Source organism: Anticarsia gemmatalis, chromosome 12, assembly GCF_050436995.1.
Source record: "Anticarsia gemmatalis isolate Benzon Research Colony breed Stoneville strain chromosome 12, ilAntGemm2 primary, whole genome shotgun sequence".
Classification (NCBI taxonomy): domain Eukaryota; kingdom Metazoa; phylum Arthropoda; class Insecta; order Lepidoptera; family Erebidae; genus Anticarsia; species Anticarsia gemmatalis.
Genome location: NC_134756.1, coordinates 8,835,487 through 9,412,202, shown reverse-complemented (window position 1 = coordinate 9,412,202; position 576,716 = coordinate 8,835,487). Strand labels below are relative to the sequence as shown.

The 576,716-nt window shown below is 35.0% G+C and overlaps 22 protein-coding genes across 49 annotated transcripts; 11 read left to right on the top strand and 11 right to left on the bottom strand.

Moving 5' to 3' along the window:
- Positions 1 to 19,422: 19,422 nt before the first annotated feature.
- LOC142976877 (uncharacterized) lies at positions 19,423 to 86,652 on the bottom strand. 3 transcript variants are annotated; one of them, XM_076120447.1, is made up of 2 exons: positions 86,439 to 86,652; positions 19,423 to 25,550 (listed from the first exon to the last, which is right to left on the bottom strand). In XM_076120447.1, exon 2 carries the CDS (start codon positions 25,547 to 25,549, stop codon positions 25,061 to 25,063), a length of 489 nt encoding a protein of 162 aa, XP_075976562.1. In that variant the 5' UTR covers position 25,550; positions 86,439 to 86,652; the 3' UTR covers positions 19,423 to 25,060. The 3 variants fall into 3 exon arrangements, with proteins under 3 accessions (XP_075976562.1, XP_075976561.1, XP_075976560.1); XM_076120446.1 differs by lacking the exon at positions 86,439 to 86,652 and adding an exon at positions 32,213 to 32,495; XM_076120445.1 differs by lacking the exon at positions 86,439 to 86,652 and adding an exon at positions 25,980 to 26,235.
- A 104,702-nt stretch (positions 86,653 to 191,354) lies between these two features.
- Positions 191,355 to 195,543, bottom strand: LOC142977083 (V-type proton ATPase subunit D). Its single transcript, XM_076120779.1, has 6 exons — positions 195,385 to 195,543; positions 195,166 to 195,283; positions 194,806 to 194,953; positions 193,910 to 194,125; positions 192,318 to 192,448; positions 191,355 to 191,949 (listed from the first exon to the last, which is right to left on the bottom strand). Exons 1-6 carry the CDS (start codon positions 195,423 to 195,425, stop codon positions 191,863 to 191,865), a joined length of 741 nt encoding a protein of 246 aa, XP_075976894.1. The 5' UTR covers positions 195,426 to 195,543; the 3' UTR covers positions 191,355 to 191,862.
- Positions 195,544 to 195,974: 431 nt separating this feature from the next.
- LOC142977123 (uncharacterized) lies at positions 195,975 to 197,856 on the top strand. Of its 2 annotated transcripts, none has more exons than XM_076120849.1 (4): positions 195,975 to 196,287; positions 196,362 to 196,771; positions 196,906 to 197,357; positions 197,592 to 197,856. In XM_076120849.1, exons 1-4 carry the CDS (start codon positions 196,129 to 196,131, stop codon positions 197,825 to 197,827), a joined length of 1,257 nt encoding a protein of 418 aa, XP_075976964.1. In that variant the 5' UTR covers positions 195,975 to 196,128; the 3' UTR covers positions 197,828 to 197,856. The 2 variants fall into 2 exon arrangements, with proteins under 2 accessions (XP_075976964.1, XP_075976963.1); XM_076120848.1 differs by having other exon boundaries at positions 196,362 to 196,774.
- A 4,280-nt stretch (positions 197,857 to 202,136) lies between these two features.
- LOC142977124 (uncharacterized) lies at positions 202,137 to 204,233 on the bottom strand. 4 transcript variants are annotated; one of them, XM_076120853.1, is made up of 5 exons: positions 203,831 to 204,233; positions 203,469 to 203,646; positions 203,073 to 203,247; positions 202,550 to 202,844; positions 202,137 to 202,399 (listed from the first exon to the last, which is right to left on the bottom strand). In XM_076120853.1, the coding sequence occupies exons 2-5, from the start codon at positions 203,469 to 203,471 to the stop codon at positions 202,348 to 202,350; spliced, it is 525 nt and encodes a 174-aa protein (XP_075976968.1). In that variant the 5' UTR covers positions 203,472 to 203,646; positions 203,831 to 204,233; the 3' UTR covers positions 202,137 to 202,347. The 4 variants fall into 4 exon arrangements, with proteins under 4 accessions (XP_075976968.1, XP_075976967.1, XP_075976966.1 ...); XM_076120852.1 differs by having other exon boundaries at positions 203,476 to 203,656; positions 203,734 to 204,229; XM_076120851.1 differs by having other exon boundaries at positions 203,476 to 203,646; positions 203,734 to 204,229.
- A 167-nt stretch (positions 204,234 to 204,400) lies between these two features.
- Positions 204,401 to 208,821, top strand: LOC142977161 (heme transporter hrg1-A-like). Of its 2 annotated transcripts, XM_076120900.1 has the most exons (4): positions 204,401 to 204,660; positions 205,534 to 205,707; positions 206,768 to 206,921; positions 207,299 to 208,821. In XM_076120900.1, the coding sequence occupies exons 1-4, from the start codon at positions 204,537 to 204,539 to the stop codon at positions 207,357 to 207,359; spliced, it is 513 nt and encodes a 170-aa protein (XP_075977015.1). In that variant the 5' UTR covers positions 204,401 to 204,536; the 3' UTR covers positions 207,360 to 208,821. The 2 variants fall into 2 exon arrangements, with proteins under 2 accessions (XP_075977015.1, XP_075977016.1); XM_076120901.1 differs by having other exon boundaries at positions 204,404 to 204,660; positions 206,768 to 208,821.
- Positions 208,822 to 208,941: 120 nt separating this feature from the next.
- Positions 208,942 to 251,895, top strand: cyr (cypher). The gene is made up of 7 exons (XM_076120909.1): positions 208,942 to 209,170; positions 245,322 to 245,516; positions 246,713 to 246,893; positions 248,123 to 248,227; positions 248,779 to 248,951; positions 249,788 to 250,318; positions 250,680 to 251,895. The coding sequence occupies exons 2-7, from the start codon at positions 245,333 to 245,335 to the stop codon at positions 251,030 to 251,032; spliced, it is 1,527 nt and encodes a 508-aa protein (XP_075977024.1). The 5' UTR covers positions 208,942 to 209,170; positions 245,322 to 245,332; the 3' UTR covers positions 251,033 to 251,895.
- A 1,318-nt stretch (positions 251,896 to 253,213) lies between these two features.
- Positions 253,214 to 307,827, top strand: beta-Spec (spectrin beta chain). 11 transcript variants are annotated; one of them, XM_076121213.1, is made up of 38 exons: positions 253,214 to 253,523; positions 273,402 to 273,576; positions 276,749 to 276,900; positions 285,303 to 285,476; positions 285,967 to 286,255; positions 286,651 to 286,822; positions 287,133 to 287,261; positions 287,494 to 287,706; positions 288,309 to 288,506; positions 289,014 to 289,143; positions 289,447 to 289,596; positions 289,854 to 289,993; positions 290,324 to 290,448; positions 290,779 to 290,909; positions 291,127 to 291,272; positions 291,579 to 291,702; positions 291,788 to 292,038; positions 292,328 to 292,487; positions 292,762 to 292,900; positions 293,777 to 293,958; positions 294,063 to 294,177; positions 294,364 to 294,488; positions 294,788 to 296,141; positions 296,257 to 296,518; positions 296,783 to 296,987; positions 297,219 to 297,413; positions 297,680 to 297,859; positions 298,231 to 298,475; positions 298,707 to 298,930; positions 299,288 to 299,484; positions 301,211 to 301,367; positions 302,250 to 302,312; positions 303,900 to 304,025; positions 305,186 to 305,329; positions 306,239 to 306,332; positions 306,589 to 306,768; positions 307,047 to 307,217; positions 307,687 to 307,827. In XM_076121213.1, the coding sequence occupies exons 2-38, from the start codon at positions 273,441 to 273,443 to the stop codon at positions 307,688 to 307,690; spliced, it is 7,182 nt and encodes a 2,393-aa protein (XP_075977328.1). In that variant the 5' UTR covers positions 253,214 to 253,523; positions 273,402 to 273,440; the 3' UTR covers positions 307,691 to 307,827. The 11 variants fall into 11 exon arrangements, with proteins under 11 accessions (XP_075977328.1, XP_075977332.1, XP_075977333.1 ...); XM_076121214.1 differs by lacking the exon at positions 253,214 to 253,523 and adding an exon at positions 257,365 to 257,531; XM_076121215.1 differs by lacking the exon at positions 253,214 to 253,523 and adding an exon at positions 259,585 to 259,603.
- LOC142977348 (uncharacterized) lies at positions 276,907 to 285,295 on the top strand. Of its 2 annotated transcripts, none has more exons than XM_076121225.1 (2): positions 276,907 to 279,017; positions 279,104 to 285,295. In XM_076121225.1, the coding sequence occupies exon 2, from the start codon at positions 280,052 to 280,054 to the stop codon at positions 282,869 to 282,871; it is 2,820 nt and encodes a 939-aa protein (XP_075977340.1). In that variant the 5' UTR covers positions 276,907 to 279,017; positions 279,104 to 280,051; the 3' UTR covers positions 282,872 to 285,295. The 2 variants fall into 2 exon arrangements, with proteins under 2 accessions (XP_075977340.1, XP_075977342.1); XM_076121227.1 differs by having other exon boundaries at positions 279,104 to 280,051.
- On the top strand, positions 299,503 to 301,177 carry LOC142977349 (uncharacterized). The gene has a single exon (XM_076121228.1). It carries the CDS (start codon positions 300,035 to 300,037, stop codon positions 300,839 to 300,841), a length of 807 nt encoding a protein of 268 aa, XP_075977343.1. The 5' UTR covers positions 299,503 to 300,034; the 3' UTR covers positions 300,842 to 301,177.
- A 1,523-nt stretch (positions 307,828 to 309,350) lies between the features above and the next one.
- Positions 309,351 to 314,321, top strand: LOC142977152 (brachyurin-like). Its single transcript, XM_076120891.1, has 7 exons — positions 309,351 to 309,521; positions 309,984 to 310,115; positions 310,507 to 310,660; positions 311,480 to 311,578; positions 311,912 to 312,048; positions 313,501 to 313,563; positions 314,132 to 314,321. Exons 1-7 carry the CDS (start codon positions 309,387 to 309,389, stop codon positions 314,249 to 314,251), a joined length of 840 nt encoding a protein of 279 aa, XP_075977006.1. The 5' UTR covers positions 309,351 to 309,386; the 3' UTR covers positions 314,252 to 314,321.
- Positions 314,322 to 315,297: 976 nt separating this feature from the next.
- LOC142977237 (brachyurin-like) lies at positions 315,298 to 317,962 on the top strand. The gene is made up of 5 exons (XM_076121013.1): positions 315,298 to 315,499; positions 315,820 to 316,093; positions 316,784 to 316,882; positions 317,247 to 317,440; positions 317,796 to 317,962. The coding sequence occupies exons 1-5, from the start codon at positions 315,311 to 315,313 to the stop codon at positions 317,898 to 317,900; spliced, it is 861 nt and encodes a 286-aa protein (XP_075977128.1). The 5' UTR covers positions 315,298 to 315,310; the 3' UTR covers positions 317,901 to 317,962.
- A 717-nt stretch (positions 317,963 to 318,679) lies between these two features.
- On the bottom strand, positions 318,680 to 324,052 carry LOC142977389 (transmembrane protease serine 9-like). The gene is made up of 10 exons (XM_076121267.1): positions 323,816 to 324,052; positions 323,218 to 323,491; positions 322,890 to 322,988; positions 322,365 to 322,558; positions 322,024 to 322,124; positions 320,759 to 321,002; positions 320,311 to 320,584; positions 319,861 to 319,959; positions 319,340 to 319,530; positions 318,680 to 318,845 (listed from the first exon to the last, which is right to left on the bottom strand). The coding sequence occupies exons 1-10, from the start codon at positions 324,017 to 324,019 to the stop codon at positions 318,741 to 318,743; spliced, it is 1,785 nt and encodes a 594-aa protein (XP_075977382.1). The 5' UTR covers positions 324,020 to 324,052; the 3' UTR covers positions 318,680 to 318,740.
- A 1,311-nt stretch (positions 324,053 to 325,363) lies between these two features.
- Positions 325,364 to 327,360, bottom strand: LOC142976981 (collagenase-like). Its single transcript, XM_076120633.1, has 5 exons — positions 327,154 to 327,360; positions 326,510 to 326,783; positions 326,323 to 326,421; positions 325,802 to 325,995; positions 325,364 to 325,505 (listed from the first exon to the last, which is right to left on the bottom strand). The coding sequence occupies exons 1-5, from the start codon at positions 327,358 to 327,360 to the stop codon at positions 325,401 to 325,403; spliced, it is 879 nt and encodes a 292-aa protein (XP_075976748.1). The 3' UTR covers positions 325,364 to 325,400.
- A 1,077-nt stretch (positions 327,361 to 328,437) lies between these two features.
- On the bottom strand, positions 328,438 to 330,349 carry LOC142976993 (brachyurin-like). The gene is made up of 5 exons (XM_076120647.1): positions 330,121 to 330,349; positions 329,610 to 329,883; positions 329,423 to 329,521; positions 328,941 to 329,134; positions 328,438 to 328,675 (listed from the first exon to the last, which is right to left on the bottom strand). Exons 1-5 carry the CDS (start codon positions 330,328 to 330,330, stop codon positions 328,571 to 328,573), a joined length of 882 nt encoding a protein of 293 aa, XP_075976762.1. The 5' UTR covers positions 330,331 to 330,349; the 3' UTR covers positions 328,438 to 328,570.
- A 1,433-nt stretch (positions 330,350 to 331,782) lies between these two features.
- On the bottom strand, positions 331,783 to 367,686 carry Unc-76 (fasciculation and elongation protein Unc-76). Its single transcript, XM_076120474.1, has 7 exons — positions 367,094 to 367,686; positions 340,442 to 340,550; positions 339,571 to 339,702; positions 339,077 to 339,197; positions 336,022 to 336,278; positions 335,495 to 335,570; positions 331,783 to 335,008 (listed from the first exon to the last, which is right to left on the bottom strand). Exons 1-7 carry the CDS (start codon positions 367,501 to 367,503, stop codon positions 334,926 to 334,928), a joined length of 1,188 nt encoding a protein of 395 aa, XP_075976589.1. The 5' UTR covers positions 367,504 to 367,686; the 3' UTR covers positions 331,783 to 334,925.
- Positions 367,687 to 369,032: 1,346 nt separating this feature from the next.
- LOC142977239 (uncharacterized) lies at positions 369,033 to 374,075 on the top strand. Its single transcript, XM_076121014.1, has 7 exons — positions 369,033 to 369,220; positions 369,316 to 369,409; positions 369,757 to 369,917; positions 370,277 to 370,456; positions 371,330 to 371,432; positions 371,841 to 371,935; positions 373,509 to 374,075. Exons 1-7 carry the CDS (start codon positions 369,159 to 369,161, stop codon positions 373,648 to 373,650), a joined length of 837 nt encoding a protein of 278 aa, XP_075977129.1. The 5' UTR covers positions 369,033 to 369,158; the 3' UTR covers positions 373,651 to 374,075.
- A 431-nt stretch (positions 374,076 to 374,506) lies between these two features.
- LOC142976962 (arylalkylamine N-acetyltransferase 1-like) lies at positions 374,507 to 380,665 on the bottom strand. 7 transcript variants are annotated; one of them, XM_076120597.1, is made up of 6 exons: positions 380,500 to 380,638; positions 380,061 to 380,173; positions 378,324 to 378,409; positions 377,731 to 377,908; positions 376,303 to 376,514; positions 374,507 to 375,959 (listed from the first exon to the last, which is right to left on the bottom strand). In XM_076120597.1, exons 2-6 carry the CDS (start codon positions 380,091 to 380,093, stop codon positions 375,758 to 375,760), a joined length of 711 nt encoding a protein of 236 aa, XP_075976712.1. In that variant the 5' UTR covers positions 380,094 to 380,173; positions 380,500 to 380,638; the 3' UTR covers positions 374,507 to 375,757. The 7 variants fall into 7 exon arrangements, with proteins under 7 accessions (XP_075976712.1, XP_075976710.1, XP_075976711.1 ...); XM_076120595.1 differs by lacking the exons at positions 380,061 to 380,173; positions 380,500 to 380,638 and adding exons at positions 378,735 to 378,860; positions 379,159 to 379,527; XM_076120596.1 differs by lacking the exons at positions 380,061 to 380,173; positions 380,500 to 380,638 and adding exons at positions 378,735 to 378,860; positions 379,159 to 379,527 and having other exon boundaries at positions 378,324 to 378,406.
- A 1,796-nt stretch (positions 380,666 to 382,461) lies between these two features.
- On the bottom strand, positions 382,462 to 415,883 carry LOC142976961 (arylalkylamine N-acetyltransferase 1-like). 2 transcript variants are annotated; one of them, XM_076120593.1, is made up of 6 exons: positions 415,660 to 415,883; positions 396,081 to 396,202; positions 394,880 to 395,060; positions 390,940 to 391,142; positions 383,861 to 384,045; positions 382,462 to 383,551 (listed from the first exon to the last, which is right to left on the bottom strand). In XM_076120593.1, exons 1-5 carry the CDS (start codon positions 415,744 to 415,746, stop codon positions 383,862 to 383,864), a joined length of 777 nt encoding a protein of 258 aa, XP_075976708.1. In that variant the 5' UTR covers positions 415,747 to 415,883; the 3' UTR covers positions 382,462 to 383,551; position 383,861. The 2 variants fall into 2 exon arrangements, with proteins under 2 accessions (XP_075976708.1, XP_075976709.1); XM_076120594.1 differs by lacking the exon at positions 415,660 to 415,883 and adding an exon at positions 411,886 to 412,042.
- Positions 415,884 to 443,351: 27,468 nt separating this feature from the next.
- Nab2 (Nuclear polyadenosine RNA-binding 2) lies at positions 443,352 to 451,403 on the bottom strand. Of its 2 annotated transcripts, none has more exons than XM_076120882.1 (12): positions 451,142 to 451,403; positions 450,898 to 450,940; positions 449,480 to 449,650; positions 448,546 to 449,165; positions 447,903 to 448,150; positions 447,293 to 447,442; positions 446,693 to 446,831; positions 445,890 to 446,071; positions 445,347 to 445,487; positions 444,413 to 444,915; positions 443,905 to 444,093; positions 443,352 to 443,573 (listed from the first exon to the last, which is right to left on the bottom strand). In XM_076120882.1, the coding sequence occupies exons 1-12, from the start codon at positions 451,178 to 451,180 to the stop codon at positions 443,371 to 443,373; spliced, it is 2,628 nt and encodes an 875-aa protein (XP_075976997.1). In that variant the 5' UTR covers positions 451,181 to 451,403; the 3' UTR covers positions 443,352 to 443,370. The 2 variants fall into 2 exon arrangements, with proteins under 2 accessions (XP_075976997.1, XP_075976996.1); XM_076120881.1 differs by having other exon boundaries at positions 448,546 to 449,168; positions 451,142 to 451,402.
- Positions 451,404 to 452,289: 886 nt separating this feature from the next.
- On the bottom strand, positions 452,290 to 506,168 carry moody (G-protein coupled receptor moody). 2 transcript variants are annotated; one of them, XM_076120846.1, is made up of 9 exons: positions 505,854 to 506,168; positions 466,498 to 466,575; positions 461,013 to 461,153; positions 458,536 to 458,706; positions 456,410 to 456,537; positions 455,699 to 455,852; positions 454,535 to 454,758; positions 454,146 to 454,289; positions 452,290 to 453,601 (listed from the first exon to the last, which is right to left on the bottom strand). In XM_076120846.1, the coding sequence occupies exons 2-9, from the start codon at positions 466,563 to 466,565 to the stop codon at positions 453,183 to 453,185; spliced, it is 1,449 nt and encodes a 482-aa protein (XP_075976961.1). In that variant the 5' UTR covers positions 466,566 to 466,575; positions 505,854 to 506,168; the 3' UTR covers positions 452,290 to 453,182. The 2 variants fall into 2 exon arrangements, with proteins under 2 accessions (XP_075976961.1, XP_075976962.1); XM_076120847.1 differs by having other exon boundaries at positions 453,462 to 453,601; positions 454,058 to 454,289.
- Positions 506,169 to 527,706: 21,538 nt separating this feature from the next.
- Positions 527,707 to 533,816, top strand: LOC142977388 (uncharacterized). Its single transcript, XM_076121266.1, has 4 exons — positions 527,707 to 528,689; positions 528,835 to 529,336; positions 529,411 to 530,176; positions 533,687 to 533,816. The coding sequence occupies exons 1-4, from the start codon at positions 528,210 to 528,212 to the stop codon at positions 533,814 to 533,816; spliced, it is 1,878 nt and encodes a 625-aa protein (XP_075977381.1). The 5' UTR covers positions 527,707 to 528,209.
- Positions 533,817 to 544,993: 11,177 nt separating this feature from the next.
- On the top strand, positions 544,994 to 549,087 carry LOC142977128 (trans-1,2-dihydrobenzene-1,2-diol dehydrogenase-like). Its single transcript, XM_076120857.1, has 6 exons — positions 544,994 to 545,120; positions 545,611 to 545,815; positions 546,912 to 547,200; positions 547,580 to 547,826; positions 548,165 to 548,318; positions 548,693 to 549,087. The coding sequence occupies exons 1-6, from the start codon at positions 545,106 to 545,108 to the stop codon at positions 548,824 to 548,826; spliced, it is 1,044 nt and encodes a 347-aa protein (XP_075976972.1). The 5' UTR covers positions 544,994 to 545,105; the 3' UTR covers positions 548,827 to 549,087.
- The last annotated feature ends 27,629 nt before the right edge of the window (positions 549,088 to 576,716 follow it).

Here is a 576,716-nt window from a genome sequence, read left to right as displayed (position 1 = left end):
ATTTTATTTCTAAAACAAACGGTGACTAGTTGAAACACATGATTTGATTTTGTACATATCATAAATGCGTTTAGGTTAATCCATTTGTTGTATTTTACTGATAACTGTCCCAGTCTAAGATTCTTAGAATTTCAAAATCTCTACTGAACTACTCTCTCTATTGAACCTAAAAATCAATCATTATTCAGACTTAAAATACAATAATATAAATATTAGGATAGGTTGAATAACCTACTGAAGTTTAGGCAAATTTATTAATACAATATGTAATTTATTTGTAAAACGGTACTAGCAACACCGCAAGATAATCCTACCTATTAGTTAAATAAACTTCTATAGACAAGTTAATTAAATAACAAATAAAATTCAGGTCATTAGTATTCTAATGAAACATAGATAACATCGCTAGAGTTTTTCAACACTTACAAATTAACAAAAGAGTGTATAGGTAACTGTAAAGTGAAGTCGTAGAGCCAATTTTATAATTATATGTATTATTATGGTCTTAAAAAAAAACTTCTTGCTGCAATAGGCACGTTGACCAGTCAAATCAGACACTTTTTGTAAAATGTCAAGAACCTTTTCAGCAAAGAAGTCTTGGGAAGAAAGCGTAATTGTATGTATTATGGATGTATGTAAAACTACAGTATTTTCGTTGGAATTAAAGGATTGATTAATGTGTGGTTTCTGTCAATACTAATTTAATTTTTCCACAATAATTTTTAATTCGAAAATTTTACCAAAAGATTCCATTTTCATATACTTGCATGGATGCAGCATAGTGAGAGGTGCATAAAGGCAAAGTAGTCCATATGATTCCTGTTACGCACTGCGTTATACTTTAGCAAACCGGTAAGCGAACCTGGGGCAGTATCGCCGATCGAGAATGATGGCTTTATACTTGATTACAATCTACAAGGTTTAATAAAAAAAAATCTTGAATTCAACACATTTACGAAATCACTAGCAATCCCGCATGGATTCGCTTGTAATTTAAGAAATAAGATTCATTTTTTTAGTTTTATTTGATCCTGCGTCTTCAAAAAATCTTAATACAAAACTGGTTCAGTGGTTTAGTCGTGAAATCATAACAAACCGAATTTCGCATTAATAACATTATAATAAATTGCTGTAGAACTGCAAAAACCCAAAACAGAATTCGCAAACAAAAAATACATTTCAAATACACGCATTTGCATGCAAATTATTAAATGTACAATGTACATAGTATGAACACCTATCGCGTTCATTTGCATGTGTTATCCGCCGAATAAACCTTATTACGATGACCTAGAGAGGCCGAGAGCCCGAGATTATCTCGAGCCGAGCGTAGAGTTACGAATCGAGAGTAGTCTCTTACGCAACTTGGCGAGAAAGTTCGTTGCAGATACAATTTACGGGAAATAATATTCCTTTTAATTTAAACTGTCTTTACTCTTAAGTCTAGTGATTATGAGACTTAAAGCTGGTCGTAACGTTTGAAAACGAATATAAACTATATTCAAACACAATATTTAGTTTCGTTTTTTATTGGAAATGTTCAGTTTCCGCGAGACATATCGTGTTTGTAAACAAAAAGTATCAGCAACCGGTTTTTGCCCACGATTTCTATGAAATGTTGTAAAAAAAAAGAATTTTGAATTTCTAAAAGTAACTACTACCGAAATATTTGTATTTGTAACATTTGTAATTTTATTTTCCCGATTGAATCAACAGGTACTTAAATAGATCACTCCCTAAGTCTTTATAAGTCTACCTCTATACTATTATTATAAAGCTGAAGAGTTTGTTTGTTTGTTTGAACGCGCTAATCTCAAGAACTGCTGGTTCGAATTGAAAAAATATTTTTGTGTTGAATAAACCATTTATCGAGAAGGGCTTTTTAGGCTATATAACATCACGCTACGGCTGTTAGGAGCGGATTAGCTACGAAAAATGTTACAAAAACGGGGAAAATTCACCATTTCTCTCTTATGTGACGCAAGCGAAGTTGCGCGGATCAGCTAGTCAATAATACGTGTCTACAATATTTTATGTAGAAGTAAAACAAACCAATGAGAAGTTGAACCTAAATATAGCCATGATATTATTGTAAGTGTGTTTTAAACTACTTTTATATTCACGGAAATACCGTTAATCGTTTTACATTAAGCGTTTTAGCTATGTTGTGATGATTTTTAAGATTATAAACAGCCTATTTTAAATCAAAGCATAGGTTTTTCCTGGTTGCATTGAGATTTTATATCTAAGACTAGCTGACCCGGGAAACGTTGTTTTGCCCTATAAATTAAAAAAAATGTGAGTGTGACAACCGTTATCGCTTAGGGTTAAGAAAAATAGACGTTGGCCGGTTCTCAGACCTACTCAATATGCTCACAAAATTTCATGAGAATCGGTCTAGCCGTTTTGGAGGAGTACGATAACTAACATTGAGACATGGAGATTTTATGTAGGTATGAGATAAAAAAATAATGAGTAGAAAACATTATGACGGTGATTATTACGTTTACTTCAGAGAGTATAAACTTTAAAGAGTCTTCCCTAATCCTGCTTGCCTGTCACGAGCATTTTTCATCTTTAAATTTGCGAAAAACATCTTAAAGTTGTTATAAATTCAATACTATGGGTTCAATACCCCCTATTTTTTATTTGTTTTGAAGATAAAGCTCGAATTCGTCAAAAAACAATAATTAACTTATAATTATGAGTTTCTTTGTAACATTCGAACATCTGCCAACAGTGTTTTAACAAGTATTAACTTTGAACATTTTACGATAAATTAAAGGATATTTAATCTCCTTAAAGAATTCTACTTTCTTTTCGTTTAATTCATTACTTTCCTTCACACGTCCAATCCAATCTAATTAGTTATCCATACTCTCATTCAATCAGTATCCTTAGAACACATCCATATTAGTTTAATAGCTTCTGCCCGCGACTTTGTTCGCCTGAAAAGATTTCTTACAACATAAAGTATCCTATTAAGATCCAGACAATAAACTCTGTATGAACCAAATTTCATAAAAATCGGTTTAGTAATTTTCACGTGAACGAGTAGCAAACAGACATACAAACAAACAAACACACAGACATAAAGCATTCTTATTTATAATATTAGAAGGATTAGTTCATATTACAAGTTAGTGCTTTCTACTTAAGCACTACTGTCAAATCTTTGAACGTTCAAGCGAGTTAAGAAACTGGCCGGTCTAGATAGCGACTGGCGACCTTTGCATATTTTAATCTGTGTTCACACACTACAAATATGACTTAAATGTAGCTTTACATTCTACAGTCAAAAGTAATAATATTATCATCATATACTCATGTTTTCTATCTCATTTGTTAATGAAAATGGGAAAATTACAACGGGTCGTTGACTTTAAAATGTTTATTTAATTACCGTATATTTAAAGTTAAATAACGAACAATATATTGATTCAATAGTCTTACAATCGTTATGTATTCGCAGATAAAAACAGGAATTGTATTTATATTTTCAAATAGAAAAACACATAATATTTGAACATGTGACTTTGTTTAACATATTTTTACTCGTAACAGTACATACATGTATTAAATAAAATTTAAAATACGTAGAGCTATGATTCAACTTGGATTTCGATATTTATAACCTAAACGTTGCTAAGCGCAAAAAATGTGAAAAGCGGAAATGATTTATTTCCACAAAACCACTCATTATAATTGCTAATAAGATGAGGGCAACGTATTATGTCATCTGACGTAACTGGATTAAAAAAACCAGTTTGCGAGAAAGAGACGGCACACCGCCATAAAAATCAATAAAAAAAAAGATTTAACTAAAGCTTTTAAATACGAAAAAAATGAGACGTAGTTAACCAAAAGTAGAGTGAACTTGGAAAATATCGACCGCGACGAAATAACCAAATCGCCCCACCTCGAAACCGGTTTGACTCGAAACATTTTCGCGTCGTTATCGCCCAGAGTTCATTGATGTCACAGCTGTTTTTGCGTCACTGATTAACAAACAATCTATAAGACTTTGGTTTATCTTTGAGATAAGCTGCTCAACTAAATGTACGAGTACCGAAACTAGAATTGAGTGTAATGGGTCAGACAGACTGGTTTCTGCAGGCTGATTGATGTTGGCAGATTAATGCACTTGCTGCATTGTAAAAAATCAAATCTGTTCTATTACTTACTTATATTTATCATCGTTATCGCATTCAAGGTCGGTCATAACGATCACAGTCACCGCTTCAATTTTAATACAATTTCAGAATTTATATTCAAAAATATAACACCTATCTGGCCTTCAATGACCTCCAGTTTATTACTTGCAAGAGAAACAAAACAAGCAGTAACCTTGCCACACCTTTCAATCGTACCTTACTACATTTTCTTTGCAAAAATTCGACTATCGATCAGTTGGTGAAGGTGATATACAATGGCGTTGAGCCCCCTGCTGGGTGCCCGAGTATGCAATACTTGTCGAGTTACTATAGCTAGGAAGTGTTACAATGGAAACTAGCAGTTATTTCAACCTCATTAACACTCATTACGCATATTAATGGTACCAACGCGCTTCGTTGGCATTAAATTCGAACGTCTGTTTAACTTTTATACTATTGTGTTACATGAGTGTTATCTAATAATACGAATTGACTGTTCAGCCAGAAGTTAGCTTATAACAACGGACTTATGACTATGTGCCGAAACGCCAAGAAATTTGACTTAAAACTCGTAAATTAAATCTAGTGGAATTTAAAATAAAAGATTACTATTCTCAACTTTCCAACACAAAATGAATTCATGCGCTAGGTCTTATTCAAAAGTGTAATCATATGCGGTTTAACCTCAAATGCATCCTTACAATACCTCGCAATACTTCTTCAATAAAGAAACGAGATGCGTTTAAAAATAAAACTTCTTCAGCATAAAGAGAATCCTTACATCTCTAACATGAACTACTTTCACTATTCAGTTCGCAAAAGTTTGAAAGAAACATAATCCCACGTAAATACTTCTATCTCGAAGTAAGGAAGAAAACACGAATATAATATAATCGTTGAAAACATTCAAAGAAACACTTTTTAAGGCCTACGGCTTTTAGCACACGTGTCATTTTAATTTGAGGCCAAGAGAGCCAGAGCGGCCTTACTTCTAAAATAATAGTTTACAGTACTAAGGAAAAATAATGAGCCCTAATTTGTAACAATTATTACTTCAGTAAATAAATATATTGCATCATTATTTGATGTCTTCCTATCTTATTATGGAATATTCCTTAGCTTTTATTGATTGTATTTTGAAATAAAAATCAATATTGAAAAAATGACAGTTAGGCCGCTCTGGTTCTCATGGCCTCATTTGTGAACGGAGTTGATAGAATTCTTAGCAGTATTTTTTATAAAAAATCATGCTGCATCGAGCAATAATCTAAAACTAATTAACAACGTCTTTCTGGCTATTTGCTGACGGCTAGGCTTCAACCAGTGGTCTATGAGCCCACAATAGTATCTATCTATATCTACACAGCTGCATAGTTTTCGTTGATGTGTCAGAATACGTTAGATTTACAGTGAAGTAAAGGACAATACGGTGATGATATGAGATAGCGATTCAATTCACGTTTATATGTGTACTACAAGCTTAAAAAGAGGCGTCTGTTATAATAATTTTCTTCAAACTCTCCTCACTTACCTGTGTCGAGCTGTTTCTAAAACGGAAACCGTACAAAGTTACTTCCAACGAAATTACTCAACCGATCGGGTCGGGAATGTTCCTTGTATTATTAGTTGCAGAATTCGAGAAATGTACCAAGTTCAAGTCCTGGGTTTGATTCCTGCGGTTGTTTGTGATAGAAGGGTGATTACTTGTTTGTTGTAGGGGTGTTTTGATCAAACACTTTTGTATGAAGGCAGATACTGCCTGTGGTAAGATTTGCACAACGCTTTTGTGAGTACAGTCTTAGGACTGTGTGAAAGTGGCATACTTAGTATAAGGAATTTTAGACTATAATACTTTTACATGTATACCGTTTCTCGATTCCATTGTACTCTATTGAAATTATTAGGTACATCATATTTTTTATTATTATTTTAAGCTTTTCTTGCGATTCCGTCCACATGGAAAAATGCTGTGATATTACAACAAAAAAACTATAAGTAATAGTGATATTTTGATAAAAATGAGCGTTCGTGAAAAGCCGCAATCTTCAAAATCGGGAAAATATTTCCAGAGATCACATTTTATATACAAATCTATAAATTATCGACATAAAATTTTACAAGAGGTCAGATTCCATAATAATTTCTCAATTACAGTAAGTACGATTAGATAATTCAACATTTTGTTCCCGTAACTGTATATCCTTTGAAGTAGGGAGCGGCCTCGGCAAGGTCATTTCATAATCGATTACGACTGTAATACAAAGAAAGCTTTCTCATACAAACTTGGTAATGTTACGATTAAACAACTAATACAATTTGGATGACTGACAGTGAATTAAAAACATGAATTCGATTATAACTACTATTTTAATAGTATCTAGTAGAAATATTTGCAAAGTTTTGAATAAATTGTAGTTCATGTTCATTGTAATCCACAAATATAAGAACCAATTATTTTTTGGTAAATTTATTATTTTAATAATTGTTTTAAAACTTGTGATGTTAAAGCATGTAAAGGCTCTAAAATCTTTAAGCTGGATCTCTAATTTATTTATGTTTTTTTTAATAGTATTGGAGCATAAAATCACCCTCTATGTATTTAGTAACTAGTTTTTGCCGTTTCTTTGTAAAAGATTTCCCGTCATTTAGCTCAGGCTTTTCTTAGGTAAAAAATAACCTATACTTTTGAAATAAGGGAACCAGAATTGCAATTTGTAAAAATTACACTCTACTGAAAAAAGTCTTTACATTATCATAGAAGAAATACACAGTTAATCAGGTGACACTACAATACAAAAAAATATACTCCCTTTCCGAATTAACTCAGAACGAAGTAAAAGCCAAGGTTCGGTACCCGCACAGTGCACAGTGTCGGACTGGCACTGACTGGCGGTAAACTACATAAATGTAAAAGTAGCGCTACATTACGGTGCAGGTCGCCGGCCACGCGCGTCGTCTGTCCTACGCTGAGCTCGAGACGTTCGAGTATTGGGACGACGCGACGCGAACGGGCGTGGAGTCGATTCGTTGTTTATACGAAGGGCTGATGTCACGGCCTATGAATATCTGGCTGATAACCTATCCGATAGAGTAAAAATTCAGGATGAACAATTTCTAATTCCACCTAAGTTATTCTATACTTATTCCGAGCTAGCGAAATGCTTGTTTGTTTTCTCGAATTGCAAGACTCGTTTTGAATTCATTTGTTTTCATTAACCACGGCATAATAGAAAATTGACGTTATATTTGAGGAAAAGAAAGAAGTTCCTTCTGCAAGCCCACACATAAAAATAAAAAAAAAGCTAACTTAAACTCATCGATTATGTCCTACAAAGTGTAAAGGCTCGACCCTTGTAAAATTATTGCAATCCTCAAAAATCTGATAGGTACTAAAGCGGTATGAAATATAGAACTTAAAGAAACGCAACTACATTAAATAAAGTCTAGTTCAACTAATACTCTCAAAGTTATATTCTAGTGAGCTTAGAAAACCCATCAAATTTGCGTCTAAGCTTCAGAGCTTCCAGCAGACATCAGGAAGTAGCATGCTCTCGAGCGTGAGCTTATAGACTATTTATCTGCGTAATAAAGGGGTGCGAACGAGGGGGCGCCGAGGGGGAGCGGGGGGAGCGGGGGGAGGTTCAAGCTTTATCCCCAATTCTTGTTCTTCATCACAATTCAAAACATTTGCTTTATCCATACTTTTATTTGTTTATTAATATTAGAATTGGAAAGGTATTCTGTACGTACGATTTTTTTCTTCACGGCAAATAATTTAAATTCGTAATATTTTTTATTTTTTTTCTGTTTCCTAGTGGTACTAGTACATTATTGGGATGCAAAACTACCTTTAAATCGTCAATGACACACTTAATTTGTCCAAAACTGCCATCAGTTTATGCAATATTAAATTTTACTCCACGGCTCCAAATGTTCCCGAGCGCAATCGTATAAAAAACTAAATTCGTTATGAAAAACTGAACTACATTTCGAAGAAATAGTGCCATAGGTTTGCTTTTCTAGGCCAGTGCGAGTGACATTCACCTTGACCCAATGGTAAAACCTCAAGTCGCGGAGGCAATTCCCTAGCTATACAAATTATAAAGTGACCTCAATCCACTGGCTTGCTGAAGACCTCCCCTTGGTCAGTGCAGGGTTCGAAGCCGCCTTGGATCTCTTGCCCTAGATACTGGGATAATTACTCATTAAACTTTTTCTTTTGTTTACAGACTTCATAGAGAAGAAACAAGAATTGAATGAAGCAAAGAAAGAAGAATAATAGAAGATAAATAATTATTAAAACAAACAAGTGGCATTATTTTCACCCATCTACTTACGGACAAAGTGTGATATTTAGTAAGAAATATTAAACAGAACCGGAGTCGTACTTTTCTTCTGAAGGACACTATAAGGTCCGTGTGTTTATTATTCAAATAAGTAAAATAACTGAAATTATTTGATAATTCACATTTAAATGGTACAAGCAGACTACTTGAAACAAAGAATTGCATAAAAATTGTTTCCTATAATGTAAGTTATTTCATTTATTTGCATTACTGTCCCCCTTGTATAAACAAAAGCGCAAGTCCAAATGCTATGTAGTCCAAATGTTCCATCAACCTTTAAAATATTTTTTCTTACCTTCTGTGATTACGGACAACATCACCTGCATCGAAATCGAACGTATAATATTAGATCGGGGAAAAAGTCTTTTCGCATTATAGTATATATGAACTTGTAGTAAAATCTTTTCTATACACAAAAAAGCTCGATATTTGAATACCTCACGAGCACACTGAAAGAAACCTAATGAACCGTGTACTCATTTGTGATTCTTAAAGCCAAAGAGATTTTATTACAAGTTCATACATACTATAATGCGAAAAGACTTTTTCTCCGACCTAATATTTGATAATAAATAGTTATCGCGAATGTTTAAACACCTTACTTAGGCAAGTGATACCTGAACTTATCAATAAACATATTCCTCTCAATCTTTCACAAGATCTTGTTATCAAACACAAACGTTAAGAGATTAAGCCCCTCGTATTTTTCTTGTACGTATAAAGTACCCTCGGCTCCTTGCTCCCATTCACAATTAGACGCGACCGAGGCAGCTGTTAATATACCTGTCTCGCTCTACGCTAGTAATACGATACTTCATTGTTACCACTCTTGAAGAAAATACACGGATTTTGTTTGACGACATTGCATTTTTCTGTGATTCTCAGGCTTTGTGCTTTTAAAGATAGATTTACGTCTTTAAGGGTTAGTTGCTTATGGATATCTATCAGTAAATGAAAAACATTTTTAAATACTATAAACTATTTTATACTTACCCAGCAGCGAAGAAGTCCTAAGGCACATGGAATTTTGACAGTTGTTGCCATACAATTTCTGTCACTATATCTAGCAGATAGCACTTAATCAAAAGCAAAACTAGCCATAAGTGCAGGTTTAAGAATTCGGTAACTGTTAATACACAGTAATGTTAAAGGTGGAATGTTGGTATGCATAAAAAATCTGTCATTTTTACTCTTATTGAAATCTACCCGGTACTTCTCCCGGTGATTAACTAGCTTTAATTAGCGGTAAGCGCTAACCGGAAAATGTTGTACATATGGCAATGTTCTGCTTTAGCGCTTTATTTTTATTGCTTAGAGTTTATGAGTGAATAAAGTCCAATGTTCACAATTCACAATGTGTATTGTTTAAATAGTGCAATGGGTAAAACTTCAACGCACTACAAGTTCATAAATCAATCCTGTTTTCTCAAAATTCGATCCCTACGATTTTTGAAAGTGCTAGTGGAACTCCGTTTGGTTGTATTAGTAAATATTTCATTTGTTATTCAATAAAAGAAGGAATTAACCGATTAATCGTTAGCAGTTGGCTGTCCTTGTCTAATTGTATTTGTAAGAAAGAGATGTAGTAACATTACATTGTTTAGTGTCAGGAAAATATTTCAAATTACATGCAGGTGTAAATACGGCGTACGTTTCTTTTCCCAATCTTGTTTTTTTCACTCAGATATCATCAGGTAGGAACTGATTAAAAGATCAATATTCATAGCAGTGAGTTCTCTCAGTACAATGCGCTCGCCGTGTTTACGTTCAAAACGAAAAGCATAGAGGATAACAGGAAAAATAATAAGTGTATTACTTCCTATGAAGTAAAAATAGAAATGGATTATTTTTGTTTGTACGCTGATCCTGTAGGCAAATGTTTTGTTTCCTGCTTCAGGTTAAGAGATTGGGTTGTTTCAATGTTTGGAAGACAGAAATCGATAAGTAATTATTGATTCACCATCATCATATCAGCCTGTAGACGTTTACTGCTGGACATAGGCCTACCCCAACGATGTCCACAACGTCCGTTCTAGCGCCGCCCGCTTCCCGCGGTTCTTTTTTCTAATTAGTACTGTGTGATACTGCATAATATTCGCGTTTTCATATTTCATATTTTTTTCATATTTTTGCAACAGATAATTAAAATAATAAATATTCTCATAATAATAAAAATATGACCTATTAAAATAAATGTAAGCGGTGTACAAAAGCATGTGGGTATTTATTACAATATGCAAGTGAATTGTTTGTTTCGTAGTGAGCTGTTTGTGGTGGGAGCGTGATAGCATCGAATTTTTGCAATTATAATCCCCCTGGCTCGCAATATAGCTGGGGTCATTTAACGCAACTAGTTGATAGGGGACGAATGTTCAGCTATATTGAGTATTGTCAAATGTTAATTTCTTGATTAAACAAATTAATGGCTTTTGATATTTGCTAGCTAGTTACGCTCACCGGTTGGTTATCGGTCAAATGGGTTAAGTTAACTTATCGCGAACATTCTATAGATGGGTGGCCGCATAGTGATATTGAAGTAAAGGGTCTATGCACCTAAAAATTCGGTCTCGATAGTTCTCAATTTCAATTACCGTTGTTAGGCTATGTTAAGGTCTTTCGGCGGCTTGAACAACTTTGGCATCAGGTTGTCCACTAATACGATGATTGATTGTTTATTTGGTTGAAATGTGTATTTCAACCAAATAAACCTTTGTATACGAAACCAAAGTATTTAAATTGGTGCAACCAAAGTGTATTTGTGGAGGAGGTCTTGTCCACACTTAAGATGTTCTTGAGATTAATACTTGAACTTACTTGAGTTGAACTTAAGTACTACCAACTTAATAGTTGTAATGACAGATGAATTTATTTACTTTAGACAGTCACTTTTTATTTAAACACATTCTTCATTTAATCCACTGCTAGGACGGCCACATTGGCCACATCGATAACTCAGGAAGAGACAATAACTAAAAATACTGAAAATACAATCAGAAAACCATTGCATCCAGAGCGACTCTCTGTCGTCCCTTATTGTAAAACACCCATATAGTTTTTTTGCATTGAATCTTTAGAGGGGTAGCCCAGTGCCGCACGTCAAAATGCCGCATGCGTTATTCGCAAAAGTGGTCCAGTAGCGCGATTCTCTACAGTCGGCACTATCGTGTATCGGAAGTTTGGAATTAAAAATATTCTGTGATAATAGTTTGTACGGCATCCACTAGAGGCGCTGATCAGTTATTTATATAAAATTTATCGAAAGCTAGCCGGTTGTCGATAGTCGATAGTAGTAACGAATCGCACTACAGTAATAGTAGCGTTACTTTCTGAACAATGGATGAACCCATAAAGATTTTTGGCATGAGAAAATAATCTTTCAGAGCATAGCGTAATACCGCACGTCAAAATGTCGTAGGTACCTACTTACATTTTTTGTCGCGCGACATTTTTTTTTTATAAGGTCTAATCCCGGACTAAGAATTGTTCTTGTGTCGCAGGGACTTTTACAAACATACAAACAATGGACACAAAGTACAACCAGACCTGAAACAATCATTTGCGAACACACAAATAATTGTTCCATGTGGGAATCGAACCCACGACCTCTTGACGCAATGGTAATGGCGTGGCGACCTAAACCACAGTGCCACGGAGCCTGTAATGTGCCTATCTTTACGAATCGCTCCACGGACCATCGCTATAATACCCACTACTTTCTGCACTACGGAAGCACAATGCCAATATGTCAAACAGTTATGTACATATAGTGTGTAGATAATTATGTATTTAATTACGTCGCGAACGTCAGACGTCTGTCGTGACTGCTTAGTAATTAAACGGGACCCGACGCTCTGGGCGGAGTTGAATGTGGTCTTACCTATGAATTGGGTTAGTGACGCTAGTGTCTGATGCGTTGTTACTGGCCACTCAAATTTAGGCCCAGAGACGTTCTTAAACCTTAAAGAATGCGTAATTCAGTTAGGAATAAAATACATATTTTAGTTTATTGTATATTAGCGCAACTAATTAACGTAAATTATTGAGTTGAGTTTTGGCATGTAAATATATATGATTATCTTTATAATTTGTTTGGTTTTTAATTAATAGCGAAGGAGCACGTTTCAATATTGTTGTACGAAACTGTAGTGGATACCGCCAAACGTTTCAAAATTTCGAGATACAGTCGAAAAAAACAAAGCAGAAAGTAGAACTACCGTACAATTCTTATCGCAAAAATCGCAAACATATTTTCATTCAAATAAGTACTCTTATAATCCAACAAACGTAACAATCATTCACAATTATAAAAGCAATAAAATTATAAATACATTCGCTTTGATAAGAATTGCATCGAGTTTTAAAACAATTCACAATCTATATCGAACATAAATAGTAATTAATCAAGTACTTGTTTTTCCTACATCCTACAAACATCGTGAATACAAACAAGACAGTTTTAATGTTTGTTACTCTTTTACGGAAAAAATCTGAACGTGTTTTAGTAATAAATGGAAATATTGATCGTTTATAAACTAGATTACCATAAGGTACACTTTTTACCCCGGGGAAGTCTTTCACCGCAGATCTAGTGGCGAGTAGTAGCAGTAGACTAGGTATGCGGTCCCTAGGCTAGTCGTAGGTAGGCTACTTAATTAAATAAATCAATCAAATAGTCCTTAAATGTAATACAATTTTTAAAGGACCATTTAATTTACCATTAACTTATCATTAATTTACTATTATTGTAAAGAAGGAGTAATTCCGTAATTAACCAGGAACTTATGTACATATTTAACAGATGAACAGAATCCTTCACAATTTCAAAAGTTTATTATAAAAAAAGTAAATGATATACATGCTAGTACCTCTATTAAAACAACAATAATAATATAGTTATACAATATTCTTACAAACCTGGACGAAGCCGGGGCAAGCCGCTGTGTAATAAACAGTCGGCAATGAAATCGGTAGACAGTGAACTGAGCGCGCTAAGATTGCACAACAACAGCGTACAACAGACTTCAACATAATGCAACGCATCTAGTTTCATACTTTGAATTTATATCTTTGACTGCATTTTGTTTTATGGATTTGGTAGACTCTCAGATATTTTTATACAGTACAATAGTACTAAATTTTTTGCAAATAGGGAATAACTTTTGTCAGCCGTTTATTTGAAAAATTAGTTTTTTATTTATTTATTAATACACAAGACACAACCGATAAGGCATGTATTTATTTTTTCTATATTATAAAACAGTTTCTTAGCCCATTTGAAAGGACAAATAAATGTATTCGATACTAATAGTCCAAGAGTAGTTAATCAATAAATGCATCCAACAATGTGTTCATAAAATACATATTCAATATTTTTTTATATTATATTAGTACTTATTGAATTTAATGAACATTTACAATTTGTTATAATCTCGAACTTGAAGTTTAAAGGCAAAATGTTAAAACAACACTATCTCTGAAAAAAATACTATTCATTAGTAATATTTAGTTTACACACATATTATCATTGCAAAATTACGAGTTGGGTTTTACAGCCGGGAAAATCTCAGTACCTACTTAATTACTTAGACTTACTATAATGACCGATAGATGGCAGTAGTGGCATCGCAGGAGTAAGCGTTTGCCAAACAAAATATGAGGAAAGTATGTTGTATAGATAATGTTAAAATGCATTAAATATGCTTGTGAATTGTATGAAATAGAACTTTATTTATTGTCTCTTTTTTAATATCTATGTTAGAGTGAGAAAGCTATAGTCATAGTGATTGAAAATACTGTACGGGGGTTACCGGGGTAATATATTTCATTCCACTTTGTTTGATATTTGAAGCATTGTAAATTAAATTGGATAAAATACTTGGAAAAGCCTATAGTATTTCGATTACGGAGAGAATATGCAGATAATAAAACTGTAATAATGTCCTCCTAGCCGATAACCATCTATGGCGCCAATAGACAGTTGCGCTCACCGGTCGGTAAACGATCTGTGGGTTAAGCTAATCTTGGCGTGGTCTTTCCATAGATGGGTGACCATATAGTGGTATTTGAACTGGGCTTCTCGGTGCTTTGGAGGGCAAGTAAAAATTGGTCGATCGGTTTTAAAGGTCTTCGGGCGGCTTGAACAACTTTGACAATAGGACGACGACTAAACGACAAGAAGAAGAACTAGTTACCGTGACCAATTTCATTGAAACTGGCCAAAGGTGCAAAATATTGATTGACTAAGTATGTGCATAATACACAGGCAGACTCGATTCCTTCACTCTCATTGCCTGATGGGACGGATAACACGACCAATGAGAGGTCAGGTGCAGGACCGACGGCTTTACGTGCTCTACAATAAAACTGTAAAACCATACAAAAGACATTATTACTTGTTAACATAAGAAAAGTACATAAATAATAAATAATATGTTTCCTGTCATTTGTGTCATATTTCCGAGAAATAGTTCTTTCAATTTGCTTTATAAAGCCTGGATTCGCATGCAGAGCTCACAAGCTCTTCAAGTTACGCTGAAACAAATTATCTTCTTTGTATAGAGTATAGGGTTACATTTTTATTTACGGAAGCGTGTCAATACTACCTATATAACTACATACATTGTTTTTTAATATCACGCCTGATATGCCCGAAGTGTAAGCAGAGGTGTATGTAATACGGCCACGGTTCGCTGTTTACAGTGTTAGTCTAATGTAATAGAGGCTCTGTATATTGTCATTTTACCAGGCATGTTGCCATACTCCGGACTCCTATTGAGAATACTGTAATATAAATTAGAAAAGACCAATTAATACTACTTTGTCCTACCCGGGAACGAACCAGAAACCTGATGATCAGCCTTGTATTCTATGTTTAAGTATCAAAAGAAAACACTAAATAAAATAATTTAAAAAATATCTGTCAGTACATAGCACATTATTTAGTAAGTATCTGAGTAGCGAATGAGTAATGAGAGTAAAACGAGTGCGGCTCGTCACTTGCGCCATATTACGAATGCACTCATAATACACGCATTCCTACAACTAATGCTTTATAAAACTATGATGAACTAGAACTGTGGGTAACGGTCTCTAATTACTCGACTTACCCCCAGTTTCTGATGTACATTCAGCTGTTGTTTATCTATTCAATAGCGTTTATGTTCATATAAAAATGACAGTCTGAATTGATAAACTACCTCTAAACGTGCCTCAGAAACCGGGCTATAGAAATTAATGCAGTTGTATTAAGTAAAAATATGATTCTTTGTGTTGAAAAGTGCATGTCGTGACTGCTGAGCACTTAGTTTTGGTTACGATTCCTAGGTGAGGTTCTTAATTGCCATTGACTAGACGTATTTTGGGATGCATGTAGATTTGTACGTATTTGTAAGAAACTCATACACTTACGTTACCTTTAGGCTACTTTCGTAAGTCGTTGAAGTCCTAGACGCTTGAATAAAATCACAAACACATTTTTTTTAACATTCTTACATAATAGTACATACATACATAAAATCTCGCCTGTTTCCCAGAAGGTACGCAGATACTAAAGAACGCCAATTGCACTCCCTGTAAAATACCTACTTTTGCTTTTTAAATCTTCCTGAAAAAATAAAAAACATCAAGAATTATTATAATTCGTGTCATCACTTCAACACCGACAATACCTTATTTTGAAGATGTATCTCTGCTCATACCGTTGAAATAGCAAGCGTTTACTTATCTCGGTAAGTGGTATTGGGCAAACGAGGAAACTGGGCTACTTAATAGGCAATGAGCTATCCACCCTCGGTGCGGAAGTGAGCGTTGTAGCAGCCCCGAGTGCTTGCTGTTTCATCACATACATACATTGTTTTAGTATTACCAAATGTTTTTAGAAACTAATTGAAGAAGTATCGTGGATTGATACTGGTGCATTAAATTACACTGTACTCCTATTTTCTTTGAAATAAAAAACATCTTCGAATAACTAATCACATTTTTTTCCTTACCCTGTTCGAGTGTCCCACTGCTAGGCAAAAACCTCTTACTCCATTTTTCTAAATAGGTGTATTTTTGATTTATACGATTTACGAAAATATCAAAACGAAAACATTGTTGCCAATTTAATTCAGCAAAAAAGCAGAAACAATCTTTTAGGGAGCCTAGTTTTTCATTGACAGTGAAAAATATGCATAAAATATTACGTAGATAAGACAGGAATACATAGAAAATGCACAGAACTAAACCAACTCGTACTTAAATACAACCGAGTATATACCTATAATGACCTATATGTTTCTGAAGCCTATACAAATGCTTACTCGTTTCATCATCGTACATCAAATGTTGTTCATTAAACTTTGTAGAAAAGCAATGTGTTTACAAGTATTCGTGTGAAGCGGCCGTCTGACCCCGCACCCGACCACGTCGCCTATTTAAGGCTAGACCAACTTGTCAGAATTATTCAGACCTGCAATTACTCTTAATGAATATTTTATGCGTTTACATGACAATAGATCAAGAAATCGACTTAACTTTAAAGTATATTAATAAATGTCCGAAATGTTATGCTATGAGTAACTTTTGCTTCCGACTATGCCCGCGTTGAGGATTCCCCGAGGTTATCCAATGTGTTTATCTAGGCTATAAACTATTTGTATGCAAAATTTCATCAAATTCCCTTCAGTGGTTTTGGCGTGATCGAGTGTCAAATATCTATACAAAAACCAAACTTTCGCATTTCAAATATTTAATGACTTGATTTAAGTTTATTTACCCGTTTCATGCTAAATGATAATTAAATTCATTGATTTATTAGTTTATAATTTTTTGAAGTGAATCACATAAATATACATTGGTATTCCCATAAATGGTCAACATCGTTATCAGCGGACCATCAACCATATAATCCAGCTGTCAATGTATAAATTACAAAATAATTACAACCATATTATTTTCTATTATTTCATAAAATAGATAGAAATTGCGAGAATCATACACATTATTTACTTCTTGCTTGAAAACAATCATTTATTTATTAATTACTACAATACAACACAAGTCTTTACCTTATGAATGAAATACATATTCATATAAATTACTATTAGGTATAATACCTGGTTCTTTGCGGTTGAGTCCTTAACCTCGGCTCCTTTCGATATAAACTACAATTCACTGTTGATCGTAAGGAAAACATAATAAATTGATATCCAAAAAAGACATGCATGAGGTTTTGCGTTTGGCAGTCACACATTGACGTCATAAACAAGTGTTTGACGATCAAACTCTAGCTAATAGGTAATATTACGCGTTTTCCTCCTAATTAATATGATTGTAATAATAATGGTGAAATAGTCACGTAGCACTTTCAAAAAGTAGTAGAAGGAAAAGATAGAAACAAATGTGACTTAAAAAGGAAAGGTCTTTAGAAAATATGCTTTAAATTGAGCTGTTTTTTGCAGAAATACGCCAACTCTCGCACAAGAATAAAAACATGATTGTGTAGCGCGAGATTTCACACATGCAAATCAATGACATAAATGAGTGAGTTTCTGACTGGCTTCCATTTCGGGATTTAGTTATTGGGTATTTCTAACAGGAAACAACAGTTTACAACATGATACATAATTTAACCATCACAAATCACAAATAAAAAGAGTAATTCTGAACAATATGATACTGAAATGTACTTAGCCCTTTTATTAGGTACAAGAGTGATTATTATCATGACAGTGTTCGTTCGTCACACCTACAGACAATATACAATTCATGTCATGTTGTTCTATGCAATAGACCAGTGCAACCTGGTCCGTTTCATCATTAAAAGCAGATCAATTTGCACAAAGGACATAGGCTGCGACAAGGTTCAACTCTGGGACCACAATAATTACGATTGGCAGGTGACTTGTAGTCTTGTATTCACTATGATGACACAACACAATACATTACTTCTGTAATAATCCCCGATAATAGTATTATCTGTAGAAACTTGTACACTTTCAACATCGAATGAAATAGATAAAATTAATTACATGAATTATGTAGATTTTCGTATTTTTAAATTGTTGTTGTTGTTGTTTCGGAAATAAAAATAATTGATGACTAGACTTTTGAGATTAAACTTAAGTCACCAATTTTATTCATATTTCATGAGTAATACTAACTCTAAGTAATATTTCCTCTAGCTATCATCAATGAACATATTCTTGGGTTCTTCTTACAATCACACTGCTCAACTCGACTTCAAGTCTTCCAGTCAGTCAACTAACTTGCAAGTTACAGCGCTAAAGATTGCAATCCTATTAATCCGTAGTGATCTGTTAGCGCAACTGGCTTTGAACGATAAGTCTAATCTAGCAATAATCTCAGCAGGTGATGAATGTCCTAAGGCTTCAAACAAGTTACGCACTTGGTATTAGAGACATTCTTATTAATAAATCACTTTATTATTCTATTTCTTAACGGATGTGACACATCATATGATTTGCTCTTTTAAGGGTCCGCCTATTCGGCGATAATCATTACTTGCAATTTTCTTGTGTGTTTATATTTATTTGCGAAATATTGCGCCACATTAAAGTTGCTTTGATGATGACAATAAATTCAGTTTTCTATAGTAATATCCCCAATTTCAATTTTTCATATTTTTATGTGCAACTGATGCTTTTTGATGTAAGGTTAATTACACTGTATTCCGTATCATATTTGTTAAAGTACATATAAGTACCTACTTGGTTTTGTACTGAGCAGTCATTCATGAGCTAACAACGCATTGACACATCAAATATGTGGTTATCCTCGATGTCAATATTTTGCCAATTTGAAGACATTTTAATGCAATTTTCCTTGTGCCTCTACACTGAATTTCATCTTACCGAGGTCTCAACATTTGTTTCAATTTCCATGAGGTAAAGGAGAAATCATAGAATAAAATGGCGTAATGCTGTTTAAATTTAATATTTATTTATTGACCATCTCTTAGCTTAAGACAGGAAACATTTATAAAATAGCAGCTAGTCACAATAATAAAATTATGATAACATTTACAAAACGTTGTCTTAATTTACTATTTTAAGAACAATTACCTCGCCTCCTGACAACCGCAAGCCTACACAACTCACATTCATATAAATACTCCTTAAAATTCAGTACAAAATTAAAAACAATTTCAAATCTCACGCAGTCTATGACCTACATAATTGTAACGAAAATATTTTTACGGATTATCAATCGAATTAGAGCCAGTTTTTTGTTAACTAATTCATTTTTATATCGTTTATATACTTTTGGACATATCCAAGCCTTTACGTAATCCGTAGAAACATTTCTATAAATGCAGGTTTTCCTGGAAGCATTTTCTGCGTATTTCGGTTTGTGTAAGTTTGATATCTAAATTCAGTCGTATATTAGAGTAACACTCACGTCATCATTTTATAATATTGCACAATCTATTGTCTCATTAGCTGCACGTAGATTGCCTACATTACTTGCTTCCATTCTCAATGTGGGATAATAACTACAAACATTAACCTTTGTTTGCATAAAACGACCAAAAAACCCATTAGCCCGTTATATTTTAACGTTCTATTAAAATTGTGTATGTTCTATGCACAAGTAACGTTAATTCAATGCAAAGTTTTGGTCTGGACGCCGATGACTCAATCATTTCAACTGATTCTGACTCACCGAGCTCTGATATTGAAAAACAACTCAGGGATTCTATTATTATATTAGGCAGGAGTGCCAAGTTGTAAATAAAATGCCAAATAAGCAGAACTATTAACTTTATTTAGATCTCAAGCTCACACGGAACCAATAAAATAATTCAATTGCTTTGGAGTATTATCAATACAATATTACAATTCTTTCAACACATCGTCTCGCATTTTGTTCTCCGTCTCGCTCTGGCCTGGGGCGGGCGAGCGAGACGGCCACGAGTTTGATTCAATAATCTGATAGTCTGCAACATCCTCTTCTTTTTCTTACATTTTCCGATCAACACGATTGAATGACTAAAGCTAGAGGCTCGGTATTAAATTATTTATTCTCTAAGAATCTCACATCGTTCAAGGAGAAGCCACGTTCAAACTGACTCTACATTATTATAAAAATTATCTAGTTTTGGTCGTGTTGATGTTAATGGCAAAGAGATATCATAGTCTCAAAGTTCATCATTGAATATAACTCTATCTATTAGATAAACTATCAAAAACCATTGTATAACAGCAGAGTTGATTGTTTGAAACTTCATTTACATCTGAGAACTTTTCAACATGACTAACTCTTGGAGCGACTTGAGTCTGTGCGTTCAAACGTGGCAGTATTACAGTACAATGAAAAATCTACTTATTTTATAATATGTGCGTTTTATTTATGTTCAATTTATATAAAGTACGTTCTGCTTGCAAATCCAATGTTAACAACTAGTGAACATAAATTGATCGAGAACACTATTTTGTATGAATTTCATTTGTTGTAGACTTACACGATTTCATGATCCCCTAATAAGGGTAACAGCTAAGTGTACAAGCGCCTAACTTTATAAATTTTATAATACAATAATGATTATTCAACATTACATACAACGTGGTACCAAATGATCGAAAGAAAAACATCTAATCGTCACAAATGGTGATCGAAAATTCTAAATGCGATCCTACAGTCGGGTAAACGACATTAAAATCCGGTTAATCCGTATAAAATGGCCGATATAGAAAAGGAATTAATTTTTTTCAAGCTTTTTACAAGCACAATATCCAAACTAGTCGGTTGGGGAAACTAGCACAAATACGACACACAGGCTAGGCTAATATCACAGGAGTGCTGGGAACGGTGCAGAGACCCCACCCGCCGAGCCACCCGCCGCGCCCGCCCCGCCCCGCGCCGCCGCGCCACCGCGCCACCGCGCTACCCGCGCCACCCGCGCCACGCTCCCCGCGCGGCGCACCCCCGCTATACTCCCCGTACCTATTTACTATTCAGAGGGGGCGAAACGGGCTACTAGCGATATGTTTTGCGACAATTAAGATTTCAAAAGAAAAGGAACTCACTTGTTCCGCGGATCAATTGCACAATCGAACGATTGATTGCCTTCAACATATTGCACAACCGTTTGATAAGTAACGCTTTTTATTACACACAATCCCCCAACTTATAAACGTTATATAAAATTAAGCAATGCTGCCAGTAATTATTCAAATATCTATAAATTGTTAATTTTTGTACGTCGAACAAAGTTTACAAGTGGGGAGACGTGGCATCTATGCTGCATTAAAATAAGTCAACAATGCACAATAGTTCTCTTAGACCCAGAAACAACCCAATTAAATATCAAAATAATGGTAACAAAGCTTAAATGGTGACATAAGCTATAGGTTAACATAAAAATGTACAAAACAAAAAACGTTTAAATAAAACTTAAAGCGATAAAGTACAACAAAACTCGTCCGAAGTAAAACTCTCGGACTTGTTAGTCAAATGTGAGGCGCGAGCAAACGTTGGACATTGGCCGCCAACGTTGGCCGAACATTACCTCCGCGCTGACACGCGCGCCACTTTGATAAGGAAACTAAAAACCCGTCAAGTGTCGCCGATGACACACACACATTAACGTCACTCGTTTTCCCTTTATATCATACTTACTGACTATTAGTAATGTAAGCAGACAGTATTTGATCGAAAACATTGCATCTGGTCCATCTGGACTTAATTTGTAGCTTGCTAACCGCAAATATCTTATTTACTGTACAAAATGAAACGTGTATGGTGTGTGCATCAGAAACAACCGTTTTCACTCTATTCAGTAACATATAACTGATCTCACAAAAGGCAGCACGAAAATAATAATACTATTCAAATAAATCTAATGTTTAAGCGTGGAAGTTTTGTTACCGCTCGTCTACGCATCCGTTCCCAGTCGTTTTGCACTATCTCTTAATCACTATTTACTTTACAATACAATAATATAACATAATAATTATCGCTTACAACTATGCCTCCATATGAACCGTTAAACTTCCTCACTACGTGTGACGTCACGTAGCGGATAGCGTACACTCAGAGTCCTCTGTTCGATAAAAATTAATCGTTGAACACTAATTGGACCGCGCCCGTCGGCAGCGCCTGAGCAACTTTCACTAAATAATAAAAAAACACGCTAACAAAGTAAGTACTCTTCTTAAACAACAAAGAATTGGCTAAACGTCGTCGACAGTCCGTTCCGGGTAACGTAAATTACAAACACGAATCAATAGTCCAGTGATTCTCGAGCCGCCGCACTGTGGATCGAAAATCGGCTGTAGAAGACATAGGATCTCGATGTCGTGAATGTTATTTTTTTTGATGGAAATGTATTCTGCTGATCATTACTGTTCTATAAAATGTCATATGACGTAATTGTGTGCACAAATGGAAGAGTTATAATTTTTTAAAGAAAATTTTGTATGGAGCTGACATGAAAAATGAGAATATCTCTGGAATCGCAAGGTTGGCCGTTATATCCTTACACACTGATATAGTACTATTTATTTGTTAATTTTTGACATACTTTATATCGCGGCATCACTTGCGATTTTTTTTCTAAAAATCGTCAAAATTTTCAAAAAAAATATTTTGTTTATTATACATTTTAATGCTTAAGTATGACTATAACAAGTGTAATTTACAATATTTTTTATGCTTAGACCAAAACATTCTAAAAAATCACAAAATCGTACTACTCCTCCTAGAATGGTGTTCTCTGAACCTCGTATAATCTTTGTTTCGGGCCTCTGAAGCTTCTTCCGAAAGACTTCCAATTGGTACAATAGCATTTACTGCAATTATGTCCCCTCCGTGAAACAACAATTTGTGGACGGTTGGCGACATTTAGTACCCATCATATAGTTCCATGTATTTTACAGTGGTTGTTATAGCGTATTCGTTAAATTATGGCATGTCTACAACTCTCCAGATGTGATAGCTCTCAGAATCAAAGCAAATCTGCGTATTCGGTCTTCATCTAATGCAATGATCATCTTTGAATCATCTTGGACGAGTTTCTTTTTGTGGATGCAATAACTCTTGATGGCCTTCTCCTCTAGCAGACCACTTTTTGGAGTCGAGACGATACAGTATGTGTAAAAATTATTCCATCACATTTATGCGGGCATGAAATGATGATAAACCGAACTCATACACACCAGAAGAAATGGTTTTTGACGCAATGGCATCTAACTTATTCATTTATGTGGTCTTAGCCAAACACATGTAGCAGGCCGCATTGACTTCGCTTCTTTGTACATATCTATACAAATTTTGCCATCAATCATCGTCATCATTAATTGGTGACTAATTTCATGTCCCTGACATTTTGAGGGAACAAGGGCTTCAATTTTTTTATCCGTAACGAGAGCTTCAATTTTGTTATCCATAGCCGTTTTTTCCTTTATGACAACTTCTTTGGATGCTTTCGAAAAACTAAACTGGACTGGAGGGTAATACATAGGTATGTAGGGTTTTGGATTCACCCATACGGTATCACCGTCAGCTATCAACCATAATGGAACCAAAGAGGTCATAAATATGCTGGAATCATCTTGAACATTCTCTATGTTTTGGTTATATCTACTTTGATTAGATGCACCGTCTAATCCCCAGTATGATATTTATATCAATTTTTTATCCTGTCGTTACAAGTTCGGTATTTGCATTAGATGAAGACCGAATACGCAGATTTGCTTTGATTCTGAGAGCTATCACATCTGGAGAGTTGTAGACATGCCATAATTTAACGAATACGCTATAACAACCACTGTAAAATACATGGAACTATATGATGGGTACTAAATGTCGCCAACCGTCCACAAATTGTTGTTTCACGGAGGGGACATAATTGCAGTAAATGCTATTTTGCCAATTGGAAGTCTTTCGGAAGAAGCTTCAGAGGCCCGAAACAAAGATTATACGAGGTTCAGAGAACACCATTCTAGGAGGAGTAGTACGATTTTGTGATTTTTTAGAATGTTTTGGTCTAAGCATAAAAAATATTGTAAATTACACTTGTTATAGTCATACTTAAGCATTAAAATGTATCATAAACAAAATATTTTTTTTGAAAATTTTGACGATTTTTAGAAAAAAAATCGCAAGTGATGCCGCGATATAAAGTATGTCAAAAATTCACAAATAAATAGTACTATATCAGTGTGTAAGGATATAACGGCCAACCTTGCGATTCCAGAGATATTCTCATTTTTCATGTCAGTTCCATACAAAATTTTCTTTAAAAAATTATAACTCTTTCATTTGTGCACACAATTACGTCATATGACATTTTATAGAACAGTAATGATCAGCAGAATACATTTCCATCAAAAAAAATAACATTCACGACATCGAGATCCTATGTCTTCTACAGCCGATTTTCGATCCACCGTGCGCCGTAATGGAGCGCGTGCCGCGAGCTCCGGAGCGGTGGCGCGCGGGCCCGCTGTCCTCGCGGCGCGCGGCATCGCGGTCAGCGACTCGCGTCAGGAGCACGCGAGCGCGTCAGTCGCGCCCGGCTCACAGGGGGGAGTGGAGGTGCGCGGCCCGGCGCGGTCATGAGTCCAGCACCGTCAGGAGCCCGGGCGGCAGCAGCGGCACGTCCTGCCGCGGCATCTGTCGCACCAGCTGTGCGCACCCCAGGTTCGCATCTCCCAGCTCGGGGATGGCGTCCAGCAGCGCTAGGCACTCGTCTTCCACGGCCCGTCGCGCCTTCTTTCCGACCCAGGAGTCGTCGCACTCTTCCCTCGCGCGCCTCCGCCTGGCCTCCTTCTCCCTGCGAGCCTCCTCGCTCAGGCGGCAGTAGGTGTTGTTAATGCATACTGAGCGACGAAGGTCTCGCGCATGGTCTTCGATATTCTCCAGCTTTTGTGAGCAGATCTCGATGACCCGCTTGCGCTCTTCGTTGGCGCGGAGCCGCGCCGAGATCATGGACAGCTTGGGCCTGGCGGCGGGCTCGGTGCGCGGTGGGCCGAACATGTCGTCCTCGAAGGCGTCGGCGATCTCCGCGCCGCGTGAGCTCTCGCGCTCCTCTTGCGGCGTCATTCTGCAACAATAACGCGGACACATTAACACCTATTAGCGATACGTAAATTTTTGTAATGGGAACAAAATTAGAACGACCGGAAAGTAACAGCCAGCCGTTTAAGAAAGTATATATTGGATAATATACAATAGATAGCAGATTTTATTTAAATATACGCGCAGCATTTCACTCATTAATTCAAAAAGACATTATTGATACTTTAACTGCGACGGAATGTGAGCGAGTCAAGGAGAAGCCCTAATTATTTCATAATAACAAGTACTAGGTCAATCCGAGAACAATGCATCGACGTCCGAACGGGCCAATCAGGTTCACAACTCGTTATAATCCACTCTCTATTCGCAATCACACCAAAACGCACAACAGATATTAGCGGACAAGTTCCTAAGATACAAAGCACCTTGAAATTATTTTTTCGTCATCACCTACCTAAACGATAAGTCGGGGGAAATGATGAAGAACCCTGACATAAGCATGATCGACGATCCACAGGGCCCTGATCACTATTAAAAATGTTCCTCCAATGTCACAAAGTTCAAAACACTGGCACAATACAGGCGCGCAATTCGTCACTTTGTCCTCGACGACTATAAAAAAGCAAAAAGACACAAGTGAAACAAAAATAAACCGCGCGGTGAGCGGCGTGCGCGCAGCTCGGCGACCACTCGGCGAATGACAACATACCTCACTGTAGATAAGACATTGAAAAAGCCAATTGCGTCATGTACTGCTACGTACGTATGGAGAGGAAACGGGTGACGTAGACCGAGCCGTCATTTTAGACGATATTGCTTGACTAGTCATGACTCGACGTACTAATTTGTTTACGGGACAAAAGAAGCAAGTAGTTTCCTTTGCTGCAACCGAATAGATGAAAATATTCGGCTATACTGAAACTATTTGTAATTGATTACCAAACATGAGGAAAATACATGTTTCCTGTTCGATAAAAACTGTTATATCTTAACAAAATTAATGGGCACTGAATACTAATGAAATTGAAAAAACCCACATGGCTAACTACAATGGAATAACCAGTGAAACGGTAACTCGCTGCTGTATGCAGATAATACGTTTACAGTATTGATGTATGATTCATAATGGAAATCTTTTCAAGTAGAGACAAGTCAAAATCTGGGGAATAACTCATTTTAGTTTCTAACCCAGACATATACAGAAAACACCGAAAACCACAGAATTAACCATCATCTTCTACCCTCTATGCAAAAGAGAAACATCATCAGATTTGTGAGACACAAATACCTTTCAAGCAGGTGAAACTGTTACAAAAGATATTGCTTTAAAATGTTGTATAATGCGTGATGCAAGCAGTAGCTTGTAACCTATGTAATTGAAAAAATGAGCATTTTGTAGAATCAAGCCAACCGAGAACAAAGTCATATAAAACTGTTGCAGAAGAAATGGTATCTGTTGAAATTTAACTTCATGAAAAGTACAAGACGATATTTTATACAAAATTACAAGGCGTGTTTACTAGCCAACATTTCATAAAAACTGGACTAGTAGGAGGGTAGAACACGTTCCTTCACAATCTTATTATCGAAAAGTCGTTACACGCGACGTGTTTTTGATCCAAAATTGCCACTTGTCTAGGTGTGAATCCAAAGCTCTCGTTCTCAAACCTAATTCTTAATAATATGTATCATTGCTACAGTACTTTGAATACTAGAGTCGAGTTGTTTCAGCGATGTAGTTCCGTTGTTTATTCAAGGTAACTGGCGAACAACAAGATTTGCGAGTACCGTATAAATAACAACTTTTTTATTTTCCCGACAAATTTGCTAGCATAATATAAACTGGCTGCAGTGGAGTAAATCAGTAACCTTGTCATGAAACCCATCGTGATCTTTAAAACGTCCTTGAAATTGTAGAAAGTCGTTTATGCTTAACCAGTATCGATATCAGTTGAAAAGAAATTCAACACTTATTAAAATTCCACGTTACTTGAACGGGCAGACCGCGTAATGAGCGAAATATTAATTTCAGCATTAAAATAATATGACGTAACACGAGTTGAAACAGCTAATATCAATGTTGCTAACTGTTATTGCAGATATCGCCAACACAATTACTTTAATATGATGTAATAAAACTGCAGTAAACGACTTGACACCACAACCGTTCTGTTAAACATTTATTAATTTAAATACTTTAAACGTTTTATAGCTAGTTATTTGTACCATTTGTTTTTAAATAAACGCTACTTGACCACCTAGGCATTGAGTCACATCAATTAAGATTCTATCAGTGATTTTAACAATAACTGAAATTTTCCATTCCTAATAAACGATGACACTGACGGGAGGTAAAATTTATTCAAAGGCGGCTACATCATAGACAATGTATTCTGGCGACTCCTTCCTTTTGTCTAAAAATACATAAACGGATATTAATTCGGAACATTGTGTTTCGTCGCTGACATTTTATTTGTTAACGACCATCAAGATTTGGCAGAATTTGTATTAAGGCAGTAAGATAGTTCCAACAGTTTTTTTTTCAATTGGAATATAGGATGACTGTTTCGATTTTAAATTAAAAGTGATTAATAAAGATTAATACATGTGAAGCACACGGTTGGGTCATGGTTTTATTTTTTTTCGTGTGGCGAATGCGCGACGACAGTGCACCGGGTGTTGCCGACCCCACCAATTACGATCTAATAAATCTCACCCGAGTCGACCGACGCTACTGCCTACCTGCGCTTTCTTTTCTCTGTCCCACACGAGCCGGGGGCAACAATCCACTGATATGTTGAATGCCACCATAATATAGGGGACTTTTTTGTAACATTTGACATCGTAGGCGACGCTCATCGACTCCTATTCCGTTTTCTTGTACATATTAATGTAAATGTATACAGATCGCTGTTTTAAATTTATGTAGGACATCGTTTAAAACAAAACAATGAAACATTTGAATAATATTTACGTTATCAATTCTCCTCGCTTTCCACGAATAAGTCACGTCATGACACGAGTAACGTGAACGTATGGTTAACTTTTTAATGTGAAAACTTTTTTCTTGGCCAAAATTGTACGATGATTTATTTACGAAGTTGTGTGCAATACTCTCTAAACCGATAGATAACACGTTCCCGTTTTTAATTTTCCTGTTGGAGCACATGATAATGTAGCAAGCAGCCGACGAACGATTTAATAATATTGAAACGTATTTCTTTCAAAGTATTTTTTGCTAAATCACTATCGTCACGTAGGCGTTTCGTCGGAGAACCTTTTACGGAGTATGTGTGATACGATGAATTATCGCATGTAGGTGGGTTCATAACAATCGAATCGAAATAATAGTTTAACAATCTCCGACGTTTTTCTCTAATTCCCCATCGCACACTTTCACAACAATCTTCAATGCCCTTAATTGCATGAGTTATTATAACTGGTGACCGAATCTATGTGAACACAATACAGTTTTCTTTACAAAACAATGTGAGTACAAGCGATTGCACTTAAGTTTTTCTGTAGTTAGTCGACAATTTATCGTTCATTTCACGGTTATCGGTGAAACTGCATTTGATGATACGCCACCGATAGGTCTATCCTTAAATCTGGCACACATTTTGGGACTTTTGACTGATAGTACTTTGCACGATTTCAATCAAAACAGGTTTGGATATTTGCCAAATATTATATATCGGCAAAAAATCACGTGTAAGACGTAGATGTGTCGTAATTAGCGACAATAACCAAAATTGTGTGGCGTCCATGTCAGTTACGTCATCAACTATGCCGTGGGTATTACATAAATAGCTTTTGTTCTGTACTCATACAATCAATTCCTACGTACATTTTACGTTTTCATATTAAATAAGTATACCTATTCATTATTAGTTTTATTTTCCTGCTTACTGACTTATATCCTTTTGTCTTTGCAATTCTCGATTCTTTTGATTTACAAACCTTGTGGATTTATTGCGAAATTATTTCGCATGTCAGAATATTTTTTTCAGCCTAATCATAAATCATCACCACATTGAGCACTAAAGATTTTTTCTTTTAAATGTAATGGATCATATTTTTTAAAACAATTAATGGCACAAAGACAGCTTATGTAATGATACCACAATGGCCAGTACCTTTCTAGGTCACAAGTTACGAATAATTAATTCAGTTTCTACTGTAAGTGGGTACCTATTGTGGAGCGACCCAACTTCCTCTGTCCAAGATTTTTCTCTCTGGTGTTAGTAAAAGATTGTTCGGATAACCTTTCAGATTTTAGATAAACGTTTGTTGACTGATATACATAGTTTAGTACTCTCGCTTCTTGTTTTATGTGACCTTAAGTTTTTTATCATAGTCCTTATGAATTTCATGAAGATAATTTTAAATGAATTATACTTGTTCTATGTAGTCGTACAAGTTAAAACCATGAAGAAAACTTAAAAAAGACTATGAAATAAAAAAAAAATCACTTCTAATTGTGTATTTATCAATTTGGGTATTTTTGCTTAATAATCACGGGCAACGGAAAGTTATTATAATTAAGCCTTTATGCCTTCTCATGGGAAATTTTACAAAGTTTAACAACAGCTAAGTAATAAAATGATTGATCTTCTAACAGCTATGTGTCATAGGTATGAGGTCACTTTGTAAACAGAATTGTTGCAACGCAAATTTCCTTTAAAACACATGTCGTCGAAAAGTATTTAAATTGCTATAATATTATAAACGTTAAACACAGTATGGCCTTTAAACCGGAGACAGTTAGCGACCGTAAAAGTCTGATACCAAGTGTAGACTAATCAAAATGACTGTGTAATATCCATTGCGTGTTTATTTCCAGCGGTATATTACGTTAATAGTGCACAGCAGACAATGGACGCGGCTCACTGCGAATAAATCAGGGGTAATGGCTCCGTAGTTGACGCGCTTTTTAAACTTATCGACTCTGTTATAGATAGTTTGTTTTAAAATTTATACGCATCGAAATTGGCGGTAAATTTTGCCGATTTTTGTTTTATTTTCCATTGTTTTGAAATCTTTAACAAATTTGTGTGGAACAAATATATTTTCATTCTTTTGGCATTAGGTTAACGATTAGTAAGTAAACATAAAATTACCTAGTTCGGTAACTTTATTAAGCTCTATTCTTCCACTTGACTAACAAAACTAGGAGTTCTTGGCACGTTTCCCACGACAGTAAAGTTTATAATATTCCGTGGCTGAGACGCAAACATATCGCCGTCTCTCTCCCACGCGGCGACACCTGCAAATGATCATGATCTTCTATTGATGCCTTTGTGAAGACAAGCTGAGGAATTCTCTTTTATCACTAATTTGTTTACTTCTTTCAGTAACTTTACAAAGATCATTATCTAATTGCGAATGTTCAATTAGTATCCGTAACTTTTTTTACTAATGAAAAAAAATAAACATCAATAAAAATGATAATTTCCGATGATATTTATTTGTATGCGCATAGAGTTCAAATTAATGTGCCTCAGTCGTGTCGATGTGAACTTGGGTGGGGTCAAGTAACGACTTGATTAAGACCCTATTTGTAATTATCGTGCCGATAAGCCTTATGAACAGTGGGTATATCAACAAAAACATATAATTTTTGCAAATATACGCGAAGTATGTCAGTTGCCACGCAATAGCGACGGTGCAGGGGAAGGGGAAGTCATAGCATAATCATAGTATAACAATGTTGAGTAAATTACAAAATAATACATTTTTAACTACACTAAGATTAAAAGCTAAGTTTAAATTGAGGAAGCGAATCAGTTAGTTAATTAAAAATACGTGTCTAATTACTACGCGTAAAATGTGAAAAATTGAAATAAAACTCTTATGCAATTCAAAAATTTCTAATCAAAATTAAAAAGTAATAAAGTCACGAATCCCTATTCTGAAAATCTCGCTAGTCGCATTCGAGTACCGTTTGTCACGCTCTTACGCGCGAAAGAGACAACTATAGGCTATCGAACAAAAGGAACCGTTTATACAGACATTGAAAATAATAAACATACCGCAACCACTAATAATAAATATTGTAATGATGTTATTGATAAACGAGTATTTATTAATATGCCTCCCTAAATTAGTCGAGTTACGTTGCACCGCCCTTCGTCTAATGTTTAGTCGATAACGAGTTAATAACACACAAATATTACTGCTTACACAATTTTACGCGCACAAAAACATCCGACGTGCATTAATTATGAACTACTTTACTGCATTACTGTTGCTAGATAATACAAAACTTTTATAAATATACACCCTCCTTTGTCTACTATCTATTTCAAGTTAACACTTTCTTGTTTTACACATCCGACCAAATTACTCATCTCTAAATCTTTCAATATTCCACTTTTAACTACTATTATTTTCTTTGTAGTTGTGAATTCATTGTCGCTTCATTATTATTCAATCTTCGTAGACTTACTCGAATAATAACATACTTTCAAACAGTTAGTAAATTTACTAAAGAAAGTGGCGGTTACGACTGATAAATTCAACTAACAATTAAACTATTACGTGCAAACAAAAATATTTGTACACAACATTACGTAAGGAATATCCAATTAAATAATTCGCTCCTTAGTTACACATAGAGAAAGTTAAATTAATAAAATAATAACGAAAAATAACTTGTATCTAAAATAAAGGATAAAAAATATTTACCTTAAAAATCCAAGAAATCAACAGTCCAAAAAGTATTCAACACTTCAGTTTATTAAAATAACAACGATATCAATAACCATAATATGCCACGAAACAATTAAAAAATCGAACGGTTAAATTAAACATAATGTTGGCGAGGTGTATCACATAAAACGATTAAGTTAGCACTTGTCCAAACAGGCGAGCGACGAGCTGTGCGCGCCGCTACTACATAACTAAATCGAAAGCGAGTCGCGCTCAACGTGTGCGAGTGACGGCTTCGCACGCCGAACTGCGTCTGTTCTCTCGTACATAAGTTGTGGTGATTTACAGAGGGCGCGCAGGCGGGCGCCGAGACCCAACCATGGATGCTCCCCTAGCGAAGGATACCTCATTATCCTCACTGTAATCCGTGTGCCTTTTTGATAATTTTTATTTATAGGGTGTCACTGCTGGTGACCCCTTTTTCTAAATATCTCGTTGCGATTACAGACTAGTACTTAAGCGCCACTAGTTTCTAGATTCAGCTACTTTTAAAAAGTTTAAAAAACGCGATTTAATAAAACTTAATTTTGTTGCCCCAAATTGCATTCCATCACTTCCAAAGGTTATTTCTAATAAACACAAGTTAAAACAAAAACCCAATCCATTTGTATAAAGGCGCTTCTAAACGGGCCATATTTTCCTGCAATATGTGGCTGCAACATAGTGGCCGGACATATTGCGAGCAACTCCAGCCATACTACGCAATATTGCAGCAATATTGCAGCAATGTTTCAGACATATAGCCACACATTTTTGATATTGCAGCGAATGGCCGATATTGTTTTGATAGGTTGCCGGACGATCGCTGAGCTACCGATTTTACTGCAATGTTGCCCGGCCAGCTTTATTGTTGTTTCAGTCGCTCACTCTTGTTATGATATAGTGCATCCTTTTCTACGCGATTTATATTTATTTTATCATTTATTATTCAATTTTTTATCAAGCATTAATTCTTGACATAAATTGTCTAATGTTTTACGCCTATTGGCGTAAGGTCGAATCCACTGTCTCTGCTTTTTCCTTTTTGATTTTTCTCGTAAAACGATATAGGCTGCTGCGACGAGTGTCGCAGAAGCCTATATACCTACATGGAAGATTTCGCCGCCTATTTAAGTAAGGTCGAATCCACTGTCTCTGCTTTTGCCTTTTTGATTTTTCTTGTAAAACAATATAGGCTGCTGCGACGAGTGTGATTTCGTCAGCCATTATTGCCGGTTTGTGTGGCCCGTTTAGGAGTCTGCATCATGCTCCATACTATTGACAGACATATTGCAACACATGGCTCGGCCATAGATTGCTCGGCCATCGTTGCAATAAAATATTTTTGTGATGGCCGAGCAATAAGTTGCCAATAGTGCAGCCACATATTGCAGGAAAATATGGCCCGTTTAGAAGCGCCTTAACGCACGATCACAAAAAATATTGCCCAATTGGTATTCAAGGCTACAAACAGCCACGATAGTAATTGTTGTACATTTGCTCTACTGTATCTTGCTAATGTAGTGTACACAATCAAATTTTGAGACCATCCGAAGCGCTGCACTGAAATATTTTGATAATTCGTAATTGGCACTTAAGTATTTGGGTCTAGGTGATCTTATCGCAGATAAGCCGGTAACTGCTACGCCTATTTAGACAAACACAAAAGGTGATAATTTGGAAGTCAACATTATTTCTCTTCATTTCGATAAACAAAGACTTTAGAATATAACAGCCACGTTAAAATTTAAGTGTCAGTGTTTTCTGTTCATCTTTAAATCGAACAAAATGTGCAGGAAAAAAAATGTGGTTTAACGTAATTCCCTTGTTGCTTATATTCTAGATTACTGTGACATTATGGGTAATTCCCTTTTTTTTAAATTATTAACGTCAATTTCAGTTAAATTAAAAACAGTCTTTAATTGAAGCTACACAGATAGTAGTGAGTCATTTGTCAATTTTTAGTCAGCATTTGTCCTAGCATCATCGTGTGCAATAACATCAGATCAATTAAAGGTATAAAAAGATTGAACAACATCGACCTTCACCGAGGTGGGAGCATGCACGATATTATAAACATTGGCAGTCGGTTCTATCGCAAACATTTGCATTATTTGCATTTCGTTTCAACGATTCATTTTAATCAAGATGGAAGACAGCTTGAGATTTGTTGTCAATTTTTAACGTTACTTTGCGGTACGATGTTCAAAAACAATAGTGTTCAGAATGTCGAAACTAGTGATTACGATCACCCTCAATGTGCAAAAAACGAAGGCTGTCATCAAACTTGCGCCGTTAAAACTTACTACCTGAGAAGTCGATCCGTCCTTGGCCTCAACCATACTGCCAATACAACCAATGTTTTGTCATAGTTTACTTAAAAAGTTTCCGGCCATTTGTCTTAAATTTTTAAACAGACTTTCTTTGTGTTCGACTTAGAAATTCAGTTATGAATTCGGTATTTTTTAAATGTCGTTGAAATAACAGATGACGTAACGGTGTTTTATATTAGCATCAAGGTACGAAATGAAATCACTCTATTGAGCAGTGATCATCGGAATTATCAAGTTTAATATCTTTTTTGGAGGCTAAAGTTGAAAATAAGCACTTAACAGAGTAACATTAGCCGGAACAAACGATATTAACGCGCTCTCATTATCTAAGAATCAAAAGTTTATCACTATTACACGTCAAGTCTCGCCTTCTCGAGCACTCAACAATACGTTTCTACTGAATAATTTAGTAGATTTAAATTTGAATGAGAGCCAAGCAGTGATACAAGCAGATGTCAGATCGACCCTCAAACTGCCGTATTCAATCAACCATGAAGGTGCAGCCCAACGCTTCGAGCTGTATAAAAATAATTGTCCCAATACTGATTTATCGTTATCATCTAGTCTCTATCACATCTATTTTTAATATTGGTCACAAAATGAAAACTCCTTGAAAAAGTATCGGTAGCTGAGCAATAAAATTAGGGTCGGAAATATTCGGTCGGGCTAGAGAATGCGGAAGTCGGGAGCGAACCGGAACGCACCGTGGTCGGTAACCGCTCGGCGGGTTGGTGTAACCCGAATATAGGAGGATGGCAGGTCGAGGTTCAATAATTGCGGACCGTCAAGACTTTCACCTTCGGCGCGCGGCCGCCGCGCCGCCAAGGCCACCGAGGCACCGTTCACCGTAACTTCCGCCCGCAGCCCGTGGCACGGGCCGCAGCCCGCGACACCGGCCGCCCGCGATACCGACGTCTCGCGCTTTTGCAATCAGAATTTCGGAAAGCGGTACCGGTGCAACGGCCTCACCGCCTTACCTCGCCGCCATCGCCAGAATAACGGTTGGACGACAGACTCGTTCGCTCTTACGTAACACTCTCAAGGAAATGACAATCGCACTTTTTTTGCGAAGTGGAACGATTGATAGAGTCTAGAAACTCTGCGGAGGCAACCAATACTCTGGGTACCAGAACGTCGCCCAATGTAACAACCAGCAATAGCAGGCATAAGAGTCTTGTAATATGGTGACTACAGACGATTGCGACACTCGGATTCTGAGAGCGACGAGTTTAATAAAGGCTCATTTATAATAACACAAAAACAGTTTATCGAAGCGTGGCGTTACACCTTTTGTTATTTCATTAGCGTGTGTGAGGCTGGTGGCCGGTGCGTACTGTGTGGTAGTATGTGGTAGTGGTGAGCGGCGACCGGTCGCAGCGAGTTTACATGCGAGCGGGCGGTGCGCGCTGCCCGACGCAACCGACCCATATTTACAGTGTACGTACGCTGAGTGTACCATCTCATTCCGCTCGTTAAATCGATGCTTTTAATAGAGATGATGGCTCAAGACTCCATTATATTTAAATAAACGGGAGCGCAGGCACGTGCAAAATGTTAACCTGACATTTTGAACATCTCGCACCGGCGATATTGATGTCGTCCCACTGATACAATTCCGATAGGTATATTTTTATCCAGGCGGAAAATTAAATGTCATAGGTCGGGGTAATTTAAGCAGAAGTAAATATGGTCGCCCTGACCCTGCAAGTGAAATATTGATCGGCTGTAATGGGTTGTCGGAAAACATTGAATGAGAATGTAACTAGAGGCAGTAGTGACATCATCATCGGCGGGTAAACTTAACACGTAACAGTAGCACGACAAAAACCTCCGTAAACATTAAGACAACGACCGATAAATTTTCGAGGTCACGGAACACCGCCGGTGGACAGCGTACCCTTAAATTTTCCTTATCATCGCACTATTGTGGTGACGCGAGAGATAACGATACACGCGAATAACGCTATTACATATTAATATTGATAAAATATGAACCGCCATTGGACAATAGATAGAGCGACATAGATAATGAATATTTTGATAAATTATTCGCAAAGTGTAGACTGCTGAAAGATATCAACAAATAGGTTAAAATCAATGCCCTATATAAAATGAAGTGTAAAAGGAAATTAGACTCGGACAGGACAAGATAAATGATAAGAAGAAGAAAATATGGACTACATGTACAGACCTACACAATAGAACATGTACGAAATCGTGGTATTAGTTCCGCCGGGTGTTAGAATAAAATTTATACGTTCGCCTTTGTAAGATTATCAGAAAGACATAAGATCAGTCGCACTTCCTCTGCCAATAATACGAGCTGGGTACAAAACAAAAACGACAGGAAATGAACAGAATTACCTTTTGTAGTCACAAACCTGAGGAAAAACACTCGAAGCGTTTGGATCGAAATGTTTAATTTTGTTCCGTTACAATTCCGAGAAGAATAAAATGGATAATCTGACTGGTGGAATACTAGTGTCGTTATTATAATCGTCAAAACTTTGTTGTATACGGTCGAGTGTGTGTTGTTTGGAAATTTCCACAAGACAAACAATACTCATGATCTCGATATGTTTTTCAACATCGCTCGTTGCGTTCAAGATGTGTGACGTGAAAGTTATCAGGTCATAAAATAATGTGAGAAAGATTCACCGGTGGCAAAAGATGTCAGGTTCTTAAAGAATTAGGTGTTATTCAGGGAAATGTTTTAGGGCCTGTCTTATTTAGGTCATTAGTGTGACAATGATGACAAAAATATATTACTCAAGTTGTAATAAAATAGTACAGGATTAAAAATACAATGCAATAAGTATCCCTAAAAAGACAAAGCCAAATACCACCGCAAACAAAACTACAGCATTCCATAAAATACATTTAACTAGACTACGAAGACACTAAGAAACCTATACAAAGGGATTAAATCCAATCGGTTCAGTGAACATTCACCGACTTACATGAATGCTACATAACAATCAGGGCTAGAAGCCTCCGATAAACGACAGCTCTACAAATATGATTGTTATCTCTCAATGCGATATTTTTTTCTACATTCAAGAACTGCGGCGAGTTTGAAGCGGATTTTTTACCTGAAATTTGTGGTATTGTAGTACAATATTGTTAGAAATAATCTTGTCTTTAGTGTTATAATTTATAAATCATAGTTAAAACTTTTGTTTTGTGAAAACTATGTTACTACTATTGTTCAACTACTTATAAGAGAGCCTTGGCATACACGATTATCAAGATTATTATTTATAATTTTCTATATTTTCTAAATTAAGTAGCTGTAAAAATAGGTCACCCTAAACTGTACGAAACTGCGAGTCACTGATGGCCTAAATTCACAATATTGTAGATGTTCTTTACCCGAGAGCCTTGCAGTCTCTACTAAGTTTTTCGACTACAGATGTTTGGCAGAAGATAAGCCTTTGAACCACCAAACCAAATAAAGCAAATATACAAATCAGTGAAATTAACCGATGATTTGACTTAATGAATATGTTATAAGGTTTAAATAATAAATACATCAATCATATTCGTAATAATTGGGTCAAAATGCGGAAATAAAGATTATCATTTATTACCGACGTATGTAACGTGGTGCATAACATTTTATCATAACAAATACGATAGTTTATAGCGGTTGTGTAATATCTAATCGTAACGTTATCTACTGAAGAAAATCAACATTGTAGCAGTTAATAAAACTGTTTTATTTACTTGCAATACAGGAGTGGATTGATACTAATCTGAGGACTTTTAATTCTGGGTTATGGACGCGAATATTTATTTTCTGTTTTCTTAGATTTTTTATTAATAATAAACATTTTAGTACCAACAGAACAAGAACATTTGAGAGAAGAAAATGGCGGATCTACTCAATTTCAATTTTGTAACTCAATCAGTTATAATCACGACATTCTCATTTTAAAATATTCAAATGATCTCATCAAATAGGTGTGTTCATAGCCGCAATATAATTTTTAGTTATGGCAAGCTCAGTAGTTTGCGACTGGAGCGAGTGCGCCGAGTGCGCCGAGTACGGCGAGTACGGCTGGTTAATTAATGCGCTACTACGAGCTCGCAAATCACTACGATCACTATCGTTAACTTTCTGTTTCAACAGAATTATTGAAACCCAGAATAAAGAATACTGACACCTAATTTCTGTTGCGCAGACTGCATTTTATGTTGCATGATTACAGTACACCCTACGCCGTTGTGTAATTTTGTTAGAAAGTTTTTCATTAATAAGTTTTACACTTTCACTTGTCTTTGCACGTATGCCATTGATCAGAATTTGATGTTTCGGCGCACTATTCTGATGTCAGTCAATCAACCTCGTGACCCACTTAATATTATAATTGATAAATAATCTTCTGTCTGTAGAATTCCTCGCAGATTAGTAACCTTGTACAAGTGTTTATCTAATTCCACATTAAACGTACGTACATAGCTAATAAAACACTAATTTTCGTCGGTAGAAGTGGTCTAACTTGGGTATGGTAACGGTTGTCCGCTCCGAAAATTTTGTAATTTAAATACGTTTACGTAATGTTCAAATTAACTCTCAGTAGGTGTTTGTTATAATGTAATTTATGAATATGCATATACATAATACATAATGAATCATTGTGAGTAAATAATGTGACGTACATACCGATTGTAAATAAGTTATCGTATTTTCTTTGTAATTATCTAATAGCATGTAGTGATAGTGTAAAAACGGTTGCAAACGCGAACTAGGAGCACTGGCGTATGTTATAAGTAATGATATATTGCAAAGTATGCATTGTATTAACGTTCACATTAATAGTGTGGTGATTACGCTCGATTCTCCAAGTCGAATGAAAACAAAAAGTCTTGCTACGTGGTGGCCGACGACGCCCGAAGTGAACACGAAAATACTCGAGTAGTCGAGTTGGTCGAGCCGTGGCAGTGTGGCACCGATACGCTATGAGGCTGAATGACGTCGACGCGACGCCCGAGTCCTTGATTATTAAAAAAGCAAGTGACAGTCGAGCACTGCGGCTATCGGTGTGATTAGTTTTATTTGGGTCATTAACTCCTTTTGTTTATGACTAATCCGTAACGTAATCGTTGGATAATCTTTGTAGAAACAGTTTCAGTTTATTTTTTGGTTAAAAGTTTACTCTTTGTTTAAATGAGTAACTTTTTCATGGAATTTTGTACAATATAGAAACAGCGTAAAAATATTAAATGAAATTTAACAAGCCAGTTAACGATTTAATATTCATAGATAAAGCAGTAATGTACAAATGCGTACATAATTTATTATTTTAGTACGAGCGGGCGGGAGCGTCCTGCGACACCCGAGCATTTTCATTACACCTCATTTTATAGGCACCTTCAATTTTGCCTATGGCATAGTAAAAAAATGTTCAAGTACACGTAGCCGTAGAAAAAAACTCTTAAATCATAAAAATATAAAGTGTTATTCAAAAAGCGATGTTTGGAATATTTTCACATATTTACCTCAACGTATTTTTGTATGAAAAGTAATTCAGAACCGCTGATCCAGTCAGTAATCGTTTGAAATTCCGAAACAACTACATTATTTGATTTCACAGCGCTTATTTCGTGAAAGACTCGCAGCCTATTCATGTAACTTCAATGGTAACCGGAATTGGTTTCATTTGACGTTTTCGCTATATCGCGAAATATCCATCACGGCGCATTTCGATTACCGTTAACGTTACCGAACGATTCGGTACACAGTACAAACAGTGTACCAATCAGATAAATAGACATAACCCCTAGTATCATTTTGATCCAATATTTGAGTGGTATTCCCAATTTTCCAATGACATGTCCGAAATTTTCGAACGTTTATTCGACCTATTTGTTCATTGAGTTATTGCAATCACAGCTACAACTTACAAGACTAATTCCTATTGCGGTTTTCTGTCTCTTTTTATCGGTTCATATAAATCGGATCTCTCGCTTTTACACGAAGAGTATCACAAAGGACGGCAGCAGGATACAGCTTGATGTTGTTATGGCCGAGTTAAGTGGGTTCATTAAATTACTTTGTAGTTTGGTTTTTCTGTTACATGTATGAGTTGCAGTTTTATCTTATCATATTTTATTTACATTGACCTTTCGTACCTAGAATAAAATGTCGGGAGTAATTTGTTGAAACTTTATTTACTTATTGTTCATTATTTACAATTACTTTTATAATTTATTTGGATTAGATAGCTGAGGTATTTCAGTCACAATGACTATGATTTTACTCAAGTAGTTCTAATTATGTATTGTTTTAATTGTATAATGTTGGATTATATCGACATTACCGTCAGTATAAATCACGCCAGTTTTTTTATGATGTAAATGACAATTACATCGTAAAAAAAAAACCTTAATTACTTACTGGATAACTACTCTTACTTTGCATCAAATAATACAAAAATGTGCTAGGAAAATATGAAAATAGTAAAGATTATAGTTTTCATTCTATCACTGCATAGTACGAAACAAAGTCGTTGTCTGTCCTTATGTATGCTTATCTATAAAACTACGCAACAGATTTTGACGGGATGTTTTTAATACATAAAGTGATCCAAAAGAAAGGTTTAAGTGCAAAAATTAAAAAAGGTTATTAGTAAAAATACTTTTAAATTAGTAAACCGGGCGAAGACGGTGCGAGCTAGTGTTTTATCAAAATCAAAAACACGAATCGCTTTATCATAATAAACAATAACAAAAAAAAACCTCATTTAATAAATTCGTTCACAGATTTCCATAGTTCACATTAAGTATTTAACAGTATCAGCAAAACTTCACAGTACATGTTAATGACACTTTCTATGCGTCGTAGGCAGTACACTATAGTACAGTAATACTCGGTACACGGCTGTAACTCAACACTCGACTCGATATGTAGCCACTGTGAATAACAGTAGAACGTTATGACACACATATGTAGGAATTACTTTCTTGCATATTATTCTTAGTACTTACTAAAGCATAAAGTTCTAGGCTATAAGTTTAGTTGATGTTATTACGGTTAGTATAGATCGGTCGTAAGTTAGTACTTTTATTTTGAGCGATTTGTCAAAACCTGGAAGTCTATGATACTGTTGACTAAATATTTAATTAAAGGCATATGTAATTTGTATTTTAAAATAATTAGCACACGCTTTATAGTTCATAGTTTGAAGAAGACTGTAACCGTGTACAGATTTGTTTGTTTTTGTTATTATGGATTGACCTAGGCGCATAGAATTAAAAGCCCTAATTAGAGAAAGATAAAAAATAACAAATGCTTATTTAATAGAAACCTATATTCCTCCAGGGATGTAATATGTCACCCTCAAAATTTTTATTCAAATCGCTTTAACTGTTTTGGTGTGAAAAAAGGATAAACAAACACACATAATGATTATTATTTAAAGGAAGTTTACCAGTCATCTATTCCACTAGTTCTCAGGTTAAACCCTTACTCCAATACTCACAAAACAATTTTCAAGAATATTGTTAACAAACCGAAACCAGAAATGAAAATTACGTCGACAGAATCCCATTTATCATAAAGAATAACCTACGACAATCAAAACAGAATAGATAGCGGATTAAAAATGCTTTTTGGAATGGGTCCAGTAGTTTTCGGTGTTGCTCGTGACATATAAACAAACTAACGCTATCTCTTTATTATGATAACGCAATGGGAATGAGGTTTGGCTGTGCCAAACCAGGTGCCATTGCGACCTCGATCACTATGTCGCGAAGAAGGATACTACGTTTCAAAAATATTAAACTTGGACTTAAATTTTATGGTAACGAGTAAAAAGTAAATAATAAAATAAATCAATGCTCACATATACCCGGTTTTTGAGTACATATAGGGGTAGTTTAAACGCTATTGCATAGATAAACTACCGCTTAATGTACCTCGGAAACCGGGGGCTAGTAAGCTAGTTATAGAACAAAACAGGGTGTCAATCATTTCCTTGTGCCGACCGGCCAAATGCGACCACACAAATATTTGCCCCTACAATGCTTTAAGAAAACTGAATCAAATTACAAAGAAACTTCGTATCGTTAAACAAAATTCATTTCGTCCTCATTGTTTGAAGAGAAAATCTGTTCTTAACTGGTTTGGCACTGATACGTCCACCTTACATTAGGTATATTGAGTACATGATTAAGTGCAATAAACTCTGTAGACGACGCGAGTTCGCGACTAAAACAATTTAAGTATTCAAACCATGTCCTAAAAACAATGCATCATTTTTTATAGTCCAACGATAAATTATACCAAAAAGGTAATCTGTAAATGACTGATTTTACATACTAAACACCGGTCATTCACATTTAGACAACGAGGTTTAATTGGGCATAGACAAATAATGAGCCGAGGATGACATAAACACTGGCCGTAGAGTATTTTAATTACCTCTGTGGTTAGTCCAAGTGAAAGAATAAAGAGTAAAATACGTGAAGGAATGAAACTATGTATGCTTTAGCAGGATTTAAACTAATTAATTACAAACAAGTAGAACGAGGTAGCGAGTAGATATAGGTATCCGCTAGTCAGTGCTCGTGAATTACATTTAAAGCAAACATTTAGGAACCACAAAGAACTGTATGTAATGTTTTTAATACGACTAGATTCCGCCAGACAAGACATTATGTTTCTGTAAACTGTGTGTTAAAGGGCCACTCTGGTAATCGATTTTGGTGACGCGTCGAATGTGTTACTCCTCATTAGGAGAAAGGTCGTTCAACTTTCACGTAAGAAAATCAAAGATTCGTTCATAGATAATAATAGTAGTGACGTAAGAACCTTAGTAAAGTGACTGATATGCGGCCCACAGCCATGAAAACATTATTAGTGATATTTTTAGATATCAATGTCACTTTGAGTGATATTTGCCAAGTGTCAGTGACTCGATTGCGTATTATACATAATGTTAAAATAAATAAACTTAATATTTAAGCATTCGCTCTTATTACGTCTCACTTTATTGGTATAAAAAATAACTTATCCATCTGTTTGAACTAGTTCCCCTTTAGAACGGAGTTGTAAACAGATTTTGATAGAGTTCTCAACATTATTGCGTAGTTATTCTGAAACATTTTGCTCTATGAAACGTTACAGAAGTCGAGCGATGCCATCAAAACTTATCCGTCAGGTATAAAATAAAAACGAATAAAGTTCTCTACAATCCTGTCTAAATACTTGGAACTAGTTTGTTCTAAATGACGTCTATCTAAACTCTACCTACGTACAATGAAACATTTAGAATCTTACGTATCTTGATGTTTGAATTACCTCCCTATTTAGTATTTAAAAACTTATTTTAAATTTCATGACAGAATTGAATACATTTAACGAGAGAGGTCCAAATTAAAATACAATAAGATATTGAATATAAAGTGTGTTCGTGCCTCTGTTTTGGAGGACACGAATGATACGACACTAAATTTCACCTAAATGAACCTCACTTGATAACCAATTTATCACTTGATAGGAATAATACCGCATTAATAAAGCAAATGTTACGTGTAATGAATTGTATGCTTCATCACATACATTTGTTTACGAAAACAAGCCATCGCACAAAATTCGTCCCATCCCAAAGGTAATTTCACGTTTTCGGATAATAACGCGGGCGTACGGAAAGTCAATTAGACATACAATATTAGTGTTATGTATAACCATGTAGGTCCATGTATTCCCACGAGGATAACCCCAGCACATCCGACACTATTAGTCAAGTTTTCACTGTAATCATTCATTCTTACAGGAAACAATACACTATGATAAAAATAAAACAACAATTTTAATATATTTAACGGTCAATATTGACTAAATTAGACTATAAAATCCATTACACACGTTTGTTCTGGTTTCCAACAAACCCGCCATTTTTCAACTAGAAATTGACATTTAAATTTATGCAATTCGAATTTCAAATTAGCTGCTTACTTATAGACAATATTGTTTATTTTATTAAAAATGCAATTAGGGAAGTCCGAATTACAAATTTTGAAACAGATAACAAAAAAGCAAGGAATGGATGACTGTCGATGTTCTTATACTAAGAGGTAAGTTTGCTAGAAAGTGCTAGAAATTGAAAATACTTGATGCGTAGCGACCACATTCTTACAAGAAAATTTACTTGGTATCTAACGAATTTGCGTAAAGTGTCTGGAGTCTGGGTGGGAGTGATCTAGACCCAGACAGTAGACAGTTGGCGCACACCGTACAGGGTTCAGTGCACTAGTCGATGGACCGCGTCAGTCTGGACACGAGAAACTTTCAACTTCCAATGTTTTTATACCCGCCGTTAATTAGATGCCGTTTTAACTCTTAGTGTGCGTCAACAAATGAACTGATAACCATGAATATGTATGCTCGACGTTCGCGCAATTTAAAATTATTTCTGTCCGGTTTTGATTGTTGTAACAATAACTATCGCAATCATTTTACTTTAGCTACTTTAAAACAACGCAATTTTCCTGTTAACGTTATTTTTATCTGAAATAAAACTGTAAAAATAACCGACACGGTAGACAATTAACAAAATTGAACTCTACTAATCATCACAGAGAAATATTGTCAAAAAGACGGCGTTTTAACACTACCTATTATCTTCTCTTCAACACCGTAAATTAAACTGGTAGGTAGGTAGGAAAGACCGGACGAATCGGTCGACTAGTGGCGCAACGTCGCTGATTTCCAATCTGTCGGCGCACCGGTCGAGCGACGCGTTGCTCGATTACAATCTGTTTTCTTTGTCCGGAACGCAGTACTCGAACCGATCCGCGGACGAGTCGCGCCTCCCGCTAGTGACATCTGTGAATCGGTTCGCTAGAGAATCTTTATGAAGACTGCCATAGCGGCAAAGATACTTGTGGCAACCCTATGGGGCTCGGAAAGACAGGTGCGTGTGTAAATGTATGTGACTAAATAGGGTCTCTACCTAATTCTAGACGCATTAATTTACACAGACAAATAATTGAACCAAAATCAATAAAATGATCTTTATTACATAAGGCATTTATCGTACTCGGGTCATTTGCGTTACAATTATAATAATATGTTAGAGTGGCCATTACAAAACTGATAAATCGAGCTTCATATTTAGCAGTGAAGCGTAAGTAATTAGCGGGTAATATAATTAAAATATAACAGTGTGTGAATGAATACATTATCATTGTAGATCAAAGCGTAATATGAGATAGAAACTAAAGCGGAATTACGTACACTCAAATGTTTAACCGATTCCGTCCTTTGATAAATGCCACGTTATTTTGTTAACGTTTTCCCCATTTAATAGGTACTTGAGTACTGAAGTTACAAAGAAGTATTTTTGTGAATAAAAAGTGCCTGAACGACTTGTACAAAATTATTAACACTAATTCTATTTATGAATATTAAGATTTAAATTATACGAGATACCTACTTCAGATAATTCAAAGATTTTCATCAACTAAGCGCTCTTTGTCTGTAAATGACGGTGGGTGATGAGATTTAGAATGAACCTTCATATTTTGATGTAACGTTTCATTAGAATCGATGTTTAGTTGGATTTAATGATTATTAAAATTTCACCGAAAAACCGATGCTCACTAACTAGGGCGCCATATTCTATTCAGACAGATTACGCGAAAGTAGTTCGAATTCCGAACGCTCGGTGGTGTCGTAAGTTTACGCGACCACGCAAACTAGAGCCGCGGCAAATTAGTCGGCGTCCTCTCCTCGGCACATTTCCCTCAGCGCGGAGAGGGACGACGCGGGTCCGCGCCGACCGGTGATCGACTAAGTACCTTTCACGATCTTGAGGCGCGTCACTTTCCCCGCTCTAGTGAGTTTTTTCGAACGTAACAACATCACGATTACATCAATATCGCATGCGGATCGTTCCGCGTGTAAACTGCACCTGTGAATCGGAACGCATCGAGCTCGCTGGCTGTGCGTCGTCGCCTTTGCTTATTGTTTATTTATTGAGGTTGACATTACAATCAAGATTAATAGGCATCTTCGTGCACTAATGGCAACGTTCATTATGACATGATGACTTGATAAAGGATGTTATTTCTGTTTCCTGCTCTGCAATTAGTTAGGTAAAGCAACACTGTTGATGTAACGGGCCCGAGGGACAGGTAGCGATTATTTTTTTTCAAGGCTTTTGCTTTAAAACTGTCATTGAATTAATGAGTGCATAGTTAACTAAAGGTTGGAACGTTAAACTGTTTAAACTCACACGATGAGTAGTTTGTAAGTGGTCGAGGGCACCGTACCTGAAATGAAAGAAAAAATGTAATTAATAACATCGTTCTCGCAGTCATGTTTGAAACAAACATTTTTCCTCTATGGTCGCTGCTCGCTCAGCTTTGAGGTGCAGTAATAAACCTGTAGTAACATATTTCCCGGTGCCATTAAATGTAACATGCAAATATGAAAGACATTTTGAAAAGCAAATATAGAGTAATTTTTGCAGTATTCACAACTGCTACTCTTTTATAATATTTAAGATGATTTTCCTTGAAAATGGACGGAAATTACATCACTCTGTTAAGATATTATTATATCGTCTTAAAATTATCAATTCACTACGATATTGTTATCAACAGACTGCTTACATAGAGGTATGACTAATTATATTACCTGATATTTTATCTTTCGTGTAGGTACTTTACATTCAACAAAAACTCTATAATTAGCTCTACATTCATCTATTCAGGGGGCCTGATTTGTACGTGCAAGGAAAATGATGCTTTCTCTTTCTATTACTTGGTAGGCACAGCTAGACATAGAGACAGCAGATAAATATATCTGTTTAATCACAATAGAGATAAGAAGGGACTTAAACAAAATGAAGTACGGTAGTTTAGTTTCTATATTACTAATATAACAATAATCAAATTTCATACAAAAGTTAACCAACAAAACCTTTTTTCTTTTTCCCACAGAAATCTGGTCTCGTAACCTCAACAAAAGAGTCGCAAACATGTAAATTACGATTAAAGAGGTCAATAGTCAGTGTGGTCGTTCTATGTACTATGTTGAAACTGTCATGGTGTAAGTAAAGAAAGCATCGTGACGCGTTACGTGGTGGGCCGCAGTTAGCGTCACAGATGATGGATTGCATACGGCACGCCCGCGACTGCCCGCGATATACCGACCCGCACTTGATAACCGCTTTCCAAACTATAATCACACAACTGTGGATACGACAGGGAATCGTCTTCACGATCTAATTAATTTGACAAAATGGCGGACGACGCCATCTTGAATTTGAATCTGACATTTCATTTTTTTTCTATTTATTGCCAAATCATTACTTGTATCTATTTATATAAACGTAAAATTAACATGTGCTTAATAAACAGCGTATGTGTAAAGCGACCTTCAATTAAAATTATACGGGTTTTACTTAAATCGATTTACGTTTGCTTATTCCTGTTAACTACTAACGACCTTTAATGTACATACTTAAGTAACTAATAGCTTTTATAATAATGTACTTAATTCATTATATGATCGAAACAAGTCACAATATTGGACTAGCTTTAAATAAATATCATTGAATACAAACACGAAACACTTGTATTTTCCGTTCACAAAATAATTTCTGGTCATATTACCTGAACTAACCGGCTTCCAGGGATTTAATCCATAAAGCATAAAACAAGGTACAATATCCACGATATCCGTGGCCGGCCGATCGACTGTCGGAACCAATAATCGAGCGATCAAAAAGCGCCATAACAATCGACCGCTTTATAGAATACGCCCCTCTAAACTATTTATGAACATGATTCTGGCAACTTTGAGATTTAGTGAATTAATTACATAATCTGTGCCCGTTCCTTAGAGCGGGAATTTCACTTCATTCTCCTTGTTTTTTTTTTCTAGAAATGTAGAGTAATTGAATACAGTTTGAATTCCGAACACTTTATTTTTAATAACAACGTTTGTTTAGTTTCCTGTATGGTGCTTAATTTGAATATTTAGAGGTCTTTTATTTGTTTTTAATAAACGATGAGTAATGTACAGTAACACCTTCGGCTTCCTATAAAGGTATGCGAGGCAAATGTTTTATATGAACAGAGTGAACAAGTACGTCGATAAATAGGTGAAAGCTCGCCGTAATCAATAAATGAACCCGATAGTTATTAGGCACGGTTGGCAAGCTGGCTTATTAATTTTTAAATCAACCTTCCTACGCTACACCATATTGTGCCTCTTCTGAACAAGAATTATACTCAACTCAGTTATTCGTTATAAATAACTCTAGCAACTCTACAAAGCAATTTTCTTTTTGTGTCACGCTAGACAGGCCCGTAATGGCCACCATTTAGCAAAAAGAACGTACCTCTCAATATTGGCGTTTCATAAATCAAAACGTTATGCAAATAAAGGTCGCATATTATTTACATTATTCATTATTCGTTTCAAGGATAAAAAAATTGAAGGCTAATTAATTAGGATACAATGTAAAACGAAACGCCAAAATCGATTCACAAACGTTGGATCCGATTCACAATATTCATCGCGTAAATCGAGCATTCTATTTGTTTGAACCCGAGTTTCAACGTAGGAGAGCATATCGTACGAATTCCATTCAGCCGAGCGCGCTGACGAAATAATGTAATAACATATGAATTAAAACACGCACGATAATGCACTCTATACGCTTGTAATAAAAGTGTTACACTGTTTGTATAGTTTATCGCAGTACGGCCGTATATCGAAAACGCACCAAGCGTCTATTTTTAAAATCGATGCGGTGACCGAAGTGGGACATTTGTATAGGTTTTTCAATTAGGGAACAGTTAGAAACGTCGCAATAACATAACGTCGTAAGTCGCACGTATTTTTACCAACTCCCCGCTCTATTTAGATAATGATTTATTAAAAGTTTGCTTATCTCAACTAATTTGGCTGGATTCGTTGGAATTACACCAAATGAGCATATTAAATCTTTATGAAACGTTTAAAACATCTTGGACTATACAGAGTGGGTATAAAAATACCGTGTAAACTGTAAAATATAGGTTGATTTAAAAACGAAGTGGTTTTATTTAAATGAGTTTCACGATCGCACTTTTAAAACACCAATGATCATGTTAATTTAAACGATATTGCCGCGTTATGCGAAAAAGATGGCCGCTTGCCAAAGGGATTTACCGTAACCGCGCTGTGTGGAGATTTGCGCTAGCTTTGGTCACAATGTGTGCCTATGTACTAGTTAAATAACTGCATTAGATTAGTTCATACAAATCCTGCTTATTATAAACATGAAAGTTTGGGTGGTTTATAACTTAATGGTGTTAGGGCTGGCAGCTGCTCCCTGGGGAAAGATTGAACAAAAGACTTACGTACATTTAACACTTACTTAATATAATAACTGGAATAATAGTTTACAAACTTATTGAAAGAATACAATACTTATAGAAAGAACACGAAACTATGTAGTCATTCATTCGTAAAGTTGTGTCCTTCGAAGCACGACACTCAGTTTAGATACCACTATGCGGCCACCCATCCATGCTTTATCCTCGCCGAGGTTTCTTATCCCACACAACTAACCACGAGTGCTTATTTATAAATAGCTAAAGAAATGTATTTATATCTAACTAAAATTATATTAATACAGTGTTTTTTCCCTTTACTCGTAACCCGGATAAGAGTCCTTTAAACCTGAAGACTTTGGGGCGTGGCGTCCCTAATCACGATCCGTAACAGTTGAACTCTATGCTCCAGATTGTGTGTTAACGTTATTTCGAAGAGAATATAGACAAAAAAGATTTACTAAAGATTAGTCCTATTAATATTATTGATACGAAAGTTTGTTAGAATGAATGTACGTATCGATACCTCCTAAGTATAATGCTGACATTATAGTAATTTAAAAAAAGTAACGCCAACTTTAACATGATGGTTTATTGAGTACGTTTATATAAAAATAATAAAATACTTTAATTTATTAGATGGTATGCAGGTTATATACGATATTATATTAACATATAATATACTTTTATCCAGGAAAACCTTTTCACGGACGAATATGCAAACAGAAATAAGTTGACCAAACAAAAACAATGATTTTTTATTTGATATAAAATGTACAAAGCCAAATTCTTACGTAACGCTAAGTAGATCAAACCTATTTGTAATCTGTGAAGTAAAGATACCAAACCACCGTTAGTTTGGTACAAATATCGTTTTGTACAATAGAAGAGGCCCTTTGCGTGGCATGACATACCTGTTCAGTATCTACGAACGCTTTCACCTCTGGGTGCGTCGAAGCGTGGGTAATATTGATGCCTACACTCTATTGTTTCTCTATAAGATTTTTTTGTGTTTTACAATTTGCAATAGTTTTGTATGACTGATGTATTGAATGAATGTGTTGATCTTCTTTAAAGTTATTAGGCAGGTTAAATAAAATTGGTGAATACTCTATCTGATACAGAAGTCAATTAACTTAAAAAAAGGGATATACAACTTCGTATATTTTTGCTCTAAAATACAGCCTAGAATCTAAGTAAAGACAATTACGTAGAAGTATAAGACGATTTGTCATTTATAAAAATTTTATTAACCAGGATCAAAGTCCCTTACCCGGACATGGACTCCCTCGTTATGGGGGGAGACCATTGCCCAGAAATGGGACATTAATAGGTTAAATTTATTTAATTAAACACGATCAAAAGAAATAACTTACTAAGACAACATACTAATAGGAAAAGAAAACTAAACTATGAATGACTATGATATATCCCTAATGAATATAATCTCAAACATTCAAGGAAGCCAATATCTCAAGTTAAAATAAAGCAAAAACAATAATTAAAGGCGTTATGTAAGAAAGAAGGCACACTGCAACAATGTATCCAGTTCATTCAACTCCTCATCTTTAATTGGTACCAATGAAAGAAATGGTAGAATCGCAAAAAGGTAAACTTCAATATGCAATTCTAATTCAAAAATGTCTGTAATGTCATTGTTTTTTGTTTGAAATATATGATTTATAAAGCATTTGTAAGCGTTAAAATCTGTTTAACCTTTACTTCTGAAACTACTGGACCGAAATTGAAAATTATTTCAATAAGAAAAAGTTGAATCAGCTCCAGATTAGCTTAACTTCGCACCACGCATAAGACTGTGCATTTTAGTATTAGTAGTAGTAGTAGTATACAAGTCGCGATAGTTTAAAAACATTAACAAAGTGCTTCATTAACCCTGATTAATGAAAATATGTTATTACATGGAACCCAGATTTCTTCACTTTTGAATAAGTTAGAATAAATGTTAATCTCAGAGTTGTTTCCATACGATTATCACTCTATTTCTTTGATAGATAGGTAATCTGTGATTAAATCATAAGCTAACATTGTAAATAGTAAGAAGATTTCAAAAAATAGTTCTCAAATAACAAAGAGAATACAAAACGTAATTATTGAACAACAGACTGCTATGAAATGCAAGTTCCGTATATTCGGTCTCTATTTCAGGTGCGGTTGCGTTAATATTGTATAGGAATTTAGGGGTCGCGCCACAAAATACTCCATGATTAAAAAGGCATGTGAATGCGTGACCGGTAGATATTCGGCTATTAAATGAGTTTTTATTAAAATATTACATAATAACATTACGATTTGTTACCAATGTACTCTTTATAGGTAATCCTGAAGTAGAAAAGGCAAGATGCATATTAAAAATGGTTAATTTTATGTGCGTGTTATTTCAAGAACAGGGTAAGAACTGATGTTAATCAATCAATTCTATTAATCCCGAAAGATTAAGTAGAGACGAGAAATGCCTCTATTATTATACACTTAAAAAGGAAATAAAATAAGATTTTAAAACCGTTTATTCGCTTCGTAAGTAAGCCATGGTATGACGTCAAAAATTAAAACGCGAAAATCGTTACAATACTAGGTACACTTAAATATAACTATATGTTGTATGCGACAGTAAAGTCTTCAGTCCCAACATTACAAGTCATTAAGCAATAGATGATATCACTGCCGTAACCATGATATTGAACTCAAAACCCCATCACAATGAACCGGAAAATAAAACTACATTTCAAGATAAAAGTAGAAAAATAACGATGAATTTTCCCCATGAATAATCTCTTGTACGGGTATCGTACACAGAGCCAATCAATTTACCTTATTGACACCTACAGATAACGCTATCAGGGAGATAATGAGCGGTCAATTTCACTCCACAAGTAAACCTAATTATGTAGTCATATGTACTGTATTATTAAGAATAGTGTTAACGTTATATTGTGGGTATGTCTTTATTTAAAAAATACTTTATATAGTGTAAATTACTTAATACAAAAGTGAAGCCGCAATAAATAATTTTACGATACTATAAGAATATTATTTATCTTAAGCTGTGTCGTGTGTATGTGTAAACAAAACAATGTAATAAACGTAGTGTAAGTTCTGATTAGTTACATAGTGTTCTGTCACTTTCTATCAATTTTGAAACTGCATATGAATGATAAAGACAAAGCATTGTACCACCAATAGAAGCGTTTATAAGTAAAACGTTAATGTTTATGAGTAAAACAGTAAGAAAACAATTTTCTATATAAAAACGATGTGACATTTTTAATCATATCAAACAAGTTGCCGCTCTGCTAATCATAAAACTAAATTAGCGACGTAAAGACGTCCACTAATTTACATCCACGACAAAGTAGTAAACTAATTTGGCAACTATCAAGCTTCTGTCCCGTTCCTTTGTATGATGATAGAAAGAGACGGGGCATGAGATATTTAAGAAACGTTTGAGCTAATGTCATGTGTTATATCACCTCTTTCAGGTAGACGTTAGTAAGCTTGCGAATTTCTATAATAATATTTTGTTTAGGCTCTTTGTCTCTTAGATAGACTCTCCTCCACTTGCCCGTAAGTAATGAAAACGGCCCTAAAACTTCAGGGCAACGATCCTTAGTCACAGCGAATTCGACTAAAAGCGAGACACAGTTATACATGTAACCCTAAGTATATAATGTCATTGACAGGCTGGTCAATCAACTTGATACTGTATACGCTGACTGACTCATTACCTACCTACAGCCATTGTTATTGGTACCTAGTTGCATTCAATAAGTTCCAGTACAAAGTACTAGGGGTGACCCGATTCGTTCCTTGCCTACGATTGATCGTAGCGTGATCACTCGCAATCGACTGATTGCCGTAATTCCAAACAGATCGAATGGTTACCATTTTTCCATGGATATTGTATGTCCTTTTAAAAATAATCGAATCTATTTGTTCGTTTTATTGTATTTCCTAAGGCCTATTCTCGTAATTGAAAGTCATAAAACATATTAACAGTAATGTAAGAAAAAGTAAAAAGCATTTTAGCTTTATATAAAAAATATGTCGAAAAAATTAAATCCTGTGTCTTTGTAAGATAGGAGTCGCGTGCAAAGGCATAAGAGCGGTATCACGTCCCCGACTCCCACATAGAAGCCATTTAATTTAAGACGCGGCCAAAATGTTTTCACGCATCAGCCCTGACATATGGGTAACGTGGAGTGACGTGTGAATGTACGCGAACTCACCGCTTTTTCATTCATTCTTTGAATATTTAACTAAAGTAACTGGCTGACCGGGTCCCGTGAGATTATTTTTTTATCAAACTTCAGCCACAACTGAAAATACGTTGCCGAAATAAGCGACCGATATTCCAATGCTAAATCAAAATAGAGCTCAAAGAACGACCTTTCGTATTTCCAATTATAATTAAAACCGGTTACTCGACCGTAAATCGGTAGAAGGAATCTAAAAACTAGTCATGAAAATGGCATCGAAAAACTGTGAAAAGTTAATCTTAAAACGTCCTTACACGTTTTTGTTCCGATATCGACGGTATCTAATCAAGATAATGTGATGAATAAGGCGGTAAGAGGTTGTATAATAAGGTAGTGGATCAAAAAGAGTGTATAGCTGGCAGCGCAGTGCAGGCGAGCGCGAGGCCGGGACCGTTACTCGAACATATCCACCGGCGACTGCGAACCAAGTTTAATGACTGACTGCACAACCGAACGACGAGAATTTCGCCGCCGCTATTTCATTATTCTCCTTGCGTCCTTTTTGGGTTTTTTAAACTACTTAGGGCGGAAATTTCTGCGAGTGGAGTTTATTATTCATACATCGAATATCAGGAAATGTTAACCATTCAACTATAACGATAGGTTGTTGTACGTAACATTCGATTATTAGATAGATTATTTAGTTTTTCAACAACACACTGACTAGTAGTAATCTTGAACGTGATATGAATTAAATCCTATACTGTATATCACGTACATATATGTCTATCATAAAATCATACTGTATTAGCAGAATACATAATAAAGTTCATAAAGTAAACAGAAGTAGGTACATATAACTAGTACCGTTAGCTTTGGCTGAACACACACGGCGCAGGATGTAGGCGCTGTATGGTTACTCTTGGATTCCCTTCGGACCTTTGTTTCCCACTTTCCCACACGATACAATAAAACTATGTAAAATAGTCCAACCTCTATTTCACGAGATAATTAAACGCAAAAACTACTTACATAACAGTACGAGAGCAGTTTTTATCAAAGCTTGGTACATTTAACTGTTGAAGTGAGTTTATAATAAATACAGTTTATCAACAGCCTTGAAACACTCTGTATCTGTACATTCTGTACTGATAGTAATTGTTCATTTACTCTCTGTTTTCATTCGGAAGCTATTACACCACATAATACAGTAATATGACAATAACGATCAATCGATTAAGACAGACAATCGCGTCGTTATCGATACGCTTTGTTTGAACTGCGCTAGGAGCGTTGACTGGCGCTTATCTTATCACAACTAGATAACGAGCCACGAAAACGTTGTGTGTATCGTTACAATGATATTTTTCTCAAAAACCTGTTCCATTTAACCACGGCTTTACTGAGATTGTCAAACGTATTTACCTATTGGCTTCTTTAGTCGATTATCTCGCAAGGCCGTTAAGTTAAATTAAAAATAAATGTAGAATTAATGTAAACTAGCTAATTACACGCTTATAAAATTATTTTCTGTTCCTGGTAGCGACAAGTGACTTCCATTCGCAGTTTTCCAAGCGTTCCCTCTACTAAATTAGTAAATGAAAAAAAAATCTTTCATGAAACGAGAAAAGTAGCGGCGTGGTATGGACTTTAATTTCTTGCAGCTAAATATAACATATCTACTGCTTTCCGTTTGTACAATGTTGATTAGATTTTCAAATATTTTCTCTTTTCTTACGTCATCGCGTCAGTCAGGAAGTTGTGTCATTTTCATTAAAATATGTAACTATGTTGAATTGTAGATAATCATTTTGGTCGTAACTGAGAACGAGTACTTGGATTTCTTATAACGAGAGAGAGTTTTGGCCGTTCATATTTTAGGCAGTAACTCAAAAACTACTGAACCGATTCAAGAGATTCTAACACCATTAGAAAGACATAATTCTAGACTTACTGTATCATCTTTTAGTTATTCAGGTTAGCTCGGAATGAGATGTAAAAACAGTGTACAAGACTCGTGTATAATCATATTAATTGAGTAGATCACACCGACAAGGTTGATCTAGATAAAAGTAATGGTTTTATCCCGACACCAGGCGTAATAATCTGCCATCAGGTAAAACGGGAAACCGTTTAGCCTACTGGGGAAAAATCTCGGCCGACGATAATTACGACACTTAAGGAATTAAATCAATAACAACCTGTTTATTTGTGGAGATGTCGCGGCATCGTCAGTGCTTCATACTGAAGATAAATAGAGGCGCCATAGCCAGTTGCGCTCTCTGGTCGGTAAACGATCCGTGGGTTAAGCAAACCTTGGCGCGGTCATTCCATAGATGGGTGACCGCAAAGTGGTATTTGAACTGGGCGTCTCCGTGCTTCGTGCTCGAACAACTTTGACACTAAGTTGACCACTAACTATACGATAAGAAGAAGACTGAATATGAACACGTTTTAGTTGCACTTCTGTCTATTTGACTTATATTGTATGTATTAGAAATGTTCTAAGATTTGGGTTATCATACTCTGGATATGTTTGCTTAACATAGATTGTTATCTATAGGAGCTTACGCAGCTTGTCTCAAATAGGTTATCGTTCTTTTAAAAAAAAGAAAGAATAGCTTAACGAAATTGTTACGGATTTTTTTGTCATTAATTTTCTGTTACTCTGTCTAGCGGATAGTATATCTGTCTATCATCTGTAAATGGTAAATGCTTTAAATACTTTGGGACTGAATTTTCTATATCAGTCTCAATTATGCTCTGAATCGTTATCACAAAACATTTTTGTTTAAGTGACTTAAACACTTACAGAGATGAACCTTTCCATAATTTCTGATCCGTCTTATTACAAAAAGCAATATTAAAATAATCGAATGCACGTAGAGACATAACAGAGCACTGATTGACGTATTTCCTATACAATATGGAAACAATTGACAAACGCATCTATTGTGATCACTAACGTTGATACAACGAGATAGATGCTCGATATAACATGATAATTACTCAAGAATTCAGAATACAAGCTAAAAAAATATTTGATAATAATATATTGCTTTATATAAAATTTATACGACTACGACTAGCGTCTTCTCACAACTTCGCTCACCTAATTTTCTGGGATAAAATCCAATATAAAAAAAAATCTGCTGCTTAGGTGTTAAAACGGGTCATAAACTCGGAGTGCTAGATTTCAACAAAATCCGTTATGCAGTTTTTGAGTGAAAAAGTAACAAACATTCGCCCATCCTTGCAAACCTTCAAATTAGAAAATAATCATTAAATCGGTCTATCCAATAAAAAGCTGTTTTGTAACAAACTTCCTTTTTTGGAGTCGGTTAAAAAGGAGATAATCATGCTCAACAATTTTACACTTTTCTTTATAAAAGTAGGTTGTACACTAAAGTGAGACTTGTTATTAATCAGCTAGAATGTTCGGTGTCAATCTTAATTTCACACTTTATAGGTTATTTAGTTTGTAATTCAAAAGCTCAAATAAATCCTTTCAATAATTGTCAAGGACTGAAACTGGGCCAGACGGAGGCCTTGAAAGAACGTTAGAACCTAGTTTTCAGTAACAGATATCGATGCGAAATCGACTCAAATAACTTTAGTATCAATACATCTGCTTGCTTGATAATTGGAAACAAACAAATACACGTGAAAGTAAATTTTGAACAAATATAAAAAATATAGACCTTCTTTTAGGTTACGAATCTAGTCCTTTATTTCATTAATTTTTTATCCATAACTGTTGCGCTAAAGGGCAAGGGTCTCTTGCCGAACTAGGATGGGGTTAGGCTTTGTGTGCATCACGCTGGCCAAGTGCAGGTTGGGTACTTTTCATGCCCTTATTTGGGCTAATTAATTTAATTACTTGTTATGTCATTTAGCTATCACCTAGTATTGTAAATAGTATAGAACTATCGTGTACAAAATTATTATACATCGTTATAGGGACCATACGAGAGACTTCATAGTTTATGCTCTGACTACAAATAAATTAAGAAATAAATATCGTTACATAAATAAAGATTGAAAAAAATATAGTTTTCTACGTAATTCTCACAGTCTTCATTTAAGACCAGAAATAAAGACATATATTTTTAACGACCATAGAGTTATGTGTTATAACTACATAGTTATTCGCCATTATGTAACGATATAATAACCTTGTTTTAACCCATTCAAAACTAACACTGCAGTAACTGTTAGATAATCAAATAATGTATACAGTAATAATATTATCTATGTGAAGTTTTGTTACTCAATGGTATTCTAAACAAAATGTATAAGACGCGCAGGCTCCTGCATTTTGTATGAGAATGATTTTAACAATACGCCTATTCAGTTTTTTCGTATGGAAGCACACCTGCTCTTTTTACACCCAACTTTGAGATGTAGGGCCAGTGAATGAAATGGGTGTTAGATAATCTATTTGCTTAATAAAGTAATGACGTAAAACAACCGATAGGTTTATTTTATTTGGTTCTTCAACAATGAGTACACTGTCACAAGAACAATAAAAGAACTTTAGATCTTAATGCGCTATTAGCTACAAAAGACCTCAATATGCACATTTTTTCAATTTCATTTGGTTTGCTATCCGATAGTTAAGTATCCAGGAGTGATGACACACCCTGTAATATGTTTGTATTTTATATCTATTCTATAAGATATCATCCAACGTGAAAATGATAGAGCCTCCCATTTAGTTCTGAGACGTTGTTAGAAACTTAGGTGTTTTGACGTTATAGACCCTCGCTGATTTAATATTCATGCAACGAGACGGCTCTCAGTAATTCTTAATAAGTCCACGAACTTACGCACTTGATAAATGTAACCTTATTAAAAACGAAAATGACACTTTTTATATTCGTTTTCATAAAAATACTGTGTGGTTCAAAATGAAGAGAATAAATTTCGTTTGACATGTGTTTCTGTCATTCTTTTATAACATAAACATACCTACATTAACATTAAAATAGCGTAGAATTGTTAGGCACATACAAAAACATAAGTCACGTGTCATCGGGGCATGTGTTTGTTTGACGCGAGAATCACTGAACCTACACACTCAGAACTGCGTAAAATCAATACAATACACCATAATTCGATTGTAGATGGTTAACAACCACAATCCCTAACAATTATTTATTTGAAAAATCTACCCTTTGCATTATTCGTATCTGGCAAGCGGTGCACGGTAATATGGAACATAATAAGCGATATATAAAGAGTTTTATTGCGGGACGAGGAAGTAATTTCGCGCCAAAATTAGGGGCACATTTTACTGGCCCCTGCGTAACTTGGAAGTTCAGCTTCAAGGGGAAAGCGCCACCTAGTGACAGAAGTTGCTCGATTAATTACATCTTTCGCCCCTTACCGAAATCGAATGCGAGACCAAATTACAGAATAGGGGCGTTTAACAAAATCATTTTGTTTATAATAAATTGAGATTTATAATTGAAAGGGAATGCGGAGAAGTGAGATTTCAAAGTAAAGATATTGATGTGTTGCAATAAAGTATAATCGTTACTAAGTTACGTTTTTTCCACAAAGTAGAATCTTTATTCCACGGGTTGTTAAATATTGTAGCTGCGAGCGACCATTTTTAGCTCGAGCGTAGCTAAAATATTCAGTGCTAGCTATCTGCAATGAAGAGCTATCCGAAATTAAGTTTGTCTACATCATTACGTGTTATTATATTATTCTAATAGAAATACATAGTAGCATACTGTTCAGACAAGTTTCAAACATGGTTGTTATTTGTGTGTTAATGAACTGTCGTAATATTTAAACAATTAAACCAGTAATATAAGTAACTTGAGCGTGTAAGAGAAACTCAGAAACGACTCATTATAATGTTAATTGAAACAGTGTTTGTTAGTAATGTCTAATGTAACTTTATTTAGAAAATTTACACCGCACCCCGGGGGGAATCTAATGTATCGAATAGGCCTAAAATATATTCCCTCGGCTAGACGCGTTTAGACTATTCGAATTAATCTAAATAGGCGTAAAGGCCTGAGGTTGTGTTAAGGTGCAAATAATATCATTAAATATGCAAAGCCACATGTAATATATCCTCGTACAAATGTGTCAAAAAATTAGCAACACTATTACATCGAAATACATCAAGAAAAACACACCTAAGATAAGTTCGAAGGGAACACCTATTTGCTTTTGATTTTGTTATTCATTTCGTGGGCCGAGGTCGCGGGGGGCGGAGAACACCCCGCCACCCCTAGCGTGTAGGTTTACCAACAATTTTCGTGTGAAAATTCGTATTTCAACCCCACGATGTTTTTGGCCGCGTCCCTGTTAGGATTATGCCTCTGTCTTGAAACATTATGGCACTTATGTACCACTTTTATGTTATTGTGCATTTTTGTACGCAAACGTATTGTTATGAGATCATTGTGACGCGTCGTAAGTGCAGTCGAGCGAGAGAGGAACGCGTTCAGACGTTACGTTTTACACATATTGATTTACTGCGAAACAATTTTCTTTCGCGTTTTCATTGTCTGCATTTAACCGAAGTGGTTATCGACTCTACAACAGTTGCAAGTAAAAGTGTATTAATGCGGTGAAGTAGTGAGCATTATCTGTATGTAAACGACCGAAATCCGGAGCTGTCCGCGCGCGTCCGGTTCTTTGGTTACTGCACAGTCCCCTCCCGCGCCTCGAGCCGCGCCGAGGAGCGCCGTGATCGGCGATACAAGCCCGCTCTGCCCGTCGGCGAGCCCGTAGTGCGTTACCCGTTGCCCGTAAGCCCGTCAAAATACCGCAACATTCTCGCAGGCCACCTAATTCTGCGGTAAATCGACGCGCACTAGTCGCCTCGCAACGTTCGTGACAAATGTCAACAAGATAATGACCGCCAATAACGAAGGAAAGTGAATGAGTATTCGTTTATTTTTACACGACAACTAATGCTCTTTGCGAAGTTTAAATAATGCGAGCAGCGTCGTAGTTTTGAGTTATTTTCATCATCAATACGCCAAATGGGTAGCTAATTTAGTAGGCCTTTGAATGCGCAAAGTGAATTGAAAGCCACGGGGTGAACGAAAGTAACGTGGGGTATGAAATAGAAGGTCGTTAACAGTTTGTTACGCCACGCCACTAGCTGTGACGTCGCAGTGACGCGGCTTACATTTTCGTTAGAACTTCTTTGTAGAACATAATGAGAAATAACTATGGGAAGAGCGGCGTGCCAGTGTCCTTCACCTTCTTTAGGTACAAGTACCGATTCTACGTAGAGTTTCGAAAGAAACTGAACTAACGTGTGGTTAGTTACCATCGCTGTCTGATTCACTTGATGGCCTTGGGTTAGGTTTGACGGCTATTGTTCGATTACATCAACATATTATACATGTTTACTAAACATCTGCTATGAGGTCTCAGCCTCAACAGATAATATTGGCTATGAAACGCATCAAGCATAAATTGAGGCAAAAGAGCACCGCACTTTGTGTAGATTGTACAAGATATAAATGTACCTACACGACCGTTTCTAAATAATGTATTCATGGAACATAATATAGAGCAGATTCCCGCGTAGGCAGGTCTGTTCTATCGCTAACAAGCTCACAATAAAATTCTCTCGAACACAACATTGTAGATTACTTATTGCGAGAATAAAAAATTCATTTAACGATGAACGTCGACGCCGATTGTCGCTAGAGGTCGACCCACTTTTAAGTAAGCATTTTGTAGGTCGTTTATCGTGGTCATTTCCCCGGCGTCAGATAACTATGTAAACAAAACACAGAAGTATTACTTCATACAACAATGGACGCTTCACTCACGCACTATCGCCGTCTCGCTCCCTTTCTGTCTATTTTGTTACGCGTGGGGTGAAAAGGAAGTGGGGACGAAACAGTAAACAACTCGCAAAGGTTAATGTCACCAAACCAGATTGTCATTGAAACATTTGCTCTAGTATAATATCATGTGGAGTATGACAAGGTTTGATGTAAAATTATCAGTAGTTATAATCTTCATGTTTGTAATCATTTAAATAAGAACGACCTCGCGCTTGACTAGCGCGTCACATTTCCTGTGATAAATACTCCTCTGCCAAACTCATAAGGGGAAAACTGGCGTGATATTGTACAACTGAGGTAAAAATAAACTGTCTGTTGTCAGTGTTATCAGATGTATAATAATGAACGTACTTAATACAAATCTGTATTCACTAAGTAACGAGATGTTGGAGATAACGAATACGCTAGCAGAATAAAAGAGCACTAATAGACCGAATGAAAATTAAAAGTTTCACCTTTCCTTGATAGTCCGTGTTGAATTAATTCGTACTATTTTGTACAGTTGACGTTCCAACTTGTAACTTAGTTTTCAACTTCAGATTTGATAGTTTTACGACATCGCCGTTTCGAGAAATTTAATTTGCTGTAGGTTTTCTTTGTAGCTGTAATAATTATTTTTTTTGTTTTAATATTTATCAGCGTTTGTTTTGTTAAATAACAATTATAAATCGTGTTATGTACTCAAGTAGTTTTTGGTTTCTAGTTTCTTATTCCTATAGTAGTTTTTAGCATTATTATTCATATTTTTTATACTTTTAACATAGGTGAAAGAAGTTTACGTTAGTATAAGAAAAGGGGCGCATAGGCGTGTATAAATACATCTTAATTTGCATGCACGAACCTAAATATCGGTATAGAAAGGAATAAAAAAGCTAAATGCATGAATTTTCGGAGGCCGTTTGCTATAGCTTAGTGGTTTTACTGTTAATCTACTTTACAATGACAAAACGTAACGTACCAAACGACCTACGCAGTACGCACCCAGCCTTCGCAATACGACACTCCGCCCAAAACGATATCCAATACTTGTTCGTCATTTCCTCCTAACAATTGCTCGGTAATTGGAGCAGCAATGTATATGATTCATATTTAAGACATTTGAAGTAAACTGCCTAATCGTCAATAATTTGCAAGTGATTATTATTTTTGATATAGAGAACTTCAAGGATAATCTTTGTTGCAAACTTTTAAAATTATCTCCCGGACCCGAATAAAAGTTTATTTTTTACCAGTGTTATACCATGGATAGATAATACTGCATATTATTATAGAAGATATTATGTGTAGTATGGATGTGAATGAGGCAAGGGAAGTCTGCAAGGATCGTATCAAGTGGCGTTCTGTGGTCTCCGCCTACCCCTATGGTATGGGAAAAAGGCGTGACATTGATGTATGAATTATGGATAATTATCTTTGCATGTATGGAAGGATAGATAATCCTTTCAGACTGGGATGAGTAAGTTGAAACATAAGATTAAGTGCTGTTGGTCAAGTGTAGGTAGAGAAATAGCAGACAACGTCTGTACCAATACGATTGTCAAATTGCTTCATAGCATGTCAACGATTGTGTGTTATTCAAGGTTGAAAGTAAAGAAATATGTCATTAACAGTGTTAATTGTGGGCGAATATTGTCAACTTTGTCAAGGCAGAAACAATGCCCTAAATCGAGTGTGTATAAATAGATCCGATATACAGTAGTGGGGGAATTTATACAATAGACTTTATTTAATTGGGTACCGTTTTAAATGTAATGTTTAATCAGTATGTTGACTACAATTTGACTGGTTAGTGATTAGGTTAAGTGATATTTGGCAAGGTTGATTTAAAGATGGGTGAGCAATTTGGTTAGTAATTTTTAAGTTCAAGGTAGTAAACATGTAAATGTAGAGGTATTTTGGATGGGTGAGCATTTCTGCTGATAAGTATTTAGGGTAAAATATAAATGCAATGGTTTAATAAGATAAGTGATGAAGTAAGGTATTCTTAACCGAGGACGATTAATGGAAGGGTGAGCGTTCCTTTGTTTATAAAATAGTTCCCAGAACTGTACTACAAAGTCATTAGCTGAAGAGAATGTATGCTACGTGACGTCATAAGGCGGCCAAATTCCAACGATTCAGTATGCATTGTAACATCACAATAAAGTTATCGCACTAACTTTCTTTTCTTTAAAGAATACCTTCGGCTTAGAAACCGGATTATCGTACAGCTATAGAAAATTGGTTATGACGTCACAATTAGGATTTACCGTGCGAATAATATATTTTATAAATGCCTTTAATTATTGTAACTGTACCTATATTTTTTTGTAAATTTATATTTTTTTGGTATAATCATTCGCCTCCTACGCAAGGCAATGACTTTTCGAAATAAGTGTGTGTATTAGAAATAATAATCATTAGTTTTATTAGTGAAAAAAAAAAACAACGTGATGAAACCTTTCATGCCAAAGAGTTCTTTAAGAACAGTTCTTAAAGGGAGGGACGCAAAGTCCCCAACTCGTAGTCGGCCAGCGTGGTGGACTCAAAGTCCACTTCTCTTCTTCATTATGAGGGGAAACCCTTGCCTGGTAGGGAAACTTGCCCAGCAGTAAGTCAGGAATGGGTCTTATAAAATAATATAGTCCAAAAAAATGTGGACTCTTGCTTTATTTAATCGTACATTTTTATAAAAATAAGTGATAAACTTATCAGTTTTTAACTCTTATCAGCTACGTGAATACATAACATTGTTTCTGTTGAGTAAGAATAGGTTTTTATATTAATAACTTTATAACATCATTATCTATTTAATGACAAACATGATGATACCTTTTTAAAGTAGAGAATTTAGGTAAACAATAATAATAATATTACTATATATTATATAGTATAGTAATTTAATCGATTGCATAATCAAATCGAGTAAAAGTTATGAGTTTATGACTGATAACAGGTTGACAGAGTTATGTCGACTAGGTATTAGTTATTTCTGAACACAAAACTCAAGCGTTGCAATTCATATTTTTCACTGAATATCACAAATATTGTTTTCTTAACCTGATGTTTTGGTCACGTGGCTTAAGTTGTGTTCTCAAGCCGAAAAAAGTATTTATTTTAGTTAAGGAACGAAACAATTACAATAACTTTCTTATGTGTATCTACCTCTCACTATTATAGAAAGATGGAGATCTCGCTCTCAAAGATAGAGTTTTATTCCTCTGGGAATAAAATAACAGGATTAAAACTGAATTTTAAAAATAACTTAATTTAATAACACATTTCCATCCAAACCTGTATGTGGTTTTATAACATTATTTATATTATACGTTTCAAACTTTTATTTTCAACCAGCAACTAATTCCGAACTATCATGTACCTACGTACATTCGTGGACAATGCTAATTCAACTGCGTACGGTATGTGAATGTAAGCGATACTCTGAACTACAAGCCCGCTATGTTATTACGTTATTTACGACTATGTCCACCGATCACGTGGCGATGTGATAAACATCATGAACAAACCGTTTTATATACGTATGTCTTAACACACGCATTTTAGACTTATTTTGTTAGTAAGGAAAACGTTCTGGGAAGAGTTCATAGAGCGAAATACAAATCGTTGATTTCTATAAAAACGCTCGTAATAGGAATCTGTATTTCCTAGTAGTAAGATTCTTTTGTTTTATTTCTAGTGTAGTGTCGAGTCTTTCGCGGAATGGCAGTAGTATTTGTACTTAGAATTATGAGTAACTAGAGGCCGCCCGCGACTTCGTCTGAGTGTTTCGTCTTCCCTTCCCGTGTTAATCCCGATCCTACTGGAACTCTGGGATAAAAAGTAGCCTATATGTTGTTTTGGGTCTTCAGCTACTACGTATAAAATTTCATCGTAATCGATTTAGGGGGAATTGCCTGAAAGAGTAACAAACATCCATACATACTCACAAAATCAAGATAAGATTGAGATCAAGAGAAGACAAGAGAAGATGAGATCAAAAAGATAAGATTCTCTAATGATTGAGAATCTTTATAAATATTGTATGCAGCTACAAAATTTGTCAGAACATCAGCAGCTTAGACAGGGGGACGGGCAATAACCTTCCCTTCAGACAGAGTTCTAAACAAGAACAAATAGACCAAAAGATTCGACGTTATACCACCTTCCCCAAGACGGGTGAGGTGTAAAAGATGGTGTCAAGTAGCTGCTGAGACAGTCTTATATGCTTTTTTGGCAAACCAAGCCGGTGGAAGAGGCAATGCTTTTGTGATTCTTATTTGGAGGTCTGAAACTGTCTATAATGATGAACGTTGATGAAGCTCATTTTAAAGCGCTGGTTGTCTGGTTTTGAGCAGATTTTCTTTATAGTAAAACTATAATTAGAAAACAGTATTCCAATCGAAATTCCAATAATTCATTGAAACAGCTAATGCATAACTAACGCGAGAAGTGATAAAATAACGCTCAATTTTTTGTTAAACGGACTACAACTGATGTTCTTTTCTTTTAGTAAAATCCAGACATTACTCACAAACGGTTAATTCCTATTTCCTTCAAGCGATCTTCCGGCAAAGCCTTTAAAAGTATCATATTGCAAAACGTGACAAATTCAAACTAACTTGCAATATTCATATCCGTTCTCATACATCATTTGCGATAAATACATTATTACTTGTATATTTTTTTCATGTGTAATGGCTCGTTCAACACTATTATGAAAGCTTAATAAAGCTAACCAAATAGTGACGTTGTTAAAATCAACGAGAGACCGCGTAGTCTTTCTTCTTTTAAGTTCAAAACATGTATATGTCTAACTATTTCGAACTACTTTTTTTAATGTAGCGTCCCGTTTTTGCTGTTAGAAAAAAACAATATGATATTTGACATAAGAAATTGCGTATCGTTAATAAATGTTAAAATAAATTACCTTAAGCATTGAATAATTTCCTTTTACTCAAAAAGACGAGATCCCAATTATAGTGGACTACATGATACCATTACTCTAATTTTCGAAATATTTAACTCATGAATAGTCCATTCAATGAATAAGCATTAGTTTTAAGTATGTACTTAGAGTGGCGTAATGTACACTCAATCGGCTCTAAATTACTCATAAATTCATTAATAGCTTCATTAGTCAATACTACTGGCTGGCACGTGAGGGATCTCATGACACGAGACCGACGTTTTCCCTGAATGTATATGTAATACTTGACTTCAGTAGCTCGATTCTCTACCACTATCGACTACCGACAACCGGCTAATCATCGAGAAATTTTGTATGAAAATTGGATTAGCGCCTCTAACGGGCGTTGTAGGAACTATATTGGCAGTGCATTTTAAATGTCAAACTTTTGATACTCGACAGTATCAATTCTCTACCGATGTAGGATCGTGGTACAGTAACAAAATATGCAAAATGATAATTTAGAAAAAATATCTCGATGAAATCATAAGAGTTCAGACTGAGTCTGCTTTTTTCTACATTTTAAATTCAAATTATAAAGTCATGAATAAAAAAACAAAATGAAGATTGATGCTGGCTGCTTATGTAAAAAAACAAGAGAAATAACTACTGTATTTTTTAGATCGAAACAGTTGTAAACATTAGGTAGACAGCCTACTTACCGCGTTCAATTGTTTTGTAGCATTTTGACAGATAAAAACAAAATTCCCGAATCGTGCGTCATCAACTCATTTCTAAAGTTAGAACTGATTCATTTGTAATAAATTAAACAACTACAAGCAATATTAACAACACACTTTGATCAATTCTACTTGTAATAGGTAAATAAGCTCTGAAAATCTATAAAAACTCCCTCTTCTGGTCGCGGCTGGTTACACGGCCAGCCTTACCTGTGCCGAAATGTCAAGCATTCCATGGTAAAATTCGTGTTCGCGTTAATTCCCGTATCCTATTATATAATAGACATGCAACTTTTAAAGTTATAAAGTCAACAATTACTATAAAAAATAGTCAAAATGTGACAGTTACACTGTCGGCTCTATCCCTAGACTAACTTGGCTAATCAAATAAATGTCATAGTACACCTACATGGGTACAAATACCTAGCTAGCGTATTTCAACAAGTGAAATTCACACACCGCTGTCAAGTGACTGAGATATGAATTGACAGCTAGTCTCATGGGCTTATGTTTAACGAAGCTAAATAATTAAACTAAATCCAAAATCGTTTTGTGGGAAAAATGAGATTTAAATAATGGAAGCCTTCAATCTATACTTTTATACGGGGTAAATACAAATTCCGGGTAACTCCTAAAAATACTCCTAAATTTGAATAGACTAATAGCAATTGGCCAGCAGTCGTAACATAGAGATAGATAGTCATAATACATAAATAAAAATAACACTTAACAATGTATTTATATTCAAGATTTTCTTGCTTTATTTCATGTTTCATATAAACTTTCGCCAACATCGTAAAGACACAATTTTGGCGGTGATTTGCCCTTTACATTTTCAGTAAGAGGTTTTCCTGAAAGAGGTTTCGGAGGGTCCTGAAAATATGGCTTTAGGCTCCCCGTACACCGCTCCAATAAACGAGCACGGATGATTATTGGCGTAAACATTACGATGTCCGCCACCCCTGCGATGCACAATACTATAAAGGATAATATAAAAGACACGCCCGTTTTTATCAGAATTAGGAAGGAATTAATCAACTTAATAAAAAAATATGAAGCTTTGCATGCCTATAAATTTGTTTAATACATTTATTGAGGGCATATAAAGTCCCCAACCCGCACTTGGTCAGCGTGGTGGACTCAAGGCCTAACCCCTCCCACTCGTTTGGGAGGAGACCCTTTCCCTGCAGTGGGACAAGAACAAGTAAAAAAATAACAAAAAATAAGATTCTGTAAAATTAAGTAACAATTGTAAGAAAGAATTAAAAAATGTATTCAAAGTGTACAGGTCCTATTCTCAAAATTTTCATTTTCGTACGATCGTAATATTCGTAATTCGAATGTCGAGCGATGTTGTGTTCCATTTGTATAGAACAGTTGCATTCTGTAATTGACTTTACTGATAAACGCAGGCAAGGCCGTCCTGTGTATTGTGGGCGATAACACATACGTACTGTCTACCATATGACTTGCAGCTAATGGAATTTTTGTTTCTTTTGTTGCATATACAGTAAATAATGTCAATATTATGAATATTTTTCTTTGTATTTTTAACATCTTTACGCTAATAGACTGTGACGCCCAACTTTAATATACAAATTGCTTCGTGTCTACGTCAGAGATAAGATTGGTAAGTAGGTGTCAATGACGGAAGATTTTGGTATTTTCCCTTTTTACCCCGCAAAAATGTATTTTATTTTTTCCCCTAATATTTTAAACCACGTTGCAATAATTCCCACTGCTAAAATGTAACAAGGGCTATATTTAAACGTGTTTATAAATTTTCCAAACCGTTTATTCTATACAGTTTTCACACAGAAGAGGACCGTAACCGTTCTATACAAAAAGTCAATTGCGTATTTGGTAACTGAATTGGTCAACGCTTTCAGTCCATATCAAATCCGTTCACGTTTTTGTCGTTGACTGTCTTTTCAATACGTTTATTTCAACACGAATGAATTTGATAATTGACTGCTTATACCTATGACATACCATAAAACCACCATAAACCTTAAGAAAACGATTTTATTTTCTCTCTATGAGATCCTTTACATGAAACTCGTTCTGCGAATAAGTTTCATTTCTCTCGCAAATTGTTGTGCTTGTCCATTTATGTATAGTTTAAATGTCAATAAACTTTATTTCATTGACCAGCCGAGTCATCAGACAAAACAAACAAGAGTTGACATGCGCCATAAAATTACCTACACTTGCTCAAAGCGGAGTGTAATCATTAAACATAAACGTAACCTCTCATACGGTTAATGCTTGTTGAACAATGAAGGCCAGAGAAAAACCTTTATGTCTGTAATATATTTAATCGCAAGTTTGTATAATGTGTTACTTGCCTATGTATCGAGTTCTCGTAATGAATAAATAACGTTACTCGAGAACGTCTCCGCAATAAGCGGATAGATTACAGCGATGAAGTGATTAATATCAAATAAACATTACGAGAGTGGCCATTTCGGGTGATGTGTACTAAATTATTCGATCGCAAGCCCGCACCTGTGTTGTGCTTATGACCTAGATCTTGCATGCTCCGCGACAGATAAGTTTTTAATATTCAAGGACTTTTTAAAGGTCGTACCGTAACCTTCGAAAAAATCGTGTGTAGTTTCTACATTAAAAAATGGCTGGTTATTATATCAGTGGCCTAGATTGCGCAGCCACCACCTTATGTTGCTCTAAATACTTTCAGTTACATAAATTACACATTTGTAATACATTCATGTTTTCCCCGTACAATACGTATAATGAGTCAAATGAATTAAACACCTAACGCGATCATCATTCAAAACAACAATAAGCAAAAAGTGGAGCGTCGTCGAGGCAAATTCAATAAATAAATAATGAGCAATATAGTTCGGTCGGCAACACGCGGTAGGGCCGACTGAGGCGCAGAGAGAGCGGCGCGGCCTCCGTCGTGGTGTGACGTCACAGAGGTCGCGAGCGCGCTTCCTACATGTCAAAATCGCTCGCTACTCGCTATCGAACGATCGAATTTCGAATTCGATTATGAGAATAACGTACTTCTTACCCAAATAAGTTAGTTGGCGCCTAAAGTTAATGGGCAAGTGATGTTTATGTATTTATGTATGTGTGTGAGGACTAGCACATTATCAGTTTACTGTAATATTACTTAAACACCTGGCTTTTAACCTTCGATAACGTTTTGTAAATGCAGTTAATTTTAACATACACAACATTTTATACAAACAGTACCACATAAACAAAAATTCTTTATCTTACTTAATTAGCTACAACATGGGAATTATTGACACGCTTTAATGATAAGCAGCACATTTTCACACTACATAAATGGACAATTAGGTAATGAGCAAAACATAATACAAATGACTAAATTACGACGATTTTTCACGAGTACTCGAGTGAAGTTAATATATTGAAATAACAGGATGTTTTTGAAGCAGCTCAATCACATCGATTGCAATAAAGAGCCGCAATGCATTCTCGATCCATTAATTGATACGGCACGTATGAATATTGATGAGAATTCGGTTCGTTTAGCGGAGACGATTCGTTTTCTGTACGCTACCGGAATTTTTAATCACAATCACTAGATTACAATATTATGTATAACAATTTGATAGACAGATACAACCGCTTCATAAACTCCCTTAAAAGTCAAGGAATCTTGGCAAGGTCAGTCATTGGATGGATGGCTGATATGATCTAAAAAGAAAGATAAATACATATTATAGAATTCTCATTAAGTAAATATTTCCCATGATAAGCGAGTGTTCCGCGAATCCTCACTCGATACGCTTAGAGATACCTTGATGCATCCATCTCTTTCTAATAAACGTATGATGACAAGGACAGAACATATCTATGGCTGTTCTTTCAATCAAGATACAAATAATTTTAACAACTTGATAGTTAACATCTTTTATATCATCATAATCACATTAATTAATTAATTCTATTGCCTGTGAATGCTAAGAGAAATATATGGCCTTACTACGAAAAAAGGTAAATATAAACTCTGCTAAAGACACGCATTGAACTTTTTACCCGACTGCGCCACAGGAAGAAGAGTAATGTTTTTTTTATTAAGACTTGTTCACAGAGGGTCGTCGCTATCGCGACAGACCCTAGATGTGCTAAATGGCTTTGATAGCCATTAGACACGCATATCAGGCAAGAGGCATGTTTGAAAAAAAATGGGGAACGTCTTTGCCCAGCAGTGGGACAAAAAAGGCTTGTCCAACATTATACCCAATCGCCCAACAGGAAGAAATTATTTAAAAAGGTATTATTTACTGAGAAAATATCTTAAAAAGTTCGTAACAAAACATATTAAACATCAAATAACGTTATTATAAAGACACAAAAGTTTAACTTCAGACACAAGGTCGAGTTACGAGTGTAAAAAGTTGTTCACTGTCCATCGCAAACTCATAACTTAATGCCACTTTGTTGATCTACTGAGACAGCAATGTAATCTGTTTGTAAGAAACGCATTAATGTATTCGCCAATGCCACGTTTAATTGTGGACTAGGGTTTGCAACTACACATCTCATGTTAGTTGAATAGGTACTATAAATAAAATGAAATAATAAATTAATATTAAGTATACTATTGTATTCAGTGTTAATTAATGAACTAGGCACTAATTATAAATACAATTTAATCAAGATTGACTCTACCTAAAACGATTTGCTTTAATGCAAAAGCATTAGGTAGAGATATCTCTTGAAGTGTCGTAAAGTCAATATTTTTTGTTCAGTAAAAGTCTTGGTAGGTATGCCAGCCCTAACGCAAGCACTCACTAGAGCTGTACCTAGCTATACACTTGTACAGACACGAGTCTGTTTTGCTTTGAAACAACACGTTCTGAAACCGACTAGAAATAATTGAGCCGCATCCTCTCTCCATGTTAATTCATATATCTGTGATAGTTGACACACTGACTATTTCATTGCACGCTAGTGACGTCACACGCCCTGATTGACAACAAACGACACGACTCAATGAAACGTGATTCGTCTACTTATTAACCAATTATGAATCTCCCAATTATTTATTTGAAACGGAATATGTTTTTGCGGAAAATTGCTATAACAAAAATAGTGTATAATATCAACGTATGTAATATGACACTATCATAATATTTACTTATTTACGATCTATTGACGTCGTCATCAAATCTTCTGTGATAACAAAAATCATGTCTAAACAGATTGCCGACGTGAAATTCAAATAATGTATCAAAACTACTTTAAAGTTTTAAGTTGGTGAACGGCGTTAAATGTGGAACGAATGCGAGTTGCTACGGTATGCAGAATGCAACATACCGTATAATAAAGACACATATACCCTCGTATACGTTACACACACACGCCAACCTAATCTCATTTGTGGCTCATTGGTCCAACTCGCTCTGAAATCACTAAAATAATACGCGCGCTCGATGTGCGACGGCCGACGAGCAGGCGGGAATCGAGAACTGCGAGAAATCGCGAGAAGTGATACATTAACGAGAGGTTGCGAGAATTACGAGATCGGCCGCTCGCACTCTTTGATAATGTACATTCTACATGTCGATGAGTTGTATTATAATTGGTGCGGTTTTATAATATTACACACGGCATTGTAAAAGAAACGTTGTGGTGGATTCAATTGGATCCGACTGAGCCCTGAAATCTGTCCGTAATTGAAAATAAGACAAAGCTTCCTAACAATCTTTTTTCAACTTTTTCGCTTTGCTACTTGAATAAAGGCTACATTATGTGGTTTCTTTTAAGTAAATTAAAGAAATTATATTACTTCCGAGTCGTTTGTATTCATTAATGTACGATTTTATCTTTTATATTTATTTGCGACAAATATAACTTTTCCGCACTTCGTAGCAAGTTGCCTACATAAATAGAAAATCAATCTTTAGCCCTTGCGGTTATATTACAGAGTCGAATAAAAACTTTATTCAGATTGCATAAATAAAGCTAGTAGAGAAAAATGCTTCTATCCGCCGTCATTCATTACGTTTCCATGCTATTAATAAACATTTTACTAAGTATGCAGTATCTACTGCGTAGTATGTAATATTTATACATATGCCCTTTATAACAACAGATAATATTTTCTATCAAGGCTTCGTCAGTTTATCGTACAATTTCCTCTATACCACGTTGAGGATATTTTGTTGTTCAGTGTGACATTGATCTAATGATAAGTAAATTATCTTCCTGTCGTATGAACCGGTTTATCACGCCTGACAACAACTCATTTAAGACTGAATTTATTTTCTCACGGTGGACAGTATCATTGTTGGGAAATAGAAAAGAAAAAATATAGTCTACTACTAACTACAAAGTGGGTTTAGCAAATGTTATAAAATAAATTATTAGTATTTATGATTTTCAAACTTAACTTTAGATTTGGCGCAGTGGTTAACATAGTCACCTCGCCGCAATAACCATAGAGCTGAGTGTGGTGGGCTTTAATCCCACCAGGGACAAATATTTGTCTGATGAGCGCGAGTACCTCTTCTGAGTTAGGTTGTAAATTTATCTATATAAGTATGTATTTAGAACTATAAAAGTATGTTTATCAGTTATTTTGTTACCGTAGGACACACTCTGTTTAGTTAGGAATCAAAGTACCGTGTGTGAGTTATCTAATAATATAAACATTTCTTAATATGTTATTATCTTCATAATTGCAAATAAATTATCTAAATTAAGATTTACTTCCGGGAAACGTTTCAAGGCCGTAAATAGCCTATCCCAACATTACGTAGGCTTCACTCTAACCTAGTTACATTCAAAAGAGGTTTAGAGCAGGTTTGATAACAGCTAATGATTTCACCTTGACAGCGGCGGTAGATGTATCTGTATGGCCCCGAAACATTAAAATATAATCACGAGAGACTCATTTTGTAATGGTGAATCGTGGTACGGATCTGTGACGTCATCTGCTTTGCAACATCTTCGGTGTTCTATACAAGCACGGCCCACTATAATTACTGACTGCTGAATAGACGGTTGTGCAATTTGAGAGAAATATTTGATAAAGTGAAATGAGTATTATACATACTTAATATATGAAGTCTTGAAACGGACAATGTAACGCAGTAGCGTATATTATGTATGTTCCAATATCTACATTCATTAGATACATAATATCACGCATTTTGTACCCGAAGAGGGCACGATGTATGAAATACAGCCACGTTTCACCATTAACAATCGTAGCCCCATGTAATAACGACTGAGCCTATAGCCATTTACCGAGCACCGGGCATAAATTAAAAGAGCCATAGGTTTGTCCTACCCGAGAATTGAAGTCAAGACCTCCTGATCATCAGTCGGATTACATATTCAGTTAATACGTTACTACGATTAGATAATCATCAATGACTCTACATAACTCCACTATAAACTGTATTACGTAACAATCAATAAAACATAGCGGCATACCCTTAATCCACTAGAGTTTTATGTAAATATCGGACTAGTAGTTACTCGAACGTAAAAGAGCGGAACTTTCATCAAAAGATCTCGAAGCTCGGCTACGCCCCCGCCAAAAGTCACTGACATCCTTTACACGATGTTATTTGAAATACTTTTAAATATCAAACATTAATTTTAATATGAAACGTTTAATGTAACTTGTCTCTTTTTAAGATTTTGTAGTCTTTTTACGTAGGGCCTTGAAATTAGACTAGTAACAGTTTTGAATTATTATTGAAATTATGTTGTTCATAGACGTCCTAGAAAGACATAAGTAGATCGTAGTACTCGTAACCGGCGATCCTGTATGACAAGATGTATGGATGTGAATGAGTCAAGGGAAGTTTTTAAGGATCGTCCCAAGTGGCGTTATTTGGCTTACCTCTATGGGAAAAAGGCGTGATATTATGTATGTGTGTATATTTGTAGTAGTTTTTAAAAAGAGTGATATTTTTTGCACTAAAGTAAGCTAGGTATAGGCGCTATGTATTTCTATGATGCCTATTTAAAGTGTTATAGGTTTTCTAAGCCATTATAACATTCTAATTACAAACAAGTTCGCAGAACTATCTAGAAAAGTATACGTAAATAGAACAGTTTCAACTTGTATATCAAAGTTAATTACTTATCTAGCTCTTTCCAAGACTGAAACATGACTACGGTTTCATTTTTCATTGCATCGCTTCGTTTCTAAGGTGATTTCGATTAATTATTTACCAGTTACGTCGATGAAGCGCAATGGATTGTAACAGAAACTATTATTTTATTTCTGTAACAGAGTGGTTTCAATGTACCTCTAACCCCCGGAGTTTAAACGCTATTGAATAGATAAACTACCGCTAAATGTACCTTAGAAACCAGGGGTAATAGGAGTAGGCTTTAGCCTTGTGAATTAGCGTCGTAAGTAAACATACGGACTTCAGACCTAAAGATAAATAGGAACCCTTAAAAGGGGGGAGAGTGGATATTTTTTTTGTGTTTCCCCCTACTCTTTTTATTAAGTTCTTTGCGAGCTCTCAACGTAACTTTGTGTGGAATATTCCGAGCGTTATTGTTTAGCTGGCCCATTGTTCCCGCGGATTCTGACTGGAAGAGTCACACCAGTGAAAGAACCGAGAACTTTAAATGCGAATTTGCTAATTATTTAACAACTTTTGATTTAAGGTGTCAACATATCTTTTATCTTGACACTACCCCGACAGCGCAACTTCGCTCAAGATTTTTTTTAAGATTACGACTCAATTGATTCGTAATTCGAAAAATATTCACATAGCCTATAGCTGTCCTCCAAAAACATTTTTGAATAGAATTAAAAGTCTGGCTTTTAGTTTCAGCGATTACCGCGTTTAAGCAAATTAACTTTTCCGCTTACATTACGAGAAAGACAACTGATGAAAACTTGATTTAATCGTTGTGATAATGTTTGTTGGTGGATGTCTGTTCGTCTTTTTTGTATCATTACAGGGAACTTTATGTAATCGCTTACAAGTCAACCGTGACGGCTACTGTCAGTCGATAATGGCCCGGATTACCGCTTTTTAGCCACCGATCAAATTATGTACTAAAACTACCGATCTATATCAAGTTAGAGGCTTATTTAGTTCAAAGATTACAGCCAATCTATTGTACGGTGGCGGAAGTTGGACGTTGGTTATCGCTGTTTTGCACAAACATTTGTTCCAATGTTTTTAGTATCACACGAGCATTAACGCTTGAATTGCACGTTCATAACCCTTCATCGATAAATGTTACTGTATTATTTATTAACAAGAAATGATAATAAGTAGATAGTATATTTAGAAAATCAATAACAATAAGCGAAAAGGTTTTAGTTTAATTAAAGTAAAGCGTCAAACTTGGATTTCAAATATTGAAAAGGTAGCTTTTAGTATTTCACAAATTAAAATTTCTCACTTCGATTCAACGTTACGTAAAAAGCAACACTAATACTCAGCATTATTGAAAAGCAGAAAATCTATTCTTTGGACATCTATTTGTCCCTAAGGTTGAAGGTTCAATGCCTACTTGAGTTTTTTAATAAAAAAGCGTTGGTGCTATTGTCACGATTAACACGTCTTGTCGGGGCCGGTCGGAATACAGATAACATGCTTGGTACTGCGTCTAGACTAGGGAATAGGGTTCCCAACCATATAGTATTTTACTGTTTTTCACTATATTATACTTTTTACTGTTGAACAAAAATAAAGTATACGGAATACTGTTTTCAGCATCAACATGTCGAATGACTGTAAATTGGCAAGTTGCGCGAGAAGCACTAAAAAATTTATATCTTTAAATAATTATAAAATAAAATACTGTTCATTTTCGTAAAACACTGTTTATTTTCCTTCTCAGACCTAAATAAACATTATTTCTTGTAAAAAAACGTTGGTAGCCCTACTAAGGAATATGGATTCTCCGCGTCACGCTACGAACTTGCTTGTACGAAGTTTTTATATTAAGCGCGGCTCTATCATACTTAAACGATATGCACGGATTTTACATTTACGGTGTTTGAATTGTTATATGTCTGTTTGTAAACAAGTCTATGACTGCAATAGTCTATATAGAATAATAGGCTGATAGAAACTAAAACCATTTTATAAACAATGATATTTCAGTTGAGATTAGTCACATACGTGAGTTCTAGTTAAACTTAATAAAAAAAATCATGGCTGTTATACACGAAGGTGTAGGCAGAGGTATAACAGGGTATATTATATGTACACCGAAGTTTCGCTATTAAAAATATGTGTCTCATTGGCGAGCCTATTGATAAAATGAATGTTTTAGTTACTTTTAAAAGTATATTTCGTCAGTTTTTCCTCAAGTTTTGGTAAGTTAACCAAAGTAACTTATTAAATCATAAAAATATATTTTTTGTTTTAATTCCATTACCTTTGGAATGTTACTCATCCGGTTGAAAAGAACGCAATATTCGCTCTCGATTTTGTTTTATTACAGGTCATACAAACATATTGCGAAGGTCGTAGTGGCTCTGACATTGATCTCATGATGACGTTGTTACGAAAAAAACAATATCATCTTCCTCGTGTTCGAAGGTCAACAAAGATTTATATCAGAAATAAATGGCCCCGTTTTGTAACAAACATTGCAATTGCGAAGTTTGGAAAGAGTCGTATCTGGTCATTAGCGGAATAAAACAAAGTCCCCCGCCGCGTCTGTCTGGTTGCGATAAGCTCAAAAATTGCTGAACGGATTTTCATGAGGTTTTTACCAATAGACAGAGCGATTATGTGAACGATTTCATGTAAGTTTTTCTTTTAAATGGAGGGTGTAATTATACTGCACGATGATGTTGATGTAAAACAACAAGAATCTTTAAAAACCTATTGAAAGAAATAGTATTATCGTATATGAAAATTGATAGTCGGTTATACCTGTGTGGAAATTGAAATAAGTAATTTTCTTGATTCGAGTAAATCACCCAATCTATAAAGTTGTCAACATAATTACACCATTTCAATAACCAATCAATATCCCACTACATAAACTAACAAGACATTTATTAAACAGCGGGTAATAACATTAAATCACTAGGATACACTTTAGTAAGGCAACTTAGTAGAGATTCTTGTATGAGTGCGAGGCTGGCCCCGGTTTCTCAGTACATATAGCGGTAGTTTATCTATTCAATAGCGTTTTTTTATATGAGTTTTAACGCTATTGAATAAATAAACTACCTCTAACTGTACCTCAGAAACCGGGGGTGACAGAAGTAAAAACAAATATAGAATTTAGAACAGTAGTTACCCGTAAAATCATGCATCTGACGGTGGCCTACCCTATACAGTTTCTTAAATTTAGAAATACACATCATTCGAATTATAATATAAATTGTTTTCTCCGGTCTCTGCCTACCCCTATGGAAACAAGGCGCGATTATATATACGTATAAATTTTCCATGATGAAGTTCTCTATTAAGTTGTCAGACAATAAAATATGACGTAGCCAACGTCATTACGCTCAATACTCCTAATTGGTAATTTTATGTAAGTCACGGCCACCCCAAGACGTAACGACGAACAGTCAAACCGCGGTTAACCTCGTTCTCTTCACGTTTCAAAACAATTTAAAATCAAAGTCAAAACAAATATTAATCATCCTTTGTATTCTTTTAAGTGTATCAAGCTTTATTGTAGAGGATATGGAACTTTAAGCGATGTACGCAACGCCTTCCGTGTTTTTTGTACAATTAAAAGGACATCAACGGTAAGTAACGTGTGACTTTATCAATTAAACTAGCGCCTCTCCCCAGTTTCACCTCGGTTATATTGTGTTAACCTATCTATTTTTTTGTGAAAACCGTATGAAAATCGGTTCAATAGATTCTGAGTTCATCGGAAACAGAGAGACGCAGCAAGGGGACTTTGTTTAATTATTTGTAGTGTAACGAAAAAGTACTTTTGAATCTCGATATTGTAGAAAGAAAAGGTGACGTACGGACCATAACCCTAAAATCAATGAAAACTGCAACATTATCACGTTAAGTTTCCTCCACACAATTCTTTCAACCACTTTAGGGGCAAATAATATCAATTAATGACGATTTACTTTATAAAATACTGGGTCTTTAGTCATTTCGCACCACAAGCTATTCGCCCCGCGGTGCGAATCGCCCAAGTACTGTTTCTGAATGGGTCCTTTCGCACCGAAGTGGTTGGACTGGGGCGAATGGCCTAAGGTCTATTTTTGAATAGGTCGATTCGGACCGATGACAAAATGAATCAATATCCCTTAAGTAGCTCTGATTTGGACTCATAAAATTCCAATCGACAATTCATACAGGTGAGAAGAAAAGTGGTTGTTGAGAAAAAATCCAGTATAATGACTATGCCATGTTTAAACACAATTTAAACGTGGCATAGTCATTTTAATTTTATTAGATAATGATGATTTTAAATACTACAAAAAGGGAAATCAACACAAAAAAAACACAAGTTTTTGTAATATGGCTACTTTAAACTAACTTTTGATAATCACAGATTATGATGTACATTACAATTTTCTTATAACTAGTTTAATTTTCAAAATCACAGGAACTAACTCTAACATTTTATGTTGTTACGTTGAGTAATATTTTGTGTTCGGTTGTACCATAATACATGCATTCACCAACTCAGTAAAAAACTTGTGGTCCGAATCGACCCATTGTAAGAAGTTATTGGGCGATTCGCACCGCGGTATGAAACGACCCATTCAGAAATGAGACTTAGGCGATTCGCACCGCGGGGCGAATCACTTGCGGTGCGAAACGCCTAAAGACCCAAATACTTACCTACACAATTAATTATCGAACACAAGTATAAGTTCATGACTTTATTCCTATTTCTCTAGAATGCTTTATGAGCTATACTTTAAAGCACAAGGAGTATCAATTTTGCGTTTTTAATGAATGTTCAAAGGGTTTGTTTCCTATAACTAGTAAAGAGTAAAAAGACTTCTGTTTTCACCTGATACAGTTTTTAAAAACTAGCTTGTACCAGTTAAAAATCTACTTCACTTATTGACGTTGTAGTCAAAATCTGTTCGTCGGGAAAAAGTCTGTCTGCTTTTCAATCTAGATCCGTTCTACTTTTACAAAGCGATTGAGTAACACCGACTACTTTCACATTCTAAATTGATAATTTAAACTACCTATATTTAACAGAACCTTTGAGTTTTGAAAAAGAGTAAAATATTGCGATAGGTAGGTACTTAGCGCTAAGTAAGCGTTTTAATTAAAAGTTTTAACTTAATATTTCAGTTTAAGTGTGAAAAACGCTATTGTTAATTATGAAAACTGACGTGTTTTGCAACTAATACGACACCTTCTAACAACATGTACAAATTACTTTTTTTAACCCGACTATCCCAATTCTGGGCAAGGGTCTCCTCCCGAACGAGAGAGGGATAGGCCTTGAGTCTACCATGCTAGCCATGAGACGAAGAGACTATACATATACTTCCAATAATGTTATGTTCTAACATAACAAAAGGAGAACCTTAATATATTATTATCTGCGGCACATAAATATTTTTTCATCAGTTAAAAAAGTCAAAACTTTTAAATCCCAAAATCTTTAAGTTGAGTCTATCGTTAACAGCATAGTCATAAAATATGAGCTCCGATGCGAACACAGCGACATAAAAACCGAACACGTGTCTTTACACACACATGTTACAGACAAATGTTAAGAAATATAAGCTAGATAAGGAATAATTGCTTCGATGCAATGTGTATTTTGTTTCCTAGTAAACCATCATCCTGTAGAGGAGCTCGGATCGATTACTATAGGTTAAGCTACGCTTGCCGAGTTTGTTCTGTGGATGGGTGACCATAATATACATATCGAAAGTGTCTGTGTGTGGGGATCCTGGCTGTCATTCTTAAGGATCTTTGACAGTAGTGGTTGGAAGAAAGGCTAACCTAATATATAAAGCATCATCCAGTAATCACGTTACATTTGTATCCTCGTGATTTTAAAAGAAGTAAGAATAAAGATCTAATTACGAAAGAAGGTGTAGAATACTTCACGTGATTACTGGATGGCTTCTAAGTTTCTAGGCAATGTAATAGGCGTGAACTTTTATTGCTATTATAATCTTGTTTGTTTTATAGGTACTAAATGTATGCAAGATTGCATGATGCATTGAAGGTTGATTTTATGTTTTGTCGTGAATTTGTAGAAAAATCATAACTTGTAATAATACATAAATAAATTACTTAACTCATTAATATCCCACTGCAAAGAAGGGGTGTCCTAGGGAGAGGTCAGGCCTAGAGTTAGTCTTCTAATATTTATTGCATAGAACTTTAATTCCTTTATCACAGTTAAGTTTTTTAACCGACTTCCAAAAAGGAGGAGATTCTGTTGTAATTAAGCTAAAAACTACTTTAAACTTTACTGTTCCAATAGTTTTTAATCCAACCGATAGTATTTCAAGAAACATTTTCACGCAAGTAAGCTAAAGGCAGCCATCAATTTTTAAGTACAGAGCACACGGATGCAGGTTTGTACTATTACACATTCAGTGTTTACTACTCTTGTATACCTAGCTTTATAGCCTGCCTAGCGCTAAATCCGAGTAAAACATCGTACATTAAAAATGTACAAAGTTGCAACCATGACTTAAGTATCTAGTGTGTAATGATGTACTAAAACTGCTGAATGGTTACCCGTTTAGGCTTTCAAGTTTAATACGTAGTTAAGATTTAGATAGTTACTATGATACTAGCAGAATATACATATATCTTATTTAATTTCAAATACTACTTGATCAAATCAAAAACAGACCTACATTTCACATAGTTGTATATTGTACAGTCTTAAACAAAAATCGACAAACTAGCACATTTTTGTGTTGTTATTTATTGAAGAAAACACCAAATAAGTGTTGATTTTATTTGTTTATTATTGCACTTTAATTATATAATTCATCTAAAGTTATCTGTTTTTGTTTTTCATTGATAAATTTGAGTTTGTAACGCGTCAGTCTAACCATATTCGTGTTCTCTTTTGTATGTGTTTGTACAATGTTCACGCACACTAAAACAAGCGTTCGACAGTTCAGAGGGGCTTGAAAGGAAAGATGTATCATGCGGAGGGGAAATACGGAACATAATACATTTTCGTGGCAAGTTATTCACTAGGCAGTTACTTATGTGCATTTCTTTTAGAAATGAAATATTAGAAAGGTTTTAAATCCTAATAATATTATGAATGAGGAAGTTTGTAAGGATGAGTGTATGTTTGTTACTACATTGCTCAAAAACTACTGAACAGATTTTGATGGAATTTAGCGCAAAGGTATTTTAAAACATGCGATACATTTTTCACTAAGATATCTTTCCACACGGTCGCTGTCGCGAATAAAACCTAGTACTTCATAAAGAAGTATGTCTATGCAGTTCTAATAAATAAGTACTATATCTAAATAATAATTAACAGTATAGAAGCAAAACTAGCACAACGTTCAATCTTTATAGGAAATGTTAATCCTCAAAAAACGGCACTAAAAAGTCTCTGAACACTTTTCCCTCAGTATTTATTAGGCTATTGTCTCAAGAACCTGTATCTATGCACACTCGGCACTGGTCAGCTGGTAATCATAAGACACTACAGTTTTACAACCCTGAACAGAAATGCAGGTACACTATAAATCCGTCAGTGAGAGACCGCGCCGGCTTTTTATGCAGCAGTCAACTTGGTGCGATTCTCCTAAGAAATTATTTTGCAACTTGTTCTGTTGTGTACCTTTAAACTATCTTTTTCTACGAATATTATATTTGGTTTTATTATTTGTAATATATATAGCTGACAATGTTATTTAAACGCTAACATTATGATGAAACTACGTTATACAAATAGATAAAAAACAAAAACTATTTTAAATTATTTTTATTTCTGATCTGTTTTCTGAGCCTGGTTGTAAATTGATCTATATAAGTGTGTATTTAGAAGTAGATATATAAGTATGTTTATCAGTTATCTGGTTACCATAGTACAAGCTCTGCTAGTTTGGAATCAGATGACCGAATGTAAATTGTCCAATTATATTTATTTATTTAATGTTAAAAGTCGTTTCAGTAAATTATATGTCTAAATATTTTGGCATAGTCAGTGACTTTTTATTCTCGCTAAACGTTTATTATAATAAATAGTATTACAAATAAACTGCACATATTAGGTACCTGTTTGTTATATACTAGTCATAATCTTCAAACAATGCAAGTTTAAGGTCATGAAAACTATTAAATCGAATGACATTAATATATTTCTTGTTGAAGAAGTTATTATTTATCGATCTGTTCACCATATTTTTATTAAAGGAAAACCTTTATCTTAAATTATGGCTGTATTAAGTTTCGTTTATCTAATATTGATAAGGTTAATGTAAACCCGATATATTTTCCTGCAATGTTTAGCAAAAAATATAATTTCACTATAAACCATCAATTTAGTAGAGAGTTGTATTCAAGGTTCGCGACTGATATACAAAATGTTGGATTTAAAACATCATTGACCCGTCTTCTTACGCAGGTGACGATGATTTTTTTGAAACAGCAACTTTTTGCGATATACTTGGAACTATTTATTATAATTTTAATAAATTGTGCTTCCCAAGACTCTCTACTAAGTTATCGGTCCACAGTAAGTTACTTTGAAACGAGTTATTTCTTACGAGAATTCAAAGTTTCAGGATCCTTTTCTTTTCAAGTGTTGCACTTACATTTCTTTCAGTCATTCGGTCTCGTTGTCTACCATTGTTTGTGAACTTGAGTACTACCTACCTGTTTGTTTACTCATTTTTCCCTTTTATCTTAAGCCTTCACAGTAATCGTGTATTATGTCTCATGTTTATGTATTTTAAGGTCAAAAGATGACACGTTTTGTTTACCTATACAAAATTTATTACACGAACTAAATGATATAAATGCTGATTTTTTGTGGCACTATTTCTGCTCTACTATTATTTGTTTCTCTTTAGGGGGTGAAACGAGAGGGGTTGATTTAATAATTCAAGTATTTGAATACTATATTACGATGAGTTATTTTATTTAATCAGGTTCAATGACCTGTAATCATTCAAAGATATCGAAGTTGTTTATTTATTTTGTTTTTGATGCTTATCTGATTGGAACAGTTGTTTTTGTAGTACTACGTCTTTGTTTTTAGGTCATATTTTCCCCATAAAAAAATCTAGACATTACATAGACCTAACTAGATCATTAATGTAGATAATAAACTGATTATTTGAAAAGGAACTACTAATGCAAATAAACCAGCTGATTCTAAGAATCAACACGCGTTGCGATGACCTAGAAATTTAAAATTTTGGCAAGGAAGGAAGGTCTTAACGGTAGAAGGAAAACAACAAGAATTATTTTATTTCTATGTAGCATTTATTATAAAGAGGTCAAGTGCATAGCATTAGCGGATCGCGAACGTATACATACACCTACGTAAGACATACTATACGTATAAAAATAAACAGAAGACGAAGAATTTCTTAAATTTTCGACTACCCTCAAAAATAATGCACGATCTTTTTTTCCCTTATTCGTTTAAATTAATATATCTTATATAATAATATCTTTGGTTTAATATATTTCTAGGTCAGTTCCACCGGATACATGAACGGAAAAGGTACGAACTTATCAATTGTTTGTTCAACTTATAACAGCTGATTGCAGTGCAAAGATAACTTCACTATGTTCATTTACTCCAGTGATCTTTGAAATGATGATTGTCATGTTCATAGGTCAGGTTCAAAGATTCAAGTCAACGATCAATGTTCTAGTCAAAGACCTGGCAGGTTCCTTTCGTTAAGAAGGAAATGTAAATCTTTTTTTTATAGTTAAATCAAGAGTCAACTACTCTACATTACAAACTCCATAGTACTTGTACAAGCAAGCCGCTGCTGCAAGTTATATTGTTCCTTATTTTTTGTTTTGTTGCTGTCGCTACGTTTGAATGAGCAGCGCGACAACGTGGCAGGAACATCGCGGCCGCTCAGATACAGACTGCCTCATTACCGTCCGCAGGTAAGTGTATACTTACTTCTTACTTTCATCTATTTGTTGCATACATGTTTAAAAAACTTAACAGCCAGTGGCTCATGTTAATTTCTCGTCAACTCGATCGCATACCAATTCGTTACGTCATGGGCGTCTCTAGCCCCTCCCCTCGCCCCTGTCGTATTCCCCACTCCCCCCTCTCACGCCTCCCGCCGCTAAGTACTTTATCAATCACTTGCGAGATTACGAAAAAGTATTTATGTGCAATTTGGATGTTGCGTTGATTGCGATTTACTGAAGCCAGCTGCGTGTGTCATCTCTGAATGAGGTCAAAAAGGTTTGAATCAAACGGCCTTGCTCAGTACACAACCTACCAGCAAGGTCATCGATAGAAAAACTCTCGTTAATGACTTGTGTATGTTTGGTAAAAGTACGCATTCCGTACTTGCTATTGAAAACTTTGAGAAGTCATCAATTATAATAATGTTGTTAATGACGCCATTCTTTGTAATCGCATTAACAAATTGTAAGTGTTCGCCGCTCCACTTCGACACTCATAATTATAAACGTCAGTTGATGCTATATCAATTAGTGCGTGCCAGATGCCTTTCCACGGAAAACCAGTTTCGGCCCTTTTTATCGCCCCGTTCGAGCGCAACCTTTGTTTCTAACTAGCTACTCGTCCGCTTTACTTCTCGTATTTACTTACTTACTTATTCGTAGATAATGAACGACTCTCTCGATAATACGCATTAATAAACAATAAAAAGTGAGAACAATGAGTTACATAAAATTCAATTACGACTGAAAATAAACCGACATAAAAGTAACTCGATTGTGTCCGGCCGTCAGAAAAAAAGTTTAGTGAAGCATTTGCCTACCTGCTAATTAGACAAAGAGCTCGCGATCGCCGCGTCAGTGACAACACGATACACAAACATGCACACACTGACACATCGAGATACGATGCGGGAAACGAGCGAGAGTCGTGGGGCAAACGGGCGGGCTCGGGCGTCTGTCCGCGGGCGGCTATCGACGAACACTGGGTTCAGTGGCTGGCCGCACAATGCACGCGGCATTCATTCGAGCAACGGCAGAACGGGCACGAGCGAGCGCGTCGAACAGCTGATGGGCCGGCTGCCTCGGCGCACACCTGTGTGCCGCACTCTCTCTTTCCCGCACGCTAGCCGCCGGCGCAGCGTCTTGCCCTGATATCGGCGTGACGTTACTCCACGTTACCGACCACTTACCGCCGCGCGCCGCATGCGGCATCAACCCCGTGTGAACGACACTCATGTGCCACATTATCTCGACCAAATGTCGCTCGCTGCAATCTACACTACTCTACACTACAGTCGCTACAGTCGCTACCGAACATCCACTCGATGACGCTGTTGCTAGGTCAATGTGATCGTGTCAACACACCTAATGTCAATCTGCCACCGGTGAAATAATGCCCACGCTCATTACCATCTCATTATATCATAATACGGACATTAGCACAAGCTGTTGTTAATTAGTTGACAATATTGATCTACCCACATCGCTGATGATTTAGGATTTGTTTAGGGCGATACTGATAGAGATGCGAAATGCAATATGAGTTGCCTTGAAACACCTGGAGGAATTTCTGACGTATCATCTGAACTTAAACTACTTACGCACAAGTACTTACATTGAGTACGTAATTCAGTATACTGAGGCCATGAGGCCAACTAGTAAGAGTAATTTCGGCAACAATTAACTCGCCTCAGACAGCTGTGAAAAACAAATTCATACATTATTACCGTTTGTTTATTATGGTAATGTATTCAAAATATTTGAAAACTTTTTTTTTGTTTACACATTAAAATACATTATGTAGATGTTTACTTTATTTATAGTGATTTATTATGTCATAGGTGAGCTCTAGATTTTATGCGATGACTTTAGCTGAACGAAAATAAAAGTAGTTTAAGAAGATCGTAAAGAAAGTTGTCAACGAAGAGAAATTAACATAAAGCAAGTCCTAATTGTATTATTTTCTCACGACGACGGTAAACTTGGGTAGTATACACTTATCTCCAGTTGATCTGCGTCGGTCGGTAGATGGCATTATGAAATGAGCGAGTGGCTCAACTTGAAGTTAAATCCTACGTGATCGTAAGCACGCGGTGCGCGGTGCGGGACCGCTTTGTGTTTCTAATTTTGAATAGTGTTACCATAAACCGTTTATTAATAAAAATGGACAACTTTTTTTTTATTGTGTAAGATTATGTTTTTCGAGATTCGAAATTATCGAGATACATATCTAATTACTTTCTTTAAAAGTTTATGCTAATAGGTAGGTATTCTTAATTCTGAACCAGGTATGAATACTTATACCTAATTAGATTAATTTTTATTACGAATCATGATAGGTTTTCTTAATTTTTTCTCGGTGTTTGTACACGGTTTCTGGGTCAATTTGCATTACTGAGTTTTTCTGTTGGGAAATTCTCAATTCGTAGGTACCTTAAAATTATCTTTACATCTTTCATTAAATATGGTCATAAAACATATTAAATTATTTAGGGTTTAGTAATTATCGTAATTAACGCAGGCAATTGTTGGCGCATGTTCAAGGTAATAAAATATGTTGATATTCACTGTTTCTGCAATAAAGTGTACAAGAAATGCGTCACACATGGTCTTAAGACAAAATAAGTACAATCATAATAATACGCATATTTTTATGACGAAAATCACTCAATACCTAATCCTTACATCTCCTAAACCTGCTATTAAACTGTCAGTAACCTCAGTATTTAGATTGGTGACCCTGTTTGTAAATCGAAATTCCTCCGCGCCTCAAAGTGCACGTTAAACCATCGATCCCGACTGCCAACTAAATCATTCCTATGCAGTTACGCAGTCAAGCTTGATGGACTCTGACAAATGTGGACCAGTCTTAACAAGTGAGCATGACATTACTCTACAAACCGGACATACTTGAAAACAAGCTGGAACGTAATTATACCAATACGTACTTAAGAATAAATACTTTAATAGGCTACGCAAACAAATTAATTAGTAGCCATTAAAAACTAATGACATATGATCATTTATGCACTAAAACCATAAACACGTAAATTAGTGATGTGCACTTGACCGGACTCATTTTCCGGGATCACTCGAGCGAACGTGCCGAGTGTCGTTCGAAATTTAAAATTTGGTCGGTGGCCGGCCGCGCGCCCGCCACGCCATGACGACGACGCAAGGTTGGCGCGAACTCGCCGCCCGTCGAGGTCATTGTACACACAGATTTGATGTCCCAAATACCTAATACAGATTGTTAGAAAATACGTATTATAGAATAAACGCTTATTGTGCATGTTATTCGATATTCCCTACGGTGATGTCATTATTCAGTGATTCACTCCAATTGTTAGTAATATTCTGAATCTCAGAATTGCATCACACGTATAAATTAAAATTTAGTTATGCTAGTCATAAGTAAACACAGTGACAATTTAACTAATAGATCAGGTAATTAACGGCGGGTAAGCCCGAGATAACAGAATACGGTAGATATGGAAACTTCAGTAAATAGAATAATACTCGGTAAAAAGGATAATATAATTTGTTTGGAGCGATTGTTTGCATTATATTAAGTAAGAGCATTCAAAGCGGGCGAAATAACAGAATGGGCGCAATAAAATAGAGTTTTTACCATCGCACAGACAGAAGTGAATGTCGGTCTAGAAATATTAGTTATTTAGCCGAGCTCAGACGTTCGTACTGCAGTAAAACATGACAAAGGACGACGCGTACTGCGAATATGAATGTTTTTGTAATTTGGAAACAATGAACGCTGATTAATTTGTGTTATTCAGTGAGATACTGTTTATTAATTGAATTAACACTTTTAATTACACAATTGGTACAGACGATGTTAAAGTATTTACAAGCGTACTGCAATAATGAGTCTTATAGCAATGTTGTAATCAGTGTAACATCAGATTAAAAACTGTCTTCATTTCCAAGAACAGTTACATAGAATTACACCCACAACTCGCTAATTGTGTAAGAACGTAACAAAAGGAAAGTATCAACGCCATCTATCGGGCGAGAGACCAAAACTCTGACTCGATTACACATTTTACGGTTGTTATTTTGGCTGCCGTTTTAGATATTAAGTTGGTATACCCCCGGTTTCTGAGTACATTTAGCGGTAGTTTATCTATTCAATTGTGTTTTTTATATGAGTTTAAACGATATTGATTAGATAAACTACCGCTAAATGTGTCTCAGAAACTGGTTATTGAAGCAAAAACGGTTTTTCTCAATCTTTTCATGTTATTAAACAAAGAAACTCAAGTTCACAAAGTTATTATCATGTCCTGTATTTAAATTATATTCTGCAATGATCTTTCCTGTTCCGTGTATCGTTGACACTTTATGTGGGTGCTTATTAAAATTCTTATTGTGATACTTGATACCGGATTTGACACATGCGTAATTAGAACTAAATTTTAATGTTCTAGCTTTATTCATCGGAACTGAGGAAGTAAAATGTTCTAATTTTTATTTTATTATGCGCATTATAAATGAGGTTTGAAGTATAAATCAACAGTTTTTATAAGTCGACATTAATCACCGATTTAATTGTGCTATTCAACAATTTTTATTTAATAAATAGACTTAGTGATTAATGTAGAGTTTAAAATAACTAATAAATTAAATAATTCAATTAAATTAACTTACTTCATTCTAGCATTAATTGATATCGAGTATGATTTACTGAAATATAAAATTCACTTGTCTTTATTGCTAACAAACGTCTATGTTACAAAACTATTACAATTAGGTAATAGGACCCACGACCAATTAATATACAAATTTGGTATACTATACAAATAAGTATATATATTATATGCCTGTTTGCAATCGTCGTGGTATAAAAAAAAAGTAATATTTAATTAATCTATTTTTGACTAAAGATATTAGGTCGGGGAAAAAGTATTTTCGCATTATAGTATGTACGAACTTGTAATAAAATCTTTTCTCTACACGATACCTCACGGGCTCACTGAAAGAAACCTAATGAACCATGTACTCATTTGTGATTCTTGAAGCCAAAGAGATTTTATTACAAGTTCATACATACTATAATGCGAAAAGACTTTTTCCGCGACCTAATATTCAATTATATACTATTGCCATTATTACAAAGATTACACTTTAAAATAAATCTCGCGTTTGAATACAATTCGCTAAACAATTTCCATTTCTCCATTAACAATGGATTTCTTAATCAAACGTTAGTTGGCTATCGATATTTTCCGTTACGTGTGACGTGTAACAAGGCACATAGACGCTACTAACATTTTTTAGGCTTTGTTACAGTACATTTTGGGTACGGTAATCCTGTATCGATAGCTTTACTATTAACGAGTGTATATTTAGGTGTTTACTCCATGTATTTGAAGATATTGTTACTATTAAATACAATTCTCTATAGTATTATAAAAGTAAGCTACCAATTTTGTTGAAATAGTGGCTTATTGACATACAAAAAATAGTTTGTATTAAGCATGTAAGTAAGTATCTAAAACTACTGTTAATTAACGTTTAGAGCTATCACTAATTGTTCATATATTCTAATTAAATGGTTTTTCTTTTTATTAAATACTAGCTGACCCGCGCAACTTCGCTTGCGTCACATAAGAGAGAATGGGTCAAAATTTTCCCCGTTTTTGTAACATTTTTTACTGATACTCTTCTCCTATAGGTCGTAGCGTGATGATATATAGCCTATAACCTTCCTCGATAAATGGGCTATCTAACATTGAAAGAATTTTTCAAATCGGACCAGTAGTTCCTGAGATTAGCGCGTTCAAACAAACAAACAAACTCTTCAGCTTTATAATATTAGTATAGATTAAAACATAAGAAGTAAACGCAGGCAGATAAAAGGTCCCGAATGCGTATGATTTTATTTCCTCCTTCGGTTTTACAATTGCTCTAACAATATTTATTAATATCTTCAGCAGGTGGCTTCAAATAAAATATAACTCTTCACGTATTTAAATGCAAACTGCATCACGAACTAGAACACCAATCAGGAAACTTTCTCAGTACAAATTAACTTTGCAAATACAAACAACTAGTTTAAATAAATAGCAATATATTATATAAGAGATACATTACACAACTTACCTACAGATCTCGATATCTTAGGATTATTTTACTCACAGAATTTTTTCTTCTCATTTATTACAAAAGAATGTCACTGAAAGCATTTTCCGTTGAAGCTGTCAGTTTCATTCACCCTATTATCAGACTATTATCGTGTTTATTTTGTAACCACTGCCTTTATAATAAATGTTGTTTGCCGACTATCTATCAAAATATAACTAATGTCTATCCCTCTCGACAGTACATAGCTCGTGTTTGTATTTTGTGATTAATATTTGCCACGTTTAGTTAATCTTGGCTACAGAGATATCTCTAAACTCGTTTATAACCTTTAAGTTACAGGTTGAGATTATAAAAGTTAGATTAAAACGTTCAGGTTTCAAATCATAATTCACTAAGTTGATTCAAGTTCATTTTGCGCTGTAATAACTGTTTTGTATTTAGCCTCACTACAACAAGGTTAGATAAATGAGTATGAGTACAGCCCTAACATGCTTAATGAGCTGTCTTAGGAATTATCCCAGGATATTGTCCGGACCCTCACTAATTACCACTATAAAGAGACCATCTAAATCTAACACAGTCTTAAACGTCTAAAGAACTTCCAGAATTTAATAAGGAAAAGAAAGGATTACTTGAATAATTTATCATGAGCCATAGACTGAACAATAAGACTTTCCTCAACTTAAATATTTTATTAGCGAGCCTCGAACGTACAACTTTAAATGAGCAATTTCCTTAATATAGCTTGTGCAAGTACAAATACGAAATCATTGAATAGTTATTGACAGCACTACGGGGAGTTATGAGATTTGTTTAAAATTGGTGCAGCACTATCTGGGCCGTATGCCTCTGAGGGGCAATTAATTATTCTACCTGCCGGTCGGCCGGCGAGGTAGCCAGCCTGCCATTGTGCCGACTCGAACCCTTCCCGTCACTGCCTATTGTCTTTTTCTATAAAAGTATATTCACGCCTCCGACAAATCAACGACCGCCACGGATTTTTGGTCAGATTTTCAAAAGTCGGCTCCTATTTCTTTGATATAACGTTTCAGTAATGTTTACAAACGATTCTCGCCCCTATGGCATGGTGTTTCTTTGTTCATTTCACGTGCAGCTCGCTGCCTGTATTTAGTCACGTTCGTGTAGCAAACATGAGTACTACTAGGTACTTGTTGTCTAACTCTCTTAATAGGTTAATGGCTGAAATCATTTGTTACTATAGTTGTAAACGTGACTGACTAAAGACATTTGTTTATTGTTTTTGTAGATAACTATTCTGATTGCATACTTACGAAAACTTTTCTGGTAATGTCAAAAGTATCTAGGAACAAGACCATCTGCGAGAGGAATAAAAATACTTTAGTATTTTTCTTGTAATCAAATTTTGTGTCACGTCTGGCCGGTTTCAATGACAACAATCTCACTATTTATCTGAGCATTCGTTACATCAGTATGCCAACAATTCCGGGAAACTAAAATCTTCCAGCAATTTACTAATACAACGATAGCGATAAGTATATCGTAGTGATGTACACCGCAATCCTCGCTTCGTCGGCGCCCGGCCCCGTTTCCTCGGCCGTCGGCGGCGCGGGGCGGGGGTAGGGCGGGGGTGAGGCGCGCGGCGGGAGGGGCAGCCCCGCTAAACGGGATGCGCGCCTCCAATTTACATTTATGAAGTCCCGTAACAGATTCCGGGATGTTTACTTTCGATAATTAAAAACGTCTCAGGTGTTGTATGAAAGGCACAATAGCGCCGATACGCACGATATATCGTCGATTACGGGAACACTATTAGCTTTTGTATTTCTCACATAGAATTTACTAAAAGAAAAGTGAGTATTGCGCGTACTTATGTTAAATACTGTAAAAGTTGTACTGTAACTGAAAAACTATTACGGAAACTTTTTAATTCAATTTGATGAATAAAAATCATATTCTCCTTTGTCTCAGTATTATGTTAATTTAACAAATAGGTTTAAATGTGTGTTTGACAAACTCCATTTCAGATTTATGAGAAACACTGAATAGCTGCTGATTAGGGTATAATATATAATTCTGCTGAAACCTGAATTATTTACTCGGCACCCACGCACTCCGTCACGTTAGACAGATAAATAGACAACATTTCATGTTAACCGAATCCATCTCGCTACTTTTCAGATATACAATTTCTGTAAGTAGATTAAAAAGTAGGTTCGCGGAATTTTAAAATTGCGGTGCTTGAATCCGTACTGGATATGTTTAAGTAAATTTTACTAGTACTTGTACACGTGCATTAATCTTTAATTTCCTCTTATTCGAATTTTCATGAAGCCTTTGATATCGGGGAGAATTTTCTCGGTAAAATAAAAGTCATCTGGAAAATCTATAAACTTTAATAAGCATGTTTTTTTAAATAACTAGAGACCCGCCTCGGCTTCACGAGTTTAAAACAGTTATTTTACAAAAGAACCTTTACAACTCTGACATATAAACTTTCCTCTTAAATCACCCTATCTATTAAAAAAACACGCATCAGTATCTGTTGCGTAGTTTTAAACATCTAAGCATACATATGTACATACAGTCATGGGGACTGATGTGGGAACTGACTTTACCTTATGTCATAGTCTTTTATAAAATACGATCTTTTATAAAATTATGTCACAGTCATTTGGAAAATCAACCAACCGTAATAAGCATGATTTTATAAATGATCACCCATAGCTCTGAACTGTTACTTAAAACTATCAATGATATTTATAACATCTATTAGATAAATAGTTCTAAATTACCGTGTCGATTGGTCTGTACCTGGAAACGACGAGTTCGTTGAAATACCGCGATTATTACAGCATCAGATTGATTCGCAGAATGGCACGCGTACAGTTGCACTCGGTAAATGTTAAATATACAGCTCTAATTTTGCATTCCAATTAGTTAGTACTCAATTATGAGCTTCATTGAAATAAACGCTTTACACAGACTATGGTGTAAAACCGCTACAAATTTATACTAATATTATAAAGCTGAAGAGTTTGTTTGTTTGTTTGTTTGTTTGAACGCGCTAATCTCAGGAACTACTGGACCGATTTGAAAAATTCTTTAAGTGTTAGATAGTCCATTTATCGAGGAAGGCTATAGGGTATATATCATCACGCTACGACCAATAGGAGCAGAGTAGCAATAAAAAATGTTACAAAAACGGGGAAAATTTTGACCCATTCTCTCTTATGTGACGCAAGCGAAGTTGCGCGAGTCAGCTAGTAATAATTATAGCGTTAGTGAAATATTTGCTTACTTTTTCTTTAGAGGAAATTCTTTGACAGCAGGAAGGTAATATCATCGTTTAATGGTTCATGTTTAAGTGATATAATTTGATTTATAAAGAAAGTGAACATGGCACTGCTATCTATGACATATTTTATGCAATTAATATTAACATAACTGGTGGAAAACAGATCCCCGCCTATAATTTTGCTTTATAAACGATCTTCAAAACATGCATTAATAAATAAAATACTTAAGTACATAATATCACGCTTGTTTTACCCGAAGAGGTAGGCAAAGGTGTATGAAATACACCGACGTTTCGATATCAACATTAGTCCCATGTAAAAAGGAGTAAGGCTTTTTAAAAATAATATATTTATAAAAAATACTACCGTATTACTATATATTTTTCGCTTTTTCCACAGTGTTGCTAGTTGGCAGTGAATAGCGTCGCGTGTCACAAGACAGTTTACCTCAGGCATTGCGAACAGGACGACGGAAGTCATTGCTCCAAGGCTTCGCTGATGACCACTCCCGATTGCAACTTGAACTTCCACCGGAATGCCCACACTAGGGCTCTATACTTACTCTACTTAAGTCTACTAAAACAAAAAAAATTGCACCTATGTAATTTTGTGTGATTCTTGACACAACTATAATAAAATCTAAAGCAAATTTTAGACGATTTCTGCTCATTCAAACCTATCACTTCTTTATACAGAAGCTACCCCCGGGTAGGTAGTTTGGGTTCAGCTTTCTCACTTTATTCTTTGGGTTAGGACTTGTAGTTCATATTGCTCTGTCATGTCTATGTTTCAAATGAAAAATGTATTCTTCAGTGTTCTATACCTCACTGACAAATTACACACCCGATCTTACAAATAATGCTACGTCATAAATTGATGATCGTCTCATATCAGCAGACCTGCTGGTCTAGATATTAAAGTATTGTGAATAATTGTGATTTTTTCGCGTGTCTTCAGTAATATATTTACTCCACATTATAAGATTGCAGTGTAATTTTTATTCATATCCACTTTAATACGAACAAGTTATGAAGCACTTTACCTAAGTTAAACACGAATTAAAGCCTAAGTCTCACGAAAACCTAGATTTCTACTATAAATTAAATCAAATCAGTCACTTAAACCCGCTTATCAAGCGAAGAGTGATGTCTACAAGAACATACACTATACATACATTTATGTATAAGTTCGTGTATTGATAAATGGTGCGCTTGTTAGCTCCGAGCGATCTTTGAAAGCCTCAGAAGCCTTGATAAACAACTAGGCTTGATGTTTAACGAAACATAAATAGGTTTAGTTAAGGATAAGTTAACGGACGCTTCTATATTTGTAACCAAACATTTCTGCGTCTTAGTAGAGTATAGTAGGGTTAGTAATACAATGCTTTAGGTAGAGATGCCTTTCTAACATGTGGCCAAAAGAAACAGCGTAATGTTATCGGCCTTTTTCTATCTCATTACTGTCCCACTGCTGGGCAAGAGACTCCTCCCAAACGAGGGAGGGATTAAACCTTGAATCCCATATACTATCACAATTGAAATTCATATTCTCTTTCATAATATCGTGATCAGAAACTTTCAAAAAGTAAGAATAATTATAAAAGGCGGCGTTTAATTTATTTTATTTAGTAGATACTCTGTTGAAAGGTTGACAGTTGAGTCTGAACTAACCTCTCTCAGACTCTTAAAGCTCCTGCAATATCGTCAAGCAAAAATATTGAACAAATATGCTGCATTTTATTCCTTCTTTCTCTATATTCTAAAGCATTTTGAACAAGTACCTGTGTCACTATACCTTTGACAATGACAATGTAACTCATTTCATTCATGTGACGTCATTTGAACCTACTAAATGAGATAACATCTCAGCACCTTTCCGCGGAACATTTCTACCTCGCTATAATTGAGATTTGACTCTAGCAAAAACCTTCGACATTTTCCAACGAAAATATTTCACCAAGAATAGTAATTGTTAATTTATTTGAATGTCGTTTGTATAAATAAGTTAATGAATTTTGTTAAAATGTAAACGTTTTGTAGAATTATTTTAGTTACCTATATTTTTGTTGACTACCCACATTTATGTTCTCTATTTAATTTCAAATTTTCAGCTATTTTCCCATATCCTTGACAAAAAATATTGTCAATTATTCAAGTTAATTGATATATTGTAGGTTGTATCTTTGTCTCAAATTATTATGTAAGTACAGTCACGAGTTAAACAATGTATACACTCGCATATATCATTTTATTTTATTAGGGACCAATAAATACAGAGTGATTGTTAAAACACTATTAAGATATTTAACACACATATTTTTGCTCTATATTTCTTAGATAATAAAGAATTACTTTTAACAGGTAAATTAAATAACAAAAGTGCATATTGTCTATGGAAATCTGTAAAATTGATACTGTCAACATGCCTCCTTCGAATTACTAAGGGTGGTTAATGGTCCAGGAAAAATAGAAGTCGATGTAAGGGGTAGCACAAAAGACGGCGAGGGGGCGAGCCTACCCCCGGTACAATGAAAACAACCAACATTCAGATAGAACAAGTTTTAATAAAGAAAAATGTGTGTTTAGTTCTACCGGACGAGTTAAAGGTGTGATTGGATAAAACTAATTTAGTAGAACTTAAGTAAATTGTGAGTAAGATTGACAATGTCCTTTTATTAAACTTTCTTTTTTTATTTGGGTTTACAAGTTTATTTTGATGGGTAGATTATCTCGAAATAGATTATAAACAAAAAATAAAATCGACATAGAGAGCATTATAATCAAATCTTTCATCTTACCATACTTTTATTAAACCAAAAACTAAATCAAACACTTTTTATTCAGCACTTGTTCTGAATTTCTACACATTATATTCTTCTACTTCTTTTATCTTTCTTAAAGAACTACAAGAATATTACAAGTATACATCTCGAGCGTGGCCACACTACACGCCCTTCTAGCGCCGTAATCCCTTAGCAGCCGATCGTAAAATACTTTTAGCTTTAGATGTTTTGACACCCAGTTAATAAGGCCAAGTGCATAAGCTGAGCATTAGATCGATCATTCACACCAGTCTCCTTTGTTTTATTATTTTACTGGATTTTTTGTAATTATTTAGAAGCATATTATCAATATTGTTTGCTGTAAATTGTTGTTTTTGAACTGCTCTGTTTAACTATCGCTTCTTTTTATTAAAACTTTAGAATTATATATTAAGTTAAGCTTGCTGATTACACAACTTGTTAGAGTATTCAAACTATTTCACTTAGACATATGAAGTAGGATATAGAGACAAATCTGATATTTAGTAACCTATTCATTAAATTAAAATCAAATACTGACACTTCTGATAGTCTTTTCAATTACTAAATCTACCACTAGTTTGAAAAGGGAGGTAAAGCATTATGAAGAGAAGTAGAAAGAAAACTCACAACCGCTCTTTTTAATAGCCAACCTTTAACAATTAACAATGCAGTTTATACAATTATTTAATAGTGACAGAACTGACGGAAATCTCTTATGCCCGGTTTCTGAGTGCGTTTAGCGGTAGTTCATATAATCATTAGCGTTTTTTTTATATAACTTTAAACTTTAAACGCTATTCAGAAACCGGGGGTAAGTACTTATTTTTAGGTTCTTGCTCGTTATGATATCGACATCGAGGTACAAATTCACAACGAAGAATATTTCGTCCGGACAAAGTCACAGATAGCCAATAACATTCCAATACACCGTCCTTACGAATGCGCAATGTCCGATTTCATGTGCGTTTATAGAATGCAAGCGATGACGTCACGCTTTCACTTGGCAAGTGCCGACCCGTTAAACGATTCGATATTAAATCACATCATTTGGTAAGCAAACGCCGGCAACGCTTTCGGTCTTGTTGCGGGAGGATTGAGGTTGACTGGATGTGCCTTGTGTCTCGATTATAGGGCGTGGCAACAAAGGTGTGTGGAAATTTTAAACATAGTCAACATTTTTGATGCCTATTTCTTTGAATCAGCGTGTTTACTAGTTAATATAGTGACCACTCTGTCGATTCCATTGCTGCTACATCGTTTGATTTAGATTCAATTTCAATTTTTTAACTTCATGGCGATCTTTATTTTATGTCTAATTTCTTTATTTAATTCTCTAATAAAAATATATAAAAAATATTTTCAAATCACAATTTTGGACTGCTAAGCAAACACGTTGAAAAAGACACCAAAAACCTTAAATTATATTCGAAACAAATATCTGTATGATGCATAGAGCCCCTGTTTATAAAAATCTCAATGATATAAGACTTATTGTTGAAGGGAAGAAGTGAGTTGTCCCTTTGGCTTCTTTGATAAATTTAAAAAAAAACGAAGCTATAAGTCCGATGCGCAATAGTTATAGCAAAGTATTTATTAAGGTGTCACAGAATGTCACATATCATGTGTAGAGTTCTCAGGGAAATGACGATCTTTACTCTACATACGTACTTGTGGCCATTTAACATTGACATTAAGACTAAGGCATTATTAGTGAGTGTTACTATTACTTATCTAAATAGTAAATTATTCTCAAACCTAGATTTAACAATACAACAAGAATGTAAAATGCTTAGGAATCCATTTAATTTCCGGTTCATTTTCATTACTAACCCAACGTTGAATTATTTATAAATACAAATACATAATATGCTTGATTATTCATTCGTATTAATCAAAATAACATTACTATGACTGTTACGTCACAATAGCGCTATAAGACAATGTGAAACCGTCCTTATGGCATGGTCCATTCATGCTCCAATTAAATCGCTTTGAGCGTTCAACTAAGTTTAAAAAGAACTCCCATACCAACACGGTCGGTGTTTTACTTTAATTTTTCTTATTGTTATTTGATACTTAGTTTCGGGACCGGCTTCTGTACGAACGTGACAATGGGCCGGATTATAATGACCGTCTGAAGGCCTCGATGGATTCCGTTTGCGTCCTTTACAAGTAGCGCCATCTATGTACCGGCGCGGTAACAATATGCCTCGGCTTGTTCGCCTCGGGCCTGTTTTGTTCCGTTAAATTTGTTGTAAATTCCGGAACAATTCAACATTTTTGGCGTTTACTGTGAAGTTATTTTTAGTGTCGAATTGATATTTAATTGCATTTTTACTTCGGGTAGTCGAACGTAAAAATCTTTAATTATTCTTAGTTAACGATATAAAACGTAATGACGCGTAAAAGTGAGTATTACGTAAGTACAATGTAGCTAGCAATTTATGAGTAATTCCGAAAACTAGCAACCGGTTGGCATAATTAATCACTTTCGCTTCATTTCGTTGCTACTGACAAGAACAGTAAAACGTGGACCTAGACGAGTGTAATTTGGGCCTGTCGTCAACTCGACACTCTCGACACACTACACTTGCAATTTATTCATACCATTTAATAATGAATAGTATCGAATACAACTACACTTTCATTGTAGTTTTGTGGAAGACTGACTATAAATTTTATTAGAAATAATAAATTATAATATAAAACAATATCAATAAATCACCGCTAATTATTTAATTAATGATCAGTAAACGGCATAAGATTATATTCATCACATCACGTATACAAGCTATAATTGCGAATGTAGAAAAGCGATTATTCAGAAGACATACATACTGAAATCGCATGAAATGTCTGCAATCCAATAGCATTGTCGTCTGTACCATTTATCCACTTAACGTCAAAAGAAGTATACAATTTGGCCAACGTTTCATACCAAACGCGTTTCATATGACAAATAGTTAAGTTATTGCTTACTTATCATCGATCGTGAGGTTCAAATCTCAATAAGTCTGGCCCACATCCAATCATATCAATCAATCAGCCTAGCCTTTCTTCCAACTATGTTGGAGTCGGCTTCCAGTCTCACCCGATGCAGCTGAGTACCAGTATTTTACATGGAGCGACGGCCTATTGGACCTCTACAACCCAGTTACCAGTAATAACACGATACCTTCGGTAAGTCTGGTTGTCAGACTTTCAAGCTTCTGACTACTGGTAACGACTGTCAAAGATCTTTGAAATTGACAGCCGGGATATAACGTGCCTTCCGTCACGAAAATACTTACTAGTATAATTTATATTGGCGCGTAAATCGGCTTCTTTGATACTTTTTTACTATTTTGCCGGTACTTGACTGTGTAAAAACGAGGTGTAGGTGTGTTTTCTGATTAAACGCCTCCGCGATTCAAGTTTTTGTGTGTTGCCGCGGTGAGCATCAGATTATAATGTTATATTGACTATAAAAACTATTGATGTGCGCGGCAGAATGCTGTATCCGAATGCTGATGCTTATGCTCATGAGGTCTCGAGTTCGATTCCAGTATCGAGTAAAGTACTGTTGGTGTTTTCTAATTTATGTAAGAATATTTATCAACAGTACCATAGAGTTTGGTAACGTGTCTGGGAAATGGCAATTGCCTCCCCCCCCCCCCCCCCCTTTCGCATGAGAATAACATCGATATTGGCAAAAAATGGGTGTATTCCATACACCTCTGCCTATATAGGTAGTATAACAGTCGTGATATAATGTATGTCTGTATGTATTAAATAAAAAATGTTAAGTGTAAAAAATAGTAGGGTCGCTTGATCAATGAGGATATTTGAACAGAAGATAGACGTGTGATTTATGATCATCTGATTGATCCGTCGACGCTTCCTACTACAAAATATGTCTCCGCCTTCCGTCGAGGGAACTGAATACCTAGTACTACTTTATAATTTCGGTAATCGCGCCATGATTAATGTTTTGTTCGATCAGAAGGTTCGGAGCGGTCATAAATTTTAATACTGCGAAATTACGTGTAGCACTTCGCAATCTTAATTTTTCTTGATTTTTATAATAATAATGGTTTGCTACAAAAATATACAGCCAACATTTTTTAGTTTTGATTTCTGGATATAATAGAAAAGTTAGTTTATGTGAACATTTTGAGCACTTTCTTACTCTGCGAACATTGCGTGAATATAAATAAATTATTTAACCTATTAATGGCCCACTGCTGGGCAAGGGTTTCGTCCCGGAATGATGGAGGGGTTCAGCCTTGAGTCATAAGTTTTCAAAATGTGTTAACCATACGATTTCACCTCAAAAACATTCTAAAAATCTTGAGCGTAAGTTCGCAAAGCGTTAAAGATTTACGAGTATGCAGCTATACTTCATAGTTTTCATACGTTGAGCGTTATTTGAGGCGGAAAATCAGTCTAGTTTTAAACTTAAACAGTGTTACATAACCGGTAAAAGTTGGAGCTGAATCGATTCGCCGAAGGAGTTTCAACTCACAAACATAAACGTAGTGTTTCTCATAACTTATTTCTTTACACTAATCCAGTATTGGAATAGAGTTGGACAAACTACTAATAATTTAATTAATCCCAAGTTCTGAGTCCTGGCTCCGGCGGAACCTTTCACGTATTTGTTTGAAAGTTCTTCTGCTTATGATAAGAACTGTGAAATAGAGAAATAATGAGTTCACTAGACAACTATAACTTTATGCTTAGTTCTTCTTTTAGTATTTCAGAATGACTAGGTTCAAGTAAACTAATATAAGGAAACAAATTGAACCCAAGAAATATACCTCCATTTTTGACGCCTTATTTCGAAAATATACCACACTTTGTATTGAAATGTATGTACGTCATCAGGAAGTTTAACTCGTCTTATTTTAGTTCAAATAAGTTGCAACTGACTATAATACTAATCAGACCTATTGGCACCTATTGTTATCATCCAAATGAAGCTGATAACAAATCTATCAGTAATCGATAATAGAGTGTAAAACTACTGTTATTTACTTTAAAAGTAGATACCGTTATAGTGCTAGAACCGTTAGTAAATATGATACTGAAACCAAAACTGTCAGCAGGAGCACCCGAAAAAAGCCACACATCCATAATTTTGCCCCAGAATCGCTGCTTAACTTTACTTAAAGTTCAACCTGAATCACAGGCGTCACAACTACGTAAGCTCTGCGTAACGTGCTCAATAATAAACACTAAAATATACTTCTTTGTTCACTCACCGAGGTCATTGACACGAAACCAAAAAAAAATATTACAGGCTTAAATAATTTTATATAATACGTGCAGACGAAGGCTCTGAAACTCCATTTTCGAATCTTAAAACGGAGTTCGTAGACCCTTCGCGAACATTATTACAATGTAAATCAATATTTCTGTTGGTACGTCTCACTCGCTTTATGTATTAGTTTCGTATTAAAATGTCAAGTTAAGGCTTCTCTTCCTAAGTACCTACTGCGATACAAAATTATCGTTATCGCCCGGTTTTCCATTACCAGAAGTTTCTTTGATGTTTGTTTTCCTGCACCTTGTATCCAATTTTGTAGAGTCAATCTGACAAATCATTCCTTTCTGTTATTAATCTATAAATAAAGACTTCAGAAGTTCAAAAGAACTTCCTTAACACCACATTTTATGAGGACTTAGCCATTAAAAAGTCAGAAACCTAAACTAAACTGTAATAGGTACATTTCTGGAATCGTACAAATATCACACGTGTTGTCAGTTCTACCGTCATAATTCTATCTATTAGACCACCGGTGCAGTAAAATATATCACGCCCACTTATTGCATGTGGAATGAACAGCTAAATGTCACAGGGTAGGTTGAAACTTTCAGAATGGCAAAGGTGAGGGCGCCCGGCAACCGTCGAGAGTCGAGATCAATCGCCTGACGTAGTAACGATACCCTTCAACAATATGTATTCAATTGATTGACTACAACTTATAATTGTACCGTGTTATTTGAAAAATAACTTTTATTAATTAGTTTTCCACAGGATTGCAATCGGCATCGTAAGACCCTCAGTATAAATGATTATAATATAATCTATGTATCATTAGCAATGAGTTGTGAAATTGAATCTTAATTAATCCAAAAATAAGCCACGTCAAAGGCTTTCTGACAGCTTGAATATCTTTGACACTAGGCTGACCACCAACTATACGGTAGAATCTAAAAATCTTGAAACTGTAGAAACCTATATGTTCTAATATGCTACCTCAATCACAGACTATTGATGATAATGCTAAATATATTAACTTAAAGCATAGAGACTAGTAGGGCGGAAATCTCTAATCAGAAACAAGAGATCGAATTAAAACGACCAAGATGAGTTTGAATTCTGTTATTTTCGGAACGTGTACAAAAAAATGTAAACTCATCTTTATACTATTTTAATCTCTCTTATAATCCGACCTTTTAATACCCCTTATTCTATTTTTATCTAAAAATACGCATACTTGTAAATTCAACCGAGTCATCTTGCGTTTCGCATTAATCCTGGAAAAGCAAGCCAGGCTCTAAACTTACTTTTATCTAAAAGAAATATTATACGCAATAAACGTTTTACAAAAAGCAAAAAGGGTAGCAAATATGTTAAAATGCTAAGCGGACCGAATAGGAGAGGATTCGAGGAAGGAATGGGAAAAGTTTATACGTAAAGAGGCGGGGCTTGAATGCGGACATCAACGACAATTACCGATGAATGCCGACAATGGCCGAGCTTGATACACCGTGGACTCTATACCGCTATCCGTGAGTACGAAGTAAGGCGTTAAGTCACTGTTCAACACGTTAAAAGATAATGTGCGGTATTAAGTAAAGAGTGGTAAGTACTACACAAACTGGAAGGTAATTGAGACACACTTAACTAAAGTTAGGTTTTAACTTAAAATAAGAAGAATGGGCCGTATCTCGTTTTCTTAAGCGAAAAAGAGCTTAGTATTTTCGGATAACATTTCTACTATACTAGAAAAGCAGATACATTGTAGGTAAAAAGAAATTATCATGGCATTTGTCTGCTTAAGTATCTCCCGTATTATAGAGGGAATCCATCTTAAACCCGGTTGCGTAATACATCACTTAACTTTACTATACATTTGTTATAAGAATTACCTAAAAGCGCTTCATTGGAGAGTAAATTTAATAGATTACACTGTTATAAATAGCGAGCTTTACTTTGTTTATTTAGGATCATAAAGGGCTAATATAATTATGTCCGATAACTCACACACTTAAGATAATCGCTGTAAAATACACAAACGAGATGGAAAAGCTAAGTCGATTGTTTTAGCATTCATTAAAGTAATTTAGGCTTTGAAAAATGCTAAGCGTCAGTTTAGCCACTGCTGGATATGCCTAATCTTTCGGATTAATTTAAAGTTAGGACGAAATATGTATGAGTTATCTGACATATAAATATAACAGCCACTTTTCATACAGCGGTAAAACTGGAGGTAAGTTTACTAAAAGTATAGAGCCACCTTTACCGACGGCATAACATCAGCCTAGCCTACTAATAATTACTCAAGTATTCTAATCGTTTCCAAACTAAGTCTATAAAATGTATACCAAAACGATACCAAAAAACCCCTCTTCCCCAACCCGCACTTGGCCAGCGTGGTGGACTCAAAGCCTAACCCCTCCCTCATTACGGGAGGAGACCCTTGCCCAGCAGTGGGTCATTAATGGGTTAAATTTATTTATTATCCCTCGTACCTGATAAATTTATAAGGTGTTTTTCTATTAGAAATAAAACGAGTACTTACTAGTTGCCCTTAACTGTAGCCCATTTCTATCTCAGACAGGTTATTGAAAAGCTCAACAGAAGTGAGTGACCATAACATAGCAAATAAAGGCTTGTAGCCGATAATTTTCATACATTTTATTCGACGCAAACTGACCGTACAACTGGCCGCTTCCGAGCCATATAAAGTGTGTAAAAATATTGTCCTCCACTTGTGGCGACTAGTAGGCGTCGCCATCGGGGGCCTATTGTAGGGCAACGTAAATACTTTGCTTAGTACATTCAATATAGGTAGGAACACGAAACTTAAGTATAGCAAACATTTTAAGTGAAGAAAATCACATTATTAATTTTACTGTCTCATATTTTATTAAACAAAAAATGACACTATGGTGTCCTATTTGTTTGACCTTTCGATCATGACTGGCAAAAGTAACTCTTTTTATACATTGCGTCTAAACTGCTGAAGCGATTTTGATGTCAATAAGACAATCTTCAGCATCAATGATATCCAAATAAAGCACCTCCTTTATTTAACCGACTCAAAAACATTAGGAAGTTGTGTGAATTTTGAAATGCCGAAAAACCCTTGTGGTCCTAGTTGCGCGATAAGGTTAGTTCATTATGGTAAATATAAAGGTTAATAAAATCTCACATAGATATCTTAAACAGCTATTTGCTTAGTTGCGGTTGTCTCATACTTTAATATTACATTATACTGCTGAAAGGGATTCACTCGCTAAGTTCTTTAGAATTGATTAGAAGCCGTAGAGGTTATGTCGTCGCCATATTAGCTCGTTGTGCACGAATAATATTGTCGATCAACATGCTACTTTGCACATTATATTTATGAGAATTATATGTATAATGGCCTAAAATATATATAAAAACGAGATAATAGTGTAACGGAATTATTTTGTAAAAAAATAGATTTTGTAAATCCCTTTTTATAACACTGAAATAGGGCCATTTCAGAAGATTTGTGTACTGTCGTAGTACATTCATAATAGCTGGATTCCTTTATATCCTATTTATTACACATGCGATATATTGCTATCAATCGAATGCATATAGTATAGACTTAATTTATAATTTCGTTTTAATTATAATATAAAAGTTCAATAAGCTAAAATTCTCGCAATCAATGCAACCTTTAAGTGAAGACATTAGTTACACTACATACATCCCCAAAAATGGACAAGAGAGGTCTGCCAAACCCCAAATAGCACAGGTAAAAAACATTTTCCTAAAAGTGAAATGAACAAATAATGAATAGCCATCATTCAAACATATCGTGGAGTTAAAACGTACGTGTACATTAATATTGATAGCAAACTATTTGACTGTGTGCTCGCTTCCCACTGGCTGTGCAAATTGACTCGTTTATGACATACCTCTGTAAATAGTTTCACTGTTTTACACCGAGATGTATGAAGCGTTTATTTATATGTTACAAATGGGAGTACTAGAGTACGGTTAACTTTTTTTGTGCTTACCGTTTGACTTTTTGCTACTATGTGTTTTTTGTTTTGTGAAGGAAAGCTTGGTATTAATAACATTAAATTCTTACTCTTTTTATAAAGTGTTCCATGATTTATAAGGAGTACATTAAAGTTAAGTCCTATATCTCACACTATATTGCGATTAATAGAAAAAAATTCTTAAAATAATCATTATAATTTGTCAATTTGCAAAAAGAGGCAAGCCTATTTATTGCCTTATACCATGCATATAACCGAACTACGAGGTACGTTTAAATATAAATTATAAAATCCCCAACAATTGCCCGGTAGTCGAACCCGAGACTTCGTGCTCAGCAGTCAAATACCACTAAGACCAAAAAGACAGAAAATAAATGCTTAATAACTTAGAGTTAGATGTAAATGTATCACAGAATCGTTAAACTAATATTTGTGCTAATACTGAAAACTCAAACATTTATACTTCCTTTCACAGTATTCCGTGAAGACTTTATTAAACACTGGACATTGAACGAGAAATATTTTAGCACACGCCGAAGTTTACGTTTAACGAATGTTACATTCAAATGAATGTGGGAATATGTACAGTAAATATAAATACGTAAAACATATTTTTATTTGGCATTTATTAAAAAAAAATATATTTAAATTTTATGACCGGATCGTATATTCGCTCTACCTTTTCTCTACTTTTACTAATCTTTTCATTTTTTGTTAGCGTTTGACCTTTTTCTGTACTACTGTAATAGTGGATATAATTGAACTTAAATAAATAAATCACTTGTTTTACATAGGTACAAACATGCATTAATATGCTTCAACGCTGACAAACACAAAAACCAAACCTAACACAATACCTTAGCAAAATTTTGGTTGGAAATCTTCTAGTAAGCACAAAGAATTATATATTTTACTATAAAAAATAAAATTAAATAAACAGTCTCCATTTTGAAATTAACAGAGGCTCACAGAAGCACTTACAGGAAGAGAAGGTAGTAAACCTAGTACATAAACAATACTAACGAATTCTTAGAACAAATACAGGAGCAATGTAATATTAATAAGGTTTTGGCACACACGTAAAGTACTACAAGATGCCGCCAAACCGAAGTCAACCAAGTAACATGGCACGCGACCATAACATACACCTACGGATATACAGGGTGTAGGAGAAACACTCCCGAAATAAAAAACGAAGGATAATAGTTGGATTGTAAAATTGACGAAAGAATACACTAGTATACAGGGTGTAAGGAAACACTCCCAAAAACTAAAAAACTAGGAATAGAGGAATGTGAAATTTATTTTAAGAAATGCGAAATGAAATACATTCCTCATGATTTTTGGTCTGAAAATTCATAATTCATACACGTTGGATGCTTAAATCAATCTGTTTTGCAAAAAAACTGCGTCTCTATCCTTTTTTAAATCTGTCATGTTGTATGTTTAAGCATAAATATTTTTTTTTCTAAGTAACAGAAATCCATTTTCTCATGATATGGATCCAAATCCACTATTATCAGTTTGTGTTTCCCTTACAGCCTGTATACCACCATATATTATAAAGCACCTAGTTAATCCATTACCAACGAATAAGGCTTTAAATATTCATGTACAATTCGCTCATTATGAATTTTAATACCGTATGTAAGTTTTTTATATGAAAATTAGTTATTTCACTGACGTAGTTTGTTGAATGAAGTAATTTAGATGGTTGGACTCTGGTAGAGTGAGACGTGACACGCAAATCTTTTGATGTTTTAAACAATCATTTAAGATATATGTTTTTAATATGTACTTACTTCTTTTCTTATCTGAATTAACATTTCTACGCCACGGATAGGCATTTCTCCTCCTAGAATGACAGACGAAGATGGGCTTTGAGCCTGCAATTATAAGCTAAAAAAGAAAGTAGTAAATTAAATCTTATCCAAAAATTAGAATAAAATAATCCAAACTCGTCCCCTTTTTCTTCCCCTTCATAAACATAAATTATAATCTGTTCTCACGCATAATTTTATTGTAGAGCTCAATCCTAAAACATCCAACTTGTGAATTACCGCGTTCATCTATCCAACTTACTTGTATAAATAGACCCAGTAGTGAAATAAATTATTCTATCAATTGTTACGTTACTGGGCCGTCCTTCTATAGTTAACCTTGTGTCACCTTTGCACACGACGCCTGTGGTAGGCCTCCGATTACGTTTCAAATAACTGAGTAAATGCCCAACAATATATCCAGAATCTGAAACCAGTCTTAAAGGAATTAAACGCAAGAACTTAACGTAGAAATATTTATTTAATAAATTCTGCTATCAAAAAAGATTGTTTAAACCCCACTTATTCCGAGAACTGTTGTAAAGTAAGTTAAACTGTTGAACCGATTACAACGAGTGAGTAAACGGGACCCAAAGCAATCGATACACTAGTCTAGGAACGCACGTGGTTCCAACGAATTTGCCGCATTAACTTATTGAACTCTGAAATCAATCCTATTTTTAGAAAATCAGTTCATCGCCTACATCTACTAGAATCCTAAACGGATATTAATTCTCATCAGCTTTATTACTCAAACTCTTCTAAAGTTCATCTTCGAGTTATTACAACTTTTACTGCCAATCAAAGTACATTATTTAGTGTTTGTCTATAGTTTAGTATTATGTATAAAAGAGCGGGGATTGATATTAAGTTAATTACCTGCCGGCCCGAAACGTCCTTTGTCGGTCGACTCCAACTGAGTTCATTGATTCCATTTCTGCGCCCCCTTTGCTCCTATAACGCAAACCAATTTCAAAGAACCCTCTTTCTCCTCATTGCCCCCACGGCTTACCGACTTTTTTGTACAGACACGGGAGGCAGGGGAGCTCAGCTTACCTGGACGTGCAATGCCAACATGTGTTTGTGGCATTGGCCTCTACAATCTGTTGTTACAATTTGGACTTTAATGAAACGCTATAAAATTTATTTTGGATTGTTATGTCAATGTAGATTTTTAGAAAATAGTTTTTGCGTTAAGTTGACAAGAAAAAACTTCTGATATTAATTACATATACTTCATAAAGTTGTCGTTATATATTTAAAGACGATAAGTGTGCGGCTGAAGGAGGCGCGTCGCGTCGTGGGAGGTCGGCGCGCAGTGTTGCGTTGTTTGGCCTCTTAGCACCCCGAAACAAGATGAACAGTGTTCAATGCATCTCCATTTGCTCTCTATTGACACACTCATAAATCTAGATTCAAAGAAACTTCGGTTTCACACGGCGCGCCGCAAGTTTGTTCTTGTTTATCATTGAAGGAATTATTTTATCACTTTTGTTGGCAAGATTTTATCAGTTTAGATAAGAATGACCACATAATTATTAGTAGCTTATAAAAACATTCTGTTCATGGTTGCGAAGTATTTTAATCTTGTTCACACTAGACGCATTCCTTTGTTACGCTATGATTTATTTTAGATAGGAATTTTGGAGTAAACAACGAGATTTAAACACGAATCAATCATCTAGTAGTTCTACTCGACCAATATTAGAAAGAAGAGTCTCAATATTCGCAATTAGCAATCTAATTAACTATCAGTTCCACTTCAATACTTGAAAGTGTTCTTTGGAACTAAAATTCAAGTAAAACGTGATAATATGCGAGCGGTTCAAGTTGAAAATAAAATAAAATGAGTGCGGCAACACCTGCTTATCGCGGCATGCTACAGGCGTCGTCCGGGGGCAAGCTTCACTAGGGGCTGACAACCAATCACTATGTCATTTTACTACGCAACTACCCTCGCTGCATTTATAATGGAACGCGTTTTAAGAAACGTTTCCTTATTGATAGACATTGTGTTTAGGAATTGTTAGGATTCGTAGTGTAGTTTTTTAAGAAAGTAGAAAGAAACGTGTTTTCTGGTCAAACTCTCTTACAAATTGTTTAGTTTTGTGACTAGTTTCGCTTTTAAGTGAATTTTTTGATAATACCTTTGGTTTTTTTAATACTTAAGTACGCTTTTATTTCTTGTAAGCGTTAAGATAGTAATTTAGAATACAAACACCTACCACGGCTGCTACTTTTTTGCAGGTGTTACTTATTTTATTAAAAAAACATGATATTTTAAAGAATACTATTTTTATACGCAATTGGGAAACATTTCACGTGTAAACATTTCACGCACTTACTTTTTTATGGTCTATTTTTACCAGTAAGAAGTGCGAAGTGATAATTATCTTGAAACAAAATAAGTACTTAACTACTATCATTTTCTTACTTAAAATTACAAAATTAAAATGTATGAAAGACATGCAATACCTATAACATTTTAACAAAACGTTTATTAAAAAAAACACCACAATTTAGTTTAAAACTATGGTTCAACATGGTGCGTCATTACCAAAGACAACAACGTTTTTTTTATTTAAAACCCTTACTACACGAACAGAAAAAAAAATGTCGTATTTAAAACCCATATTACAAAACAGTTTTAAAAATATAAAAACTTGTAAAAGTTGATATTATTCCCCATAGGCAGGTCTTGCTGATAAGGATGCACATTGACATGATGTTTAGACAGATAATATAGCGCTTATCTCCAACACCATGTGTACAAACAATAACAGAGTTGTACTGTGAAAACCAGATAATATGGACATGGTTTATTTATACAACAATGTAGATATCAAGGGTCTGTTAAGGCACATAGAGATACAGAAGTCTGTAACTCTATGTGCCATAGACAAACCTATAACGACATAGACATACCCATGCGACATAGACAAACGAAAGCGCCTCTATAAATCCGGTATAGCACCTTATACCTACTCGTAAGTTTTAAAGGCTGTAATTCGAATTCCCGCCTTTGCCCAGCAGTGGGACTCAAAACAGAATATTATCAATAAAAAAAAACTAAATCACAAACTCCATGGCCTTGGCTTCTTTTCTAAATAATTCGCTGATTTATATTAGTATTTTACAATTTTTAAGTTATTTTATTCTTACCCATTGATGTAAAGGTATAAATATTAACCTGATATTTATTCAATCACTTGAAAATCTTGATTTTTTTACTCTCCATCTTCGTCCTTCAATAGTACAACCACATTCAGCACAAAAATAAACTAGAGTTTCTTTAATCATGACAAATTTTCTTCCTCAATTTCAATTACTTCCAGTCATTAACCTCGCTATTATCAACAATTTATACGTCTCGTACTACTTAGTAGTCTGATATAAGTGTCAAACCGAATTCCCCGTTAGCTGCATTGTCACTCGCGTGGAATGAAAAGCAGCTGTTTATAGGTTTAGGTTAACATACAATCGGTTGGAGGTGTCGCGTGCTCGCCCTAGATGGCCCTGGGCTTTTTGTTTACCACTAGTTTCTGCTTCTCCGTTCTTCATCGACGTATTGCAATGCGAACTAAGTAAAAAGAGAATAATATTCAAACGTTAACCTCTGTGGGATTTCTAATGTATAATTAAGGGTTAAAAACCGACACATTACTAATTGTATCCTTTAGTTGGGCCAAAAGATATTTTAGTTGGACAGTCCAATTAGGTATATTCTAAAAAGAATGTTATTGAAATACCTTTCAATAAATACTTTTAATGAAAACTTATAAAAGTGATGACGTAACGGTTTTTATATATACAACATGATAAATACAATTTTATTTTTATTGTTACGTGCATTTTATGCTAGTCTACAGTCAACTTAAATTAAAATCATAAACAAAAAACTGGAAGTGCTTTAACCTTGAAACGACTTACAATTTGTAACAGAGCTTCGACTGTAACACGAGCTTTTAATGTTGCGTATATTTTAATAAGAGTCCGTCCCTTTGGGACAGTTGTTATCGTATGTAAGAGTAAAATTGCAAAAATAGGAGCTTAAACCGAGAACACCAGTTTAATAACACGAACTTTTAATAGCAACATTTTAATAAAAATATAGCGATCGATGGTTTCGAAAGCGTTTACAGCTTGGCTTTGAATGTTACTTCATAAAATAATATTATAAACGGTAGTCTTGTGTCTGTTATGCTTTTACAGCTAAACGGCTACACCGATACTGACGAAATTTTCTATAGAGTTCGTTTTTAGCCCGAGTATAAACTTAAGCTATTTAGTTCTTCGACATCTCCGCGAACGATAGTAAAAAAATAAGATCCTAGGATCAACTATTCGTTAAATGTTTTTACAATTCGTCTAGTAGGTAATTAGTACAATTTGACCTTAGAGGGTTATCTTTTTTGTCGTCTGGAAGCTTTTTAATTGCGTCTGGACGTTAAATCCTTGTCCTAAGACCAAAAAACTAACATGTCTGTCTTCTTCGATCCGTTAAATTAGTACGATATAAGTTAGAGCGAAGTAAAAGCGTTTTGTGAGTAAATTTAAGTATTTTGCAAAATCCATGTTCATATAGGAAAAAAAAAATTGGTTTGTTATTTTTTATGTCAATAATCGTTTCATGATTTAACATTATATTAAATTCTAATAATTTGTTATAGCTTTAGATCATTAACTGGAAAGAGAAAATAGAACGCAAAAGGTTTTTAACAAACATCCAATCGAGTATAACTACCGGCAACATACACTTATACAACGCGAGCCTTAGGGACAGTCTCACAGCATATGAATATGTGTCATAAACTATCTGCTTAGTAAAGTGCCAGAAATGTATGAAACAACTGTTTAACCATCTGTAACAAGATTCTCTACAGTAGATAGATACTGTCGACTATCGAGTTTGACATTTAAAATGTACTGTCAAAATAGTTCCCACGGCGACCATTAAAGGCGCTGATCAGATTTTCATACAAAATTTCTCGAATTGAGCTACAGGAGTGGTGGAGGCCTTAAACTTTACCAAGTAGCGAATACGCAATATAACCCAACTATACATATTATTATCATTATATTTCATCAGCTGCATTACGTGTATCTGCGCGGTGAGCACACATCATACAAGACCGGATATCTACCTGAACTAAACAAAGGACAGTGCGGGCCATCGTCTAACTGTTTACAAATATCCTATTATTGTGCCGGTGACCTTGCATGACGGACCAAACCCTACCTGACGACTGCTTAAACATCTACCGAACATTGCATCATATAAACTTTACCTTTGATTATAATATAATACATACATACTTATCTATATCATATAAAGATCTTTATACATATAAGCTAAGTGTGGGTTGGATCAGTTATTGGAAACTTACTTGTTTTGAAATAGATGTAGAGAAATGGTTCGAATTCCATTGCTGTGGATTTTCGTCATATTAAATGTACATATATATATAATAAGTATGTAAAAAATGGTGGTTAGAATTCTTGTAATGCGTTCTTTAATCATAAAGATAGTTTTAAGGAAAAATTAAATGCTGTTCAGGGACCACATTCTACGCAAACGGACCACATTCTCGAAGAATTCAGGTAAAAATAAAATAAAAATCATATAGTGCATACCTAGTAAAGCAAGGTAAGTAGCCCAAATAAGGCCTATGGTCTAATATGGCATATTATTATTATTTTAAGTAAGATTTTAGCAATTCTACTTCTATTCTATTTAATATCTTGACTAAGGTATCAGTATTGTACATTTTACTGCGCTATATTTGCAGCTATAAGTCTTACCGTGCTTTGTGACTCCCTCTCCCTTGCAAAGCTACGGTTAGGGTGTCGTCAACATGCGGGCACTATAAACATTGTAACAGTGAACAATAATGTGAACGCGTGAGACCAATAACTCCCTACACGATATGTAAGCTAATACTCGTTTTCATGCAACGATGCAACTATCGTGGTAGTAGTTGAATTAGGCAATTAGCTAGTCTAGGATTGTTTCTATATCTACCTGATAAAATTGACATGTTTTAACGCCAAAAACCTATTTTTTTAATTTTTCGTTTTTGTTCGTCTGATACTTATTACTAATCATTTCGCAAGTTATTAAGCATTGCCTGAAATTATTACCTGAACTGATATTATTAATCCAACAGTTTTCTATTGGCTAAATAACTCTTAAATTTTAGAAACGAACCTATGAAAAACTTACCTACACATTAAACATCGAAGCGGAAGGTTTTAATCTTTTATTGAATCAAAACATCATCAAAACTTCATTCTTAAACTTAACTTACGCAAAAAACTCACAAATGTAAAGATTTGCATATATATTTCATTGCGGCAGTTCCTGAACGAGAACATTTAAGTGGCGTCTACAGTCTAGTCCACAAATTTCACTTGTAAGCCCTACCTTTATCGTAACTCGTAAGTCACTGCTATTCGGTTACTTACTACCTCCCTCACACTCTCTTCACAAACCTTTTATTTCAAAGTAATTGTTTTAGCTGTCTATTTTCAAGGCGGAATAGATAATGTCGTGTTTTCGTAGTTTTATTACTGGCAAGGTCAGTTCTGTTCCCAAAAAAGGATCTAGAAAAGCGTTCTTGAATGATTATGTTATTTTTATCTCATACGTAATTTACCTTTTTTATTTACTGGCTCTTATATGCTCCTTCGTCAACATGGACTATAGTTATGACACGGGCAAAACCACCGGCAAATATAAGGATTACCATAGCCTATGTGTTATTCAGACACATAAGCTACAACAACGCTACTAAGTTTCATCAAAATCCGTTTAGCAATTTTTGGTCTGATCGACGTACAAACATTTTGAACTTTCTCATTAATAACATTGTGAATATTTTTCATTTATTTCGTGATTCATTATACAATTTTTTAACGAATTCTTATCTTCAAGTTGTCATTTATTTATTTGACATGCAGTGCGTTGTCGTTTCGTTACAAAGTAATATGACATCTAAAATACGTTTGAGCTCAAAATAATTTTATTCTTATAATGAGATGTAATTTAAATACAAATGTTATGAAATTCTTATCTGATCTGATGCTATCGTAAAGTGGTAGAGTTTGTGACTTGTTCTTAACTAATCGTGCCAACTAAAAGAAAGATTCTAGATTATTTTTCACCGTCGTTTAGGTCACATTCTTCTTATTTGGCCCCATTGATACTTTAAACAGTTTACATAAATGTACTCTTTATCGAAAACTTCTGGACAAAAGTGTATACGATTCCGATACATCGATTCGATTATCGATCAGGCAGAATGCTATTGGGATGTTTAAAAATTCTCCTTAGTAACACGCAGTTTGGTATAGTGCCCGGTATATGATGGCAAAAGAAGAACTAAAATTGACAATATAGCGAAGCGAAAACATTCGTCGTGTTAAACTGGCGTGATATTATATGATTAATAATCTTAAATTATATTCGCAATTCTTAGTAATTTGATGCCAAAATTAGACTGCGTACAGTGCGTACGCATAATATAGGCCACAATAACAATTGATATTATATTAAACAACCTATTATTATACATAAATTGTTCAAAATAAGCAAATGTAAAATAAAACAATTTCTAAAAGGGCACATGTCTTATGTCTTTGTTACGTGAGTTGTGCCTTTTTGAATGTGAGCTAGAGCCCCAGCAGATTACTGTCTTTCTATCTATCGATACTTTAATCTGGTTTGTTAGCGCAAAGCCAGCTAATCAGTCGGATTAATGAGTAGTTCATAGATAGTTTAGATTAATTATTCATCAGCCGATGTCGAATCGCTGCAATAGTTGTTAGTACTATTGCGTACTGATTGAGAGATCGTCTAAACGAGTGGTTCCCAACCGGTGGTCCGCGGACCACCAGTGGTCCGTGGAAGGCAAAATATAGTTCGCGAATGATTTTAAAATTTTAAATTTTCAGGATGATTATTACACTTTGTTTTTAATATACTTACATAACAAGAATAATATAAAAGTGGTCCCGGACTAAGAGAAGGTTGGGAACCACTGGTCTAAACAATAGACCTAAAAGAAAGTCTGTGGTTAGTAAGAACTCGAGACGTGACGTATTATCACAAAGTATAGATATACACTTTTACACTTGTCTTTTCAATAATCAAATACCAACAATCAAGAGGACTTTAAATTGTCTTTTAGTGTACAAAGGACAAACAGATGAACTAAATCTCAGTTAGTTAAGCTCTTTTAGAACTGACCGGCCTACATGTCATGTTTGTGGACGAAATCAGAGATTTGTAATCCCCATTAGTGCAATAAGGTTGGATATATGAAGCGGTTTCATTACTTTGTGTCAGTCTCGCGCGTGCCTGCGTGCTTGTATGCGTTATAATATGTTACCTTGAACAGAAACCTGTGTGCCCTCTTTACTGTGCAACAAAAAATGCATCTTTATAATGAACAAAATTTGCATTAGATTAGCAGCATTACTGATATTACTAACTCTGTTGGGCAGTCGCTTGTTTTTACGTCTCAGATTCGAGTCAGGCTTTTTATGAGTTTTCTGCCAAGAAATAAGTACTTAGTGAATTACCCAGGTTTAGGAAATTGAGGTTTGTAAACCTCCGTGCTCCGGAGCGCACGAAAAGACAACTGCGTATAACCTCACTCTTGTGTCGGTTATCCATACCACCAGGCTATCAGAATGAGGGAATAGAGAGTGTACACTTGGACACAAGTAACAATCCTCCCCTTAGGTTGATGTCAATGAAACTGACCTCTCTGGTCAAAGACCGGCTAGGAGGACACTAATATTACTAGGTTTACAATCTCTTTCAACAAACAGTTAATAAGTATCAGCGATCGTCTAAACACAATTTATAAAAAAAAAACATAGTAGAGTATATAAATTTATGAGCGTTGTGCATCAATACAATGGCTAATGTCGGTCTGAACAGTACTAGGAAACAATCGTATCGTTGCCAACGGTATTCCTATATTTGTTACGAGTCATAGGTGTAAATGTCTTGAGGCAATAAACAGCAATTGACTTGAATAAGTAGTTTTTCTTCTTCCACATTTTGTCCTCGTATTGAATCTTTTATTACATTTATCACAACATTACTATACAATAAAGTCGCCGCATGCATATATATATAGTTTGCGATAAACTCTTAATCTACTGAGCGAATTTTCATGATGTTCTCAGCAATGAACAGTAATTTTCGGGGACAGTTTAGTGTCTAACTAGTTAACGTTTCGTGTAAAATAACTTTCTAACCAGGACAAAGCCGGAGGCACTCGTATTATATCTTTGACCAAAACCTTCTGATTATTGACAAACTATTATCTATCGAAATTCGCCAAGTTGGCGGCGCTATGTCAATAGCCATATTTATTCTTCTCAGTAAAAGATACTTTAAACAGAGTCCTGTTCAAGTAACTTTTATCTGCTCTAGCTTAATAACTAGCTTAAAAAGCTAGAGCAGATAAAAGTTTCTTGTCAGCTTTCGGAACCTTTAGAATGATAATGAAAAACACAACAAGCATTGGATAAATAAAGCATAATTACTAGACTACATACTAATAAAATCATTAAAGTTACATATTTAACATAAATTATCACGCATGCACATATATTTATCAATAGACCGTCAGATAGTGATGTCCTATTTCAATCATAATAATTGTAAACGCAACGATGTACATAATTGACATAATTTATTCATTTGGGGCACTTTACTTGGTATAATTAATTCTGTTTATCAATCGCCTTGACTGCTAATCTCAATGACATTACAAACTTGATATTGTACATTAAAAAATAATTGGATTCCTTAACATTTTACTTGATACTTACATTAATTATATCGCACTTGATATATCCGAAAGTGTAGGCAGAAGTCTATTATATACACCCGGGTTTAGTTATTTACAATGTGAGTCACATGTGATAGGAAGCGAGCCTATTGCCATCTACCGAGCACGTTACCAAACTCCGGACTACTATTAAGAAATAGTCTGATAAAAATTAGAAAAAGAACATAGAAATTTGTTTGGAAATCGAAACCACTCATGATCAGCAGTACACTCCAGTTTTGTTCTGTATATTTCATGATTTATAGAGAAATATCGTATCGAGGGGTGCAACCATCGACCCCTTTGCGCAAGGAGGGGTAACAGTCGACGCTACAATTTCTGTCGTGGCATCTTAGCGATGCATCTGAATTCCGGAATCAGGAAATCATTTTTATCACTCGCTTATAAAGTTTATTGGAAAAGGAGACTGAATATTCTTTGAAATAAAATAATAAATAGGATAAAAGGGTTTCAAGACACACGGATAATCACACACGCTTATCTAAGAGGTAAAGTGACAGCAAATGTATGATAAAATTTGTAACAATTCTAATTGCTAAGCTAGTCGATACATATCCAGGGGTTGTGAAATAGATTGTAATTTTATTAATTATATTGTATATGTATCTATGCTGTTTCTTCCTGTTTTTTTAAAAAAGACAACTCCTTTTTTTAACTTAAAAGATAAGACTTTTACAAACATACAAACAACGGGCACAAAGCACAACCTAACTAAAGTGGAAGTTGTATTATATCATACAGAATATATTAAAAAAGTATTCTAAATTGATGATATCACTCCCTTTTTTCTGTTGATTGGAATTTACTTAAAAACAATTTATTTAGTCCAATGACGCTTGTTTTTCTCACTTATGGCGCATTGCGAACATCGTTTTAATAAAGATGTACACGACTTCGCTCTGTTTATATCGCAATCAACATACTGTTTACAAACACTACGTTTTACTATAACATATTGTAAACAAAAACATATTATCTAATGGCGTTTTTAATTATTTTTTCGCCTACTACGTCAGATAATAAATAGTCGTCATCGTTAAGTAAAGCGATCCTTGTCGAAATAGCCTCTTTCTGTGTGAACTGTGGAAAGGCGTTCATTTGTGTGCGTAATTTTAACGGAATGTGTGCGTTTGACGACCTTTACCAATACATTTACGGTTCAACGACAGATTTTATCAACACAACTTACATTGCTGGCTTTGTTACCTTTACATAACTGAAGTTAAGTACAAAAGCCGTAATGTATGTTTTGTTATTGTGTTTGTTACAATATTATATCGAGTGCCGAGGACCAGCTGTGCGGTCGCGTTGATAATCATGTTCTGTTTCGTTTTCCTACCGTGAGCGTACCTACTTCTTGGCTCATTTCTACGTCACAGCCAACGTTTGATCCAACATTGGCCATTGTATGTGTATAGTCGCGTATTACAATGTAATAATAACAATTAAGTGGTTGTCAAGGATATCTATTAACTCGCTTATCTTATCGGTCAATGACATATTATATTGGTGCGCGTTTTCAAGACACTTTCCTTCTGTGTAAATAGATTTAGTAAACCATTTTCGAAATACAATAAATATATTCTTTTAATAATATGGCATTGGTTTTTATTATTAGAGTAGAAGAGCTAACATTGGCCGTGGGCTAGCGGTAGAAGAATGACTTCCGCTCGCAAACGTTTTCGACATCCTGTATTCGAATTCCATTGGGATGACTGAATGACATGGGGAGTTTGGGGCCAATCTATTTACGACAAATTGATGGTAATCATGGTCTTAATTAGTTTTATTTATTCATCTGGAACTCTGGACTTATTTCTCTAAAAAAGTATAATCGCGAATACTTAGAATACAATGACTGATAACTTATAGAAATACCTACAATGTTCTAAATGTATAGAGTTTAGAATAGCTCCCCAAGAAGTGATTCTTCACACTTTTGAGTTAAAGTGTGTTATTCTAGTCTTGAAATATCGCCAGGTTTACTCAAAATAATCGTTAACCTAAAACTTCCTTTCTATAATTTTCCATAATAACGCAATAAAATCAAATAATTCTACATAAAGTATAGTCTACCTAGAAGTTAGACAATGAGTTAAGAATAAAGAATATTCTAAGAATATATCAATCCATGGCTCTCACGTACACACCTATGTCGTGTTTGCGTAAGTGTGCAATACACAGTGCATTAGTGTGCATCAATAGAGCAGCCGTGTGATTGGTCGAGTGACGTCACGAACAGCTGACTGATTTTTTAGGGTACAAGGTTTTAGAAATGTTTCCACTCTTTCCGTCTCTTTCTCGCGAATGTGAGATGACAAAGACGTTTTAAAAATGTGTGTGGACTTATCGGTTAGGTTAAAAATCTGTGAAATAAGTAGTGTACGTTTTCAACGATAATACTAATTTTATTATAATTTATGCTGTGAGAAACTAAATTTAAGGAGGAGAGAGATAGAAAAAATTATCAAACGAGCTGCTAGACTTTTAAACGTTAGAATATGTAAATAAAATAAGAAAGAAAAAACAACATGTAAGAATATTACAATAGAATAAGAAATACGTAGATAATATAAGTAATCAGGAAATAAGCACTACATCAATTTACAAACATAACTTTATTAAACCAACAGACACAGAGTACACTCAACAAATAGCTGCAATAATCCTTGAAGTGCCCAATAATTGTCTAAAAGCTAGCAATGTTCTCACCATACCCACATGGACCTTCCCGGGGTCAAGAGAAGTGGTCATTGTTCTTCCCGGACAACTCGTGGCCATAAATACGGGCCGTACCCTATTGGGCACAATTTGTAAGGGAGCGTGTCCATACCACGTGGCAACCACCCTAGCAGGTAGACGTGATAAGAACCTGCTTTATGTGTCGTAAAATGATTATTTACTTGTATTTTTGGGCGAATTTCTTTAAGGTGAAAAGCTGTAGTTGAATATGAAGCAAGGAGCTGTGCGGTTATAAAGTAGATTATAATATAATAAAGTTTTCTGGTATTGAGATCCCTTAAAAAAGAGTACATACTGTTACGTTCGGAGTCTTGAATTCAGCTCCTCTATTCCTATCTTCATGTTTTCAACTGAACCGGCTAAGAGAGTTTTAAAATGTTGTATCCCTTCAAGTATACCTTCAAGTATAGTATAGTTTTACCTAAGATACTAAATAGATCTTTAGAAAAAAATATTTTTACTGTAACCTGTAATCTAAACCTTATTAGGTACGATGGGGTATAATAGTGTATTACGCTCATATTTAAAGCAGGCCCATGTTGTTAGGTGCGCCAGTAACGCATTCTTTGTTTAGGATTCAATCACTTTTCAAGACTACTACTAATGTGCCTAATGATTTTTTTTTCAACTTTATATCTGTGTGTGTCTAAATGTATTTTCTGTAAATTTAAATCAACGGGTCCTTGAGTATCCTTTCAAAGCAGCACAATATCTTTGTTATAAAGATATTTATCTCTTGTAAATTAAAAAGTGATAATATTTACACAGCATCTGATATGATTACAGCGCAATATACTCTATTAAGCGTATCCCAGGGAAGTCGCCTCGGGCCAAAAGCTTCGCTACAGATTCGTTCAACGTAGAAGCTATAAAACTGAAAGTGGGCGGACCAGTGCCAATAACGTTGATATTGAAACTTTTCCATCTGTAACTCTATGCGTAGGTTTACAAAGCAAAATTATGATTTATTTATCGGGAATAAAACGTCTTAAGTGACGCAGTCTGGGCCTGTTAAGTAAGTCCTTTTTGACTTCAATATAATCAAAGAGATATTTACAAGTCTATTTTTATTTATACTTCTGATAACTAGAATATTAAAACAGCTACCAGTTCCTTAAAATCAACATCAGTTTTCGATACCAAAAGGGTAAATGATTCAATTATATTGTCACTTACTTTTGGTCTGCGACAATTTGGTGCACATTAGCATTTATTGAATAGCGTAACGGTATCATGACATAAACAGGTCTTAAACAGGCACTGGATTCGATAATGAAGTCTGTTTACAAAGGACTTTATATTTGTAGTAGAAATATTTTAATCGGACAGTTTTTGAAGGGGTGCCAATATTGCCAAGTTGCACTTGTCCTATGGTCGTATTCCCCTCTCTCTGAGCAGCGACACGTGCCTAGTAAAGGGACAATGATAGCTTCAATTTTAATACTTTGTACAATATTTATTTGTGTATTTATTGTGTTACTTTATAATAAAACTAGCGGACCCGACAGACGTTGTCCTGTCTACACGTTACTAATAAATTAATTAAAAAAACATTGTCCAGCGGACAAAATTGTGAATCTAAACCATTCTCAGATTACCTTGAACACGCACAAAAAATTTCATCAAAATCGGTCCAGTCGTTTAAGAGAAGTTCAGTGACATACACACTTACAGAAGAATTATATATATAAAGATAGCCAACGTCATGCAGTCATAATTGTATGCTACCTTTTTTAAAAGTTTTTTCAAAAGTCTTGTTCATGATCATTAATAAATAATTCTTTACGACCAGTCTCTTTTCATTCCGTCAAAGTCAATCCATACGAAGCACATTTTAAAATTGTCCTTCACTTTCAACAATAAACAGATTACTGTATAGAACGTCTCAAAGGGAGCAGGGAGGGCCTCTAATATAAATATTCAGTGGAGGTTAACGTCGGTCGAGTGAGGTGAGCCACCCTTGATAAAAAGTTAAAATAGGCTTCACACTGACGCACTGCCAAGTGTTTGTTAACGGATTATATAAGCTACGTTTATGTACTGTATCCGACAATGCCCTGGCTCATATTTAAAATGTAACGATGCTTGCAAAATTAGCTTTAGCATTTATCACTTACCAACTTATGTCCGAGATTTCATCCGTATAGACTGTATAGAGTGTGATTATGTGCTACCTATCTTTAATATGTACTATAACTTATAATAATATGATACTCTGGTACATAAGCTTTAACGTTGCTAAATTTCATCAAAATCCGTGCCGTAATTTTAGCGTCATTGGCTAAAAAACATCCTAGCATCCCAACTTGCCCATTTATTGTAACTTCACGTGTTAGTATATTAAATTATTATTATATTATATTATTTATTATTCAATCATTTTAGACACTGACCAAGATGTTCCTTCTCTGTGGTATCCCTTTAACTGACTGCAACATGGATACAGGCCAATAGTGATAATTTGATTCATAATATTCATACAGTAATCATAAGGATCTAAAAAAATACTTCAACTACTATTAAACTTTAGTGTTTCTAAGTACACATTTGAACTGCTTACGTATGTTCATCCAAGTTAATTTATTACCAGTCTTCCCACACCTTTTCTCTACTCTTGTATACGTCATACCTTTTATAAATAAACTATATTTTCGTTGTTCTTTCAATTGTGATAACCGTGTCATAAATAGTACTTTCGATCAATATGATGACGTATAAAATCTACGTAACGCCACAGAGCTATGATGCCAAAAAATAGGCTTTGACGAGGAGAAATCATATCGTAATACTATTTTACTTACGTGTTATATCCGAAGGTGTGAGCAGAGGTGTACTACATACGTACGTTTTGCCATTAACAATGTTAGTATATGTAATAGAGACGAGCCTATTGCCATATACATACATGGCACGATACCAAGCTCCGGGCTACTTTTGAGGAAGAAAACCTACCAATGTTATAATTTTATAAATGCGAAAATTTGCGAATATTTAGGTGTCTGTTGTGTTACTCAATCACGGTAAATCAACTGAAATTATTAAAAATAAATTAGGTACACAGAAAAATATTCCTATATGTTAAAACTGTTTATAAACTACCATTAATGACAAATAGGATTATTAATACCCCAGGAAATCTTTTTCCTCGCTAGGCGCGGGTAAAAACTAGTTTATAATAAACTTGACTTTACCTCGTGCCATCCTTACCTGTTTCGTAATGCAGCTTTGAACACGTGCTAATACTTCCACAGGACATAGAACATCAATATTAATGGACTATTCTCGCTATTAAGTTCGTATTTCCGTTCCTTTAACGTCATATTCATTTCTAAGATATTAATACTATACAGAGGCGCTCATAGATAGTTGATCGGTAGGTATCGGTCATCGGTCATCATCGGTCGGTAGGCATCTTTAACGCGGACATTACATAGATGGGTGAGCACAGTATTTAAACTAAATGTTTCCGTGCTTTGAAGAACACGTAACGTTACGTTCGGGTGGCTTGAAAACCTTTGATACTAAGTTTACCACGAAACTAACTACTAACCATACGACAAAAAAAAAATCTTTACTACAGACTGCCTTTGTATTCTGGACTTCAGTATATACGACTGCTGATCACGATGTCTCGAGTTAAATTCCCGGGTTGAGGAAAGTGTGATTTTCTAATTCATATAAGAGCATTCTCAATAGTTGCCCGGAGTTTGGTACCGTGCCCGGTAGATGACATTCTGACAATAGGATGGTATAACATGTTTCTAATATTCTTTATAATTAATCGTGGGTGTATTTCATACACCAATGCCTGCCTCCTAGTACAACAAGCGTGATGTTATACCTAGTATCCTTTGATCTATGTCTGAGATGTATTGACATTCTGTTCGGAGTGAACTCTACCATAGTAAATGTTAGCAATCGGAGTGAAAATATTGCGTGGGACGATTGAACTAGCCAGGCTTTTATAAAGAATCATATATTAGTTACATTGTTGGTAAAATAAGTATAATTGGAGTAAATTAACTGGCGGTTCTTAGTGGGCGGACCTTTAGATGAATGAAATATGATTTAGGTATTTGCGAAGGTCGAGAAATATAGACTAGTAGCAAATATACTCGTATAATCTTTCTCAGGGTATTTCTTAGAATTAGAATATAATTCCAATCATAAAATTACGCTATGACCTCTATATAATAAATGTGTTGCACATATTATCTTGTCAATGATTTTATTCATTTTTATTTGACTAATGTTTTCGAAGACAGTAGAAAACTATGAAGGAGGCCTTTTTCTATTAGTGCGACGACGCAAGCTAGTAAAGATTTTTTTTCGTCACTGAATTGGAGATGAGATCGTTGCCCAGTAGTGGTACTATACAGTTATAATCTTTATCACTTTAACGTGTGGTGTTGAGACAAAAATCTTAAGCTCAATTCATAGTGATGTTTCAGTATTCAGTGCCTCACAATTATGTGAAATATTCAGTCACATAACAAAGTATAATTGTGAAGGAAACAGAAATACCATTTATAAATCAATAAAGTTGCAGGAAGTACGATATCGAAGGAATCGGTTCCGGCGTTTGATGGAATTCATCGATATTCTTGAAAGAAATCAGTTGCTTGTTAAAACGTTTTACGATAAAGTAAGTATGTAGGTAAAAATCGGTAACAGTAAAGTAGTTTCAGAGATTAACCCTTACAAACGGTGTTACTTTTATTGATATGTGTCCTTATATCTTTATAAACATGTTTAGCTTAGCGTAATTTTGTATTTAAATAGAGCTTATAATAATTAATATATATAACATAAATAAAATATTCATTCATAGATTTTGTCCGTGAGTTTTTTTATTCTTTTCTTGTACCAAAAATTCTCAATAGCGTTAAAAACATCAAAATCTGTCTAGCGGTTTAGCCGTAAAAGCTGACTAAAACTTTCGCATTTATAATGTTATAACAACCAAGTTCCACAGTTACCTCTTTAAATAGTTTAGTCGTGTACCTGTAATATAATTAATTCAACGACACATTTTGCCAATCACGGTTGAAATTAACTTAATGTAGAATGATATCACGGTGGCGTAGTCATTGCAGACATTGTGACGTCATTATGTGTCAATAACGGTTTTCTAAATATAACTATCACTAAAACACTTACCTATGGAGATATTGCGGTAAAAATGCTGTAATAGCAGTTTACAACGGAGAAAATAAACGAAGAAGTTGAAATCTGTAGTCTTCAAATGGCTTGATTTGTACAAGATGTATAAAATATAGTGAAGATGTATATTTTGTTGGCTGGATTAATTTTAAGACAAATTAAAGCATTAAGTAATAAACAGTTTTTGTTGTCCTATTCTTTTATGTGAGTTTTTTTCTTACCCTTCAGGTTACTTGTGATCTCTGCATATCTCTTGAAATTCTGGTGGGCATTATAGTACCACTATCAATTATTCATTAACGAGTGCCTACCAACAAAATGTATGAAAACCCGATCACTAGCCCTAGCACATTGATCAAAACTATTTTTAAGCAATTTTAAATATAGCTAGATACTCGATAGTAATGAATATAGAAAATCGCGCTACTGTTTCTACAGTTGGATGGATTAGATTCGGAATCCAAATTATTTCGTCTACAACCCCGACAAGGGAGGGAGACGTGAGGGAACACGAGGGGGAATAGCGTAAGACAGAAGTGATCGGCTATTCCAACGTAAAAAGACTGAAGCTTTTCAGTAAACATTATAAAACTGTGGGAAACCATTTAATCCTTGTTATAAAGGTTACAATGTGTTTATGTCTTTCTTGTATGTGAAAGCGGCTGAACCGATTTGGATGAAATTTTGCAGAGCGATAGTTGATAGATCCAAGGAGGAAATAGGTTACTTTATACAATCGTTAACCCACAAAAGGCTAAAATAGAGAATGAAAAATAAAATGCGTGAAAAGCCGGGCTTGTAAATACCTATATCTATTTAATAAATAACCTTAATATCTTACAGATGTACCGAAAATAAGCAATTTTTATTTGCAAATTGTTAAAAAATTTAATGTATTTTGACAAGGTTTCCCAAGTTAATTCAATCGAGTAGGCGTTAAAAATTATATCGTAGGCAGGTAAGAAAGTATAACATTACCTTTATTTAAATATCAGATTTCCAAGTGTTTAAGACTAAATAAAGTATGTACCTATGTTAGATCTTGATACAAGAGAACGCATTATACATAAAATAGTAGTGTATTGTAAATATTTAAACGGTAATGTAGGTGTATCAACGTGGTTATGATATTGTTACCTTAAACAACCTTCCTATTCTCTATTAGTTTAGTAATCGTTGATATACTTTTCTGCTTCAAATAGTGTACAAACAAAACCAGAAGTGTTATTTTTCTACGATATTTTAAGCTATTTCCCGCACATAACAAAAAACTGTAAGCAAATACTTTAACTGCAACGTCAGAAAAGAAAAGAAAGAAAGATAAAAAGTTTATCCATAATAATAGTTCTACTTCTTTGGTCTTCCATCTCCCAATCTGCTCTCACCCAATTAAACAGGACCCACGAGGTACTATCGAACCAACTGATTCATGACCCATTTTGCCGATAATTCGCTTGACACCGTCAAAACAGTAAGAATTTCGTCTCTATCGTCAAAGTTGCACTTAGGACATTTTAAACATGCATACGACTGTGTTATGATGTATCTACGACTACATACAACTTTGACCTTTGTTATTACAGTGCGTAGATACGTTTTCGATAAATCACTCTTAATTTGAATGTAGAATGTAAATAGTCTAAACTCTTTTCACTACGAAAAAACATATTTGTGTCAAATATCAAATAGCACGTCATTTAGAAATCTGTGAAACGATTAGGGTAACCATTATAGTCATTGCCCATCATACAGTGATTGCCAATGTTAAGGAATAATACGTTTATTTTAATTTCTAAAGTAACCAGTTCAAATTAATTGCGATATATGTCATTTTAAGAATATTGGTAACATTTTTAATTCATAGAACTCATGTCCGACGTTTGTGCGACAGGTGTGTAGTTCGAAAAGAAAAAGTAAAAGTTTGTTGCAATATTTGTTAAGGATAACACATTTGAATTAACAGTATTCGCTAGTATTTCTGGTTTTTAAGTGTTTTATATTGAATTAGTATAAAGTTATTTACCATTTAGTAATAAAGGACTGATGTTCTTTTAGAAAGAATAGGTATTTAAGTTGCGTTTATAATAGAGTTTATGTCAATGTTTTACTAAATAAAGATACTATTGACCAAAATTGTGTATCAATTCCTTAACCGGGTAATAACTATGCTGGTTACCCTATATTATTTAATTTTTATAGTTACATTATTTCCAATGGCCGAATAAACCATGCCCTGAGTGGGTATCGAACCCACCCCTGACGCGTCGCAGTCGTAACATCAACCCACTACGCCACGGAGCCTGTTGAAAACGGTAGCAAAGCATTATTGTATTGGCGCACAAAGATTTGTCGCAATAATGACAGATAACAAATTCATTACCAAGGAAACGTAGGTTCAAGCCAATTTCGACCGATTTGTTCCGCATTCGACCCGCGATGTTTTGCCCCACATGAAAAAATCCGTATTTGCCCTACATTTTATTCCTGTTTTGCCCCGAATGCCATATTTATTCTTAATTTAAGCTTTTATTCCTGTTTTGCCTCATTTTTCGTTCTTGATTCGCCTCGAATATTTATGAGTTCAAATTTATACTGTTTTAGTACAGACAGCCTAAAAAATCATAAATATTCATTGATATTTTATTACAGCTCTTTGCACACAAACTTATGAGCAGGTACAAAATAAGACAATAGATCGGATCGCAACCCTTTTTTTCAAGACCAGTCAAATGTGGTCAGCCAATCAGGGACATTATCAGTAAGGGTCGGGCGACACATAGCAAAATGTGGGTAATTAGAATTAGTACTCATTCGTTGTTTGTGTGTTTGAGTTAAAGTGCAAAGAGGTGTCTAATTCAAATTGAATTTAGTTAACGTTTATTATTTTATTTTAAGTATTAATTGAAAATGGAAGAACCTTTTCAATCTACATCCCTTACAAACCTATCGTTTATTAAATCAATACGGGGCGACCCTATGCTTCTTTTCGACGGATATGAACACGTAAAAAGGAGAAATAATAAAAATGGTCCTATTTCGTCGACATGTGTAAATAGAAAATGTAAAGGTGGAGTAGTTACCATTTACAATCATGTAAATAGAATAGTGCAACACAATTTTTGCAAACCTAATGTGGCAAAAAATTTGATCAAAGAAGAATTGTTTCGTTATAAACAAGAAGCTGCATCTGCGGATGGTAAACCCATCACATCAATTTATAATGAATGCTTAATAAGGATGAAAAACAGAGGTACAGATTTAGTTGAAGTTTTACCAGAATTATCGAAAATTAAAATTGGTCTCTACAATGCGAGAAACAAATCTCAAAATTTTAAAAAGTCAACGTTTAACGCCTCTGAGGTTCAAATACCTAAGGCTTATGAAGACTTTTTACTTTTTGACTACGGGTATAATAAAACAAGAATATTGGCATTTGCTGATCAAGAAATCAGAAAATATATACAAAATATAGAACACTAGCTGACCCGCGCAACTTCGCTTGCGTCACATAAGAGAATCATAATTTTCCCCGTTTTTGTAACATTTTTCACTGGTACTCTGCTCCTATTGGTCGTAGCGTGATGATATATAGCCTATAGCCTTCCTCGATAAACGGGCTATCTCACACTGAAAGAATTTTTCAAAACGGACCAGTAGTTCCCGAGATTAGCGCGTTCAAACAAACAAACAAACAAACAAACAAACAAACAAACTCTTCAGCTTTATAATATTATAGTATAGATTATCGGAGATGGCACTTTTAAATGTACTGTTAAACCATTCAAACAGTTATATATCATTTATGGAGACCTCGGCAGCACTCGGGAGAACATACATGTTGTACCATTAATTTACATCCTATTAATGGATAAAAAAGAAACAACATACCTACACAATTCCTTGATATTATTGATAAATTAAACCCAGACATAACAAACTGTCGCATTAGCCATAAGACAATTAGGTAGAATCAATTTGTGTGCCTACCATACTCTTTTCAAGTGGGGCAAAACAAGAATCAAATTTAACATGGGGCGAAAAAGGATTTTTTTGGAATGTGAGGCGAACGAGTGAGGCGAATGCGGAACAAATCTTTCGACCTACGCGTATATAGACGCGTTTTAGAAAATGATCACATGGTGGGTCATGATTCAGTTGGTTTGATAGTACATGAGGCTGTCAGACGACAGCCATGAAACGGTTATGTAAATAACTATCAAAGATGAAGATCTGCCTGTTGTAAACAAAGCCATATCATTTTCAAGCTTTCAGATTAATACTTCTGCCGAACTATCATCCGATATGAAACAATTTTCAATCAATTTCGATTCACTCCTTATACATTGAAAATACAACAACAGGTTGGCGACAGTCACTCATGATCGTCGTAGCAGTTCGCAGTAAGTGGTCACTAGCTGTCCGTGTTTATTACAAGACCAATGCAATTCTATTCATAGTCTACAACATATTATGTGCAGCTCCAAGATATTTCCTTGCACTTCCTACCTGACTGGAATATTCTTTGTTTGATAATTTTAATAAGAGGTACAATTATTTCATTGCCTGTTTTACGAGGTAGTGTACACGACTGCTGATCGCGAGGTATGGAGTAAGATACCTGAGTTGCTGCCCAATTTTTTCTGGGATTAAGGACCCTATTCCCTAAAATTTAAGGCGCTGAAACGCAATGAGCTATTCATTTTTTCAATTTTTTATTAGAATATTCTTAATGGTAAGGCAATCGTATGGCAAAAAATATTATATGAGGTTTTATTATGCTTTGTCAAATAAGTACATTGTTGCTTTTTGTCAATCTTTTATTCAAATCATTCAAAACCATTTTATACCTACATTAACTTTACTGTCCTAAAACTTTGTTTTACAAGTACATACGCAATCACACTGATATAAACAAAGAGGTACTGATAAGAAGACAATCTTAAATTCATTTAAAATAGATCCTACATAACATTTCACTAGTCTATGTTGCATCTGCATTGCAATCCGTCAACACATTAACTCCCCGACTATCCAGCTACTCCATAAATATACATATTTCACTAATAAAATCTAGTGCAAAAAAATCCAAGGTAGATATGGTTGTCAATAATAAAGGCAAGGTAAGGCTTTGATTTGTATAGGCAAGGCTGACGAGGCATCCCCAATTAGACGCTTACTTCGATACAGCTAGGAACAGGCATTGTGTTCAGTGAAGCAGTGTATATTACATCGTAACTACGACTTAGATATTAACAAGATGTTATTAACTCCTTGAAGGAATCTAGATAATACAGATATTTATTTAACAACTAGTAAAAATTGCATTCTGTAATAATATCACGCTTGTTATACCAGGTGGTGTAGGCAGGCGTGTAACTCGCTCACGTTTAGCCGTTTATTTTCAAGAAATAGGGTTGAATCTATTGCCATTTGCCAGGCTCGTTAAACAAATTTCGGGCTACTATTGAAAACTATTCTATTATAAATAGTACTTTGTCTAGAAATATCGGTCGTTCGGTCTTGGGCTCAACTCCCAGATTGGGTAAAGAAAGAGTTTAGTCCTTGAATAATGTCACTCAAGTGTTCAGTTAATATGTTCTTTTAATCACTTCCCACCTCTACTCTATTAGGTTATAGAAGACAGGACGAAAACACAAAAAAAATCTTAATTTTAATTTGGTTGCTCCTACGGGGATAATCGGTGTGCAGTTATAACATAGAAGGTACAACAGAACACAAATACCGTTTGTCGACTTTAAAATGTGTTTCGTGTTAGCAATAAGGAAATAGACAAGGCCGTGTTGAATATTTAATAAATAATTCCGCTTTTTCTTAACCTTTCATAAATCTAATGCATTACTGGAACTGACTTTAAGTCTAGAATTTTGAACATTTAAACAAAATAATCCATAAGTTACGTTTTAGTTCCAGACCAAAACCGATGGTTTAATTTCATCTTCAGTTTAGACATTGAGGGCAGATTTTACAGCTTTTGTGTAAGTGACAGATAACCTATCTGCTACATAAAGTGACAAAAAGTGTATAAAAACAACTGTCAAAATTCTATCCAAATTTTATTTAAAAGTAGTCGAATAAATGAAATTACTTACTCGCTTTCTGAGCACTTTTTGCTGTTTTTCTACAGTATTTCCATATTATTCTCAAAAAGCTATCAGATCGATATCATGCCACCGTCACAGGCCTCGTAATAAGCAGTTCATCCCCTCACTAAATATATCAATGAACTATATATAAATATTCAACACGCCCCGAAAGGTCCTCTACCTGTGGATCTTTACCGTTTTTCATTCAAAATCTCCGCAGTCAATGTAGCCATAAACTTATTCATTCTCTTAAATATTTTAACTTAAACTCAGTTCTATAATAACCGTATGAAATCGACTTACACGCGTATAAACATATAACTACACAGTATTACTAGGCATATGAAACACAACGACCAATGTAACATGACCTCTGGGTCTTTTAATTTCACTGCCTTTTATAGGTCTGGTTATTTGGTTTAACTGACACAAATAAAAATCCGCGGAATTCTTTAGTTACGTGAACAGTACAGTTTTAAGATATTCTGTTTAACTTACTTGATGAACGAGTTTTTAATACTATCTAGATTTGGGTAACGTTAAATCAAATTCTTTGAATAATTATGACGTCATTTCGTTTATAGTTAACTAAATGTAGGTTATGTTATTATAAACGATTAGGATGATTAAATGATCGCTGAATATCTCGTTATATCATCTTACGTAAGCCCTTTGTTCCCAAGTGGGCGTAAACCAACGCTTACGTTTTTAACATGATACGCAAATATCTAAGTATTATTCGAACTCTGTTAGAAAATTTGTAACAATCGGAATTTGCGGGAGACGCCGCAGGCAAAAGCTATTTAGCATATAAAATGGTCAGACCTTTTACTGGGAGTGAGGCCTTGAGTAGATTGATTCACCTCGGCTGTAAAGTCGGAGGTCGATACATACACGCCTTTGATGAATTGTTATTCGTACTACAAGCTGTACTTATATTACTAATCGTCTACTGACTCTACTGGATGAGTTCGACGCTTTATACACTTTTATAGTTCTCGGTCATCGTAAGGAGCGAGTGCGTTGGCCTTACAAAGTCAAACCAAAGCCGGGTTGAAATCCCAGCGCAAGATTTACGGCAAATAACCCATTCACTCGTGCCTGTAACAGAGAGATTCACTTAACATTTTTCTGTAAAAGTGATCAATATAAATTCCTCACTACAGCAATATGTAAAAATAATAAACATGAGATGAGTACAGACAACGGAAATTACGTTTCGTTATCAGAACGTATCGTTAAAAGATCGGTATGTGGTCGGCGGTGGCGCGGCGGCGAGGCGTCCTACACCCTTACGTTATATCGTACCCCTCGTCATCCGCACACAACCCTCGCTTACCTAAATATTGTTCTCGTATTAGAACGTCGCCGACGCTCCGCCGCGCGCCGCCAGGAGCAGCCGAGCGGCCGGAGCCACGCTGACGGCCACTCACACACGTATATTGACGCCTTGACGCCTCGCAGATGATCATACAACAATGCCCCAAACACGGGATTCAGTTTGTCCAAATATGTTAATTCCATGATCGTGTGTATATACCGCTCGTGTTCAAGCATCATAGCGTGCGTAGGTAACAAGTCGGCATGTTCCGAGAAATCTTAGGTTTATCTAAAATTTAGTAACAAAAACGTTTTGGGCGTAATCCCACACATCCTTATGTTAAGTTTTCTGACATAATTTATTCACTATATTATGTTCGAGCTTATTATTACAGCCCACGAACACAAAGAGAGAATGTAAGGTTGTTTTAACTTGTAAAAGGATGCCTTCAAACCGATGATACTATAAAAAATAACATAAATGCGTTATCTTTCAAGTATTCGGTTCAAAAAGAGCACACAAAGATGTCACGAGGGAGTAGGACAACATGTACCTTTTAATGTGAGCTAAAAAGAGACAAAAGTATTGAAATGGGTATCTAATAAACTTTGTTTTAAAAACTACTTACTACAGAAGCTCTACATTTTATTTAAATTGGGAAAATGCGTATTTCGGTGTATATTCAAGTTTAAAACTTAGCAAAAGAAAAGACGACTTAGTACAAGAATTACATAAGTACAGATTTTAATATTTATCTACTTGTCTAGACATTGCAATATTACGTAACAGTCTTATTTATTAAATGCGGTGTGTAGCAAAATATCCGATGTTTGAACAACCTTTCACAGCTTCGAGACATATGTTTGCCAACCCGGATTTACCCAACTAGGGTCATTTCGCCTGTTCGCGTCCATTTAGTGCAGTTAGCAAGTTTGAAGGAGAAAATAAAAATGTTGCAGCACTATTTTCAATGAAAAAATGTAAATGTATGTAATGTGGTGACTATATAGTCTAATTTAGTATTAGCTTTCAGTTTCGTTTGTAATATCATGAGTTTTTTTTAAGAAAAGGCAAACCACAGAATTAGGCTTTTCACCTACTTTGCGTCCACAAAATCCAAATTGCGTCCACCCTGAGACTATTTCGCGTCCACCAGCTTAGAAAAGGTATGAGGGGGTGATATTATTAAGGAAATATAAAGAAACACTAGATCTTATTAATTTATTTATTTAAGAATAATATAATTGTTAAAAAAATCTCTTGGACCTAAAACTTTTCCTGTTTTTGGACAGAAAGCCAAACCGCTTTCGTCTCCATTGAAAATTATTTTTGGATCACTTAAAATATCTTTCTGTTTCATACTTTCAATATTATTCAAGTTCTCTAAATCACAATCTGATTGATTCTTCTGTTTCTAGGGCTCTAGCTTTATTAATGCCTCCGCATTCTTAAGAGATATTTCTTTATTTCTGGCCAAAAAAAATTCAATCCACTTTAACCTGGGCGGTCATCTTTGAATTTATTTTTAATCTCCCCGTCTCAAATGATTTTCTGAACAGTAATTCCTGTTGTTTCACTGGGAATCCACATTTGTATATGTTGAGAAGCCATTCAACTACCTTTTTTCACCATCTACTTTCACCATCTACACTTAGCGTTGGTTCTGGTCCCGGTTTCTTTACTCCATCTGGTCAGCGCCCACTGATTTTATCCAATATTGTGGTCTTGGGAATTCCATAATCTTTACATATTTGTCTTACAGATTTCTTTTTCTCTCGAATGTCGCTTAGCGCTTTCTTCAAATCTTCTTCTGTATAAGTTTTCTTTTCCTTCTTCTTGTTTGACTCTAAAGAACTCATCTTAAACAGAAAAAAGAATCACAGAAACATTTTATTGGACCTACTAGATTTAAAATACTGAATAAAATAAAATATTTATATTCATCCTATTGCCAGTATTTTACAAAAAATAGAGCGATTATTTAATAAAAACGGACGCGATTTGTTACAAGACTATATAGCCTATAGGAATAGTTTGCGTCCACGTGTTCGATCTATCATTACTTTTTCTACAATCTTAATAATGTGGACGCAAATTGGGTATTACAATTGTGTAATTTTAATTACAAAATGAACGAAAACCCAATTTATTTAAATATTTTAATCACTTAAAAATAAACAACTAACTAAAACGTAAATGGACGAGTTCGCGTCCATTGTGGACGCAAAGTGGTAGTTTAATAAATTCAGTGTAGCATTTCGCGTCCACCATGTTTTAACTATTTAATAGATAAAAAAACGCAAATTAGTAATTAATATAATTAGTTTTTGTTATGATTCATGTCTCGGAACATCTATGTATCCTCAATTTCACATAAAACATAAAGAGACTTACCGTCAAACGCGCCGCTGCACACTATTTTTTTACTAAAATCCCACACGTGCGCACTCCGTTGTTGAACAACCAAACTTAATCTTTTTTTTTACACAGATTAAATAGGCACTCGGAACTTTTGTCTATATGTGCGTGCTTCGTACAAATTGAGCTATTGACAGTTATAACATTCACGTTCATCAGTGTGATATTATATTTATTTGCAAGTATTTTTATAGGCAGGTGCGAAAAATGGACGCGATTTAGGTGATGGACGCGATAGGGCGAACTTACCCTATGTAACCTTAATCTGTTGCATCAAAATTTTGCCTACATTTTCCTTTTAACAAGCGTTTTCTCCCAAACAAATTGTTTAGTAATGTAGTCATCGTTTCTAGAAAAATATGGTTTGCCCGCAACTTAAAATTGTTAAATTATTAGTCATTATTTCGCTTATATTATCCTGATAGATAAAAAGTACTTATTTGTTTTTTTAATCTTTGCTTGATATGAATAATCTTATCGTGATTGTTAATTTCAGCCATATTAAATCATCTCAAGTTACGAAATCTTTAACACTAAGTTTTATAGAGATTATATTCCACGTGCTACTATATTTGTAGACGTATTGAGAATAATGCAATAGTAAAACAAACTCCTAAAGTGGGCATAATAGATGTTGCGTCTCTTAACTCAATTGTCCATTAATTAGTGCCATGGTTTCTGCCATCACGTTCCGGCTAGGGACAGTTCAAGCGAACTCTTTGTGCGCGCCTAATCTTTTGATCAATATGCCCGCCATCGGCACGCTGACTCTCTCTCCTCCCTTCTATTAACGCTTAAACATCTACATCACTCAGTTTAACAACATTATTTTTTAATCTTCTTATTATCCAGTTCAATCTAGTTCCATTAAAGCGAATCCGCATTTCCGAGACTACACCAGTTTGTGGGCGGACAAAACAAATAAACTCCAGGAAACAAAAGAAATTCACCAAACAAGTTCTCCGCTTCAAAAAATAGTTTATCTATTTAAAAGAAAGATTCTCAACGCTGAATGAAGTCGTTACCGACTACCAGCCAAGGTTGTATGAATATAATAACGTACAAAGCGCCTTTCACAAAATAACGAATGAAATCATCACCGAAACCACAACTGTTGGCCCAAATGTACTAAATCTCAACGTTCTCATCAGATAACGTTGAAACAAAGATTGGACAAACATTGTCTTAAAATAATCAAACAATGTATGTACACGTGAAGCGTGATAGCCGGAAAATTCGCAATATTTAAATTTTATTGTGCCCGACATTGGATATTGAACGTTAATGAACTTTTAAACTTGTACGCCTTACGGACTGCGACTCACAAACATGGGCGCAATTGTTTACGAAAAACTCCAAAGGCGACGTTTTATAGTTGTGCGATACATTCTTTACAATAATTCACTAGGGATACTGTCCGCATGCAAACCTATTGTATAGATTCAAAACTTTTATCTCAGACATCAATTGAAACGATAAAATATCGTTGAAAGCCCAAAGCATTTTTCGAGGAACAAAATCGCGTTCTTTTATTAATTCCATTATATGTCTGCAAAGAATTTAAATCATAATATCAATATATTCATCTACATGATGAGCTGTTTACATGAGCATCAACATCAAGTATGCGGGAGTAAAAATAGTTGCTCCGAAGTAGTAAAACTAATTCTTTAGAAGTATAGTGGCGCGAGTAAAAAGATTACTTCGATATCGGAGATACTCGTACAAGGCAGCCCTACATTTAATGGAGTCCCATTCCCGCCGTGTGCACGTGCGCGACGACGGCACCCGAATGCGACCGATCCGCGTCGAACCTGTCGCGTCCTATTTCCATATAGACCTCAATTTTATACCGACACAATCTTATATCAACCCTCTCAATCTAGTTTAAGGACCATTTTTAAATAACGCTGTTTCTCGACATATGACTCTTTGCTCCAAAGCCACCGTATGCCCTCGAGACGACCGTAGCGCATGCGAAATCATATTGTCACCTCCCATTTGTGTTTCATACACTACACTTTGAGTTCAGGACTTTATTTCTGAGTTGCCTATCCAGCATTCGATGGATTGCAAAATTATAGACACTACCGTATCGCCTTAAATGGACTTACGGTATTTGTATATAGGTCGTTACTACTCGCTTTGCTTTGTATCGTGTTGATTTTCAAACCACTTTTGTTCGCGATATGTTTTTTGTATGAAAGATAGTTGGATAACGTGTTGTTAGGAATATTTTTATTGTTATCTAGCGACATCTGTGTGGAGAGGCGTAATGGCTAAACCGCTGGTTAATGAAGCACGTTTATCGGTCGAAAAATGATAATTTATTGGCTTATCGTTCACGAGCGAGGGAGTTCAGACAGCTATAAGTGGCGGTAATTAGCGATCAGTATAGTTTGGACATGATGCGATAACAGATGTGTGTCGTGGCCAAATATATACTTGTTTTATACATAAGGTTATATTTTCTGCTAGAGAACATATTCTGTACGAATGTTACTTCTGGTAAGTTTCACATACGACGTTATGGGTCGGTAAAGTATTCCGTGTTACACATTGCATAGTCAGACGTACAGTGAAGAATGGAGCCAATCCTATTGCACATCGTACAAATCTTATTTTAATCTCGCTCCGCATTCTTGCTGTCTTGGACGATTTTTAAGAACTGTAAACTTAATTGCTTTTTCTATGAATTTACAGAGAATCGTTTGCTATACCTATGTAATTGAATAAACAAATTTTAATGTAAGTAGAGAAAGATTTTCGGCTGTACATATCTTTCGTCCTTTTCATATGACCGATATTAAAAAGAGAAAGTGAGGATACAATTTGCGAGAGTGAAACAGGCACAATTATGTATTCAGCACAAACAGACATCTTTTAAATAATTTGGTATTTAGCCAAACTTATAATAAGCGTATATTTACACAGTGATACAATTTGTAATTAGATATTCGGTAACGTTACAAGGTTGTGTTATGTAAGTACTTATGTAAAGTGAAACATATTTTTCGCAACGTTCTGAATGCTTTCAATATCTGTTGAAGGCTAGGATATTTCTCTCAGTGGGTTGAAACAAGACGCTAGAGCTAAATTCTCTGTATTCATGGATGTAATACCGTGCTAATATTGCGGATAACCATGGCCTATATGCAAATCATGTATCCACAGCTTTTATTACTTCTAAGAGATTTAACTGCTAAAGATATTTTTATATGTGTAGACGTTTTTATAGGTGAAAGTGGGGTGAGGAATTGAGGATACGGTTAGGTAAATAATTGAAACGATCTACGAAACTCTTACTCATTTTTTTTGACGTTATCCGTACTTTGAATACTGAAACACACGTATTTAGAAAATATGTCCAATCAGACATCATAATACCGTCTTTTTTACCCGAATGAAAAACTTTATTAATGAATGATCCAGACTTTAAGTAAAATTTCTTCATTTCACTAGTACCTAGCTTCAAAACCTCCTATATATGCAAACTTACTCAACAAAACGCAACTGTATCCTACAATGTCCGTTATACATAAATGGGCTCGCGATAATGCGCGCTCGAAGCCAAGGATATTGAGTTGTTACTTGTTAACTGTGACTTTCGCGCCTCAACCGATAGAAGAACGATTACAACGTATAAGCAATGATTGTGTGAAAGTGCCACCAATACTTTACTTTGCCTTTATAGGACAGGTAGGGTTAGTGAAGTAAGATCTTTCGTTGCTGTACTAGTTTTTTTAAGGACTATCGGGTCAATAAATATAGAAGACTATTACGAAATAATGCCCGGTTTCTGTGTACATTTAGCGGTAGTTTATCTATTCAATAGCGTTTTTTTTATATGAGTTTAAACGTTATTGAATAGATAAGCTACCGCTAAATGTATCTCAGAAACCGGGGGTTAATAACCTAAAAGTCACTTCACTTTTTTTTCTTACCTGACTTGAATCTACAGATGTCCTGTAACAAGCACATTATTGCAAAAAGCGATAACAAAACCGTTTTATAAGCTGTTAAGTAAAATATCTGATGAAAAACAAAATTAATTTCTTCAAAGAAAAAATAGCACATGCATAAACCATATCATAATTGAAATCGAACGTTAATCAATCTAAAATGAAACACTTTATATAAAACATCAATTACAGAGCGATCGAAGTGTCGATCATGTCATGATCGGATAGTTAAGGGTGGTCGATCACGGAAGTGGGCGGAAACGTTGCGCGGGGTCGCATGCGCATCCGAGCGCGGTCAGTGACCCCGCCCCGCGGCCAAAGGAGCAAGCAACGTGCGCCCGCGCCTCATGGCTCGCGCCGCCGCACCGCACCGCACCAGCCGCACAGCTGCCACGCTTACTTCCACTACTTTTTATTCTTTTAGGATTATGTATGGGAGGATGTGAAAGTAATTGTTATTGGATTGGTGGTTGAAAGATTTTGTCGTATTATAATCGGATCAGATTAATAACCCGCTACTTAAAGAGAATTATTGGCTTCCTATCATTGGCTGCTTTATTGATTTAAATGTTTTTAATGCTATTGTGTGTCAGGTGGTTAAATGTGTATCAAAGCAATTGTTTAAGCGTTTTCTCTCTCTCTCCTATTGAGAGCCTCTTTTTTCTTTTGAATCTATAAATTAAAAAGAAAACAAAATAAGCACCGAACAAAGAAGGGAGTTAGCCACTTAGCATAAATAATAAATATTTAAACTTGTACAACTAGACGGCACTGAAATTTATATCAAGGCATATCAGCTTTTGAAAGGTTTAAGATTCTCTTTGAAATCCAGGACCAGAGACCACAGCTGTCTAAAGTATAATTTACGCTATTACAAATAACAACTCAACACACAGTATTAAGTCTAAACACTTTCCTAATTACTGGCAAGCCGTACAAACGGGAATAAAGGGAATTGTGTCGTATTTACGAGACCTTGAAACAAAAACGTGCGAAGTACAAACACCATATTTGTTCTGACGACTAGACTTCAAGCTGTAGTATTAAGTTGTGAAGTTTATTAGGCAACTAGCTGACCCGCGCAACTTCGCTTGCGTCACATAAGAGAGAATGAGTCAAAATTTTCCCTGTTTTTGTAACATTTTTTATTGATACTCTGCTCCTATTTTTCGTAGCGTGATGATATATACTTCCTCGCCTATAGCCTTCCTCGATAAATTGACTATCTAACACTGAGGTAATTTTTCAAATCGGACCAGTAGTTCCTGAGATTAGCGCGTTCAAACAAACAAACAATCAAACAAACACACTCTTCAGCTTTATAATATTATTACTATTACTATTACTATTGATGATAGATTTAAAATATTTCAGTTAAATGTACCAAGTTGTTGAACTGTGTGCGTAAAGTTTGTTTGTGTGTCGCGTGTGAAAATGTTTGTTTGAATGTTGTATTACTTTTATGGCAAGTTTTTATTGAAGTTTTATTGAGTTATTTCAACTAAGTGGTTATTTATCACTGCCTTATGATCTATCTTTGACTTACGATATTCGATAGTATACAATTTACCCCTGGTTTCTGAGGTACATTTAGCGGTAGTTTATCTATCCAATTGTGTTTTTTTTAATAAGTTTAAACGCTATTGAATAGAACTACTGCTAAACATACCTCAAAAACCGGGAGTTAAACTATTTTATTTAGGTCTAGGCAGTTCTTCTTCGCGGCTCTACTTTTTATGTAGGCACTGAATTGTAACACTAACTAAAGCAATATTTAATAGAGCTTTGCATTTAAGATATCAATAAATACAGCCACATTCAAACATTTAACACTTACACGAAGTACTAAAAGTATAATTATAACACATTTTTCTTTTAGATTCAAGAATAAAGATACAAAAGTGTCGGTTAGAACTCATTATTATCTCAGCGGTCGAACTCTTTCGCCGCGTCGGAACGTTTTATGACTGAGCAGGTAAAGGCAAGAATATCCTTTTACAAATCATCAACGGTCAATCACGGACGAGCTGCGGAGTATTTGTTACGATTTATTTAGGTACCCAGTTTGTAGGAGTTTGTTGGTAGTACAGGGTTTTGGTGCTACTGTTGCATTGCTTTTTGTTAAAAATTTTGCTCTAGTTTAATAGTAATAAAGTGATGTTTAAATTGTTTAATTATATTTTAGCAAGGATCTAAGATAGGTACATGATTAAGGCTAATGAAATGTAGACCTATAAACATAACTTTGATGCTTTTTAAAATAGTTTTTATATATTTTGTATGCAGTCAACATATGGAATAAATAAAAAAGTTAATGATGGCAGAGTCGCAAATCTGTTAAAATATGCACAATGAGTAAAAAAATACTCTACATGAAACGGTAAATAAACAAATTCAACTTCAGAATAGAGTTCGCGCAGCCTAACGCCATCTAGCGAAGTTTTCAGATTACACCTCATTGTGTTATGCGGCATGTAGAGACTATTTACGGGAAAAGTTGTATAGGTATGTTTGTACAACTTAGGATGGAATAGCGGGAAACAGTGGGAAATTGTGGGAATAGTGGAAAATAGAAGGAACTAGTATGAACATTCTTAGACAGTAATGTAACTAAAACGGTACAAAGCCGCAGGGAACGATACGGAAAATCTAATCGGCAGCACCACAATTGGGTAGGCATGCAATTCAAAAAGGGCGTATCTCACGTTACGAAGATATTAACATGTGCTGTTTTAGAAATAACATATTCGAGGATAATCTACATACTAAGATACTAACATCTGTAATGGATCATAAATACTGTAAAATAGTGTCGAAAGAGACATTTCAGTTCCTTCTCCTTCTTTTATTATGATTAGAAAAGGATAGCAGATGGCGTGATTGGTACCAATGTCACTTTAACTATTGTTTGTATATCTGCACCCTTAGTGACCTCTGTACCACAAAGGTCTTTAACATGACTAATGCTTAAAAAAGTGACCTTCAAATTACACCCTCAACCGACACAAAAAATAGTGTATTTAAGTAGCTCAATGCCGTATTATTCAAAAAGTGAATTGAACCTAAAACACGGGGCCTACATATCAGAATTTCTAAGAATAATAACCAAGCAACACATTTCTACTGACCACCCAAATTTTAAAATATTAGGGATGGATCTTTAAACTCACATAGGGTTATCTGATTTCGAACTAAGTAGAGCTTGTACTATGGTAAACCAGACTATTCGTAAACATACTAAATATAAATACGTCTTAATACCTACAAGGATAATTTAACATTTAATTAATAAACTTACCTAAATATAGATAGCATACAAAAGAATATACACATTTATAGACACAGCTATGTCTGTTATCTTCCTTATACCGTTACGGAACAAAGAAAGAACATTTATTCGCATGAAACATGGTTACATAGATGTTTTAAGAAAATTTTACACATACTGTTTTATTATATTAACTGAAATTTATTTATTTATTGCACTTTTACGGATAAACTTATAAAATAATTAAATGTGTGTGTCGAAGACCGTTAACGTTCCCATATTACGGGGGAAAACATGGGCTTCTCATTATTTAAAAAACGCAATATGTATAGCACAATAATTAAATAAAAAGGAATCTTTTACTAACTGTTTTTTTTGACAGGATTTCTATGTCACAAGCTTTCAGTTCAAACTTTTTTTTAACATTTTAATCTTCGAAACCTACTGCTACGAAAGTGCGATAGCAAAAACAGATTTAAACATACTTATTACGATAGTTAACCTGAAAATTGTGACATAACTTCTCATACTTATAAGAAACATTGAACTCCTGTTATTTAAAATTTACTTTTAAATTGGTAAAAAAAGTAAACATCGGCCAGCTGACTTAAAAACTAATATATTACGCGAATTAATTCGGTTATAATATGGTGTATTTAATAGGTGCGGTGCACCTGTACCTATAGCTGTGTGGAGCATGGTGTAGGGCGGGGCGTCGTCCCATCTGGCGCGAGGGAGCCGTGACAAACACCGCAGAGGGCTCCCACATCGGTATATTGATATTGTATCCGATAGTTTTAAAACGATACGCCATTCGGTTCAGTTTAGATTTTTTTAGAGAAATGTTCATGCGTACTGTGTTTATGTTAGCGCAAATATGTTACTGGTTTAAAAAAGCGCAAACGTATGCAAATGAAAATGGCACTTCGTATCGAAAAGTTGGTGGTTATGGTTAATATCCAGGACTAGTTATGCTTGACTTTATTATTGTTAAGGTCTATAACGGCATATCTGTTAATAGGTGTAATCATATATGATGCATATTAAATTCATCTCCGTTTCGCCTTTTATAATGTGAGTGTCAAGTAATAGAGCTCAAACAATAATTCAACGATTATCCTATACGGGGCGTTACAAAATTCCAAGTTATGCTCCTACCACAAAATTCGGACATTCAAAAAGCACTTTACCCGACTCTAGAATCAAACCCCAGCAGATCACCAGTGGCATATTAAAATTCGTAATTTACAATACATTGAATAACACGTTTCCCAATAGCAGGCAAGCGTAGAGTGGACAGTGATAAGAGACCCACCTGCTGAAGTTAGCAGCTGCCGGCACAAGTCTATAACGATAAGTATACCTTGAAACCGATACTACATGATATCTTTATCTTTTACTTTTAGTTATTATCTGTATTTGTATGATTTATAAGGTTTTTAAATGAGTTTTGCAACTTTTTTGTAGAGAAGGAATCTAACAGTTTTGTTTAATAGTCAAAATATCGTTTAGTGTGCTTATATTATCGAAGTAAAGTAAGTTATCAATGCTAACTTTCTACGTTCCAAATAAAATTAAAGCATCTTTTAGAAAAGCTTGCAAGAAACTTACAGCCATTTCTTTCGACACCCAAAAGTTTACGATACGATTAAATTAATACAATATTTAATATACCTTCCTATGTGTTTATAAGAATTGTTGAGTGTCCAGTTTGTCAGATTAAACTGATGACAGTTTTTATACGAAATAGCCGTATACAGATCTCTACAACCCGAATTAATCAATACTCTAAAGGTAGGTTTACGTATAGCTATAGGCTTAAAGCATCAACAGTTCAGTGTCACAACAATTTAAGGGATTGACATTTGCAAGTCAGCTAATGTCGACACATACTGTGTTACAGATTGACCGTAATCAAAGTATGCATAAAATCGATAACACTCTTACAACTGCTACAGTTTAATCCGTGCAGATTTGCATTTCCTTTTTTCTTTACCGTTAAATGAACTCTTAACTATAGGAAATGTAGTCGAACTAATTCCTTTCAAAATACAAATATAGGCATAAGACATAATGTAACGTTGTCTTACTTCGCACTAATTTTATTAACAGTTAAATATCTTCATTGCTAAGTTTGCTATTTGCTTAATATTTAACAATTTGGCAACGTCTTTTGATTTGCCTAGGAAAAAAGTCCCATTTCCAATCAAACAATACTTTAAAAAATATCAATTTAGTTCTTGCTATTAGTCGACAATAAATACACATTATTTGTAAAATTACCTTTAAGTTGTAGACAGTAGTATTTTTCATTCATAAAAGGTCTGTAGAAAAATGTGAGAGTGTGTACATATTTTGACTGTACACGAGTATCGCTTGAGGCCCTGCCATATTAGCCGCTACGTGTAACGTGTCACTGGGCCATTGACCTCCAGTTATCCTCCGTGATCTACAAATTATCAACCTCCATATACGAGCAAGCCTTATTTGAAAGAGTGGAAAAGTATGAAATCGAAATCTGACAAAGTGACGCGAATTTTCAATATTTTCCGTGACGATATACGTAGATTGGTTGAGAAAGATTTTAATGATTTCTTCGCCTTTGAAAGAAAGTATGATAATTTGTCGATAAATAGAAATTATTCTTTCATTTTCTTAAGTTCATTTTAAAGCTTCATGATTATTTGATGGTATTTAAGCGAATTAGTTACTCAGATCAGGTATTAAAGCACATCACATTAAAGTAGTTCAATGTCAAGATCAAACATTATGATAGAAATTACACCTTAATTCAATAAATCTTATCCATTGCTGTCCCACGACTGGGCAAGGGTTTCCTCCCAGAATAAAGAAAAGATCGGGTCTTGAGTCCATCACGCTACATGTAAACATCTACTATTGCATTATTAGATATCTTAAAAAAATATTTCCTTATAAATGCGGTTATATATAAAATGCTAACGAACCTACCATAGTCTCAGTATAATGACTAGATCCCGAATTACTCTGTTTTCTTTTAATTCATTCGAGTGTCGACCCAAAACTCCCGGCTGCCAGTATTTATGGCTGGCAACTACAGTTCCCTATTTTCCTTGTTTAACTCTTACACAAACAAATTATATTATTTCCTCCATTTCCGTATTTAATAAAAAGTAAAACTTTACTGTCTCTGTTATGCGGTAGTTAATGCGACTACTGATTGTGAAGCCTCGGTTTCAATTCCTGCCTGGAGTACTAGATATTGATCTTTTATATTTTTTATTAGATAATTTCACAATAGTGACCCGGAGTTTGGTAACTTGCTCGATGAATGGCTCCCTATTACATGGGACTAGCATTTTTAACGCGAAACGTTGGTGTATTCCATAAGCCTTTGCCTACACCTTCGGGTACAGACAGGCGCGATATTATAATATTTTAAATTATTAGTCTACAGCAAACGCATAAATACATTTAAAAATAGACATATTACAGTAAGTAAGTCTTAGACATATGCCATAATATGTATGTACCTAATATTTTACTTCGATAAACAATGCCCACTAATGTTCTAAGTTATAGACCGTATTCTGATTTGGTAATTGTTTAATGTAATCTACATAAAGGGACAGATTAGGACAAACTGAACGTCCCGCGGCAGTTATTATGTTCATATCGTAAGACATTACTATTAACATTTAGAATCATCATAATCTAATGCAGACATTTCCAATCCTTTCATTCTAACTGATTTTAATCCTACTTTTATCATCTTTAGTCTCTGCCCATACTTATGGGAAAAAGGCGTGATATTATAAATACGAAAATTGGTGAGGATGTATGTTTGTTTGTTATTCTTTCACGAAAAAACTACTGGACTGTATTGGATGACATTTTAAATGCAGATAGTTCATAAATAAAGTAAATTAACACACTTTTTACCCCGGGGTTTTTTCACTTAGAAAAAATCGCGGATGGAAATTAGTACTTAAATATATCAATTTATAAGTAATAATACGTATATTGTTGTTTTTCAAACAAGTTTACGTAAATGACACCTACGCGTTAACTCAACGTGAGGCGTTTCGCAGAATGGGCTCAGTAACGCCATCTAGTTTTGGCGCTGTGAGTTAGTCTTTAACAGCTTGTAAAAAAAACTGTTTGTTTTAACGACTAGAAGCGATTTTATGAGAGTGTTACGTTATTGTAAGGTAAAATATTGTATGTTAACGTAAACCTATGGCTAACTCTTCAGCTGTTATGTCCAGAATAGCTGAAGAGTTTCTTTGTTTTGTTTGAATGCGTTAATCGCCGAAAAATGTTGAAATAAAAGAAAAGTATACTTACTTATTCGGTAAGTTAATCTAATTTAACACTAGATTCCTCATTCAGTCTCTGTAGAAATGAGACTACAGGCTCAGATTACATATAGAGATTTGTTTAAATAATTTGCACTTATAATAATAGTCTTTACTTTATCCATCAAAACACTACAATTCTTATCCCTAAAAAAACCTCTAAAAATACTCAAACATTTACAAAAGACTTTACTTTTAAAAAAGAACTTTCTATCGTCCTCTACCTGAGGTGCCTGAGCCGTATGACGGACAGGTGCGTAACCAAATTACTTGAAAAACATGGCCTGTATTGAAACCATTCATATAAAGTGGTAGGTAGGCTATTGAAAATGAAAGTAATCCTTACATTTTTTGCTCGGTCCACTTGTGTTAATGTCGTAAAGGTTGCGAGGGCTTAGCCCGTTTTCATCGACCTCGGCCGATCAATCCTCTGTATTATACGAGATGACTTGTTCACCCTTATATTCTTTAAGATACGTAAAAACTTGGTTGTGGTAATTGAGTAAGGAATATAGGAAAATTTGTAGCCATAGTCATTTAAACCTAACCATAACTTTATTTGAATCAGATTCATTAGTATTCACGCAAAAAAGCAATAAGTGTATCTAATGCGTAAAATATGTATTTTATTTTTCGTTCTGAGAATTTAATTAATCTAACACTTTAATGACATTGTTTTAATTATTGCAATAGAAATAAGAGGAATTAGACAGTGATGATGTGATTCTTCGCTTCTTAAAAGCGAAACCTTACTTTTCAAAAGTTTTTAAGTTTAAATGTTAAGCGTAGAGCCAAAAATATAAAGGTAGAGCCAAAATGTGGCGCATAGGTACTACCTACTATGTTTACTGGGTGAAGGAAATTCCGGTGGTTTGGGAAATCATATTTTTAGGCGAAGCTGCTACGTAGTCAACAGTGTTATTATAAGTATGGATCGAACTCAGGTTGATTTTATAAACATTTTAAATATTTGTTTGTTAAACTTTTGGTGTAAGTTGAAGCATATTTATTAATGCTATTAAACTTATTTTAAGCTGTATTGAGCATACACCAAGATACTAGACAAAATAAAATATTTTTTCCGTAGTAATCTAAAATGACTTACGAACTTTACCCCACTATTTAACTTCTTGAAAAGGATACCTTTGTCATCATTGGAATATAAGTACCTTAAACTTGACATTAATCTAGTAATGACGCAGTTTTATACATTAATTTCCATTGTACCTATATGTTTAAAAATCACATTTCAGTACTACACCAATATTATTAGTCCATTGACACAAAGAGCCTAAAACGCGCATTGTTTGTGTGGAAATAAAAAAATACCTGGCTCAAAGCTCACTTGTTATTTACCAACTATATGTAAGTAATGCTTAAACAGCTGTTTTTAGTTTCTTTTGTCTGGTTGTTCAAAGACAGCGGTTCAACCGACACTAAAGATTTGACGGGCTTGCAGAAACCAACAATAGATATTATAAGACATTTCGTTCACAACAAGTATAGGTTTGGGAGTATAAAGAAACTTCACCAGTCACAGCTGATTACTAGATACAATAGTTTTACATTGCATTTCATTTGTGAGGAAGTTTAATTTTATTAATCGATATAGAAAATTTATTGGCCTCAGTAGATACAATGCGCATAACACGCGCACTTTAAAACTTAATCCTCTCTATTTAATCTCGAAATAGAGCAGCTTGATTCACGCATGGAACGCTGAAACAACCTCTGAATCAATTTGAAATAATAATTGAAAATCGTACGGTTTCAAAATTCAACAATGCCGTGATTTCATATTTGGGCGACGCGAACTCGATTCCATTCGATTCAATACCGCGGCCGCGGCGCCGAACACAAAGACGAACGAAACCACACGAATGACCAAAAGCCGCCTAATGTATACGCTTATGTGAAAACCCTAATCTCCTAAAGGTTTAGATTGAAGTGCCCCTTAAAGTTAATTTTCGTAAAATCTTACAGTAGGTTGTTTCTACAACCAGTGAAAGTAGATCCCTGGAGTTATTGCTGCGTTCCGCTTTCTAGAGGCGGATACTGAAGTGAGGCGAGGCAGGGGAGGTCTCGTTCGACTGGAAGATGTAGAACTAGCGGGGCGTAGGGTAAGCAGACTGGTTGACCGACTGCAGAGCTGACAAGTTGAACATTCTGCGGCGTACGAATAATCCCGAGCGTTTCGCACGAAATAAAATATGTTGGCAGAGCTCGACTTTATAATAAGAATTTTCATAGTGATATTTTTTGTACATAATTGATAAACTGAACACTCGTTTGTCGCGCTCGCGTTGTTCTGTAAAGCGTCGTTAAGTCGCTTTACGCCTTTGTAATTAGTACAAAAGAATTTTGAGAGTCAAATTTTAACGACGGACCGACAAGTGGTGTTTGTTGAATGTACCATAATAAATGATAATGAGTACATATTTAATATTATGTCGGTAGCATGGAGTAATTGCGAACGTTGAGGGAGTATAAATTATGTCTTTGTCTCCTCGAGAAGTGAGATTTGATTTAGCTCTCAGGAGCTCGACGATACGAACTAATTCGTAGAGCCAACGATTTATACCAGCTTGTTTAATAGACTATTCGATCAATTTATTGCTAGTAAAGTATTAAATGATATTAAATATATTAGAATAGATTAACAAAATCTATGGTTTGGCTATGGGATAGTGAAACTCATCTACATAACCCATTTGGGATTAAATGTTAGTAGTTTTAGTGCGTATTATTACGCTGCTCGAGTAACCATACATTACAATTAGCCTCAATAGTCAACGTTATACTGAAGCCTTTAAACCGTAACTACGTAAAGGAATACGTTCAATATGCACACACACACACACACACAGACACACACAGACACACACGCACACACACACACAACAGGCTGTAAACAAATCATTAAAGTAGAACAAAGCGATTGAAAACTAGGATTAAAGGATTTAAATACGAACACATTTTATAGTAATTCTCTTGCAAGATGACGTACAGAAGAATGTAGAAGATTTCTACACACCTATTCAAAATAAGCGCGATTCTTTACCACTATCGAATATCGACAACAGACTAACTATCCAGAATGTTAGTATGAAAAATTTATCACCGTCTCTAGCGGGTCTTCAAAACTATTCTAGTGCTACATTTTAACTCTGAAACTCCCGACACTTGATAGTTCTGATAGTAGAGAATTACACAGTAGGTATACAGGATCTTTAAAAAATGTAAAACAGTAGTTCGATGGATCAAAAGTCAATGTCAAAATAAAGTATATACGTATATATGTGGCGGCCCTAGAGTGCGAGGAGACGCCATATCCAAACTCAATATTATTAAGTTCGCCCTTGATGTTTTTATATTACGCCCGAAATCCAATAAAACCATACCTTTGACATGAAACGCGTTTTGCATGCTGATGTCACACGTGGATTGACGTAAAACATACATAAGTTACATGTTTAACTATATATTCATTCATATACTTTGAATACTAATATTTTTGTAGAGTATCTTACAAAAAAATCTTTTTCGAGACCGAAAATTTACATACTTATATTTTTTTATAACATGTCTTTTTTAAGGTGTTATTGAAGCACATTAAGACCTCTTTCACCAGTTCATAATTAAGTATCCATCAGCTTTTAACGTGGCATTTTTACACTGGTTTTCTTAAAACTGCTTACTTTATCTATCAATTAGGTTATGCGACACTTATCCGCAAGTCGTGTAACCGGCATTTATAGCAGTTATTAGTTAAAATGGTGCGTTGTTATAAAAACTAAGCATGCTATTGAAATATATTCGTTATTTTCTTTGTGTATGCGTCTCAGCTCGTATTACGCTCGTTGAATACGTTATGTAATCGACAGATTTACTATTGCCAGCTATTAGATTTGGCAGGTTTCCCTTTTCGGTTCATATAATTTATTTCTTTGCCTGATAGCTTACGATCTTAATATTGACAGTAGCCATCAGTTATTATAAAGCATTGCTTGACGATTCTGTTGTTTTTGTGCATTATGCGAAAGAATTGTTACAACTAGTTGAAAGCTACTATGCTGTACGTTGTTTTCTCCTTTAGATCATTGTCATTAACATGTTACATCAACGCAGCAATGTACCTACTCAAGCTCTAGTAGCCATCAATTTTACGTACACCAGTTGTCAACTGAGATACGTGATACGACTACTCGTATCTCCGACAAATTCGTAAATAATAAATTATATGCCAAAAATGACCAAATTATGTTTGCCTACGATGGAAAAAATTGCCGTAAATTTAAAAGCTATGACGATCTGCCACCTACTATTGAAATAGAATAACTTTGACCTTTACGCCTGCGCGAATGAATCTACAATTTTTATTAGTAAATATGAAAATTAATTCAAGCAGTCTTTCGGGAATTACACAGATAGTTGAAGTGTAGGTGATTTCAACTATCTTACAGGTAAAAAATAACACTGAATAATTTACACCGAGCATTTATAATTTCACTCCTACTTACTACTAAAATTAAAGAAGAAGGAATTAAAAATACCGCCTTACATAATAAACAAAATGTAAGCACAGATTATTTATTGCATGTTTTGTCACTTTCGATCAAGTTTGAAATTCTCTATGAGTGTACAGGACAAAACACAAATGACAAGCAGAAGCTTATGCGACCTTAAACTATACTAATTTCTACCCGCTAGTTCGTCCACATAAAAGTATTTCCCGGTGTTAAAATTATCCAGATTATGAACTATTACAGTGCTGAATTTCATCAAAAATGTACAGTAGTTTTCATGTTTGATGAAAGATTTACAAACATTCATACATCTATCCACACCAACAAATTTATAATACTAGTAGAAAATACCATTAGCATCAAAATCTGGCAGAAACTCGATATCAATAAAGTAATAATAGAAATACAAAGGGGTTCTCTATGGGGTTGATACGCACAGTTACACGATGACGGTGTTAGTTTCCAATAGGATCTCAATTATTGGCCGCCATTTTCTTGGAACTTACTAAGAAATTACCGAACGTAGAAGGCGGCAAATCGCAAAAGTTTACTGAGAACACAACCCGAATCTTCGACAGATTAACGAGAAACAATGACTAATAGCTGCTGTTGTTTTCTTAGTAACGTGTTTGTAATCAAACAATAGCTATATAACATGGCATAACAACATAATATAACATACATGCATAAAATCACGCCTTCTTCCCATAGGGCTAGACAGACCGAAAGAATGTAACAGGTTATTTTTTGCATTCGGATATGATTTAGAGTTTTTTTCAGTTGCTAAGTTCCATATTTGAAAAGTTCGCGATTGTCAAATTAAGTCCTTTTTTGGTAACGTTTCGCAGCTTACAACTGTAGGAACAATATTTAACTTTAATACGAACAATGATTTATCGTAACATTATAATATCAATGTGGAAGCACCATAATGTTTTTTGATCCTGTTGTAAAAACAAGCACACTTTCTTGAAATTGGACTGATCTAATCTTTGACCAGTATTCCCACGCTTTATTCCGTTTAAAGTAATGATAATAAACCGTAACAAGTTAGACCAGAAGCACACACTTTAAAAAGCATCAGCACACATTAAAAAAAGAACACCATTGAGTAAAAAAAATGGCGCTCAATTTATAACAGCTGACCAATACACTGCAATGTGTAAAAGCGTCCCGTCGCGTGAGGGTTTCAACTTTGGGGTTGTGACGTCACAAATTTATAATTAGGCCTCATTTCGTATTACATCACATTTACGTACATGTTAGCAATTTATTATCCCCTTACATACACAAATATAAAGTAAAGAGCATTTACGTGCGAACTGCGCACATACACTTAGCGACATCTATTTTTCATTTTTGGTACTAAATTTGTCCTTATGTTATTGGGTTGCCTTGAAACGCCTTGCTCGTGAATATCGAAGGTTAAGATTGCTCATAAATTTTAAATAAAGCTGCATTTGGCCACTTTAGCTGCAAATCTATAAAATAGAAAAATACATTTACTTAAAATAAAAATTTATTTTTTTGTATCAAAATTAAATTTATAGTAAATAGATAATTTTATTCAAATGACCAAATGAACAAGTACATGGTTATTTTCATTTCTTAATCGCAATAGGTAATTTGGTAGTTATATTTGTGATGCCATTGACCCAGCGTTGATAGGTTCGATATTGGCCCTCCCACGCATGTTCCTAGGTCGTAGTCGGTCAAGGCTTCACTCCCATCACTACGATTACCTGTCACTTTGAACTTCTATATTTGTTAGATTGATGAATTTTAATATCGAACGGAAATTGTCTTGGACCGCCAATGTAATAAAGTATTTTTTTTTAAATAGAATAGTAACGTTCCATGTCTACATTAATCGTAAAAACTTATTTTTTTCTTTATATTTGTATCTAGTGTCACATTGCCTTACTCAATCAATAACTAGCGTAAATATAAGTAAAATAAATAAACTACCCAAAAATAAATTGTGTCATGTCTTAAATATTACTGGCGCTAAGATCTATCTATCTCTATCTCTAACTGTTAATCTTAATTTAGCCAAATTATGCCTTATTTCAAGCTTAAACTTACAATAAATTGTTCCGTTTGATGTTTAATATCTGTCAATTACAAAAAAACATCTTCTGTATCTATGTATTAAAATAATTAAAATATTATAATCCATTTCTAATCTGACATCTAGTTATCCCTAGTGTAATTACTGACTTTTCAAACATAATCATCTGAAACTATTCGTATAATTAATATCACGGGGTTGTTATTAATAAAACATTTATATAATAAATCCATGAAATTAAAATAATATATGCAGTAAACTTTTCCAAAAGTTGTACAGCAAAAAATAAAATCATTTTATTGAAGTACAGCGCAAATACTGTGTGTTTTTCCTTAAACGGATTAGATCCTTATCTGAGACAAGTTTCATTGACGGAAATATAAACTTTAATAATGTTTGTCATATTAATAAATCCGAAAAAGAAGGCTGCCTTAGCTACGATTATCTCATTGACCAAAGTCACTCACTGGCTGAAACATGACTAAAAAGTCAGAAAAAAAGTAAATGTTTTTTAAATTACACACGTCACCCAAAAGAATATTCAGCGAGAATTAAAATAAATTGCTAATTGCTTTCATTTGTATGAACTATGTAGATAGCTCTGTAAAGGCAAAGTGTTTAAACATCTAATTTAATTTACTTGGAGAGCTAAGTGAAATCAGATATATTAAGACCTCACCTCATTGACCCACTGGAGTTTAATAAACTTAGCTAAAGCCTTCGCAAGTCTATTATTACATCATCATAGTAACATTCGTTTTAAAGTTATTTTACTTAATTCATTACGTTAAAATCGTGTTATACAACTAACACAAAAATAAAATCGTTATCTGTGGCGTGTCAGTCTGTCTGCACGCCTCTACGAGTGTCGACCCTTGTCATAGACACGCCTGTATTTATGGCCATTTGAAAATAGAATACAAATTGTTTTTTAATCTATCATAGCTAAAACAAAAATCTATTTTGACATTATACAGCTTTAAATAAAGAGCATTTTTAATCACTTTTAGTTTAATCAATTTTTGAGTTGAGTTAAGTCTAATTATATTTTTACAGATAGAGATAGGCATCAAATAGTTACGTTGCCGCAAAAAATAATCTATTTAAACTTCACAACTACCTGTTACTAGCTTTAATAAATCAAACGCTATGTAAGAAACAGATTTTCAGTTACATTTCAAACCTAAGTCTTTAAACTTTTTATTGCGCATTCACAAGTTAATGAAAACCTAAATAGCGCGATAACATCTATTAAATAAAGTTGGTCATACAAACTACGAACAGATAAAAGTATAAAGGAGTTTTTGCACAACAAAAAATGCGGCTTTAGTTTTTTTTTTCACAAGTAAGTTTGGAAATAAGTGGGAATGCCGGCTCGTAGGTGAGATCTGCGAGGGGAGCGGGCGGGGCGGCGCGGCGCGGGGCCCCGGGCGCGGGGAATAATCGATACCCCATAGAACCATAAGTAGGGTGGACATACGGGATGGATTATAGCTTTTTTGGCCTTAAACAAGAATTAGGAATGTCACACTACTCATTGTGCTATCAATTTATTGAATAGAAATATCTCAACTCTAAGTCTTCACAAATATTTAGTTTCCTTCTATGAAACTTGTAACAGTTTCCATCTCGAAGGTCTCATTTGAAGTAACGTTGGTCTCATTATTATCATATAATTTCAAATCTCAATTCTAGTTAAAAGGTTAGTACTGGGATCGCTTCCTTTACAAAGTTTGAAGCTCGAAATGTTATTATAAGTGAGATTAATTAATTCAACATTGCTTAACTTTCAGTCAAGGAAATTGTTTCAAATTAAATACACACTTAGTTACGGAGAATCCATTCCTTCAAATTAAAGTCTTATTGGTATAAAGTATTCTATTTCAAAAATATATTTCACTCTAACCATAAAGTATAAACGTTTAAAATTAATTACATTTTACAAGGAAACTTTACTTTAATTTAAGTCTAGACTATTATTTTGAAAACGCGTTTCATAGGAAAATTATAAACCAGTTGATAATGTTCTATCTATATACAAATTAAATACTAATACGAAGAAACCTCGCTTACCTTTAAATCAACTTTCAAGAACATTTAGAAACTTAAACATTAAGAAAATTATAAGTAAACATTTATCTTCAAGAAGGTTTCATTGACACTTAAGATCAAAAATCTTTGTCACCCGAGTTATAACAAAAACGTTCGTAAATAGTTTGACAATATTGTCCCCTACATGAACGGCTTCGTAGTGTTGCACCATGATGCACCGGGTCACTGACCCACACATGGGGGCGGATCATTCCACACCATGTGGCAAACCAATATACAACCCAACATTAAACACCAACCATCAGATAATCACATTTTAACTTTAAAGCCGATCTACTTAGGAAATATTTGCACAAGATTTTATGATGCTCTTAAGTCTTGTTTTTGGAAGCTTTTAACATTTTTTTATATTTATTTAACCTTGCTTATTAAAGAGAGCATTTTTTTTCTATGACCTATTCGTTTAAAAAGCTATGCAAGGACGTGGATTTGCATCATTACTTACAAAAACCAAATAAGCTCTACAAATCTTCAAAATCAAAAGTAAAGCTTTTCATTAAATAACTTAAAGCACCATTGACAAAATACTTTACATTTATTCAGCGCACTGCATTCATAATCCACAGCTATAAAATAAACGCTCGTTTAAAAAAACTCGTGTTTCTCTATTCCCCTCGGCGCAACGCAATGGTATCCGCGCATTCTGCCAAGTACTTTTCTTTCTCTTCTTGATTAGTATCGTTTCGCGGGTAGCCGCCATAAGATTTATTTACAATGTTCATTATTGCAAAGTTTTCACCGAGATATTGTTGTTGCGAACTTCTTTAGACAAAGGTCAGAGGCGGGCCCTAATCACAGTTCATTACGTTTTACTACGTAGGAGTTTAAATATTTTATAACGTGGGCAGCTCCGCTAAGCTTTATCCACAACTGACACTGTAAAAAGGCCACATGTTAAGAGCGAAATAATATGAGATTTCTGAAACAAATTGAAGTATTTCAAAGGTCAACGTTTTACCGCGATGATCTTTTGAAATTCGGCACCTTTTTGCCACACCCACTCTCTTTAGAAGTTTAATTAATGTGAGATATAAAACGAGCAATCCAACATTTAAATTAAAATGTCCGAATGATCTTGTCGTTCTCTAAGCTTAAATTGATCATCATGATTTGCAAGTAGTAAATCAAGATCACGTTGCATTTCAGTTTGCAAATCTAGCTTAGATAAATCTAGTTACTAACCAACTTTGTCTGACGTTTCGTCAAATGTTTATAAGCCTGTCTTGCAAACACCAGCAGTCATGCATAGATGCCAAATGTTTCCATCTTCATTATATAACACGAACATGATACAGACAGTCGTAAGATCCATCGCAAATAAGTTATGCGACAACTGAGCGGAGACAAAGGAGGTACGTGCAATAGGCTAACGGCTTGTTATGCTTACGTGCCATTGCAGTGTTAACCCTTCAATGTTATGCCGTATTATGGGCCCGGAGCGCTGCCAACCCCGCCGACTAGTGCCGACACACCTTGTGCTCATGGCATTTGAATACAACCTCATATTCGGGCTTTAATAATGTCATATCTGCTTATATAACGTACATTTGCAGTAACAGTTTTCCTCTAACGCGTTATCTATAACTTTGTCGTGATATCGCGGCAAATATTTTTATGACGAATCGAGATTTTTCTCGCGATTCCAGTATCACGAATTCAGCATAAAAGTAAATATTTTGTTGCCTTTGGATCATATTATTTAAATTCAATCGTATAAAATATCAACGTTATTGTTTGGAGTGAATATAAAAAGAAAGGTTTCTAGTTACTTGGCCTAAAAACTTCACTCAAATTCTCTGTGTTAATAGTTAGATTCAGTAGGTAAAGATATTTCATCTCGGCGAACTTAACAGACGGCATTTATCAGTCTGGCATCCAAAAAGGTCTTTCTTTGTCCACCAGCCCCGGCTTCAGATTACAAGCCTAAAGGTAATTTAATAATCCTTTTCACTATCAATAATACGAAATTATCCAAAGGTAAAACTCAGTGACAATCCGTGAAAAGAGGTTTTATTGCTCTTGTTTAATAAAAGGCAAATTTAATTTCCAAATACCTAGAAATTGTTGTCGTTTCGGCGAATATCGACATTAACTTTTAATTTAAAAGCTATAAACTTACTAAGAAATTTATATAATTTTTTTTCACAATAAGTTAAGATAAAACTTTCGTCGAACCACCCAGTTAGAGCGTTACAGATGAGTAGCTATCTGAAACCGTAATACCTACTTAGCCTCTAAACTTATAGTTCTTTTAACCTTAAGATCCACCGAATGATAAAGAGATACTCTATCTCTTTAATTCAAGCAGTGTGTTTAACATTTTGTATCAGGAATGATTTTGAAACCAAATCATAATTATTACTAGTTTCCATCCGCTCTTCGTCCGCGTAAAAATATTTCTCGGAGTAAACAGTGTCCTATGCATTAATTTAAGTTATAACTCATCACTGCACCAAATTTCTTTAAAATCCGTCCAGTAGTTTTCACCTCTGTAACAAACATACATCAATGCTTAGAAACTGTCGCATTTAAAGGATCCCGAAACCAGTTAAAGTTTTACTCGCTACAAACAAAGAAACAAAACGTATATCCACTTACAATATTGCAATATTCCACAGAATCTGCTTGAGATTGTGTTAAAAGCTAACACCGCCATTTACAGTTCACGTAATGAATAAAAAAGTATCAGTTTAAGTATGTTGTTAGTCTATTGATCTGTTGGCAGCGTCACGCGGTACAGCCGGTCGGTACAGCGGTGGAGCGTTATTATCCACTCCTCAGGGGTTTCTGAGGAACTTTGAACAGCCTGTTTTCGTTGACAATTTAACTTGTGATGAAAGTACTTAAATACTTGGTATGTAAGTACAGATTGATTGAAAAATTCTTTATTTTTCATTATCACGATTTAAATCGATGAATAGAAAATAAAGCATGGGTAGAGTATTCCTTTGTGTCTGTAAATTTTTGTTCTAGCTCGTTCGGCATATGTAAGATAGTGTATCTATTAAGTATAGTCTTAAAAGTCTGCGTAAACTCCAAATTTTTTATAGGAGTCTTTAATTCGATCTTTCCAGATTATATATAGCAGATGGTATGTTTAATAAAGATCGTAAACTATCCTGAAGCTAATCAGTACATAAATACACTAAGTGGTAGGTAATAATTTACTCATGATTAAAATAGTAATTCTTTTAGTTACATTCTGTTAGTTTGTGTCTTTCTTTGTTGTATGCAAAATAGGTAGGAAAGAGACAAAACACAGGGCACATAGAACTCTATTGATAAGTGTTCGGCCGCAGTATGCCGCATAACAATGTCCTTGAACGATAGCTTCAGAAATTAATCCTTGAACTTTGAATCTTTTACATTGTTACTATCAATGGAATATTGATCAGATTTACAATAAAATAAGCTGTCAAATACCACCAAATGTCTAAAATACCAGTATTATTGCTAGTTCAATGTTTATGTTTAATTTAGTATAAGTAACGGATAGATAAAGTGAGAAAAAAATTATAAAAACAACTGTCGAAATCCCATCAGATTAGCTCATCGATGCTTATTTAGGAGTGGGGAAACCGGGGCTGAATTTCAGCGTTAAACACATCGGAGAATTTTTTGGAGACAATTCCTTGTGAAAGGAAAAAAAGAGTCAAATAAACAATAAGCTACAAAACGAACCAAAGCACTTATACATATCTCTCTCACTCTCTCGCTCTTTCTCTCACTCTCTCTCTTTTCCATGCTATGAAACACATGTTGTAGTGAGATCAGTAGTCCTAAACCTTCTCCTCCACTTCACTCTACCACTTATTCACGTACCTAAAATATAACAACAAAAAACAATTAAACCAGTTAGAAACCTACATGAACACATTGACCGTGGTTACCTAAATCCTTTCAAAGGGTTATTTGTGCGTTATTGATGGGGTGAACACTGCACCCGAATGACGACGAGTGTGGCGACTAAATTGAAGGCGATTACAACCACCTCTGCTATGTATTGAGCGCACTGGAGACGCAACTGGTTGTAGCCATGTCTAATTATACACTTGTGAAGTAAAAGATTAGGATGCCTAGAGAGTAAGTGAATTGAAAGAAAGAGTGAAAAGTATTAAAATATGTTAAGCTTAGAAAAGGCTGTGATTGAGAACACTCTATATTTAATATACTTCATCTTCATCCGTGATCGGTGAAAAGCACGGGATATTATTGGTATTCAATAAAACATATTTATACTTCATAGTCATCAGTCATTTTAAGTAAAAATAAAGCACAGGTTATAAAAAAATTGTCCTCAAGTTTATTTCAATTCGGATCAATATAATTCTTCCGTCGGCCAAGTCAGGAATAATCAATTTCGCACTATATCTACCATCGCAGGTCTAAATGTCTTTTCTACCTCTCTATACAAAGCTCAAATTAAAACAATCCACCCTAAAAATAATCCACAATACTTTTAATATAAACGATTAAACACACTAAACAACAATTATTAATAATCATAAAACAGTATCGATGCACAAAGCAAGCACCGAAACGGATCGTGTACAAACTTGTGTACTATGTAAATGTATTGCACTATTAGTATTCGCTACATCGCTGCTTATGCACAAACTAGCTGTTAGCATAAGAATAGGTAAACGACGATGGAATATATTTATTGTTACTATTTATATCGGTAATGGGGAGCTTTGTGTGTGTTCTTCAAGGAGCCGTGACACCAACAAGTACTGTTAGTCAAGGGTACTTAGTTAAGGCCTTTGATTGCAGCTTTTTATTTGTTTATCAAGTACCTTTTTAAAGTATATAGAATAATAATAATGTTTAATATTCTTACAATGTAATTGTTTTATAAGTAAGTGTTGTTTAGTAATAAGTACAATAGAACGCAGTGATTGTATCTGCTATATTTTATATTTCTTCTTATTTTAGGTTGATATTAATGTACCGCTGAACGTTAATTATATGAAAAAATGTAATAGAATACCTACCTTATTGAGCTTTCAAAGATGTGGGGTGATAAAGTCACTTGCATTAGTCTACAAAAGCTGTCCCAGTTTCATACTATCTAACAAAGAATCGTCACTTTAAAGTAGTTCAAAGTGTACTTCGTAATCAGCCCTAATTTATAAACTGTCCCACTGTCGGACCCCGCCCTTCTCACAAAAACACTTCAAAGTTATGAAAAATCACAGAAATCAGCCAAGTAAATAATTTAGTAGATTACAAAGAATTTTACCCTCCTTAAACTTCGAGATCAGACAGGGATAAGAAAAAAATACGCTAGTTATAACTCGCTACTACGCTTTATGAACCGTTTACATTTTGTGAAAATAAAGTTTAAAAAATGACCTAAACGAACACGAGTTATCAACAAAAAGACATTTTCCCATTCACATTCGTAATACTAGTACAAAATAATTACATACAGAACAATTAAGCAGATGCTGTAACAAAAATAAATGTAGAGGAAAACGAAGGCACGAGTGGCGCGGGCTCTCCCACAATAAAATAAGCAAAAAGTCCTCTCATCTCGCTTTCACTACCCAACAATATCACCCGCCACAAAAAATTACAGCATCATAATTTTATTTCTTTTCAACATGACAAATCAAATAGCGTAAAAGCGAAATGCATTAAACAATTTACTGTCCTGCATTCTGTACAGTCAAGTTTAGTTAGTATATCTTTTTTCATGTTTTCCCGAACGAGGACAGCACGTGTAACAAGCAAAATTTTCATTGAAATTTCTCCCGAACATCACACAAGGCAGTTACGTGTTGTATCGCACAAGTGGGGAAATTGCTCCAGATATATGCACAAAGAAACTCTGTAACATAATAATTTAAATTAAAACCACTTTAAGTACGGTTTTAGGTTTATAAAACTCAAATACTTAGTTTTAGTCTAAAGTATACTTGTACTTTTGTTATTCTATATCTAAAGTAAGTAACTAACATTGATGGACTACTAGTAAAAGTATCCTTCATTTTACAACTGAAAAACACCCTCACAAGTAATTTTTCAACTCAAAAATTTGGCTTTGGGTTAGTCCATATTTTAGTAATTTCCAGTAATCCACTCTAGTAACTTGGCTATAAAAATGCAGATAAATATAAGAATAAAATGTTTAAATAAACTGTAAACTAGTGGAATTTGCATACAAACAAAATTGTATTTTTCATTACATCCAATAACCACGGCAAGTGAACATATAGGAGCTTTGCCTTGCCTCATAAACACATAACGGATCGCATCGATCCACGCGAGTACCATCCAGCAATATTTGTTCTCCCATAAAGCTCGATTAAAACACGCCGTTGATTTCAAATCGAAGGTTTTTCAAATCAATTCATAAGTTTTTCAGCCTATTTTCAGTTCAAAACGTCAAGCATATTTCTGTATGCATTATCACGAACGATCATTTCCATTTATAACGTATTCTCTATGCTGTAAGTCGAGTTTCTTTGTGTAAATACTACTAGGAACAAAACCTCTTTGATTTTAGTCAGATAAGTATTTCATTTTTGCCTTTATTTAAGCATTGTCAAATTCCTCCATCGGTCTCTATCCTCAGTCATTTCCTACCAACCTTCCAGATAAGTGTGCAAATAGTTTTCGGCAAGTTTTTAATCAACAATAATTATTTTAGAGTAACGATACAGAACTCTAAATTAGGATAAAAGAACGGATATTCTAATATGCCCTAAATACAAAATGTAAAAGAAAATTAAATCATTCCAACTGCTCAGTGCAAAAAACAACGCTGAACTATTTTTAAATCGATGCCAGCACTGAATCACTAATCCCTGTATCGGGAAAGGACTTTACAAACATTGAATTTGTCTACTACAGACAGCATAATGCGTATTAGATCTAAATTAATTAAAATAAACCTTGTTTGTCTATTACACTAGCATGTAGAATCTGGCAGGCTGTAGAGAGAAATAATTTGTTTACAAGTTTAATTAAAGGAGTGAATGTTGAAATGTTTTTAAATTTGGCGTCACGAAAACTGAACAATTAATTAATCAAATGAGAGGAATCTGTTTTTTTTCTTAAGTCCGTTACCTACGTTTACGTATATGTTTAGTAGTAATAGGTGCAACGCAGACGACAGACTATCCTTGACGCACTTTTTAGTCTGTGAAAATAGGACCAATGTAATTATAAGCAGTAACGCGCCGGACTTTTTGCGCGTTGTGTGCGCTGCACCATACTGAAACTAACAAAACAAAAATAATGTAGTTTCAAGAATTACACGTATTACATGTACATACGTAACACTATCCTTAAGTAACAAGAAACAAAGTTTTGATTTTCATAATAATAATTTAGAAAAACGGTAGAACGACCTCGTTCGGAGTCCGTAGAAAAAAACTAAAATGGATGTACGTCAATATTTGAAACATAATTAGACAGTACTACATATATTTAAATCCTTAACTACGTGATTATATTAGCTACGTGAGTGGGAACTAATCCTGTACAGCCCGTTCAGCCTGCAGTAGACAGAGGACAGGTCGTTCCATTCCAGTAATAACTAGCCGCTGTTACGAAGAATCAATTAGCCGAAATAGAATACGATGTCTGTCACAATCATTTGGTATTATAGTCCGACAAATTAGTTAGTAGCCTTGTACATTGATTTGCGGCTGCCAAAGTACAGAAAATCAGAAATTAAAGGCGGCGGAGCCCCTAGGCCTGTTTGATAAAGCAACTTTATCTTGAAAGTAGAATTATATATATATAGCTTATCTTATATGTTGGAGTCGGTTTCCAGTCTCACTGGATGCAGCTGAATATCTTTATTTTACATGGACTTTCACAACCCCGTTACTTGGGTTATAACACGATATCCTTCGGTAAGACTGGTTGTCAGACTTTCAAGCTTCTGACTACTGTTAACAAATGACAGCCGGGAGTAGAATGTAGAATCTTAAAAGTAGAATTACGATTACGAATTGTAATCTAGATAAATCATACATGCCAATACCTATAGTATAATTAGTATATAATTAGTGTCTTAGTATAATCTCTACAGTGTTCCAGAGTTTTCTAACGCAGCCGATATTATAGCAATAAGCTCGCCCCCTATTACGTGGGAGTATTGGTGTAAATGGCGAATCGTGGGTGTATTACACACGCTTCTGCCTACACCTACGGCTATAACACGCGTGCACTGTGCAGTCGTGGTATATTTCATACTGCTTTAGTCAATGACGAATATGTAGTTGTAGTTATCTATACTAATATTATAAAGCTGAAGAGTTTGTTTGTTTGTTTGTTTGAACGCGCTAATCTCAGGAACTACTGGTCCGATTTGAAAAAATCTTTCAGTGTTAGGTAGCCCATTTATCGAGGAAGGCTATAGGCTATATAACATCAAGCTACGGACATTAGGAGCGGAGTAGCAACGAAAAATGTTACAAAAACGGGGAAAATTTTGACCCATTCACTTAAGTGACGCAAGCGAAGTTGCGCGGGTCAGCTAGTCAGATATATTCCTCTAACACTTTTGTACCATTGTCCATGCGTATTTAAAAGTATACTGTAATTGGACATTTTGAATTAAATTCGCTACTTAACTCAAACATAGCAGCAGAGGATAACAAGTAGTATAGATAGTAGCCTATCCCACAAGTAAAGTAACAGATTTAACAACAACCTCAACAAGACCTAATTAACATTTATCTATTACCTAACACTTTAATTATCTAATAGTCGAGTAATAAGTAATAATACCTATACCTTATAGTAAGATAATCGATTACATAAGTAAGTCCTTGTTTCACTCTTTCTGGATAACTTTCAGATAGAATCTCGACAATAGTATAATATAGCTGATAATTTGTGATTATCCGCCGGTCCTGTACTACGAGAGTACTTGATGTATGGATTTGAATGAAGCTAGGAAGGTTTGAAGGGTTTCGTAGCTAATGGTGTTCATTTATCTTTTCCTATTTATGGGAAAAAGCGTGATTTTATATATGTTCGTATTAACTGATACTTATTCAAGAGAAACTGGCACTAAATCTACGGCAAGCGAGACACCTGGCACGGAACTGGATACGTTTCTCTAACACCGCACGAGGTACATTCATGTTAAGTTACGAGTGTCACGGCGAAGCGAGGAGCTTTTAGTAGATGACGCTCAATCAAAGGTTGGCATTGTGTGTGCAAGGGCGCAAGAAATTAGATTGTTACAAAATCTATACCAGTATTATATTTGTAGAATCTTTTAAATGTTATAAAAAGTATTAAATCTTGTTATAGAGTAGGGCTAAATACTGTTAAATGGTTTTGCATAAAAATGTAACCGATATTATTTATATTACTTTTAACATATTTAATTAAATGTGCCTGTTCGATTACGCCTTATATCTCTGTGGTTGATAAAAATGTTGGCAGAATATTTGTTTAATGTACTTTCAAGGAAAAACAAATGTTTCGACTATCGATTTCTGTGAAACTCCGTTGTTCAAAAAACATCAATGTTGCCTTTATATAATCGCTGTTGCTGAAAAATCAGATTATCTAAAATTATAAACTTCCGGGAAAACGGTATATTTATGGATTATCCGAGAAAATTTTCATTATGCTTACGACCAAGGGCGGACTCATAATCGTGAATTTCAAAGATTTTGATCACCATCTATTTTACATATGCAGGAAATTATAATTCTGAAGCGCATTTGGGGACATCCATAACTTTATTACCGCTGTGTTACTTATTTGACCTACTTAAAAATGTTAACACCTGATTTTCAATTCATCTCACACACATTGTTAAGAGACAAGATTTAAAGTATGGGGAAAAGGGAACGCCCGGGAAAGACAAACCGACTTGAAACTGCCAACCGGTAGTCCTGTATGACACAATGTATGAAAAAGAAGTAAAAGAAGTTGGTAGAGATTTTAGCAAATGACGGTCTTTGGTGTCTGCCTATTCCCATGAGAAAAAGACCTGAATATATGTACATATGTAGGAATTAAATGAATTTAACTGTTAATAGCATCTCGATAACAAGCTTCATAGTTCTTACAATAGCCAAATATTTAAAACGTTCATGAAAGGAAATGCGTTTCCAGACAATATCGAACTCTTAACACGCGGCGTGTTACCGAAGTTAAGAGTGGCCTTCTTAGTGGGTTGTGTGTGGATGTTAAATAAAATATTTATGTTGCCTTTAACTGTATAATAAAGGTTAAAATGTTACAATGTTAACTGTTGACTGTTTTGTACGGAACTAACTTAATTCTAGATTTGTTACAATAGGAAGACGCGGCCACCTAGTCAGCAGTTTAGCTAATCTAAGTTACCAGCGAATACTAATAAAATATGCTTATGTTAATTGCCCTCAATATATATTAACTATATAAATCAATATAATAAATGTACGTTTGTTCGTACAGTTCACTTCAAGTAGTTTAGAACATCCTACAACGCTTATGTTTCGGGTCCAACGCGTTTTCTCCAAGCTTCATCTGCATTTAAAAGACGTGAAAAGTACACCGGCTTGTTACTTACATAGCAGCAGAGGCACGAGGCAATTTGCGAAGGTCTAGCCACCTGCCGTACTGTTAAGCTGTGCTAACGTTCATTCTTAACACCGTGTTGAATTATTTATCTCGCATTTTTATCTAGCTGATTTAACTAGAGTTTTGGAATTACAATTAATGTACAACTTTGTACAACTGCAGAGATAATGCCAGGGCCCAGTCAGGTTAAAAAGTGGTTCTAAAGTCTTAAAGTCATATGCTCTAATTTCAAAAGGTTCACATAAACTGCCTTATTTTAGTTCAATAGACGTATTAAGAGGTAACAGGTTTTATTGTTTTTAACTTCTTTTGCTTTCAAATTAACATACGTTCTCGTGAATAGTTTTCGAACAAGGTACACTATCAACACTACAACTTGTAATGGTTCTTACCTACACTATAAAAATAATCAAGTAGTTAATCGAAAATATCACTCTCACTAAACTTACAAAACAAATAATCAAAAAGACAGGTTTTATATTTAATACGTTCAAGTGTATTATCTTCCATGTTAAAACACAATAACACGAGTAACAAGGTAGCTTACACTGCAGCCTCTCGGAACAGCGCGAGTCCGAGGAAATCGCGCTCAAAGCACTCCTATAACTAGTTGCGAGAAAAATATCACAACGCGTGGATTCTATTATTATCAAACGAATGTACACGTGTCTCTTTGTTACTAAGAACTCATTAGGTATGTTAAGCTTTTGAGAGTGTACAACATGACGTAAAGGAACAAAATAAATGTTTAATTTTTAACCCCCGACGCAAGAAGAGGTGTGTTATAAGTTTGACGTGTCTGTTTGTGGCATCATAACTCCCGAACGGATGCAGTGAATTCATGATTATTTTTTTTATTTATAGTTATTTATTTATTGTCTTTGTGGCCGCAGTAGCGCTGGTATAATACTAGCCATGTCTCAGGATCGATTCATTTTCCCCAGTTCTAGGGAGCCATTATTCGCTATTTTCCATTCCGAGTTGCTCCGTGTTTCGGAAGGTACGTTAAATTGAGGATCCCGAGGATCTTTGACAGTCGTTAAGAGCAATAACAAGCTTAAAAATCTGACAACCAGTCTTACCGAAGAGTATCGTGTTATAACCCAGGTAACTTGGTTGTGGAGGTCCGATAAGCAGTCGCTCCATGTAAAATACTGGTACCAAGCTGCACCCGGTGAGGCTGGAAGCCAACTCCAACATAGTTGGAAGAAAGGCCAGGCTGATGATGAGAGGGTTATCCTTTTACACGAAAAAGTCGCGAATAGAAGCTAGTATACTATCCCTCTTATTCATAAACACACTATAAACTTATTTAAGTTAAAACACTACTAAAAAAATGTTTTCTCTTCTTCATTTCGCTAAGGAGTGAAAGAAACAAAACACTTTGTAAGGCTTTCATAACTTCATATATTTTTATGAATAAGAGTATATCCTTTTACACCTAAGGCTGTATTTCAACTCGATGCATACGAACAGATAGCCATATCACTAAGTTTACAGTTGTAATCCGCTGTGGACTGTGCAAATACTGGTTTATCAACCGCATCGGTACGGTGTAAGCTTACCTCAACAAACACACCACTGAGATAATTATGTTCTATCTTCATGTGTGTACTTGATCGTATGTCTTACTAGAGATATCTTTGTCCGATCCTACTTATACAAGATGGATGTATGGATGTTCTTTCTCTTTAAAATCGACGGAATGCCTTGAAATCTTTCTATCCCGTATTAGTAAATCATAGTATACTTGTTGATACCGCATATCTCCACATATCAGCCTAGGAAGAAACGCCAGGCTGGCTAACATAGAATAATGATTGCCAGCAAAATATTTTAGAGCGAACGAATTTCTTGGTATATTATTATTAACGTAAAACATTGCAAGATATCAATACAGGATCGATAGAATGAGAAATAAAAGCTATTTCCTAGAAAAACGTCGGGCAATAAATAAGGTAGGTATCGTTTTTTAAAATTCTCATCTAGATTAACGCCAGTTTAGTAATTTAGTATTACGTATACAAACCGCAATTTATTTAATACAAATGTATTAGATTTTATACAAAAATAGGCTGCACCCAATTTCCCAAAAAAATATTAACCTTCATACTGAATCCTATAGTCTAGTTTCGCCTTAAACACTTAGCTGTAACTTAGGTCAAAAGATATAATATGTACTTATACGTTTATCACAATAGATTTAGGTTATGGTCTGGTGGACTATGTGACAAACGCTAACAGGCATGCCCTAGATATTACAGCTGAACATAAAGCCAATGTCCTTCGATTACACACCAGTGGTCGTACTTTGTCGGCAAATAACATGTAACTAATGTAATTTAACTGCACGTTTGGTGCAGTGGTTAAAGTGGACATCTCGCCGCAATAGCACCGCGTGTTAGGTTCAAATCCCGGGATACATCTTTGTGTGATGAGCATGAGTGTTTGTTCTGAGCCTGGTTGTTAATGTATCTATATAAGTATGTATTTAGAAGTATGTAGTTAGTTTATCAGTTATTTGGCTACCTTGGTAGAAGCTATGCTTAGTTATTTTTTAATTTTAACTGTTCAAGACTTTCTTGTAGAAGTAAAGCATTTATAAAAATTGGAAATATAGTTTTTTATCGTCTCCATGATGCTATCTATTACTATGGTAAAATGCGTAACAATCGGTTGAGTAGTTTAACTATAAAATCATTTTCCCGAAAGATATAGTAACTTATAGACTATAGAGTTACTTGTGTATCCGTGATAATGTTACGCACATTAACTAAGACTGAGACTTATTTAAACAACAAATGATTTAATTTCACAATTTTAATCTCAAAAAGAATCTTAAAATTGTGTTTAATTTCTACTATTACAGAACAAGTAAAATCTGCAATCAATTTCAAAAATCTTCTTTTAAAAGTGTCATACGTGTTTTTGCAACTTATTTGCAATTTGCATAACTGCACGAGTGTCGGTGAAAGTGATCTCCTTGTCACATACCAATGCACACCGTACCGGATTCAAATCCCGGTCGAGATTCAACACTTTTTGTGCAACACAAAATATATTTTAACTGGTTTGACACGGAGATTATTTCTAAAAAAATACTCTAATTAAAAAGCACTAATGCCGTACTCATCCACAATCAAATTCTTGTCAAACAGATTTATTTCAATAAAATATCATTTTAAAGTGGATTGCTTGTTCCAAGAATTCAGAGAAAATGATTAATTTTACTCTTCATTGGGTCTACTACTGTAATCTTTTCTATTGCATTTCACTTCGTCCGTGCTCACAGCTTCGAATCCTCATTTTTATAATAACGATGGCAAAAAACGTGCGATATGAAGGTGAATAATCTTTGACACCTGCCAGTAACGAGCATCCTTGAGTATAATATCATATTACTACGCCCTGCACTCCCTAAAACGTGTATAATTAATATAATTTATTCATAACGGGCGGTGGTAGCTATCCAAACGCTGTAGTGAGCCTAATTGTTGATTTATAAACGTTTAGAAACCACATTGTGAACAATACGCCACTGCTTACCATTACCCTCGGAATGTAGTCTAAACTTACGTTATGACAACGTTTTATAATCATGAAATAACTTCAACAAATTCTTTTATCGTCTTTACTAACTTCAAATAAAGGTTATTACACTTTGGAGTTCACACTAAATTGACTTTCGCGGCCGCAAATGTAATGTTGTAGTTGTCGAAACTCTAACTAGAGTTCATTGACTCGTCAGATGAACTTTGTGTCGTTATAATAGAGGTTATTTTTCTTTGTTTGAAGGACAGGTTATGGTGGTGGTGTCAGAACTTCGTGGTGGCCACTGATGGGATGACTCACGTCACTATCGCCGTGCATTCTTGGGACGTATCCGTTTCTAAGTTATTTTTTATTTGGTTTACATTTGAACTTGTGTCGACGCGTTTAATAGGTCATCATGAACCGCGTATCTTTACAACGCTTTAAATATTCTTTTCGATAACTTTGAACGCATTCTGTCACGTACGCTTGTTAGAAAAGAAAGCAAAAGTTGGTTTTAATCACATTTCAGAGATATTGTTACTCTTTTTTCTTTTTTAAATTGTCAATGAGACTTAGATGGTTTAGAAATAAGTAAATTATAAGCTAGCGATGTCTGGGTCACTCTGTAATGAAATGATCGTCCCACACAAATAGTAAAAGTGGAGTGAGGGAAAGAAAGTTAGTGTTGTAACTGCACTAGTTTAACTAGGCGACGAGATATAGCGACGCGCGGGCTACCTGTCACTACATAACTACATTAACTACAAAGCCTGGGTGTCGCGGCTTTGTCAGACTCAAACCTGTTTCGTACAGACATAAAATACAACTACCGTACAATAGAAGCTTATAATAAAACGCTACGACAATCATTCTACGTTTAACAACTAATCAAATATAGATTTACTCAAACATTCATTCATGTTGTTGGTATTTGATCGTTTGCTGTTCCATTCACAACAATATTGATTGTCACACCTAGTAATAGTTCTGAACGCTTAGGCAAAGGCGCGCAGCGTACAGCCAATGACGGTATAATCCCTATGCAATAGAGGGCGGGTCTATCGCATCGTGTATATGAATAACGAGGTGAATACAGCCTTCAATGGGACTCGAGGCAGCTATCGCGATTTGTAACACAATATGCTTCTAAGAATCACAAGAACTATGCACTATAATGAATGGTTAAAATTCGCTTTGGAATAAGTGTTGCACTGTTCTTTTGTCTCAAAACGTACAATATTCGGTTATTATTATGAGCGGGAAGTATAAAAAGAGAAGAAAAGTCGTTTGTTTAATGGCCAGTTATCTTCACTTAAGCAAAGCAAGTCGAAAAGACAAATCCCAGAAAACATTGGTGACATTTTGACACGATTTCAAACTTTGCACTGTTAAATAAAGATATGTAAATTAGCTGAAATCTTCACAGTTGCGTCTAATTTTGTTTTTAATCCTCTAATTTGTATGAAGTGTCCTAAATCATAATTATTATTCAAATGGAATTCATCTTCGTCAGAAGTCGGTACATAGAACATCTATTTTTGGGCGACAGTTTCCGAAATCATGGCAATTTTGCTGAAGAGAGTTTAATAATTGAGAACGGCTACATAATTCGTCCTGTTCGTTCGTTATTTTCTAATTTGAACGGTGAAAAGGATTCGTTGACTGCTCAGCTTAGTGTAACTGAATCAGAAATCAGTTTCATTTCAAAAATACGTTTTTAAATCGCGGTTTTATCAACTCTATTTAAAACAATTAACAAAATTGATTCAGCTGAAACCTTTTTTGCTGCAAGTAATTTAAGAAATTGCGATTGTATTTGTTTTTGCAGAATTTTTGTTTAATCAACTCCAAGACACCGAATTGGGTCATACTTATAATAAACTTGCAAGATTTGTGCCACAAACAATAGAAATAAAAACATCTTGTAACAAAGCAAGGACATTTAATTGAGTATACACCTATTTACAAGAAATGTAGATATCAAACACATGTTCATATGAATGAGGTCAACTCTCCTATTAGCTTATTACCGCGTGGTACATATACAATATGTTCAGTAATTCAGTATGTTGTGCTAAACACCACATGTACACGTATAATAGCTTACAAGCTGCAAGTGTTACATGCACGGTACAATGGTGACCTGCTTTTGTGTTAATTATACATATTAACATTCTAAGTGCAACAGAATCATAGTTAACAGGTGGCCGCCGCTGGTTAAACGGTTTTAAAACAACCGATTACCTATCACAGCAATCCAACTTTGTTATAATCAAATTTATTTATCTACAATTGAATTTGTACTTTATATGTTTATACTAAGGTCGGTTTTCGTGTGTAGCGTCGACCCTAGTAAAATAACAGGGAGCCCTATTGTTGCTTACGCAAAGATGTAATCTCTTATTTTATTATTACCTGACTGGAAAGGGACACCGAAGGCCCTATAATAAATATTGGACTTTATCTCCCATTGAATAAAGTACATAGTACGTTGTACCCGTTTTAATTATATGAGGTTAGCTTTAAATACTTAAACGTTGTAAAGCAGTCCAAACCGTGACATGTCAATTTTTCTCAGTTTCGTTGTTAATTCTGTGAAATATTACAACTGGCGACACTATTGATGGCGACACAGAGATAATAAAAAAATGACAGCATTTATGATTTTTTTATAGCAAAATGTGTTTGACGTCTGCTACTGTTTTTTAAACGCTATTGATTGACGTTGATTATCTTCATAAAATAATATAATGAAGTATTTTGTTTTGTAATTGCTAGTCATCATTATTCATATACATTTTATTGCAGTTTGATGTCTTTTTTATTAAATATGTAATATTCTATCACTATATATTATATTAATATTATTTAAATAATTTATAAGGCGTATTTAAGAGTGCAGGGCGTAGACTTATTGCCTACATACATTAGACGTTTATTTCTCTCGGGACCTCTGCGCCAAACTAGCGTAGTTCTTAATATCTAGTACTTGTACGAGTTCAAAGTCTTCTTTAGTAAATACTTAAAAGGTTACATAAATATCAATTAATTACGGATTATAATACCTTTTGATATCAGCTTTATGTAAATTAAATACTTCAAAGCTTTTGACAATTGATATTTCTGTAGTACCTCTCTTTTCTAGACCTTAGAAATAATAAAACAATATTAAAATCAATCCATATTACAGGTATTTTTATTTTTATTTTTATAGTGTTGTCCAAGTTTACCAATTGTTCAATCAAATTTAACTCTTGTAAACCTAAATAATAAAAGAAAATATCGACGTTAATAGGTATTCTAAAACAATCTTTAATTTAAATTTCAGTTACTAGAAACCAAACAAACCAAGCAAATGGCGATCGATAAGACAATCTGTCTTATCAAAGACAACCGATTTCTCATATAAATAAATAGCTATAATGTACCTTTATCTGCCAGTTACCAATTTCCCTGATAGGATTAGCAGAGCTTGAGCCGTCGAGTCGGTTACACCAAATACGATATTACTGTTATATGCCATTTCTGCAGAGATTTATAAACCGCATCGTAACTACAATGGTAGGTTACAATCATTCTTTATTTCACTTTTAGATTTGCGGGAAGATCGAAACGCGTTTATGGTAACACTAACACGGTCTATGGTTTGCTTTTTACTTTTAAAGTTTTTGGGAAGGTCTTACTTTTTTGGAAGCTTCTGTTTTTGAATTTATTGTTTGCTGTGTTAATTCATAAATTTAAAAAAAACTCAGTATCAGAAAATGATATTATTATAATACTTAAAAAGTCTCGACATCTTTTGCAAAAAATGCAGAGGCGATAGAGGTACATATTGCAATTAGGCTATTACTCAAGTATTTGTATTTTTCCTATTTATGATTCAAACCCTTTTGGTAATCTTCTCAGGTAGATTAAAGAAAGAAACATACCCATAATACAACTACATAACATTACCTAAGAACTATTGTATAATTTTACCACATTTTACCAAATTCATATTATCATTTTATTTCAGAAAGCGTAGGCGCCCTGGAGAGTAATTTGCTACCGTACCGATGAAAAATACACCCGATCCTAACACATTGGGACTATAAAAAACGGCGAAACATGGATAATGCCTGTGTCAAAGTTCACGAATATTGTTCAGCGTGGCTTCAAGGGAAACGAACCGTTTTGTACTCAACACCGATCCCTTAAGAATAGAGTAATACATCACAATAACACAATGGATTATTGTTATTTCAGTTAAATAATAAAGAGTCCAAACAATTACCTTTACAGTAGAAACAAATCGTATTGTACTAGTAACGCCATCTAGTGTTGAGTGGCGTAAATAAAAATATGGTGCAGTACAAAGAAATTTATTTTTAAACTGTAATCAAATGTTTTACTTACATCATTGCATTAAGGTTTATGTTTAATATCTTTTTGTCATTGGTTAACCTATATATACATAAGTTACTTAGTCTTAAAATATGTATCTGGGTACAAAATGTATCTACCTAGTTCCATAATAATTAATTACACCTCTAGCTACATAAAAGTTAAAAGCTGAAGACGGTATATGCTGTCTAGTTATTACGTAATAAGTAAACTATTACTGGTAATATCGACCCTCTAGATATCCCAACAACTATGATAAAGTTACTATTTAAAGTAAACAAGTAAGTATTTCTGATAATTTCGTCTCGTGGTAGAGTACTGATCATCAATAAAAGTTTATAGTAATCATATCCTGTATCAAGTTTATAGTAACGTTCTTTGTTCTCTGCCTACCCCTATAAAAACAAGGCGTAATTCGTAATAATCAATTTATTTTTATTATTCACGTCCTATACGTACTATAAAACCAAAGAAGCAACAAGCAAATCGACTTTATCACAACATATTACGAGAGCAAACACAACTTCACATAATCAAACAAATTAGTTCACCTAAAACCCTTACAAGATATTTCCACGAAACGCTGCGGTACGACAGTTTGCCCAACTGGTTGGCCGATAAGTTGCCCGACTGGTCGACCAACAAGCTTCATTTTCTCAACGTGTAGCAAACAGCGAGGGTACACGGCACAAAATGTATTGTCATTGGACCTAAACGCGTTGGTTTTTTATGACACCGGCGAAGATTTACGCCAAATTATCTTGTAATCTTGTGTGGAATCTGTTTTGAATACGATTTGTCGTGAAAATTGTGAAGAGAGCCGAGAGAGCAATATAATGATGTTGTAAACATGTATATCTTCATCTTGTGGACTGTATCAATTGTATAAGTTTAGTATCTGTGTTGTAATGCTATTAGGCCTAGTTCAAGCATCTGTTTAATGGATTATAGATATTGGATTGATGGAGAGCGTGACTCTAGACTTATATAATAAGTTTATCTGCTTTTGATAGTTGGAAATTGTGGTGAACCTAAACTCCACCTAAACTCCTTCTACTCTATGGTAGATGCCATATATTAATCATATAACGATTTGGCATTCTCTGTCAATATATATATCAAACACGTAATGCTTGTATTTTATTAATACATAATATTGGCGACGAGAAAAAAAAAAACTGAACCTAAATGGAAAAATTACGTAAAAAACGGAGCACCCTACGTGGGATGCTCACCAGACTCGATACCTACATCGAGCAGAGGGCGACGATGTCTGACGAGGACATCACCGCTCGCTCCGCAGCCTTGAAGGACACCATAACAGCACTGCGAGAGTTACAAGAGAAGATAGAAAACAAAACCATAGATGATAACGATGAAACAGCGTATTTACACGAACAAAATTACGGCTACGAATTCGAAGAACTTCACACTATTTTAGTATCAAAACTTTTAACAAAAAAAACATTATTCAAGGTCAGCGACAGGAAGACCAACATAGAATATACCAATACCATAAGATTATACCAAAAATACAATTTAATCCTTTACATGAATCAGAAACGTTCAATAACTTTAAAAAACGTCTGGAAGTGTACTTTAGACTTAATGAAATTACTGAGCCCCACATGAAGACAAATATTCTTCTGTCTACATTATCACCAGAACTCCATGAAAAATTATGTGATTTAATAGCACCAGACGAACCATTGAATAAGACATTTAACGAAATTACTGAAACACTTGACGACTACTTAGACCCAAAACCTAGCAAATGGGTTCTACAACATAAATTTATATCGAGAACTCAAAAATCGGATGAAACAGTAGCGCAATACGCCGCAGATTTAAAAAAGCTCACTACCAACTGCGAATTTAAATGTCAACACTGCCAGAAAAACATTTCAGAAAGCTTTTTATCTCTTCAACTCATAAGAGGATTGAAAGATAGCGACGCACGTACAAAAATTTTACAAGACCGAACAGTATGTACATTTAAACACCTGACACAGATTGCAACATCTATTGAAATGAGTAAAGCAGAAAATACATCAATGCTTCCGAATGAACAACCAAGTAGTGACAATATCAATAAAATTTCCACTGATTCCTACAATAATCCAAAAAAATCTCCTTTTAGAGGAATCACACCAAGAGATTTAAAAGGGAAATGTTTCCGCTGTGGTTTAAATCACGAAACCAAGAAATGTAGCGCTATAAACATAACATGCTATAAATGCAAGAAGGTCGGACACTTAGCTAGTGTGTGTCTACAATGGCGCTCAGATGCGAAGCCCAGTAAGACTACACCGGATATAAATCAATTAAACGACTCAGCGATAAGCGATGATGATGAATGGAATGATATTAATGTTATATCTGGTGAAACATCCGAAAAATACATGATAACGGTACACATTGAACATGCTAAGATGAAAATGGAATTTGACACTGGAGCCACACTTACTTCTATGTCATTACGAGACTACAGAAAATTGAAAATCGGCAAAAGAATCTGTAAAACTAATATAAAACTCAAAACCTACACCGGCGAAGTAATCGAACCTGCAGGTGTTGCATACGTTCAATGCAGATGCCAAGGAAAAGAATTCCACGGTAAATTATACCTCATCAACAACAACGTTGACCCCGTTTTTGGCCGGAGTTGGATGAAAGAACTCGAAACTCTAAATTTAGCAGACATAAAAACCTTACAGCAATCCGAAAATCTAGAATTAGACCAGCTTTTGGAACTTTACAAGACATCAGTATTTCGATCCGACTTAGGCGAAATACCCAATTACAGAGGACACTTAAATCTACAAGAAAACACAAGACCAATTTTTATCAAACCACGTAGAATACCGTACGCTTTAAAAACCAAAGTGGATGAAGAGATCGAGCGACTATGCAAACAGGGTGTCATCACGAAAGTCGACCACTCTGATTGGGGTACTCCAGTGGTACCAGTGGTCAAACCGAATGGGAGTATCCGATTGTGCGCTGATTATAAAGTTACACTAAATAAAGTCATACAAGATGAACAATATCCAATACCTATGATAGAAGATATATTTGCAGAGATGAACGGAGGTAAACTATTCTGTACACTCGACATCACCCAGGCATATCTCAACATGACAATGGATGAAGAAAGCGCAATGCTACAAACACTAAGTACGCATCGAGGCACTTTTAAGGTGAACCGCCTAATGTTCGGCGTTAAGGTCGCGCCGAGCCTTTGGCAGAAATTTATGGATAAACTCCTTCAAGATCTCGAAGGTGTAAAATGTTTCTTTGATGACATCATCATTCAAGGCATCAACAAAGAACAATTACTACAGAGACTTAAGCTCGTGTTAGACAAACTAAAAGAAAGTAACTTACGAGTAAACAAAAATAAGTGCCACTTTTTCAAAACAAGCATCGACTATTTGGGACACACTATCGACAAAGAAGGTCTACACAAAAACAGAGAAAAGATTAACGCAATAATTAAAACAGAACGCCCAGTCAACACCGCAGAATTGAGGACATTTCTTGGAATGGCAAATTTTTACAACAAATTTATACCCAACCTATCATCGATCACGAATCCACTGAACAACTTACTCAAGAAAGAATCTAGTTTTCGATGGTCTACAGAATGCGAACAGAGCTTTATACACATTAAAAAAGAAATTCTAAGCGAAAGAGTACTTATACATTTTGATCCCAAGAGGCCCTTGGTTCTTGCAACAGACGCATCTCCACTGGGAATCGGAGCAGTACTATCACATAGACTCCCAGATGGATCAGAAAGACCGATAGCATTCGCTTCCAGAACACTATCGGATAGCGAGAAGAAGTACAGCCAAATTGACAAAGAAGCTACTGCCATATACTGGGGATTGAAGAAGTTCTTTTATTATTGTTACGGTAGAAAATTTATCCTAGTGACAGACCATAAACCACTGACAATAATTTTCCACCCACATCAAACGTTACCAGCAATGAGTACAATGCGATTATTCCACTACGCTCATTTCTTATCTGGATTTGACTACAACATTGAATACAGAACTTCGCCTAACAACTCAAATGCAGATTACCTATCCAGGTTCCCAGTAGAAAACACAAAGGCAAACAAAATGGACCAGAATTACAGCTTTCAACTTCAACAAATACATACCATTGATGTCAACCCAAATATCATAGCGAAAGAGACAAGTATTGATTCCGATTATACACCATTAGTACTCGCATTACAAACTGGCCGATCACTTAAAACGCTCGGTTACAATGATAATGAATTTACTTTACAAGATGGATGTATACTAAGAGGAACGCGAGTCTTAATCCCAAAAACATTACGCGAACGAGTGCTGGACGAACTACACCTCGGTCACCCGGGCATTGTGAAAATGAAGCTACTGGCCCGCAGTTTTGTATACTGGAAAGGAATTGACAATGATATCGAAACAAAAGTTAAGTCCTGTAGAACATGTAGATTACAACAAAATGAACCAGAGAAAGCACCACTACACCACTGGGAACACCCAAAGGGCCCCTGGCAAAGGCTTCATATTGATTTTGCCGGACCTGTTTACGGATACTATCTTTTAATAGTTGTAGACGCATTTTCGAAATGGACAGAGATTATACCTACTAAATCAACGACAAGCTCTTGGTGCATCCAAAAATTGAAAGAACTATTTTGCACCTATGGAACACCTCTACTCCTTGTCTCAGACAATGGCCGACAATTCGTATCGGGAGAGTTCGAAAAATTTCTAAAAGACTGTATGATTTCGCACAAAACCTCTGCTCCATACCACCCTGCAACCAATGGACAAGCTGAACGATACGTACAAACAGTCAAGAGAATCTTACGAAGCTTAGAGGGAGAAAGGGGTAATCTTCAAGAGAAACTTGTCATGGTAAAAACTCGCCTCAGACGGACACCAAACTTGAATGGTCAGACACCTTATCAGTTAATGTTTGGAAGAGAAGTTCGAACAGCATTACACTGCATGTTTAGAAACACCCATAAAAAAACTACATCGAAACATCAAGAGATCAAGGTCAGACAGTTGGAAGTCGGCGAACGAGTACAGGCCCGTGACTACACGAGTGCTAAGCACCATTGGCAGTTTGGTACTATCACAAGACGTCTAGGCCGACTTCATTATGAGATCCGCACCGACAACGGCGATGTCTGGCGCCGACACCTCAACCAGGTGTTGGCTGCATCTTATATTCAGCAGAACAGCTAAGAGGTTAGGAGGGGAGAAATGTGGTGAACCTAAACTCCACCTAAACTCCTTCTACTCTATGGTAGATGCCATATATTAATCATATAACGATTTGGCATTCTCTGTCAATATATATATCAAACACGTAATGCTTGTATTTTATTAATACATAATAGAAATCAAGTCATGTCGAACCATTTTTTGAGATCTTAAAACGTTTATTGTTTAAGATTTTTCTATTTCCTACAGCTACATGTGATATAATATTATTCTTACTTAAATGACATATTTCTCTATCCCTTACAAAAATGTATAGATTAATCAGCATTTCTTTAATCTTATTAATTAAGTAATGAGTGTAATAGGTACCTACCTAATATTACACTTATAAGTAACTTATCGATCGCTCTACCCATCGAAAGCGTAACATAATGTTATAGAGTTCCAAACCATCAATCTATTAAAGGTCATTTATTCCAATAAATAGATTCAACACAGGTTAGAAATTTAGAACACACAAACACAAAGGGAGACACACATACAAGTGTATTATACAGTTTCACACAAACACACAACACTCTTACACCATTAGTCGTGTGTGAGACAAGAACAGAGTTTTTCGCGCAAACCCTCGTCATGCGAACGCTAACTTATTTATTTCATCCGGATAATCGGAGAATTATTTTCAGCTAGGCACCTATTCTTTTCATCCGGCTAAAACCCCGGTCAAACGCAATCGCGGGCCGGATGTTTATAAGTAAAATAAATCTGTAATGTATCCCATGTTTTTGGTCAGCAGGATTACATTTTAAATACGTTCTGTAATTCGCCACGGCAACTTTTTTCAAAGAACGAATATAGGTAGGGTAAAACACCCGGTAGTCGGCCCCCAACCAGTAGTCAGCCTTTACAGGCTTTATATCCATATAATTAGTGTCGAAAATAGTAAAGACCAATAAAATAATCATTAATCGAATCTGTATAATCTTATTGACTAATGTGCACAATTACGATTCGACAGCATGGCAGGTTAACGTGCTACACTCATTCTTATGAACTGCCATCAAAGACATGGCCAAAAACGTCGCCATTGCTATTTTTTTGTTAAGGATTCGTGTTTTAGTTTTTGGCATGTTTTTCAATGAATTTGATGCAATATGGAACGAATTGATATTTTATGCTAGTATATAATAGTTTATCTTCGATAAAATCATGCAATGCACGCGTTTTATTTGTCTTTTGTAGTATAAATGAACGTGGCCGACTATTGGGTTTCCAAATTATGAGGTTGATCTAGTAATCGGCCATGGGTGGCTGACTACTGGTTTTTTTGAAATTCTCATATATGTGGTTGAAATTAACAGGGCGAATAGTTCTCAATTTAACTATTGCGTTGAGCTAAACTCTTCTAAGACAAAGATTGTATTTTACCAGTAGTCGGCCGCATATAAAGTCAGTGAATTTCATGAGGCCGACCACTAGACCTACGTATCCCATAGTCGGCCGTCAGTTTTGCTAAATGAAATTGGGTCTTAAATCCTTTCATTAAGGTTTAAAGGAGATCATCCATTTTGGGCCTTTTTTCAAAGTGCCGGCCAACAAAAAAAAGTGGCATGTATCGATAGAGCTAGCCATTTGAAGCAATAGTTAGTATGGCACGAAACCGGTAGGATCGCTTTGAACCGAGTTATACAGGTTTGAAGATTCATAATATTCAAACATTAATTCATTTCTGAAAGTGCTGTGAAACGTAAAATAATGATTGATTTTGCTAGAATTAACTATCTAAAGCAAACGACCATTCTGAAGTTGATTTAAGGTCGTAAGCACACGTATCAACTCGGAAACGGGTCGTCACCGTATCAACTCGAGCTCATCAGTATTATTTGTATGTAATTCCCAACTGTAACACACTTATCGGAATCGTTATGTGATCGCCCCGGCTCACGACCATAGGAGTGGTTCGTATGCGCATTATGCATACACCAGCACCCACGGTGGAGTGCGGGGCTATGTGCAAATTCCGATAGATTTGTGGGCATACCTTCTAAACCGCAACATGGTTCCCTATAACAAGGGCCCTCATCACAAATCGTGCCCGAAGCACAAAATATTGTTCCACATGCCAATGAGTCGGACATAACAACCCAACGGCAACGCTCTAGATGACCTCTTACCTAGACGATGGTTTGTTAGTTGCACACAACCGAGGGTGCGGCCCCTTAGGTGCGAGTTTGATTCCCCCAGCACCTCAATGAGTCGCAACTGGACTGGTCACTGGCGACTATCGCAAGGTCAGCGCATCCTCCCATAGCGAACCCAAGGGGCCGCACCCTCGATTGTGTGCAACTAACAAACCATCGTCTAGGTAAGAGGTCACCTAGAGTGTTGCCGTTGGGTTGTTATGTCCGACTCATCGGCATGTGGAACAATATTTTGTGCTTCGGGCACCATTTGTGATGAGGGCCCTTGTTATGAGGACACATGTTGCGGTTTAGAAGGTATGCCCGCCCTTCTATCGGAATTTGCACATAGTCCTGCACTCCACCCTGGGTGCTGGTGTATGCGTAATGCGCATACGAACCACTCCTATGGTCGTGAGCCGGGGCGATCTCATAACGATTCCGATAAGTGTGTTACAGTAGGGAATTACATACAAATAATACTGATGAGCTCGAGTTGATACGGTGACGACCCATTTCCGAGTTGATACGTGTGCTTACGACCTTAAATCAACTTCAGAGTGGTCGTTTGCTTTAGATAGTTAATTCTAGCAAAATCAATTATTATTTTACGTTTCACAGCACTTTCAGAAATGAATTAATGTTTGAATATTATGAATCTTCAAACCTGTATAACTCCGTTCAAAGCGATCCTACCGGTTTTGTGCCATACTAACTATTGCTTCAAATGGCTAGCTCTATCGATACATGCCACTTTTTTTTGTTGGCCGGCACTTTGAAAAAAGGCCCAAAAATGTATGGAGCGTGGATGATCTCCTTTGTGGACGGCTATGTTGGCACAAAACTTAGTTACTTGTTTTCGAATAGTATCATATCAAAAAGACCAAAAGAATTGTATAAAGAGGAATAATTGTCATGTGCTATGGTGGCGATCAAAAATGTTATGAAAATCATGAAAACGAGTCGAGTACTTGGCATTTCACACATTATTATGACTCTACAAGTCCGAAATCGTTTAATAGTCTCACAAATGCCCCGTACCATTAAGCTAGACTAAGTGCACTCCCAAAAACAAATGACTGCCCTAAGGAACTGGTCACGATATGTTGGAATCAGCTTCCAGTTTCACTGGATGCAGTTGAAATCAGTGTTTTATATGGAGCAACTGCCTATATGACCTCCACAACCCAGTTACCTGGGCCACCAGTTACCACGACTACCATAAGACTGGTTATCAGATTTTCAAGCTTCTGACTAAAGGTAACGATTGCCAGAGATCCTTGAATGCCCGCTGGGACCTACAAATTACCATGCCTTCCGAAACACGAAGGATCTTTGGGAAATGAGAAAAGAAAGGAATGATACCAGTTACTTCTATCATCTACCTTCTATTTCCTCGCCTATCATTGACTTATGTATCAACACATCAAGATAGCTAAAACAGTTTTATAGAGGAGAGCATCTTTTGTAGAGTGGGGAGAGTTGAGAAACAGAAGGAATAAAGGAACAGAAAATAAACTTTTATCGCTGTGAACCGTGTGAAGAAAGATTGACTAGAAAACATTTAGAAATCAATTACCTAAGTGCTTATAACTATAAATTTAAATCTTGAAAACCCCCGATTTCACAATATATTTTTCTATTTCATACTTTTTATAGGTTGGTGGTTAGGTTAAACCATTCTAACTTTCCCACCACCAACTTTCTCAGCATGCGAAGCCATTTGAGACCCCGTCCGAGTAAATTTGCAGACATTCGGTTAATCTCCCCACTTTAACCCCCTACAACTTTTAAACGGCTCCACCGATTTTCATCAAACATGTCTAAAAACACTCGCACATATGTCACCTTTAATTAAAAAAAACTAAATTGAAATCACTGTATCCTTTCGGGAGTTATGATGCCATAGACAGACAGACACACAGACAGACACGTCGAACCTTATAACACCCCTCTTTTTGCGTCGGGGGTTAAAAATGAATGGATGTATAAATTGTACTGCATGGTATTATTGCAAATGTGCTTTATTTCCTGGAGATTTCAATAAAAATATATTTAAAATAGAATATTTGTATTGAGTAAATAAGAGGCTGACTACTGGGTAAGACATGGCTGACTAGTGGCGACATGGGGCTGACTACTGGTAAAAAGTGCCATATTTTGTTTAATGCGGATTTTTTCCATAATAATCTTATGAATATGATATTTTGTTAATTTTTTCTTAAAGTTTAATAAATTACCTTTCATACAATGACTAATGATTTTACATCTAGTTGTAAATGTTAAAAATGTGACTAAATGAAATTGACATTTTCACTAAAAGGCTGACTACTGGGTGCTTTACCCTAGTACCTATTTCGGTTTAATTTTTTTTAAGTTGACTGTGATATAAGAATTTCAAAACGTAATGTAGTAGGTAAATCATTATAGTGATGATTAACCTGTAATGAATCAATTGAATTAATTACATCGCATGAAACATAATACATAACTGTTATTTATAAACCTAATAAGTATTACAAATAGATCTTCGTGACCTTAAGAGTCATTACAATAATTTCTCACGCCAACATTGGAATCACACATTATTTTCCATAATAATCTATTTCCTGTTGTTCTACATTTGGATTACATTGCTTATGTTACGGAGTAATACCACAAGGTGATTTCCACCCACAATATCGTATCAAATCAACCTTTAAAAGGTCAGCGCTCATAAACCTCCCCCGTATGTGAACTATAGAAATGCGCAATAAAAGGGAATATTTTGCTTTAATCACTACTCAGAGCTAATCGACCGGTAATAGCAGGCTCTACGTCATAATTAGTAGACGTAGATACTACTTACTGACTATTGTAGATGCTTTTACTTAACATGTGTATAGAATACGTAAGAGATACGGAATACCCTGGGAAAATCCTTATTTACGATTGCAAATAAGAAATAAAAATTATAGTAATAGCAGTTTCCCTCGCGTATAACATTTACCTTACTTTAGTTATTCCTTCAATCATAAACATGCTAAAAAATATTGCATTGTGTACTTTATAATATAAAATATTTAATAGAACAACTCGCTTGTTTAAATATCTCCGTGTATCCTCTCCGTAGTTTAAATTTTAATCATTGAATTTTTAAATATGTACCACGTAGGTCGAATAAAAAATAATAAATATCACTGGCTATTATTCGTCGAAAAAATGTTACCGATGCCATTAAAGTATTTTTCTCTAATTTTCTTTTTCGACCCTAATGACGATACACTAAGTTTTTTGCGGCTTTCGGCCATATATGTATACTTACTTGAGATGTGGTTTTAAAATTGTTTAATTTTTTTATAATTATTTATGTATTTATTTATTTTTAGTGGGTACTATGGAGTAACATCAAGCTGCCCCTTAGAGGGGCCCCCAGGCAATGATAAACAAAAGCAAAAAGATCTCATAACCTCACAGAAAACCGCACTAAATTAATTTTTGATCAGGAGTCACGGGATTAAGGCTGGAAACTTTCAAAATTACGATGGATATTATTTTTTAAGACACCATTGTTTAGAAAAAAACGTGTTTCGTACGAACATTTCGGAATTGTACCTATTAGATGTAAGAACGTACGTAAGAATTCGTGTTACTCATTCTGGATATAAAAACACGAATGAGTATGTTAAGTCATATGTATATATTAACATTGTATAAGATTATGCACATTTTTTAAAAAGATCTAAAATGTAAGTCATTTTCGAATCAAAAATATAAAGGAAATATTTCGAATTTAAATTGATTTGTGTTTTTTATCCCACTTCAACGTATTAAAGTCTAAATTTAATGTCATTTATTCGCAATACTAACGAATCTGCCCTACTAGCCAACAGAGTTACAAAGTAAGCTGAATGTCAGTTCTAAATAAAATTATCGCCTGACAATTTACATGGTCCTCCATTTAAATAAACTCGAGATATTACACGGCTTTATTTGTAACATGTCCCTTTATTTATTGGAGAATTAGGTAATGTATATTGGTATAACCTAAATATCTCTCTCCCTAGCAACTCTCCCGCTATGACGATGAAATTTGCTGTTACTATCATAATAAATACACCTTAATAACTGCTTCCATAACATTAATCTGTTGAGCTACTGTTATTCAACATGTTACATTAGGTGTTCAAATAAATCAAATAATCACAATCCGCTAAGCATATGAAGATTTATGTAGCTGCGGCTGGCGGCGACAAAAAACCGGTTATTACCGATTATTTCTGGTTTTTACACCGGTTTTACCTCAAATCTATCTTCAGTTTCATTCCGACGGTGATCGCTCTTGACGTTTACAGGGAACAACACTCCAAACATCCACCCTCGGCGAGCCCGTGCCCCCTCCCGCCGCCGCCGCCCCGCACCCCGCACCGCGCACACCCACTCTACCTACTGGAAATTCCTTTACCACGAAACATCTTCGTTCACGAGAAATTTTCGCTATGACCTTACCATTACTTGTGGTTCTGAGTGTTTACTGTTTATGACTAGGTTTACGCCATTCGTATAATACCGGGACCCTTTTAGTGTGAGGGTTTTCTATGAAATGGCAACTTTTCATATGAATTCGGAGTACTAAGATATTGCAGTCTAGTTTTACTTACTGAAAATGCGACTGTATTTTACGCGATTAACTTTTTCTTACGAATCGTTTCAAGTCAGTTACATAAACATAATAAGACATATTACTTAACTCTATTGACTGTACGGACATATTTTGGGATAAAGTCATAAAGAACAAGTGCACTTTAAAAATATTTTGAGTAGAAACTTACCAAATTTACCAAAATTAAACCCGCACAAAAAGGTCATTATTGCATTCTGTAAGTAATTTATTGTCTAGCTAAACCATCGCTAAACGCTAATAAACCGTGCCAATGCCTGTTTGTGGTTTTTGAACCATACCAATAAAATATACGAACCACAAATGATTGCGATGCGCGTTTAGTTTTACAAAATAGCGCTATTTTGTCTATACATATCTAACCTACACTAATATTTAATTAGAAGCAATTTTGTGACGACTTAAAAAAACAAAAAAAAGAAGTAAACAGAAAATTATATAACTATATTTACAGTGTTTTTACAGTTTTTATAAAATTTGATTTGAATAAGAAACGTATACTTGGTTTATTTTCGTATAAACTATAAACGATTAGTCGTTCTCCATCGGCGCCGTGAGCGTCCCGACGCCCGCCATAAACTCCCATAGAGCCGTAGAGCGCCAAAATGAAATAACCTGGGTCCTTTGTCTATTCATTCCTTATTTTCTTTTTTATTGGAACGTTGGCCGACATTACGATGCTTCTCTTGTTTTCTCTTGTAACGAATACGGGTAAAAACAAACTTCTGTTTTACCCTAAAATTTTGAAGGGAAATGGTAAGTACCTACCTAACTATCTATTTTGAGAATCTATTTGTCTAATGACATTACAAAAACTTAACGGCTTAACGTTGACTGCACGTTTTTTTTTATTCTTTCAGCGTCATCAAAGAGTAAGTATCATCAAATGACGATAAACATAACTAATGCCTGCTTAACTTTTAGTTTAAAGTTTAAATACTTACGGTAAGTTTTAATGGTGCCCTTGGCATAACAAAATCCGTTGCAATTTAGTTAATTCATAACCCTATCTTTATCATCATCCATAAACCCATTCAATAAATTTCTAAACTGCGTTCAATGCTTTTGTTGTTGAAGTAGAGTACTTACTTAATCTACGAATCCTGAAAATAATATGACTAAAAAGTTTAGGTACTCAATCGGCATATTTCGCGGAAAAACGAAAACTTTCAATTACGATACAGAATCATGATTTATAAAATTAATAAATTCTGAAAATTAAACGTGAAGCGAGGAAAATACCATCCTGCTAGAGACACCATAGTTTTACGATCAATTAGAGATAAGTATCACAGGTTTATTATTACGATGGAGCTGCTATCTGTCTTTGAAATTCTAATATAAAGTTAATTCAGTTATGTTCAGTGAAATATTACAGGGAACAATCATAGCTTGCCTTAACCCCTCTATTTTATGTGCATTCCTTTTCAAACGAAATACATATAATTTGATTAAGTTTTCAACAAGCGTAGCGTTAGTTCAGGTTTCAGTAATGGGTAAAACTGAACGAGCGTGTGAATAGCGGAATCATTAACGCCTCAGAGTCACGTTTAATATCGAAATGTACCCATCTCGTAAAGGATTAAAGATCCAATCAGCAAAGGGCGGATTAAACCTCTCAACGACAATTACTTAAGTACTTTACATTTTATATGAATTTGGAAAGGCAATGTTTTTCTTTAGACAATCAGCACGTACGTATAAATTTTGAATTCATACCGTGTAGCCTCTGAGAGACTGGCGCAAATAAAGCCCGAGTACCTATGTTTTCTATTTGGAAATCAGCCGACTTTTAACTCGAAATTATGTTGATTCCATGAAAGAGATACCGATAAATAAAAGTCTAAATTACGTCTTCTGTATCGACCTACAATCAATATTTATCGAATTATTTAATTTTGTGGTTCCTCACCACGCCTAGATACAAGAAACGTTTGATCAATTCAAATCGATCATCAATCAATTGATCGATCAATTTCAAAACACTTTCAAAATTATTTAGTAATTTCACAGACATTTATGTGATTCAATTTAATCTTTTTCTACTTAAATCGCTCAATGAGATTCTACGAATAATTTATTATCCTACATAAAAATTATAAGGAAAGTATAACAAGAGAGTTTATTGGAAAAAGTCCTTTCAGTTAGCTACTTAGATACGTGGCTATAAAGTATAAACCTATACGGTGCATGTGTCTTGTAGACAAAGATTCTTTGCAAAACAAAGGAAGCAATCTCGACAAAGACTCCACAATATTAACTGTAAAAAAGTTACTCCGCTGCTAACTATTACAATACTTATATAACCTAAGTATTTAACTATGGGTAAGTAGGTTTCTTCTCTATGTTATGTTACATGATATCTGAACACGAACTTAAAGCCATTAGTACATATTTAATTACTTTTCTAACTTGTCGTCTCCTGTTTATTAATGCAAGATAATTATACACGACAGATGTGTATAGCACAAAAGCTTGTTCTACATTCATCGCGCAAAATACGCCCGGCGTCATAGTAAATGAAGTTGCAATAATTCACCCCCGGTTACCGGATATGTGCCTTTCGTAGCCCAACTGCGGAGGCTCGACTAGTCGCCCGACCGGTCCAGCGATCCGTTCGCACACAAAGCAAGGGCTCCTCTCAGTTGGGAATTAGATAATTTAGATGCTTAACTAATTGTTAATTACTTGCTGGCTTTTGTCAGTTTATGCTCACTTTTATTGCGTATAAAGATCATGATTGTTGAATATAAAAACCGAGTAATTCATAGTTTTTGCCTTGTTAAGTATACCTACATAGTTTTTAGTGTAATCTGTACTCTTATTTTTTGTTTCATAATAATCCATTAGGAAGGAACTTTACATGTGGATATAAGCACATCAGGTACCTACCGATTAATAGGCAAAAGTCCGTTAAAAACTATACATACTTTTTCAATGATATCATGACTTCGATGCAAACTTTTTACGTTTGTTTATCGACATGCGTGTCGATGGTAAAAATGAGCATCAAAATCACTTGACTTTTGATACATACGTCAATTAGGCGCAGAAAAGCCAACAAAAAAACTTGTAATAAAAAAAATCCAAAAAATGCGATATTATTGTGAACCTCGGAACGATGGGGTGTAGTCGATCGTACTGTTCATGTAGAACATCGCAGTCTTATTACACCACGTGCAGTTCGTGCCAGCGGGACAGGTGTATCAGACCATGGAGCTCCGAGCACCGCAGCAGCGACATGACTTACAACAGAATTAAGATGGGCCTTAGGAAATCAATCCCTGCCGCTATAGTGCTCTGGGCGTTTCACAAGATGCCATCTCGCCAAGGCCTGACTTCACGGCGAGTGATCGGCTTTCTAAAGAAACATTACAAAGTGTCAGATGATCCACAGAAGACGGGCAAGTCACTCGGTTCAATTTTAAGATGCGCAGTCGATTACGGCCTTTTATTGAGGAAGGGAAACAAGTACTTTCTAGCTAGCAATAAACATTAATTTAAGAAGATTCTACTACTGATGCTTTTGCTACAATAGCCTGTTTTGTTTTCTGTGAATATAGTGCGTGAAAAGTATTTTATTATTTTATTTTCTTCTGAATTTGGTTAGTTACAGTCGATGGTATGCCAATATACATACGTGTAATCTTATCTACATATGACATGATATATGAGACTGGACTCAAGATTTACGACCGTTTTCAATAAATAATCTATTCTCTGTTACGCGAACTTCATTGAAGTACATAGAAATTCCCACTAGGTAATCTAGGTAGGTATATTCATTATTCATATATTATTCAGCATTCAGGAACATTATAGGAAGCCCATACCACACTAGTTTTGAGTTACTTAGCAGATCTGCTAACAAGAGAATACTTAATTTTTCTAATAAATGTAGGTAGGTCGTAGTTAAATCATTTTTAAACTGTTTGACTCTATTTCTGCAACTAAACAGAAGCTTGAATGACAAACTTAAGTAGATTTAGATTGTACAAATGTCCAGTTTTGATTAGGGAATAACGAGATTGAGTAAGAAATAACACTCATTGATTCAATAATAATAATAATATATTTCGCTTCACAAACTTGTATTTACATGATTGCTTACTTAAAATATTAGTTAGTTATTCAACAACAATTCAAAAACCATAAATACTTAATAGGTGTACTTATACTGATTTTATGCTACAGCGTTTCAGAAAAGCTTTGAAAAATAAAAACATATTATAATGTGGTGGAATGCTTACGTAACGACTAAGCGAACGCAATGATCGTGACACCGCTTTCAGAGCACAATATTAGGATGGAAGTCGATCAACGCACAAAGATTATACATTTAACAGTGATACAACAATACTGTATTTACAACGTAATGAACACTGTAATATCATTTTTAAATGCAGTCAAGTTTGGAAAAAAGCCGAAATGGCATCAAAAACTCCCGTATTTAGGTATATTTTTGCGTGGCTCGCAGTGGAGCGGTGCCGGTGTTGCGGCGCACTTGACTGCACGACTACTAACAACTGTCTAGGTATATGAGTGTCTACGGAGCGAGCGCTTAGAACAGCAAGTCTTCATCACCCTCGTCCAACAAGTTCGCGGAGTCGCGTAAGTCCTGTCCCTGCGCCTTCAACAAGGCCTTTTTCTGTGAACACAAATTGTTTACATTAGTATTTCCTCAGATAATATAAATTACACATGTACGTCAAAACTAACCCGAATTTGATTTGACAGCAATATGATAATTAGAATCATGTATGAAGGATTATACGTTACTGAAGTCCAGACACTTCACTCAGTGTAAGTGTCCAGTCTTCAGCTGCGCTTAATCGTTGCGAACGCTGCTTTAGTGCGAGCTATTTGTGATGGTTATCGCAACATTTATCTGCGGCTCAAGATGTATACAGTTAGAAGTTTGACGCGAACATTAAAGACATTAAAGCCTTAAATCTTTTCTAAAAAAATATTATCCCAAAATACGAATGTTTCTTTTATTGTGAGATGGTAACTTACCGCTTCAGCTTTCTCCTTAAGAATCTTCTTCTTGTCCTGGATCTTCTTCAGCCGGTAGAACTCCTCACGCTCGAGCTCGTCCAGCTCGGAGATGATGTAGGCCAGGGTGCGCTCCAGCCGGGGAATAATTACTGACAAAATACAAGTCATATTAGTACTCCTAAAACATAATTTTAAACATGTAGTGATGACAGCGTAGTTGGTAGCAGTCACGCGATTTTCTTTTTTTTCTATAGAACTACAATTTTATTTTACAAATGAGCGTTGTAGTTGTTTGTTGTTTGTCGTATGGTTAGTGGTCAACCTAGTGGCAAAGTTGTTCAAGCCGCCCGAGAGGCCTTTGACGTGGCTTAACGACTGTTATTTTACTAGACAACAACCGGGACCGACTTTTAACGTGCCCTCCGAAGCACGGAGACGCCCAGTTCAAATACCACTATGCGGTCACCCATCTATGGAATGACCGCGCCAATGGTTGCTTAACCCACAGATCGTTTACCGACCGGAGAGCGCAACTGGGTATGGGCGCCTCAAATGAGCGTTGGAAACAATTTATAACTTGTCAATTGTCAAAAATAGAGCTTATCTAGGATATCTTAATCATAGTGTGCGCTACTTATTATTTACTCATACTTCAGTTACAATGAGAGTAAATACAATTTTACTGTACACTGAAATATGTAATAATATTATTGTGATAATCACAAACATATAAAAAGTCCTAAGAACGAATTGCTGACATTAATATAAATGTCCATGACGGAGACTACAAGACAAACGGGATTTTAGACACTGCAGTATGGTGTTGCGTAATTTTGGCCGACGCCCATGGGAACTGGGCGGAACGCTATATTGCATGTGTTAGAAAATATAACGTATTCACGTACGTAAATGATTAAGATCTTGTTTTACAGTTAATATTTATATATTTAAAAAGTCAAATCTCATAAACTGGGATTGTATATATTAGTTTAAATAATACTGACAATTGGTTACTCAATAAAGTTATATGTTTTAAGCCAAGGTATAAAATACTAGTTAAATAGATTAATTATACATCTGAAGTGTACTTTCTTGGTGTAATATAAATCTCATAAAATTCATCCACATCCCTAATAATTTATTAAGAATAAATTTGTACTATTAGTAGATAAAACCATAATAATATGAAGTTGACCATTACTTTTGTAGTTACAGTTCATTAATAAATATTCATTAATAATCATTACAATAGACCTGTTCATATAATATTAGTTGATTGACACTACTATTTGCCAGTCAGTCTCATCTATAACTATGCAAATACGAATTTCAGAACTAATATGAATATTGTAGAATATAGAGACACACAATTAGAAGAAAACTAATGTCTATTACCTAAAATCTGGTGTCTACCTGTTTATGATAATATCTATGAACAATTTGAAGAAATTTTGCAAGGTATAGCATTAATATATTTATGTTTCAATTCAAATTGAAGATTTTTTTTATATCTCTAAAACAGATGGATATAGGCTTCTTTAGGAGTAATAAATAGTTTTTAACAAAACCTACTATAATTAAATAAAAGAAACAAAGAAACATCTGCATACCGTGCTCAATAGCATTGACACGCCTGTTGGTGATCTTAATGACCTCATCGAGGGTCACGAACGAAGTCTGCAGAGAAGCCAACTCGACCAGTAGCTTGACGGCACTCTGGAAGTTCTTCTTCAGCTTGGAGAGCTGCTGACCACCACGGGCCAGACCCGCCAGCTCATATGTGTCAGTACCGTCTTGGTAAGACTCGAAGATTGGCAGTGTCACACCTGTAAGAAAATAAGGCTATGAGAGTGGTGGCATGGAAAATGTACATTTAATTGTGCATACATGTGGACATGATTCACAAACTTTTACAGTTAACTGGTAAGTTAGGTAGTGTAGCTCAATATTGGCTAAAAGACATTATAATAAAAAAATATATGATTATAGAAACCAAGTGTATCAATTATGTATGTGTTAGACATAATAGGGTCTTATTGGAACCATTGTATATTCATATAAGAATATGCCCTGTTACTTCATTAAAAGGAAAGTGCATAAGTATGTTCAAAATATGTAATCAATTTATGAACTAACCATTCCTACCTTGACAACAATCAGTCAAATTAAAAGTTCTCAAACAATCATTAGTTTATCAATGAGATAACATTTATTAAATGTTGACACAACTATTGGATATTTTGGAGATTTATTTTCCTAAACAGACTTTTAATTACAGATCAATGTACTCTGTCTAACCCTTTGGGAAAAGAACATTCAGTACAATTCTTTAGAACTTTTCTTGACTCATTGGCAACATCCATACATCTTGTCGTAAAGAACCTTGGCATTTAAAGTATGTATTCATAAGACATGAACTGAACTATCCATATCAGCTACAGTACAATCATGAAAAAACCTATGTACAGGTAACACTTGACCAGTCAATCAATATTTATACACATACCAGCTACGTTGTCTTTCTTGGAGCGAATCTTGATCTGAGCCTTGGTGACATTCTGCAGGACAACCTGGTTGAAGTCTCCAGTTGTGAACTTAGCTTCGGCCAGAGAGAAAGCAGCCTCTTTCATCACCTCTCCCATAAGAGTTTTCGTCTGTAATTACATTTTACATGATTATGTTATAACATGGGTGTGTATGTAATACCACGAAATTAATGAATACACTATTCTTTTCCATTAAAAAGGTAAAATCTGCTAAAATTTTATCATTTGAAAGATTCTTACACGTAAAAGAGGTCCATAAATAAAAAACATATGATTTTCTGTCTTATCAAATAGGCCATGAAAGAAAACGAAACACTTACCTCAATAATTTTGCTCAGGATCATACGGAACCTCACTTGGAGGGCGTCAGCTTTCTTCTTCAAGAGACCATGACCCTTTTGTGCTCCAGCCAGACGGCCCTTCATCAACATCTGAGCACTAAAACCAGGACAAATTATATGGTAGTCGCAACACAAATTCAACGCAAAAGTTTCATATTTATAAATAAAGCAAATAGTTATATTCCACGTAAAACTTACCCCCGAGAAGGGAAAATCGCTAATCTATCTTTTCCAGACATATTGATTTAGGAATATATTGGCGTTTTATCCCTTTTCAGGACTTTTTTACTCCCAAACCTAAATCACCTGATGACAGAAGACAAGTGATAAATATTGTCTATGATTGGTCTTGTGATCTCGCTCAAAGAAATTATCAAAATACTTGTATCGATTTTTATAATTTACCTATATTTTTAGAAATTATTTGTTTCATAAAGTAAATAATTATTATTATTTTGTAAGTTATGGAACACTGTAATAAACGTTAAATTAAAGAAAAATAATAATACTGAAAATTTACTAACATTATTAAAACTCGCTTTACACCAAAAATAGGTACATGTTTATCAGAAATGTATAGGTACCTACCTACATTTAAATATTTATATTGTTATCCAAAAGTTTCGATCATATACTTTTTTTTAGTAGGTAAAAAAGCATCAGTTTATAAAGTAGCCCGTAATAAAAGTGACAAATACTGTGAGTGTTGAATTAATCAATATAGGTACTGATTACAATTTTAAAGTTTTTTTTTAGAACAAGCAACAGTTAATTGTCAAAAATGACAAAACTGGAAAATGTCATCGATTTTGTTTTGATAGTGATGAAAATATTATTTTATTTTCAAAGTAAACAAAAATTCTTATTAGATCTGATTCCAATATCATAGCTGATCTAAAAAAATATAATGATATCTTTTAAAGTATTTTGTAGCTTTCCGATATGAATCTTCTTAGAAATAGTAAAACTATGGAAGATACAAATTCAACAAGTTTGTGTAGAATATGTCTTCAGAATGGAGCTAAATTTCCAATTTTTGAAAAGACAGAGAAAGGAAACAGTTTACGCAAAAAGTTAACGTCATGTCTTCAGTGTGCAAAAGTAATTATCTTGTTTACAAATACTATTATGAAAAAATGTTACTGTTGGTTAACACATTGATACTAAAATTACAGATTGAAGATGTCGATGGCTTTCCACGTCATATATGTGCAGCGTGCAATACAACTTTAGAGACTTTATGCAATTTTATTAATACTTATAAGCAGTCTTGTAAGATCCTAGAAAATGGTCATAAGATAGTTAAAAAAGAAAATGTTTACAATGATGAGAGTGATACCAATATTGTATCTGAAGTAGAAATAGAAATAAAAGGAGTTAAAGTTGAATCTGATGATCATTATGATGATGGCTTTGATGACATAGATGATGAGAAACCTTTGAAACTATTAAAGGAAGTAAAACTAGAGCCTGTGGTTAAAAAGGAACCAAAATGTCGAAAAACCAGCAGAAAAAACACCAGTAGAACTAATAAAATAGCATCTTCAATTTTAGAAGGCAACTTTTTATGGAATGGAGATAAATGGTGGTAATATGGCTTTCATCTTTATCTTTTAACTACCTACTAAGTTTTTTAAGGAGTATGTAGGTTCTAACTCCATTTACTAAAGATCCCAATCTCTATGATCTTGTCTAATTGCAACTCTGTTTTTGTTTAAGCATGAAGATTGGACAGACCACATTAACAAAAGTACATAAAACAGAACCAAAGCCTAGACCACAGACCAAGGTTTCAGTACCACATATAAGAAAAATACCTGAGCAGAAGCTATGTGACCTCTGTGGTGATGTATTCAAAAATCAAGACAAGCTCAATACCCACAAAAGATCTGTACACTATAAAAAGCCAGTACAGTGTCCCAAATGCCCTAGAATCTGCGTATCAGATTATTATTTAAAAAGACATATGAAAAGAAAACATGAGAATAGTAGAAATTTTATTTGTTCTTCATGTGGCCAAGCATTTACTTTTAAAGGCGAGCTGTCAAGCCACTTTAAGAATGTACATAATAAACATTTGAAACCCAAAAAAATATATGCATGTAAATTGTGTGATAAAGTGTATAAATGTCAGAAATCTGTTCTGATACATGAGCGAGCTGTACACACAGGTAATTATATGTATTGATTATAAATCTAATAAGTTTATCCTTAGTTGCATATCTATAAATCTCAATTTTTCTAATTTATAACTCACTTATATTAAATCATGCCTTTCTCCCATAGGAATAGGCAGAAACCACAGAACTCCACTTAGTACAAAGTGCAGTTGCGTCTTCCGTATCTATACTTCTTGTTATATAGGAACTTACTATGAACTAATTCTTAATTTCAACTAATTCCAGGTCAGCGGCCTGCTCAGTGCTGTGTATGTGGATCAAGCTTCTACCACGAGGACTACTTAAAAGAGCACATGAGACTGCACACAGGAGAAACACCTTTCAAATGCCCAATATGTGGTAGAGGCTATGCTCAAAGAGGCAATATGAAGAGCCACCTTAGAATACATAGGGTATCAGAATTAGATGCAGTCACTTTAAGCAAATTAAGGCCAAATTATTTGAAACTATTGAAAGTTTGATTTTTATTATTTTAATGTCTACTGGTAAATTTTATGTACGTCAGGCTGGCCCGGCCCCATGGAATTTAATAATGAGATTGTTATCAATCCAATGTACCCGGGTATACTAATATATGTAACACCTTCATTTTCAATGTAACTCTTTTTAAAAGAAATTACGTGCACTTCTTAGTGGCCGGGCCAGCCTGACGTTTTCAGCCCGGCCACCTTGTTTCCCACTAATCTACAAAAAATACTGGCAATATTGTGCTACAGATGATATGTACCCTATAATTTATGCATATGTAACACAAAATCGAATCCTAAAATGCAATAGCATACGAAATATTAGCGGTTGCAGGTGGCCGGGCTGAAATTATTTCGTTAATATAAAACAGTAAAACTGCAACACCTACCAAAAACTAATACCAGTACATAATGAGATATAGAGATATAGAATACATGTAACGCTTTCATTTTAAATTATAATACATATTTAGAAAGAATAATCACTTGAAATTATATTTCAGCCCGGCCACCTAAAAGCGGTAATATTCCCTAAAATCTTATGCCAATTTGTACAGTAAAACCTGATACAGCTATGAAATGAAAGTAACATTCGTTTCGTTTTAGTCGTATACCTTTAAGCCTTCTGTTTGACTAGATTATCAAAATCTGAGAAACTTGCCGAAGAGTGACTATCATTTATTAACTAATTTCAGGACATTTGGTTTGTTGAGTGAAACAAAATTGGTAATTGTCATATTTTTTTAATAATCATTTTTGAAATTAGTTAGACAACATTTGTACTTATATTAATTAGGTACTATAACAATTGTTAATTATAAATAATGTAAAAAAAGGTTTTTGTCATTGATAATAACACAGTTATCAAAAAATTATAGTAATATCAATATTACCTTAACATCGAACATTCATTCATTCAGAATATTAGAAGATAATTTTTGGTTAAATACTTATTATACCTTGGTAAAAAATCACAGATTTTCATAATGATTTTTACATCAACTTTGAATTTAAAGTTTTGAAAACTTTCAATTAAAATTATGCAAATTTGTTTGAACAAATGATTTTAGAATTATTTTATAGCGCTCTATTTACAAAAATATGTACCGAAGAAAAATGTGCATTTCAACTTCAAAGAACAGTACCATTTTTACCCATTAATATGAACGTAATTAAAACATTTGGAATATCAGCCCTAGAAGACTCAATTTGTATAGACGTTATTTCGAAGGATTATGAACACGATTGCCCGGGCACTGTTTTGTCCAGCTATAATGTAAAGAATATTATATCTTTTGATTTAAATGGAACAGATCAAATAATATTGAACGATATACCTTTATCTATCAAAGTTAGAACTAATATTTATGTGATTGTAGGTGCTATTGAATATGTAGTATTGGGGGAAAATCTAGGACATTATAAATGCCATTTATTTAATCAAGATCTGTGGATGTGTTATGACGATTTACAGTCTAGTGTTAAAAAAAGTAATTTGGATTTAATATTTTTACATTCCTTGACGTACATTTTAGCTTGATTAAATAACATAATCAAGTGATTAGTACGTTTTTAACGATTCTAATAAGCAATATATTTAAATTTGAATTAGTCAAAATACTTATAGTACAAATGCCAGATATAGGCTAGCAATGATTATTATATTAGCATACGTTTAATTATACAAGTTAACATTGTGATTTTTAGCTGTGATTTTAATATTAGGTATGTTAAATTATATATACTACATAGCTATATTTCCATTAGCTGCCACTGAAAGAACTATGGTTCTCTCTTTATTTAAGAATGGAGAATGTTACTAGGTATGTCAAATCGCTTCAAATTTTGACTCAGTAAAGCCGGTACATGTACATGCAAACTAGTTTTTGTTTTAGTCAAAAATACCAAGTAGTTTTTATTTTACAAGCATTCAAAGTTTCGAAAAATATCAAGTCCCGCTAACAGCGTGACGTCATATTACACCGTGCTGCGCGAGCCGCGTCCCGCTTAATATCAAGTCTCCAACCGTAGATGTAATAGCTTATGCAGTATTTTGTTGTGTATTTGTCCCCTTATTACATTTATAGTGTAATAATAGTAAATATTATTATTAAGGACCGTGTGAGCTAGACTGAGTGTGGTGTACAATGACGTCACACGCAAATTGACGGTTACAACTTGTTTTACTTATAAATCAGAAACTAATTGACGTATCGAAGTAATTCTTTCACTAGTATTTTTTATTTTTAACAGAGAATATGGAGTGCTAATTATCAAAATATGTTAACATTCTCCATTGTTGTAATAATTATATTAGCATAATTTTAATTGAAAGTTTTCAAAACTTTAAATTCAAAGTTGATGTAAAAATCATTATGAAAATCTGTGATTTTTTACCAAGGTATAATAAGTATTTAACCAAAAATTATCTTCTAATATTCTGAATGAATGAATGTTCGATGTTAAGGTAATATTGATATTACTATAATTTTTTGATAACTGTGTTATTATCAATGACAAAAACCTTTTTTTACATTATTTATAATTAACAATTGTTATAGTACCTAATTAATATAAGTACAAATGTTGTCTAACTAATTTCAAAAATGATTATTAAAAAAATATGACAATTACCAATTTTGTTTCACTCAACAAACCAAATGTCCTGAAATTAGTTAATAAATGATAGTCACTCTTCGGCAAGTTTCTCAGATTTTGATAATCTAGTCAAACAGAAGGCTTAAAGGTATACGACTAAAACGAAACGAATGTTACTTTCATTTCATAGCTGTATCAGGTTTTACTGTACAAATTGGCATAAGATTTTAGGGAATATTACCGCTTTTAGGTGGCCGGGCTGAAATATAATTTCAAGTGATTATTCTTTCTAAATATGTATTATAATTTAAAATGAAAGCGTTACATGTATTCTATATCTCTATATCTCATTATGTACTGGTATTAGTTTTTGGTAGGTGTTGCAGTTTTACTGTTTTATATTAACGAAATAATTTCAGCCCGGCCACCTGCAACCGCTAATATTTCGTATGCTATTGCATTTTAGGATTCGATTTTGTGTTACATATGCATAAATTATAGGGTACATATCATCTGTAGCACAATATTGCCAGTATTTTTTGTAGATTAGTGGGAAACAAGGTGGCCGGGCTGAAAACGTCAGGCTGGCCCGGCCACTAAGAAGTGCACGTAATTTCTTTTAAAAAGAGTTACATTGAAAATGAAGGTGTTACATATATTAGTATACCCGGGTACATTGGATTGATAACAATCTCATTATTAAATTCCATGGGGCCGGGCCAGCCTGACGTACATTAAATTTTTTATCTTGAATCTTATAAGAGTTTTTGTTTTGTGCAGCTAATTCATACTTTATAATGTGACTGACTGATGTCTGGAACATTATGCTCAATATCTATTGAATTCCAACATATTAGTTATTTTTATATTGAGTAAGGCTTAATACACACATATTCGTTACGGCATGAATCGGCCTAGAAGGCTGGCAAAACCGAATATGAGTAGAACCCATTCGGCTCAAGCCAAACAAGTGAGTTGATTACATGTTGTAGTTCGATAAATATTGCCAAACCGAATTGAATATGTGTGTAACAAGCCTAATTTGTGCAGTTACTGCTCATTAGTATGTGTGTCATGACTGTGCTTGATACAAATACTACCCAGCACCTATGCATCTCATGAGTAACCCCACAGAATTACTACAGTATTTCCATGGGTAGCCCTGATTAACTGTCAAAATATTACTTGTTTTATTTTAAAGCTATAAAAATGTTGTTAAATACCTTTGTCCCATGATGTGATGTTGTGATTAATATAATTAAGGGTATTATTGGTTATTATAAAGTCATATTTGAAAGAGAATTAGTGGCCTGTTAAAGGTGCTTATTATGTTGAGAAGATTGTATTGTTTAAGTTTTAATTATGTTATTGCATTTCAGTGGTTGCAAAGAAACCTTGATTATGCAAATCCTAATATTTTAGTTGCCTTACATTTATTAACTTGAAGAGGAAATATGATTCAGGAAGGCTGAGCCCACTACCATATACGATTCAGACCAAGGAAGAGAAAGGATTCACGATTCCTATAGCATGGAACTAATATTGTTAGTGGCGAAATATTGGTGTATAACACTTGCCTTCACCGGCCTATGCCTTCATGTATAACAGGCTTGATATTACGTTTGCATATGTGCAGGATTGAGAATACATTTTAACTTAGTTTCAGCAATATTATGTATTGATTAAAAATTATAAAATAAAATGGTTGATTACAATATTTCATTACTTTATGTGATATTTCTAATGTATGTTTTGATATTGATGTTAAAAATTTTAAAAGTGTTTCTATTTCATAAATAGTTTTTATAACTAATGTTAAGTGAAAAGGGGTTGTAATTGTTAAACTTTAAAGGAGACAAATAAATTAATGTTTCTTTTCATCCAACATTGTATTTCATTATTCTATTAACACTAAGTTATAATGAGTTATGAAATCTTAAGTTTCCAGTTCTAGATCGCTCCAGTATTCTGAAAGAAAATAAGTCAATTAGAATAGATACTGATTATACATTTAATGTAACACTTATTTATGGAGTAGCAATATTTTGACTAAACAGAACACAATGGTCGTATTTCTAAATTTAAGCTGGAGTAAGCTTAAATTATTTTAATACTTACTCTTTTAAAGATGCTGATATATCTCTAAAACATTTAAGTTTCTCTTCCTCAATATTAGTTAAATAATTTATTTTGTTCATCTCCATCTCTTTCAGTCTTAATTCTTCTCCTTTTAATTTTAATTCTAATGCTCTCAGTCTTAATTCTTCATTCTTCTGTTGAATTCTATCCTTCTCTAATTTTAATTTTGTTCTCTCTTTGTATTCTTGTAGGGGCATCTTTTTTTTCTTTGATAGTTTATCTTTTTCTCTTACTCTATGGTCCGCTTCTGATTCTTCTAATACTTTTGTTTCTTCTAAAACAAAGAAATATATTTTGATACACCAAGCAGGAACAAATTACATATAAATATGTAAATGTTTATACAATGTTTATAGGAACTTTATTGTTACTTTGAAAATGGTTTTGGCTCTGATCTAACACACAGAGTGAATACAGTATGGAGATTTTTATTTTGAGTAATCTTTCTTACAAAATAATTACTAATTAGCAGGACTTAAGTAGACTAGTATTTAAGTGTTACCTTTCAAAACTTCATCTACATCACAGAATTCACTGCCATTTCTGTCATAACTGTTTGAAGCATTATCTTCATCTTCTGATGATGTTCTGTCTTTTACACTTGATTCATTGAACTCCTCTTGCAGGAACTCCATGGAGAAGTCATCTGAATTATCTGTTGCCTCTACTTTGGCCACCTTAAAAAAAAACAATAGTTTGTGGTAAGAGATTATAATTTAAAAAACAGCCACAATCATTGGCATCTTTTACTTAGAAAAATAGAAAACAATCTGTAAAAAGATCATTTGTATCAATTTATTTTTCTCAAAGATAGTCTGCTTGGCAACACCTTTACATTTATTTTATATAGGTATAATAATACTAATAAGAATGAGATAAATTAGTAGTAAAATAATACCATTTACCGCTTCTAATCTGGCTGTGTCCATCTTATTATCCATTGGATAGTTGATTATTTTGAGGAGCCTTTTTTCTAGTGCAGATAGCCTAGGTGTTGGATGATCTAAGCCATAACACTTTTTTCTTAAAAGTATGTTAGCTTTCTTCTTGGTTTTATTCTTCCAATCTGCCCACATCTAAAAAAGCCTTTTTATTAGTCATGCAATAAATTTATTGTTAGAATAAAGTATTCTTATAAATGCTATCATATCATATCAACTCACTAAATATTTTAATTCGGTAATTTTACAGTGTTTCAAGGAAACAGGGAGAAAAGGATTGGTCTCAAAGCTAGCATTCAACAGTAAACAATGAGCTCACTTTACACCATTTCCAAGTGTTCTTGTATACCCCATTTTCTACAGAATTAAGCTGTAACGCCACTCGTTTCCAAAAGCTCTGTTTATTTGTGTTAGTATATACTACTCTTCCATTAACGAGTACCCCTTCTTCGCTTAATAAATCTAAAAGTTTTGTCATCTGTGCTTGACCTACTCGACTCATATTTGCAAACTATGAGTAGATCTCTGTTATATATCGATCTATATTGTTGTAGTTTCAAAAATTAGACTTAGAAACAAAATAAGTCGTGGATGCACTCATGTTTTGATTTTCGTTTGACACTTCTTTGAGTTCTTTGGCACTTCATTGACAGTTGCTCTTCGGGCAGAACAAACAATAAACTATGGACTCTATGTATTTGTAATTTTGGCTTTGGCTTGGTGTATAACTACGGCATCAAGTTTTTTTTATTATAGTCATGTTGTTTTATAATATCTAGTATTAATTAAATCTCTTAGACTGCAAATACCATGTAATAAAATGTTGATCAATTTATATTTCATGTCACGGAATCACATCATAGACATTGTTTGTTTGACATTTGACAGCTAAACAGTAGAATTCAATGACAGTAACATTTCCAGCTGTGTTCGTAAATAAATGTAACGACTGTTGCGACGTTTCTTTGTTTTCGGTCCGAATAATTAATTAATTTTGTAGGCTTCGGAGTACTAAGGAATTCAAAATGTTGCGCGTACATCTACACATAGTTTTTAGTGCTATCGGAGCAGTACTAGGATTGTCTGCATTTATATGTTTTTGCATTGTTTATGCAAACATTGAAGCCGGAATGTGGGCGCTTTTATCTGGTAAGTCAATTGAAGTGCAACAATTTACGCATGACAAACTCATAATAACACGGGTGAAAAGAAAGATGTGAACATTATGGAAACAATGCTTTCAATAAAATTTAAAATACAAATTTGATTAATGAGAGAAAGTTTAACTGACCTTGCAGAGTATATATTGTAATCTAGTTAGATTTATTAATATGACTCACTAGTATAATATATAATAATATTACCTACTTACCTAGTTGTTTAAAAATAGTACATAGTGTTACATTGTGCATACAAAGTGTGAACATGTAACTGATAGAAGGCACTTGTATTGATAACATTCCTGGTAATTTACACTGCTGTTATGACACATCTTGCAACATCAAGAGTTACATTATTGTTACCTACCCATTTTATCAGAGGCACAGGAAAATGGTGTTTGGCCTTAAACTTCCTCATTGAGGTGCATTAAGAGGATTAAACACAGAACAACTCACAGATTCACTGAGAGCAAAGATCTTCTGTGAGTCAAGTTTGTGCCATGAGTGGGATTAGAAATGCAGAACCTGCTATATGGCTGCACTTAATACTATGATAATGAGGAACATATAAATCAGCCTAATTACTAATTAGTCACTGTTTGTTATTTATCCCTGCGACAATCATCCCTCCATTGGCATGTATAATATCATGTTATGCCTGAAGGTGTTATAGCAGAGGTGTATGAATACACCCACATTTCTTCATTATCAATGGTAGTCCCGTGTAATACGAGTCAAGCCTGTTGCCATTTATAGAACTTTATACCTAACTCGAGGCTACTTTTAAAGAAATATTTTAATATAAATAAGAAAAGACCAATAATACCCTTCATTTATAAATTGTATAATGTCTTGCTTTCAGGTATACATGCATCACTGGCCCTGATGCTGCACTGCCACTACTTGAAGCAGTCTCTTCACGTAAACTTCTCAAGGAAGGCTCTGCAGTACATCGGAGATTTTGGCATGGTGGGCTGTGTGTCCGGACTGGCTCTGACATGCTTCTACCTGTTCCTTGAGTTTTATTACCAAGCTGGTTAGTATTATAGCTAAAGCATTGCTGTTGCGTTAAATTAAAATGGCTATGTCATGAAAAATCAAAGAAATTTTGCTTTAAAAATGGCTATTTCATGGAAAACCAAAGAAATTTTTATTTATTTTGAATTGTTTTTAAAGCAACCATGCTTTACTACATTGAGCCGTTGCGGATATTAATTAACTCTTGATAAAGATCATTTTCCTGTTGCATTTAAGTTCTGTTGTTTAATTTGGCATTGCAAATATGAATTAGTTCAAGTCACTCAGGACACTCTAGGAAATCTACAAGTTGATACAGCCATTGTTGATTGATTTAATAATAATAAATATTCTGAAAAAGTATTTATACAATAAATATATATAATTATTTGCCACTTCTTGATATTTTAACTATCTTTCAATCATTACAATCTAAAATATTATGTAGTATATTATTAAAAAAATATATATTTTGTAGGCCATTTGAGTATCAAAAGATTAATGATCTGATTGGAGCAATAAAAATACTAGTGTCATCATTATAATTAGTAATGGTTGTGAAATTTTTAGGCATTAAAATGATAATAATTATTAATAAACATGTTTATCTGTGATTTTTCTACATTGTATGTTTTATTACTCATTGAGTTTTGAATCATTTGGAGTCAATGTTAAAATGGTTATTGATAAATTACTTTGTCTTACTAAGGAGAACATTTCGGTTATATTCATGCCCTAGTAAAAATATGTGTAATTATATTACTTGATAAAATGTAACAGGAAATAACAAGAAACTATAATACTTATCTGTATGTAATGATTATGTATGTGGCCCAATGAGCTGTGCCCATTAGCAGTTACCATGGTTGTTGCTACTCTAGGGTAATTGCGACGGATATCGGATTCGAATCCAACGGCTAATATTTGCGTGATCTATATGGAACAACGATCTGTAGATCACACAAAATATTATTTTGTACCTAATTTTAGCTGAATGAAATGTTTTAAATACTTCTTTATTTTGTGTTAACGAATTTATGTTTTTTGAAATTATAATAAACCTTTTTATTTGTTACCAGATATAATGCCAATAAAGTCCAGCATCATTATCCGTCTCGTGTGGTCTTTCATGATGACCAAGTGGGGTCTGATGCTGTTCCTCTACACGAAGAAGTACCTCAGGACCTACAACGACCACCAGCTCTTCTCCGAAAACCCTCACATTGAGGAGACGTAATTATTCCATTTATTAGCCAAATAAAAATCTAAGTGGTTTTGTTGATACATTAGTTTGTAAAAATTGGTCACAAATGCACGAAATGAATTAACACTTAGGGACGGTTCACATCTGACGGAAGATGCGTCGGGCGTAGCCTAAATAGTATGGGATTCGCAACGACGCATCATCGGTTGAGTGTGAACAATCAAGTGTTTTTCTATACATTTGTCTGTTCTGGCGTTACGCGACCGATAATACGCGACGCATGTTCCGTCAGATATGAACCTTACCTGACTTGTTTACGCTTTGCTTTAACACGGAAATGTTGGGCATTTGGCGACAGCTTTTTAAGTTGTTTTAATAAAGTACCTGAGTTTTGACTTTTTGTCAGTGAAAACCTGATACAGCAGGGTGAGGTCGCCGACCACGAAGACGACGCGTCACCAGAATAAACTGCCTTACATTCCGTCTAACTTATGGAAATATGTATATCTTACATCTAAAAGAAGGGCTTCCACTTCGTAGTAGTTCTACAGTGCTTAACCGATTCATTGCCACCTTCATTTTCGTGATTTTTTAATGACTCAACTGTTGAGTCATTGGCCATGAATCGGTTAATTGATTTAAATAAAGTATTAATATAATGCTTATGAAATACTATGTTTTCGGAATATCTCCTAACTCATGCTCTGGAGTAAAAAAAAACAAACGCGCTGTAGACAAGTATATCTATAAGCTCGAAGCACCTTATTATTTAAGTTGCAGAAATGACCTAGTATCGGTATAATGCTGCATATTTATCTTAAAAATATATCTATTCATGCTAAGAAAATAACTTAACGCTGACAATTTTGTAAGTTGGCCAATGCATTGCATCGCTAATGTTTCATTTTATTAAGCAACAAAATGAATACATGCTTTGGCTAGTTAATAAGAGTAAGATAGTAACTTTACTACTAAGTTTAAAGTATAATATTACGTAAATCTCTCTCAGTAAACATATCAAACAATTTGTAATTCTATACGTGTAATGTACAAGAATTATTTACCACGAATTCCCTTCGTGAAGGCTCAAAATTGTATCAGTATTGGAAATAATCTCAAAAATTCAACAAAACCACTTAGATTTTATAAAACTATAACTACTTATTATTATACTTACTTATATTATTGTTCTTGTGTGATAACTAGTGACCTTTTATTGACTGATTGATTAAAACTAGAACGAATTTAGATTCTCACTCGACAAAAAACAACATTCATTTCGCATTTGTTAAAAAAATCCTCAAACTGTCTTATAAAGGTAATAGGCGATATATGTTCTAATTGCCGTTCTGTTTCCTAATTCGCCTTATGAATATTTTACGTAAGAGTTCCATATAACTATGTACGTAAATAAAACCGCTGGCGGACATGGATTATTTTTCTTATGAAAGAGGAGAAAGATATATTTTAAAGTTATTTATATTTTTTACTTTTGTTTTTGTTGATACGTCGCTCAGATTCGGGTATTGAATACTACTGCAAGGTACTGTTTTATAAAACAAACCTTCCTATGATAATTCCAAATCCAATACCTACAAATAGATGTCGTATCATCTCAACTCGACTGAATAACTTATGAAACAGGTCTGAAATATTCGTTTCGAGTTGCAATTTTCATCAATACGTAGTTAACAAATTTTTGGTGATGATTGAATAAATATTGTAAGCATTTAGTTTTATTTGACCAGTTAATGACATAAAAACCAAATTGTATAGTAGCATGTTGTTTAAAACTTTATTAGAGCCATTAACTAAGTCTTTTTAAGATAACTTCCTAGTGATATAATAAGTCATACGTTTATCTATGTCGAAGCTGTTATAATGATTATTGTCAAATGTAGTTAAGAAATAAATAAACAGTTTTATTAACGAAGTTGTTTTTATTGTAATAGTCCGGAGACCGCCCCTGATTGTTTGACAGGTGGCCGAGCTTATAAGCTGTGGCCGAAGACTCAAGATGGGGGGAGTAAGGAGTTCGAATTTGAAAGAAAACATTCAGTTCATAGATGAGCGCGCGCTGCGCTGGCCGTTGACGCACACACCGTTGCCGCGTTCGATTTAAAAACGCGCGCGCGTAAAATGAACGTTTAAAAAAATAAATCAGTGCACAGATGATATTTTTATTCAGATAAATATTAATAAATTAGAAAAATTGTGCTGTGCTGGAACAAGGGTCGATGTGGAAGGAAGGGATTCTGCTGTATTAATATCAGTAGTGGTAAGTGAAACGGGATTGTTATAACTTTACGCGTTAGATAGCACAAAAAATATGACTTGTATTAGTATTAGATGGCTCTGGAGATTTTTTTATTGCCGATAAATATCAGTTAAATTCCTAAGAATTCCATATTTTTAACTGTGTGAGTAAAACAATTAATATAAATTAAGACGTTTTGTTTAGTGCCTGTCAAAAATACGGCACCTCAAAGAGTTCAACGCGCTTAGTATTATGTTTAATTTGAGAATATTCTCAAGCAATTTCTTAACACAATTGACTTCCTCATTGCTACGTTAACAAAAATAAAAGGGACTGGGTACTAGATGTTGTTTAAATCGTACGTTTTGTTGCTCCTGTAAGCACGTTTGCATCGAACTAAATTATTTTACTAACAAAATTTTCCTAGGCGTTTCTTGATGAAATTGAGTTCTAGATGTGCAGAAATAAACTATTGTATGATAGCTAGGAATGTGTGACACATAAAACTTTATAATAAGTATCATAGAATGCCATGTACAATTAAGTCATTCAGTACGCAAACTCAGTTACTACCCAGATAATTGGCAGCGTTCCTGTACTATATTTTCTCTCGGCTATCACGATAAATCATATAGGGCTCCCGGCTCGTTAGCTTAATTAAGGCTGCAGTCCTGATGGCTCAGCTATTTCCAATTAGTGAACTACTAAACTTTTGTGCTTTTATTGCACCTCTAGCGCGATTTTACTGTCGACAGTCAGCAATAAAATTAACGAGAAAACAAATAACTGCTTAAAATATTTATGCAACACGATTGTTAGGTTAGGTACTTTTTCCTTTTACCAATGTCATAGATACATATTGTTAACGTTGTAAAAGAGTTTAATAAAAAAACCACATTGTGTTCGATGAAAACTCTATGATAAACAAACTTAAGCGAAAGTTACGCAGTGTTGTATTGTACGGTTTTTATTAGTGTATAATATAATAAGCTTTTCAAACTTATTTTGTGTTACGCTACAATGATTCGTGAGTTAAAAAGCGTTAGAAATGGTGTAAGTATGGGTTTGCGAATTGAAAGTAAGGTAGTGGATACAAGTAACTACCAATGTAACTGAACAAATTATCTATTACTAAAGGTGTCTAAACATAATCTAAAATCCAATATCAATCGTGAAACGATTAAAACTACAACTGGACGATAATTGCAATGAGTACCTAGTACAGTCATAGGTATTTCTGCGACCGTCTAATGATCAGTACTGAACATAAACTTTGGTCATAAAACTCCGCAAAGAAGATTCCCTGCGAAGTTATGCTTGCAAGGCTCATGCCTCCTAGTTTAATGCATGCAAAGCATTAGATGCGCAATTTGTTTTATACGGGCCAGTCATTTATGGCTCCCCTAGTATGGTAGCAGCTATCCTGTTTAATGACGTCATAAACTTAAACCATAGAATGCATGGCTTTGGCGTTGAAGTCGTTAGCAATTCCGCACCTATTCCGTACTTTTAGAGCAGGGGTTCCCTACCTTTTCTTAGTCCGGAACCACTTTCATAGTATTCTTGTTAGCAGGGACCACTATTCAAGTATATTATACTAAAATAACGAGTAATAATCGTTTTGAAATTTTTAAATTTTAAAATCATTCGCGGACCATATTTTAACTTCCACGGACCACTGGTTGGGAACCACTGTTTTAGAGCGTGCTGCGTGATACAGTCGTGTAGGTAAGCTAATAATGTCTAGACACACAGTATACATATTTGACACAGAGGTTATTCTGTATAGCGGTAAGAACGTGATTTGGTGATAGTAACTCAATATTAAGAACTATGCACGGGTTTAAACTACGTTAGTTAATAGGTACTCCTATCGTATTTTTTATATCGACGCCAAACCGTTTGTTGTTCCACAGTCTATACACGAGAAGAATTATCTGATAATACTCCAGGTTCCCTCAAATAACTTTGACCTAAATTTGAAAGCTGGAGCAGTACTATTAATTCCGGACTATAAATAACACCTGCCTTGGGAAGGAAATTATCGCTTTTTAATTGATCTATTTCTGTGTCCCACTGTTAAACAAAGGCTTCTCCCTTGGATTTTCAGTCTTGTGTGTCGTAAATAGCGTCTTACCGATTAGCTTAGCGTATGCTACCTATGATAGGAGCACCACTTTCTCATTACCTTAATAGTTTAATTGAGGATATAACAATATTTTAATACAGTGCCGATGTCGCACTGCGTGGTAATGTAACGACTTTCATTGCACTGAATAGTTAGGCGTGGGTTTAATTCCCACACAAAACTAATGTTTATGACTGAAAATTATTATAGTACGCCCGTTCAACTCCTCGCGATAACTAGGGTTATTATCCAAAGAAATTATACTTTGAAAAAAATACAGGTTTTGTTAAAACAACTGAAGCACTTACAGAAAAAAAAGAAAGCTTACATAATTATATCCTTTTCCTATCTTACTTATTAGAAAGAGAGGTAACAAGTTTCAAATTACCTAGTAACATCAGAATCCGCATCATCATCTAAGATCAATGACTGAAAATTATAGTTGCGTTCAGTTGTACTTGCACATGATAATTAAATGTAATTGTTACGTCAAATACGTAGAAATGTATGGTAGTAATATGTGTTTTAAATGGATAAGGACAGGATAAGTAAATAATTGGAGATACCGTTAATTACTTAATAGCAGGACCAATTATTATGACTTTGAGTTTTATATGGTAAAGTTCGTTTCTTTGCAGTCTGTCCAATTACATCAGGGACCATCCAGTATAAATAACGAGAGACGTCCTACTTCATTCAGAGCTATAAACGATACGCGCACTGCAGAGATAATCCTCTAATAAAAGCATGTGCTGACCGAGATAAAGAGGTAACAGAGAAAAATAATTAATAAGCAAAATAAATAAATATGTTGATTAGTTGTACACATTACTGCCGTTAAATTGATATATTTACATGGCACATTTTTTTGGATATGGATAAATATCCTAGTTTCTACCGGGCTAAGCTTAGATTATTTAATTTTGGCAGTGCAAACAGCGCCCAGACTTTCAGACCACACCAAGATCATCTTACACCTATCCTATTAAATAAAACCGTTATCAATGAAAAAATCTTCAACAAACATCTGGTAAACTTTTTATAACAATACAGGTGTATTATATTACAAAGTATCGGTCTGTTATCGGTTTGCAATCTAACGAAAAGGTTTCTGTTGTGGTAGACAATAGCATACAAAGTAATACAAACACAACGCCGTTTCTGTTAACCTTTCACCTCTATCTATGGCAAACAAGATTGTATCTGTGATACGGAATAACGAGTATAATACGGTAGTATAGTTATGAAATAACTGTCTTTGGCCAAGTTTGGTTCTTGAGGCGCCTTTTGAGACCCTGCTCTAGTCGCTATCCGATACCCACTAACCGAGATATGTTTCTTGGCTTTGTGTCTCCTTGCGGGCAGATTTATTGGGACCCGATAATACCTAGCTAAAGTATCTCTAATATTCTATCGTATACTTACTCTGTGGGACTGTATGGCTTTAGGCGCTACCAGTTTGCAGTTGCAATTTTTTTTAGACTACCCCCGCATTAAGAATTGCTCTTGTGTCGCGGGGACTTTTACAAATATACAAACAATGGACACAAAGTACAACCAGATCCGAAACAATTATTTGTGGATCGCATAAATAATTGTTCCGTGTGGGAATCGAACCCACGACCTTTCGACGTACCGGTAGTGGTGTGGTGACCAGTGCGCCACGAAATAATTCTACTACAGATTCATCAAGTTCTTTCTAATCATTAATCTTATTGTACGTTTACTTATCAATCTAAAAGAAATGCTTAGAATTGCGCTTCACACATTCAGGTGTGACTTTTAATCTAAATTAGATCTTTTGATTTTTAATTCTTAAACTTAAAATAGTGTTTCATTAATAGAGATTAAATGTTGTATACCTATTATCATGCTATCTGATTTGCTCTAAATTGACACTAGTTTCCGCCGCCCCAGATAAAAGTCAACAAATACCTATTCTATAACGGTTTGTTTCATCGACATCTAAATTTTAAGAAACAGCTTCACGTCTTCTAATGCAACAATTAATGCAAATGGCCACGAGTTTATTCCTTCTTGGTTTATTCACCCATTTATAACAGTTTTAAGCTGTAATCCCTTCGGCTAATGGTCGGCTATGGTCCGTGAACAGTCGACTGCCGACCACAAGTTTGTGATTCACATCTCCGAGCTTTTTATCGCTTAAACATTTCACGGAAATCCACTGAATCCCCGGCTCATTAGAAACGCTCTCGGATTACTGAACGAGATACACGATATTTTAAATGCAATTACCCCTGCAACGATTTGTAGATTGGAATAGGACACTGTACATGCTGTAAAACGGTTTTAATTGCTTAATTCAGAGATAACTGTATATACTTACGTTTATACGTGACATTGGCTTGCAGTTTTATATGTAGAGCTCTATCTCAGTATTTATATTTTAATCTTTACAATAAGATCTCTTATGAATGCACCATTTTACCGGTTCACATTCAGCCGAAAATTAATTAGGCTTGTTTAAATCTAGAAATAATACAATGAGGAGATATTTTAGATACTGAATTCTAGTCAAACTGCCATAATGGCTGTAAAACGCCTTACTAATTAGGCTATATGCTTAGATATTGAACGGTGAGAACGAGCCTGTGACGAAAACTTTTGACAATAAATACTTATTTAATTTTATTACGATTTCTTTATTCATACAGACTAACAATAAGCTTTGTTTCCGAGATTTTTATAATAGCACCCAGAATTTTAAACAAGCACCTATTTAGACTTGGTAATGCTCTTTAATAAAGTAAAAAAATATGGCCATGATTTACATATGCACAAGTACATACGTACTTAAACATTCTTTGTTACAAGCGAATGAAAAACTATCATGAACGAGTTATTTCCTTACGTTGAGTGTAATAAATAATACTGAAATAATTCAACTGTGAAGATATCTGCATTCAAAGGGGGAGGTACTGGCATGCGGTTCGCTTGTCCCGCATTTATTCTGGTTGAGGGACATAAAGGGAACCATTAGAAAAAGTAACTTGAAGCGTTATCGACGGGCTCTATGTCTAGAAACCTAATTTATTATTAAGTAGTGCAAAAATATTTACCTTTGTTTCAACATGGTAGCTTAGCAGCCCAAAAAACGTGACTTTAAAATATTTTTTGATTTATCTTATTTAATAGTCACAGCATTGGCGAAATTGGGCATAAAGCCAGGCTAGCCATGAAGCTAAATAAACCAAATATTATGTATTTAAATACCGATATAATATTCGCTGTAAAATAGTAAGTAAAAATATTTGTGAGCCAATATATTTTGCAATCTTCATCTTACATTGCTCGTAAATCGCCAACAGTCGTAGTTAGAAGCCATAGAAATTACTCTTAAGCTATCTAGATACGTAATACGGATAAGGTAGGAAGGTAGCTAGTCTATTCGTTCCGTTCCGCCAGAGAGGGTAATGGTTCATCATTTATTCACCACACCGCAAACAGATACAGGAAAGGGAAGCATACTAAACATACTAATGATTGTTTTTACACTGTCATCTATATACATAAGATTACGTACAGACCGACAACTTAGTTGAGAGTAGGCATGCGCAATTTATCTAGAATATCTAGATTATAACTTAAAGTTTAGTATATTTCCAAAACAAAATAGCCGTATCAAATAGTCCACAGTCAGCTATATAAGCCTGCGGGTCACTGATATACTAAAATCAGATTTTTTTATACCTACAAATCTTGTATACAGGTTCTCTACTAAGTGGTTGGACTATAATGTTCTACGCTGTCATCTATATACATAAGATTACATAGTAAATACACTCACGCGCAACGAAACTGCATCAAAATTTCGATTGGACCGTGCAGTAAATACATCGCGTCGATGGCCGCCATTTCCGCATTCTATTATTCTCAGTAAATGCGAGTTGAATTACTGGTTATAATCTGGACTATATTATTATATTACTCCTTTTTTTTATAAGGCACTGAGGCAATGAGATACTGCCTATTCATTTTTAATCTGTACGGATCTTGGGTAGTACTTATTAAGGCAGGATTAACTTTTTAAGGGAATTTAAACTCGTTCTAGCATACAATCGTAATGTCGCGCCACTAAAGAATATTTTTTTTATATTTTATATACTAGTGTATTGATAAGTATACAATTTATACCCCGTAAATTATATATTTATCTATACACTAGTTGTTTGTCCCGAACCCGCCTTCAATATTTTTTAGGACGTCTTATGTAAATATACAGGGGTTTAGAAACCAGATTTTGCTTCAAAACTTTTGCTTTACATTTAAACCTTAAGTATGCCAGGGTATTTTTTAATGTGAGATGAATAATATATTGTTTAGGAGAGGTTATCGCAGCTTCACTGCTCGGTCGGTTGATTGTGAAAACTTGCATCTTCTTCACAATACTAATGGTTCAGGAAACAGTGATTTATCTTGTCCGGCCTTCCGTTTTCAACTATTGTTTTATTTAATTGTAATATATTTAAAAGTATTCAATTAAATTCAAGTAAAAAAATATTCCTATTCTATTGTTGTAATATCTAGTACCCATTCTTTTATAGACTCTGTAGTTACAGCAAACTGAAATGTAGAGATAAATTATTTTTCGTAAAACTAGACTGACCATTTAAAGGGACAAATTAATGAATTAAGTAAGTAGAGACAACGTGCGAACAAGGGTAAGGTAGAAAAATCCTAATGATTTCATGTAACAACAGAAATTGAGCAAAGAAGTAAGTAATATCTCATTTTAAAATAAGTTATGGTGCTCATAAGCTCTAAGCCGCCCACTGCTGCGAGACTTATACGTTTCTTGTTTTCGTTGCGATAAATGAATACATACTTATCCAGGAATTATTAGAACTCGGCCTTATCGGCTGGTTTTCATCTTAACCGTTTTAAGATTAATCCTTGAAATATAACATGAAGCTTCCGTTTTAAAGCTTGAAAAACATCTGTGTAATTACACTCCTATCCAACTCTATCATAATATTATGAATAACTCATGAATTAATTTTTGCTACAACCTTAGAAGGAAGCTGCCATGTTAAACGGTAATATTACCCAGTAGCGATGTTGTTGAAGGACGAATCGCTATTTAGCGATTAATAAGCTCTATTACAACGCATTCAAATTAGGCTAAGAACGTTAAGTAATCAGGTCAAACGATGGTGCACGAACTGATAATAGCTTGCAAAAGATCCGGCGACTCGTCCACCTTCGTCTATTGTACCATCCGAGCTAACTAACGAATCCACCATTGTATCATGTGTACATTGTTTGTATTTCAACATCCACGGTTCTACCTCACTGATGTAAAGGATCGTGCCTCCAAGCTTAAAGAATACCCCCCACTAGGTCAACAAACTGAATCTTTTCATGTTTACATATTAAGTAATGAACAACAATGTATTGAAAGTGAAGACAAACAGTGTTTTACATGTAAGGCCGTCTGCGAGTGCAATATTTATGTTAATTAGGAAGAGATGTTGCGTTCACTTTTTTCGGCCGCGTCGAATTTTGCACAAAGACTGAAACGAGTTCAGGGACGGTGTTCAACACAGAAGCGATTAGTTCGACTAATTCGACATACACTGCGTGCATAATTCGAGATCACCTAGTAATTCCCATAAAAAGAAATGCTATGTGTGTTTTGTACTCGCAAATGGCTACAACCAGTCCTACCGTGTTGATTCTTTGGAATCATTTAAGTGCCGCGCCGATACAAGACCAAGAAACGCCGGATTATAATTATAGCGTGCTGTAATTACATGTTATTAGTGTCTACATAAGTAATCTTACTTGCTGGAAGATCCGATCGTAACAAGCTTTTTTATATTACGTTCAAATTCTCATCTTGTATTGGATTATCATGAAATTTTATTATCTTACATCAAAGAGATGCTTGTGTTAGTTCTTAAAGCTCTGTTATAGACTTTAATTGTGCGTGGCCTTACCGGGTGAGATTATATTTATAGCCGTTGCAGAGATATACTGCTGAGTGTTGTGTGCGGTAAAGCATCTGATACACGGCACACTTCAAACGAGAAAAAAGCTAATTGTCGTGTTCTATTGTCGCTCATCAGTATTGTAGCTGATAGCGGTCGAACCTCATCAACACAGATTGTTAGAAATACAAAAAACGGTGACATTATTTTAGTAAGTAGCACGTGTTTTCTTTTTTATGTGGTTAGTGACGGATCTAATTTGGACTTGTTTAGGGTGTCTTATTTGCTTTCTTTTAACTACGAAGTGATCTTTTCCGAAAAATCTAGCCAAGTTGCTCCAATACCTTTGAATGTATCTTTCAAAGTTGTAACTATGCTAGACGTCTAGCTAATTACAAGTAACGTCTGGCCATACAGTTCGATATTTAAAGAGACGTTTGCTCTTTTAAATATTAGTTTTTATGTAACTTACATTTGTTACATAAAAGAAAAAAAATATTTGCTCTTCATACAAAAGTGTAACTAAAGTAAACATTACTGGAGAATGTGAGTCGAATTTATTTCCTCTTAGAATGAGTCTTCCTCGTAACCCACATTAAGCGATGCCTCAATATTTGCATTATTTCAGTAAATTTACACAGTTACGTGATAAAGTTTACCGTACATTATAAGTTACTTTCTAGAGTTCTTGTTGAATTTAAATCTGCATTACGTGAGTTACTCGTCGTTGAATACGATCAGGTAACTGTAGCGTCTCCCGCTTGCACTTTCCTATCAATCGCATTCAAAGTCACGTCTATACCGACAGAATTACAAAATAGACAGACTAGACTGCATTTCTGTTAACTATTTTTGTAGTATTTGGCTTCACGCTGTATCATAGCGGTTAATAAGCTTGTAGTTTTAACTGAATGTCGTGATGACTGCTCCGTTTCAGTTTGTTATTGATTAACCTCAGCTTTTACGACAACATTACATCGTTGTCAATCAGTATTTATTTATTTTCCTTTTTGGCTTTAATTTCTTCTGTACAATCCTTTACGGTAGCTGCCGCTGCCAGGTAATTTGAGAGTGGTATTGCAAAAAAAAAATAGATCTATATAATGTAGATTAATGTAGACTACAGTTTTCAATAAGCTGATGAATTCAGAAGTCAGTGAGTTGGCCCGAGAATACGTCGTATTATTTACAAGTTGGTATTGCAACGGTAAACCACAAGTGACCTGCGTGAGTTACCGCAGCTGTACAGTCTCAGACACGCCAGGAGTGCTTATTTAAATAATAACTCGTTTTAATTACACTGATTATATTCAAATGATCTTTCAACAAACCCAAATTAAAGTTACTTGGCTAACTACGTAATGCCATTGAAATGGAGATGGGTTATGCACTCAACAATCGGTCTCGGTCGGATGCACACTTTCGCATGTTGCGCAATAAGACGTACACACAACACAGTGATTTACATAACCTTTATTACCTTACACATAAAGCTTACATTACAGTGTAATCCTGGATCGTAATGTTGCGTGTCGCTTACGACAAGGTCGCAAGGAAAGAGGACACCGCACTTGGGTTCGATTTTTTATCGATTGATCGATTCATATTTATAAATTGTACTATGCAGTGGCCAGTGATGCATGGAACTTGCTGGCCAATTGCATATCTAGGATTTAATTTTCTGCAGTAACTCGTTAAGGTCATCGGCGGTTACTGTGGATTTTTTGACATTGGTAACTTGTAACTTACCTACATTACCTTCATTTAGTAGATAACTAATTAGGTAAAGAGTGTGTATGCAATTTTGTCTTCTCTATCCGCACTATCGCCTGTGTACGTTATGTCACGTAGAAGTGAAATAAAACTAAATCGAATATTTTAAAAGAAATTGTATATAATATTATCAAGCGTTTCCGTGTAACACGCAAAAAGTAATTGCGTATTTTAATTGTGTACGAAGATATGTTAATTTGAAGGAAGAAGCTTTATATTGTGTAATAGGTACGTGGTGAGTTACATCGATTATTCAGTAAAACGTTTATATAATCACTTACTCACTACTGTTTTGATCTTTACCGAATACACACAAATTTTATAAAAACCGGAAATAAATGACTAAGATTGACACCAAAAAAACTGATTTATTAAACTGAATAAATTAGAAAGATTGATTAGATTACGCAGTAAAAATGGTTTCGTTATATTTAATATTCGCAGAAAGTGTTTACGTACTAATAATAAATTCAGAAGGTGCGGTTTTGTTTACGCTAGGAGCAGAACAAAGGTTACAGAGAACAAACATCATAATTTTCTCATTCCAATGTTCAGAATCTACAAAAAATCACGGCCAGTGAAGCACGTCAAACATTTTCTAGAAGCGAAACAAAATGCAGCGTTCCCGCTTCAAGTAACGGTGATCCCATTAGGTACCGGGCAGAGCGTGCTTGCTGCGGTATGTCGCCGCCACCTCGGCATGCGACAGCCGCATGTATCCCGAGCTTTTTGCCGATAACCTACAGTAAACAACCATTAAAATAGTTCAGTTTTTACCCATTGTGTGCATCACGCTCACATTCCGGCCGTACTCCGAGTGTCGGAACAGGGATAACAGTTTTTGTACAATGTTTTCACGGTAGTAGATACGTTCGTACTTCATTTACTTTTTGAGGAAGTTCAGTTAGCATGCCGTAATCTGGAGAGGTATTTCAACCTAATTTAAACGTGCAATTTCATTAATTTGCTTGCTAATTAAGAAATTGCTAATTATTATCGTTCTAGTATACATATCTACATACATACATAATGCTATTCTAGTAAGTATTTTTTTAAATAATTCGTTTTATAATCTCATTCAAAACAGCATCTAGCTACATTGTATAATAATAATATGAATAATATCTGCAATAGAAACATTTAAATTGATTGCATAAATAAATCGTAATGATGATCTAATACGAAAATATGTGTAGGACGTAACTCGTAAACAAGGTCTATCGAGCGATCTATTCAATAACCCATTATTATAACGCGAACGTAAACCTTTCGTTCCGATTTATTTACTATCTACCTTCGTGCATCCACCGAGTACCGTCCATTGTAGATAGACCCCGTAGAATTCACTACCTCCTCCTGAAATACCTTTATAAGTAAAGCTGTAGAGGGCGAGGGAGGTCATCATAGATTGGAGGTGCAGCTAGAACAATGAGTTTAAGGTTGATTGCACCTGACTATGAATAGGGTTTGCAAGTTCGCTACACCGCGACTTAGTTCTTCCGCTTGTTGTATCATGCGCATGCGATCACATAAGAAAGAGTTTAATGGCCTTTATTGAAAACCGATTCAATAGATATTGCGTGAACTGGACCGATATCGGCCAATTGTTGAATATTATTCACTTAAAATAACTTTATTGTAGCCATTTATTATGAAAAGGTAGAATTTCATATCTTTAAAATATCAGCAACTCATAAATACGTTTGCAAATGAGTCATGTAGGCCTGGTTTTTGGGCTAATTAGGAATACATTAACAATTTATCTAGGTTTTGAGAACCTATTAAAATGTTTGAAGTCAGTTCATTAAAGCTAGCTGAGGATGAGCAATAAATTATATCATGAAATAAATAATAAGTTGGAAAGTTTGAAATCTGTTTATTTATGGGTAAGCTAATTAGTCGTGTAACTAAATATTAACATTATATTGTGAGGCTTCTTCTGTTCGGATCAATTAACGAAGCACTGTTATTGATCTAATTTTCTCCGTTCGATGGTCCCACGGTAAAAAGTGCACTACTTTTCACTACTTACTTTTTTTCATAGCACGCTAAAACGACAACACTATTTAAACAAATGCAAAAATAATATGACTGGATAGAAGATAGAAGATGGATGGGCGTGATATTATGTAATATGTATTATTATTATTGATAGAAAATCATTAAAATACGAGCGAACACGCGTTGATTATTTTAGGGACGTAACGTTGACATAACGGACAAACCCGGAAAATTCTTGCACTGATTAGAATAATCTAAGAATTTTCGTATTTCCACTTTGTACTCAATTCATAATTATTTACCGGATAGATGTCACACAGTCACAGTCACAGTCACTCTTAATTGTAATTATTTTAATGAAAATTATAATTAAAATTTTCAGGTATTCCTTTATAATCAGTTAAAATAAACTCAATATCCAATTTAAAAGGGATTACATCGCGAATAGGTCTAACATCAAGTTAATATTCGCGATTAGGTTTTAATTAATAAACATCTTCACATTAGTTTACCGTACGGCTTCCGCTAAGATGGATTAACTTGATAAACATTTATGTAAGATGAACACCGGTATCTGTCTGATCTTCCATGCGTCTAGACGATTAACGGACCATGTCAATAATTTATACGGCCCTTTGCATTGACAATACATACATACATAATATCACGCCTGTTATAGACGAAACCGTAGTATGAAATACACCTCTGCATTAACCATTTAAGTCTCATGAAATAGAGGGCGAGCCTAAGCCTATAATGTATTGCCATATACTAGTGCCATATACTTACCAAACTCCGAACTACTATCGAGAGTAATTATATAAATTGGAAAAAGACCAATATCACTGAGCCCGACCTGGGAATCGTGCCCGGCACCTCGTGGTCGGCAGACGGATACACTATCGACCGCGCCACAAGCAATTGCATTGACATTTGCCATTTAAAAAAACAGAGCTTGCAGTCAAGCTTTGTTTAACTTTAATGTCAAATACTACTTCTGGTAGTTTACTTGCTGATTTATTAAGATAAAATGTCCATTTAAATTGCATGTCTCGGAATAAACGTGAGTGGGAAAGACCCAGTTACAATGTTTAGCTCTAACTTGGTATACTTGGCAAGGTCTTGACTTATGTTTATTCTAGTTCGTTTTGTTTTATTACTTTTGAGAGTGTGACAGTTGAATGTATAATAACTTCGACTTAAAATGGATTACTTAACTTACTAATCCTTTTCGCAATTGACGTTTTAACTCTACTTAGTAACCTATTTAAATTGAAAGCATAAATGGTGTTATAAATAGGTAGAATATTCAGTTTTTTTTAACCTATTACTGTTCTACTGCTGGGGAAAGATATCCTCCCGTCATGAGGGAGATTAGGCCTTGAGTCCACAAAGCTGGCCAAGTGCGGGTTGGGGACTTTGCATCAAGAAATGTGTAAATGAACTTTAAGTTTGGAATGCTTTCCGTTCACCGTTAGAGCAAGTGATAATTATTTCCAAAAAGCATAAAATGAAGAAATGTAAATAAAAATCTGGAGTTAAGAAATGGTTTTACTCGTGCAGAAGCATGCATGAAGTCTACGCAGTAATACGAGTCAAGCAAATTAGAATAGCTGGTTCAATAGGTAAATAAAGGAAGTACAGTTAAAGTCCAAGGGTTCAGACACGACATGACGACCAGTTTTGTGTTTATATAGGAACTGTTAACCAACTTGTTCGCTTTCAGTGAACTGTGTGCACAGAAAATAAGCATTACCCGATTTATCGACAGGTATACCTTCTAAACACCAAGTAAAATGCCTGGCACAAAAAATATACGTGAAATGTATTTTTTTATTATTATCCTGTTTCTATGCCCCACTGCTGAGCAAAGGCCCTTGAATGTCTTCATGAAAATTTCTCTTAGTTTTTCCGATTCAGCATTTGACTTTCAGGCTTTAACAATATTAGTATGCCACGCTTATTACATTCAAAGCAATTTAATGTAAAGTAAATTGTTATGGCACTCAGAACTGGCATCTTCATTTCACGATTTGCAACTTTTATTTCAGAGTCACGATGGTCTGATGTTTATCATCGTATCGTGAGCATTGTGAACCTAAAATCGTTATTTTTGTCCTAGAATTAGTTCCTCGACCGGCGCTTACCTCGAGTAACGGTGTAGTACCTTCCTAGCTCTAACGGAGCAGTCGTGGCACTCGTGGCTAGTTTGTGGATTAACATAACGCTTGTATTCCTCTTATTCGAGGGAAATTGCTTGTTAGCGTGTTGCACAACGCAATGGACGCAAGCGCCGCGAACATGTTTGGGAATTCCTGTCTCACACTCGGATATGTATCTCATGTTGGTAATGCTTGCTTCCCGTATGTTGGCAACGATTTAATAGGTTTTCTGTGAAAATGCTCTATGAGTTAATTCGATTAATTTAGTAGATTTAACATTCATATCACACTAATAGTACAATAGTGTAGTAACTTAAAATACATCGACACATCTACATCTAGACTTAACGCTAGGACCATACCATTTTTTGTTATTTATTAGTAACAAAATAATCTCTTTTATTTCATTAAAAAGAAGCACTTAATTTTTTTGTACCTAATTATTCGTCGATTCTGATAAAAGTTGTATTTTCAGTTACAGCGCTATTGTATTATTTAGTGCGATAGGTTCACAACGCAATCAAATATCAGCAGTGCTGAATCATGGCTAAGAAATCCCAAAGAAATCATAACTGGCAGCGTAAAACTGTTAAAACACCCGTCTATAAGTGCAGTTAGCTTGCAATTGATATGCACTGCGGCTACATTCTATACATTCCCTCTAGTCTTACTTAACCGGCACGAAACGTCAACGTTCAAGCTAAGGAGATGTCGACTAACGGAACACTGCACTCGACCTAGAAAAGGGCTGGTTACATCACGTTACATCTCTACTCATAACTTGTTGCATACGTCACTCAGACAATTGGGTACTTGACTGGGTATACGAAAAATTATTGAACTTGTACTCCTAAAAGGTTCATCTAAAATACTCACGATGTAACCTTTTTGTAAATAATGTTGAAATTGTAATTATTACAGGCTGAAACATTTAATTGATTCCAACGAAAATACAGTATCGTGACGTCACTACACTGTATTTCAATACCGAAACGTGTTTTTGACATTTCATAAAGAGATTTGTCTGTTGTCAAGTATCCAATTGTACTTAGAATGTTTAATGGTAGCAGCATTGGTGCAGTGGTGGTAAATGTCGAGTAATGGCGGGAACTGCCGAGTCACCGAACGACACGGTCACGGTCAACTAACGGAATACTGCCCTAGATAAGGGTCCAAAGCTTACTCTATGCTTTTTAACACATTTATTTACTACTTTTATGGAGATTTTTATTTCGTGCGTGTAACTGCACACTTGTTACTATCATATTGTTTCTTTTTAAAGCACTCGTAAAAATATTCTTAATTGCTTTAGTTTATGGAATGTGTGAGGTAATTCTATTGCATTATTTAATTAACAGTTATGTATAAAAGTATCTCTGACGGAAGCAGTGTGGTAATTATAAAAAGTTTTATATCTGAGAAAGATTGTTAACACTTTTTTATAGGCTGTGCAGGTTACAACGCAAAATAATAGTAGAAGAAAAACGGGGAAAAACGTAAATTCAAAATACCACAGATTATTGTTCCAGTACATATTTAAGTAGTGATAATATTTAGTTATTTTAATAAGGTCGGCGCTAACAGTCCGCCCTGTATGGACCGGGTGGTCTTAATACCGGTAAGTTTACGACAACGTCGATAAAGTGTGCAAAGTAGAGACCCAATAAATACTGGACGTTATGTGCTAGTATAACATTCTAATAAAGTGTAGACCGAGTAGGTACTTATGTTAACAGTGCATCAAAAGTAAAATGTGCAGACTACACTAGCTTTGTTGATCTAAATTAATTGTTGAGAAAGATTCCTCATCCTACTGATAATAATTTGAGGCACTTCAGATAACATTCTTACATCGACTAGCATCCTCTGGCCAAGAAACGGTCGTCGAAGTTAAAGGCTGGAACACTCTTAACCCCATTTGTTTTTGACTACATTGCGAAGCCAAATCAGACCTGGTATGACATCTTTATTGCTAGCTATTACTTTTGTATCTAGCACTTAGACAAAGTAAACAAACAACATCGACGTTATTCCTTTAATTTGAATTATCAGCCATGATCTTTGCTGCCTGATAGATTTTCTTCTGATATTAGATAAGTCGCTATAGGAAGCCCAAGGCCTGACCCGACCCCTTTTCCGCTGATTATCGCCACTTTCATTCCAGTTCTGATAGCTATGTACTCCTTACTACGTACCTAATACATTAGTACATACATACCTGATCTTACTTCCTACCTTTCCCGACTTTCTCCAAACTAGAGTCAAGGTTCTCTAGGTCACAGGTACAGGTCGGCCACGCGCCACCCATATCAATCGATACAGTATCACAACACTTTGATTTGGAACTTTAGACCTTACTCCAAGGGAATAAGGACAATTATTTGTAACCGTGATTTGAATAGAAATGATACCAACTTGATACGTGATAAGAATGACGCTGAAGTAAGTTAGCGGGACGTTTTTAATAAGACATTATGGATGCCACCATTTTGAGCTCTACTTTGTTGAAAATGAACAGAAACTAAGAATACGTTTGCTTTTGTAACCTATGGATATAACTTATAGACTGGTACAGAGTAAATCCTACTTAAATATATGGCTCACATAAATAAAAACGTGACTGTATTGAAAAATAAACAGATTAACATCATCAACAAGACTTTCCTTTGTAACTTTGCCTTGTTAGCGAACAGTCGTGATGCGTGAATCGGTAAATTAATTTGAGAAAAAGTCAAATAAAAACGAAATAATCCGAACGGCCCCATGCCATTTTCTTTATTGGACAAATCGTAGTAGAATTACCCATGAAATTGACTTTATGTCGTTGTAACTCTACGCTCGTTTACCTTCAGTGGGTCAGCAGAGGTCTATCGTGGTGATAATTCTGCCGGCACCCCTCAGAGCTTCGGTAGTAAGGGCTCTTTTATTGTCACGCGTGTTTGCGCACGGATGCGGGCCAGGCGCGCATCCGTGCCGCCCGCAACCTATCGTGCCATACATGGTTTTATTATCATGCGCGCCACCAGCAAGCGGTACGCGGGTGACACGCTGCAGGTGCGCGCGGATGCGTGCTGCCCGCACGCGTGTGGCGACTCTCCACCGCCAGTGTTGTTTTTACAGTCAAGCGGGGCGCACGCACGTTGTACAATCAAAATGAAAATAGATACCGAAAGATTAATATTTGAGGTTCATTTACGATGTTGCTTATGGGATAAGAAAAATGAGTTATATAAAAACAGAGATTTTAGGGACGCAGCGTGGCTCGAAATTTGCAAAGAATTAGTATGCAGCATCGACACGAGTTCTCTTCCTGGCGACACGCACAATACTGCACAGTTGTGTAGAAATTCTTTTCTGCGTGCGGCACGCAGCACGGATGCGCGCCTGGCCCGCATCCGTGCGCAAACACGCGTGACAATAAAAGAGCCCTAACGTGGCGAGTCAAAGATCATTACAGACTAGGAACCTAGGCAGTCAATAATATCTACAGCGAAATGTTCCAAACTTTTTATTACCGCATTGCGTGTGTATTTCCAATAAAACATCGTGTTTTCAACAAGTACCGTTAAATTCGATGTATAAAACGAAAAAAAGAGACATCAATCTTTTTTAATATTTCTCATTTCTTTCGGCAACCCTAAGCGTGACTGACTTATTATTTCAAAAGGAATTGGAACTGATTTATGCGCTAATAAAAGTAGTCCTTTATGACTCAACATAGTCGAGCTTTTCACGCTGGCAAGTAGGTACATTATATGAAAATATTTCAGAGGACATTTTCCGGCTTTCAAGTTGTTTAAAATGTAAAAATGTTGGCACAACATTGAACAACACCCATTCTTTTGGAAAGATAGGCATGACCTATTTTTCATTCTTTGTCGTTGAAGTCACAATACATGTTTTGGCAAATTCGTAACGTACAGGCTTCGCCTATAAGATAAAACTATTTTAGATGAGTGATAAAGCTAAAAGCATATTAAAATAATCTCTCATCATAATACCTTTGCGTGGTACGCGTCTTTTATCTGAGCAACATCTCTGTATGATGAATCTCTTCTTAGATGTGACTTGAATAAACAATTATAATACTTGTTATACACTACTAGCAACTAAAACTAGTTTTTTGAGATATTTATGTATTATTGTGTCATACCGATGAGGGAAGGTAGACACTAAAGAACTTTACAACTCCTTTACAAGTTTATTATATTAAAATATGCGATAAATGACTCTGTAGAAAAAGTGTCTAGTTGTTGTGCATATGAGTATTTATTTTTCCCATGTATATGAAATTCCGTATCCGTAAACATAAGATAGAGCCTCCATTTTTTAAATAATGGACCGTAATCTACGAGAAAACACAATGGACATGTTGAAGCCATCTTTATTGTTAGCACAAAGCTCGGCTATTCAACACCTCCGTGTTAGCCGCGAACAGGAAACGGAACGATTTTTAATCGTCGTCGCAATCTGCAGTAACAATATTACCAGTAAGGGTCATTGACATCGCAATCATCGTTCGGTAAATAGTCAATAAATTATACAATTTCCTGCAACAACTACTTAATAATTATTTAAAGATATCCTTAAGATTACATCATACGCGAAGTTGAGAGATTTACATAATATTTTGAGAGGCTTCAACAACTCTCAGCCGGAACCATGTGTGTATCATTTATTAATATCCTTTCACTGCACGTCCCCCATATCGTTCAGTTTAATGATGTTAGATCAATCTATTCGATTTTATTACTTTGTTTTGTAATAGTGAAGGGATCAAGAATTCTCCGTTTATTTACTCTACCCACGTCAATCTCTTAGGTCCCGTACGGGAAAGATTACTTTCCTTAAGTTTTTCATTGCAAACATTACGATTACGTTGCAGTCTTCTGAGTTCAGGCTAAGTACTGGACATAGTGTTAGTTTCTTGTCTACAGTCAGAGATATTAGTAACGCTCTAAAACCTTTAGTAGCTTGAACAAACGTTGAAGAAGATCATTAACCTTGAGCAAATCATTACCCCTCTTCAGAATCCGTTTCTGCAATTGTCTTTAATTGATTTCGAGTGTATCAGTTTCCATTGGATTTAAAGATTTACGAAAACGGTTTGCTTATGGCCCCCTGGGTATTTCCTCAACGGTTTCAGCTAATATTGTGATAAGTCATTGCTATTGACATTGTATTGCTATTGTTCCGCTAATCGAGTTCGGCACGCGCTCGGCTCGCTTGCATAACATGACAGATCGATACTGACACAATGCACGCCGCGATCATCGTAGATTGATACCTGTGTTATGATATCTGTCATCTCCTGGTTATTTTATGTGATATTAATAAAAATGAACAGAAATTCTCCCTGGGTAGACATAATGCAGAGATACTTCAATGTAGTGCATTTTAAAGGCTTGTTTTTCAGCCTGTTTGCTCATAATCTCCCAATGATCTAAAATTATAGCCGAAACAAATACTTTTGCAATAAACAATGCGATTTAATTTAAACAATCTCAGAAAGTGTACTGTCATTAGAGAGGACATTGTGTAATCCTTGTAATAAAGCACATACATCATGAGTCGTCACAAAACTTGAAATAAAACAACAATCAAGTGTAAATGAAGTGTGGGTGACATTTCCCCGGCTCCGGCGAGCATCACAACAGTTAGATAACAATCGGAGAGGCGCGAGAGTGAAAGCGTTCCGTCGGATTCACATGTGATTCTGTCTCGCTCACGGCCACACTCAGACTAGTTACGTCAAATGTTACTGCCGTCACCTTCATCGTTTACAGAAGCAGCTCCACTTGATGAATGTCAAGGAACATTAACAACAAAAGAGAGTTCATCGTGGTGGAGGTGGATCCAAGATTTTGAATTGGAGGACTTCATAGATCGGGTGTTTTGACTTGAGTCTTCGCATATCAGCTATTTCTGAAGCAGTATGTTGATGATGTTTTCAACTTGGGTTTATGGTATAACAGCAGTTCCGGGAACCCAATATTGCTTCAAGGGTTAATATCGAGAAAAATGTTTTCTAAATTTCTAAAATATTATTATCTCAATGAATAGTGATTGTTGGTACTTTTACACACGTAGGCAATCAGTTTTTTATTTCGCGAAACTCGGGTTTGAATCTGTTCAATTACTACCGTTATTACTGTTAGTTAATGATTTGATGTTGATGATATATTTTCTCGCGAGATGGTATTGACGACTTAATGGAGTACGGCCTTCATGCGAATAATGTCCTCTCCAAATTGCCTAACAAGTATTGCTCTATCAAAACTGTTAGCATGTTTTTATCAAAAGCAATGAGGTTTGCAAGGTGTGTGCAAAAACTAACTGCGTTTCAACTCTTCTTTACAGTTGAAGCAAAGTCATTTTGCAATGCCATAACACCTTTAGGCGCTATTTGGCTTGGTCTATTCCTCTTTGCCTTTTATAATGAATTGATTGTAAACAACCATAAGCTATTACCGTTGTAAAACAATCAGCAAATATATCGTGAAGTATGTCAACAACTAATTGTGGAAGGCATGAACTTACAAAGTGTTATCTCAAACGGGATGCTAAGAAATACTTTATACACGTGTATTTAATACTGAATAAAGAAAATCTAGCTCTTTTATAGCAGGAAAGCCACGGGAGCTTAATGTTTTATATCAATAGACAAGAATGATGCACCGGGCCTCTTTATAGACAGTACCGCTGCGGACCGTTGTGTATAAACGGTTATAAACAATCTCTTGTGGGAACACATGGAATATAATGACATCACACGATACTACACGATCATTATTAATTTACCTAATGCCCGAGATGAATACGGTAAACCAACTTTTCACTATAAATATAAAGGTGTTAGGCAGACAGTTGTCCAAATGATATAGGCATTTGATCCTTACTACTAAACTTACTATAGATACATCTAACCGTTTTAGAGTTATGATACTTTAAACTCTTAAAATTGACCTTTTTTGTCCTAGACCAGGCTGAATAATTAATTAGCGATTCTTGCACATTTACTTAAAGTTTAGAAGTGCTTATGGCACACTATTTCAAAGAATATGAAATAAAGAAGTTTTTAGGGTAAGTTAAGGAACTCTATATTGAATTTCCAATTATCTTTGATTGCAATTAACACGTAATGATGATCTTATGATGATAATTATAGACGAACATTCCAAGACTTCGCTTCCTCCATCAATAATCTACCATTTTAGAAGAAATGTATCTCCCATTATGTTGTTATTGCGTCAATTAACAATAAATCAAACAAAAAATGAATATACTCTGCGGTGGTAATATAATTTATATTTCGTTTTTTTCGAGCTATGCTATTTGATAATATACTTAAGTATTATAGATCTATAAAAACCTTTCGCTACATGTTTTTGTAATGTGTATTTATCAGAATTTTATGTTCAGTAAAAAAATATTTCCGGCAATTAATAGCTTTGTTTTTATAGATAAAAGTTTAAAGACCTTATAAGCTTTAGGTGCACTGTCGATCAAATAGGAAGTTATCTAATTTATTTCGTCGTGCAATCCTGACAGTAATATATTTTAAACTGAGATCAACGAATTGCTATCAGATGTTGAGGCACAGGCACTAGGCATACAGCCTTTGTACACGTTCCATTCATCCGCATTCCCGGTTAGCGCAGTTTACATCGTATCGTTATGTGTAACGCTGGCGTGTAACGGAACGCGTAACTGTTAGAGCGTTCGCGTTCCAATGGCGTCTTTGCGTACCACTTGCTATGTTAATAGGTTTACAGTAACATTTTTACTATATTGCCAAAATTTTTAGGTTACTGTTATAACGTGGACTGCAATAAAAAAACAGGTTGTGCTCGATGGCACCGTTTGCTGTAATAAAATGGAAGGAGGACGTTTTATTAATATTGAATCACGTGCCAAATGATCGAAGTAATAAAGATTGCAATAATTACACTTAAGATAGTTCCTGGTAATAAAACTATTGAGAAATAATTTACTGCTGGTCAGTTGGCTTCTAGTCGATACATTACGCGGAATTTAGACAAGCGGTTTAGGCAATATTTAGATTTGCATTAATGTATTATAACTGATCTATGCCCGGTTTCTGGGTACATTTTACAGTAGTTTATCTATTTAATAGCGTTTTTTTTTGTATGAATTTTGACAATATTGAATAGATAAACTACCGCTAAATGTACCTCAGAAACCGGGGGTTAGAGATGTAATATAACCCGATCATTGTAAGTAGTAGGTATTGTAGGTAGCGGATATGGTGTGGTGATCGTAAGGTTACGCAAAATAAATATTCCCATTCATTATCGTGAACCCACGCCTACTACAATCACTTAATAATAACTGCTGAACCTTTTGCACTGACCACGATTGTCTTAGATTAAAATACAAGCTCACGAACTAATATCCTTACATTATTGTGATTTAGATCAGTCATGACGGTCACCGAAGTCACCTGGAATTTTAAGAAGTATGTTGACACAGCTAAAGACGCACTTTCAATGAAAAAGGAAATACAATGAACCTTCATTTCTTTACATAGTTAGGTTTCTTTGAATCTGTGGAATTCGGAGCTCCCATACTCTTAGACTAAAACAAAAGTTTTCCAATATCGATAGGTATCATTTAATATTGCGAACACCCTTAGACATAGTCGTGAGCTCCCAGCGGCCCGCAGACCACAGGTTAAGTGCTATAGATAATTGAATCCTACAAAGTACCTACGGTTCACGAACTCTCAGCCCGATACAATCAGCTCCAAGCACTAGAAGCGGAAAGATAAGAAAGTTAATAATCTCACAATTGCGGCTCCGAGTGATATCTACCGAACAATTAAGCTCCTGCAAATCGCGAAGTAAGCCGCGTTCTTGGTGCTCTTGAACAATAAGGTGAAACTCATCGATTAATTTCCACCGGAGGAAACCTGATAATGAGTGTGAGAACATTGTACATACTACAAGTAATACAATTGAAACATGCTATTGGCAGAAATAGAAAATATACGTTGGCATCTAATGTGCATTTTGTGTTAATTCCTACACACAAGTTAATAAAAAAGTACCCTACGGATGAGTAAGCTCCCGCGACCTCGGATAAAGTGTGGAAGTTGTCTTGTTAGATCTCTCTTAATATTGATTTTGTTTTATATGCTTGGTAGTGACCTGGGAAAGGAATTTTTATAAATACTATAATAACTGGTCAGACGGAGTCCGATTAATATAAATGTCCTAAACTTAACATTTATCAATTTGGAAATGTTATAGGCCAGTATTTAATAGAGTTGTGAAGCACATTGACATTGATCAACTAGGAAAAGATCCGATAAACCCGATTATTGACGACGTAAAGAATTGAAATGTAGGTAAAATAATTATGAACTCATTTTCAGTTTTACTTTCGTCCCATTTAACAAGTAAAAAGATAAAAATTACAATGAAAATCTGATGATTGAAAGTAACAATAATAGTGTCAAATTAAGTAACAAAATCGTTTATAATCGGTTGACTGTTAGTATTTTCATCTTTCATAATAGTTTTAAAAGAGGTTGCCTTCGAAAACCAGCTGTGTACGTTCACAGTTCATTGTAGTAAGAACGATTTGCACTTGAGATTTTACGATAATATACTTTGTGAATGGAGGACTTTATTCAATAAAATGTTTGAGACGGTTGAGTGCAGTTTGTAAACATTATTTTGATAAAAAAATACGTTTGCAGTAGCTTACACTTAAATACTACTTCTTAACATTTTAATATTCAAGAACTTCTTTCTTTTTATAATATAGTCTGTTTATGTTTAATTAAAATAGAGCGAAATAAACAAAGCAATAAATGAATCTGCACAATAACAATTAACAATGGGAAATAAAAATCTAATCTACTATTAACTCGAGCGTATAATCCTAGTTGAAGGCAAAAAGGGTTCCTATTACCATTTTCCACGGGTAATTAATATCTAAGCTTGGTTCTAAGCCGCCAGCTTAGCGCGAAGCTGTAAGCCGTGACCAGTGACCTATGGAAGCCACCCAGCTAGTGATGGACCGAGCAACGGTAACTTAACCTAGACAGGATTGACTTACCGGTATCCGGCACTGATCAGACGTGAAAAGACTGGACTAATGATCAAACTGTCAGCATAGCTTATTATTAACATTATTAGGTAGCTATAGGCTCGCCACTATTACGTATGAAATAAATGCAAAATTAATATTAATGATTTGATAATCGTGGTGTAATAGGCCCATTGCCCTACCCTTCGCATTAATTTCCTAATATGGCGTAATCTTGGTATTTGATATATCTATGCCATCAAAAACATTCTGTAAAAACCTCAAGTCTCGCCGTAAAAAGTTGTGAGATCTATATAATACCAAGTCGATTAATCTATTTAGTCTCTACTTAAAGGACCTTCTGTCTTAAGTTACGTATGTTATTATCATGCCAATTAAAAAAAAATACCTTTAAAACAAATAGACCGACCTGGCCATCGCATGATTTGATTATTAGTATGTATCACACTACACAGCACGACGAGAAGTTAATGCTTCTGAAATGTTAATGGCGAATTTGTGTTTTCATGCGATGACCAAGTCGATCTATTTGTTTTAAAGGTTTTTTTTTAATTGGCATGATAATAACATACGTAACTTAAGACAGAAGGTCCTTTAAGTAGAAACTAAATAGATTAATCGACTTGGTATTATATAGATCTCACAACTTTTTACGGCGAGACTTGAGGTTTTTACAGAATGTTTTTGATGGCATCTCACTTCTTTTTGTAGAGCGAACATAAGTCCCATTTGTATGGAAAGACGTTTTTTTTTCATAATTCAACATATTTTCCTATGGGAATGTTGTTCAGTTTCATGGGCTAAACACCCTTACCCACTCTATACCCCCTCCCGTTATGCCTCATATAGTAGGTACCTATTTACACCTATTTATTTTATTTTCTACAGTAATAATAATTCATTAACTGCAAATGTTACCTTGTAATCTTATACATTTAGATGGGATTACAAAGTTATTGTTGCAGTTGGTGTATTTAGAAAACTGGACCGAAAATAGAAAATATTAAATTTTTCCCATGATTAAAACACTAAACCCTATTTGTATTCTAAATTTTAAGCTTCTAAGTCTGCTAGAAGTACCTTAGACTTTTGATGATCGGTGAGTCAGTGAGTCAGTGAATCAGTGAATCAGTGAGTGACAAAATTCAAAATTTTAACAAGTTGTCATTCTTAAACTACTGGTTCAAATTGACTGAAATTTTAAATATACCGTGTTTATACAATGACTGATTAGTTGCTGAAAATCCAGGCTTCTTGTTTTATCCACAACGAAATTATAGGGGTGTCAAAAATAGCCCGAATTGCTTCGAGAAAAGGATGTTACGGCCGTGCCGCTTTTTTTTGCTCGACTTGCGGGGGCACTTCCGTGCCCCCAGATTACGTTTTTGTAACCTAACGTTTCTATTCTATGTAATCATAGTTTTCTTTTTCCCAACAATAACTGCATTAAGTAAATGCACACGTCTTTACTTTCACCTGTAAGAACCAACAACAATGTTTAACAAAAAGCTGTGTTCAAGTCAAAACAGTTTTTGTAACGGCACATCAAATTACGAACATTTTAGCTAATGACAGAGACGACATAATGCGAACATTTATCTTATTTTGTGTCACAATTCGGTACATTTTGTGTTACACATTGCTTTTTCCGTTCCGAATGAGATTAATAGCGAGGTGAGGCCCGCGACACTATAAACTGGATGAAAGTAATTTATTTGAACGAGGGCAGACCTGTGACAGGTTTTAATTGTTTTGTGAGATTTATAACAGCGAGGCTGCGTTCACCGTCTCGTGCAGATTCGTGCACTTGCTCCCATTACAATTACGCCTTCTGAGACCATGAAATGATTGCCATAAACTTTCCTCAATAAACTTTAAATGGATATTAATCAATATAGTCAGTTTTATGATCCACTTCTTCGGATATAATTAACTTCAGCTTCCGTAGTAATCAATGTAAGCTAATTGGACTGTTTGATTAATCGACAACTTTAATTAAGTATTTTAGTTAGACATCTATTATCCTATAAATTAAACTAACTAGATAAGGCGATCCTGGCATTACTAGAGAACTGAGTTAGGTAGAGTTTTGCAATAGATTAACTTTTTATCTTCTTACAAGAACTCATTGGAATTAAGTTGTTGTCATGTTAATAAACTCAGTTTTACAATGCCCCCCTTTTCACACAAAAAAATATTCGGGTAGGTCAACTTGAGAATATTAATCGATACATTAAAAGAACAAAAACATCGGACACAAAGCCATTAAACATTTTGCATTCCAACCTCCTACACAGCCGGAATACATATTTTTTTAAGTTTATTTTTCACCTCAATCTGACAGGTATTACGGGATATTTTTTTTCTAATATCCATAGAGTTCGTTGTATAATTCGTTGTAAGGCGACAATGTATAACGGGTAGACTTCCGACCGAGAGTTCGTGATACCTAACACGATCGCAGCGGGAAATCAATTCCAGCCATCGACACCAAATTCAAATATTTGAATTTAGTCTAGCCTTTAAGTACCGACGTGCTATTTTAGTTACTTAAGTACCGACGTGAGGTCTGCTAGACCACCAGAGCTTTAATAAAGAAATCTTTTATGTTTATTAATATTATATGTAAATAAATATTTCTAGGAATTCTATATGTATTTAGTTATTGAATAAATAATAAAAAAAATTGTAGTACAACCATTTATAATTAATAATTTAACAACTAAATTACAGTCTCAAATTCTTTAGACGAAAAACGTTACTTTTATCTTACTTATTATTATATTTCAACAAACTATTAAAACATTTTAAATGTCCTTTTTTCTCAAAGATAAATAATCACATAAGCAAAAAAAAAATTAATATTATAGGTTAAAAACAATTTTCTTGTAAATCACAGGGCACCAAATGGTAGGAACTATCAAAGTTTACTAACACTCTTTGCAAACAGGTTTGCTGCATTTTAGGCACACATGTTTCTTACGTTCTTTCTTTAGTTTTGAAGAACAGATGTGACAGAATTATAGTCACTTTCCAAGGCAACAAAATTCGGGTCAATTTCATCACAGTGGGATTCTAAACTCTCATATAGCCATTCCGTTAAAATTTCTTCATGGTCTTTATTTTGAGGCCTTGTACTTGTAGTTTTCTTCATGGGAGGAACAGCTTTATTTGTGCTAGTGGTTGCTCGTTTTATACCCGAAGTACCTGGCTTATTTTTTTTTATAAGCAACTGTAAAGATAAGAAAAAACCTATATTATCTGACAAAAGTCATATTCAAAAAAAGTTACACAAGTACAGACGAGTGGTCTGACAGACCACTCGCGATCTTATAAAAGCCATAACTCACCGGAACCGCAAGCGCCGTCATAGCAACTCTCCGCGAACGCTGCCGGGCAACTTACTGAGGGGTAGAGAGAAGCACGGGGGGATACGTATTCGCTAACCTATGTAACTAGACTTTCTGAACTACGAAAGTGTCTGTCAGACCACACGTCGGTACTTAAAGGCTAGAACTGATTTCAAGGAACCTAAAGAACTTCTGCCAGAGACAATTTGCTCTTAAAAAATAAAATCGGCAAATTGCGAGTTGCTCTCACACACGGAAGGTTCCATAACATTATTTGTAAAACGGCTTATAAATCTTGTTCCTTTGTAAGAAAATTGTTATTTAATCTGTGTTTGTTATTATAGCGGCAATAAAACTACATCGTCTGTAAAGCTTACTAACTATTACAGTTCATGAGATACAGCCTGGTGACAGACAGACAGATAGCGTTTCCATGAGCTGTAAATTCTAGCTAATAAACTGTTAATGACAAAGGTCAATTAACTTCATGGCTCAGTGGTTTCTGTTAACCTGTTTAGAATTGAGATAGAGTCATACTGTAACGCCCTTTTATCTCGCTTAAGTAACGATTGTTTACAAATCTTAATTAGATTTTCTATCATCTCATTTATTAGCCTAATTTATAACCCTTTACCCAGTTTAATCAACTATAAAGACAATTTCATCTGCACTCGACTCACTAGTTTAATGTACCAAAAAAGACAGGTGAAGATATGTAAGAAAATAAGAATGTAGTCTCACAATAACATTCCAAACACGTAATAGGTTCTCATCTACCCACAAAATTTCATTAGCAACGCGTCAAGTGTCTGTCTTTCCTATTACAAAATAATCATAACTCGACATTACACTTAAAATAATCGATTAGGTACCATTCCGCGGTCGCGCCTTACAAAATTGATCATTATGCCGTAAAAAATGAGAAGTCGACGAACTTACGAATAATAATGATGGAAGCGAATTACAGATGCCATTATCTACTGACAAGCTATTATGGTTGATGTAAGGCGGTATTTACAGCTCCTGGTATGTACAGTGAAAGAAAATCACTGGTATTATCAAGCCTTTTTAGGTTATGCCTCCCTACGGGCGAGTCTATCGCCGAGACTGATCCTTTGAAAACCTCTTCAAGTTTTCAATCTTATAATATAAAAAAAACATTTTGTTTATGTTTTCCTCTTTTTTTTATAAAATTGGCATTCTAAGCTACATAGACTATTCCGCGGAAATATAATGAAAGTAGATAAAAATAAATTGTTTTAGTGTTTCAATCGGATATATACCGTTAATCTAGTTCAATTTCAAGTTCAATTCTGGGCAATGGAATTGAAGTTTTATGTCTATTTCTAATAGCTCATTGAACTGCTACTAATGAAACCCGTTTACAAATGAGCCTAGCTACTAGATGGTAATAGGCTCTTCTCCTAATATTACATAGTACTTAACATAATTATAGAAATGTAACTGCCCTAAGGAGAAATTGTAGTGAGTTTTCTTTTAAATGTAAAACAGCTTCGAACCTAATTATAAAAATTGGCGTATAATTTTCCACAATTTCTGTTAGAGATTTAAATAGGTATATGCCGTCTTTTAAAAGTCCCTTTTATCTTTTAGTCTATTTTTCCATGGTAAAATTATGCTAAAAATATCCCCATAATTTCACGATCTTCCATATATCCACGTAAAATATTATCAATGAAACAGCATCATATTAAATAAATAAATAAATATCATTGGACTACTCACACACGGTCATTTGATTCCAAACTAAGCAGAGCTTGTACTATGGTAACCAAATAACTGATAAACATACATTTCTGAATACATACTTATATAGATAAATTGACATCCAGGCTCAGAACAAATACTCGTGCTCATCACACAAAGATTTGTCCCCGGTTGGGATTCGAACCCACCACACGCGGCGCTACAGTTGTTGCGGCGAGGTGACCGCTTAAACCACTGCGCCAAACGTGCAGTAAAATATTATATCACATTTTCCCAACGGAGCAATACAAGCCCGTAGTAAGCACTGAAATTATACTTTTCGGTTATTAGGGGACAGTTAGCCATATAAAATTAAGAGCCCATAAGCTAACCTCTACACAAAAGTTGTCCCCCTGAAATAACGTTCCATGCAAACAATTCATACAATTTTTTATCAAAGCAGTGCGGAAACGTCTTTATAGTTATGTTAACACGTTAACTGCCAAGATAAAAAAATACAAAATTTTATGACGTCATTTTTTTATTTTTCTGAAATGTAACATATTGACATAAATTACGATAATTGATCATGTCGTATTAATTTCCATGATTATTTATGTAAGATTTAGGTAAAAATAAATTTGTCAGGCATATGTGACTGACAAAGCCCAAACGGTATAAAATATACCTATTGCGCCATGTCAGGCATTTTGTCAGGCATTGTCATGAAACAAGTAATAATATTGCGGCCGCGCGTATTTTGCATTTGCGCGGGAAAACTTTTCGTTCACTGCGGGCTGCGATCGGTTGACTGTAAGTACCTAAATAGTTCGCTCCTTGCACGTTGCAACCTGTCGGGGGTCTCTAGCATGCAGTAAATGCATTTTTTTAGTCGTTGCTAAATAGTTGTCGAAGTAGGCGCGTAAATTTATTGCTCTCAGATAAAGTTATTTATGTGACGATTACTATTACTAATAATGTCGATTATTGATAATATGGATGATTTTGAACTATCGTTACTTGATCTACAAGTTATTGACGAACTGGAAAAGCAAAATTTGACTCAAAGTAAAAAAAAAATAAAAAAAAATCAAATGTAAAAAAATCTCGTAAATATTGCTCGAGGTGTTATAAGATTAATGTAGAAACAGTGGATAGAAATCATGCGAGAAGGAAAACGAAGCAAGTAAATACCTATTGTCCAAATTGTCCCAATGAACCACATTATTGTCTAAAATGTTTCAATGAAGAACATAAAAAAATTTAAAATTTTGTTTTTCTTCTAATACTATTTATTTTATTTTATTTCTAATTCTCTCAGCGGTAACGCCGATAATAATGTTATTATTTCGCCAAATAAAAAGCATTTGCAAAATTTCATAGTGTCGTATTTTATTTTTCCTATTTAATTTTCGTTCCAATCATGAAAATGGTGGGCCAAGCTGCACATAGTTTCTCTGGGGCCTTGTCAGTCAATTACCGTAAAGAAAAATGCGATAAACGTGCCAGACGGCTCCTTGGGTTGATTTGAAATATATGCATCTGCGTCAGTCCCCCGTGTCTGACATGGCCCTAACAGATACTAGGTGCGTCAGGTACCGGTGCCTGACGTGGCAGTTAACGTGTTAAAATAGTATTACAATAATGTTCGCGCCTACCGCGGGCTACATCATAATGCGTCAGAGTCGGACATCAGACTTTGACGGCAGATGGCCTCAGATGGGAATGTAATAGGCGTAGCCACTAACAAATAGATTATTAAGATCTTTCCCGTTACATCTCAGTTCTCATGATACAAGGAATGACAATGATGACTTGTACGTTATTTTATTAATATCATCTGGCTTTTGACGTTATTGCTGTCTCTTTGTTTGACTTGAGAGAGTTTTGATTAAAATATGAGTGGCCATTGTATAATTTTAGATTGAAGTTTGTGTGGCTTTAATTAAATTGGAGTACTCATACATGAAGACTATTAAGTATAAAATATTGTAGAATTTAATGAAAAGAAGAAAAGTTTAAAAACTCGTTTACAAACAGGTTTAAAAGATAGACATGTCCAGAATTTTATTTAATAACTTTTATAGTGACTGCGACTGTCCGAGAGTCATTAGTACTGAACATCTATTTACGCACAGAACGGTATTCTTGCGACACAAAAGCCTAGGTTCTGTTCATTGTACAACTAGTTTTCAATGTATCTGTTCAATTCTCGTCGTTCCTATCTCCTATGGAGGAATAACTTGGAAAACCATGTGTCTGTTTTGTTTCTATACTTTAGTGTAGAGTATACTTAGCTACGTATGTAATAATTTTGTTTCATGCAAGTCGAGATAATATAGACTTTGAACTCAAAGTCGCACCGTTTCATTTAACTTCCAGTTTGCATTAGATGAGAGCAATAAAACTCTCCCAATTATATTTCAAGTCAACAGAGGTAATGAAATCTTAGGAATTTCATTTGTTGCCTTAATCTATCGTAATGTTGAATGTAAGTATTGATTTTTAATCTTCCTTGAAAATAGATAAGCACCTTACTGAAAGAATTTAAAATGATTTTCGACACAGAAACCTAGTCCTTAAGACCAGTTGATGACAAAATAAAACGTGGATTTCTACTTTTTTATACAGTAGGTACTTTTTTAGTAGAAGTTTATTGTGTAGTTACGAAATGTAGTGAATCAAGCGAATGTCCATAACATCTTTGGCAACAATGTGCGACTTATGAGAACCGAAACTGATAAAATTATCTTTGCTCCAAACCAGATCTCACGCTCAATAAAAATGGCTTTCACTTCAATTGATATTTAATCCATTTCATCTGTATATTGTGTACTGTTCGACAACACAATGATTTTACGGCATTTGATGTTTGTAACCTCTTTTCTGTATCGATCTCGTTAATCTTTGAGGTATTCAGGTCGAAATGCTACAAATTGGATACGTATTAAGATCGTTTTTGCGAAAACTTTAACTGGGTATTTTGTGAAGTGTTGTTACTTTCGTGTATACACCTTACTGCCTTAATAATAAATGAAGCCTGAATCCGAAATAAATAAATAAAAATATTATTGGACAACTCACACACGGTAATTAGATTCCAAACTAAGCAGAATACCTACTATGGTAGTTCGTCTGTGTTTTGTCCCTGACAAAACATGGATTAGCCCTTCCTCCACGTAATCTACGATAATAAATAGAGTGTACTTAAGTATTTACTTAAGATCTTATTATTTTTAGCTAACATAAAAGACAAGGGCTGTACCTATAACATTACTACCCGCCTTGCCTAAAACAATGCGGCTCTACAAAGAAATCATACCAGAGTTATTTAAAGCGAGTCATCCACTTAAATAACAGTTATGGTATAAGTTTCCATCAAATTACGTCAACAGATTAGTGGAGTGTGCTTTAATTCGTGTAATAACCCTTTTTAGGGTTCCGTACCCAAACGGTACAAACTGGACCCTTTAACTGAGACTTCACCGTCTCTCTGACTGTTTGTCACCGGGCTGTATCTCATGAAGCGTGATAGTAAGACAGTTGAAATTTTCACAGATGATCTATTTCTTATGCCAATATAACAACAAATACTACAAAATTTTAGTAATAAAATAAAAAAAATAATGGGCATCGATAAAACAAACGTGATTTTTGGCCGTTCTTAACAAATAACGGTACGGAACCCTTTATGGGCAAGTTCAAATCGCACTTGGCCGGTACTTTTTTCACACGTCAGTAGTAACACAGCGTAGAGTAGAAGCATCGTCCGTACTCCCACAGAACGGTCTCACATTGGTATACATTTACTGTTTTAATTGCCTACTAATTGTAAATTACGCAACCAGAGACCAACATAGCAGTTTATGTCATTGTTTTTGTTTACCGCGTAATGCGCATCTGTGATAAACTGTGTAACTGTATACTGGTAGGGTTAAGTTAGATTGAGAGCTATTTATTTATTGACAAGATAAATTAATGGAGATATTGTCATCTTAAGTTATTTCTCATTATTCATTTCAAAACGGTAAACTTTAGTATTAAAATTAATATTTTGTGTGGGTAGTAACACTGATCTCTAGCTCTGACCCCTCCCTCGTTCCGAGAATAGACCCGTGCCCATCAGTGGGACACTAAGTAAATTGTATTTATTAGGATAATAAAAGATGAGAAAATCACTTAGAAAAGCTGCTGTTTGAAACATTTTTTCAATGAAGCATAGAGCTTGTATGATACGAATCTCTTCCTTTTCTTATGTTTTTCAGTCATAGCGTAAACTTAAAAGTTGACGAAATATTGCGTGGAGTTAGGCATACGTACCAACGGCTCAAACTAACTCGTATTAGCAGAGGATCGCGTGAGAAAATACAAGTTCCGGCCAATAAGAGTCCCATATTATCGGAGCCGGGATGAACATAACTTCGTCAAATGCTTTCCTACACTATCATTTCATCTATAAGTATTCCATCCTGTGTAACGTCAAATTAGTTGAAGTACGATAATTAGAAAAAAGACAACTAGCTACCGTATTATTGTTATTTATAATATCAAGAAAATTATTCAGGGCACCATTAATTGAATAGAGAAGAAACACAGAAGAAAAAAATCATGTTCTACTAAAAGATTAAACAAATATGACTCAGAAGAAAGCGTCACGGTCGTCTCAAAATTATGTCATTTGGTTACTTAATACGTAAGTGTTACACATACACTCTAAGGCATCTTTGAATAGAAATATCTCGCGTAACTGAGTACTAACATCCTAACCGTGCTAAGAACAGATTATAATTCGCCACCGTTAATTCGTTCCCACATAAATCACATGCAAAAAGTGAAAGACATACTACCACTTATTAATTTAACACCGTGCGTGACAGTTGAAAGTAAGACTCTTTATCTTTTAATCTCGCGACATACATCATAAGACCCGAAACCCCAAACAATCTAATTGCCTATCTAATTGTACCATCGGGATTACTGACACAGAGCGGAAACAGCGGAAATATAACTGTTAAAACCCAACAATGTCGAGATAATAGATTAAAGAAGAATTAAGCTATAAATCTTTCTTTAAACGCTTCGGTTGTGAAGTACAATAGGCAAATTTTGACCCATTAGCGCCTCTCTCGATGAATTATTCCTTGAACTAGCAATTCATTAATTCTGCGAAAAACCATTTTGATGCATCATATTTGGAGTATAAAGGTCAAAACTTCTTATACTGTGAAAATCTCAACAGAATGTACTCAGTAGTATTAATGCGATGAAACAAACAAACAGTTACAATTTAATATAAGTAATGTTGTTGATTTATGCGTGTGTAGTGTTGAACCGTTCAACGCCCTCGATGCATGCTGAGAACTTGATTCCTTCACGAGTTGTCTAGTAAGTTATTACGAGTCAAGGGTTAAGGGAAATATGTCGGGATTTTACCGGACCTCTTACTTACAGCCTGATTTATGGCTACGTGAAGTTTTGTTCGCTACAAGCAATTAATTTGAAACGGATATTACTAGCCTTTCATTGTCTATTCATTACTTTTAGCTTCGCTATCACGACTAGTAATTATCGTATGAAATTGACTGCTGAAGTAAATCTTTATGATTTATACGTCTTACTACAAAACTTTTTTTTAATAATAGGTAAAGGTAGGTAGGTACTACATGCTTTGAAAGAAAAGGAGAGGCTATCTTCTTTCCAGAGAAAGAAAGCCTTTTAAATAATTACTATAATGTTCATTACTTAGACAGCAAATTAGTAAGAAGTGTAATAACGTACATATTTATGCAAACATAGTCACATAACTTTAGTCAACATCCTTAATAACTAATAATAAGTTTGTCGCGGAGGACAAGTTGCTTCCGCTGCATAATAGTAGCAATTAGTTAGTAATAGAATACACTTGAATAGTAGAAAATAAACACTACATAGAGACTTATTTAAAAATAAACCATCGGTACCAGTCGAACAAGTTTACAATGGAAGCTTCTAACATAATTATAGGATACAAATTCAGGCTTCTATTTTGTAATGGTGGTTAAAGATAAAGTGTGGATTGTATCAAATTGCTTTCATATCCGCCGCCGCAACCGCCGCGCGACCGCAAATTGTCGATTGACTTCGATCAATACGGCACTACGCACCGCAAACCTAGCCCCTCTGTGCCTCCGTGCCTAGTGCCTTGTGCCTAGTGCCTGACGCGAACACCATCACGTTTTATTATTAGATACGAGCACTTTAGATACAGTTCTATGAACCTTCCTTTATTACGTAATAACTTGGATGAGTTTACGATAACACGCCAAGACCCTTGCTAATAACTTTTCACGCACATATGAAGAAAATAAACTGGATTATACTTAACAGCTTTAAGTTGTTTACGTAATTATGTATATCGCCATATGCAATTTTAGAAAGCATGAATAGGTACAACCTTTGAAATGTTAATTTCTATTTAAAATTCCACATAATCAGATTTAGTTAGTATAATTTTGTTGCTTAAACGGAGTACCGTGGGACTTACATAATTAAGTATAAGAATTATGTATAACAGTATCACCTACATTAGGTGCAAATGAGGCCTACTTTTTAGAATAATTTTGACCAGAAATTATACATTTGCCGTGGAGGAACTACGAAAGGTATTTTCTACAGTAAATCCTTATAATATGTAACAAACAGCTCTAATGCAAAGGCGACACTTTAGGGTCTTCAACTCATATCTCGTGCTGGAATCGGCTTATTTCTTAGCAGTAGCGCTATTTTGTACAGTCGGTTCCACCGAGCATTGTATATGTGACATCTAAAATGTACTGCCAAAATAGTCCCGCGACGCCCGATAGCGGCGCTGATCAGATTTTCATACATAATTTCTAGAATTCTAGATAAATAGCCGGTTGTCGCTGGTCAATAGTGGTAGAGAATCGAGCACTAAGTATCGATTTCTATAACATAGAGCTTTCTTAGACAAATCTGCGTCAAATGAAAATCAGAGCTTTAAAAATGTTTTTCTTTTGTTTCCAGGTGGCGCCAAGATGTGGCGTGTGGTGCTACTACTGTGGTCGACCGGCCTCGCGTCGTGCCAGACGAAGCCCAACCGCGTGGCCAGCGTGTCCACCGTCTGCGACAAGTCCGCCATGACAGTACACTTGGAGATGGCACAGCCGTTCAAAGGACTCGTGTTTAGCAAAGACTTCTCCAGGGAATGTCGAGTCCAAGGTATGTTTATTCTTCGATTATATCTAACTAGCGGCCCGCCCCGGATTCGCCCGGTTTAAACAGTTATTTTACAAAAAACCTTTACAACTTTTGTGGTACAGTCGTTCCCCGCTGGCGTTATTAATGTTTGAATAAACAAAACATGCATTCATGCCTTTTCTGAGGAACATCGATTGGCAAATATGTTTGAAAACTATAAACTATCTCTGAAGTACACATTATTATATCTCAAGGTATCGGGTTAGACTCCCGGACCGGAAGGTGTTTGGGATATTTCCCAATAGTGTGCTTGGAGTGTGGTAACGTGCTCGGTAGGTAAATGGCAACAGGCTTGCTCTCTTTTTCATGGAACTAACGTTGTAAATGAGCAGACCTGAGTGTATTTCAATCACCTCTGCCTATCTTTGTGTATAACAGGCGCGATATTATGTCACTATAGTAATAAGTCGTGAAACCAAATAAAGCATCCTGTATCTATCTTTATTTAATTAGATGAAAGTCTTTAACTAAAGTACGGACATGCTAGGATACTAACAGGCAGCGATTTACAGTTTCTTATCTCAATTTCGTTCGTAGAGTGATTGCAAACGTCCCTCTGCAATCAAAAACAAATTTACTTGTCAAGTAATATATACGAGACACTTCCCGTTTGGTTTATCACGTTGATTAATAGTGTTCTTATGCGTTTCCTATTTCTCTCATGTAAAGTAACTAGTACTTTATTTGAAGACTTTCTCAGGACTATTTATTAATTCAATAGAACTTTAAGGCGCTGAGTAATTTGCCTATAGTAAATCTTGTTATCATTCTGAAAATGGAAAAATGGGCTCTAAAAGCAGTATAAAAAATTACCTATATGGTAGGCTACCAAATGAACTATGTTGAGTAATGTCTAGATTATTCCTTAATTGTATCTATGCTTAACATCGCAGATTCCTATAGCATTACCCTTCGTTCCGAACGCGGTCCAAATTTCCCATCCACTTTCCAGTTAAACGTAGGATTCCCAAGACGGATTGACGTTAGGCATGCTGCCGGTTATAAAATCGCCTGTTCAGCATGTCTTTGAAAGAAGACATTTTGTGTGAAACCAAAGTAACGTCGGATAAGAAGAAGAAAAAGACGGTGTTTAATTCCTACTCTCTTGATCTTTTTGTTGTGAACTGTCTAAACATATTTATCTATTATTTTTTCAGGGAACCACCAAAACCAGATCACATTACATCTACCCTCGAACGCGTGCGGCGTGAGGACGTCGGCTTCGAACACGACTCTCAGTGATCCTGACGATGACGAGGTGCTGTACTACAACGTGGAACTGGTCGTGCAGATGGACAGGCAACTGCAGCAGTCGTCTGACCAGGAGTTGTACGTTAGGTGAGGTTTGCTTATGTAGTTTGGATCCCAAGATCTGGCTTGCTTGGCTTATTCTAGACAGACTCTAGACGAGTTAAGTGGTTAGGTGGTCGCCACGCCACTAGCATTGCGTCGTGAGGTCGTGGGTTCGATGCCCACACGGAAGAATTTTATTATTTGTGCGAGACACAAATATTTGTTTCGGGTCTGGTTGTACTTTGTGTACGTTGTTTGTATGTTTGTAAAAGACCCCAAGACACAAGAGCAGTTCTTACTTAAAAAAAAAAATCTAGTTCGAATACGAAATAAAAATAATCTAAATCAAACAATCCAATTGGTTACACTTTAGACCGGCGTAAGTAACTGAGCCAGCAAACAGTCTATAACATAATCGGTACGTCCATAGGCCTCCTGGTCTTATATCTTTAGAAGATTTATAGGTTTCCCCTGCAGCTGCTTTTTATATTAATTTGCATCACTTAATAATATACCGTAGATAATGTCCTCGCAACTCTTCTTGCGGCCATAACTTACACGGTAAATCTCATAACTTATCAGCTGCTTTAAAGAAATATCACAAAATTTATTAAAAAATATTCAAAATTGAAATAAACTAAGTCATTTACAAGCAATCAACATATATTTCCCTCCTCACTTTTAACTCTCGCTAAATAATTCTCACGGCTTGTAAACTTCGCTGAGATATAACTCGTTCATACTCTTACTTAGTATGTAACAGGTTACATATACTTACGTAACAACATAAAAAACCTGATCCATAAGTTTTCAAAGTGGCAAGGACATTATAAGATGTCGTTTCTTCCCTGGATATGCCAGTCATGTTCCAGGAATAGTACGAAGCAGATAGCAAAACCTGATCGGCACATATCGGCTGAACAACATTAGTATTACTGCGGCATGCCCTATTATGTTAGCTTGTAAATGTCCGATACTGAATATAATCTTGCCGGAGATCGCGTCAATAAAGGCATATGAATACGATAATACTTATTCGATTGCCTTTAAGGGTTGATGATCTCAATACACCGGTTATTTGTAAGTAATACTTACGTATTGATTTTATCAAAGCATAAGGGGAGGGAATGTAGAGATATAAATGATTGCATAAAAGATAATGCTCGTAGTTTAAATGATTTATATAAACTGAAGGCAAGCCGTGAAAGGCGTGTGCTTGGATGAGTTCACACCAAAACCCTGTGTTTATAACATTAGTATAATTTAAATTTCAGATGTAAATTGCAACCTCGTGCGGTGCGCATCAACAGCTCGGCGTTAGAGACGGTAATCAACAACAAATTACGCGAAATGGCCGGCAGAGAGGCGAAGAAAACGAGGTAAAATAATAATATTAACTAAAGTAATTCTGTACATACGCAATGTACACATGAAGACTCTTGGTCGCTCTTTGTGTAACTGGAGATAGATAAAATTAAGATACTTTTAGCTCTTTATTTTTTGTAATTAATGTTACTATGTTGTGATTTTTGCGAAATAAACTACTATCTTTGGCATTATGGCGAACTCAAGATCGCATCCCGGAAATAATTTATTTTTCTATCCCTTTGCACATTTTATAATTAGGTAGGTATTTCAATTTACCTCCGATTTAATCGCCAAGTAACGTTTCTATGGTCTTGACCTTTATACCGCATTAGGTGTGGCCGACACTAATTGGCATAACACACCACTAGTAATCTCCTACCATTCCAATACATACAAACAAAGGTAAAGGTAGAGGGATATTTCGTAAACTCTTCGCCATTAATAATGTCAATCTCATGCAATAGGGAGCAGGCCTATTGCTATTTAATAGACACGACGGGAACTTTACCAAACTCCTGGCTACTATTAAGATATAATAATCAGTTAAATGCAATGTTTCAAGAACGGGTCGCCAGCGGCAAGGGTTTGCGAATGCGGCGGAGTTGGAGCAGCGCGAGTGGCTGATGGCAGCCGCGAGAGCTTGGATGGAACTGGCTCCGGCCGCGTCAGTCACTGAACCGGCCACCGTGGAAGTGGGACAACCAACTAGACTGCTGATACAATGCACCTTGCCCGGTAAGAATTGAAGTTTACCGTTTTTAATATTTAATTCTTCTTAAATGGCTCCCACAACCGACTGCTGTTAAGTATCTAGCACGGGTTTGTCCTAGTAGTGAATACGCACACTGGTGTAAAGCTCTTGTACCATTGGTCCCACTTGGCTACGACAAGGCGTCTCTAATTCTCTTTAGTATAATTTTAATACACAGTTCCCGCAATTTTTGACGTATTTGAAATTCATTTTGATTATTCTCAATATGGCTGGCGCTTTAAAAGATGCACATACATGACTAAATTATTAATACGAGTTATTCAGCTCATTACAGTAAAAGTAACTATAGGGACCAAATTTCGTTGCTATTTAACAAACACTACAAGCACGCACTTCCGTGATAGCGTGGTGTGTGTCAGGAATTTTGATCAGATACCTACTGATCCGTTCTACAATGTAGACGGCTCCGCAGCGCACGCGGCATGTTTATGGCATAGTGGACAAATTGTATCAAAAATAATTCGGCCGTCCTAGTAATGTTTTTTTGAGACATATTCTTTTATCTAACCTATACTTTCCCATTGTTGGACAAGGGTCTAGGGGTCACAAAGGTCACAAAGGTCAAAGGTAAGACAAGAGCAATAGAGTAGATTGAGGGAGCTCAATCTACTCTATTGCTCTCGATTCCCAGCCGTTACCTGCCAACTTATATTAATTATTAGTAGAAAGAGTCTGACCATCAAGTTACGTGAAAGATCTTATCTTAGAATAATGATTTCTTCAGTTTTACCTTATTTGAATAATATGTATTAGACAATATTTTTGCAAACTATTGATAAGTTTCTTTTTTTATTTACAGTGGGCGTTGGACTCCGAGTAACAAACTGCGTGGCTCACGACGGCCTCGGGGAGGCGTCACAGAAACTCCTCGACGAAGCCGGCTGTCCCATTGACGAGACGATCTTCAACAAACCATCCATCCATCACCACAAACACAAGAGCTCAGAGATTGACTTCTCGGACTTAGAACCGGTCGACCCTCAGAAGAACATTGACGAGAGCACCAACATCAAAATGGCTAAAACAGATCCAGACAACATGTTCAAGAATATCATGACATATCAACACGCCATCACAACTTTTGCTGCATTCAAATTCCCTGATAGAGCGAAACTCCATTTGACGTGTGGTATCGAATTGTGTAAAGGCCAATGCCCGCCCGTTGACTGCAGGGCTTTACAGAAGCCCCAACAAACGAGAGATGGACTGCTAAGGAAGGCTAGACTCGATAAAGACGCTAAAGGCATCGTGATTGATAGACTAGAGGTTTATAACAGTATTGAGGTGCATGCGCCCAATATTGAACTGGAAGATGAGGCGTCCATAAGAGGTGACATTTTAAAACATAATTTTATGATTATGATGCTTTTTATTACATTTAGATCCAATTGCACAGTTAGCACACGTATCTGGCAAGTGATGTAGATATTAGAAATGATGAGTTGATGACGTTTAAAGTCACGATTCTAATTATTTAAGTGGGGAATTTCTGTCCATAGACAATTAAGACAATAATCATAAAAGTGATGTGGTTCAAGTTTTCCTCATCCATATTTATTTAAAATTGTTATTCAGGCAATTTAGCTTAGTTGTTTGGAAACCGTTTTCTACCATACTGACTGACACCACCTGGTGAATTAGATTTAGTGATCCCAGTATGTAAACTAAAGTTCTGTTCATTTTTGTTGCAGGCTCAAGAAGAATAGAATCAGAAGAAGACGAATTTATTCGAGGATTCTCACCGGGAGACAAGACAATCTGCTTGTCACCAGGAAAAATGGCTCTCGCGTTCTGCGTTCTAGGGATTATATTCCTGTGCGCGATCGCTGTAGCCTTCATCTCGTTGGTGCGAGCGAGACGTCGCCTCGGCAGGGAGCCGTTGCATACGTCTCTCTCTTTCTACACAGGAAGCAAGAGTATGTTCTCATCAAGCGAGAGCTCGAGTTCAGGTCTAAGCGGCAGTAAGCTACTCCTCACTGACAGTCCATATTTAGACCACCACTCGTCGTCGAGCAATAACTGGCCATATTCCAGAGCTTTTTGACGATATCGCGAAGGAGGACCGTTAATTTAACTAAGTTTAGTAACGTGGGGTGTTGTTAGATTAGCCTCGCATGTCAAACGTGAAGAAATACCGGGACTTTTGAATTTCACAATTTAATTATAAAACTCTTTCCAGAACTTGAATTGTTCTGAATTCTCAAGGGTTGTGAAGAATCGAGTTTAAAGTCTGTAGAGACTGCGACTGAAGTTTTCCTTATAATTTTACTTCAATATGGACAATATATCCTTGTGAAGAGTACACTAGTGGTCTAATAAGTGAAGACTGTACTTGTAAGTACCTCCCAAAGCTTGTCTGTTTCTAGCTTCATAGTAAGTAATGTGCTATTTATTTTTAGTTATACTTTCGACGTTTTTGTCGTTTGAGGCGGTGCTTTTGAAACTATATGGTTATTATTAGGCAATATGTACCTACTGATATTGAAACAATTATGTATTTAAGTATGTTTCATTATTTTATCAACAATGTAAGTACTTATGGTGCAAATAATGGTAAAATTAAGGTTTTTAGAATATAATTATTGCTAGTGATTGGCTGTTAAGTATTATCTATATTTTTATTATAAGAATATCAAACATAATAAATATTGGGTGCCTGGGTGTTTAATCAAAGCAATGTGTATGCGTGAGGAGTCACGGAGTACCTTATATATCTATGTACGATGTACGTCTAAGATTTCATTAGCACTTCCTCGAAAACCTAGAATTTAGTTTTAATGTCTTATTTTAATAAAATCATTCGAAATAAAGAATGTGTTATTGTGATGTGATGAGAAGATGTGTCTATCAACGATTGTATGAGTATTTTATACATTTTGTATTGAAACAATAAATGAAATAAACTTATTTGTTTTTTTTTACTGTTTCTTCTGTATTTAAAATATTATTTTAGGTAGCTAACGCTATATGACTGTGAGTGAGTAAGGTAACATTCTATTAGCAGTTTGCATGAATATACTACCTACACATAATAAAAGGATTACAGAGCAAAATTAGACTCTTAGAAATATACTATAATAAAACTTTAACAATCCCTATGCAATATACATAATATAGCCCAGGTATTTATACGGTACTAATTTCATTTCTCACAGTCTGCCTCTATACCACCTACCTACTTAACTAGTTTATCATGATGACCCACATTGGATCATATTATTATTGCTACCACATGCCTACACACAACATCGATAGTACGATCGTAAAGTAATGCTATAGTTAAATTAAACGGTAAGGTAGGTACCTATTCTGAAAAGTAAGGCACAAATAATAACTGTAGAGCTATTAACACTAATAAAATCCATTTAATGTGAGTCCATGTCCTCTAACACCGTGGGCGACCATACGCCCTAGACAATTTAAAGACCAAAATACGTCATATTCTCCAAATTCAACCGCCATGCCTCTCGCCATGAGTGTATGAACTTCTCTTTTTTTTACAGGAAATTAACGTATAAGACCCTTATTGCTATAATTATTTCTTCAGGCTATATAATATGCACCTCACGCGAAAGCAGTTTATATTGTCTATGGATTTCCGTCCTAGTGATGGCCGAGACAGGCAAGGCATTCATCTCATATATATTTTATTACCGAAAATAATTGATAAATCCTATAAAGAATAACTAAACATATTGCACCAAATGATACTGTTATTTATTGTGTAAAATAAAATACTAAACTAAGAAAATACCAAAGACAAAAAGTGACAATGGACGTCACTCGTTAAAGTGGTAGATGATGTCATGTTGGACAAAGACTTAAAAAAAACGCAGCGATCATATTCTCTTTGAAAAAAAACGTATGATAAAAGTTTTATGCCTACGCAATGAAATTTTTTATTCGATTGAAACTTCTGTTCTGATTTACCTACTTTATTTATGTCATAAAAAATATTTATTCTATTAAAATGTATTTTTCTTGATGTACACTTTCCTTTCTATTTTTACAATTTTTATACAAACGTTTAATTTCAGTAAGTAATAACATGCTTTTTGAACTTCAATTAATTTGTAACGCTGCTTCGAATAAAAACATTTTTCATTTTAAATGTGAGACACAATTATTATAAGAACATAATTTAAACTTTTTCTGTATAAGTATTTTACAGTTACAATTTGATTCTTTCGTGCCACTTCTGTCAGTTGTCGATTCTGTGAGATGAGCGGCGCGAAGGTGGATGCTTTCGCGGTCGGTCTTTCGCTTCGCCTTCGATGCCGTGTTCGTACTCGCAGTCACGGATGATATTCCAACGAATTCTACATGAATAGCGACTATTTATAAGATCCATATCAAAAGTGTTATGTTATTAATTCTGAAAGTTGGTTTTAGAACTGTTTGTCCAGTGTTTGTGTCGTGGGATTGAATTGGGTACAATTAGCTACGGTCCCCACTTCCAAAGTGATATATTGTGTGTGTTGAAAATTTATGTGTATAACCGGGCTGAAAAAGCATTCCTGGACCTATAAGAGAAGGTATGTGGATAAGTTATTTCATAAATCTAGCTAGATTCAATTTTGAATAGCATCTGTCGATCGCGCAAACAAGACATCAAATTTTAGTTTGTTCGGTATCAGTGCCCTTTGCTCTTTCTTTTCGTAATTTGCACTTTCAATTCTACATCCGAAGTGCACTGATACTATAATTTGGGTCATTCCAAGTACTATATTGTAGTTATAATATTCGGGGCTGGGTGCTTTTCTTTAATTGCTTTCAATTGAGTCTAAGTAGTGACTAGCTTCTTCCCGGTATCTTGTTTCATTTGGGTAACGCCTTGAGCTAAGCGCGGTACGTAAGCACACCAAAGCTCTGATACTAATATGATAAAAGTTATCTTTTAATAATAATTGGTTATGATTATACCAGTGTTGAATAAAAATGTTTTTTTTTTATAAATAAATAATTCATAGGAATAGTTAACTATTTATTGTTGTATGAATGACTATTATATCTTTGATTGTTGAAACAAACATTCCATTTGATTGCTGTGGTTTTTACTATTATTATTTTCTACTGTTGAACAGTCAAAATTCTCGTCATATCATAATATTCAAATCAATTAAAATTCACTTACATAGGTATCTAGTACTGAATATTGTGATATTGGTATGGTTACTAATACCTATATCACAATGATTGCTAATTTTAAATAGCAACATTGGTACATTACTATATAAAATTTCACTAGAAGGTAAATAGATTAGCCAAGATAACACATTATCTCTCATAGCAATAAGTTTATTGGGCAAATAAGGGAGCCTTGAATGTGAACTGTTAAACAAATAGTATTTTTCCAACTTTCCCCAATAACTCAAACAGTAATGGGAAGTAGAAAGTTGTACAGTAGCTGCATATCTACAAATGCAATTTGTAATAAATCATGGATAAAAATACACGGAAACAAAAATAATTGCTCTAATTTTTTGCTGAACTACCATTGTGGCATATCTGTCTATCCATCATAAAACTGAAGAATGTGGAAATAAATTATTCAGAAACATTAATTTAGAATGCATCAGTAGAATCATTAACTCACTACATCACGAGACTGATAAAATTAAGAATGACTAATCAATATATCTGGCTATGACTAATTTTGTTCATTACAATATTTATTAGTTGCAATATCATGAAATACTTCTCAGTACCTAATTATATAGCTGTAAAAATAATGAGCCTAAAGACTGCCTATATAGGTAACTAGATAGTTTGTAAAACAATGTTTTTAATTCCATCTGTTTTAAAGATTGAAGGTTTACACAAAATTGCTGGCTAATGTATGTCAACAGAACATAAATTGTAATTGCTTACATAATCATTGCATGGAATGTATAAAATATATGTATAGTTTGTATATAGGTGTAGTTTCTTCAAGCAATTGTTTATCTATTATGTTATCAGTGAGGCAATGCAAGTGGGGCGTGACCATTTGTGTTACTAACCATTCAAGTATTTACTATTATTGATAATGCATTAGTACAGCCTTACTTTTGAATAACTTTAACCTTCTTTATACCTTAAATAATATTCCTGGATACATAAAATTTATGCACTTATTAAGTAAATTATTGAATATTCATTTTGTAAAGTGAATTAGAGCATAAAGTACTGGTCATTCGGTAAAAATTGTGCACAAAAAATTGTATTGAAACTTAACAATAATTTGAGATGTTTTACTAAATACTAAGACCAACACTCTAATACATACAACCTTCATAACCTGACAATGTTTGATCATTTAGATTGTAAGCAAAATCACCTCTTCAAGCATTGTATGAATCTTCAAGGTTGCTTGTAATGAGCAATTAGACATGTTTACTCAGTAAACAGTTATAGATTGCTATTACAAACTTCAAACAGAATACTTACAAACCCTTTACTTTACAAAGTTGAATACGGGACTCAGGAAGGGAATGAAATGCCTCAAGCAACACGTCACATGATGTGTCACTCAATAGACTTACTGTCTTAGACAGGTTTTTATTTTGAGTCATGATAGTACTTTTATTATGCTCCATGTTTTGGCTTTAGTAGTATGTCAAAGTTATATTTATTTTAACATCTTCAGTGCAAAATAAATGATTGTAATAATAAATAGACCCAACTTGATGTTAATTCATTTTAAAAATATATGTGGTATGAATGCAACCTAGATTGAAAATTTTGTTGAAAGCATGACCCATTCTCATGTTTTGTGTTGCACCAAAATGTAGGGTGATGTTAACCAGAAGCAACAATATATTTTCAATAAACAAACACAAGTTGTAATATTGATACTATGTAGTAGTAATTCACTTGAAGTGAAGTAGCATTGAGACAGCTTAGATAAACAGTGTATTGATACATCTGTTGAGAAATGTTTGTCCTTGCAGCCACATGTTTCATTTGTATGGAAAGTTTGGTGTTACTTGAACCTAGAATAAGCATAATTAAGAAGGAGCTAGATCTACCTATGTTGACATTCAAAAATAATAAAAAAAGGGCTGATTAATATATGACTTATGTTTTCCTTATTAAATCAATATTGTTGTTTTGCTAAATAATCTCTATAAGACATCGAGTTCTAAATCATGACACATGATTTGGGTAAAAAAAAGCCTTTACAAGAATTGAAGTGTGGGTAGTTTCATACAAATTATAAATCTGCTAATATCCAGCCTGGAAAGTTAAACTGTCAAAAGGTCTTTGTTATGGAATTTTAAGAAATATAAATGTAGTAACACTAGTCTGTAGCAACAAGAGTCTAACTCAAGCTGAAAATAAATTGGCCTGCCCACATCTGCAGTCTAATCAATAAAATAGAAAAATATTTATCTAGTAAACTTTCCGAACTTCTACTCCCCGAATTTCAATCAATCAAATATTTCGTTTGGCGGTTTCCTTCCGAAATTCACCACAATACCAATGAGTGTCCCATTCAATTTTAATTTGTCACGTATTCATTTTACGAAAATATTAAGTACCCTTATGTATTAAACCGTAACCAGTTTTAGGTATGACTTTTGGATTTTATGTTAGTATCAATATTATACAGCAATCTGCATATTTATCCATAAAACATAATGTAAGATACCGAACCCGCTAAATCAGTTAGCCTACTGAATTTCTAGTGACAGAAATTACGAAATTCTTTGAGCTAATAAATAATAGTAGAGTAAATAGAACGCCGAGCCTATTTAACTCTGCTAGCAAAGTTAGTATTGACCCTAATATTGTATGTTAATATTAGCTCGACACATATCCAAAAAACATTGACATGCGCTAATATGGCCCGGGGCATGTCAGTTTCCCTCATCCAAAAAGGTCAGCTGAATAAATTGTGTTGACAATTCAAGAGCAAGGATTTCCTATCGTACCTACTTAATCACCATTATCCCCTGTGGTAAATACCTTCCGTTAATTTTCTATAAGAAGTTTCCTGTGTCGACGGCTACAGGGGGTAACGGGGTTTGCGTGGCGCGTCCCACAAGGTCGGTCTGATCTGTAGGAGGAAGGGTGATTTGGTGTTCCCGGCTTCTTGACACAGATTTGCCGAAATTCTGGCAGATTATATTTTGGAAACATTTTTGAGAGTAAAAAACATGTTACTTGTTATGTACACGTCTTTTACGTCTATCTCTTTATTAGATATGTTTATCATTGTGCTACATTTCGTAGCGCAATGTCAACGAATTAATTGTAACAGAATCACGTAAATCCCCCAGCATAAAGGGTGTATTACACAGGGGTGGCAAGCTGGCGGGGAGGGGCGTGCGTGCACTAGGGATATGCGGCTCGCCGGCGCCAGGAGTCCGATCGATATTTCGGCCCACAGCTCACTCTGTCGAGTTGGAGTCGCGACGCGCTTGTGTGCCGTGCTGTTCGGGGTTATTCCCAACGTCTACCCGTGTGTTCGTACCTTTACATTTTTATAGAACCTCAGTGTAGTGAATTTATACGTTTGGATAGAAGCTCGGAGATGAGATAGTCTTCGCTAGCTATTGGTATGTAATATTTTGCAGATTTTCTGAATGAGGCCACCGTTTCATTTAGGGTTACAGGTTTCCGGTGCTAAGTGTCTGAGTTGTTTGAAGATCAATAGTTTAGTTTACTCGATGATGTCACCCGTTGTGATTTTTTATCAAATTCGTTTATTTCAACAATGGGGTTTTTGTTAAACAGAATCAGTCCAACAATAATAGTGGTTGGACCTTGTTTAGTATTTGTTTGTATTTATTTATAGAAAAAATGCCTTTTAAATAGATTCTGATTACAAGTTTAAGTACTATTGATTGAGTGCATTCTATTACGGATCTGTTTTTTACTATTTTATTTATTGTAAAGAAATGGCAGACTTACTTGACTGCGATTTAAATTCTTACTTTACATTTACTTTGAATTAAAAAGTGTTTAGTCCCCTTTCACAATAGTTCGCATTTGCATAAAATTCGCCTCTAGAAAATAGATTGCACCCTAGCGCACTAGATTCCTTGACCCCATTTAGTTTTCCTGTGTATGTAGAGATGGCAACTACATAATGCTGTGTGATTACAGTAATATGTGTTCTCCCACAGTATCTCAATTAGTTGATCCTTGCGACCTGTGTTAATGGCATGCATCAGAGGTGTATGTAGTTGTATCCAGACGGATTCTCCAGACGGAATTCGCCGGGTGCGTTGAGATTCTGTCGTTATTTGCAGAGCGGTCTGCCCCGCCCCCTGCCGTCATCGAGGTCACTCGCGCAGACGTACTCTGATCAACTGTCCGATACTGGTTAATGTTAGGATTATAATAATGTATCGCTTCTATACCTAACTCATCTGCGTTTTTGTACGCGATACAAACCTGATTTATACGTTTTGGCAGCAAACTGAAGCTGAACACATTACGATGTGACGCGATTCGCTGTGGTTCAGTTATGCTCGCCGACATTTTGTACGACATACTAGCAATGTTTTGATTTCTTCTTTGAAAAAAATACTGTTCAAATATGAGCACCAAAAGACTAGGTCAAACCGTGTTGCGGTCACAGTATTACATCGTATGATATCATACGTTATAACTCTAATTTATCTTGTTTGTTATGATGTCATCTATCTCAAACGTTTTGTTAACATTAGCTCGTTCTTGAAACAAGATAATATTTGAAAGACAAAACGGCTGATAGTAGCATTAGTTAAAGGAACGGCCACGCCCTTTGTTGTGAGGCAGCATAAAAACACAGTTTTGTAAAGGTAGTGGCCGTAATGAGTCAGTGTCCGAGGCATGCTCGCCATGATAATACAGTACGCAGCGCCCGCCGTCCACTACATCTGCTAATGACAAAAAATAATAGGTGAGCTCATCGTCGACCTGTTCACATTCAGTAACAGTTCGTCCTCACAATCTTCAACTCAGTTTGGACTCTTAAAAATTTCGTCAGAGTTTATTGATGTTTAGTCCAATCTGTGGGCGGCGGACATCTAAATTTGCACGATGATCGTTCACATCAGCCGCAAAGTGTATTCTACTTCGCGCACTTTAAAAAGTGAATCTTACGTACACGATGATATTAACATAACATAACTGTTATACCTAATACAATATAATGATAATTTCGTATACGTTTACGCTTTATCTCTAGTTATCTTTGTAATTCGACAAGAAATTATAGATATTGAACATTTTTCTGCAGAAATTAAGTGCTTTGCAGGCATAAATATTACGAAATTTGACTTTTTATGTTCAGCTTACGCAAAAGTATGTTACTAGTTTTAAAGTATGAAGGCTTGGTTATAATTTGCTTTTTAATTTCGTTTGTTTATTCAGCAGTTAAAGAGGGGAGCTAGCTGGTGTAGCGTTATCTCCCCATTTTGTCATTCGACCTTTAAATTGACCCTAGCATACCATGTGACATAATGATTGAACCAGTTATTCAGACTTGTTATAAATAGGTTTCGAAATTAAGGAACATACGATATCGATTAAATTATGCGTAGCTATTTACTGTGCAGCTATTCTAAAGTAATTATTTTTGTCCACAGGTTAGTATCTACGTCGGATGACATAATGAAACCTTGAACGTGACAGTAATAATGTGAGTCATTAATTAATAATGAATGCGGTGTAAATAGCAGAAGATCCTTAACATACTGCGAATATAAGTGCGATATACCATCAGAACAGAACGTTTCCCCAACACAAAGCTACGGTTTCTCAGGAATCCACTAGTACTTTTTATAGAAATCTAAATATAGCGAGTTATGGCCAGTACGCACAGAACTGAGCCGTGAACTACTGGACAAAGGTACCACCGCAATCAAACAACACTTTAGAAAACCCTAGGAGATAAAACATTCTTCCAACCGTGACTGTGACGGATGATAGAAATTATGAATGATCAAATACGTACAAATGTCTCTTATTTTTGCAAAATTAACTAGATTTCTAGATAAATTAGCTTCTGGGGTGATCCCTATTATAATATTTGTTGAGCTGGTATTACTCAAATTGTATTGTTTCCAAATTCCATTCAATATCTTTGATAAGCAACACCCGCTGTAAACTAGTGATGATTCATGACTCACTATTCTGACAATGTTAGTTACGTCTGGTTTACTAGCAACGTAGAAAAGAATACACCTTGTTTTATTTCTGAGAATTCCAAGTTCTGAACACAATATAATTTTGAAGGGCTCTCGATTTTCAATGAGGAAAATTGCAAAACTCTGCGAAATTTTTGCGTGGGGGACAATCTTATTTTCGAAGACATCGTGCCCAAGCTTAATTAAGTCTGTTACCGTTTAACCTCTTGAGATAATATCGAAACAATCTCCTACTACTTCATATTTGATTGCATCTCGACCGAAATTTTAACTGCGAGGCCCTTTCACGGCTGAGTACCACCGGCGTTAATGGTGCTAACAAAAGGGGCATGCGCGACCAGAAGCTTTCTACTCTTTTCAACAGTTCACCATTGTTACTTACTTCTTTGTTTATTATTTTATTCGACACGCTTTTGAAGTTTATTACTGCTAAAGTACCAAATAACTCTGTACATATTTCTTATTTTGGGATAATTTTGTTTTTAATGTCCTAGTTGCCTATAACTCGATATTATTTATTGCTTATTAAGATGTTGAATTATATTGGTCCACGTCTTAATGCAACAGTTATTATGAAACATGATCGCTATTGACAAAATTACAATATACATCACTTCATTATCTCGGAAAGTATCAACAAGATTTAATAAAGTCCTTTTTTATACTATCAAAATAAGACATAAAAGCAATTGAAAATCGCGTTTAATATTCCGGCGGTAGAGTCCTGAGTCCCGCTCTACCGGGGTCGTCGACCTCGAATCCAGTCCATGTCTTGCACTCGCCGACTCACGTAACAACCGCTTTCTGAACATACTTACACACAGCACTAGGTACACGCGTATGTGTTCAATGTTCCAACCAAAGAAATGCGGTAACTTGTCCACACACTTGGTTTTATTCCTATCATTTTCTTGGACAAGTGCTATTCAATTATCTGGCTTAATTATTAGCTTGGATGCATTACAATAGGAGATTAGCATACAATCCTAATCGATTTTGCGGTTGTCCACCACAAGAAATGGAATGGCGATTCTTAGAGCCAAGAGCAAATAAATGTAAAAGTAACATTCTACCGTTCGGAAGTAAAACCTCATAGAAATGTAATTTTACTACTAGAGATCGGAATTAGACACGAGTACTTTAATGGAACCGGTTAAAATGTGGTTAAATGACTACTTGCCAATCTTGTTGATAGACATTAGCTCGTTAGGCTTGTAAATTGTAGCAAATTACAATTACATAGATACATATTAAGCTGTACCTCTCAACCTATACAGAAACTGTTGAAATACTTGTTTTATAATCACAGATATCCGCTTCGTTTTGATTTACCTAGATGATTATGTTAGTGAAAATTATTGTCATTTATCTTGCTTTCATTGAGTTGATCGATCAATCAGCTTTTAATTATGTTTGATTGCGGTTGGTAACGGCTTATCTGCAATTGTATCGTGTCTTATCATAAAATCACACTGTGCGTAACTGTTCACGCACAGCATAAAACATCGAAATGTCATGAAAATTGAATGGAAGTTGATTCGCCGGAACAATCTGCCGGTTGTTGAGCACCAATTTGATGCAATCAAGTCGGATTGTTCGCTAAGCTCTCGTCCTATATATTGTAATGTCATGAATGAATTGTGATGTCACGCTACACGAATGAAACAATGACCGCAGTTTATCGCAAAGCAAAAATTATGTAATTTTAGTTTATCAGGAGGAAACTGCTCGTAGCCTACTATTTTGTTTGGCATTCCAGGTAAATACATTCTGATCTGTTTCGTGTCAAATTTATTAATAAGTCGATCCTATTGACGCCAAAAAATCATGCTAAAATACTTTCGAGTTTTCATAGTTCTATTTTTTACAGTGTGTTTGACCGATTCCTGTTAATGATTTATTATAAACGTGTCCTCAATGTCAAGGTAGACTATACGTTATTCAAAATGCGAAACCGAATAGTCAATAAATTGACCATCTCACTTGTGCAGTACTGCGTTTAATAGTGCATTGTTTCGGCGTGAATATTATATTATGCATTGCATCACACATTTTAAATATGGTGTCGAGGCCAGCATGAGGAATACGTATACAAGTCACAAGCTTTATTTTGTTGTAACTTGTACACAATGGTGGTGTTCATTACTCCCAGCTTTCAACTTCCTTCTGAGAATTGCAAGCGCCGGAATAAGCTTCAGTCTTGACCCACATTGATTTTAATCACGTACGAAAATATTATTCTTGAGTTAATATTTATATTTTTAAAGATTATTTGCTTAAAGTTTTTAAATTGAATTTTGAGTTGTTGCACAAAATACATTAAAGTTTATGTCACTGTGTTCTCAACACCTTACATTAAAGTTCTTAAAACCAGACATCAAGCGCTCGCATTTGTCATCAACACAATTAGGGTCATCAAGAGATCTTAATAACACAAAGTATAACGGTACCCCGGCTTACCCAGCTTTAAAACTTACTCACAAAAAGCTGATAACATCAATTTATTGCTGGCTGTCATATCCTCATCTAATTTCTCAACCAAACATTTTACAAAGTTCTTTCGTCATGGTTGGCCAATTTGTTTCCCTAGAGATTGGTTTTAACACTGATTTCTCTGCTGCTAGTATTATGGAAAGTGCTCCTACATTTGCACAAAGAATTTCATTGCAAAGCCATGGCTTGTGAATTATTCATAGTGCGTTATTAACACGAACGGCAACCATACAATGGTTACCTATTTTCTTTTCTGAGAATGGATGTTAGTGCCGTTGTACGCAGTGATGCAACTATGTTTGCAATGTTTCCTGTGCAATCTTATATTTTAAGCCTGTGTAATCCTGACTTCCCTTATGATCTAACCACAAGGATGTCTGCGCGATGGCTATGAGTTTCTCTGGTACTTTTACACCTGAAGTCATTCTCTTTTAAATACCAGACCGTAAAAATTCGCTCCATTTGTACATTGTGAAAATGTATGCTTTTACATTCTTATTAAGTTCTGTCTACCAAAACCGAATTCAGTCACGCGATGATTGGCGTTGTGTTTAACCTTCAGTTTGCGCCAAAACTTGAACCAGGCTTAAACCGAACCTGAACTGCAACTTTTTGGTCAAATGTCCATTTCTGGCAAAAAGTTTTTGGACAGTTATAGCTATAGAATGCATTTTATCAGAAATATGCACCATACTGTAGTGAAAGAGCTTAATTTCACTGATTGCAACATCTAATCGCGGTTAATTTCATAATGTATCAACTCGTTTGTTGTTATAGGTGATAGAGTTACTTGTAACCTGATGCTTGTATGTTGTCGGTGTCTGCCCGTACGACCGTCCATTTGTTAAATTACTATTGATTGATATATTATTATGCAGAGTATTCAGACTCACTTCGATTGGTTTTTCAATTTATAACACTAGCATTCCTTCTTGGACCCAATAAACATTACATACATTATTAATATATAGCGTAGGTATTTTGGCAAACTATCAAAATATGAGTCTTGAGGCAATTTAATAATCACTTTTATTTTTCTTGCAAATCTACCATATTTTCTTTGAATGATGTAATTCCAGAAGGAAATGGGATAAAGCATCGTTAGAAGCACTTAATAGTACCTCATTCTCCAGATCGTCATCTCTACATTAAATTAGTCCAAGACAATATCCAAGTTGTTGACTCTACCGTCTGTTTATAATTTTTATGGTCGTCGCGAGTTATATTGACCTAAATAGGCGATAGCGTCATCGCTCCATCGAGTCAAACCTTGCACGTAGGCGTGGCAACTGCACACTGCGCCGTCTGTCGAGAGAAAAGTAAAAAAAAGCGATCCAGCACTCAAGAAAATTATTCTACTAGGTACTCAAAGTTAAACATCTCAAAGTCGGTCAAGTAATTATTGAAGTGTGTTTGACAAGCCCTGCTCTAAAGTTTTTTATTTGATTCTCATAGCTGTCGTATAGTGTAGACGTAACGCGTGTTACTTGGGTAATGGAAGCTGGTGGCGTGCAGTGCATGTGTTGCTGTAAAACCGGTCGGTCGCGCACAAACAACAGGGCTGGCCTTCGCCGCAGTTGCCGACGCCCGGTGACGTCACCACGCTTATGTCATACCATCGCCGTCTATGATTGTATGATACTGCCAAATTGACCTGCAGAACTTAACACTTACATACCTATGCGAAGCATTTTATTGAAAGGAAGGACTGTTTCAATGCCAATAATACTTAGAACACGTCTAGAAATAAAGACGGCAAATATTTTCTTCGATGTAAAGATGATTCGCCTTGCATGACTGTGTGCTCTGACGCCAGAAAGTTTATTTTGATGCATTGGGTCGATGTGTTAGTAATTGTTAGTTGTTTATGTACGTAGACGCTATCAGGATTTCCCAACCGAATTGTATTTTTACAAATGACTTCAGACAAGTACTTCTCTCAGAGAGAAAAGAGATTGTGTTTTGTTTTAGTACTTTTTCAGTTCATATCTGTTCTGACACGTTTTGACGTTTGAAGGTGTCATAAAATAGTTGTATACTGCTAATAAATGTTCAAATTGATACTTGATACACAGAAGCCCTTCAAAAAGAGGGACTTACGGTGTTTCCTACCAGAAAATATTGAAGTACCATTATATGAAGCCCTTTCGATGATCCCATAGAAACAATTGGGGGTTTCTGTAAAAAACAAGGTAAGTATATTATAAGATAGTAACAGTTTAGTCTCGTGAAGTTTAGAATCCAAATGACGTTGGTGTTATAAACGCCGCTGGCAACAAATGAGCCGCATCCTACTCTACAAAGTTCAGTGCCGACTCCCACGCGCCACACTCATTGACTACTGTCTCACAGAGGCGATGGTGCAACCATCATACATAATACTTAGGACAATAATCCTCCAAACTTGATTACAGTAAATTGTTAAATTGGACTCTCAATAACGCTCACCTACTCAACATAATGTTTATATTCGATGGAATCGGCACGATGTACCAATCGCCGAATTATTATAGACGTAAACATTATGACGGAGTATAACTCTGAAATTATTGGCCTCGAATAACCCAATATTTCTTCACGCGCCTCTAAAAATAAGTCACAATTTATGTATAGTGGCAGATATGTATATTATTACCTATCTAGATATTGGTGCCTTCCAATGTCCGGTCAGTGACGTTTGGGCGAATTGCCACACCAACCCTGCACGGGTAGCGGCCGTGACGGTCCCATTTCTGAGGGATCGATATCTTACCTATCTGTATGCTCCTATAGAACAATATGGGCACTCTGCCCTATTAATCTACTAACGATTAGTTCATGTTTTAATATAATTGAATTGCGTATATTGGCTGTATTTCCTGGGTTGATTTCAAATGTCGGTTCTCAGTAGGTATGGTTTATTTTTATATCTGATTCCGTTTTCATCGTGCCGAATTAGCAATCTGAATCATGAACAATTACGAATTTCTCTATTGGAACAGGTAGTAAGTAGACCGGATATCCTTTTGTTTCTGCCGCGTAGAGTCATGTTTCGTGTCAGTGATGGTTTTGTTTATTATTTATAACTGGCGGTGGCTCGCTTCGGAGGGGAATGTTTTCACGTGAGGGAGCGTTTTGATTACGACACCTAATTAGCCGTGAGGTCGTCGATGGGCAGCGTGGCACATGCTTTGTGCGTTCAGAATTAACTCTACTTTGTAGACAGTGTGCATGGTAGAGCGGCGTGAAAAACTTCGACTACCGTAACACCTTCGTATAAATTTAGCTCAGTACCCAATGCCCATAACAGTTAAGGATATGGTTAGTATGGGTACTACTTTGTAAACATGATATTGCCTAAAATGTAATGCTGGTCGCGAACAAGTTTACTTCTAGGGTAAAGAATGTACCTGTTTGCGATCGTGCGTTAAGAAATCCCATGAGAAAATATAGTGAATGATTAAAGTGGTAACTAAATATGTATATATTGAATAATTTGCTTTTTAAAACATACTTATTATAATTCATTATTTAGCAGAGTTGTCAGCGTAACTCACGCGACTCGGTTCGGGCGCGGTTCTATATTTGGGTTAATGGATTCGTCCGCGCACCGCCACCGCCACCAGCATGGGAAGTGCCTGTTAGCTGCTCCGTCCGTTCCTACTAGTTTCAGGCCATGCAATCTAGACCTACTTTACCTGTCGAATTGTAAAAGTTAAAAAATATTCGACAAGATCATATCGATTATAAATGAATCGTAAATCCTTCAAACAATATTGAGGCCATTTAGATTTTGTTCAAGCATTCGTTCGCCGAATTGTTGAGTTCATCTTGAGAACACTTTTGCTGTGTTAATGGCTCTAAATTTAGAATCGGTCGTGTGATGTCAGGAAACATCGGAAGCTGGAAATCGTGCTGCTGCAGATTTTATTTCGTCACTTGTTTACTTTATTAATTTTCGTTGAGTATCACGTCACTCAGCTATGATACTTAAAAAAATAAGTCGCTGGTATATCGTAGTATCATTCCTATTTATCTTGTTTGTTTCCTCACCTCAGATTTTTGTTTTACGTTACCTGGATCGGATGTATTCAGTGCTAGCAAAACTGTGATGTTTATGACAATGTGCAGGGGTACTCGTATGGAAACAAAAACAAGATTGATTAAAAAAACAAACAAAAGGCCCTGCGGTTAGAAATGCAGCACAAAGTGGCAGGTTGTACTCGATCCCCAGCCGAAGTACTGTGACGGACCGTAAATACATCCGTACATAAAAATGTACAGTTATCACTGCTAATGGGAAAATAAACTTTGTTGCTTTGAAAGTAAGAGCTACGTCACAAATCTGTGCGAACGGGATGGAAATGATAGAAATCGCAACGCTTCCTGCGGTTGTAGAATGGGAAATGAAAATGAATGCACATAATTATGAATGAATTACGATTTGTGTGTGTTTTTACGGAGAGAGTAAGTCCTGTCACCGTTCATTGTAACTGCTCTTTGTTTCTGCGGTAGTAAAATTGCAGTATTCAAACTGTACAGCTTTGACAACTCTACAGTTGATGCTTTTTCTGACTTACTCTTACTTCTGGTCAAAAACATTTCTAGCTTTGCTCTACCTCGTTGTTTTTTTATTATTTTGTCGCTATAATTTTAATAGTTAGACGTAGAAAAGTTGTGTCATTTTCATGCGTTCTACATACTCTACACACATCTGAGGTATATGATTACTTAATTTCTTTTTTTTTGTCAACATTCAATGTAGTACTCGTAAAACATTCAGTTCAAGACGCGGTCACACTTTATTCTCGTAACCAACAGCCTCTAGTGCAATAACGGTATGTTGCTCTGATTACATTTTACGTAATCAAGAGTTATCGTAGTAACACGGTGATGTGTGTAATAACATAATAACTGGTACGTGGAAATTACTTCTCTAGTATTTTTCTACTTGGTTTTGACGGGAAGTCGTTACTTTTAAGGGTACCCCCCTAATTTATTCAATGTTGCTATTAAATTAACATGTTCCAGCTGACACTTTAACAGGTAGTAAACTGGCAGCAATCAAATTTACCATGAAGTAGACACAGTCACGTCTCTCGGTGATGACTAATTGTTACTAAGATCTATATTGTCGAGAACAATTCCTTTCAGTAACGGAAATTAAAGTAACAGCTATTTTTTGTCGTTGCATTTAGAAAAAATATTAACACAATTCGGTAAAAAAAACCGTTTCTTTAATAGTAAAATGGTCGCAAAAACTTAAGTGTCAGAAATTAAGTCCTTACATCTTCAATGACAAAAATTTGCTTAGCATCTTTTAAATTTACTGACGCAGAAATTTACATTGTATTATGTGTATTTCTTATCGGTATTTGTACTTCAGCTGTTGGCTCATTTGAATAAACAGTTTTGGCATTACATTATCGTTATCATGCAAAAAATGGAAGGTAACACAGGTAACTCGTGAATTGCAGTGCTGTGAATCAATTTAATTAATTTGACTACTAAAGCTTTACTTTAAATGAGTGCCAATTTAATGAAGTCTTTAAGCATGCAATGTCAATCTGACACAGGAATTAGGATATCCGCCGCCCAAAGCGGTCTAACCACTTATGAATGTATGACGGCAGTCGTTTGCGTGTCCCCTCGCAGTGCAGATAGCGTGTCGTCTAGTCATTTACCAGACGCGGTAAACATTGGGGGAGGGCTGGGTACCAGTAGAGTGGGTAGTCGAAGCCAGCACCCGGCCAATTCGTTACTGTCTCGCCACTTCGCAACCGTGTTTATGACTCCAGATAACGAACATGACACAATCCTTGAAACCTTTTTATACATTTATCTAGCAGAAGAATCTGGGACAGCAATCGATTTTTACTGATTAACTGAACCGGTAACCGTTCTACTAATTATTATAATAGTTTCCGATTAGTACTAAAAGATTAACTCGCTATCTTCTGCAGCGTTCGTTTAACGGAACAACCAATCGCTTTCAATGTTGTAATCCAATCTAGAGCAAAATTACTTACGTCCTTTGTTGACTCTGTTCCGAAGTAATTTCGTTGGTATCGACGATACCGACCTTTAAGGCTAAGTTCACAAACGCGCTATAGTTTTAGGTGTGATACGAGTTCAAGGGTAGTGGCAACGCCCTAAATCCTACCTATAAATATCAAAGGTTCCTCACTAAGTATGACGCAATCAATATTAACGTTAGATGTTTGGCAATGTTGTTGTAAATACTTGAACGTTGAGTAATATTTCTATTCTTAAAAAGTTTATTCCAATACGTCATACTGATTGTAGTTGGTTGAAGTCAATTGTTCTTACATTATTAATGATTTCTTGGTGCCTGTAGAGGTGCAGTACACATTGAACCATGACTGTAATGGCAGGCTATGGTGTATCGACGACGCCATGTCTGCCTGCCGGGGTCAACGTCCGCGCGACTTGCCTATTCGATACACTTGCTTTTGTTCGACTTTAGTTGCGTCTTTGATTCGTGGCTAGCGTTTAATCTAAGTTTATATAACCATAAGAATGTACAGTTTTCTAGCTGTTGGTAAAAGTATTGATTGAGTTTGCAAGTTAGATAGTCACTTTCTTTATAAAAGTCATTTCGTATCGTACGTTAAAATAAATTGTTTGTCTGCTAGCGTCAATTTCGTAGTATCAGACATTAAATTGATATTTCATTACTTTTACAATGACTTGGAAATAATGTTCAAGTCATAAAAATACAATTTAGTCATAAAACTAATAATTAATTTGACAGTTTTTAAATTACCTAAGGAACATAAATCTTATAGAGATATTGATTTCAATAAAGGATTAGAAACGTTCAAGTTGCTTCACGTATACGCCGGGCAACGTCTGTCAAATAGAATACAATGATTGGTGTGCGTCGATGAAGCATGTCCACTCGTATAAAATTGATTTGTAATTGCATCAATTTATCACATATTTGTACACAGTTATCGGAGAAACTGACAATGCATAAAATTCCGGGGAAAAGAGACAAAAACTGGTTGTAGAAGAAGAATACATTTCTTTAAACCATTATCTTGAACATAAAATTTCTGATAAGATATAGAATGAGTAGTCGGTCTTTAAAAATACATTAACCTGTCGTCAGATGACATTAGAAGGGACCGTGACGATAGGAAAAAATTGTCCTACACACGTAGATGCTTGACTAAAATAATAAGACCCTTTGACACCAGATGTAACACATACCTATGGGAACATCATTTTTAATATGAAAAGAATTTAGTACTGGTACAGATGGTAAATTGATTTGATTAATTTATTCAAATCAGATGAAGTTCTAAAACTAGACATTCTGCTCTTATTCTTGATACATATTTAAAATAGTGAATAATACCTAGTTATTTGGATTAGTAAAACTTAATGACAAATTAAATAACATACTTTTAAATGTACACTTATTTCCGTTAGCAAATATTTGATGATAAGAAACAAAAGCGACGCTGATAATTAACAAAAATGTTTAGTATTCGCTTCAATTCGGAGTTACTAAGAAATATATGATTGAAAATTCGTTAATACCCGTTGAACAAAATTGACATCGTGTTGTGAATTCCCAATCTAAGAGGTATTATGAACGTTACTTTTCCAAGATCTTTTTCCTTGAAGGTTTATCCTTCGCATCTAATCGTCCTAAATAAATGTATGTAGGTAAATAGCGTCATGTGAATGAGTGATTATAAATAGAATGCTAATTATGTAAATGTGCTTCGTGACGGCGGAGCTACGTGATGGAAAGTGCGAAACCACTGGGTACTATGTTGTAATGGTTATTGTTATCGGTACTTGACGATACTCACTCGGTACTCGACGGTTTCTTAGAAGACCCGTGCACTTGTAAACACGGTAACATCGATGTTGTATGTTTTATCACGTTTCAAGAACACTTTGTATGTAATATATTTTATTAACGAGTATTTGCCTGTTTGATACGAACAAATGATTGACTGTAAATGCTGCAATATTTAATTTATTGAGAGTAATGATTTTCAAAATACTACATTTTTTACGCCTGATATTTGAAGTTATTAAATAAAGTGTTTTCATCTCTATACATAGTCCTTACTTTTGTCTGCCTAATTCATAATGATATGACTCCGATAAGACAAGAAGTACTTATTTGCTTAGGTATATTATTATATTTTTTCACGACCCGGAATCTTGAATGTTTCACATGAGATATGTTTCATTGTTCATACTCAGTTAGAGTTGCGTTTATGACAAAAACCTTGTGTGAAATGTTGGCTTTTGTGTTATCTTCTAACCATCGTCTCTACAATCCTATTATGTTGACTGGGAAAATTGTACGATTCAAACCCTTACATAACGCACCGAGATTTCTAAAATGAATCAAGGAGTTTGTAAATACTACAAGATCACAGAATATGAATATTCATTACAAAATTAAGACAAGTTGGCGGTGGGAGTTATGGTATGATATAGAGAAATTGTGAATCACTTGATTGAACGGAATGGTCCTTACGCAATTTTATCGCTATTAATTATTTCCCACTAGCAGATAAGCTCGTCCTCATGATAACATGAGCGTATATGTGCGTAATTCATGTGGACACAGTCGACATAGATTTCTATTGTGGCTGCCAGCCGAGGGACCTTCGTCAACGAGCCCATTATGCGAGAAGGTCGTACTCACTGGCGGACAAAATACCATATTATTACCAAATAACGCGAACAAATCATTTGGCCGATTCACTAGTAAAGTGACTCGTAAACTTTTAATAGCTAGATCGGTCGCCCTTTAGCTATCAGTTATTACTTTTATTATCGACCTAATTTCATGGTACATTTCTAATCATTGAGTTGAGAATGAGTATCGTGTACACGACTACACGTTACACGTATTATATCTATATTTAAAGAACTGCCGCTGTAGTCAATTACGAGGAATAAAAAGTTGTAACGTCCAAATTATCTCCAATCTGTCAAGGTTAACGTCTAATTATGGTCATAATGTGAGTAATGATCGTTTATGAGCCACAAGTTCGTGTACCAATACCCTATTCATAAACAAGAGTGGCGGAGTGGTGAACTGTTGCCGATTCCTCTAGAGAATGGAAATGAGTCACGCGTTACGCAACCTCACGTTATTGATCCTGTTTACACATAATGCTTTAATTTCTAAACTGGTTACGTTGCGCATTCCTCACACTTTTCGAGTGCTAAGAAGTAGTAAATACTTCAGTGTTTATTAGCGAGACTCTGAGAGAATTAACGTAATGTCCTTAATTGGATAGACCAGACGGATGACATAACATTCTGTCGCTTTCAGCAGATGACAACATTTATCTCAGATGTCTGGAAATCGACGTCAGGAAACATGAGAAGTTTTTTTTACCGTTTGCAAAGGCGGAAAGTTAGGGTTCACAACAAAAGATGCTTTGATTTCTCTCAAAGATACTCTCTTAGATAACAGAGCTTGTTTCCGGGTCGTGACCTGAATCCCTCGTGGACAAACCTTCTGGCACAAGCTACTTGCACTTATATTTTTCCAATACGTTCTAGTTTAAATAAAACGGCACATAAACTTGCTTTAGGTGTGGCTATTAGTCTTGAAAGCAGTTATCTAATCTTATCGCTTGCCGGCTGCGTGATGTCATTCGGAATAACAAAAATATTATAGGACATTTTGTATTGTGTACCTATGCAGTTTTGAAGTTTCTGTGTTCAGTGAAATCCTGTTCCGTTCATTTAGTTAATTTATTTTATCAGTGAAATTCAAGGTAATCAATCAAGCTAATGATTGCTTAATTATGGCTTAACTTCGCAATATAAATAGTATTTTATACGGGTTTCAGGAGAAAATAAAGTCTTAGCAATATCTTATTTTCAGTGCAAATACTCTATATCGTCGTTATGCACTATTTTGTTTACGATTAATACATATTTTCATGTTTATAGATACTTGCCTTTATTGTATTTAAATGTAATATTATGCAATAACACGAAACGGTCATCGTTATTTAAATAACGAACTCGCATCTCGATGTCCTTGAGTCAGTTGATACAAGACTTTATGAGTGCTAATATAAAGCTAGCCTTATATCTCTCTACAGATATCATCTACGAACCAAAACTAGTTTAAGACCACACCTCTACCCATATTAAACTTTTGGTACCTACACTCACGTGTTATTTAAAGTTTTATTTTTGTATAGTTATTAATACTTCTTTCTTTCTTACCCAGAGCGATTCCTTACATTCCTGTTTTGGATTTTCAATGTATAAATAGAAAGGTTAAACTCGTTTATCTCCGTCCAACCTTGATTGAAGTAAAGACTAAATTGATGTCGCTGAAAATATGATCGCTCAATATCCATGCAAATTGGATTGACTAGAGATACGATCTCATCTAACACATTAGCAACAAATTGTTGCAAGACAAATCAGGTTTTTTATTGTTAGATATGGTCACTGACTTGATAACATCTAGTTTAAATTATGTGTTATTTTATTTCTATCGCGTTGTCAATATGAATTTTTGAATATTGATAAAAAATAAACCACCAACGAGTAAAAATTTATGTAATAATACATCAATAAATTTAACCCAATGTCTCACTGCTGGGCAAGATCTCCCGTAATGAGGGGGGTGTGAGGCCTCAAGTCCTCCACACTGGTCAAGTGGAAGACTTGGCATGCCCTCATGCTGTTATAGCAACTTAAGTTACTAATTAGATTGGTTTTACCTGGAGAAAGTAGATAATTATATTTTTGTCAGAAATTAATAGTTATTTATAATTGTTGTTTCAGATAGTTGAGCGTGGCGTGGTGAGGTAGTGGTTGGTCGCGATGACGACCGACATATCGGTGTCCCGCTGGGACCCGTCCATCGGCCACGGTCAGGAGATCATCGACGAGTTCGAGTACGATGGCGGCAACTCGTCGTCGAGGCTATTCGAACGATCGCGCATCAAGGCGCTAGCAGGTCAGTAAACAACTATTCATTCATTATTTTCTATAGAAATAGTCACTTGTTCTAATGATGAAGGAAAACATGGTGAAACCTTATGCAAAGTTCGCGTACCGCACTTGGTCAGCATGCAAAAGGTGTGAGAAACACGATGTGATGTGTAATATGATTCTAGAAGAAATAAAAGTTCAATCTCGAGTGTTGGGTTTCGTGATTTCTTATCAGTTGATTTAGATGTCTCTCAATTCATTCTGTGATGGTTTGGTTCTTGATAGAATTGTTCTTCCAGTGTCGTCAATTTCTGAGTTTGCGTTTTGTCCTCATCTCAGTCATTATCAGAAACATTTGTAAATTTTCTGGAGATACTCTGTTCTGTATTTTGGGATGTATTTTGAGTATACAATCAATGTCAATTTGGATAATATCAATCTAATTTGCCTTAGCTTACTCCTGTTTAGTTAAAAAGATCGAAATCAATTGATCTAACTTTCCTATCGTATACAGGCCGTTGCATATTTACCTTGTAACTATCTAGTTTTTTTTCTAAGATCTTTATTAGGAGAGAAAGAATACTCTAACTACGAGTTAATTATCAATTGCGAGTATAAATTATGAGGCATTCATTTAGAATATAACCAGGTTAAGGTTTTCATTTAATACGCGCCTGTAATGACGTAACTTTAGCTATACGCTGTTCCCTAAAGACCAACTCTACGCATTATACAGGGTAGAGTTATTCGTGTAGACATTAAAAATTCATATGTACTGTATTATTAAGCGTCGTTTCATATTAATTCTCTACTCCTTTTTTCACCTAAGCGTCTCTGTTGCCTACAGAACTGAAAAGATTAAAAAAAAAGTAGTATCGAAATTTGATTTGATTTGGGTCAAGTTCCTCTCAGGTCTTTCATCTCAAAATGAAATATGTACTGCATAGAATCTATATTATGTGTTTCATTATTCCTACTTACTATTAAAGTACAGTTTGATTTCTCAGACTAGTTCATTACACACTTATCATTCAGTACAGGTATTATGTACTTAGCAGTCCATTAGTTATGTGACGTAGAAACGTTCTTATTGGTGAACGAATATGTGTCAACTCACTTATCCAACGTATTGATAAGATTCCGCCTGATTGTCGCGATATTACTGCACAAAATTGAGCTAATATTATAATGTTTTAATTATAGAATAACCACGAAACATACCCAATGTGTATTTCTTATAGCGACGTCACAACGAGGGCAAAAGAGTCCTGTAATTTGCAGTCTAATTCGCTTGCTTTGAAATCAAATTACATGGAGTTATCTTCCTAATAAACCCCTTCTGATGAGATTTTTTCTTATATTAACGACTACTATATAGTCTACTCTGACCGGTTTTTGTAAATAAATTCTTGATAGCTACGAATTTATTTGTACCATCCATCTAGTGCATACCAATGTCCACGTACAACTCACAAGTGCGTTGACCCAATGGAATGTAGATATTCTAATCTAACACAAATAAATACAGGATTAGAACTAATATTTAGAATTGAATAACAGCCAGGGGTCGCAACCTTGACACGTTATTTATGACGTTATCTTATAACATGATGTACCAATGTTATGTGTTATAACTCTTTATTTATAGCACCATGCATATTATCAGTAGTTCAGTAAACCGCAAAGCGTGTTTTCCTCTTTAAATTCCGGTGTCATCAACAATTGGCTCAATTACTTGTCAAAATAAGCAAGTTCAAATGTGCTCTCTGAATGAACTACCTATTGATAATATCCATTACTATCCCATGCCTCACGTCCTTATCATTTATGAATGCTGTTATCTGTTACTTCAACCGAATCTTCTTGTTTATCCAATCAGAATTCGATATTTTACGTTTCACAGGTAACCAGGCGGCATGTTTGTTCAAATTTCGATTTTGTTTTCTGTAAGAGCAGATTACACGTTGTTCGCGTTACTCAATAGTAAGCGTGTGTGTGTTAATAATTAAAACCTGCCCTAGAGTTGTCGACATCTGGCTCAGTGGTATCGAATATCCTTGTTCAGCGGCATTTGAATTTTGTCGCTCTAATTCTTCCCGTCTTTCGCCTGGTGCTATTGGTTCAGTCGCCGTTTGTCGCTGGCGACATGACATCCACCGAGGGCTACGAGTTGATAAAAAAAGGAGTGGACATCGAAGTGCCCGGTTTAGATGCTTATTATGATAAAGTGGTGATCGAACTTAGAGGTTGGTAGTGTTTGTGTTACTTCCAGTGTTTTTGAAAGTGTTGTGCCTGAAATTTTGGATTGCCTCACCTCCAGGATTTTGTTGCTTTTTCTTCGGGTGCAGATAAGTTGTGTGATGTTATTGATTTAGGCACAAAAATAATAATTTTGCTATACAATACACATGTAGATTTTCAACCGTTTTCCTTGATTCAGCTAAAGGCTAACTGTTACAGAATATCGACCACTCCCGCGCATACTCGTGTATATCTTATTGACAAATTTGTCATATATTGTTAGTACATGCTATATTATTTGCTCGTTCTTATCAATAAGATAACATTTATTATATTTTTGTGGCAATCCCTTAATTTTGTCGTAAAAAAATAATTTTAAGCCTGTTGCACCCGGTAAATTTGTCGCTCGCACACGCCGTTAGTTTGTTGATTATCTGAATTTGGAGTCTATTAAAAATAGTTTAGTTCCAGTAGAACACCCTGCACATCTAGGACTGTCTCGGTCTGAAGCGTGCGAATGCTATTTGATCCACATCTAGAATTACGCATATTATTTTCCGAACATAACACCTTGGAAGACAATATCCAGTATTGTCTAGTGCGAGTTATTACGATGTCGGCCGGCGGCGAGGAGGGCCAGCCTCGCCCTCCGAAGACTCCTCCGGCGAAGCCAGCAATCTGGTCGCCGCGTCGCGGTCGCCCTCACTGGCGGTTAATGTGTTAACATTCCCTACTTTATTTTTATAGTTTTCCTTATAGTTCTTATGAGCATTTATTATGTGTACTATTTTATTGTTGGCCAATCAGGTCCGTTACTTAGGGATGTTTGTCGGATAAATTAAGCTATAATCTATTTATAATTGTCCTTATTTCGTTTTGAATTTAGTCCACCAATATTCGTTTCATATACTTGTATAATATATAAATCATATCTAACAATTGTACTATTTCAACAGACGAACGAGAAAGCGTGCAGAAGAAAACTTTTCAAAAATGGGTGAACTCCCACTTGGTCCGCGTCGGGTGCCGTATCGGCGACCTGTACGTAGACATGCGCGACGGCAAGCAGCTCATCAAGCTGCTCGAAGTGCTCTCCGGAGAAAGACTGGTGGGTAGATAACACAACGCTTAAGTTAGAAATAACATCTAAAATCGAGTAAATATTATATCTGTCTACGTAATAGCTCAAAATCAGCATAATGTTATCTATACCACAAACGAAATGAATAACATTGAAATTTTCTTCTTTTATACTTTGTCGTAGGTGATTTTTTTGAAGACGAAAAATAGAATGAAACGAATATTCCAAATCCTTGTTGAAAAAATTCTATCCGTCAACCCAAAAACGTCCAACAAATCCCTTACTTAGAAAACGTGCATCGAGAAAAGGTAGAATTTCTAACAGTTACAAACGGGTTGTTGAGCTGATGTAATGTTTATTGAGTCAGAGTCTAGCTCAATGATAATAACTGTACATGCATAATTATCGCAGTCATTCCAGTTATTAGTGTAATCAACAAGCACAGTTGAGAGTCAACTTGAATCCCACTCGTATAGTAGTTAAAACTTAATTGTCTTCATTACTGCCAAGTCCCTTACACTTACTCCACCGCAGAACATCTTCACGTTATGAGTTTTAGTCTATTTTATTTGATAGTGTACTTACTTTACGTTGTTAATCATGATTAATCCAGAGATTCCGGCTTCCTGTCCTGTCTAATCCATTGCCTAATTACCTTTTGTCGGGAAAGACTATTTACTTTGCCCGTATTAAGCGAAAATAATTGAAATGATATACCTATTTCGCTGCTTAAGATCTCAAAATAATGGGATCTACATTTCCGTATTTGCGGTTCTAATAAATTAAAGTAAAAAATATGGGTGGCTAGAGGATCTCGCTTGTTGTTAGACGAAATAACTACGCGTGGGCGTAAACCACCTCCGCCTGACCTTTCAAGGATTTATAAATTATGCTTAAATAGGCCGGAATAATTTCTAAGCTTCAATATTCAGTAGAAACGCACCTTCTAATCTGACGGACTTTTATGTCCGAAGGAGGCCTATTTACAACACTTTATCGTTCACACGCTTGTACGTGCGAACTAATAAAGAAAGTAGACAACTGGACCGGGGCCATTAAACTACTTTGGCTGTTTATGTACCTATTTCCAAGTATATTTTATGATTATACTTGCGGTTTTCACTACAGGGCAAAGGCCTCCCTTTCTCGTGTATACGATATTCGCAACACAAACCGAGGCCAATCTAATCAAGCCTGTAAAGGATATTATTGTATTATTCATGATAGAAACAAACCTACGAGAATATGTCATTATTTATGATGTGTCTATATTCTCTTAGGTATTATCTATTGTGAATCTGTATTTTCTATTTCTTGTGGATAGAATAGAGCCTACAATATTTATTTTAGATATTTCCTATAAGGTCACTGAGACTGAGTTAGTTATTGTTGATTTATACGTCGACTAAATAACGCTATTTTTGCCGATCGTGTCATCAAATGCAGACTTTTATCGAGTTAAATAACTTTATTTCAAAAGTCGTCTTCACTGCAAGCGCCATGTAGATTCTTTTATTGTAATGGATGTCTCTTGAACTTGTAAGTGCACAAAAACCAAACAATAGCTTGTTTTGGTCTGGCAAAACCGGACCTAATACAGCGACTGTGGCGACGACAACTTGAAATTCCCGTACCCGCCTCTACGTCCAACAGAATATTTATGTGGCGCTGCTTTATTATATGCCTTCGAAAACACAGCAATGATTATGAAGAAGCAATCCCTATGATTCTGAATATTAGTTGTTCAATTGACTAAATGTCGGTCAAATCTGTCAAATACCTGCTCTTTCCGGTCACCAGAGGGCGGTGGACTTACTTTACCGCCAATATCGCTGTCAGCGCCATTGCATTCTTGTGATTCGAACGAATAAGTTGAACTTTTTCTTTATCGAATAAATTAGTGTAAAGTGTGAATAGTTCGGTTTGAAAAAGTGATTTATAGTGAGTATCAACACAGCAGTGTACGATGGAACCAGTAAGTGGCGGAGATAAGAGTGTAGAGCGAGACGATTTTGTTGCTTCATTGGGAGAACAATCATCAAGCTCGGGAGCAACAGATACTAGTTCCTCCTCATCCTCGGAGTTTGAGGAGGGCACAGCATCCCCTCTGCCCAATAAACGCGCTCGAATTACGTCTCGCAAACGTAAGTACAAACATGATAATTCCGATCCTCGTATAGACTCTTTAGTATCCCAAGTTTCGTATATCTCTAATTACTTATACCAACAGGAGTTATTCAACAGTTCGGTAGCCCCAGGTGCTACTTCGGAACCACATGGTTCAGCACCGGCGAGTAGTTCAAAAAATTTTTTAACGGTTCCAACTCAGCCGCCATCATTGGCTTTAGACTGGGGTTGCATAAATACGAATATTGACGACCGAAAGATTATTCCGGCTAGTGATAAAGATAGATTTAATGAATTGGTCAAGTTACAATACTTTGATTCTCAGGCATGGCGAGGTATAAGATATAAGCGATTGTTACAGAGTTGTTTAGCAACTCCCGGGTTTACAGGTCTTAGTGTTAATGAAGAGCTTTGTCATTTCAACAAGAGTAAGGATTATTTAGCTCCAACTGAAGCCTTTTTAGCAGGATTATCAAACAAGGTTTTGGAACAAAGAGAGTTACTTAGGTCAGGGCTGCAATCTATTCTTGAGTGGGCCAGTGCCAACCCTCGGGATTTAGATCCAGCTACTTTATGCGAAAAATTCTCTAGTAGTTTTGGTCACGGGTCAGAGATTTTTAAGAATTCTGAAACAATAATGCAGCTTGTTTGTGGAAAGCGGTCAGAGTCTATAGAAATCAGGCGTGATCGTATTCTTAAGGAAATTAGTAATACAAACCTTAAGGCCGCTTTAAAGAAGATTCCACCTTCCTCGGAATACTTATTTAGTAGAGATGCACTACATCCTTTGATAAAATCTCTTGGTGGATCCCAAGTTTGGTTGAATAACCCTAGTTATTTAAAGGAAAAGAAAGTTCCAGAACGTGATCATTCATTTCAAAATAGGAGGTTTGCCAACAAAGATAAGGATAGGACTAGAAAGCAAGAGAACAAATTTAAGAATACTTCTCGTAGGACTCAGCCCTTTCGTCCCCGTCGTTCAAACCAGGGTACAGGAGGTTCAAACCCCAAGACCAAGGACAATTGACTGTCAACGGGCTTTCAGGGGGGGATGCCTCAGAGCATCCATAGGGAGATGGCACCAATTGGGAGCCAGTCAGTTAATTATAAAGACAATTTCAAATTACCACCTACCCTTCTTAAGAAAGCCACCCCTGAAATACCCAACCAGCAATTTTTTAGGTTCGTTAGCCACAAAGGTTACTCCAGAGATGACGAAGATGGTTCAGGAGCTAAGGAGCAAGGGAGTTTTAGAAAAACCCCTTCATCCGAATCCAGGTTTCTTTTCAAAAATGTTCCTGGTAAAGAAAGTAGACGGCAGCTTGCGGCCAATTTTCGACCTCAGGGCTTTAAATTCTTTTGTTGCCACGAAGCACTTCCAACTGATATCTCAGGTGGATGTAGTAGATTTCCTGCAGAACAACGATTGGCTGGTGAAGATAGATCTTCACCAAGCCTATTTTCATCTGAGTGTCGCGGAGACTCACAGAAGATTTTTAAGAGTGTTTTACAATGGAGAAATCCTCCAACTAACATCTCTGCCATTTGGCCTTTCGTCGGCACCCCGAACGTTTGCAGCCGTTTCAAACTGGGTGGCCAGTCTACTACGAGACCGTGGTATAAGGGTCCTAGTATACTTAGACGACTATCTTCTGGCTGCTCAGGACCGTTCCAAGTTAGTGGGCCAGGTTGCGGAAACGCTGGTCCTATTGGAATCCCTGGGTTGGCATGTGAACTACCAGAAGTCAATAACAGAGCCTACACACAGGTTGGAATACCTAGGCCTGGTCTGGGACACCCAAGAGCAGACAATAGCATTACCCACTCAAAAGGTTTTCAGTATAAAGAGAACTATAACAGACATCTTGAATCGCAACAGCTGCTCTTTGAGAGAGCTACAACGTATCCTAGGCATGTTGAATTTCGCCAACCATGCGGTCCCTCAGGGCCGAATACATTGTCGCAAGACACAGCTTTTTCTGAAGAGATTCACCCAGAGAGGCCAGAGAAAAGCTTTGTGTCCAGCGGTGAAAGAGGAGTTACAGTGGTGGTTGAGGACGGTAGGAGACAGTCGGACACCACTAATCAAGAGGAGTGTTACCCATTTCTTGACAACAGACGCAGCGGATGCGGGCTGGGGGGCACATCTGAACAACCAGTACATTTCAGGCAGATGGGCCTTCAACCAAAGACAATGGCATTGCAATATGAAGGAAATGTATGCCGTCTTTGCAGTTATCAGATCCCAGGGTTCTCAGTTACAAAATGCACACATTTTAGTTCAGTCAGACAACAGAACACTCGTGGCATACATCAGGAATCAAGGCGGAACTCGATCTCTAAATTTACTAGGTCTGACAACCAGGTTACTGGAATTGACGTGTCGTTTGAACATAACAATGACGGCCTTCTATCTCCCAGGGATTCTCAACGGTATAGCAGATTGCCTTTCAAGAGGAAAACCAGTGCCAGAGTGGCATCTGTTACCACCAGCGACAGCAAAAATTTTCGAGAGGTGGGGTATTCCCGAAATAGACCTGCTAGCAACAGGCGAGACCGCGGTAGTACCAAGGTACGTGTCGCTAAACTCAAAAGATGGCTCGGCAGATTTTTACGACGCCTTCAGCCGAACGTGGGAGTATCAGAACGCATGGGTGTTCCCTCCCCCCAGCATGATACCCAGAGTACTCAAACACCTGAACAGTGCAATCGGGACGTTTGTCATAATAGCACCTCAATGGACTCAGTGCTTCTGGTATCCCGATCTCCAGGCACGAGCACTAGCCCCTCCGCTCTTAATAGAGAACCTCAGAGAAGTATTGGTGGATTGGACAACGGGCCAGGTTCCTTCCCAGGTAGACAGGCTGAACCTCCAGGCGTGGAAAGTTGGGGGTGGGAGGAAGACATAGCTAGCTGGAGCAGGGAGGAGAAGCAACTGCTGAAGAAGAGTTGGCGTCCTTCAACTTTAAGCACATATAATGCCCCGTTGAGGAGGTGGGTACAATGGTGTAGAGCACAGGACATCAATTGTAAGAACCCTAATGGTAGAGATGTAGCCAGATTTTTAGCTAGTTTATTTCTTGAAAAGAAGTTTGCCTATAATACGATCTTGTTACACAAGTCTGCTATAGCCACGTATTGTGCGACCATTGGCGATAGCTTGTCCAAAAACTTTTTCATACAACAGGTGTTAAAGGCAATAGCCATCTCAGTTCCTAGATCGCCCTTACCAAAGACGCCAATATGGGACGTTAAGATTCTATTTAATTGGTTAAAAACATCCTCTTGTTCAGGTTCCTTATTTGATATAAGTAGACGAACAGCTCTAGTGTTGTTATTAGCTTCTGGCCGAAGACTGCATGACCTTACCCTCTTAGAACTTGGTGATAAAGGTTTTTCAGAGACTGAGGACACTATAACCTTCTGGCCCAGTTTTGGTTCAAAGACTGATTCTAGCTCTCATAGACAATCAGGTTGGCTTCTTCTCAGACATGAGGACAGTAGTGTTTGTCCAGTCACTCTTATAAAGCAGTATATTAAGGCATCAGAGGCCAGAAGAAGTCAAAATAATCAGATAAGATCTTTATTTATCTCTGTCACTGGGAAGATCAAGTCAGCATCCAAGACAATAATTGCGGGTTGGGTGCGTTCAGTATTCAAATTAGTCAAGATAGATGCCGCTCCAGGTAGTATTAGATCGGCTGTAGCTTCCCGGGGATGGTTAGATAGGAGACCAGTACAAGAAATATTAGAGAGAGGAAACTGGAGGTGCATGGAGACTTTTTCTAAATATTACTGTAAAGAGGTAACTAGAGATGTCAATGAAGAAACTGCAGGTGGTCAGTTATATGATAATTTTAAACCTATTTAGTAATTTCATATAGTTTAGTAGTGTTATTTCCAAGATGATCTCAGTACCAATCTTCCAGTCAATAGAGATTAAGAATTAGAAGATTTAAGTGAATTTATAATGTTAAATTATAGTTACTGATTATAGTTACTGATAGACATGTCATTTAATGATGTTGAGTCTACTTTGCTTATGGTTGTGTTAGGATATAAGAAGTGAAGTTATAATTGATTTATTCTTAGTTTTTGTGTTCAAAAGTTATAATTATACTTAATTAGTTACATAATTAAATTTTTTATGTTTTGTTACTGTAGATGAGTAAGAAAGTGATTTCTGCAATAAAACTGAAATAATTGCCAATCTTAGTCTGGTAAAGTGATAAATTATACTTAATGCTGTTTAATTTTTAAGTTAATAAAAGAGATTGAATTTAATAGTGTTTTTTCCTTAAATTCAGAATTTTCAACATGTTTATTTCACATTGCATTCTTGTGTTTAGTTATTCCTGTTCACCAGCAGATATTAAACAGGTCTTCATAATCATTGCTGTGTTTTCGAAGGCATATAATATGGCTGTTTTGCATAAAAACAAAACAGATATTATATGTTGGAGAAAACACAGCAATGAATCAAGGAGCTTGCTGATGAAGACTGCAATGGCGCTGACAGCGATATTGGCGGTAAAGTAAGTCCACCGCCCTCTGGTGACCGGAAAGAGCAGGTATTTGACAGATTTGACCGACATTTAGTCAATTGAACAACTAATATTCAGAATCATAGGGATTGCTTCTTCATAATCATTGCTGTGTTTTCTCCAACATATAATATCTGTTTTGTTTTTATGCAAAACAGCCATAATATTTATCTTCTTGTATGTAGATTGTACATTGTCTTACAAGAAAGTAGAGCTAGGACTCGTTGAAAATATCTGACTACATTTTACATGGTAGAGAATGTAGGCGCAGAAAACTCCTGCAACCCTCATATATTATGACCTACGTCTCAAGGTATGCCTCCTGTTCTATAAGTTGTACGTTACTGCCTTTTGACGACACTTTACGCTATGGTTTAAGGAAAATTTGTAAAACAACTTTGTACCGTACTTGTTTTAAAATTAGGTTAACCGCAAATGAATCGATATAACGCTTTTTAATTGTGAGTATAGTATTTAATGACTCATAGTTTTAGTAAAACTAATACAAACGCCGTTCTGTATAATTAAAACAAGTTAAAACAAACTGTAAGCCTTTGTTGAACCCCCGGGAGAAACTAAGCATATAAGTTAGGCAGGTATATTTACATTGCGGTCCTTAAATATGAACACACCCTCGTTTAATATTCTCATGTAATTTCCTTTGCTTAGAGAGTACTACGGGAGATCCAATTAGACGTGTTCCCTAGAGCTATATTCAATCGGTTTTTTGTTCGCATCAACGAGTCTTGCCTACAGTTGAATCCCACGGGGCTGTGATTAATGATGTCGTATTGAGTCGGTCGTGACGGACATCACGCGGCTGTCACCTTTCATCACTTTAATGTCCCTCTGTCGTTGTACGTTTCATATAAGCAATGCTCACGAACAATTGTACTATAGACGCATTTAACTTAATGGTTTGTTACGTATAGTAAATAATGCGAGGAATAACAAGTGCATCTAAACTCGTAGTATGAGTAAAATGCAAATTAAAATAACTAACGCATAAGTCATGTTACGAGAATTACTCGTGTCTGCCGATTTTGCATAATATGTTAGCCAGTATATTATTATGAATTACATACGGTTGCTACATTTACTTTGAGATTAGCCGAATAATTTGACTGCTAAAGTCACTTTAAGGGCGCGTTCCATAATTTAGTAGCCCGAAATATTTAACATACATAATGTCACGATTATTTCCGATACGACAGTTCGTGGTTAAGCCCGAATACGTATTACGTGTTCGACGATTACGAGCACGCACTTGACCTTTATAAAGGATATCGTCGATTATTTTTGTCCTTCTAAGGTCTCCCCTCCTTGTTATTACTGTACAATTTGTTGCTTATCTTTTCTTGAAGAAACGACGAAGCCTGGCAAATTGCAACTGGCCAGTGTGCCAAAGATAAAATAATAACTATTATTACCCATATGTTTTAAGTAAACTTTGGCTGTCCCACTGCTGGGCATAGGACATCATTTTCACAAGATAATAGAGGTTAGGTTTTAGCCCACCACACAGAACAGACAGTGTTGTATGCCTTAGGTTTGAACTTTAAACCTTCCGCGTGGTATTGAAATACCATATTAGCCAACCATCTCCGTTTATTATAAATAAATAAATAAATTTAACCCATTACTGTCCCACTGCTGGGCAAGGGTCTCCCCTCGTAATGAGGGAGGGGTTAGGCCTTAAGTCTACCACGCTCCGTTTATTATTATTATTATTAATTATACTTGTTTTTTCTTATCCAGCCTCGTCCAACAAAAGGCAAGATGCGTATCCACTGCTTGGAGAACGTTGACAAAGCGTTGCAGTTCCTGCGTGAACAGCGCGTGCACCTGGAGAACATGGGCTCACACGACATCGTGGACGGCAACCCGAGGCTCAGTCTCGGACTTATATGGACCATCATCTTGCGGTTCCAGGTAATTTTAAATATTTATAATGTTGAGGGATATGAAATTATATTGTGAGGTTATTATGGCGACTTTGGCCGGTACCCGCATGTATGGTAATGTCATGGTTAATTGGTTGTATTGATAATATCTCACATTTTGAAACACATGGGCGTATTAAACTATAGAAAATTAATGTTTTTCTATTGAAATATATTATATTATATAGCCTAACATGAAATGAGTTGATAACATTTATTTTTGCCATATTAATAAGTCAATTAATTATTTTTATATCGAGCGCTGTTAAAAAGGCCGTTAAATAAAACGGTTAATTTTATATTTTAATAAGATAACATGCAGATCGTACAGATAAGCAGCATAAAGCAAAAAGCAGTACTTTGGAAAAAAATGCTGTTTATATTTTCTCTAATGATTCAGAAAACAACTTAAATTAGAACTTTCAAATATTCTCTTTTTTTGCTTGCAAAACTTTTTAATCAAATATATTTTGTTCTAGATCCAAGACATCACAATCGAGGAGACAGATAACAAAGAAACGAAATCCGCTAAAGATGCCTTGCTACTATGGTGTCAAATGAAGACGGCAGGCTACAACAACGTGAATGTACGCAACTTCACCACCTCCTGGCGCGACGGGTTGGCCTTCAACGCGATCATTCACAAACACAGACCCGACTTGATACAGTTCGAGAAGCTCCACAGGAGCAATCCGATTCACAATTTAAATAATGCCTTCAATGTTGCTGAAGAGAAGCTTGGACTTACCAAGCTTTTGGATGCTGAAGGTAACATACATACAAGTTCAATATTATACTTTATAAGAGAGGTTTAATTACAACTTCTTCTTCTTCTTAGCGTGTCGATGACAAACATATTAGCCAACAATGTACAATTTAAATTAACTAATTTACTGTACAGAGTTTATTTAATAGATATTAAAATTATATTGACAGTTATACCAGAAGATTTATGTGACAAGTCATTGCATTAAAGTATTAAACAAATTAATTGCAAGCAACATAAAGTCTAAGGTTTATAGGGTATTTTAGGCAGCTACTACTTTTAAGCAGCTTTCTATGTAAATCGAAATATAACCATAAATATGCCCTGTAGATATATATTAACGCTGACTTTGTGTATTACAATGAGTTTTTCTAAGAGCTGTACTTATTTGTTGTAGACATCGCCGTGGACCACCCTGACGAGAAGTCGATCATCACATACGTGGTGACGTACTACCACTACTTCAGCAAGATGAAGCAGGAGACGGTGCAGGGCAAGAGGATCGGCAAGGTCGTCGGCATCGCCATGGAGAACGAGAAGATGATGCACGAATACGAATCGCTTACTAGGTAACGATACTTGTGAATTTTTTTATAGCTTATATAATATAACTACAGCGCGATTACTGTTTGGATTTAGTATCTGTCAGAAACGTATCTTAAGAGTTCCATGATGTTTAAAGAGATAAATGTGGGTACAAAAGGTGGTCATTAATGTGCCTGATGTAATTTTTTTGACTAACACAGGACACTTTGTATAAAATAAAGCGTAGATGAAAGTTGTTATTAGAATAAAGTCAATAACAAAATTCGAACGTTCTACAACGATGAGCAGTATAATTTAAAGAATTTGATGTTAAATAAACACGTAATGTTTCAGCGATCTTCTCCAATGGATCGAGCGTACGATCGAGGCGCTTGGTGACAGAACTTTCGCCAACTCCCTGGAGGGAGTGCGCCAACAGCTCATACAGTTCTCTAACTACCGTACTGTTGAGAAACCACCCAAGTAAGTACATGCTATATGTGAACTATGATAGACAATATGAATATGGAGTACTTGTACTTAAAACCTAACTAAAATATGCAATATTAAAAAAAACATTAAAACTATCTGTAACTTCACCTGAAGATTTGATTTGTGGCATAATAAAACCTTAATTGTGGGCAAAAGATTAAAATATGGATCTTCACTTAAGCTTGTCACCATCCTTTACTAAAATACTTTTTTCTTTCTAAAGGTTCGTGGAGAAGGGTAACTTGGAAGTGCTACTGTTCACGCTGCAGTCCCGCATGCGTGCCGCCAACCAGAAGCCGTACACTCCCCGCGAGGGCAAGATGATCCACGACATCAACCGCGCCTGGGAGCGCCTCGAGAAGGCCGAGCACGAGAGGGAACTGGCGCTGAGAGAGGAACTCATCCGACAGGAGAAGCTTGAACAACTTGCTGCCAGGTATGTTTGTATAGCTATAATTCTGTAATATTATGTAGTTTAGTTATTAGAAAGTTCGTGTATTACTATGTACTTATGTAGGGTAGTTATAGAAGTGACGTAAGAGGAGTTGGTACTGGGTGGATGTCTGGAAATGTTTATTAGCCACTTGCATTAAGAGTATGACAATAAGACTAATAGACTGAATATAGCGTTTAGCGTAAAAATAGATAGGTATATGACTTAAGAACTCTACGAGCTAAAAAGCCAAGTAAAATTATGTCTGAATTTCTTTCTACTCTGGCATTTCAGTGATTTATTACTTTGTTGACATTTAATGTAATGTCGTAGAAAATAATCTAAATTTCATATTTTTATCATACTTTGACATTATCTAATAATATTAGAGTGTCACCATATCATATAAACCGTGGAAGCACGTGCTACTTCGCTAATAGAATATTTATGTTTCACGGACATATTCAATATTTACCTTTTGAACTTCTTAAAGAGTTCATATTCAACTATATATTCGATTCGATGACCAATCAATTGACTTCAATCACTATCTGGATATGACAATACAACTTGCTTAATAATAATAACTCGTATTTTCTTCTTAGATTCAACCGCAAGGCCCAGATGCGTGAGACATGGTTGTCAGAGAACCAGCGACTGGTGAGCCAGGACAACTTCGGCTTCGACCTGGCGGCGGTGGAAGCTGCGGCCAAGAAGCACGAGGCTATCGAGACTGACATCTTCGCGTATGAGGAGAGAGTGCAAGCCGTCGTTGCTGTGTGCTCCGAGCTGCAAGCTGAAAGGTATGTAGTACTATAATCAGGCCGTTACAAACGTTCGAACTACGTCATAATCAAAAGAATGAAATGAATCCGACAATGTGTAAGTGCAAGCGAGAGACTCCAATAAAATGATATGACTTGGTTCGCACGTTTGAAATGGCCCGAGTATAGAATAGTTTGTAGGTAACGTAGTTGCAAGTGAACATCACGCGATCATTGTGAATGAAATACATTATACAATATTGGTGCAGTGCGGCAAAATGGACGACAGTAGACTTATTAGAAAAAGTCTAAATTATATTGTTAACAATTTTATGTGAAGATATAACCATATTATTTCTATAAGTTTGCGTACTCAATATGTACAGACGGATAGCGATACTATTTAGCTAACATTTAATTTTCTCATCAAAGAGTTGACCACCATTTTCTAAAATTACTATTCTCATAACACCTGTACTTATTTGTTGTATCGGTGTTTTAAGACAATTCAAAAGTTACATGTATTAACAATGTTGTTTGCCACAGGTACCATGACATGGAGCGTGTGTGTGCTCGTCGCGACAACGTGCTGCGCTTGTGGGCGTATCTCTTGGAACTGTTGCGAGCTCGCCGCGCCAGGCTCGAGCTGTCCTTGCAGCTGCAACAGAACTTCCAGGTAAAATAGTCAAACAGCTTGTTAGCATTCTCCACAATTAATATTTCATCATCGAAAAGAATTTTGCCCTTTCGTGTCTGAATTATTCAAAAGATTTTATACATGATAGCAATAGCATGAAGACTTAATTTTTCTGCAACAAATTTTATATTCACGTAAATAAATCGTAAAGCAAGTTATCGTAAGTTTTTTAATCTTTCATAAAAAGGAGATTTTTCATGCCGGTGACAGTATAGTCCTTATGATTGTGTATGTAATACATGTGAACATTTAATATGACATTGTTTTTATTTGTTTGTTTAGGAGATGCTATACATCCTGGACTCCATGGAGGAGATCAAGATGCGTCTGCTGACGGACGACTACGGCAAACATCTGATGGGCGTCGAGGATCTGCTGCAGAAGCACGCCCTCGTAGAGGCCGATATCAACGTGCTGGGTGAACGAGTCAAGGTTTGTACAAACTCTCATTTCTTTAGCACTAGAAAAATATAGCTACAGGTTACGTAAATATCGAGAAAAACATTAAAGTTAAAATCTTTTGCGTCAAAAGAAGTAACGTACCAGTAATATTTTTTTATTTCTAAAGACTTGATGTTAAAGTTATTTAGGGCTTGTTTAACCTCAATTTCATAAAATATTGGTTTTCTTACTTCGAAATACATGTATTAAAACTTTGGTGTTAATAAGTATGTTTGTGTGGTCGTCAGGTGGTAGTGGGCCAGTCTCAGCGCTTCCTCGAGCAAGAGGAGGGCGGCTACAGACCGTGCGACCCCGCCATCACCGTGGAGCGCATTCAACAGCTCGAGAACGCATACGCCGAGCTCGTACACCTTGCTGTTGAGCGCAGGTCTGTATTACTTTACACGCTTTAATACAATATTTACAAATATGATACCGGAGATTTAACAATACTTTTGAATAACGCACTACGCAGTCCCTTAGGCAAAGTTATGGATGTCCTACGCCCTCAAGTTAGCATTCCATTTATTGTACTATCAACTTTAGCGCAAAGTCAGTGAGTTAAGTGGAAAGAGTTAATAAGACAGCAAATAATCAGAATAAGAATATATACTACATTTTAATAAACGAAACACTATTAAATTACTTCTAAAAGTGTGTGTTTCTGTAAGAGTATAAAGTTTATGGAAACTAATTTCGTGTATCTTGTATGTAACAGAAAGCGTCTGGAGGACAGCCGCAAACTGTGGCAGTTCTACTGGGATATGGCTGATGAGGAGAACTGGATCAAGGAGAAGGAGCAGATCGTCTCCGTCGATGACATCGGACATGATCTTACTACCGGTAAACATAATTACACTACGTTTTGTATAGCAAGTTCAATTTGTCATGTCTGTATATAAGTTATGTTACTTCATAACGGTTATCTCTCATTTTACTATCTTCTTTATGGTGCTTATATATGATCACAGTTTTTGAATCACACATTAGAACACACACGCAGTGTTGCGTCTAATTACTCTAAATTCAGATTTTATTGTAGAGCATCTCTTCGATCATATGACCACTCACTCACGTGACTTTACTCGTAATGTAATAATCAGTAGAAATAATAATAGTAAATAATACAGGTTTGTTTTTCACCAGTTATTTATATTAACTTTGTCTTCACAGTGTATCTGCTGATTTCGAAGCACAAGGCCCTGGAGGCGGACGTGACCGCCCACGAGCCTCAGCTCATGAGCGTGGCCGCTGTGGGTGATGAGCTCATCTCTCAAGGACACTTCGGCGCTGATAGGATACAGGTAAACACTATAAATAATGAAATACTGTTTAAAACGTTGACATCGAATTTTAATACTATTCAACATTGTAAGTAATTATTATAGTAGAGTAAATCAATTAAAAATCTGGGGCACCACGGCCCTTCTATTTATTTTGCTCCTTAACAACGTATCTAATAGTATCTATTTTGACTCTTATGTACTACATTATAACTAACTGTATCTTGTTTTATACTAGGATCGACTCCGTGATATCCTGTCTCAATGGAACCATCTCTTGGACCTCGTGTCCCTGCGCAAGAACCGCCTGGACGCGGCCGTGCGCTACCATCAACTGTTCGCCGATGCCGACGATATCGACAACTGGATGTTGGATACATTGCGGTATGTGTACACTTAATTAATTGTCAAATATTTACTTGATTATATTTTCTATAGCAGTGACAGCTAAATGCTCTGAGCATTTGCCTCTCGCGCAAGTAGACGAAGGATTAAATTCCCCTTATATACATCAATGTTTTTTCGAAGGTGTGTATTAGAAATAATAATCATTTGTATTCAAACAAGGTGAAGCAAAATTCCTTGATTAAACTCTACATGCTGAAAACTTCTGTAAACCAGTCCCCGTTGATTTGTATACTGAAGCGTTTTATAATGTACTCATAATGTTATTTGGTTGTATTTTACTAGATTGGTGTCGTCCGAGGACACCGGTGTGGACGAAGCCCAAGTGCAGAGCTTGTTGAAGAAGCACAAGGATGTCACCGACGAACTCAAGAACTACGCCAACGTTATCCAGCAGCTCAAACAACAGGTTCGTATAGTTACTATTGATCACATTCGTTGATTTAGGATGTTACTGTGATGTATTGCTAACGAATGAATGGTTCCGTGTCCAGGCGCAGGAGCTGTCGCCGGTGGACGCCAACAGCGCGGAGGTGCGCGAGCGGCTGGGCGCCATCGACGCGCGGCACGGCGAGCTGGCGGAGCTGGCGCGCCTGCGCAAGCAGCGCCTGCTGGACGCGCTGTCGCTGTTCAAGCTGCTGGCCGAGGCCGACGCCGCCGACCAGTGGATCGCCGAGAAGGACCGCATGCTGGACACCATGCTGCCGCCCAAGGACATCGACGACGTCGAGATCATGAAGCACCGGTGCGACCCTTTCCACTCCTCCGCTTTTGTCGTATTTTAATAGGGAATTATCTTCAAAGTTGCCCTTGTCGCCGCCTGATATTTCATCGCCTCTACCGTCGCACAATGTCGCAAATCTGATTCACTTAGACACAAATATTTGTCCTATAGTAATGGAATCTTATTGGGAATCCCAGCGGCACAATCTTAATTGTTGGACCGAAGAAAGCGCTGCCAAACTAAGTGATTAATATGAAAATCCCATTTTAATTGTCACGATCTAGTATCTAATGTAGGTATTTTCCCACAGATACGACGGTTTCGACAAGGAGATGAACGCGAACGCATCTCGCGTGGCGGTCGTGAACCAGCTGGCGAGACAGCTCATCCACGTGGAGCACCCGCAGGCCGCCAGGATACAGGAGCGACAGGCCGCGCTCAACGGCGCCTGGAGCAACCTCAGGGAGAAGGTAAGGCATAACTTGCAAAACAGCAATTTAAAAAAGCTTTATCATAATGTCTTGTTGTAATGTCGGCAATTTTTAAATCGATTTCTTATAGAGTTACAGTAACAAATATTGAATAATATTTTTTGGAAGGAAAGGGGTAGGCCTTTGCCCAGTAGTGGGACATTCAACCAGGCGAAGGAAAATAATAAGGATAAGCGATACATCCAAAATCATTTCTTATCAAATAAGCACATAAACGTAAAAATTAACTTATTGCAACGTAATATTTGACTAGGCGGAGTCGAAAAAGGACGACTTGAAGTCGGCGCAAGGCGTGCAGACGTTCCACATCGAGTGCCGCGAGACTGTGTCGTGGATCGAGGACAAGAAGAGGATCCTGCAACAGACCGACAACCTCGAGATGGACCTCAACGGTAAGATTATAACCAACATCATTATAACACCAAAATAATTTTGAGACTTACGGATAATTGTCACCATTTGTGAATACGTTTTGATTGACTTATTAAGTTGAATACTGATAGAGTATTTGTCAGATAGTTTATTCGACATGTATTCTTAAGTTTTGGAACTGGTTCTTATTGTTATGAAATCTATGGAGACGTTTAAGAACCGCACGAACAAAGTGTATTATGAAAACATAATAAATAAGCAAACACATTTTCCACTATGTGTATTTACAGTTCAATAATTTTTTTTCTGGTAAAGTTCAAGTTCAAAACCAGGGCACTATGTATTAAAAAAGTTGTGGTTTAGTTAAGCAGGACCTACCTCGTGTAGGTACTACAGACGTATTATTCATTCAATACTTATGAATTTATGAATGAACGATTGTGGTGTCACATCTCTTGTGGTTTTGAATTGAATGCTTACAAGGTATTCTATCTGATTCTGTATACAACGACACGAATAACGTTAAACGTAATTAATTCTGTTCAATGTTGAATTGTATTGTTAAAATTCATATGTGAATTTAAGATCATCATCTTAGTTATGGTAAGGTTCAATTAAAACTAAGTCTTCGGTAAAAATGATAAATGTAACTCGAAGCCGAGTATGCACTATGCATTTATATTGTCAATTTATAGGTCCTTTTTAAGTCAAGCGCGCATTGCGACTTAAATATCAGTGTATTTTTTAATTATATTTCGTTAATTAGCATGTGTTTACTCAATACAATTGAATCCTAAACGCTGTTACAAATCATGGTGCACTCTTAGCTTACTTGATGCCAATAACTCCGTAAAGTTGCCTTACATGTTTTGTATAACTTGTACGTTGTTCCTCAGGCGTGATGACCCTGCAACGTCGGCTGTCGGGCATGGAGCGCGACCTGGCCGCCATCCAGGCGCGCATCTCGTCGCTGGAGAGCGAGGCCAACGCCATCGAGGACGAGCACCCCGAGGAGGCGCAGCTCATCCGCGAGCGCGTGCAGCAGATCACGCACAACTGGGACCAACTCACGCAGATGGTGAGCACCAAACATATTTTTATATACTTTAATGTGTCATGTAGTTCTCCAGGGCCCTTCATCTTAGCTTTCGGGTACTTTACGGTGTGTTTATCTCTTTATAGCTCAAAGAGCGCGACGCGAAGTTGGAGGAGGCTGGCGACCTTCACAGGTTCCTGCGCTCCGTCGACCACTTCCAGGCTTGGCTCACCAAGACACAGACCGATGTCGCTTCCGAAGGTAAGCCCTTAAGAGATAACTTTTAAAAAAATTGTTACGTATTGGAATAAATATAACTTAGTGTACATTAAAAGGTCTATTATGGGTCCATATAGGGGTAGTAAATGCGTAATCGTAGGGGAAAAAAAATGTTGCTTTATGATTCGAGTATAAATGTAATAAACATTTAATTACTTTTTTAAATAGATACCCCGTCAAACTTGGCGGAGGCGGAGAAGCTGTTGTCGCAGCACCAGACCATCAAGGAGGAGATCGACAACTACAAGGACGAGTACGCCAAGATGATGGAGTACGGAGAGAAGATCACTGCCGTACGTTTTACAAGTATTCTTCTTGATCATCTTAAATCAATCCTCTCGAAAGTTTTTCTTATATTGTTTGATGATGTTCCGACTATAGTTCATACATGGTATGTTATGTTTCTCATGAAAAATTTAGCTGTTTATCTATTTGCGAAATATTTTGATGTAACTATTCGTTACAATACAAAGCTCTAGAGTTTATTTCATACAGATTAATAATAAGAATTGTTTAGAGAATCATAGGGACAAAATATACTCAGAATTTACCAATAGCAAAAAAATCTTATTATTTTAATGCTGTTTAACAGGAGCCATCGACCCAGGACGATCCTCAGTATATGTTCTTGCGCGAGCGTCTGAAGGCACTCCGCGAGGGATGGGCCGAGCTCCAGCAGATGTGGGAGAACAGGCAACAGCTGCTCACCCAGAGCTTGGAGCTGCAGCTGTTGCAGCGTGACGCCAGGCAGGCTGAGGTGCTGCTCTCACACCAGGAACACAGGCTAGCCAAGACCGAGCCACCGACCAACCTGGAGCAGGCCGAGAACATGATCAAGGAGCACGAAGCCTTCCTCACCACCATGGAGGCCAACGACGACAAAATCAACTCCGTCGTACAGTTCGCCAACCGCCTCGTCGAGGAGAGGCACTTCGACGCCGACAAGATCCAACGCAAGGCTGAGAACATCGACGCCCGCCGCAATGCCAACAGGGAGAAGGCCGTCCAGCAGATGGAGAAACTCCAAGATCAACTCCAGCTGCACCAGTTCCTCCAGGACTGCGACGAACTTGGAGAGTGGGTGCAGGAGAAGAACGTCACTGCCCAGGACGACACCTACCGCTCGGCCAAGACCATCCACTCCAAGTGGACACGCCACCAGGCCTTCGAGGCCGAGATCGCGGCCAACAAGGAGCGTCTATTCGCCGTACAGAATGCCGCCGAGGAACTCATGAAACAAAAGCCAGAGTTCGTCGAAATCATCTCCCCGAAGATGACCGAACTGCAAGATCAGTTTGAGAACTTGCAAACGACCACGAAGGACAAGGGAGAACGTCTGTTCGACGCTAACCGTGAAGTTCTCCTGCACCAGACTTGTGATGACATCGACTCATGGATGAACGAACTCGAGAAACAGATCGAGAACACTGACACTGGCACCGACCTCGCTTCAGTCAATATTCTTATGCAGAAGCAACAGATGATTGAGACACAGATGGCGGTGAAGGCCAGGCAGGTTACTGAGTTGGAGACGCAGGCTGAATACTTACAGAAGACTGTACCTGACAAGATGGAGGAGATCAAGGAGAAGAAATCGAAGGTGGAGGAGAGGTTCGAGCAGTTGAAGGCTCCATTGTTGGAGCGACAGCGCCACCTGGCTAAGAAGAAGGAAGCCTTCCAGTTCCGTCGCGATGTTGAGGATGAGAAGTTGTGGATTCACGAGAAGATGCCTCTGGCGACAAGCACCGACTACGGCAACTCTCTATTCAACGTACAAATGCTGCAGAAGAAGAATCAATCTTTGAAGACTGAGACTGACAACCATGAGCCTAGGATCTTGACTGTGATCTCTAATGGACAGAAGCTTATTGATGAGGAGCATGAAGCCTCGCCCGAATTTAAACAGCTTATTGATGAACTTACGGCGAGATGGCGAGAACTGAAGGGTAAGTACATGAAACACGTACCACAAGTACCTTCAAATATAAAAGAATATTTCAATAGTAATATAATTATGTTCGAAATGCGGTATTAAAATGTTCTGTTGTTTTTACTTTGTAGAAGCCATCGAAGAACGCAAGAACAAACTGTCCCAATGGGAGAAGGCTCAGCAGTACCTATTCGACGCGAACGAGGCGGAGGCGTGGATGAGCGAACAGGAGCTGTACATGATGGTGGAAGACCGCGGCAAGGACGAGATCTCCGCACAGAACCTTATGAAGAAGCACGAGATCCTGGAGCAGGCCGTCGACGACTACGCACATACTATCCGGCAGCTTGGAGAGACTGTCAGGCATCTTACTGCTGATGAACACCCACTCAGGTTTGTGAAAATCCTTATACATCTCTGGGCAAACCTCTGTAATTTCACTCTCACAATAATTCCCTAAGATGTTACAAAATTTGATTTACATTGTATTTAAACGCAGTTTCCTAATACTTGTTAAAAAAACAGTCTATTGGTTAAAAGTTTGTTACTTTCTGATCGTATTTTACTTGTAGATACAACAAATATCATCTGATATAATATAATCACTCTGACAAGATTTATGCCAACAATACTTACTCCTTTATTTTTGTTGAACAGTGAACAGATCTCCGTTAAGCAGTCCCAAGTGGACAAGCTGTACGCCGGCCTCAAGGACTTGGCGGGCGAGCGTCGCGCCAAGCTGGATGAAGCGCTGCGACTGTTCCAACTGTCGCGCGAGGTGGATGACCTCGAGCAATGGATCACCGAGCGCGAGCTCGTCGCCAGCTCGCAGGAACTTGGACAGGACTACGATCATGTCACGGTATGTTTGCATTAAACGTTAGTTGATAATAAGGACTATTGTATAGACCAAAAATTTTCAAGCGATAATATATCGAAAATAATTTTGAGTATCTGAAATTAACTATCAAAAAAATTCAACAACTCTTTTATTCATATAAGCATTTACGTGATATTATAAGATATATTGTTATATCGAGCAGGAGAAATGTATTGCTTTAGATGGAAAAATAACGTATGTATTTATTTGCAGTTGTTATGGGAGCGCTTCAAGGAGTTCGCCCGCGAGACACAGGCGGTGGGCTCAGAGCGTGTCGCGACGGCTGAACGTATCGCCGACCAGATGATCGCTATGGGACACTCCGACAACGCCACCATTGCGCAGTGGAAGGAGGGACTCAAGGAGACCTGGCAAGACCTGCTCGAGCTCATCGAGACCAGAACACAGGTAATATAACCGGCTATTTTCAACTGTACCATTATTTAAGTATTTCAAAATTAAGCTACATGTTTTTCCTTTTCTTCGGGATTAAATAATAAAATTTTCGAACTTGCTTCTTTTTGAGATGTTTTACTCTCATATAAAGACCCCAATTATGGTTTAATAGATTGGCATTTATTACATTTATCTGTTTTTATGATATATCATGTTTAAATAGATGATTATGGCATTTGTTTTGATCATTTTACTAATGTAGTATTTCCGTGGTCCAGATGCTGGCGGCGTCCCGCGAGCTGCACAAGTACTTCCACGACTGCAAGGACACGCTGCAGCGCGTCAACGAGAAGGCGCGCGGCGTCAGCGACGAGCTGGGCCGCGACGCCATCAGCGTCGGCGCCCTGCAGAGGAAGCACCACAACTTCATGCAGGACCTCAGCACGCTGCACCAACAGGTACACTATATTAATATCTATTATATAGTTTTCTAGGGTAGTCAGACTCCAATATATTCTTCAAGTCGTATTTCTAAAATGTTTTGTGCAGACCTGTTCTAATCAATTTCAGCATTCTTGGTAATATTATGAGGGAAACTTTGAAAATTTCGAGCAAAGACGGTTAAAATGTTTTAAGGTGTTATTGATGAATATTAGTATAAGTAGTACCCTACATTTAATCGCACGATATGAGTCGAAGAATTAACTACATTATCGTTTTAAAAGCGGTCTTAATGTAATGACGTTTATGGCATACGATTTTTGTTTTTCGATGTCGATCGTATGCAAGAGCGTGTGTGTATATCGTATATGTTTGGTGTGTGGTGCAGGTGGAGGCCATCGGGTCGGAGTGCGGGCGGCTGGGCGCCATGTACGCGGGCGAGAAGGCGGCGGAGATCACGCGGCGCGCGGCCGAGGTGCGCGAGGCCTGGGCGGCGCTGGCGGCCGCGTGCGGCGCGCGCACCAACAAGCTGGAGGACGCCGACCACCTGTACCGCTTCCTCAACCAGGTGCGCACGCTCACGCTGTGGATGGACGACGTCGTGCGCCAGATGAACACCGGCGAGAAGCCGCGGTAAGCGCTATCTCCATTTACCTTACGTTTAACCTGAAATACATTTGAAACTAGTTTCACTAAGAAACTCATAATTTATTTTTTATTCGACAGAAGTTTTAGTTACTCGTCTTATGAACACTAATATCCGTTTCAACATTTTGTGTGCATGAGTCTTGTAATTTCAATATGCCATAATGTACCCAGTCTGTGACTGGACATATAAATAAACAATCGAAATAATGTACACAGTGACGTGAGCGGCGTAGAGCTGTTGATGAACAACCACCAGTCCTTGAAGGCTGAGATCGACACGCGCGAAGACAACTTCTCAGCGTGTATCTGCCTGGGCCGCGAGCTGCTCGCGCGTCAGCACTACGCATCAGCTGACATCAAGGAGAAACTGCTGCAGCTCACCAACCAACGAAATGCGCTGCTACGTCGCTGGGAAGAGCGCTGGGAGAACTTGCAGCTTAGTAAGTATCATATTTGTTTTATCAAATCATTGTATGGTTCGTGGTCAAAGATTATTAAACCAGAGCCTTTCACGTGACTTAACTACTGTTATCTTAGATGTAAACTACCCACATCGACATTTTACGTGCCCTTCAAAGCACCTCTTAATCGTCTGCGCTAAGGTTGCTTTATCCTGATTGTTTACCGACCAGTAACCTACGATTGGTAATGTTAGTTAACTTCTAGTTTTCTAGACATACATTGTAGTTTTAAAAGTACAACTATTGCAACGTAAAAGTTCCATCGTAGTTGTAAAGCAGGATTAAATATTCTTAAGAGTGTTTATCCATAACTAACGGTTTGCTACTCGTGCGCAGTCCTGGAGGTGTACCAGTTCGCGCGCGACGCGGCGGTGGCGGAGGCGTGGCTGATCGCGCAGGAGCCGTACCTCATGTCGCAGGAGCTGGGCCACACCATCGACGAGGTGGAGTCGCTCATCAAGAAGCACGAGGCCTTCGAGAAGTCCGCCGCGGCGCAGGAGGACCGCTTCTCCGCGCTGCAGAGACTCACCACCGTACGTACACACGCTAACTGTAGCAAGGGTTTGATTCGGTGATGGTATTTGTATGGATATTTGTTTTGCACTTTGTAGCATCATTTTCATTAGTAACTGTACTTAGTGTACTTAATAGTATTCAACTCAATCCATTTTGAAGATATCAGTAGTGCGATTCTTCTACTGCGTTCTACACTCGGTTCTATCGACTAGCATTTGATATTTAAAATTAATGGAGAAAAAAGTTCTTACAAAATGTTCACAGTTAACAGGCTGTTGACAGCCAATGGCATTAGAAAATCATCCCTGAGATTTACTACCATTACCTAGTTCTTATTATATTGTTTGATGGTTATCTGCATAAAATAGTCTTATACGTTACAGAAATGCATATTTTTGAGTTCATTTACATTATCAAGAATGGTTAACAAATTCATTCATTAAATAAGTCATTGATTGTGACTGTAACAGAATAATTGCACTGTGCATGGTAGTACTGCTTTGGTTTTGGTTTTTATTAATACTTTATTTTTCTCATCACAACTAGCTTGAACTACGTGAGACGTCTATGTGGCCTAAAGCACAACCTTGGGATCAATGTGACGAATCAGAGTTTACCTACGAACCCGCACCCACCACCCACTCACACCCACCTCTTAGAATAAACATTGATAAACACGAACGACCTGTTAGCCAAGTAGTTGAAGAAATCATTATAGACAGTAACAAATACCCCTTACCGGAGAAAGTCAAAGCTCGTGTACTGAGTCTTAACTATAATAACCAAGGGAAGAAAAACGATTCATATTTATGGACAGTAGTGAATAATACTAGTCTGTCGACAATATCGGAAACAAGCACGCCACCGCGCTCTCCGCCTAATTCACCGTGTTCGCCGTGTTCGCCATGTTCGCCTCTATCGCCCGAAATATACAGTTCAGTTTTCTTTGAATTCCCCGACCAGATGGAGAAAGCGAATGAGTACTTACAATGTATAGACTTTATTCTTTGGGAGCGGCTGGCGTGTCAACATGTTTATCCGAACGTGTCCTTGTTGAGGCATAAAAGTAGTAGCTCTTCAAAGTCTAGTAGTAGTATGAAAAGGTTGTTTAGGAAATGGTCGAGGAAGGTTAGAAAGTCCTCAGACTCTTCAGATATAAGAGGGGAAGTAGCTGTGTTGTCTCTTCCTGGTCTAACGAGTAGTTCGAAAGCTATTAATGATTTAGGTAAAGAAGTAAAGAGTATACCTTTAAGTTCCTCCATCCTCCTGCTGTGTCAGACTCGTAACCTCCTATTCCCTGAAGGTGCATGGTACTATAACTACTTGGATAGTGTAAGTGTGGTATTTGGATGTTTTGAATGTGCCTACGCTTGAATGCTGAACTCTACATTGGTTCCTGCCCACGGGCTTTTTACCGATCGAGTTCGCTCTACGTCACGCTTGTAAACGTCTGCTCGGTCCAAAATGACTGAAGGCACAAACCGTGTATTATTCCGGGATAGGAATGATTCGTGTTCCAATTTACAATTCTTCTTTTAATAGAAAGGCATGAAAGTTAAAATAATAAGTTTAAATGCACATTCAATTGTATGTTACTAACGCCCGCTAGCGACCAGCAAATTGGACTAACAATATCAGATTTTCAATCTTATTAAATACACACAGTAATTATCGATCGTATAATTACCGGTTTTTTCAAGAGAAATATATTCAGATTGGTAATACTTTGTCTTTGTGTTACAGTTCGAAGTGAAAGAGAAGAAGCGTCGCCAGGAGGCGGCGGAGGCGGCCGAGCGCGAGGCGCGGGAGCGTGAGGCGGCCGAGGCGGCGGCCGCGGCGGCCGCGGCCCAGGACGCCATCGACGCCGCGCAGGCCGAGAAGGAACAGCCACAACCACAAGGTACCACATACTCCATACTGAAACGACAAACTCGTAGGATTTACTGCCGCGTTACTTGAAGTTCACGGCCAAAGGAAATGACTTGAATTGAAAATATTGCTATTTTGGCAGTTTAGCCACTATTGTTGCGATAGTCACTTGTTTTTGCCGTTGTCTCAGACTAGGATTTAAAATGCAATGATTCAAAAGTTACAACTAAAAAAGATGATTTGTCTTTTACAGTTAAAAAGGTTGTCCTTTTATATTATTGTAATGTAAATTATGCTGTATTGCATTGATTTTACATTAAACAAAGTTTTTCAAGTATTGGCGTAAGTTAGGATGTTCCTGTGAAAGTAATCGGTTAGTTAGTCAAAAACACAGAAAAAGTAAATATCTTATTTAATAAAAGATTAACATCACTTCGACTCACGGACTGCAATGTAAGCACGCATGTGTAATGTCTTCTTCTAGCACTGTCGAACAAAAATACCATTTGTTCAATATAAAACTACATATTATGAAACTTCCACTAACTTTCACCGTAACCGGTGAATGCTGCTTGCATTATGCGATAACACTTTCTTAGAAGTATTACGATCAATTATCGTACAAAGTATATAGGATAAGTTAAGAAATATCGATTATTATGAATTATATAACATGATTAAGCACGACGCACTACAGCCAAAAAGGCTTACGGCATCGCTTGCCGCTTTGTGTGTGAATTTCTTTATGCCCTTTTTTGATCGCTTATTCAGTCGACTAACAAAATCGAGTAACACATTTTACAACTACGGCTCGTTGATGTAGTCGAGCCGCGGTTTCGTTAGTCGATCGAGTATCGCGTGTGACAAAGGGTCGTTATTTACCGATGTGTTGTCCACACATGCACACGCGTAGTCGTAAGGAGAACATCCACTAAAGCGGCTGAGAAGGCCCAAGAGCGACCGCATTCCCAGCCAGGTAATAAGAGCGCTTATTATAAACCTACCGTTGTAAAAATATATCCGGCTGTTGGCATGAGCTTCTACGGTAGTTTAAAATGGGTGTACTCTGTATTTCTGTCGGGTTACACTGCGCTCGGAATAGTTAGCGACACTATGGGGGAGTTAGATTAATAACTGTGATTAATTTTATAGCTTGGAAGCTTTTATTGTACGTACGGAATTACTTTCGTGTAGGTTTATTTCGTAGGTTATTTTTACTTGAACCGTAGTTGGGGTTATAGCACGATTTTCTTTTATTGCACGATTTCAATATTCTTCACGATACACTATCTAGTTTTATATAAGGTGACGGTTTCTTTTCTGCCGATTCATCATCATATATAAACTATAAATCATCAACTTTAATCATTACTCGGGGTTTAAAACAAAGAACTTCATGAAAAATAATAGTCTTAGTAGATTATTATGTTGTTTTATACCCCGATTTTATAAATTAATGTACTTATTCATCATGTTCATATTTTTAGACTACTATATTCATATATTAGTGGTTTATATATTATTATTATATTATTATATTATACACTATATTTTGTGACGTCATGAGCTAATCACGGTGAAGGTTTGATACTCTTATCTGTCATGTCTGTACTATCTCTGTTTCATTATAATAAGGAGTTGTCATGTCACACTAGAATCCCTACTAGTGCGGTGGATCCATTTCTTCTTCTTCATGGTTTTGGCATTATATTAATCGGTTTTATCACCAGTATTTCGCGCGAAGTGCTGGCTCAAAATTCAAAATTTTTAATATGAAATTTTATTTGGTCGTATCGCCACCTAGTTGGGAAACTAGCTCGTTAACTCCTTGCAAATAAACTTTATATGTACTATACATCTGTTATATCGTGAACGGCGCTTTCTGATCTCTTGTACAAACGTCGCTGTCTTCAAACAAGGTAGGTATGTCACCTGTGCTATACCGCTTCACTGTCTATTGCTATCTATATAGTATGCATCAGCTTTGTTATATCGCTCCCTGTTATATACAATATATTATACAATGTTAAATATATTACTATTTTATGGTCATTACTTTTACACACACTTTTACACGGGGTTATGGTTTCCCATCGATTGCTTCTATAATTCAATGGGGATCTAACTTGCTTTAACCATTAAATGTTAATCTTTAATAAATACAATATAGGAAAATATAAAACTATATAGGCAGGGTAAACGATAACATGAATGAAAACTGTTCTATCCCTTTTAATATAGACCAATAACTTAATATGTTTATGACAATAATTGTAGGTATATGTAGCATGTAATTTGTTTAATGTATTCACGTGATTGCGTACACTACTCTTCAAGATAATTTTATAAAATGAATATAAAAGACTGGAATTTGTTACATACTATGTTGACAATTCCCAGTTGATTCCTTTAATAATTTTGTCAACAACGTATACTAAACTATATACTATAACGTGTACGCAACCGCGAGCATGACATGTAGTGAAACGTAACGTTGCGCTTGCATGTACGTAAGCACGTAGTGTAGACGTAACTAGCACGTAGTCGTAATATGCGCATGCAGAGCTGGACCCCGCCCCCGCCCCTGAGCCCTCACCCCCCGCCTCGCCACCCGCCGCGGAGGTGGCTGAACCCTCGCCCCGCCCCTCGTCGTCCAAACAGACGCCCGTCAAACCCGCACGCCTCTCCAGTGAGTATATGTAGTTGGTAACGTATAAGATACTACTATGGATGTGATGCATTGATGACTGAGCTTTAGAAGGCCATTTTTTTACCCGATCTTGTCCCACTGCTGGGCAGGGATCTCCTCCCAACAAGGGAGGGGTTCCTTAGAAATATATTTTTATTAATCCTAAACACTACTTGTAAAGTTGTAAAGTTCATTTAACATATTATAAAGGAATAGTCGAATTGATAACCTCTTTCTTTATTTGGTGAAAAATAAAGAAATATTTGCATATTATTTTTATCTTAAAAATGTTTTTTTAAGTATTGAGTATTTTTATGATAAGATTCAGTAAAGAGGCCGCAAATAGCAAAAAGACAAGAACGCAGACATTCATCAGTGAATCACTTCCTTTAACAAAATTACTATCATGATTCAAATTCGAAATATTTTTTAGAATAGATTTGGTGAAAGTCGAGGTGTTATCATGTTTAGGCAAATTATAGTTTAATTTCCCTGTTAATTCATTCATTGATATATAATCTTTAGTCATATTTCAGTAAGGTAAATTAATAGAGCGTAACGTAACGTCTTTGATAATATCGAATAGAAAATTATAGAAACATAAACTGTAGGGTACTTAAAATTCGCCTAGCCATTGTTAACACCTTGAACTCTTAAATTAATGATGGTTAAATAATTAGTTATGGTTGTAAATATAGAGGGGAATAAATTTTATTCTAATTCGTAGTATTAGCGGTTCAAAAACACTAACAAAAAATTTTAATCGTGATACGAAATACAAAACTGTTAACCTGTTACTGAAATATGAAAATGTTACATTAACGTAACGTGTATGTGTATGTACCTTATACGATGCATGACCTAACATCTGTGTTTTTGTTACATCCATGTGTTTATTAGTATCATTATATAAAGTAAAGTTTTAAACGTTAGCATGAATACGCTTTTGTTTTTTTCGCTGCGACGCAATACGTTTTTATGTTGCTTTGATGTTTTGTTTTTTGTTTTCTCCCCGTCTCCTCGATGCGCCCTTTGATAACTGCACAACCTTTTGAAATTAACGCAACCTTTGTCCTGTTAAATCCTTTGCACGTTCGTTACGATATGCACTTTTGTCCTTGTACCCGTTCCGCTGTCCTTTTCTCCTTTATCACGGATAGCTCCGGGCACCAGTTCCACTCCGGCGACTCCGTCAAGCTCCGGTAAGGTGAAGTCCCGGTCACGAAGCAAGTCGCCGTTCAGGAGCTTCAGATGGCGTACTGCGAAGAAACTACTGAGTGGATCCCATCACAGTGACGATGAAGGTATTCTGTGTACATGACTATGATAGATGGAGAGTTTACTTCTAGACTGATACACCTCGTATCGGCAGTTGTAGATGTTTAGAACTGTTGGTGACCTCGTAAAATTTATATCATGAGGTAATTATTACAGAAATAAATTTCAAAGTGAGAGGCTTCAGAAGTAGAATCACTTGCACAAACACGTTCAAAGGGACATGGTTGGTTATCTACATATACACGCAATTAACACTATAAAGTGTAAGAATTACCATATATTGACAATGAGCAACGATTTACAATAATAAAGAAGTTAAGTTAACTGTTAAAAATAATGTTAAATTGAGAGTATTGAAGCTTTATTTTTATTGTTTGGTTTGTATATCATTACTTCTGAGAAATAACATTCGAATATATGCATATTTACAAAATACTATTACATATACAAAATCTAAAACGAAAAGAAAGAAAAAATAATAATATAATAGTTTCCATCTATCAAAGTCTGCTTGCCTTACATGTTATGTTCCGCGATGAACGCTTTGTGTGCTGCTGTGATTGTCTAGCGCATGTTTTATATTACTCCTTGTGAACATGGCAAATAAATACCTTTATACCCATGGTTTTCTTTCAAAATTTGTTAGGCTCAGACATGAATGCGTATCAAACCTATCACTATATTTAGAAACGAAAGTATGTTTAGGAAAATTCATTAGATGTTAGATTTAAGATTTGCCTATTGAGGAATTTGGAACGCAAACTGAGAAGTAAAAAAAATGTGTTTTTTGCGAGATCTGATTGCTATTGAAAGGAAAGACGTCATATATTAATCAATGGCATCAGATCTTTAACGTCTGTGTTTCAAAATATTCCTAATGTCGCGATTGTGTTGTAGTTGTGGGACGTAGTGTACGATGTGTTGTTTGTGTACAGAGGGCGCTAGTCCCGCGAGTGAAGATGAAGGCGTTGAGGGAACGTTGGTGCGCAAACACGAATGGGAGTCGGCTGCCAAACGGGCTTCCAACAGGTACGATACGATATATCTTCTTTGCAATTCACTACATATATTAAGAATCAAGTAAAACAGCAATTAATTCTATGAAATTACATCGCCAATCTCGTTCAATCTTTTTATTTTCCGTTGATAGGTACATTCATTTGACTTAACCTTGTCATTTTGATTTTAACTCAAGTTATTTGTTAAATTTATTTTATTTCTTCAATCTAGCTCTGACGAAAACTTTTAGAGGAAGTTTTATAATGTGTAACATCTTTGTGTTCAGGTCATGGGACAAGGTGTACGTAGTAGCGAAGGACGGTCGCATGTCGTTCTACAAGGACCAGAAGGCGTACAAGGCGTCGCCCGAGGCGCACTGGCGCGGAGAGCCGCCGCTCGACCTCAACGGCGCCGTCGTCGAGGTCGCCGCCAACTACACCAAGAAGAAGCACGTGTTCCGTCTCAGGTACGCACATTCACGTTTACCATTGAGGTTTTGAATTTCTATCTTCTTGTTGTTATTATTTCAGAAAATCAAGGTGTTTCCACTTGATGCTGTACTCGATTTACGGTGTAGTGCTAGTTTTTGATCTTTGGCCCTTTAACGAAATATAAACTTGGTCTAAATTGTATTAGCTTTGAAAATTACTTCAGTTGTTCTTAGAGTAACATGCATTGGTGTTTAAATTATAAGTTATAATCAAGTTTATATGGAATGATACTAACGTGTTGGTGTGTCGTCAGGTTGGCGAGCGGCGCGGAGTTCCTGCTGCAGGCGCACGACGAGGCGGAGATGGCGGGCTGGCTGGACGCGCTGCGGGCCCGCACGGCCGCGCCCGCGCCGCGCTCGCACACGCTGCCCGCGCCCGCCAACACCGAGCCCAAGCGCCGCTCCTTCTTCACGCTCAAGAAGAAGTCAGTCCGCCTCCTCACTGAGCTATACGCCCCGTAACACCCCCCTCACTCATGCATGACCCACCCATGGTACTATATCTCCGTGACACACATTTTCGCTGGTCTCTAGTCTGTCTCGGTGGTTTGTTTCCGGCTTCGCGTCATCGCATTGTGCTTCATTCTCTTCCATCACAACCAAAAAATGTGTCTTATTTACGACATATTCCACATTTTAAAGGTGTCTTCTAGTGCTTTTATAATACATTTCTACTTCATTTTAACCATTCATCAATTCAATCATTAGATTTTGACACAACTCATTTTAACATAAATAATGACACATATTTTGATGTCTTATTGTTACTAACAACACCTATATTGACATAGGTACACTTATAAATGATATTGCTAAAGCTAACAGGCCAATATCTTGATACATGATTGTGCTTGGGTTACTGAGCCGTAGGTGACGTATGTTTCTGTGTTGCAGTTAATCGCTCGTGGTGTGGCGGCGTGCGGCGCAAGTTTCCTCATTACGCAGCGCGGGCCCTCGCGGCGCGTTCAGTGTGCGGGGCGCCGCGGTCGCCCCGCCGACGCCCCGCACACGCCACGCACGCGCCGGTCGGACGGGCTCCGCGCATTTCTCACGACGCTTGCTTACGTAAGCTTTGCTAATGACGAAATTCTGTCGACTCGCGGCCCTCTGACCGTCGACAAAGTTGAATGTTATTATTATTAATATTATTTTTTGTTGCGTACGAGACATTATTTGAGACTGTTCGGTATCTGAGTGTTCGATCGTTCGCCCACGTAGGCCGTATTTATTGTTCGGTACTCGTATCGATTGAAGATATTATAGTAGATTTTATCCGAGTATGTATGATCCCACCCCTCGAACGTGTAATTGTTATGATATGAAACGATTATGATTAAATAAAATACATATTATTATAAAATTCTAAATGCGTCGCTATTTATACATAGATGATTTTAGTGTTTAAATTCAGATTGAGAATATATATATTTTAATTATTTATATTAAAAGAGGAGCTAGTGTAATGTAAATTCAGTTGAACTAGAAATGTATGTCGTGCGATTTACTAATGTTTCAAATTGTAATAAAAAGTTTTAAACTATGTCATGACCAATGTAATATCGACGGACGGAATCTGATCGCATCTGATCGTATATGATCGCATTTGATAATGTTAACGTTAGCTAGGACGACGGAGGATTGTAACCGCATTTACATTCAATAGACGATTTCCCAGTGGATTGACCTTTTACTAATATTATCGACAGCCTTGCATCGTCGGAGCGATACGATATAACGTAATCTACGTACATATTGTATTGTATTAGAATTAATTTCCATTATAAAGTGTCTTCTCTCCGACGGGCGGCCGCCGCTGTCCGCTCACAAACGCCGCATTTAAAATAATAATATAATTATCAGATTTCTTGTTAGATTCTCGTTGTTAGTAAGAGGCGAGTAGAGATAGTATAGTCGGTACTGGTGGCGGGCGGGGGGCGGCGGCCACCGTCATATCGTAATCCAACTTGTAAGTAAGCTTGATCGCCTCATAAGTGCTTCGAAATGACGTATCTCTATTATGAACATTCATTCTTTAACATTATTTTACTGCCAATGTTCACAAATTGTTAATTTTATAAGTAATAATATAATATAACTAAATTTCACATTTTATAATATTACGTACACACATTTTTAGTTCTATTCATGTCTTATGAGTAGTGTAAATTTGACAAGAGTCGGTGTGCGCATCGGCTTACTGTCGCATTGTTCACTGCATGTTTAGTAAACCTATGTTTATACTTATTTTATTTTAAAGAACTTTCTTTATTGATGAGAATATAAAATAAATGATGTTTTCAAATAATCCTGTTGTTTTATTTTATCCCATTTTAGCTAAACTATAGAGAATACCTACTAATTTTGAAGATGGTTTTATAAATTTTAAAATGTTGTTAAACTTGAATAAGTGTTATTTTACAGTAACTCCATGTAACATTTTTCAAATATCAGAACAGACTAGGTCACAACTAGTCACTGTTATCATCAAAGATATCAAGATATCGGCATCAAGATACAGTGACACATTCTTTACTAACACTCCAACGAGATAAAAACACTTTCTCACGTCTGATCTCGACGCGTTGTTGGTCAAAATGTTGCTTAAATTCATATATTTGTGTTCAGTATTTGTATTGAGTGCTAGTACTTTATGTGAAGATGATAATTGTGGTAGAAATGCCAGGATAGCGGGTGGACAGATCACTGAACCAAATAGTAGACCATACCAGGTATGTGACTTTAACTGACTTAAATATTCAGTAATGTTATAGTACTTGAGAAGTGAGTTATAGATACGCGCAAGAATATTCTCACTTTATGAATTCGTGTGGGTTTTTCCTGTTTCGCTCACTTAAGAATAGAGTAGATTATGAAAACTTTTGTCAATAGCTACGCTCAGTGATCCTAATAAAATTAAATGGGCACCTCATGGGCATAGTAAGTATAATAAAACTTATTACTTCTTATTTGAAAACAAGGAAGTTTTTGTACAGATTCGTACTGTTTTGGCTGACTAACAAACTGAATAGTTTTATCTTATGCTGTACCAAATGATACTGTAGCATAAAATAAGTTTAAGTGCTTAGTAATAATGCAACAAGCTATTAGTGACAGAAATTTACAAAGTGGATAAGTATTTTTGAGGCATTCAGATATAAAATAGCTCATACAAACAATGAATCCTAATTTAGCTGGCTTTATATTCACGGGTGGGCACGACCGGCGAGCTGGGTTTCTGTGGAGCCTCGCTCATTAACCAGGAGTGGGTGCTGACTGCGGCACACTGCTGCTTCCATAATGGTGAAGAAGTTAATCATGTACAGGTAATGTGTTGAACAAACAAGGGCTATTGTTTATCCAATAATATCCATGCCTCGACGAGAATCTGCTGGAAGTATATTTATTTAGACAAACTTTGGCTTCCAATGAACGTGATGTATATATTTAACTACCTATCAGGATCGATAATATTCTATCTATGATTTGACTGATAGTCGATTCGTACCCAAAATGGGATGACTACGAGTGTAGATAAACAGAAACAAAAAGAAAAAAGGCCTTCCATAGATGACGAAGTAATCGGTGAACATACATAAAAAAAAAATAATTCGAACACAGCATCTACTCCTTTCTTGAAGTCGGTATCTAATAAATAGTTACTTCTGCTACAAAACATATTTATCTGATGTGTTATAATTTGTCAATATTATCCAGGCAATCCTGGGTGCTCACTCATTATACGACCGCTACGAGAACGGACGCCGTGTGGTGAACGTGGCAGAGTTGATCATCCACCCAGCCTGGGATCCTGAGACCTTCGCCAACGACATCGCGCTGTTGAGACTTGCTAATGTCATACAGATCACTGGTATATTACTTGAAATAATATTAATTGTGAGAACTCCTGAAAACGCTCTAAGTTTGAAGTGAAAGAATTGAAGTTGCCGATTAGTAACGATTCCATTTGTAACGATTTGTAAACATCTGGTATAGTGATTGGATCGCTCACAATTTTCAGTAATAATAGTGTCGTCGCGATTAAGTTGCATCTTTCGCGAAATTCATTATAAAATTTGCCATTTGATAGCAATATAAATAGCGCCTCTGCCCTCTTTAAACTGTAGAGACTAGACAGTGAGGCTTCGTTAATTTATGAGAAGACATATGGATTTACAAGTAGGTAATATAAATGCCTATTTGTAAACTTAAATGCCCTGAAATTGCCCAAAGGCTGATCATATAATTGTATTTTAATCTTCAGAATTCTCAAACGTACCGAGGGTATGCACCGCTGCTTAACTGATAATCTGCATTAGTATAGAACGCTGCGTCTTGCAAGTGGAAATTCTTTGTGAATATATTATTTCCAATCAATCTAGATAATGACTATTGTGAGCCAGAAATATTGACAGGTTTTATTTTATTTATCTTATACTTTGTTTGTTTATAATGAGTTTTAATAATCTTTTGATTAATTACTTGGTGATTATTATTATTATGTAAATTGGTTCTGATAGCCAAAATATATTGTTTTAAAGTTTTAAGTCTAAATGTAGGTTATATTTTATGCCATTGGGTAAAAAGACAATACAGTTTTTATAAGTTTGTTAAAAATATCATTTTATCTTTTATATCAACTATTTTGAAACGAATCGATACTTTACTTACTTGACACATACACTTGCAGATACGATAAGTCCCGTACTTCTACCGTACAGGAGCATATCGGCGTTTAACTTTGCTGGTTTTGGAACCGTCGTGTCTGGTTGGGGCATAGCTGCTGAAGGTGAGCAAATTCGAAAGAAAATATATATATATAGCGTGTTCAGCTAAAATAAAAGTATTTTGACACTTCATAAATGTATTTTAAGTCATAAGTCATTTATTTCTTAACAGATCACATTTGTGTTGAAAATATAAACATTAAATTTTAACGTCATCTAGCGGCAAGTAGCAGAATTTATGAGAAAATACGCCAAGTTATAAATCTCAGACAGACAAGACAAAAACACTAATTAATTTTGTAATCTCTTTCTTGTCTGATTATACAGAACTTTTCGATAGGATGTTATATAAGAGAATCTATAATAATATGTGAAAATTCTATATATTATTTCAGGTGTAACATTTGTAGCACCGACGCTTCGTGAGAAGTTGATGACGGTGGTGACTGATCAGCTATGTAACGGCTCTTATTTCTTCCAGCTGCCTCAGACCACTGTGTGCGCCTTTCATGGGTCCGCGGGCACTTGCAAGGTTGGTCAAAAAAGTACCGTGTGCGAGTGCCGCGCATGTGGTCTCGGGTTTAAATCTCGGGTCGGGACAAAAAGCCTTTTCTGAGGTTTATGTTAAAAAATCTCAGAGATTGTCCGGAGCCAGGAAGTTCAGGTCGTAGACCTTCTTGCCTTGGAGAGCACTTAAACCCGTAGGACCTGCGCCTGACCTCTCACTGGTCTCAAATAAGATCACTAAGAACATTCCAAAAACTCAGTACCACTTTGTCCGAATGCTGGTAGTGGTCGGAAGTGACATCAAACTAGTCTATATTTCGAAATAAATGAAATCGTGGCAAGATAGGTGACGTTAATCCGTCTGTCTGACTAATGAACTATGATAATTAGATATCATTCATAGCATTAGATTAACTACTAATAAAATTGTTTGTGCGCAATTTTACTGATAGTTACACGAAACATATTAATATTAGCAACAAATGGTAAACTAGAACACAAAAGATCTTGAAAATTATTTTATTTATATTCGTCCTTGGTATGTTACCTCTTTGACAGACTTTCTCCTTATCAGTCGAATGCATTTTATCTTTAATCGACACGTGCATAATTAGCACGTGATTAAAAGTAATTATGTATTAAAATAACAATAATATCTGAAAGCTGTGATTTATTATTATAATAAACAGTCACCGCAAAAATTATCATCTTCTGCAATATTTAGGTATGTACTATTTTCGATTAAGCGCTACGCGAACTGATAATATTATAATTAAGATAGCATTAAGCAGATAATATTATATGTTCTTTTGTCACAAATAAATGTCGAAGTAAATCGAAGTTTACTAAATAATAAATATCGATGTGGAATAACAAATTAGAATGTTCACTGTTATTCTAAAATATTTGTAGCTTATATTATAAAGGTAGTCCTAATGTGATTGATTAATTCGATGTTCAAGTGGCTTCAGCGTATAAAAATGAACATCAATTCGAATTTCTAAAAAGGTATGAAAGAGTTGTTACAAAATGAAAATCCGTCACCTTTGTATCAAACAGGAATGCTGAAATAATTAAATTTTTATTATTGTGTTGTTAGTCCCATGAATCATGATATCCATATAGAGGGCACGTCTATTTCCATATACCGGGAATATTACCGAACTCCATGCTACTATACAGCAATTTTGTAATAGGTATACTATAAATTAAAAATACCAATAGCACTTTGCCTAAATCAAAATCTGATCCGAGACCTCGTGATCAGCAGTCCTAGGTATAAACTATCACCTAGTCCACAAACGTGAAGATAATAAACTAAGCACCGTCTGATTTCACCTTTAGGTCGACAAACTTTTGTAAAACTGATTGCATAGGGAAGTTCTTGTATTATAGAATTAATTTGATCTGATAACGAGCAATACATAATATGTGTCACACTTCAATATCTATATAAATGTATCATTTTATATTATAGGGAGATAACGGCGGTCCTATGACTATTCTTTATGGCCCAGAGGATGAAAAAGAGGAAATATTGGTGAGTATTTTTTATTCCGCGAATAATATCGAATAAATATAATAATAATATAACAGTCACCTTAATTTTATTGCTACATTTTAAGAAAATTATGAATACTTGGAAATTTTAAAAATGTGTACTAGGTTAGTAAATAACAGGAAAATATTCAAAAAATAATGCTTAGGTCTTCAAAGATTCTACTCCACAACAGTGTACAAGATCATTACAAAGGCTTAAGAGCAGTTCACAAGAAGATTTTTTAACTCACCAGAGAGTCAAAAAACCCTTACGATATACTCTCCCGAATTTGAATAAGCAATTGGGCAGATTGCTATCTCTCTACTTTGGAACCATTCAGTTCCAGAGAGTGCGTTTCCATTGAAGTAGAGCTGGTAAGAGCGGACCCAAATTGACCAATTACGATACTGCGACAGTCACTCTGTGGTTCGTTACATTCTGATCTACCGAGCTCTGCTTCCGTGAATACACTACAGCTAGTTTTTGAGCAAGATTGTACATAGGCGCCTTAGTTCCAAATTTTCACGTCCATTATTTTAGGTACTACATATTAGTCTTTGTTTGTCAGATCGGAGTGGCATCGTTTGTCAGTAGCGGTGGGTGCAACGACAACGTGCCGTCTGTGTTTACGAGAGTGCAGCTTTACCTCGACTGGATCAGCGAAGTTACTGGCATGCAACTACCTTAAAACATACTCGCTCTTTATATGATACATCAAATTTCTATGTTGTTTTTATCAATATTTGTTTAATAAATGATACAATAATAAGACTGTGTTCTTTATTATAAAGACATTGTTTTCTATAAACTCAATCAAATGAATTCAAAGTCCAAAGTATATTATAGGCAGTGGCGTAGCAAAGGGGGGGCGGCGGGGGCGGTCCGCACCGGGTGTCACCTTTTTTGGGGTGACACCCACCAGGTCTCTCAACTTTAAGAACAATGTAAAAACAAAAAAAAATAAAACCAAATTGTCTTTTTCTAGCATAGTTATTATTGTGTTTTGTTATTTCTTCAATATCATAAATAATAATAAATGATACATGTCCCAAAACACAAAATAATAAATCATATAAAAATGATTGCTTTTTACTTTCGACGGGGACCCCATCATGGGGTGTCACCACCAACTTCCGCACCGGGTGCCAGCTAAGGTAGCTACGCCACTGATTATAGGCCTATATCTTGGTTTACGTATTTTATCTAAGGATCCCAGAATCACTGGGACTTGTCTTTTAAACGGAAGGTGTAATATATCAACAAACGAGACACGATTAAGTTTTACAACAATTGAGCCTTTGGCTTTTGAAGTTCGTTAAATGATTCTTAAAGTTAAAAGTTCGTTAGAAGATTCTTTATGAAAACTGCAATAAAGACTTAAACACTAATAATAGGTAAATATTAATACATTGCCAATTCAAATTCTTGAACATACGTCATTATCGTTTCCATCAGAAGTAACTGCTGTGAACATTAGATCCATTTAAATACTTACAAAACTATAGCACTAGGCTACCTCCAGCACGAATTCTTCCAGTGCTTCTTCTCCATATTGCACCCGACTTGCAAGTAACAAAGTGATGACAGTAGCAAAGATAATAAAACCGTTTGCTATCAAACTAAATCATCGAACCAAATAATTGTTCATCATCCGTATTCGTACATCCTTATCAGTAATTTGATAAAAAATAAACATATATAAGAGGTGAGCATCTGTCGGCTGGTGTATAATAAGTTTGGTTTAAAAATGCGTGCTCTGCTACTATTCGGCCTAGTTCTCGTGGCGTCGGCCTCGGCCTTCGTGGAAGTCAGCCGAGGATACCATGAGGAGGTCGGAATCCCAGCAGCGGAGAAGATCAGACAATATGAAGAAAGTCTCTTAGCAAACAGGATTGTTGGTGGCTCGATCGCTCCCACCAATGCCCACCCTTACTTTGTAAGTACCTACTACCTACCTACTATAATTCTTCGATATTTTTCTGAATATATGAACTAGTATGACGTCCAGACCCTACTATTTTTAGAGCACAATTTATTTAAAAGTCACGAACAATTCTAATTTTTAAGAATCAAAATTACTTAAACTTTAATAACACTAAGTATCTCAGATTACTGATAAATAATAATTTAGACCCTGATTATCATTTGATCTGGTAAATGATATGTACTATAAATATTTTTATAATATTTTATATGCTTATAATATTTCAGTTAAATTGGTATTACGTATTAACAATTAAACTTTTTCTTCCCCAGGCCGGTCTTCTGATCAGTCTGTTAGGTGTATCTCATAGCTCAGTATGCGGTTCCTCCCTCCTGTCAGCCAACCGGCTGGTGACGGCTGCTCACTGCTGGCACGATGGCAACAACCAGGCGTGGCAGTTCACCGTCATCCTCGGCACTTCGTTCCTGTTCAGTGGAGGCACTCGCATCGCCACCAGTCAAGTAGTCACGCACCCACAGTGGCAACCTTCAACACTCAACAATGACGTCGCCATCATTTACTTGCCTACTCATGTCACTTTCTCCAGTAAGTTTAAAAAAAATGTTTTACCTTTTCTTGTTTGACATTTGTAGTCCTAAAAATGACAACGCGCTCGGTGTATAGGAATAGGTTCGTCCCGTGTTATTTAGAACTAACATAAAGTGCCTACATCCTATAATAGGCGTAAAACTATAAATAAAGGAAAAAATAATTATTTTTAGTAATGACGCGACAACAAACAACAAATAACGCCATCTGGTGTTTACAAAAACTGCCTAGTATAGCAGTCTATGTCTAGACACCCTTTTATTAGTTAAATTATCTACGTAATTTATCAAAGTTATAGTAATTAGATCACGAAGTATTTATTTAATGTCTCGTAGACCGGATGTTAGATAAACTCTGAATATTATCACGAAATTCAAGTTGCGCAAATACTTACTTACAATCATTTTAAGAGATCCGATAAGTCTATTGTTTTCATCCAAACGCGAAACTCGTGCGACTCATTAAAGCAAAGTAATATTTAAAGATATTTCTTCGATACTGAATATGTAATTTTATCCTCATTTGCTTAATTTCTTATCAACACGTGGATATTAATCAAAACTCAGATAATAATATGGTAGTAATAAAACAAATCAGATCGTAATCCGCCATGATGATAAGATATAAGTCTAATTAGGCAAGACGAATGATGGCAGTTTTAGTGATTGATGTTATTATTGTTTTCAGCGAGCATCCAGCCTATTGCACTGCCTAACGCTTCGGAATTGTGGAACCAATTCGTTGGACAGTGGGCCACCGCTGCCGGCTTCGGTAGGACTAGTGACCGTAAGTATTAAAACAAACTAAACTGTGTTGCCCATTCCTGGCTATTAACTTACATGAAAGAATTAATTTAAAATGAATTATCGAAGTACCTATTTGAAGTAATTGTAGTTATCCTTTACTATATTACGGGACGACACTTGGATAATGTTGACTATTAGTATTTTCCGCTTCTCCTGTGCCTTTGCATTCTGGATTATACTCTTTTTCGTATAGTCTTTTCTACGTCCACAATAGAAAAAGACCAAGAGACGATATAAACAGTAATAGTAACTAACCTGTAACCTTTGGAAGAAGACCAGTCTTTCTTTCTTCCTGCAGCTGAAATGTTTTATTTGCGTTTCCTAACTTTGCCATTAATTTTCAGAACAAGCCGGTGCATCAACCATCGTAAGCCACGTGAACATCCAAGTGATCACGGTAGCGCAGTGCCAGGCCATCTTCGGTCTGCCCTTCGTTCAGCAGAGCACGCTGTGCACCAACGGCGCTGGCGGTGTCGGCATCTGCGGCGGAGACTCCGGCGGCCCTCTCGTCATTAACACCAATGGAAGACTTATCTTGGTAAGAGAAATAAGTACTTTTTAAAGCCGAAACACCGAAATCGACGTTGACGATTTGATGTCGGTGACTTTATTTTAAAAGAAATGATTTCGGCAATTCGTAGAGTCATTTCGCTGACGTAAAGTCGACAGTTACTTAAATTAGTCGTGTGCAAAATTTTTGTTTTTTCATCCGGTTTCAACATCATTTCAGCCCGTCTAATAAAGTGACGATTGATGTCATAGTTTTCTTATTGTGAAAACAAAAATGTCAAACACTTACACAACATGAGCCTAGATATCATTACTTCTAGATCCGTGAACTTTGTAACTGTAATTTGAAGAAAAAATATTTAAATGTTTCTTTATTATTTCAGATCGGTATCAGTTCATTCGTGGCGAGGAACGGCTGCCAGCTCGGCTTCCCGTCAGCTTTCGCGCGCGTCACCAGCTTCAACTCGTTCATCAACCAACACTTGTAAATGGAACGGGACTTCAAGATTATTCTGTGATAAATTATTATTAAATAAATAAATAACACATATTTAATTATATATATAACAGTTTTGACAGGACAGGCTGTCAAAGAATTTTGTAGTCATTAAAAAAACATTGATTGTTATTTGAACCTATTTGACAGGTTATGTCTTTGATTTATTTTTTAAGATGGATTTAAAATATTACTGTTTGTGTATATAGTAAGTTTCTTATTTTAATAGAAAGAAAGACTATTTACTTGTAGTATCTAATTATTTAATATTAAACGTTAATCACACATTGTTGTGATTACATAAACCTGTGTTTATTTTTTAATCATGTCCTTCCCAAATATACTTTCATTGAAAGAATCTGGCAAGGAGGTGTCTGAATATAGATGTATTATGAAAGCCTATGATACCTCTTGGAATCACGATTCCATTTCCATCAGGAAAGTTTTTTTATTGAACTATTGGATCTTTAGGGTTACAAAATATATTAATGTTCGCTAACCTACCAACATAATATTAAGCTCTACTCAGTTTTAAATCAATTGTTGAGAGTTTGTGCGTGAGTTATCCAGAGTTCTTTTTTTGGCGGTTATTTTATTATGAGCTAATAGTGCCGCTCAATTTCTTCAGAAAAAACAGTCTTAGCGCCTAGATATTATCAAATTGTGAATGACCGATGACTAATGTTTCTTACGAAGTTTACTTAGCATGATTTATTGATTATTGCTACAGTTTCATAACTTGGATTTCGGTAAAATAAAACTTGGTAAGGGTAACTTATTAAATAAGTATATTTCTATTTACATTATTCCAGATACAATTCCAATAAATTATTTATAAATGCTGTACAATGAAACTTCTGACGACCGTGGTGCGAGCGAAACCTGAGGGGAAGCCTAGCTGGCAGCCATTGCTGGCCGCGAATGAGCTGATGCCAATCTGAAAACAAACATAATTGTAATATTATAGCAACATTATCTTTTCTCCTTGCTGAAAATTCAGTTTTGGGAATACTATCAAGTCGGATCTATGTAGTCTGAATTTACCCATAATTTACTATGCAAAGGGAAAAATCATCTCTATTTACTAATTTGTGGCTATCTTAACAGAGGCTTAAAGAGTTTATAAGCATGATCACCTACTGGTGATGAGGGTTTGTTGAAGTTATTGAACGAATGCCTCCAACCATTAATACAAAGCCTGAACATAGTTAAACTACCCCCAAACTGACTAAATACCGTCTAAGTAGAATGTGCATAATGCGGAAGCGATGAATCGATATATGTGTGTAATGTGTTTAGAAAGGCAGACGTAGTACTGTAATAAGTAGTAGTAGGAGTAAAGAAATAAGTATACGAATATGGAAATAATTTCGAATAGTAGGTACATAAGAATGGAAACAGTGATAAATGTGAACGGATAAAGATGCTTACCAGAACAGTTCTTCCATTGTGAGTAAGTACGAGTGGTCCGCCGGAGTCTCCGCCGCAGACGCCGACTCCGCCGGCTCCGTTGGTGCAGAGAGTGCTGTCATTGACGAAGTTACCGTACAACACGCGGCACTGAGCGTTCGTGATCACTTGCAGAGCGACGTGGCTTACTACCGTTGAGGCGCCTGTTTGCACTGCGAAGAAACGGAGGTAGGTATTTATTGTTACATACATACATTTATTTTGTTCAAGAAGATAAATATGTTAAAATCCATTACAATCCCACTGCTAATCAAGGGTCTTCTACTGGAATATGTAAGGAGTAAAGCCTCAAGTCCACCATATTTCATCAAGTGCTCGGACGCGTATCCTTCAGAGATGTTACGGAGATAAAACTGTCCAGAAGCACGTGCAGCCTTGTTTTATCACGGTGATGCACGTTTTGATAAGTAATGAATACCATTTCCTTTGCAGAAATTGCTAATGATACCCTTTTCATAAAAAGTTAAATAAAAGATACTAACGATCGCTAGTCCTGCCGAAGCCAGCAGCAACGGCCCATTGTCCGACGAACGTCTCCCATAATTCCGATGTGTTGGGCAAATCAACGGGCTGGATTGTCGCTGCAAACACAAATACAATTATTACAACTTAGAATAAGATAGTTGACTGAGTTAACGAATAATTATTAAACTTGTGCTCGTTAAAGAATTATCTAAAATGCTCAGGCTTCCTACGTAATTTTTTTCGCCAACAATGTTGAAATTGTAATTATTGCAGACTGAAACATTTTATTGGGCACTCATTTGACACCAATATAAATACGAAACTGTGACGTAACTACACCGTATTTTAATACAAAAATGAGTTTTTAACATTTCAAAAAGAGTAGCTGATTTGATTGGTAGTTAAGCCCAATTGTTATTATATGTGAATGTGAAGTATAATTTTTTATATTACTGTCGTCAACTTACTTGAGAAGGCAACGTTAGTTGGTAGATAGATCATAGCTACATCATTGTTGAGGTTAGTTTCGTCCCACTGCGGGTGCATGATGACCTGGCTGGTGGCGATACGAATGCCGCCACTGAACAGGAAGTTGCTTCCGAGGATGACGGTGAACTGCCATGCTTGGTTGGTCCTGAGTCTCCAGCAGTGAGCAGCTGTCACTAATCGGTTAGCGGAGAGGAGCGTAGCGCCACATACTGAGTTACCGCTGACACCTATCAGACTGATCAAAAGACCGGCCTGAGGAATATAAATAATTAAATTTATTTCACACGGAAGATCATTATCAGTGAAGTCGCATCAGAATATTTTGCACGTGACTTGGAGAGACATTCGTTTTGTATTTAATCAAGATTTTATCAAATATTATTTTCGTACAGATGGTTACAAATTGTTAATCATTAAAATACTCACGAAATAAGGATGAGCTCCAACAGGAGCTAGCGCACCACCAACTATCCTATCATCTTGCTCTGCAGTTTTTAAGCTCTCTTCATAAACTCTTATTTTCTCCGCTAGTGGGATTCCGATTTCCTCATGATAATTCTGCAGCACCTCCTTGAACGCAGAAGCTGAGGCCACCAGCAACACACCCAATAAAAAAATAGCACGCATTTTATCACACACGATGATTGCGGAACAACCATCTCTTATATAGCTACATACTTTGTTATCTTAGTAATCCCTCACGTCAATTCGTTAATTGAGATTTAATCATACATCATTTAATCATTTTCTGCCGATATTCGGTTATATACTAATAAATACATTCTGATGTCACTAGAATAAACAAAACAATATCAACCAGTAGCCGATTCATTGTAATTGCTACTTATAATAAGTAATCAGATTACTTGCGGATTATTGTTTGCCACCACTTCGCCATTGATAGTCAGTTTGGCGAAGGTTTGTGCATTACTCGATTGGGGGTCGTTGATATGTAGTCCTAGTTTGAGTGCCCACTAAGTCTTTGTTGGAAGTTTCATCGCACTGTATCATAGAAGCATTTGCAGTGTTTTTCTAAAACCTTATTATAACTTTACTATTATCATTAAACTTCATTCATTTCTGTCTGCTGTGTGTGTCATAATGAGAATTCATTCTACAACTTACCTATTCGTTAGATTAATCAGCATTCAACGACTTACTTATTCATAATTATATATGTGATTGTTATTGAAAACAAATTTATCATCTAATGCTTGATATTAGGTACCGGTATCTAATCACAAAACCAATTAGTATGATTTTTTAAATCCGTATTTTTTATATCAAATAACGTCTAACAAAAACATTTTATAAAGTATAATAGGGAGGGCTTGAGGGTTTGTAAGTCATCAAAGTCAACTTATGTTTGAAAACCAGTGTCAAACTTTCAGGGACCCAAAAATAATGAGGCACCCGTATCCAAATGTGAGAATTGTTTCAAATAGAGGTGAATAAATCGATTACCTTTGACAATATCTACATGAAAATATCTTGATTAAAAATTAAAAGTAATTTCCTTTGCAGATATCTAAGATTTTTATTTTGATAAATTTGTAGTCTCGTGCTCAACGAGAACATAAAAAAATAAAAATTATTTCCGTTTTATGTGACATTTTGGGATAACACAAGGTTTTTGGAAGGTTTGAATAAAAGTCAAAAGATTTTCTTAAAATTAATAATACTTTATTTACAAATGCTGGCCAATAAAACTTACGAAGCTGGTGGCGCGAGCGAAACCCGAGGGGAATCCACGTTGACATTGGTTTTGGGCGGCGAATGAGCTGATACCAATCTGAAAATAAATAATGAGTATTTAATAACCATGATTGCCAATCAAGAAACTGCATGCACTGCAACTTTTACGAAATGATTATGGACATAGAGCTCTTAGCCGTAGCAATTTTTTATTGCCATATTCGAAGAAAGAATACATAGTCGTGCTTAAACGATTCACTTTTTTCGATTTCGTAAAATAATTGTATTTTTCGCAGCACGAACCTCACTTTTCACTCGAATCCGGTCAAGTACATACCAAGATAGGTCTTCCGTTGAAGTTCAAAGCCAGTGGACCTCCTGAGTCTCCACCGCAGATACCAACGCCACCGGCGCCGCTGGTGCATAGAGTGCTTTCGGTCACAGGACCGGGACCATAGGTGGCCTGACACTGGGCCACGCTGATCACTTGCAGAACTACGTGGCTCACTTGTTGTGATGCTCCTGATTGACCTATGATGATAAATTTCACGTGAGTTATCTTGTACTTACTACATTTATTTACATTACTAGCTGTTTACAGCCACGGTCAACGCAGGCCGCAACGTCAAGATCACCGAAATAAATAATGATTGATTGCATTAACTACCCCACAATCAGATTTCTCGGCATTTCCGTTACGCAGATTAATAACGACCAACAAAACAGTCTTTAATTAAAATAGAGTAGGTACTTATTACTTATAAATCTTAAAAATAACAGTTGTCTCGATCCAAAGCTTTTATATCTTAAAAGCTTTTGTTATTAAAACGATAATAGACAACTATAAAGAATCAATACTAACTGTCACTAATCTTGCCGTAGCCTGCAGCGACAGCCCATTGTCCGACGAATGTCTGCCACAGTTCCGCACCAATGGGCAAAGCGATGGGACGGATGAGCGCTAGAAACATTACACAAAAATATTAGCACTCTGGCCTCTCCTTTTGCCGATGGGGCCAGAACGTTGTTTAAGTTAGGTTTTTTAAAGTTAAGAATAGTTTAATTTTTGTTCTATATTTTAGGGTTTGTAACTATTGTGGGTAACTACTTCATGTTAATAATTATGCAACCTCCTTATGTAGGTTTATAAAGATAAAGAAATATATAATTTAAGTCTACAACTTACTTACTTGTAAAGGTAACATGTTGTGGAAGGTAAATCATAGCTACGTCATTCCTCAAGGTGGCCTCCGTCCACTGTGGGTGCATGATGACTTGCCTGGTGGCGATGCGAACTCCTCCATCATACAGTCTCTTGGTGCCGAGGATGACGGTGAACTGCGACGCTTGGTTGCTGCCGTGCCTCCAGCAGTGAGCGGCCGTCACTAATCGGTTAGTGGTCAGGAGCGTAGATCCGCATACTGAGTTACCAGCTACACCGATCAGACTGATCAAAAGGCCAGCCTGAAATTGAAGAATAATTTAAATGGTTGGTACGAGGTATTTTGAATTTTCGTGTTGAAATCAAAACTTTTAATCATATCACTATATAGGTCATAGTTAAGTTCTTACAATGAACTAATTTGAAAACGCCTGTTCGGAAACGCAGGCGCATATTATAGTGATAACTACCGACAAGAAAATAAAGCTAGACGCTCTTCTTTAAATCAATATTTGAATACTAATGTTAATTATACTAATTATAAATGTAGCATTTAACGAGATATATTGTAAAGAGATTCTTAAACAAGTTTCAACGGATTAGGTAAGCAACATTTTTGTACTCACAAAGTACGGATGAGATCCAACGGGAGCAACAGCACCACCAATAATCCTGTCATCTTGCTTTTGATCTTCACTCAGGCTTTCTTCATAGACTCTTATTTTCTCCGCTAACGGAATACCGATCTCCGCATGATAATCCTTCACAATTTGCTCAAAAGCAAATGCTGAAGACAAACACAAAAGTCCGAAAAAAATAACAGCACGCATTTTAGCACGCACAAGCAATATTTGCGGATAAAACGTGTCTTATATAGCTTGCCTGTTATCAATATTTAATGGTAATTTGTTGAGATTTAATCGTATATCAATGTAATCACTTTCTGACGATATTTTGTTGTACCTATCTTGTCTATTAATAACGCTTGGATACTTTAATATGATACAGGTATCTCTCTGATAAAAGTTTTTTTTAGGGTTCGTTTCATTGCGAAATTGTGAATGCGTGTACTTAGTACAAAGACGGTGGAGTACAGTCAAACTGCATTTTTAAATTCACCATGTTAAAAGTGTGAGCTTGAGCCTAAATTCTTTAATTATTTGTAATTATCAGTTCGCATCCATCTTGAACAATGACAATCGTACAATACGAATCTCCTGAATTAGTTTTCTAGTGGTCGGTAGACGGTAATCCACATGAATATGTGTACTCATGGTCTGCTCGGTGTGAATAATAAATGATAAGAACATTTAAAAAGGAAGAACATTGTCATAATAATTTCAATCCACATTCCGCTATGTCTATACTAGAGCTGTGTTTGTTTATGTGTACATACCATATATGTGTATTGTGTAGTGTATGACGATATTATCGAATTTAACTTCAATTATGCTAATATATTTTCCTACATGCAACTTATAAAACTAACTACAAGATTCTTACTTCATTACCTACTAAAACATTAAGTTTAAAACCTTGAGATTTTGATTTGATGATATAGTTACTAGGTAACAGGGTTTATTCGATGTCGTACTCTATATTATTATAAATAACACTTACTATTTTTGCTGTTCTTTATTTCACCAAGCATCTAATTCGAATTTTATAATATTACTAGCTGACCCGCGCAACTTCGCTTGCGTCACATAAGAGAGAATGGGTCAAAATTTTCCCCGTTCTTGTAACATTTTTTACTGGTACTCTGCTCCTATTGGTCGTAGCGTGATGATATGTAGCCTATAACCTTCCTCGATAAATTGGGTATCTAACACTGAAATAATTTTTCAAATCGGACCAGTAGTTTCTGAGATTAGCGCGTTCAAACAAACAAACAAACAAAGAAACTCTTCAGCTTTATAATATTAGTATAGTATAGATGTGAATTTAAAGCGACACGATGTTCCTACAAGAACATATTTGCCTAGTAGACAAGCGAGTGGCACCTTATGGTACATTTTAATTGAGTTTCAATTTTCAAAGCATGACTGGATTTAAGAACCCTGTTGAATAAATAAAACAAAATCAATTTTCTTGGTAGCCTCATGCCACATTCAATTTTTGAATTCACAGGTGGCAATTTAAGATTGAGTATCTGATAAATGGAAAAGACAAAATATGAGAATTAAATAAGTTGTATTATTATTGGTGTATTTACAAATGCTGGGTAATAAAATTGATAAAACTGGTGACGCGAGCGTAACCCGACGGGTGACCATGCTGACATGCACCTTCTGCGGCGAACGAGTTGATACCAATCTGAAAATAACCAACATTTTTTCATTACAATCTTCCACTTGCGTTTCTATGTTCGACGTTTTTTACATGAATAAAAGTGATTATTACTGAAAGGTGTACATTTGAATTTCGTAGAATCTATAATAGATATACATACAACATTAGATAAATAGATACTTTGTATGTTTGTAAAAGTACCCTCTACACAAGAGTAATTCTTAGTGCGGGAGTTGTCTTTTTTAAAAACAAAAACAAAATTTCAATTTTCCTTATTTCAGATATTTGGTCTTAGCACGTAAATATTGTCCAAATTTTACCAGAATATTCCTTCCATTGATAGTAAGTGCGAGTGGTCCTCCCGAGTCTCCACCGCATATACCCACGCCGCCAGCGCCACTGGTGCACAGAGTGCTCTGCGGCACGAACTCAGGTCTAAACGACATTCGGCACTGAGCGTTGGTGATCACTTGTAGAAGCACATGACTCACTTGCTGCGAGGCTCCCTGTTGACCTACGATTTGGAAATAGTTTTGATAATATACGTATAATAGGATACGGGAATTAACGTGAATACTTACGCATTTTACCTTAAAATGCTTATCGTTTCATCTTTTATAGTTATATTAAACACTCAACGCGAGAGTTTAAATAGATTAATAGTTTTGATGATATAAGTAACGTATTTAAATAAAAAAAATCAAGTGCAATCAGACTTCAATGCAAATTTCTCAGCCTTTTAGTTAGCCAGTAGCCGGTAGATATGTTTTGAAAAAAATTAAAGTGAATAAATAGAGTTTGGGCAAGGCTTTTTTTAATCATAATAGAAAAAAATACAAACTGTCACTAGTCTTGCCGTAGCCAGCGGCGACAGCCCAATGTCCCGCAAATGTTTCCCACAGCTCCGAACCGCTGGGCAAAGCGATGGGCTGGATTAACTCTGTAGAAAAATAAAAATACTTGATGATTAGACATTATTCTGTGCACCTAAATAAGGTTTCATTAAATGATGATTGTCGATAACTTACGTGAAAAGGCAACGTTTTGTGGCAAATAAATCATAGCTACGTCATTGTTTAGACTGATCTCATCCCATTGTGGGTGCATGATGACCTGGCTGGTGGCAATGCGGATGCCTCCACTGTACAGTCTCTTGGTGCCGAGGATGACGGTGAACTGCCATGCTTGGTTGTTCCTGAGTCTCCAGCAGTGAGCGGCCGTCACCAAACGGTTAGCAGACAATAGTGTAGACCCGCACACCGAGTTACCGGTAGCGCCTATCAGACTGATCAAAAGTCCGGCCTGAAAAATCAACGGTATGTTATCTGAGAAAAGGAAATAAAAAATATCTCCATGTATTTTTAAATAACATAGGTATAGAATGTAGTAAGTGAGTTATCCAAAGGTATTTGTTTATACGAAGTTTTTTCCTAAGGCAAATGAATATAGTAAATCTATAATGTTGTAAATCTTGAGCTGATTGAGCTTTATTAAAAACGTGACAAACGAAACTTAACTGTGTCCTATTTATACTTCAATACATTTTTCCTATATTATTAACAACCTATACACCATCATTTCGTTCTTGTCTGGCATAAGAATTTCTTTAGACATGGATTTATCAGTTCAGTGCTGCCACGTTTTAGAGAAGAAAGTATGAAAAAATACTTACGAAGTGTGGATGCGATCCAGCGGGAGCTACAACTCCACCAATAATCCTGCCATCTATATCTGGCTCTTCATTGTCCTTCAAGCTTTCTTCGTACACTCTTATTTTCTCCGCTAGTGGAATACCGATTTCCTCATGGTAATTTTTAAATACCTCAACGGCAAATGCCGAGGACAGAAACAAAAACCCAACAAGTAAAATCGCACGCATTTTTGCAAAATACGCGTAACGACCATTACTTATATAGTTAGCTTATCTTAGTTCAATGGCGATTTGTTGATTGAGATTTTAATCATAATAAGTATATCGTTGTAATCCTTTCCTGTCCGTATTTTGCTGAATATTGCTTATTACTGGTCATTTTAACATAATACACTTGCCTATTTGTCTGATAACATATTTATATTAGAGTTTGAATAACTGAGCCCCACAGAGGCTCTTTATTTTAAATCGATCCAGCTTTAAAAAATAAACATAAACATGAATTAACATAATTACCTCAGTTTTTAATCCAATATTTTTGGATAGATACAAAGACAACTATAACAATTTCTATGTGGCATTACTTAATGTAGTTAATACTTATTTTATCTGAAAATCAAGGCTTAGTAGGCCTCGTAACATTTGTGAAATTTCAGTAGGTTAGATCATAAAAAGCCCAACCTCATATTTAATACTAGCTGACTCGCGCAACTTCGCTTGCGTCACATAAGAGAGAATGGATCATAATTTTCCCCATTTTTGTAACATTTTTTACTGGTACTCTGCTCCTGTTGGTCGTAGCGTGATGATAGCCTATAGCCTTCCTCGATAAATGGGCTATCTAACAGTGAAAGAATTTTTCAAATCGGACCCGTAGTTCCTGAGATTAGTGCGTTCAAACAAACAAACAAACTCTTCAGCTTTATAATATTAGTATAGATATCGACTATTAAGACGGGCTTCATTTGGGAAAACAATAGTATAGGACTATGATAAAATAATACAATAATAAATACTATATCAGATTAAATTCGTCTGACAGATCAGTAGGTGAAGGAAAATCCACGTAAGCCAAATGTATCACCGTATCGTGGGTTTTTTCTATTAACTAGTTTGAAGAATTATATTGATTATGTTAAGTCGTATGGGATTAAATATCGATTGCTTATGTACTTTAATTTTACACGATTAAATGATAACACGCGATTGAGTAGGTAAAGCGTATTTTTTAAGAAAGGAAATATTGACTTTGGATTATTACAGATATCATTTTTATTAATCCTAAGAAAAACAACAACCTTTTGAATGAATATTTTATTTTATTTGTTATTAACGGAAATTAAATAAACAGACGATATTGATTGAGTATCAATTGATAAAGTTTCTGAACTTAGAATACAGATCATTTATTGTTATGAGCTAAATATTTTTGTTTTGTTCACAAGTGCTGGTTGATGAAGGTCACAAAGCTGGTGACGCGAGCGAAACCCGAGGGGAATCCACGTTGACATTGGTTTTGGGCGGCGAATGAGCTGATACCAATCTGAAAATAATAAAACACTCATTAAAAACCATGAAAACCTATTCTTCCGAAAAGCGGTAAAATAATATAGGCTCCTACGTACACATACATATTATTATGTAAAATCGCGACTGTTACATAGAAAAGGTATAGGGAGGGGTGTGTAAATTCTCCCTATTTTGTAGCTTCTAAAAATCTTTTTAGTTGCTAACATGAGGTCAACATGATTAACTATATAATTTAAGAGTATCCAGTTTTCCTGTGGAAACTATAGTTAAAGTCTTACCAGTACAAGTCTTCCGTTGTGGTTCAAAGCGAGAGGACCTCCAGAGTCTCCGCCGCAGATGCCGACGCTGCCGGCGCCGCTGGTGCACAGAGTGGTCTGCGCCACGGAGTCGGTACCATACGTGGCCTGGCACTGAGCGACGGTGATCACTTGCAGATTCACATGGCTCACTTGCTGCGACGCTCCTGATTGACCTGCGATTTTGAAGTTTTATCATATTAATAGCTTTTGCTGCGTGGTTTGTGACTTAGGATGGAATTTTCATACAGAACTTTCATTCCCTATTTTATCTCCTTACGGTTAAAGTCATCAAAATTCTTTCTTAGCGGGTGCCTACACCATAAAATCGACCAGCATGCAAAATTTCAGATTGGGCTGTGCGTGCACTATGTCAGTCTCCTTTGAGTTGTATATATTTCGATTTTGCGAAACCACATGAGACTTTTTTTGACGTAATAATAATTATTATTAATAATACTAACTGTCACTTGTCTTGCCGTAACCAGCGGCGACAGCCCACTGTCCTGCGAATGTCTCCAATAATTCCGAACTGCTGGGTAGAGCAATGGGCCGGATGAGCGCTGTAAACATTGCATAAAATCATCATAATATAAAAATTTTGAGCACGTTAGATAAGAACATTATTGTTTGAAGTTTACGACTACTTACTTGTAAAGGCAACGCTCTGTGGCAGATAAATCATAGCAACGTCATTTCTTAGGTTACTCTCGTTCCATTGTGGGTGCATGATGACATTACTGGTGGCAATCCGGATGCCTCCACTGTACAGTCTCTTAGTGCCGAGAACGACGACGAACTGCCATGCTTGATTAGGTCCATACTTCCAGCAGTGAGCAGCTGTTACTAAACGGTTGGCACTTACAAGCGTTGACCCACAGACTGAGTTACCGGCTTGGCCTATCATACTGATCAAAAGTCCGGCCTGTAAAATCAATTTTATCCCAAATAGTAAAAAAATGCAATAGTATCGTAGTGTTTTTATAGGAGTATAGAGATAAATTAAAACCGTGAAATTAAATTAATTTAGTCTGACTTTAGTACAACTATTTGAATTCCTATGTACAGCAACGTTTTACTGACACAATTTGCTATGTATTTTAATTACGTATACAAAATTGACTTACTTATATAATTTATTAGAATTTAAATATGCACTCACGAAATGAGGATGGGATCCAGCGGGAGCTACAACGCCTCCAATAATTCTGCCATCAATAGCTGGCTCTTCATTGTCACCCAGACTCTCTTCATAGATTCTTATTTTCTCTGCTAGTGGAAATCCGATTTCCTCATGATAATTCTTCACTATTTGCTCAAAGGCAAGTGCTGAAGACAAGAACAAAAGTCCAAAAAGAAGAACAGCACGCATTTTTTCTCACGCACAAGTGTTGTTTGCGGATCAGCCATGTCTTTTATAGCTTGCATGTTATCTCAGTTCACTGGAGATTTGTGGTATCTACCTATTAATAAAGGCTTAAAATGGATTATAACGTTAATCTGTCTGATAAACAAAGATGACTTGTATTGAACATTTTGTAATCGTTTCATGGTTGATTTAACTATTTAATACCCCGTTTCAGATTTTGTTGTATGTTTCAGTCGTGCACTTGCAGTCGCGTATTGCGGTTTCCAAGCTTGGGTCTTGCCTAAAAGTTCACCCAAATTTTCTGCTAAGAAAATCTCAGTAAAAATTAAAGCTCGAGTTTTAGATAACCGTATGTCAGAGAGCGCGCTAAGCTGTGAGTACCGCGCCTGACCTTTCTGTCGTTGTCTACAATATCGTGATAAATTGGCATAAGTAGGTAGGTACATGAAAGAATATAGACAGAGAGAGAACACAGATTTTGGCGTCATAGGCAAAAATGCTGGTTGGAAAATAGTTAAACGTATGGAATTCTCTGTTTGTTGCGCAGTAGATCGGCCGAAATTAAATACCGCTTTATTTGCGGTCGATTTACTGGGGTTACAATGTCACCTCATGTATCTATCTAATGGTCAGCAGGGGTTCGATATGACGGTGTAATCTATTTTGTCCAAATTTGAAAGTTCTTAAAAGGAAAATTTTCGATAAGTCAAGTGTGGCTCATATAATTGATTGCGGGTTTTTTTTATTTTTAAGAATTATTATTATTGATTACAAGTCATATGGGATTATAATTTGATCTAAGCGATTTATTGATAACAAGTTTCGTGAGGCGGCTCAAGAACTTTTACTCGCGAAGGATAGTTGCCGGTCAGTGATATACAGACTACAATGGTTCTAGATAGGTACTTAGTTATGCGGGCTCTTTTAGTTCTTACTTATGTGATCAATACCCAACTAGCGCCCCGGTCCAGCTTTGACCGGGTTACATCGGGTGACTCATAAATTATATACTGAAACCTATGTCGACATATATTGGTGAAAATTGCATGGAAATCTGTTCAGCAGATTTTAAGTTTATCGTGAACAGACAAACGCGACGAAAGATTCTGTTCTAGCCATTAAACCCCGCGTAGTAAATTGCATCACATGTCAATTAGGTATGCAATTATCGTATAAAGTATAATAATTCATCAAAATAAAATTTGGTATCTCAAGATAAGAAAGAAATTAAAGTGACGCGTAATTTCTTGTGAAAAATTGTGGACGAGGGGACCGTAGATATTTGTTTGTTTTTGATTCTTATTTTATATTTTTGCTTCTACGTTTTTATATTATTGTACGTAGTGTAATTAGGCCATATCTTCACCAACGCACACTCATTTGTGCGTTCAAAGTAACTAGATAAAAAGGGGTAGCAATTATTATAAGGTAAAGTAAAATAAAATAATCATGGTGTGTTGTTATTCAAGCTCCTTTATTTCGACCAGGTACTTACAATGCTCTCGGAAACTCTTACACAAGCCGACACATACAATGTAGGCATCATTTACATTCTTCAATATACTCAATACATGTGTACACTCCATTATATTTATTAGAATTTTAAAAGACAACGCCATTTTACAGCTAAAATAAATTAATCCAGAGCACAATACTATTTTTATTCGAGGGAAAATTTTGAACAAGTTTTTTTTTTCATTTTTATCTGTTGTCATGGTAACCCTATTCGTTGAATTCTGCTACCCTACAAATAAAAAAGTAATGTGCATTGGAATTAGTTTAAAGAACATTTTATTGAAGAATGTTGCAGCAATTAACTTCCATTAAAAGTCGTCTTAAATATAAGATTGAAATCGCCTAATGGCGTCATGTTAAAATATACATATATTCACTCCAAACTGTTCCCATTGGGTACCTTGCCAGTCCATTCATTCAACACTTAATGCACAACAAATTCGTGATAGGTACTAAATACGTGAGAAGCTTTCGCCACTAAGAACTTTGCAAACATACTTGAATACAGTTAATGTATACGACAACAATTATAGTACAAAGATCATGCAATGATACACTTCATTCAAGCTCCCTGCCGGTTAAAAGTAATAACAAATTATGACTACGATTTTTGAGACTAGAGATACAACTTAAATCTATATGTTATACATCTATTTTAAAATTGTTTATCGGTTAAAACATAGTTAGCTGGTTTATTTCGGGCACACTATAACTACCATAGACTAAGAGTTTTTGTGTAGGGCAACACTGAATCGAAATTGGATTGAAACGCAATAATTGTAGAGTTTAACAGTTTTATCGAGCGTTTTGACAATTTCGATAAAGCGTGGCTATACACTTAAATAAACAAAGCAAAATTCGATGTTCTTAAAACAAAACCGATGTGTTAAGGTCAATAGATAAAATGATAAGCTACAAAGTCTAGAAGCCGATATTAAACACTATTTACAAGCCTCGTCAGTGTACCTAACTTACATTTAGCTAGACATATAACTTGAGAGGACAATTCCACTTTTCAATATATCATTTTTAAAATATTTACATACGAATCCACATTCCGCGACAATTGATGTAGTACAATAAAATCTAAAATAAATATATTTTAATGATTGAGAGATAAAAATAACAAAATAGTTACGTAAACCTTAAAAGGAAGCATTAATTAAACTACCTTAATGATATCACAGTTCATTTATGCAAATAAAGATAATCGACTCCGCGAAGCGAAAACTCACCGTTCGTTAGCGACAAGTCGAATACGCCAGAGAAGTCGATAAACTCTAGCGAAAAGTCACTGAGTGTGAGCGAAATGTCGCTTAACTACAGCGATTTTTTGCTTTGCAGAGAATATAGTTGATATATATTTTACATTTGGAATTAACCATCAAAATTATTGTTGTATGGCATGGCGTGAACATTTCAACAAACAACAAAAGGTCGAATTCTAATCAACACAACATTGCAAATAATATTAAGTGGTTATCAATTGTCTAATAGTAAAATGTGTTCCTTTTACATAATGCATATACAAGATGAATATTTAATATTTTTATTTGAATATTATACTATTTTAAATGTGTGAGACAGGTCGATAAAGGTGCTTGGATATTCTCCGTCGAATAAAAAAATAAATTGTCTATTAGTAGACAAAATATTATTGCCTAAGTACAATGCTACTTTCAATCACTCATAATCAGAAAACCTGTGTTTCATTAAAACATCGTCAACTTATTAGACGAAATTGTGACGAAAAGTAGCACTGCAATTTGGGCTGAATGTATTATTCATAAAACTCAGAACAACGGGACATTACTAATTCTCATGGACGATATTCTATCTCCCTCTGGCGTGTAAAAATCAGCGCTTTAACTATTCATGTCCTGCTCTCTCATTCTACATAAACGACGATCATTGCCGTCAATTTCTCAATGTGATTGATCAAACCGAATACGTCAGCACCTTTATTCGATCGTCAGTAAAGTGCCTCCAATAGTTCCTATTAATTCTAAGTGAAATAAAGAGACAATGATATGGCATAAGTATATCCTGTATAAACGAAGTGTAGGGTGCGAATGTTGAAATGTTGAATGTCACTCATTTACAATACGACAGTGATATATACACTTAGTATAAAGACTTGTACAACGATCGCGAAGTACTTTCGTCATAACGATTCGCTATCGACAATCAAATGTTTAATCGACTTACCCCCGGTTTCTGAGTACATTTAGCGGTAGTTTAACTATTCAATAGCGTTTTTTATATGAGTTTTAACGCTATTGAATAGATAAACTACCGTTAAATGTACCTCAGAATCCGTGGGTAAGTTATCGAATCGCTATCGACAAAATTGTTGATTATCGATACTCGAAAGTTCGATGTTTAGATACGAAGTTATTATCAAAAGTTCGCGATCGCTACAAGTTAAACTTACAAAACTATTTCGCTTAGACTGTTTAATTCCTATAGAACCTACTTCTAATTAATTGCGTACATTAAAAATTCCGAGCTGCCATTGATATTGCAGTTTGTATAGTGTTATATTGTAACTATCTTACTAATAAACGTCGTGTAAGTACTGATTAGTCAGTGTTTTGTCATTTTCAATCAATTTTGATACTGTGATTGAAAAAGGCCAAACACTGTATAATTATTTTACTGAATAAATCTATAATTCGATGAGAATTTTAAAGGTTACTATACCTTATAATTATGTTACCCGACGTTTCGACCGACTTCCATTGGCTTTAGTGCCGGGCTAAGGTTTCGTAACCTTTAAAATTCTTTTCGAGTTTTAAACCCGTTTAGCAATTTAGTATGACGTGTACATACGCAGTACTTTCCTGTATGGCGAGTTTGACATTTAAAATGTACTGCAGAAATAGTTTCTACAACGCCCGCTAGAGGCGCTGAACCGAGTGTCATACATTTTTTCGATAGCTTGATGTCTGTAGTCGATAGTGGTAGTGAATCGCGGTACACTACTAATCAGAGCTTAACCGACGGTTATCAGTAAGACAGTGTTATGTATAATGTCGTATTGTAAATGAGTTGGTAGATAAATTGGCTAAGTTGTGTCGTGTTTATGTCGGACAGAGCACCTTCAAGATGTAATCTGTTAGGAGCGTCGGCACTGTGGGACTGTCCTCGTTGATCGCCTTTAGAACTGCAAACAAAAAAATGTTATGTTAGTTTGTAAGGTGTAAAATGTATGTTAGTATATATTTTTTTTTAATCACAAGACATATATATATACTATAATAAGTAAAGAACATTTAAGACAAAGCTGCTTATCCGGTCGCGAGTTTCCACCGAATAAGAGAATACTTGAGTTTATAATATTAATCAAGGGCAAAAGAAAATTTTTTTTAGGAATTTTAATAAATCTCTAACAACTTAAAAAGCATTTCCTCAATTTTATTGTTTTCACCATTTCACAACAGTAACCTATATTTAGGTAACAGAACCAGATGGAAGGAGTGATATATAAAAAAATAGAGAAATATTCTAAATACTTATTAAACATTTCCATAAACAAAAATATCACGAGGCTACTATTATTTTCTTAGTTTGAAAGCGACGTATTCACAGAATTAGAAAGCTTGCAAAAGCATTTACATCTGTACATAGTATTTAAATTTATGATACTTACTCTTAATGAGCACTTGCAGTGACTGGTTGTCCGGGGGTCCGTTGTCTAGGTGGAACGGTATCACCGTGGTCAAGTACTGGAAAACGGAAAATATTACATTAATATTGCAGTAGAAGAAAAGTAAGAAAAGGCGTAGAACCAACAGCTTTGCGTGCTAGATTAGATCGATTAGGTCACGAAGGTCTTTGACCTCAACTTTAGCATTCATAAATAATCATAAGAAATATTGTCATTTGATTCCAAACTAAGCAGAGCTTGTACTATGGTTACCAAATAATTGATAAACATATTTACATACTTCTAAATACATACTGAAATATTGCTCGAAAATTTCTTGACAGAACATTTTGAAATACCTTAATGACTTGACTCGGGAATAGAACCCGAGACTGGGGCGTAGCAGTTACTACGACTGCGCCATAAAAAGACTACGGGTATAGTAATGCATCATTGATATACAGAGCACGCACATGTAATGTAGTAGACATTAAACTAAACGATCATATTAAGGACAATCAAATAATCACCTTAGACTCCGACGGGCCGGAGTTCAGATTGGGCGACCTCGGCGGCGCCGGCCTCTTCTTCTTCTCAATATGATACTGACGTCGCTTATTCTGAACAGCCAGGAGTAGAGAAATAAAAGTATTCTTCAGTTCCTTCTCGTATTCGAGTTCGTCGCGTAGAGCGAGCTCTGCGATCAATGTCTCTGAGAATTCACGAATAAGGACTTCTAGTTCCATGAAGATCTCGTTCAGTTGAGCCAGCGAGAATGTGCGCAGTTCTGGAAGGTAAACGAGATATTATTAGTGTTGCCCTTTTGTCTTGAAAAGGTAAAAGGTTGTGTAATTTTGCTGACATTTTCCTGAAGAAAATTACCCTATATATGTACATATAAACAAATTGATATTGATGAGGAGTTACCACTTAAGTATATTTATATTTGGGCAATTGCGGTAAGATTATACAAATCTATATCCTTATTGTTCGAAACTTTATCTGATTCGTTGGTTGCTTTTTACTATTTGCTGCCACTCATTTAAAACGAGAAGAAAAAAGTGTATTCAGTTCAAATGAATTCAGACACTGAACTCTTTATTACTTAGAAATTTCATTAACAATCTAGTTTCGTTCAAGTCAAAAAACTGGTATAAATACAAACCACGTACGATACTTTCTACAGTAATCGTTATAATCGACTAAAGTACACATGGCCAGTGTTGTTTCAACAATATAAATGTTTACTAGTAACTAGTTTCGCCTGAATAAAACTAGATGTTTATACCTGGAGCTAATCGTTTGCATCAAAGAATTTTGTACAAAAAACTAAATGTTGTAAGAAATAAATTGCGAGAGGTTGTGAAAACAAAGTGATGTGCCAAATGAGTCGCATGCGCTGAGGTGAACGCACTCGAACGAAAGAATCGACTGATCGACTATCGCCATGTCGAATGAGACAATTGAGAGCTTTATTGACCAATTTGTGATTTACTTTCACACCAAATTAAACCTCAATTCGAGCGATAAGGACGGCAACAGAACGAAGCTTTGCTTTGGTAATTAAAATCTACAATTATGTATTGCGTAATCGTACGGATATATTTAATGAGTTTAACGGTCGCGTTGTTAACCAAAACGTTTACGACATTAAACTGTTATTGAAACCTTCGAAGACAAAAAAAAACAAATGTTTAACTACAAATAACATCTACAAAAGTACATAACACATGCTGAACAAAAGAAACCAAAAACCGGAGCCTATCCAAATACATTTCGTCAATACAAGTGACATAACTTTAGTCATTGTTGATTCTTTCTCACGCTTCTAGCTATAAATACATAACGTTCTCACAATTTACTATTTGCGTGACAAAAACCCTACAAATGAGTATCGAATCAATTATGTCATTGAAAAACATGGCTCGTGTGGCGCCATAAAGGGCAATAAAAAGTGCAAATTAAACCGGTCCGTTTGTAGACTAGCCACTGTACTAGAATGCCCAGTTAAAAGTTTCTATGATACTTATTGGTATTAAGTGAAAACAATTAGTGTCGTTTACCCCGCCCGGTTAATCAACGGTCCGCGATTTTTTGTAAATCTCTGTAGGTTATCTGAAAGTCGCAATATTGTGATAAGAAAACTAGAAATTCAACTACATGTTCCAGATTTTTATGACAGTTCCGAGAATTTGAGATAAGTTGTCTGTAGTCTGTAACTAATTGAATGAAAGGACCATTCTTTTCAATATTCTATCAACCTAACGCCTGCGCTTTTCGTATCTTCTCTAACTTTTTTTAAGAATAGTATTCGTCGCCAAATATTAATTACTTTGATAATATCAGCAACTGTCCAGTATTCCACTCAAATAATGTTACTTACACAACTATTTTAAGCGTTTTAATTAGTGCGTAGTAGATATGACATGTAGTTGAGTGATGTATATTTATAACGACGCCGCGACGTCCTCACATCAACAGGATCTACTGAGTATACCTATCAGTAGTGATCTACATTGCGTGATTCATCGCGAGCGGTCCAAGTCCAAACAGGAGTACCTATCAACTACGGCCTTCGTTAGTTTCCTGGCGATTAAATAATTCTACAGATTTTATACATATTGCGTATTTAATTCTTAGAAATGATGAGATAAGTTTGTAACACGGTAGATTAATGTTCTCCTAGCTGATATTATGCAGACTTATTGACACCAGCCAATGGTGCGGGACTTTTTATTATGCCCCTAATTGAAGTGTGTGAACAAAAGACAAATACGCTCTCTATTCCCTCACTCTCAAAGCCCAGTGGGACGGACCAGACCAGAGTGAGGTCTGGCACAGAACCGCGTCCGCTTTGCGTGCTGTCTGAGACACGGAGGTCTATAAACCTCAACTTCCTAACTCCGGGCAATTCATTAAGTATTCCTTGAAAGAAAAATTCCGACTCTTGATTTGAACCCAAAGCCTATGCAGGCCAGTCAGATACACTAACGACTGCGCTACAGAGGCAGTCAGTCTGAAGTATGGTTGATTTCTTAGTATTAAAATAAGTAAATGTTTATTATTCGCAACAAAAGCGAGGGTATCCGCAATTCCATCTCAGCTCGAGCCACGTCTTTCGAAACAAATTGCTATCTACTGCGCGAAACGTAATTTGAATTTAAAAGATCTTATCCACGGAATTGAAAAAGAAAGCAAACCTATGTTGTTTCGAGAGAAAATGTATTCTATTCTAGCTATTGGATTAGTATCTTTAATCTAAATACATTTTGTCAGCGAGACCAAATTCAGAATTTGCTTAGCGTTTTATTGCAAACTATATAGTAAGACTGATGACAAAAATACGGTTCCTAGCCTTCCTTTCTTGAACGCTATGCCAAGCTTTATTTCCTAGATCAATATTTGTGTTATCTTTGAAGCCGTTTTTTATCATCTTCAGAATATCATCGTATGCTGCTTTGCTATACCGTAAACTGGTGTTGTAGACTTCTTTATATCTATATATATATCACACACTATATATTACAACGTTGCTTCTATGACAACTAGAAATTTTCTTAATAAAGTTTCTATGCTAATACTTACTGTCTTCATAGAGCGGCGCGCTGAGCACTTCCTTGCCTTTCTCCAGAGCTTCGTTGTACTCGATGATGTCGCCCTCCGACGACGGCGTGTCTTGCATCATGTCGTCTATCTCTTGAATCACCTGACAAACAACATGGCTTTTGACATTTCGTTCTATTTTCTGATGCCACATTATTTTCTACAAAAGTCGATTGATTTGTGACAGGGTAACAGACAGACCGAGTTATATTCGCTTTATTATCTAAGTATAGGTTATGCACAGTAATACGATAAATATCACAGGATTTTGCGAAGGCACCTTGAAATGTGCTTGAAACTTGAAGCTACGGATATTGGCTACAAGATTTCTGCTGTCTATTTACCGGAGTTAATAAACATTGATTGGATTCTGTCTGACTAAACCGTCAATCGTTAAACACAAGAGGGAAGGAAGCAGTTTATTATTTCAAATGAATGTTGTAAAAATCCTGCTGCAAAACAGTATTACAACTTACCTCGTCGGCAGTTTTGACAGGGCACTCATGGTCCTGATGCAGACCGCCCAGTATGAGTGCGTGCATGTCCAGGTCTGATGCGACTGCCTCGTCCTCAGAACTGTGGATCTCGTCGTCAGGTGTCATTGAACCCTGCCGCAAGAAACAGTACAACTTATTAACATGTAACTTTAACGACAAAGACATCATCTCACTACGCTAGTCTTCCCATCAATACATATACCAACTATCGCTTCCTTATATAAATCTCTATGCAAAAAGAAATGCACAATAGCATACTGATGTTAAATACAATCAATTGTATAGAAAAGGTTGTTCATGTCTAGAAAATGTCATTGTTTCCCTTCACTATTGTGATGCAAGTATTTGTTATGATAGGTGGTAAAAACAATATTTATACCGACGTACTAAGGAAAGTCACTAGGAAAATCCTTATAGCGATTAGCCGCAAAGGTAAGGCCCGATGCAATGATGTTGAGTATTTACTACACTATGTTAACGTGTCATGCAGTCCACCCACTTAATGTTGTCAAAAGTTTCACTTTCGCATCAAAAAATACTTTTCAATATTGCATGATGACTAAACGCGTAAAAAAGTAGTTGAGTTTGGAAAAAAGTGGTACATTTTTCACTAGAACTCCACTATAATGATGCGACGAAATATAAAATTTTCCCATGAAACAATGAGCGTCATCAGACACCTCAGTTTTTGTTTACTCTACACAAATGCACACAGTAGGTAATAGGTTTACAAAAACTTTTGCTAGTGATTCTTCAAATTACGTATGATACTTAGAATACTTGTGTTGCTCTACAGCGCTTTCATACTCAGGTATATATGGTATTTACGAATGTTTTTATATTATCTTACCTTCTTGTCATTGAGGTTCAAGGTAGGGATGTGCATCTTTCTGGAGAACGATTTAGTCCAGTCAATCGGCAGAATGTTTCCGAAGTTTCCTGTGATAGTCCACCACATTCTGAAAAGAAAAAAAAGGTTAGATTAAACCGAGAGTTTAGCTTTCCAATCGTTAGGAATTTTAATGGTAATCCTCTATGCCCTCAAGTTCGATAAATCTTTAAAGCCCTGCTTCGTTTTGGAAGCGAACAGATGACAAGTCATTTGGAGTCGATTGTATCAGTATGTGTTCGAGCCCAATGTTAGTACTACACACTAACGATATCATCTTAAGCCAGAACGATTTATGGAATAGTTCGGCCACATCTATTACAAACTCGACAGCAGATTAAAAAGGTCTCGAACCTACACTATATTATTCTGAAGAATTAGTTACGCTTATAAACTATTTAAGATTATGGCTCATACAGTCATTCCACAATTAGCTGGAGTTGTTATGTAGTCGTTGCTTCATTGTTTTAAAATAAAAGATTGTGTTCTCGTGTGAAGAGTCTGTGGGTTTGGTGGGACTTTGTTTAGGCAAGTTACGTAAAATCATCATAATGGAAATATTTTACGCTAATGATGTGAGACGAATTGTCTGCGTTAGTTTGTAAACCTTTTCACTAACATGCGGAGTCATCGTAAAATCAAATGATGCTACGGTAGGCTTTTGTTAGCTTTGGTAAGATTTTATCTGAAATTGGAATGCACAATACAAAGAGAAGACTTTTCATTTCATAAGCAGATTAACACTGTCAGTTTTATAGCTAACATTTATAAAACTGTATTTCAGATATCAGAATCTTTCCATAATGTTACATGCAACAATTTCACGCAGTTAACAACAAAGTGAGTATTGATAAGCTTTGACCTTAAAATCACGATGTTCACGATAGCCAATTACTGTTAATCAAAAGGACGCGTTATCAGACAAAGGTCATGACAATAGCGGGTAAACATTCGTCGAAGTGCAGCTAATTCCCCAACATCCCGACATCACTTCCCGACGAAAGAAGGTAGAGGGGAAGAGGTCAATTGCGCCAGACTCCCCAATTATTCGCGAGCAAGGTCGTTAGACTCTTGCGTACTGAGGTTTCAAACCTGATCCGGATTGTGGTGCTACATCTACATGGCACAGAGGCCATTGGTTCAGTTAAGTGGACGAATAAGACTATGATAATATACGTATGTATTATTTTCTTCCTGCGACCCACGTCTACAATATTTGTATGAACCTGCATTTGAGTATAAAAGTATTCATTTGCATGAGAGTCATTTGAAGACCATGTTCTGGACTTGACGAGTCAGGTTTACGTGAAAGATTGTAGATTAATGTAGATTTACTAAATTCCACATAATAAGCAGTAAATCAGTACAACAGTTATATTAGTGATGATCTTGCAACACGCACTCATTTTGAAAGCTTTGGTTTCATACTCCAGTTTCTTTAGATAGAACTCAATTTGTAATCACGATCGTCTTTGATCGTTTTCACGGATTGTACGAATTGAACGTTGATTGAACTGTTTTTGAGACTTGAAAGCTTGGTTTGTTTGTACGAATGACTATGGAGTTTTGCCTTTTGGAATGCGATCAGCCTATTTTCAGATTAATCGATCCATGCCGGGACAACAATCGATATACTGGTCGAGAATGTTCGCTGTAGTAAGCGTAAGCATATTTGTGACGCAAATGTACCGAAATAACTTATTCAAACGTATGATTTTTCACTCTTTATTCATTTTTATTTCGTTTGTTGTAGTTGGAACTGTATGATATAAACACCTAGCCGTCAGTGCGTCGTCCATGAGTCAGCCGGAGGGATAAATTGGCGCTAATTTGTGATCTCGCGGCACGCCAGCGCTCATGGCTCAATTGAGGAATGTGTCACTTTATATTACGTATAAGTACTGCATCAAGTCAGGACCAGACATACTAGTTAATAATTGTTCCAGCATTTCCATAATGAGATTAGACTCAAGTTTTCCTATTAGTACATTTTTGGATAACATTTCTGGCCGGTAAGTGTTACAAAAGTATAATTGACTGCCACATACGCTCAAAACATTACTTATGTATAAAATAAATATTCATTTTTATACCTAGGTTTATAAAAACCAGATGACTTAATCTGACCTGGAAACCCCAGGAGGTCTTAGAATCTATTTAAATTATAGAAATCTAGGCTAACGCTCCAGCGGACGCCATAAAACATTCAAATCAAGATTTTTTGTTTAAGTCGAGAATAAATATGGCTGAAATACGTTTGTTTTTTTAGAGCAGAATTTGTATATGGAAACTTGACGGCAAAAAACATCTATTATTTGTTTTTTTTTTATCCTTTGTCATAAGATAAAGACAAGATACGCCAGTGTACTTTGTCATGTGCTCTATTGTTTTTATAGTGATAATCTCGGTGGAGCATATTTGGTCATCTAACCTAGATCGACATCTGTCGTGACATATGACATGCCATTGTTAATTCTAGGACTAGGTGCCGACACGTTCTTTTTCAGGTAATTATCTCTTAAACTACTCCTATTATGGACTATACGATTTAGGTAAGCCATTGAAGCACTAATGATGTATTTAATAAACGCTACAGTTAAGACTCTAACCCGCACTTGGCTAGCGTGATGGGCTCAAGGCCCAACCCCTCCCTCATTACCCTTGCCCAGCAATGGGACAGTAATAAAGTAAAGGCCCAGGTTGAGAAAATTTTTAGGACTTCATGGCCAAGCTACTAGGTTGCTATTATAGTTCGTTATATGCTAGATTTGACTGCACAAAATCTAGTGTTCCAGCGATGCTGCATGCAATAGAATAGACACTATTTACTAACAATGCCAAACGATAACAAAAGACGTTCCTTTGCATTCTGTCAACACCTTTTTTTCTACCTACGATGTATTTTTTATTACCTCAGCTGTTGTAACAGGCTGATTCTTCTTATTTGAGTTATGTGGGCGTATTTAGTTAAAACGACATCGGCTTGAGGTCTGCCACTATCATTAGCGTTGCGTCAGACCATGCCATCTGTGCTGATTGAAATGACACTCCAAACATGACATTTCGCACATTTGGTTGGTCATTATCTCGTTATAAATGTTTAAACGTTCATTTTAAATACGTTTACTTTTGTTATTGTGCAATGCACATGCGAAAATTACTTGTGTTGTTCTTTTTTGCTTATTTTGTTTGAGGTACCTACAGTATTAATACAGCAAAGTCAAATTCGAAATATACGTTAACTCATTTTATTTAATAATAATTTGCTATATTTATTGAAGCTTTCAGAGTTTACTAGCAAATAAATAAAAAGAAGACGACTGCGTGCATCGTGTGTGGTAACAAAAAAGATACTAGGACATTCTTACACACAGTCTGTAACTTTGAGATGACATTTCCAGTTATCTAAACAGATTACAGCAGTGTTTAAGTAAAGACAAAACATTCGGAATGTAAATATTTAGTCTGCAATCTTGTTACTTGAGAAATGGGCTCGGCTATTGGAAATCGACTTCCAGAAATAATAAGGGGAAAGCAAGTTGTTGATATTTATTGAAAGTTAAACAGAAGACAGATTCCAAAGCACGTACTTAAGCTGCCTAGTTCTTAAGTATTTGTGTATAAATTACATATTGTTCGTGTATTACGAAATTAAATGTAAGATAACTTGTTGTTGGGTAAACTTATATCACCAATATCTGAGTTGTGTAAAGATTTGTCTTTAGCATTTATTTTATTGTTATAATACTTGTCTACATACTTTATGTTCATGTGAATATTTGTCAGTCTTTCCATTTTTATGTTCAGCATTTATTATTAGATGGTAACTTGGTAAGTAATTTATATTCTGACTGCATCTTTTATTTTCTGTTTAGCGTTGGAAGTTTAACTCAACATTGTTATTAATAACTGATCAAATTGCAGCTGTTAATGCGAGATACCTAAATAGCCTTTAGATTATATTTGACATCATTAACGATTAATTTACTAAACGATTAACCTCGTAAACAAAAAGGTACCTACTAGCAAAAGGCGATATCGGTTTTGTGTGATATTTAACAAAATCAACATAGATTTAAATGCTGTTATATCGTAGTCATAGTCGTAGGTTGTCGACACAAATGCGACAATTTAGGTCTCATTTCCCGCCAAAAATGTCTAACATGCGTGAGGTCAAAAATGGCCGAGCTAGTGGGCCGCACGGTTTCACCACACTACTTATATGGTAGGTACCGTTAAGCCGAGTTTACTTTTCATATTAGCAAATATGATTTGAATACAGCTCCGGCCTTGCGGTAAGATTCGTGTAAATAATGCAGACCTACCGTACTGTTGCATCTATTTATCTTTACTCTGAATATTAGCTCGTTACGTATTGCTTTTGAGTTCTTAAAAACAGGATCTTATCTTAGGAGAAGTTGTGTCTTTCGAGCTATAGAAGGACCGGGCTACGTTGGCTAGGTATTGACAAAAAATAAAATAGTAATTGAAAACAAATGAAAGAGTATAATTTTCTTAGATCAGTAGCAGTAGAAGTATCATTCTTTAAACAATTCATTTAAAATTAACAGTGGATTATAATTTTCGAACGTCAGTCTGTAATAACGAAATGAGAAGTTAAGAAACAGATTAAGATACCGTCATATAAGATTACTCAACGTTTATGGTACTCTACATCATAAACAAAACCATAAAGACGGCTGTATCTATTACACCATTAAATACACCATGACCATTATATTTCACACGTCATCCCGCAAGGACGATTCAATTCCACTTAATTGGTATTTCAAGGTACAAAAAATTGTTCAATAACCTGAACTAAAGATAGGTACTTATTCATTAATTTACATTACAATCTTGAGACTAGTCATAGTCATAAATATAAACAACATGGTGGCAGTATTTAGAAGTGCTGATTGTTTCATCTGAATGAGTCGTGTCACCGCATTGAAATTAATAGTGTTGTTCTCAATTCGCGAGAACAATATTCTGCTGACAGGTCCTAATACTATGCTCTAGTGCCTCAGTTCGGAGAAAGTGGTCTTATTATTGTATGGTTACATCACTAAGTACGAGTTGCTTAGCACATAATATAATAAATGATGATTTACATAAGGATCAATCATTGGTCACAACACCTTTATGTGTTATTTTGCAAAAATTACATAAGCAAGCTGTTAAATTGCACGCTGCGGCTTGACGTTAATGAACCAAGTAATATTTATTCTTCTCAAGTAGGTAAACAGGCGCATATACGAGTAAGTCGACATGGTTGACCTTTAGAAACTAGTATTTAATTACTAAAAAGCTTATCAGCTCCTAATCGTCGCGTGGTTTGAATCAACCACATGACCTCGCTTCCTTAAAAGTAAGTATATGACTCTCATAGTTATTTACGATGTGAAAAAAGAATAACAATGGTTGAATTTCGAATAAAAAAGCTTCATAAATGTTAACGGCTACTAATGTGCAAGTTAACAGTAAAGTTATAAAACCGCGCTTAGTTGATTAAAGTCGTAGAAATGTCAGATTATGACTGTGAAGTGTTATGTGCTGCTGTGGTTCCGATGCAGGCTTTACGGTAAAATTTACGGCTTAAATTGTGGGTGGCTCTATCTGACGTGACTATATGATGGAATTCTTATTTGTCACAGATCCCTGTGGTTTACTTACGATTTGTCACGTTGCATGATGTCATGTTAAACTAACGCACTGCACTAAAGCACAAATCCTTCACAACGGATTTTATAACATATATTGAAATAAACAATGGTCCTTGACCTACGACAAAGATTATTTGCATCAAAATAATATTTATATAATGAGTAGGTAGGTTTTAATGCGTTCGGTGCTAGTCTGTTGCTGCCGGAGCCGTTATTTTATTAAGTTGATTCTCCTCATTGAAAGAGCCTCTAACATACAGGCAACTTATAAATAATTCAATAACTTTGTATCAATATGACGACCGGTCACCTTAGCGCTTAAAAGCCAAGACTCCCATAAAGTATTGTGAATAATATCGAGTTCTCAGAAATGGCTTTCTTATTTTTTACAACCCAATCGAGCGTGAAACGGTTATTACGACGCGTCGCATGCGCACCCGTGACGATGCGTGAACTTAAGGGCTAGCGAAGTTCATGATTCGATAAAGATAATGAAAACATAAGAAATAGGAAATAGGCAATGTTCCAGTTTATTTCAATTGATTTTCGATAAAAAACAGCAATCGCTGTTCTATAACTGATAGTAGTATTGCTACAAAGTACAAAAATCTCTATCTAAACGGCTTATGGCTTCTGACTTAGCTTTATGTCGAGATGAAGAATACCGTTCATTGTTCAATCTTCTTAGCTGCGATTATCCGGAACGTATGCACTATGCATATAGGATATTAACCCCTTCATGAATATTCCATGTAAGTATCCGCAAACACCAGTATTTATTTCAGTTTCCGTGCGAGAATCACGTGTGGAAGCGGGCTGGCTCACCCGACCGGAGCGGCGATATTAAACTAATAACAGTAACTCAAGCTGGGCTTTGGGTCGTGAAAATACGACTAAAAGAAAATTGCTTGCTCGTTTCATATCTCTTACACTAGTGGCTACATTGATATTGCAGCCTACCGTATCATTTGCATACATAAGGGGAGCAGTGAAGGTGATTATGTCTGCTGAATCAATAATAACGGGTTCTTGGGTACTTAAATATGCTTACATCTGATGTCATACTTCTTTATTTTGAACACTAGTCACAAACAGCCTCTGTAATTATATCTCCTTCATTAACAACGTGGCTGAATGTGGAATTTTAAACTACCTTCGGCATTTCATTTTCTCGGCACAATTCTGTGCAGTCGGGATACAGACAAGAAAGGGAACAAAAAATCTCCGAAGCATTGTTTGACCGCTCCGAGCTAAGGTTTCACAGTTCCGAGAAATCCTGCGAGACTGGATTTTAGTCCACGGATTTCTTAACTGACCATGAAAGGGCATGGCGGCTAACACAAAGAGTTAAACGCGTGCATTTTTATATGATGTGGGTTTAAAGAGCAACTTGATCAAATAGTAAAAAATAATATAAGTATTACAAATATAAATGTAGAAAATATCTTCATTATTCGACTTATGACTTGTAACAGCGACGTTTGCACTCATCCGGAAAGAGATAAGAATTATTGAGGTTAAGTTCACATTACTATTCCACAAGCCTAATTGCCTACATACATAGTCAAGTTAATAATGTTATGATTACTGATTGAGTATGATGCACATTCGTAAATAAAAGCAATATGGGTATTTTCACTTTAACTGACTTTTCCACACACTGATAAATCCCTTTCAAGATGGTTAAAGTCTATTCATGATCGAATAACAAAACGGCTGATTCGGTTCTTCGGTGTAAAAATTAGACGTGATTGAGTGACAGAACATGACTGTTTGGACTTTGAACACCGTGATGCATCAAAAACGACAATGCCTATAGAAGACCTCAAATAATTTGTGATAGATTGAATAATGGGCTGCAGATGAAAAACCCATTGTAGATTTTCTTCGATCATCGTTAGATAAATTGTTTGTAAACACACTTATCGCTTTCCGATAAACAATCGACATCTAAGAATCGTATAGCTTAGCTGACATTTTTTATACTCCCACGTGGATTATTTTTTCAATACATAATGTATCTTATTTCAACACTGATAGAGGTCGTATTACTATAATGCCGGTATTGTACCTACTGTTGACATTATAACGTTATAAATAAGCTATTGTCAGCATATTCCCTTGAGGCCATAACTCACTGTTGAATAGCTGCCCTTTGGTAATGCCGTAACCTGCAGCTTTTTTCTAATTGTTTGATGGAAAACACACGGTCGTAAAACAGCGATCTGGGTCATTAATACTTTATCGTCTAGCCATTGTATAAATTGTAAAGGAAAGTTATATAATGAAATATGGGCAGGCTTAAATGCCTTGTGTTAAAATTTACAGTTATTTACTTTTGTACATTTTAAATAATGAGTCCAGTCACGTATGTAGAGTAATAATAGATCTTGTGTATTGTTGATTCTAGTAATGGTGCTAATTAAGCATTTATTTATGTAATTGTCCTCGTATAATGCGTTTAGTGTGCGTGTCTAATGTAAAGAGAAGACATATTACCGTGTCTTTTACATAGGCACACTTACTGTTAGAAAAAGGTTAACAAACCTCGTTCTTTAGTGCTTTTAAGATTTCACCTATTCTTTGACCAACAAAAGCCTAACAGTTGTTTAACATGCGTGTATTCTACAAAAGTCCTCAAAAGCCTATAGGTACAGTTATATTACATTGTAAAACCCAGTAACGATTTGTTAAGGAATAAATGACAAATGGCTGCAATTATTTGTCGACCGACGCTCGGGGCAGGACTTCAATTATATAATTACGTGTCAATAGGAAAGCGTTAATCTTATTGCGTTTGCTTCTAACTGAAGGGTACTTTTACATTCTCTCTTTCTTCTAATAAAGACTTAACGGTTTTACCGCTAGCTACTTCGAGGATGTGATTTCTTAAATGTGTTGTAACTTGCAGTTATCTTGTAGAATGCTAAGTGTTACGACTCTGTAGAACTCTTGTACCTATATGTCCTTATCTTAGAAAATTGCATATATAAATTGATGTCAACAGTTCAGCCATGCGTAGTATTGGGTATTTACCCGAAGAGGTTGAAATTTTAAAACTACAAAAATATGACTGATTCTGAACTTAAATAAACGCAGCAAGAAATCAATTCAGCGGGCAACATGCTAATTAGCAACAGCAGAAACGTTAGGAGGTATGGTACGTTTTCCCTATTGCAACTATTAAGCAATAACTTGCGGTACTTTCGGTACTGTGAATTAGCTGCATAAATAGGCAAAAGCAAAAACCGCAAGAGCCTATTCTAGTGTTGCACGGCGAAGGCTACACACCGAATATGGAGTACGATGCGTTATCGATCCGTGGCCCGACGAGTGCCGACCGCAACCCGTTCACCCCACTAACCCCGACCGATAGGCGCCGGCCGGGGTTGCCATGAGATAAATTGTCGCTGCACTTTAGTTAGGTCACTGGTTTTCGTATTTAATGCCATTTGTTGCGCTATGTTAACCCACTGGGAGTAAATAGAACCAGTGTTCTATTTAGCTGCTCAGTTCTCCTGGAAACATATCCAGTGCAATATAAACTTAACCATAGTTTGTTTTTGGGTCGTCACTACTCTCCATAGATGGGCTTTACATAAAATTCGAATAATGCACCGCAACTCGGTATGTAAAGAACAAATAGGAGAACCATGATAAAAAAACGTCAGGAATGACAAAGTAGGACATGTTTCAAATGTACGCCTCCGTGAACACAAAGAAAAATAAAACAAAAGATTATCACTACAAAGGCACCTATGGTACGAGAACAGTGAATTTTGATGAGCCTCGCGCTGTTTTACGATTATGCTTAAATATTAGACTCCAGGTTTACTGTTTTGTCATTTTGGGTCACATGTAATGTCCATATTGTAGACAGCTCTTAAAGCATCAGTGTCACGCTATTGTACCGTTTCCTTCTCATAATAATGAGACTAAGAGCCGATTTCATGGTGAAATTACCATAGTACTGTTACAGTAATAAAATTCAAGAGATAGCCAAGAATAATTACTCTTTAATGGATTACTTTGTGCAACCAAGAAGCGATCCGGTCAACAGATTGGTTGTAGATAATCATAATAACCGCCTTCAATGATCAACAACGAAAGATACTCATCTAATCTTCACATTACGAGTCCGTTATCATGACTTTTTAAATACTTTAGAAGTAACTGTACTATGTTGTTAATTTGGTGGATATGAGCTTTTGTATCTATTCGTATTCATAAAAATGGTGTCAGCATACCTCCAAGAAAAACTGAGTGGTTTACTGGCATCTCAGGAACGACGAGATTTAAATATAGAACTTTATATCAGTACCGCCACGCGACCACTTGTGTTATTTTATTTTTTAATTTTGTTTGGCGATGTCACTAACCGAGATGTGTGAATGGGGCCGGCTGACGCGAATAGAAGCTGCTCGGCCGTAGTTCTCGTATTCGCTTGTAATATTAAAGTGACTGCGGTGTGTAATAAAACAAAATTGCTAAAACCAGTACATATTATTGTAAAATTTGTTAACTTGGAACACCACAATAAACGTCATTTTGAATGCCATAAAAACATACCTTGTGCTAGAAAGCAAGACGTCGAAGTAATAATTTACGGTTCACTAGTTGGTAAGTCAGTGTATTGGTTCCAAAAATAGAGGACTATGTTTATATTTTTTGTGGAAAGAAGGTGCGAGGTACTGGGCACCGAGAGAGCAGGTAGTGGCCTGACTAACCTTATTGCCCACTTCCTACATAAAAAAAGTTTAAAAATAAGTTAGAGGCGTAACCTCAATGGCTAGGTGTTAAAGTCATGGACGAGAATATGGTACGTATCGATTAAATTTTACCTTCATTAAAAATAACGTTTAGATTAACGGGACTAAATATTTGGGAAAGGAATTTTACGGGGACGAGATTATACTTTGGAAGCTCAGAGGTTGTTTTATACTTATTTAGTAGTCATTTCCCACTAATTTACAAGAAAGCGTTAAGTTGGATAGTATAAATGTCTTCGTCTGATAAATGAGTTTGGGCTCTTCAAGTTTATTTTTAAAAACATAAGTTGAAAGTAGCTTTATTTAATTGGATGATGCAGGAAAATCTATTCAACGAATTCCAGTTGCATCGAAGACGTTGTTGCTTCACCGTTTATTATGTTTATTTTGATTTGAAAGTAGATAATAGATGGGAACATACATCAATTTTACTATCAGTATTAATAATAGGTCGGTTACTTGAGTAAGTGGCATTGTATGATTACATTACGATCTTGAAAAGATAAGAATCTTTTGATAAATTGTTGCAGGTTCATAGTAGACCTATAACTTTAGATTCAAGTTAGACTGTATAACACTTTTTATCATATTTTAGTAACTGTTTTTATTAACAAAACTGAAACTACTAATCATGATCAATAAATATATTTGGCCGAATTAACAGAACTTTAAAATTCAGGTTTGACAAGTTTATTTCCATACCTGGTATACATTTAATTTTAATGCGTGTTTACGCACATGTCGAAAGTAAAAGTGTCGGTAAGTTGGTAGCTGTAAGTGTGGGCACAACAACTTGACTATTTAAAGAGACAAGAGTAACGCATTAGCATACGGCCTTTGGTGTCGTGGACCGACCATCAAGATATATGGCCACCCATTTTACTTATGTTGAGTAAGAACAGCGGCGTCTTTCATTTGAAGCCGCAATAAGCTTTCCATAGCTATTTGACTTAGATAACAGGATTAGGGACATAAATAGAATTTTATATTTTGTTTTACATTTTATGTTCCAATACAAAATGCCGTAGCGGTTAAACCCATTTATTTCTGTTGCTTGTATGCAGTAGACTATTATAAGTTTCATTGATTAGTTAATAATTGTTACTTACACTAAAAAAATATAATGCGTTGACAATTTTACATGGATCCTTATGCGGTAAAAGGATATTAATAAGAATATATATTTTCCTGTCAATGTAATTTGAGTTTTGAATTATGTTTCGCTTATATTTTACAATGTTTTGAAAAAAATAAACAGAGGCAGTCGTAAAATAAGGTCTATTCAAACGGTATACATGATAAATGGAAAACAGAAGTGGTCCTCGGAATGTTCTCAAACGTGTATGTACCTAAGAAGATGAATTATTGATACTCAAACATCGCACCTCACGCCTCAACAACGCAAGGTCAGTAAATATGTTCAAATCAATGCTAGATCAAACTTAACGACAACTCTGTAGGTCAAATGGCTATTTAAATGTTTGCAACGGATGTTGTACAAATATTTACAAACTATAAATATTAATATCCGTCTTAAAAATAAACTTACTACCTTAGTTACTTTATTAGATAGGTACGTGTTCGTTCCTAATTCAATAAACACGCTCAAGCCGAGTAATTACATTAAGAGCTACGTAAAATGGACGGTCAATAAGAGGAAACAATAGGCTATGACTCACCGCTAATCCACCGGGATTTCGGTCATTCCACCCCCGAAATACGGCGAAGTCAACAAAGCCCTGCCCACTCAGTACACACGCAAATCGAGAGTACCTACGGCGCAATTAATCCCCTTTTCCTTCATCGATCTAGACTCACCTTAGCTTGAGTTAAGTTCATCAATGTTTTGTCACCAAGTTTGAACAAAGTAGCTGTTTCTTCTATCAGTATCGAAGGACAAACCTTTGTTGCGTAAGTTGGCCTGATTTGTGTAATAATGTGGGTCGCCAACACGACGCCGGCGCAATACATGGTTAATGTGTGGAAGAGTGGCATTAAGTGCAATTTGCTGCATCATCTTCATATTTATTGGACTCAAATAGGACACGTACCAATTCTAATGACAAATGATTTATTGGCAGAGCGGTCGCTAGGATTGTCAACGTTATGTATGTTTCTTTACGACAGAAACCTTTATGTCACTCGTGGGGGAAATTGCAGTTGTATGGTAATCTTATGCAATGAGCTAACCGCTTACCACTACCTGTCGATGATTACGTTTATATGCGATATTTATTCAAAGTGGACTGGGATTGTGTGCGAATAGTTTAAATTATATCCGTTCAATGCTCTTAATCGTACATTTTATACTTCTAATACTGAATAAATGTTTACGTTGAGTTTTGCAATATTGATCACAAATAATATAGTTCAATTCGTATTTAGTTTAAGCGGCTGCCTAAGAAAATGATTTTGATTGCGTTTTTTGGCGTTAATCGAGTAAAAGCAGCTACTACTACAGCCATTAATATATTTAGATAAGTATTTATATCTTTGAATAAAAGTTTCAGTACCTACATATAGAAAATAAGGTCGATACGTCTGAAGGACAGTTCCACAACCAGAATAGCGGTCGTTAACGAGGCACTGAAAATTTTATTGTCGATCGCTCCACAACGTACGTACCATCAAACTTTACTGTTCAAATATACAATAGTAAATCACTAATTCAATTAATATTTCACTTGTAAAACTATAGGTAAAATTTGGTTTGGTATAAAAACATGAATGTAGGTTTATAGATTGATGATTAGCAAAAAATGGCACTAATTAGATAACGCTTCACACAGAGAATGTATTTTGATGATGTCCTGAATATTTTGCTTATCATACATTTGAGAGCATGAATAAATTAACATTAAATAGCATAGGTAAGGCTATTCTCTATTAAGTATTATTTATGCAAATAACAGTAAGTACTGTGACTATATCCAAGCTTTGTTGTTAAGTACTTATTTACTTTGACCGCTGCAACAGGTACTTAAAACAGCAAATCATCATTCGCTTTGTTTATATTGAGGTTGTAGTGTATCAATGGATCATTGATTGACATTCATAGTTGCGTCAAGTCGACTGAACATTGATCGTGCATTTAACATTTAAATATGCGTGCGTGCACGCAACGTTTCTTTTATCTGTAGCATAGACACGATATCGAGTGTGTAGGAGTACCGCCCTTGGCGCGCCTCATATTTGTTATTCATTAGAGCATTTTGAAATCTTATCTATAAACATTTAATAACAAATTGCTTGTTTACTTTATCCGATATGCCTCAGCTTACCGTAGTTCCTTCCTTTGGTTAGTGTTATTAATAACTAGTTATATTTATGGCAAACATATACATTTTACGATAGCAGCTATTTTTATGTTTTTTCTTGATGTTTTCTTTCACTATATATTTCTATACATATTGTTATGTTCGTTCATCATTCAAAACACCTACTGCAGTTACCTTAATTAAACATATATTTTACACAATTAAGTATGAGTATAATTAGCAAAGCCACGTCAATGACTAAACACAATGTTTGTGGTGTTCATTAGCATTGTGTCTAGCAATTTTAGCAAGAGATATCGTTATCGCTTCGCCAACAAAGGAAATGTAAAACTAGAAATGCTGGCTTTTATCGTCGAGGTGCTGAGAGCAATGACCTCGTCCATGTTTACTTATTTAATTGTTAGATGTAACTGCAACGGCTTTATTATGCAAAAATAGTTTTAATTATGCGCCTGAGAACCACTTTACTCACATACCGTATATTTTTGTATACTGTATAATTAAATGTTAGATATTTGCGTCTTTAATTTATGATTTTAATAACCTGCAAATAGGATAAATTTCATCATATAAGACAGAAATCAAGCCTTAACAAACCCTTTTGTTTATGAACTTGTATGTGCCATGACTGTTGCGTCACAGAATACTCGGTACACTTACATAAAAAAGACATTAACAAAGGCGGCCAAGTTGAAAAGTAACTGTCACGGTGTAATGATTGAACTTAACAATTAGGCTTGTTTTACTTTCTACATTGTCCAATACCTGCAATTAATCGTTATGACGAACATAATACATATATGAACTGAATTCAGTGCTCACGTCACCTATACGATTTATTAACCAGAAAGAAAGTTGTTACATGATACACTTTTTTTTACTTTGTTCCATGCCGGTACCTGTGGCCCGTATTGTAAATCTATGTCATGCCAGGAGTCACGCAATTTAAAATTCATTTCCTTACTGCAGTATTCTGAAATCGTGACTGTGGTTATCGTATTCCGAGCAAAATTTGTATCTGTGCCAAAGGTCGATATTCAGCCTTTTCATAAAACAAAGCTGGGGAGGAAAATAAAAAATCAAAAGACACTTTGCATTGTGCAGAAAATCGAGTTCACGTCTCAAGGGGTTTGCAAAGAAAAGGCGTTACAAAGAGCGAACAAAAAGAGACGACGCTCCAAACGTTGCATAATATTCTTCACAACTTTGCATAGTAGGTGTTAGCAGCATTTCTCGCAACTAAGAGAGGAATTTGTATAAAAACTGTAAACAACCACCTTATTACTTACCGATATGTTAACTACTTCTCTGGAAACGAACATGTATTATGTTAACAACTAGAGTGAAGCGTAAACGCGAATGATCGGAATACTGATGATACATCTTAAGATATGGTACACTGCAATTTTGAAATATTTAAATATTCATTTTAGAAGAGATACATAAGCATTTCAAAGACACGCAAAAGTAGAAACTTTCTTTCCGTAATGTACTCGAAATATTTTTTCGGCTATTAGCGGTATAAAATGATGAAGATGATATATAATTTTGCTACAATGTTCGCAATCCTTTTGTAAATAAAACGCTAACCTAGAATTGTGCAAGTATCTTTCAAGTGTTGAAGTAAATAAAATATGAAGTCATGTGAGTTCCAAACAGTGTTTGTGACGCCAGACGTAGGCACTTCAGGGGTTTCAACCACGCACGTGATAGTTTACCAGTATTTCTTTCTAGACGCACGCACGTCACTCAATGAGATTTATATTCAAGTTCTATTACGCAATACTATATACAAACTACACCGATTGATCCCCTTAGGGCATTTCATCGAATACAATCAACCGAGCTGGACCTATTACGAAAGAAATATTATCGTCAATCAAAGAACTATTTAACCATTATAAAATAGTCATTATCGAAGACGGACGATGGCTCCACACCGGAATATTACACTTCCATTTGAAACCAGAAATCTGGGCTTACGTAACAAAATGACTGTTTTTATATAAATAACATTACGCATTTCCTTAACATATTATTCGTGAATATGACAGGAGGAAATTACGACACCTGCTCGACAATTCTTCTTTCAGATGACTTACATTACGCCATGGTCATTCGCTTTTTCAAATAAGTTTATTGTGGTGTTCACACGTGTTCTACAAATATATACAGGGTGTGGCGTAAATAATGGATAATCCTTTACCAGCGGATGGGAGACTTCCCGACTGATCTAAAAATTAAAATTTACCTCTGGCACAAGTATCATAGTTTTCGAGATTTTGGCCATTTTGTGTGTTTTTTAAGAAAGCGATTCACGCTCTTAGTTTTTGATGCTGTGATCACAAATTAAGGCTTTTTTTTAATCCGTTTTTTGCAAATAAATCCTGAATAGATGTGCTATTGAATCTACAATCTTGTTTTGTTATTACTACTTGTTTTTTATTTAAATTATGCATTCAAAGTTAAATTTTATAATCTTTCACAACTTTCGTGCAACTTTGAGCACTTGTGGTGAAAAAAAAACGTATGGTGGCTTTACTGCCCACGCCATAAATAATTTCTAAATTTTATTAGAATTCTAAATTGGTATAAAATGCAGCATTAATACTGATTATTGTCAAAATATTACAAAGAACTTAAATTATTAACACTTTTTCCGGTCGACTAATTTTATTTTTGCACGCTAAGCGTGTTCTAGATTCAATAGCACATCTATTCAGGATTTAATTGCAAAAAACGGATTTAAAAAAAGCCTTAATTTGTGATCGCAGCATCAAAAAGTACGAGCGTAAATCGCTTTCGTAAACACACATAATGGCCAAAATTTTCTGCAAATAAATCCTGAATTGATGTGCTATTGAACCTAATATCTTGTTTTGTTATTACTACTTGTCTTTTATTTAAACTATGCAATCAAAGTTAAATTTTATAATTTTTCAACACTTTTGTCCAACTTTGAGCACTTGTGTGCAGTGTTGAAAAGAAAGAAAAACAAAAAACGAAATACAAAACATAAATAATATTCAAATAATAAAGATAATTAGAAATCTAAAGAAAACTAATCTGTTGACAAATAAATCATTTTTCATCAAATTGTAATACATTATTTTGAAATAGACTTGGTAGAAGCAGCACAGTTCCAAGCTTTTTTATCATCTAAATAATCTTTAATAGTGTAATAACCCTATAGACATGAATATTTGAAAGCAAACTTAGCTTAAACGCGTGCAAAAATAAAATTAGTCGACCGGCAAAAGTGTTAATAATTTAAGTTCTTTGTAATATTTTGACAATAATCAGTATTAATGCTGCATGTTATACCAATTTAGAATTCTAATAAAATTTAGAAATTATTTATGGTGTGGGCAGTAAAGCCACCATACGTTTTTTTTTCACCACAAGTGCTCAAAGTTGCACGAAAGTTGTGAAAGATTATAAAATTTAACTTTGAATGCATAATTTAAATAAAAAACAAGTAGTAATAACAAAACAAGATTGTAGATTCAATAGCACATCTATTCAGGATTTATTTGCAAAAAACGGATTAAAAAAAAGCCTTAATTTGTGATCACAGCATCAAAAACTAAGAGCGTGAATCGCTTTCTTAAAAAACACACAAAATGGCCAAAATCTCGAAAACTATGATACTTGTGCCAGAGGTAAATTTTAATTTTTAGATCAGTCGGGAAGTCGCCCATCCGCTGGTAAAGGATTATCCATTATTTACGCCACACCCTGTATACCTGACCTTATCGGCAATGTTACATAAATATTGTGTTCTGTTTCCAACAATATTGCAAGTGTTGAAATGTAATTTTGTAAGAGAAACATTAGTTTACAGTATGTAGGTATATTGCAGGGTTAACTGTTATATCTTGATTTCTTGTATGTAATGGTCGGTATATGGGTGGTGTTAGCGCCAGGATTCGCGCCGGTCAAACCGGTCGTCGTCCGCCGTCGGAGAATGTACAATCCAGTTCGACCGACTCGACCTGACTTTCTTTAGCTCCTAATACAGCTAAGTTTAAATCTTAACCTATTTGAAAAACGTAAATGCTCAATTTGTCGACAGCGTCAGCCGCTAACACGTTGTAAGCACGAAAATATCCTCAGTCGTCGTAAGCTATTCGAATTATGTACGGAACTTTGTTGTTGACGGTTGATATAATAGTCTCGAAGTTCGGCGCCGTAGGAAGTTCGTTACAGTGGATTTGAATTTAAAAAATATTTTGTGTTTTGGAATATTAAATTACACGACATGGAGCAAGAATAAACTTTTGAACAAGTTTATTATGTCGAAGGAGGTACAACTCTGTTATATCGTGATTATTTATATTGAATAACTGTATTCATTATAATAAATGAATATATTCTTATCAGACAAACATATCTAGTCAGTAATGTTAATATCGACGGTCCCTACGTACAATAACCTAATTGGAAAACGCAAATTTTACAGGAGAGCGGTTTGAAGTTTCAAACACTTGTATCTCAAGTTCTATCAATCGCAGAGCTATGAAATTTTGCACGAAGTATTTATTTGTTGTCTTTTATGAGAAAATAAAATAAAAACGTTAAAATATATTCATTTTATTTCAACTTACCTGACGATATTTTGATGGCTTTACCTTTATCTTTTACATTTTTCATTTTCTTTTTTGCGCGAGCGCAACAAGCCCGCATGTGGGAGTTACGGGGGAGGCGCGCGGGGGTGTTGTTGACTTGCCAATGTAAAAATTAAATTAAATGTCTTAACTCTCACTAGTGACATTTTACATTGGAAGTGTTGTAGTTCTGGGGTTTGTCGAGTGTTGATTTAGGGTAGAATTAAAGCATTTTTACTAATTTTTCTTTGATCAATCGAAAGTATATGACAACCGGAAGGTCACGGAAACAAAAAAGGCAAATCCCGTAAGTACCACTTGAGGGAATGTACGTAGGGACCGTCGATATGTTCAATGTATTAATCGATTTTTAGTTTTTAAGGTTATAAAGAACACTTGGTTGTTTTTAATTCAAGTTAATTACTATCAAAAAGTAGATTACCTACCTTATTTCTTTATAAAATTTTAATGTTCTATGCAGGTAACTTACTTAGCATAATAAAGGTTATCAATAGCCACACTGCATAATTACTGACTTATGCGTATCTTTCGTTGTATGTATCTTATCAATTGTAACGGATGTGTCAATTAAAAATAGCATCTACGTACTGACATTGGTATTGATCGCGCAGTGCAAGGAAATTCCAGACTATTTCAGGGCAGACGCGATTAGCACGGTCAGTTTTAGTACGAGCAAGTTGCTATGTCAAAATGTGGTTTTGTTTCTCATATAAGTATATGTATAGGTACAGACCTGCGCATATTAAACACACGCTATGTACATATTTATATTATACAGCATGACACTGATTTACTCTCCGCGACTCAAGAGCCCTGCGTGCGTGAAGGAAACGACTAACGTTACACAGCTGTGTTCAAGAAGCAGCTTTATCTTTGAAAGCCATAAGAGGAGCCGAGCATTCAAGTTGTTTGGGTTATGTGAGAAAAAGGGATGCATAACTACGCGTGACCGCTCGTACGTTCCGAGGATGAAGAGGAATGTCGCGATACATAAATCGATAGGCGTTTCAAATTGTACCTTAGTACCTCGTATGGCATTTTACACTCTACAGCATATATCATTTGCCTTTGAAGATTGTATTAAAGCTTTTGTGTGAAATTTGTTCGCTTTGGATGGGGGAATACTTGATTCTAAAGAGGAGGATGAAAGGTGGGGGAGCGTCAAGAGGTCCGGATGGGACGACGACAGGGTCCGTCCTTGGCAGAGGTTGTTTTGGCAAGGTTACGCGAGTGGCTCAATGTACCAACGTAATCTCTTTTATCTGATGTACTCAATTTTAATGTGAGGGCTATCGTGTTTCTTAAACAAGAATATTGTCACAACTACGAGGATTTTCCATAATTTAACTTCTCGGGATACAAATCGATCATACCACTCATTCTTTTTAGTTATTACTCAGTTGCCTTACCGGTAATGAGTTACAGTTTTAGTCATGCACACAGTCATACATACAATCCACACCGGATGACGTGAATCTCGCAAAAATAATCCTAAGGCGAGGGCTGTATTTATAAACAACAACCAATAGCGTGAAGAAACACATGGCAATGGAAAGAACTGAATCGTATTGAAGTTGAAACTATTCAAAATACTCGAGTAAACTACTTAGTTTTTTGTGCATTATTGACAAGTAATAGGATATTAACTACGGGAATTAGGTATTATTCTATTAAGAATCAATTTACTTACTTACATTGTAAGCTTTTGTACCAATATTTTGTTTTCTTTAGTATCTTATTATCTAAAGACATAAAAATGTCGCCGCTGTGGTCAAACCAACGGCTACCTGTAACAGTACAGAGTTGCTATAGTGTAACGGTTGATCGGGGACCGGTAGAGAGCTGAGAAATAATGGGAATTGTGCAAAAACTATCACGTATGTGGGCTACGTCTTCGTAATAATCATCAATCACTTCGTCGCTGCTTTGTTGTGAACTGATGGTGTACAATAAAAAGCAAATTAATCAAATTCTTGTGAGAGTCGTAAGAAATTAAACTTTAATAAGGAAACATATCACACGAAAACATGTTCCTGTAAAATATCAGAAAACGAATTGCAACACATGTCTTAGGAACGGGAGCGATAGCAATTTTAAATAACGCGAAGTATTTTTGTTATTATTTGCAGCCGTTGGAGTGGTAAAATGTGGGTACTTGCATATGTAAAAGATATTCTTACATTACTACGTAAGATCACCTCAAAAACAACAACGTGGGATGTGTGAGTGCGTGCAGACAGTAGTATAAATCTATTTTAAATTGATGGAAGGTCAGCGTATTGAAATGAACACCGGTGCGTGTTGTGCACATTGTGTTAAATTGGAGACGAGCTGCACTCCACGCGACGTCTGAAATATTGTACTAATTATACAATGTAAGGTTTACTGACAGTGACTAATTAACTTAACGGGTAATAGATGAAGAAACTCATACTCCTTCGTTTCGGTAATGCACTTAAATTCTTTTTCATATTATTTTGAATTTCATCCTACTCTGTGAACATTGATATAAATAATGTTTCATATTAATGTACGAGAGCCGTAAATGATTTTGGGTAGAGTGCAAATATAACGATGATATAAATAGTCGAACAGCGAGCGAATCTGTTCGAAACTGCCATAATGTAAGGTGTATCGCGTTGGCGAATTCAAGGAAACCGCGACATATGGCCTGGGATGCGTCATACAACGTAGCTCTGGTCTCACTGATAATAATTACAATATACATACTGTATACAATATCCCGAGCAATTTGTATGTGGGCATTACGTCATGATTAATGTAAATATACTCACTTAGCGGGAAAAAATACAAATACATATAAATACAGTGATCGACAGTTACTATAAAAAGTTAATTTATTAACTAAATCAAGAAATTATGCGTTTTTATTATGGGTTTATAAACAGCAATATAATGCACTTTATTCGTTAAAGGAAAATATTTTGTGAATACGACCTGTTATATCAGGTTTCATGTTATTATTATAATGTGGGCAGGGCCTTGATGATTCAGTCGAAATTATGATAAGCATGTTTGTAAAAAACATTATTGTAAGACAGTGGTGACGAATTTGATGATATTTAATTAAAAATCAAGTAAATATTCAATGATATTATTTTTTCCTACTTGTTGACAAACCACTATTTTACTAGGTATGTATTTAGAATCATTTGCATATCTTGCTACAACAAATACTAATAAGGCAACAATTTCCAACATTCGAACAGTTCAACGTATAAAGTCATCAATTACGTGCTGACAAATGAATCGGTCGTATTTGCATTGTGCAAACCCATCCATTAACAAGTGGCTTAACTAAGGGATTGTATTCAAAATCACTACGATGAAAGCCATGGTCGTTGCACCTGGTTTACTCGACCATGTAATTAGTACGGACTCGCCTGCCACTGTTTTTGTACACATACAACTTGTTAATGAAGCTATTGTGATTATATCTGCGAGGATATCGTTAACAGTGACGTTTGAAATGTAATGCAATTTTTGTTTTGCGGATTGGCAAAAAACGATTGGTGATAGTGATAAAACATAATCAACGCAATGATAAGAGCAGTTCACTTACTTTATTTCATTATAATTTATATTATATTCATTCATTTATTTAACTGTGATTAAAATTAAAGGACAGTTATTATTGACAGTTTTCAATGAGGCCATGGGTAGAGAATCAATAACGTCACGAAAGTATTCAAATTTCACTTTAAAGTCTAAAATAAAAGATACCGGATTCTTTTTTAGTTGTTAGACTCTATTGTATTCATCTGAAACTATGTCGAGCGTCGCTTTTTTTGGCTACACTATCTGCACATGCTTGAAACGCACAAGAGAACGGAGACTAGATTTTGACGTCACATATGAGGCTGTGACGTAAAATGATGAACATCAGATGTCTCTAATTACGTAAGTTTATAACTTAACATGGCTTGTAACTATCGTCAATTACTACCAAAGTACTTTAAATTCACTGTAACTACGGTTTACTCGAGTTAACCATCCATGCAAAGTAAACTAGAAATACAAAGAAACTACCTTATTGTCGTTCACCCACGCAGACTAATCAAGGGACAGTTTCTAGCAATAAACTGATAGTCATTTCAAATTCCATGATTAAAAAGAAAAGATTAGAGTAATAAATCGGTTTTATACCTCTCTACGAGTATGATAAAAATCTGAGCTCTAAGGCCCATAAATTAAAGAAAAGACAGTTTTTAATCTGTAATAGGATAAGGTGGATCCAATTTGAACCAACTTCAAAGGCTTATATTAATAATGTAAATATTCAATGTTATTCACTTTCAAGGAATCATTTGTCTTCTCATACAGACAGACAAGATACAAAACTAGTTTGTTAAAGAGGTGATTGATGGTGTATTCCACGTGTGCTTTACATGGAGCTATTTAATGAAGACGACCTTATAGTTACTTACGAAATCATTCCGAGATGACGCGCTCAAGATAATTTCCTAACACATAAATGACAGACGATATAGGTTCGGCGCCAACCATGGTTTTTAATGGCACTGTACCTCTTCCGAAACTATAAAAACACGCGTAAAAAAGTGGTTAACAATAAACTCTGTACCAATTAAAAATAATGTTCAAAGACGACGTCGGTTCCGATAAAGCTTTGATTTTATGATGGAAAAAGTTAAAAACCGTATGGGAACCTGTGGATTACCTGAAGTGTTAATAATCGGGATTGACTCTAATAAGAAGATTACATGCTTGCATTATTATAAAACAGGATTCATTAGATCATGAGTAAAAGCTATGTTTAAAACAACTTCGTGTGCGTTCTTAGTTGCTTAAATGCTCATCCAAGAAAGGGGCGATAACATTATGTGGGTAGTTGCGAATCGCAGGTCGTTACCCTGAGACCTACATGTGGGTGCTGCGGGAAGTGACTTTATTTTTAAAGTCATTATTTTATTTTAACATGTGCCATTCATCAGACTATTGACTGAGATAATTGGTATTATTTAGATTAATATCCCGTTTAGATATTATTTAGGGAATCTAGACTAAATGGATACCTGTTTTAGGTGTAAATAAAGTAGTATGGCTAGAATTAAGAAACTTTAGCGTGTTAAACGAGCGCATAATTACCCATTTATAATCTGCGGACTAGGTGTTAAGAAAGAAATGAAAATTCACTTTATGAGTCAGTTTGTGCCGAAGTGTCGGCATATGCAAATATCATACGTTCTGCAGTAGACAGATAGTATGCTAATTGAATGTATCCATGACGAGATCTGGGCCACATTTCCTTTGAGGAAGACCTGATAAGTTTGCAAAAGCTATGCATTTAGCAAATAAACAATGTTTTTGTTTCAAATTCGTTTAAAATGAAGTTAGACATATCGGAAGAGAAGCCTTTATAGTTTTTCTATAACAATTAAAACGCAATGAAAAAATCAATGCAATGAAAAATGTAAGTATGTAATATAAAAATCTAGTATTCGAAAAGCTATTATTTTTAGAAAGTTTGGTTTGGGAAGGCCACAACAATTAACGACGTTTACAATTAAGATAGACACGCAAACTTTACGCTCAAAAACTGATACAGGGTATAAGCGATTAACCTGCAATATCTTAGTAGTTATGAAATTGAATTCTTACACGCAAATATATTATGTAGTAAGGTCACAGGTTATACATAACAGGCACTTTGTAATGCGTGAGCCTTGTTTAGGGTAGATTACATAACCAAGTGAAAGCAGTAAGAAATATTTCATTGCCGTCATAAAATTCGAATAAAGCCTGGCTTGATTACTCTTACTCGATGTTAGAGAAAGGTATGAAGGAGATAAAATGAGACTAATTTAAAGTTATTACTTATTTAGTATTCAAAACTAGAGTTATCGAGAGACGCACGAAGCTCGTTCGAGACGGACGTGCGTCGTGTGCCACTGTCGATGCTAATGTTTTAACTTCGTCATGAATACAAATTATATAGAATTTTAAACGATTTGTATAATATTGACTATTTATTGCATGCGTGAGAGTTTGCATGCACTGTGAAAAGTGAAAAGGCGACAGCTTAAGTTATTGAGGTGTAATTTATTGTGGTAAAGCGAAAAACTGCTCTTAAGATTATTATGCTTTATTAAAAAAGCGAGTGGGTAGGTAATAACAATATTGCCTTATAGCTATACTTAGTTTACTTTTTTAGCATGCGATATTTGTAGCATCACTACTAAGTATTATTTTATTGATATTGCACTCGTATTGTATTTATTTTGCAAAATCAATCTGCGTTTAGAAAAAACAAATTGTAAACATAATTTTCCAAGAACAGTTAAGTGCTTCAAAACATTTCGGATGGAATAATCAATTGAGACACTATTATTTTCGGGACTGGCTACAAACAGCGGAACCAATAAGCATTGCAATGAATGCCAATGAAGGTGTCATAATTTCATGATTTATTAGACTCGATAGACTGACCGGCTTTTTCCATAATAATACTAGAATGTATCAGTTTATATCTATTACAAAACAGTTTTGAATAAAACACGACGTCAGTGTTTACATACAATTAGTGTTTTCTAGATGCTCGAATTTAGTACAACGCTGACTTATTAGTCGGCCTTGAATGCAACGTAATATCCGATGCTAACTAAGCTGACTTGATACTAAAATATTTTATACAACAGCATTTTATAATGAATGTGCTAAAAAGTAGAAATTTGAATACAACGCACCATATGCCGCCTTATTGAGGAGTTATTGGACAAGGTGTTCCTGGTAGTGTCCTAAACGCAAGGTGGGTACGGCATCTGCGGCCACTTGCGGTCGAATCACGACGGAATCAATGCAAACACCTGTCGTGTTGCCGAACAACTTTTTATGAATTTGGCTTTCATAACAGATGTTTTCGCTTAACATATGTTATGTACGATAAATAACTTGATTATATATAGTTCCGTTCATGCTTATGATATTAAACGCATCGTGGTTAATTTGGTACAAAAAAATGGCTTCTTGAAATTGGTCACAACTGTGAAACCAATTTCACTGTTTACATTCACGAAGTAAGTTCGAGAGAGTGATAGATAATTGTGTCAATCAATAAAACTAAACAAGGTGAAATGAAAAAGCTTTTGGCATAATTAAAAAGCTATCAATTAGCATTCGGGCACACCCTCCGGATTGGTTTGCGAATTGTTCCCATTTAAATTTAACGTGGTTCCCCGGCCTTCTGGCATTTAGGTCATCTGGATCAACTCCAACAGATTTAGCTTGACATAACACAAAAAAGTCTGTTTACAAAACGCCTTTGTATCGAGTTGTCATAAAACCAAGAAATAATTATAAATAATATTTTACGTACAAGTTACTAATTCTAATATTGCAATTACTTGCGGCCTGGAGTAAGAAAACTTACTACCGTATCAAAGAAAGTAATGATACTAGAAGAAAACAATGAAATTAATAATTAAATCTCATTAATTATCATAACGCTCAAAGGGTAAACGAGAAACTGACAACAAAAAGCTTTTTCATTTTCCTTTAACACAATAGGCAGATGTGAGAGACTTTTACCATTATCTTGAGAAACGACTCATGAGAAAACAGTAGGTACAATGTATCTACATGTTGATACCCAGGGAAAATCTTAGTCAACCTATGATTAATGTTTAAACAATATGCATCATGAATAAACGCGGCCATTTGATAAGGCGAATGAATGTATAGCAATAGCTAGTACCTAGTTACCTTTATTAAATATCGACTACCTGCAACAAACTTTAGATCCACTATTTCCATATAAACACATGGACTTGCCCCTAATTAATTAGCGCAGGGGCTAATTAAGTCCTTAGTTAGCATAAATTCTCTATTTTGTAACAGTTGCGTGCTGAGTCGTCTTCACAAGTTTAGGTTGGAAACAAAGAGGGGAGGGTGAGGGTGTGAGGGTGCGATGCGTCACCGCGGTTGCTCCGACACGCACCCCCTGCGCACCCTCGCCCCAAAACATCGATCGATCTCTCCACCGCTAAAGCCATGCGCAAAGCCCGCCCTTTTTGTTTATATTTTCATTTTTCCTATTTTACAATTCAATAAATAGATTCTCTAAGTCTACAGTAACGCGTTAATAATAGAAAGGAAATTTAATTAGCGTTTGTTTTTTTTTAGTAATTACTTACGTAAAATTTTATTTGAAGCAATGACTACACACCTACATGATATCATAATTCCTAATTACACGCTCTAATTAGGAGTTTATTATGTACTAAATGGAACTCACTGGCATTCGTTCATGATTTCCTCCTGGCTGCGAACCTGCACCGGGGCCAGCTTCTCGACGCTTTCCTCGTAGTTTCCGAAGCACTTGGTAATCTTCTCGTCGAAAGTGTTCACCAAATCTTCGAGGGAGCCTGAGAAGGTCTCCGTGAAATTATCTCCTTCACCGTTTTGCATATTGTCCTGTTTACACTTCACGGGTTTAGGTTCTTCATTATCATTTATTTTGTTGGAGTCGGTTTTCATTTTGACCATTTCACTTTTGATATTGTTAATGTTGTTTAGACGGATGTCATTGCCATTTATGGTCTTTTGCGGGTAATCAGCAGTAGACAGACAGTCATCCGCCTCTTCGATTTGCGCGAGCGGCGCTTCGAACTCGAGCTCGGCCATTCTGCCAGCCGCTTCTCGCATGACCGTACAACCACTCGCGTTGTTTGACGCGCGTACACTGAAACGCGTCAACGCGAACTCCGGCGAACGCCCGTCGCCGCCGATGCCTCACGCCGCGCGACCGTCCTCTCTCGCTCGTCGATTCACGCACGTTTGACACTTGGACCGAGTTGGGTACCGATTCGATAATAGGAAAACCTCCTGCTGCTGGCAAATAAACGATGCGCATTATCGTGCACAGTAATATTTTTATACCTATACTAATGCACGAAAGGTTAACTCAAAAAAAATACTTACCCATGATATCCATACTAATATTATAAATGCGAAAGTAACTCTGTCTGTCTGTCTGTCTGTCTGTCTGTCTGCTACTCAATCACGCCTAAACTACTGAACCAATTTGCATGAAATTTGGTATGGAGATATTTTGATACCCGAGAAAGGACATAGGCTACTTTTTACCCCGGGAAAATAACCCATTTCCCGGGAAAATTCAAGTGACGAACGAAGACGCGAATAATCAATATTGTAATGACATTGAAATAACAAATTTCCGTTGTCATGGCAACTGTTTTAATGGCGGATATGCCTAAGCGCGACTTTATTATATTAAGAGATTAAGAGATATAATTTTTCGTGAAAAAAAAAGCATATTTTATATCATCACGCTACGACCAATAGGAGCAGAGTAACAGTAAAAAGTGTTACAAAAACGTGGAAAATTCTGACCCATTCTCTCTTATGTGACGCAAGCGAAGTTGCGCGGGTCAGCTAGTATGCCATAAGTAAGTAGGTACCTACCTTGTTAGCTATTTCCTACAGCCGCCAAACTGCACCTTCACCGGTCAACATAGTACCTGCTTACTATAGACTTTGCTCCGGACACTTTGTTGTAGCTTTTCCTTTTGTCCCCGCGTAGTATTGTATTGTAGGCCTAAGAGAAAGTGAAGCGACCTGTTTATTTGCGTTAAACTAGGTACTCGATTTAATAAACTTAGATACTAACATTCTAATAACACACAGCAAATCGAAATAAGCTAAGCTGACTAGATAAGTTATTAGCGAAATCACAGGTAAATTGCATCAAAGCAATTAGGTATTGCACGCAAAACTTTAAAACATAGCAGCGAAATAATAACACTGAAATAACAGCACATTGATGATAAATACGATGCATTTAATCTCACAATATTACTAGTTACCTTTCTTTTTTGCACATTTCATTATTAAAACACCAATAAATAATAACAGGTTGCAAATTCATTTGTCTTTGTAAACGTAAAATTTACGCGCGCCAAATATTTATTGACATTCTATTTGTAGTTTGCCAGAAACAAAATTAACACATTACTTTTTTTAATTATATAATAAAAGCTTAAATATAAAGGCACCGCGCTTTATTAGATTTTAGGTACCTAACTATTAATTTTATGAATTTTACATTAGGTTGATACAATTTTAATAAGTAGGTAGGTACCTAATAATTGGACGTAGGTATAATTTATTTTTTAATTCTCTTTTGTTTGCGTTTTTATTTTATGTCAATTCTGTCAGCAAGCAATCTGTCACTGTCAAAATCGTGAGTTCATTTTGAAGTTCTGGCATCAAAAATGGAAATTGCAAAATAGTAACATGAACATTCAAAATTTTAGAGAAATTGAATCGTGTTTACCGTTATGTTTTTCATAAAACGCAATCCTAACATCAAGCCAATAAAAACACTAGTAAGATTTTACAGGTATACATTACTCTATTAGCCATTTTTTAAATGTCAAAGAAAAATAAATCCTAGTGAAAATCCATCAACCTAATATTTTATGCGTAATTTTACAGCTATGGCAGAAAAAACCATTATGAAATCCTAAACTTACGAAAAAACTGTTCAGACAAAGACATCAAGGAGGCCTTCATACGACTTAGTAAAGAGGTAAGTTTTATTGTCGTGTTTGTTTTTATTTGTGAAACAACTATTAGGTAATTCTTACCTATACGGCTTCACATGATTAGTGTAATTAAAGTCATTACATTCTTATTGGTGGTAGTGTTGGCCTAATAGAATAGACCACTAACTGAGATATCGAAACAATAGAAACAATATCTCTGAAATACACCTTAGAATGTCAAAATCTCTGGCATATAATAATAGTTTGCAACAGTGTCAATATTTAATACATAGTAATAGACTAACACTAGTCTTCATAATATTATAATGTAACGGGTATTAATCGTGATCATGAGTTTAAAATCGTTAACACTAGTCTTGTTTGTTTCCAGTATCATCCAGACAAAAATAAAGATGCAAAAGCCCAAGAGAAGTTTGTGAACATCGTAGAGGCTTACAACGTACTGAGCAAGCCAGGCAGTCGTGCCCGATATGATGACATGACAGTGATACACAACAACAGCTATGTGTACAGAACACATGTACCATACAAGTGAGTTGAATTTATATTTGCATGATTTATTTGTGGTACGATTTGAAATTGAAATTAAAATTGAATGCATTGATGATATAATTTTGTTAGTCATGCTACATTGATAGAAACGGTAGTCAATCATACTAAAATGTAAGATGTTTCATTCATATAATATAAATACACAATGTCATACCAATTGTTTTTGTTATTAAGGCTGCATACTACATACATAAAATGAAGGCATGATTTTATGTATGTCTGTATGCATACTACAAATAGATATGTTATGCATTTTCATAATTTTTAATTGTTTTTCTTCAATAAACTTCATTTCTTCGTTATTTATTGTGCTTCAATATACTATTTCTATATTACAGCTTACGCAAGAACGCTCAGTACAGTTACTACTATGCATCACAAGCGAAGACCAATGCCAATGAGAATACAAATACAGACTTTGGGACGAGTGGAATGCGAAGGTTCCCTAACTACGTGATCATTGCAGTTTGTGCCGGTGTTGCATTTGTTGGCGTTTTGATACAAGTTTTTGTTATCAGGTATGTTTGTAATACTTCAACGGTTTTACCTCCTTAAGACAGCTCCCTTGTTAGGACTATATATTTTTGTGTCGCAGGGAATTACGCAAACATACTAATAAGAGGCTCAAAGTACAAGCTGATTCACAACAATTATTTATGGATTACACTGTACAAAGTGTCTCGACTGGGATTCCAACCAGGTACACTTCATACATTGGTACCTGCATTAAGAATGCTATTTACACTTTGGGAGTAGGACTACATGAAAACATAGTGGAATTCAAAATCAAAAATCAATAATAATAATCAACAATAATATATCTGTGTTAAGAGCATAGAAAATGTAGGGTCTATCCCACTAGTCCCGTTGAGTTGTCCCGTGACGGGACAACTGGCACTATTTTGTCCCAGTAGTCCCGTGATGGGACAAGTGACACTGTTTTGGTGCCAGTTGTCCCGTTGCAGAAATATCACGGGACTAATGGGACAGACGGAAGGGTCAAAACAACTGGTTACATTGAGTTGCTCTGTGACAACAGGTAATAAAGTACCACGGGACAACTGGGACAAAATAGTGCCAGTTGTCCCGTCACGGGACAACTCAACGGGACTAGTGGGATAGACCCAAAATGTACATACCTTATTACTATGTAGGTACAAAACAGACACTCTTCCATCCATTACAATGTGTGCTGTGTTATACAAACAAAACACAGATGCACTTTGGTGTAGCTAAAAATCGTAAATGTAGTTGCAGCAGGCAATTAAAATGAAGCTGGAATGAAATCCCACATTTAGATCCAAGAATCCTATTATTTCTTTTCTAGTTACTCATTTATACAATATATTCTAATCTTTCCAGTTACTCATAGATAATGTTATTATTTCCAGGAATTTGTATGTCGCTCAGCGTAAGCAGGCACAGGAGAAATCAATGCGTCTAGCTGAGGAATTGGATAAAGTGCGTGCTGCTGCCCTGGCTAACGGGAATGAGGTGAGGCATCATTACACTGTTAATTTTATTTTAATATTAGTATATGTAAATACTTAAGTGCTAATTTTAAAACAGAGTATATTATTTACTTACTACTAGTAGAGTACTTTGAAATATTTGTGTTGCAAACTTTGGCCTTCAAACAAGGTAGATCAACAACGAATGATCGCATAAAAAAATACCTGCAAATATTAAACTGCCCTTAAAAAAAATGACTGTTTTCTTTGATTGCCTTATATGCTTACAAACCAATAAATCATTGGTTTATCTAAATATAGTTAATACCAGGCCAGTGACTATGACTTAATAATAAACTCTCTGTAACTTATACATAAATACATACAACTCTAACCTTACAAAGTATACAAAAATACATAGAGTAAAATGTAACCTTTGTTATAATTTCAGTTACAAACACGCCTCCTGATGGACAAGATTGTGAACGCGTCGAACTCGACCGTTGCGACTGCGTCACTCGGCCAGGCGCTCGCCAACGAGAAAAAGTGATACACCTCACTTATTAGTAGATAATATTAGACACTGTACATTGTAGCATTTGTAGATATTTTGACATGAGGAGTCGAAAAAACCTTCATTGAGATTCAAGTGTTGTGTGGTTAGTTTTTATTTGTTTTGACAAAGTTTGACATGGTACTCACTTAATATAGTAATTTCAAAAATATTTAATTCATTTTCTGTCATCTAATGTTGTATTTATTCATAAAAATGTTATATCGGTGGACGAGCGATGCTATAAATAATTTGATAATGCAAATATGTAACATTGCCAAGAAGTTCGTGTGTTCTTTCTTAAAACTTTTAAAACAATAGTGACGTTTCCTTATCGTCACATAACTAAGTACTATGTCAAACGGCTAACATAACAATGACTCTTTAGAAGTAACATATTGTAAATAGAGTAAAAGTTGTTATATATTTTGTAAATCTTTTCACTCGTACATTATGTTGCTGTAAGTACATAATAATAATTTTGAATAAATGTCATCTACCTCCTTAATAAGTACATGTCGATCTGTAAATACATTTTTGTATGTAGATTTGTAATAAGTAGTGCAAATGGAATATATTTTATTTATTTAAAAGTACATACAATTAGTTTTATTTAGCTTTTGCAGATGTGAAATGGATTTGAAGCCGGTCTCTTACGTAAGAATGTTTTTTTAGCATAGATTTAGATCTCTAGGATCGATCATGAGAGTAAATCTAAAGGTATTATAACAAATGTTTGTATCGTTGTTCGTTACTAAAACACGCATACTCACTACTGTACGGATTTTGCAGTAATACCTATATACCAGAATAAGACAGGCTATAGAAATACTAGTTTATAATATTAGAAATACTATGGGTAAATCCCATAGTTTAGCCAATATCGTAAGATCTACTAACTATAGTATACGCGGTCCAAGTAGCGGGCTGGTACACGTAAAAGAAAGAAGTAAAATACTGTATTTTTTTTAGAAAACTTGAAGGTTTTCCCTCTCAATTCCCGGCCCTGTAATATTCTAAGCTCGACGTGAGAGCTCGTAGCCACGTACACAAGTGGCACCCTTAAGTTGGCACTAGTTCAGTAGAGCAAGCTCAAGTATACTTGCCTCTGACGTGATATAAGAAATAACATCTCTAGGGGCAGTCTTTTTAAAATTACTATCTTTTGAATGATGAAGACTGACATTTTTATGTCATTATTCTTAAATAGATTTTCGTAATTAATATTTAAAAAGCATTTTGAAAGGGCTCAGACTCACTCTAGATTTTTTTTATACGTTTAAATGTGTTCATGTCGTTTAGTCCTTCACTATCTTAACGATTTTAAATTATCGCGACTTGTACAAACAATTCCACTGTTGTGGTCGCGGGCAGACTTTGACCACGACTGTTGTAAGTCGGTAGAAACGTCGAGAACAAATTAGCTGCAGTAAACCTTTACATCTAACAATCGCGTATAAGATCCGTTTACATTGGAATTACCTTTCTTTAAGAAAATCCGTATTCTATGTTTACCTTTGATTCTCGTTGTATAGCTATGCTTAAAAATGTATGTTAATATTGCAGAGATTCAGAAACGTTTTACGTGGAATTCGGGCTACCAGAAGACACGGTCGAAGAATATTCATATGTGGATAGCACTAAAGAAATAAAGATGAGTGTATACCGCGCTATCAAACGAATCATGACGATCCTATGTCAACATTGAATTAACATGCCCGAACTCAATTTTACTACAATTTGTTCATTACGGGCCGAATTTTACGCTGTCCGATAACTTTCTAGGAATCATTTTGGCTTTTTGTCGCCATAGTTCATCATTACTTATAAACTTAGTATTATGTGATTTGTCAAAACGGCAATGTTATTCCTTGAACAAAGTTATCTGGCTATGTAAAAATCGGCCCTAAATGAAATATCTATATTTACGTTAAAAGCTGGCAATACTACACCAGTGTTGCCAATTTGATAGCAATAGCAAATCTATGATTATTTGTTAGTGAAAAAACTGTGTCATTAATTTATTAAAATTTCATAAATATAGTGTAGGAGTTCGACTTTAAATAAACAGTTGAATGTTTCTGTATATATTTGTGGATACTTACAAAGCGTTAAAATAAAAAAGGTTATTCATATTCCCTTGTTTTAAAGTAGATAGAAGTCGTAGTATGTTATACTATCGTAGTCCTGCACTTGGGCAAAAGCCTACCAATAACTACAGAAGGACCCGGAGTATCCAATTGGAGGTACCTCGCCCTGGCCACTTGGTGCCTGTTGAAAGAACCCCACGCTTTACATGCAGTAATGCATTTTCTTGACATAAATAAAGGTCCTGCGGTCTGCATCTCTTATGAGTTATACATATACCTACCTGGTTATAACCTTGCTTCAGAAGTTTGGACCACAGAGTCTTTTTAGAGCCAAAGAGAAGAACCGACAAGAAACTCCGCTTTTTATTCGCAAAAAGTTGAGTCTTTCCATAAAGTAAAATCTTATTCTCGTCATACCACTAACTGGCGGATAGTTAAATAAAAACCAAGGGGAACGTAATAAAAACCGAAAGATAACAAGTGTATTATTTAATAAATAAAATTAGGTACATCATTCATTTTAATAACAAACACGTAACAGTAAGTTTCAACAACGTTAGTAGATATATCAGCAGGTGCTTGTTAAGTACCACTTGTGCCAGACTACAGAAAGATTAGATTTCAAGTTATCTTAGATTAATATCGTATTTGTAAGCACAAAACCTTTAAGTACCTATTGAAAATTTGTTATCTACAGAGTTACATATGAAATATTTTGGTGCAGTATTCGTAATACCTACTAATGGTAACTGGTAAAGTATAGGTGCCGAACAATTTGAACAGATACAATGCGTAAACGAATTTAGGTCCGTTTGAAAATAAGTGCCACACTTAGAGCCCTGCTTCACTAGGACGCCATGGCGGCGTCGCTGGCTACGTATTCAAGCAGTTAATATTGAAATGTCACCTTGCCACACCGTCGTCACGTGAGTTAGGTGACATACATTTCAATGCGTCTTAACCCCGGTTTCTGAGGTACATTTAGCGGTAGTATATTTATTCAATAGCGTTAAAAATGCTTAATGTACCTCAGAAACCAGGGGCAAGTGAGGCAGGGCACTTAGGTCTATTTTTCTTCGATCGCCTAATTGGTGGATCAGTCAACCGAGTGCCCTCTACACTACACCTACTTTCTGTTCTTACTACATCAATTTCTGTTCAAGCGGTTTGACCTATAAGGCACTGTGTTTAAAAACTAACAGGGTATTGCTATTTTATCCCCCAGCGGGTTCTTACGGTCCTCATACACACATTACACAAATGTTATATTTACCGGACCACACCCACGGTCCATACCCGGACGGTATTAAACAAAAGTGATATTATCAAAATCATATTTGTACTATCTTCTAATCATTTTCATTCCAACTGACTTAGCTGTTCACTCCATACTTATTTGACTACCTTTACTCAATTCAACTTTTAAAAAAGCCGGTTTCAACATTTCTGGATAACTATCACATGCTTATCGGATTAAATATTGACAGTTATTTCAATAGTGTCACTTTATCTAGCAGATACGTTATCTAATACTTATTCATTAACTCTCTTCTCTAACTGATTCATAAAAATGTATGAAGTTATGAAAGTATTATAAAGTGTTTTGTTTCTTTCGCTCCTTAGCGAAATGAAAAAGAGAAAACATATTATAGTAGCTTTTTAACTAAAATAAGTTTATAGTGTGTTTATGAATAAGGGGTTACTGTGGAACTCTACCTAAGTCTTCTATATGTTCATAAGCTTAACATATACGCTGTCGTTAACGTGCGGTGGTTCGGGAACTATGATAGGCCTTCCATCCATTTTGATGTCTAAGTATGGAGTAGAACTTATGCAAGTGAATCCCAGTCTTTCTGCCGTCATGGCGGAGTACGCACTTGACGTGTCCATGCGAAGTAGTCTGATCCCTTTTTCCGTTGTCAGCTTTCTGGAATCATGAAGTTGTAATATTAACTTTTGAGGGTTATTGAGTGTCGGTAAAAGTAGTAGTAGAGCAATTTCCTATTACTACTCATTTGAGAACTGTCTGATGGAAGCCAACTTTTTGTATGTAAAATTGAGCAGCGCCCCTCGCGTATGTTGCAGAAACTATTTTTTCAAATAAATCGAAATGTAAGTAGTTACTTTTCTTACTGGTACCTTCCAGACAAGGCTTGTGCTTTGTGCTTAAACGATTTGATAGGATATAGGGCTACTAAGTACATTATATTTTTAAGCAATTTATTATCTTCTAATTCTTAACTAATTAGGTACTACGAGACTGAACTCACTCTGTTGCCTTCAACAATTCGTTCATAATGCCTCGTTTCCTCCACTTAGGATCTGTAGCTGCAATCTTAACATCCACAAAGTTCTCCTCGTGAGGGAATCTCTCCCATATCTTAGCGCTGTCCTCTCTCTTTGCTAATACGTATAGAATCTTCTGGAACTTGGGATTTTGACAACTCTGGGCATTACTTAGGTATGTGTTGCTGATGGCATTCTGAAAGTAGTAAAACAATACGATAACACTTTTAAAAACAGATTGGTTCTTGCCCCTAATTTATTCTTTCGCAAAGAATTCAACAACTGGCTTATTCCCGGTTTCTGAGGTATATTAATTTAGCGGTTATTAATCTATTTAAACTGTCAGTTTTTATATAAGTTTAAACCCTATTAAATAGATAAACTACCGCTAAATGTACCTCAGAAATCGGGGTTATTGAGTCTCATCCCTGACCAAATAAGTACTTTTTTCTCAATTCACTGCTTAGGGTTGTTAAATAAATTATTATATGTAGTAGAACTTATTATCTCATACCCATAGGTGCCCCAGTTCGTGTGAGGTCATGGACATGGTGACGTCATGACCGAATTTATTTTATCACATAGAACGACATCCTTAAAACCTTGAACGCATGTGTTTAATACAAATGTGTACATAATAATTTTTGTTACTTAGTACACAATTGATTGATTCGGCGTATTAATTTCAGCGGTTTCAGTTGCGGTAGAATATATTCTACAATTGTGTGTATAAAGATGGTTTCAAATACATTTAAAGATAAAATAATAATTGTATTTATTTACGTTAAAGTTTAATGGCAATGAATTACTTGTCGACTTTTATCATGAATTGGGAAATTGCACAAAATCATCGGCTTATTGTATATTCTTGCAACTTATTTAAGTACTATACACTATAAGTTTAGTATACGTGCCCAAAAGTGCAGACTATATATTCGCTTAGCCTTTTGTTCCAGTCCCACCGGCTTCTGTCGGCTTCCAGTCCCACCGGATGCAGCTGAATACCAGTGTTTTACATAGAGCGACTGCCTATCTGACCTCCACAACCCAGTTAGATACTTGGGTATTAACACGATACCCTTCGGTAAGACTGGTTGTCAGACTTTCAAGCTTCTGACTACTGTTAACGACTGTCAAAGATCTTCGAAAATGACAGCCAGGACCCACAATTTAACGTGCCTTCCGAAACACGGAGGAACTCGATATGTATAAGATGGTCACCCATCCACGGAACAACCTCGGCAAGCGTAGCTTAACCTCAGAGATCGATCCGTGCGGCTGTTGTAAACTAAGTCACCAGCTCCTCCAAAAGTGCAGACTATTTGAATAAATATTTTTATGTCTACCTTTTAGAGCCATTTATGTAAAGCGCGAATGCAAATGATTATCCTGGTGAGTATAAGCCGTCTTACCTCTTTTACCGGGCATATTTCATTGATCATAACTCCAACGATATTTCCTTCTTTGTCAACTGCCTTGAAAGACAGCTCACCGTCTAAAGCGTGGACGCAGTAGTCATCAAGTTCCGCGCAAGAGCCTTCTGCGCATAGTCCTACGGCTTGGTTCATGGGCTCGTCGATGAAAAATGTCCTGGAAATGAGCAGTGGGAGGTTTTATGTAGAGAGGATATCGAAGTTGGGGTGAAAATTATATGGGGTAGTGAAAGTAAATAATAAACTTGGTTAACAAAACCAAAACCATTTCGACAATTTCTGTATGAAAATGATTTGAGACGTCTTCCTTAGTATTTGTATGATTAGTAGGTAAATATTAAAATTGTACTCATACGTCTTGTAATTTTCAAATTTAAATTAAGAAGAATAGTTTAAAAGATCTAAGCATGCATACATACATTCATACAGACGTAGAGACAGACGCGGGAAGCGACTTCGCTTTATACTATGTAGTAAAGACAAAGTTAATAGTCCCCTTGGACATTTTAAGGTTCCATTAGTCGTAAAAATGTCATACAAAAGCCTTTACAAGTAGGTCAAAGTTATGTTACCGTCGGAGCAACTCCATGACGTCATCAGCATCTTCCTTCCTCATGAGCTTGACTTCATAACTCGGTTGCGACATTGTGCTTCCCTGCTGTAGAAACAATCGCTTATTTTATACTCTTGACAGTTTCCAAGCGAGATAATTACCACCTTGTTTATAATTTAACGGCTGTCCGTCATATTTTTTATGGTGATGGGTTTGACATAAACCAACTAGATTATAACTATGTTTTTGAGTAAGACAATGGATAGTAAATTACCTTTAAGTTGGAACTAATAAAGCGGTATTTAGTACCTGTTTTCTATGGTTTATCTGTTTAGAAACAAGTATTATGACCAAGGTCAACATGGTAGAATTAGACCACATGATACGCGCAAACAGCCCAAGACGAAATGGGTAGGTACTACATACATACATTCATAGATAAAATCACGCCTTTCCCCCATGACAGACACAAGAGAACACCACTTGGTACGATCCTTACAAACTTCACTTGCTTCATTCGTATCCATACATCTTGTCATACAGGACCTAGGTACTACTGTAAATATAATTAAATAGTGGATATACTTTGAATGATTTAATTCCTAAACGGATTCACGATTCATATTAGTTATGCATCCATACAAATATTTGGCTATTTATAAAGTGCCGGTCAACGCCTTTTAGGTCAAAAAGACACAATACGCCTTATCTTGTCATTGACAAAATAATTTAATGTTTTCGACTATACAAATCACAACGGTAGGATCAATAATGCGCAGTATTATAATTATAAGAAGATTCTATTACAATACATTATTCATACATAGATTTGCATAAGTTCTGTCATAACTTACCTGCTGTAAATAGTTTTTTAATTAGTAAACAACACTGTATTTTAAATCTTATTCACATTATAAAGATTCCCAAGCTTTCTTGATGTTGTTCTTCCTCAATAATACGTCTGTATCAAAGTACGAGATGGTAAACAAACACTTTCCACTACAAAATGTATATTCAATGAAGCTATCAATAACAAATCAATGTTTCGTCCGGCGTGCGCGAGCGCAACTAGATAATGTTTGAACGCCCGCTCATGCGCATTTACATAATAACGGTGAAAGATAAAAATACTATGCTTAAGGCGAATACGCCGTTTATTTGGCTGTGTTATCGCGAGCTTGAGAGATTAGCTGGACTCGCCATTAGCGGTTACTATAATAATATTATCTGTATTTGACTTTCAGCTACCTGTTTCTTCATAATTGGCACTTTTACTCAGGTTCAGTTTCATTCGGTTCATCAGAGTTTCTTTGGAAATAAAGCTATTAAAATGTTTTCTACCACGATAAAGTCAAGTAAAAGTGAGTAGGTAGGTATATAAATAACTATTTACCTATTTCAAAAACAAATCAATGTTTTGCCCAGCTTGTAGGTACGAGCGTAACTAGTTTATGTTTAGAGCGCTCGTTCAACCGCATTAATAGATAAAACTATTGTTAAAGAGAAAAGTGTTTTATGGAGGTAACAAATTACAATCTCAAAAGGTACTTAAAGAAAATATAGGCAAGAAAAACATTAAAAAATAATCAATGTTATTATAATAAAATAATGGTCTCTGTGCTTATAATATAAGAGTGGAGGAGTCTGTGGAATCGCTCTATAATTGCACAAATATATACGCAACGCCTTACTAATAAGAACTTGATGAGAAAAACGTTTCACTGCTGTATTTTCAGTCCACCTGCAGTCCAGTTACCTGTCTTAAGATTGCGCCCATGTCGTTTAACATTTCATTAATTTATGATCTTGCCCGACGTTTCGGCGCAGGTTCCACTAGACGTGGTTGCAAGATACAAGTGAGTATTCGCCCTGGGCACGGACAGATAATAAACATGCATAATGTAAAAGTTATAATGATGAAATCATATTTACGAAAACTTGTCTTATTAAAATGGTGATACAGCAAGAGACGGAACGTACCGTATTTTCATCTTTAACGCGGTACCTTTTAAATGATTCTAAAAAACTGATATTATTAGACTTATAGGTATATTCTAAAATTATAGATTTATCCTGAAAAATGCAGTGACTCTAAAAAGTGAGTATAAGTTAAAATTACAGATTTATTCCTTGGGGGCGTCGATATTAACAAAAGAACAACACTTATAATGTGAGCTTATCAACAAGATACGTACCCACTTTAAGTAGGACACTGATACCATACGGATAAGTAGATTATAGTGATCACTGGTTTGCTTTACTTATATATATTATAACAGCAATATTTTAGTCTGTTTCAAACACATATCACCGGGAATTTGTAAAATTATGATTAGGTACAATCGATTTATGCTATTTTTCTGTTATCTTAACGGAAACTGCGGTGTTTATAGGTAGTTATTTTAGTAACAATATGTAAGTATACTATAAAGTATGGTGATTAAATTCTTACGATTACGACCAAAGTCTCATTGCGCCTTACAATGTACAATTAAAATGCATGTGTTACTAAGTAAGATGGCGGCCTTTTTATAACAGGTTGTAGTTTTTAAAGCAATTTTATAGCTCTAACATCTTTTAGGGACTTGACTTGAGTTTCAGACGATGTAGAGTCGCTGTAAAATGCTTGAATTAAAGCCGTTTTAAGTTGCTACTGGGATTGAGTATTCCTATTGATATGTTTTTAAATCAAATCTTTTTATTAATTGCTAACTAAGTTAAATATAATCATATTATAAAAGGGTATTTGATTAGGTTGGTGTTCAATTTAATAGCCATTTTAAGGTGATGCAGTTTTTATTTGCGTCATATTCGTATATCAATTCAGTTAATTGTATATGGAAATAAATTAATTAACTTGAACGACCATATTGTGGGGGTGAATGCAGTCAATGTCTACAGCAGACTGAACTACTAGAATCCCACTGAAACTGACGTTCATGAAATATTCACTGCAGCATCCCATGGCGTCATATTAGGTATAATTAATTTATGTTAAGTAGGAGCCTTAAATTCTACCGCCATGGTGGGGAGACATCGCGTTGGTCGTTAGCACATCATATTTGTCTCAATCGTTTACCAATACACTTGTAGACCGTTTCGATGTTGTTCCAAACAAAATTCGTCTTTATAGCATTGTATTAAGAATTGTTGTTGTGTAAAATAAGTGTTGAGCAACATTGTCTTTCTGTCGTACGAGATTTAACTAAGCAATTAGGTTTTAAAGAAATCGCTGCTGCTTGTTGCGTCTCAGCATTGAGTCTCTACATTTGTTGTAATTATATTAATTACTCTAAACTTACTCTAAAGTCATTGGGTCAGGATTTCTGCATCTCTAACTTTACCAACTCAACTTTCAACAATAAGATTTTTACAATTCGATTAAACTTTAATTCATTCCTGCATCCACTCGCGTTCAAAGTTGCAACTCCTATTTCAGCTGTGTAGGAAGATAATGACTTTCACATGCCTTCGTGAAATCGTAACAAATAGATTAAAGTTAGAAATAGTTTTAAGCCTGGATTTGCATCTCTACGAAAATTAACTCTTGTAAGACTCGATTATGTTCTGTCATGTCTTGGTTTACTTAAGGATTAATTATGGATTTAGGTAATTTTTTTAACGAGAGGTATTACTATGGACCTCAAATGATAAACAAAATGACTAACTACGGCATTAAATAACCTTTGCCTTAGGAACTGTTTTCAGTGAATCATTTTAATTAGTCAGCTAGTGTTAGCGTTAATTGGTCGTAATAACTAGCGTGTATTGTGTGTGCTGCTAATTTGTTTAATATTGCAATAATTTATACACTTTTTGTGTATATGTGTGACTTCCTGTTGCATTGTTTGCTTCCTAGGAATCATTTCGAATATGACAAAGAGCTTTATTGAGTTACTATTAAGTACATATACTTTAATAACTTATATAGAATTTACGAAATTAAGGTACAATGAAAAGCAAGTATTTGGCTCTATCTTCTGTGGGCGAGGGTTAAAGTTTAAGTCCATTAGTTTAAGTATTATTCAATCCATCAGATTATATTAGTAGTAGAAGTTTAAGTACTTAATTGGTACATATTAGCGTAGAAAATTTTCGACCAAATTATCTATATAGTAATCGGGTTCTGAAGGTACAGTAAAACAACACAGTTTTATTCTATACATTTATTTCTAACATTACAATATTTACATAATAACTATAACATCACAATTTTATTGACACGACAATAAGTTCTACTTTGACTAACATTTAGAATTGACAAGCTTGAATTGAACGTGAATGTAGCTTGCACAAAATACGAGTAGCTTTTTGAAGTTCTTAATAATAATGCTACTTGGAACTCTACAAAGTACCGTAACCTTTATAGTAAAATCGTAGATATTTATTCTACATTCTATTATTCTACACGTTCATAAACATTTTAAATAAGACAACAAATTAAAACTACTCATTATAGCGCCTGATAAAATAATCATAGCTATAATTGCGGTAGGTCTACAATTGTTGCTCGTATTTTTTTATCAGGCGCTGCTCTATAAGTGTTGCCTAGTAGCTATTGTGGAATGCAGAATAGATAAACTGTATAAATTATATGCTATCAATTAATTTCTATTTATCTTTTGGAAGACAAAGATCAAAGGAAATGAGTTCTAAATAAACGCCTTACAATAAATCGAAGGCAATATTTCAGATAGTTATAGTTGGAATTTCTCATATAACTGGTATGCTAGATGGAAAACTAAGGCACGTATTTTGCACTAATACAGATAATAATTTATTATTTGTAAACTACAAATAACGTGTAATTTACCTCAGAACAAGTTACAGGTATCTAACTAACAAACCTTTATAATTTTTTCATGATACTAATAACATCATGCACTAAAGAGAACCACTATAATCCTAGTTTGAGAAAAATCTAGGAGCATTGTTACGTGCATGAGTTGAAATATATTATTAACGTGCCGTGCTGCCTCCGTGGCGCAGTGGTTTAGGTCACCACGCCGATACCACTGCATCGGGAGGTCGTGGGTTCGATTCCCACACGGAGCAATTATTTGTGCGATCCACAAATAATTGTTTCGGGTCTGGTTGTGCTTTGTGTCCGTTGTTTGTATGTTTGTAAAAGTCCCCGCGACACAAGAGCAATTCTTAGTGCGGGAGTTGTCTTTTTTAAAAGAAAAAAAAAAAAATTAAAATTATTTGAAGAGATTCTTCTTCCATGTTGTGCCTCTTGAACAGATACTGAAAATGAAAAGAAAAATACATTAAAATCACTTATTACAGTTTCAAAATGTACGTAGGTAAATTATGTAAGAATATTGGTGCAGACTGTCATTTTCAGGGCTGCGATGGCAACCAGATTTTTGCGTAATTGTAGAGTCAAAAGATTATTAATAAAACACGCGCTAAATCTAACATTTTGCGTATTTGCGTATTTTGAAAATTAACCACTCTTATCATTTAAAGTTTCCGAAACAGTCTTAATTTTGAAAATTACATACAAAACAGTTTTATTGATTTGTTTTAGTAGTTAAAACAAGTAATAGTTACCTTAGATCTCCTTGATGTAGACTCTAGCCTCGGTGTGCGGTGGGTCAGGCTGGGGCGCGTACGGCAGGTCAGCGTACAGCACGGTGTAGATCCTCTTGTAGTTGAGGCGTTCTGCCGCCGCCGCTGAGAACGCCGACGTGGTGTCCATGCGCAGTGCGCTCGCGCCGATAGAGTGCGCTAGACGTCTGAAAATAACATTTTGATAAGTTATTTCTTTAAAATATTACAAATATACTAATCCCGTCAAATCTCATAAAACTATCCATTATGTAATTAAACTTATAGGATCGGTTTCAACCCTTCTGGTATCTGTTAGATAAAATGACGGGATGGAATGAAATTGACAGTTTTTTTTTGCAAACTTTTGCTGTCACACGATTAGGTTGTCTGACACTTATTCATATGCTGTAAAACTGGCCCTGGCTTGACCCACACTAATCCACAGTTTGTAACCACTGCACCATACAAAGGTGACACTAATAATGTTGAACTTGTTTAGACTTTGAAATTGACGCAAAGAAAGTTGTACCTATAAATCTTAGTATGATAAAATTCGTTTTATTGATGAAAATCCTGTACTGCATTAGGGGAGGGGCAGGAAACTGCATAATTGGGACTACTCGTTACAGTGGATCCGTGTAGATCGGTATACATATAGGAATGTGCCATGAAAAAGTAGAGCACACTTACTAAGTAATTGGTCGACATTTGGAACCGTGTGATTAAATTCCTGTCGGTAGGATTTTCTTCAATCCCCATATCAGATTCAACCCAAATCTAACTAATTGAGTAAGAGCTCATATAAACAGTTATATCAAAAGTCAATTGATCCTTTCCAATACATAAGGAAATTTTCCCTTTTAAATTTTTTATAAGAATTACTTAGTTTTCCTACAACTTTACGTTTGTACACAATGACTTTAAAGAAAATACCAATTCAAAAATGATTACATTCAAATACAATACGGTACGCGTCCCTTCCTGTTCGAGCCAAATTACAAAATAGTTTTTTTCAAAGAGGAAGCAATCATATACCTTATTATGTAACGATAAGTAGCAACATGTCAAAGTAAACAATTCACCATGTCACAATACACATGCTTCCTTGTTTGATAATTAATTTTAATGCAACGTGATTGTCATAGTCATGTTTGTTTTGGTATAAACACGAATTATCTAAAACGCTTTGTTTGTTATTCGAATACATACATAACTTGAAACTTATAATACCCAAAGGTATGTCAGTCAAAAGTGCATGAAATCCATCCACGTTTTGCAATTAACGATTTCAGTGACATGTAATGTGAGGCGAGCTTATTGCCTTTTAAATATATTTTTCTTTTGTAATTGTAATAAACCTAGTTGTCCTACCTGCGAATCAAATGTTGTTAAAGTCATCCTAATCGCATAAAATTATAAAATCTAGGATTGACTTTATTATTCTTCATTGTTTGAAGCTTCATTGGTGACAGTGTTAAAAATTTAATGTTTTTATTACATAATGTTATAATACTGTTTGCTTCGTTCACCACAATAAAATAAAATAAAAAAAATTATAGAAATGTGTCAAAGTAGAAAGTTAACACCAAAAAAAACTAGTACTTGATACATCTGAGTAAATCAAAAACTGGCTTTACTATTACCTTGTCTAAGATTTACTAGCGTTACTAAATCCCTGATATTGAATTGGAGCAGCTCCAAATAAACACCATTAATCAAGCTCAAGATTTGTAAGATTGCATTGAGACACTAGTTACTAAAATAGGACTTTTAGACTCAATGCAATTTGCTGAAATCTACTATTAGATACATTTCGTTGATATGAAACGATTCGATTTCCATTTCTTCAAAACCTAATCCAAACATCACAAAAACTTTTGTCTAAACAACACGATTCTTAACCTTTTCTAATTCTTGGAAATCAAGTACAATTTCGAGGAACCCGTGAACAACCAAAAAAATGTCTTCTGCTACTAACGCAGGCAACGTTATTTCCCCAGGTAGGTATAATGTATCCGTTACAACATACTCGTATTATTATTATGTATGTAGTGCAAAACAGAAGATGCCACACATGTTAATGACAATTCACATGAATCCAGTGCAGAACTTCGAACAATAACAATTACTGATACTAATGTCTCGTGACGATCCGTCCTTGCGTATGTAACATTGCATAAGCTACCGTCATACATTACAAAACGATTGTCACGCATCTCTGAGGAATGTTTGCACTCGACGGTTCTATATTAATGATTGTTATGGTTTATTGTGGACTGTTTCCTCCTTCCATTTGCTGGGTCATGGCCGGGTTAGTGGGATGTCCGAAGTTCATTTTATCTTGTGTTGAGAATGGCTGTGAATCTTTTCCTGATTCGAAATAATTGAAATATGCCAAAATATCATCATCTTTCCTTCCTTCGTTCGGTCTCTAGAACTATATTTTAGGAAATTAAGAAGATTACTATCACTTTTATTTTAGCAACTAGAATAACGGTTCAATGTTTTTAAGTTATTTACAAAGGTCGATAGACGACACACGTAATGCTGGATGCCTAGAATGTCAATTTTCAGGAAACAGGCTAAAATAATTAGGTTGTGTTTAGATAGAGTTCTAAACCTCATGTCCTTCTGCAACGGGCAATGTATGATGCCGATACTAAATAGGAAGTTACTTTGTATTCTTTTAATTAGCGTGAGATTATAAAACATTCACGATGGTTGTAAATTTATTAGGCTTAATGACTATTAGATTTTTTGTCAAACTGCATAATTGCTTATTGAAAAAATCCGTGTTACGCTGGTTACTTAACAGTTTACGGTGCCGAGTATTATAATAATATGTATGTATATTTATATTTTATACTGAAGCAATTATAATTTATTGCTATTTTACATTTAAATTACGCTATTTAATATGTTAATTTTGTTTATGTATCAATCTGGTGATCTCAACTTATAACCTCTGTCAAACATTTGATTTAGATTCCTGAAATACAAAGTCATTCCAATCTCTAGAGATTGGGGAAAATCTTGTAAGTAATATGTCATGATAATACTTATTCTTATATTATTATGATTCGCAATTCTGTATTGAAGATTTATTCTTTTTGGTTACGCAAATTCGATTAGAGGTTAAGCTAAGGGATTAGATATTCTGAATTGAAAAACTAATATATAGTCGTAAATAAAGCCAGGGTTAAAGAAACGAAAATCGAAATTCTGCCTGGACGGAGTATTTCATTTAAGAAAAAAATAGATTCAACTTTATATAAACTAACAATTCAAAAGCTCTATTAATTTATGTACTTTGTCAAGAAACTTTACAATACAAACTAAAACGATTTATTGATTTATAAACCATTTGAATTGGAATTTAATTAATATTTATTCCAATATAATAGGCTGTGTTGAGCATTCGACGATAAATATTTACGAGGCGTATTAAGTAGCGATTAGTATGTTAATGACAGTAGTCTCTTATGATAATTACTTGTATTTGAAGTATGTGCCGAATCACCTTACTTAATGTCTCAATCGAGACTTTCTAGGTCAAATTTGGACTGTTTTTTAGACCTACCTAACCCATGATTAAGGTTGGAAGCTGTATTTAATGTCTTAGTTTGTAGGTCATATCGCTTATGTGAAATAAGGAGTATTTATTTCGATCTATTGTTCTTAAAGTTCAAGTTATTTGACTATGTTTATCACTAAAAAAGAATTCATCTCTCTGCTTACCCAAGGACTGCTAAAAAGTCGTAAGGCAAATCGCTTTTGAGCGCATCATTTCAAGATCCTATTTTATATTCAGTATTCCTATATTGGTATATCGTATGGTTAGTGGTAAAGCTATTCAAGTCGCCCGAAAGGCCATAAGTTCAAATACCACTATGCGGTCATCCATCTATAGAATGGCACTAGGAGTTGCTTAACCAACTGATCGTTTATATGAATGTCATTCGCTACACCGAAAAAATATTATCTTGATCATTTTCGAACAATTGCATTTCCAGACTCAAGATAATATGTATATTTAAATGAATCTAAATATGTATAAAGTTAAACCAGTTCCAGTAGTTATGTCCGCTCTAAACAGGTCGTATTATTCATCACACCTAAGCAATGTGTAGTGAGTAATAGTAATTTTGTCTTAAATCAAATAAATTAAAGCAATTAGAGAGCAATGAGGAACAAATCGCGGGTTTGTCGCAAAGGCCTTCGTGTGGTCTCCATTTATTATATTTTACTTCCTTTATTTTGCCATAAAGGTAATGCAACGGCACGTGTATATACTCTTGTTATTTGCAGGCTATTTGTAGCAATAAAATGATATACTTGGCAAAACGCACTATCATAAACGAATTAGTTTATAAACGTACAGTTTTTATATACACTTGTGACTTTTAAAAAGGTAAAATGTTAGATACTGATTCTACTGAGCTCTCCATTAAATTTTATGGTGTTAAGGAATCCTGTCATGAATATAATTTGTTTACGTAGACTATCAAATATTACCGTATTAACACAATACCCGAATATGTCGATTTGTTTTTATTCTAAAAGAATCATCATCTCAATTTTCAATTTTAGAGAAAATTAACGAAGATACTTATACTTTTACCTATTGATGAAGAACATTTTTGTGATATTTTCCCCCTTTGACGATATTCGCTTAGCCGTGCTAATCGTTGATCTAATGCAATAAATAATTCGCGTCTACTTTGGTGGAAACTCAATCATTAGAAGTTCCTTTTCAGTATTCACTCTTCTCGGCCTGGTCGGCATAGTTTACAAATCGCGACTATATTAATTGCGGTTAGATCACTCCACGTGGGGAAGTATCATCACATAATGTCCTCGTCAAAATAATTTCAATTAAATATTCATTATATACATTACACAATGTATTGAAGCACAATAGCGGTATGTGTTATTATGTAATAATGTATTTATGAGCTGAATAACAATTCTATTGCAACGTCAAGATGATTTCTTTGTTCGTAATTATTGTATTATGGTGATATTACTATTATTATGTCATGATGTTCTGTGATATCATTTATTGTGTGTTACGTTGTAAGTCGTAATAGGACAGCTAAATTAATTTAGTATTTTTGCGCGATGACTCTTATTATACGAGACATTAGGGATTCATTGTTTAAGATACGTAGGGTATATTTCGTGTATCATTTGTTTGAAATCGAAATTCCATAAATCAATAATCAAATAAACTATTGATTCAGCTTAAAACTTTTTCTTATTTAATTAAGGACATTAAACAAAGGTATGAAGGGATTTTAAAGCATCGCACAGGAGGATTATGTTTATTTAAAAAAGAAAACGAAGCTTTACAAGCCTTTCGAAGTCCGTAATTAACAATTATTTTTCTAGTCGTTTTGCTCACTATCGTTTCACAGGCTAGTCATTCCAGATCCAAATATAATTTTCAATATCCATCAAAATAAATAAAGGTCATATCAATCACATATTTTTAGCAGACATACAAAAAAGCTTGACTAATATGAAAATGTTTCCATTTTAACTGCTAGTCATAAAAATGTTCTAGGTGCATAAAGAACTAAATAATTGTCTCTAATTATTATAATAATACATTGTTATTTTATTTTAGAGTATATTAATAGCATTTTGTACAAAAACTGCTTAATAGTCCTGAATGTTCTGTGTATATAACTTGATAGTAATCAGCGTTTAGTATCTAAACCAGTTTGGTTACTAGGTTAAATTCAAGGCTTTTCGAGTATTTTTACCTTATTTTTATAATACGCACGGAGACTAACAATAAAATGTATATTTTTGTTTTATTAAAAAAAAACTCATGTTGCCAGCAGCACAAAAAAGCATTCGTTTTGATAAATAAGACATGTTCCTAATTCAAAAAATTTAATTCCATAGTTTCGAGCTTCGCTTAAATATTCCATCGACAATCAGTTGTTTTTTATTGTAAAGCGAACGTTGGATCAGCTTTTTCGGTTTGCACATTGTTTTTTCTCACAGCTATTGGTGCAATAATAAGCCGAACATTCGTGAAGGTAACGCAATGCAACAAAAAAATATATTTCCAGTCCGATTAGTTATTTGACCGATATATCTAGAAAAAACTATATTATGGTATTACAAAAATAGGTATGGAATAGGCCATGATATAACCTCTAACTCGTTCGTGATTGATTGTTTTATTTTTGTTTTTTAATTTTGAATTGAGAACGAAAATAGACATAGAATTAATAACTTGCCAATTACTTATGAGTATATCTGTGTCAGGATTCTCTACCATTATAGATAATCGACAACCGGCTAGTTGCTGAAAAAAGGCTGTAATAAGGAAACAATAAGAATAACTAAATAAGAGTCTTAGCTTACAAATTATATCTAATATTCTAATTAATAAGTCTTTGCTAGCTGCTTAACAATTGTCTCGAAAAACCTAATTAAATAATTTTGCATTTTAAGTGGCGATTATTGTAGTGTCCAAGTAACAATATTTATATTAAGCTACTAGAATTTTCTTTTAAAGATTAATATTATATCATTTTGTTTTAGTACAACTGAGTAACTCAGTGTCAAGGTTGTTGATTTATTTATATAATTATTTTTATTAGACTATTTAAAAGACTTCAAACTCAAAAATTCAAAGTTGCCACTAGATTCACAAATAATATATTTTTTATAACGAATTTACTTATAAGCGTATGTTCAAAAACAGCAAACCATTTTTAGCGCATGCGCGTTAAAAGATAAGGTTGCTGATATTGCTTTTCTTGCATGAGTAGAGTATTATTTACCTTACTTAACAGAATTAGGTCTAGAATTGTTCTATTGATCCCGTAAAGCTTTCGTCTTGTAGACGGTTGAAATTTTATAAGTATATGCCGTTTATAGTTGAACCCTCTTATTCATAAACACACTATAAACCAATTTTAGTTAAAAAGCTGCTATAATATGTTTTCTCTTCTTCATTTCGCTAAGGAGTGAAAGATACAAAACACTTCATAACTTCATATATTTTTATGAATTATAGGGTTAGTCATTTAATTTATAAAACTGATGTAAGCACTCACTCAGACTCTTCGCACAGCACCCTCATGAGGCCTCGTCCTCTCCAGGCGGAGTGTGTGGACGCGATTCTGATCTCCAGCACTGTGTCGCAGCTGGGCAGCTTCTCCCAGATCTTGGCCTCGCGGTCCAGGTGACCCAGCACCTTCAGGATCCGCCTGAACTTCGGGTTCGGACAGTCCTCCGATTTGTCTGTGTAGTCTGCTTCCTACAAACAAATGATTAAGGTTAAAACTATTGTCAGTACAATAGCGCCATTTTGTATAATCTCTACTGTTGAGTATCGAGAGTTTGACATTTAGAATATACCGTCCAAGTAGTTCCTACGACGCCCGTTAGAGGTGCTGATCTGATTTTCATACAAAATTTCTCGATGACAAGCCGGTTTGATAGTAGCCAGTATTCGATAGTAGTAGACAATCGAGCTTGCATGCAAGGTACGCTGCTGGCGGAAGAACAAAAATCTGAACTTAGAACATTACCCGCTAGATTATGCAGCTATCGGTGGCCTGTTTAATGAACCTTATGTCTTTTGGAAGTACACAAAATTATTTAGATAAATTGTGCATGCTAAGGCTCTCTAATAAGTTGCCGGGCGGTACATACTCTGAGAAAATTGGAAAATGAGACTAACTTATTTAGGTGGATTGTTTTTGTCTTTTGAGCCTAAAGTGAGTGTGTGTGTAAGTAATGTTTTTAAAACAAGCCCACTAAGATAAGAAATAATGTAACGAGGTCGAATATGAAGAGTTCAGAAACCACAAAATGTTTTGTTTGTTCTGTAATCTTTAAAAAGGATTTCAATTTGACATGCTTTCGTTTCATTTGTTGACATAGTGGAGACTAAAATCCTAAAATAAACTACTTAGTCATTGTTTACTTTCTTAAACGTTCTCGCTTTTACCATTTCACCATTAAATATTTTCACTTTTACCTTAGAAATTATTTTAGTAATTATATACAGACAAAACATGTTTTATTGTGTAACCTCTCTTATTTCAAGATAGTTAGTAGTTTAATCAATTCAAATACCTATCAGAATCGGAACTAACCCTTTACTAACACCGCTTTTTATATTAAAAACTATTATAAATCTCGCAGCAAGTTACTCCAAATGAACCTTTAAAAAAATCTTTAATAATCTTCCGCCATTTTTTCTATACGTCCCTTAACCTATAAGAGTACCTAAGACATTGTTGTCACTGAACCGTACCAAACCGTCAAGCGTAACCCTTTCGTTTTCGTCCTTCAGTTCGTGCTAATTGGCACAGACGCACAGTGGGTATCTCTTGCAAGGTGAAATACAGTACAAACGGAAATTGAAAGGCTCTTGAGATGCATTCGATTGATTAATGTGACCGTATCTGGATTAGCATTCTGAACTGCTCGTTTATATAATTTATTGGTTGTGCATTAATTTTGTAGCTACTTTTGATAATTTATACATTTAAATGAATCTTTAGATTCATAATTATTAAAGCAGTTATTAAATTAATATTTTTTCGTCTGCTATTGTCTAGTATGTGAGAATTAACGCGACCATCCTTTTTAACTGGCACTGTTTACACAGGCTGTTGTCGCGAGCTCACTGTTTTTTTAGTTTTTATCCAAATAAGAACTCAAGGCCTAACCCCTTCGTCATTACGGGAGGAGACCCTTGCCTATAAGGATCTATTTTTATTTTGTATTTATTTAATCAATTCTGTCAATCTAGTTTTGCGTAACGAAAAATGAAAACTCGACTTATGTAACAATTGAGCGTCCTACTAACGTTTCCTAATTAAATTGTTATCTATAAAAAGCTTGAGTAATCATAAACTAAACAACACGATGAAAGCTCTGCAAAAGCACAGTTAACTTAATATAAACGTACAACGAACAAAGTTTGTTGTTAAGCGGATTTACTGAAAGCTCTCTCGTTTATCGATTCCCTGCCACTCTGATGGAAGTGGAGGCGGGAGGCCGACATTTTGTGAACGATACTAAGTGACAAAATTACTTGTAATTGTTCCTTGATGGACGGATCTGGGCCAATTTGTGGTTTGTTTTGATCACTTTTTGTTTATTGTTTTGGGAAATTTCTAAAATAGGAATAGAGATTATAATTGAATATTGTTTCTGAACTTTGCTATTACAGACGAAGTTTCAGTTTTCTTCCTGCCAACCCTTGAACTAATTTTAATGTATGTGAAAATGAAATCTATGTAATAGCTAGTTTGAAACTAAGACTAGGTTTCGAAAACAAACATGTTTTCATGTAAAAAATATAATCACGTAGCAAACTACATAACTACCGCTGAATAAATTTAATTATAACTAGTTGCTAATCCCGATATGATTCATACACATATAATAATACGACATTGTATTATGTCACCGTACACACGTTATTAATAAATAAATGCACATGATACAAAGTAAATAGTTATTTAATAGACAAGTGTCGATAGTTTATTGTTCAAGCCCACCTGCACGGAAGTGCCATGTTACTGTGCGCTACACGTCGCTGCAAAGCCTTTAACGTAGAACCTGTATGAAGTATTGAAGGTATCTACAAAGATGGTATTGAATGGCATTCTTCACGCTTGTCGAAATGGTTTAGAAATTCTTTAGCTATAGTTATTACTAGCTGACCCGTGCAACTTCGCTTGTGTCACTTAAGAGAGAATGGGTTAAAATTTTCCCCGTTTTCGTAACATTTTTCACTTGTAGTCTGCTCCTATTGGTCGTAGCGTGATGATATATCCTATAACCTTCCTCGATAAATGGGCTATCTAACACTGAAAGAATTTTTCAAATCGGACCAGTAGTTCCTGAGATTAGCGCGTTCAAACAAACCAACAAACAAACAATCAAACAAACAAACTCTTCAGCTTTATAATATTAGTATAGATTGCGTTTGGTTTGTATTATTGGTTGCCGACTGCTGTCAGGTTTTTACTTTGTAAGACTGGTAACCAATGCGGTGATTTCCGAAATAAAATGATAAAGTGTTTAATAGACGAAGTGACAGCAAACTGTATGAAAACTACTGTCAAAATTCGAAAACTTATTAAAAAAATATTGATACCGGTGCTAACATATGTTTAATAGTTTCATGTATAGAAAAAGGCCATTTAACTATATACATATGTTTAACTCCTTATATTATGACATTGATTTACATTAGTTGTCTATTAATGTGATTAATGTACTTAGTTTCAACTTGTAAGTGTAACGAATTATCTGAATTAACCACAAATTTCCTCAAGACCTCTTGTCATCACAAGCTAGCAAGCTCAAGAGTGGGTTTGTTTATGATTTAGGGCTCTCCATGTCATAGGCATTCACTTCAGTAACAGATGCGACAGCGAAATTAATTCTATATTGTTGTCTGTTTGTTTCAAAGTCTACAGGGTCTACACAATACAGGAGCCGAGCGTGAACGAAGCAATACCAACGACAAATTTATTTTAGAAGGCTTGTTAGTCTACACAAAGTGCTCGGGTTGTGTTCCATTCGTGCTCGACTCCTCTAAGGTAGACCCACCTTTAAGTGTCTCGCACCTGCGTTTTAATTAAATACGTGTCACGTCTTACAAACAGTTCATAAATGGACCACCTCGGTGGAAGTTCTAGAACGAATTAAATTGTCTGTTCGGTAAGACGGTTTGTGGCGTTTTTTATTATTTAGATGTCGGTAAATGGAATAAGAATAATGAGTATAATTTGCAAGTGGCCAGTAGGTAAATGTTTAATTTTAGATATTATGTTTGTCATACTAAAACAAAAAATGACCGCTTTTGGACTTTGGCGCAAGATCCGAAAATGTCTATACCACTCTAAACGTCTTTGACTTCTGTGTGCAAATAAGCCTAAGCCTATGCATCAGTTGCACAAGTTGTTGCATGCCCTGATCGCAGTCCCGTCATTCTTGCATCTCCTTCTAAAACATTTCTTTACATACCTCTCTCCTCGCAATGCCATTGATGATGACACCAACATAGTCTTCGTTCTCGTCCACCGCCGCGACCGACACGCCATCCTCCAACGTGCTAGCAGCATACTCCTCGAGCTCAGCGCACCGAGAGTCGGCTGTCTCCAGCAGATTCACTGCGAGGTTCATCGGCTCATCTCGGAAGAAGAACCTGGGGGGTGAAGAAGGTTTTTAGATGTTGGCTATTTTTGTACTAGAAGATAGGTTGGGTTAGTTGGGTATATAAGTGGATTTCGTCCAAAGCTCTATTGCTCATATTTTTACTTAAGGATTGGTAAAGTTCAAAATGATTTACACTGATTGGTATCTACATGGATTTTGACAAAAGTAACTAGCTTATCGAATGGCTATGATTGTGCATAAGTTGGGCTTTCTATGCGTATTCTTAGAGGATTTAGAGGCAGACAATAGATTGATTATAGTCATTCTGATTTCGAGAGCTATAGGTCTTATAGGTATTGTTTTCATTTTATGCTAACTTTCGTGTAGATGCATGAAAAGTTGTAATTGTTTTAAGTTTACGTAATAACGTTGTTTATATTTTTGTTTGTCGCCTCTCACGTGCAGTGTTTTAAAGACATTTATTAACTTTTATGTGCCTTGCTTAATAGAGTCTAATCTATAGGTGGCAGAGAATAATAGTTTTAATAGAACGGCAACGTCAATATGCTAATAGAGCAAAGTCCAATCAACGGGTGTGGTGCGGTTATTATAATCATTGGCTATTATGTTATAGGTATTATGATATTACTGCACCTGTTAAATAAACGGCCTAGGCTTAGGTACCACGCCTTTATTTTTATAGTACTTATGTAAAATAAAGATTTTGTCACTGATATTAAAAGTTCTAGAGCGTAATAAAACTGATTGTCAATAGTTAAATGATCCAACGTTGTTGTCTCATTCTAGCTTCCATTAGATAACATATTCTATCTATTTTCTTCTTTGTCATATTTATAATCATACCTTGTTTTTCTTTTATAGTGTTTGGGTTTCGAACTACTAGGCTAACCATCAGAACTTTTCGTAGCAATAAATACAAGTCTGTATGAAGATGTATGTGTGTCAATAATAACTAAATAAAGTTTACAGAAGACTTTTCCACTGCGGTTTCTCGATACTTTTTAAAAGTGGAGATAGTTCTCTTTGTGTTTGTTTTTGTTTCTCTTACCTCCTGAGGAACTTGATAACTCGATCCTTTTCATCAGGGGATATGGTGCGAATTGTGTAGGAGGGTTGAGACATGGTCCGAATGCTGAGCTCCGACAGTTGCGCCGGGAGCTCGTCGGCGAGCTAAGAAAAAAAGATAAAATAGGTTAAAAGCTTTGCCGAAAAATACTAGATCTAGTAATGTTAGGTTTTGTGTAATAACAATTATTATAATGATATTTTGGTTGTTGTCTTGGTTTCCTTTACTAATGAGTGAGATTTTGCCATCATTTTCTCATTTAAAGATGCTCATATGTGCAATACTTACTATTTAGAGACTGCCATTTTGATGGATGTAGACTAAATTCTTTCAATCGTGAATTAATAGGATATTGTATCAATTCTGACTTCGATAAATGTTAGTAACATTCTAGCAAAATTAGACGATACATTTATATAAGTCGTTACGTATAAGACGTTTGTTGTTCGTAATGCTACGTAGTTGCAATATGTAGAGCTTATCATTATAGAAAAAAAAACCTATTTCCCCTTCAATTCCCAAGTCATTTGTCATATAAGTGGAGCATTTATAAGAACGGTATTTAGTATGTACCTCTAAAAATGTTTTAAACGACGTACATAAGGATAAACAATTCATTGTTTTGTAATCTGATGTCTGGAGTGTTGGAATGCCAAGGCGTGGAGCCTAGATCTAAATGGATAAATCGTTTTAAATAGCATTTTGACAGCCTTGTCCCGGACCACTTTGCTGAGATTTAATTACGATACCAAATTCATTGTTTTCGGTTTAATATAATTGTTTTGGCTGGTTATTAATTATTTTGTTTTATTAAATGATTTGTTGGATAAGCTGGCTGTTAGATTAATTGCAACTGACCAGAATGCTAGACAGAAATCGCGAAATTTTATACGAATAGAACAACATCAAAAGTGTTAGTTAACCAGTTTAATAATTTAAGTCTTCGCGACATATTATGTTTATGATATCGTTACGATAATCTTCAAGTCGCGCCCGATAACAAACATGGCAAAAGTAAACGACTGTCAGTATTCTCGTAGTACATAAAGTTCAATGCTTAACATATCCGCAAGCCAAGTTCTATCAATCTCTACAATACACTATATGCTTTTATCTTAGATCAAGACAACAAACAAACCAATTGATTTTAACTTTTTAGAAATACACTGACTACAATTTATTATCTTACGACAAATTTACTACTCAAGCATGAAATAAATTTACCTAATTTAGCTATCTAAACTACCATTTTGGACAATATCTGTTTGAAATATTTAAACCCTTTGCATAGTGCTTGTATCCGGCTGTGTCGCCTTGGCTAATGCAATATTATGTTAAAGCATTGTGCAGCTGTGTTAAGCTTAAGGCACAATGAACGATTATTATCTGAGACAAATGACTTATGAAATGCAAACAATTTGTTTTTTTCCAGATAGATTTAGACTGATTCGTACTCGTTGTGCTGTATTGGACATTTCCCAGGGAATTTTCATGTAATCCCATTGTTAAATATCCAGTAGCGCGATTTTCTACAGTTGGTTCAGCCGAGAGTTTGACATTTAAAATGTACATACAACAAAATTAGTTCATATAGCATCCGCTAGAGGCGCTGAACAGATATACATACAACAATCATGTTGCCGGTTGTCGATAGTCAATAGTACTAGGAAATCGTCCTACTAATATTTTTGTATCACGTGTAGGTTTGCGATTTGAAAGATTTGAACTCTTATACTTATTATACTAAGAGCAAGATCGTGAGTTGAATACTTTATCGATAGAACTAAGCTCATATCTTAAATTAACTACCGCATTCTCGATGTATAAAAAATTTGAAGCTGTCAAAGTAATAGGTACCTTGAGAATGAGATTGTTGACAACATTAGTTAGAAGAAAACTACCCGGATTTGAAGCCTCGTAGATGCTCTTTTACCGTATCTATGTTACTGTAAAAGCCCGAACGGTGGTAAATCCTAAGATTTTCCGGTATAACCTAAGATTTACCAACTCGCAATGGTAAAAGTCCGAACAATTCTTTTATTTCGAACTTTTACCTATATTCACTTGATGATATCGAGATGTCTCCTTCTGGGTGGTTAAAAAAGAATAACCACGAAGGCTAAGGTGGGAGCTTCGCTTCGCTCGCTCCCACCTTAGCCTTCTAACCTAACCTACCCATGTCGCTATGCCCAAAACTCCTTCTTTATAACTATGTCACAGTATATAATTATACCGTGAAATAGTTATAAACATAGTTATGAAGGGGGATTTTTTTATATATCGTAACATAGTTTTTAAACTCTGGCTTGTTCGGACTTTTACCATTGCGAGTTGGTAAATCTTAGGTTATACCGGAAAATCTTAGGATTTACCACCGTTCGGGCTTTTACAGTAACATCTATACTTCATCAAAGTAAAAAAATCAAAAAGTATTTCCATAGAATTCTTATTATTAAACTACCGGATCGTAACAAGTTGTACACCAAATTTTCCTCAAAATCACTTTATTCGTGAAAACCGTATATAATCCTATTCAGTAGATTTTAAGGTAACCGCCAACAGACTGATTTGTTTTATATTATGTAGTGAAACATTACCGTTCAATAACATCAAGAAATAATAATCACAATAACCTTTACGGCCCTGTGAACTAATATCTACTGAGGACATTTCAATTAGCAGCGTTGATTAGTATATTTAGGTTACGAACAGTTTGATCTTATGCTCTATGTAAACAGCAGCTTTGATGAATTTCTACGGGTCATAGTTTAAATGGAGACGCCATGACATTGCATTTATCAACATGTTTTAAAGACGATATATAGGCCATAGGAATAATGACTTATTAGCTCATACGCCCGCGATTCCATCCGTGTTAGGCATAGTGATATGAAAAATATGTTTTCACAAATAGGTACTAGAATTTACTAAGGTTTTAAACACTATTTATTGTTTTGTTTGTTTATGTCGTGTCTAAAATTAATAATTGAAAGAGGAGGCATCATAGCAAAATATTTAGTAATATAGCTTTAGTTTTGTCACAGACAAAACCCACGGATAAACGCTAGTATTTCTTTTTCTGACTTATAAGCTACACCATTGTCAAGTTTCATCAAAATCTGTTCTGCAGTTTTGGTATGATTGAGTATCAAACACCCGTCCCATTATCTTTCGCATTTATAGAGCTATAGAATGATTGTCTGTTGTATCTTTAGTTTAAATTCTAGACATGGGACAAAACATGCATATAATCTTCATTAATCCTCAAAAGTACTCAATTTGCATTTTTATTGCTTTATAAAGATAGCACAAAATCGGATAATTTCATTGTTGTAAAGGGATTAGTCGGGTTTATATTTCACAGACAAATAGTATTAAACTTGACAGAATGACAAAGCACCGATTAACTAATCCTTTCTTGCACCATATTTATGAAGCAGTATAAGACTATTGCTAAATCTTGAGAAAAGACTGATATAAAGTCATCATACGTCATAAACGTGAATAAAAAAATCAGTTGAGGTACTCATTTTTATATATAGTTATAATTTTCATAGTAGATGTCAACAAAGTCGCCTCTAACGCATAGGACTAAAAATTTTAATGACGAAACGTAGCCGTAAATCACACATCTGCCTCTACCTTAGAGTATTATATGCGTGATGTTATTATGTAGCAGATTTTCATGCAAGTTTAGAGTCCACCAACCTAAACAAAATATCGAATATTTAAAACCTCATTGGAAATACAATTCCTGTTTACTACTTAGTACTCAGTGTACCTGCATCCTTCACAAACTATTAGCGGCCACTATTAGCGGAATATGTACAACACTGGATTGATTTAAATGCATTGATTGTGAGTTAATACCGACCGTAGTCACGATCGCCTCTAAACGATCGTTTATTACATCGTCCGACTTGTTTCCCTTTTATTTAAACACTTTAATGGTATTATAATTGTTTAATATGAAGTATAAATATGTAATATTTGTTATTCTCGAGTAATATGTTAGCTCTACGATTTTTCGCTCGTAGACCCTCTACGAAAGTGGCTCTTCAATGTTTTGATGAAAGTTTGCGTTTATCCGTAACTCTTATTATACTGTACAAGGAACTTTTTTTATTAAATGGGAATTTAAAATCAACAAATTTAAATAATGAACATTAGTGATTCTGCTCTATCTCACATAGCTCAATTTACACCATGTGTAAATATGATATCGGAAAAGTTTCCTTTTAAAATCAAAAGACAGACATTTTTAGCCACCCATAAGTCCGTAGATCCAAATGCAACTCATTTCTCAAGTGCTTAATGTACATCAACCGAGCATTAATCTCTGGCCGTAATTAGCGAGGGGCAAGCCAAACCTTAAAGTAGGTAAAGCCAAACAATAAATCTTTGCAACATTGCATGCATTTGCGTATGTACTACAAACCCAACAATGTTCTTCACCTGTCAAACAAAGCAGATAATGATTGATCCAGATTAAACAGCAGCCTCGTTACATACAATGCATAAACGAATAGATATCGTGAACGGATGTTCAACGTCGTATAGACACGTGAATCCTGCCGTGATATATGGCGTTATAATAGACCCTAATGGTGGTAATTAAACAACTGTCTGAATAGCGAATAACCTAATATTGATTGCATATCTACATGCAGAACACGAAGATGGTTATTTCTTTTGTATTTTGCGCTTATTTGAGAACCTGTTTGGCACATCGTAACTTTTAAACTTTCACGATGCGCGTTTTGTTATTTAGAATTATAAAAAAAATTAACGTGGAAATGCATTTTACTTCGGAATGCATGACGTTCGGGCGAATCTGTAAAACCTACGCCAAAATGTCAGACAGTTCTAGGAAAAATCAATGTCTGCTACTTTCTTGAAAAGTACAATAATCCCTCTTGTTTTTCTTTAAGGGCCTACACACAATACGGCGTTGCGGCGCCGCACGGTGGATCGAAAATCGGCTGTAGAAGACATAGAATCTCGATGTCGTGAATGTTATTTTTTTTGATGGAAATGTATTCTGCTGATCATTACTGTTCTATAAAATGTCATATGACGTAATTGTGTGCACAAATGGAAGAGTTATAATTTTTTAAAGAAAATTTTGTATGGAGCTGACATGAAAAATGAGAATATCTCTGGAATCGCAAGGTTGGCCGTTATATCCTTGCACACTGATATAGTACTATTTATTTGTGAATTTTTGACATACTTTATATCGCGGCATCACTTGCGATTTTTTTTCTAAAAATCGTCAAAATTTTCAAAAAAAATATTTTGTTTATGATACATTTAAATGCTTAAGTATGACTATAACAAGTGTAATTTACAATATTTTTTATGCTTACACCAAAACGTTCTTAGAAATCACAAAATCGTACTACTCCTCCTCCAATGGTGTTCTCTAAACCTCGTATAATCTTTGTTTCGGGCCTCTGAAGCTTCTTCCGAAAGACTTCCAATTGGTACAATAGCATTTACTGCAATTATGTCCCCTCCGTGAATCAACAATTTGTGGACGGTTGATGACATGTAGCACCCATCATACAGTTCCATGTATTTTTCAGCGGTTGTTCTAGCGTATTCGTTAAATTAAGGCATGTCTACAAACTCTTCAGATGTGATAGCTCTCAGAATCACAGCAAATCTGCGTATTATGTGTTCATCTGATGCAATGATCATCTTTGAATCGATCTTGGATTAGTTTTTACGTGGATGCAATAACTCTTGAAAGCCTTCTCCTCTAGCAGACCACTTTTTGTAGTCGAGACGATACGGTATGTGTAAAAATTATTCCATCACATTTATGCGGGCATGAAAGTGATACCGCAGTTGATAGTAGCTGACGGTGATACCGATATACCGTATGGGTGAATCCAAAACCCTACTCACCTATGTATTACCCTCCAGTCCAGTTTAGTTTTTCGAAAGCAACCAAAAAAGTTGTCATAAAGGAAAAAACTGGTATGGGTATTGAAACTCTCGTTACGGATAACAAAATTGCAGCTCTTGTTCCCTCAAATGTCAGGGACATGAAAATAGTCACCAATTAATGATGACGATGATTGAGGGCAAAATTTGTATAGACATGTACAAAAAAGCGAAGTCAATGCGGCCATGTGTTTGGCTAAGACCACATAAATGAATAAGTTAGATGCTGTTGCGTAAAAAACCATTTCTTCTGGTGTGTATGAGTCCGGATTATCATCATTTCATGCATGCATTTCATAAATGTGATGGAATAATTTTTACACATACCGTATCGTCTCGACTACAAAAAGTGGTCTGCTAGAGGAGAAGGCTTTCAAGAGTTATGAATAGAATAGAATAGAATATTATTTATTACAAGTAACAATGACTCATTTTTTTTGTTAGTAAAACTTAATATCTATATTAGTACATACCATAATTAAAGTACATGGCTGGCTCACTGTCGCTTCATTCCATGTGAAATGGCACTACAATGAACCAGGTAAGGACAGTCCATCCTTTTTGCAATCATGCTTAGAATGCTGTTGGAGCTGGTTCGCACCCTGCGCATCAGAGACTCGCATCTTCTACGCATCGTTGCAAAGAAACACTTAACCTGCACATCCGCAAACATCCCTGATGCGCTACAGAAGCAAGGCAGCCCCATCAGAACCCTAAACGCGTTGTTGAACTGAACACGGAGAGCGCTGTACGCCCTTTGAGTATATCTAGCCCATAGGCTGCACGTGTAAAAGAAATTGTGATTGAAAAATGTTATTGCATCCACGTAAAAACTAATCCAAGATCGATTCAAAGATGATCATTGCATCAGATGAACACATAATACGCAGATTTGCTGTGATTCTGAGAGCTATCACATCTGAAGAGTTTGTAGACATGCCGTAATTTAACGAATACGCTAGAACAACCGCTGAAAAATACATGGAACTGTATGATGGGTGCTACATGTCATCAACCGTCCACAAATTGTTGATTCACGGAGGGGACATAATTGCAGTAAATGCTATTGTACCAATTGGAAGTCTTTCGGAAGAAGCTTCAGAGGCCCGAAACAAAGATTATACGAGGTTCAGAGAACACCATTGGAGGAGGAGTAGTACGATTTTGTGATTTCTAAGAACGTTTTGGTGTAAGCATAAAAAATATTGTAAATTACACTTGTTATAGTCATACTTAAGCATTTAAATGTATCATAAACAAAATATTTTTTTTGAAAATTTTGACGATTTTTAGAAAAAAAATCGCAAGTGATGCCGCGATATAAAGTATGTCAAAAATTCACAAATAAATAGTACTATATCAGTGTGCAAGGATATAACGGCCAACCTTGCGATTCCAGAGATATTCTCATTTTTCATGTCAGCTCCATACAAAATTTTCTTTAAAAAATTATAACTCTTCCATTTGTGCACACAATTACGTCATATGACATTTTATAGAACAGTAATGATCAGCAGAATACATTTCCATCAAAAAAAATAACATTCACGACATCGAGATTCTATGTCTTCTACAGCCGATTTTCGATCCACAGTGCGCCGCGCCGCCGGTTTTGGCGGCGCTGCCTGCCGCTTCCTAGAATTTTGCGTTCTGAAACGCGCCGCACATTCCAGCGAGAATAATGGTCACTCCATAGTACAGTAGCGGAACGCTTCGTTTCGCGGCACCGCAACGCAACGCTGAACGGCGCGTTGCGTTGCGGCGCGGCGCCGCAACTCTGTTTTGTGTGTAGGCCCTAAGGGTCTCGCGATCGCAGTCTTTAACTTAAGATGTTTCTTTGTTTTTATGCAAGAGATCTAGTAGGTAAGCTAGAGCTCTTTGCTCTAAATAACTTATTAGATAGATCAGAAGGATCTATCTAATAACAACAAAATAATATCCGTTTTATTAGGCCTTTTAATAACTTCATTTAATGTAATTACTTGTACTTATATTAGTTTTTTATTCAACGAATGGATTGAATAATAGGCTTCAAATACAAACTAGGAAGTCCAACTCGTATTACAGTAGTAAATTGCATAGATATGTTTTACACTTTTTGCATGCATTAGATTAATAATGCCAAATAAATATTCAAGAAATATTGCAATTTAATAAAATATCAAGGAGAGTTAATGAACTCTACACATCAATTTATTAACAAACTGCAGTGAAGGCTTTGATGTTAGAACACGTTTTGTTTTCCGTGATAAACTTTTAGTAAATTGTTGCTAATACTAGTTATAGGAAGTTTTATTTTTAGACGTGGTGAATATGGTCTAATAAATTCGTATCTGCATGGAAACCCTTTTCGAGGTATACAGTGTAAATCCAAGTTATAAATTTTATCTAAGATGTCATGCTTACTTTGTCCAAATCTGTTAAGTATGAGTATTATGTATGAGCAGTTATCATAGGATAATCAATACATCTATCTATCCAGACAAATCGTCGCATTTATGATATAAGTAAATTGTAGTTATCTTATGGGTAAACATGTTCCAACATATTATTATATTTAGTTATTTATGCAATTGCATTACTGTGCAATGTCCACCGTAATATAGAATTAATTCTCAGTGCGGAAGTCCTGTACATATTCTAGTTATAAAACCACATGGAGGCGTGTCTCATTCGCGCACAGAATAAATGCATAAAAACAACGCATTTAGGTATTAAAAATTATAGTAATTTTCCATTTACTCATGCAGGACAATAGAATGGGTCTATTTAATTGCACTACGTATAATTTATTCATTGCAGTTGGCAACATAATGGAGACAACATAATCATTTAAAACTCAACTGGTTTGCATGGAAACTATGCGGCTTTAAGTTAGGACGTATGTCTAAGGACCGATTTTTTATCTGCATACGACATTATTTTGATGAATAATTCCCGTTTGGAAAATAAAATTTTCATTAAAAATAAAATTTTGTCATTTTTAACAGATTCCCTATACGGGATCTGTCAACATTTCTGAAGTTTGATGATAGACATTCAGGTCTTAGTGAAAAGAATTAAGTAATTCACACAATACGAAGAATCCTTTCATAAAAAAATTATAGGAGCTGGGACTAATATGAGGAACTGAGGCAACTGGTTATGTCAATAGCAGCCGCCAACAGATTTATTAGAAGTCATATTTTATCTTTAATTACAATCAAGATCTTAAAAAAACCTGCTATAACAATAGCCAAACAAATAAGAGATTTATAGCCAATATGATTAGTTAGTCATTTATCACAAGATCAGTGTCCTATAATGCTCCGGAAGCAAAGACAATCACGATCTAATGCGGCAGTATGTACCGGAAGAGAGAAGTGAGTAAGCGACCTGACCGATCACCTTATTAGGTTTAACCGTCTATAATATATCAAGTTTTAATATAACAATGCGCAAAAACTTCCGCGTGTAAGACAATCAGGAAAATCTATGAGTTGGTGCAAAAAATAGGTAGAGCTTAATTGCATTCTTGATACTATTGTATCACGACCTGATTGAATATTTAGTACCGATATTATTATGCTATTAAAATCTGTGCTTTAGTATGGTATTGTTTGTTAAGAGGCCCGAACTTTGAAAAGAACATAAAAACCACCGAAGTTCTTCATCTCTAAGTAAAATCGGAAGAAAAAATTTGACAACTTTGGAAGATTCTTCTGACATTACCTGTCAAAAACATGAAAATGATGTATTTGGTGATATCAATTCTGTTGTCAGTAGCGCGATTCTGCACAGTTGGAACCATCGAGTATCGACATTTAAAATGTACTCCAAAAATAGTTTCTGCAACGTCCGCTAGAGGCGCTGATCAGATTTTCATATACAATTTTTCGATGGCTAGTCGGTTGTCGATACTCGATAATAGTAGAGAATCGTGTAACACGCTTTTAGGTATAGTTCAATTACACTAATATACATTTTTACTCTCATTTATCAATCATTATTTTACCAGCAATTAATACTAAAATACTTAGTTCTTGCAGATTCATTTAAAATTATTTCGTTACAATATTTATTGTATGCAAAATTGTAAACCTCCAAATGATTATCAAGAATTATCAGTTTATCTAAAGATCACTAAGGAAGTTATCAAGAAAAGTGAACATGTCACATTATAATACGTTTATAAGATAAACTAGTATTATGTTCTAAGACTTCCGTGAGAAAATGGTGCCGTGAGTGTATTGTATTTACTACTATTTATCATTACTTGATAACAAGTACGTCAATGTTTTGTTGTAGTGGTTAGATTTATAGTCTGTCATTAAAGATGGTGTAAGCTGAAATTATGACGTCCATAGTAAGGAGTACCCGTAGCGATCCAATTGCTATCGTGAAAAAGGGATAGCGCTTATACGGCACTCGTATCGTCATCCTTTTCTTACATAGGAACTTGCATAGCTTTGTAATACTTTTTGAAAATATCAACATATATAAAACTCTTCCGTTACTGAATGACTGACGGATAATGCACAGCCGAATCTATTGAGCGAAGAACATTAAAATTTGGTCTGCATATTCGAAATGAAATGTAGAGGAGTACTAAGAGGGAATTTTTGTAAATACCTCAGCGAAGGGAATGAAATTCCATGCGGGCAAAGTCGCGGGAGGAAAGCAAGTCTAGTTATAAAATGTATGTAGTAATTTAAGTACGTTGTGGATTGACATACGGTTCGGACACGAGACTGATAAAATGATAAGTGTCATTTTACACGCTACTGTACTATGGGCCACCTTTTTATAGGTTTTATTTATAGGATACAATTAATTTAATATTTATAGTACCAAACTGGTTAGTTAGATCGGTTTATGTGATTTTAATTGAACATATTTTATTTATATTTCATAATTTTATAACCTCTAATCATTGTAATCACATATTCATAAAATATATGTCACATGAACATACACGTTGTAACTTAAACTTACATACAATACTAATATAAAAAGCCCGTTTGTTACGTTCTTACAGCCGTTTTTCATGTAATTTAACATAGGGAGTATTAAAAAGCCGTATAGGCTACTTATTTTTCCATAAATCATATTTTTCTGTTTCACCCAAAATAGCGCGCGAGCGGGTCTCATAGGCACTATACTACTATACTCATAGGTACTGCAATATTGTTTCATCCCACTCCCGAACCTAATCAAGTCAAATCGCACGCTCGTTTTAAGCCCAATCGCACTAGTTTCCCAAACTACACGTTTATAACATAATATTGCGATTCGGTAACAAACATAACATGATGTAACGGTCATTGCCACGTTCTCTCTGTGTCAAGGCTGTGCGAAAAGATCGCTGCTTAATGCCAAAACGTTACAAGTTTGCCGGACTTCGAGTAGGAAGTAAAACTGGTATTTATCTTGTTTATACATAGATAAATATAGAGATAAAGACAGAGCTCGTGCCTAAGTAACAACAGCGAATCGAAATCTTAGGTTAAGCCTCGCTTGCTGAGGTTTGCCAGTGGATGGGTGACCATATTATGCATGCCGAGATTTCTGCATTTCGGAAGGCATGTGCATATTGAGGGTTGTAATTTTCAAGATAGTAGTAGCTTGAAAGTCTGACAACCAGTCTTACCGAAGGTATCGTGTTATAACCCAGGTAACTGGTTCCTGGATCCTATAAGTAATCGCTCCATGCAAAATACTGGTATTTCGTTGCACCCGGTGAGACTGGAAAGACTGGCTAAGAGGAAAGGCTAAGCTGATGATGGTACATAGATAACTAAACTGCTTATTGTTTTATTCTGTGTTTGCTTTACACGTGTTTCCGTTTGCATAATTTATATAATTTGATCTTGAGTTCTATTTGGCGGTTATTGAGATTCAACTGTTTTGAAACTTGATTTACGAAGTTCGGACTATAATAATCTTGAAAAGAATGTTAAACAGTTTTTCATAAGTATTGATTTCTACTAGGACTCAAGGGCCTAACCCCTCCCTCATTACGGGAGGAGACCCTTGCCCAGCAGTGAAACATAAATGGGTTAAGTTTATATTGATTTCTACACATAATTTACTCTTAATACCTATTTTTTTTTTAAATTGATTTTAAGTTTAACTAATTTGATCTCAATTATCTATTAATATCATTATTCAAATCAACGTCGTTTTCATTTACAATGTTTATTTATAATATATAGACTCCGTTACAATTATTAGTACATATATAAATATCAAATTATATTATACAGGCTGCTGTATATTTTATTAGCTAGACGAATGGTCATCGAGATATGAAGATCAAGTTTTTTTTGCGGAACTACCTGTCTTGTCTGCTTCAAGCCATAAATTATAGAGCTGTTAAGAATCCATAAATTAATATTTTTTGTAAAAGATTTATTACATGTAAACAAGAAGATTTAAACAATGGATACTGGATTTCGTATTGTTGTTCAATACAACTAACTGTATTCACTTTCAAAGTGATATTTGAGTCCTTTTTTTCTAATAATTAAATAATTTTATCATGCGCCTGAAAACTTGGCTGCCGTCTTTTAATCTTTGTTGGGTAGTGTTTCTACCAAACAAATTGGATTAAGGAAAAAACTTTAGTTAATTAATGAATAAATAGACAGCCTGTTTAGCTTCTTATCATTTGCGGAAAACAGTCTAGAATTGTCATTAAGTAATAAGCAAATTCACAAAGTTTTAAAATCCTCATTCATGACATTCTAGTTTTTCGTTCCGCATTTATACGACCGTGTATAAGTGGAGTTTTCGAAATAAGTTTATCAAAATATTATCTGTTGTTCAGATCTTTGAAATTAATAAAAAGACATGGGATTTAATAATCATCATAATCATAGTTAATTCTTTAAATAGCTTCTGAGTGCGATAGACAATTTATTTCCAGGTTTTGATTTGTACTTTACATGTAAACTTGAAAAGTATGTCGTGTTTACCCTAAAGACGAACTGCTTACTTCAAAACACAATTCCACACTGGCAAGGAAATAAACATATACATACATGTAAATGAAAAGAAAACTATACCGTATAATAGAAAAATGTTAACAAAACAAATCGAAACCCATGAAGGGAAACGGTGTCGAAATTTAATACCACGCCAATCATATCAAGTGAAATGCTTGACAATAGTTATAAAAATAAATTGCCATAGTAAATATTCTTTTCCTTTATATGCTATTAATAATATTATTATGTTAGTGGGTAATGTGTCTGAATAACTTCCGCAACGGTTACTAGTTCCAACTATCTATGTAAAGCACTCATGTGAAACTAAATAAGTTTTTGTGTCAGTGTGTGAACCTATTTCCTGATTGTGCTCAAATATGCAATAAAAAATGTCATAAAAAAGGATGTGTGTTAGTTTTTACGGTTTGAGATTACTCTAGTTACAGATCAATCAAAAAAATACATACACATAGATAATATCACGCCTGTCGTATCCGAGGGTGTATGAAATACACCCGAGTTTCGCCATTAACATTGTTAGTCCCAAGTTATGGAGGCGACTGTTACGATATACCGAACACGTTATCAAACACTAGATTACTATAAATTGAGAAAATAATAAATAAAATAAATAAATTTAACCCATTACTGTCCCACTGCTGGGCAAGGGTCTCCTTCCGTGATGAGGGAGGGGTTAGGCCTTGAGTCCACCACGCTGGCCAAGTGCGGGTTGGGGACTTTGCATGCCCTCAATAAATGTATTAAACAAATGTATTAACAATAAATGTATAATCAAAATTTTAAAGATTAATACTACTTTATCCCGCCTGGGAATCGAAAAATTCAAATAAATAATTAGCAGATGGTTTCGTACATGTCATCTTATTCTGTTTCGAGTTCCGTATTGACTAATCGCTGTTACGTGCGTGTAATTCGAAGACAAATTTTCTATATATTTACGTAATTCCAATAAATAGTTTACTACGTTTTTTTGATAAATTGCGGACTTTACAACTAGCGCTGGAAAAATTCCATTGTTTCCCGAATGTTACAGTACACTGGGTTGCAGATATTGAAAAGTGCATGAGTTTTTTTTAGGAAAAATTTGATCGGTATTTTTAGTTTGGTCGTCCAACAATTTGTCAGAGTTTTAATCCTTATTTACGTACTTATTTATATTATAATACTCCATAGCATAGTCCTAATAATCCTGTTTAAGAGACTTTACTAGACTGTATTGTTCAAATTCTACAATGAGTTTGCATCGCGACGCTCCCTGGTATAAGAGACGGCAGGCATTTATTTACTGTCCCGTCTGCCTTTGTAGCGTTGGCCTACATGTGCAATGAATGTATTCTAGACGAGTTTATTCTGAAAAACTCTGTTTCAAACGTAGTGCAACGTTTCTTAGCAAAACCAATAAAACACATGTCTCTCTTTATTTGATTCAGTAGGCTAGTTTATCATAGAAACTATTTTATCATAGAGACTACTTTATTACTGTAACATACGTACATTTTCAAAAGCATTTTTAACAGTGTAAATATAGAAACAGCTTCGAGGTAAATTTAACAACCGCTACATATTGCTTGTTGTCCATTTTATAAAAAAGCACGATGGGAAATGTGATAGTGAACACGTATATTTTTTGGCTGACTGTACTAAATGATAGCAAGCAAAATAAATATTAATTATTCGCACCCGTATTTGTATTTAATATAAATTTATTTACATAAGTAGGCCAATTCATTAACATCCGGAAAGCTATGGAATAATTTATCGTTTCAATCAAAGCGCTATTGGTATCGTAAAAGGTAATTAATCTCCTAATGTCAAGGTTCAGTCTGTGATTAGCTGTCAGTTAAAACTTAAACGAACGAATTTAACCAATATTTTATGGTTATTTAACTGCAGTTAATTTATTGTGAATTCCAGTTTATACGCGGATGTGCAAAAAATAGTTAGAATAATTAAAATACAGTTTTTTAAATAATTGTAAATTTTTTACTCATTTTTGTTCATATATCTGTGTTATAATTTTTAAATATAGTATCAAATTACTTTTTAATAAGGGACCCATTCAAATACCTGTTGTAACTGTAATCACAAATCATACAAACTAATGCACTACTAATGAATAAAATAACCACTAACCAAAACATACTAAATATATCTTTGTCTGTAAAGTTACACGTGTCACTATATCTGCATTTGACCTTAGCACGAAATATACAAGTCGACTTGCCGACTGCATTTTAACCTAGAGTTAATAAATCATCTAAAATCTCAAGAGCCGTAGACACAAAAGCAATAGTGAACTTGACATTCAAATACAAGCCAGCGAGTTACCCATATAATGGACACATAATTGTTTAGCGAAAGGCATGCGCCGAGCATCGAACTCTGGACCTTGGTGTTGATCGTGAACAAGGTCTGTTCACTCGCGCGAGAATATTTATCGTTTTTCTATGAATGCTTAGACGCGCTGCCGTTTTTGTGGGTGTTGTATGGATTTTTAGGAAAATGTACGCAATGAAGCTACGGAAAGTGTACTAGTACTATAATAAATCACGTTGTGTAAATTATATTTGAATTGTAGGAAATTGAAAAATAATGCGAGAAAAAGCAGGACCTAAGACCTAAGTTAAGTTCATATACTACAGCTAAAAAATAAAAACTTTTATGCGAGAGTGCGGAAATTTAAACATGTATTAGGGTATCCGTATTAAATAGCTTTTTGGGTTTCTTCGAGGTGTGAGAAGGTGTTGGATAAACAATAGTAAAAGTTGTGAGGTGGGTGCGTTTCCACATTCGATATTAGTCCCTTAGAAGTGCTGTAGAATTACGGTAATATTACGGCATCTTACCTTTGCTTTTTTGCTTAAAAATCACGAGATACAAAGAGCAATTAACGGAGATGATTTATTCTTGTATAATAATGTAAAAAATACTACAATGTTTGACTATCATTTTTTTATGCGACCTCTAACATAACTGCTTATTTCCGCGGTTAGCGAGTTAGTGAAAAAAATAACCTGAAAATGCATTACCAAGTAAAATGATAATAGAAAATAAATAAACTACATTGTGTTCCGTAATTCTTTCGTAACTTTGTACAAATAATGATAAAGTCCTTGACCGTGACTGCATTCAATGTGGAATGCAGAATTAACAATATAGTGGAAATATCCAACGTTTCAATGTATTTTAGAACGGTATCGAAATCCGAGAAATTAAATGTCGTTTAATTTAAAAAGCAGCAGGGGGCTTAGTAAAATATACGAAATAAGTACCTAAATCTATAATAATAATTACTAGGGCTCTATAAATAGTAATGTCCTTGAGTTATGCCAGTTTCACCCGCTGTTACTGGTTCCGGAAGTCGGAAAAAGTAGGTATACCATATATCTTAATGAGAACAATTAACAATTAGATACTGCAAGTATCCGCTTACGTTTAGTTAGACATCACGTGGATGTAACATCACGTGAGGAATCAAGTTCATGGTTTATAAGCATTCATGTTTACGTAAAAATTGTGGGTTTGATATGTTTACAAATAGTATTTCAAGGGTTTTATATGTAAGGGTACTTTAAGAAAGTTAGATCAGTCGCGAATCCGTAAAGTCTGTACTGCCGAGTATCGAGGTTTTGACATTCATAATGTACTGCCAAAATAGTTCTTACGGAGCCCGGTAGAGGCGCTAAACAGATTTTCGTGCAAAATTTATCGATAACTAGCCGGTTGTCGGTAGTCGATATTATAATTAAGAGATTTTGGTTTGCTTAATTGTTTCGATAAATAAATTCTATAATTTATTATAATCAGCCCATATTGTTACACCGCAATGTAAAAGGCTCCATTCTCTCTTCCACTTATATCGGTGTAAAGCTATTTAATGCCAGTATGAAGTATTCGAAAAATAGTTAGTTTCCTGAATTCATTTTAACAATAAAACTCTTTTGTAGTGTGGTTTTAAAATGGTGGAGACCCATTTACAGAATAATTAAATACAAAATTGAATCCTATCTTTTATATTCTAAAAGCCCTTGGAGAAATGACTAGATAATAATAATTTTATTAGAACTTAATCAATAGTATTCTCACGTTCCAAATAAATTGTATAGATTTAATAATTGCAATCATTAACATCTTTAAATTTTACGACTAGTGCACTCTGTGCTCTTGTTGTAGTTGCATAAGGACATCTGAAGTCTAGAAATAGAATTCTTGTTGACTAAAAATAATTTCGTGGACCTTGGACTCGAAACCAGAGCGACGTTTCTACTACGAACGTTAGTATATGTGACAATGGACAAAATTTAGTTCTATTGTTTAACATACATACATACATACGTACATAAAATCACGTCTTTTCCCATAGGGCTAAATATCAGAAAACCCCACTTGGTACGATTCGAAACTTCTCATGTGTGTATTAAGTCGTATCCATACATCTTGTCATACAGGATCGCCGGTTACGAGTACTAAACACCTGACCTTTTTGCAATACATCACCGATTATGTATATTTTCCACCTATATTATATTATTCAATATTTTAATGTATTAAAAAATATTTATATACGTCTTTTCTGTTTGTAATTTAACTGTTAATAAAATAAAGTAAAACAGGAACTTGACCCTTTTTGGTACACCGACGCATTTTTACGAATAGTTATTTCCCTCCCTTCTGGTCTATATTTAACAAAGACAATTGATCTTATTCAAGTGTCAATTAACAGCTTCATACAAAGCGTTGTTAATTTTTTGTCATCAATTAATTAATATACTTAAGGTTACAATACTTAGAAAAAACACTGTGGTTTTTTCTCCACAGAGGACCGGCTACCCGGATCATAAAAACCTAGTACGGAGAATTAAGTAGTTCGTATTTTATTAGATAGCGTCACACATTCAATTACATGCATATTTGTATGTATGTTTGTCTGTCACGAAGTTAATATTTTCCAGTACGAGCTCCCTCGTTCAGCAGATATTAGTAATATCCAGTCGTTTATGTCACGCGTATCGTAGACATTAATTTATTCATATTAGTTTTATAGCGGACGATGTGCAACGCATTCCGTTTTGCTATTAAGAATATTGTCTTGCTTTTGAGGACATTTACCGCCCTATATTTAACATCATAAAGACAAATTGAAAATAAACTAATATTTTGTTATTATTAAGGCTTAGTAATAATATATTACTTTCTTAGTTGTGTGACAAAGTCGCTTTTGTGACGACAAAAAATTTGAAATGCTTTACTCAACAAGTTTAAAGTTTCTGTTGCACCAAAACTTAAAACTAGCAGAAAGTTTTTATACTGGCTTCCTTTATTTTGTTTTGGTGAATATTAGAGCGTCTTTGGTTGAAAAAAGCCAAACAATAAAAAAAAATGTTTATAGGTTAGTTTCGGTTTCAAAGAAATATTCAAATAATAAAATGTAGCCTACACGATGCCTAACTAAAGTTAAAATAAATATCATACACCTATTTACAGTATCTAAGTTTATGTATGAAATAGGAATGAATTTCCAGTCTCTTTGTAATGGGTAACTATAGCTCTAAAGTTAACGATATGTTGTTTTGCTAATACGTTTAGTTGAGTCTCCTATTTAAGCGTAATTTTAGTATTATCCTGTTTCCTAAGCCTTGACTGTATTTAAATGTCTTAAATCTATGTTAGTTTGAACAACAATCCTTGGAGTACTCGATTTACACAATAATGCGAACCTCGTGTAGACTTTCAATTTACGACTAAGTATGCGACGATCACTTGTTACAATTGCTACGAAATAAGCAAGTATAGTAAATTAATGAATTGCATAATTATTTTATAAATAGTTAAAATGAAATGTTAATTTTTGATTGCTTTAAATAAATAGTCATGTATCGGGTGCCCATTTTGAAAAGGATGGCGTTATTCTCTTATATGGTTTATATTTTTTTATTTGTTTTTTTTCTTTAGCTGACAGAATCGTAGTGTAGTTTTAGATATAGAATTATAATAAGGCATTGTCAATGGTATTTAAAGATCCATCGTAAACAATTATTCTAAAGATTATTTCAGTTAAGAATTTTAAAAGTCTATGATTTTCCAGTTTATAACCTTTTTTTAATTACATGTTATTGTAAAGTTAATGTTACGATTTAATTTATACAATTTATATCAATAGCGCTGTGATTTTTTAATAACAGGAATTAATGACAAAGGGCTTATTATGTCATAGGCGAGTCTTGTGTTGTAGTACTTTATAAGCGACCTTAATACATAATTTAAATCTTGAGATAAATATTAAACTACAATACATTCTATCCGTTGTAGTCTGAACGAGCAAATATTGCGGAAAAAATATTTATCCGCAATGTAATTATGTAAATATCATAATTATCTAATAAAAATTAAGTTACTGAATAAGCTTCAATCGTATTGAATAAAATTGTAGGAAAAATAGAAACCAAGACAACCTTTTTTTTGTAATCCACATTTGTGAATGTGAAAAATTTTTCAGGAATTCATTGAGTATTTGCTGAATATTTTTTTTGACATTGGTATTTTTGTTATTTATTTGTTAATAAATTGTAGAGATTTTCATTATTATTTTGTCAATTATAAATTAAATCGTAAAAGCTTACCGTGTATTTATTAATCCTGGCATTTTCACGTTCGAAATGGCCCTTCTCCTTCAAATTCACAATACTCCTGGCACTAGTAACAGCCATATTGAAAAAATAATTATTTAAAATTTGTATTTAGAACAATAAGATCTGTCACTTATGGCGCGTAAATGCGGGTGCGTTCCGGCTCCCAGCGCTCCTCGGTAGGATCGCGCCGAGATTCCAAATTCGAATGGTTGCGAAACATGGCGCTTCTTTTATATAAAAGCTGTATCTAGCTAGACTCGAATGCGCCCCCGCGCTCTTGTTCCTTTCATATCTCTATTCTGCACCGACTATGCAAGTGAATGCTGGTGTCCTAGTTTAGTTATTGTTTTATCTAAACAAGCCTAGAGTAAACAGGACTTTTCTGGATGTACTTAGGTACTGAATAACTGTAAACGGATAGGACGGATTAATTAGTCGTAATCATAGAATTTTATAATGATGCATATTTAAATGTAGCTTCTGTCGACGAGGGTTTTATTGCATTTATATTTTAATAATATCTTGCATAATAATGATGGCTAATTGGCATTTTGCAGCTACTTGTTCTTCTTATTAAGCACAAAATAATAATTTATGAAAAATGCTCGATTGTTCCTAATTAATCTATCGAGTACAAAGTATTTGTTATGTAGAAAGAGAAAATATAAAGTTTTTCACTGTCGATTTAAAGTAAAACCATACTTTGTCGTGGTCATTGATACATCTAAGTAATTAGATTCAAAATGAGGTTTTACTGATTTGCCTTTTTTATATTTAATTATCCATTTTATTAATAAATTAGTCATAATATCGGCGTAAGTGGTACGGGCCCATGACACAGTTCCTGAATAAAAAAATATTTGTTCATGATCAATTACAAAATTAAAGATGTGATTTATTGCATTAATACACGCCAGCTTCATCGCTATTAGTAAGAATTAAGTATTAAATAAATAGTCTCTAAGATAAGATGCGAGATAAATTGACTAACAACTTAGATTGTAATATAATTAGCATAAACATGATCCGTTTCCTACGATCAAAATTTCAATTGCTTCTATTCATTGCTGTAAGTAGGTACATTACATATCCGAATTTTGCTTTGCACTCGTTTACAAGTCTACCGTTCACCTCGCGGCGATAATTTTTATCTTTATTCATTAAATAATAGACAGAAAAATTGTCAGGTTTTTTTTTAAGTAACTGGTAACTTTTATTTATGGGACTGTAAATAAAGCATATACGAATAAACATATTACTTTTTTTTAAAGTAAAGCTAATTTTTGTTTATGGGACTGTGAATAAAGAAAAAAAACAAATAAACATATTGCGAAAGTACAAAAGTATATCAGACGGCTGAATTTGATTATTGTTTGATGTACTGTTGCACACGTTATATTATATTATTAGTATTAAAGGTTTAATTAAATTACGCCACTTGATCTTGGATTTTGACAATAAACAATTACTCAATATTGTGATATCACGGTTTTTTTCAGACGTTCTTTTAAAAGGGAATAAATAGTAGATTAAATCACTGAAACAATAAATTCAAAGAACATAATCATTTACAATATAAATGTGGATAAGGGAATATTTCTCTTTTGGTCTTATTGTTTTCTTAGCTCAATAATATTAATATCGAGTTCGGCAATCGAGACAAGATGGCGCCTGGCTGGGCTCCAAAACAGATGAATCACAGCAATGTGTGTAATAGATGCATGTGTAGTAGGCAGTGTTTGTAACAGTTTACATCATACATTTAACAACAAATCGCTAACAACACGCTAATGAGCACGCGAAGTCATTCACAGTTCATATTTTGAATGAAACAGGAACACAACACACTGATTGATGAAATCAGCTGTTCAAATATATACAAATATGCGAGTCAGACTTGCGCACGAAGGGTTTCCTATCATCTGCTGAATTTGAAGCGTCTATCTGTTACCGTTTTTAATATTGAGCTAAAAATTACTAAAAAATCACGTTTATTGTGTATATCTTAGGTATAGGATCCCGTTTTACCCTTTGGGTACGGAACCCTAAGAAAATTGATAAAGCTGTTATTAATTTTAATACAGCAGTGATAGCCAGTTGGTACCTCCCACGCAAGTGGAAAATCCTACTGGAGAATATTGTAACTTGTAATATTACAAACATACAATATAGGTACCTGTTATCTGCTTTATAAAACTTATATAGATAAGTCATATCTCGTGATATTAAATTATGAAGTAAATTGATTCCATTTATTAGTTGGAAAATGCCAAAGGTTATAATGCCCACGACAGTTGCCAGGAATAGAAAATCGATTCCTTGAAGCCGACAGTTAGAAAGTTTCTCTCAAGTTTATTTTAGATTAAGGCCCAATATTGCTATTTCTGGGGGGTATTTTGATAATTCTTCTTTATATCACGCTCACAGCTAATTGTCGTCGGCTAACGATCTGTGAGTTAAAGAATCCTTACCGCGATTATTCCATAGATAGGTGACCGCAAAGTGATATTCGAACAAAGCGTCTCCGTGTTTCGGAGGACACATAGAAATTTAGTCCCGTGTGTTGAAAATTAAGTCCACGTCAAAGGCCTTGTAAACTTTGACACTTGGTTGACCATACGATAGAATAGAATTATATTTTAATGTGTCAAGCCGTAATTGAAATCGTTAATTATTTTAGACTGTCACTTCATCTACCAGATAGCTTAACCGATACGATTCTACACGGTAATAACAATATCTTCTAGCAATTGACCTTTTGTTACATTCGTAATAACTTTTAATGTTTCAGCCTACGCCTGAAGGCAGAAGCATTAATGAAAATGGTCTTCTCTTATCGTATATTCTAATAGAACGTATATTACATTTCAGCAGGTTTAATACATGCTAAGTGCGTGTAATTTCGCGACTTAGTGACAATTTCGTGCTTAAATGTAGCCGTCGCCAAAAAGGCGCTCGACGCTTCTTTGAAACTTTTGTTAAAGCTGTAACAAAAATACTACTCTGTTCATACAGTTAGAGTGATTTAAAAAGTATTAAAAAAATTCGGTGGTTACTAAAAATTTAACGACATTCCATTTTTAATGTTGTCTAAAGTTAGAGATAGCTCTATCTCAGATAATGATCGTCTAAATCAATTCAGAGGAAAAATTCATAAACAAACAGATATTTACACTGAAACAAATAATAAGAAGATAATTATAGCAGATACCTATCACGACATTATTATATAAGAGCATTTTAATAACCGAACGAGGTGCGGTTTTCTGATTAAACTAAAACAGTACCTAGGTATCATTATAATACGTAACCACTAATCATTAAGTACAGAATTTAAGTCTTTTGTTCATTTTATCTGAGATTAATCATTTTACTATAATAACTTTTCCATTGAAGCGTTTATTTCCAAGCTTAATGAATTGTTCTTGAACCTTATTATGTTTGTGGTGACAACGGGTTTGTTTAAATATGACATTTACAATATGCGTAATCGTAAGTTTTATATGTCTATGAATATTGCAGAAATTATTCGTAGAAAATTGAATCATCTGCAATAGCTGAAGTCCAGCCAATGATGATGATGATGATAATTTGAAAATACAAAAAGATTCCTTGTTCGGTTTTCATAATTTCTGATTTTTGATTTATTTATACATACTGCAAAACGATTTGAATTTGTGTTCGTTCACCCGTTGACTTTTAATTTCGTAGAAAAGATGGGCTATTTTTTATCATAAAACTTGATAAAAAATAATGAATCATAAAAGTTTTTGTATTCTAATTGGCTTTTAGGTCAGCAGAGAGCACGGATCTAAATTGTTTCACGAACAAGGAGATCAACGACATTATAACTTGCTCATACGAAAATTAAATAAACACTGATTAAAACAGCGACTATTTCCCTTTAATTGGTGATATAGTCAAACTTAATTCTCACGCTACACTTTTTACGAAAACAGCCTACGAAATCAAATATCAAATTGCAAAAGTGACAGCTTTCCTATAGATCATTGGATTTTCTCTCCAAAGTCCGTAACTCTACAAATTTGATGTATTGAGACGTTATTTATTATGCATTAGCCTTTTCAAAATGATGTTCTTTGACCACAAACGATAATATAACTACGTATTTTCTTCTCAACACATAGTACTATCAGACATCTTGATTAGTTCAGCAGTAATCTGCGGTGAATTGTAATAAATTTTCCTCAACCAATATTCTTGTAAATACTTCAAATGCTTTATGATGTTATAGAGTAAAAAGTAAATACGTAATAATCAGTCGTAAGTCCTGTGGTTAAACCTTAGTGTACCTATTTCCACTTCATTTTAAAAGGATCTAAAGGTCTTGGAATATGTTCAAGAATGGAAGAATAAATATTGCAACAAGAATTACGTTAAATATGTAAGCATATATGTATAAGTAACAATCAAAATTAAAACTACTCTCTGTTAAAAATAAATCAGTTAGCCTTCGAACGGCCAGGACTATTATTAAATACTTTTTTCAGTCAAAACAAATATCTATTAATTAGTCTTTGGGGTTAAAAAGGAACAGTTCTAACGCAAGCAATTGAAGTCAAACTACTTTCAGGCGAAGTGGTGCACCGTTTGTTTTTTTGAAGTCATTATTAAATTGATATAAGGTTCTTTGCAGCGGGCTTCATCCTGTATAAGTAGTTATTATAAAATGTATTTTAACACCATCCAGAAACAATTATTATTTCTGCCAAGTTACAAATAGAATTGATTGGATTCTTCACGTGTTAAATTGCTTGAGTAATAATTTAGATCCGTGAAACAAAAAATCTGATCACAAGAACGTAATGGTATCGTGATTTGTTGGTGCAAGGATTATGTAAATATGTAATGGTGTATAAGGAAAATATGTAGATTAATATTTTGTGTGAGTAACTGAAAAGTTGAAAGTATAAGGCAGTTGGAGAAGTGACATGACGATGCATTATTTCCCTTCATAAGTCTTGAGGGCCCAACGTGACGGGATATTGCGGTGGAACGGGAGTTGCGCGTGGAAAGGGCCTATCAGTGTGGCACTTGAAGGAACAGTAAAAAAACTAGCTTGTGTTTTTTTCAGATATCATGGATGGCCAGACGCAGTAAGCGACCGAGGGGACTTTAAATCCAAGGGAATGGCCCTTGCTCAGCAATGGGATACAGATACAGGCAAAAATGATGATAGATATGAAAAAAATGATACGAAACAACTCGAGATGTTTTGTTTATTATCAAAATCTTTGCCCTCCACAACCGAATAAGTATAGTTCTGAATAAACGACAATAGAAGAGCGGAAATATAGAGTCCACTTTGATCGATGGCTTCGATGTTGTATAACCAAGAAAATAAGATGAAAAACAAAATCATTAAGGCTGATGAACTGACACCAGTGATAAGCCATAAAGAAGTATTTGTTCAAACTGGACAATGCTACTTAAAATTAAATAATGGACTGACAACGACGGCTTACGGAAATCACTCAAATGTCAACTAATATTGGAAAAAAAATGTGCTCTCGTATATTTTAGTCAGGTGGAACTAATTTATGCACATGGTTAATGTTGAAATGTAACTCTTATTTGTAGTTTATATTCAGTTGTCTCTATTATGTAGGTATGTCTGTCTGGCTTGCTTTATCACAAGGTAATTAACTAAATATGTACTTTTTTAATAATGACAACATTTTAATGTATGCATGAGTACTTTTAAAATTGCATTTTATTATTTTAACACGTACCACGATACGTATCAGTTGGCTAGAATTAGTGACACACTTTCTTTACGTCTTTCAGTAGCGCGATTCCCTACAGTCTGTACTATGGAGTACCGAGAGTTTGACGTTTAAAATGTATAGCCAAAATAGTTCTTACGGAGCCCGCTGGAGGCGCTGATCAGATCGTCGTGATTTTTTTTCAATAGATAGCCGGTTGCCGGTACTCGATAGTAGTAGAGAATCGAGCTTCAGATCCTAATTTGTAAGTTAAAATATAATACAAAGCCTAAGTATACCTATTCGTACAGAAATTTTGTAAAAGTCAGTAGGTCAAAAAAGCAAACGTATTCATGTTCCACAAAGAAGAGTTTCTGTTGATTATTCATTTTCATCTGCGTTGTTTGTGCTGGCTGTATGTGTATACGTATCTCTGAAACCTTTCATCGTGTAGCCGACCTCCCCTTTCACCTCGCTAGCCAGTTGTGAAGCTACGAAATAATCAACTACGTACAATTTTTATGATGAAAATTTACAGGTTGGATAATTTTTGATTGATTTTTCGAAGGTTTGTGTGTCAATATTTGCTTTTAATGATTGCGTTGATACGTGTATTCAGTGTGAGTGTTAAATATCGCTAATGCTGTTTGATTTACTTTTAATCATGTATTTGTGAGTTTTCATTGAAGTAGGGATTGTAATTATGAATTTAAACATTTGAAATACTGTCAGTGTTTTTCGTTTTATCAAGTACATAGTTATACCAGGCAGTGGGGTAGCAATGTAGAATTTCGAGTTTTGCATATGCTTATTAAGTTTTTTGAAAATGTTTCAAAAGAAATATAATTTGTTTTTGACCAGTGGTTAATTAATGTAATTAAATTTGACATTTTGTAGTCCTAATTCATAACAATCAATGCGTTTGTCGATATCCTTGAATACCTACATTTTTAGAAGTAACACAAGAAATCTTTTTATATGAAACTATAATTCAATTAGATTGTCAAAGAAGCTTGTTTTCTTAACACTTCGAAAATATTTAGAGAAATGTTTCATAATACAAATGTAGCGCTTTTCTAAAAGTCTACGAATAAATGCTCGATGATCGATACTGCAGTATCGAAACATCGTGCATTTATCATCGTTAAAATTTCTAATTACTCGATAGTTTTGGGTATTTAGTCGTACCCCGTACTAGAGATGTTCTACAAAGCTCTATACAAAAATACTAACACTAGGTGACATAATTGCGAGATATGAGTAGACCCTATTTCTGATTTTAAATCAGATAACATACTGTTTACAAACAGTACAGAAACGCTTCTAACATAATAATATTGATGTTACTGATAGTCTATCTATTAGCAAACAACTCATGTATGCACTGCTTACCTAGATAGTTAGATTGATGCACTTACATCATTAATTATCTCACTATTACAATAGCATAATAATATGATTAAACTTCCGCGATAAAGGAAAAAATGCACTTATGACCTTTTGTTATGCAACTCATTGATAGTTTACGTCGATGGTTGGATGGCGGCTCTTATAGGAGATACCATTGTCCCGTCTTGTAGTGACGTCTATTGAAAAAAATTGGATGACGTGACGTAAGTGGTGACGCAAACGCCAGTTAAGGTCATTTATGGGACTTCAAGATCCAACATAAATTATATTACCATCTGATTCCTAATAGAATAAACAGTTTTTCGAAGTAAGATGATGCCCTTCATTCAAAATAATATGACGCAGCATGAATGTTTCAACTTATAATTTGTCCATTTTGTTCAAACATCTTACACGAAAAAATTGCGATTATAATGTTTTGGTTTTAATAAAGATCAAATAGGCCGGCGAAATATAAAAAATCTATTGAGAAACATTCAAATATAATTTACAATAGACCAATTGCAGTTTGCTCGACACAGGAAACTAAGACTTCACGAACAGCAGTGGGATACACTACCCACTGCGCCACAAAGGCCAGTGTACTACAATGAGCAGTTTTTATTGAATAACGTTAATTACAACAGATTAAGTAGAAGACGTAACTAATTGTAGAGGTCGCCACGTGTGCACACTGTACTGTTCACGTGATATGGATTATAGTGATGATTAACTTTAAATTACTTAACTGCATCAAATGATGTGTTGTGGAAGTTGATAGAAAATTCTAGATATGTAAATGATCACTCGACTTAATCTTTAATGTCAATTCAAAGAACTTAGTTTTTTCTTTCTTTCTTCTGAGTATTAATGTTTCTGTAAGGACATTAACAAAAATAGGTGATACAGATTTCCTATCCATTCAAAGACCTTAACGGTAACGTCAACGTTCGGATTTTCAGGCTCTATTTCAGTTGCTAAAAAAATAGTTTTTGAACAAAAGTAGTCGGGTCTTTCTCCGCATCATAATCTGTCACCCTGACAAAAATCGTCTCAATATTTTTTTACGTGAAACAAAGAAACCTTAGCATATATTTTATATAGGTAACATTACATTGCATGTGTTCCCTCTACAAAATATACGTTATGATTTACGTTCGTTACGTAACATAATATTCGTAGCTCCTTGGTATGTTTTCTCATTTATATTCGTCGTGTTGCACGTGCCGAGGCTGGCTGCACCCGAGAGCAGAAACATCCCCTACACTGTTTACATAGTATTAGAGTTCCACACTAGGAACCCTTAATATCTTCCATTAATTAATAATATAAATCATAACTAAAAGCGTGTTTGCAGTGTATATTAATTACTAAATCATTTTAGACTATGCTTATCTTCTAAACATATAAATATTGAAATAAATAAATAATAAATATTATTGGACAAAATGAATCCTTATTTCCCTTAATCACGCCATCACGCGTGAATGGCTGGAGTACGGTTTCCTTGAAGTACGGGGATAGTTTTATGGAGAAAAAACATTTATGACTTATTTATTTATTTAAAATCAGCTGTTAGGCGATAGGAAGTTTGCGGGATCAGCTAGTTCTAAATAAAATATACACAATTTATTAAAAAAAGAGAGAATGGAAATCGCGCTACGTTTTAGTACTCCGCCACATCGATGTCTACCGGCAATGTTTCCATAATGCTGGCAGCATTGCCACGACGTATGGCAATGCTATTTGTGCAAAGATAAACGCCAGCATTCTGGTCACTTCCTCCAGTAATATTAATAACTGTACTAAAATCCATTAACAAAAGATTTATCTGAATTTAAATGTGAAACTTTTGCATAAAATATGTATCTGTAGAAGACGGGAAATACTTAGTATTTTGTATTGATTTTTTCGTTATCAGATACCACCCGTGTTAAGATATTATCTTGTGCCGCAGGGGACATCAGATACATACAAATTACTTACAGTCATATTAGAAAACTACTTTATATAAAATACTTTTAAGACAAAGTAGCTTATTTACTTCAAAAAATAAGTTAACGTGATACGAAGTCTGTAATAACCTACAAAGATATTATCAGTAAATTGGATACTCTTCAACAAAAGCGTCTCAATATAAAAAGCCTACAATGTATCAGTCCCTTTTTGACAAGAAAAGATTTTTCTATTTTCGTTGAAAATAGAAAAATACATTTCATAAGAAATAAAATAGAATTGATAAAATGCCGATATCCATTGTTAAATAAGAAAAAAAGAGAAAAAAAAATTCTGTGCTTAATCATAATAATATGAGAAAAAAGAAACATAATCATTTTTTTCTTAGAAGAGAATTTCCGCACTAAGAATAATATGTGGATCGCACAAATAATTGTTCCGTGTGGGAATCGAACCCTCGACCTCCTGACTCCATGGAAGCGCCGTGGAGGCAGGCAAAAATACGTAATTACCAATAATTAAGATTTTAATAGTTTGAAAACATCACAGCCCTAGTTTTAAATGTACTGAACCACGAGCCCTTTGCGGGTATATCGATTTTTTACGGGATAAAGCACGTGCAGTCGCTCTATATTGAATGCAGGGTAGAGTGATGAAAGCACTTTGGTTACGCTACAGTAGATAATAAACTGCGTCGTCAGACTGAACTTAATTGAAAAGACTTTCAATCTATCGAGGAAAACTCGGCCTGAACCGATTATTGTGCTTTTGAAAATTACAAAATGTATTTGTAAGTATCTGTGGTCCGTGTATGTGATTACGAACGAGGTCTTAGGTTCTATTCGGGAATGTGATACCTGACATTTTCAATTTATGTTTATATACTCTACATTGACTTAGACGATAATAAGTTACGGGTTATAAAAGTAGGTACCTAATGAATTATCTATATAAGTAATAATTCATCGCCAAAAAGTATGTACCTGCGCGCTAAGTTTTTGAACAACTAGGCTAAACGGGTTTTTTTTTCGTATGTGCATTCACGCAGGAATGGAATCAACGGGAAAAAATTGTACTATACCCGGACGAAGTAGGGTCAGGCCGCTGGTGATATAATAGTATAGCTATAATTGGCCATGCAATAATCTATTTTTATTTTTCCATGTTGTTCCATGGTAGTTTAAAGTCAGACTAATTCTATTATTGACAGTTTATCAGAGATACTGATCATGTTCCGAAATTAACACCATAACAAATCGTTTTGTAGTCAATGCCAAGCCCATGCCTCGTGACAATACGCAATTTCTTAACACAGTTGCATAATTTATTGATTATATTAAGTCGAGAAGCTAGACAGCCGTGGGTGATATGTCATAGTCATATCCGGACTAAAACAGGAACTGCTGACAAAACGCTACAAATTATAAAGATAAATTACTATTTATTTTAGTTAATATGTATTACTGCTGGTAGTTCAACGAACCTTCCTAAGGTCGCTATAAAGTGCCATGGGGCAAATAGTTTGACTGGCCTACTCCATGTTTCTATTTATGATTGCAAGGATAACTATTATGTCTGGTGTTAAAATTGTTTTATAAACCTGAGTCACAAGTTTAACTGTATGCAAACTTATTTTGTTGTTCGTCAGCTGTTTTATATAGCTTTAAATCGGGCTCTTACTTTGGAAACTAAAGAGTGGAAGAAGTGATAGTCTTCGTTAACTACATAAGTACCGTGTAAGATTAACCCACTACGGTTGCGGGGTATGAGATACAGGTATTCTATTAGAACAAGATGGGCTAGAGGAAAACCAGTAAACAGTAAGTCTAGGAAGCTAGTAGAGGGCAGGATAGAAGCTTAAATCTCGTTAAGAACTGTTTTTGACAGGTCCAGAATACCAAAACTAATGGAATGCTAAGACATCACATTTAATTTTCTTTATTGTTATAGTACCTTAGCGGTATACTTTTCACGAGAAAAGTTTAGAGTGCTTCTGACAGTCGGATTTGATCCAGAACTTTCTGCATTACACACGATGTTTTTGCGTTTCGACATGTTAATTATAATCATCTTAGTATGATTCATCTGTGCATTGATGCGCATAAGTGTTGATGTCTTGATGTCATTCAATCAAGTTCAATTGATGAACACGTCATGAATATATCGCAATCGTTACTTTAAGGTCGTAAACATTCGCGTTATTCCGCGAACAGTCTTCGTCATAGGATAAACACATTGATTAAGTAGTTGATTTGAATAAATGAAATGGGTTTTTGACATGTCAGTGGACATTACAAGGAAACATTTGAATGCAACCAAATCCTTCAAATTCAGTGTAGAGTTAGGTCATAATAGTGCGTGGAAGAAAACCTATGAACTTGGTGAATCAACGAGTAATGGGTTAATGTCGCCCTTGAGCGGCCATAGAGTGAGCAGAAGAAGCAGAAACTCTCTGTGGACAAACGAGAGCTCGGTGTGTTTAAAACAATTCAAGCAGTGGTTTCGGTCGCCACGCCGTCGCTACCATTGCGTCGGGAGGTCGTGGGTCCGATTACCACACGGGAAAATTATTTGTGCGATCCACAAATAATTGTTTCGGGTCTGGTTGTAATTTGGGTCCGTTTTTTGTATGCTTGTAAGAGTCCCCGACCGAAAAATTCTAAGTGCGGGAGTTGTCGTTAAAAGAAAAATAACATGTCATTCGGTAGTACAGACTGTTAAATATTGCTGCATATAAATGGCAGTGGAGATAAGATTTCAATCAAAAGTACAAGTATTCCTTAAGGTCATTTCTTTTAATTAGAAACAAAAATAATCGCAAAAACGACATTATTCATGCTCAAACAAGTTGAGACATTCCGACTTGACATCGAGACGAAATATTAAATCAATGATTTGCATAGAAGTTTGTTAAATTATCGTAGGCAATAAATATGTCAATTTGAAACGTTTAATGATCAGCTTGATCCAACAATGTACGATGTATTTCCGTTTTGAGTGCGAGGCCGTTCATTGTGTCTTTGTTAGAACTTTTGATTCTAATTTTCACTTTCAAATCTATACTTCTATACTAATATTATAAAGTTGAAGAGTTTGTTTGTTTGATTGTTTGTTTGTTTGTTTGAACGCGCTAATCTCAGGAACTACTGGTCCGATTCGAAAAATTCTTTCAGTGTTAGATAGCACATTTATCGAGAAAGGCTATAGGTTATATATCATCACGCTACGACCAATAGGATCAGAGTTCCAGTAAAAAATGTTACAAAAACGGGGAAAATATGACTCATTCTCTCTTATGTGACGCAAGCGAAGTTGCGCGGGTCAGCTAGAGTATGATATATCCATTGTCAACATTAGACATGTAGAGACATTACTTTAAGAATATCAAACAAAAGCTCGAATACAAATATTTTTGTGTGTCATTTGTTGTGACAAAGATACAAAATTAATAGAGCCAATTAAACCAGTTGCAAGCAAATGATATTCAGAATTGACGAGGGTAAACCGCTGCTTGATGAATGGGCAAGTCCTACCAGGATTTCCCGTTGTACCATATAGCGAACATTCCACCGTTTAATAGGAATTGTTTCGGCTGTTTCCGTGCTTTGTAGTCTATTGGGAATGTCATCGTCCTTCAGTTTCAGTCTCAATCCATACTGTCTTAAATCTATCTGTCTATTCCACTTTCATAGCTAAACCCCTGAAATGAATTTGATGAAATTTTAAGTTGTTAATGGGGAATTGTTAGTATTTTTTTTACGACTTTGCCTACAGCTTCGGGTATAACAGGCGTGATAATTATGGGTGCATGTATAAAATTTAAAATAGAGATACATAGTTTAAGATCAGAGATGAAACAGGCTTTTAAATAAAATTTTCCGGCACACGTCTTATTTCTATACCATTTTTTTCGTTACATAGTGCATTGTTATTGTCATACAATCTACATATTATTATACAGACATAGGTACGTCCGTCTCTAAAATAATAAGAGCCCGTAAAATTTATTTTAAGAGAAGTGTTTACAAAACAAAAGTACTTCCTGATCTAATTGAATATAATCAAGATTTTACGACATGTACAATTGTATAAATAAAGTTTATTTGTGAATCGCGGAAGTGTCATACAAATACGTTTTAGTTGTTATGTAATTATATTAATTGTTATATACGAATGCGACTATAATTTTGATATGAATATTTATAACATTTTATAATAATATTGCCGTTTTATTGTTTTACATTGTTGCGTTTTTAATTGTCATATTAGGAACGTAGATTATTCTTATAATTCTGTTGTTAGTTTAACAAAATTCTTTGATAAAATAGTGTATGTATAATAGTAGTAATATACATATGTGTAATAGTAGTGATTCTTAAACTAGAGTACATAGATACAAAACATCACCGGTTATATCAAAAAGTGTAAGCAGAGGTGTATGAAATTCACCCACGTTTTACATGTATCTAACAGGGAGTCAGCTGCCATGTATCAGGCGCGTTATCAAACTCCGCACTACTATAGGGAAGTGTTCCAATATTAATCGGAAAAGATCAATAGTACTTTACCTGCCCCAAGGATCCAACCCGGTATCCGATTAGAAGTCGTATAATAAAACACTACCCCTTAAAGAGAGTTGAAGAGTTCAAGCTATTTGGAAACTTGCATCAAGTGATAATATTATTATGTCCCAATTTTAAGTTCTACAAAAGATAAATTAAGATATGCTTGTTTATCTCCCATGCAATTCATAACAATAACTATGACTTTATTTTAACTGTATTGCAAATCAATACTTATTACTATAGGCATATAAATTAGTGTATGTATGTAAAACCTTGTCCATATCAATAAAGCACAATAATTACTATAGTTTGCCATTGAAATGAGCCTTGCAATGTCAGGTGCGTTGCATAGCTCTAGTACCTACTACTCGATCAAAGTTATCGGAATACGTCACTTTGTATTATAGTGCATTCTTAATGATACTATAGTCCAGCTACTGTACCTGTACTGTACCTGATTCTCTACCACTATCGACTACCGACAACCGGCTAGCTATCGACATTTTGACATTTAGAATGTACTGCCAAAATGTTTCCTACGACACCCGTCAGAGGCGCTGATCAGATTTTCATACAAAATTTCTCGATGACAGGTCGATAAAAGTAGTAGAGAATAGAGCTAAGTTACCTCAATTCTCTACCACTATCGACTACCGACAACTGGCTATCTATCGAAATTTTGACATTTACAATGTACTGCCAAAATATTTCCTACGACGCCCGTCAGAGGCGCTGATCCGATTTTCATACAAAATTTCTCGATGACAGGTCGGTTGTCGGTAGTCGACCGTAGTAGAGAATCGGGCTACTAGGCAAAGAGCCTAGGGTGCTATGTTCGCGACTAGCGGAGGTGTACAATATTCAGAATATTAGGAACATCAGTGTTTCGCAGGCTTATGCACCTGACAGTGGCCTGTTTGATACAGCTACTTTATTTTAGAAATACACAGACTTAGTCATTCTTATCTAGATAAAACGTGCATGCCTAGGCTGTCTTTTAAGTTGTTAGTCTATATTACAGACTGTTAGTAAATAAAGCAGCTTAGTGTATAATTCCTTATAACTTAGTTAATAAGGTTCAATATCCAAAGCTTTATCTAACAGTTATATAATATATCAACGCACATTTAATATTGAATAGTAATATAGGTATTGTAGTAATAATTATGTTTTCTAAGGTGTCAAAGCGATTGCATTCTTATTTGACAGCATTTCATTATTACGATTGAAAAAGAATATGTGATGTAATTTTATGCGTGAGTTGCGCTAGACTACAATGCATTTAGTTTTATTTAGTGCTTGTCTAATTTGTTGCTAGGTATTACATGTTAGCAGGAACCTGTTTTGTAGCTAAATTACTCATTGTTGAAAAGCAATTGCTTTAGTGGTAGTAAAATAATATTTAGTATAATCAAAATGGTCGATGTCGATGGGGAAGGCCCAAGTGGAGATGATGGGATGATATGGAAGCTTTCCTTGGCCATACGCAACAAATGAACGAGAGGTCTGGAAATCGAAGATGAATGCTTTTGTCCAGCAGTGGGAAACGAACCGTACGAAACCAGACTAATTAAAATAATAAGGATGGAAGGAAGAAGTAGACAAACATCTTGATTAAGTGTTAATTTATGTTAGTATTATGCAAAAAAAATCGCGACCAAAATTAAATTTAGATTTTAGGCTTTTGTCAAAACGTAATCGTTAATGTGTTCTTAACAATAGGCTTTTAATAATAATTATATACCCGGTTCAAATTATATTAACCAACAAAATTGTAAATAATAATTAAAATGTACCGTCTAGTATTTAATTTTAATATAATTGCAGTAAGTTAGGTCTAAAATTATGTGAGTGTAGGCGCAATCGGATAAATACGGTAGGCAATTATTGAACTTATAAATAAATATACACCTCTGACAGCCATTCAAATAAGTTATATTTGAACAATCACTGTTTTAACACGTGTAAGCTTTAAGCTAAGTGCACATTAACAACTTTTTTGATGCTATAATCGAAGGTAGTCCTTAGTTTAAGATAAGATATACGTAAGAAGTAATATTACGTACTTATAAGACGTAAGAGATATTAGACATACTCTTTACTGCAAACTGCTAAAATTGACAACTAGAAAACAAAATATAGGGTCACGTAAAAGTGACTTACTTTTTTTTTATTACTTTTTTTCTGAAGAATGACAGATATTTTTATGAATAAAGTAATTTTCGAGGAAAACTGTTGATGTTTATGCATAAGATAAGTAATAATGTACAGAAAATGTGCGATCAAAATTGCGTAAAATATAAGTGTTATCATTTTCTTAATAAAAAATACTCCATTGAACTCATCAATTAAAATTGCACAAAAGTGGGCTGAGTTTATCTATATCTATATCTAATCAACAAAAAATGAGAAATGATGAACGATGTTCATCAGTTCCCATTTTTCGTTCATACTACAATTATTTTTAACTAGTGTGGACGCAACTTAAAGTGCATTATAGTATCTGCCTGAATGTAATAATAAATATTTTAGTTTTATAATTTATATTCGACCTTCTTATTCGAAAAAAATATTAGCCCACACTGGAATGTCTGGTGAGAATAACTTGATTTAAACTTGATTACTTCTTGACAAGTGTGATCCAGCTTCCTTAGAAAAAAATAAATAAAATTAATTCAAAATCAATTCCAATAATATTAATTTATGAAAAATAAAATATATATGTATAAAAAAACAATAATTAATGTCAGTCTTAATCTAAATTCTGATCGTTAATAATTATTTTATTTAAAAATGGATGACTAGTTTTGCATTTACAACAAAGTGTTAAACAGTTTACGTTAGTTCATTGTTCACGACAAATAGACTAATTAAATCACAACAATGAATTACGTACACTTGATGTGATATAATTAACAAGGAAGTGGGCATAGACACGCATACCTGCTTCATAGACTTTTGTGACACATTCAAATATGTCAAACAGTCAACAGACTAGGCTGTACGACAATTGCCATTGCCCATTTCGAGGTCGCGGTCATATAAAAGTTGTTGGGTATTTCTAGTGGGAATTTCTTAGTAGTAGACCGTTGTTTATGCCCGGTTAATGACATTTTAACTTAGTGCATAGGACAATGGTCTTAATTGGATTTTTATAGAATTAAAAAGACCTCACCGGAAGCATTCATGGTTTGATTTAAAAGGTGTATTGTATAAAACGACACATTTGAGTTATGTAGAACCAGGTAGGCGACTAAGTGAAAGAACACAAAAACAAATCACCTTATAAAAGTGTAATCTGAAACCTGAAGGCTAATAGTGCGAAGAAAAAAAATGTTTTTAGGCCTGGAGGCATAAAATTAATTTTGTCTTCGGATCAATACAATCATATTAATTTGACAGACAGCCTAGGTGCATAAATTAATTCCTATTAAACTCTTACGAAACATCTCATAAATGAAGACTTTTATTTTTATAACAATATTCTCTTGCAAATATAAATTGTTAATGAAACAAAGCTTTTAGATTGAAAATTAGTTCTGGCAGTGGAGCTACAGTCATGTTTCCTTCATAATCGGAATTAAGATTTTAGAGTTTGCATCACAACTTAACAAGGTGACACTGCGAATTGAAATTAGTTTTATCTCAAGCCTTGGGAAAATTGGGACAGACGAGAGCCGTGCTCAGAATGATCAAGTGCCTCCATCGTGCCTAGACTGACATTGAAATGTCTAGTATATCTAGATCTACAAGACTTTCTCAGGAAACGACCTTGCCGCTACTCATTTGGAATAACGACGATTACCTATCAAAGATCAGCGATAGAATTAGTTCAATGCATTTGATTTTATCTTTACAATAATTAATTACCAATATGGCGACCCATTTATTGGTTGAATGCAATTTTATCATCGCTGTAGGTGTAAAGTTTTAATATGTTATGATTATACTTTACTTGTTACATTTCCTGTTTTAATTGTGAATAATAATTACATTGGGATATATTTTTGGTTTTGGAAAATTATAATAAATTATGCTATTCGAATGCAAAATGGTTTAGCGTGTGATAAAATTATTCACACGATAAAATAAATAAGTGTAACCGTGATGTATTAATTTCAGAATTGTGTAATTGGATATGTTACGGAAACTGTTTACTTGTTTATGTAAATGTATTCGTGTGTTTTATATAAAGCGACAAGAACATGAATCGATTATGATAAATAAGGTATCAGACCACGGTCCAGGATATGCCGGCTGCAAGTTAAATGGTATTAAACGATTTATCTAGTTATAGTTAATCCCAGTAAACAGACATTTTCACACGACGTAGATATTGACTAAACGCCATACTATTAAATATAATAATTTACGATACATTGTAAATGATATCGTGTCACGTTCTGTTTCATCGCGGATAACTGGCTATTGTATATTTATGATCGAGTAAACTATATACTTATTTACCTATATGCAAACAGAATTTTATTTGTGAAAAAATCTTAACCTGCTTTGTCTAGCAAATAACTAATTCAGCAATGTATACTTCCTTGAATGTTAAGCTGACTTTTAGTCTATAATAACAAGACAGAATTTTTGAAAAGTTGTCCGTGGTCTATATAGATAAGAAATACCGCAATACGGTTTGTATTTTTTACTGCACTTATTTTGGTTGTGGTTTGTGTTTTATATTTTCTGCTTTATGATTTTTCTCTGCTAGTTCCTATGTTCATTAATTTACAAATTATAAATAAATAATATGTACTAATTTTATTTAAGAGAAATTGTGTTTGTTCGTAATCGCTTCTCGTCAAAGTGGCTGAAAAATCGCAGGATATTATATCCCATAGAAAAAATCATCCTTTTTAGTAAGAAAAAGGCCGCTAGCAATGCTATTTATTTATTTTATAAGAACTTACCTGTACATACAACTCTCGTTCTTATTTCCATCTCGTACAATCAAGCGATTATTACGATACTATTTTTACAAACAATCTACGTCATAGATTTATTTTTTATGCTCTAATTTAATTATAAACAGTATTTAGTAGGTTACACAAACTAGTATCAATCAGTCTTTACTCGTAAAGTTCATTCATGTTAACAATTTTTTTTAAAGCTATTTTTAGTGTTGCACTGTTTCAAGTCTGATATAAACCTGTACTTGCCTACGTAATTGACACAGTATTTACGTAACAACTACGTACATAATCTACGTAATATGTTTAGGATACCTTGTAATACTGGAACTGAACAACGAACTAGCAACCTAAGGTTACCTCACACTTTAGTGTATTTATATTCTTAACCTCTTATTCATAAACACACTATAAACCTATTTTAGTTAAAAAAACGACTTTAATACGTTTTTCGCTAAGGCGTGAAAGAAACAAAACACTTTATAAGCCTTTCATAACTTCATATATTTTTATGAATAAGAGGGTTAGAGTATTATAGTTGGTATTAATATGGTCTTGTACGACAAGATATATGGATGTTAACGAAGCAAGGGAAGTTTGTATGGATCGTATCAAGTGGCGTTTCCTGCCTGCTCCTATGGGAAGGAGGCATGAGTTTATGTTTGTATGTATGCATAGTTCTTAGTCAAACTTAGGTACAATTAGTTCAAAACTAGCTGTTCCGTTACATTTTATCGGATGTACATACAGGGTGTGGCGTAAATAATGGATAATCCTTTACCAGCGGATGGGTCCGGCTGATCCCGGAGAAATTCAATAGCACATCTATTCAGGATTTATTTGCAAAAAACGGATTTAAAAAAAGCCTTAATTTGTTATCACAGCATCAAAAACTAGGAGCGTAAATAGCTTTCTTAAAAAACACACAAAATGGCCGATATTTCAAAAACTATGATACTTATGCCAGACATAAATTTAAATTTAGAGCAGTCGGGTGGTCATCCATCTGCTGGTAAAGGATTATCCATTATTTACGCTGCACCCTGTATATCCCGTTGTTATCCATCTATGCTCAAAAGTCTAAGTCTATCCTAATGTTAGGATTAGGTTCCCCAGAAATCGGTTTCATGATCATCATACTAATTTTTGACTACCTGAAAAGTGTCTGTCACATTCCCGATATTGAAAGCAATAGATCAGCTTGCTAAACGACCCCTGCGATGTTTGCAAAAGCCGATCTTACACACTCTTAAGAGACTCTTACGTTTATAATAAATAAACAATATAATATTCTAACTTAACTTCATTTAATGAATAGTTAGTACGTTATAAATGAATCTGTCATCGGAACGATAATTGATCATAGTTAAGCTATAATTGCTGACATGTAGTTAATAATAATAATTTCAACTATTTATTAACATGTGTATACTTAATATACATACATATATAACATAACTTTATGACTGTAATTCTTAGAACGGTTACTACAATATTCACTTTAAAGGTAACCAAAAGGAAATCCTACTTATGCTTAAGTACATAAGCACAGCTTAACTCCAAAATAAGTTAGAGGATAAAAACGAGGGAAGAAAGTCAACTTTTATTTTTACGAAAACGGAACCGCACGGTTCCGCTAGCAGTCAATCAGTCTCATTTCGATGATAGTAGGTTCGATTCTCATTTTAAAATATTTTCTGCCCAAAAATAACTTTCAGGTCTTGAAGTACTTTGAGTCCGTTGCTTGTATATTTTTTCAAAAGTCTAAAACACAATATTAACTGCAAAAGTAATACATTAAATAAAGGAAAGAATATAAGTAACTGAACCATCAATGATCAAAAGTAAATCCAGGATGAATGAACAAATTCCTAAAACATTTTAAGTTCTGAATGACCTATTTTTTCTAAACGGTATGTCCTACTTAAAAATTCAACACACAACATAGTTTTAGTCGCAACGGATATGATCACGGATGCAGAATGTAAAAAATCCGTTGCTATGGGCTTGTAAAAACCTCTTACGTAATTCGGTCATGTCAGATTAGTATTGAATCATCTGATTTAATCAATCAATCTGTACGGTTTTTATTTTAAGCACGCTTTTTTTTGTGTACCTCTTAACAACAGATATTTTACCTGCTATGGTTACTATATCATTAGCTTATAGAGTGATATAATTAGGTTTTTGTAAATTAAAATAATATTGCTGTATGTTAACAATATTATCCGGCCAGCATTGTGACTATTGTGAACAAGGGCGCGTTTCTTGTCTCCTTGTAAGAATTGCCAACCAAACGCCTAAGAAATAAGAATATTCTAACGGAAACTTAAATAACGAAGTGGTAAATATTAAAACAAGTAATTTCAAGTTTAATTTTAACCACAAAGTTAAACTAGTTAGTTTACTTATTTAATTTAAGTTTACTGATTTTAATTACTTATAAAACACTTTTGTTAGTAATATTGGTATACGAACACTAAGATCAAAATTACAAAGTCCAAATAAATTCTAATAGATCTAGTACGAATTTGCAAGTCTAAAATAAAGTCTCGAATTGTAGCTTAAAGGCATAATATCAGCTTCGTCTCAGACATATCCTCTAACTAAATGATTTAATTCTAATAAAATGATGTATTTCCTTCCTACTGTATACTTAGTTCATGATAATATCAATCAAATATAACGTATTTGATTAACTGTCAAGTTATAATGTTTCAAATCGAAGGTCTGTTTGATGAATCATTTATAACGATTATTCTATGCTTCATGTTAATTGGCATTGAGAATAAATACACTGTTAATGTTTACTAATAAATATATCTATATTTATAAACTAGTAGCGAAAGTAACTGGCTTTTCAATGTGAACTTCGTGTTAGCATATTTTTCATCCCGGAATGCGGAAGTCCGGTGGACTCATTGGAACAGGATCGCCGGAATGACCCAATACGTGATGAACCAAAAATTTGCTGACTGAAATACCTACTAGCTTAATAAAATATTTAAATAGTAACATATCATTATACCTAGTTTACGTGCGTGAAGAAACTCGAATAAATTAAAAACATTAATGCCATTACAGAAATTGTAATTCTGATAAAAAAGCCGTACCCAGAGATAAGATAATTTACATGCTTTCTTCATAATAACTCAAATTTGTACCTATTCGACTGACAGAATCATATTATTATCAATGTCAAATCATCAACTTATGAGCCCACAACTTTTTACAAAACCACCTAATGGTTTTTTTTATGAAGCCAAGTTTAACTCCAATCCATCGTTCGTGGACTTTGGACCTTTCGTAGTATGTGAAGTGACCGATATAATAATCTACAATATCAAAACTTTAAAAAAAATCTAATTGCAAACGTTTGGGTGGTGTTAGTTTCTCAATCACGGAAAACTATAGACTGACCGTTTATATAGACAAATGTGAAACAAAAAATAATAACAATCTGTTATCAGCTTTCCAGTGACTTTATGGATGAACGGAAAGACACCTTCAGATTTTACGGTATTTCCAACTTTTTGTATACTAAATACTTGGTATGATGAGAAAAGATAAGGATTCGCTGTAAATTTAACAGGAAAGGATTAGACACACGGTCAATGGAGTGTAACCGATGGTACAAACACTACAGCAGATTTTTTGCTCTACCGCTGTTTTAAGTTAGGTATAAGCTTATCAATAAAAACGACGGCGAAAAAACCTGCTCTTGTCTACATTAAATTTCTAAATATTTTCTTTTAGTATGTTCAAGCTCCGAAGTCAGACGACTTAGTTACATTTTGTCAGTAGCCAAGTCATAATAGAGTCTTACACAACGTTTCTCATTTATTCCTAAATACTAACTAGCTACTATACAGTTTTGCATAAATAAAGATAACAAATTGATTGATTTATGTCAGACAATATTTAAGCTGATTGCAAAGATTCTCGATCTCCTTCCTTATGTTGCGCTATTATTTTAAATAAAAAGGTAAGTACTTTGTAAGTGAAAGTAGAAGAGAAAGATGTAATAGTTTCAGCAGGATGCAGTAGGAGATACAAAGGCATTTTTCATATGAGACAACATGAAGGCAACTTGTTATTTATTTAGATCAACATACTTGAAGTGTCTACGTGATGTACACGCCCGAAGAAAAAACTAATACTTAATTATTTCAGGATTGTTATAACACGACTTGCTGTACGTATTTTAAATCTAGCTTTGTTTGAACGAAATAAATATACCAATTACCAAATTAAAAGACAAAGACGACATTTGTCATATTAAAATAATCCGATAATGGCATCGCTTAGCAAAAAACTCAACAAAAACATAGCAGGAAGAATTACATATCTACAACTTGTCTAATTATTTACATAGTTATTTGCTTTATTTTACTGATCCGGCACACTTAAATAGCGACTATTTATTTTGCAAATGTATTTATAACCTTACATTTTGATGTATGATTAAGGAAGACATAGGGGTTCGTGAGCAGTGGAGCATAAAAAAATAATGAAATATCAAGTTCTGTAGTTGCTATTTACCCTCAGTGGGATAATTTCTGCTGAATCCTTACTTCATAAATCGCCGAGCTAAATATATAAGTAAAAGAAAAGCTGTACAAGTAACTGAAATAAACATGTCTTTAATAATATTAAATCAATGTGAAACTCGGTTAATAGAAAGCCAAAAAGGTTTTCTGATTTATTTTCCTTTGATTGGCAGTCGCTTACTAAAGTTTCCACATACATAGGTACCTAAATATCCCTGCACACCTTCCTATATCAGTCTCACAAGCATCATTTGAGTAAATATTTCCTAGCTGCTCTATGTTATGCTTTTGGGGCAGCCCGCTTGTCTAGCGATAGCGGCAGCGGCCTATCGACCTTTGTACATGTCAGCTATCCTAATCATGATCTTTTAAATTATCTACTTGGAATATTTACACTTTAAATTTATTATATTTCATGCGAATATATTGTACTAATCGGTTTTTTAACATAATTAATAGAATCCAATTAATATTAAATGGAATAAAAATGTTTAGTGTTATGCTTTGTTAAGTTTCAAAAAGTATTTAATTGCTACAAGTTTTTTGAACAGGAATTGCAATTTGGTAATCCTTTGCAAACATAATAACTTTAATTAACATGATAAAAATACATAGGTTATATATTTTACATAACAATTTATTTTTAATACAGTCTTTTAGTCTGTTAAAAGTTAGTTTAAAATGGCTGAGAAGAAGGAGGCCAGTATTAAATTTATTTTTACGATTTCAAATACCTACTTGTTAAAGTTTATGAAATAAAGAATATTTGACTTTGACTTGACTTGACTATTTATTTAAGTTTAGTTTTTTTTTCTGCTGAATAAATTCAGTTTTAAAACAAGCGTAATTTTAAAAGTAAATACCTCCATAATAAAAACCCACTCTTAATTATTTTAATAGTCTTGTAATGCTTCTGGTCATTTCTATTCGGCCTTGATCGCCAGTTCTGTAGCCCTACCATGAGTTGGCGTAGTTAAAAACTAGAGTAGTTAACGTGAGAACGCAACTACAACAGTGGGCTCAAAAGGGAAAGAATGAACGACAAAGCCAATCTACATTCACTGTTGTTTAATTTAACTACACGTTATTAAATATGGCGACCCATGGTAGCAATTTTGGTACCTTAACTATCCGCTAGAGGCGCTGTTCGAGTTTTACGAGAACTACAGTGTCTCCGGGAGACTATAGTTACCAACTCATGGTAGCGCTACTGATGACGTTTTTTGTTAAGTTTCGATGTACCTGCCAGTGAGTGTATTGTTTTAGTTTTCCGAACCGCAACCGGAAAACACGATGTTTATGGTTTTGACACGGTGTCTGTCTCTATTACCGTCTATTTTCGGTTCTTACCTACCGTTTTTTGTAACCAATCTGTATTGATCTTAATCTGCGGTATTGTGGTTTACGAATGCAGTTGAATTGGCATGTTATGTTTGTATTGATGTTTTTCGGACTTTAATAGTTGATATCAATCGGTTTAAGTTGCGGTTAAATTGTATTTGTACCTACCTAACCTAGAGTAATCAAAGGAACTGCGAATTGACGTAGTTACTTACATATGTACCTATTTACGTGTCGAATTGTATTTAATACAAAAGGCTTACTATTCGAAGTAAAACTAATTAGGTAAGTACCTACATTTAGTATAAGGTACTTGTCGGTATATATTATAGGTAGGTACCTACTAAGACACTGATTGTAATTGGTTCTAACTAGCTTCAACCCGCATCTTCGCTTCTATTCTGTCGTATGGTTAGTGGTCAGCCTAGTGTCAAAGTTGTTCAAGCAGTCCGAAGGGCTCTTGACATAGCTTGACGACTGTTGTCTTAATAAACAACAACCGTGACCAACTTTTAACATGCCCTCTGAAGCACGAAAGAGTTCTGTTCAAATACCACTATGCGGTCACCCATCTACAGAATGACCGTGCCAACGGTTGCTTAACCCACACATTGGACTCATAGTTTTGGCTTGATAGAGTAACAAACATATAAACATAAGCAGTTATGATTTGATTGAGTAACAAATATATAAACTTAAGCAGTTATGATATTAGTAAGATAACTAACTGATACTAGACGAACGACCTTTCTGATACGAATCGACCCGGCGAACTTCCTATTTCAATGCACTAGACATTGTGCATACTAAGATACTAGATTAACTTGTGTTACACGTGGCGTCAAATTTACAATTTATAACAATAAATTACATAAGTCTTTCCTCAAAATTTTAGTATACGAAATATAAATAATATTAGTCATACGTTTATTTTAACTGCTTGAATATTTATATTATGTTTATAAATATTAAGTATTTGATTAAGTGATTAGAAAACGTTAGCGAGCTTTTTTAAAGATGTGGTTTTCTCTGTTACCGTATATTGCCGTTGATGCATAATGCAAACCCTGGTCTGTTAAAGTATCAGTCTATCTGATAAGTATATGAACTTATTTTAGTAAAAAAAAACAAAAAGTCTTCTGACACTTTCGTGGGAAACTTTCGTGACAATGTACCTACCTACCTATTATGTTCCTGCTCTCCCCACGGGCACAATCACGATAGTATAGTAGATATTTGATTGGTCACCAAACTCTACGCCCTTGAATCTTTAGAAGACGGTAGGTATATGGAAAAAGACACCTGACAGATTATTACTCCTTTCTAAGATTCGAAGATGTTAAAAAACCTACTCATCGTCGCAATGTCTGCTACTGAATGATCATGATGATTTGCATGCTATCAAATGCAACGTACCTCCGAATAAATCGCCTGTTTGAAGAAGAACACTAAGGCACTGTACTCCTGCACCTGTTGGAGTAGTCCAAGAGCTTGTTCCAACTGAGAGTGGGACTGAAGCGGGAATGATCGCAGGATGATAGGGAACGCCGGATACATTTGCCTATCTATTTCATTACGTGACGTCCTAGCAGAGGGTGACGCACAGTCGTAGAGACACGATGTTTGTTTATTAAACGCATAATAGATATTACAGATTTCACTTTGACATGAAAATGATTACTTTATACCAGTTACTTACGTCGTTTTAAGCGTTTCATCAACTCAAGGAATCCTTACAGTTTTAAACTTTCCTTGCAGTAGGTACCTACCTACCTAAGATCTGTAGTATGCATCAGGTAATCATGAGAGAGTACCTATAACAGTTGGAGTCCACCAATTCTGTCATGTTTTATTTCTAGCTGGGCTGTATCTGAAGGTACTTCTAAATAGTTTTACGTTGCATAGGTAGGTATATCAGACAGCAGAGAATGAGTAGGTGGTAGGTGAGTAAGAAAATGGAACCCATACAGGTGCATAATGTTATTTTTAGTCGTTGTTTGCTCATGACGACTCTAACGTAGGTTTCATCGTCGCTAAGAAATCTGGGAAGCTAATTTTCTTCACTATTTTCCAGCACGTTGATGCATTTAGTTCAGAGGCCCTTAGTTGGAAATACCAGTGTTTGTGACTGTACCACGATATCCGTATCTCCGAAATGAATCATGATTTATATAAAGGTGCATATAAAATATTACATAGGCAGATATTTTTAGTTCCCTCCTTGTTAATTATCATTAGTTGTGATGACTTTATCTCGTAGGATCGCATGGGGATCTTTGTTGCGATAGGTCTATATTAATTATGACGTCATAAGTAAGGAGCTACCGATTATAGCATAAACGGTGAAGGTAGTACTCTACTCTACTACTCGAGCAGTTCCGAGTATTATGATTTTTAACGTGTAAAGCATATAAAATGGTAGGTAGAATTAGGTGGGTATGTAGTTTTCAGCTGAAGATGGCTACTGATTAAGTCTTTTCAGCAGAATACTACGAGTGCACCCGCTAAGTGCCAATTCATTTTTGTGCCACATAAATCAGTTCTAGAAGATACTCAAACATTGAATTTCAAATAAGTATATTATGAGGAAGAAATGAGATACCTACCTCGTTATTGTTCAAAATCATGATGACAGGTGTACCTAATAATAAATTGACCAAGTGATTATATTAAGAACTATACTACAATAGAATATATGCGTAGGTACTAGAAATGTAATAAGGAAATCGCTGTCCAAAATTCTCTCAGCACACAATTGGAACAAATTGATGTCGACCTTGCAGGGAGTTTGAACTCACTGTAATAACAATCTGGTTATTGTGTAATGTTTAACGATTCAATCTATTGAGATCTGGGGATAGCACAGTAAGAAGCTGTGCCTACATGGAAGAAATAGCAAAATACTCAGTCAGTGCTATTACGTGGAATTACTCATGCAGTTAGTAGTTCATTTCTTTTGTTCTTCTGTAGTTGGTTAGCAGACAATCTTAGGTACATATTGATAGACGAATATCTTAAAAGTACGGTTATAAAGATTTATTTAAGCTTATCAAACGTGTTCTTCTGAACGCACTACCAAGATGATCCATGTCATTTAATTTACCTTAAAGTGCTAATACATGTCGCTCGTATAGTATCATTGGGAAAACTGCCTCATGGCTGTGACCCAATACTTGTTTTTCTAATTTCTTTAAAAAAATACAGTAACCAAGTAAGCAGGTAAATAAAACAGTCAACTAATACTAAATCATTATATTTAGACTGGATATCTCCACTTGGGTGGCACATCGGCATGATAGAAGTTGCATTCGAGCTTGTTGGAACAAGTGTTGCCGTAACGGCAAGGCTTCGGGTGATAGAAGTGGCAGGTTGGGTTCACGCAGTTCGGGTAGAATTTGCACATGTTGGGAACTACGGCCGATATTGACTTGTAGTTCGCTGCTGGGACCACGTGGGATGCTGTAAAGAAACGAAGATGAAGATAAATATTGTGTTTTTAATCTAGGTTATTTCAGACGTATGCGTTGGCAGTACTGCACGTATACGACTTTACGTGCACGTATACGGGCTTATACGTACAAGTATTATCGCTAGGATGTACATACACTGATTGACCAAATGATAGCGTAAAAATAATAGCGCTATTTGTTTAACCGAAAGCCTTAATATATTATATATTCATTGCATAGGGTTTGATAGATTTTCTTGCAATTTAATGAAAAGTTTTGTTTCGAGAAAACTCGGATAAAGAATTCTAAATAATATATGTAGTTTTCTAAATAACACTGACCGACGCTGGGCACCTGCGCGGAGGGCTCGGGCGGCGCGAGCGGCGCGTGCGGCGAGTGCGAGTAGGGGCAGTGGCGGCGCGTGCAGGCCGCCAGGAACTTGCAGCGCGGGTGCGCGAAGGCGCAGCCCGAGCCGTAGCGGCACAGCGGGAACGCGCGGCACCACACCAACTTGCGCTCCGCCGCGCTCACTGACGATTGACAATTATTAATTCGCAATACATATACATCATTTAACACTAAGAATTAATCTTGTATAACGAGGAGCCTAACAAACATAGAATTCTTCCAAGTGCTATCGATACTGTGGCGCGTTGAAACACATAGAGACACACATTTTATGATGTTCCAGCCTTAAGAGACAAATACATACATTTGTGTCCATGAATATACACGTCTAACAACATAATAAGACTTTACATTATTTGCGCCCTTCTATAAATTGCAGTTATCTATGGAGGAAATGCGAAAACAATTTCATTAAGAATCAATTATGAAATAAATACTTACATGGAGGCACGGAATCATATTTATGAGTATTTGTAACAGTAGTAACAGTCACATGACCGTCACTACCTACGCTCTCAGTTCTCTCCCGCACTCTCTCCGTCTCTTTCGCTCTCTTATCAACATCGAATACAATCGGTGATGCCTTCCTTTTCTTCACAACCGGCGTTTCGTCTTTAACCTCAAGGCTTTTTCTTTTCTCAGGCTTTTCTTCCGGTTCTTTTTTAATAATCACTTGCGTTTCACTCTCCTCACTCGCATTACTCAACCTTTTCGAACTTTCTAGAGCCTTTTCCGTTGTCTCTGGTTTCTTCTCTTTGGGCTTTGGTTCTTTAATTTCTGGTACTTTTGGTTTTTCTTTGTCAGTTTTGTCTATTTCGTCCTCGTCGTTCAGGAGGCCTTCTGTCTGTAGTTTCTTTGCGAGGAACGCGTTCGGATGGTAGCCATCCATTGTGACAATAAATTGAGTGTTTTTGTCTTTACCTACTGACGGGTTGTGGATGTTGCTGCGAAAGGAAAAGATGATTAGTTATGATTCGCTTTGGAGAAATAATAACCCGTTACTTCTAATGGCAGGCAAAGGTCTGGAGCCGGGGGTTAGTGCCACTACTTTAGTCAATAGTGTGGGTTTGGGAACTTTGCATGCCTTTGTAATTACTGTGTTAAGGAACTCTCAGAAATTCAAAGTCTCATCACCATGTTTTCGATCAGAACGAGTACTAAAAACTATTTATAAATACGCCTATGATTTCGAAAAGTTGGGTTCGAACTCCCGACCACTTGCGGTGAAGGCGAATGCTTAGACCATTTGGTTATCAACCTTGTGAATAGATGTTGCAAACATGTTAAACCACATAACCTCTGCATACACCTTCGAATATAACAAGCGTGATATTAAGTACGTATGTATGTGAAATAGTATTGAGTGTGTACTTACATAGTTTCAATAATGAGCGTATCATCCTTACGACTAGCAGTTCTACCCTCGTTCCGCCGTGAGGGCGTGTACTCATTATTGATTATCTTCTTAGTGATCGGCGCCGGTATGTACTCGTCTTTATCTACGTCACTCGCTATTCTGTATAACCAAACAAATACATGTATTAAAATGTATTGCAATATTTTTACGATATTTGTGTTTAAAAGCTAAAAGGTGTAGGTAACTTTGATAGTAGTGAAAGTTGTAAAAACAAGCACCTTTTTTCTTAAAATTCAATATAGGTTCAAACATTTAAATTACTTCACCATGATAGTGAGTTTGGGAGAGAAATGTTTTTACAACCTAAAAACAATTCATTCAGGATGACCTGCTAGTAGGGACCAATTCCTGGTTTTGAGTGTATTTTACTTTCTATGACACAACTTGCTAAGCTAAGTTACATCAGAAAATTTCAGATTGGAAACTTAACTACAGACCTAGTGGTTTTAGTTTAAAGCACAAACTATTCACTGCAGAATTCTCAATTTTAACTAGACTTACTTAGAACTCTTATCATCATCGCTGTCCATATCGCCGCCTAGACTGATGCTGTCAGCATTCTCCTGCGAGTTGTCAGCCGGCACTTGTATCACGATCTTCTGTGTTTCCACACACCGCCGCATCGGCAGCACTAGCGCGCGTTTCACTTGTTGTGACTCTGTGTCGGTTTTTGTGTTTGGCGTCTGGAAACCAAATATGTTAGTTTATTAACTAGATCTATAATTATTATAGTGTGTATATTTGGAAGTATTTTAAGTATATTTTTAGTTGGCTCATTACCATCGTTCTAGATGTGTTTGAAATCCGATGACTGACTGTGTGAATTTTTCAAAGATGTTTATTTAGTTCTAATACAAGAGAGGATATTTGTCCATAATGCTCACCAACTGAGGCTTCGTATGTAAATTGAAATATAAATTGTGAATAATATTGTTGTAGACTTCGTGGTTGTCAAGACAACAGGTTTTTAAATCGTTTATTGGAAATACATTTTCGTATAAAATAATACTTTTTTAAACTTATTACACTTATTACTATCCCACTGCTGGGTAGGGGTCTCCTTTCCTAACGAGGCAGGGGATACAAAGTATACACAGAGTTAATTAACAAAGTGGATTGATCTAAGTTTACATCAGAAATTAGAAGTAAAAAGGGATACTAAAGGCATATTAAAACTATTCTTAAAGGTAAGTTCAATCATCACGCATACTCAAGTCAAAGTATAACCCCTCTCTCTTTCCTCTATGTAGCACCAGCAGTCTATTGTATATTAGGGCAAAACATTACATTAAATAAGAACGTACATTCAACAAGCTCTTATGAGCATCTGCGACGGCCCGCAGCAGCAGCGACGAGGCGGGCGCCGACACCCGCGGCCGCGGACGGACGCGCACCACGCTCGCGCACTGCGCACGACTAGAACGATTCTCCAACACTGATACCCTGTTAACAACATAATAAATTCATTTAAAATATAATATCTATCTACCAATCATATCAGCTTCTTATGAAACGTCAAAAAATATTTTGAGAGATATAGGTATTACTCGTAACCGGCGCGGTATGACAAGATAAGGATGTGAATGAACAAAGGAAGTTGGTAAGTACCAAGTAACGGTCTCTAGTCTCGACTACCCCTATGAAAAGGCGTTATTTTTATGTATTTTTGTATGTATGAAAGTACATGAACCAACAAGAAGTGTAGTATTAACTGCCTTTTCGATCTGGGCGTTAGTCTATACGTTAGGGCAAAGTGCACTACCTGCCCTTTTTTTTATTAATACGTTCTCAAAGTAGCCCAGAGTTAGGTAACGTAATCGGTATTTGTGAAAAGTTTCACCTCCTATTGAATGCTGAGTAAACTGAACATTTAAATAATGTAAGAAAGTAGTTTTTATACTAACTTCGAAGTCATTCTTTTGGTACTAGTGTCCGAATTATCCGAGTTAGCGTCGTCAGATACAGAACTTCTTTTAGATGATTCCGGTGGGTCTCCCAAACGGCTCTTGGCTGACTTTTGCGGCCGTACCTCAGGCTCTCGTTCCGGTGTGAACCTGAAAATAATATGCGTGAATTCGGTTCCAAATATATTATTTGTTGGCCAAAAAAATACACATATACACTGACAAATTTTCGGTTTAAAATAATATATTATAATAAAACATTTGCAAGGGAATTCCTGATGAATAAAGCAACTGATTCCCTGACTTATGAATTCTTGTGATTCATGCAAATCATTTCAGCTATAGTGTATATTTTATAGACAGTATGTAAATTGAATGTTTGCAATTTTTTCAATCTATGTGAGAATTGAAAAAATGTGAACAATTGAGCATTGGATTTTTATAAAATACTATTCTTTGTGTAAAAAAATAAATACGTTAGAAATAACTCTTCAAGGCTTAAAGCAAAAACAGAACAAAAATTCTCTCATAAAAAATATGGCCAACACATATTCACACATTAATAGTGTTGCAATTTACTCTTACTACCTCAAATTTGTAATTTAACAACCTTTCAGGACTTTCGCTCCTCTCTTTTTCTTTTTTTTCAGGAGCTTTGATTTCCTCCCTGGCTCCGAGTCGTTCCCTCACTGGCCTCTTTGGCAGCTTTAGTTCTATCTGTGGTAATGTCTCTATGGACTCTTGAGGGACATCCTTGGGAACCTCTATGGGTAGCGGTATGGAAGGGGGTGGAGGGGTAGGTGATAGTTGGGGTTCCATTGGGGGAGTCGCTACCATTGGCGTTTGTTGAGATATCTCCTGAAACAACATTGTTGGAGTTAGAAGTGACAAAGGACTCTATGACTATAATAATATGATATATCATCTCAATGAATGAATATATTGTTCATATCACAACAACAGCTGTTTATATTATGCTAACTCAAATTTTGGTAAAATCGTTTATGCCAAATTCCTTAAAATGTCTATATACCTACCATAAAAATTTCACAAACAAATATCAAAGAAAAGAAGTTACAAATCTTATTTAATACTAACTAAACATACTTTTCATTACAAAAGTTATCAAGGTTTCCATATTAAATGATACTACTGTAAAGTTCAGTTTTTCAAGTTAGCATAGTTAAAATAGCTGCTGTCGATCTATAGAAAATCATATAGTATGTCTTAATAACTCAAAATAAATAGTATACCTGAAAAACATCTTCAGCAAAATCATTCATTAACTCCTCAGCCTCAGTCCTAATATTAAGAAAGTCTTCATCATCAGACAAAGAATCTAGTTGTTCCGACAACTTTTGCTTTAAACCCTGGATCTTAGCTTCAATTTGATTCATTTCTTTAATATTCTCCTCTTTGGAATCACTTATTGGTACACTAGCTCTCTCTTGCAAGAGTGCTGACTCTAGTTCTGATTGTGACGGTATCGTTGCCGGGTCTATTATAGGCAAAATAGGCCTTTTTACTTCTTTGACTAATGGTTTCTTCTCAGGCTTATTATCTTCCTTAGGTGGATCTAAATTTATCCCATGATTCTTTAGAATCTGACCAGCAAATACATCAGTAATCGAAGGTTCAGATTCCTTCTCCATGTTCATGAGTAATGGAGGTATGTTCGGCCGAATCATTTCATGCTTACTCTTCTTTTTAGTTTTATGTATTTTCTTCTCTTCTTTCTTACGGAAGAGCTTCTCTTTCTCCTTCTTTTTAGCCTTTTTCAAATCACTCTTCTTATGCTTATCTTTTGATTTCTTTTCTTTAGATTTGCGATCTTTTGATCTGGATCTCTCTTTGCTCTTGTCGCGTTCTACTACTTCTGAAAAATTAAATTACTTAGCTGTTCTACCTGATGTTTGATATCATATCATGAGATAAGATTTATGAAAACTTTTCGAAAAATGAATACACAACCCAAGTTTAAAGCTCCAGCCCCAAGAACCCAAAGGCTAGGTTTAATATATCAAGGTGTGTAAAATAACCCTACAAGGAGGATTTCTGCTCACACACCATCTCACTGTATAGTGAACCTGACAATATTTACTAGACCTAAAGCCATTATCAAAGAGATGTAATTATTTCTAAGTCACATCCTACACTAAATATGTGTAACAATAAAAGTAAACTTACTAAGTGCTGGAGCAGCCACAGTGACTTCCTGCAGCTTCTTGAGCACCTGATGCAGCCAGTTGACAAACAGCTCAGTATTGTCTCCAAGAAACAGCTGTAAGTCATCCTCCATCTGGGCACGGGTGCGCTTGTTAGCTACCATCACCATCACGTAATCTGGGAGCTCATCATCTGTAACATTGAATAATATATTGACAAATGTACAAAATTGTGATGTCTTCACCTGTGGATCTGTCGGATCATAGTCATTCAGGGATGCCTATCAAAGATACCCACTTTCCAACTCAAATTTCCTGAACCATCACCAGGTTGATACAGTGTGCTGCTGGTCATAAAATCATCAGCCAAATCTCTTTGCAGCATGTTTTTAAGGAAAACAATCCTACTTAATATTGGATATGACCAAACTAAGCAAAGGTAATTAAAGTTTGACATTAAATTTTGACTGAACTGTTCAATTGGTGGCTGAAGAAGGACCTGCATGCTGGTACACAATCTAGAGTTTATTCCAGCCATAAATTATGCCTCATGTCTATAATGTTTGTAACATCCATATAGAATAGTAATTTAGTGAGAATCATGTCAGTGACTAAAAGAGACAGACAAACATTTACACCTCCACAACCCAGTTACCTGGTTTATAGCACAAAATCCCTCGAGTCGTAATAATGCCAAAATTAAATACTATATCCAACTTTATGTATAATTTCTATGCATCATTTTTATATCTAGCTTTTTTTATCTGAGCACTCAACGAGGGCAGTGTGCCAAATTGTTTATATAATAAACTAGCTGACCCGCGCAACTTCGCCTTCGTCATTCACATTTTTCACTGGTACTCTGATCCTATTGGTCGTAGCGTGATGATATATAGCCTATAGCCTTCCTCGATAAATGGGCTATCTAACACTGAAAGATTTTTTCAAATCGGACCAGTAGTTCCCGAGATTAGCATGTTCAAACAAACAAACAAACAAACTCTTCAGCTTTATAATATTAGTATAAATGTAAGTTTTACATTATCTAACCTCTCATATTGTTTTATTTTATGTGATGATTTACTTCTAATAATATTATTGTTAATTGTTTAAAAATGACAATGTGTAAAGTTATAGTAGCTTATTCTAGACAGAGCCTTTAGTTTTTATTGGAATAAGGAGTTTCAAGCAACAAAAGAAATATTATAACCAGAAACTTTAATTAAATGACAATATTCTGGACTACTTACCTACTGACAGTGACCTCACTCAAATATTTTAATATCTATGATATTAATATCAATAAATAGCCTTGTAATTTAAGTCGAATTTGATTCAAGTTCAAACAATCCCATGCTTATGTGTCAACAATATTGCTATCGTAAATACAACAAAGGTTATTTATAAAATTCTTATATAGAGCATATCCGGAATACTTACCAACATAGCATCCCAATTCTGTCAGCTTGGCCTTGATGGCCGACTGAAAGTAAAATATTTGCAATCAATACACACAACGATGCATGTCATAATGTATCTCATGTCAACAAATGCGGCCATAGCGGAAACCATATTACTCTCAATACTATAAATCATTTAAAGTACAAAAATCTAAGTAAATATGTTTCATAGATCATTTTAGGGTAAATAAAACACTGTGCGATGTATTATTTTAAATATTTACCCGCATTTTCAGGCCAATCTCACTGCCGACGACATCCATTTTTATTTGTTTCTATTAACACTACGGTATATTAATTAAGTTCACACCAATATAATACTAAAACGAACACTTGAGTATCTTATTTTAAGCACTAACTATGACTACATTGTTTATTTGATATAAATAATTCCATAAAAGCGAAACGATTTTACATTGACTCGCATCAGATTTTGTCAATAATTTTTGACTTTTGACAGTGACAAAATTGACATGACATGACAGCCGACAGGCAAGGTGGAAAAGTAAAGTCTATTGTCTGTGGACTGAAGTCGTTCTGTTTTACGCATTGAAATAATTTATTTATTTTGTTATCAGATAAATAATAAAAATAATAACCGGCAATGAACGTGCTGTGAGAGATGTAATTATATGTCTTGTTATCTTTTGATTGCTTATTGAGTACATAAAATAATGAGATATAATAATAATAATAAAAAATATTTCTTATAATTTACATTCCTTATTTATTATTTTCGAAGTTATGATAAGTGTGTATTAAAAATAATTATCACTTCTTCCAACGGAAAAAATCGAGAATTGAGTAGTTCTTGAAGGTATGCAAAATTCCCAACCCGCACTTGGCCAACATGGTGGACTCAAGGCTAACCCTTCCCTCATTCCAAAAGGAGACCCATGCCTAGCGGTGAAACATTAATGGTTTTTTTTTTATTTACCGTACAACAAACTTACGTAGCATTACGTGATATTGCATCCTCAGGCGCAGGAAAACATATCCGGGTACTCTAATGAGACTCTGCAATAGTCTGTTGCTTGACAGAGATTGAATTTATCTGCGTAGGTCTGCTCTAAAGGACGCGTATGACGTCTTGTTTAAGTAGGTGCTTAGACAAGACTTCATTGAGTGTAACACCATAAAGGCTTCCATATAACTTTTCAAATCAATCATATCCGCCGTAAGCTCAGAGTTTCTGATCATAACAATCTTCTAAACTAGAAACTACATCGGCGATGCGGATTGGGAAATTTAATTGTGTATGGAGTTTTGTATGGAATTGCGAACTATATGACTTTCTCATGCTTAATTGCTATGATAAACTTCGCTTAATTGCTACATTTTAGAGGAAGGTTAGGTAAAATAATACAACTGGTATATTTAAGTTCTTGAACTAGGTATATATTTTTAACAACCTTGATATCTTGATTTTATACAATATAAACTGTAGTAACAAAATAATAAATAACGAATAATTCAGTTACCTATTTACAGAATTAGAGTCAATTTAGTTTAACCTTAAAATAGTATGGCATATTGGTAAATTCATAGAAATATTTTAATTCTCATATAAAATAAAATACTGATTTTACCTTAAAAATAAGTATTATTACGGGTTTATAGATCTGGTGTTAAGATTATAAAAGTCATTTATTAAAACTCATATATCTTTGGCCAAATGATGGAATGTTGTTCTGATAAAAATAGTAAAAAATTAGCACTCTTTCGGTACAATAATACTAATATTGGTCATGTTTTTACTCTTAAATATAGCGGAATGTAGAACTTATTATAATGTCATAGATGCACAACACTTCCTTTTTTATTGCTTATATAGAAATAAGCAAAGAGTATTATGGAAGACTTGTCAGAACATTGAACTAGCAATAAAATACTTATATACTAGAAGTCACCTTATTTACATTATAATAATATTATGTCGATAATTGCTAGCTTGTCGCTCGTTGTAGGACGGATATTGAATGAGATTACGTATGCTAGGTAAGTACCTAAAGCATTTTTTTAATAAAAAATAATCAACAGAGCTCAGTAAGTATTTTTTGGAGCTGCAACATTTTTCTTAATTTGAAGTAGCAATACTTTCATAAAAAATATTATTTTGATCTTACTCTAATCACAACTTACTTTTGAAAGTCTTTTCATAAGTTTAAAATACTGTACTTTATAACTATAAATTCATTAAAATGCAGATAATATTTGGTTTAAGTTTACAATATCTTTGGTACGTCGTAGAACGAGCGACAAACGCTATACATTGGTTTGTCTATCACTTCGTAAATCGTCAATTTGGAACCTGGTAACTTTGGGCCCTAAACTGCTTTGAGAGCCCGTTATATAAAGCTTAGGTCTTGTGGATCTGGAGTCGATGCTTTGTTGTGACCCGACTTGGTTTCTGAAGATCGCATCAGATTTGGCGCCAATGCTGAGTTGCGATCCGTTTCTCTGATATCTCGTTCCAATGGCTTTGGGGCCAAAGCTGACTGACTCGGTGGCAGGCCCGATGGGTTGAACGGGCCCGGTGCTGTGTGAGTCTGAAGGCCTGGAGTTTATCTTCCGCCAGGGCTTGCCACCGTGGCCCGATGGTCGACTCTCGACTCCCCCAGTGACACTTGGCTGAGCGCCGTTTGCGTGTTGTTGAAGCTGTACCCGTGACGCTCGTTCCATTTCTCTAAATAGAATAAACGACTAGTTAATTGTTGAATAAAGTATTCTAATAAGGCCAGTGCAAAAGTGCAGGTGATAATTGCAGTTGGTGAAAAACTGTGAGTAACTCGTGTTTGCGGATATGTTGGTTAGTATGAAAACGAATGAATTAAAATGCAACAATGAAACATGAATGATGTGATACAACACGCTGCGGGTACAAATTCGACTAAAACTTCACCTTGTTCTATCAACCATAAAATTATGTACAATAGACAATTAAACAATTTCATTTAAAAACAAATGTTGATATGAAACACAGTAAAAGACAATAATACTAAAATTAGCACGGAGATATTTACAAATTCTGAAAAATTATTTACAACAGTTAAAATTCCAAGCCCGGAACCGTGACCGTTGGCCAGAACGCCAAAAACACCAAGTAAATGTCCAGTAGCGGGTTGCATCACGAATGATACCTTCACGGTCTGATATATGAGGCGAGGGCGGAGGTGCGCTCCGGCTTCCTGGCGGCCGGGCATGCGACGGGCGAGGAGGGATACGCACCGCTCGTGAGCCCCGACAGCCGCGCCAGGGGGCAGCACAGGGCCGCCGCGTACGCCGCGCGGTACTGCGCGTTCATTATCACGTAGATGATCGGGTTCACGCATGCGCTCGCGTACAGTAACAGGTAGCCCGTGATGTGGAATACTGCAGGTAACATAACACATTTAGATTATATAAAGTTGTATTTAGGTAAGAAATTAGGTGTATGAGTACTGATTTTATTAACTGTGCTCCTATAAACATCAAAAGTCCCATAAGGTTGTTTTACTGTGCACAGCTGTACTGAAAAACCGCTACATAACAGCACACCACCTTTGATACTAAATGAAAGGGAGGAAAAGGTTTCAAATAAGTAATCGAATATAAGATAAACGGAGATTTTATCTTACCAGGGTAATGCACATGATTATCAGCGACCTTCGCTATAGTTATAGGTAGGTAGCAGACGAGGAACGACAAGAATATCGCGAGCACCATCTTTGTGATCCTCCACTCATTGCGGCGGGCTTTCGTCTCTCTGTTGTCTTTGATCGTAGACCTCTTGTCTGTGCTGTTGAGGTTGCCGGGACTGGCGTGCTGGGATCTCTGGTGTTCACGCATGCGCTGTTCAGAACTGTAAAATGATATAATAGTTGTAGTTCTATGGGTTTTGAGTGTGTTCTAAAGAGGTGTGAGGCATGAACGAATGCATCGATTGTGGCTTGTCTAATATATGGGCTCTATAAACAAATAGGTACAACTAGCTGAGCCTCGTGATTTTGTAGGACTCCAGTTTGATTCCCTATTTGAGTTGATTTTGCTTCTTTTAAATTTTAAATTTTGAAAAAAGTAGGTACCTAGCTTCACGTTACTTCGTTATTCAACCATTTCATAATAATACAGATATAACTTGAGACTTTATTCTTCATACTTCAAATTTAGTTCCAAGGAAACATCCTTATATTTATTCCTAAGTCCATTTTGCAGATAATAAAATATCTAAATCCTAGTGAAACAATAAAGTCTCTGGAGAGCCAGACACGAGCCTTTTCCTACAAATCCCATTTACACTTCTGTGACATAACTTTCTTGGATCCATGTACTTCATTGTATATACAGAGTACGAACAAAATGTATTTTATCTCATACATCATAATAAAAGCGTTGCGATGCGTAACAGCTTATGAAAACTTGTTGAGTTACTTGTGTAGATATTTTGAGTTTATTTTTGTATTACCTTTTATCTCAGAAATTGATTATCGTATTCAAGTTTATTTTTGAAAGAATGAAAGACTGAAGGGTCTCGGAAATACATGAAACTCTTTGTCCAGTAGTGGGATACAGGCATAAGAAAAAAAGGGAGAAAACTAACGCTTGCTGATATTTTTGGCAAGAATATTATAAATGCATGTCTCAAAACTAAAAGCGCAGTGGTTTAGGTCGCCACGCCGCTACTATTGCATCGGGAGGTCGCCGGTTCGATTCCCACACGGAACAATTATTTGTGCGATCCACAAATAATCAAGATCTAATACTATTTTTAGCCAGTAACTTTTATAGGAATATAGTTTTACCTGTGAACAACCCAGAATATCCTAGCATAGCAGATGAAGATGAGCAACGCTGGCACAATGAACGCGATCACGAAGAGCGCGGTCTTCGCCGAGCGACCGTTGTCGTCTGGCATTATGGAGCACGTGCCTAGCTCCGGGTCATAGTCGAATTTACCTGGAAAATTACGTTACTGTTAGACAAATAAAGAACTTTTTTGACATAGTTTGTGTATGACGAATTGAGGGGTTAAATTTTACTCGTGTATTTGTGTGATGGTTTCTATAGATTGAACCACGGGAATAAAAATACTTAGTAGTTCAGTATCTTTGGACGGAACAGAAGGCCGACCATGGGACGTTTTAATATGGAAGAGTTACTAGAAGTATTCGGAAAAGTAAACTGTATTTTTTATAATTTTGGCGCGAAATAAATGGTTTACTCACACCGTGTATGCCTTGCTACAAAACATTCGGTTTGCCACGTTCGGTTCGGCAATATTCGTCGAACAATAAAACCGGCTCGACTCACTTGTTCGGCTTGTGTTGATCGGGTTCATCTACACACATACACAAACACACGTTCGGTTTTGTCGCCCGGCTAGGCCGATTATTGCCGAACCGAATATGACGTGTGCAGGAAGCCTAATTTACGATTTTTTGAAATAAATCATCTTTTTAACATATTGTATGAACAATGAGCTTAATATTTGTATCATTGAAATGTAATCTTACCCCATACTCCAACGAGTGTAGGTATCTGCATGCCGTACGAGAACATCCACGAGAACACGATCATGATTGCTATGTTGTGTTTGCGGTACACGCGCGAGTACCAACTGTGGTGAGCTATCATTATGTACCTGTAACATACATACTCTTTAAAATACATACTGAAAATCATATGTTTGTCTGTTCGTCGTTTACGCAGAAACAGTTAAACTGATTCAGGTAACGTTTGGCATTGTGACAGGAAGAGTAAGTATATAAATATTTATTTTCGCAAGAGAGGCAGAATCACGTGAGAAGCCGTGTGATTAAAGCTGATGTATAGTTGTGTGAAATAGATCATGCTAAAAGGTCAACTTAGGGTCATGATGAAACAGAATCCTTCCATGATGAAAAATAATTCTGTTTCGTCATGATGAAACAGAATCCTTTTAAGTAGTCTTACTATGAGTGCTCAAATGTTCTGTAAGTAAGTAATTCACATTCATAATATGAACTTTTTTTACAAAGCCGATGTTACCAGGTAAAATAAGGTAACTATCGGTTTGCCATATTTCCAATGTTTTTAGAAAATCTACTGGAAATTACCGCAGTGTTTGCGTCAAATGGCTAGACATACATTAGGCATTTTAAATCAACGTCTACCGTCTGCTTGCAGACAGCCAGGGGAATGAATTTACATAAGAAATAAATTATACTGATTAGCACTAATACATGCAGTATATTTGCATTCGGGAATTACGAACCTAGAAGTGTCTGGGTGCTGTTTTAATTATTTGTTTGTATTAGGTAAATAGCAAGCATTTTAAAAGGGGAAATCCGAAATAGCGTCACTGTGTTGTCTTGATAGACACGGTGATTCATTGATCAAGAAAGGAGACACTCCTTCTAAAACCCGCAGAAGTCGGTGGAGACTTAAAGCAATCGTTTTTAATACCTTAATAAAGTTTTGGGACATTACAACAAATATAATATTAGCAGTAAAACATGGATGCGAGATGTCGAACATAATAGTTGCAACAGAAATAACAAGAACATTTCTGGGCCTACATTTTAATGTAACATACTGATGCGGTACTAAGTTTAGCCTCGAAACCTCTAACCAATTTAATTTTAAAACTCAATCCAAAAGCAATCGACCACATTTATCTTGTTCACTAAATAAATGTTTAATAATCTGTTCATCCTTTTAACGCCGGACTAATAGAGATTCAAATCGCGACCACCGGCTATGGTTTGTTAATGCGATTAGCCAATTATGCTAATACGCCACCAAGGACGGACGTGAGAGCGTTCAGCAACGAATCATAACGTATTTAAAGACGTCTTCAGTTCATCAATAATATTGGTCTTTGATGGAACGTGATGTTTTAAAGGCCGTTAAATTCTGAATAACAACAGGCTTTTCGATGTTCTAACTAAGTATTTTAATAACAACAAGATTTTCTCCATTACTAAGTATTTTTTATAATATCCTTTTAATATCTGGAGGTGTAGGCCACAGAGTATTTTATACGTATACAGGTGTGTATAGAATACACCCACGTCCCGTAAATTGTAATGTTAGTTCTAATAGGGAGCCAGCTTATTGCCAATTACATTGTACGTTACTAGACTCCGACTATAGAGAATTTCCTTCCCTTGGTCCGGTATGGAAATATTCTACGCAGTCAGTGACCTAATTTGGAATTTAAATGTAAATATCACCTAGTGTATATTAGTTACATTCCTGGTCAAAGACCACATATTCACGCGATTGTTTGAATGGGTTATTTTGTGATTCAACGTAAATACCGATTACATTACCAGGTAACTACGATGCGTGCTCATTAATGTAAAATAACACTAAAAGCCATCTATGCTCATACAAATTATATTGTCCATCCACATAGCCTTATGAGGATAGATAGCAAAAAACTCACAGCCACCCTTTTTCAATCGCAAAGTGTTTTACAAAGTGGTTGATACAAAAATTGATAATGTAAGTATCTGCCAACAATCAGCGATGGGAAATAAATGGGTGTTGGGAACACCTACTAAAATTAGATATTAAGAATATAGGCAGCAAGACAATACCTCCACGTGCATATTAAATATTCCAAGAAATCCGTTACTCCCTCAAGACTACGTACCTGTTCAAGGTTATGAGGGCGATGCTCAGCAGGGACACTCCAACGTTCCCGTATCTGAGGAACGGGACCAGCTTGCAGAGGACCCCCCCGTGGGACCAGGTCCGCGTCCAGAAGCCTGATATGGCGAAAGGCAGCACGATGGCGCAGAACAGGAAATCCGCTATGCATAAACTGGAATTTAAAATAGATTATGTTAGTTGACTTTATTAATGAGATAGGTAGAATATTATGGTTGTATTTTTTTGTGAGGACTGTACCTAGTAAGCGATCTTTTTAATATGTCGATAAGTAATCTGAGAGGGTCACGAAAAATATTCACACTATCTTCCTCTTAAAAAAAATTTGTTCTTAAATTCTTTTAGCTTTATAATGGAACGGTATTTAGTTGTTCAGTTGAGGGAAAACGTGTACATTTTCCTATAGAGACAAAAACCTATTATTGTAGTTAATGCAATACGAACAGTAGTTCCAAGTTTATTAAACTAGTACTAAGTAATGGTTTGTAACAAATACAAAGGGTATTGTACTGAATGCATTGTCAATTGGCATTTGAGGGGCACTAACGAAGCGGAACCGATGTAAGGGGAATCAAATGTTTGACCATAACAATGGCGCTTAGGAAGAATAAAACAAGCACTGTTGTTCTGCAGTTTAATTATTGTCATCTATACTTTACTGCACTAGTTTTTCTGTTGGGAAATATATTATGTACTATTTAAAGTTGTTTATCATAATGAATACTATGCTATAGCTTGACGGCACGACTGATGATGATGATAATGATGGCTTTAGGTAAGTGGTATGTTGACTGATACTGATGATTAACAAGACATTAACGATATTTCTACAGATTCGTGGTTTTACTTCTAAATATGAAAATATATGCTTTGTTTGTTTACAAGGGATACTTGCGATAGCTGCTGCTGATAGAATTATAGATCTGTTTTTGCTTACCACATAAATACTAGAAAAAGTATTTGGATGGCAAACGGATAGTTTAATACTGAATTAACACAGAACATATTTTTTATTCAAGCCAATCTTTTCACGTGGACATAAGCCAGTCTTATGTAAAGTACAAGAGGTGTTTGACCCTCCAAAGATCAGCTGTATTGGTATAACTGTGGTGTTGTGTTATTTGTTTGTTAAACGTGGTTCACGTGTTATCCTTAAACTTGTGTTGATGTTAACAGAATGTGTCCCTCCAGGCATTAACATGGAAATTACTTGATCAACAATAACAGATTTGCCGCTATTGTTGATATTTCTCAGGAAGCTGATAGTCTGATAGTCTAATACTTGCTTTAGTTGGTATGTACTCAATAGTTTAAACTTAGGTAACAATTAATATATCAGTGTGTTGCGAGTTTAATAAAATGTATTCTATTACTCATGCTAAAGAGCACGGGTCTTCTATCGGAAAAAAGAGAAAGCTCTTGAGACCACCATAGTGGTCAAGTGCGATATTTCATAATAAAAATCAGTTTTCTAAAAACTCAGGTATGTAAGGTTTAAGACATAATTTACGGCTGTGTTATAATAATCTAACCTTTTCAAAGAGAAATATACGCAAGCATATCATATTGTGCTTCGTATTCATGCAGTAACAATATCCATAAAGACAATAGTCCTCGGAGAAAATGTTTAGCATAAAATTAACTAGGCACCTAATTACTTAATAGTAGCATAAGTCATATTTTCAGATAAAGTTTACCAACATTGAAAACGTGGTCAATCTAGGTCGAACATCAAGAATTAAACCAAACAATGATATTCGCCACGTTTTGGGGTTCCATAAACTGTCTCGGAGTCTCAGAGTTCTGCCAAAAGTGGCCGACCTCAATCAAGAGTTCGGAAAATTAGTTCCCAACTACCCTTCCCTTAACTCTTTGGATTATAAACTATGAATTTATGAGAACATAAATAATTAAACATATCATCGATGTTTTAGCGTAAATTGAAAAACTACAGCGAATTGATATTGTAAGTTTGATTAGTTGGTGTTGTTTTTGTGTCGTTATGTATGTTTCTAAATACTATCATACTAATACTACCTATATAATACTTTAAATGTATACTTTTGGACCATATAATTATTTATTTTGAAATTAGTAATTTATTTATGCTTGTGGTTTAATTCTTATAAGGCAGCGATCTACGTTTGATCATCAATGCATCAACATCAACTACGATGGTCCAGGCATCAAATCAAGAGTAATTTCTGACGAATTAAACTTTACTTTCTACCACCAAAAGCCTATGCGTGCTTAGTAGCTAATACAGTACTTCTTTTTTCTTATCGTATAATTAGTGGTAAACCTAGTGTCAAAGTTGTTCAAGCCGCTCGAAAGGCCTTCGACGTGGCTTACAGAGCATACAGTACTGATGAAGACCTTTAATAACTGTATTTAAAAATTTGTTTTAAAACCTTTATTCGTAAGAGAAGAAGTGTATGTGTAGGCGTAGTAATACCGTACCTTATAATAAAAGCAGCTGCCACGTTCCTGACTTTGGGGCACTTGAGTAGCGCCACGACTGTGAGGAGGTTACCAAAGAGTCCCACCAGCATTATGATGCCGGTCACCACCGCTGCGAACGTTAGCAGGCCCGGGGAGAATCTGGAAAATAAATATTACTTTAATAATACCAATACAAGCGGACCTGGTAGATATTGTCCTACTTAAAATAACAGCTTCAAATTGGACTGACGGGAGGTCGTGGGTTTGATTCCCACACCGAGCAGTTATTTGTGCGAACCACAAATAATTGTTTCGGACTTGGTTGTGGCAACAGCTGCATAGCAGCAGTGTCGATTGAAAATAAATATATTATTATGACATTTAAGCTATTTGACTACGATGTTGTGACCTTTGTTTAGTCAAAGTAGGGTGATAAACATATATGCAGTAGTTGTCATCTACATTATCTATTCCAATTGCAGTTGATTAACACACACACATTCGCAGTAGGTAAACCACCAAGTCTATTATGAACCACTAGGTAATCAGCCGTTGAAATCGGAGTACGTACCGTGGTGAAATTACTAGATGGCCGTCCTGGTTATCTCGATAGATTTTCTCTAATTACTTGTCTTAAATTATAACAGAAACCTAGCCTATTTAACACCGGTTCGTTAATAAATACCTAGTAGATATGTTCAGAGCCAGTAATAAAGAATTTGCACCTCATATTCAGTAGAAAATAGTTACCTCGTAGGTACTAGCTACTTAGCTTCTGAGAAAATTCAATTTGCATAAATGTTGTTTTATTTCACCGTGCAGCTAATTAAAATGACTCAATATAAATACCGAATACAGTACAATTCTGAGGTTTAATTAAAGAGAGCAAACTACGAACTTGGATGAAAAACTTCTTGTTTAACTTCGCTTGAGGAGTTATAAAACCGATAACATCTCCTAAAAAACGAGCTAAACCCGACCTGTACCCAATAACTTATAAGATTAGATAAGATACAAAAATGTTTTTGAAAAAATTCGTCTCGTAATCTGCGGGGGACTTGAAAAGTTTGCAAAGTACGTAACGGTATCTAGACTATAAACTATTTAGAAGTTTCCACAAAATCTAACATTTTAGTAGCACCGAAAACTTTACGTAGCTCTCAAGTATTTTCTGAAAGAAGAAACTTTGTGACGTTAAAGACTGTCAAGTCTAGAGAGTTTTTTTTTGTTATAAATATTCGAGTTGATAAAGTGTGGTAGAAGGGGATAATGGAAGTAGTACTTATTAACTATTAATGTAAGACATGCACTTAAAAATATTTTGTTTTTTATGTAAATGAGAGGTAAATGAGTTGTTCTACGTGTATAAATGAAATATTGTACTACATTGAAAACAGTTCATTCATGAACCTAAACACCAAAGTATTCTTGTCGTATTCGTGATTTTAATAACGAAATTACACGAGCATAAAAATGATTGAAACGTACCGACACTTAAGAATATGAAATATATTTTTTTGCTTTAAGCTTATTGTATTACGTAACAAGATTTTTCCTGCGGATTCTTCTCGTAACCATTTCAACCTCACAAAAAGCAAAAGAAACATTATTTATTGAAATTTAGTTAAATAATTTTATGAAATTATATTCAGTTTGTAACCAAATCATTCAAAATGAAACTGTTATAGTAATTATTGAACATACAAAAACAATACAACAAACTCTCGAATTCATACAAGCATACATACAAGCTGACGAACACACAAATACACTATAGAATGACATTTTCTAAGAAAACGACAAGTGTTCAGTGATATTTGAGAACCTTTATTTTCTCAAGCGACTAAAATCTAATCAGGATCGACTGTTTAAAGGTTTCCGAATCAAATTCAATTTGTTGAACAATTTTGAGAAACCTACGCGTTTATTTGCTGGAGTGCTATTTAAACTTTTATTTGGCCACGTGTATTAGAAACCTATATCAGCCTTCAAGTTTTCCCGGAGGGTCAGGTAAGTCATCACTTTATACACATTAGCGACTTACACGTGTTCGATAACCAAGTATAGGTCCTCGACAACATTGTAACTACTAATATGACTTATTTATTAAGTCAAACATATTTAATTGATTGGCATTTTGCAGTTTATCATTTTCACCAATAATAAACAGTTTATTAATTTCACATAGAGAGATACACTTCTCGAAGTCTAAGGAGTCCTGTGGATTGGCTTACCGACCGTGCATTGTACAACTCATTGCTGAACTATGTTTTGTTTGTAACTACCTACTTACATTTATACAAAGAAAGCTGATTTGTAAACCACCGGTTGTATTCCATTAAACCGCAAGGAGACCGCACCTGCTCTTTACATTGAACTTCACATAATATAAGCGGATGTCTTTTATTCCTTTTCATTAATACGTTTTATTGCGCGAATGAACGAAGATTTGCTTTCAACGTTCAAGATGTTAAAGCACTTTATTTGGGAACTTCGCGAATATCAAAGAGTACATTCAAGGTAAGAAAAGCGAAGAATTTATCAAATGAAAATGTTTTCTGCTTAGCTAAATTTGGATTTAATATGATATAAATAGTACCTATTATTAAGATCGGAATATCTGGATTCAGGTATTTTACGACTTCACGTGAACAGGATAAAAGTATAAAATATTATTCATCGTTGCTATTATCTTTCAAATTCGAATTCAATTGAATCTTTTTACTTTTACTTTTACTTTTTTTAAAGACAACTCCCGCACTAAGAATAGCTCTTGTGTCGCGGGGACTTTTACAAACATACAAACAACGGACACAAAGCACAACCAGACCCGAAACAATTATTTGTGGATCGCACAAATAATTGTCCCGTGTGGGAATCGAACCCACGACCTCCCGTTGCAGTGGTATCGGCGTGGCGACCTAAACCACTGCGCCACGGAGGCAGTCGTCAGATTCAAGGTTATGTTAAATCGAACTCTTCAATTCCAAACTAGTGCATGATTGAACGCTGGTTTAAAGTGAAACTAATAAGATTGTTTGATGTAGATTATTTTCATTTTAAACGAGTGTTTCATCACGCGTTAGTATGAAATTTATAACTACAATTTAACATTTGTTCGAATCAATGGTATTGGATTTTCGACTCGATACTAGGAGTAAGCCTGCCGCTATAGTGACAACGTACCGTCACTATACTTATTTGAAATTTCATTGTGGCGTATGCTTGTGCTCATTAAAATTATGCGTAACGGATGGTAAAGTCCCGTAACCAACGGGTAAGTACGTCATATTTACATGTATGTGTATAACCACAAGCCTTAACCGAATAATTGCAGGTAGTAACAACTTATGTGCAAATACAGTAATTTGACCAAACAATTTTCATTATTTAATTCTGCTCATGCGATTACTTACACTGGTGGAGTTTAAAATTTGTGGGTACTTATTCTTATCGAGTCGCTTGTGTGACGCAAAGGCCTTTTAAATATGAAACAGATTTTTTAGGAAGTGTAGAGGATCAAGGGTGTGAAATTAAACGGGCTAAAAGCTGGTTTTATGTAGGAACGCTAGAACAGACGAACGTTTCATCAAACTTCTGAATAACAACCGGCAAAGTCGTAAGTGATTTCTGAGTGCCTTCAGATTGTTTGTAAGAAAGACGAGCAGTCTTTTCCTGACTTCCTAGTAGTACACGTAAAGGTGCTGTACGCAATGTTCCCATGCGTCGGGACACGTGTAACCGTGTGTAAATATTGCCTTCGTCGAGTCAATATTAGGACAAGCTGTTTATGGACTGGCTCAAAGACGTTTCATATTTTTTGTAGTGATTAGATCTGTTTCTACGAAAATACGTACACTTACGTTTATGGTGACTTCGAAATACGTAGGTGTTACGTAGTAGCAGATTTTTGGTTGGTTTGATGTACTACGAATCACAATGTTTTCCTCTTCCCAAGTAATCCTTACGTCAGAATTATATGACTAGCAGCCAGCTTCGCCCGAATTAATAAGTTACAAAATCTTAACAAATTATATACTTCGATCTTTATTGGGAATCGCTCTATCTATTGGTGAAAACTACAAGAAAATCTGGTCAGTAGATTTTGAGTTTGTCGCGAGTAAACAGACAGATGCGGAAAGGTGACTTTATTTTATCATGTGTAATGGTCATGATGAAGAAATTGAGTAACGCAGCACGCTATTTTTACATCATGTTTTAAAATCTTCACAACAAGTTTTCGTTAATAGGCTATCGATGCAAAGGATTTTATTTCACAACACTGACTCAGTGTTAATTCGTTGTGACATTGTTCTTAGAACTTACAATTAACATTATCGATCAACAATAGATTTCGGATGTGGATCGGTCATGGGTGAAATATAGGACGCAGTCACTTCGATGAAAATGAATAAATATTACATACACACATACATAAGTGCGTTTTGCCTTTAACAATATTATTACCATGTAATAGGGGTCGAGCCTGATGCCATATACCAGATACGTTTCCAAACTCCGGACTACTATCTATTGAGAAAATTTCTGACCTGACCCTGGAACCGGACCGTAATCAGTAGTCGGATACACACCGACTGCGTCAAAACGGCTGCGTAAATATAACGACATTGAATGTTACCTTACTTGAAAGTTTTGATACTATAGTGTTAAATAGCGTTGAGGCAAAGGTTATTGAGAAGGTAAGGAATTATTGAGAACTCATGGTTAAGTTAAAAGACACTGTAATTAATATGTGGATGCTAATTGCTACCTACATGAGTCGCTTAATTTTATACTAGAACTAAACTTTAAGCACTAAAGACTTCGGGAACATTGGCCATCACCAGTTATCCAAATGTAATTACATAATTAGTATTCTAAATGGAAATAATGTAACATGAAAACTCTCATGAAAGTAGTTAGCGGTGTAATACGAATTTACGTTAAACCAGACGTCGAACTAATATAAAAAGGATACATTAGAGCAAATTATTTTCACATTAACGTTCTAACGACATAGTGCGGAGTACGACTGGGCAAACTGTTTGTTGCTAATTATTTGCCAGTATAACGCAACTAAATAAAATACTGTCGTACTGTTGTACGTGTCCAGGCTTTTGTTTTTGAGACTTGTTGTTTTGAATTTAAGTTTTAAAATGTTTTGATTGGAGATCAAGATTCGGTGATGTATCGGGTAATGTATTTTGTTTAAGTTTTGGTTAAGCCCGCTTTCCTATCTCAGCATTCGCTAGCTAGTACATAATGTACCTTTATGTGCTATGCGCCGGAGGGGACTTCGAAAATCCGGTAAAGCGAGGGACATTGATTGATATCGCCATTAGGTTCATTGAAAAGTAACTAGTACTTAAGTTTATACTAACAGACGTTTGTATAGTCGAGTTATTTTAAGATTTCTAATTTCAGCTGTTCGTATGTTGTAAAATGAGTAGGGGCTGCAAAGTTTTCGTCTAATGTGATAACGTGTAATGTTAATTGGACTTACTTGGATAGTTCGCTGGGCTCCACAGTCGCACTGACTTCGTCCGTGAAGTTTAAAATGTCTTCTGCCATTTTGCTGTATCTGAAACAATCCACATTACGTTTTGTAAGTTTTAGAATTTTAATTTAAAGATTAATTAGGTACGATAACGGCAAAAAACTGTTGGAACTGTTGAATTGTGGAATACTGTCAAGGGGCATTAAAAACATAGTCAAGGAACATGTTGTCGATAAAATAATCTGATTAAATTGTGTTAGGTAACAATTTCACTCGAATTTCATGATGATTTAGAAGTTAATGAGATTTCGTAAAGCAGATGCAAAATGTTTCCTCCCTCAGGTAACCTAAGACACTACAGGATTTAGTACACATCCTCAAATCCAAATTGCTTGTCAAAACGTTCGACTAATCCCAGCGTTACTCGAATTTGTTTCACTAACTTAATCTCCCAACATATTCTATTCGTACAATTTCAGTACATAGGAACATTATTCTAAGCATTGCGGTGTTAGATTCCTGAGAGTTTCATCATGTTACACTGAGGTTACAGGAGCAATTTGACGTGACCTACACAATTAGGATCGAGACAATTTATGGGCTGTGCCGCCTGATTCATGCTAGCTAGAAAACGGATACGCGTTACCGGTAATACACCGCACCACCGAGTTCCTCGCTCATTGTAAATTGTTTTGCTATTAACGCTAAATCCGTCCGGATTTAAAGACTTAAGGAAGGAAGTATTAAAGGAGCTGTGTTGTAAAATGCCGAGAAAAGTCGTACAGCCGTTGTAAAATAAGGGCACAATAAACTAGTTAAGTTATGTTTAAACCTATGGCTTTGTGACTGTTGAATGCTTTCCTGACTACCACACAAACACCATAGTTCTCATATTCTATAGTTCACTACACCTGCTTTCTTTATTTTTAGCATTTATCGTCTAGTTTTTTATGAGTTATGTATGAACGCCTTCAGTTGACTCGAACAGAGTCAACTGAAGGCGTTTTTCCGACAGCAAATATGTCCAACTCCTGTTTTGTCTACATATTCTTTAACAGTTGAAAAAAAAGCGTCACGTTTCGACAAAATGTTCTTTTTAAGTTATAGCATGTTTCCTTTCAACACGAATAGCCTTTGAGCGATTGATACGTACTCAGACCTGAAGTGGGGCAGTAGTGAGGTAGGTTTCATCGCGGGAAATACTCGTACCTTTGGGAAATCCCTACAAGAGTACCCACGGGTTCCCGAGCTCCTATTATCGTCTATCGGACGTTGCACTCGATGGGATGGCTCAATAAACTTGAATAGTTTGCTCCGTTTTAGGCTTACCGGGAAGCCGAAATGGCTGATAATAAAAGTAAAAAATGTGTTTAATTTAAGGTATATCAATACGAAATAGATAATAGAGGTCATCGTCGGCAATTAGCAATGTTTCATTAAATTGTTTCATTATAATATAGATTTTGTACCACAAATACTTTCAGAACTTGATACACTGAATGCATCTAAAGCCACAATAAAAGCATAGTTACACATTCTCTCTAAAGTACAACAAAGTAATTTCTAACATTTCGTCTGCTTGAACTTGTGTGCAACTAGTTGGAGTGTTTGTCAAAGCTGTCTACGCCGTCCACACAACGAGGTGGGCATGTAATCAAACTGACCGGTGCAATGTGCCCTCTGTGTATGTGTGTTGAGCAAATTATATTAAGCGTCGTTTGTTCAAGCTTCAAGTTGCTTAATTGGTTGTTTGAGGCGTTCGTAGGCGTTCATTTGTCGGTAAACGATTAACCTTTGGCGTGCTGGTGCATATGAGTGGCTCTATTGTATTTGTAGACTATCTTTGTGTTAAAATTTATCCCGGTTGGTATTCAGGTTAAAGATATATATAGTGTTCTGGATAACACTAAGTGTAAATGGTGCTTAGTAGTTATCAGACTTGAAAAATATGAAGGTTTATCTACTCAAAGTATAAGATGCTTAGTAGTGAGCGCTACTTAGCTAATTTAAACTTAGTCTAATGAAAAATGTACACTTTTGGGCTAAAGCCAAAGTATTAGCCTAAAAACGTAACTTATCTGAAGGATTAGACAGGATTTTCCTGCCAAGATATTTCTCATTAGACCTAAGTTTGAAATGGTGCCAGGTGGATGATAATAAATAAGACCTAATAACTAGTGAAATGTGGGTATAATAGACCTCTGCCTAGGTCGCTATTGCTACCCTTATAATCTTTAATATGATAGCTTTATTTCACATTGTAGAACCCATTAAGTTTTATTACATACTCGCGAATAAATCTCCATAATATGACGTCTTGATATCTCGCATTTATCTTTAAAATATTTTTATTGCCATGCCATTATTGGAACCATGCAATTCCCATAGAGCCATAGAACGATCTTGGTGGACAATTACTGAAATTGACGGCATTACTTTAAGAAAGTAAAGGATCTCGTATACGAAATTAAACTATATCATTTGACATTGATAACCGGGAATGAAGAATAATATTCAGTCTGTTATGGCTCATGGGGGGTTACATTGTATCACAGTTGACAATTGACAAATTGAAAGCCACTATGCTATACATTGCTTTCTCCCTTAGATTGTGGTGATTAACACGTTACGTCAAAGCAATAATGTACTGAATAGTGATCATCGATTTGACGTACACTAGCTGTCAATTGATATACCGGTCGGGACTGGACGATTAATCAAATGAATTAATCAAATCAAGTTGCACCTTGCGTGAATATCATATGTATCAAAATTAGTTCACCCTTTATTAAACGATTGATTAACTAACTGACTCATATCGTACCAATTTAACGACAGTACATCAACGGAGTTTTTGTTACATGTCCATTGAAACGCGACAATGCACGCATGATGGAGAAGGCTTGGCCTGACCTCACTAGGAGCGGCAACGAACACGGAATAATGCGATATTTCATGCGATTCGCGTGTGACGACACATTTGTCATGTCTGGTTGAATTTTGATGAATTACAGCTTCGTAAATAGAAAAATTTTTATACTATTAATGAAGATCTTTGGCCTAATCGCGTAAGTAAAAAGTTATTTTTAGATATGGCACAAAACAAATTATTAAGCTAGGATCCTGCTAACATGAATAAGAAAACGAAAAATGCACACTTTCAACAAAAACTTTTTCAGAGTCTAATCCTAACTTAGTCAATCAAGTGATCTTTCTAGCTAAAGTTTTGAAGTAGGTAACCAAAGTTCGAAAACTCACAAAATTATCACAGAATTCTGACATTGTGTCGTTCAAAAGTCTGTCAAAACGTTAGAATCTGCGATAGTCACGACTAGATTGAAACGACCTTTAATAGAACTCGGTAATAAATTATAACTACGGTCATACTCATAAAGAGAATCAAGTATCATTGTCTGGTGTTTGCTAGTCATATTCGGATATGACTCGAATGTAAACAATCGTGATTCAGTCAAAGACAGCTGTTACCGCCTACTGAATCACTTCTACACGCGTAGCTTTAAGATAAGCTTAAAAGGTCAACAATTACTATCCAGTATATTCGCTATCTTAAAATTGGCAAATCTTTACAGACATTACTTTACATCTTTATATAATACTTTCATCATGAAAGGAGAATGAAGTTCAGTAATTATGTAGGACTGACTGATGTTACTTCCTCTTTAACTGCATAAGTAATGAAATATGAATAAAATAAACTGGCTACATTGTAATTAAATGTCGACGATGAAGTACCAATACCTCTTAACTACAAAATCACCATTTTACAGGAGGAGAAAAAAAACGCAAACACGTTTGCCGCTGTAGTTGGGAGATTTTGGCATCAAAAATTTCGTTAAGTAATTTAGAAGCTTTTTACACTTGAATTTAGGATGTAATGTCAACAGGTCTTGCTAAATGAATGCATGCATTGACTTAGCAGCTATTTCTATTAGCATTTGCTCTCAAAACTATCAACATATTTAGTTAGGTGTCTTGACGAGTACACGCAAAATGCAATTTTATGTCCAACGCATTAAAAATCAAAAAATCGACAAAATGTCAGTTAGGAGGTATTGGCACTTCATCGTCGATATGCAATTTCGTAAAGGCTTTATCACAAATGACAGAGATATAAAACATGCGTTCTTATCACAATTGGATTTTTGACGTCGAATATAAATGTCTGAATTTATTTCTACAACGAAGCTCTTTAAACCACACTCTCAAATGTAGCAACACACACGCTTGCCAAAGAAAGAAGTGTAAAACTGTATAATTAACACGAGCTTAGCGTCGGAGCTACAATTGGCTGAATTGCTACAGAGCCAATTTAGAACAGTTAACAGTTGAAGATAATGCAACTGTTCATACTGTGGAAGAAATCGCTGGATCTGCAAAGAAATGCTTTAATAGTGTGAAAATGTATGTTATTTTAATAAGACTTTGAGTTAATGGAAATGCGTTATGTAAAGCAAGTTCATCCCTGATAAGTGAAGTGTAACTGTAGGCGACACTTTCGGGTATCTGAAATAAATGACCTGAGTCTTCTAAACGTTAAATAAATTTATATGCGTATCCGTAACTGTATCCTATAATAGATTCGGATAAAAGGCAGACTCTAAATTGTAACCTATGCCTTTTTCTAGACGTGACTAAAACTATCTGTAACGAACGTATAAACTGAAATAGTTGTATCCAAAACCATATCCGAAATCGATATTATATGTAATTTGAATATCCGTATTCATATACGAAACTAGAGGAACATATCCATAACACTTGAATGTAAAGATAACTTTTATACATCTCTTGTGTTTATCAACTACCATTGTTTTTATTCGACATTTTGTCTGCAAGCATTAAAATACTGAACAGTAAAAGTATGTACTCAAGTTGATTATGAAATTAATTATGCACATCTTATTTAATCTTTGTGCTTACGCTACGTTTTAGTTACGGTCAATAAATCTTTAACGCCAAAACTGAAAACGTTTTGAAACGATTGCTGTAATAAAATATTCGAATATTTCGTGAAATAAATCCACTTCAAGAAGCTCAATATAATATTTAAGATTGAGGTTATTGCACAATATATCACAGACATAAATCGTAAAAATGCTTACCAGTCTTATTTTCATAGTCGACCATACTTATTGCCAAAATTTTCGAAATAAACCGATGTATAGGAATGCCTGAAATTCAATCACTTTTACTCTTTGTAAGGGATTATGAAATTAGCTTTATTACAAGTAGAATTATTAGCTAGTTAAAAACATACCCGGTATTTGTACAAAACCAATTTCAAGTAGATACGTCGCACAGAAAGTACCCTAGACTCACAAAGAACTTTACAACGAAACTCAACAAATGAGTAATTTGCGCGCCAAAAAGGTAAATAATGTAATAGATTATAAATTATTGATATAAAAAGCAAAAAGGATTCATTTCACCTTGTATCCCTGACACTGGCCAAAATCCTTCAAAAAAATTGTCATCGCCATTTCTATTAGAAAAAGTTAGTTTAAATCTTCTTATTTAATGGCATTCTCTGATTTTTTTACATATTTATGCCAGTATCTTTTGATACATTAGCGTAAAACCTACGCAACCTATTTTTATGGACCTCAAAATTCACATGCTTTGATATTTTTTTTTACGAATACTTTTTCATAGAAATAATTTTTATTTCAAATAAATATTAGGTAGGTAGATTTTTTTTGTGTTTCATGAAATGTCACATGAGTAGTTTAAAATTTTCCCTGCACCAAGTACGTAACAAGACTTATTTTGATACGCTCTCAGGAGAGCTATTACAAGCGGATGGAGGAACTTCAGTTGCTCTGCACTCGGGTTTTAAGCCAAGTTTAGAAACTACCTGCGCTAATGGATAACAGTGCGGTCTTATTTTAGCTGAACTTTAGTTTGTTCTAACCATTTTCACCTTAGGTCGTGGTTTTATTTATAAACTGGAATTAGTTAGAAATAAATTTGTGTTTATTCTGCGTTATTCAGACTTCAATACTAATATTGTAATATCGTAGTCTGTTTGTCTCTTCCGTCGTTATAGCTAAGCCGTTGAATCGGATTTGATAAAATTTAGCGTGGTGTTAACTGAAAATTTTGTTTTTTTGACTAAAATAGTGGACTTCTACCAAACTGCGAGTACAAGTCTAGCCTATTTGATTTTCAACTAAGATTTATTGTACTTGATTATCAGTATTCCATCTCAAGTTGAAGTTTTGCTTTATCTTGAAATTTGAAAACTAGATAAACCTCCTTTGTTTGAGTAACTTTAATATGATAATAAGTTATTGCATAGTTTTTCTTATTCTTATAAATGTCTGAATAACACGAGATTTATTCATGCTAAATGAAATATATTATGAAGTATAAGGAGATCTGTAGCGCGATTCTCTAAAGACGGTATTATCGAGTAACGAGAGTTTGACATTTAAAATGTCCTGCGAAAATACATATATCCCACGGCTCGACACCTTTTGTTATTTAGAAAGCTAATGTAAGGTAAAAAGTCAAACAAATTATTATTTGATTAAATAATTTAGATGTTTAAAAATTGGATTTAAGCGCTTATAAAAATAAAGATGGTAGATATTGCAAGTTGTAACTTCAAATCGATGTCAGCAAAGACAAATAAACGTTTAGCTTAGAAAATATTAACAGTTCTAATATTTGTGTTGTGCGACTGGATTCCAATAAATATCCAAGTAAATATTGAATCAGTCCAAAGTTAGAAATCGCATTGGAAGTTTATGATCAAAGTCCGCTTATGAGACCGAAAATGTGTTTGTAGAACCCGAATAGCAGGGCTCTAGGATTCAGTTCAATTTATATAAATATTTATTTATAGAATTTTGTATCGAGTCAGTTTTAAAAACAATTTGCACTTTTCTATTTCTTTCTTTAATATAAAATTTTACTTGATCTTTATTTCTAGAATTCCGATTAAATCTAACTCTTGTGACTCTAATAGCACTTTAAAACTAAAGGGAAATGTGTGTCGGTGAAGGGGAAGATCCAAGCGTAGATGGCGGGATAAACTGAAGCGTTTTCAGATGGATAGTCAGGAGCAACGACTGACTGAGAGAGCTGTCAAAGATAATAATATAAGGTGCCTTTGCCCGTTAATGGGACAAGGAATCAGACTTAGTAAAACATTGCATAGGTGTTGGGTATCATAATAGCAGAGATTTTCCTCATAGCAATCATATTTTAAAGGTGATTCAGTAAAGTTTCCAACAAGATCTAATTGAGCCAGATTACATGAATCATTACTAAGAACAGTTGAATCTTAAAGGTCAAACTTGTCTTAAGAGATTTATGTCTCACTGGCCTCCCACGGATGTGTTGACGAAATTGTGACGTCATTATTTTCGGGACACTGATTGGTTAGTTTTGTAGCCCAAACAATATCGCCAACAAAACGAAAATGGAAAAATTTATTGCTGCTTTGTGTTCTATTGTTTTGTTAGTTACCTATCGGAGAATATTTTGTTTGTATTTAGTACAAAAACAAAAAAATAATACCAACAGGATTGTTTTATTTTTATAGTGTGTCACGCTCGTAATTTAATTTCAAAAATATATTTAGCACGTAGTCACATAAATACGTTATATTACATAGAAATTTTAACCCTAGTTTAAAAAATAAATACCAAATTGACCAAATATTTCGCTTGACCTTAACATTTCATTTTAATTATTTAGCTGAGTCAGTGATTAACTTAAATAACGGGATTAATTGTACAATTTGCATGTTTAATAAGAGGAAGGAGGGCCTCCTACACGTTCATTTATCCGCTAATAATATGTAGGCGTTAGAGAATTGTCTCAATTATATCCGTTGTGAGGCATTGAGGATGCAAAAAATACAAGAAGAGAAGAAAGAAATGTCATAGTGCATGGTGAAATAGGAAATTTAGTATTTCGAATGATAAGACGAAGTTTTAGGCGTTATCAAAAGATTTATAGTAGTTAGTAGTAATAGACTTAGAAAGAATGTGTAATCTATTCTAAGTTCTTTCTCAGATAGTTAAGTTGTTCAAGTGGTCGCGATCCAAGGACTCTAACATTAAAGAGGAACTTAGTTTTTTACAAATTCTGCACAAATCTATGAACACTATAATAACTAAAGCTATTATACATAACCAATAAATATTCCAAACTAATTAATCCATTAGAGCGTTCAATGTGTTTTCATATCGAGATATAGATACTCTAAAAAGTTTCTGTACCGTTTAATTTAACCACATCATCATTGTAATCCCCTCAAAATGATCCGAACAATGGAACTTCTAAATATCTATTTATCTTTCTATGCGACCGCCTACTTCGTCGCCTTAATTTAAATGGCCCACGAGATCGCAAGCGATGCACCGACAATTAACCAATTTAGTGGACAATAAGTGGATAATGTTCATTGCTTTCAATGAAGGATACACCCACGGCGCCGGCAGCGTGCTACTTTAAAATAAAAGATAATATTATGATGGATAGTCTTATACTATAGACTATTTACATTACACTCTTAGTCTTTATTAAACTGTGGATGTTTGCTTTTAGAAATCGCTGTGTGAAAGGTAAAAATTAAAATCAAAATGTGTTGGTGACAGAAGGCAGAACAGAAGAAACAACGTTGTTACGTCTTCATCACCCATACTCCTGTAGTGCGATTCTCTACAGTCGGTATTCCTATGTATTTAGAGGTTGACATTTAAAATGCTCTGTAAAAATAATTCAAACAACGCCCGCTAGAGGCGCTGATCAGATTTTCATACATATTTTTTTCGATAGATACTTGGTGGTCGATACTCAATCATAGTAGTAGAGAATCGCGCTAGGTACCGTACAGCCTACACTGATAGTAAATTATAAAATAATTCCAGTTCGTGTAAAAATATTGTATTATATTCCTAGAAATATAAAATATTTTAGGAGGGCCCTACTTCCAAATTAGACTGCTAATCTAAATGTATGTTTTCGTAGAAACTTGTCGCCTAACGAGACTGTCCTTATCGTAATTTTGAGACGTTTTACATGAATTATTTTGCTAAAAATTTCGAAGAAACGTTAGAAAACTGCAAAGTTTATTAACTGAAAACTTTCTCTACTAGCGAGTCGTTGACATCAAATAAAAAATATAAAATCCTAGAAATAGCGACTGTAGGACGAAAATATGATTTACTACAATCTAGAAAGTTGAGTGATAATATTTTAGAAAATCTTGGATTATTCTTTTCGTTTAAGCATTTTATTTTTTACGATTTCGGCTATTTTCTTTGCCTACAAATTTATAACTATGCTTGAAGAAATTATGCATTAAATTAAGTAAGAAAAGACTGAATCAAAAGCCTCAATAAATAGAATCTACGTCATCTCAAATCTGTGGTAACAATACAAAATTTATTGAAAATAAAAAGGGGCTTCTCGTTATTAATCTTTTCATTATTCCTTTGATTTTACGATTTCCTTTGTGGTCATAGCAGTGGTTATAGGTGTCGTATAATAACGATTGTATTTGAGGCAATTTGTCGGTCGTTGGCCGCTACACCCACCTACATTGAATTAAAGATAATGCCCTCAGTTATGAATCGGCCTAAGTTATATTTGATTTATGAGGAGGAAGAAATCTCATGTACTGAGAGATATTCACTAACTAGTAACAATATTACTTACTATCCTGTAATTAAAGTGTCATTTTAACTAATACTTCAAGATAATAATATAATAAAAAAATATATGTAAAAATGTACTATTTTGAAGTTGCTATTTTTTGTTTTATAAAATAATAATATAATACAAACTTATTAAAAACGTATATTTATAGTGCCTATTAATAAAGCTTAACAAAGCAGTATTTATAGTTAAGTAAACATTTTATTAAGCTATGATATTATTTTATATAAAAGTGTACTTATTAATTGTTCCATAAATAAACTTTATTATTTACAGCGTTTTTATTCTGTAATGCAAATATTACTATTATTTTTCCTTCTAAACTATTTGTAATAAGCACCCAACACTTTTTGTCTTATTATAATTTATTCTGATTTATCTAATGGTTATAAATGAGAACCGCAAATAAGTAATGTTTTAGAATAATATTTATAATAATAAAGAACAACTTGGTTCTACTTTGAGAAGAGGACAATTTCTCTTTTACATAACAGAATCTATACTAATATTATAAAGCTGAAGAGTTTGTTTGTTTGTTTGAACGCGCTAATCTCAGGAACTACTGACCCGAGTTGAAAAATTCTTTCACTGTTGGGTAGCCCATTTATCGAGGAAGGCTATAGGCTATGTATCATCACGCTACAACCAATAGGAGCAGAGTACCAGTAAAAAATGTTACAAAAACGGGGAAAATTTTGACTCATTCTCTTATGTGACGCAAGCGAAGTTGCGCGGGTCAGCTAGTAAACAATAAGATTCAGGTAAAAATTTTCAGTTATAATAAATAAAAATGTTAGGATTTCAATTAGGCTTTTTAGCATAAAACATAGATTTTTGCTTATCTCCGGAAAGTTATATTTTCTTCTTCAAACTTTTAATAGTAGGTACTCTATATTTTGTATAAGTATGACAGAAAGTACTATATTTTATATCAAACTTGCTAACACAGGAAAAAAGGCTTTCACAAAATGCAAATGGCGCAGGTTCGCAACCACAGCACTCATAATTACTCTTTTATATTACTTCTGTTTACGTAATTAACTAGGACTTTGTCCTGGGAACAAATTATAACGACATTTAATTTTTAAATGTTAGAACATAAATATATAAAAGATTAGTTCTGGCATATTTGCGAGCTTTGTATTATTTATTACGAGGGGAAATTATATGAAAGAAAAATATTTCAACTAAATATATTTTTCTTTCATAAAACCAAACTAGCAATACTTGTAATATATAATATATAACACCTTTTAAAAACGTTTTTCAGCCCAGAATGAAGGGCGGTTTAACGCTTGAGTCCACTAAGATGGTCAGATTAAGAATTAGTTAGGAAGATCTTTACTCTTCGTATGCAATGCTCACGCACCATGTTTTACTTCACCGTTAGCAAGTAAAGAACATTTATCACTTAAGCAGTTTTACTCTTGCATCTAACACCTTAAACCGTTAAGCCTCATTGAAAAGCCAAAAGCCTATGTTGAACTTTTTAATAAGCAATTATCATTCATACAACTAATTAGACTATTGAGTATTTTTCGATTATGTGCTTTATTAAAGTTAAGAATTATTCTAGACATTGCCAAATAATTGTGTAAATACAGAAGTCGATTAATACGTTTGATATGTATTAACGTACAATTTATTGTTGTTCATCGATTGTTACGCCAAAACCGTAGGGTAGGCAATAAAGAGCCGATTAAGCCTAATGATTTCATTTTCGTATTCGATTGCTATTGTAAATCATAAGCTATAAGTTATTAGCTTATTGGTAAATGGAATGTGGGATTGGCAGTCATGGCGTTGATGGGAACAAATGTATGTATTTGTGTTTCGGAATGCTTAAGGATTACCTCGATTAATAAGTGCTGCTGATGCTTCAACTGTCAACTTCTGTAGCTCGATTCTCTACTACTATCGACTCCCGATAACTGACCTGTCATCGAGAAATTTTGTATGAAAATCTGTTCAGCGCCTCTGACGGGTGTCGTAGGAAATGTTTTGGCAGTACGTTCTAAATGTCAAAATTTCGATAGGTAGCCGGTAGTCGATAGTAGTAGAGAATCGAGGTACTGTAGTACAACAAAATATCGCGACGAATTGAGAACCTCCCCCTTTTTTTGAAGTCGGTTAAAAAGTAAAATTCTTTCTAAAAAGCTCGTTGTAGATGAACGTAAAATTACAAATTCTATAGTAACATACAAATATTGTTAAATTTTATAGAACACACCTGGCTCAGCAGTGACGGGATAAACAAAGACTATTTGTAATATATTAGTCCCAGGAGACTAAATACTGCCCTCTATGTATAACTGTGACATCGAGAACAACACGTTTTTTTTATATTTGCATTTTTTACTAATAACATTCCTATGGCTCTTAAATAGTAAATGAAACATAATAAATAATATGATCTAAGAAATCGAGATAGGTATGTCAGCATAAGCACGTACTACCTACCTACTATAGAGATAGTACTACACATTGTACTAAGAAGGCTTTGTCCATATCCGTGAAGCCCATGAATCATCATGACCTTAAAACTGTTGGCAAACATTTTGTCATAGCCTCTCAATTATTATGTATTTGTGCGAGGAAATTATTAAAATGAGTTCTACAAATTACCACATTGTTTTATTATTTCCTTTAAAGTGAATAGTAAAGAAATGTGATTCATACGTTACATAAAACATAATAAAATACTGTAAGTACATATTAAGTAAGTAATTACCATTTTTAAGATGTTAGGTTAATTGACATGTTAATATGTAAATGCAATATCGTTACTCACCTTAGTACTTAATTCATAAATGAGTATTTCATAACTGTTCTATCCGTTGAAAATGCATAATTTGCACTTATATTTAATTAGTCAAAAACCGAATTCTATCAAAATTATGAATACACGATTTGGACTGCACTCCTGGATGAAAAAACTGTTAGTTATAAACTGTAAATTAAAAGCAATTACACAAGACAATAGATCCTTTATTTCGCACAAGGATCACCGAGAAGGAAGATGCCGAAAAATATGAAACTATACGCCTCAATTCACACAAATGTATGTCAAATTTAACTATGGGAAAGTACACAGGTAATTTGGAAACAAATTACTATTTAAAACAAAACATAATATACAGATTCCTGTACAAAGTGTAGTATATTCATAAACAAAGATGATTACATAAGCCGTCACGGTTGGTCCACGACTTGACGCCGATGAGTCAACGGCTACCTGAGACCAGAGAATGTTACTGACTCAGCCATATGATTCATAGCATTGCTGTTAAATCATTTAGGTACAAATTATCTTTTTCTTAAGAGTTGATAGATATTATCGGTTGTACTGTAGATGGAAAGAGCCTGGCCTCATAATTGAAGTGATGATTTTGGTAGCAGAGTAATATATTGATTGCGGTCGTCGTCAAATAAATAATAATGGCTAATTTCTTTTTTTTTTAAAGACTTCTCCTGCACTAAGCATTGCTTTTGTGACGCGGGGACTTTTACAAACGACGGAGATAAAGTACAACCGAACCCGAAAAAACTATTGTGGATCGCACAAATAATTGTTTCGTGTGGTGAATCTAACCCACGACCTCCCAACCCAATGGTAGCTCCCGAAGCCTGTTGTAAGTGAACTCAAAAAGTTGCGAGTGTATTATAATAATATTATAATTTATTTATTATTTTAAATATTCAATGCATCAATGTGGAAATTTTCAATTAACCGCATAATGCACTACTGCATCTGCATGTAATAATTAAAATAAATTATTTATTTTATAATTAATACTCAGATCATTATCACAAGGATTATCGTAAAGTTGTTGTTAGGAGTATATCAAAACGAGTCGTGCAACTATGTAATGAGTATACTAGTATGACTTAATCAAGTATGTAACGCATTGAAATCAAGTAAGTTTACTATGCAAATGTCGGTTTAAAATGTAAATGTATGCAGTTTAGAATCATTACGTTTATCTAATAGCGTTAGATCATAATAGCCGCGGTGAAGAATATTGTTTGATACTAGTTTCATATTGCCAAGTTTGACCATTTCTGAATGAGGATCGGATAGTGTCTTAGATCCTTTTGAGAAGCTCTCCTTTCCTTATTCAGAATTGCAACGGTTGTTTTCATAAATTTGCTGTCAATTCACGGATCGGATAGGAGATTTCTCCATGATTAAACAGGCTCTTATATTATGACAATTCAAAATAATTACGAAACTAGACTTAAGTTAATCTTGTGATTGTTTAATTAAAGATTGAACAGGGTACAACGATTAGATAATTACCAATATATATTTTTTTGAGCACATATCACCGTATTTTCTCAAAAGAACGTTACATTCATCCTAAATGACATATCTTTTAGTGAAATCTGCAATTAACAAAGTTCAAAATCCAATACAACCGTTACGAAAAACACAAGGAAATAAAGTAGTTTCCACAAAATAATTTTGTTACTTAGAGAAACCACGGAACCATCTTGTCAAGCATTCAAGCCGATTTGGTAAGAGGTTACGATGTCCAAATACCCACGGGAGAGGTTTCACTAAAAACTTTAGTAAGTGGACCTTTTCCTTTAGGCTATTTTCCATCAATGTTATATCGGTATTTTTTATATCCTCTAGGACACTTAAAACGTGCTTTCTATCAAGTTAAGTCTTATTAAGCTTGTCTTAAATTAATTGATTGGTAGAGATAAAAATGTTTAAATAAAGGGTCTTAAATCAAATTTGGCTTTTATTGCAAGTAAAAGGCCGTCAATCAAGACACACTCACATACAAACACACAGACATACACAAAGAAACGGCTTACGCACATAATTTTACAATGACAGACAATACTCACATAGAAACAGAGCAAATAAAAAAGAATGTTAAAGGCACCCTAAGCGAGTTACAATTTACTAGTAATTATATAGTTAAGATTTTCAATCGAATCTAGTTTGTAAGTTCGTACATCAAAAAGTAATCCCTCAGAATTTTTGAGCCTGCAAACAACTACTCGTATATCCACTAATCGACTATACATAGTAGCGATTAACCCACATCGAGTACAACTTGGCAATACGATGAGTAAACGATTATCATTTGAAATGTATTTTTCTCTTTCAGTACCTAATGTGCTTAACAAAATTATGATGAAACGATTCCTAAATGCGGTATGATTGATTTCAGTATATTTTTCCTTTTAGCTGCTTAATCTTAAGTATTTAATTTTAGTTTAGGTAGCTGTTGAAATAAATAGACGTTACTTTGAGAGATTGCAGTATTTTGATGTTTCTTGAATTCATTAAAAGTTACTACTAGTTTTTGGTTGATAGAAATCATAAGTTTTGGTACTATTGATGGTTCTTTTCTGTATACATTATTTATAACTTTGCTAGAGGATTAATTATTCAAGAAACTGTGAGAAGTAGTAATAAATAATGTACAAATATTCATGTATTTTTCCCTACTTTCGTAGACAGTTACCTTTTCTTCGTCTTCCACTTTTCTTTACGAAACCACGACATATATCTCCCCACGAACCATTAGCCACTTCAACACAACATCTATCCTGGATCAAGACTCATACGTTCTATATAAATCTTATCACAAACCAATAAGGTCCAAATTGCAATAAAACAATTGTTTCAATGCAGTTTGTAAGATCGCTGAAGCAAACTTACTTTCTTCATTCATCGAAGTAATATTTATGTGATTCTAGAACTTATTCTGAAGGTGATAAGGGAGGAAATTATGTAAGGTTTGTTTGATTTGTAAGTAAATATAATGTGTAATTGTATTGGAATGGTATCGGCATTGCAAATGAGGGAGTAAGTGAGGTGGAAATGTAACAACTGCTCGTGGTAGTGGATCTTTGACGGGAGGATGTTCGGATGCGTGTCGCTTGTCAAGACAAACTGGTGATTGATTGACTGTACAACTGAGCAAATGGGTCGGATGTCGCATAATCCTGGCGCGTTAATTAATTTGCCTTCGATCAATTAAGTTCTTCTAACTAATTGTATGCTAAAATGTAGGTCGTCGTGTGGGATTAGTTCAGATTGATAGCTTATCTGTCTTTGATTTAAAAATTCCCGGTCTCAAAAACCTAATAAAGTGATCCGATCACATTACTTTACTCCGAAACCTTGACGCTAAGAAACTAGAACACTCCCTATAAAAAGGATCATAGATACTTCAGAAAATAGGATTCTGTATCGAGTTACTTCATACTTTGTAATTTATTACAGCTCAGTGGCTAGTTCAGTCAATGCTATTAGGATTATGGAAAATCCCCTTTAGATTTACGATCAGGAAGCGTTAACTGTCGTTCCCTATTTCGGATATTTCCTTTGAAGGATAGGAAAATATTTAGTGAAGGAATCCCGGATAGATTGATTTTGTCGTGTTTGAAAATTGGATTTGATATCTACTTATATTTTTTGGGATCGGATTTATTGAATTACTGATTCCTCGGTAGAGGTATAGTACTGGCGATTATGAGCAGCTGAGCTTAGGTATTTGATCCAGGAAGTAATTTTATTTACTGGTAGGTATTTAATACGACTATATTTTCAAAGAGCTATGAAACGAAATAATTTAAGGATGTTATGATGGGTAGTATCATTGAGAAATTAGGCCGAAATATTGCATATCTTAAATTAAAGACCCTTTACTCTAATGTACGCAAACTTTTATGAGTAGGTATTTAGGTAGAATTGGTAAATGAATATTGACAAAACCCGTAGTAAAAAACATAACACAAAATCTATGTAAAAACATGAACGTTTTGACGAAGCTGTCAGTTAAAGTCGTATCTAAGAATTCACTAGGTCACTAGTTCTATACGCTATCAAAGTAAATTCCGTCTGCCTTGGCAACTCACGCGCGAGCTCTTCCGTGACAAAGTTAAATCGCGCACAAGCGTAACAAATATGGATTTGCACTGATTCGCTTTTGGTACAAAAAACTCTAACCCAGTGTAAAACCTGCCTGATTCGAAATCAATTTCTAATACAATAAAAAAGAAATGATTACATCACGATTCAACGTTTTTATTGTCACTCTCTCTGCGATATTTATTGTTTCACATCAATATGTATTCCGTGTCGATGAAAATTATAACAAAAGTAAAAAGATATACTTATTACGTTGTTAAAAGTTAGATTTACGACTATATCACGTGCTTAGTAATTTAATCAATGCGTGATGTTATTGCATAGACGAGAACCATCATTATTGTTTTCAAGTCTCAACGCCTCGACTAACGCAACTCTATGGGTGTGACGTGTTAAACCACAAATTAATAACAATTAACTAGTAAAAAACAGTTTACATAATTCATTAAACAGTAAACATTGAATATTATATATTATATTATAAATACCACAGTTGTCCTTAAGAGGTCTCAATAACTATTAAAAGATTAGTGACGCAGTTATTAACGAAAATAAAGTGAGTCATTGAACACTGGTCATTCACAACTGGCTTCTCGTTTCTACGGTTCAACGTAATCGATGAGCAATCGATACACGTGTTCGAGAAATCGACTAAATGTTAAAAACAAACAGAAACCTGATGCTAACTTGTTGTTTGTTTAAGAGATAATCCTCTACTTATAATGTACTAGCTGACCCGCGCAACTTCGCTTGCGTCACATAAGAAGGAATGGGTCATGATTTTCCCCGTTTTTGTAACATTTTTTACTGGTACTCTGCTCCTATTTGTCGTAGCGTGATGATATATAGCTTATAGCCTTCCTCGATAAATGGGCTATCTAACACTGAAAGAATTTTTCAAATCGGACCTGTAGTTCCTGAGATTAGCGCGTTCAAACAAACAAACTCTTCAGCTTTATAATATTAGTATAGTATAGATATGATACTCTATGGTTTAAGCTTGTAAGTACCTAAGGAAATGGAGGAATAATTTTATTTTTCCTTCGTTTTCTACGACTGTAAAGGTAAGTTTGCTTGTTTGAATGTGTTAACTATCCTCAGGGATAGTTAATGGGCATACCAATAATATAATAATATGTATGTAAAATGTCTGTAAACATAATGCGTTATTAGTATAATGTAGAAAGAAAATTAGTTCTGCAGTTCTAGAGAAAATTGATAAATTATATAAATCAGGGTTTGGATACGTATTCATACAACGGACTTCCTATTGTAACGCATAAAATTGCGTGATTAAAATAATACAAGGAAAAAGTACATAAAGGAAGTAAATTGCGTATTTAATACTAATTAATCTAATTCCTGATTACGAAAATATGAATAAACGGAACTACTGCAATTTAAAAAGTATACAATTTCAAATAGAAATATTAAGGTATTTATATAAATGTTTAACTGTCCGTCTGGTATAATCAAGTGAGTTAAACTGTGTAACTGCTCACGGGTCGTTGGTTCATTGTCGGTGCGTTGCCAACTAATTACTCTGTAAATTATGTAGAAACAGTAAAGGTACTGTTGCTGATTATGTTCAAGCCTCGAGCACGCGTAAAAATGTGGCTGACAGAAATTCTAACTTAATTCTACAATATTTTCTTTTAATTGTAGATGCTTTACGAACAAACCAGTCGCCAGATATGTTTCTTAAATACGAATTTCGTTACAATTAGATGTTCGATAAATATCATGTTTCTAAATAGATTTTTAGTTTCGTGCCTTTGCGAATAAAAGCAGTTTGGATATAAATGGAATCATGGTAAGAATCGACGGAAATGTTGTGCATAATGTTTTGTCTTTTTCACCCCTACACATTTTCAAAATTGATTGAAAGTGACAAAACAAATCGGAGCTTACTCGACAATTGTTACTAAAACAGTTGAGGTATATTTTTATTTACTACCAATCAAACAGTCTTGATTTAGTATTGCAATTATTGTTATTACTTTTGATTAAAGCACTTTCTAAGTAATCAATCTTGAAGATTTATTTAGCCCGTCAGTATTGTCACGAAAGGGAAAGTTATATGGCATCTGTAGAAATGCCTTTTTCAACGTGTAGTGTTCAATACAATTACAGATTAAGAACGGGTAGTCAGTTTGCCGCCCACAGCCTACTTGAGCTAGCAAATCATCCAAATGCGTGGGATTGTCCAGCTGACGCTAAAGTACATGTTTTTCATCTATTTTAAGATATATGACTGTATGCGTCTGCTTTGAATAATAGTAAATATAGTCGCTAATAACTCAGATTAAAAGACGTACATCGAAGAGATTTTTAAATTATGTATCAGCTAGTGATTGACTAACCACAACCAGCTAGATATCGAAAATTGTTGTATGACAATCGGTTCAGCGCCTTTAGCGGGCGTCGTAGAACTATTTTTGCAGTACATTGTAAACGTCAAGCTCTCGATACTCGAAAGTACCGACTGTAGTGAAGGTACTTTAGGAAAAATGCAAAGCAAAAAAAATATAAGCCTAGTAAAGAAGATGCTATGAAAAGATAACGCACAGTAGAAAATAAAGAATGGTTGAGATATTGCTACTCAAGGTATAAACGCCGTAAATCAGATTATTACTGAAGATAAAAACGCCGAGTAACGAGGAAAGCTAGACTTTTTGCGTCAAAATGAGCTGTAAAAGGTAGCTTTTTCCCCGAAAGTATGCCAGACTTAATACCGGTGATGTATTCTCACCGAGTGTGTTTGAGATGTAAGTTTAAGGGCCAATTTCGAAGTCTATTGATAAGTGTCAGATATCCAAACCGACAGATAAAGCTATACAATACAATACAATAAACGTTTATTTCTCCACCATATAATACATTTCAGTAAGAATAATACATAGGTACATTGATACGTACGATTAAAAAACCATTATGTCGTGTTCACTGGAGCCCATATTACGAATACCTGTGTCTACAACTCTCCGACTACTCAAACTGGGATAATATTTCTTAGTACGTAAGCTGCATCAAATATAGAAAAAAGGCCGAAATTCTTCCTAATTAGCCGGCCATAAAAGTTACCTAGTAAAAAGGGGCGCATTGATTGAATAGAAATCAATAAAGACCAATAACTATTATTGTTTATTGAGATTTATTTGAAGTTCTTTTAAGTGGTAGAACTCAAAGAAGTTTGAGGCTATTGTATTGAAACAGTACAGAAACACAGTTCATGAACTTTATTGAAACCATTTTTATTGAACAACTGAAGCACTTGAAATGTAAGCGTGTAACTTTTGCAAACTTTATAAAATCTTTACATTATTTTTGGTAACAAAAATGATTCCGTGATATAATACCCTCTCAAAAGTAAATCTTTTTACTACTAGACCTAAGCATTAAGGAATAAATATCAAATCATAATATAATGCTTTTGATTTTGCATTAATTTAGTTTAGGCGTAATTTTGTAGTATTAGTATATTTAGTAGAACATTTTAAGCATTTGGCTGAAATACATAGGTTACATGGAATTCAATCACATCAATGATTTCAATTCAATTTATATCGAAATCAAATACCAATCGTATTAGGGTTGAATAACCTATTAAACGAAGTTCAATAAACTGCTAAAATTATTTACATTTACGAGTATTTTTATCAAATATTTTATCAAAAAAAAAACAGCTTTATCAATCACGGCACACCTTAACTTCTCGGTTTCGCGAAACCACAATATAGGGGAACATTCAGATCCATCAAACATATGCACGAAATACACGGAAAAGTTTTTAAGCAAAATTATATTCCGTTTTGATAAACTTTTATACGAATATGTTGTGATTCCAAAGGTTTTTACTTTTAACGGCTTCTACGGTACTATTGTGTTGAAATACTTTCTAACTGCGTGATTCATTGATCGCTATGGACTGGCACGTATGGTATTGTTACAAATACCATTATATTACGCTTATGATCATTGGTAGAATTTATTTAGGAATTTCAGTAGTATATGTTCCACGGTCGGTACAATCGAGTATCCATTTTGATATTTCAAATATGCTAAAAATAAGTTCATAATGCACCTGTTAGAGACAATGATCACATTAATAAACAAAACTTTTTAATAGCTAGATTCTTTACAGTCGATAGTATCGAGTTACAAAATTTGACATCTAAAATGTACCACAAAAATGGTTCCGACGACACCCGCTAGAGGCGCTGATTGTTCATATTTTTTTTGTAGTTAGCCGGTTGTCGATAGTCGATAGTAGTAGGAAATCACAAAAAAGTACGTATTATATCTAATGCACGCGAATTGCAATAGTAAATTTCCCTTTCACTTCATTGATTCAGTTCTTCTATTCTATTCTAAAATCGTTTTTTGCAGCCTAGGTCAATGTTTAGTGACAGTGACTGTGTGTATAGCGTGACGATCGGCCTTGGAGACCACGAGATTCATTCACGTTTCTTATCGCAAATACACTTAGCAGTTATTAGGAAATAGAACTCGGAACAAGTAGAAACGTGACTAGTATTTGAACTATAGTTAGCAGTTGCATTGTGTGATGAAAGGTGTGAAGTATTCATTCATACATAGTGCAAGTACAAAACAGAATTTACTTGAGAGATGTAAAAAAAAGGTTTCGGAACTAAAAGAGGTTTCGGTTTTTTGAGAACTTCAACAGATTTTTAACAACTATCAAAAGCATAAATGAATAAATGAATTGATTTTGATCAATGTTTAAGGGATATGCCACAAAAAATTGCGTTATATAATACTTAAATAGACTATTGCACATAGACAGACAAGATACACAGTCAGCACAGGCATTTATATAATTTAGAGTATTCTACAGAACTGGTCTTACAATCCAGGAAAAGAAGACTTTCTCCTTACCGATAAAATAAGTTCAGTGAAATGCCAAATTCATAGGAAACTTTCTTCTTCTTTAACAATAACCGAAACGAACAATGACTATTAAAAGAGCAATCATTTCCGTATTCATATATCCCTTTTAAAACGAATCCAAACACGGTACCAGGAACTGGAATGGTGAATATTTCAAACGGTATGCGTCAGTTCAAATAAACCGTTCTGTGAAAATCCCAGTTAAGCTCAGTGAAAGTTTGGATGGAATTTATCCAATGTTTATGCAGGTCAAATTCAGAACTGATTATTGCATTTTGATTAACTTTGCGCCTGAATTAACTTTCTGTTTCATAGTTAAAAGAAAAACTCTCCTCGTATGTGTCTTCTCTCTTTCGCAATCAAGTTACATTTCATGTGATTGTACTGCAGTTTTCCAGTTAGAGTGGAGATCTATGTACCTTTTCACCAGGAAATTGGCTATCACGGATTGATCAATCCCAATAGTTCCTTGAAGATTTAATATAAATATTAAAAGATTTATTATTAAATAAAATGTATTAATATACTCTTAAACTGTAATATCATAAGGGCTTGTGAGTTATTCATTGGATCGAAAAGCTTTGCACGAGCCCGCAAGAAGATATAACCATATTTGTTTTATCATTTTTCAGCTACTTTGTCACTAACCTAGAGAAAATAGGTCTTGGGACATTACTCTGAGCACGTCTCATCACACGTGTGCCTATTAAAATTCACCTCGTTGTTTAAAAGCGAGGCTCGCTGGCTTATTTGAATATCCTGTTATAGGTTTCCCTGTACCAATCCACAAGGGAACGAATGCATATCCTAAAATAATACCTGCAATGAGACCGCTCGTAACAATAGCGTACCTTTTTGACGTCATATACTGGGAATATTGCGGAGTTTTCAGTAGGTGTTTTTGTTAGCATACGTAATAAATTAGGTTAATACGTCAGGTTAAGTTTTAACTGGAAATAATATAATGAACCTCGGGAGAATTAGTGCTATGATGAAACAGACATGTTTGCGTAGTTAAGCTAATACTTTATAGAATTTTAATAAGGTGGACGTTATCAGACATTCACAAACAGTAAGTAATTACCGATTACATAAGTTGCTGAAATAGAGGATTCAATCAACATGAGCAAAGTCGCGAAGATCAGCTAGAATTAATCATTTTGTAAGTAACCAGTCATGCACTTGGCCGTGACAGCGTTTTTACTTTTCCTCATACGATTGCTTGTCATATCTATAACAGTGGTTTGTGTCCTTCGATCGCTATGTGACTGTGTTACGATATTACTGCAAATATAGTATTCTGTTAGTCATTTAGCGAACTTCGTGTTTATAACGATTAGTACGTGCTCGTATGCAAATTGTAATTGTTTTCTTATCACTCGCAGTCGTAACAGCGAAGCGTCGTGAAACACGTCTTTATAGCATGGTTTTATTAAAATGGTTGTAGTAAAATGGCTATAGGAAAAGAGCTATGATGCATATAGTGTCTGTATTTTTATATAGAGTTTAAAAACGTATGTGTTGTCCATTTCTGGGGAGAATAAAACAGATGTATTTGAAGGCGTAATGTTCTACCGCCATCGACTATCGATAATCGAGTCAAGCTACAATCAGTAATTCTGCGTGAACAATGTGGGTAGTTCAAAAAATAAACAAAATGCGACCACTCAACGTTCTAACCTCAGAGATCTCTTAATATCACAGCGGGAGTTGTTTTGTCTACAACTTAAGAAATGTTTACGAAATCCTAAAAACCACAATTAGTTAATAGATTTCTCTTATTGAAAAGGTTTAAGATCTAAGGCTTTCAATTACTTAGAGCATATTAATTGTTAGGGACCCTAGGGAGAGGGAAGTTTGGAACAATTTAAGTTTTAGCCGAGGAGAGGCTGGATAAAGCTATTTATCTTTGGTCTTAGGGGAACTGAAATGAGCTAAACATTTTAGACCACAATAACAACACGTCATTCGAATTTGTGAGCCATTTTCTTTTACGAATGATTTTATTTCTGTAATATTTTTTTTTAATTATATATAAATAAATTTTCGATTCCGCTCAAATGTGGTGCACGAAAAAATATACCTATTATATATGCGCATCAATTGCAACTATTTATGATCGGTCGAAATCAAAACAATTATTCATTCAGATTAGTCAGTCAGTCAGATTTGAACCTGACTGACTGACTACTGAGTGAATATATTAATTATGTAACGGTCGATCGTTAAGTACGATTACTGAATCTACCACTAGCTCGGAAAACCTTATGAGAAGAGCTAGCGAGAAACTCATGGCAAATCTTCTTCGATCGTTATAAGTATTCTCATTGCATCTTTATTAAATACCATTGTATTTCTTTCAACACAAAACCTTTCATATAATATAAACAGATGTTCCTATTCTTTACATTTACATAGGCGAAGAATAAACTAGGTAGGTAAATTAAGATTTAAGTTACGCATGTAATCATGCAAATGTCGATAGAATAACACATAATTGATTAGTTGGTATACACCGTTGAACGTGAAATTGATTGCGCGGTTCCAATACGGATACAGTCGACCTATGAATGTTTGCACTTCGAAATATTTACATACATACTATTTCATTATTTGTTCACATGTGGCAGGAAATTGAGTTGAGGTTATTGGAATTGTGTCAAATTATTTTACCTTATGAATGGTATTTAACGATTACATATAACTCTCAAACATTCGCGAATCCGTACACATCTTTCGTAAAACCCTTTTAGGAAATATTAGGTCGGGGAAAAAGTCTTTTCGCATTATAGTATGTATGAACAAGTAATAAAATCTTTTTTCTACACAAAAACGCTCAATATTTGGGTAGCGTACATTGTGATTCTTGAAGCTTCATGCATACTATAATGCAAAAAGACTTTTTCCCTGACCTAATACTTCTCATCTCCTCATTATTACTACCAAATGATCGATTGATCAAGACAGTATATAGAGTGAATTAATTAATCGCATCGGTTGATAAATTATTTCTGCCTGAATAACACATTGATAAATTCCACTCAAATGCCATCGAATCTCTGTAAAGTCTCTCATATTAAGTCTCGTGAGTAAATATCAGCAAGAATTCAAAACACTAATAACAATAAGATCTCCCCATAACATTTTCAACAGAAAGTCGACGAGGAAAGCAACTGTACGTTGAAATTGAACACCGCAAAAAGCACATGCAAGTATTATTCATATTACATGAATCGGAAAATGCAGGGTACATTATGCATTTCCCCGGTGAAATTGGTTGGCTCGTTGCATTAATATGTAGGTTGATGTTAGATTGAGCGTTTGCAGGAAGCCTTTATCGTAGCCATCAGACTGGAAACATCGTAGAAAGTTTGCAGCGGATGGAGCACCTTTTATTTACCTTTCTGAATACAATTTTTGTATAAAAATCCCTAGAGTATGTTTGCTTGTTTAAAGTGTTTAAAAGTTTACTTTATCTAGTGATATGTATGGTAATAAAGTAATATTATAGTTAAATGCTCATTACACAGTCTACAGTCACGGCACATAGTCCGAAACTATGTGCCGTGGAACTACTGGTCCGATTTGAAAAATTCTTTCAGTGTTAGATAGCCCATTTATCGAGGAAGGATATAGGCTATATATCATCACGATACGACCAATAGGAGCAGAGTACCGGTGAAAAATGTTTCAAAACGGGGAAAATTATGATTCTCTTATGTGACGCAAGCGAAGTTGCGCGGGTCAGCTAGTATATTATATACTGATTAAAGTTCGCGTTCTAAGATTGCCATAACATAAGCTATGTATTAGATAATAATTACTTAACGCCAAAATTCTGAAGAGCCATATATAGTACAGTGACACAGTACTAATTGGAAGTAAATCTTTAATACATTTGCTGTCACACTTTTTGTCCAATACGTTATTCGACATACATCTAGTAGTCGCAAATCTGGGTATTAAAGTTCAGGTTCAGTTAAATATCGTGGTGACAGAACTAAAAAGTCGATACCTTACTTAGTTTGACTAAATCTTGTTATCTTTTATTCCGCCGCCAAAACAAGAAATGTATTCAAGATTATTATAGTTAAGTATCACGTAGATCTAGTATACTTAACAGTTCCTAATGTTAAGACTTCCGTGAGTTAGTTTCCAACAAAAACACTGAGCTGTGTTCATTATATGTTAGGAAAGCGCTTAACACTCTTGGAACATTGCCTATCGGTATGAGCTATGAAATCCCTTCTAGTTTACGACTTCCTTAAGAGTTGTTCCTTTGGCTTCTAAGATAACAACTTACTGCACTAAATACATACCAAAGGTTTAGAAATAGGAGTTTATGGAAACTACACCTCGTGAATAATCTATACTTAATATTATAAAGCTGAAGAGTTTGTTTGTTTGTTTGTTTGTTTGTTTGAACGCGCTAATCTCGGGAACTACTGGTCCGATTTGAAAAATTCTTTCAGTGTTAGATAGCCCAATTATCGAGGAAGGCTATAGGCTATATATCATCACGCTACGACCAATAGAAGCAGAGTACCAGTGAAAAATGTTACAAAAACGGGGAAAATTATGATTATCTTATGTAACGCAAGCGAAGTTGCGCGGGTCAGCTAGTCTTATATACATAGATAATATCACACATTTTCCCCATCGAGGTGGGCAGAGAGCAAAAAAAATATAACTTGGTACGATGATACTAAAAAAACTTCTTTTTCTTTTCTCGGGAATAAACTTCTCTGCAAATAAGTTTGAATTTTTCATTTTAATCACTTTCAGATTGAATTAATTACATTAATCCACTTTTAGCCTACCATAAACACATCACCATCATTCTTAAAAACCCCCATCAAATTAACTCCAAACTAACCCTAACTTGAATGTCCCCTATAAAATTAATAAGTCGTTTTTAACCAGCTATACTTTAAAGTTTAATCCAGAATCCCATGATAAAACGGGCTCACATTACGCAATTTGATTCCTCGTTTAACATCGCTGGCGTGGACATGTAATGGACTCTAACCGACAATTAAACTGGCGATTAAACCTAATTGGAGCCGTTTGGTGGGGAACTGATGCGGGCATTTTACACCGACTACTGGCATACACTCAAAAGCAAAGATATGTTTACACGGTCATGTTTTCAAGGTATTATTTTAAAATAAATATACATATTTGACTGACTCTGTCGTGGTAGTTTACAAGATTACAGACTACAAGGCTTAGGTCTTGAGTTTGATTATCGGGTCGGTCAAAATCATATAAGATTATTTCTTAATAGCCAATTAGCTCTTAGTTTGGTCTCGGGCACGAAATATAGCAAAAGACTCGCCCCAGCAAAACACGAGTGGGTCTCATTCATCAATACACCTTCGGGTATAACTGGCGTGATACATACATACAGTTGTATGTATGTATCAATATAGCAAAATGACAACGATTACTTCCAAATCATAATATAATCATTGTGTATATATGTTACTGTAAAAGCCCGACCTGTGGTAAATCCTAAGATTTTCGGTAAAACCTAAGATTTACCAACTCTCGTCTATTGTTTGAATATGTGTCAGTGTACACATAATTCTGTTCGCAACTTTACTACTAAAGTTTTGGTTATAGCTCAATCAAATGTGGTATTGTTTTACTGTTATGTATGTTTTGATAATGCGTTAGTATCGTGTGGGACAATGACATAATATTATAGATACAAGTTGCATTGTTATAGTAAATAGCGACTGTCGAGCAGTGAGCCAAGTGAAGCACAAAACAGAATCACTGATGTAAACATAGCCGTATAACGACGTTAATATTATCTCTATAGAATATAATTATATAGAAACGAAGCGAGCATTCTATAATTCATTTATTCATCGTATGGTAAGTGATCAACTTAATGTCAAAGTTGTTCAAGTCGCCCAGCTTTGCTTAAGTTCTTTTATCTTAATTGACAACAATCTAGATCAACATTTTGCGTGCGTCCGAAGCACGAAGACGCTTAAATCAAATACCACTATGCGATCACAAATCTAAAGAATGTCTGAGTTAAGGTAAACATACTGATCCAATGATGAGTTGATGATAAAAAAATTACTGTGAACTCTACTAGTTCTTTAACAGACCGAGTTATACAGCCCAAGACAAAACAATGAAATACGTCTGCGAAGATATTCTCAATCATTGTATGTACTCGTAATGTCCGTCCTATGGCCAAATTTGAATAGTAAAGCTATGTAGAACGGATGGGGATCTATGAGTAATCAGTGAGGAAATCCATGCCTTTGGCAGTCATGGTGAAAGGAACCGAATGCTAATGAAATAATGATGTCATCACGTTTTGTTAATGCGTGATCTCTTACTAGCGTTTGTCACGGTCCGTAGTATATATGTACAAGGAGCAACACTTAGGACTATAGTACTTATTATTCTGTGACTTAGGTTCTTAGTATATGTAAGGAGCAACACTTATTTAGACAGTGAATTTCTTTTTTGGTATTGATATGTAATATGATGTTATCTTACTAAGCTACTCGTTGGTATTCCAGCTGCTGCTTGCTTATAGTATATCTTACTTAGTAAAAAGTAAATTTGATAGCCACTCTGCAGTACATTTCTGTTACGACGAAACATGTAACATACAAATTTTTGTACCTTGAAGAAAAAATCAATCCAGATTGGCTCTTAACAAACTTAGTTTCTATACTCTAATACTAAGACAAGTATAATATGGATATCTTAATTGTCAGATTTGCCAAAAAAACTGACAATAGAAAAGTTGGTGGTCAGGTACCTGAGTTATCAACGACTGGCTTCTTTTCGTAACAATGAAAGTACCTTTTGAACAGTGAACAAAGTAATTATACAGAAACTAAGGTATACCAGTATATTTACTTATGTGTCAAACAATACTTCAACTGTGACTCATGAACATAATTTATGCGGAAAACGAGCGCCGTTGTATGTGACTTATCGCGTCAAGTAATAAGCAAATAACTTAAGCATTGGCTGTTCGATTATATACTCTCACCATACTTGGACACCTACGTGGCACTTAACAATTAAACATTCTTTAGATTTTTTATTGTTAAGTTTGGTTCTTGCTTTTTGAAGATAACAAAAATAAAACCTTGCTTAATGATTAACCTATTACCTATCTATTTAGCTCATCAGAGCAATCAAATGATAGTGTATGAGTTGTGCGAGGTGAGGCGCCCATAGCCAGTTGCGCTCACCGGTCGGTAAACAATCTGTGGGTTAAGCAACCCTTGGCGCGGTCATTCCATAGATGGGTGACCGCATGGTGGTATTTGAGCTAGGCGTCTCCGTGCTTCGGAGGGCACGTAAAAAGTTTGTCCTGGTTGTTGTCAATTAAGATAACAGTCGTTAACCCACGTCAAAGGCCAGAACAACTGACACTAGGTTGACCACTAACCATACGATAAGAAGAAGAAGTTGTGCAAATATTATTATTTATCGTTAAGCTCCATGATTAAATCAGCATTGGATTATCACCAGAATTGCAAAAATATGCAGTTTCAAATCGATAAGATTGGAAGAAATGATATGGCCTAACAAATCTGTCACTAATAAAACAGAATAATATAAAAATGTGTTTATAAACCACAAAGTATTTTCTGGTTCAGCATTTCTAAGTAAAGCTTTGTATATTTCATAAACCTCGCTTGATCAGATAAGCGGTGAAACAAAACAAACAGACTCGTTCCCGCTTTGTAATATCAGCGGGGATTTGTAGCGAGTTGCCAGAGTTGCCAGCGTTGCCACCGTACATCTAGGAATGCACACGATTACGATACATTATGGACATAATAAATGAGGCGTGGGAGCGGAAATTATTACACTACAATGAGAGAGATTATTTACAATTCATTCCGTTAATCTTTGCTATTTTGTTAGAGTCACAAATTAATTATAGGATTTTCAATAATAACTAGCTACTTCGACTACTTCCGAAACCGGGTTAAACTTAACATTATCTGTTAAAATTTTCATCGAAAATTAAACTATTACTATATTTATATTGGTGAAAGGCGTATAAAAATCCGTTCAGCAGATTTTGAGTTTATCGCGAACAAGCAAACAGACGTAGCAAAGTGGCTTTGCTTTATTTCTAAATATATAGTTTATCACTATCAGATTAATGTCATTGTTATATTAGAGTAGTTCTGGCGCTTAGACCGTCAAGTTGGTAGGCTACTTGCTCATTCGAAGTAAAAAGAAACAATTTCTGGGCTACTTTTATCGTTTTCTTTACGTGACTGTTGTCTTTGTGAGTGTTCATAGTATCAAATAAAGGAACCACACACGTCGACCCTTCAACAAGGAGCTTGATGAATCTATACAAATGCTTTTAAAAGGTAAAATAAACGGCCGTTTGTTTTGATAACAGTGGCCAGTGTGTATCATATTATTGCTTGAATTACCCACGTCTATAATAGCAAGTGACTTGTTTCTTTTTGCGCGAATTTCGACCCTATTTCTTGTATGTTAAGATCGATGGTGAATTTCAAGGGTGGTGACACATTTTTGTTTTTGACTACAGCGATAGAGATGGAAGTAATGTTTTTATTAGAATTATGGGACAACGTTTATGTCGATAGCGTACGTAATTTCACCAACCATTATAACCTACTAGCTGACCCGCGCAACTTCGCTTGCGCCATAATTTTCCCCGTTTTTATAACATTTTTCGTTACTACTCCGCTCCTAATGGTCGTAGCGTAATGATATATAGCCTATAACCTTCCTCGATGAATGGGCTATCTAACTGTGAAAGAATTTTTCAAATCGGACCAGTAGTTCCTGAGATTAGCGCGTTCAAACAAACAAACAAACAAACAAACTCTTCAGCTTTATAATATTAGTATAGATTAGTATAGATAATATTGAGAATTGATTTACGGAAACCGTAACAAGAAGTAAAGTTAAATTACGGAAAAAGGGACCTCGGCTAAGCTGATGGTTAGTGAGTGAGAGTTTCATAGTGAGAACTTTGAAATAAAGCGCTTTCTATGCGACTAGTAGCATTACAATGGTAATATAGACAGTAGCAATATGCCGCCGGCACTTAACCTTAATAAGCGAGGGCGATGTGTCCAGTGTCCGCTGGTGCATGGCCGCTAATTGTCAGATATTTTGTTTACAATGACAATTCCAAATCCAGATGAAGCTATGTCTGTCTAAGTCTGTTTCTTCGTACGCACTAACTATAAGAACTTGTTGGTGGGTTTGGCAAATGCATTTATGTAGGAAGCTACATTATTACTAGTGTTCTATTGTTTTATGGTTATTTCCGATTTAAATTGTCCTTTTCGACAGATATCCAACACAGTGTTTCTGATAAATATCCAAACTAGTTATATGTCAAGAAAAAAAAGGACCCTAAGAACCTTTCCCTTATTCTAAATATTAAGGACTTTTAAGACGCAAATAAACTCACGCATATTATCTACTTCACATTATTATTATAATCAATATCTGAATGCCATATCTTAAACTGTATTATTCAGTTTCTCAGTATCATTCGTTGTATTAAACAAGTAAAATGAGATAAACACATCAATCGCTTAAAGATTAGTCATGAAGCGGTCACGGCAATAGTTAACGACGTCCACGGTTCAGTAAGTAATTCGTGCTAAACGTAGTATAGATAATGTTATCTACTAATCGTTACTGCTATTATGAGTACGGAAGATATATTATTCTTGTAACCTATTATACTACTAGTAGCATTATGAACATGAAGCTTCTGCCTTCTTTCGCCATGCAAAAATTATCCATTAGTTTTTTTTATTTTGTCTTTTACTATCCCACTGGTGGGCAAAGGCCTCCCCCATTCCCCATTACGACTTAATAAAACATGTTTCATGAAAAAATCTAGTAATAAACTTCATTAATAAATAAATGTAAGATTAATCAATGAGTTAATTCATATTTAAATTGTCGATTTGAAAGTGACTTTAAATGTTGTATTTGTTCGTTCAGTTAGCAACATTGCTTACTCAAGTAAGTCTTTGTTATTTTTGATAAACAAAACATAGAAAAAAATGCCTTCATAACCAACGATAAAACTTTTATGTTTCGAAAAGTGTCATTTTATCCAACAAACTGTCCAAAAGTTTGTCATCTCACAAAAGTTTTGTCATTTGTGTAATATCTCCTTCCAAAACATGAGTAAGTTTACTTGTGACTCAAGGCAACCGGTTTTAAGGAATCAATAATTAAATTCTATGAACAAATTCGTTTGAGATGAATCATTCGTAATTTAATCAATTGATTTACTCGGAACCTGCGGAATATAAACTACAGTTTAATATTAAATGTTTGGTTTAATTGAGGTTTAATTTGGGTCCTTATTTTATGTTGAGTTGAAGTGAGAGAAGCGATTTCTCGATCTTGCAAATACTTATCATTATAACCAGCTGGCTATTAAAATGTATAAATTTAGAAGTATAGAGTATACTCGTATAGTTAAACAAAGCATTCTTTTATCAATACAAGGAAGTGAAACAGCCGTTGCAGAAAAAATGCTATCATATTTTTAGGTCAGTAATGTTCTTTACTAGCGGTCTCATATCACATTCATTGATAACCTTAAGGCCAAGTAACACATATATCATCACAAATATTCTATTGTGGAGTAAATAAGTGATCATTTGTCGCAATTTGTCACACAATCTGTATCGTTATAAGGTCGTAGCCTTGAGTGAGCTATGACTGTTGTACGGCTAGACTAATTGAATATTATTTATACTATTGATAACTTCTCCTTAAATAGAATAAGTTGGCGGACGGGGACCAATAATGCTATATTTAGGACTATTATGGGTGGTCACCGGACAGACGGGGACAGTTCGGGAAATAACTGGGTAATTGAAGATGAATGGACACGAATACGCGATAGATGAGCGCAACACAAGAGCAATTCTTAATGCGGAAAAAAAGAAAAAAAAATTAGCGAAGATAAGCATGTACTCCACTGGATGGCATGTTTTCCATAAAAAATAAAAATATGGTTTTCTTTAGCCTAGCGTTTGATGCGACTATGTTCGTATATTCTGCATGAAAAAGGAAAGACAATAAAAAAAACCTTTCCTTCCATCAGTAATCTAAATCAAAAGTCTGACAACCAGTCTTATCGAGGAGTATCGAGTTATTTCCCAGGTAACTAGGTCGTAGAAGCCCAATAGACAGTCACTGACATTGTGTAAAATACTTGTATTAAGCTACATCTGGTGAGACTGGAAACCGACCCCAACATCGTTGAAAAAAGATAAACATCTGAAGCAGTAATCAAAATAATCAATATTTATCAGACGAATGACTCCAGCAAACAAGCAATGTAATATCAAAATCTAATATGCAAGTTTGTTTAAAGAGACACAGTAACTCAGTTTCTATTTGCATATTTTGAATGCTCAATATAAGACAGTACCCTCGCGTCATTGGTTTTCGTTTACAATTCACCTGTACGCTCGGTATAGTTCTTGGAAATGTACATTGACGATATTGGATTGTATTAAAATGTTGCATTCATGCGAATCGTATGACAATTCTGAATTCCTATGTGGTGCGACAAACTAACGAATGGCCTTTACTACCATCTAGAAGCATGCTAAGAGATTTTTAGAACATTACTCTTGTTGTACTCAAAGGTGCACATAATTCATTCATTTGGGTGAGCGTTGAGTACTGCAAATTAGAATACTATAAATTTTTATGTCTTTCATCACAATGTCACATTGCAGAGTAATTTTTCCACGTCCCTCTGTCGTAAGGTTTGAACATTATAATGGACATAGAAAGCATCAAGATCATAGGGCTCCTCTATCTTCGATCCTTACAAACTTTAATTGCTATTTTCTACTTATCTTGTCGTACAGGACCGCCAGTAAGAAAACATAAATGAAAATAATAATGTAACAGAATTAATAAAACCTAACCTTAATACTAATGTTATAAATAAAACCTTGTTTGAGATAAAGTACTGTTTCAGGCACAGTTTTTCCCTATATTTTATAATCTGAGGTCATTAATTACTACAGAACAATAAATTCTCGTTAAGTAATTAATGATAGGGGTCTAGTCTAAATGAACAAAATATATAGTCCAAGATAATCGAATGTGTTCAATGATAAATACTACAAAATGCTCTTTCTATGTACATAATACAACGCCTGTTATACACGAAGGCGTAAGCAGAAGTGTATGAAATAGTCATACGCTTGCCAATGACAATGTTAGTCACATGTAATAGAGGGCGAGTCTATTTCCATTTATATGGCCACGATATGAGGGATATTCTAATACATATAAATTAGAAAAGACCAAAGGCACTTTGCCCTAGCCAAGAATCGAACCCGAGGTCAGCATCAGCAGTCGGATACACTACCGAGTCTACCGACCACATCATCGATGTAGTCAAATAATCTAAAGTATTCAATGATAAAATTCTATTAAATACTTTTTCTATTTTTGTTTTTAACCACTTGTCTCTATGTACATTGTTTTAATTGATTAACAAATGTTACTAATGCGCAGTACAAATATAATTACAGATAACTTCAATGAGTTTGCGTTTATCAAAACATTTACTATACAACAAACGACTTTGTAGCATTCAAATAAATAAGTCTGTTTGCATGTCTATAACAGTTGACGCACTTTATTTCTAAAAATCAACTCCTTAAAGGAAAAATCATGATGAGAGTTTGTATTCCAACGCCCAACGGACCTGTATTTAATATAAAAAATTTAAATTTTAGTGAAATTATCTTGAAACTAACTCCTTTTAAAAAGATTTTAGGAACGATTTCTTTCGTCCTGTTTTCAGCCAGTGATGAATTCATGACCAAATACTACCAAATAGAAATAGCTAGAAATCTAAATGTGAAAAAAAAAACTACAGCCTTAATAAAAAGCGAAGTTTGTTTCGTATCTAAAATCGATAATAGTTTCCGCGTAATATCACTTTCAGGGTTGCCGCCTAAAATTAAATGATCCCTAGCGTTGTTCAATTGCCCGGGTAGAAGTCCTGATAACCATGTTTCGATTCGAACCAAAACTGTATCTAAACTAAAAGAAAATACTGATAAGTATTTAGTGTGAAACGTTTTAGAAAAAATATCATTTACTTTGGTCTTTTCTTTCTTGAAGTCTAACCAATTTTGATGGGGAACCCCAGTTACTACTATTTAGTAAAAGGTGCTCCTTCCTTTATAAAAGAGAAGTATTACAAACGCCGAAACGGGTTTCGAACCCCTATGTCTATAGCACAAGCACAGCAAGCGCGATATTATATAATAATAATAAATTTGACCCAGTGCCCAACACACACTTGACCAGCGTGGTGAAGGTCTAACCCGTCCCTCATTCTGGGAGGAGACTCTTGCCCAGCAGTGGGACATAAATGGCCTTTATTTATTTATTTGTTGCGGTCACGGTTTATTTGTTTCGGTTAAGGATATAATAATATTATAGCAACATAAGAATACTGTGTATAATACTACAATTATTGCTAGTGTCTTCAAAATAGATGTGCTTAGTAACAGTGCCAGTAGTATTGTCTAACGATCTCACTAGGGATTATACAAAACATTAATTTGTGCTAAGTGGAGCTCATGTGCACTTTGCATGTGCCACGTGCAATCACACTGTGTAAAGGCGTTTCACACAACGCGACGTGGACGCAGCGATTTATAAATTGACTATTCAAATTATTGATGTATATTGCTCGGTTAATACGCATGGAATTTATGCGATGCCATCAAATGCATGGTTGGTATTTTATTATGAAATTTAAGTGAATACACACGAACTCGAATTCACTAGATCAACGTATGTAATGATGTTTTTTTTTATCATATCTGTAGTTATGGATGAAAAAACCATTATATTGTCACGTCCAATCAATCAAAAAGAGCAAGCCGTGAGTTTTTTGAAACGGTCAAAAAATATATGACTATTTGAAATACTTTGTACGAAATTACAAGATAATGGATATTTTAAATTTGTATGGAAATAATTTTGCTGTGGTAATCGATAAACACTAGTAAAATGTGTATACTCGAAACAAAATAACCATCCAACCAATAGAGAGATCAAAATATTTAGTGCGTTTCCTTAACATTTCGGTACCCCAATATACGTGTAGAAAGTAAATTATTCTCTTTTAATGAGACAGAAATTGACAGACTGAATTATGACAGAAAAGATGATTAAAACTCCTGCTCATTATCGCCAATTATTATATTCTTTTAGACATATAATTGGGCTATTGTATTCCTGCTATTGTGGAGCTTTAAATTCTTCTTAACTGAATATGTACTGTATTTAAAATGGTGAGGGAATAAGTCCCTCCGCGTTGTTGTTGAAGAAGGTTTCACTTAGACCCTGAGTGGTTTGTTAGTGCCTATATAAGACGGTGTCTCAGTTTCAGGTTTCCTAACATATTCTCTTTGAGTTTGCATATTTTGTTCTACGTAGTTGTAAATATAAGTGGTTTGGATAAGAAGAAGAAAGTTGAATTTAAACTATACGATTGTCTTAAAGATAAATGCATTAATAAAATAATTATTACGATTACCTTTTTTACGAACTGTTTACTTCCCAGCAATTTAAAAAAAATATATTATCTTTGGTAAAAAAATTATAATGTTTGGACGCTAAATATAGGGGTAAGAGTACCTATAATAAAATAAGAATTATTTTTTTATTAGGCTATTGCTTTTCTTGTTATATTTCAAGTGAGATCACAATTTCCAATTCCCATTAGAGTTATCTAGAATACATTCGCAATTTCGCCAATAGAAATTGCAGTATGTAGACACCTTTATAATTGTCGCAATTCAGAATACTACATTAGTTTAAATTAGCTAATCGTTTCAATACTATTGATGTTTGTGACGTCAATATTTCTAAGAAAAGTATACATTTGATTTGTTTTACATAATTAATAGATTCGTCATTATTTTGTGACAATGCAAAGTGTTACGATTTTAGTTGGAAATGTCTATATTTAGTACTAAGGTGTTTAGATTCTGGGAACGTCTTGTGACTGTAAATAATTACATTGCATTTATATTAACACGTTTTCTAAGACAAATTAATATGCATAATAAGTCAAGGTACGATATGAGCGACATTGGCATCCAGACTTTTTTATATTTATCAATGATTTGGGCACTTGTCTTCCATCTTTCTTGAAGGTAAGCGATAATGACCATTCATTATAAATGTGTATGGGACAGGACACACAATAAGGGGATAGCAATGAAAGTGTAAAAGAATCTTCCTACTACAGAACAATTCGTATAATAATATTGTAATCACCGATCATTATTACCGTTTAAGCTATACCACGATTCTCAATAGTCAGTAACTAACGAGTATCGACAAGAAGGTATTTAAAATGTACTGAACCAATCGTTCCTATGGCACCCGCTAGGGGCGCTGATCAGGTCTTCACACACATTATATCGATTTCAAGCCGGTTGTCGATAGTTGATAATAGTAGAAAATTACCCCTATGATAAGAACTTACCTTACCTATATAATTATAACAGAGACAATTAATGTTATTCACATAACATTAAAAGATTTTATATAAAACCTGTGTACTCCAGGTAGCGTGACCCAAATGTCAGCTAAACAAATAGTCTGTATACAAATGTTTAATTTGTTCCAACACCTGTTTAACAATGTCTCTCGCAGTAATGGCGTTGTAAAAGGGCAACATTGTTATTTGTGTTCTAGGCGTCTGTCAAAATAATGTTCTACTTTATTTTATAGCAGAAGATAAGTCTCAAATGTATAACATTTATGAAATTGTAAGTAAAACTTACATTTACGCGGACGGTATGAAGTTTCTACATATTTATTGAATGCTTATAGTCTGTAGCAGTCGTAAGTCGGTAGACGATCAGCGAGAAGTAACATTTATCACAAATATTAAAAGATAGAGGGACAGTTGTGTGTAAATGCTTGCCAATAGGATTTCTATACTTAGAAGAAAGTTTAAGCTTGAATTAACACTTAACATTTTAGCCGCAACCAAAACCAGATGAAATCACATTAATTATACATATTCCATTTATATTTATCAAACATAATAATATATGAATCAGAACAAAATAGACAAAACAAGTACGTAATATTATAAAAGTACCATTCATACAAGCAATAAAAAAGGAAATTTTATTTTATAAAGCCGTTATTTACAGTTTTATTTAGGCAACATCATAAAAATAATTTACGAGACAAATTGGCACACGTGTTATTTGATAATAACAACTGTTCCCATACATTTTAAAGGGCTATTATCTTTTCAAAATGAACATGATTTAGCGTACAAATCTCTTCTATATCTTGAATATACTGTTTCATAGAGATTAGACGTTTATGAGGTGTTTAAAGGGTGGAGAATGTTGATATTATAACATCACAAACGTTTCAAGGAAATCTTTGAACATTGAGTTACTAACATTTTTTATTCAAACATTTCTACGACAAAATATAACTCGTAGAGCTTCCTGTTATTTAGTCTTATAAATAAACGACGCTGTCATTTCGTTGATAGACTTAATTTATTTGCGACATCCGTTTTTATGGGTGGCGTTAATCAAAACTGTTGCGTATAGTGCAGACTACAGAGTACTTTTAATATGAAAATATACATGAGTCAATGTTTTCAAGGGTGAATTAGGATTAGGCGGAAAAAATTAAAGAACTTGGCAACTATTCGCTGTTAATATCTTATCGCGTTTAGTATGTTTTGCACCTGTCTCTACGACTATTTTGAATAAGTATTGAAAATATTGTATAAATGCTGTATAATGTGCAAAAATATCACGTTCGGAGCCATTGAGCCGAAAAAAGATATTTCATTCCGACTGTCGAACTTTACAATCAACATTTTCTGTTGGAACATTACCGATCGCAATGCAATGGAAATAGTTCACCGGCAGCGGTATCTGTCCATCCGCCTGACATAATCCCTTATATAGCTTTTAACGACATGCACGGATGTCGAGTCTATTTTTATAGTGCACGGTTATGCAGATGTGATTTATTTTTCTAACAAGTGTCGTAGTTTCTTTCCGTTGCCACCGGATGGGATGGTAAAAAGTTATAGAAAAACATAGGTTATTACACGAACTTACAGAGGTTGACGCGAAGACAAAAACGTGACATAATTTCGATGAGAATTATGTTTGTAATCTCTCAATGATGGATCTGTTATTTAATTGTTTACTTGTGGGTATCAGTTGAATGATCTGTTTATAATATCAGTTTAAATACATAGTAAACTTTCTCGTGATAAAACGAGGCTGAATGATGCTCTTGTTTCTAGATATGTTTAGTGTCATTCCACTCACGGTCGTCATCATCATTATACCGGCGAACGGTACAAATGATGTTTTTGTTAGTCACTTGTAAAAAACCACAATGCTACCTATTAAAGTTAAAAGATTTACAATATGACTAATCCCTCATCAGCGATTTGGATCTCTTTGAAACAGTTTATTTTAATTCATAATCCTTTCAGAATAACACAGATAAAAGTATTAAAATCGCAAACGGAATTTTCGCGACACTGCACACAATCCTTCGTTAGTACAGTACGAATACCTTTACGTTCCATTACGGACCAAATAATGAGGTATTGTGAAATATTTTTAACTCAAATATTTCGACATGAACGTTTCAACGAGTTATACGGCAAAAATATTTCTAAGAAAATGTTCGTATTCCTTCGTACAAAAATGCTTTTATGAAATAATGTGAATAACTTAAAAATTACTTTATATCTTCATGCATAGGATTATGAGGGTAGACTTACCAGATAGTGTGTTCTGCTAACGGAAACAATATTGAAATCCAATGTCAATGCGTGTTTATTGAATCAATTCCTGGCCAGTATCGCTTGATTTCTTTGAACACGCATATCAAAGTATAATAAAATATAGTCACTAGGAATAATCTCGTAATATATTTGAATGTTTCTGTCATCACAAACTTTGGTAATCAATATAACTTTCACATAAACTGTCACGGGTTTTCTTCGATATAAATTGTTCGCGCCAAAATACAGCTCGGCACACACGTGCGTCGTGGTCTACGACGTATGTCACACTGACTGACACTGACATAACCACGGTAGCGCACAATGCGCTCGCGCACGCATTGTCAATAAAGTTGTACAACTTTACTACGAAACTTGATCAAGCGAAACAGAGCCTTACGTGTCCATCATAAAGATCAAAGTAACGGTAGTTAAGCGTTTAACTTTGGTGAGTAAACGGGACAGAATGAGTCATTCTCCGAGCCACAGCTGGCCGCGTCATTCATAACTGGTTGTCTGGTTCTCATAATAAAATCGCCACTATGACGTCACATTAAGGCCTGTATTCGTGTGATTGGAATATTTTTATTGTATTTCTACAATAGTGATGCTCCATTTTTTGTTTTGTTGCAATTTGAATGTGTATCCTGATGATTTGTGTGACTGTATGAGTCAAGATCTTAGTGACTAGTTAACTGATTAAAATAGTTATTGAATATTAATTAGTGAATAAACTATGGTTATGATTTTAATAACAAAAATAGACAGGTGTCTACGGGTCTGCAAAGTGCGTCATTGTCAAAAAAATAAAAATAAAGATATCATTGTAACCTATTTAGTTAAAAAGAAAATATATTAAGACACCTGAAGTGATGAGCCATGTTATTACAACACAACCCTGACCCTTAACCGAGCTAATATTATTACATCACTCACTACTAAATCCACAATATTAATTGTAATATAATCGTTTAATTATACATTTTGCAAATTAAGTAGTTTTACGATAAACACGACTTGTTTACTTGTTAGGATAGGTTGCGGTCTACATTTGCGTAATATGAGAATTAGTGTACAAAATTGTCAAATTGCATGTTTAGTTTTAACCCAACTGCGTCGTTATCACTCAAAGCCATAGAACACTTCAAAGAAAAAAATATAGAGTATGAGGTTTTAAGAAGTCTTCCTAACAATTTGTTATAAGCTGCAAGTTGCTTTGGTAATCACTACGTTACAAATTTCAATACGTTTTGACGTTGTTGTTCTAGTAAAATATGATTTTGACTGCCTCCGTGGCGCAATGGTTTAGATCGCCACGTCGCTACCGTTGCGTCGGGAGGTCATGGATTCGATTCCAACACTGATTTTTTGTGGAATATTTGTGGATCACACAAATAATTATTTCAGGTCTGGTTGTACTTTGTGTCCGTTGTAATGGCACCCAGTCGAAAACGCAACTTAAACAACCATTTACCTAGTGTCCTAAATGCGCATAAACCTTTACGTTAACACACTAACATAATCGATTGTTTTTAATCGGCATGCTAATTGCTAAATAACTATCAAAATTGCAACGTAATTTAATCTCAGATGACGTATTAGTAGTCATTCCTTGATCTGAAAACCATACCAAATACTGTTAAGTAACATAAAAAAACCTATTATTAAGGCATATTAAAATAAATAAGTAGCAGTCAGTGTAGGACGGAAACTTATGACATTATTGATATTAATCCCTGAATATTCTTTTCAATACATATTGATTTCTATCAGCTGCCAAATAAAGAATTAGGTCGACCGTTTTGAATTTGAAAATAAAAGCTAACAATATAGTAAAGACATTTGATGCCTCGAAGTATAGAGCATAATATTAAGTACATTACAATCAAAGGTACCAAAGTTGAATGCTCTATGGTATTCTACAGCACAGAGGACATATAAACTCAAATCTGTGGCGGGCGGAAGACGGAAGCAGTATATCTATGGTCCCCCTAACACGAATGCATAACTGTTATTAAACGACTTGTGGTCCCGCGTGCTACTCGCATCTTCACTGTTTAATGGTGTTTAACCGTTTCAGTGGTATCTCGCACGATGGGAAACACTTTCGTGGTTTTTCCAGTTCACCATGATATGAGTAAATCAAATCAAAAGTACGAAAACTCCTCTTTCTTGAAGCCGGATAATGATAACTGTTGACACCATATATTAGGTCGGGGAAAAAGTATTTTCGCATTATATACTGTAATAAAATCTCTTTGGCTTCAAGAATCACAAATGACACGGTTCATTAGGTTTCTTTCAGTGAGCTCGTGAGGTACCCAAATATCGAGCTTTCTTGTGTAGAGAAAAGATTTTATTACAAGTTCATACACTATAATGCGAAAAGAATTTTTCCCCGACCTAATTATATATTTGTTATTACCAAAATTATTTTGTATTCCATTGTGAGATAACGTTGAAATCACAAATAAAATTATCCTAGACTCGCGCAGAATAGATTTCTGTCTACGCCAATGTAGTAGCGCACTTTATGTACTTTTTTTTTATTACATTGAAAAAAAAAATTATACATATCTTTCAGTAGCTCCCTAGCTGACTAAATTTTAAAACTGAATCTCAAATTCCCCGTAGCGTAATGTAAGTTATAATCATACCATTTTAACTAACAAACATGTACAATAATGGTTCAGGTAATAAAGTTTCACGGTAGCTTAACACTTGAAATGATATTGTACTAATTATACGTGAAACAAGAACTTGCGACGGCCATTAACTATCACTCAACATCCTTCTAAATTACCTTAAGGTGTAATTACCATAGTAATTAAAATGAAATGTCGTTTAGGGGCGTAGTTAAAAAATAATTTATGTTTTACAGTTAAATCAGGATTTAATGTGAGACCTTTGTCAAAAGATATATTGTGTAGGATTTGCGTGACGCTAATGGGGAATGTTAGGTGGAATTCATTTGTGGGGTTCACTTGAGTTTTTGTGTTTGCGGACATTTTGCGGAGACGTGCATGATGTGTCATAATGTAGACCAGGTACTTGTGTTCAGAATTGAAGTTCTTAAGTAATGCTAATTATATAGGTATATTAATTTAGAATAAGACAATAAACAGATAAGCATAATTATGTACACAATTATATATATTAATAGGTTCTTAATTGATTATTCCCTTCAGACAAATTCAATAATTGTTTTGTAAAACTTTGTACTCAATCACTATGTATTTTAATTAAAAATACGAAATGATTCGTAAGAGTAACTCCATGAAACCTACGTTAATAGTTAGCTTAGGAATTTAGTAGAAAATATTACAAGTTAGTTAATAATAATTCAAAGAATTTGTGCTTATAACTTTGAAGCCAATGAACTCCAAATGTCAAAAGCGAATGTTTTCAAACACCAAGATAAACACAGCGATAATCAGAATCTTCATTCAAAATATCAGATTTTAGCCTGAAATAGACAAACATAAACAAGTTTACCGCACCGAGTCGGTGTACCAACAAGTTTGTATTGTATAAATTGTTGCCTAAGCTACAAACATCAATATTCCACTGGGCTGTAATCGTTGGTGAATTGTAGGAGTAATGTAAACTTTGTCTGCAATTAAACTAAATTGAATAATATATACATTTTTTAGTTTAATTCGCAATAGTTAACGTGGTCTCGCCGCAATAACCGTCGCGTGTGGTGGATTCAAATCCCACCCGGGACAAATATTTGAGTGATGAGCACGAGTATCTGTTCTGAGCTTGGCTTGTCACTTTATCGATATAAGTATGTTTATCAGTTATTTGATTACCATGGTACAAGCTCTGCTTAGTTTGGAATCAAATGGAATTGGACTGTGTGTGAGTTGTCCAATGATATTTATTAATATTATTTGTAGAAGTAAGAAGAAAATGAAACCTCGATATAGCATACATTATGAATTTAACATTAAGACTGTACACAGGTTTTGCCACTAAAGCTGTTATTTAAGAAAATGACACACGGTTCCTAAGCTGCAGACGATTTTTTGTCATTTAGTGCTTCAATTAGCTCTACCCGTCTTTATAAAAAGTTGCTGATGGATAGGTTTTTCGCTCCCTTTTCTAAAATAAGATCCGTAATCATTCATGTATTGCTTGAGTTAATCCGTTTTCACGTATACTTGTCAGGCATTTAGTAACTTTACTTCAGGGCTTGAGACTAAAATAATGATGCTGACTGGATTAGAACCAAATGTGCCGGATCGAATATGTGTGTAGCAACATAACAAACGCACATATTTGATCGGCACATTCGGTTCGGCAATTTTAATCGAACAACAAAACCCACTCAAAACAATTACTACACTTGTTCGGTTTGTGCCGATCGGGTAGTTCGTTTAGGTCCGATAATCACAATTTATAATATTCATTATTTCCCGAACATTCATCTACACCAATTCAGTTTTGCCGCCCGGCTAAGCCGATTAACGCCAAACCGAATATGTGTGTAGCAAGTCTGACGCTTTCTCAAAATTAAAACAAGAGACATAAAAACACTGCTGTTTGATCGCAGAGCTATTCACTGATTGCGTATCCAATAACTGAAGTGCATATTCGTAAAGGTATCACAGAATCCAAACCATTTCTCAATTCTTCAATCAATTGGAGCATATTGTAAAAGGCAGTCGTCATATGGATATTTCGTCGCAAGAGTCTCAAATTAATTCCGGGGTTCGGGAACTTTTTGCATTTACGTCGTCGACACCCTAATTTACTGCGTCGGATTATACAGAAAAGCAATTCGACACGACAAGTAATTGATTAAAATTCGCGAAATTCAGAGTACACGCCATTTTACCGATGTAAGTAACGATTGACACCACTTTGTACTTCGCTGCAAGAGTTTCAAACTTTCCTGGGATCCTTCCAAATTGAATCATTCAATTCCGTCTATTGAGTTTGGTTTCAAAGGCTTACTTGTGTCTTGTATTTTTGATCACAGTTAAATTTGATAGCGGCGGAATTTAGGCAATCAAAATTCCTTGCAAGATACGACACGATATTAATTCGGAAGTTATGTAGTACGGGCTGTAGGCGACTCTGCCTACAGAACACATAAAAAGCAAATATTTGAATCATTTTATTGAAGTAGAAACGATACGGTAAGTTCGTGGAAATGATTGACCCTTTAACAAAGAGCTTAGTTAGCGTAAGGGGCCTTGGCCTATTTTTCCGTAGAACCGTAAATAGGAATGTTATCTATGACTAAATAATCGTTACGTGTACATATAAATAGATAACATCGAAACATCTGTCTTTGATACTATTTTCCATTCGTCCGTGTCGAAATTTCTTTCGGTATTGTCCGTTTCATCGTAAAATACTTCAATCAATAAGTAAGTAAAAAAAAATGATTGCATAATTATTTTTTCTGGCTGTCCCAAATTCTGTGACACTTTTGCTTAGTACTCGCAAAAACTTGAAAAATGTAGGTGTTCGATATATACCTAATATCAACCGCAGAAATTAAAAATGTGCCGGTAAATACATTCAAATATTTGCTTTCATACTTTTTGCATTCATCATTTCTACGAGAATGATTATTGTATTTCAGCGACAAGTAAAAATATTTATTTCAATCACACATTTTAATATTTTATACGCGTGATTTCGCACATGCAAATCTCGTGATATAAAAAGGTAGTTTGGTTATTTTTATGTTTCAATATGGTCCGATTTTATTGTAGGGAAGTGATGCTTTATAGAGGTAATAAAGCAGGATAGATGTCATAAAATGATGCAGTGAAGAATAAATGCGTCTCTGCAATAATATCACTTTTATCATCATTCGAAGTATGCGGTACTGAATGTTATGAGTCAATAAGAAGGTTCGTGAAATATTGAAAAGTGCTCTTTTTACGCTGCTACAAATGAAACGCTCTAAAATGAAAATGAAACTATGGAAGCTCTTCTAGCCTACGGCAGCTTTTATGTTGTACCGTGCACATATTCGAAAACGTTGTTCGTTCCTATTTTTTCAAATAAGAATACTTTGTAATGTGTAAAGTGTATCGTAGTGAAAATTTCTCTGACATAACCGCTGTCATGTCGTTAACGCGTCGTTTTGCGAAGTTCGCGGGTCTCAGACAACCACCGTATGATTTATGACGGAATATAAACTGCTGCAACGCATATCTTGTGTTCAACTTGAAGCTATTTTTTTCCTTTCCTTTTACTCCTGAGGTTACAGGAAAATTTATTTTCGCATGTAAAGTTAAATTTCCTCAGAGCACTCTTATACTTTCTTCTTCTGATAATAAATGTTTACCATTACCGGAACGAGAAAATGTACTTTACAATTCGAACTCATTAGGGCTAAGAACAATAAAATAGTTTAAAAAATGACAACAATTCAAACAAATTTTATGAGTAAACCAAATTTTATAACAAAAAAGTACTAAGGGCATTATGGAAGCAATTAGGCGGGTTTAAAACCCACTTATTTTCCTGGCCAGGGTTCCATCCTGGGGCACAGTCATTAAATCGTCATTTTCTTCAGTCTGGAAGGAAATGAGAGCAATATTTTTTGGGACGTGTTATCGCGGCTCACTTAATCATGGCCCGTGGTTATTTGTATAACAGAGAACAAAGAGGATATTTGGACAAAATGAAAAATAAAGCGAGGGATCGTCGATGGATCTCTCCGGAAAGGATCGTGAATTTTGGTTTTTGTTTTGATATTCTATCGTCATCATAAATTGTACGTGCGGATTTGTGATGCGTGTAGACGTCATCGGTGATGAATTGAATTTTTGTGTGATTTAATCACGAATATATCCATGTTAAACCTTTAAAAAGGAAATGTGATTTCATGTTGGAAAAAAGATTTAAATTGGTTAAGCTAATTTAATTGCGGTAGATGATAAACCGTTTTACTGAGAGGACGTTCCTGGCATTTATTGGTGATTGGATTTTGGCGATATTAATTTTAGCTCGCTTGGTCTACCCGATCTAAAAATAGATCTCTACTTGCTATTGTTATGCCTATGAAAATTTATTTACGTGGTAAAAAATGTGAAATGGTAAACCTCAAAACAATGTTATATTATTTACTTGTTTCAGAATATCTGCCTCGGTGTTTACACTGCAATATTGTAAAATAACTATTTAACTGACGTGGCATTTTACTATTATTAAAAAAATAGCGCTGACTCTATGTCTGTGTTTCTGAAACTGATTTTAAAAACTTCATGTGCTCATAAAATACACAATCTCTATACACAGCGTTGATAAAACAGCAAAAACTGCAGTACATAGTAATAATTACGAAAAATAAATACTTTATAGTTGCACTTTATAGGGTAATAAAAGTAAAATTTTATGTTTCGTAGCGAAAATGCACTATATTGGCACTTATCAGGGTTTATAACAGAACGGTTAGTAAAACATTATTGCTCGGAGAATATATAAACTGAGCTATAGTTCTCTTTTTATTCGAAATTCAGTGAAAATAAAATATAGAATGAAGACTACCTCTGTGGTTTGGGCGGTGGTGGATATGACTGCTGATCACGAAGTTTTGGGTACGATTCTCGGGTTGGGCAAAATGCTAATGATTTTTTAATAATTAGTAATTAATATTAAGTTATTATTTACAGATAATTAATATAATTGTTCAACTCAAACACAGTCATTACATTCCAAACTAAGCAAAGCTTGTACTATGGTAACCAAATAACTAAACGTAAAAAACATTTCTCAATAGTTGCCTGGAGTTCGGTAATCTAGTCGCCCTCTATTACACAAAACTACGATTGTAAATGGAGAAACTTGGATGTATTTCTACATACAGGTTTAAAAGTATCGAAAAGATGTACGTATAAAGTGTTAAAAATGAGAACTTACGCTTTTTAAGACTAAGTAATTCCCGATTTAAATAAGAACATTTACTATATGGAGGTACAATTATCGAATTATGTTTTTCCTCAAAACCGCCGTAATTTACAATTCATTTTAATATCCCAACAAAAGTTCCTGCAATAATATTTCCAATTGACGTCATCAAATCATTTATGATAGTATTACTAATGGAAATACTATATTTATTAGGAAATATAATTTATTTATGTGCTGTGGTTTAAAAGGAACAATTTAAGAATGAAAATAACCCATGTATAACATGAGTAACTTTGTGCGAGAACTATTAAAATTTATTTCATTCAGTATGTGCGAAATAAAAGTGAATATAAATATAAATATTAACTTACTTTTTTTCTGATAATTTACTAAACTAAACTACTAAATTGGATTGCCATTGCTCTTTTAATATTGCAATAAATATTTACTTTACGATAGGGAACAGGGATTTCATTTAATAACATTTTTCAAAGAAATAAATTAGGTACTCATTGTAAGTCACTGAACCGTCATTGAATTAGCAACGGAAATATGGAAACCTCGTATAATCGTTTGATTATAAATAAACATTTGTTCAAGCCACAATTTTCTTTCATGTGTGCAAATATTTCATTTATCAAAGACTGTTCAGTGAATAGAAAATTATTTGGTTACATCGCAAGATTATTTTGTGCAAACGATTGGCTTCGTTTATATTTGTATGGTTTAGACCTAATCAGCAATTACTTTTCGGTTCATGTTACCTTGCAGATTGTGGGAATTCTGGGCTGCGACAGTAGAACTTAAAAAAGCGCGTAATCTTGGATTATATCTTCTACTAGGATAATTTTGTATTATTCGTTAAGTTCACATTTCATGACGTCGCAAAGATTTTTAGTCAGTTTATGATAACTCAAAGCAGATTCAGAAGTTAAGCTAAAATAGTTGGAAAATATCAACATGAAATGAGAAACAACAAGTTTTGACTTAGATTAGGAATACTTCAAGTTCGGGTATTATAGCGACACCTAAAATATTTTGTAAAAGCACGTATTTCGTTTCATTGTTGCTGAGCTAAGACGAGAAAAGGAAGGCTTGCCGAGGAAACTTACAAGGAATCGAGGCGTAATGAAAAAATCTTCCCCATTCTTGCATTGTGATGTTAAAATCCTTCCAGTAAAGGGTTGGGTTATTGAAATTCAGATGTAAGTAGGTACTTATGACGTGTTTTGTTGTGCTAATATTTTTTCACGGAGTATCTTAGAGTCATTCGGGGTAACTGTTCGCAGTGGGTAAGTGAGCGCAGGGCCTATATCTCTGATCGGGGTGAGGGGGCGGGGGTGACTGTTTTGGTCAATCGTAGCTGCAAGCGATGCGATCTAGTCGCGACATGTCAGTGCGCCGCACCACTCTTTGTTGTTTATTTATTTGCAAAAAACTGTTTTAGGCCATTTGATTGTGTCTTTCTTATTGTTTGGAAAACATTCTGACACGCAAGATTGTAAAGCAACACCAGGAAAGTCATGTTTTTTTAATTAAATGGTTATTGTTGTTGAAATTTGCAAGCGTGATATAAAGTTATATTCATTTCTTTGGACTCAGCGGTTCTTATATTCAATTTTGGGGTCTGCGGGAAAGTGTGCGCGGGTAAGTGGGCGCACGCGCACACTTGCCCGGATTCATAAAGATAAATAAATTTATATAATTTTAGTAGCAAATAAACGCTTATTTACTTATTTATTTTAGTGTAGCGCCATGTTTTGAAATTATATTAGAAAAAAACCTGAACTTGCGACTGTTACAACAAATCGCTAAAGCAAAAGCTCTAATTGAACAGGGTAAAAGTAAAGCAATTAGTATAAGCGAGTCATGTCTTCGCAAAAGACTTAAATTAAACGTAGCTGCATCTTCAATAGGTCGGTTTAATCCAGAAACAGTACAAATTATTTAATTTGATTAGGTATTTATTTTTTTATATTTATACCTAGAATGTTCCAGTAGTTTTGTTGGTTTTGTGTTTGGATTTTCTGAGAAGGAGATGTTTGGTTCTGGTTAATTTTCATTAAATTTACTTCAAAGGCTAGTATTAAGCTAATTTTGGTGAAACAATTTAATTAATATCATTAATTTCGGTCAAATTAACCGATACGTTCGCTTGCCCCAAGTGCGTCTTTTTACCCCATAGCTGTGCGCACACTTACCCACAACACGGGTCAAGTGTTCGCATTCCGACTTTCAGTTGTTTTTGTCTGTTTGAATGAAAACTAATATACTTACAGATATAGTTTGTCTTCCAAATTGTAGTCTAATAAATGTTTATTTTGATATGTTACTTTTATTTTACTGATTACACTGTTCTAATTCACAATGTGGTCCCAAAGGTGAAAGTGCGCACACTTGACCCGAATGACTCTATATCTTGCCCATTTTTTACTAAAAGACGTATCTGGAATATATTACTGTAACGTTTATAAATAAACATAATCCATATTATGCCGGCCTAATATACCTACTATAAGGTATTTGGCCTATTGCAATATTATTCTTTTGAAAATTATGCCACTGACGACTGTTAGTCGCGAGCTACCACAGGCTAATGCGGATATGGTGAACGCCTGTGATCTACAAATTCGTTGTGTGCCGTACGTCCCCTGCATCCGGTGCACTAATGAACACTTTTGTGCACAGGATGCATATTTAACATAAAATGTGTTAAATATCGTCTTAACAATTTTCGTCTCAGTTATTATTAATTTAATTCTTCGCAGTTATAATTTTGAAGGACGACTGTTTCAAGAACTGTGCTATCGACAAATTTTATGTGGATTGATTATTTAGCGCCCCTAGCGTGTTCAGCTAGAACTATATTTTTTAAGTTATTTTTAATGTCAAACGCTCGTATTGCACCGCCTGTAGGAAAATGTTACACCTAAGAAGCATTTTTACTAAAAAAATATTAGTGTTATTTAACAAATACACCTACTTAAATGTTAAGAGTTTATTTCCTGCACATCGATTTGTTTACACTCGTAACTAGGTTGAAATGATGGGTCCTAAATAGCGTGTTATGAGCGACATGCGCTTGCAGGGAGCACTGGGAGCCACATCCTCATTTGTGACGGAGGGGACTGAGCAAATGGCGTGTAACACGTCGCTTCAAGGTGACATGCGATACTCGGTGAGAATGTGACGAGATGAGAATCGACCTCGTTGCATTGATTGGAACATAATGGGTGAGAGATTTGACAGAGTAAATACAAGCCGCTGCCGGGCCGATTCGCGAAGGGTTTCGAGAAGGAATTTTGATAGATTAATCAGGTGTATTAAAAAAATTAGTAATTTATTTTCAAGAAATTTTAAAGGAGCAGTTATTAAGTTATCTCGTAGAAGTGACTTGGGCACAATGGAAAGTTAGTAGTTGAAGACATCGTGACACTTATTTTCATAGGGTTTTCTAGACTGTTGTGTGAGACTGAAGGTATGAATGAACGTAGTGGATAATTTTAAAGCGTTAACTAGTTGTTCGGGATAGATTGCGGTCTGGAACACACATTATTCAGAAAACTTTTGCTAAAAATAGTCTCACAGGAAGCACCCACGAACGTTCAAAAACGGATATCAAATGTGTCACGATTTTAATTTTATTTATAACCTGTTACGCGTACAAAGGCTTGTCAGTGACGTAAACCTTTGAACGCACTGAATTGCGTCGGCCGTGCTTTCGGTAAAGTTCACTTTTTACTTGCAGTACAGTAAAGGGCTTTGTGTAATTGACAGTCCTGCCAACACACAAATCATATGATAGATACAGTAGCGCGATATTCTGTCACTAACGACTATTGAACACATTCAAGCTATCTCACACATTTTGTATAATATACCTGAGGTGTGAGGGGTAAATTGGTTCTACTATTGACAACCGACAACAAATTGTGTATGAAAATTTGATCAGCGCCCCTAGCGGAATTTACAAGAACTATTTTCTACAAGTCATTTGAAATGTCAAACACACTTAAGTGGATACTATATATTGGCAGTACCGACTATAGAGAGTTGACCTATTGTTTGGCGCCCTTAGCGAGTGGCCCTTGGAAGTTTTTAATGTCAAACTCACGATACCGTCCGTAGAAAACCGCCCCACATTTATATTAAGGGTATTCGAAGAAAAATATTAACATAGTTGTCGATTCAGGACGAAAGGATGAAAAGGATTCAGAGGGTTGGACAATATTGCTTCATATCTATGCAAATTGTGGGCTGCTTAAAGTACAGTCCAAGCAATACAAATTAATTTTGGAAAATATTTATTTATGTTTAATAAATGTGCAACATTTGGCTTCGAAGTCAGACATACCGTTTTGATTGCATTGAAATTAAAGTAAACTGAATTATAAAGTCACCATCTGTTTCTTATTTACTGTTCTGTTTTGCATTTGATTGAAATGACTCCGGTCGTAGAACTTTGAATAGGCTTTGCTAGAAAATATTTAAATGCTATATAGACTCTAAATGTAAACCAAACGCATTTTGATTTGAAGAGAGAGGAAATATTATGGAAGCAACAACTTCTGAAGCACCACACATTAGCCTTTGTATAAACATTTTGCAGGTCCTTTCAGTTCAGAAAATATGCTCGTATTTTACCAATAACCCGAATTCAATTTTCGGAAATCACACACAACCAATAAATTGACTACACGCAACGCAAACACGCCTTTTTGATGTTCAAAATATTTGAACTAAGGCTTTGGAAGTGCGTGCTTTTATTACGAAGAAGGTTTATAGAACAAACAAAACTCTTTAATCATTAGAGCGTATTCGATGGCGTCAAAAGTTCGTATTTCAATTCGGTATAATGTGCGAAACTTTCACTAACTTCGGGTTGAAAACAATTCAAACATACGGAATGTCGGGACTAATTGCCTGCTAATACGGATGCGTGTGGTTGATGTCCTTTATTAAACTTGAAATTATTTAAGTACCTAATGGGAAATTACTTAAATAGACGTACTAATGAAACTGCTCAAAATCTTTGGTCATACAATTTTGGCACTAATTTCCATAAAAATAAAAACTAAGGTTTTAAATTAAGCAGTAGTAGAAGATTGATACATAAAATGTAAAATAAAATAAACAATAGAGTTATTTCACTGCTTAAAAATACTTTTACTAAACTGTTTACTATCAACTTATCGTCGGTTAGATTAGACGATAATCACAAGGGAGCTCAAAATAGGCGTGCACAAATCCTGAACTGATTTTACATCCCTTGGATATTTCCATCTTCCGGTGTCAGTCACACGTCATCTCAATTTTTCCAATTAAGGCGGTATTTTTAGAGACCCGGCGACGTCAATACAGGTTCACATGAAATTTAAAAATCGTTACAAATAAAATATTCACCAACATTAAAAAAAAACTTTAAGAGAGAGAGAGAGAGAGATGTTAGGGACTTGACCACAGAAATCAGAATATATTTATTGATATATCTGTAATTTTCGCCATTAATAAATAAGCAATCAATGTACATACATCTCGAATTAAGTTAGTTGAAACTAAGGGTCAAACTTCGGGATGAGTGGATATTATAGATCAATCAATAAATTTGGTCCAATCTCTGAATATTACATTAACCCTAGATCGTAAAAATTAACGACTTGGAGAGGAAATAATTGCCATTTCACATATTATTTGGCCCAGATTGGGAATTGGGAATCATGGTTCAATAAGCATTATGTAAGTTTCTATAGAATTGTTAGAAAGAAGGCGTTTTGATTTCAACTCTAAAGAAGCTGTATTCAAACTCGATAAACGCCTGTGGCAAGGTTAAGTAAAGTATGAATGTGAACTAATATTACTTATAGTCTCTCACTCTATCGTTTCCTTATTGTAATACTATAGAACTGCTTGAATTTAATACAATTCGTTAAGGTTTCAAAAGTATCGATTACAAAACAATTTAATAACCTACAAATGCCTACAATACAACCATTCAGTACTACATACAACTACAATGTTCATAAAATAAACTGAAATAAAATGCAAACTGACATCACTTATACTAACGGATGTTAAGTAAAGCCTCTCTTACAAAGTTTTACCACTACGACACTTTTTCTCCAAGATAACTTGCCAAGATGAAATTGAAACAAGTTAAAAAATAACGCAAAAAGATACTGCGGCAGAGGTCGCTTTCTCTACAGATTACTTTAGTTCAAACGGATAAGTTTGGTTTATAACAGTTTCTTTCATAATTCTGTGATAAAAATGTACCTAGGAAGGTGAGAAAATAGTCGTATAACTGCTCAAGTAATGTACGTATACCAGCTTTTTCAGCGAAGGCAGCAGGTGGTTAGAGGGGTGATTTCTCGTTACTATTGACTGTCGACAATCGATTTATCGGCAAATGTTTGTAAATCCAATCAGCGCCTCTAGCAGGAGCCGTGGGAACTATCTTTACAGTAAGTTTTACATATCATAATCTCTATACTCGACAGTACCAACTGTAGACAATCGCGCTACAGTTAATTGATGTATTTGTCTCTAAATAAATAAAACTAGAATATAGGGCTCAGGGTAAGATTATGCAGCATTCGTTACTCACTCTTGACGTCTACATTTACTCCAATTAAAGTTATAAATGAAACCTATTTTTATAATTCTTCCCCACTTTATATAATGTTAAACGTTCAATAGAAATGTATTTCATAACTCTAGAGAATTGAAATAACTGGAAGTAGTTTACTTACTTAAGAGAACAACGGCATAGGTAACTGAAATTCATTATTATGAGTAAGAGGCTTCGGTTTTGAAAGCTTCACAAGTTTATTCCACAAGGTATATTATATCTGTGAAAAGTAATTCTGTATCTAATAAGTTTTGTTTGTACTGAAGACTTTTCAGCCTCACATTATTTTAGTAACTTTTACTAAATGCTACGAATATCGTACGTATTCGGTAACCAGGATAATAATACCTATTATCTACTCTGTTGACTTTATGCCTTCGTCAGATACTCCCATGATGCATCAGATACTTTGAATAAATTCTCATAGTATGATACAATATAAAAAGGTAAGAAACCGAAATACCTCCTTTTCCAAATAAATAAATACTGATTTACATTTGACATGCACGCCTAGCATACATTTAGAATATAAAGCACTTGTTTATATTTACATTAACTATTAAGTATATGACAAAATTCCACAAAGAAGCCAAGTTAAACACGTAAATTGTGTCGCGTTTTAATTAAAACAAGTCCGTTAATTGGCGTGTCGCGTCGTATCAAGCGTATCGCATTGACGTGTCGTTTTAATTAATAAGTTTTCATTATAAAGGCGCTTTCCGACCTGTACTGGTTTCCTTGCCCAGATCATTAATATGTTGAAATTTTGTTTTTTTTATTTGCTTTACACTATTTTGCAGTGGATGCAATTATACCAAGAAAGTATTTATTGCCTTTTTTAGATGCGGCTATAAATGTGAATCCAAGACTGTCCCCATGTTTGGCACGCAATAATCACATCTACTTTCTAAGTATAAAATGTTCTATCGGCCCTTAGTCTACGAACTAAACTGACCTATTGGAGGTGAAGAACTTTGCAATACTACAAGAGCTGTTTAAAGCTTCTTTGGTCATATTATACGAAACTTTGTACAATGTACATTGTTCTATTACGATGTTTTTCTTAACAAGCAAGTAACTTCTGAGTTCTAACTTAAAAACGTTGTGGGTGTGAGCCTCAAAATAACAAACCTGTACCTATGGGTTGCGTCGCAATTACTAAAGCTATCACTACTAATAGGCCGTTCATTTGAATAACATCCCTTATAGCTATGAAGGACTATCAAATGTAACCAACGGAGTATAATCGATCTATAACTATAAATGAAACTACCGAAATTACTTTGAACAAATTGAAACTAGGTATAGTCAACTGTTATGTCAAATCGGGAATTAAATTCCCTTGGATCATTGTTACCAAATGGTTTCTTAAATTTCTAAGCAGGTTAAAGTTTCTATAACTGTAAATTGAAGGCGTTGTATTGCACGCTAGTAATTCGAGTCGTTGGACTGAACTTACCAAAGCTTTTATATTTAAATGCAAAATTGTGATATGATTATTATTCAACTGTAGATATTCTCATATATTTTTATGGACACCTTCACACTATTTGTATTTATGGCGCTTTGATATAGAACACAGAGCGGTTGAAATCTCAATCGTGTGAAAAAGCTATCTAGAGCTACACACTTCTTGCACTCAGGTCAAACTATGAAGCCTGTGATTGCGAGTGTAATTGCAGCTGTGTATAAAGCTAATAGCTCACATATCTAGTGGAAAATGTAGGTACCGATCAACTAACAGTAACGTAAGTAATGTAAGCATGTAATAAAATCGTCAACTTAACGGGAGCTTACAAGACAATGGGACCAATAATGATAGCTCTAACAACTTGACTCGATCGTGGCATGGCCTGCGGTTTGTAGCTTCAAAAACCATGATGTATAACTTGACGTATAACTGGCAAAGAGTTACGGGTGTCGAGGCTCGATGAGATGGAATTATAACGCTTCTTGTAGTATGTAAAGTATACATATCACTACATAGTATAAAGCTAAGTCGCACATCGCGTCTGTCTCTATGCAGTATGCAGTAATGCTTACATTAAAAAAATACGCAACCTATTTTGATAGATAGGGTAATTTAAGAGGAAGGTTTATGTGTACAATTTGTAAAGGTTCTTTGTAAAATATCTGTTTAAGGCTGCGTTTCCACCAGAGATGTGCGATGGAAATGTGTCGTGCGAGGATGTCTAGCTGTGCTGTGAAAATGTGTGGGTGTTTCCACCAAAGCTGTGCGATGAAAATGTGTCTACGAGGATGTGTAGCGGAGCTGTGAAAATGCGCATTATGTGTGGTGCGAGGATGCGTTGCGAAGCTGTGAAATGTATCGACGGGGGTGCGGTGTAGTGGGAGCGGAGTAACGCGAACGCCTGCCTGCCGCTCACGTCTCACTTTGCTGTCGTTAGCGCTTGTAGTCGTACGCATGTCGTACGGTTGCGTGGCATAATGGACGAAAAATTAATTGATTCCGTTAAAAAGTAACTCCGTATCTTCTGCTTCCATTTCTTCATCGCAAATTGTTAAATATAAAAGTATCTTCTTTTTCAAATTATCCATATCTATTTTACGCACTTCTACTTCCAACAAACTCCGTCTATGGACTGGCTGGTACAGTATGCGCAAACCTCGCAACACATCCTTCTCAACACATCCCTCGCACACATCCCTCGTACACATCCCTCGCACACATTCCTCGCTTGTTTTGTATGCGCAAAAATCTAGCTCCGCTGAGCCGTTTCCACCAGAGCTGTGCTGACCGAGGCGAGGTAAATGAAGCGATTCTATTGGTTCTTTACAAACACATCCCTCGCTACGCATCCTTGCACATCTCTGGTGGAAACGCAGCCTAAACCGGGCGAAATAACTAAAGATTGATCGAGTGCTACCGGGTGAAATGGTGTTGAACCGTTAATAAATCGTTATGTGTGCTTATAGCGTTATTGCTCTGATACGATGCGTTATGAAACAGCTACACGTGCCGCGAGTCGCGACTTAAGAAATATATAAACGTTCGAGTAAATTAACTGCAGCTCCTTGAAGGTTTCACCTCAAGGCTCAAAGTTGCAGGCTTTGAAGCTCGCAATGCCTCTTTGTAGCAATCGTACCGTAAATTGAGTCTCCTCGATATTAAATTACTTTTTTAATTTTACGTTTCCTGTTATTCAATGTGTTTTATGGGTTCGTTGTTGGTGTAAGGTCTAAATTTAACAAATTTAAATAGCTCTATAAATCTAAATTAGTATTTAACTAACGAATACCTAGCTTTTCAGCTTTTGCTTGTTACAAAAATACCGACTCAACTTAAAAGTATGAATGAAATAGTTAAAAATACTAAATAGAAATTCAATTATGTTATCAAAAAGCCCATGATTGTAACAAAGGATAATGGTGATAATGTCATCGTTGGTGATAAGCTCAAAATTCTAGCGGCGATATCACATTTGCGACTTGTTGCTCCAAATTTTACCGCAGGCGTTTCGTAAAGCAATAAAAACAAATCTGTTCTCTGGTAGAATTATGGAATTCATAGACCTGGCAGTTATGGGCGAACCAATATTTTCCATTTCTTGCTATGAACATTGGCAAAGGTTTGAGTTATTGCTTATGACCCAATATTTTACTTTGGTTGGAAAATTTCCGACGACCTTCGTCTCGCACCAGTGAATTTGTATGAATAAAAACTACTTTCCCTTGTTTATTTGTTTTTTGACATGAGAGTGGTATTCGAAGGAAATAGAATTTCCATTTTGTTCCTATAATGTACTCTTATATAGCCAACAAAAACGAAATGGCTATCAAATCGCAAATAAAATCAAATAGAAACTTACTCGACGAGTATTGAATTAAAAGTTAAAACCTGAGGGATTTGTGTCTAATGTTCGAGATTGATTTGATAAAGTTTTATTGGATACTCGATGAAGATTAGGAAAAATTCAATAAAGGAAGTTAGGGTCAGTTATATTTTGAAAGTAAATTATATTTTATCAAATTTCTAACCAATTTGACCTGATCTCTGAAAACTTGCATAACTTTTGACTGATTAATAGGTATATTGATGTTCTATACTGTTTCACAAGTCTTATAAATCATACTTACTTACATATAATACTTACTTTAGAAAACCTGGAGCCATTTTTTATATTTTTTACACTGGAAAATCTTTTAACACGGGCAAAGCCACGGGCAGAAGGTAGTAGTCCAATATATTCGGACAAACACAGGACACAATATTTATAATCAAGGGTCGCATAATTGTTATGTTCGGAGCGTGCATTGTTTTATGGCAATTTTGTTTTTATTGCCATTTTTATTACGAAAGGAAGCAGTTAATAATAATATTATCTGTGTTGTCGTTACAATTTTATTTTTGAATACAAAATACGACGATGTTAATGGCGATATCAGTCGTTCATTTTTACGACAGATTTGCCGCTTTTTCGGAAATGAGAATGTTACCTATATTTAAAAGACCTTTTTTTGAAATTGAGTGTTATAACAAGTCACATATTGTTCTTCTGCTTATATTATTTGTCATGACTGATATTATACACACATCTACACATCTTTAAGCTTGCTCAGCTAAAAATAATCAAATGTATAATTAGACATACATGATATTACGCCTGTTATACCTATCCAAAGGTGTATGAAATTCATCTTCGTTATATAATTCTTTATTTTCAATTTAGTATAAAAATGCCCCCAACCCGCACTTGGTCAGCGTGGTGGACTCAGGCCTAACCCCTCCCTCATTACAGGAGGAGACCCTTGGCCAGCAGTGGGACAGTAATGGGTTAAAGGAGATCGGCAGATTTCGTACAGCTTAAAGTTTGTGTTGTTTCGTAACAGAATTTGTACCACTTATTAAGGGGACTAAGTCACTTATTTTTATATGGGAGTATTATTTTTAGAAGTCCGGATTAATAAGAAAGTATTTGTTTATTTAAATAATAATTTTTGGTCCATGGCTTATATTTGTTGACAACTAAAGAAAAAGAAAATCTCATGAGACGTCACTTTTCGTCTGACGTCTACGCATCCGCCAATTTGCTGTTGTTTTGAATTGTGGTTTTGACAGCATCTGAGCAATTTAGCGAACTATCGGGGCTTCTAAAAATGGACATAACTTTTACCTCCCAACTTTTAAAAATATAAGAATTTTAAAATAAGCTTGTCTATCATATTAGCTACCAATTAAAACAAAAAGTAAACCTAAACATGACATTTTATAAGCTGTACGAATTCTTCATATAAACCTGCCGTTCGCCTTTATTTATAAAAATAATACAACAAACAAAATTTCAGTTGAAATTTTAATCATTTTTCTAACAAACTTAAACCATACTACACTATCTGTGTATTCATACATTGTCATACCACATTTTAAACACTACATAAGCTACATAAAATGAGAACGAGTAGCCAGCCAACTGCATTAAATATTTAGCATTATCGCCATTTAAACAATAATTATTATCACTGTCACAAACTCCCAACCTGTAAAAGAAAATAATAATATTGTTTTATAGTAATCAAACGGTTTTCTTGCTACAGCTATCATGTTTCTTATGTTCTCCCTGAAACACGCACGGTAACTTTATTTCAAAAAAATCATCCTACGCCCAAACCAGCTCATAGGAAAACTTTGGAAAACATATTATAATTTTTATAAAATGTTATCCAAAGTATAATAATACTGATGAAATTACTCGTGATTTTGATTGTCACGATCGGTTACCAAAAATTAAATAACATAAATACCCTGCGAGACTCGATGAAAATTACAGCCAATTTCGGAAAATGAAATTGAAACCTTAAACAATGAAAGTATTAAAAAAATCAGAGCCTGAAAATGTTCAGACTCTGATTTTGGCATTGACTATTTTTTTGTGAGGATTAACGACATCAACCATAATTAATGAAATTAATTTTGTGCTTTTGGCGTAAGCTTGGTGTTGTGTACCAAGATGTAAAGCAAAAATCAAGGTAAGTTTAAACGTGTGTAGTAGTTGAAAGTTAATCAACGCCAAAGTATAAAAAACTAAAAGCTAAGCCGAAACTTCTGACCGTAGAAAGTTGAAATTTGGTAAGGCTAAGCCGCGGGTGGAAAGCTAGCATTCAAATAAACTGTTTCTAATAGTCCATTACAAAACTAAACGCAAATTTCAAGTTAACGTAAGGTCATCAGCGAAAGTCACTATAACCCAAATTTGCTAAACCACGTATTAGGTAAAGCCACTAATAGTTTAGTTGGCCTTATGGTAATTAATCATTTAATTTAGTAAGTCACGTATGATAAAGTTTGTCTAATGGACTACGCATTACCGTTACGATACCGGTCGGGTTTTGCATGTTTCATAGTCAAAGTTTACTGCGGTTCGCGATTAGGAAGCTGTTTCGAACAAGGGATGATGACAAGCCTATGTAAAGCCGTTATAGTAAAGCCGTTGGTCAAATTGGGAAAGTTGGTTTATGGGATAAACATTGTGGGGATCAATTATGTATGTTGAAAGTTTTGGTGGATATACCGTTATATGAGTGAGCAAAATTAATATTACATAGGTAAAAGTTTTGTTAGATGTGAACTCAATGATGGTTAAATAACCAATTAATCTTTTAAGAAATGCTTCTTTTTCAAATATAAATATCTACTAGATCAAGTACTTAGGACCACTTTCAGGGCCTACGGATAAGTGTTTGATAAACCTATCCGAGGGATTCAGTGACAGCATTTACCTATTAGAAAAAATCTGTGAATATTCAACTTGAAAAGCTATCCAATTCTTATTCAGAAGTGGCGAAACCGGATATAGTAATGGTAAAAGTGTGTTATACGCATATCAGTAGTGAGTTTTATTGTTATAAATCTTTTGAACAAATTTAGACCTATTTTGCAAGTCTACTAATTAAGACGTTCAATAAAAGTCAAGCTCGTGTTAACAAGTAGTAGACAGTGGGAGTGATCTTAATTGTTTTACAGAACTTGTTACAAACAATGTAGGTTAATATAGAATTATTAGTCCTCAGTCTTGTTTGTTATAAATTACACTTTTAAGGTTCTGCCCCACTTAAAAAGTAATTTGTTACCATTACTTTTCTTTGTTTCAAAACACCAAGTTGATATTCTTCGTTTGGCCTAATTTAAGAGTCTTGCTGTTTTCCTTTGTGCTACGAAGCTACGGCGTAGGGGCGTAGCGCTGTTCGAACAAGTTTACGTAAACAAGAACTGTGTCATTGTTATTTCATTTCTATTAGTTATGCTGTTAAAATTAATGATTTTTATGAACACATTAATTATAATAGTAGGTTATCTACTATATAAAAATAAGTCTGGTTTTCCTTCCTGACGCTATAACTCCAGAACGCACGAACCGATTTCCACGGTTTTGGATTCGTTGGAAAGGTCTCGAGCTCCGCGAGGTTTATAGCAAAGAAAATTCAGGAAAAAATTCAACAGAAAGGCGAAAAAACAGAGAAAATCATTTTTCTCATACAGCGCCATCTCTGATACATAGCATGTACTACATACCAATATTTGTATCGTATTTCTTTTAATATTTTTATTTGACAGCTACTCATTGTAGATGGTGCCGGTGCGTGATATATTGTTTGACAGAGAATTTCATGTGAAAAAACGGTATTGTGTTCAAAAAAGTAAAAAATATAAGTTATTCGTTTCCTAACATTTTAATTGGAAACCAACAAATCAATTACGTGTATTGTGCAGATTTTTATTCGATTTCAACAGCAGGCATTTTGTCTTTAAGGTGGTAAGTTAAACTGTGTAAATTATGTGGATCGTGCATTTGAGGTTAAATTCACTACTCTGTCCATAGTCCAAAATGCCTAGAGGACGACGTGCGAACATCGGCCGCCGCACAAGACATGCAAGCCAGCAACAAGTGTATTCACAGAACTTAAGCGAAGTAAGACAAAATATAATAAGAGAAAATGCCCGATTAAGACAGCGCGTGAGCACACGAAGATCATTGGCATCATACAATCGCTTGGCATTCCAATATGATCCCACTGCGAACTACAGTAATGATGAAAATTTAGATATTGGACCAATGACGACTGTATGCCGATATTGTAATGCGTTAAAGTTTAAAAGAGAAACGGCTGGATTGTGTTGCGCAAGTGGAAAAGTCAAACTGGATACATTACTTACACCACCACAGCCACTGAAACAATTGTTCGATGGAAGTGATCACGATTCCTACCATTTTCTTCAACACATCCTTGAATACAATAACTGCTTTCGCATGACTTCCTTTGGAGCTAATATCATTCGAGAAGGCGGCTTTATGCCGACTTGCAAGGTAAAAGATACAACACACAGAACCAATCACTCACACTAACAAAATGAATTGCAACAATAAAAACTACATATACACCAAACACTACACCATCACACGATCAGAAGTTACACCGTATTCTTCAACAAATGATTGTTTGCAATTACAGATACAAGGACAAATATATCATTTGCATGGTTCAATGGTGCCATCACCGGATGAGCCGCATCAATTTCTGCAAATATATTTTATTTCGTCGATGGTGGATCAGCTGAATGTGCGTTGCAATATACAGGGAACACAACAGTTAAAGAGACGAATTATAGAACAGTTGCAAGCATTTTTTCACGCTAATAACGCTGTGGTTAATATGTTCAAAACAGCATTGGAACAAATGCCATCGGATACGCACAAATTTGTCATAAGAGCGGATTGTACCCCAACAGGTGAACACGTGCGAAGATTCAATGCACCCACCGTTAATGATGTTGCTGCAATTATTGTTGGCGATCCAACTAAATCGCGAGACATTGTCGTTCAGCGAAGAAGCAATATCATGCATCGTGTAAACGAGACACATCGTTTGTACGATGCGTTACAATATCCAATCATTTATTGGCAAGGGCAAGACGGATACGACATCACGTTGAAGATGGTCGATCCAATTACAGGTAAAATATTCACACACTAATTATATTGCTATTATTGGTTTCTATTAACAATTCATTTAATTTTGCATTTTCAGGTGTATCAACGAATAAAAATCTAAGCGCAATGAATTACTATGCGTATCGTTTGATGATTCGTACACATGAGGAGAATGTCATTCTGAAGTGCCGTCGGCTATTCCAGCAATTCGCTGTCGACATGTATGTCAAAGTCGAGACCGAACGTTTAGCGTTCATCCGATACAATCAGGCAAAGCTACGATCTGAGGACTATATACACTTGCGTGATGCTATTCATTCAGATGGCGATGTTCAGAATGTTGGACGTCTGACGATTCTTCCATCATCATATATCGGAAGCCCACGCCACATGCACGAATACGCTCAAGACGCTATGACGTACGTGCGAAATTATGGAACTCCGGATTTGTTTATTACGTTCACTTGCAATCCGAAGTGGATGGAAATTGAACGTGAGATGGAACCGGGACAAAAACCGCAAGATCGCCATGACATAATCGCCAGAGTATTTCAGCAAAAACTCAAGGTTATGATGGATGTGCTTACTAAGTATCGAGTTTTTGGTGACACACGTTGTTATATGTACTCGGTGGAATGGCAGAAGCGTGGACTACCGCATGCTCATATCCTAATTTGGTTGCTGAACAAATTACATTCAAATGAAGTGGATGACATCATATCAGCTGAAATTCCTGATCCAGTCACTGATCCCCATCTACACGACATTGTGACGACGCAGATGGTGCATGGACCGTGCGGTGCTTTGAATCCATTATCGCCTTGCATGGCTGATGGAAAATGCACAAAACGATATCCGCGACCGTTAGTTGCTGAAACAGTCACAGGGCACGATGGATATCCAGTTTATCGTCGGCGTTCAAAAGAAGATAATGGTCGAACTATTAAAGTCAAAGTTCAAAATAAAGAGATTGAGATCGGAAATGAATTCATTGTACCATATTGCCGGCTGCTATCACGAATTTTCGAAACACATGCAAACGTTGAGAGTTGTCATTCGGCCAAATCAATCAAATATTTGTGCAAGTACGTCACAAAAGGCAGCGACATGGCTGTGTTTGGTATTGCGTCGGAAAATGCGAATGACGAAATCAGCAACTTCCAAATGGGCAGATACGTCAGTACTAATGAAGCACTGTGGCGATTATTGTCATTTCAAATTCATGAAAGATATCCCACAGTTGTACATTTAGCAGTGCATTTGGAAAATGGCCAAAGAGTTTACTTCACTGAGGCTAATGCCGCACAACGAGCTGAGAGACCACCATCGACAACATTGACTAGCTTCTTTTCAATGTGTGAAAAAGATCCATTCGCAGCGACGCTGATGTACGTTGAAATGCCCAAGTATTACACTTGGAATCAATCAACAAAGAAATTCCAACGTCGCAAACAAGGCACCCCAGTTCCAGATTGGCCACAGGTGTTTTCCTCTGATGCACTAGGTCGTATGTATACTGTTCATCCTAGAAATGATGAATGTTTTTATTTGCGACTGCTGTTGGTAAATGTACGTGGACCAAAATCATTTGCGCATTTGAAAACTGTGAATGGCCACCAATGCCAAACATATCGAGAAGCATGTCAACTATTGGGTTTGCTGGAGAACGATTCTCATTGGGATTTAACACTTGCCGATTCAGTTGTTTCATCAAATGCGTACCAAATACGAACGCTGTTCGCAATTATCATCACCACATGTTTTCCTTCACAACCAATGCAGTTATGGAACAAATACAAAGACGACATATGTGAAGATATCTTGCATCGTTTGCGCATTCAAACGAATAATCCTGACATGCAAATAACCGATGAAATCTACAATGAAGGATTGATTCTGATTGAGGATCAATGCTTGACTATTGCAAACAAGCTACTGATTGAAGTAGGAATGATTGCGCCAAATCGATCGATGCACGATGCATTCAACCAAGAATTAAATCGAGAGCTGCAATACAATGTTGATACATTTCAGGAATTTGTTCAAAATAATGTGCCGTTACTGAATGAACAGCAAAAACAAGTATACGAAACATTAATACAAGCGGTGGACAATAATACTGGTGGTCTATTCTTCCTGGACGCACCTGGAGGGACAGGGAAAACATTTGTCATTTCATTGATTTTGGCCACTATTCGATCAAGATGTGACATAGCTTTGGCGTTAGCATCATCTGGAATTGCGGCGACTCTTCTAGATGGCGGTCGTACTGCACATTCTGCGCTTAAGTTGCCACTCAATTTAAACACAATTGATACTCCAACATGCAATATTTCCCGATCCAGTGCAATGGCAAAATTGTTGATGCAATGCAAGCTCATTGTTTGGGATGAGTGCACAATGGCACATAAGAAATCACTTGAAGCACTTAACTTGACACTGAAGGATCTTCGGCGAAATAACAACATCTTTGGCGGCTTGATGATATTGTTGGCAGGCGATTTCAGGCAGACTTTGCCAGTAATTCCCCGTGGAACGCCTGCAGATGAATTGAATGCTTGCCTGAAGGCATCACCTTTATGGAATAACGTAAAAACATTATCGCTAACCATTAATATGAGAGTTCAACTTCAAAATGATCAAAGTGCTGCACAATTTTCCAAACAATTGTTAGCTGTTGGAAATGGAAAAGTCCCAGTTGATGCGACATCTGGATTAATTACTCTTACCAACGACTTTTGTCAATTTGTAGACTCTCAATTAGCTCTTATTGAAAATGTTTTTCCAAACATTAGTGAGAATTATCAGAATTATGCTTGGTTAAGTGAACGAGCAATTCTTGCCGCAAAGAATAATGATGTACACGCACTGAATTTCACCATTCAATCAAAAATAGCAGGCGATTTGGTAACATACAAATCCGTTGATTCTATAACAAATCTCGATGAAGTAGTAAATTATCCGACGGAGTTTTTGAACTCTCTGGAGTTACCAGGATTTCCACCACATAACTTGCAACTCAAAGTTGGTACAGTTATTATGATATTGCGTAATTTGAATCCACCGCGACTTTGCAACGGTACTCGACTTGCGGTAAAAAGACTTATGTCGAATTTGATTGAGGCAACCATCATTAACGGAAAGTACGCAGGTGAAAATGTATGTATTCCTCGAATACCAATGATTCCGACCGATCTTCCGTTTGACTTCAAACGATTACAATTTCCAGTTCGCCTTGCGTTCGCAATGACAATTAACAAGTCGCAAGGCCAATCGCTTAGTGTTTGCGGGATAAATTTAGAGAATCATTGTTTTTCACATGGACAGTTATACGTTGCGTGTTCACGAGTTGGTAAACCATCCGCTTTGTTTGTGTTAACGTCAGACCAAAAAACAAAAAATGTGGTTTACCAAAGAGCACTTCAATGAATCTTCGAATAATTTGCGGACACGTATAACGCTTCGATTCAGTATTTACTTTGGATTCACTTTCATATACTTAGAGAAGTTCAACTAAATGACACTTCATTTTTGTATTCAAAATGAATTCATTACTGTTGTGAAATGCAATATTTTTTTCATTTTCAAATATAAAACATAAAAAAATGTTTCTTCATCTCTTAATCACAAAACGAAATGTTACATAAAACGAAGCCATTTGGTGGCGAAACGGAGTTCGCCGGGTTTGCTAGTTATGAAATATTTTTTACACCTTTTACTACTTTAGAGCTACAAACCCGTCTTTCAAAGACCGACCAATTTAGGCTGTAGATATTAATTCATATTTGAAACAAAACATTATAATTTGATATGCCACAAAGCCTACGTAATGAGTGGACGATACAAGGGGTGATTACGGAACATTTTTATCCAACACGTCGTGAAATGTACGTGATATCACCGACCCGCGTCACACAACTTTATCTCAATGAATTACCGCGCATAATTGGATCACGCACCAAATAGCTTGCTTAATTATGAAGCCAGTTTTTGGAATATTTATATAACTAATCGTTATATTCGTTGAAAGCTGATTTGAAAAACAATATCGGAGGTGGTATTTTCTTATCGTTTTTACTGTAGCTCCTGTAATCGCTAAGCTTTAAGTCACGAGAATTTATTTTAGTTTTAAAAGGACGGCCAACGCTTGACCTGCATTAAAGCAAGCTAGACATACTCAAAATGTAATTCAAAATAGGTCCTCATTATGTACTACAAAACAAAGTTTACATTGGTAGTAAAACAATAATATTTGGCAAGCAAACTTACAGTGATAGTGACAATCTTTTTTGTAAAACCAATAAACTAATCAGTAGAAATACTCTCATTTACCTTACAATTACCATAGAAATAATGACACCGCTGGCTATTAGACCAACACAAGCGATGCCAGTGGAGAGGAACTGTAGTAAAGATCTGATCACTCCTTCTATTATCTTGTACACTAACTTGATCAATATGATGCACGCTTTCACCACATACTCCATCACATACTGTTGCTGATTTCATTTCTTTTTATACCTGAAAACAATATTTATATTTTCTACATTTTTTATATGTGAATGAAATATTGAAGTATGTTTGTAAGGATCATAGTAAATGGAGTTCTCAGGTCTTTCTCTCTTAGAAGTGAAAAGGCGTATTCTTAAGAAGGTTATTTTAAAAATTTACATATTTTTTAATATTCTTAGAATCAGCAAATATTGGTCGTTGTTACTTTAGGTATATTCCCGGTGTCCACCCCCTGGTCTCTGTCTCTGTCTCTGTCTCTGTCCACCCCGGGTGGACAGAGACACAAATCTTTTAAAAAGTTCTCGGTGTCCACCCCTGGGGGACAGTGAGAATTAATTTTAAATTATTCCCGCTGGCCACCCCGCGTGGTCAAAGACACGAGTTTCATATTACTACTCTCGATGTTCACCGCCGGTGGACAAAGCCACTGCTTAAATAAACATTCTCAATGTCCACACTTGCTGGAATTGGGTGTAAATAATTATAACAAAATTAATTAAGTAGATATAGTTTAATCATATTATCAACATCTTTTACTTTTGCAATCTACACAAATAATTATCACAATAGGTATTATTCAAAGTCACAGAAAAATTTTTACATCCTCATCCTTTGACATTGATTATACATTGATCATACCTTGGTTTAATAAGTGCGGCAACTTAGGGTCAATCAGCATTATATGGGAAAACACACAATAGATAGTGTACCTACTTCTATTTACCCTAGAGATGTTGATAATATGATTAAACTATATACTCGTACATACTTAATTAATTTTGTTATAATTATTTACACCCAATTCCAGCAAGCGTGGACATTGAGAATGTTTATTTAAGCAGTGGCTTTGTCCACCGGCGGTGAACATCGAGAGTAGTAATATGAAACTCGTGTCTTTGTCCACCCGGGGTGGCCAGCGGGAATAATTTAAAATTAATTCTCACTGTCCCCCAGGGGTGGACACCGAGAACTTTTTAAAAGATTTGTGTCTCTGTCCACCCGGGGTGGACAAGCAGGGGGTGGACACCGGGAATATACCGTTACTTTATGGGAAGAGTCTTATTGGTAGAGTCCGTCAATTATTTAGTTTGACTCTGTACCTTACCCTTAAATTTAAGAGTGAAGTTGTTGCTAAATTATATAAAGTTTAATCTTTTAGTGCCTAGGTAGGCGGTAATAGTAACAAACTTAGTATTTGGTATTGCAAACATCGGTTGATATAGTCATGCCCGCGGAACTGTGAAAATAATATCCTTGCTATAAGAATGCGAAATGAATAGTTCATTATATAATACCTTTCAGCGTGCAGACATCAATTCAAAGTATTATCTACAAAATAATTAAATTATTAAGTAAGTATACATATAAATAAATGTAAACACCAAATATTAAAGTCATACAATATTCAAGACTTTAGTTCATAGATAATAGAGTTCTGTCATAAATTATCAAGTTTAAGAACAAGGTTGTGACAAAGAAGTTTTACTATTACCATATTTTTAAGTACCTAGAGTACCTAGCGGGTGTTTAGAAAATTTAAAATTTCAAATCATAATAATTGGACCATCCAAAGGGTCCTAAATTAATGGTAGAAAAGAAAATTTGTGATCAAAAACTTAAGCAATGGAATTTAATCTGTGTTTTCTTCAATAGCTAAGAAACCTAACATAAAGTTGTAGTAGTTGTGTATTGCCTCCGTGGCGCAGTGGTTTAGGTCACCACGCCAAAACCACTGCGTCGGGAGGTCGTGGATCCGATTCCCACACGGATCAATTATTTGTGCGATCCACAAATAATTGTATCGGGTCTGGTTGTGCTTTGTGTCCGTGGTTTGTATGTTTGTAAAAGTCCCCGCGACACAAGAGCAATTGTTAGTGCCGGAGTTGTCTTTTTTAAGGAAGGAAGGAAAAAAGAAAGAATCTATTGAGATTAATGCAGGCTTCAAATTTTTATGTTATAAATATGTACGCTTTTATATGAATAGAAAATAATACTGATTTAAAACACACTTGAGTATCGTTAACCTCAAAACTTAGAATCTGTTCGACTAAAGCATAACTTTACCTCGTTTCCAATTTTTAAAGTATACCACAGAGGACAAAAGTTGAAACTTTTAGATTTTCAAGCATAGTATCTTATAAGTTTTATAATACACGTTTTAAGAAGTTTAAATATTTCAAAAAACTGTTTACGACCAACCATAGCCACGGTTTACAGCTATTATAAAAAAGTACATACCTACGCTATCTAGTATCATATACTTGGGAAAGCATGTCGAACTCTGTAAGCTAAGCACATACGCACATGCCAATGTGAATAAGAAAAAAATAATATTAATGATAAACCATTCCTCATAACATTGCTGACGGTCGATGTAATTCGATTAAAACGTCGGGTGAACAAATTAGGTAACCTAACCTTTAATTTTCAATCGCGTTTAAGACCCGTTGCGTTATATTATGTGTACAGGTAGTCGCGAGAGTTTAAAAACGTTAAACTTTTCTTCGTCCAAAAAGATAGGGATTATGAATACTGCCAACTCCAATCCCATAGTCACACACAATAATAAACTGAAACGTCGAAATACGTACATAAAACTATAAAATACGGAATATAAACTACATTAAAGTCTTATAAAACAGTAGTTATTTGAATCGGTGGGGATGTTTGGGAAGTTTTAACTACTTAATTATACGATTGCGGCTTAAAACTTCACCGAGCTAATGATTAAATCGCTGAGCTCCAATTTAAATATCAAATTTTGAATGTGTTTTAGTGAGTAATCAAAGCTTTAATACTTTCCGTAACTTATTGAGTTCGACTCTAAAATTTCTAGAATTGCAGTAGTTAAATAGAACGGCGTGATAATTGAGTTAACGCTCGATCCTAATCTAGAATATTCTAGATAAAGTAGGCTTTATTATTCTACAAGGACCACTTTGTCATAACCTTGTCTCATGGTATATTTTAAATTTTAGAAATTATTACAGCCCATTATAACGCAAAGGAAATTATAACAACACCATAAAAAATACGTCATTCGCAGAACATGAAAAATAAATAATTTCTTGGTAAAACAATGCTCAATAAGGCCATCTATCTTTAAAAATGTTTCTTCTTCCTAAAATTTCTGCTCATCATCTTTAAAAATCATAGGAAATTGAGGTTAAAGAAAAAAGCCTCGATCATTTATGAACAAAAGAATTAACGACGCGCCCGTTATCAATGGCACCCTTTAGATATTGATGGCTCTTTAATGGCTTGTAAATCGACTCAGAAAGGAGTAGGTTTACCAAACCATTTTTTTATTACGAAGAAAAAAGATTTTCAAAGAGTATGTGATATATAATTTATGGAGCCGCATTAAGAAAGGGAGAATTCGATTGAGATATTGCCAAAGTACAAACGTATTTAGGTTGAATTATTAGCTGTAAGTTTGGTGTTAACTGTCGTTGTTTCTTTACTTTTACTTTTATGTGTAAAGTGCTGATTTATTGGTGCTAGAAACTTCTAAATGTAAACACGAATAGGTTTTGTTTTCTGAATAAATTCAATAAGATGAAAAGTGAAAAAAGTACAGCTTTCAAATAACAAAATTATGCTTTTAACAACAGAGATTTTCTCTTAACCATTTTACTAAACTTGGTACTGTCCCAGTGTACAGAAAACTTCTACCCCGTCTACAAAACCTGCTATCAATCTCAAGGTGACTGACTGACATAATGGTATATCAACGCAAAGTCCAAACCATTAGTATTCTCGGGCTGGGCATTCAGGAAGATATTATGACGTAGGCATCCTAAGAAAGGATTTTGATCAATTCTACCCCCAAGGGGATAAAACAATAAAATGAGACATACAATGCCATTTACTCATACGTTTAGTATGATGCGATTTAGTAGTATGCATAATTATAGTAAATATTAAAATGTCAGAGTGGAACTATTAAGTTGAGGTAGCTATTACCCTTACTCCTACACGGTAGTCTAAATGAAGTTGCAGAGTAAATGTTAATAACAGACTCACGTGCTAGGCTTAGAACTAGTCAAAATAGGATTGAAATGGATATAGTTCATGCTCTAGTTGCATATTAAAGTACCTAATAATCTCACTATAAAGCATTGTATTCTCTACATTCTGGCGGTTGTAGCCAGGCAAGCAATCTGTGGGGTAAGCAACGCGGTGCGGTCTTTTCCTAGATGTGTGTAGGCTTAGTGGTATTTGAACTAAGCGTCTCCATGCTACGGAGGGCGTTAATAATATACATAATCATATTTTTCTAGCGTCTTTACTCCTACATTAGACTTTTCTAATCTTCTAAAATTCCCATTTTTCACTCATTAACAACATTAAGACATTTATTCAGCTTAAATAAGTCTAACATTTTATAAAGGACTACAATTACATTAAAGACTATAATCAAAAACTTAAAAAGGATTCTTTGTAAACAATGCAGAAAATATTCAAATTCAATCTAAAACTCATCTGCTGTATAAATACAATTTTGTTAATATTGCATGTTCTCAGAATTTAATATCTGTCTGAAAAGTGAAATAAGAAAACTTATAAATTAATAAACTTTGATTACGGAATTGATCTGTCGTTTTCTGAAGATGTCTACGATAAATTTGTTTGTTCAGGTGTTGTATTTATTTTTTAAAAGTTGATGACCTTTGAAAAGCTAAGATTACCGACTAAGAACGTTGATAGTAGCTCGGTTATCTACCACTATCGAATATTGACAACCGGCTAGCTATCGAGAAATTTTGTATGGAAATCAATCAGCGCCACTAACGGAAGTCGTAGGAACTATTTTGGCAGTACATTTTAAATGTCAAACTTTCGATTCTCTACAGTATCGACTGCTGAGATTCGAGGTACAGGAGTGGACATTTAGTAGAAGTTTGTGGTATTGTGAAGTCGTAGGCACGTGGCCAGTGAAGCGCAGTAATCTTATTATCCTACCATCAAAGCATGCCTTGGGAGTTACGGTCAATTTACCTTACATTCTCTAGCACTTCTGTGTTGCCATTAACGTGGATGTCATTTGAGTGTATTTCATATTAATTCTATATTAATTTAGATTAATCAGAAAATAAATTGAAGAGGCTCCCATAAAAATAATGCTTTTTTTTATGTTTTTTCGATAACATAAAATTTATATGATTCTTACGTTATATGATGTAATTATTGAAGAAAAATATGCTAGAAAAGTGAAATCTGCAACCACACACTCACATTTAATTCAGGTCAAACCAAATAAGAAAAACCTCTTCAGAAACGTTCGTAAACATGTTCAAAGCCGCGTAAAAGCTCGTAAAGGTCGCGGAAGTCCTATAAGAACACACATCGTCATGACAAACGAGTTTCCCCGAGTAAATGTCATAAACAAAAGGTGCCGTAAAGGTGGGACGATAAACTCTTTGTAAAGAAAGTGTAAAAGGCTAGCCTATAGCGGCTATAACCGTGTGTATTGGATGAAATATGAAGTGGCTGGACGTTTTTGATGAGCCTGCTTTATGTCCAAGTGGGGATCAAGTGCTGTTTTGATAACGGTGTTAGCAAATTTGCGGCTAATCTTGTATCATATTTTATGGTTGGTGTCCTTTCGATGTATTTTTTTTATGTGCGAAATAAAAAAAATAAGAGTACCTAGCTACCTTACATGTTGCTAATTGTTCCTTTTATTTGTCTTTGGTCGGTTCTTTTCCGTATTGTTAAGCAAAGAAAATAATTGGAATTGTAAAATTGTGGTTTGTTTCTTTGTTGTTTATATTTTATTAATGTTGTTTTACAGACTTTTCTAACACCATAACTTTAGATTGGCATACATTGAGTTAAGAAGCTACGACAGAAAAGTTATTTGCGCAAGTGGAAACTAAATTACCAACCATTAAGTTTTATTTCTGACCACAGTCCACATGACTTTAATAGTTATTTACATACAGCTCTGAAAAACTATTAAACATTAATATATTACTTCTAATATATAAGTTTTACAATTTGTGATATATTTCCCTAGAGTTTTGCCATACCCTTCTTGTTTAACTATCATCATTTTGTATGAAACGACACTGTTTATGAGTGAGCGCCATAAAGTATGATGTAAAAATTACTGACTACATACGCACATACTATCTATACTAATATCATAAATGCGAGTCTCTATGTCTTTCACGTTATATCAGCTTAACTGCTGAACAGATTCCAATGAAAGTTAGCCAGACGATAAATAAAGATTTTGGATCAAACAATGTAATTTTTTCCAAACAACCTCTTAGAGGCTTCAGGTAGGGAGTGAAAGTGTTTGCGAGCAACGCCGAGTGTGTCACCTAGCACCTAGGCGCTAGTCATATTGTTGATAATGATATGACACTGTATTATTATTAGTAAGCACCAAAGTTATGGGTGCGACTTTAAAACTAGAAATTTACCCATCATTTACGATGTATTTCTTATTGCTATAGTTTTAAGGCAGTTTTATTATAAGTATACCTACTTAATACTCTTATTTTAACGTCAAGTATGTTTTATGTTTTTCGTTTAAGCAGGAGGTACTTCAAAATGATGTTGGTGGTATATCGAGGACAATACTTAAATTTTCATAGTTTATTGTTTATTTTACAACTGAAATTATTACATTGCCTGAGTACTTACTAAAACATACAATATAATTAGTTGTGCGTTTTTGTATAAATAAAATATACTATCGACTACAGACAATCAAAAAATGTTGTATGAAAATCAAAAAATGTTGTATAGCGGGCGCCATAGTAACCATGTTTACAATACTTTTTAAATATCAAGCTTTCGATACTCGATTGTAGCGTAAAGAAACGTGCTACAGATGTAAGCACTAATTACTAACTTTCTTGTAACCTGCTTGAGAATTCAAGCTCAATTCATTGCACAGTACCAAACAAAAGAATGAAAAAAGAGCTTTACTTCGTGCTTTTCGTTTAAAGCAATATTTTACGTGGCAGATGTTTTGTAGCAATTTCGTAACAGTGGAGGTTTTTGTGATATTTAAATTAAAGTTTGTTATAGCCTTGGAGTCTGTTTCTGTCTTAGTGTTTTGAGTCAAAGTTTCCCCAATCTATATGCAGTGTACAATAGCGATCAACCTGCGTTGACTCATTTCCGTAAGATTTTCGGAATAAAATCTATTGTATGTCCTTTATTGAGTTTAAAATTATCTTTGTATAAAATTATGAGCATCCAAATCAGTTCATTGGTCAGTCACTAAAAAGAGACAGACGGAGTTAATCTCGCATAAACACATTACTAGCGATACCTTCATTTTTTGTTTTTGGATAGACTCTTAAATAACATGTGCATGGAGAGTACCATAACTTTTTCTAAGGCGTCACAAAACGTACTACATATTCTTTAAGACCCACTCAACAAATACAGGGTCTTGGAATATTTTATTCGTTCAGACCTATATAAATCTAAGAACGTGATTATCCTTTCTACAAAGATTAACGGGCGCAATAAACTACACTAAATGAACAATCAATAATTCATGAAAAGGGACACGGGGGCTATTATTAATTGTCTTATTATACGACCTGGGATTCTTGTCTAGAAAGTTGTATGCGTATAATTTCTAGACCAAGCCTAATGTGTCACACTCGGCCCGTGATTTACGCGTCTAGAACTCACTCAATTTGAAAGTAGTATAAATTTTCTTTTGAGTTACATGTAATAGTATATGTTTGAGTAACAAAGGTCTGGCAGTTGATGTAGTGAAAAATATAGTTTCAGATTCGAAGGAAGATAGGGTTAAAGGTATTCAAATCCAAAGTAATATTTGAATTGTACGTGCTGTATGATTAAATACGTCATAATTTGACTGTAAACGGGTCTTTAGTGAATCGGAGCGAACGGACCGCAAGGATGTGTTGCTTTGTATTAATTTCTGTGGCAACAAATTGCCGGTCCAGTGGACGCAGTATCATATTGTTAACCGAAGTTGACTTTAATAACTTCTGCATAATAATAAATATTATAAGCAAAACTTTTTTATTTTTCCAGCCGTCTGCACGCATGACGTATAACTTATCCGAGCTTCATATACTTGCGACACAATATCCAACCCTCAAGCTTATTTAATCCGATATTGAGATGTATATTTTATTTATTTGATTGAGGGAAAGTCAATATTTGTTTGAAAAAGACGCTGGGGTTATTGAGTGCAGACACGTATAGCAAACAGCGAGTGGGAACTTTCTGTTTGATATACGTGGTCTCACACTAGATGGTTCTACGACCCGGTGACAGTAAAGAACGCTAGTTCTATATGACTTTTCAGCTTTGTAAGGAATACTAAACGTTTAGATTATTTTATTTACAATCCAGCCTTTTTTCCAACTATGTTGTAGTCGGCTTCCATTCTCACTGGATGCAACTAAATACGGCTGTATTTTACACGGAGCGACTGCCTATCAGTTACCTACGATCAGGCTATCTGGGCTATAACACGATGTCCTTCGGTAGGACTGGTTTCAGACTTTCAAGCTTCTGACTATTAAATTAAATGTTTAGCTTATTTTACTAGTTACAAAGTAGTATGGATTAAATCAATAAATTTGCAAATGTTACTTTTAGCTATCGATTATTATCTTAACGCTTGAGCCTTGAGTAATAAATTTTCTTGACAAAACTAAGTAGCAAAAAAATAAATTTTCCTAAGTTCAAGTACAAGATCTGTATAATACGTAGATTTTAGTAGCTAGTCTTTCATTCGAACCACATCATAGTCTTAATATTAGGTCGGGGAAAAAGTCTTTTCGCATTATAGTATGTATGAACTTGTAATAAAATCTCATTAGGTTTCTTTCAGTGACCTCGTGAGGTACCCAAATATCGAGCTTTTATGTGCTTTTAAGTTCATACATGGTACCATAATGCGAAAAGACTTTTTCCCCGAGCTAATAATATCGTGTTTAAAAAACCACTCTGGTTCTTCCATTATTCAGCTTTGAAGGCATAAGAGATGATATAACAATTTTATTATCACGGCCTCATAAACTTTTGTTGTCACCAGTATCGAGTTTTTGATGAAAAGGTCAATTCCGACAGTTGGCAGTTAAGCGTGGTGTCAGTTCACTTATTTAAGTGACGCGGACACAATAGACAGGTTTGACCCCCGATTTAATTAAGTTTATATTGCGAATAACCTGATAAGGAACCTAGATAATGTTGTGTTAAAATAGTAATTTACTGTTCGTTCCAGATTCTGAAATTAACGTTTATTATCTGTTTCTTATAAAGACAACTCTAGCAGTATGACTTGCCCTTGTGTCGCGGGGGCATTTACAAACATACAAACAATGGAAACAAAGTACAACCAAACCCAAAACAACTATTTGTGGATCGCACAAATATTTGTTCCGAGTAGGAATTGACCCCAAGACCTCTCGACGCTCTGGTAGTGGCGTGCTGACCATCTTAATTACTGCGCCACGGATGCCGTGTTTTCTCGTTAACTCTCCATTATTTAACCCAAAGCTTATGAAATAGATGAGTAATGAATTAATACGCAAACTAAAACAATATCTTTTAAGTACCTTATTAATACCTACGCTTACGCAGGTATGTCACTGAATACATAACAGCGAAGCTCTATAAAGGAAAATTTACAGGAATTACAAATTAATATAAAATTTGCGCAGTGATCATAGCGTGTAAGGTAAATTTCGAATTATATTTTATTCGTGGCATTGGAGCCGAATAGATATTGACAGAATATTACGACATTTTGTAATAATTTCGTGGAATTTTGTGACATTCGTTACATTACATCTTATGCTAATGTTTTGAAATTAAATTAGACCTCTTTCTCTTACGGCTTAGCTATGAGCAAAAACTTGTGTATTATTTCGATTGTCATCTATACTAATATTATAAAGCTGAAGAGTTTGTTTGTTTGATTGTTTGTTTGTTTGTTTGTTTGTTTAAACGCGCTAATCTCAGGAACTACTGGTTCGATTTGAAAAATTCTTACACTGTTAGATAGCCCATTATCATCACGCTACAACCAATAGGAGCAGAGAACCAGTAAAAAATGTTACAAAAACGGGGAAAATTATGACCCATTCTCTCTTATGTGACGCAAGCTAAGTTGCGCGGGTCGGCTAGTGTATTATAATCAAAGAAAAAGAATATTTGGTGACATTTGTCCTGTAAAGGCAAATTTGTTTTCCCATAAAACTATCATTAACTTCTTCGTGACGTATTTGACTGACAAGTCAAATATGTCACGAAGTTAATGTTACTTTAGCCCCATACTTTGACTGTTACTTTTGATAAAAAAAACTGGCCGTAGATCTCACTCTACAGATTCTTACTGCGGTTAATTGCAAATATGTAGAATTAATCCGTAAAACGTTATATACATTATTCTTTAAGACAAATAGCATCGGTAACTTCATGTAAGTCGGTTAAAACATCGTTACGACATGCAATTGACAATATTAATAGGTTCCATAAGATATTGCAAGAGGTTAGTAGGTCTTTGTAGAAACCATTGGATTTTGGTCGTACGCCAAAATATTGAGCTTAAATAGGAAAAATGGGCTGTAGACGCCATTATTTAAATTAAATGGTTATTTACAGATGGCATTGGTAGATAAGTTTTTAGGTCGAGTACTTGACAAGCGGAATGTCTTAATAACAACAATTCATATCTACATTAATATTAAGAAAGTTTGACTGCCTGTTATGCTTTCACAGTTAAGTTATTGAACGGATTTTCATGAAAATCGGCATGGATAAGTTAAGCAATGCAATAAATGATGAGGGAAGGGATTATAATTACATAATTAAATAGTTCGTCGACACCTCAAAGTTACATTATAATATATTATATGAATTGGCTAACCAGATAACTATAAAAAAAATCTATGTATAATTGAATATCTTCTCAGCGCCTCTAGCGGGCGCCGTGTGAAAAATTTCTGCAGTTCATTATAAATTTCAAATTCACTGTACTCAATATTATCATTTGAAGTGCATCGCACTGCAGTAGATATAACAATTCAATAGATATCGTGTTATTTATAACACTTATAACTATCTAATGATAGTTATCTTCGTTGACTTATTCATAGATACTATAATAATTTATAGTATCTATGAATAAGTTGTTTAGCAGTCAGTCCACTTCAATTATCAGTACTCAAAACGATAGAGAGATGGCAAGCTTGTTGTTTGATTACTTCTATAATTTATTTTATAAAGTTTGCACGTATATCTAGTAGTGATTGACCATTTAATATGTCGAGTAAAACGGTAAGTAGAAATGTATCAAAGTGGTTTTTGTCTTTGCTATTTAACAAAGTTGAACCTAAGATCCTTAACCCAGTGATCTCTGAAACATCACATATCATAATTTTATAAATGAAAATATAAAATTGGTTGTAAAATTAATTATGCCTCTTTCTCACCTAGAAATATTCGTCTAGGAGTTTTTGTTAAACACGCTTCTTTCCCTTCGATCCCAAATAGTGCAATTGTTTGTAGTTACACCAAGTGTTAGAACCTTACGCGAGAATAGAACCTGGTATGTGCGGTTTTACTATTACATTTTTTTATGCATGTTAAGTGATTAGTACTTAACCGGCGGTCCTGTATGACAAGATGTATGGACGTGAGTGAGGCAAAGGAAGTTTTTAATGATGGTCCCAAGTGGCGTTCTTTGGTCTCTGCCTACCCCTATCATAAAGTGACGTGATGACATGTATGTCTGTTAACCGATTTTCTCATTGTTTTTTACTTGTAGAAGACTTTACGCTGGGGCATCGTGACGGCCGGTAAGATCTGCAATGACTTCGTGAACGCTTTCAACTCGTACCCCGACAAGGGAGACCAGGTCATCATGGCTGTAGCTGCGAGGAATATGGATAGCGCTGCACAGTTCGCCGTAACTCGTAACATACCTAAAGTATACGATTCCTATCAAGTTATGGCTGAAAGCGATGATATTGGTAAGATTAACTTGTTATTTTACGAATTTATTATAGGTACCATTTTCGTATTTATATAATATAGTTATAAGATATTATAACCCACTACTAACTTGGTAATAGGTTTGGGTTCGAGAATCTCGTTTCGGAAGGAAGAGAGAGAAACCTTTAGGCCAATACGATGACCAATTGCGAGTTAGCAACTTTGCCAGACTTTGCTCAAGGATGCGTGGCTTCATCACGATTTTTCCCTAAGCCGGTGGCAACAAAAATACACATAAAACTTCGGAAACTCATATTATGTGTGTCATATTAAATTCAATCTCCCGGCCGCTTGCAAGGAAGGCGATCACTTCGACTATTACTGCTCGACTCTTTGACTATTAACTTAACTATAAAATAGGTATCTATAACGTAAACCACTCAAGTTGTTCTGTAGTTATTGAATATTATTGTAAAGAGTATTGTTTACTGTAGTAACGAGTTCCAAGGCCTACTTTATCATGATTATGCTTGTCTTAACGACTCTCGACTATCTCGGTAATACGAAGTGGCGTAAAATAGAATGTTTCTAGTAATAACTAAGTGTATGTACTTTAGAATACGTGATAAGGTTACATATTAATAATTATACATACGTATTAGAACTAGGTACTTACTTCCATTCATCAGCATTAAAGATAATAGGTACTATGAACATAGCTCTAAACATTTGCTTTATTTTATTTTCCTTTAAAATCTGTTCTAAAAGTATGCACATAACATTCGGCCAAACAATAATTTTGTCATATTTTTTTCTGCCTTACAAATACCCAGCTTAAAGAGATTTTGCCAAATGCATTAATGCCAATTAGTTTCGGACCATTAATGTTCTGTCATACTATTATATATGGATGTTTGTTACTCCTCCACGCAAATACTACTGAACCGATTACAATGAAATTTGGTATATAGGTAGCTGAAGACCTAAAATAACACATAGGCTACTTTTTATTCCGAACTTCCCGAGGGATCGGGATTTACACAGAAAGGGTTTCCACGCAGACAAAGTCGCGGGGGGCCTCTAGTATACCATATAGAGAGGCCAAAGTTTCAACGAAGTTGTATCCATTTTCAGACGTTGTCTACATCGGCGCGTTAAATCCATACCACTATGAACTCTCAAAACTTTACCTGGAGAACGGTAAACACGTGTTATGCGAGAAGCCATTCTGCATGAACGAAAAGCAAGCGGCCAGTCTGATCAGTATTGCTAAGAGTAAGAAGTTATTCCTAATGGAAGGAGTTTGGTCCCGATTTTCTCCCGCTTACTTAGATATGGAGAAGGAAATCAATGCGGGGAAAATTGGAGATGTTAGGTTCTTTGAAGTGAACTTCGGGATTTGCAGTGATGCTGAAAGGATCAAGTAAGTTAACCGGCCAGTTATTCTACTTTGTTCCGCAATGATATTCCCTATTGATCCTTTCGTACATACACAAATGTAGATACATCAAGAAATTTTACCTTGTGTAAATGAGTTTCCTTGTTTTGTATAGTTTGACTGTCGACACTTATATACAGTTGATATCTGGTCTGCGTCTCATGTACTATGGATTTAGTGAACTAATTCAAAGAATTGGAAAGATGTCGTGATTGATAGATACATTTCGTAAGTTTTTTCGGCCCATACATCTTAGTGTTTTCCTAATATTCTAGGTTTTTTAGCGACACTAAATATTGCACTAAATTTCAAAACGAGAGGTTCTCGTGAGATATGATTATTTTATATCTTTTCCTTCTTTCAGCAAAAAAGAGTTCGGCGGGAGCGCTCTCCTGGACATCGGCATCTACGTTCTCCAAATAGCCTTATTCATATTCAAAGAAGAGCCAACCAAAGTGACTGCTGTTGGCACATTGAATGATCAAGGAGTGGACATATCGGAGACTATTATCTTGGAGTTTGAGGGTGGACGCCGCGCAGTGCTCAATACACATACTCAACAGCAGTTGAGGAATCAGGCGACAGTGTATGGGACGAAGGGAAGAATAACAGTAAGATAACATTACTTTGGAATCCTAAGTTTTTTTTTTAATTCATTCAGAACCTGAATGTTTGGTGACGAGGTAACATAAGAACCTTTTTTTTGGTTACACATTACTGTCCCACTGCTGGGCAATGGGCTGGGCTCCAATCTCGGAATGAGTAAGTAGTTTAGGCTTCTGTAAACCACGCTGGCTAACTGCGGCGAGGACTTTTCATTCCTTTTAAAACTGTTTTATAGAACTCTCAGGCACAAAGTTTCATCGTGATATTTTCCTTCATCTTAGCAACAAATGATACCTACTTATATCGTTCCAGGTTCTTTTAAATACTTTGGTTTTGTTTTTAGTTGAATCAGCCGTTCCATTTCCCAAATGAGATGATTTTATCAGATGGAACAGTGAAGAGATACGAGCTGCACACATCACCTATTCCGTATAACTTCGAGAACAGTGCTGGATTGGTGTTCGAAGCTATTGAAGTCGCGAAGTGTATTAATCTAGGTATAATCTATACTGTTATTATTAAGAGAAAACTGACGACTGAGAAAACTCACAAAATTTTCAATGACGCTCGAAAGTATTTTTTTCTTTACTGTACACGCCAAAGTGACAAAGATAGCAAGATAGCTTAACAATTGCTAAACATGAAGAACCACTTCTACCCTCGGCCTTAAGAGTATATATGAATAGGCTTATTTTTCTCTTTAATCCCATTACATAGTAGAAAAAAACTTCAGTCATTTAAAATGTGCATTATACGAGATGAACAAGTATTATGGGGTTGTTTGTGTAATTTAGCTAAAGCTACCCACTGCGTAATAAGTATACTTGAGAACTAGGTACGAATTTAAAACGCGTTATTGTTATACTTGCAGGTTTGCTAGAATCTCCTCGTATGACACACAAGGAAAGCATTCTATTTGCTAAAATTGAAGATAATATTCGCAGACAATTGGGAGTACACTTCGACGAAGATGACAAAAACTATGGCTTAGTTACATTTTTATAAGATTAATTCATTATGTCAGTTTAAATAAACCATTTTGGTCGACATTTTCTTATCATGTTGTAAAATTAATAAATATTATTATTTTCGTCAATTATTTTAACTATAGGTAAGCTTTCAATAGGTCCCTTTACACACACGCTCTTTCGCGCGTGAAACAACAACGGAAAGAGCTAAAATACGCTCTTTCCTTTGGTCTTACACGCGCAATAGATCGTGTATGTAATGTCACCTACTGTTATGTATCAGAATTGTAACAAAAACAATATAGGCTGAAACAATATAATACCTACCTACGAGTATAAAATCGACGAATAAACAGATTTTCAATGAAACGGCTATTTATTTTACGGAATTCAAGCTATTCATCACTTCACGGACCGCTAAGAGCAGTACAAATTGTACTAAATCGCGTTCATCTGGTACAAATCCTGTCTGTCGAACGACTAATCCTATACAAGGCACAATAAGGGCCGTTCTGTGGTAAGCAGCGGAGATTAAGTCCTTCTGAAAATGGGACAAAGTGGAAGACAGACCTACTTAGTGATATATTGAGGCGCTCATAGCCAGTTGCGCTCACCGGTCGGTAAACGATCTGTGGGTTAAGCAACCCTTGGCGCGGTCATTCTATAGATGGGTGACCGCATAGTGGTATTTGAACTGAGCGTCTCTGTGCTTCGGAGGGCACGTAAAAAGTCGGTCCCAGTTGTTGTCTTCTAAGATAACAGTCGTTAAGCCATGTCAAAGGCCTTTTGGGCGGCTTGAACAACTTTCACACCAGGTTGACCACTAACCATAGACAGAATAGATTATAGGTACTATTTATTTCAAGTACTTACATTTCGCCTGTTCATTGGTCTTAGTTTTCTAATGTAAGTAAAAAACCATGAGCTGGTTTCTAGGTTTCTGAAGAGGGAAGAATTTTCCCTTAATATACAACTGATAAATACTTTGTTGAGTTAAACTTCCATTGAAGAAAAAAAAAATTAAAGTCAACATTTTTTATATTATAATTTCACAACGTTAATTGGAAAGAGCCGGTTACATAAGTAGGAGCCCACGTTCATTAGCAAAAATCAACTGATTAAATACGAAAATTATTAATTTTACAAAATATTTTACCCGAAACACGTGTCGAATTTTAACTGTTGCTTACTCTTATGAATATCTATTTGAGAATATAAGAGGAAATAAAATAATAATATTTTCAATGATAGGTTTGCTTTTACACATTTTGTAATACTTTGTAAAATATTAATAGACATAGATTTATTTTAACCCGTTACTGTCCCACTGCAGGGCAAGGGTCTCCTCTCAAACGAGGGAGAGGGCAGGTTTGCTCTCACGGTCAAGGAAAACATCGTGAGAAAACTTTGCATGCCTAAAATTTGTTTAATACATTTATTGAGGGCATGCAAAGACTCCAACCCACACTTGGCCAGCGTGATGGACTCAAGACAAATAATAATATTATTAAAATAGTAAAATATACTCAGCAGAGAAATATATTCAGCGAAAATTACGCGTACAAAATTCTTAAAGTTATTTTAATAAAGTTTTGAAAGGGAAGAAGAAGTATAAATCTTGCGGCAAGTACGAATACTTCAACATAAATATAAAGACGTAAAGTACTAGCCAAAGTTATAATGTAACCACCATTATTTTATTCCGGGAATTATAATTTGTTCCGTTTTATTCCCTTCAGAACTGCAACAACTCGACGGTACTGTTACATTTTCATGATGATGATGATTTATTACCTTTAAAGTAGAACACTCGTATAATATTCCTCATTTAAGCAATAATTGCAAAGTATTCATTATGTTAATAAGCCCTAAAGACTCACAAAAACTGAAATATTCATGAAATTAATACCTGTTTCATAGAAATGGACATTCTAAATTATAGTCATTTACATTTGTAAATTGGCGTGAAAGTTGTTTACGGGTAACGAGCCTAATTTGAATTACTTATCCTTATTTAAATGTTAATGCTAGAAGTAAAATACTAGATTTCTTTTGAAATCCAATTTATTGCCTAAATAACTAAAACTGACATTTATCAGTATGTCTGTAGCACGATCCTGTACTATTATCGAGTATCGACAACAGGCTAGCTTTCAATTTTTTTTATGAAAACCTTATAAGCGCCTCTAGCTGACGTCGGAGAAACTATTTTTGCATTCCATTTTAAACAAGCTCTCGATACTCGATGGTTACGATTGTAGAAAATCACACTACTGTTGGCAGCTTTCTTCCCGGAAAAACGCTTATTAGCGATCTAATTACAAATACTGAATTTGTATTTGTCAATTTCTAAGAAACATTCACTCAATCAATTGAATAAGATCAGTGAAATAAACTTTCGGGATTTCCCACAAGTACACTCCAATATTGATTTCCGTAGTTCATAAAACATTTATTTAAACGAAGCCAATATTCATACATTGATTGGCAATAAATGGAAATTAAATTATCTTCAAGACTCAGAACTCCAAAGTACCAATACTTTTATATTAATCGTAATGTACATTTATTTCTGTATTTGTAAGTACATACACGTGTATTTCTTTATTATTATTACAAAAATACTTATTCACTGTTCTACAGTCAGTGTACTATCCAGTATCGTGAGTGGCATTTGAAATGTACCTCAGAATTAGTTCGTCCGGTACCCATATTGTAAGTAAAATTACTTATCAATTTTCATATAAAATCTTTTGGTAGCTGATTAGTACAGTAATAGGAAATCATCCTTCAAATAAATATATGTTTTTTTTTTATCTGATGGATGATGCTCAGTCTAAAAACCGCTTAACTTATGAGTTGTCATCGATTTAGTACGAACATTGAGGGATGCAATACTCCGGCTTTAACCGGCCAACGATTGAGTGATTTGAGCTTTGTCGGCACGTTCTACCAAATTGGAGAACACAATACAAACAGGATTTTGAATGTAATTCGTTTTGTTTGCGCTTTATACGAATCCGAATGAAATTTAAAAGAACAATGAATATGTTTGTAGATAAGCCGCTTAACGAACTCGGATATTTGAGAAATTGATAAAGATACGTGTTTTGCATTTAGAGCGTCACATATACATAGATGTAAATTGCACATATTTAATTATTATATTAATTAATTTGCAGCAATAAATGATGTGACGACCTAGACGCATTTGATGGGGATTGAACACAGAAATCAAATAATAGGAATAACTGAAAAAATGGGAGAGGCCTTTGCCCAGCAGTGAGACAGTACAGGCAAACAAAAACAAATTGATCAGCTTTTAAGTTCACCATTTTTACGTAGTTTCTCGAAAGCGGGTTCATTTATTACTGCGAATGTGATTGCGGCACTCATTGCGGTTCCCGGACCAGCTTTTATGATCCAATTTTTACTAACATGTGTTTCGACACACACAGACCATATCAACATGCACAAAATTGTGTTTAGTTTTCTTTGGCACGAGTACCACTATCTTTCCTTAGACCCACCGTAATAATATTATTATGGAATAAGTACTACTATCTTTCCTTAGATCCAACGTAATAATATGAAATAAAAATATTGATTGTCTTCTTTTATATCGGTCATGGTTATTATTTATAGCCAATGTCATACACATAATTCACAAAAAAAAACTTTTTAATGTCAAATATTTAACCACTTAAATTATTTTTTTAAAGATGTGTATTCACGCACGAATTATAAGTTGTACTAAAACTTACTACGATAAACATGAAGAATGTTTACATCTAGCATCTAACTAAAGTCTAGATTACTTATAATACCTAAAAAATATGTGTTATCTCAAGTCGAGCTGTTCAATTTTCCGTGAAATCATCGATAACTGAGGGGGCAGTATTTCCGGCAAGAGACAGCTTCTGTCACGTAATAGTTATTTGGGTCAAGGCTTCCCTATCATTTCGACATTTTAATTATATTGCTCTCCCGTCCAAATTTTCTATCTAATAAAATGTGGGAAACTCTAAGATAATCGCGATATTAATCTGAGATGAAAATAAAAAATACAATCTCTAAATATGTATTTGGTAATGTAATTTTTAATAAATGGTAATTTATTGTCATATAATAATTTCTTGTAATATTGAGGATTATAAAAATAGGTTAATAAAAACTCAGCGGTTATTGTATAAAATTATATTAAGATTTGTATTACCATTTTGTTTATTTTTAGTTTCTCATACATTCAAGGAAATTCGAAATAGATCGGAGATTGCAATATCAATTAATCTTGCCTAACTAATATTACATTAGTAGTTCAATCACTCTGAATTCGGATACACTTTCTCAAGTTAGTGTTAGTTGAGATAGTTAAACATTCAGGTAAGTTTCGTCTCGGAGTGGTTTGGCCTCTAGGTATCTGTATATCAAAGTTTATCAAACTTAAATCAATTAGGTAGTTAAGGAAATCATTGCATAAACAAACAGTTACCATTATAGAAAGGTCAGTGACCCGAGACCTAAAAAAAACGATGGTATATTCGCCTAATCATTTTAATTGATATTTCCTTTTGATCCCAGTTATTGACTCTTTCAAATCATAAATAAGGAAAATGATAGAGCTTATACTGTAATGAAATAAATTTACGTCAATTATCGTACCATTAATTGAAGGAGTGATTAATTTATCGACGCGTTGTAAATTCGGTCAGGAGGCGAATTTAATTTTTGCCGCTCAAACGTTCTATAACAAAAGCGCCTTAATTAACTCAATTAGTATGGGATAGACCAATTAACTGACATTATCATCACTTTTCTGTTACTAACAATTTTTGCAAAGCTTTAACTAATAATATATCAAATTTAAAGTAATCAATGACTAAGGTTTTATTAGATTTAAGTCAATTCCACCAACAATAATGTTTCGGAAATCTCACGATCCAACCCATTTAGTTATATCCCTTACAAGTTTCGATGTGACACTGTCACATTGAATAACAATATGCCCGATTAGTGGTGCAAATAATACGGGATTTGGTAAAGCACTTCTGACATTATCAATTAATCAAATGGATCGCATAACAGGACATTTAAATGGCTAGGATTAGGCTGTCAAAGCGACTTTGAGGTCTACCGAATTGGATGAAAGTTTTGGAAACTGAGACCTTCGCATTGATAGATAGACGAGGAAGTAACCGCTTGTAATTCAAAGCTTAGTACGCGTTGTATAAATTGATGCTATTTACAATGGAATTATGTGGATTACGTTACATAGGACTATAAACAGAGGCCAGGAAGCAATGGCATTGTGATAAAAACTAGCTAACAATTTTTGAATTATCTACTCTATACGTTTTGCGTTTCATTCAAGTCAAAACCAGCTATCGACAAGGTTTTTTTATGTGAAGTTCATTGAAGATGTAAAGACCAGGCTCTATTTTCAGCGAAATATTAATTTTCCCGATGGGGTGGGAGTCACGACTTGTTTTCGTTTACATGTACTTTTTTCCATTAAAAGAGCTTAAGAATAATGAAAGTCTAAAACAATAAGGTAAACAATGAAATGATTTTTGAATTGTTTTCAAGGGAAAGTAATTGTTTGATGTCGAGGGGTCTCTACAGTTTATTGAATCATTCGATCGGATATCAATTGCAATTGTATTGAAAGCTTTCTTGGTTTTTCGCTTAGTAACAACATTATTGGTAAGGGAAATAATATTGTTTTTTTGACTGATGGAGAAAGGAAGTCTATTTATAGCAATAGCGGTGGACTTAGGGAAGCAAAGATCAAATGTACGTATAGCTACTCAGTAACTCTTGACAACAACGGTATCTCAAAGTTAGTAGATAATAATCGCTGTCAGGTTGCTTATATACTCGTTTTAGAAGTAATTATAGTCATTTAGCGTATTTTTACATATTTCCTTGATCTGTTTTATTTACCTAACATAAGTAAATAAGTTATATTGCTCAATTCAATTTTTTGCCATCATTTATCAAAAATAAACTGATAATTTCGTCCTATCCCTTGTTCCGTTTTGTTCGTAAAAAATTAAGGACAATAATTTAAAATGAATTTCTTCAAAGGTACTTGAAATATTGACTTGAAATATTGACTTGAAATATTTTTTTTTTTTTTTTGATTTAATTTTCAAATAATTGCTCCGTGTGGGAATCGAACCCACGACCTCCCGTTGCAGTGGTATCGGTGTGGTGACCTAAACCACTGCGCCACGGAGGCAGTACTATCCATTAAGTGTAGTATACATCTTCGACTAAACGCGCCACGTGTCGTTGCGCTAAAGTAATTTATCTTGAGCGTAGGGACGTCCCTTCAAAAGGTTATCAACGTCGCAATGACTAAGCACCCCCTACGGAGAAGGTGATTTCCCTTTAAGTACTGGCTAGACTTTATTCCTTCCTGAATTCATTTTGAATGGAAAGATTTGAGAAAATTCGACATAATCCGTTTTTTTTAAATATACTTACTTTAATTTAGTTTAAGAGGTTTGGTGTCTTTGAAGGATTTTTTTTCTGCGTAATGTTATACTTTAGTTAATATATGTTTTGCCTTTGGTCAATAAACGTACGGTTTCCGTAAGCATAATGGAGAAAATATTTAATTTATTAGTTACTTGGAATGTATCATAAACTAGCTTGTGCCCGCGACTGCGTCCACGTCCATAAATTATCTTACATACTAATCTAAGTTCTAAATTATTTGTCCACTCGTCAAACATCCATCCAAACATCAAAACTTTTACATTCTTATTATCAGTGCACATTGTAACAGTAAATAATCCTACAATATTACTTAAATTTAGGGATGCAGACTATAAAATAAGCAATACAGAGCAATTGACACGAATTGGCTCAATTAGACCAGTCGCAGATGTCCTAGGCTATATCTGCACTTGCCAAGTGTGCCTGCCAAATGTAAGTTAATCGAAAATATAAACCTACTTCTAGACGGTTGTTAGTTATAAATATTTGATGTCAACATTAGCTCAGTGGTCTCATTTTTTATAAACCGGTTTTGTACAACTATCCACCGCTGGCTAGCTATTATCAAATTTTGTATGAAAACTTGATCAGCGCCCGTGGCGGGTGCTATAGAAACTAGTTTTTAAATGGCAATCTCTCGATAGTACCGGCTATAAAAAAATGAAATATATTAAATTTTAAACAGACTTACTTTCAACTCAACCACGTGGTTTAATAAATAATATCATCAAATATAATTTTAGTAACTTTAAGCATTTCAAACACACTGAGGTTAAAGCAAAGAAACGTACCTGGCTTGCAACCACCATGTACCGTCAGTGCAACTTGCATGGAAACAACAAACACATTTTAAAATTTATAATCTTAAATTCCGTTCAAACGAACAAACCTGAAGTATTAGCCACTGTACAAATAGCAACAACAACAATCTTTAGAAACGAACAGTTAGCTTATTTTTTTACTTAAAATATTTTTGCCTAGCCAGTGCTCAATAACAACAATCGTCTGTGAGCCCACGCTGACCAATAACATCCCATGGGAACACATCGCAGACATCGTACAGATTATTCCACCGCAAATTGAAAGGGAACACACTCAAAAACGTTCAAGGCGATTGGTTCCACGAACAAATGACAGGCGATGGTCATGAGGAAATTTCGAATAGTTTGCTGATCCCTAAAGATACGTGCTCGCCCTGTGGGCTTCAGGATTACGAATCAAAATAAAGTTTGTCATCTAAAATCTACGTTAGTACAGGATTTAATTTGAAAATATTATAGAAAGTATTAGTATTTTGTCTTGTACATTTTAAGGAATGTTCAGTTTTATAATAAGTGTTTTCAAAGGAGAATTAAATTATGATGATAACTTTCTTGTTGTATGTTTATGACTGACTCCTGCAGCGCAATACTCTACAGAGAGACAGAGTTTGACATTTAAAATCTTCTGCCAAAAATAGTTTTTACTAAGCCCGCTAGAGGCGCTGATCAGATTTTCGTGCGAAATTTCCTGACAGCTGACCGGTTGTCAGTAATTCACAGTGGTAAAAATTCGAGCTAATGAAATGTCAAGCATTCGGAGGTAAATGCTCGCGGTAGCTAACGTATTATCTTACATAAGGTAATCTTTTAGTTCTTATAATTATAGCCGTTAAATTCCTTTCAGAATGCTAAAAGTTTCATTTTACTTGCCAGTCATAAGCCACACCTAACTATTCATAGGAAATACTTCGTATATTTTTATAGTATATATTCTGTAAAGGATAATAAATTAACATGTTTATATCACACCTTATCCCAATAGCGCCTGCTACCCTCATTACAGATAAGAGCCTAAACGGCGGCCTCTTCAACAATATTTACTATCAATGTTCCACGAAACTGACCTACCAGGAAGCCCCAATATCAGAATGACAAAAGACTAACAAACCATCGCTTTGTTGATCGTATCTTATTTGCTCTAATTTAAACTTAGTACAGCTACCCTTGAAGCAATGATGCATTGAACTTTGAATTAAATTTCTTCGAATTTCAAGGGCATTCACGTTTTATCGAGAGATCGAGTTTAGCCTTTTTACAAGGTGCTTGGTAGGTTTTGCATGACCATTTTATTTTATTATGAAGTACTAGTTCGAATTGCATAAAAAAAGGGATCTTTAGGTTTTTCAAGTAAGCTATGTTTTACTTGATTAAGTTTTTAAAAATTTCGGACCAAATTTTAACAAAATAAATTAAATGATTAATAGCTGTGAAAGCGTTAAAGACAGACACACCGAATTTAAGTTAATTTTCTAATTATACACAGTAGAGAGTTATGGATAAGGGATTTCGCATTCACAATAAAGACTACAATTAAAAAGTATTAAAATATATTCTCAACTTACTTTATAATATTTTAAGAAGCTGCAACATTATGTATATTTATTAATAGTTTCGTAGTTATTACCATCTGCAAATTGGCATTACATTGCAGCTGTAATAATATAATTAAGTATACGCATATCATACTAATATTATGATGCATGCAAATGGACTCCGATGGCCTTATGAATATATACTCAGAGTTATACTATGCACTTAGGTGTAATATTTGATATTATTGACACCTTGAGCTATAATAGAAAATGAGCTTTAGAATATTTGCATGAAAATAATCTTCTTTAATAACTTCTCTAGACAATTCGACTCTTTTTGTTACTTAGCATATAATATGACCGGTAGGTCGTTTTTCTGCAGTTTGCAATATCGAGTATCGACAGTATGATATTTACTGCAGAATTGGTTCATATCATGCGCTAGTCAGGTTTTCTTTAAAATTTTAAGATATTTTGGTTTATTGTAAAAAAAACGGGTAGGTACTGTTTAGGCTCACCAGTTTTACATCAGTGAGTTCGAACTTTACAACTAACGTTTGTAGTGTATCTGATACATGCAATGATAAAAAACCTAAGTAAAAACGGCCATTAGACATTAAAAGTTGTGAATGTTTTAATTTATAATACAAAATACTCAAGGTCATACAGGGTTAGTCGAAGCCAAAGGTCAGCTAAAAACAAAATGTTGTTTACGAACAATTTGATATGGAACCCTTACAATTGAACCGCCAAACTTGAAATACACAAAAGGAAACCATAGTTTCTTGTAATTTATATCTTTGATTATACTAGTATTATGTTGCCTTAATTAAATAGAGAACTTTGCATTATCCTATCACAGATGTTTCCCTATCAATAAGCTTGTATTTTTTTTTCATGTTATCCGACTGCTTTAAAATTGCTACAAAGGAAATTCATGTCAAACAAAAATATCTCGTCATTCTTAGTTACTGCTACGTAGCTCTGAAACTTTGCAAGCAAACGCAGGGCTATTGTAAACCGCTATTGGTATTATCCACAACCGGGAAAGTATCGACAAATTTTCAAAACAAAATTTTCAAAAAATTCAAAAGACATTTGAAAATTCAAAAAACTTCTGTAGAAGTACTGTACTGTAGAAAATCGGTCTACTACTCGACGTAGGCAGCTATTTTCCTCAATAAAAGAAACATTATTTAGCAGGTATCTCACAGTGAATTGTTTCAGAATGTTTACCTAAAAGGTAGTGATAGTGACGAGGATCCGTGTATTTTTGGAGGAAGGGTCAGTAGATAATTGACACTGTTGTGCCCAACGATTTTTCCTTGTCACTCTTCAGTTCACGGTGACAACTCATTAAGTGGAATGTGAATAAAACCTTTATTAACGTAACGGATGGGTGATTTTTTAGACACATTTAAACATGATTATTTTATCTTTCCTTTAATGTTTGTAATGTTTGATATGTATATTTTGTATTGAAAAACTCTGTACTCTGTCAGAATTTTATAACAAGACTGAACCCCTCTCTCAATCCTTGAGAGGCCCCACGGCAATATACCTACCATATGCCCAACAGTGTGAGAGATATACTACTTCTGTTGGGATCAAGCGAATTAAAAGAACTTATTTGTGTTATAATAAATAAATCGAATAAAAAAGAACCTGACAGAATAGGGTAATATAAGCTTGATGTGATAGAATAGGGTTATATGTATCTATTCTATCACATTAAACTTAGCAACAAATATTAACTTTTTCAAGAGTAATTTGGTCGAACTCAATAGAATTTGTGAAGGCATTACCTCATGTTAGGGTAATCGCCACATAATAATGGTAGTTTATACAACTTTTAATGGAATCCTAACTCTACGTATGTCAAATTAAATGGAAAAGTTAGATTGACTGCTTACGAGGTCACATAGTTTCTATGACATTTGCTTGTCCTGTTGGTTTTGATTTTTGTACGACCAAATAGATGTAGGGTTTAAATGATTTCTGCAGCTAGTATAGCTTAATTTTTTACGTTTGTTTGTTTTTTACAAAATGTTCTTGAAATTAAATACACTGCCCGCCAAATCTGTTAGTCGGTTGGACTCTCATTTTGCCTGTCTACCCACCTTTAAACCCTTGCCGCGCAGTTTTATCTTTAAGCCGCTTAGCCGATAGGGTTCTTAAATGACATTTTGCATATTACTAAATGCACCCGGGGGACATTGAATGTCGCAAAGAAAAATAAATAAAATATATAGGATTATAAAAAGTAGGATGCAAAAGGTAGGCTATATCCCACGTTTTTTTTAACTTACGCGGCCCCTTCTGTGGAAAAGGTCAAAGGAATAATAGATTGACAGATTTGCATGTTATTTTAATATTCCTTGAGGTTATATTTTGTACGTAGTACAAAATAAAACCTCAAGGAAGAAAGAACGTACTAAACGTAAATTTTACTCACTTGTACGGTGAAGTACATAGAACTATAATTGCATGTCGAATAAAACATACAAGGAGATAAAATAATAATTCTTGCAAAAAACTATTAATCAATTGATTTAAATGATTTCCTTTTATCTGCTACGAATTATATGTAGAGAAATTTATTCATAGAAGGGCGAAGGCGTATTACTGTAAAAAGTTATCGTGCACAATACTTAATAAAAACGTCAAGACCTTTAAAAAATCCATCAATCAGCTGCCTAATTACTTAAAAAGGTGTTTCCTACACCTACGAACAAACACATTAACGCAATATAAAGTAAATGTTATCCATTAAAGTAAGATAAAATGTTTGTAATGAAACACGAGTGAGACACGCGTGGGATGTTCGGGCCTTATAATGAATGTTTTGTGTTCCGAGTTGTGAATAAAAACGATTAATCAACGCAATGATTCAACACTTTCCTCTGATTGCGATTGTACCGCACTGGTTTTAGGCACTTCGCGTAGCTATTGAACAAGCAATTTTCTACAAATATATACCGCCATTTAATACGGACATTTGCCCCCATAAAAACATGTTAAAAGCTCGGAATAAAACTTGAATATAACTAGTATTAGTGAGATGTGACTTATCTTGACTATGATTTTGTAACAAATGAAACTTTTTTGTTTTACTCGGTTAGTGCATGAAATTGTATGGCATTGCGCTCGGAGGAGCGCGCAGGGGTATGTTCTGGCTCTGCTAACCAAAAGGGCTAGGCCTACCCACTAAACAAACAAGGTGTTGCCTCCTCTTCCGCTCAGTGCCGAGTTTGCGGGAGCACCTTTAGGCACACATTCGTAGCCTCGACTATCCACAATGTGGACCACAGCCTACCTTCTTCTGTGGCCTAAGTAATTCAACGTAGCTTATGTCCTATTCCGGTTTAAAATTAATAAGTAGGTACGACATTTTATCAAACAAAACCAATGTGTAACAGATAGTTTCATCAGCATTTGCGATATTAGTATATATTTGTTGCGAAAATAAGCTGTTAGCTACTTAACAATATAAGAATATTGGTCGAGTGCAAACTAAAGGCTCGTACAAAGGTTTTAGGACCATCATTCTAACTGAAGTATTAATGGGTAGCAACGACTGTCTGAAACAGACACTCTTACCAAACCGACAGTATGAAATAACTTACACTACTTATACTTTGTTATTATTGCTTATGTACTGTTTTTCTTTGTGGTGCGATTTTCTTCAAACGGTTCTGTCGACTAGTGAGCGTTTGTCATTTAAAATAGTCTTTGCGGAATTCCGCAAACACACGCAACACTAGGGGCGCTGATAAAGGTTTCTTTAAAAAATGTCGATAGTTTAATATGATATGACACTGATTAGGTTATAAGAATGAAGCAAATTTTTGCCCTTTTAGAATCTTTTATTAGTATTTTATAGTATAACTAGTAAGTATTACTACTAATACTAAGTACTCTACGTTTTTAATTACCTGTACGCTATCCCTAAATCAAGAAATGCGTAGTAATTAATTACACACTCCGCTTTCGTTAATGTTCTCAATTATTTGGGAGGCACCGCATTTACACTGAACGTTTTTTACCCGAATTTTAATATTTTATTTAAGGATATAAATAAAGAGGTTTCCAATAAGCGGCTGTTAAATAATGGTATTATGGGAGTCATTTGCACTCCATTTTGTTATGGGGCAATAACATTAATCGATTTCCATACCTTTATGTATGACAATAATTTTGTTGGAAATTTAATCATTTCGACCTTTCTCTGGACTAACAACCATTTATGATTTTATTGAACGACATTCTGTTGGATATTTCACAACACAGATGTAGCATACTATACTGTCAGTACTATAGTATTGTACTTACGTGCTCCGAATAGTTTAGAACCTAACAGAGAAGTTCAACGTAGTCAAAGCTTGCGACTTGACAATGCTGCGGCGCTGCCTGTTTTCAGATCTATGTAGTCGTGAGTATAATATGCATTCCAAAAAGATAATTATACTTACTTAATGCTTAGTTCGCTCAAGTTACACTTTCGAGAAACTTAAACATAGAAGTACAAAATGTACACGGCATAAGAACAAAGTACGAACATTGAAGTTTTTGCAAAATATTTCGTAGATAGGCGTCGGTAAAAAACCGCTTAACTTTGCACATACAAACAAACTTGAGCGCAAGTTCTGGATCCGCTCGAAGTTAGCTCGGATTCATACCGCTCACTTATATTGAGGCCACATGTTTTGTTATAGATCCGGGAACTTGTCAAAACTATACCGAAATGTTCGTGCGTTTCGTATAAGTTTAAAGAAATGTGATTTATAAGACTGTTCGGGTTAAGTATTTACGATTGATTTATTGTTTATTTTATTAAGCGTCTCTTCGTCGTAAACTACGAGAATTCAACTTATAAGCATGGTTTGTCGACCGGTCTTGTCATTAATATTGAATTCATGAAAAAAAAGGAATTCTTGTCATCATTAAAAATGTGGACCTTTAGAACATCAGTAAAATTAGGTAAAATGAACTTAGTATATAATTTTTTGTATACCCAGAAGCCGTTTACCGTTACATTTACTTACTACTGAAATTATTTAAAACAAAAACAGAAACCATTTGAGTAAGTTTCTTTGAAGAAAGAAGTTCAAATAAAATCCAGAACAAACATTCAAGATTTTTCTGAAAACAAGCCTGAATTTGAAACGATTTCAGAGAAACAGTAATATGAAATTTGGTATAAATATTTTCTCAAATAAAACTTGATGAGTCTTAAGTACACTTGGTAGAGTTTTGTGTGCCCTCAATTTGTAGTTGTTTTTAAACTACGTACAGTTTTCCAAATGTTATTGTACTTTAAGGAAATTATCGTGAAGAGAATTGCTCAGGCAATTGTCCAAACTTCCAAGTAGTCTAAAGTGCAATCGTTGCAAGTTGTTGTAGTGAAACTTGTTTCTTCCAATTTGTGTCTGAATACTATTTGGAAAACGACTAAATGGTATACATGACAGATGATAGTGTATTCCAATGACCTTAGAAATAAAACGAGGAAAAGGGGACCAAAAGAAATAAATTATAAAAAGTTACACGAAATAAATGATGGTTACGAGCTGCAAAAAACATTGTAGGTAAGTAGGTTTCATGCATTCAATAAATGCAGATCAAATAATTTGGTAATTTCCATTGGGCCATATTCAACAAAAGAGTTCTACGAAATACGAAATAGTAACATTATCTGACCCATTCTGTTAATATATATTAATACGATGAAAAGTGCTGTTCATTTGATGGTTTTATTAACACTACAAAAGTAATTTACGTCCATTGACTGAAAACTGATCCTGAACTTTGTGGGTGGATGAACTTTTAGAATCAAAAGATCCTCGCAAACACGGTAAAAATTATTCACTGTTGAATTTGTACAAACAATCGAAAGGTCGCTTCACTTTGCATAAAGAAGAGCAAATATTTTTTCAACTTCGATTATTATTTTTGTGACAAAGACCTCACAATATATTAGACCTATTTGGTGTAGTCACTTATAAGTTATTTTTCGGTACAGTAATTTAATACAACATCTTTACTTTGCGAAATAACTTAAGCCAAATGGGTTTATGCAATTAGACAGCGGGTGTAAAATTCCTATCTTTTACTAAAAGCTAACAGAATTTTCAGCAACCTTTTTACTTTTAACAAAATGGCAAAATAAGCTGTATTAGATCTCCGCAAAAGCTTTAAATATTTTTAGGTATCAGAGATAATCACATTTTTACGTACAAATCCCATTACAGAAACTAAAATTGAACCAGCGGAAAATGTAAGAAGACCAACCTAAAGTAACACTTTGCACTTTTGCGTTGTTGAACATAATAGAAGGGGCCTATAAAAGCAATTTTCCCGCGAGTGCTTTGAGTACAAAAGTTGCTTTATAACGAAACGAGTCGGGGTTAAATATTTGCACATTGGTGGGCAGCTTCTTCGCGGTTTGCTCTCGGCTTATGTAGTTCGATTCGAAGGAAAAACGGCAAACAATGAAGATTTCCTGGCGGTCGTTGCCTCCCTGATAAGGTCACGGAGTCGTATTAAAATTGTTGTGAAGCATAAATTTTGTTTGCAAAGAACTTTGAATGAAATGACTTTGTAATAGGAGTTAGTCGAAGGTATATTTCTGTGAAGCCAATTATTCGGTCAGAGACCAGTCTGATGTTTGATCATGAAAGAAATATAACAATGAAAACTGTAGATCTTATATTATCAAAACTACTTAAAACCGAGTCAGTGATTATCATTGCGGCAAAATTTTCGTGTTTTGAATTCAAGGAATTTTTAACCAGAAAATTCGTTTACTGTAAAATTTTTCATAGGTAAAAGTAACGGGAAGAGGCTGTTAGAGCCCGCAGCAATTACAGCGAGAGATAAACGATCGACACGTGTTGATATTGTAGTAAAACGAGTATAACAAATTGTTATCGACTGTACTGACACGATAAACCAATTTTATCTTTACATCCCAATCTGTAAAACTGTTTACATGCAATTGAAATAATCTCTTGTGTCTGATTAATCTAACACCGTTGAAAACAGAAAATGAGGAGACGAAATGTTTCTTCCTGTTACAATATCTTAGCATTTCACGTTGTGGAATTAGCGAGTAATGATTGGCTGTTAAAATTAATTTATTTTTCAGAAAATTACTTACAAAAAGATGTAAAATAAAAACAGTTTATTTTTCTTTTAAAACCACAGTCGGCGTGACTAGCATTCGTGTGGAAAATGAGAAAACATTTTCAAGTAAGTAAGAATAAGCAACAATACTGACTGTATCGTTTCATTTAAGGCATCACTCAGTTTTTGAATGAAAGCAAAAAGAAAACGTAGCGACGCCCACGGCGGCTTAACAAAAACGTGCCTAAACGTGAACACCTTACTTCTATTCTGTTTAAACAATATTTTGTATTCTATAAGAACTTTAAGGATTTTTGCTGTATTATATTTTTAAAAGGTTAAGCTAGACTTACGTTCAACTGATTTTTTGTTTAATACCTTTCTGGGTTCAATTCGCCTTGAATAGTCGAGTCTAACAAACTACGCAAATATTTAACCCATACTGTATAACTGTTGAGGATATATACAAGATGTAATCATTCCTTTTCCAAGTGGGTTATGTCTTAATTACATTCGGTACTTTCAAGAATCGAGAGAGACTTAAAATCGTTTTCACGACGCCCGCCAGGGGCGCAAAACCGATTGCCATACAATTTTTTTTCGACAGACTACAGCTAACCGGTTGTCGGTAGCCGAAAGTGTTAGAGAATCGCGCTTAATGTAGCTTAATCTTGCATAATTATCAGTTTCATTGATATAAAGCAAAGGACAAATTTAAAAAATATCATTCTCATTTTAAATACAAATGCAATTTTAATCACGCCCGAAAACAATACATCTCACCGTACTTTATTGGCACGATTTGTGCCAATTAATGCGCTATAAAGCATTATTATCGTCATAATGTCAGTTCTGTAGAGGCAGCCTGAACACCGATAAAATAAATTCGTTTACCATTTCGATATTTACTAAATAAATGGACGAAACTTTATTTCGACAACATTTTGATGCGCAGTCACGCTATCAACAATAGGATGTTATGAATAATGCAAATTCCATTAAATTGAAATGGATACAATACTATTTTATTGATTTAAATAATGTTGATGTTACAAAACTGATATTTGATTCAATTGCTAAAATATTTTATTGACTTTATGAGTATTGACACAAACTTACTTACCATGAGCTTTTAGTATACGCGACTCATGAGTTCCTTAGCATGATTCCTGAGTCGAGTAAACTACTACTACTATTGGATATAAGGAAATTGTTGCCATTCGCAGTAGTTCACACTGTAGTTATTTACGCGATACATCTCGTTAGTTTCGCTACCTGCTGTTTAATAAACACCGAAATGTACAAATTTCAATACACATCTTATGGCCTCTACCTTCCCCCGAGAGAAAAACCTGTGGCGCTATTTTCACAGAAGGTACCATCTAGTAACGAGGGTTCGACATTTAAAATGCATTGCACAAATAGTTCCTACGTCCTCCGCTAGAGGCGCTGATCAAATTTCATACAAAATTTCTCTATAGCTAGACTGTTGCCGATGGTCAATAGCGGTCTAGAATTGCGCTACTGATTACATATTCTGGCTACAAGGTATCATCATCATTATTCTTCTTCTTATCGTATGATTAGTGGTCAGCCTAATGTCGAAGTTGTTCAGACCGCCCGAAGGCCTTTGACGCGGCTTAACGACTGTTATCCTAATTGACAACAACCGGGACCAACTTTTTACGTGCCCTCCGAAGCACGGAGACGCCCAGTTCAAATACTATACGGTCACCCATCTACGGAATGACCGCGCCAAGGGTTGCTTAACCCACAGATCGTTTACCGACCGGTGAGCGCAACTGGCTATGGGCGCCTCATCATCATTACATTACATAGATAACTTTGTATGAACAAAAATTTACATTCTGTCCCTAGGCGGCTGTACCAAATATTCAAATGTAATTCAAAAACTGTGCAGTCATGGTCCATATTGCGTTCGACTTCTCTTCGATACGTTCCTAACGAGTTTTCAATATCAGCTTTGTTCCTACAAGTGCGAGTCGAGATGTTCATTTTGTTTGGAAACGCGCAATATACTCGTGTGAAGCTAACTTAGTTCTTAAGTATGAAACTACGTTGTTCTCGAGAACATGCTCGAGTTACTTGCGAAATTGTTTTTTATTTTATTGAACGTGTGAATTGATACTTTAAAGTAATTGGCATTTCTTTCAATGTGGCGGTTCTTTAGTTTGTTTTATGATAAGTTAAATAAAATACTACAAACAGTAATATATGAACTTGAATATGAAATACGCAACCAGGATTATAATTCCCGTAAAAGGTGTCATTCAGTGGGTAGAAAAATAATGTATGTGTTCTTATAACCCGTTCGCATTTACATTACATAATAGAAAATGATTATGCTTTTGTTGATAACGTGATAAGCACGGTACGAAGATCTATTTGTGATTTGATAACGACTAACGTTGGTAATAAATGGAGAAACACCAAGCTCCAAAAGTATAAATAAACTAATAGTATGTATCGAGGCCGAGGGTACGATAACCAAAGATTTGTCGGTAATCGAACCCGCACCACGTTTATAAACACGGTCAGTCCGTGATGTTTTGTGAAACAACACCGTTCCCTTGCTCATTATAATAAACCGATTTTAGTCCTGACGCTCGAGTTTGTTGTCGAAATCAATCGGTTTTAAGAATTACTTGTTTTGATGTTGCCCAAACGGTATACAACTGCTAATTATGTGAGACCCGGTTCTAAAATGAGATGTTGATTTAGCAATTATTAGTAGCAGCTATTTGCAGTTCACTAGAATGATGAAATCTTCTTATGTTTAGTTTCTCAAATAATTAATTTACAAATATTTTTCTTACTATTATTTTGATATTATTGTTGCCTTGAGCATATAAAATAAAGAAGTAGAACCTTCTTCGAATACGGCTTATAAAAATCCATTATTAGCCTACATTTTGAAGTAAACAAACGTCCTTAAATCACCATCTTTATCGGTTTGATTAAATAACAATATCTTCCTGGAAGTATTTAAACACCAATCCGTGAGCTTCGAGGAAAGTTTACTGAATTACAATTTGGATAAAGATAAAACGTTTTTTAGGAAAAATTAATATTTCATACAGGTAGGTACTTCGAATACAGAAAACCTAAAATACTTTGAACATAAATATGTAAATAAAATCTTTTATAGAAAAACAAGTACCTAATCTTTGCGTATGGATCGCTAGGTCTTTGCATCATGGAAAGATCAAATACTCTCAAAAGTTTTTAAATGAACGTGATCAAATTTGTTCCTGATTAGTTGTTCGTAATGAAAAATTTACGATAGCTACTTGATAAAGAACTCGCAAGTTAATCCTGTCGTCCCTTGGCACCTAAACCGTATAAATATTCATCCATTAGTCAGTCCAACCGTCATTTAAGACCGTCACAGCATCAGTAATCTCCAAACTTGAAAGAAAAGTGGTTCACAGATCAAAAACTTTTCTCAGAAAAACCGAAAAATTTCCTCACCGCTCGCAAATTGATGTTCTTACTTAAAATAAGTTGGAGAGTTTATTCTAACTGTTCCCTCGACGCGAAAACACACTGAGAGGTTAAAAAACCTTGTAATCTTCCTGGTTTTTTCCTTTCAACTTTAGCCAATTATGTCTACCTACGCAAAAGGTCCCACTCAATGACTTAAAGACGCGAGATGTAAAGTAAATCGAGGTATTTATAAACAATTCTATTGTTGAAGCTTATATTTTATTTCTTCGAATTTCGTCTTATGTCTGGCTTCATTTGCCACAGATTTTGATTTAGGAGATTTTCAGGACAATGACTGTAATAAAATCGTATTAATAAGAAAACGCGAGAATAATCGCGCTTTGTTAAATACTCACGATCACTACCCCTTAGTGATCGTGAGTATTTAACAAAGCGTTATACTTAGGATCAGACCTTGCTGTTTAATCCTTTGCATCCTTTAAGTACCCTCAGAAGGTCTAAACTTTAGCGTTAAATCCAAAATTATTCGTACGCATGTTAAGCGGTTAACACCAAAACTTTGTATGTATTTTGTTAAAGCCATAAAGGTATTATGCATGTTCATAATGAGACCAAACGTATCAACATAATGGTGCCGTCAACTTTCTAACGCAGCGAGTTTAACTTCGTAATGATAATTTCCTTTGTCATTAAACCACGTACACATACAGTTATTACGTGAGTAGATCTGTTTAACTTAAGTCAATGTAAACATGGCTTATATTTTGACTGTTTTAACGTTACCACGGTACTGTGGAATGCGAATTTCGTTCAAATAATACGAGGTAATCAAACTTCAAAACTAAATACGCTAGACTTGAAACATTAGTTAATAGCGGTGCATCAAAGGTGCAATTTATGTTGAAGTCTTTATTGCAATTCGTCTCGTCTACATACCACAAATGCCAAAAGAAACCAGTACGTTCAAACGAACTACCCCTAATGTCTCTTTCAAACTGATTATACAAGAATACGAACCGTGATTAGATTTGTCTCGACTCAAACTTTTTGACTGAATACTTAAAGCGAATAAGTTCTGACGTCTGCGCTGTCGTCTGCTTGGATAAATACGAAATATTGAATGGCGCCTACTACACAAACTCGATGCCAATATCCGATTTCAATGGCTATTAAACCTGGTCGAGTGGCGACCATTTGTAATCGTATAAGTATTGTTGCAATTTTCTGTATTGTTTTTCGTGTATTGAGTAACACAAATAAAATGTTTGCCAGTATCTGTTTGTCGACTTATATTGTATTACCTAAAAAAGTATACTTTGGTAACCAACCCTTTGTTATCTTAGAATATTTTTTTGGCCTAGCCAGTCTTGCCATTAAATGTCTGTCGTCTAAATTAAAAATATATTTTTCTATGCAAAGATTTTATAAGAACGAAGAAAATTTTGAATTAAAGTCATTCAGAAATATTCATAATTTAGTTGAGCACTTGATTTCGCACTAATTATCGTGAATAATCTACGAGTACGTCTAAAGAATTTTTATAACATTTATCGCATCCAATTTATCTTCTCAGTGGCTCTTAAGAAATAAAAAGAAGTAAATGAGACATTATACGCGTCATAAAACCTGGCAGTGGACGGCGAGGGCTTTACCCAATTCCTTTGATAAGGCTGGCCGGCCGCTGAGATAACGGGAAGTCATTCCCGCGAAGCATAAGCCGCGGCATCGTAGTACTGATCCTATGTATCTTGAAAATTCTACGAGATACGTAAAACGTAGACTTTGAAACTTACCGGTGTCGAAATCAAATATTGAAGTCTGATGGTAAAATGAAGTTTCGCGAGTAAATATTTCTAGACAAAATTGAATTGCGACGGCTTCGTTGCTCTTGTGGTTTAAAAGCAGAATATAGGATCTCGAATCCTTAGACTTGGTTAGTTTTGAAAGTTTTGTAATATTGAGGTCGTAAAATGTTGATAAAACTATTATCGTATTTTGTTAAAGGAAAAAAATCGTGTTGAGACCTTGCATGCATAATTTGTTTGATACATTTTTTAGGCACATGCAAAGTCACCAACCCGCACTTGGCCAGCGTGGCGGCGTCAAGGCCCAGTAATGGGACAGTAAAAATAAATATTGATGCTTTGAACTTATACTTCTGATTCAATGATATCAAACCAATTCATAACTTATCTTAACACAGTTCCTAAACGTCGTAGTAAATGGCAAAAGGGATAGATATCGTAAAACGTCGATGCGTTGAAGACATCATTAGGAAGCAATGTAATAAAATCGTTCCCGTTATGCCCCACAGGTTTAGATGCAATCAGTGCCAAATTTCGGTAATCTGCGTGCAAAATTGGACTTACGTTATTGATCTCTAACGTAAAAAATGATAAAAATCGATTAGGAATCACACCTTTTACGATCTCTCATTCTTTATATTATTATGCTCTTGACGATTAAATCAACGTTAAAGTTTTAGCGCAATAAAAGTTTTTTTTATAGGCGTGGTTACAAAATGGAATAATATTTGTTATTATATTTACAGCTAAAACCACCGTAATTTGAAAATATAAGGGTTGCTACACACATATTCAGTTCGGCACGATCGGTTCGACAATATTCATCAAACAACAAATCCGACGAGATACGTTTGTTCGGCTTGTGCCGATCGGTTCCATCTACACATATTCGGTTTTTAATGCCGAACTGAATTTGTCTGTAGCAACCCTCAGACAATAAGTATTTCCCTATTCTCATCTAACAAAACCACTCATACATAAACATAACGTAGGTATAATAAAACAGATAAAATATAACATGAGCCACCTGAACCATCGGAACACTTAAATAAATCAATAGTTTCATTTCATAACTTCCACATTGAGTGTGTCGCGAATTGTGAATAACGGCCATCGTTTCTATTTTTTCCTTCGCACTAAAAACTACGCATCGTAAAAACTACTGAATAAAAAGTTTTCTCATAAATTGTACAAAGTTCTACTATAAATCTGGTCTCAATCAAACTTGGTGCCTAGTTTAGACATTCCGTATAAGCTGGTAGTACTACCAAATTAAGGAGCGGTAAATCATTTTTGAAACGAACTTCCTTTGACAGTTGTCAGATCCAGGTGTTATTCAACTCGTCGAATGCGAATTTAGTGTAGTATCATTAAATGGATTTGTTACTTCTACGTCCATTAATACACGAGTTGAATTATAGTTGGTGTAAGGCGTAGGCGTTTGGTCTGTAAGTACTGTGCGGGCTCATTCTAGCCCTACTTATTATAATATAGAATTCCTGAAATACAGTTATACCTATTGTGTTGCAGTCTGTTTTTATTGGAACACTGTTGATACAGCGTTTTTATATCTAAATGGTAAGGAAATTGACCAATCTATCAAAATATTGAATGTAGGATACTATATACTTTAATATACATATGTATCATAGCTGGACAAATTAATTACATAACAAGTAAATAACAAATTTACTTAGCACATTGCTAAGTAAATTTGTAAAAAAATATAAATGTGTTTAGCACATTGATACTTAAAAGGTCAATCACTGCAAATTTTTACATTAAATAAAGAATGAGAATGTTTATATCAAACTATCCCATAAGCGAACAAGACACATAGCAATTATACTCGGATTTGACAGGTTTATTCGAAAAATTCTCAGCGAGTATTCCAGCCATAACAATTCTAAACTACAGTAATCGAATTTGCAACTGTCCTCTGAACTTTTAAGTTTAAACATCGTTACCGTTTGACAATTTAAAACGTCTGGCAAACTAATAATTTAAATTGAGGGACGATTAGATTGTTGTTGTTGCAAATGAGCGGACGTTAGAACTGAGTGACCACATAAAAGGGTACTCGCGGACATCGCCTGCCGAATATTAATGATATCCATACATATTTTAAACACGGGACACGTCAACGGAACTTGAAATTTCTATGGTTATTCGCTGGAGGAAATGGCGAATACAGTTAGACTAGCAAGATGATTGATTACGTATTGCGAATTATTTATATGCTTTCTATATTGGTGGTGCAATTTGTTTGCTAGTTTGTTAATCAATGATCATTTGTACGTTTTGACATTGCTGTCTTGATTGACAGTGTTAATCGGTAACGCAATCACGTTTGTTGCATTGACTGGACGCCAAAAAATATATAAAAATGGTGGGAGCCATTGAGCCATTGCATCTAAGATATTTAGCTTATCTTCAAAACAGATCTATGAAGGCTTTGAACAGAATCTCAAACGCATTCTATATGACTATCCAATTCGAGTTCGATTCGATTCGAGTTGCGTTAGCAAATTTATTTGGCGTTTCACTTCTTGGGTTCACATTTCATTCCCTAATACACATAGCATGAATAAGGTTAAATCTAAATAAAGTTGTTAAATTACAACAATAGCGGCACAACCCCGTTTTAATCAAGAGCTATAATAAAAAATAGGTTGTGTTTAACTGCATCGTAAACCATCGCAAATGATTTATATCAGTGATTATGTTTATTGCTTTTAACACTAAATTTACAGGAGCTGGGTGCGTGGTTATAATGAGTCAATCAAACTACATTGTAATACTCCTAAAATGTAATAAGCTCAACACAGTTATGCTACAAAGGTGTGACTTACAGTCATAAATAAAATCATTGAGCTATTATTATACATTAAATCCCATACAATAAACATGTTACAATTACCTATACTAAACGCAAGGCAAAGTAAAACCCACTTGTTTTTCATTTTGCAGACAGATCTGCAAGTTTCTTGAGTTTCCCTCCCTGATTATAACAATCGACAAAAATCTTTCACATAAATCTTGGCAATTTTTATGACACGTAACGTAAGATCGGCACAACACGTTTTACTTGCAAACCTACTGTAAAGAAGATTTGGTTGAAGACACATTTTTGGCAAGTGATAAACCTCAAAACCAATCATTTCTAGGGACGTTTATCTAAAAATCACGTCACGACGACAAAAAGAATAACCACTGTACCTAATACTTTAAATACTAAGCAATTCACGTACTCAGTAGAATTAAGCCAGACTTCAATCCAGTCTTTGTTTAGCCTCAGTCGCTACGAAATCGTCACGTTTTGCTTCGGTTCCTAGATTTTCTTTAAATTTAATCTAACTGTACTCTCGGGGACCGTTTGAGTCGAAACATGTTTAATTTTAAACAACGTTTTAAAGATACAAATTAGATTGTCGTTTCGGACGTGTTGGTTTTGAAGAGTGGTCTAATGACGTTGCTTTTTCTTGTTTTGATGTCTTTATTTATCTTAGTCTGGTAAAATTTGATAGCAAAAGTTAAAATACTGTCTCTATATTGAGATTACCAGCTTTTATCACATTCGATCGTATACATTTGATAGTAGTTTGTGATCATACCTATTTTTAAGGCATCGTAGGTTATTAAAGAAATATATGTTATTATACCTGTTCATTCTTCATTATAATGGTATGGTATCGAAATAATCGACATTGAGAGCCCTCCTAGAAATATAAAGCGACGATATTAACAATCTGGAGTTCGAGTACTTCTCATTGAAATTGATGTATTCATATTAGGTACTCATTCATTTCAAATATTCCAAAAAAATATTTATTGATCGGAGTATACTTGTCAAATTACTCGTGTGGATTTTCAATAAGATGATATGAAATAAAATAAGCAATTACCGAAAATGCTCGGTTAGATTTCCGGAAAATAGACTGAGTACACGGATTTTGTAGAGAAATTCTTGGAAACAACCTTGAGCCAGCAATTATACCCTTTAAAAGGATTTGACATTTACAGGTGAATTATTGAATTCCCGTGCTATCCTTGAGGTAGGCTTTAGAAGTAGTGTTAAGCTCTATTTTGTATTTGACACCCTTTTAAGGAAAAGTTAATAAATATCAATTTTTCTTTTTGTTTGTACCAATTGTCTAAATCGAAAGCCGTAGTATGAAACGTTTGTATACATCAATAGTAACATACTCGGTCTACTATATCAAAAAATGTATGAAAAAGCCACTCGATACCAAAAAGTTGGGGCTTGGGCCACCTAAAATAAACGTAGCCTATCCCTACTTAAAGCAATTGGAGAAATACGTTTTCCGTTAAGAAATTGATGTCACTGACGAACTTACGACGTAAATTCATAAAATTACATAGATTACGCCGCTCGTTGGAGTTCTGGCACAAGTGGTGTATTCGTTTCAGAATTCAAATAAATGACGTCATTGGGAAAGATGCCGCCTACCACGCAACATTGGAACTAGGCCGGGTAAGTGAGCCCATGTCAGATGAAAATGAGAACAGAATTAACTGCAACGTAAGTATAAAAGGTGAATGAATTAGATCCGTGTCATGGATCATCCCTAAGTTACTTTTTAGTTTAGCTATTTCAACAATCTCTATTATATTACACTACATAATATTACAATCTATATGAGTAGCACAATTTTCTACAGTCTAAAATGAACCAAGAACTCGTCAGCGCCCCTAGCGTTTATTCCAAGAATTACTTTCCTAAAGTAACTTAAAATAATGAAATGCGCGCTAGTTGATAGTATACAGACTAAAAGTACAGTATAAAAAATTCTCGCTAAAGTGAGTGATAAGTAATGTAAAGCAGCAGAATATTTGAGGAAACGGGATACAATTTTTTTCACCCTATGATTAATAACAAGTGTTCTAAGAGCGCTTCTCTACGCCCCAAATCAATAGTGTCACACTCCATTAATATTGTACTAAGTAATTGCTAATGTAATCCGAACTAGTCTGGAACTTAGACACTAGACATTCCTAACTTGGTTTATTGGATACTGTGATATTTAGCCCCGGCAGGATGAAGGAAGTATGTTAGCTATTCTCCCGCCATTATTAATGGATAACTGACAGGAGAAAACGGAGCCACGTCTGTGAAGTTAATGTTGCTGTATTTAATACTAGTTGGCTCTCAGAGTTCTATTCGCGTTTTTGGTAATGATTTTGCTCCCGTAAGTTAATAGTAGCATGTTGCCTTCCCTATTACTGGCTATATGACTGCGTGACTGTAAGCAATTTTAATGTAAAATAAATTATTTAGATCTACGGGGGGAATTCCTACAACTATCGACTACCAACGGCTAGTTTTAGACAAATCTGGAACGAAAATTTGAAGAGCTCATTAAAGACATATGTAATTCAAAATTAATGTCTTTAGATAATAGCCCCACTGACAAGTAGTTGCAGAGATAGGTATACTGAAGCAGACAATAAAAAGCTCTTTAGTTTATTTAAATTTTCTATTTCCATGAATACAGAATCTTTTCTATTACACTAATCTATTTTCTGATTAAAATATAATGTTAGCAAAACACTATCAACCTTCGATTACCTCTCCATTTTCCTTAAATAGATGAAATCGTTATCATAATGACTCTTTTATATGGGCTTGTAGATAAAGGTAGAACGAATGTGCTTAGTCAGGTACTTAGAAAGGTGAAAATTGAGCCCGCAGTAGGTGCGAAGACAATATTTACTTACTGATGCGCTTTCTTATCGACTCCAGATCTAATCTGAAGAGAAAATGTGAGCTTTATTTTCTATTTGGATAGTGGAAGTCAAAAAATACCTTAGTATTTTTAGTTGGCGAGTTTCGCAAACATTTGCTAGTTAAACGAGCAGTTTGAATAGTTAAGGGAATACGAGTTGGCTGCTCGTTGAATAAAAGTGGTGGTTTATGTTATTAGCATGAAAGTTTTGTAAAATGTTTAATATTTATTTTATGTGCACTGAATTGTTCAGCAGTCGCTGATTTATCTTTTCGCTGTGTTATGCATTTTGTCAAATCATACATATAATAATATTCTTTTAAAAATACACAATAATCAGTAGGTTGGTAAGGAAAGAAATAACTTGCATTTTTTTTTCTTACAGCTATGTATTACTTTTAAAGTTAATTTAAAAACTATGGAAAATATGTTTCTGTGAAACACGAAAGAGGCGGTGTCGCAATTCACCGTCGGCATACATACATTGCTAGCATCGAAAACAAAACGTAACTGTGTGAACAAATACTCGATTAAGGTTTACGACACCATTATCCTTTTGCAAAACCCTTATAATCCTACTCTTTATGTAAGGATTATGTAAACAAAATGTGCGTCAACTTTATTGAGTCTATCATTCAATAGTTTTTGATTAATTTCTCTGGATTATTTCAGGGTTGATTGCCTTCGCGGTAAAATACACGAGTACGACCATATTACAATTCAATTCAAGGTCAGTTTTATTTTACTGAAAATTATATAAATGAGATGTAGAATTTTTCAGAAATAATAAAAAAGCTGTAAAGAAAAATACTGTTTTCTTTTTTGTTCTAATTTACCTAGTAAAGGAAAGTTTGTTTCACCTGTATAAACTATAATGCATTATTATGAATAAAAATAGAAATTGAATTATTCAGTAGAAATTACA

What these genes read in the sequence shown, in the direction of transcription:
- LOC142976877 (XM_076120445.1), bottom strand. Translation starts at nt 26,026, where the DNA reads ATGCTTATGTCAGGGTTCTTCATCATTTCCCCCGACTTATCGTTTAG. An exon ending in TCCCCCGACTTATCGTTTAG is followed by an intron (nt 25,551 to 25,979) that starts GTAGGTGATGAC and finishes TTATTGTTGCAG; the next exon opens with AATGACGCCGCAAGAGGAGC.
- LOC142977083 (XM_076120779.1), bottom strand. Translation starts at nt 195,425, where the DNA reads ATGTCTGGAAAAGATAGATTAGCGATTTTCCCTTCTCGGGG. An exon ending in GCGATTTTCCCTTCTCGGGG is followed by an intron (nt 195,284 to 195,384) that starts GTAAGTTTTACG and finishes TCCTGGTTTTAG; the next exon opens with TGCTCAGATGTTGATGAAGG. An exon ending in TCCTGAGCAAAATTATTGAG is followed by an intron (nt 194,954 to 195,165) that starts GTAAGTGTTTCG and finishes ATGTAATTACAG; the next exon opens with ACGAAAACTCTTATGGGAGA.
- LOC142977123 (XM_076120848.1), top strand. Translation starts at nt 196,129, where the DNA reads ATGAATCTTCTTAGAAATAGTAAAACTATGGAAGATACAAATTCAACA. An exon ending in CATGTCTTCAGTGTGCAAAA is followed by an intron (nt 196,288 to 196,361) that starts GTAATTATCTTG and finishes CTAAAATTACAG; the next exon opens with ATTGAAGATGTCGATGGCTT. An exon ending in TGGAATGGAGATAAATGGTG is followed by an intron (nt 196,775 to 196,905) that starts GTAATATGGCTT and finishes TTTTTGTTTAAG; the next exon opens with CATGAAGATTGGACAGACCA.
- LOC142977124 (XM_076120850.1), bottom strand. Translation starts at nt 204,013, where the DNA reads ATGAGTCGAGTAGGTCAAGCACAGATGACAAAACTTTTAGATTTATTA. An exon ending in ACACAGCCAGATTAGAAGCG is followed by an intron (nt 203,248 to 203,475) that starts GTAAATGGTATT and finishes TTTTTTTTTAAG; the next exon opens with GTGGCCAAAGTAGAGGCAAC. An exon ending in TGTAGATGAAGTTTTGAAAG is followed by an intron (nt 202,845 to 203,072) that starts GTAACACTTAAA and finishes TCTTTGTTTTAG; the next exon opens with AAGAAACAAAAGTATTAGAA.
- LOC142977161 (XM_076120900.1), top strand. Translation starts at nt 204,537, where the DNA reads ATGTTGCGCGTACATCTACACATAGTTTTTAGTGCTATCGGAGCAGTA. An exon ending in AATGTGGGCGCTTTTATCTG is followed by an intron (nt 204,661 to 205,533) that starts GTAAGTCAATTG and finishes TCTTGCTTTCAG; the next exon opens with GTATACATGCATCACTGGCC. An exon ending in TGAGTTTTATTACCAAGCTG is followed by an intron (nt 205,708 to 206,767) that starts GTTAGTATTATA and finishes ATTTGTTACCAG; the next exon opens with ATATAATGCCAATAAAGTCC.
- cyr (XM_076120909.1), top strand. Translation starts at nt 245,333, where the DNA reads ATGTGGCGTGTGGTGCTACTACTGTGGTCGACCGGCCTCGCGTCGTGC. An exon ending in GACCAGGAGTTGTACGTTAG is followed by an intron (nt 246,894 to 248,122) that starts GTGAGGTTTGCT and finishes TTTAAATTTCAG; the next exon opens with ATGTAAATTGCAACCTCGTG. An exon ending in AGATGAGGCGTCCATAAGAG is followed by an intron (nt 250,319 to 250,679) that starts GTGACATTTTAA and finishes TTTTTGTTGCAG; the next exon opens with GCTCAAGAAGAATAGAATCA.
- beta-Spec (XM_076121213.1), top strand. Translation starts at nt 273,441, where the DNA reads ATGACGACCGACATATCGGTGTCCCGCTGGGACCCGTCCATCGGCCAC. An exon ending in CAAGCTTTTGGATGCTGAAG is followed by an intron (nt 286,256 to 286,650) that starts GTAACATACATA and finishes TATTTGTTGTAG; the next exon opens with ACATCGCCGTGGACCACCCT. An exon ending in GGGACCAACTCACGCAGATG is followed by an intron (nt 293,959 to 294,062) that starts GTGAGCACCAAA and finishes ATCTCTTTATAG; the next exon opens with CTCAAAGAGCGCGACGCGAA.
- LOC142977348 (XM_076121225.1), top strand. Translation starts at nt 280,052, where the DNA reads ATGCCTCAGAGCATCCATAGGGAGATGGCACCAATTGGGAGCCAGTCA.
- LOC142977349 (XM_076121228.1), top strand. Translation starts at nt 300,035, where the DNA reads ATGTGGCCTAAAGCACAACCTTGGGATCAATGTGACGAATCAGAGTTT.
- LOC142977152 (XM_076120891.1), top strand. Translation starts at nt 309,387, where the DNA reads ATGTTGCTTAAATTCATATATTTGTGTTCAGTATTTGTATTGAGTGCT. An exon ending in TAATGTCATACAGATCACTG is followed by an intron (nt 310,661 to 311,479) that starts GTATATTACTTG and finishes ATACACTTGCAG; the next exon opens with ATACGATAAGTCCCGTACTT. An exon ending in ATGAAAAAGAGGAAATATTG is followed by an intron (nt 313,564 to 314,131) that starts GTGAGTATTTTT and finishes TTTGTTTGTCAG; the next exon opens with ATCGGAGTGGCATCGTTTGT.
- LOC142977237 (XM_076121013.1), top strand. Translation starts at nt 315,311, where the DNA reads ATGCGTGCTCTGCTACTATTCGGCCTAGTTCTCGTGGCGTCGGCCTCG. An exon ending in TACTCATGTCACTTTCTCCA is followed by an intron (nt 316,094 to 316,783) that starts GTAAGTTTAAAA and finishes TATTGTTTTCAG; the next exon opens with CGAGCATCCAGCCTATTGCA. An exon ending in CTTCGGTAGGACTAGTGACC is followed by an intron (nt 316,883 to 317,246) that starts GTAAGTATTAAA and finishes ATTAATTTTCAG; the next exon opens with AACAAGCCGGTGCATCAACC.
- LOC142977389 (XM_076121267.1), bottom strand. Translation starts at nt 324,019, where the DNA reads ATGCGTGCTGTTATTTTTTTCGGACTTTTGTGTTTGTCTTCAGCATTT. An exon ending in ACAACATGTTACCTTTACAA is followed by an intron (nt 322,989 to 323,217) that starts GTAAGTAAGTTG and finishes TAATGTTTCTAG; the next exon opens with CGCTCATCCGTCCCATCGCT. An exon ending in ACAATGGAAGAACTGTTCTG is followed by an intron (nt 318,846 to 319,339) that starts GTAAGCATCTTT and finishes GTTTGTTTTCAG; the next exon opens with ATTGGCATCAGCTCATTCGC.
- LOC142976981 (XM_076120633.1), bottom strand. Translation starts at nt 327,360, where the DNA reads ATGCGTGCGATTTTACTTGTTGGGTTTTTGTTTCTGTCCTCGGCATTT. An exon ending in CTGGATCGCATCCACACTTC is followed by an intron (nt 326,784 to 327,153) that starts GTAAGTATTTTT and finishes TTGATTTTTCAG; the next exon opens with GCCGGACTTTTGATCAGTCT. An exon ending in CTACGGCAAGACTAGTGACA is followed by an intron (nt 325,996 to 326,322) that starts GTTTGTATTTTT and finishes TCCAAATCGTAG; the next exon opens with GTCAACAGGGAGCCTCGCAG.
- LOC142976993 (XM_076120647.1), bottom strand. Translation starts at nt 330,330, where the DNA reads ATGCGTGCTGTTCTTCTTTTTGGACTTTTGTTCTTGTCTTCAGCACTT. An exon ending in CTGGATCCCATCCTCATTTC is followed by an intron (nt 329,884 to 330,120) that starts GTGAGTGCATAT and finishes TTGATTTTACAG; the next exon opens with GCCGGACTTTTGATCAGTAT. An exon ending in ACAGAGCGTTGCCTTTACAA is followed by an intron (nt 329,522 to 329,609) that starts GTAAGTAGTCGT and finishes CAATGTTTACAG; the next exon opens with CGCTCATCCGGCCCATTGCT.
- Unc-76 (XM_076120474.1), bottom strand. Translation starts at nt 367,503, where the DNA reads ATGCGAGAAGCGGCTGGCAGAATGGCCGAGCTCGAGTTCGAAGCGCCG. An exon ending in GAAATCATGAACGAATGCCA is followed by an intron (nt 340,551 to 367,093) that starts GTGAGTTCCATT and finishes TTTTCTTTTCAG; the next exon opens with AATGTGGTGGACTATCACAG. An exon ending in CTGTCAAAACTGCCGACGAG is followed by an intron (nt 339,198 to 339,570) that starts GTAAGTTGTAAT and finishes GTTGTTTGTCAG; the next exon opens with GTGATTCAAGAGATAGACGA.
- LOC142977239 (XM_076121014.1), top strand. Translation starts at nt 369,159, where the DNA reads ATGTTTTTCATAAAACGCAATCCTAACATCAAGCCAATAAAAACACTA. An exon ending in ACACTAGTAAGATTTTACAG is followed by an intron (nt 369,221 to 369,315) that starts GTATACATTACT and finishes GTAATTTTACAG; the next exon opens with CTATGGCAGAAAAAACCATT. An exon ending in TCATACGACTTAGTAAAGAG is followed by an intron (nt 369,410 to 369,756) that starts GTAAGTTTTATT and finishes GTTTGTTTCCAG; the next exon opens with TATCATCCAGACAAAAATAA.
- LOC142976962 (XM_076120595.1), bottom strand. Translation starts at nt 378,821, where the DNA reads ATGAAGCAAGTGAAGTTTGTAAGGATCGTACCAAGTGGTGTTCTCTTG. An exon ending in AAATATGCCCGGTAAAAGAG is followed by an intron (nt 376,515 to 377,730) that starts GTAAGACGGCTT and finishes TACTACTTTCAG; the next exon opens with AATGCCATCAGCAACACATA. An exon ending in GAATTGTTGAAGGCAACAGA is followed by an intron (nt 375,960 to 376,302) that starts GTGAGTTCAGTC and finishes TCATGATTCCAG; the next exon opens with AAAGCTGACAACGGAAAAAG.
- LOC142976961 (XM_076120593.1), bottom strand. Translation starts at nt 415,746, where the DNA reads ATGGCTGTTACTAGTGCCAGGAGTATTGTGAATTTGAAGGAGAAGGGC. An exon ending in CCAGGATTAATAAATACACG is followed by an intron (nt 396,203 to 415,659) that starts GTAAGCTTTTAC and finishes TTTTTTTCTTAG; the next exon opens with CTCGCCGACGAGCTCCCGGC. An exon ending in GTGCTGTGCGAAGAGTCTGA is followed by an intron (nt 384,046 to 390,939) that starts GTGAGTGCTTAC and finishes TGTTATTTTCAG; the next exon opens with ACGTCTAGCGCACTCTATCG.
- Nab2 (XM_076120881.1), bottom strand. Translation starts at nt 451,180, where the DNA reads ATGGATGTCGTCGGCAGTGAGATTGGCCTGAAAATGCGG. An exon ending in TGTGGCTGCTCCAGCACTTA is followed by an intron (nt 449,169 to 449,479) that starts GTAAGTTTACTT and finishes TTAATTTTTCAG; the next exon opens with AAGTAGTAGAACGCGACAAG. An exon ending in ATATGATTCCGTGCCTCCAT is followed by an intron (nt 444,094 to 444,412) that starts GTAAGTATTTAT and finishes GTCAATCGTCAG; the next exon opens with TGAGCGCGGCGGAGCGCAAG.
- moody (XM_076120846.1), bottom strand. Translation starts at nt 466,565, where the DNA reads ATGGCAGAAGACATTTTAAACTTCACGGACGAAGTCAGTGCGACTGTG. An exon ending in TAATCATGTGCATTACCCTG is followed by an intron (nt 454,290 to 454,534) that starts GTAAGATAAAAT and finishes TGTTACCTGCAG; the next exon opens with TATTCCACATCACGGGCTAC. An exon ending in GCTGTCGGGGCTCACGAGCG is followed by an intron (nt 453,602 to 454,145) that starts GTGCGTATCCCT and finishes TTCTATTTAGAG; the next exon opens with AAATGGAACGAGCGTCACGG.
- LOC142977388 (XM_076121266.1), top strand. Translation starts at nt 528,210, where the DNA reads ATGCCTAGAGGACGACGTGCGAACATCGGCCGCCGCACAAGACATGCA. An exon ending in GCTTTATGCCGACTTGCAAG is followed by an intron (nt 528,690 to 528,834) that starts GTAAAAGATACA and finishes TTGCAATTACAG; the next exon opens with ATACAAGGACAAATATATCA. An exon ending in GATGGTCGATCCAATTACAG is followed by an intron (nt 529,337 to 529,410) that starts GTAAAATATTCA and finishes TTGCATTTTCAG; the next exon opens with GTGTATCAACGAATAAAAAT.
- LOC142977128 (XM_076120857.1), top strand. An exon ending in GGACGAAGGGAAGAATAACA is followed by an intron (nt 547,827 to 548,164) that starts GTAAGATAACAT and finishes TTTTGTTTTTAG; the next exon opens with TTGAATCAGCCGTTCCATTT. An exon ending in CGCGAAGTGTATTAATCTAG is followed by an intron (nt 548,319 to 548,692) that starts GTATAATCTATA and finishes TTATACTTGCAG; the next exon opens with GTTTGCTAGAATCTCCTCGT.